Consider the following 547,390-nt stretch of genomic DNA (forward strand, 5'->3'; position numbering starts at 1 on the left):
ATGGGCTTATCCTTCAAGATATGAATGGTCACCTGTCCACCTTCTTGAGGGAGTGTTATGATATGGGAATATCTGAACTTTTAAAATATCTGAACTTCCAAACACTTGAACTTTCAAAAGTGTTTGATGAAATACTCTATTTCACCCTTGTTAATAAAATGAAACTCCATAGCACTAAAATGACAGTAGCAACATAGGTACAAAATTGGCAAAAAAGTCAAAAAAACAGAAAGTAATGATGAATGTTTGTTCTATGGAATAGAGGGAAGTATTCAGTTGTCCAATGTTAGGATGACCTGGGCATGCAGCAGAATTTTGAAATTTGTAATTGACGTGCAAATCAGAAAGACAGTCAACAATGAGGAAGATAATTACAAATTTCAGGCAAACTAAACCATTAGAATATAGAGTTATTGGCTTTATTAATCAAAGAAAATAATGCAACAACAAGGAATTTATACTAAACTTTTATAAATTCATCTTTCTGAGTAAGTTTGTCATTGAACAAGTAGCAATCTAGCTTTGCAAAATCCTTTTGGGGAATATGATGGAACTCTTCATTAAGGTGGAGAGTGATGTGGCTGATTCTGAGACGAGGGTCCTGAAACTAAATAAGGGAAACAGCAATGTTATAGGTGCAAAATGGCGACTATAAATTGGGGAAAGTTGCTTAAAGGGGTCACAGTGGATAGGCAATGGTAGAGTGCATGGAGGAACTGCAACAATTTTTCATTCCTATGTGGCACAAAAGTAAAATGGAAGAGATACTCCGATCATGGGTAACAAGGGAAATTAGGGATAGTATAAGGCCCGAGGAAGGGGAATACAAATTGGCCAAATAAAGACCTGAGGATTGGGAGCAATTTCGATTTCAGTAAAAGAGGAAAAAAGGACTTTTTTAAAATAAAAGGACAAATTGGGATTTATTAAATAGACCATGAGATTAAATATGTGGGGAACATACAAACTAATTGTAAAAGCTGCTATAATTATGTGAAGTGAAAAATAGTGAAGACAAATGTAGGACCCTACAATCAGAAACAAGGCAAGTTATAATGGGAACGCAAGAGATGGCCGAACACTTAATTACATATTTTGGTTCTGTCTTCAGAAAGGGACACATAAATAACACCCCAAAAATTCAGGGAATGCAGTGTCTAGGGAGAAGGAAGAACTGAAGGAAATCAGTATTAGTAGGCAAATGGTGCTAGGGAAATTGATGGGAATAAAGGTCAATAAATCTCCAAGGCCAAAAGAAACGACCCTAGAAATAGTGGATATATTGATGATCATCTTTCAAGCTCCTATAGATTCTGGAACAGTTTGTATGGGTTAGAGAGTAGCTAAAATAATCACAACATTTAAACAAAAGGAAGAATTTTTTACAGATATAACTAATAGTGTTGATAAGTGGGAGGCAGTGGATTTGATTTTTTTTACTTTCAGAAAACTTTCAATAAGGTCCCGCATAAGAGATTAGCATGGAAAGTTAAAGTCCTTGGAACTGAGGTGGTGTACTGACATGAATAGCGAACTAGATGACAGACTGAAAACAAACAGTAGGAATAAATGGGTCTTTTCTGATTGGCAGGAAGTGACTAGTGGAATACCACAGGAATCAATGCAAAGACCCCAGCTACTCACAATATATTTTCATGATTTGGATGAAGGAACTAAATGTATTATCTCCAAATTCTCAGATAACAGTCAAGTTGATGAGAAGTTGAACTGTAAGGAGGGTTTAGAAATATTTCAATAGGAATTGGACAAGTTGAGCAAGTGGGCAAATTCATCTCAGATGAGGTAAGTGTGGATAAATGTGAACTTAACCACTTTTGTAGGAAAAACAGGAAGGCAGATTATTATCTGAATGGCAATATATTGGGGAAGAAGGCAAATGGTATGTTGACTTTCATAGCAATAGGATTCAAGTACAGGAGCTGCAATTGTCGCTGCAATTGCACAGGGCCTTGATGTAGTCACACTTGGAGTACTTTGTGCAGTTTTGGTCACTGTATCTGAGAAAGGATTTTCTGGCTTTGGAGGGAGTGTAACAAAAGTTTATCAGATAGATTTCTGAGATGGCAGACTGGCATATGAAGAGAGACTGGATTGGTTAGGATTATGTTCACTGGTCTTTAGAAGAATAAATGGGGATCTCATAGAAACCTATAAAAGTCTAACAAGCATAGACAGGGTAAATGCAGGAAGGATGCTCATGATGATTGGGGAGACCAGAATCAGGGGGGTCACAGCCTAAGCATAAGAGGTAGGCCATTTGGCTCTAAGATGAGGAGAAATTTCTTATGAGATTCACTACCAAAGAGGTCAAATCATTGAAAGTTTTCAAGGAGGAGTTAGACTCAGTTCTCAGTATTAAAGGAATCAAAGGTTATGGGGAGAAAGCAGGAACAAGGTACAAAGTCAGAGAATCAGCCATAATTGTATTGCATAGGGGAGCTAAGTGGCTCCTTTAGCACTGAGAACTGAATCTAACTCCTCCTTGAAAACTTTCAATGATTTGGCCTCTTTGTTTCTATTTTCTATGTTTATACTGGAACCTGGCTGGTATGATGTCATGTGGATCTCTTAAAGATACAATGTCTGTTTAGTCTGGAATTTGTACAATTGCTTCACCTGTCAAACATTATATGCAGTCAATTTGATTTATTACACAGATACCATTAGAAAAAAATGAGGCTTTTACTTTCAGCTGAGGATCAAAAATCTGGATTTAGGCTGTTGCGGAAGTAACCTTTTAATGCACGCCTTTACTAACTACAAAATGGCTTCTCAATGCAAGTAACATAAAGTAACATAATAAAATGGCTTCTAGGCTGCAAATTAACTGTTTAAAATGGCTTTTCACCTACTAAAAGCTGCATTCGTGAGCTAATCGAATCAAAGATTAGCAGACAATGCTCCCTTCACAGTATGGAATTAACTAAGCTAGATAGGACATTACTAACCATCCTAGCTGGCCTTGTAGACGCAGGTGCAGAGAGATAAAATGTGCGAAACAAAGTTGGTTCCCAGGAAATACCACTGGGTTAACCTGTTGTCCATAATATCATTTTATTTCATTTTATTGGATTAGTTTTGCAATTAAGGCTGTTCTGTTTGTTCAGAGACCTATAAAAGTTGACTGTATTTTAAGCTAAAGTGCACAGCTTTTCCAGAGTACACAGAGGTGCTTAACCCCTGTGTTGCTGGATAACCTATGCCCAGTGTCGTAATAAATTGTTAAATCTTGCTGATCCAGACTGAGCTGCTAGTGTTCATTTGACCAATTGCGGAACCGAGAGGCCCTTCCTGGGGGTCCAGATTTGCACATCCAAGTGATATACCACAAAATGTATGGAAAAATGCACTAATCACTAAGATTGACATTGTTGCAAGTTCAAATTTTAACATTCAATGCTTCTTAAAAGAAATGTAATCAGGAAACTGGCTCAATGTAGTGCAGTTCACATATGATAAGCAAACTACTTAAGTGATATCTGTTGCGATGGCATTATCCATCTTAAATGTTGATACAACTGTTGGGGTGGACAGCTGAAATTTATTATGTTGCTGATACAGCATAGCCTTCTATTTTCAGTCTACCAGCATGCATGGTTACAGACATGATCATAGTCCAGAGTATATCCAAACCATCAGCTATAGCACCAAAGATTCCAGGTTGCAATATCTATGACCTGACTAACCTTTGTTAAGACTGTGATTTGATACTATTAGCAACCTAAAGGTGAAGTAGTGTTACAACTGAAAGATATCACCCTACCCAGTATTGACCTTCTTTGTAAGTACATCATTCAAACTCAAGAAAAGCTCAAACTGGAATTGGATTCCATTGTACAAAAAAAATCATTTGGAAAGTTGAGCATCACACTGATTTGTGCAGCTTTATTACTTGTATTTTGAAGATAGAACTATACATGTTTAGAACATAGAACGTAGAACATAGAACACTACAGCGCAGTACAGGCCCTTCAGCCCTCGATGTTCCACCGCCCTGTCATACTAATCTGAAGCCCATCCAACCTACACTATTCCATGTACATCCATATCCCTATCCAATGACGACTTAAATGCACTTAAACTTGGCGAATCTACTACCATTGCAGGCAAAGCATTCCATACCCTTACTACTCTCTGAGTAAAGAAATCCAAGGTGACTAAATATTGCATTAAAGAGATGACCACAGAAGAGTCCATGGGTGGATATTGTCCATGCATTTTTCCCCAGTCACAGGAACTGACAACTTTTAGAACACCTTTCAGAAGATATTGTTTCCTCACATTGTCAGTTGGATCACCGATCATGCAGGTTATATTCCAACTACATTTGGACTGTATCATTGAGAATCTACTACGTTGTCTCTGTATCACAGATAATATTGTAGTTCTCAAAAGAACTAAATATGAGCATAAGGTCTTTACAGTGTATGAAAACATGGTCTTGTTTTCAATAGTAAACATGTCAAATAATCAATAACCCCCAAATCAATTTCTTTGGTTCAATCTATTTGTCAACCAATATTAGACCTGGTCCTTTCTAAAGAGAAGATATACAGAAGGTGCCTATGTCACAAGGCTAAGTATCACCAAGCCTTTATGCCTGTATGTACTGAAATTTTTGACCAAGGTATCTTGCTTCAAAATCTTCCGTACACATGGCAGAAAGATCACCAGAATATTTTTCAGTCTCTCAAAAACGTTTAATTATCCAGCCATTGAGTTCTTCAATATTATGATCTAGCAAAGTTTACCACACTGGAAGTACAGTTAAAAATGATACCTTTTTGCTTTTGGACTGTAGACTGAAAATGAACAAACTAGACACTGCTTTAAACAAAGAAAACAATGCTGTTTGTGGTTTGCAAAGCAATTAGAGCTAACCAATGCAAATGCAGCAGTGTTACTTTTTGGGGTCACTGAGCCCAGACAAAGTAGCACCACCTGTGTGATATAGACATTAATATATATGCATATTGTACATTCTAAAAAAAGGAGTTCCCCTACTTTAGAAGGATAGAGAGTTGGTGTGTGATTGCATAAATTCCAGATCAGACAGGCAGTGTACCTTTAAGATAGTTCATGACATATAGTGTTCTGGTATAAATGTACTTGCCTTGCTTTTAGTTACTTTCTCAGTACAATGGAATCAGTGTAGTTTGTTCAGTCACTCAGTATGAGTATGTAATGTACATAACAGCAGTAAGCACAGAATCAAGACTATGCATAAATCTGTCATATTGTAGCAATCTAAGTAGTTAATGTTGTTAATAATCTTAAGGACATCTGTCTCAACAAGAACCCAATCATTATAGTATATGTTACATGGGTTAACAAATTGGGAAGCACTCAGATCATATCATGCCAGCCATGTCCTCCAAAAATTTCTACATGGTTCAAAAGGGCATGAGAAGCCCAGCCTCTCAGTCCAAAGAAAAGCTGTTATTCAACATGCTGGCTTTTCCTGACAATAGCAATACTGTGTCATTTCCTTACTGAATAGCAACCTGGTAGGAATGGATATGGACACTGGCGTGGCAGTTTCATTGATACCGAAAAGTGTGTATTAAAAGGAGCTGAGTCACATTACACTGCAACTGTCAAAATTGTCCTCAGAAAATACAAAGGTGTAGTGGTGCCTTTATACGATTGTATCACTCTTAACATTCAGTTATATGGTCAGTTTGAAGATTTGTCCTTGCACATTTTCAAAGGAAATTTTCCAGCTTTATTGCGAAGAACATGGTTGGAGAAAATCAAACTCAACTGGGTTGAAGTAAGCCACTTGTCAGTTTTTGCAGCTGATCAAATTCTAAAGAAACATGCTATTGTTTTCAAATAGGCTCCAGGAGCATCCAAACAACCTCTGTCAAATTGCAAATCAAAGGTGATAGTGTTGCAAGGCTAGATCAGTACCTTATGCAATCAGACCAAAGGCCAAGGCAGAATTAGAGAAGCTGGTCAAGACTGAAGTCCTTGAACCTGCAATGTGAGTGATTGATTGGACCATGTCTATCGTACCAGTTATGGAACAAGATGAACTGGTATACATCATTAATCTGGTACTGTGTGCTAAGCAATATTCTTCACCTTTAATCCATAACCATTATTGTACAAAATGCGGAGGAATGGGACTGTGGGAGATATAGCAGTTTGGATCAGTAATTGGCTTGCTGGAAGAAGACAGAGGGTGGTGGTTGATGGGAAATGTTCATCCTGGAGTCCAGTTACCAGTGGTGTACCACAAGGTCGGTGTTGGGTCCACTGCTGTTCGTCATTTTTATAAACGACCTGGATGAGGACGTAGAAGCGTGGGTTAGTAAATTTATAGACGACACTAAGGACGGTGGAGTTGTGGATAGTGACGAAGGATGTAGTAGGTTACATAGAGACATAGACAAGCTGCAGAACTGGGCTGAGAGGTGGCAAATGGAGTTTAATGCGGACAAGTGGGAGGTGATTCACTTTGGTCGGAGTAACCGGAATGCAAAGTACTGGGCTAATGGCAATATTCTTGGTAGTGTAGATGAGCAGAGAGATCTCGGTGTCCAAGTACACAGATCCTTGAAAGTTGCCACCAGGTTGACAGGGTTTTTAAGAATGCATACAGTGTTTTAGATTTTATTAACAGAGTGTTCGAGTTCCGGAACCATGAGGTTATGCAACAGCTGTACAAAACTCTAGTGTACAGTTCTGGTCATCGCATTATAAGAAGACTATGGAAGCTTTGGAAGGGGTGCAGAGGAGATTTACTAGGATGTTGCCTGGTATGGAGGAAAGGTCTTACGAGGAAAGGCTGAGGGACTTGAGGTTGTTTTTGTTAGAGAGAAGAAGGTTGAGAGGTGACTTAATAGAGACATATAAGATAATCAGAGGGTTAGATAGGGTGGACAGGGCAAGTCTTTTTCCAAGAAAGGTGACGGCGAGTACAAGGGGGCATAGCTTTAAATTGAGGGGTGATAGATATAGGACAGATGTCAGAGGTAGTTTCTTTACTCAGAGAGTAGTAATGGTATGGAATGCTTTGCCTGCAATGGTAGTAGATTCGCCAACTTTAAGTACATTTAAGTCATCATTGGACAAGCATATGGATGTACACGGAATAGTGCAGGTTAGATGGGCTTCAGATTGGTATGACAGGTCTGTGCAACATCGAGGGCCGAAGGGCCTGTACTGCGCTGTAATGTTCTATGTCCTATGACCTCTTTACTGGACCAGCTGAGGTCAGCTTTTCAGCAAATTTGACTTTAGTCAAGCCTATCTCCAGATGAATGTAAATCCTGAGTCACAGAAATACTTGATGATTGCAACACATAAAGGACTCTCCAAAACAAGGGACTTTCCTTTAAATCACATCTACACCTACGTTATTTCAATGTGCCATGGATCAAATTTTAAATGATTGGAGAGTCCAGAGTTACCTAGACAATGTTTTAGTCATGGGAGAAACAAAAACAAGTGCATCTCCATAATTTAGATGCTACTCTGCAGAGACTTAAAAATTATGCCCTAAGAGTGAGGAAAGACAAATGTGAATTTTTGACAATTTACATCAAATATTTAGGCCATGTCATTGATGCTAAGGGACTACAGAAGCCACCTTCAAAAGTAAAAGCCATAACTGAGGCATCAGCATCTACAAATGTAAATCAACTACACTCATTTTTGGGCTTGCTCAATTGGTATGGCAAATTTATCCCAAATCTTGCAACCATTCTCAATTCATTACACAATTTATTATGCCAAATCAAGAATTGCAAATGGGAAGATAAATGTGAAAAATCCTTTATACGAGACAAAGAAGCTTTATTATAGTCAGAAGTCCTCACCCATTTTGACCCAAAGCTACATTACAACTAGCATGCAATGCATCACCATATGGAGTGGGAGCAATCATTTCTCACATATTGCTCAATAGTGAAGAAAAGTCAATAGCTTTTGCATCAAGATTATTAAGCAAAGCAAAATTGAAGAATAGAGAAAAGAACCTCTAGGAATCATTGTTGGCATTAGATGATTCCATTAAACCTGTTGGCCAGGAAGTTATGCTATTAAAAGATCATAGATCATTAACCACAATGTTTTGGCATCATGCAGAGATACCTTCTCCTGCAGTAAGCCATATCGAGAGGTGAGTGTTGTTACTATCATCTCACACTTACACAATTAACGTTTACATAGGAAAATGATGGTATTGCTAGGTTACCTTTTCCAAATGAGTCAACTACAAACAGACCTTGTGTAAATATTTTCTACTTCAAACAAGTACAGAACACTCCAGTAATGGCAGGGTAAGTTAAGAAATACACCAGCAATGATCCAATACTATCAAAAGTGATGAACATAGTACTTTGTGACAAGATCACAGGAAGAACCACAGAAGTGAAGCCATCTGTCACACAGTCCCTTAGCGAAGAATGCCACAACATTGTGTAAATCTCCGAACATTCGGTCTTCTAAGGAAAGACAACAACAGGCAACGTTCCGAGTACGTTCCAAAACATGAGAGATTAAAGCAATGTGAGACAGACATGTGATCTGTGCTGACAGTCACACACGAATTGACTCATTGAGAACCTCTTACCTACTGACTGTTGCATCTATGATTGTAAATTTTGTGATTGTCTTAATTGCAGAAATTTCTGATGTAACGGGAAGGGATATGTGTATTTGTCTAAGTAAGGTAGACTGTCACTTTCAGGGTCAGATCACATGACCTAAATCTTGCTGTCAAAACATAACCATAATGAAACTCTAACTATTTCATGTTTCAAGCTCCTGGTCCTTCTTAGAAACTTAATAATGATCACCTTCCAAAGAGCAAATAGGGATGGCTAGTAAATGCTGGCTCAGGCAGAGTTGCCCACATCCCATGAATGAATACTTAAAAACCCTAGGACAGAAATGAACATGAGAGCAATTTGGTATGTTGAAATAAGAAATAAGTGGAACATTGGCATCATCGTGCTTGCTGACTGAGTGGAGGTATTCCACAAAGCGGTTAACTGTTCTGCATTTGGATTCCCTATTGTAGAATAGACTGCATTGTGAGCAGCAAATACATAGAATATATCAAAAAAAAGGTAAGTTGCTGCTTCACCTGAAAGGAGAGAGAACAGAGAGAAGGTAAATGGACAGTGTTACACCTTGAAAGAGAAATTGCTGAAGGAAGGGTAATAATGTTTTGGGGGTGATGAAGGAATGGACTAAAGTAGCAAGAAGGGAAGACTCCCTTCAGAATGCTGACAGAACAATAGAGGAAAACATTGGGTGCCAGGATCAAGGATATCTTGGAGAGGCTGCAGAATATTCTCAAAGGGGAGAGTGACCAGCAGGATGTCATTGTACACATTGAAAATAATGACATAGGAAGAAAAAAGGATGAGATTCTGAAGAGAGAATATAGGAAGTTAAACAGCAATTTAGGAAGAAGGCCCTCAAGGGTTGTAATGTCTGGACTACTCCCAGTGCCACAAGCGGTTGAAGGTGATCATTATTAAGTTTCTCAGATAAATGCTTGGCTGAGGCGCTGGTGCAGGGGCGAAGGATTCACATTTTTGGATAATTGGATCTCCTGTATCAGAAGGACCTGTATAAGAAGGACAGATTGCACCTGAATTGGAAGGGGACTAACATACGGTGGGAAGATTTGCTAGAGCTGCTTGGGAAGATTTCAACTTATACAGTTGGGAGGGGTGGGACCCAGAGAGATAGTGAGGAAAGAGATCAATCTGAGGCTGGTACAGTTGGGAAAAAGAGCAAGTCAAACTGTCAGGGCAGGCAGGAACAAAGCAGAGAACGAGATAGGACTGATAAATTAAACTGCATTTATTTCAATGCAAGAGACCTATCAGGTAAAGCAGATGAACTCAGAGAATGGTTGGGAACATGGGATTTGGATATCATAGAATTTGCAGAGATGTGGCTTAGGGATGGACAGGACTAGCAGTTAATAGAAGCTATAGGAAGGATAGAAATGAGTTACAAGATAGGAGATGGAGTGACGTTTTTGATTACGGATAACATTATAAATGTACTGAGGGAGTATATTCCTGGGAACATGTCCGGGAAAGTGAGTTGGGTAGAATTGAGAAATAAGAAAATGATGATCACCTTATTGGGATTGTACAGTAGACCCCCCAGTAGTCAGTGAGAAATTGAGAAACAAATTTCGAAGAAGATCTCAGTTATCTGCAAGAATAATAGGATGGTTATTCTAGGGGATTTTAGTTTTCCAAACATAGACTAGGACTAACATAGCATTAAAGTCTTGGATGGAGAGGAATTTGTTAAGTCTGTACAAGAAAGTTTTTTGATTCAGTATGTGCATGTACCTACTAGAGAAATTGCAAAACGTGACCTACTCATAGGAAATAAGGCAGGGCAGATGTCTGAGATGTCAATGGGGGAGCACTTTTGGGCCAGCAACCATAATTCTATTAGTTTTAAAATAGTGATGGAAAAAGATAGACTAAATCTAAGAGTTAAAGTTCTAAATTGGAGGAAGGCCAATTTTGGCAGTATTAGGCAAAACCTTTCAAAAGTTGAATGGAGGCAGGTAAAGAGAGGACTGGAAAATGGGAAGCTTTCAAAAATGAGATAATAAGAGTCCAGGGCCAAAATGTTCCTGATAGGGTAAAGTAGGGAATTAGATTAGATTAGATTACTTACAGTGTGGAAACAGGCCCTTCGGCCCAACAAGTCCACACCGCCCCGCCGAAGCGCAACCCACCCATACCCCTACCCCTACATTTACCCTTTATCTAACACTACAGGCAATTTAGTGTGGCCAATTCACCTGACCTGCACATCTTTTGGATTGTGGGAGGAAACCGGAGCACCCGGAGGAAACCCACGCAGACACGGGGAGAACATGCAAACTCCACACAGTCAGTCGCCTGAGGCGGGAATTGAACCCGGGTCTCTGGCGCTGTGAGGCAGCAGTGCTAACCACTGTGCCACCGTGCCGCCCACTGAATGCTGAATGACTAGAGAAATTGAGGTTTTGGTCAAAAAAAAGAAGGAAGCATATGTCAAGTACAGACAGCAGAGTTTGAGTGAATTCCAAGAAGAGTATAAAGGCAGTAGGAGTATACCTAAGAGGGAAATTAGGAGGGCAAAAAGGGGACATGAGATAGCTTTGGCAAATAGGATTAAGGAGAATCCAAAGGGATTTTGTAAATAAATTAAGGACAAAAGGGTAACTAGGGAGAGAATAGGACCCCTTAAAGATCAGCAAGGCTGCCTATCTGTGGAACTGTAGGAGATAGGGGAGATACTAAACAAGTATTTTGCGTCAATGTTTACTGTGGAGAAGGATATGGAACATGAGGAAATAAACAGTGACATCTTGAAAAATGCCCATATTACAGAGAAGGTCATGCTGGACATCTTAAAATGCATAAAGGTGAATAAATCCCTGGAACCTGATCAGGTGTACCATAATTCTCTGTGGGAAGATAGGGAGTTGGTTGCTGAGATATTTGCATCGTCATAGCCACAGGTCAGATGCCAGAAGACTGAAGGTTGTTTATTATTTAGTGCCACAATTTAAGAAAGGTGGTAAGGAATAGCAAGAGAACTATAGATTGGTGAGCCTGACATTGGTGGTTTATACATTGTTGGAGGGAATCCTAAGGGACAGGATTTACTTGTATTTGGCAAAATAAGGTTTGATTAGGGTTAGTCACATGGTTTTGTACATGGGAAATCAGGCAACTGTCTGTGTGGAGTTTGCACATTCTCCCCGTTGCTCCGGTTTCCTCCCACAGTCCAAAACTCTGCAGGTTAGGTGAATTGGCCATGCTAAATTGCCCGTAGTGTTAGGTGAAAGGGTAAATGTAGGGGAATGGGTCTGGATGGGTTGCTCTTCGGAGGGTCGGTGTGGACTTGTTGGGCCGAAGGGCCTGTTTCCACACTATAAGTAATCTAATCTAAAAAAAAACTTGATTGAGATTTTTGAAGAAGTAACAAAGAGCGTTGATGAGGGCAGAGCAGTGGACATGATCTGAGGAACGGTCTCTGGACTCAAAATGTTCATTTTGATTTCTCTACACAGATGCTGCCAGACCTGCCAAGTCTTTCTAGCAACTTCTGTTTCTGTGATGTATATGGACTTCAGTAAGGTGTTCAACAAGGTTCCAAATGGTAGACTGGATTGCCAGGTTAGATCAGATGGAATGCAGCTATCTGGATACTGAACTGGCTCAAAGTTAGAAGACAGAGGGTGATGGTAGAAGGTTGCTTTTCAGAGTAGTAACCACTGGTGTGCCACAAGGACCAATGTTGGGTCCATTGCTTTTTGTCATTTATATAAGTGATTTGTATGTGAACATAGGACATATCATTAGTAAGTTTGCAGATAACACCAAAATTGGAGGTAGTGGACAGCAAAGAAAGGTACCTCAAGAGTATACCATTTTCTTGATGAGATAGGCCAATGGGCTGAGGAGTGGCAGATGGAGTTTAGTTTAGATAAATGTGAGGTGCTGCATTTTGGAAAGGCAAATCAGGGCAAGACTTATATGCTTAATAGTAAAGTCCTGGGGTGTGTTGTTGAACAAGGAGACCTTGGAATGTAGGTTCATAGTTCCTTGAAAGTAGAATCGCAAGTAGATAGGATAGTGAAGAAGGTGTTTGGTACGCTTGCCTTTATTGGTCATGTTGGGAGTTGGGAGGTCATGTTGCATCTATACTGGACCATTGGTTCAGTCACTTTTGAAATACTGTGTGCAATTCTGGTCTCCCAGCTATAGGACGGATGTTGTGAAAAAGTGTTCAGGAAAGATTTACAAGGATGTTGCCAGGGTTGGAGGGTTTGAGCTATAGGGAGAAGCTGAATAGGCTGGGGCTGTTTTCCCTGGAGCGTTGGAGTCTGAGGGGTGAAGTTAAAGAGGTTTATAAGATAATGAGGGACATGGATACAGTAAGTAAACAAGGTCTATTCCCTGGGGTAGAGGAGTCCAGAACTAGATGGCTTAGTTTTAAGGTGAGAGGAGAAAGATTTAAAAGGGACCTAAGGGGCAACTTTTTCATGCAGACAGTGGTGCCTGTATGGAATGAGCTGCCAGAGGAAGTGGTGGAGGCTGATACAATTACAGCATTTAAAAGGCATCTGGATGGGTATATGAATCGGAAGGGTTTTGAGGGATATGGGCCAATGCTGGCAAATGGGACTACATTTATCTAGGATACCTGGTCGCCATGGACGAGTTGGACTGAAGGGTCTGTTTCCGTACTGTACATCTCTATGACGCTATGTGATTGGCAATGTCATCATGCTGGATGTGACAAAAATGGCAGAGGATCCTCCTTTGAGTAAGCAGGTTGGTGGAGCAGAAAGCAAGGACAAGGGAACCCATTAGAGGTTCTGGGAGGGGCAAAGAATAGAAATAACACAGTGTGTCAGGAAATCATAGATGTATGCTGGAAGATATCGGGGCACAGGGAGAAAAGATAGAGTTAAGATATTTTTTCATATCAGTTCTATGGGGCAGGAACAGGCTGAAATAATTGGTCTGCTAGGATAATGCTGCTTGTGGATTTTGGGAAGGATGTAGTTGTTCAAAGTTGGAGGCCCATAATATGGAAGACTTTAGAGGGAAGATCTCCAAAGAAAATGAGGTCAGTATCAGGGATAGAAACAAAAGCTTGATGTACAGTGATGAGTCATGGGACAGGGAAGATAGGAAAATATGCTTGAGTTGGTGAGTGGTGGAGTCAATAGCTCGATGACAACAGGACTACTCTTGTCAGAAGGTTTAATGACAGATTCAAGGTTAGTGCAATTCACTGAGTTCAGTAATGACTCCTCCTCAGAACTGAAGAGGCTTGGAATTCTATGGGTTTGAAGCTGTTGAAAAATGGGAATGGGCAAGTGGAACCAAAGGGAATCTGTGCCTAGCAAAAGACACTCCCCTGTCTTCCACGCTATCTCAGACCCTACCTTATCTTCTTTCTTCTCTGTTCCACGCCCTACTTATTAAAATCTCTCACAGTTCTATCTTTCTTCAATTCTAATGGAAGATATTGACACAGAGCTAATTCGGTTTCTCTGCAATGCTGCCTAATCTGCTGAGTATTTAAAGAACATTTTTTGTTTTCATTAAGAATCTTCATCTTTTGAATTTGAACTTGATTTTTTGACTTTATTGAACTGTTTGTGATCTGGTTCCAAGAATAATTTGTGAGTAATGTGATTCAAAGGGAGTGAGGGGTTGCATATGAATACAAAGCTTTATAATTGGCATGAGGAAATGCTGTCCGGAAATTGCAACAATGTCATATGAACAGCAGAAAAGAGGCAGCTGTCCTTGAGTAGAAGCACAGATATGTCCATCTTGTTAATCTTCTTGTCAAGGTCTTGGTAGAAATGTCATCTTAAAGGTTAAATACATTTCCTTCCCATAGTAAATCAAAATTTTCTCACCAGCTTGTTTACAGTTCAATTACAGTATGTCCTGAAGTGCATGAGTCCTCCTTTCCACGGGATATTCTCTATCTTTGTATGATGGAAATTTTTGTCTTCTCTGCCAGGACTGTAACCTTGTGGAACAGATCAACCTAACTTATTTTAATTCAAATGAAACCAGGACGGGTTCTGCAATTGAAAAGAAATTGATATACAGAAATCTATATCTGTATGAACGTACATATATAGATTAAAACAAGTATACAACATAGAAAAAGGCCCTCCAGCCCATCAAGTCTGATCAATCAAGTACAAGAAGTTTCCCTCAGTGAAGAAGGCCTTACGAGGAAAGGATGGACAAGCTAGATTCAAGTGAAGAACTCAAGTGAAGAAGGGCTTATGCCCGAAACATCGATTCTCCTGCTCCTTGGATGCTACCTGACCTGCTGCGCTTTTCCAGCAACACATTTTTCAGCTCAATCAAGTACAAGCATCTGACTAGTTTAATTCAATTTCCCACACTTGGCCCATAGCCTTGTATGCCTTGGCTTCTTAAGGTTATGTGGGTTTCTGTTTTTATAACCCAACAGGTAATGAGTTTCACCTTTGGATGAAAAATATTTTCCTGACCTCCCATCTAACAATCCTGGCCCTTCCCTTAAGTCTACGCTCAGGTCATTGATCCCTGCAATGAAGGGAAAAAGTTCCTTCTTGTTTACTGATAGTAATTTGATGATCTGATTGTAATCCGAAAGTCCACATTCTTGTCTATTCCTGCTAACTTTTCAATCTTTTCCTTTCCAAGAATCTATCTCTGCCCTAAAAATATTGAAAGCCTCCACTGTTTCTGAGGGAAACTTATAACCATCTGAGAGAAAAATCAAACACTTCATCTCTGTCTTAAATGGGTGACCCTTCATTTTATATTCTTCCACAAGAAGAAACATCCCTTCTACACCCAAACTGTCGAGACTCTACAGAGGCACATGTGTATCAGTTAAGTTGCCCCTTACTCTTCTAAATTCCAGCGGATACAAATCTAGCTTGTCCATCCTTTCCTCGTAAGGCAACCTATCCATTCCCGGTATTAGTCTAGGAAACATTGTTTGAACTGATTCCAAAATATTTATGCCGATTCTTAAATAAGGAGGCTAATATTCTACATAGCACTCCAGATGCAGTCTCACCAATATCCTATAAAACTAAAGAATAACCTACTATTGTTTTTGATTCCCCTTTCAATAAACATCTTGCCTCATTGCTTCCTGTATTTGAGATTAACCTTACGTGATTCATGCATTAGAACTCCAGGATCTCAAAGTTCTACAAGATCTCACAACTTACATAAAATGCTTATATTTTGTTCTTACTGCCAAAATGAGTAATTTAAAAATTTCCGCATTATGCTCCATGTGCCAAATCTCCACTCCCTCACTTAACCTGTCTATATTTATTTGGAGTTTCCTCATTACAATTTTAACAATTTGCTTTCCTACCTATCTTTGTATCATCAGCAAATTTAGCAATCATCAATATCTTCAGTCCCTTCATCCAAGTAATTGATATATATTGTAAAAGGTTGAAGCCGCAGTACTGCTCATTGCAGCATACTACTCCTTACAGTGGATGTCATTTCCCTAGACCTGCACCCATCCCTGGAACATTTAGACAACAAGAATACCTACATCAGACTCTGTTCATTGACTCTGGCTCTGCTGTCAACACAATTCTTTGCTCCAGATTGATATTAGAACTTTGAGACCGAGCTCTTGACTCTGCCATCTGCAACTGGATCCTCAGCTTCCTGACCCAGAGTCTGCAATCAGTGAAGATAGACAATTGCACCTCCTCCACAATAACCCTCAACTCTGGAGCCCCCCCAAGGATGCGTTCTCAGCCCCCTGCTGTACTACCGACGACTGTGTAGCCAAATTTTAGATGAATGACATCTTTAAGTTTGCTGACGACACCACCGTGGTTGGATGGATATCAAACAATGGTGAGTCAGAATACAGAAAGGAGATATAGGGCTTGGTATCATGGTGCAATGATAACAATCTCTGTCAATGTCAGGAAAAGGACGACTCATTGACTTCAGAAAGAAAGGAGGAGAACATGCCCCCATCTATATCAATGGAGTGGAGATTGAGAGGGTTGAGAGCGCACATGCCGAGGAGTGACAATAGCTGACAACCTCTCCTGGGCTTGCCATGTAGATGCAATGGTCAAGAAGACAGAATGCCTCTTCTTCCTCAGGCAGCTTAGGAACTTTGGCATGTCCATGAGGAGCTGAAAATGTGTTGCTGGAAAAGCGCAGCAGGTCAGGCAGCATCCAAGGAACAGGAGAATCGACGTTTCAGGCATAAGCCCTTCTTCAGGAATGAGGAAAGTGTGTCCAGCAGACTAAGATAAAAGATAGGGAGGAGGGACTTGGGGAAGGGGCTTTGGAAATGCGATAGGTGGAGGGAGGTCAAGGTGAGGGTGATAGGCCGGAGTGGGGTGGAGGCGGAGAGGTCAGGAAGATGATTGCAGGTTAGGAAGGCGGTGCTGAGTTCGAGGGATTTGACTGAGACAGGTGGGGGGAGGGGAAATGAGGAAACTGGAGAAGTCTGAGTTCATCCCTTGTGGTTGGAGGGTTCCCAGTCAGAAGATGAGGCGCTCTTCCTCCAACCGTCGTGTTGCCATGGTCTGGCGATGGAGGAGTCCAAGGACCTGCATGTCCTTGGTGGAGTGGGAGGGGGAGTTAAAGTGTTGGGCTACGGGGTGGTTGGGTTGGTTGGTCCGGGTGTCCAGTTTCCTCATTTCCCCTCCCCCCACCTTGTCTCAGTCAAATCCCTCGAACTCAGCACCGCCTTCCTAACCTGCAATCATCTTCCTGACCTCTCCGCCCCCACCCCACTCCGGCCTATCATCCTCACCTTGACCTCCCTCCACCTATCGCATTTCCAAAGCCCCTTCCCCCAAGTCCCTCCTCCCTACCTTTTATCTTAGCCTGCTGGACACACTTTCCTCATTCCTGAAGAAGGGCTTATGCCCGAAACGTCGATTCTCCTGTTCCTTGGACGCTGCCTGACCTGCTGCGCTTTTCCAGCAATACATTTTCAGCTCTGATCTCCAGCATCTGCAGCCCTCACTTTCTCTCATGTCCATGAGGACCCTCACCAGCTTTTACAGATGCACCACAGCATACCATCTGGATGCATAATGGTCTGATATGCAACTGCTCTGCCCAGGACCATAAGAAACTACAGAAGGTTGAGTGCACAGCCCAGACTATCACGGAAGGCAACCTTCCATCCAGAGGAGTAAGTGAGGACTGCAGATGCTGGAGATCAGAGTCAAGTGTGTGGTGCTGGAAAAGCACAGCAGCTCAGGCAGCATCCGAGGAGCAGAAGAATCGATGTTTCAGGTATAAGCCCTTCATCGGGTATAAGCCCTTCATCAGGATAAGCCCTTCATCCATTCCTAATGAAGGGCTTATGCCCGAAATGTTGATTCACCTGCTCCTCAGAAGCTGCCTGACCTGCTGTACTTTTCCAGCACCACACTCTCAACTCTGATCTCCAGCATCTGCAGTCCTCACTTTCTCCTAGTTGATTTTAACCTTACTGCAACGCTTCTTTGAAGGATGCCTACCTTGAAGACGTTCTCCATCTCTCTCTACTTTCCTGATGAAGGGCTTATGCCCGAAACGTCAAGTCTCCTGCTTCTCGGATGCTGCCTGATCTGCTGTGATTTTCCAGCATTGCACTCTCGACTTCTACCCACAGACTCCATTTAGATTTCTAGTTGCCGCGGAAAGGCTGCCAACATCTTCAAAGATCCCTCCCACTCGAGTAAAGTTCCTACAATCTCTGTGATCAGGCAGAAGATACAGAAGCTTAAACATATGCACAAACAAGTTCAAGAACAGCTTCTTTCCTGCCAATACTGGACTGGTGCATGGACTTTCTAACTTCAAATAATGTTGATCTTATTAATGTTCACCTTGCTTCGTGCAGCTCCTGTGCAGTGTAACCTGTTTGCCTCGCTCTGTCCAAGCATCCTAACATGTATGTCCATATTTACTATGAACTGCCTATACTGCTTGCAAACAAAGCTTTTCACTGTACTTAGGTAACATGTTAATAAATCAAATCAAATTACATGTTGCCAACAAGAAAAAGACCCATTCTTGCCTACTCTCTGCTTCCTGTTAGTCAGCCAATTTTCAATCCATGCTATACTGTTGCTCCTTTCATCGCAAGCTTTTATTTTCTGCTAAGTAAAGAAAGGATGTGAGAAAATATTGGCTGGCAAAATTAGGGAAAATCCAAAAATGTTTTATCAGTACAAAAAAAGCAAGAGGTTAACTCAGGAAAAAATTGAGCCTAGTAGAAATGTATATGATATGCATGTGGATGTATAAGATGTGGGCAATGTTCTTAATCTACACTTTTCTTCTGTCTTCACAAAGCCAGGGAAGAAATAGCAGATGCTACTGGGATCATTTTAAAATTTGCACTGGATACACTTGAGGAGCAGTGGATTAAAGGTCTAAAAATGTTGTACCATTATTTAAAAGGGTGTGAGGGATAGGCCAAAAAATTATATGCTAGTCAGTCTGACCTTGGTGAAAGGGAAATTAATGGAATCAATTTTGAGAGATAGGATTATCTGTTACTTGAATAGGCACAGATTAATCTTGGATCGTCCACAGAGTTAATGTTTCAACCTGAAACGTTAACTCTGCTTTCTTTCCACAGATACTGCCAGACCAGCTGAGTTTTTACAGCAATTTCTGTGTTTTGTTCCTGATTTTCAATGCTTTGGTTTTGGAGGGAACACAATAAAGGTTTACCAGACCGATGCAAAGGTGGCAGGACTGATGTATGAAAAGAGATTATATTTACTGGAATTTCAAAGAAGTAGGAAGGATCTCATACACATTAAATTCTAACAGGACTAGACAGGTTAAAAGCAAGAAGGATGTTCCCAATGTTTGGGAGTTCATAATCAAGGGTGTCAGTTGAAGGATGTTGGGTAGGCTATTTAGGACTGAAATTAAGTGAAATTTCTTCACCACAAAAGTGGCGAGCATGTGAAATTCTCTATCACAGAAAGTGGTTGAGGCCAAAACATTTAATGTTTTCAAGAAGGAGTTGGATATAGTTCTTAGGGCTCAAAGGATCAAGACTATGGGGAGAAAGTAGGACAATTTTGATTTGGATGATCACCCATGATCAAATTGAATGGCGAAGCAGACTTGAGGGGCTGACTGATTTAGCCATACTATTTTTTCTGTTTCTGTCATGGATCTGCTTGGGATGAATCTTGACAAAAATCACTGCATCCCTCTCCAGACATTCCTTGCAGAGGTACATTCCACAAGGAGATGTGCAACAGTGTCTTTACAATTGCAGGCATTCTGAAGGCAACACACTGTGATGCAGAGTCCAGGAGTGTATGAAAGATTTGACAGATAGTGCCCTTCTCACCACAAGACATTAAATGTTTTTAGATCTAACACTTACTAGTTAGATTTTTTTCAACCAACCACATTATGACTGACTGTGCTTATATACAAATTAGTTCACAACATCTAAGTGTTGTTTTTGTTATTTTTAACTCCTAGGTATTTAGCATCCCACTAACAGCATTAGATACTAACAGGCAGTACTTACAATATAGTCAAGACTGGTGAGAGAAAGGATGGTGGACATGGACAGTACTTTGCAATGATCTGGAGTAAAGAATGGTTTCTTTGGAGTAGGGACATTGATGTGAGTTCATAAAGAGGAGAATGGATAGCACCTGATGAAAAGGAATTATTTACAATCTCAGCCATCATTTGCATCACAAAGATTGTGTGATCAGTAGATATAGAAATGGATTTCAAAGGATAAAGAGATGGTTGTGTGAAAGTGGAGAAAGTTGTCAATTCAGAGTAAGAGGATGAGGGTGATGGGAATATGAACAAATGGTCTCAATGCTGCTGTGACAAAGAAGTCTTGAATGCCTTGTAATAGTTGGAAATTAGGTTGGAGTAATTTACAGTAATGTTGTCAAGAAAGATCTGGGGTTGTCTTTGCTGTCCATCCTGATCCTGAAGCAATGGACTATTTTGGCAGAGGACAGTAAGGCCCAATGGACCTGGTGGTGAATGGCCATATCAGTCATGTGCTTATATCTGTGGAATTGAGGCAGTGATATACAGTGAAAAAAAAGTTTGAAAATACTCAATAGATCAGGATTAGCATTTTAGGGTGATGGCGTTTTATCATCATTGGAACATACTAGAGAGTAATAGTTTTTAGGTAAGTATGTAGCCAGAGAAGTGTTGATTGTGAGGGTATGGGGGGGAATGATTTTGGATTGGGGAGATAAGGAAATAAAGGGAAATCAAAGTGATAGTCTGAAGGGCAGAAATAATTACATAACAAAACAAATGGTGGTGGAATGCAAAAAGAGTTATTAATGGGATGACCATGTATGCAAAAGATGAGGATAAATGATAAATTGATACAACATTTTCAGGAAAAGAATGATCTACATTTGTCTATTGATGTCAAGGTAGTCAGTTTGTAAAGTAACTATTGAAAAGATAATTCTGTTCCTTGAGCTTGTATTATGGAAGTATGTAACAGACTGAAGATAGAAAGGTCAGAGAGGTCAGAGTGGGAGTGGAATCCAGCGTATAGAATGAATTGAAGAAAGTAGGAGAGAGAAAAGGTTTTTGAAGACAAAGATGGATGCGTTGGAGTGATTGAGCAAATCAATAGCTGCTGAAGTATAATAGTAAATAAAGGGCTATATTCTAGGCATTGATAAATCTGGCAGCTCAAGTGTTAATGATTCATTCTATGGAAGTATTATGTATTGGAATGTCAAGAAAGCTTTTCATTGATATGTAGAATGGTTTTGTGGGATTGGCTATTTGCAAGAAAATTGCTTTGATTAAAAGAAATAGCATCTCTTTTTAAAGCTGGTCTTGAGCAGAAGAAAAACTCAGTAGGTTCAAGTCAATGTCAGACAATATAACAGCCATTAGAATCACTTTTATTGGTACTAAACAGTATTGAACAATTTCTGACTTTAGCTTTAAAACTGTTCTAAAACTGAGTGCAATGTAAATTGTGTGATTTCATTTTGGATTGAGGAGATAAGGAAATAAAGGGAAATCAAAGTGATAGTCTGAAGGGCAGAAATAATTACATAACAAAACAAATGGTGGTGGAATGCAAAAAGAGTTATTAATGGGATACTTTAATTTCATTTGTGTTACATTTAGACTTTTGGATTTTGTAGTAGTGACCTATAAATTTCTGACTATAATTAACTTTTAGCTTGTAAATATTTTTGTAGCCTTGGTGATTTATATTATGACAATTTGTAAGAACTACTTTGGAGTACAGATAGGATTTTTGTTTATCTTAGGATGTTTTATAACATAGCAAAGTAGATCATTGTGCTTTAAGATCTGTTCAACATTTCTAGACTGGGGTTCTATTTTTAATCTTCTGGGGTAAGGCCCATATCTTGGGATCTTTTTTCAGTTTTACATTGTTTTAGGCAGTTTTATGAACTCCATAGATAGAGATGGTTTTGTAGAGCAATACTGCCAAGAAGGGGAAAATATAGTCAAGCTAAATTATTTTTGAGAAAGAGTTAGGAACTGGATAGAGTACATAGGGAGAAGTTGTTCTGAAGATTCTTAGATTCCCCTACACTGTGGAAACAGGCCCTTCGGCCCAACATGTCCACACCGACCCTCCAAAGAGCAGCCCACCCAGACCCATTCTCCTAACTCTACGGGCAATTTAGCATGGCTAATTCACCTAACCTGCACATCTTTGGACTGTGGGAGGAAACCGGAGCACCCAGAGGAAATCCACACAGACACGGGGAGAATGTGCAAACTCCACACAGACAGTTGCCCGAGGCAGGAAATGAACCCGGTTCCCTGGTGCTGTGAGGCAGCAGTGCTAACCACCGAGCCACCGTGCCATTCCAAAAGGATAAAAAACAAGAGGACATAGGTTTAAAGTGATGTGAAAGCAAAGTAAGGGTGATGCAAGAAGAAACCTTTTCACATAGTGAGTTGTTGGTAATCAATTGCTAACAAGTACAATCATCCATCTAGGAAATTCCATGTCACTGGTCATGGGATCTGAGGTCTTACATGACTGATGCTCCCAATCCTGTGGCTGCATTTCCAATTGCACATTTGGCAGGCATTTTTGTGAGCTAGAAAACGTCCTTGGCCTTGAAATTGTTGACATTCCTTTATTCAGTTTCTTTTCTGGACTTACTCTTGCCATAAAGTGTTGTTGAAGAATGGTGCTCCTTCATTTAGGCATTTCCTTTAAATCAGTTTCTTCTGAACAATGGTCCCCTCGGCATGATATCTATGTTTATTTCTTCAGAGAAGGCTTCAGGAAGCTTTGAAACATTACCTTTGTCCTCCTCTAATTTGAGTGCCTCCCTTGAGCTGAATCAAAAAGATTTGCATTGGCAGTCGGAACTCAAGCATCATCAACACATGGCTGGCCTAGCGGAGTTACTTTCAGATGGTCATGGCCTCCATGCTGGTGATATTGACTAGTTAGAACATGGAATGTATTGCCTGGAAAAATGGTGGAGTCAGGTTCAAATGTGGTATTCAAGAAGACATTGGACAATTATTTGGATAGAAATGATGTTTAAGACTATGGGGAAAAGGCAGGGAATTGACATTAAGTAAGAGTCCTGCAAGCACAATGGGCAGAATAGCCTCTTTCTGTGATTCTGTAGTGATTGTCCCAAACTAGAAATGTTGGGATAAAGCCCTGAAGATGTTACTTAAAGCTGAGTATGTTTAAGATCAGGTATATTTCCATGCTGTACATCTCTATGACTCTATGACTATGATAGCTCCATGAAGAAGTTATCAGCATTGAGTTAAATTCATGCATATCTTAAGCCAACAGAGGTGTTAGGAAAACATTTTTCAATGTATTGTAGAAGGAGTACTTTTGGTTACTGTTGAAGGGAGTTTTTTTTCCAAACTTGCAAAGGAGTGTTTTGGGAATTAATGGGATTATAATTTTACTGTGGGGTTAAAACTTTTTAAATTTGTATTATAATTAAATAGTTTGGTTTATTATATTTTGGCTTAATTTATTTTGTTTATTATTAAAATAAAATTTGCAACATTGCATGTTTATGTGTTAGTGAAAGACCACATTCTTAAAACCAAAATTTTTTAAAAGTCTATCAAGCCAGGTTTAATGCAGGGATTTGACATACCTAGTCATAACATCATAACAATATCTACTGAAATGTAAAGGATACATTATTCTAGGATATGATTAATTTCTCTTGATAAACATTTTGTTTTACAAAATTGGAATGCCCTTTTCAAAATACCTTGAAACATTTTTTAAAAATTCTGTTAACACTTGCACGTTGATGTTCATTAACTATAAACTACTGACTATATTTGCCCCAGAAAAATTACACTCACCATGTTCTGGCTAACCCAGCGAAGAAGTTCATTGTCCAAAAAGAATAGGCATCACTCTCCACTAGGGAGAAACAATTGGTTCTGTACAGCTTCAGGGGAACTACTCCCACAAGGATCCTTATGGCAAGGATCAGTTAACTAAAGGTGTGGGTGGTGGGGAAAAATCAGATAAAAAAAGGAAATGTTGGATGAAACTCAGCAGTTTTGGTAACATCAATGGAAAGAGAAAGGGAGTTAACACTAAAAGTACAATATGACTTTTCTTTGGATTGAACTTGAGATTTGGCTGGAAGGTGACTGAGATGGAACTACAGAATGTTGACACACCTAGACTGAAGGGTTTGTTGGAAACTGTGTAACCTTACAGTCTGAACCTAGTGGCTGAAGAGGGTGACAGGGGTTCCTTGATGGGGAAAGGAGCTAGTTATCTAAAGGTACATTGACCAATTTCAAAATGAAATGATTGTGAGTCAGGTGGGCGTGGAGACATTGGCTATAGCATTGTTACTATCATTCTATGAAAAGTATTATAAAGGCATGAAGTTGATACACTTGATTCTATTTCCAAAACTTTCAGATTATGTTTTGAAAGATTCTATGTAACTGAAATGCTTTCATTTTACAGAACTGATGTTAAGAACTGGGGTAAATAGGCTTATTAGAAATAAATCACAAGACTAGAATTAGACAACATGATCAGAAGTAGTTAAGTTGCAAATACAGTTGCATGAAAATGGAAGAATTTATTTCACACAGGCCACTAGATGGAGTTTGTGTTTTAACATTTTAGCATTATGTCAGCTCAGTTGGTTAAATAACTAGTGTTGTGCAAAGTAAAGGTAACAGTGTAGGTTTAATCCCTGTACTAGCTCTGAAAGTTCATAGAGGTATACTTCCTAGCCTTGCCACAGGGTTGTGCAGCTGTACATAACCAATTGTTTCTCCCTAATGGAGAGCGATGCCTATTCTTTTTGGACAATGAATTCTTGTATTACTTAATGTAAGAAAACATTGGAGAATTCTATGTGAAACATGATATGGGCTAATATATTCTGAAGTATGCAGTATTCAGCAGATACTTGACTTAAAAATGATTAAACATAAAAAAGGTGGATATCTCTGTAAATGTGAAGAACAACGGTAGATAAAATTTATAACAACTAGGTATATGCACTTTGGAAAGAAATGTGCATATTTGCACATTCTGAATATTATAACTATATTCTATGGATACATTGAAATGCCTAAAGTTGAATCATAAAAGTGTTGATAGTAGAATTGTCACTTAATGGATAAAATCATTTGGAGTAGCAGTAAACAAATGACAAAAGAACAATGTTGTTCGATTACAACTCAGAAGGTATCAAATTAAAATAGTTTTTATTTAGAATGTACCCTCAATTATTTTGTTCAGTGGAGAGGGCATCGTGCATTCTGGAAGATGTATGCTGGCTGTAATTTTGAGAGAATAAATTCTACTGTTTTGTTATAAAAGTGGGACTTGTATTTCTTTTTTTTTGTTTTTTTACAGACCCAGCAAGCCCCCATCCCTGAATCCCTATTTTTTTTTTCTTTTTTTTCTTTTTAACCCCCACACTACCACCTAAGTGCGGTAGTGCTTATTTTTCCCCCCAGCACCCATGGTGTGTGTGTGCAGGTGTGAGACACAGTGGAAGACACAAAGTGCACCAATCTTTATTCAATTTCCACCACCAGGAAGATAGGAAAACACCCGGGTGCCCAGTGACAAGCACTGCCCTTCTCAAAGGGCAGTGCTGTGTGATCAAAAACAGTGAGGGGGAGGGTAGGGACTAAATCAAAATAGAATTGGAGGGAGAAATGATGCACTCCACTGGGACTTGTATTTCATTGGAACAGCATGCCATTAGGATTTTGTGTTGATTAGGGAATAGTTAGTAGTTAAATGGGAATTGGTCTGTTTGTTAGTAGTCCTGTTAAATTTTTCACTGTTGGATAAGTTAATTGTTACTTGTTGATTGTAGGGTGAATGAAAGGATTTCATTTCATTTATTCTGTTTCATAACGAAGTTGGCTTATATGAGATCCTGCCTGACTGCTGATACTCTTGTAATGCAATTATGTTCATACCTATACACAAAAAAGATCTACTGAATACAAGTTATAAATTTTAACAGATTATGAGGCGAGGTGATCCTTTTGGGTGTTTAGGAGTTTAACTGTCAGAAGGTGGGTTAACCTCTGCTCCATAACACATTTGAGATGGGAGCTTAAAGAAGTAAACAAGATATTGAAATTTATAGATAATGTAAATGTGGAAACTACTTCAGTGTAAGCGAAGAAGAAGAAAAGCAGCATGGGCCAAACCTGATGAAGGGAGAAGTTAACAAAGATTTAAGCAAGAATTTCTTAACACAAAGAACAGATTTTAGATCAGATTTATTCTAAGATTGATTAGATAATACAGATGGAATGAGTGTATATTTTTAAAAATGGATGAGCTGTGGCTTCCCAGATCATACTTTTTCAATGTTGTGTAATCTACTTGGGCTGTGTAATTCAGTTACTCACCATTGAGCTACACTTATTTAAAAATTCACAGTATTTATATCTGGCTTATTTGGTTGATCTCAGCTGAATCAGCAATAGAGATGATTTAATTGGCTTCAGAACTCTAGACTCTAATAAAATGGGTAAAAAGCCCTGACTTGTATTCAGTAGATCTTTTTTGTGTATAGGTATGAACATAATTGCATTACAAGAGTATCAGCAGTCAGGCAGGATCTCATATAAGCCAACTTCGTCTGAGTAAAGGCATGTGTGTTACGATGACTTGGACTTTTACGTGGTAGGAGGATCCAGCTGAGCCTAATTCCATCTTCAAAGATTCCACGGCAGTATTTTGAAGAACAGAAGAAGGTACTAGATATAATTTATCTCTAAATCAAGATCAACAAAAATAAAAACTGTTTCTCTGGTCATTGTCTCATTGTTTGTGGGATTTGGCCGTCTGCAAATTGCCTAATGTGTTTCCTACATTCCAATTGTATTTAAAATTCACTGTAAAACAGTTGGAGACATCCCCAACTCATGAAAAAGCTTTGTACTGATAAAGCAAAATAATTCCTAAAAAGGTAATCAACGTTACATGTTTTTTTCTTCTTTTTCCAAAGATCTAACTAGATCTTTTGAACATTTGTAGCATTCTCTGTTTCTAATTTTCAGATATCCTGGACTTGACTGTTCCTTTTTACGGTTGACTATCTCTAAACACCGGCAATATAACCTGAGAGTAACCGTAGACTTACGGACAAACTCCATCGTCCGAAGGTGCACAGGGCAGAGAGGGCCGAGCCATGGCGTGTCAAAGCGACCGTTGATATCCGTGCACCAATCACAAAGAAGCTGGTAGGGTACACCAAGACGCGATTGGTCGATGTCGAGGTTGGTGGGCAGAGCTTCGTGGGGATGGTCGTTATTTGAAGCTCGCGCTGAGGTGAGCGGTTGCGAATGGAACGTTCCCGGGATTGCTGGTCCGGAATTTGAACCCAGGAATAAGGAATCCCCGGGGATTTGGTGTTCCGGGGGTCTACACGTTCGGAAAAAGTCGTAAAGGATCAGCGATCGCCTGATCTTCCTCAACGTTGAATTAATCTTACTTTTGAGAGGAGACCAGCTTTTTTTTGTTCTTTCTTGCCCCACCTCTGTTTGACTGTCGACCGAGTTGCGGGATCAAAGACCATCGCACCTGCAGCGATCTGTCAGCGGCCGCCTCCTGTCACCGAGTGACAGCGACCCACTTACCTGAGTCTGAGTCAACTTCAAATAAACCAGCAAAGACCATCGAGAGTAAGCCGGGATACACGAACTTCCGCAAAAGAAAAAGTCCTGTTGGTTAAGTCATCTTGCGATCCTCTGGAGTATTGAGCCAGCACGGCACAGTCTGACCATGTCCGCAGACCGTTACTCCGCTCTGGATGAAACTGCCCTCAGGAAATTGGTGAGAAAGTGTGACCCATTTATTTGGGATTAAAAATGTTGTCCCAACCCGGTACTGGTACTGGGATCTGCTTGGCTGTTGCTGAACGTGCCAGGGCGGCGGCTGTTAGTGCAAAATTCCGCTGTGTACCTGGCTGCAGAATATGCGACCCTGAGCAATAATTGCTGTGGGTGACGGGGTGGGGAGGTGGTGCCACGCCAGACCAACGATGCACCAAGGCACATAGGCACTTGTTTTAAAATGAGTTGGCTTCCGTGATTTGGTTTTTGTTTTGGAAGGGTTCGGGGCATGTTAAGGCCTCGAGCGGTTGAATGTGGAATGTCACTCGGTACTGTTAATAGAGTCTTTTAAGATGTGAAAACGACTATGAATCTTGGCACATTTTCACTACTCTTGTATTTTGTACTATTTTTAAAAGTTCCAAATTTTGTATCTTGACCTGGTGTCGAACAGCCATGATATTCATGTATTGTAAGTATTTAATTCCGGATGGAATTATTGAGTTTGTCCTTTCCATTTAAACTCCCTTTGAAAAATGTCCAGTTTAAAATAGTTAACCTGACCTGCTGAGGCGCAGGGTCCGAGACTTTAGCTGGGGCAGGGCTGAAGCTACAGTTCACCTCTGACCTTCAGCAGGAGTTGGGGTAAATCTCTGGATTTGAGTAGCCAAGTTGCTTTAATTACGATGTCACGACGAATTAAATACCTTTTGTTCCTGCAAAGGTGAAACTTCTGAAGTTAAGTATCTGTTATTAGTCTTAGATAAAGTATCAGTGGATATACTGTACTGGAAATGGAATGAAGGAGGATCAGATCAGAATAATTTCATTAAATGGTGGCACAGTCAATGGGCTGAATGGCCTAGTTCTGTTTCTTGTCCCAACAGAACTGCAAAGATGTGCACGTTAAATCTCGTCTAGTATGTCGATCTTGCTCTTTTGATGTGATTCAAGTTTTCTTGGCTTTCTAATTGGAAAGCATTGCATCTTTCTGGCGTACAATGCTCAATCGGCTAACACATTGAGGAGATTTGTAGATACTTCTGAATTGCAATTCTACGTAGCACTGACCGCAGCACGCTTAGAAAGTTAGGCTGAATATGCAAGCATCTTTCAAGAAGGATGGACAGTTTAATTAAAACATCAGAACATTTTGGACAAACTCAAGAGATCTGGCGGCTTTGCAGAGTTTATATTTTGAGTCCAATATAATTTCTTCGGAATTGAAAGTTTTAAAAATTTAAATGTAGGTGGATGAGCGAAATATGTGCACATTCCCATCTGCGTATAGCCTGATTTTTGTATTGGTTTGGCAAATTTAAGGTGTTAGAGATTTTTAAAGTAAATTGTACAATTATCAGTTTTGGTCTCTTCGGAAACATAGAAACTTAGACGATATTTTCTGGCGGACCTGGAAATACAATGACCAGCCCAGTGAGGGTACAAATGTTGAGTGCATTACGTTACATCTGTCAGCTCCGATTCCCTAAAACTTTCATTAGTTGAATTGGAGAATGTATTTCCATCATTGCAAAAGAATGCTCTCGAGAATTAGAATGTGATTTTTAAAATAACGAAATGTGACATATCTATGCCATCATTAAGACCACCCACTTGCATCTAATGTTGCCTGTCTCATCTATTCTGTTGCAGCAACTCTTGTTACCTCTAGGCTTGATCATTCCAGTGCACTTCTGGCTGACGTCCTACTTCTGTGAAGTTAGCCAAAACTTTGTCCTTAATTGTTCCAAGTCCCAACTGCCCATCATTATTGTGTTCACTGACATACATTTAGTTTTTGGTTAAGCAGTGATTTCATTTTTTTTATTCTCATCCTTGTATTAAATCTCCTCCATGACTGGTCATTCGGTCCCCTAGAGGTGTCCTGCCACCCAATAGGATCAAGGTGGGTATGATTGTAACTTAAAATAAACAAAGGTAAGCAGGAATGTGTATTAAGAATCTATTCATCTTTGTCTTAAAAATATTCCACCCTTTTTTTTAGGGAAAAGTGTTCCAAATGCTCATGGCCATCTGCAAAAAAACTCCATAGTTCTAAAATGGCCAGTTCCTTATTTTTAGACAGTGATCCCTTGTTCTAGAATTTTCCAAGAGAAAACCATCCTCCACATTTAGCCTGTCAAAATTCCTCAGATCTTGTATGTTTCAATCAAGTTACGTTTACACTTCTAAACTCCAACAGATCTAAGCCTATACTGTCCAAACTTTTCTATTAATTCAATATGGAGAAAGTGAGGACTGCAGATGCTGGAGATCAGAGCTGAAAGTGTTGCTGGAAAAGCACAGCAGGTCAGGCAGCATCCAAGGAGCAGGAGAATCAACGTTTCGGGCATGAGCCCTTCTTCCTGAAGAAGGGCTCATGCACAAAACGTTGATTCTCTTCCCTCCTTGGATGCTACCTGACCTGCTGCACTTTTCCAGCAACATTTTCAGTATTAATTCCATATGCCCATTCCAGGAATTAGTTTGGTAAAAGTATTGAACTGTTTCCAAATCATTGCATTCTTCCTTCAATTATGACTGTTATAGGGGGCAGCACCACTCCTTTACAATGCCAGGGACCCAGGTTCAAGTCCACCCTTTGGTGCCTGTGCAAATTCCACACAGACAGATATTCTCCCTATGTCCATGTGAGTTTCCTCATGGTGCTCTTCTTTCCTCCCACAGTCTAAAGATGTGCAGGTTGAGTGGAAAGTGTGCGTGTGTGTGCGTATCTACTTCAGAAACTGTTTCAATTTTTATTCTTCCCCTCAAAATGGACAACTTTATGCTATTCTTTGTCTGCTCATTTAACCTCCCATCCTAAGTGCTGTTCACAACTTGCATTCTGCCTACTTTTGTGTGATCAGAAAGTGTAGCGACAATACCTCTGTCCCACTTTATATAGTAAATGGTTAAGGTTCCAGCACTAATCCCTGTGACATGCCACTTGTTAGAATTTGTCAGCCAAAAAGAACCTATGCATGCCTACACTTCTGTTTCCTATTAGCTGGTCAGTCTTGTATCCATGTTGTGACGATGCTGTTACTTTAAAAAGGTTATTGTGTCCTGAGTTTTTTGAAGAGTTTGAAAAGACAGATGTATTGAACTGGCTACTGAAAACTGCCTAAGTAAATAACTGGGGGGGGGGGGGCCTTTAGATTTTAACCATTTTAACAATGAAAGGGGAGTGGACAGCTCTCGTAAGCCAGGCTTTCTAGTTTTTTTAGCTTTTACAAGTTGTTTGGGATCCCAGAAGGTTTGGAAGCTTTGGTAAATGATAGCAAGCTGCTACTTTCTCTGAAAACTCTCTTGATGTTGTTTCTTCCTGGATTGAAGTACATGTAAGGATCTGTCTGAATTACCTTTTTTGCCAAGGGGTGTGTTTATGGGATGTTACTATATTGGAATAGTTAATAATTGGAACTGTATCTATCATTTAGTTAAGTTTTCCAATAGTTAAGTTATTCTAAATTCTTCCTCCTTTTTGTTTTAATTGTAATTATACTGTTTTTTGCTGAACGTCAAGTAGTTTGACCAATCACATCACATCTGGAATACACACTTTATATCTACCTTTTTTAAAATAAGAAAAAGTTAGGGTCGAGGCTAACTTGTAAAATTTTGGGGTCTGGTCCATAACAATGCTAATATGTTACTACCTACACCGTAAGCTTCTATTTTCCACAAAAGCCTTTGTGGCACTTTATCAAATGCCTTCTGGAAGTACCTAAGACAAGAAACAGAACTAGGCCATTCAGCCCATTGACTCTGTGCCACCATTTAATGAAATTATGCTGATCTGATCCTCCTTAATTCCATTTCCAGTACAGTATATCCACTGATACTTTATCTAAGACTAATAACAGATACTTAATTACAGAAGCAATCATCCCAACACCCACAAACAGAGCTGCATCAGGACATGATGTAAACGGGCCACAACACACTGCAGCACCTAGGAACAACAAGCAGCAGGAGAAAAATACCTATACAACATATTCAAGAAGAACGGGTACCCAATAAACACAGTCCATCGATTCTTAACCAACAAACCCAAACAAGTAGACACAACACACCCAGAAACTCTAGCCACACTACCATACATCAAAGACATATCTCTGAGATGATTACCAGACTAGTCTGACCCCTTGGCATCATGGTAACCCACAAACCTACCAACATACTGAAACAGCTACTGATGAATCTAAAGGACCCTATACCAACAATCAGCAAAAATGAAGTCATCCCCCAAACACCCCACCCCCAAACACCCCACCCCGCAGGCAGAAAACTATCCATCAGGGTACACATCAACTAGCCATCAAAAGACATGACCCACTATCACTTGTATTCTTATGTACAGCCGAAGAAAGACACCAGTTTGATTGGGACAACACATTCATCCAAGGACAGGCCAAACAGACTTGCATGGGAATTTCCTGGCATTCAAACCAAAATTCCATCAATTTGGACCCCTTTTCCCAACCTCTGAGAAAAATAACCAGAATGAAATCACTCCCCTTAACAGATCAAGACACATAATTAGAAAGTGGGTCAGAACAGCAGCACTTCACTGGAGGCTCACTGATACCTAATATGGTGACAAAACGTCCGAAAACAAACCTGCCAGCTCACCGAGCAAACTTATAACCCGAACCTCAACCTGAGCTACAATTCTTCTCAAATTGTACTCCTATGTCTAAGTTGGCAGCTTGTTTTGGAGTAGCTTTCTTGTGAGTTTGGATAGTGTATTGTTTGGATTGTTTGATTTAATGTTGCTGAAAAGAGACTTTTGTTGAACATGTGCATTTTGTGCTCATCAATACATAATTTCAAACTTGGTATCTTTGTTTCTCCACAATTTATACCTCAGGAGAAAAGAATTTGTGGTTGTTTGCAAGTCAATGCTGATCAAAGAACAAATCTGGAACAAGCAACAGCTCCTCTGCTTCTGGGCAATTCGCAAAGTCACAAGGTTTTGGCATAGAACTATTACTTGCAGAGAACAGATTTCTGGTGTTATGACCAGACCAGAACCCCTCAAAACACATTAAGAAGGTAGCCTAGACCCTTAACAATTTCTTCTTTTGAAGGTAAATATCAGGTGCTGTCTTCCAGATGCAATTCAATTACTCTATTAAGCAAAACACAATTTATTCAATTACTATTGTTTAAAATACAACAAAATAAAAGAAGAACTTGACCTGTATAGACTTGAGTAAGGCATTCGACAAGGTTTGTCAAGGTAGACTGGTCAGCAAGTTTAGATCCTATGCAATACAGGGAGAACTAGCCATTTGAACACAGAACTGGCTCGAAGATAGAAGAAAGAGGTGGTGGAGGGTTACTATTCGGATTGGGGGCCTGTGACCACTGGTGTGCCACAAGGATTGGTGTTGGGTCTAATTGTTTTTGTCACTTAGAGAGATGATTTGGATGTGAACATCTGAGGTATGGTTAATAAATTTTCAGATAACTGCAAAATTGGAGGTATAATGGACAGCAAAGAAGGTTACCTCTGAGTACAACGGGATCTTGATGAGATGGGCCAATGGGTTGAAGAGTGGCAGATGAAATTTAATTTGGATAAATGTGAGGTTCAGCATTTTGAAAAGGCAAATTAGAGCATAACTTGTACACTTAATGATAAAGTTCTGGGGAGTGTTGCTGAACACAGGCCTTGGAGTGCAGATTCATACTTCTCTTGAAAGTAGAGATGCAGGTAGATAGGATAGTGAAGAAGACAATTGGTATGCTTAACTGTATTGGTCAGTGCATTGAGCATAAGAGTTGAGGTCATGTTGTGGCTGTACAGGATATTGGTGACTCCACTTTGAGTACTGTGCAGTTCTGGTCTCCCTACTATAGGAGGGATGTTCTGAAACTTGAAAGGGTTCAGAAAAGATTTACAAAGGTGTTATGACTTGGAGGTGCCAGTGTTGGATTGGGTGGACAAAGTTAAAAATCACAACACCAAGCAGTAGTCCAATAGATTTATTTGGAAGCACTAGCTTTCGGAGTGCCGTCCCTTTTTATCAGGTGGTTGTGGAGGTTAAGAACATTCTCACAGAATGTATAGGTAAAGGAATCTAGTGTCATGGAGATGTGATACAGTAAACAGTCTTAGATTAAAACTTTCATCTTTTATATCCTTGTTTCTGTTCTTTATGTAATTCCCAGAGCTTCTCTTAAATTACAGTCTCAAGATAGCTCAACTTTTTAAACAATAGGTGTGAAGTCTGTGTTCCAATGCTATGTTAGACTGACAAACCCTCTGTATAGTTTTAGTTTTACATGAATTTGTGCAGTTTTTCAGTAAAATAAAATTTAATTCACAAAAACAAATTCACCCTATAAGCTTGTATATGTGTGCATGTAGGAGTTGTGTATTGCTGGAAAAGCACAGCAGGTCATCTGAGGAGCAGAAGAATCCATGAAGGCCCTAATAAAAGGCCTATGCCCGAAATGTCAATTATTTTTTTATTTTTTTTTCCCCTGCTCTTTGGATGCTATCTGACCTGCTGGGCTTTTCCAGCAACACACTCTTGACGCTAATCTACACCATCTGCAGTTCTTGCTTGCTCCTGCGCATGCAGCAGCGACAGATGTGATACTATACGTAAGCTTGGTTAAGTGTGTGAGAGGGTGCGTGTGAGTGGGGGTTGTGTGTGCATGAAAGAACTTGTTTATGAGGGAGGGTCTGTGTGGGTGTCATGCAGTGGGGTCACCTGTAGTGTGACATGAACCCAAGGTCCTGGTTGAGGCTATTCCCATGGGTACCAAACTTTGCAATCAGCTTCCAAATAAACCTGTTGGCCTCTAACCTGGTGTTGTGATTTTTAACTACAAGGATGTTGCCAGGGTTTGGAGTGTTTGAGCTATAGGGAGAGGCTGATAGGCTGGGACTATCCTGCATGGAGTGTTGGAGGGATAAGCTGAGAGGTTCAGAAAATCATGAGGGGTATGGATAGGATAAATAGACAAGGTATTTTACCCAGGGTGGGGGAGTCCAAAACAAGGCAGCATAGGTTTAGAGTGAGAGGGGAAAACTTTTTAAGAGGGACCTAAGGGGTAACTTTTTTTTTCATGCAAAGTGTGGTGCATGGATGGAATGAGCTTTCAGGAAGTGGTGGAGGCTGATACATTTAAGCATCTGGATGGGTATATGAAAAAGGTTTAGTGGTATATAGCCAAGTGATGGCAAATGGGACTAGATTAATCTAGGATATCTGGTCAGCATGGATAAGTTGGACGAAGGATCTGTTTCCATGTTGTATGTCTCTATAACTCTAACTTTCAATAGTTTTACTGTACTGGAAAACTTAACAGAATAGTAGGTATGGTAACAATGACCAATTAACTATTCCATATTGTAGCATCAAATAAATACACCCTTAGCAAAAAGGCAAATTCTCATGCAGTTCTCCAATCCAGGAGGCAAGAACATCAAAAGACAATTGAGAGAGTTCAGTGTAGCAGTTGGGAGAGATTTGCTGCCTTCCAATCTTGCTGAGACCCCAGTAACAATTGCCGAAAGCTAACTAAAATCCTGGATCTGTAGACTTTGATCACACCCACTCAGGCAGCTTCCATTGTTCCTGTGCATTTTCTAAAAAAAAACTAAGGCTCATGTTGTTTATCTTCTCATTGATTGCTTGATAACTGTCCCCCAGTTCTCTCTAAAAGAAACCAGTACCAAATACACACTTAAAGCCACAGCTTGTCAGTGTATGTTGGTATATCACTAACAAGTGTAAATGAGCCAATTTCAGGATCAACCGATTATGTTACATTGGTATTAGGTAGCATATTTGGTGGTTTAGCGAATGCTGCCCATTTATAGAATCCTAATAATAAATAGATATTGTCTTGGGTTTTTCATGCATGGACTGGCTGAGTGTATTCTGTTATGATCAACTGGGAGAATGTTGTTTACCTCAATCAGCCAATCATTAGGAAGTAATTGACATTAATTGGCTCTAGAATAAATACACAACATTGCTATGTGAAGGGCAGTGTTTGTCACTGGCCACCTGGGTGTTTTCCTATCTTCCTGGTGGTGGAAATTGAATAAAGATTTGTGCACCTTGTGTCTCTTACTGTGTCTCACACCTGCACACACACATCATGGGTGCTGGGGAAAAAATAAGCACGACCGCACTTAGGTTAAAAATAAAATACACAACATTGCTCAACTGTGGTAGGCAGAACATCATCTTTGTGGATTGACAACAGCATTCCAGTAGCACAAAATACCAATTGAGTTATGATGGATAATAACAAGGGCTTTTACCCGAAACGTCGATTTTGTCTGTCCTCGGATGCTGCCTGAATTGCTGTGCTCTTCCAGCCCCACTGATCCAGAATCTGGTTTCCAGCATCTGCAGTCATTGTTTTTACCCAATAGCAGAATAAAACCTGTTCACATTCTTGTAATAGTGTCCCTTTCCCTTTGAATTTGAAATTAATCAAGTATTTTCCAGTCTTGAAGTGGTGGTCTTTGGCTTATTTATAAACTTATACTGTACAAAGTGATCTCACCAGATATACACAAGCAATGTCCCATTTTGCCCTATTTTCTCAATATATTTGAACCACACCAGAATATTGCTACGTGTTTAGTTTAGAAATTGAAATTAGTTTCAGGTCCACAAATAAAATGTTAGGTGTTGTTACCTTTTTATAAATCCAATTGGGCCATCTGCCTGTTTGTATCTGGAACTCCATGATAAGTTGATTTTACCTTACAGCCTTTTGGCAACAGCTCTTGTTTTGAGTGAACAGAATCAAATAATTTTAAAGATGATACCTTGACATGAGCAAATGTTATTCTGGTATAAACAAAATGGAAATATCGTTAAACTTGCTTATCACCACAAATCTAATGGATTATTTCTTGTAAAATTTAATTTGGTAACCTTGCTTTTGTTATGCTGCAGTGTTTGAATGATTCTTGTTTCTACTGGGAAATGTTTTTATGTTACAGGACACTAAAGCCTATAGCAAAACCTGTTCCAAGTGATCTAATTTATTTCAATTATTTATGGGATATGCAATATCTTTATTAATGACTACCAGCTGAAGTATCTGCAGAAATACATATGTCTAAACATGTTGAGGCAACAGAACACTTTGCAGTTTTGCTGCTTTCTTGGGAGCTTCTTGTTGTTTTCACTAAGCCACCTTTTTTTTTAGGAGGAGATATATTTTAAAAATTTTAGTATAAATTAGCTGTAGTTGTATTTCTGACTAATTAATGCAATAATTGACCATCTTGAGTCATGTCTCTTATGGAACTTATTGAAAATTGCTGATGGCAAATAGCAATGAAGGCTAAAGTAGGAATCAGTGTTTTATTCACGTTTTCGTGGAGGAGATTTCTTCTCATCTGTCCTGAAGGTACTGTCTCTTACTGTTGTTTCATTTACAAATAGTGGTTAGCTTACCCACAAAATAGTCTTCACAAATAACCAGACATAATGAGTATCAGAAGCTTATTTGATATACCGCATGCCCTTGTGTACACACTTTCAAATAGTGTTGCTGCATTAAAAACTGAAAGCGAATATCCAGACTACACTTGCTGCACTCCCCATAATATCCTTAGCTTTGGCATGGCAAGCAGTTTACCATCCTACTGCTTCCTTAGCTGGTGAGAAATTAAACTTTGAAAACCTGCTGGTAAGTTTGGCTCAGTTGTGCAGAGCCATAGCAAATAGGTACCACGAGGAGGTATTTATAATAACTTGTACTTTGTCTTATGAATGGGTATTTTGTTGGAATAATGTTTAGGTCTGTCTTCAAATTGTGCTTACTTGAATAGAATTGAAATGCTGCTGCAAAGGGGTTATAATCAACTTGGAGTTTTATTGATATTTCAATAATAGAAATATACATAGTGAGTTGTGAATATGAGGTTAGTTTCCAAATTCCCCTTTTTGTTCAGGACCATGACTTTGGAAGTATTGGGTTGCAAACTGTTTCAGTCAACTTAGAACTGAAGTGGAATGGAACCTTTTTTAAATTGCACAGTTGGCACAAATATCAATTTGATGCAAGTTATTTGAGTCTGAGATAGTCATGATTTAGGATAGCATTTCAGTTTTACATTGGTAAGTTGAATCATATCTCTATAGTGTATATACCACTTGGCAGTTCCAAGAATTTCCAACTTTTTATTGAAATTTTTTTTGAAGGCTAAATGTTACATTCGACTTTTTTTAAGTGAGGAAGTACTGTTTGTAAGAATGCTATAAATATTGACAGCCCTTCTCCTTTAAGAAAGGGAAAAGTTACCAGCCATGATTCTGGTTCTTGATCAATATCCAGTAATTCCAGTTGCAAAGTGTAGGTTGTGGATATTAGGTTGGAAAATAAATTCGTTCTTTTTCCTTCCCTGTTCTATCCCAGTGATTGAATGACTTGGCAACATTTTAATCTTGCATGAAGAACTGCTCCATGGGTGAGGTAGCAGAGCATGCTATTGCATAGAGAACCATTTTCTCAGGAGAGAATTCAAGGAAGGGAGTTGGAAATTTTAAAATTGCATTTGTTTATCTTTTATATAAGCAGCTCTATACAGCAGCAAATATTAAAGAATGCTCAAATGGTAACAAGTTCAACTCATACATATGTATGTGCTAGAAGTTTTTACGCACAAAAGAACATTAATTAAGGATTGGTTGGCCAGACACCATGCTATAGAGCTTAGTAAATGTGGGTCTCCTTCAAGGTAATCTCTGGGAAATGAAAAGAGTTGGGAAAATAGAGCAGCTGCAAATCCCAGATCAGTGAAGCTATAGAGACACCTACATAAACCACTTTTTGTTAACAGGAATGTGCCTTTGATTTTGTGTAGCTCAGTTTGCCAATTGTAGCACGATTACCTGAAACATCATGGATGGAATCTTATGTGGGTCTCAGTGATGCCAGATAGATTTGTGAAGTCTGAGTTGAATTGGGAACATCTTGCTCCAACTTTGCCACTTTTAGCAAATGGCATGGCGTGTTTGTTGCTAGGCCTGGTGGGAGGAGAGGAAGCGCAAGGACATACAGCTGAAATAGGCTGTTGGGATAATGCAAGGTAATAGTGGACATGGAGGATCTGGGGGGAGGTGCTGATGGTGGCCATCATGAGTTGCATTCCTGCTGTTACTTGCCATTCTCTAGATGCAAATTTGTGACTAGAAGGTGGCTGTGACAATGCTTGTTGAGCTGACTTGTATGGAATCCATGTTTGCTGGATGATGGATATTTGAAGGAACAAATACTGTACATGGAGTAGCCATTTGCAAACCCCAGCTAAATTTAATTTGTAATATTTTAACCTGCACAGTGGAGGTACTTGTGGTCAGGTGCTTGTTAAAGGCAATTTACACCATAACATTGCTTACAAATTGAATATTAGCATCTTAATGATGCTGAAGTTAGCAGCAGTGACATAATAAGAAGAAGCCTACACTGAAAAGGTAAACCTTTAGCTGTGTAACTTCCAAAGGTGCTGTGGGAGATGTGAATCATCATTTTTTTTTGTCATCTGTCATGTAAATTTAATGGCCTGTACTGAATGTTACAAAAAGTTGAATGATTGATGTTAGCCTGAGGTGAGGTTCAGTGCAAGCCAGCAGTCTCTCTTTTTTTTTTAATGTAATGGTTGCACAGCTGGCACAGCACCTTCGAGTTGCTGCATATGCTGAGGCTCAAGTTGATTAAGTCATATTGTTACCTTCATTATTCAGTCAAATTGGAAAGGATAGCTATGATAAATTCATAGTCCATTAGGGATAGTTTCCAATTGCAATGTCATGGAGCCAACCAAGGAATAGGCTATTGCAGATCTCATAATGGGTAAAGAGGCAAGTTTAATAAATGACTCCAAGTAAAAGATCCCCTAGGAAGTAGAGATCATAATGTAATAGAATTTTAATATTCATTTTGAGAGTGAGAAACTTGGTTAGGAACAACTTTGTTGAACTTAAATAGAGGGAATTACTATGAAATTAGGATAGTTTGCTAAACAGAACTGCAAGCAGTTGCAGACATCTCATGATTTAACTTCTGCATTTCCTGGGGATAAAAGCAGGTAAGTCCCTTGGCCCTTATGGCTTGCATCTGAGCATCCTAAAAGAAGTAACCACTGAGATGGTGGATGCATTGGTTGTAACTTTCCAAAAATCATTGGATTCTGGAGAAGTACTGAAGGATTGGACAACTGTTAATGTAACCGTTCCTATTCAGAAAGGAAAGAAAGCAGGAATTGAGTAGTTATAGGCTGACTTGGCTGAACATTCATTGGCAAAAAAGAATTAGGGAAATAATAGAACATTTGGAAAATCATTGTCCAGTCAAACCGGGTCAGCATGGCTTCATGAAAAGGAAATTGTCTAATTTATTGAGTTTTTTTGATTTCTCATCCGGTGTGGCTAGAGGGGAATCAGTAAATGTGTTATTTGGATTTCCAAAAGATGTTAGATCTGGTATTCCACAGAAGGTTAAGTCATAAGATAAGAGTCCATGGTAGTGGAGGTAGAATATTGGCATTGATGGAGAACTGGCTAATGGGGATGAAACAGTGAATTGGGATAAGGGGTTCTTTTTCAGGTTGGTGACCCGTGACCAGGAATCAGTGCTAGGACCACAACTGTTCACAATATAGATTGAGGAAGGAAGTGTAGCCAAATTTTGCAGATGACCCTGAAATAGATGTAACATTGCATGAGGGATACAAACAGATTAGAGAGCTATTGATAGTTTAAGTGGGCAAAAATTTAGCAAATTTGGTATAATATGGTAAAATATGAAGCTCTTCATTTTTGAAGAGAGATCAAAAGAAGAAATTATTTAAATGTAGAACAACTGCAGAAAGCTGCAACACAAGGACTTGACGCACTTCTGCCCAGGACATAGGAACAAGGCCTCATGGAGTACTGTGAGCAATTGAGGTAACCTTACTTCTGGTAAGGTATATTTTCATCTGAGGCAGTTCAGAAGGTTCACCTGGATGATTCCTGATATGGAGGGATTGTTTTGCAAGCTAGGTTGGGACTCTAGTCACTCTCTTGTTTAGTAGAAGAGACAATCTTACTGAAACATATAGGTTTGGGGTGTAACAGAGTTAATACTAAAAGGTTGTTTTCGCCTCCCCCACCCAGGACTAGGGGACATCATCTCAGAATAAAGGGATGTCAATTTAAGATTGATTTGAGGAGGAATTTCTTCACCTGTGGGTTGAGAGTCTTTGGGACTCCTTGCAACAGTGAGCTGTGGGGGCAGAGTCCTTGTGTATATTTTAAGGCTGAGATAGATTCTTTATCAGTGGGGGAAATAAAGGGTTATGGGAAAAGGATAGGCAAGTGGATGTGAGGAATGTCTAATTAGCCAGGATGCTGTTGAATGAGGAGCAAGCTTGATGGGCTGAAAGGCCTACTACTGTTCCTATTTTTCTTACAGCAAGGCCCTAGTTAGAAGGGGGCTGGCATATCTGTCTGGAGTAGCGTGCTCAGCCCTTATCTGCAAGGCATGATAACTCTCTTCTGTGATCAAACGACCTTAGTCTCTAGTTGTATTCTCAACACAGAATTTCTACTCTGCCGTGAGTGGGATGTTGGTTGCCATGGCTGCCTTCCTAAGAAAGGAGATGCAGGAGGTGCTGAGCTTTTGGGCTAGTCTCCATTTTTTGGGGATAAACTAGATGCAGTACCTATGCAGACTCCATATATCCCAGAACACTGAACCAGATATTGGAGCAAAACCTGAGGACTGCAGGTGTGTAAGCTGTCCACTTTCTTTGGCTGTGAAGGTATAATGCGACTGGTCCCTTTCAGGGAGCAGTGGGGGAGCTGTGTAGAATCTCTGCTGAAATCCACAAATGCATCAGGACAATAAATAACCTAGTGAACTGGCACAAATAGCTTTATTTCCTTTCCTGATGATATGATTACTGCAGCTCAGGCAGTAGGATTCAGGAACAGAGCTGGCTTCTCCAGATGCATGGTGCCATATACTGTACATGTGTGGCATTGAAAGGGCTTTATCAAAATGCTGAAGTCATCCTTCAACAGGAAGGGGTTCTATTCCACTAATACTTGGGTAACCTGTGGTCACAATTACTTCCTGCACCTGCCATGATTCCTACATTTTGGAGTGCTGTGATGTACCTATGCATTTGTCTGGTTGAAAAATGTGTTGCTGGAAAAGCACAGCAGGTCAGGCTGCATCCAAGGAGCAGGAGAATTGACGTTTCGGGCATTAGCCCTTCAGGAATGAGGAGGGTGTGCCAAGCAGGCTAAGATAAAAGGTAGGGAGGAGGGATTTGGGGGAGGGGCGTTGGCAATACAATAGGTGGAAGGAGGTTAAGGTGAGGGTGATGGGCCGGAGAGGGGATGGGGGCGGAGAGGTAAGGAAGAAGATTGCAGGTCAAGAAGGCGGTGCTGAGTCTGAGGGTTGGGACTGAGAAAAGGTGGGGGGAGGGGAAATGAGGAAGCTGGAGAAATCTGCATTCATCCCTTGTGGTTGGAGGGTTCCTAGGCGGAAGATGAGGCGCTCTTCCTCCAGGCGTTGTGTTGCCATGGTCTGGCGATGGAGGAGGCCAAGGACCTGCATGTCCTTGGCGGAGTGGGAGGGGGAGTTAAAGTGTTCAGCCACAGGGCAGTTGGGTTGGTTGGTGCGGGTGTCCCAGAGGTGTTCTCTGAAACATTCCGCAAGTAGGCAGCCTGTCTCCCCAATGTAGAAGAGGCCACATCGGGTGTAGTGGATGCAGTAAATGATGTGTGTGGAGGTGCAGGTGAATTTGTTTGGTTGCCTTAAGGCTGGTTACTGGAAATTAAGAGCCACTGCAGCCCTGGGTCATGACACTTATCAACCTCTTGACTGATGCTGAGCATGGGTACAATGTTGCTTATGCTCCTTCCACATTCATAATGTCCATGAAGCAATATGCTACTTTCTGACTCAACAATGACCAGTACTGGTTTAGCATTACATTGCTACTGCATCCAATTTGTCAATCCGTGCATCCCATCATTTAAAGACAAGCTTGTCAGCCTGAAAAAAAATGAAAATTGTCGTCAGCAGTAGTATCAAGCAGCATCTGATCAGTGGTGCACCGGTTGTATTCTGCCAGGGTCACCCAGCACCTCAACTCATGATAGCCTTGATTCAAACATGAACAAAAGAACTGTATTCCAAAGGTGAGGTGAGAGTGACCACCCTTGATATCAAAGTCACATTTGATAGAGTGGGGCATCAAGGAGCCCTAATAAAACTGGAGTGAGTAGGAATCAGGGGAAAACTCTGCTGGTTAGAGACACACATAGCGCAAGCGAAGGTGGTTGAGGCTTTTGGAGGTCAGTGATTTCAGCTCCAGGACATCTCTGCAATAAGTCCTCAGGTTAATGTCTTAGGCCCAACCATCATCAGCTGCTTCCTCAATGATCTTCTCCTCTTAAGGTCAGAAGTTGGGATGTTTGTCAATGATTACACTATGTTCATCACTTTTTACATCTCAGTCATTGAAGAAATCCATGCTGAAATGTAGCAAGACCTGGACAATATCCAGGCTGGGGCTGAAAAGTTGTAAGTAACAGTCATTGTCTGGCATAAATATCTTCAGTAAGATGCAATATAACCACTACCCCTTAGAAATTCAATGGCAATACCATCACTCAACCCCCCACTATTAAGATCCTGGGGTTATCATTGATCAGAAACTGAAATGGATTTGCCACAAGAGCAGATTAGAAGCTCAGTACTATAGCAACTAATTCACGTCCTGACTCCCCAAAGCCTATCCGTTAGCTACAAGGCACACACCAGAAATATGATGGAATACTCCCCACTTGCCTTGATGAGTACAGCTCTAACAATACTCAAGAAGCTTGAAACCATCCAAGATAAAGCAATCCACGTTATTGGCAATGAAGTAATTCCAGGGGTCGGTATGCCGTCATCAAGTCACCCTTCATTTATGGATGGAGAGTCCTTGACACTGATCCAGCTCCCTCAGCCAGCTCTGAGTGAACAGGATGCCTGAAATTCCAATTGTCTGTCAGCCAGGGCTCTTTGATTGGACTAAATTGATATACCTAATCAGGAAACTCTTATTCAGGCTGACCTTGTTAAATCACTGCAGGCGCCACATCCACAACCTCCACCACCACCAACGTTCAGCAGCAGCAGAGTATACTATCTACAAAATGCAGAAATTCACCAATAATCCTGAGACAGTACCTTTTGAAATCCATAACTACTGCCTTCCAGAAGGACAAGGGCAGCAGATATATGTGAATGACATAAGTTTCCGTCAAGCCACTCACTATTGTGACTTGGAAGTATATTAGTTTTTTTTTCTTCAATGTTTTTGGGTTAAAATCCTGGAATTCCTGCTTTAAAAGAACTGTGGGTCTACCAACAGCATAATAGATTGCAGCTGTTCAAGAGGGCACCTGACCATCAACTGACCCTTCCTAGCTTACTCCGAGCAAATGTACAATCTCTGCAGAACAAGATGGATGAACTCAGATCATGGCTCAGTTGCCAGTGTGAACTGCAGGACTGCTGCGCACTCTGCTTCACAGAAACCTGGCTCAATCCATCCATTCCTGACTTCAGGCTGATAGTTTTTCTATCCATCTTATGGACCGTACAGCATCCTTGGGTAAGACAAAGGGTGGAGGGGTTTGCTTTTTTAATCAACAACTTGTGGTGCAAGGATGTTGCAACCCTGGGCAGCCATTTCTCCCAAACTTTTGAATTCCTCACCATCAAATGCCACCCCCTACTATCTACCAAGGGAATTTACCGCTGCTATACTAACTGCTGTGTACATACTGCCACAAGCAAAGGTTGAGGGAGCTCTGGATGTGCTGTGCTCCACCACTAACACCAGAGAGATGGAACACCCTGAGGCCCTGTTTATTGTAACTGGTGACTTCAATCAAGCCAATCTAAGGAAGGTGTTGCCCAAGTACCGTCAGAACATTATCTGCCCCACCAGAGGCCCAAACATTTTTGACCACTGAAAGATGCCTACTGCTCCATCCCCTGCCCTCCTTTCAGGAACTTCTCCCGGTTTACAGGCAAAAGCTCAAGCAGGAGACCCCGTGGCAGATACAGGTTCAGTGTTGGTCAGAGGAGGCAGAAGATCAACTCTGGTGCTGCCTGGGATGTGTACACCACCACTGTCACAGACCTTCTCAGCAAGTGTGTGGAGGACTGCATACCGAGGAAGTCAATCCAGGTGTTCCCAATAGAAAACCCTGGAAGAAACAGGACATCCAGAACCTACTAAAAACCAAGCATGAGGCCTTCAGATCAGAAGACCCACTCAAATATAAGGAATCCAAATATGACCTTCGCAGAGCCATTAAGACAGCCAAGGACCAATACTGATCCAAACTATAGACCTAGACCGACACCTGGCAACTATGGCAAGGACTGAATTACATCACCGGTTCTAAAAAGAGACTGTGCAAGATCACAGCCTTCTATGTTTGCTTTGAGGAGAATTTCAGCCTATTCTGACCAGTCCTCATGAACCTATCCCAACAGTCCCTGCATCAGAGGTCAGATCAGTTTTCCTTTTGTCAATCCAAGGAAAGCAATGGGCCCAGATGGAATACCAGGCCGTGCACTCAGAGCATGCGTAGATCAACTGGCAGAGGTCTTCTCATCCTCTTCAACCCCTCCCGGCAGCAGGCCACTGCCCCAACTCTCCAACAGGGCCAACATCATCCCTGCGCCTGAGACATGCTCCATGAGCTGCCTTGATGCCTACTGTCCAGTGGTCCTAACTTTGGTGGTCATGAAGTGCTTTGAAAGGCTGTTTTATGGCATTAATCAACTCCAGCCTCCCCACCACTCTTGACCCACTCTAATTTGCTTGTCGGACCAATAGATCCACATCAGATGCCATATCACTTGCCCTTCACTCCTCCCTAGAACATCTTGACACCAAGAACAGCTACTTAAGAATCCTACTCATGACTACAGTTCAGCCTTCAACACTATTATCCCCTCGAGACTGATCACTAAACTTAGCGATCTTGGATTAAGCCCCACTCTCTGAAACTGGATCCTCAGTTTCCTGATCCACAGGTCACAATCCTCACTAACACAACACTGGAGTCCCCCAGGGGTTCGTAAACAGCCCCCTATTGTACTCACTGTATACCCATGACTGTGTCACCAAATACCAGACTAATGCCATTTACAGTTTCACTGACATCACCATGATCTGTCAAATCTCAGATGGTGACGAAGCAGACTACAGATAGGAGGTGGAATTCCTGGAAAAACGAGAACAACCTAGCTCTCCATGCCAGCAAAACCATTTTTGACTTTTGGTGGGATGTTACTCTTGCCCCCCCCCCCCCTACATATTAACAGCACAGATGTAGAATGAGTGGAAAGTGTCAAGCTCCTGGGAGTGGTCATCCACAGCAAGCTTTCTTGGACTCTTCATGTGGACGCACTGGTTACAAAGGCCCAACAACATCTCCTCTTCCGCCGGCAGCTGAGAAAATGTGGCATGATGGCTATAGAATCCTGCCAACTATAGAATCCATCTAACAGGCCAACTGTCAAGGAAAGGCCGCCAGCGTTATCAAAGATCCATGGCAATGCTTTTCTACAACCTCTACCATTGGGAGAAGGTACAAAAGCCGGAACACACACACCAGTTGGTTTCAAAACTGTTTATACCCTACTGTTAGAATACTGAATGGACTGTCAAACTCTGAGCGTTTGCCTGTACCTGTGTTTTGGTTTTTGCTGCTGTTTACCTATTATTTGGTTATCTCTGCTATTTAACCATGTGATCTGCCTGTATTGCTCGCAAGACAGTTTTTCATATGCCTCAGTATACATGACAATAAATTCAATTCCTCTTGAGGGCAATTTAGGGATGGGCAATAAGTACTAGTGCAACCAGTGACATCCAAGTCCCACAAGTGAATGGAAAAAAAAGCCTGCCCCCCTCCTGATTTTTTTTTTTAGCATCTAAAATTGGTATTTCTACTCCTATCAATTCTACATTTCGCTTAATGGATTCTTTAACATTTAACATTATCTGCTCAAGCCACTGGAACTGTCATCCAATGTGCTTAATCATTCACTTCACAATTAACCACAGTCCACATTGTGTTAATAATTTTATCTGCCCATTGCAAAGTCATGATCATCTGTAAAAATACAGTCTGTTCTACTATAACGGGTGTTTCCCCAATGTAAATTGGCTTTAACATGATTGAAGAATTTAGACCATTATTTGTAGAATGTGAAGTTTCTAACCTGTCTTGGCAATAACTCTATTCTGGCTCCATTAGTTAAAATGGTGCAGATATTGTGTGAGATTGCACAAGAATTGAACTATCGTTATATCAGAAACAACTGTACCTTAAACACTAATGTTTATATGCCTCCAGTCTAAATAGGAGAGACAGTGGCATAATGGTAATATTACTGGACTAGTAATCCACAACTTGGGTTCAAATTCCACCATGCCAGATGGTGAAATTTGAATTCAACAAAAATGTGGAATTTACATTGGCAATGTTACTGTAGATTATTGTAAAAACTGAACTGGATTACATTCATCCTTAGAAAAGGAAATCTGCCACCCTTCTCTGATCTGACCTATATGTGACTCCAGACCCATAGTAACGTGGTTTACTACCCTCTGGGCAATTAGTGGTTGATCATTAATACTGACCTAGCCAGTGATGCCTACATTCCCATGAATTTAAAAAAAAAGCTTTGTCGTTCAATTTCAAATTCGTAGTCCCTTGAATACTATAATATTAATGAATAGTTTCCTACTCTTTACCCATTTCAACATTTGCACCAAGTGGTCATTTTCTGTTCAAGTTTGAACCTTGCCTCTTCTGTTCTGGAAACTCTGTCTACAATAGGAATAAAATCTCCTGCACCATATTTGGTTGGGTGGAATCTGTTCTTATGCCTGACACCAGACTCCTGGAGCAACTCTGAATTGTTCAGAATTCATTTGTTGAAGGAGACTCCCAGGAATATCATGGAAATGCTTTAAAAATATCCCCAAAGCATTCCTTATGAAATCACATACCTATTGATTGAAGTTCCAGGAATGCAACAAACTAAAATAGAAAAGCTTTACATGGGAAGATGCCATGCACATTGGCACCCCAAAGATGTTTCTCAATGGTGAAGTCAAAGCATCATAGAAAATGCATAAATCTCTAATCACCACATCTACCTGACCCTTGAAGTATTACCAACATTTGGCGGTCTGCTGATTTGCGTATGGGATTCATTAGCCATCTTAATCTTCAAACCAGAGTGGAAGCAAGTTATCTGCTATTCTGAGACAGATTAAGAAGACATCAGTGGTTTTCAAATATATTTCATTTCAAGCTTATTTTCTTTTTAAAAGTGTACTAGTGATCACAAATCCTTGTATATTTATGGGGTATAGTACTAAAAAGTGGAAGTTCTGTACTGCACGTGAAATGTATTTAATAATGGTTAGAAAACCAGATATTTAGTTCTAAAACAAGAGGGGTGTGCTTGCTTTGAACTGAAGTGTGTTTATCATTGGCAGGAGCTCAGAGTGACTAAAATACCCAGAAATTAGAGTGCAGGAGTATTGAGTACACAGCACAATGAAAGTAGAAGCATGTGGAAAGTAGGAGCCTAAAGAGCAGGAGTCTCTGAACATGGAGTACAAAGTGCATTGGAGAAGTGGAGGTAGCAGAGTACTCGTCTGGTCATTAACCTACTTGACACCAACATTTCCCACCTCTGGGTTGTCCCTTTGTTGTGGATCCTCTGGAAGGTCTCCAGTATTTTCAGGTGTTCACAAATTCCAGTTTGGGAACCATTGCCTTAATTAGTTTCCTGTGGCTCAGTAGATGGTAGTCCTGCTGACCTACTGCTGCAAATCAGAGCCACCTTACTTTGATATCCATTACATTATCAATAGCCAATGTTACTAATTTGCGATGGGAAGGCAACATTGATGACTTGATGCACTTTAGACTGGAGATGTGGATGATTTAAACTCCTCAATCCCAAGTGCAACCTGTAATCCAATGGAAGTACTCACAAGGACGGGTGATTAACGAGGTCAGTGTTAATATCAAACAAACTGCAACTTCACATCTTTTGAAATAAAATGCTCATGATGGCAAATCAACTTAACAAAGTTGCTTTTATAACTAGATTGTACTCCTGCAAATCAAATAAGGCAAAATTCTGCAGAAGCTAAAAACTATCACAATGCACAGAATTCTGGAGAAATTCCCTGTGGAGAGAGAAACAGTAATCATTTCGAGTCCGATACGCCCCTTCAGGACTGAGAAATGTTGATTTTTTTTTTTTTTTTAAATATTTGTGGCAGAGGCCCAGTGGAAAAGACAGTGGGATTGTTAGAGGTGGAAAAAGGAAAAAAAACGTAAAATAAGATCTGTGTTGGAGAGACTAAGTCTCTGTACTAAGAGCAAAGTAAACAAAGCAAGGCTATTGGTGACATGGGGATGGGGAGGAGTGGAGATTGTAAGAGAAATGAAGATCAGACACAATTTGGTCTGTTTCTGAAGTTATTTAACTCAACATTGAGACATAAAGGCTGTACAGTATCTAAATGGAAAGGGAGGTATTGTTGTCCTATTGATCTGTTTGTGAAAACCAATCCTACTGTACTAGATTTTAACGTACCACTATATTGAGACAAATTGAGTTAAAATTGCATTGAGGTCCTAGTACTGTCTTAAGGTTGCAAGCAATGTTTCAGCAGACTGCATCTATCTCTCCTGAATACACCGGTTATATTCTTAAACTACACTGGGAATTAAATCTCCTGTACCATATTTGGTTTTAATGGTTTGAAAGTATTTGAATTATGCTTGATATCTTCTCCACTGTAAAAACAAAAATACGTAGATTAAATGGAAAGATTAATCATGTGTTTCTAAATGGATGTTATATATTCATCTAGTTTGTTCCAACTTTAAACTGTTATTTCAGGGAATTTGGATTCTTCAAAAGTTTCAGACTGCTTGATTTGTTTTGGATCAATATTTAAAAGCTGAGCAGATTTTTTTATTCAAAATTAAGACATTTTGTTCATTTTTTAAAAGTCACTCGGAGTACTGTGGTGTTCTAATTTCAAACAAACTTCTAATGAATGCTTTGTTATTTTAAGAGATGCACCTGACAATTAATAAATACAATGGTGAGAAAGTAACACATCAAAAAAGCTGTGTATATAAAGATCCAATTAATGTTTGTTTCTTTAGGAGCTACTGATTGTACCTCTTTTGGTCTTTATAGCACACTATAAATAGGCAGAAAAAACAGAATGCACAATGCACTTAATTTTTACAAACCGTCTTGAATCTAAAAACTAACTTATTTTACCTTCACTTTTTTTTTTCAATGCTTGCTCTCCTATTGCAGGACTAATTAATTGTTACAATTGAAAATTCATAATTCAGAATGGAATGGTAATCTCTCCAGGAGATTTCAGCCCTTGAGCCTCATTTGTTACTTGCCAGAAGAGACAGGAGGTTAAGTAAATAAAAGATATAAGTTTGGCCTCGTTAAGTACTACATTCAGTTCTGGATGCTGCATTTAGGAAGGATTTGAAGGCATTGTAGAGTGCAGACAAGATTGAGGATGGTTCCAGAGATGAAGAACTTCACTCATGTGGATAGATTGGAGAAGTTATCCTTCAAGCAAAGAAATCTACAAAGAGATTTGATTGGAGGTATTCCAAAATCATGAGTGTCTGGGCAGAATAGGTAAGTAGAAACTGTTCCCATTCATGAATGAATCGAGGATGACAGCGCACAATTAAAATAACTGGCAAAAGAGACAAAGTAATTTTTTTTTCCCAAGCATTTAGTGGTTTAAGCTTTGCAATTTATTTTCCAAGAATGTGTGGTGGTGGCAGGTCCAAATGAAGCTTTTAAAAAGGTATTATATTGTTACCTGGAAAGGCAAAATGTGACCTGCTAATGCTCAATTGATGCAGGATTTGAACCTTTATAGTTGCATGTTCTATTTGAGATGAAGAGCACCTGATATTAGTTACAGCATATGGTAGTGTCCCTCCCACTGGACAAGGAGTGGAGTGGAATTGGTTCTAACTTTAAGTCCCACCTGCTCCAGAGGTATGTATGAACTTCTTTGAACAGGTTAAGAGAAAATATCTGAGAAGAACCTGCAAATTAAGCTTTGGAAACACCTCTCTGTAATGGTCAGTATCCCTGCCTGCCACACGAGACTGGGATTCAGAATCCATGATGGAGTAGATGATGCCTTTATTACAGGCTGTGCATGAGTGAACCTTTGCTTTAAAGTTCCTTGTGGTGCAGAGATAATGTCCCTTTCAGGATGCCTGGGTCAGGTGCCACCTGCTCCAGAGGTGGATAATAACATCTCTGAACAAACTGATTTAAAAAAAAATATACAAACTGGTTTTTCATTCAGCAGTTCTGTGCAATCATAAGCTAAGGTGGTTCATGAACACCCAGCCCAACTATTTATTTAGTGGTGCTACGAGTCCATAGACCATGCTTATATTGGTTGTGGGCAGTTGCCCTGCCTAATTTTTTTGGTTATTTGAAAAATATTTTGTTATGTTGTTGGTTGCGCTAAGGCCAATGCCCTTGTTCTTTGGGCATCTGGTGTGGACAGTGGTGGTCAAATCAGAGGATCTCCTTGAGGGTCCACTCTTGGACTTGACCAAGGTAGCCATAAACAAGTCCAGGCAGCAAGCACTGGAGTGTCATAGTCGCCTGTTATCTGTCCACCCCTAATTCTGCAGCCATGTTCGTGTCTTGGTGTCCTTGGAGAGGGAGCATGAAGTGCCTAATCTTGATACTTTTAGAGAGAAGTGAGCACCGCAAGGAGTAGAGTGCCTTCTCTCCCCTTCCAATTCTATTTTGATTAAATTCCCTCCCTCGCTCCATACCTTTTTTCTCCTTTGGCATTTCCCTTGCCAGACTTTGCATATAAATTGATTAATTGGGAACACGCATGATTTTGTAGGTGAAAAGTACTATGGGTGACTTGGTGGTGGGGCCAAATGCCATTAACTTATGTGTAATAATCTTTTTGTGTATAAAAGAACATGGGTTGGGAGGGAAATAAACTGCTTTTTATATCCAGGAGAATGAACTCTCCATTTCCACCAATAACCTCTAAGCTTTCAGTGAGACTTAGGCAGTGCAGGATTAAATGCCTTATTTCCCTACAACTCCATTTTAATTTAGCCCTCCCCCCTCTCTTCCCTACCTTCCTCACTACTGTTGTCGTTGTTGCTGTTGTCTTTCTGTCCCTAATAGTGCTCAAATTTCACTTCCAATTAGAAAAACAAGTGATCTTCACCTGGAGGCCATTCAGCCTATTTGTCATGGTGCTGGTGTTGGACTGGGGTGCACAAAGTTTAAAAATCACACAACACCAATCTTCACCTGTTTTCGGTTTGAGAAAGGAAAAGTGCTATCCACTTTAATGCAGCAGAGGGTCCTGTGAATTAATTTGTGAAATGCAGACTAGCTCTTACTGCTTCCTTTGCCAGACTGATGTTTCAAAATTTAGCCAGAGATTATAGGGAAAAGGTGGGAGAATGACAACGCTAAGGGATTGCTCACCTGGAGATCCAACGCTGACACGTGGGTGCGCACACATTGAATTCGCCTTGCAGATTTGTATTTGACATTCTATTGTTCAAAAAGCGCACAATCTGTAGTCCGTTTAGTCAGTCAATGTGTCATTTTATAAATTCCTACTTTGGAAATAAAACCAGTCTGATTACAGGTTGGGGTACAGACAGACTCTCGCCTCCTATCTTTAACACATTGTCTGAACTGAGATGCCACCTTTTTTTATATGCTGACAAAACCTGAAGTTATCTAGGGGTAGTGACTTGAAAGAAATTCTGGGATTGACACATTAATCAATTGATACCTGGATCCTCATTCTAAGTGATTAAAGACCTAACAGCCATCTGGGTTTGTCTAATACATCGCATCAGTTGCATGACACGTTGAATTCAGTGTCCAACATATCCTCCCTACTAACTACCTGATGAAGGAGCAGTAATCCAAAAGCTTGTACTTTCAAATAAGCCTATTGGACTATAACCTGGTGTTGTGATTTTTAAACTTTGTGCACCCCAGTCCAATACCAGCACTTCCACATGACATAAATAGGCTGAATTGCCTCCTTTCTGTGAATTGTATCTGGCAGTTGGCATTAATTGGTGGTTCGCTTAACTCTCTCTCTCGACACAGACCCCGAATAGATAAAGACTAAAATTATGGTGGTTGGTTTAGGAGGTATGTATTATTTTTAATCAAGCTATTCAGACATGTCACAGCACTCCTCAGGAAGGGTCTTGAACCTTCTGACCCGGAGATGGAGATGGGTTAGGAAGTGCGTGCTTGTAATATAACTTTGTAAATTAAGAAGTATGGCTCCAATTTTATTTTGCACTAACTGGCTTTCTGGAAAAACAGCGTTGCCATATGTCATCACTACCTCTGTATCACTGGCCTAGTAATGCAGAAACCCAGACTAAAGTTTTTGGGACATGGGTTTGAATCTCGTAATGCCATATAGTGAAATATGAATGTTAAATTTGGAATAGAGAGACAACCTGTTGGCAATCAGATAAACATTGCCGATTGTTGGAAAAAAAAATCAATCTGGCTCACTGGTTTCCTTTTTTTTTTTGGGAAGGAAATCTACTGTCCTTGCCTGGAGTCACCTACATGTGACTCCAGACCCACAACAATGTGGTTGACTCTTAACTGCCCTCTGGGCAATTTGGGATGGACAATAAATGCTGCCCCAGCCACATGCCCATTTCCTACAGATAGATTTTTCAAAAACAACTTGCTCAAATCTAGTTGAATGAGACTTAATTATCAATTGTTACCAGGGATCGACTGAAATGGTAGAATTGGAAAATACTACAGATGCTTGAAATCTGAAATTAAGACAAAATGGTGAAGATGTTGAACACAGCTGACATCATCTGTAGAGAAAAAGAGAGGAAAAGCACTTTTATTTTTCAGATTGAACAATATTCTGACAAAGAATCATCACTGAGCTTGAGACTCTGAATTTTAGCTGACATGATTCCAGTAAATGGTACAGATGTTTAAACTTGGAGTGGAAAAGAGGGATTAAACTGCAGGAATTTTATCTGGAGATGCTTCCATCCAGTAGAAAAGCAAGTGTGCAAATTGGTCCAATACTGGACATTTTCTCAGAGTACTGCAACTTGGGAGCAAAGTGTCTTGAGAGAATCTGAGGTTTTGAAGGGTTCTTTATAAAGTGCTTTTATTATTTGCATTGGGAACCTGATGCCAAATTCACTGCTGTGCAGGTTTCCTAGAGAAACATCATGAAAACATAAAAAGCAAATTAAGTGATAGTTGTAAGATCTGTGAGGCAGGAATAACTGGCCTTAGGCCCCTCAAGGAATCCTTTGGGCATCCATGCCACCAACCCCAACCCAACCCCCCCCCCCCCCCCCCCCATCCCCACACCCACCCAATTTTAATGTCCATGGTTTGTCCCCAATTGTCTCTAGCAGCAGCCTTGTTACAAGATGTTAAGATCTGAAAAATATGTCTGGCATGAATTCTGAATCATTGGTCTGACTTGGTTCTGTGGCTGTTTATTGTCTTATTTACTCCCTCCTTGCAAAAACACTTCCTGTCTGGTTCAGACACAAGTATTTCTGAAGGATGCAAAATGATGTCAATTGGATGGAAATATTGAGATTACTCTTCCTTACCAAGCATCTTGAAACAACACATTAGAGGAAGTCATTTCAACATGTTTATCTGTAACAAAAAAGCTGTTGATATGTCACACAAGACTAGAAGTGACAACACTGGGGAAATGTTAATGACATTTTATGATCAGTTACAGGACCAAGATAATTAATAATTTAAAAGCAAAATGTCATTTTTTTTGATAAGTACGTTTAAAATAAGTCACATTTTAAAATTAAATGGAATGTTTAATAGTTCTAGCAGATATCCTTTTGAAGTATTAATACTCGGTAAGATACTGAAGGAAGTTTGTAGTGTTCTGCTATAACTGGGTCAAGCAGAAGATATTTATTACTTCTGTCAAACTAAGTAAAATTAACAATTCCGATTTCCTGCTCCCAAGTTGCAATATTCTGAGAAAATATAAAACATTTGTGAAGTACATTCATTACTTACCAGCTTCAAATAAATACTTTGATTTCAGTTTTCAATTTAAACAAGTATTTTTATATTGTTTTATTCAGTAAGCAGATCCTGGAATAAACAAACATGTCTGTTTGGATCCCAGCTAATTAATGTGACTGCATTATTTTTAGATTCAAAAAGTGAGGGATAAAGGTGATTTGACTCAATTTGTTTAAGTTTTATTGTTGCAACCTCTGTTCAACAAAATTATCTTTTTTTACAGGTCCTTTTACAATCATGGTTGATATCTTTTTTTAATATCAGCTAAAAGAGAGAACTTGTATTTAAATAGTGTCCTTTCATGACCACTGGACATCTCAAAGCCTGTAACAGCTAATTACGTACTTTTGATTCTGAAGGGTTACTAGGTCCAAAACATTAACTCTGCTTTCTCTCCACAGATGCAGTCAGACCTTCTCAATTTCTCCAGCAATTTGTTTTCTAGCATCAGCAGTTCTTGGTTTTATTATTGTTACATACTTTTGTTGTATGATCATTTGTAATATAGCAAATCTAGCAGCCATTTGCTCTATCAAACTACAATGTGATAATGATCAGAAAATCGTCTTTTCTTTCTAATAAGACCAGATGACGTTGGAGCAGAATTAGATCATTCAATGAAATCATTGCTGATCTGAATTTCAGGAGTACCTCCTGGTCCTTGTCTGCAAAACAAGTGGGGATTTCTCCCCGTCTGCCATGTTTAGGACAAATGTCAGGAACTGTGCACAGCAGCTCCTGACTGACCATGCTTGCACAGATGTAGAGTAGTTTTTTCAAGATGCTTTGGGCACAAAGGATGCCAGTGAATTCTGGGATATCTGCTGGGTATCATTCTGAGAATATGTAATCAGATGCAAACCAGATATAGTCACCATTATCAAAGAACATTTTACAGTCCATTATTGCTCCCAACTCTCATGTATTGCAAGTGGGTATCAAAAAGATTCTGTCTGGCTAGTAGCACCTGATGCAGCTGAGCTCTATAATGACCAAGAGCAGTTTCCTTCTCCCCAATGTCCTCCTTTTTTCTGTTTGAAGTCAGTTCCCATTCCCTAGTTTCTTAGCATCCAGTACATTGCCTTAATATCTGCAGAGCACAGATGCCAGGATGATGTGGCACACTTTGTCCACATTATATGAGCCCCCATCGTCTGACTGGTCCAAGCAGAAGAACTGCACCTTCAACGGCCATATACTCTGCTCCCCCGTAGCCTTGGTTGAGGAATGGGTGGCATTAAATCTGCCGTCTAGTTCAGTTGAGGTTGTACATCAGTGTCTTCAGACATGGACACAGTGAGTAGCTCTTAAACCAAGCAACCAACCAACTGTTCAGTGACCACTCCTGGTGTACTTTTGTGTAGTTTTGGTGTTTATACCTAAAAGAATATACTTGTTTGAGAGAATCCATTTCAAAGGTTCACAAATAACGATTCCTGAGCTGACAGGGTTGCCCTGACGGAGAAATTCGGAAGAACAGGCCTACATTTTCTGGAGTTTTGTAAGAGTAATAGATGATCAAACTCGAGCTTAGACTCTGAATCACCTTAACAGGATACTGCTGAGAGACTATGTCCTTGATCAGGATAAGAGGTAGGACATGTTGAAATAAAATGAAGACTAATTTTCAATGTTTGGAATTTTATCTGAGTGCTGGATACTTGACTGCAGAGTATATTTCAGGTTGAGATTGTTGGAATTTCAGACTCTTAGGGAATGCAGGCATTTGAATCAGATTTTTAAAAATTGAGTTTGGTGATAGGTTAGACTTCTTTGTATTAAAAGACAAAGCAAGCTCTGGAGGTTGTATTACTTCTATTATTTGGGTTGTGATAATGGACACTAACTGCTATCTGTGAAACTGCAATTTCAAGAGTTCTTGGGCAAGAGTGAAGGGCAGAGGGTTTGGGGGCAAAATATAGATTTTTAATTCAGTGGCAGTGGCTTAAGGTCAGCATGTTACAGTACCTTCAACCTGATTGACCAATTCCACTTCCTGGTATTGTTGGATATGTATAACGTCCATGCATTTCCAATGAGTCTTTGCTTCTGCTGGACAAGAAATAAACCATGGTTTCACCAAGAAGTATTAAAAATAATCAGTGTTGAAATTTACAGCCACAAGTCAGATGGTGTTTAGAGCAAAATCAAGTAATTCTGACCTCTCTCCTCAAATTTCATCTGCCACTTGTCTACCTATCCAACAAAGCTTTAAAGTTTGATACCATCTTCCTCACAGTTCACAATATCACCAAGTTTTGTTTGTCTGCAAATGTTGGAATTCTGCCCTAGATGCTAAAGTCTGAATCACTACTAGCAGAAAAATCAGATGTTCATAACAAAGAATAGCTGTTGTACATGGATTGGGAAGGGTTCATAGTGAGGAGTCTTAATACTATGATAATGGGGTTGTGGGCAGAACAACTTAGGATGTTAGAGGAGTAAGACCTAACATCCTGATCCTCTCTACTTTTTTCTAATAAAATCTATCCAATCAGAGATTTGGAGTGCAGGTTCATAGCTCCTTGAAAGTGGAGTTGCAGGTAGATAGGATAGTGAAGAAGGTGTTTGGTATGCTTTCCTTTATTGGTCAGAGTACTGAGTACAGGAGTTGGGAAGTCATGTTGCGGCTGTACAGGACATTGGTTTGGCCACTGTTGGAATATTGCTTGCAATTCTGTTCTCCGTCCTATCGGAAAGATGTTGTGAAACTTAAAAGGGTTCAGAAAAGATTTACAATGATGTAGGATTTGAGCAATAGGGAAAGGCTGAACAGGCTGGGGCTGTTTTCCCTGGAGCATCAGAAGCTGAGGGGTGACCTTATAGAGGTTCACAAAATTGAGGGGCACGGATAGGATAAATAGACAAGGTCTTTTCCCTTGGGTGGGGGAGTCCAGAACTAGAGGGCATAGGTTTGGGGTGAGAGGGCAAAGATATAAGAGACCTAAGGGGTAACTTTTTCACGCAGAGGGTGGTACGTGTATGGAATGAGCCGCTAGAGGATGTGGTGGAGGCTGGTACAATTGCAACATTTAAAAGGCATTTGGATGGGAATATGAATAGGAAGGGTTTGGAGGGATATGGTCCGGGTGCTGGCAGGTGGGACTAGATTGGGATGGGATATCTGGCCGGCCTGGATGAGTTGGACCAAAGGGTCTGTTTCCATGCTGTACATCTATGACTCTATAAATCAATTGCATGTTACTGAAATGCAATAACTATATTTCTTCTTCTGGATTAGAGAATCTTGTAGTTAGATCATCAGTGGATTTTCTCCTTCATCACACCATACCACACCAAGTAGGTCCTATCAAAGCCTACACTTAGAGGATGGTTCCAGCAAATCCACCACATAATGAGGTGGATACTCTGCGCTAGAAATAGAACAGAAATATCAACTATTCTGTTTTTGACATTTGGCAAATTTTGTATCCATGTTGCTCTAGTTGTTTCTTTTATTCCAGGAGCTCTAACTTTGTCCAAAAGATTCTAACTTGTGTAAGTATTATTCTATTCAAATTTTCCTAAATTTCGGAATCATTGGGTGGAACATAATGCCCACCTGATAGCAAGCTTGATGGAGTTCATTTTAAATGGGCAGGAGGGTGAAAGATGCACCCTGTGATGGAAAGGCTTGTGGATGGTTTCCCCATTGACTGCCAGTTGACTTGTCACCTTGTAGTCCAAAAAGCAACGTCTGGTGATGTTGAATTCCCAGATGGTGGTGGTGGAGGAGGAGAGGGGTGTGTATTAGGAGTCCCACGTTCCATAGAACTGTTCCTGATCACCTGAGACCATCTGTCAGCTCTTCATGAGCAGAAATTTATCTGCTACTTAGTAAGGTACCTAATTGCCCCTTGATGCAGCAGATCTGAAAAGACATTGAACTGTCCAGCTGAGCCAAAAACCAGTGGTTGCTGACATTAAATATTACTCTTTGAATTTGAATTTTATCCATAGGTTGCATCAGTTAATTACATTTGAAGAACTAATTACTAGTAATTGCTGTTGTTCAGCAAAAGAAGTGTTAAACGGTGCATAAAAATAAGGTTTACCTGAACCCCGTGTTTCTTTGCTGTCCAATATGTGCTGTCAGTATTTTTCCTTAGATAGTCTCCTTTTGGGATCTTTACTTGTATTTTTGTTTTCTGTGCTGCAAATTTACTGTAAACAGTATTTCTTGAAAGGTATATAATGTTGGATTGATGCCTAAACAAGGAATTCACAAGCTGGGATGTGCCACTAGAAGGGACACTAAAGCAAGGTTAAATACAGTGCATATCTCAAGAGATAATTGAAAGAATAGTTCTGAAAGCTTCCTGCTTCCTCCTCCATCACCCTCCTACCCTTTCGACTTAATACCACCTTACTTACCTCCTTGCATTCTAAGCAACATAAAAATGTCAGAGGTTTTTCAAACTGCAACCAAAATGAAAATGGTGAATGTCCTATTTTTAAAAATTTCATGCAAGTGTTGAATTATAATAGCTTTTCAATGTTTTTTTCTTTCAAACTTTATATTGTATTTGCTTTTACAGGGCTGTTTTTTTTAGTTTCTGCTTACATTCCATACCCTTTTCTTCAGATCCCTCTTTTTTTAAAACTGATTTAAGCATTAGTCCACTTTTTGTAAACAATTACACACTGCTCCCACTTTATCTGCTAAGCAGTTTCCAGCACCAACCTACATAAAATTTCTCTTGTTTATATTTGATAATTATCTTAAAACCATGCTCTTTATTTACTGTGACCAGTGAAAATATTTGCCTCATAAAAACGTTCAAGAACGTATGATTATTATCAGATTTATTTCAATCTCCTCTGTAGAATGTCAAACATCACTTCCTCCTTCTGCTGCTCCAGTTTTTTTTAATAATTTCATTATGGAAGATGCCAGCCTTGTTGTTTATAGGGATTGTTAAGGGGAACACAAAGGCCAAATAATTTCAAAGCAAGTTGAGTCATCGCATGGAAACTGACCCATCAGTCCAACTCATTCACACAGACCAGATATCCTAAATTTATCTAGTTCTATTTGCCAGCATTTGACACATCCCTCAAAATCCTTCTTATTAATGTACCCGTTCAGATACAATTACAACATTTAAAAAGGTATCAGTCTCTCACTTCCTCTGGCAGTTCATTCCATACACACACCACCTTCTGCGTGAAAAAGTTGCTGTTTACGTGTCTCTCAAATTGTTCCCCCCCTCACCTTAAACCTGTGCCCTCTAGTTTTGGACTCGCCTATCCTGGGGAATAAGACATTGACTATTCACTCTATCCATGCCCCTCATGATTTTATAAACCTCTACAAGGTCATACCTAAGTCTCTGAATCTCCAGGAAAAATAGTTCCAGCCTATTCAGTCTCTCTCCATAGCTCAAAATCTTCAACCCTGGCATCATCCTTAAATCTTTTCCAAACCCTTTCAAGTTTCATAGTCCCCAGTAGCAGGGAGACCAGAATTAAACACTGTTCCAAAAGTGACCCAACCAATGTCCTGTACAGCCACACATGACCTGCCAACTCCTACACTCAATGCACTAACCAATAAAGGCAAGTCATCTTTACCAAACTGTCTATTCTACGACTCCATTTTCAAGGAACTATGAATCTACTCTCCAATGTCTTTGCTCAGCAACACTCCCTAGGACTTTATCCTTAAGTGTATATGTCCTGCCCTGACTTTCCCTTCCAAAATGTAGCACTTCACATTAACCTATATGAAACTCCATCTGCCAGTTCTCGACCCATCTGATTGATGTCTCATTGTACTCTGAGCTAACCTCTTTTGCTATCCACTACACTACCAATTTTGATGTCATCTGAAAATATTACTAACCATCCTATTATATTCACATCCAAGTCATTCATATAAATGACAGAAAGCAATGGACTCAGCACCGATCCCTGTGGCATACCACTGGTCACAGGTTTCCAGTTTGAAGAACAACTCGCCACCACCCTTTACCCTCTGCCTTCTAATCAATTTTGTATCGAAGTGGCAAGTTCTCCCCGTATTCCATGTGATCCAACTTTTAAACCAATCTACCACATGGAACCTTTTGAACATCTTACTGAAGTCCATGTAGAAAAAATCTACCACTCTGTCTTCGTAATCTTCTTCACCTCTTCTTTAAAAAACTCAAAAGTGTGAGATACAGTTTCCCATGCACAAAACCATGTTGACTATTCTTATTCAGTCCTTACCTTTCCAAATACATGTAAATCCTGTCCTTCAGAAACCCCTGCAGCAACTTGTCCATCACTGATGTCAGTCTCACTGGTCAAGAGTTCCCTGGCTTTTCCTTACCAGCTTTTTAAAATAATGTCACCACATTAGCCAACCTCCAATCTTTCAGAACTTCACATGTGACTATCGACCAATATCTCAGCAAGTGACCCAGAAATCACTTCCCTAGCTTCCCTTGGAATTCTCGAGTACACCTGATCCAGTCTGGGAATTTATCCATCTTTATGCATTTTTAAGTCGTCGAGCACCTCCTCATTGATTCTGTTTTCCTTTGCAATCAAAATTGGTGGTAGGTTGGTGATTGAGGCTGGGGAGCAAGGTGAGTAGCTGATCAGATTGTGATAGATTTGGTGGTATGTAAATGTTGTGAATTTGGAACAAAGATAACTGTTTATAATGGCAAAAGCTGGTTTAGCATATATTAATTTAACTCTCTGCCTCACAATGTGGGGCACTTGTAACACCTGACCGCTATATGGATTTTGGTTTTGAAGTGTAGTTAGTCATTCTGTTACCTCATAATTATGTAAATTGGTGTGACTAATTTAAAATACTATTTTAAAAATTCATGTTTGTATTTTGGCTTTATTTAAACTTCTTCATTTAATGACTTACAAAAAATGTATTCAAATTTTTGACCCAATTTTTCGAGTTGTTCTTCTATAAGTTATTGTGACTTTCAGCCTAAAACAAGTTGAGTCCCTGTTGATGTGATGCTCCAATCTTATACTGGACATTGTGAACTCATCTATTGCATAATAATTTTTTTAAAAAACTTAGTTTATGGACTGAAGGGTCAGGTTCCATGCTGTATAATCTTGATTCTGCACCTCTATACTTTTGAGGCTCTTTCTGCTTACTATTATGATTACTTCAATATTTTAACACTATTGGAGAGTTCTCTTGGTTTAATCTTGTGGGAATCTGTTTTCCTGGATACTAGAACACATTGGAGAGATTTCTAATGTTTTTCTGTAGAGGGGATATTTTTCTCATACTTTCATGTGGTGAGGAGATCCACATCAAACAGCCCATCAGAAAATATAGAATGGCAACATTTTCACTGGTTTTGCTAAATCCAAAACTTCTTGGCACTAGAGTTACTTAATGACTGGCTTGGCTTACATTGGGTTTATATTTCAAAAGCTTTTATCCATATAAGGCCATTTAGCCTCCAACTGTATCAATCAGCACTGTCTAGATATTTGCTCCTTGTCTTGTATTAGTTAAGATGAGAATTCAATATGGCAAATTTAGTTACCACAGCCACAGATAATTTTAATAAAAACTGACATTGTTTAACCTTTACTCTATCGTCTTGCTAACTGTTTTTAGGCATCAGTTGCTGTTTGTGGGAACTTGCTATGTACAGCCGGGTTTCTGAGCTTCCTAAGTTACGATAATAGAATCCAGCTCTGGGACTTCCCAATATAGTAAAAGGTGGTATGGAAATGTTAGGTCTTTAAGGTGGCATGGTGGCACACTCCTGCCTCAATGCTGAGGACCTGAGTTTGTTTCCAGCCTTTTGTGATGCTGTGTGGAGTTTGCATACTCTGCATGTCTGAGAGCTTATGCCCAGTACTCTGGTTTCCTCCCACAGTCCAAAGATGTGCACATTAGGTGGAATGGTCATGCTAAATTTCCCCGTAGCATCCAGAGATGTCTAAGGTGGGTGGATTAGCCATGTTAAATGCTGCGATTGGGTGGGGGGATGCTCTTCAGAGGATTAGTGTAGACTCTAAGTCCGAATGGCTGTTTCTGCACCACTAGGGATTCTATCAAATTTTCAAATGTTTCTGACGGTTGCTGTCCATTTTGATTTTTGGATTTTGAATCTAGTTGTAGCACCCTATAATGTTGTTGGAATGTTCAAAACCAATGTGGAGGGAGAATGGATGGAATATTGAGGGTTGTTGAGGGGTGAGGACTAAAGACTTTTTTTTTCTTTGGATACTTCAAGTTGACTTAATATGCTATTTTAAGGTTTTTAGTATCAATGGATATTTGTAATAAAGTAGTACAATGGAATGAGTGTAATAATAAAACTTCATTTGGAAAAGACTGGAGTGTGGTTCTTTTTCTCTGGAAAAGTGATTATGAATAAAAGCTATGATTTAAAGATTTTCAACATTTATAAAGGAGTTTAGTGTGGATGTGGAGAAAGTTACCCACTCCACCATTTAGGTGAGGCTTATTTCACAAGACAGCAGCAAATAGAGACTTTGGACAGCATGGAGTTTAAACATAATTATAGACAAGTTGGGCTGAATGTCTTATTCTTGTAATTAGTTCTTTTGACCACCCTTTCTTTATTGCTGTGGAATTGCACTAATGAAACTGCTATACTTCCAATCTTATCTTATTTTTGTGATAAACAATATGCCTAAAACACAATAGCATAGGCATGGTTTAACTTTAAATTCCTATATAAAAATACTATTTTTGATTACTTTCACCAAAGAGAACTAATCTGAGTACATTGATTTTTAAATGTTGTTTTTGAATTCATGAGCTTTAATCATCAGCTTCTTGTAATATTATATATTAATATTATAAAACTATAGGACTGTACCTGTATCTATCACCTGGAAGAAATTTAATTGTCTACTCCTGCTGTAGGAAAGATATTATTAAAATGGAAAAGATCCAGACAAGATTTATTTGGATGTTACTGACTGAAGGGTTTGAGTTATAAGAGAAGTTGGATAGGCTGTAACCTTTTCCCCTGGAGTGTAGGAGTTTGAGGGATGACCTTGGAGATTTATAAAATCATGAGGGGCATAGATAAGCTGAATAGTCAAGGTCTTTTCCCAAGGATAAGGGAGTTCAAAGCTAGAGAGCATAATTTTAAGGTGAGAGGAGAAAGATTTGAAAAGGGACCTGTTGGTCAGCTTTTTCATAGAGGGTGTTATGTGGAATTAGCTGCCAGAAGAAGTGGTAGATGCAGGTATATTTAAAAGACAATTGAACAGGTACATGAATAGGAAAGATTTCAAGAGATATTGGCCAATGCAGGCCATTGGGACGAGTTTAGTTTGGGAAACCTGTTCAGCATGGGGGAGTTGGACTGAAGTATCTGTTTCCATGCTGTATGACTCTGACTGTTTTACAGATGTACTTTCCAATAATACCATAAACATAATAAGGGGAAGTCATGCCTGACAAATCTATTAGAATTTTTTGAGGTGGTAACAAGCAGGTTGACAAAGGAAAGCCATGTATGTTATCTGGACTTCCAGAAGGCCTTTGATAAGTTGCCTTACGGAAGACTGCTAAGTAAGATAAGGGTCTATGGTGTTAGAGGCAAGGTGCTAGCATGGATAGAAGATTGGCTGTCTGCCAGACAACCAGAGTGGGGATAAAAGGGTCCTTCTCAGGATGGAAGCCAGTGACTAGTCAAGGGTCCAAGGGTCAATGTTGGGACACCTCTTTTCACTGTATACACTAATGATCTCGATGAAGGAACTGAGGGCATTATGGCTATCTTTGCTGATAGGTGGGGGCAGGTAGTATTGAGGCGGGAAGGCTGTAGAAAGATTTACACTGGTTAGGAGAGTGGACAAAGAAGTGGGATATGAAATACAAAATGGGAAAGTGAGAGGTCATGCACTTTTGGTAGGAAGAATAGAGGTGTGGACTATTTTCTAAATGGAAGAAATCTGAAGTGTAAAGGGACTTGGGAGTCCTAGTCCAAGGTTCTCTGAAAGTAAACTTGCAGGTTGAGTCGGTAGTTAGGAAGGCAAATACAATGTTGTCATTCATCTCGAGGACTAGAATATAAAAATAGGGATATACTTCTGATGCTTTATAAGGATGTGGTGAGACCATATTTAGCGAATTGAGAAACTTTGGGCCCCATACCTCAGGAAGGGTGCAATGGACCTGGAGCAGGTCCAGAGGAGGTTCACGAGAAAGATCCCAGGAATGAAAGGTTTAACATATGAGGAACGCTTGAGGACTCTGGGTCTATACTTAAAGTTTAAAAGGATGAGGGGGCGGATTCTGATTGAAACTTACAGAATACTGTACCCCCTGGATAGAGTGGACATTGTTAAGATATTTCCATTAGTGGGGAGAGACGAGGACTCTAGGGTGCAGCCTTACAGTAAAGGGAAGACCCTTTAGAACAGAGATTAAGAGTAACTTCTTTAACCAGAGAGTGGTGAATCTGTGGAATTCATTGCCACAAAAGGCTGTAGAGGCCAGGGCATTGAGTATATTTAAAACATAAGTTCTTGATTATGCTACCATGCGGTTCTTGGTATTCTGGGCAATTAATTGGTTAAATTCAAATAGGGTTGCTCTAACATCAAAACACAACCCCAAGCTGATTGTTCCATATTATCAATCCTTAGCATATTCTGCACCTGTCAGCTTGTCACAGACATATGTGCTGTCACAATCTCTCTGCTCATAAGAGGCACCTCCCTCTTACACCGTACACTCTTTTGACTACTTAACCTTTGATCCCCTTGGCAATTGTTATGGGAGAAAGTGGGAAATTGGGGTTGAGAAAACTTATCAGCCAGGATCGAATGGTGGAGCAGACTCCATGGGCTGAATGGCCTAATATCTGCTCCCATGTCTTATGATTTTATGGTCTATTATTGTAGTTAATCAAATTGACTGAGTTAATTGTTTTCTTAAATTCGATTTGAACTTTTGTCTGGATGATCAATTTGTGAATATTCAATGTAATCTTGGAGCCATAACAACAGCGTAAGACATAGGAGTCCACTGCGCTATTTGATCATGGCTGATGGGCATTTCACCTCCACTTACCCACACTCTCCCCGTGGACCGCCAGATCAAGAATTTATCACTATCTGCCTTCCTGGCATCCACTGCGCTCCATGGCAATGAATTCCACAGGCCCACTGCTCGCTGGCTGAAGAAATGTCTTATGTCCATTCTAAATTGCCCCCCTCTAATTCTAAGGCTGTGCCCAGGGGTCCTAGTCTCCCCATCTAATGGAAACAATTTCCCAGCGTCCACCCTTTCTTAGCCATGCATTATCTTTGTAAGTTTCTAGTAGATCTCCCCTCAACCTTCGAAACTCTAATGAATACAATCCCAGGATCCTCAGCCGTTCATCGTATGTTGGGGATCATCTGTGTGAATCTCCGCTGGATACACTCCAGTGCTAGTATGTCCTTCCTGAGGCGAGGGACACAAAATTGGACACCGTATTCTACATGGGGCTTTACTAGAGCTTTATAAAGTCTCTCAGAAGCACATCTCTGCTTTTATATTCCAACCCTCTTGTGATAAATGACAACATTACATTCGCTTTCTTAATCACTGACTCAACCTGCAAATTAACCTTTCGAGAATCCTGGACTAGCACTCCCAGATCCTTTTATATGTTGGCTTTATGAATTTTCTCACTGTTTAGAAAATAATCCATTCCTGCATTCTCTTTTTTCCAAAGTGCAAGACCTTGCATTTGCTCACTCTGAATTTCATCAGGCATTTCTTGGACCACTCTCCTAAACTATCTAAATCTTTCTGCAGCCTCCCACCATCTCATTACTACCTGCCTGTCCACCTAACTTTGTATTATGTGCAAACTTCACAACAATGTACCAGTTTCTTCAGCCAGATCATTAATATATAAAGTGAACAGCTGTGGCCCCAACACTGAACCCTGCAGTACACCACTTGTCACTGGCTGCCATTCCAAAAAATAACTTTTTATCCCAACTCTCTGCCTTCTATCAGACAGTCAATCCATGCTAGTAACTCACCTTGAACACCATGGGCCCTCCTGTTATTGAGCCTCCCGTAAGGCACCTTATCAAAGGTCTTTTGGAAGTTTAGATAGATAACATCCACTGGGTTTCCCTGGTCTAACCTACTTGTTACCTCTTCAAAGAATTCTAACAGATTTGTCAGGCACGACCTCCCCTTACTAAATCCATGCTAACTTGTTCTAATCTGACCCTGCACTTCTAAGAATTTAGAAATCTCATCCTTAACAATAGATTCTAGATTTTTACCAACATCTGAGGTTAGGCTATCAGCCTGTAATTTTCCATCTTTTGTCTTGATTCTTTCTTGAACAAGGGGATTACAACAACGATTTTCCAATCATGTGGGACTTTCCCTGACTCCAGTGACTTTCAAAAGATCACAACAATGTCCTCCCTCAGAACTCTAGGATGTCACCCATCGGGGCCAGGGGATTTATCAATTTTTAGGCCTCTTAGCATTTCTACCACTTTCTCTTTTGTTATGGCTCTGCCTTCTGACTCTCCTTAATTGTTGGGATATGACTCAGTCTTCCACTGTAAAGACTGACAAAAAGTACTTAATAAGATCTTCAGCTATTTCTTTATATCCTTCCAGCATCAATTTGGAGTGGCTCAATGTCTGCTTTTGTCTCTGGTTTGTTTCTTATGTATTGAAATAAACTTTTACTATCATTTCTATATTATTACCTTCGTATTTGATCCTCTCCTTCCTTATTTCTTTGTTATCCTCTGTTTTTGTAGCCTTCCAAATCTTCTGATTTCCCTGTGGTCTTGGCCACTTTATTGGCTCTCCTTTTTTTCTTAGATATATTTCCTGACTTCCTCTGTCAGCCATGGATGTCTAATTAGTCTAATTACAATCTCCTACACCCCCCGCCCCCCCCCCCTCGATAATCTATCTTTTCTTTGGGATGAACCTCTGTACTGTGTCCTCAATTATACCCAGAAACTCCTGCCGTTGTTGCTCCATTGTCTTCCCCACTAGGCTCTGCTTCCTGTCAATTTTCATCAGTTCCTCTCTCATGCCCCTGTAATTACCTTTTTTATTTAACTGTAACACCATTACGTCCAATAACTGTAGATTGAATTCTAACATATTATGATTGCTGCCTCCGAAGTGTTTCCTTACTTTAAGATCTTTTATAAAACCTGGCTTATAGCACTAAGTCCAGAATAGCCTGCTCCCTTGTGGGCTCCATCACAGCCATCCTGGAAGCATTCAGTGAATTCCCTTTCTTTGGATCCACCAGTATCATTATTCACCCAGTCTCTCTGCATTTTGAAGTCCCCCATGATCACTGTGACCTTGCCTTTCTGACATGCCCTATCTATTTCCTGGTACATCTTGTGCCCATGGTCCTGACCAGTGCTAGGAGGTCTGTACTGGTACTCCCACTGGTTTTTTTGCCTTTGTGGTTCCTCAACTCCACCCACACAGACTCTACATCATCTGACCCTATATCATTCAGTGCCATAGATTTAATTTCATTCTTAACTAACAAGGCAACCCCGCCCCCCCGCCCACCTCCCTGTCTTTGCGATAAAATGTAAATCCTTGGATGTTTAACTGCTAGTCCTGAACCCCTCTGCAACCACGTCTGTGTGATGCCTACCACATCATAATCATACACAATGATTTGTGCTGTTAATTCATCTACTTTGTTACGAATACTATGAGCATTCAAGTAGCCACTTATCGTCTATCCTGTTCCTCATCTACAATCCTAAACAACATGCTTCTTCAATGATTCTTCACGTATAAATTCAGGTGCCTTTTGAATAGCTACTGGGAGACGAGAAATCCCTCTGCAACCATGACTAATGACTCTATTATGGAATCCCTGAGGGTGATCACAAGTGCAATGCAGGCCATTCTTCGACCAAGGCCATGTGAAACAGACAATGGTCTTGCTGAGGATAAGTTTGAACTTTGGAACATTATAGCAGTTCTCTGCAATATGCTGTGGAAGCCCAGCCATTGATTTTGTTCAAGATAGTAATTGAGAGATTTGTTGATACAAATGAGTTCAATTAATATTAGGATAAGTTGGATAAGAGGATCACCTATGGTCTAGAATGATGGTGATCTGAGGGACTGGATGGTGTACTCTTGCTCTGATTTTCCCATATTTCTTCATACAGCAGGAAATGTATAGTTTCATTAGTGGTTTGAATCACAGAATCCCTATGGTGTAGAAAGAGGCTTGTTGGCCCATTGATAGTGCACTGACCTTCTGAAGAGCATCCCACCCAGACTTAACCCTGTACCTATCCCCATAACCCTGCATTAACCACAGCTAATCCACATAGCCTATATATCCCTGGATATTATGAAGCAATTTACCATGGTCAATCCAACTGACCTGCACATTTTTGAACTGTGGTAAGGAATTGGAGAACTCATTGGAAACCCATGTGGACATAAGGAGAACATACAAATTCCACACAGTGACCCAAGGAATCAAATCCGGGTCCCGGATGCTGTGAGGTAGCAGTGCTAACCACTGAGCTGCCATGCCACCCTAGCCTAGCGCATACTGGTAGGAGTACCTCTGTCCACATGTGAATTAGAATTAGAGTCAGAGTCAGAGATGTACAACACTGGAACAGATCTTTTGGTCCAACTTGTCTATGGCAACCAGATAACCTAACCCATTTGCCAGCACATGACCCATATCCCTTTAAATTCTTCCTATTCATATACTCATCCAGATGCCTTTTAAATGTTGTAATTGTATTAGCCTCCTGTGGCAGCTCATTCCTTACAATCACCACCTTCTGTGTGGAAAAAGTAGCCCCTTAGATCCCTTTAAAATTTTTCACCTCTCACCCTAAACTTGTGCCCTCTAGTTCTGGACCCCCCACCCCGGCACCCTCTCTTTTTTTCACCCCCCCCCCCCCTCTCCAAATGTTGTCTAACACTCTTGGTCACCTGCAGAGACTTATTATTCGACATTCCACTCACACCAGTTGTATCTAACCACCTAAAATTTTGTCTGAGTACCCTTCTCTCTCACTTCACCTGACAAAGGAGCTGTGCTCCAAAAGCTTGTGATTTCATATAAATCTGTTGGACTATAATCTGGTGTCGTGTGACTTCTGTCTATATCTACTTCTAAAAGAGATCACTGGTGAATGATCAGAGGAGCAAGTCCCTTTTATCCAAACTCCTATCCTGTAGTAATTTTGATTTGAAAATTAAGTAATAAATCCTGTAGTCTATATTTCTGTTTCATGCTGCAGTTGAATCTGTTTTGTATGTAATACTTTAACTATATTCCTTAGCTTTGGTCATCTAAAAAGCATTAAGTTCCTGAAAATTTCAGGATCACTTCATGATACACAGCTTATGTATGCCTTGCAGCTGAAGAGAAGGAGCAGAAAGGAGGGAGCCAGCACGTCGTCCTCCTTTCTAGCACTGCTCTTTGACCTGTTCACTGACTTCTCACATTGATCATCACAGCACCTTTTTGACCATCACAAAGGAGCCATCCTCAAACAAGAATAAACAAACTATCCAATATTCCATTTCAAAAAATCAATTGCATTTATGATATTCCCTTCAATGCCTGTCTTGTGAGTGTCTTTGCTGGTGTATGCATTGCTGTCCCAGTCACTCTCATATGGCTGGTATGATTTTGAGTGTTGACTTTTAAGTTAGGGGAAACTACAGATGGCTTCACAAGACAACCTTGAGAAACTCTAAACATAAAGTCGCAGCTTTAGAATGCATCACCTGTAATGGACTGTCAGTAGTCCGAGTTGGCAGTAATAGTAGGCGCCCTGGAATAGTGGCAATGTGTGAGGGCAAAGGTTCTCCTCTTGAGAGAGGACATCAGGTTCATATTTTAGAGAGCCACTCTCATTACATTGGACCAACACCTTTGAAATCCTAGCACTCTAATGTTTGGAAGGCAGATTGTTGATTGCTCTGAGAGATTTGCCAGCCCCTTTCATCTAAATATTTGCAACAATGATGCCTAAGGCTGCATGGCAACAAATTTACTTGAGTGGCAATAAGTGAACTCAATTTGAGCTTCCGCTATTGAGCTGGTCTTAATCGTTGTGATTATTGCTACATTGTCCTGGAAAGATGGGGGCGATGTATTCTGTTTGTCACTGAGTGTAATGCAATAGGTTTGTTTGATGTGCCTGTCATTACAAAAATGTTGGCAGTGTGTGGGTGTAAAGCTTGCAGCAACAGTATGTCTGTGAGGGTGAGGTCAGGCTATGAATGTGAAGTATGAATTGTGGTTGATAGAAATTGTTGATAAATGACTGAGTGGGGTGTGGTGGTTGATGGTGAAAAAAGCATTATGAAAATAGTGGTTTCCACATATGTAAGAATATGGCATTTGAAGATGCATTCAGTAACCTTGATCACCATATTTTATTTCTTCCACAGGATTTGCCTATTTGAGATTTGTCCATGTCTAATTCCTTTTGAGAAGGTGGTGGTGATCTGCATTTTTGAACCATAATAGTCCATGTGATTCAGGTACATGTACAGTCCTGTTCAGAAGGAATTCCAGGATTTGATTTAGCAACAGTTCCAAATCGGGATGGTGTGGAGATAGTGGTGGTGCCATGTGTTTGCTGTCCTTGTCCTTCTAGGTATTGGAAGTCACGTGTTTAGAAGGTACAGTTGAAAGCAGTTTTGATGCTGCCTTCTTTGTGTTGGTGGTGGAAGGAGAGAAAGATTTAAGATGCTAAATGGCATGTTATTCAAGAGGGTAGCTTTGACTTGGATGTTGTCAAGCTTCTTGACTTTTGTTGGAGTTGCACTTACCCAGACGAGTAGAGAATATTCCGTGACCTACCTGACTTTATGCCAAGGCTTCAGAGATAAAGCCCCTGTAATTTGGTCGAGAGTGCAAGGAGCCCGCTAGTCCTTAAATGTACAATTTAATTGGGAGGCCACCGCTGATAAAAGTACCAAGGGACCTTTTTTTATGGGGAAAGTCCGTTTTCCCAGGGAAACCATGGGCTGGATTTTTGAATTGAAATTGGAAAGATCCCTCAAACTTTAAAAAATATTTAGCACGTTGTTGTACAGTTTCAGTGGAGTTCTTTGACATTTCTACAAGAGCTATTATGATGTTATCATGAATGCTTGGCTAAAAATCTTAAGCTACAATTATCTGAGCAGTGGTTACAAATTCATTGATTGACAGTTGAAGGAAGTTTTTAAAGGATACTTTTTTTACATCAATCTGCTTGGACGTTTCCTGACACATCCCTTGGGCAGGTGGCAATTTTGAAAGACTTTCAAGAATGGGAAGTCTTTTTTATTTCACTATCTAATGGGAGTGCTGCATTAGCTGGTCAGGAGGATTTTCCTTCTCTCCTCATGCGTCCTGAATTTTGCCCATTGTGGATACTGTGCAAATATGATTTAAGGGTTATGAGGAGGTGTGAAGAGGAGGTGGCTGGTATGTGTTGGTATTGAGTTGTATTAGTAGAGGGAGCTATGAAGGGCAAGGGACAGGTAGTTGGCATCAGAGTGATTGTTGAAACCCTCATTATTTTTCTTTCTTATTTTTCATCTGTGGTTTGAAACTAAGTTTAAGGTGAGAATTGAACTGAACAGCAGCACAATTTAAAAGAAATAAGAAAATGAAGACAGATGTTTGCTAAGGGGAGCTGGCCTTGCAAGAGAGTGCAGGTTAATTACTGCTCTAAGGACACTAGACAGTTAGGCACCAAGATGTTGCTGTGTTAGGAGACTGGATGGATGTTGGATTGGTTAATCAAGGCAGAACTGGTGCTGAACAGAGAACCACAAAAGAATGTTGAAGAGAGAAAAGAAAGAATGAACTGGTTCTGACTGAGCTTTGGCAGCAGGCAGTTTTGTGTTTTGAAAGCTTCCAGATGGTGCTGCTTTGTTTTGTTCTCTCTTTCTTGTTTCATCCAGTTATCAACTTGTTTAATGTTCTGAAAAGAGAATCCCTATCTGTAAGAAGTGAGTGAATAATTCTAGAGGTCTGCTAAGGCTGTTTGCATTGCTCAGTGACTTCGGAATTCAAGAGATATGCAATCTACTTGCCTGTGATAGAATCCATCATCCAGGATTTCATGAAGGCCTGGTGCTCATCGCTAAGCTTTCAAACGGGAAAATTACAATTAATTTATTTTATTTCTCAGTTTACCCCTTAACTGTGTCTTCCTGTCTGTCTGTCTGACTCTGTCTGTCTTTTGGTTTGAGAATAAGGGTTTATGATCAAAGAAGATTGGGCTTAGATTGTAGACATCAATTAGTTTGCCTTGTATACCTGTGGTCTGCTAAAGTTGCATTATTAATAATAAAGTGATAATTTTAAGAAGTTTATAAACTTGGTGTCCAATATCCATTATTCATAAAGTCAGGTTAGGAACAATTGAGCAAATTTGAGGCTCATTGAATTTTTTATCTTCATTGTGTTCCAAACCCAGTGACAGTGAGGCTGATTTTGATTTGGCTTGCTATCCTTATGTCATAACACGGAGGGGCATGAGTTAGCATTTAGTTGTCAAGGAGGTCATGAGGGATCATTTGGAAGGGGAAGTTGCGTGTGTGGGCTTTTAGTGTTGAGAAACAAAGCTCACGCACTTCAATAATTGCAGTCCGAGACAAAATCTGAATCAGTAGTGTCCTTTATTTTTACACTTTCAAGTGGGTGTAATGTCCAGTGCCAGGCAAGGCAGAGGACATACACACCAAATTCAACAAACTCTTAATATTTATATAATTTGGTTCTTACATATTTTTTTCTTCATTGTTTCTCCCCCTGTTTACATCCTCCATTTCCCTAAGACTGGTCCCACCACTACTGCTTATCTCGTCTTATCTGGCCTTGTCTGTGACAAAATGCTTATTTCTGGCCTCACAAGGCCGTTTGACCTCATCCCACTGCAGGTCATTGTTAGGCATATTCTTTCTTCATCAGTATCTACCCTTTCCATCTGGGCTTCTCCCGAAGCCACTCTGATCCCTATGGCCTCTTTAATTAGGGTTTGTTCCTGTGTCTCTGTAAAAGGGGGAAACAGATGTTTGTACAGGCGTATCTGCCCTAACTTCATCCCCTCACAACATCTTATCTATTTGCCCATAATATCTACCATTGTTTTGCAATCACGTTTCACGCTGGCATACAACTTTAGCTAATACAAAAACAATTATATATTTCCTCCACATAGTTTCCATTCTTGTTGACTCAGCTCCCGGCCGAAACAACCACACACTGATGTGAGTTCATTTACTTTGTATCATAAATTATAATTGCAGAATTACAGAACTGTAGAAGAAACATTAATTTACCTATATCCCAGTGTCCTCGAGTCATAGAGATGTACAGCATGGAAACAGACCCTTTTTGATCCAACCTGTCCATGCTGACCAGATATCCTAAACTAATCTAGTCCCATTTGCCAGCACTTGGCTCATATCCCTCTAAATCTTTCCTATTCATGTACCTATCCAGATGCCTTTTAATGGTGTAAATGTACCAGCCTCCACCATTTCCTCTGGCTGCTCATTCCATACTCATACCACCCTCTGTGTGAAAAAATTGCCCCTTGGGTCTCTTTTGTATCTTACCCCTTTCACCCTAAACCTATGCCCTCTAGTTCTGGACTCCCCACTCCAGGGAAAGTCTAATTACCCTATCCATGTCCCTCATCACTTTATAAACCTCAATAAAGTCACCCCTCAGTCTCCGACACTTGATGCTCCAGACTCCATTAAAAAGCTTTCAGGAATGTCATGCTGGCAGTTCCACAGAAGAAGTAGGCGTGTTAAGGCAGGCAGTCTCTAAACCTCAGCATGATGGTGCCCCTGCCAATTTGCATTGAATCTTTAAACTAAAAATATCTCAGATGGTTTGACCATTAGGTGGAAGGGAAAATTGTTTTGTTCAGACAGGGTTATGACTATCAATACTTTTGACTTGGACACTAAAGCATGTGTTTCAAGCTCTATTGGTTACATGATCTTCTGTTGGGACTTCACTTCCATTGAAGAAATTGTATCCACACCAACTTACATTTGTGAAGGTTAGTGCGTTTGTTGTATTTCTGGGTATTCTGAATATATACACGAATGTGCCTAATCCTTGGAAGGGAAGTCCAGTATTGCACTGGGTAGCATACCTGCCTCTAAACCAGATACTGTGGATTCAGACCCCTGTGATGAAAAGAAATTGGAACCTCTACCACCATCCATGGCTTCAGGCCACAACAGGAGGCCTGTTGTCTGTTCCATCATGGCCCTGGTTGAAAAGTATGCTGCATTGCCTTTATGCTCACCCTTAGTTAGGGTGTTGCATAATGGGGTCATCAGCCATGGTCACCAAGAGGAGCCCTTGTCTGTCAGTAACTAGCCTTGTAAGGCATCTGGCCCTTGAAACAAATTGGCAACATGAGAGTGCTCAAGGATATAGACACCACGGCAATTTCCAGATTCTCCAGTTTAAAGATGTGGTACTGATGATCATCAATGACTCACTGATGGAATTAAATCTTTTCCTGTTGAGGAAGTCTGCCATGTTATGATTTGAGGAGAAAGTGAGGTCTGGAGATGCTGGAGATCAGAGCTGAAAATGTGTTGCTAGAAAAGCACAGCAGGTCAGGCAGCATCCAGGGAACAGGAGAATCGAAGTTTCGGGCATAAGCCCTTCGCCATGTTATGATTTGACAATGCCAATGCAAGGTGTATGCAATCTGTATCTCTGGGAGCTCTGGTTTGTAATAAAGCCTACTCCCTGTAGCGTTGATGTAGTAACAGGAATGAGAGATGAAGAGGTTTGATCTGGACACTGGCAGAAATGACATCAGTAACAGCCTTGTCATGTTTTAGGTTTGAGGGATTCCACTCAGAACCCCTGTGGATCCTGAGAAGTAGCTAATTACATTATATAAACAAAAAGCACATCTATCAACTTAACAGCCACTGGGATAAGTTGACCCACCCCTTCAGGTCACAAACCCTGCTCCAGTAGATAGCATATTTTTGTGAAAGTGTTCCAGAACATCTATTATCTGTGGATTCAATGTACATCAGTCACTCATCTGGATCAAATGCCTTCAAGCACAATGGACTCTGGGCCACCTGTACCACCTCTGTTTCATGAGGGAACCTCGAGCTGTGACCTTGTCATACTGAAGTTGTTTCCAACCTGTTGGAGGTTGCTATTAGATTTGGGCTTGTTGGCACATTTGTTCCTCCTCAATTTTGCTGTTTTTGAGTACAATGGTCACAGCAATAATAATCCTGTTGGGGCTGGATCCATTGATTGTGGTCCCAATGAACTTGTGTTGGGAATATCAGAAACAGGACAGGGTTCCAGTAATGTGTGCAGCTGCCATTTGCATCACTCGCAAATGATGTTTTAGTTGTACACTCCTTCATACTGAGATGTGGGGGGCTCTAAGGAGGGCCATGGTATGCCTCAATGTGTACTTTTGACACAGTGAACCTTATTCCAACATATGCAATATATGATGTCCAAGTACAGTATGAGATTGGCACTCTGGTAGGGTTACTAAAACCTTGTCCTCACACTCCCACCCCACATCACCCAAGAAAGGCAGCATTGCATGGTGAATACTTAAAGTTCAAAGTGAGAGGAAATCAACTCTATCCTTGTGCTGCCTATGAAACCTTGGAATGACTGAATTGTAATCTTCAGGTGACCCTTTTTAATGTCGTCCACAGAGATGGCTATGATCATTCTGTAAAGACATGCGACATGATCAAGATTACTTGTGACTAGAATTTTACGTGTCGTGTTTTGTGACTATAGATGTCTCCAACCCATACTGATTAATACAATTTCACATGAAAAGACTTCTATTGGTCACAAGCGGAGCTCAAACACTCTGACAGAAGAAACATTTACTCCACCTGCACTAGTCCTAACTATTTTCCATTTCAATTGTGCATTTGATATTCAAATGAGAATTGAAGGCAACACATGTCATGCTTTGCAGAATGACTTGCAGGCTGTGTCTGGCAATCTGGAGAACTGCCCCATATCCCTAACCCACCCCAACCTTCATTTCCTTTCTCTCTGTTGAAAGAGAGAATTCGCTATCATCCCCATCAGTACTGAGCTTCCACATATCCCCACCCAATGGCTGCTTTATGTTTTCAACTCCCAGCATTATCCTCTCAGCTCCTACCCTTCAGATTAGCTATGTCAGTCCCTGATCGGCACTGAAACAAAAACAGAAATTGCTGGAAAAGCTGAGCAGGTCTGGCAGCATTTGTGGAAAGAAATCAAAGTTAATCCTTCAGGTCAAGTAACCCTTCCTAAGAACTGACCCTCATATACTGCACTGACCCTTGTATGCACCCCCTTCCCACCTCTGCTAATCCTTCATCAAAGATATGGTCAGTGTGACCATCAATGACCCATAAGATGTCAGAGCAGAAGTAAGCCATTCAGGCTGTTGCTCTGCCTTCAACAAGATCATAGTAGACCTGATAATCTTCTCCACTTTTCTGCCTTTTCTCCATAACCCTTGGATTCTTTCATCTCAAACCTTTACAGTCCATTGGGATAAGAAATTCCACAGATTCATTACTTGAGGAGCCTTCCACATCCATCAAAGTTTTACCTGCACATCCACTAATATCATCTATTGTATCCGTTGCTCCCGATGCGGTCTCCTCTACCTTGGGGAGACTGGACGCCTCCTAGCAGAGCGCTTTAGGGAACATCTCAGAGACACCCGCATCAATCAACCAAATCTCCCAGTGGCTCAACATTTCAACTCCCCCTCCCACTCTGCCGAGGATACGGAGGTGCTGGGCCTCCTCCACCGCCGCTCCCTCACCACCAGACGCCTGGAGGAAGAACGCCTCATCTTCCGCCTCAGAACACTTCAACCCCAGGGCATCAATGTGGATTTCAACAGTTTCCTCATTTCTCCTTCCCCCACCTCATCCTAGTTTCTAACCTCCAGTAACTCGACCTGTCCGGACTTGTCCGACCTGCCCAGCTCCTTTTCCACCTATCCACTCCACCCTCTCCTCCCTGACCTATCACCTTCATCTCCTTCCCCACCTACCTATTGTACTCTATGCTACTCTCTCCCCACCCCCACCCTCCTCTAGCTTATCTCTCCATGCTTCAGGCTCTCTGCCTTTATTCCTGATGAAGGGCTTTTGCCCGAAACGTCGATTTTGCCTGTCCTCGGATGCTGCCTGAATTGCTGTGCTCTTCCAGCACCACTAATCCAGAATCCAATGCCAGTATATCTTTCCTTGGGTCAAGGACCAAAACTGTTCACAATATTTCAGGTGTGGTCTAACTAATGTCTTGTATAGCTTTACCAAGACTTCCCTATTTTCAAATCCTTTCCCTTTGAAATAAAAGCCAACATCCCTTTTGCCTTCCCTATTTCCTGCTGAACTTTTCTGCTAGCCTTTTGAGATCCATGCAGAAGAACTCTCAACTTCCTCTGAACTGTAGTATTCTGCAGCCTTTCTCCAATTAAAAAATATTCAGCTCCTCTACTCTTCCTGCCAAACTTCATATTTTCTCATTATATTTTACCTGCAATGTTTGTGCCCACTCAGCCTGCCTATATCACCCTTTCGATTCCGTGTATCATCCTCACTAAATACCTTCCCAACATATTTTGTGTCACTTGCAAACTTGGCGATAAACATTCAAGTCATTAATATACATTGTAAATATTTGTGCCCCAGCACTAATCCCTGTGGTACTTCACTAGTTAGATTTGGTGAGGGGCATCTCTTGAAAATGCCTCTTTATGCAAACTCTGTCTTACATTCGTTAACCAGTTCTCTATCCATACTAATATACTAACCCAACACCATGGGCACTAATAATATTTAACTACTGTAATTTGTGGTACTTTTAGCAAATGCTTTCTACTATATCTTCCTGGGCGTCAGTTAGCTAAGTTGGCTGGACGACTGGTTTGCAATGCAGAATAATGCCAACATTATAGGTTCAATTTCTGCACCAGCTAAGTTATCATGAAGGACTCCCGTTATAACTCCTCCCTCACCTAAGGCATGGCGATCCCCAGGTTATAGCACTGCTAGTTGTCTGTCTGAGAGAGCAGCCCAGTGGATCTCTAGAATTCTTGGTAACTTTACCTATATGTAACCTCTTCAAAGCCTTCTAGTATATTTATCGGGCATGATTTCCCCTTCATGAAGCCATGTTGATTTTCTTTGGCTCTAATACAAATGTAATCAATAAGATGTACAGCGCGGAAACAAACCCTTCGGTCCAACTTGTTCATGCCGACCAGATATCTCAACCCAATCTAGTCCCACCTGCCAGCACCCAGCCCATATTCCTCCAAACCCTTCCTATTCATATACTCATCCAGATGTCTTTTAAAAGTTGCAATTGTACTAGCCTCCACCACTTCCTCTGACAGATCCTTCCGTACACATATCACCCTCTGTGAAAAAGTTGGCTCTTGGGTCTCTTTTATATCTTCCCCTCACCCTAAACCTATGCCCTCTAGTTCTGAACTCCCCCATCCCAGAGAAGAGATTGATTATTTATCCTATGCATGCTCTTCATGATTTTTATGAACCTCTATAATGTCATCCCTCAGCCTCTGACATTCCAGGGAAAACACCCAGAGCCTATTCAACTTCTCCCTATAGCTCACATCCTCCAACTCTGGCAACATCCTTGTAAATCTTTCCTGAACTCTTTCAAGTTTCACAACATCCTTCCGATAGGAAGGAGATCAGAATTGCATGCAATATCCAAAATGGCCTAACCAATTAACCAATCTCCTGTATACAAACATGACCTCCCAACACCTGTATTCAATGCTCTGACCAATAAAGGAAAGCATACCAAACACTACCTTCACTATCCTATCTACCTGCGACTCCACTTTCAAGGAGCTATGAATCTGCACTCTAAAGTCTCGTTGTTCAGCAACACTCCCTAGGACTTTACCGTTAAGTGTATAAGTCCTGCTAAGATTTGCTTTCCCACGATGCATCGCCTCGTAATTATCTAAATTATCTTAAATGCTCTGCTGTTGGTCTTTACAATAGACCCTAACATTTTCACAATTATAGTTGTTAAGCCAACTAGCCTATTGGTACCATTTTCTCCTCTTTTTGAATAATGCTGTTACATTGGCAGTTTTCCAATCCTCCATGACTTGTCCAGAATCTAAGAATTATTGAAACATTATTACCATTGCATCCCCTGTCTCTGTATCTACTTCTTTTGAAATCTGAATACATCCACCAGGTAAGGGAATATATTTGTTTTTAGCCTGATTAGTTTCTCTGAAACTTTTTGTTTATAATTGTTATTGTATTTATTTCCTCTCTCCCCTTTGACCCTTAATTATTTTGCATTTTTTGGAATGCTATTAGTGTCTTCTGTATTTATTCAACTTCTGTCTTTTCCTGGTTCCCCATTATTATATTCCCAACCTCATTCCTAAGAGCCTCACATTCACTTTGGGCCCTCCATTTATTTTTGTGTATTTAAAGAGGCTTTTGCTGTTTGTCTTGATATTACTTTAAGTTTACCCTCGTGGTTTATTCTCTTTGGGCAGTTTTTGTTGGTTTATAAAACTTTCCTAATTATTGGGCTTAACACTAATCTTTGACACGTTTTGTTTTTTTTAAATTTCAATTTCACACTATTCTTGACTTCCTTGGTTAACCATGGTTGGTTTATTGCCTTCTGAGAATTCTCTTTCCTCTGAGATTTTTCTTTGTTGTCGTTCATAAAGTATGTTCTTAAATGTTTACAACTATTCATCTTTTCTGCAGAACACCTTTCCTAGTTTACTTGACGAAACTCTGCTTTCATTCTTTTCTAATTACTCTTACTTAAGGCTAGTACTTAACCCAAGTTTCTTACTTTCAAACTGGATGCTAAATTCTACCATGTTATAGTCACTGTTTTCTGGGTATCTTTCATTCTGACATCATTTATTATAGCTGCATCATTATACATCACTAAGTCCAAAAAAGCCTGCTCTTTGGTTGGATCCATAGCATATTATTGTCAGAAATTGTCCTGAATACACTCTTTGCATTGCTGTTTATGACTATCTCTGCTAATTTGACTTTCCCAATCTATATGAAGGCTAAAGTCACCCATAATTAATGTGTTTTATTTTCTACATGCCGTTCTTATGTCTTGTTTTATTCTGATAGACTAATCCCACCAGCATTCTCATCTGCATGTTATTTCTTACTTCCACCCATATGGATTCTACATCTTGCAATCCAAAATAATTTCTTGGTATTTGTGCTTATTCCATTCTGTTCTGACAAAACACACCACTACCCTTTTCTTCATGTCTACCCTCTCAAAGTCACAAACTCCTAAATATTTAGTTTCCAGCTTTGATTCCCTTGCAACCATATTTCTGTAATGGGTGTGTGATCATACCCATTCACCCCTAGTTTTGCCATTAATTCATTTATTTTGTCCCTGTTCTGTACTGGGCAGTTACTAGACTCCAGTCAGAACTAAAAAAATATACAAACTCGTTGTTTGCTGTAACGCAAGAGGGAGGCTTTATTCTGTGCACTTATTAAAACTTAACACCAATCTGAACAAGCCTATAACCTGGCTGATGACTCACTACTGTGATTCAATACTGCTCACGTGACTGAGCTTTTATCGGGACACTGTCTCAACATAACATGAACCAACTATAATATAAAACAGTTCTGAATACTACATTAAGAGCCACTGATTTTTGCCTCTCTACCACATTTTACTCTTTGACCGTATTTGTAGCTATTTTTCTATTCACACTCTGTATCTCCCTATTGCGCTCTGGGTATCATTACCCAAATATGTAATGCTGTTCTATCCTTTTATTTTGTAAACCTACATTTCCTGTCTCCCAAACCTTCCCCACTCCCTGATAAGTTTTAAGCCCTCCCTAGTTAATTAGTCCACCAGGTCACTCGTCCCAGCATGGTTTAAGTGAAGCCTGTCCAGTAGAAGATCTCCCTTCTACTCCAATGCTGGTGCCACTGTTCCATGAACTGAAACCTATTCTATCCACAGGAGTATCTGAGCCACACATTTAACTCCTTGACTTTATTTACCCTTAACCAGTTTTCTCTAGGCTCAGGCAGTACAGGTTAGTTATTCTATAATGCGATGCTTGTGTTCTTGTGCAACCCTGCATTATAGAAAAATTGCGATTTAGAACGAGTGCTTAAAATGTTGGTGATGTAATCGCATTACAGCCAACATAAATTTTAAAAGTTTGTGCTTTAGAAACCATGTCCCCATTTGTCAATCACATTAGTGAATTTGGATTAATTAAATGTGCGTTATCGCAGAACGACCTGTAATCCCACACTTATTACCTTGGAGTTTTTGCTTTCTAATTTAGCTCCTAACTGTTTGAATTCGTTTAGTAGAACATCCTTGTTAGTCCTATCAATATTGTTGACACAAATGTGGGTAACAACAACTGGCTCCCTCTCCTCCCATTTCATGATTCTTGGCATTGAACAGACATACACCCTTCTGGATAAGCACTCAGCAGCAGAAAGCATGAACTATCTACCTAATTATACTATTCCCTACCAATACTGTATTTCTGTTTCCTGTTTCCTCACTCCACCTGAATGGCTACCTATACCACAATGCTGTGGTCAGTTTGCTCATCCTTTCTGCAGTCCTCAGTCTTGTCTACATAGCTTGAAAAACTTTTCAACTGTTGGATATTCAAGGCTCCTAGAATGTAACCCCTGAATTCTGAGACTTGTCTCACATGCAGTTCCACCATCCTGGCTTTGGTTACATCGTGGCATGCTAAAAGCAAGAGGGGAATGTGTTAAGAAACTTTTAGTGATATCTTTTTCAGAATTGCTGTTCACCATGTTGATATCTTGCTGGAGGAAAAATTTATTGAATCTGTTCCCCCAAATAGGGAAAAGGGAGGTGTCCTGTGACTTTTAACTTTGTGCACCCCAGTTCAACACAGGCATCTCCAAATCATGAGATACAGACTACTAGACTAGATGGGATTGAAGTTCACAAGGAGAATCAGTGAACACTTCTGGAAAGTGTGAAAATAGATTAATCCCCTGAGCCAGATGGGATTTATCCTAGGATTCTCTGGGAAGTCAGGGAGGAGGTTGCAGAGTCTTTGGCTTTGATCTTTATGTTGTCGTTGTTTATAGGAGTGGTGCCAGAAGACTGGAGGATAGCAAATGTTGTCCCCTTGTTCAAGAAGGGAAGTAGAGACAACCCTGGTAATTATAGACCAGTGACCCTTACTTCAGTTGTGGGTAAAGTGTTGAAAAAGGTTATTAGAGATCGGATTTTTAATCATCTAGAAAGGAGTAAGTTGGTGAGGGATAGCCAACATGGTTTTGTGAAGGGTAGATCATGCATCACAAACCTTATTGAGTTCTTTGAGAAGGTGACCAAACATGTGGATGAGGGTCAACGGTTGATGTGGTGGATACGGATTTCGGTAAGATGTTTGAGTTTCCCCATGGTAGGCTATTACACAAAATATGGAGGCATGGGATTGAGGATGATTTAGCGATTTGGATCAGAAATTGGCTCGCTGAAAGAAGGCAGAGGGTGGTGATTAATGGGGAATGCTCATCCTGGAGCTTCGGTTACTAGTGGGGTACAGCAAGGATCTGTTTTGGGGCCACTGTGTGTTGTCATTTTTATAAATGACTGGACAAGGGCATAGAAGGATGGGTTAGTAAATTTGCAGATGACACTAAGGTCGGTGGAGTTGTGCATAGTGTCGAAGGATATTGCAAGTTAGAGGGACATAAATAAGCTCTCGAGCTGGGCTGAGGGGTAGCAAATGAAGTTTAATGTGGAAGAGTGTGAGTTATTCACTTTCGGAGGAATAACAGGAATACAGAGTACTGGGCTAGTTGTAAGATTCTTGGTAGTGTAGATGAGCAGAGAGATTGTGGCGTCTATGTACATAGATCCCTGAAAGTTGTCACCCAGGTTGACCTAAGAAGGCATATGACATGTTAGCTTTTGTTGGTAGAAGGATTGAGCTTTGGAACCATGAGGTCATGTTGCAGCTATACAAAATTCCAGTGTGGCTGCACTTTGAGTATTGTGTACAGTTCTGGTCACTCATTATAGGAAGGATGCGGAAGCATTGGAAAGGTTTCAGAGGAGATTTACCAGGACATTGCCTGATATGGTGGGAAGGTCTTATGAGGAAAGGCTGAGGGGTTTGAGGCTGTTTTCACTAGTGCGAAGAAGGTTAAGAGGTGACTTTCTTGAGAAATGCAAGATAATCAGAGGGTTAGATAGGGTGGACACGGAGCCTTTTTCCTCAGATGGTGATGGCTCACACGAGGGGACATAGCTTTAAATTGAGGAGTGATAGATATAGGTCAGAAGTAGTTTCTTTACTGAGTAGTAGGGGCATGGAACGCCCTGCTTGCATCAGTTGTAGACTTGCCAACTTTAAGGGCATTTAAATGGTCATTGGATAAATGTATGGATGAAAATGGAATAGTGTCGGTTAGATGGGCTTCAGATTGGTTTCACAGGTCGACGCAACATCAAGGACCAAAGGGCCTGGACTGCGTTGTAATGTTCTGTGTTCTATGTATGCAGATTGCTCTGCTGTCTCTGGTCATCAGCTGCTGTCTAATGTTGTGTACAACCTTCAAGAAAGAAGAAAATGTATTGACAATATTGAGTTGTTTTGAAAATGTATCCTCTAACTGGATCCAATTTTAAAATTGGAATATGAGAGACTTTGTCTCAGGAGATTATGATGAAATTGGAAATAGGAAAGAAGGTTTCAAAATAACTACATCTGAGTGTAAATTTACGCTGAAGTTGCAAATATTACATTACAATCAAGGAAAATTTTAAATATGTGTATAAATCTAAGTGAAGTCAAGTAGCTATTTGGTAATACTGAACTTGAGTATTGATGAAACACAGGAAAGTTTCTTTGGTATTTCTTGCAAATTGACCTAATGAATACAAAAAGTGTCTTTTTCAGCAATGATAATTTGAAAACCTTGAATAAGTTTGACATTTTTCCCCTCTTTTTTTTCACTTCAAAACCTTCTGTGACTGACAATAGACCTTGATTTCACAGCACAAAAGCAAGAGTGGAATGACTCCAGAAACATTTTGTGCCGTAAAAATTCTATAAGGGGTGCCATTTAGGGAATGACCTAGAATGCATTGCTAAGGACAATTTGTTGATTATTTTTCTCACATTTTTGTGATTTATCCAAAAAATGTGAAAGCTGCAGTCTAAAGGATCTTTGAAAAAAAACCCAACAAGACTAGGAATTATCTGATGGTTCACTCTGTTTAAATAATTACCCACTCCATGATTATAAAAACAAAATAACTTAGAGCCAGGAGTAAGCAATTCAGCCCCTTGAATCTGCTCTGCCATTCAATATGACCATAGCTGATCTCATCTCAGCCTTAGCTCTGCTTTCTTCAATTTGTTACTAATGAAAATTGTCTCTCTCCTCCTCAAATTTACTCCATGTCCCAGGATCCATTGATATCTAGGTAGTGAATTCCATAGATTGACAACCCTTGCAGAGAAGGAATTTCTCCTCATCACTATTTTAAATCTGCTACCCCTTCTAAGATTATAACCTCTTCTTCTGGAAAGTACCATAAGAAGAAACATCTCTCTGTCTACTTTGTCAATCTGCTTTAACATCTCTGTGTAACTCAATTAGATCTCCTCTTATTCTTTTAAACTCTAAAGGTCTAAACTACTCAATATGTCTTCAAAAGATAAACCCTTCGCCTCTGGAATCAATCTAGTTGACTTCCTCTGTACTGCCTCCATATCCTTTCTCTAGTAAGGGGATCAAAACTGTACACAATACTCCAGGTGTAGTCTCACTAATACCTTGTACATTGCAACAACACTTCCCTACTTTTATACTCTATTCCTTTGGCAATAAATCTCAAAATTCCATTTGCCTTCCTTATTAGATCCTTATCGCCTGGTCATTCATGAGGACATCCAGAGCCCTCTGCACTGAAGCACTCTGAAGTTTATTCCAGATAATAAGTTGCATTTCTATTTTGCTGACCAAAATGGATAACCACACACTTATCCACAATAAACCCTATCTGCCAAATTTTGGCCCATTCACCTAACCTATGCGTAATTATTTGTAAATTTCTTTTTTTTTGTTTATTGCAACTTATCCACCTATTTTATTATCATCTGCAAATTTGGCTATAGTGCCTTCTATTCCTGTATCCAAGTCATTAATACTAATTTTAAATAGTTGGTGTCCTGAACCTTGTGGCACTCCTGTAGTTACATCTTGCCATCCAGAAAAAAAACTATTCTCACCCTCTGCTTCCTGTTGGTTAGCTAATCTCCTATCCAAACTAATAAATTATCCCTAACTCCATATGATCTTATCTTTAAGTAAGAGCAGCTTTCATTTAGATGTCAAAATTCTCTTATTTAATACTGCAGACTGCAAAGTTCAAGTGGCATTTTAGCATTTCTGATGTTTGCAATGATGTGGTTTAATGACTTTGCTGTTAATTCATGAAAATATTGCTGCTGTTCAATTTTTTTATAATGTTTTATATTTTTATTTCACTATTATTACTGATGTCTTTGGTGGCTGATGAAATACTGCCCAGAGTAAATTCTGTTGGCCTAGTACAGAGCCAGGGTCTTATAGCATAAGCAATTCTGTAAAATAGTAGACAAGGAAGATCCAACATAGGATAGTCCATTAATGCTAAGCTCTCATTTGAAGGTTACAATTTTAAGAAGTTTGGTTTTTACAAACATATGGAATACTTGACAATATCAATTGTTTTCTTATTTACAATATGAACTCTAAGACACATATACAAGTCACTAGAGGTTTAATTAACTAGTACTTTTCCCAGCCCCAACTCTGATTTCCATTTTAAAAGATTTCAATATAGCTGACTTTTGTCCAGCAACTGGAAATAATGATTCCCTTGAGTATTAAAAAAAATCCAAGACTTTCCTGCATATAGATTCTAGATATGAGTCACCGTAGAGTAAAACCGAAATTAAAGATGATCTCATGGCTATGGAATGAATTCATTCTAATTTGAATATAAATAAACCATCTTTTCTTGTCCCCTTCTCATTCTATCTACGTCAGACAAGGTTAATTCAAATAGATGGATTTTCAGATTTCTGACATTTTGAGATTTTATTCTTCGTATGAAGAATGGCAATTTTACAGAATCATTGGAACTCACTAGTTTGGGAACCAGTTGTAAAAAGTGGAAAAATATTCACTCAATGTGTTTTTGACTAGAATAAATCACCATTATTTGGACTGTAAAAAATTCTTGCATTTGTATGCAGTTGTTAAATTATTGGCTGCTGATTTAGATTTTTGAAATACAACATTGCCACATGTCAGTGTAATATCACATGATTACACTCCAGTCAAGATGTTATTATCAAAATGGGAGAAGGTTAATGTAGGTCAGTCAGTGTTTAGATAGGTGACTATTATATAGTGAGTCTTAACTTCAGCATACTTCAACATTTGTGCATCCTATGTATGGGTTTGATTTCTTGGTGACAGAATAAAAATAAGATTTGTTATCTTAATGTTCCCACTCACCAGTTGATGTGCAGAAGCTTATATCATGTCAATAATTCCCCAAGTTCAATTTAGCGTCTATGCTAAGCTAACTGATCTCCAAATTTGTGATATTGGAGTTTCAATTGTGATGCCTTTGTTGTCAAATAGTTTCAGCCCCAGTCATAATTTAAATTGTGAACACTTGGATGAGATGATGTATGTTAACTGGTGCCAGTAAAGCTGTTTATGCTTAATGACTTTGCTGTTAATTCATGAAAATATTGCTGCTGTTCAATTTTATAATGTTTTATATTTTTATTTCACTATTACTGATGTCTATCAAGTTTATTTGAGGAGATAAAATTTAGACAGTGGAAGAGGAAGTTGTACTGGACTGAGTTAGACAGGATATTATTATGGTTCTTCAAACAGTAATGCAATTAAATTTTAACTTGCAACCTTGGATTACTTTGATTTGAATTTAACTGTGATGTCCTGTACTTCAGTTGTCAGTCATAACACGTGAAGTAAGAATGTGTGAAAAATGACCATATTTGTGAAAAATAGTACTTCTGTTTTCAAATTTTGTTTAGGAAACTTTAGTCTTGTACATATTTTCTTTAGTTTTATAGCAGAATTCAGCCTCTGTTAGCAAAGTTCACCTGTCAGGCTTCTTTTCATTAGTCCAATGTAGATGAAAGCGATTAATTTATACATTTTTTTTGTGCTGAATGTTGAGGGAATATCTCCGCATTACTCTGGCTTATATTTGAAACGTTTTCTATTTGTTCTTGGGATGTGGACGACATTAGTCAGCTCCTGAGCAGGCGTTCTCTTTGAATGGCTGATGGTTGTGGTAGTGGTACTCTTTGTGATACCACAAGGGAAATTCAAATATTTTAATCCAGAAAGAATACTTATCTACATGGGGCAGGATGGTGAGATCATGAGAAGGTACCATTGTAATTCAATTGAAAATGAAAATAAAGAGTAGAATTTTAGACAACAATTATGCATTACTTGTGCACTATAAATAAAGTGCAAGCTAAAAAAGAACATTTTTGAGGAAGATCAAAATTAGAGCAGAGGGATTAATTAGATTTTATGGCCCAAATATGGTCCCTGATGCCAATGATGGTTCTCTGTTTGTTTGGTTGACCTCCGTCTGCCCTTTGAAATACCCCGAGAGACAAAAAAGCTGCAGATGCTGGAATCCAAGGTAGACCAGCAGGGGGCTGGATGAGCACAGCAAACCAGGCAACATCAGGTGTAGAAGTCAACAGTTCAGGTGTAATCCTTCAGGAATGGGGATGGGTGTAAGAGGAGCTGCAGATTTAAAGGGAGGGTGAGGGAGGGTTTTGGGTGGGGAGGGGGCTGGGTGGTGAGGTAGAGATAGGTGAACACAGGTAGAGGGTACAACCGAATTGGGAGGAATGAATCCAGTTGGAAGGTAAGATCGGTCAGAGGAATTAAAGGGAGCGGGAGAAGTTGGAAGAGAGTCTAAGGATGGGAGGGGAGGGGATTTGAAATTGGAGAACTTAATGTTGAGTCCTCTGGGCTGTAGGCTGCCCAACTGGAAGATGTGTTTTAGCTCCTCCAATTTGAGGTCTGATTCGCTGTGGTAGTGGAGAAGGCCAAAGATGATCATGTTGGAAAGGGAGTGGGAGGGGGAAATTAAAATGGGTGGTGACTGGCCCTCCTGAGATGCTTGGCAAAACATACCCTGAGATTACCTTTGGTAAGACCAATATAGAGAAGACCACATCAAGAGCACCGGATGCAGTAAACTAGGTTGACGGAGAAGCAGATGAACTTCTGTCTCACCTGGAGGGTCTGTTTGGGGTCCTGGATGGAGGTAAGGTGGGTAGTGTGCCGGCAGGTTTTGCATATTTTATGAATGCAGAGGAAGGTACCGGGGGTTCATGAGGGACTTGATGAACAAAATGGCACGAACCAAGGATTGGCAAGGGCAACGGTATTTGTGGAAGGCAGAGAGGGGTGGGGAGGGGAAGGTGTTCTTGCTGTGGGGTCTAATTGAATTTGGTGGAAGTGTTTAAGGATGATATATTGGATGCGGAGACTGGTGGGGTGTTAGGTTAGAACAAATAACTTTATTGCATTTCGTGGGAGGGGATTTAGAGCAGTTGAGCAGGGAATGGCAGAGATGGGGTGGAGGACTATCCGGATGACAGAGGGGAGAAAAGCATATTGTTCAAAATAGGTTAACATCTGGGATGCTTGGGAGTGGAATGTCTCCTTGTCTGAGCAGATGCAGTGGAGGCAAAGGAATTGGGAAAACAGGATGGCATTCTTGCAGGATGTTGGATGGGAGGAGGTATGGTTATCGAATTCAGTGGGTTTATGGTAAAATCTGTCTGTAGACTGTTGCCAAAGATGGAAATTCAGAGGTCAAAGGGGAGGGAGGTGTCTGAGATAGACCAAGTGAATTTAAGGGCAGGGTGAATGTTGTGGGCGAAGTTGATGAACAGCCTCTGTTATTTTAAAAAAAAAACAGCAAGCATCACAACTGCTATAAAGTTTAAAGCAAAAGGTGAAGCTGGACAGATCACAGAAGCAACCACAACAAACATATCTCTTTGGCTCTGCAAATTCCTTTCTAACATCTGGGAGGGGTGGTGTCAAAATTAAAAGCTTCCCTAAAGACTAGTCAAACAACAGCCTGACATGGTCTTACTCACAGAATCATATCTAATAGACAATGTCCCAGACACCTCCATCACTATCTCTGGGTATGTCCAGTTCCAGTGGGAAGACCGATCCACCATAGGTGGTGGTACATCATATACAGTTGAACGTTAGTTGCCTTCGGAGTCCTCAACATTGATTTTGGACCCCAAGAATTCTTATTGTATCAGATAAAACGTAGGCAAGGAAATGTACTGCTGACTACCACCTGTCTGCACTTGCCTCAGCTAATGAAAATCGGCACTCTTTCGTGTGGATTGTCATTTAGAGAAAGCACTGAGCGTGATAAAGTACAGTATTCTGGATGGGCGATCTTCAGTGCCCATCACCAACAATGGTTTGGTGTCTGCTGACTGAGTTGGTGGCAGTTGGTGAAGCAACCAACAAGAAAGAAAAGCCTACTTGAACTCATCCTTACCAGTCTACTGACTGCAGATGCAGCTGTCTCTGACCTTAATGGAAGGAATTAACATGATATGGTACTCGTTGAGACTGTAATGTTAACTGTGGGAGTGGAATATATGTCTTGTTTTTGAGTTAGTAACCTGTAAGATTTCTGTGCATCTGAACTTGATAATTATTAATAAATACTTCTGTAGCCATGGAGTTTTTTTAAAAAACAATTTTTGTGAGTGAGCTTTAAACCACTAGTGGATAATTTGTTAATTGTAGATTATTTTGCATATTAGCATGTTAAATAGTGGGATCTTAAAGTTTGTTGTGATTTCTGGATTTTTAAAAAAATCTTAAGGGAAATACAAAAAGCTTCAAGAGGGAAACCTCTGGTTTCTGTTTGGTTTTTGATTTTTTGAGCAGTCCTGTGAATTCATTAGAATAGGATAGTTGTATAGACTAGTGTTCTGGATAAGAGAAAGATATATACTGAACCATGGTTACCTTAGAGTAAAGAGTTAGAATTGTCCCCAGATCAGAAAGAATAGGGTAAAACCCTATGCTGAAGAGGTTGCCTGAAGTTGAGTATATTTGAACTCCAGTATAAAATGGCTCTAATGAGAAGCTATCTACAGTTCCAGTCTAACAGTTAAAGTCACAATTACCTTAAACGTAACGGGTGTTAACTACAGTATTCACACCAGAGATTCTGTATGATTCATGTATTGGGTGCTGTATATTGAGTGTGTTTGGATGCCACGTGAAAGTAGTTTTATTTATTCAATTTTTAAAGGGGCAATTTGACGGTATTAGGTAAGAACTTTCCAAAACTGATTGGAGGCAGATGTTCGCAGGTAAAGGGACAGCTGGAAAATGGGAAGCCTTCAGAAATGAGATAGCAAGAATCCAGAGAAATTATATTCCTGTCAGTGAAAGGTAAGGCTAGTAGGTATAGGGAATGCTGGATGACTAAAGAAATTGAGGGTTTGGTTAAGAAAAAGAAGGAAGCATATGTCAGGTACAGACAGGATAGATCAAGTGAATCCTTAGAGTATAAAGAAAGTAGGAGTATACTTAAGAGGGAAATCAGGAGGGCAAAACAGGGACATGAGATAGCTTTGGCAAATAGAATTAAGGAGGATCCAAAGGGTTTTTACAAATATATTAAGGACAAAAGGGTAACTAGGGAGAGAATAGGGCCCTTCAAAGATCAGCAAGGTGGCCTTTGTGTGGAGCTACAGAAAATGGGGGAGATACTAAATGAATATTTTTGCATCAGTATTTGCTATGGAAAAGGATATGGAAGATATAGACTGCAAGGAAATAGATGGTGACATCTTGCAAAATATCCAGATTACAGAGGAGCAAGTGCTGGATGTCTTGAAACGGTTAAAGGTGGACAAATCCCCAGGACCTGATCAGGTGTACCCGAGAACTCTGTGGGAAGCTACAGAACTGATTGCTGGGCCTCTTGCTGAGCTATTTGCATCATCGATAGTCACAGGTGAAGTGCCGGAAGACTGGAGGTTGGCAAATGTGGTGCCACTGTTTAGGAAGGGTGGTAAGGACAAGTCAGGGAACTATAGACCAGTGAGCCTGACCTCGGTGGTGGGCAAGTTGTTGGAGGAAATCCTGAGTGACAGGATGTACATGTATTTGGAAAGGCAAGGACTGATTCGGGACAGTCAACATGGCTTTGTGCGTGGGAAATCATGTCTCACAAACTTGATTGAGTTTTTTGATGAAGTAACAAAGAAGATTTAAGGGCAGAGCAATAGATGTGATCTATATGGACTTCAGTAAGGCGTTCAACAAGGTTCCCCATGGGAGATGATTAGCAAGGTTAGATCTCGTGGAATACAGGGAGAACTAGCCATTTGGATACAGAACTGGCTCAAAGGTAAAAGAGAGAGGGGGGTGGTGGTGGTGGAGGGTTGTTTTTCAGACTGGAGGCCTGTGACCAGTGGAGTGCCACAAGGATTGGTGCTGGGCCCTCTACTTTTTGTCATTTACATAAATGATTTGGATGCAAGCATAAGGGGTACAGTTAGTAAGTTTGCAGATGACACCAAAATTGGAGGTGTAGTGGACAGTGAAGAGGGTTACCTCTGATTACAACAGGATCTTGACCAGATGGGCCAATGGGCTAAGTGGCAGATGGAGTTTAATTCAGCTAAATGCAAGGTGCTGCATTTTGGAAAGCAAATCTTAGCAGGACTTATACACTTAATGGTAAGGTCCTAGGGAGTGTTGCTGAACAAAGAGACCTTGGAGTGCAGGTTCATAGCTCCTTGAAAGTGGAGTCGTAGGTAGATAGGATAGTGAAGAAGGCATTTGGTATGCTTTCCTTTATTGGTCAGAGTATTGAATACAGGTGTTGGGAAGTCATGTTGTGGCTGTACAGGTTAGGCCACTGTTGGAATATTGCATGCAATTCTGGTCTCCTTCCTATTGAAAAGATGTTGTGAATTTTGAAAGGGATCAGAAAAGATTTGCAAGGATGTTGCCAGGGTTGGAGGATCTGAGCTACAGGGAGAGGCTGAACGGGATGGGGCTGTTTTCCCTGGAGCGTCGGAGGCTGAGGGGTGACCTTATAGAGGTTTACAAAATTGAGGGGCATGGATAGGATAAATAGGCAAAGTCTTTTCCCTGGGGCCGGGGAGTCCAGAACTAGAGGGCATAGGTTTAGGGTGAGGGGAAAGATATATAAAAGAGACCTCAGGGGTAACCTTTTCACGCAGAGGTACGTATATGGAATGAGCTGCCAGAGGATGTGGTGGAGGCTGGTACAATTGCAACATTTAAGAGGCATTTGGATGGGTATATGAATAGGAAGGGTTTGGAGGGATATAGTCCAGGTGCTGGCAGGTGGGACTTGATTGGGTTGGGATATCTGGTTGGCATGGACGGGTTGGACCGAAGGGTCTGTTTCCATGCTGTACATCTCTATGACTCTATTTGGGATTAATGGAGTATATTTTTAGTGTGTTTGAAGAATTTGAATTTCTATTCGAAGGAGCTGATTTGGTTAGTTCTATTCTATCTTCATTTCTTTTGTTAATACCTTTACGACATATTATCAAAATAAATCTGCAGAGTTGCATGTTTGTTTCAGTGAGAGACTCTGTTAAAACTAAAACAAATAGATCATAATTTTATCAAGCTAGGTTTCCATGGGATCCGACTTGTCTGTTAATAACATTCTTTGAGATCACAACAAGATACATGAGGTATTACATTTTGGAAAAACAAAGACAAGACTTCTACAATTAAAAGTAGGGCCTTAGGCAGTGTCGTAGAACAGAGATCTAGAGGTTCAGGTACATAATTCGTTGAGCTTTACATTTCATATACGGTGGTTAAGAAGGCATTTAGCATACTTGCCTTCATTGATTAGACCTTTGAATCTAGGAGTTGGGACGTTATATTTAGGATGTACAGGACGTTGGTGAAGCCTCTTCTGGAGTACTGTGTCCGATTCTGGTTGCCCTGATATTGGAAGGATATTATTAAGCTGGAGAGGGTTCAGAAGAAATTTACTAGGATGTTGCCAGGAATGGAGGATTTGAGTTATAAAGTGAATGGATAGGCTGGGACATTTTTCATTGGAGTGTTGGAGGCTGAGAGGTGAGCATTTGGAAGTTTATACAATACTGAGATACATAGATAAGGTGAATGGCAGATGTCTTTGCCTTCGAGCGTAGGATTTCAAGACTAGGGGCCATATTTTTAAGATGGCAGGAGAGAGATTTGAAAAAGAGAGGCAATTTTTTTGTGGTTCGGGTGTGGAATGAACTTTGAGGAAGTGATGAATGCAGGTACAGTCACAACATTTAAAAATCATTTAGATAAGTACATGAATAAGAAATGTTTGGAGGAATTTGGACCAAGAGCAGGCAGCTGCGACTAGTTTTAGTTTGGGATTGTGGTCAGCATGGATCGGTTGGATTGAAGGTTGGTTTCTGTCCTGTATGACTCTGTGACCAAGTCTTGTATTCATATTGAAGGTACTGTTTGTTGTCTTCTGGCACCACCACGTGCAAAATGAGACTGATTTCAAACCGATCTAGCAACTCAAGGTATGGTGATCCATCATCTAGGGTGAAGCTATGGCACAGGACCAGTTGCATGCCTTACTGTGGAAGCAGCATACGAAAAACGAGCCTAAGATCATAATCTAAGCTCTACAGTCTTGCCCACATCCAATTGTAAATACTGCTAGACAATTAACTAGCAGAAAGAGGAGGCTTCCACAAATATTCTGATCCTCGATGATTGTGTAGTCCAGTAGATATATGCAAAGGTCAAGGCTGATGCATTTACATCCATCTTCAGCCAGAAGTGCTGAGTTGGTCCATCTTAGCATCCTGCTGAAGTCAGCAGCATCATCAAATGCCAGTCTTCTACCAGTTTGATTCAGTCTATGCAATATCAAGAAATTGCTGAAGACGCTGGATACTGCAAAGGCTATGGACCCTGACAACATTCTAGCAATGATTCCGAAGACATGTGCTCTAGAACTAGCTCTTCTCTGTTCAAGCTCTTCCAGTACAGTTACAACACTGGCATTAACCTATTGATGTATATAGTTGTCCAGGCACACCATATTCATAAAAAGCAGATCAAATTGAACCCTCTTTAGCACTACTGTTTGGCAAAGCGGTGGAAAAGGTTGTCGACAGTGATATCAAGTGGCTCTGATTGAGAAATAACCTGCTCATTGATGTTCAGTTTATTTTCCACTTGGACAACTCTGCTCTTGACCTCATTACAGCTTGGTACATTCACTTGGACAAAAGTCCTGAACTCCAGAGGTTAGGTGAGAATGATTGCCTTTGATATCAAGGCAGTATACCACTGAGTATACCACAGAGATTCTTTAGCAAAGTTGGAGTCTTTGGGAGTTGGGTGGAAATCTCTCCATTGCTTGGAATAATACCAGCACAAAGGGAGATGGTGTGGTTGTTAAGATCAATCATTTTTGGCCTCTGGCATCAATGCAGCTGTCCCTTAGAATAGTGGCCTAGGCCTAACCATCTTCAGCTGCTTCACCAATGATCTTCCCTCTAACATAAGGTCAGAAATAGGAATGTTTGCTAATTGTACAATCTTCAGCTTCTTTCACAACTCTGGTACTGAAGCAGCCTGTGTTCATATTCACTAAGACATAAATAATATCCAGGTTTGGGCAGATAGATGGCAAGAAGCATTTATGGCACACTAATGCCAAGGTAATGACTGTCTTCAACAAGAGAATCTAACCACCATCCCATGCCATTCAGTGGCATTACCATTGCTGAATCTCCCTTGATCAACATTTTGGGGATTACCATTGACCAGAAAGTGAATTGCACCAACCAAATAATAAAGTGGCTACAGGGCAGTCTAGAGGTGAGGAATTCTCTCGATGGTATCTTGTCTCTAGTCTCCCCCATGCTTGTCCATCACATGTCAGGTGTGTGCGGGAATACTCTCCATTTGCCTGCATATGTGCAGCTGAGAGGGTTGACACCATCCACTGCAAAGAACCTATTTGGGTGGCACCCCATCGATCACTTTCAACATAGTCAATTAATGTTGGCGGAGCCAGCAAACAGCCATATTTTGTAAATGAACATTTAAAAAAAGCTTCTAAAATGCAAATTAAAATTTAGGTTTTTGAAGAGTATTATTATATTTTTTTTTATGTAAGATGTTATCTTTACATTTTAGTAGGGGAAATGAGACCAAAGTCACTTCTGCAGAGCCAGAAAATGGAACAGCCAGAAAATGGAAAGATGTCTTGAATTTGGTGCTGGAATTGCAGACATTTTGGGAATATGGCAAATAAGTTTGGAGCTTTCAGTCAAAGTGGACTTGGTGCAAATGTTTGTTTGCATGATTTCCCCCGAATATTTAACAATTAAACAATTACCGAATTGAATCAAACTAAACATGAAACTCGCCTTAAACTTTGTTGTTTGATCTGTATTTAATTGTAGGGACATCATGGGAATAAATATTCCAAGACAATAGCAAAGACTGTTGCCCCCTGTGTTTGCAGTTAAGGTGGATACAAAAGTATGTGTATCACATTTTGAAGAAGCTTCTTAAAGTGCCAGATTTTGTTTTCACCAGGAAAAACACCGATGTGAACCAGTAACAGGCAAAGCCTGATAAGGGCAATGCTTATGTGAAGTGCCAGATTAGCTGATTATTTAACCAACTTGATGCTTTTAGGGACCTTGCTAAATTCATATTTCCTGTTCGATTTTTCTATTTACAGACTTGGTTCAAAGTAATCAATTTGAATGTGACGTGGCTTGAGGTCCTTCAAGCGATGTGCCACATTCAATTTTTTACATCCTAATAAAAGTTTGGAATTCCTAGAATCTATTTGCACAAATTCCTTTTCTCTGTGAACTGCACCCAGTTGTAAGCTAATACTCTCTTTACCATTTTTGGTAAAATATTTTTGTTTCATTTTGCTTAAAAAGTAAATTTGGAATCTTTACACCATAATGCAACTGAGGGTTGAATTTAATCTCAAAATTTACCTTTTTTGCTTTTCCATATAAAATAAGTTAATATCTCTGACAGTAAATGTTGTGCTGTCTGGGCAAGTAGAAGTGATTTGTCAAGATAAGTGGTAATGTGGGACTATGAGGGGTTATTGGCATCAACTGTGTTCCAGATTTTATCTCCCATGGGAGGATAAAGCTACATGTTTGTACAGTTGCAAGTTGGATTTATTGTAATACAATATAATTATTCCACACGTTCATTTAATTTTTCATTTGTTGTGTTTATTGAGAACCATTGAAGGCCAGTTAGTTTTATTTAATATCAATGTTGCAGATTAAATATGTGCTAGCGAAAACCTGAAAAAATTGAGCTTTAAAGCTGATTAGGCCATCAAAAAGTTTACTGAATTAGCAATGTACAACTAAAATGAATCATGAATAGAGTTTTATGACCAAGACTGTTGCTTCAAGGTGACTTCTGTTGCAATTGATTTTTGTTAAGTAGTGGTTCAGAATTTATATTTGTCTTTTGGCATTGTTTATCTCTTTTTTTCATTAGAACTAATGGTTGCATGTATGATCTATTGATGAACATGTTTACGATACAAGTTTTTCTCCCCTTTTTTAAAATCACCCATGGATGTTTGGCATCAGTGGCTGGGTCAGCATTTATTGCCTGCCTCTAGTTGCTCTTGAGAAGGTATGAGTTGCCTTTGTGAACTGCTGCAGTCCATAGAAGTCCAAGTAACTGAAGCAACAACTATTACTCGAAGCAAATGAGAAAGCTTTCCATGTACATGGTACTTCTTACTGCCTTAAGACATACTTTAGCATGTACTTCATGTACGTTTGAAGTGTCATTGCTGCTGTGCTGTGGGAAACCTGGGGAACTCTGGAACTTTACTAATGCATTGGCTGTCAAACACCATGTACAGGGTGGACAGAGAGGTAGAGGAGACTAAGAGTTTGAACTTGTTAATGACTTTAGGCTATGAACGTGTCCTGCCAAGGATATGTTCTTGGTTTACTCCTATTTCTTATCTTCATTTGGTTCTTGGTGATATCATACAAATGCATTCTGTGAGGTTCTTCTGTGACCTTAAAGTCTCTGTAATCTGCACCAGCCCCCAATGATATCTGAGTGATGCACTCTTCCAATTCCTATTTCCTGAGCATGCCCAGTTGTAATTCTTGCAAGTCTTCCATGAAATTTTTTCAGGCTACATTTTTGACTTTCAAGGGAGTTGATCTTCAGTAAAACAGGAGCTATTCCATTTGTCAACTTCTCCAGACTGTTGTAGTGCTCAAAGAAGTTGCTCAACTTGTTGTACTTGACTCTGAAAAAGCTATCTGAAAAAGCCTTTCCTCATTCCATCTAAATTACCTTTTACAGATGTTTTAGATCTCATTTGCATTCTCTTTCCTTATATATGCATGTGTCAAACTATTGCATCATCTCTTCAAAACCTAGTTGATATGTACACATATTCCACTGCATTCATTCTTCACCATAAGCAAGCCAAAGGAGGCGATGGCATAGTAATATTTTTGCTAGACTATTAATCCAGAAATTTAGCTAGTATTCTGTGGACCCAAGTTCAAATCCCATCATTGCAAATGGTGAAATTTGAATTCAGTGAAAGATATTTTGAATTAAGAACCGACTGATGATGATGATTTTTGATTGTTGGGAAAAACCCATCCAGCTCACTAATATCCTGCAGGGAAGGAAATCTGCCATCCTTACCTGGTCTGGCCTATATTGGACTCCAGGCCACACCACCATGGTTTACTCTTAACTGCCCTGTGAAATGGCCAAGTGAGCTACTCAGTCGTATCAATCACTACAAAGTATCAACAAAGAAGTGAGACTGGATGGACCACTTAGACACCAGAAAAGACAATGGCAGAAAAGTCCTGTTGACCCTGTGAAGTCCTTCTTACTATAATCTCAGGGCTAGTGCCAAAATTGGGCAAACTCTCTTAGAGTAGTCCAGCAACAGCCTGACAGTCATATTCATGGAATCATTCTTTATAGATAATGTCCCAGACACCACCATCACTATTCATATATATTTTTTGTTCCATTTGCAGGACAGATCCAGCAAAGGATGAGGCACTGTTGTATACAGTTGGAAAGGAGTTGCCCTGGGAGTCTTCAACATTGACTCTGTTTAACCTGAATCATGGCTTCAGGTTAAATATGGGCAAGAAAATCTCTTGCTGGTTATCGCATATTATACTACTCCAAATTGAACAGCACTCTGAGGAAGCACTGAGGGCAGCAAGAGTGCAAAATGTACTCTGGGTGGCTGATTTCTACATCCACCATCAAGAATAGCTCACCAGCAACACTACTGATTTGAGATGGTCAGATCCAAAAGGACATAGTTGCAAGACTAGGTCTGCAGCATATGGTGAGGGAACCAACAAGAGGGAAGAACATACTTGACTTCATCTTTAACAATCTGCCGGCTGCAGATGCATCTGTCCATGATAGTAAGAGTGACCACCACACAGTACTTGCTGAGAATACCTTCCATTTGGTTGTGTGGCATTATCACCATCCTAAATGGGATAGACTTCCAACATATCAGGCGACTCAAAGCTGGACATCCATGAGGCACTGTGGGCCATCGACAGCAGTACAATTGTACTCCAACAATCTGCAAACCAACACAACCCAACATATCCTCTACTCAACCTTTACTCATGACTGAGAGTAGAATGATGGTTATGTGATGGAAGTTGCCATCAGTAATGCTATCAAGCAACATCTGCTCAGCAATGTGCAATTTGGGTTCCACCAGGACCACTCCGCTCCTCACCTCATTACAGCCTTGGTTTAAACATGGATATCTCAGATACTGAAACAGTCCATGAATAAATGCTGCAAGATCTGGTCAACATCTGACAATTGGCAAGTAACATTTGCTGAAAATGTGTTGCTGGAAAAGCGCAGCAGGTCAGGCAGTATCCAAGGTGCAGGAGAATCGACGTTTCGGGCATGAGCCCTTCAGCCCTGAAGAAGGGCTCATGCCCGAAACGTCGATTCTCCTGCTCCTTGGATGCTGCCTGATCTGCTGCACTTTTCCAGCAACACATTTTCAGCTCTGATCTCCAGCATTTGCAGTCCTCACTTTCTCCTAGAAGTAACATTCGCACCATACAAATGCCAGGCAATGACCATCTCCAATCAGAGACAATCTAACTACTACTCCATGATACTCAATGGTATTACCATCACAGAATCCCCTACTGTCAACATCTTGGGGGGGGGGGGGGGTTACCATTGACTAGAAGCCCAACTGGACTCACCACCTAAACAGTGGCTACAAGAGCAAGTCAGAGGCTAGAAATACTGTGGTAAGTAACTCCTCTTCTGACTCTCCAGAGCCTGCCCATTATCTACATGGCACAAATCATGACTTTGAAATACTACCCCACCCCATCCCTTGCCTGGACAGGTGCAGCTCCAACAATACTCAAGAAACTTGACACCATTCAGGACAAAGCAGCCCATTTGATTGTCACCACATCCACAAACATCCTTCCTGTCTACCATTAACATTTAGCAGCAGCCGTGTGTACTATTTGAGATGCATTGCAGAAATTCACTAAAAATCCTTAGACAGCTCCCTCCAAACCCACAGCCACTTCCATCTAGAAGGACAAGGATTACTTGGGAACACCATCTGCAAGCTACCCTCCAAGCCACTCACCATCCTAACTTGGAAATATCTCACTATTCCTTCACTGCTGCAGGGTCAAAATATTGGAATTTGCACTCTAAGGGCATTGTGTGCCAACTTATGGCATCGTGAACTGCAGTGGTTCGAAAAGGCAGCACACCATCACTTTTTCATGGGCAACCAGGGATACACAATAAATGCTGGCCAGCCAGTGACGCTCATATACTGTAAATGAAAACAAAATCTTCTTTTCCCTTACTGCTTTCTCCTTATTTTAACTTTTCTCATTCATTCCTTTCCATCAGTTAAATTCATGTAGAGGTATCCAGCTCATAGGTCTTAATGCTAAACATGTGATATAAGCGAATGCACTGGCCACTGAAATTCTAATAGAACATTGAACAGTATGGCACAGGAACAGGCTTTTCGGCCCACCCGTTTTGTGCTGACCATGATAGTATTCTAAATTGACCATTTTTGTTAATGAAACAAACTGCCACCTGCTGGATGCTTTCAGTTACTGCAGGCAGTGTCCTTTTCTATGTTTTGATTTGATAACTTTTTATTTCAAGTGCAGTAAATGGATGACAATGCAATTTGAATTTATTTCAAGCCTTTAATATTAAAAATAATCTGGGATACTTCATAGAAAAATATGGGGAATAAAGCATTATTAATACTTGCATTTATACACCTGACTCTTAATGGTTGATACAGTTGCCAGTGAATGGTACTTTAGCAGGGAGGATGCAGAGTTTATGGCAAGGGTTAAAGATGAAGGTTGTAATCTGCATGGCTGCAGGAATTTGTGATCTCCCCAAGACTGATATTTGGGTGAACAAATTGACACATGCAGTGGAGGTTTCTCGCAAGGTATGATAGGAAATTATACTGTGACTTAACTATGTATTTATGCCAACTGATCATACCTAATGGAGACAGTGGAGAACAACCTCTGAGGAAGATTGTTGTTATGACAGGACTGCCGAGTGATTAACAAGGGATGATGTATCATAGTCAGACAATGTCATTGTAACTGCTTTTACAGGTCATAGAGATGTACAGCACAGAAACAGACCCTTCAGTCCAACTCGTCCATGCCGACCAGATATCCTAACCTAATCTAGTGCCATTTGCCAGTACTTGGCCCATATCCCTCTTAAACCCTTCCTCTTTGTATACCTATCAAGATGTCTCTTAAATGTTGTAATTGTACCAGCCTCCACCACTTCCTCTGGCAGCTCACTCTATACACACACCACCATGTGCATGAAAGAATTGCCCTTGGGTCCCTTTTTAAATTTTTCCCCTCTCGCCCTAAACCTATGCCTTCTTGTTCTGGACTCTCCTACCCACGGAAAAAGACCATGTCTATTTACCCTATCTATGCCCTTCATGATTTTATAAACATCTATAAGGTCATCCCTCAGCCTCTAACCCTGACAGCATCCTTGTAAATTTTTTCTGAATCCTTTCAAGTTTCACAACATCTTTCTGATAGGAAGGAGACCAGAATTGCACGCAATAATCCAAAAGAGGCCTCACCAACAGCCTGTACAGCCGCAACATGACCTCCCAACCCCTATACTCAATACTCTGTCCAACAAAGGAAAGCATACCAAATGCCGCCTTCACTATCCTATCTACCTGCGACTCCACTTTCAGGGAACTATGAACCTGTACTCCAAGGTTTCTTTGTTCAGCAACACTCCCCAGGACCTTACCTTTGAGGTGTACAAGTCCTGCTCTGATTTGTCTTTCCAAAATGCAGCACCACCCATTTATCTAAATTAAACTCCATCTGCCACTCCTCAGCCCATTGGCCCATCTGACCAAAATCCTGTTGTCTCTGAGGTAACCTTCTTCGCTGTCCACTACACCTCCAATTTAAATGACAGACATCTGCAAACATATTAATATTTCCTATGTTCACATCCAAATCATTTATATAAATTACGAAAAGCAGTGGACTCAGCACCGATCCTTGTGGCGCACCACTGGTCACAGGCCTCCAGACTGGAAAGGAAACCTCCACCACCACCCTCTGCATTCTACCTTCAAGCTAGTTCTGTATCCAAATGGCTAGTTCTCCCTGGATTCCATGAGATCTAACCTTGCTAACCAGTCTACTATGAGGAACATTGTTGAACGCCTTACTGAAGTCCGTATAGATCACGTCCACTGCTCTACCCTCATCAATCCTCTTTGTTACTTCTTCAAAAAACTCAATCAAGTTTGTGAGACATTAATTACTCATACACAAAACCATGTTTACTAACTCTAATCAACATTAGAGTTGCGGTGCGTTTCAGAGAACACCTCTGGGACACCCGGACCAACCAACCCAACCACCCTGTGGCTCAACACTTCAACTCCCCCTCCCACTCTACCAAGGATATGCAGGTCTTTGGACTCCTCCATCGCCAGACCACAACAACATGACGGTTGGAGGAAGCGCGCCTCATCTTCCGCCTAGGAACCCTCCAACCACACGGGATGAACTCTGATTTCACCAGTTTCCTCATTCCCCTTCCCCCACCTTGTCTCAGTCAAATCCCTCGAACTCAGCACCGCCTTCCTAACCTGCAATCTTCTTCCTGACCCCTCTGCCCCCACCCCACTCCGGCCTATCACCCTCACCTTGACCTCTTTCCACCTATCGCATTTCCAATGCCCCTCCCCCAAGTCCCTCCTCCCTACCTTTTATCTTAGCCTGCTGGACACACTTTCCTCATTCCTGAAGAAGGGCTTATGCCCGAAACGTCGATTCTCCTGTTCCTTGGATGCTGCCTGACCTGCTGCGCTTTTCCAGCAACACATTTTCAGCTAACTCTAATCCGTCCTTGCCTTTCCAAATGCATGTAAATTCTGTCTCTCAGGATTCCCTCCAAGTTGCTCACCACCAATGTCAGGCTCACCAGTCTACAGTTCCCTGGGTTTTCTTAAATAGTGACACCATGTTAGCCAACCTCCAGGCTTCCAGCACCTCACCTGTGACTATCGATGATACAAATATCTCCAAGAGGCCCAGCTTTCACTTCCCTAGCTTTCCACAGTGTCCCAGGGTATACCTGATCCAGTTCTAGGGATTTGTCCACCCTTGTGTTTTAAGACATCCAGCACCTTCTCCTTTGTAATATAGACATTTTTCAAGATGTCACCATCTTTTTCACCACATTCTGTATCTTTCACTGTAAATACTGATACAAAATACTTGTTTAGTATCTCCCCCATCCCCAGCCACACACAGCTGATCTTTGAGGGGCCCTATTCTCTCCCTCGTTACCCTTTTGTCCTTAATATATTTATAAAATCTCTTTTGGATTTTCCTTCAACCTGTTTGCCAAAGCTATCTCATGTCCCCTTTTTGCCCTCCTGATTTCCCTCTTAAGTATATTCTTACTGCCTTTCTACTTGGATTGACTTGATCTCTGCTGTCTATACCTGACATATACCTTTTCTTACCCAAACTTCAACTTCTCTAGTCATCCAGCATTCCCTACACCTACCAGCCTTTCCCTTAACCTTCACAGGAATATATTGTCTCTGGACTCTTGTTATCCCATTTCTGAAGGCTTCCCATTTTCCTGACATCCCTTTACCTGCGAACATTTGCCCCCAATCAACTTTTGAAATTTCTTGCCTAATACTATCAAAATTGGCCTTTTTCCAATTTGAACTTCAACTTTTAGATCTGGTCTATCATTTTCCATTGCTATTTCAAAACTAATAGAATTATGGTTGCTGGCCACAGTGTTCCTCCACTGACACCTTAGTCACCTGCCCTGTTTTGCCTTATTTCCCAAGAGTAGGTCAAGTTTTGCACCTTCTGTAGTAGGTGCATCCACATACTGAATCAGAAAATTTTCTTGGACACATTTAACAAATTCATCTCCAACTAAACCCTTAACACTATGATGGTCCCAGTCTATGTTTGTAAAGTTAAAATCCCCTACCATAACTACTGTATTATTCTTACAGATAACTGAAATCTCCTTACAAATTTGTTTCTCAATTTCCCTTTGACGATTGGGGAGTCTATAATACAATCCAAATAAGGTGATCATCCCTTTCCTATTTCTGTTCCACCCAAATAAATTCCCTTTATATATTCCCAGGAACATTCTCCCAGAGTACAGCCATAATGCTATCCCTTATCAAAAACACGACTCCCCCTCCCCTCTTGCCTCCCTTTCCATCCTTCCTACAGCATTTGTATCCTGGAACGTTAAGCTGCCAGTCCTGTCCATCCCTGAGCCATGTCTCTGTAATTGCTATGATATCCCAGTCCTTAATGTTTTAAGGGATTAAAATTTGGAAGGTAACAATGCTGTTGGACTATTAGAAATATTGAACAAGTATTCTGTTGTATTTAGGTTGATGTGTGGCCCCTGCAGATAATGTTGTGAAAATAGTATGTCAACTCTTAATTGCTAATCCCTAAACCATCTATTATTTTGGTAATATTTCTCAATCTGATTGTACAGCGATGTGTTAATCATTTGCAATCAATACATTGAGGAGAGGTGATTTGTGGTTTGGTTCCTCTTTTGGATCCTACTTGGTCACTTGCAGCCTGGTATACTTTGGGAAGGTTTCCTTTACCCAAGAGTGACTGTAGTCTGAATCTTTAAGACTGCTTTTACTACTTTTGACTATACATGAGATTATGTTTCAAGGAAAGTTAGTGTGTCTTGATTTCATTTCCATAAGATATCCTATTTCTCTCTGGTATAGATTATTCCTTCCCTCTTTTCTGACACTAGAGCATAACTGCCGATATACTGTTGTAGTATCATATGCATCACTATCTCATTACTGTCTAATAGGTAGCCAGTGAAAGTAGTTGGAGACAGGGGAGGTATAAAAGTAGGAGTCAACAATAGGCATTCATTTTAATGCAACTGGAAATTGACTCCAGAAAGCACTTGAGTGTTGAACTATTCGTTATGTTGGATGCATGTGGAATTATGGAAGACATTTACTCAGGGCCATACACTTCTGCCATGGGTCTTCATCTGACCCAAGTCTGATTCTTGACCTTCAGATCTTTGGGCATCATGGGCAGCATTTCTCACAAAGTAATGGGACTTGGAATACAGGATTTATTTCCTTTCTTTCCTTCTGTGGCAGTGTCCTGCCTCATCATTTAAGACCTTTTGGAGTCAAAGCATGACGCAGTTTAATGGATAAATTATCCTCATTTTTGACCAATTGGTAGCAATCTCCTCTCCTCCATTAAGGTCAATACAGCTATGTTTCAAAGAAAACTTCATTGTGTTTTGATATCATTCCATTGTCCTCCCCAGAACACTGGTCATTTGAGAATTGAGGAAAAAAATGATTTGCTGGTGGAGATGCTTTTCAGCCAAATGGACACAATGTCCAGTCCATCTATGTTGATGTTGTTGCAGGAGTTTTGGCCGCTAGTTTCAAGAAAGATTCTATCTACGTTTGTTTGTCAGTCTGTATATAGAGTCTGGAGTGTGCAATGGAGGTATTGGTGGTGGAATTTCTCTAGCATTCTTGTTAGTCATGGATTCACAGTCCAGGTCTGATTGCACTATGGGAGTGTGAAGATAACTGGACTGTTTAGTAATATGTTTGTTACTTCGCGGACTTGCTGTTGTAGGTTGTATTCAGACGATGATGCATGATAGCCCCTGTGGAGTATCTCTGACAATGGATATTCACCCCATCAAAGTTAAGCTGCCCTCTGTTGTGATATTAACTCCCTGGATGGATACACATTTGTTTTCATGCCAAAATTAAGCTTGTCAAATATGGGCATACATGACTGAGGTATGTGGATAACTGCAGGGTACTTGCAATTGGTCTGTACCTAATTTGTAAGCCACTCCTGATCCCTTCAGGGCTGCATGCGAGAGCCTCAGCCTGACCTTTAATATTGCTAAAAACAAGACTCCTATTTAGTCAAATATTTCACCTCCTATATATGCTCAAAGATAAATGTCTGAGCACTTCTCATACTTTGCAGCCACACTCTCTCAAAAGGTTGCTATTTATAAGGGATCAAACACTAGATCTATTAGATCCTGGAGGGGACCTTGGAGTGCAGGTTCATAATTCCTTAAAAGTGGAGACATAGGATAGTGAAGAAGGCGTTTGGTGTGCTTTGCTTTACTGGTCAGTGCATTGAGTTGGAAGGTCATGCTGCAATTGTACAGGATATTAGATTAGATTAGATTATTTACAGTGTGGAAACAGGCCCTTCGGCCCAACAAGTCCACACCGACTCGCCGAAGCGCAACCCACCCAGACCCATTCCCCTATATTTACCCCTGCACCTAACACTACGGGCAATTTAGCATAGCCAATTCACCTGACCTGCACATTTTTGGACTGTGGGAGGAAACCGGAGCACCCGGAGGAAACCCACGCAGACACAGGGAGAATGTGCAAACTCCACACAGTCAGTCACCCAAGGCGGGAATTGAACCTGGGTCTCTGGCGCTGTGAGGCAGCAGTGCTAACCACTGTGCCACCGTGCCGCCTCTTATTAGTTAGGCCACTTTTGGAATAGACAATAGACAATAGGTGCAGGAGTAGGCCATTCAGCCCTTCGAGCCTGCACCACCATTCAATATAATCATGGCTGATCATTCCTAATCAGTATCCTGTTCCTGCCTTATCTCCATAACCTTTGATTCCACTATCTTTGAGAGCTCTCTCCAACTCCTTCTTAAATGAATCCAGAGAGTGGGCCTCCACTGCCCTCTGGGGCAGAGCATTCCACACAGCCACCACTCTCTGGGTGAAGAAGTTTCTCCTCATCTCTGTCCTAAATGGTCTACCCCGTATTTTTAAACTGTGTCCTCTGGTTCGGCAGTCGCCCATCAGTGAAAATATGTTTCCTACTGCCAGAGTGACCAATCCTTTCATAATCTTATACATCTCAATCAGATCCCCTCTCAATCTTCGAAACTCAAGGGTATACAAGCCCAGTCGCTTCAGTCTTTCAGTGTAAGGTAATCCTGCCATTCCAGGAATTGACCTCGTGAACCGACGCTGCACTCCCTCAATAGCCAGAATGTCTTTTCTCAAATTTGGAGACCAGAACTGCACACAGTACTCCAGGTGTGGTCTCACCAGGGCCCTGTACAGCTGCAGAAGCACCTCTTTGCTTCTATACTCAATTCCTCTTGTTATGAAGGCCAGCATGCTATTAGGCTTCTTCACTACCTGCTGTACCTGCATGCTTGCCTTCATTGACTGGTGTACAAGAACACCCAGATGTCTCTGTACTGCCCCTTTACATAAATTGATTCCATTGAGGTAGTAGTCTGCCTTCCTATTCTTGCTACCAAAGTGGATAACCATACATTTCTCCACATTAAACTGCATCTGCCCACTCACCTAACTTGTCCAGGTCACCCTGAAATCTCCTAACATCCTCCTCACTTTTCACCCTGCCACCCAGCTTTGTATCATCAGCAAATTTGCTAATGTTATTGCTGATACCATCTTCTATATCATTAACATATATTGTAAAAAGCTGTGGTCCCAGCACGGATCCCTGCGGTACCCCACTGGTCACTGCCTGCCATTCCGAAATGGAGCCGTTTATTACTATCCTTTATTTCCTATTAGCCAACCAATTTTCAATCCAATCTAGTACTTTGCCCCCAATACCATGCACCCTAATTTTACTCACTAACCTCCTGTGTGGGACTTTATCAAAAGCTTTCTGAAAGTCCAGGTACACTACATCTACTGGATTTCCCTCGTCCAACTTCATAGTTACATCCTCAAAAAATTCAAGAAGATTAGTCAAGCATGCTTTCCCCTTCATAAATCCATGCTGACTCTGTCCTATCCTGTTACTACTATCCAGATGTGCAGTAATTTCATCCTTTTATAATTGACTCCAGCATCTTTCCCACCACTGAGGTCAGACTAACTGGTCTATAATTACCTGCTTTCTCTCGCCCACCTTTCTTAAAAAGTGGTATAACATTAGCCACCCTCCAATCCTCAGGAACCGACCCCGAATCTATTGAACTCTGGAAAATAATCACCAACGCATCCACGATTTCCCAAGCCACCTCCTTCAGTACCCTGGGATGCAGACCATCAGGCCCCGGAGACTTATCAATCTTCAGACCTAACAGCCTCTCCAACACCAAATCCTGGCAAATATAAATTCCCTTAAGTTCAGGTCCTTCAGCCACTGTTACCTCAGGGAGATTGCTTGTGTCTTCCCCAGTGAACACAGATCTGAAGTACCCATTTAATTCTTCTGCCATTTCTTTGTTCCTAGTAATATATTCACCTGTTTCTGTTTTCAAGGGCCCAATTTTTGTCCTAACCATTTTTTTGCCTTGCACATACCTAAAAAAAGCTTTTACTATCCTCCTTAATATTCTTGGCCAGTTTACCTTCGTACCTCATTTTTCCTCTGCGTATTTCCTTCTTAGTAATCCTCTGTTGCTCTTTAAAAGCTTCCCAGTCCTCAGTTTTCCCACTTATCTTAGCTATGTTATACTTTTTTTCTCTTTTAACTTTATATATTTCTTTACTTCCCTCGTCAGCCACGGCCGCCCATGCCTCCTCCTGGGATCTTTCTTCCTTTTAGGAATGAACTGATCCTGCAACTTCTGCATTATACACAGAAATATCCGCCATTGTTCCTCCACGGTCATCCCTGCTAAGGTATTGCACCATTGAACTTTGGCCAGCTCCTCCCTCATAGCTCCATAATTCCCTTTATTCAACAGAAGTACTGTCACTTCCGACTGTACCCTCTCCCTCTCAAATTGCAGATTGAAGCTTATTGTATTATGGTCACTACTTCCCAATGGCTCCTTCACTTCGAGGTCTCTGACCAATTCTGGTTCGTTACACAATACCAGATCCAGAATTGCCTTCTCCCTGGTCGGCTCCAGCACCAGCTGCTCTAAGAATCCATCTCTTATGGATTATTTGTGCAATTCTGGTCTCTTTCCTATCAGAAGGATGTTGTGAAACTGAAAAGGGTTCAGAAAAGATTTACAAGGATGTTGCCAGAGTTGGACAGTTTTTCCTTTTAGGGAGAGGCTGTATAGGCTGGGGCTTTTTTCCCTGGACCATCGGAGGGGTGACTTTATAGAGGTTTATAAAATCATGAGGGGCATGGAGAGGGTAAATAGACAAGGGCTTTAGCCCAGGGTATGGGAGTCCAGAACTAGTGGACATAGGTTTAAGGTGAGGGGGAAAGATTTAAAAGGGGCCTAAGGGGCAACTTTTTCACAGAAGGTGATGCGTGTATGGAAAGAGCTGCTAGCGGAAGTGGTGGAGGCTGTTACAATTACAACATTTTAAAAGGCATCTGGATGGGTATATGAATAGGAAAGGTTTAGAGGGATATGGGCCAAGTGCTGGCAAATGGGACTAGATTAGTTTAGGATATGTGGTCGGTATGGACAAGTTAGATGAAAGTGTCTGTTTCCATGCTGTACATTTGACTCTATCGCTCTATTGCATCAGATCAGCCACTGCCTTATTCATTACATTTATTTGTAAAACATCTAGAGACTTTTCTCTACTTTGGAAATTTTGTAAAAATTTAATATCACTCCTAATTCAAGAGAGTAGGAATGGAATCTCCTGAACACTGATGTAATTAAATTCCACTTGTTAGATGAAGATAATTTCAATACTACTGACTGTGAAAAGGATTTACACCTTGATGTGGGGGCAGGAACTGAGGCAGTGGGTGCATAATTTCCTGCTACCAAATTTTGTCGATTTCCTGCCATTTAGATCACTAGTAATTGTTTCCTTCATCTTCCTGAATACAATCTGGCAATGTTTTTGTTTTCGATTAATGCCAGATTAAGTTTTTTTTAACATGCTTGTCAGCTTGTTCAAAGCCAGTTTTCAATTTTTATGTAAGGTTAAGTATCATGATGGATCTGGAACAAACAGGGATCCAGACATCACTGCTCTACTCAATTATGAGGACGAATAAAATAGTACACAACTGAGGGAGGCATCTGTTGGCATGTAGTTGCCATTTTGTGAGCTGTATTAGCGGAGCAAATGTTCTGTGTACTCGGACAGTTTGTGTCGAGTTTATAGCCCTATAGGCGTTGTGGGGCCATCATTGTGAAAAGGTGTGGGGCATCAATGATCATGACCATGGAGTGCAACTGATTTCAAGCTTGACAACAGCAGGATGTGAGATTGAGAAAAGGACAAGAAGCTACAAGAATTAACCGCTTCAGGAGCATATTTAGTGACATCTGCATAAGGTGGAAAGAGGAGGGGAATGAGAGACAGGAAAGCAAAGGTCTTGCCTCCAGCATTGTACAGAAGATATTACTTGGACAAGTCAGTGAATTAGAAGATGCCCATTTAAGAAGATGGTACCTGTCTTGTGTCTTTTCTGAGGAGGACCTCGTGGCCTCACAATACTGTTTTCTCTGCCCTGGCAATTGCTGTGAAAGTGTGCTGTTTAACTTCTTTGCTTCTTGGCTCATTCCAAGGATTAGCAATAGACCTTAACAGCATATCTCATGCAGTAGACCATTAATATCTTGCAGGTCACTTCTGTTCTTTTTGCGCGTACTGCACAGTTTTCACAATGTTTAACATTGTGACCTTTGCAGACACAATGAGACTCCCCTCTATTGCTGGATTCACAAAGATTCCCAAAGAAATTGCATGTGGCCACCATAATACCAAATGAATGGTCAGTGGGATTCATCAACAGAAAGTGCTCAACACCACAAATTTTCAGCTGGTGTACAACAGTACCAAAGGGCTTCATCTATGCGTGTGACCACTTTCCTAGTAGCTCCTCTTAATTCTTTCACAGTACCATAGATTTTCATGTCATTATCTTAGATTAAGATTCCCTCCAGCATGGAAACAGGCCCTTTGGCCCAACAAGTCCACACCGAACCTCAGAGTAACCCACTTTCATTTCCCTCTGACAAATACACCTAACACTGTGGACAACTTAGCATGGCCAATTCACCTGACCTGCAGGCCTTTGGACTATGGGAAGAAACCGGAGGAAACCCATGCAGACACAGGGAGAGTGTGCAAACTCCACACAGACAATCACCTGAGGCTGGAATCGAACCTGGGACCCTGGTGCTGTGCAGCAGCAGTTCTAACCACTGAGCCACCAAGTCAACAAGTGAAGACTTTTGTGTGTTGCACATTTTCATTTCATTGTAGCCAACATTTCTTGGCTCAAGTTTGTGAACAGTTTAATTTTCCATAAACAGCTTATCCAAAAAAAGCATTACTTCCAAATGACATTGCTGCCTCGTACAAACCATGATCATGACTCATTTGTTTTAAATAATTGTTCAACGATCTTGACAGGATTTTTAAACAAAAGTCTGTTGATTAATTGTGAACATTATTAAACGCTGCATACTAATGTTGTTCAAGTCTATACAATTAAATTACATCTGAAGATGTTAAGAAATGTTGGTCAGGTAACACTGTTTCTATTTAGTTGTCAGGAAAGCAGTTTGACTAGGATTTCATCATCAATGAGTTTGTAATGTTTTCTCCACTTCTGTTGACTTCCAGTCCATTTTGTTTAAACTGCTTGTGCACAAAGACCATGCAGGTCTCCAGACTTTCTTGACGTCAATTAGTTAAACACATTAAAATCCCACTTTGTGTAGCAGACATTATAATGGGGCCCTGCCCCTCATTCATAGGGTCATACAGATGTACAGCACGAAAATAGACTTTCGGGACAACTTGCCAATGCCCATCCTAATCTAGTCCCATTTGCCAGCACTTGACCCATATCCCTCTAAACTCCTCCTATTCATATAACCATCCAGATGCCCTTTAAATGCTGTAATGGTACCAGCTTCCACTACTTCCTCTGGCAGCTCATTTCCATACATGCACAACCCTGTGTGAAAAAGTTGCTCCTTAGGTCCCTTTTAAGATCTTTCCCCTCTCACCTTAAACCCTATACCTTCTAGTTCTGGACTCCCCCCACTCCTGGGTCATATTAACCCTATCCATGCTCCTCATGATTTTATAAACCTCTCTAAGGTCACCCTCTCAGCCTCCAATGCTCCGGGAAAACAGCTCCAGCCTATTCTGCCTCTCCCTATAGCTCAAACCCTTTCAAGTTTCACAATATCCTTCAGATAGGAAGGAGACCAGAATTGCACACAATATTCCAAAAGTGGCTTAACCAATGTTCTATACAGCCAGCCACAATATGACCTCCCAACTCCTCTATTCAATACTGTGACCAACAAAGGAAAGCATACCAAATGCTGCCTTCACTACCCTGTCTACCTGCGGCTCTACCTTCAAGGAACTATGAACCTGCACTTCAAGGTTTCTTTGTTCAGCAACACTCCAAGACCTTTCCATTACGTGTATAAGTTCTGCCTTGATTTGATTTTCCAAAATGCAGCACCTCATTTATCTAAATTAAACTCCATCTGCCACTCCTCAGCTTATCTGATCAAGAGCTTGTAATTCTGAGGTAACCTTCTTCCCTATCCACTACACCTCCAAGTTTGGTGTCACCTGCAAACTTACTAACTATACCTCTTGTGCTCAGATCCAGATCATTTATAGAAATTCAACTGAACATTCTTGATGTGCAATCCAATTATTATTATTTAGGCTGTTTAGTAATGGCATGCATCACTACTAAGTCCTGCATTTTTTAAGTCCACATAAATGAAAACATTTGTAGGAGAAGTTTCTGGACTGTGATCAAGAGCTGAAAGCTTTCTTTTGTTCTTCCCCCAAATAGATTATTTGTTTCAATTATTGAAGCTGAAATCTTCTCAGTTTGTATAACGTTTTGTATTAGTGTTTTTTCACAATGAGTCATGAATGAGGTTGAGGGGCAATATGGTGGACACAGAACAAAGAGTGAGAACCTATCTTGCACATATCTGTAAACTTTCAATAGTTCCACATTTTTAGGTATAAACTGATTTTTAGGGGAGGAGCTTCAATAGAAAAACTGTCCAAAACATGTGAAAGTTCATATAACTGGAACCTGACTAGTAATAGAAGTTTGGAAATTTGACTAAGTAGACAAATTGGATGGATGACCAGTTTGGCTGCAATTCCATGACTCTTACAGTTGGCAGAAACCTAAAGGGACCTGAGAGAAGGTTGCCTGCCTCTCCGTTTTGATTGATGAATGGAATGTGGTATGTGGAAGAAATAAAATTATGTTTTGTTATAATACCAAAGATGTATTAAGTTCATCGGTGCAAAAAAGGGACAATACTTTGTGATTTCTAAAGAAAATTCTCTCAACCAGCACCACTGAAACAAAATGTATGTTCATTAAATACATAGCTGTTTATGGTTTATCCTTGTATCCAGATTGGCTGCTGCCATTCCTTGCATTGTTACAGTGACTAAACATTGCAGCTATTTAATTATTAAGCATTTTGGGATATTGTGAGATCATGAAAGATGTTTGATGGATACAAGTCATTCTTTTCCCTTAGATTTCAAAAAATGTAAATGGAACATTGGTCAGGATTTTAACACGTGATGTTAAAGAATGGTGGCATCATTTCCATCGTAGCATGGGAACTTATCTTTCACAAACATGTATCTCACCTCTATTTATGCAAGCAAGATATTGGATGTGGCAAGTGAGACTGAAGAGCTTGTCAGTGCCTGGAATTTCTGGCTTCCAAGGATCTGGCACAATTTGTGAAGCCTAGCTTGCCACCACTTCATACGTTGCAAGGAGGGAACTGCCCCTCAAACTGTGGCATTCATCCCTAAACTGTCACGAGATGGCAGAGTAAAACTAAGCTTGCTATCTGCTTCATGGATAAAGATCATATGGGACTAATTGATTGGAAGAAGGGGAGAAGGCCAGTGCTCTTCCTGGCTGACTGCAACAAGAGTCTACCCATCAAACTCAGCCAGCCAGGTCAAAGATAGCAGCACATGAGTGTTGCCTCCTAAAAGGGGGATGACCAGTATTGCAGAAAGCAGGATAAGCGGCACTTATGTGGCTATCACTCTCTCTAACTACTGCAATTGCATTTCACCAAGGCTCATGACTGCAGCTTTCTGTATTGCATGCATCATGTTTACTCAGGCTCACACAACTTAACTTCAACAACTACTGGCTCTTCCAGCCCTCTTGCTTCCTATTAAGTCACCCCTTGTGCTTATGCATGATTATCAACTCCTCTTGCATTTGTTTCTATCATACTTCGTCCTCCTTCAATTGTAGGAAAAACTGGCTCACAATCAAGTTGAGGAATCCAAAACAGGCAGGACAGTGGTGGCGGTGACAGACATCTGGCTCCTCGTTCCCTACAAGGTGAGGGAACTGGAGAAAGTCATACAATGCAGAAAAAACCCTTCAACCCATCGAGTCAGCACTGATGTAACAACCACGAAAGGTGCACCAATCCCAATTTCCTGCATTTGTCTCAAATCCTTGAATGCTATGATATTTCAAGTGCTCATTTAAATATTTGTTAAAGGTTGTAAGGTTTCCAACTTCCACTACCATCCCAGGCAGTGCATTCCAGATTCTCACTATCTTCTGAGTGAATTTTTTTTTCTCTCAAATCCCCTCTGAATCTCCTGCCTCTAACCCTAAAACTATGTCCCCTCATGATTGACCCCTCAACCAAGGGGTACAGCTGCTCTCTATTCATTCTGTCCATTCACTTCATAAACTTGCACAGCGGGCAAGGGAGAACTAGGACAGATCATGTGGTGAAAGGGAGACAACATTAGACTACCAACCCAGTACCTCTATTGTGCGATGCTCCTCTGATTAATACCAACACTGGCACATTCTTGCTTTACACCAGCTAGTCATTTTCTCTAATTCCTTCCCTCTTATGCAGATTTTAGGTGCCCTGGGAATGTCCAGAAGCATGTGGACACAACCTGAAACCCTCACTGATAATTCCAACTCTGAGAATGCACCAGCAATCACCCGTACCCTCCAGCAGCAAAGAGACCACCACAATAATACTCAGTGTAGATTAGACTTGGGAGCACATTCTGGTGAGCGTATTATTAACGCATCTCCACAGCCAATGGAGGAAGGAAAAACCTGAAACCTCTAGTACAGTAGACTGCTAGTGACCAAGCACTCACTCGGATCCATAAGTAACCTGCTGAACCTGCAGAGACGGTCACAAAAGCATCTGGCATTTGTGGCAGAAACATTTAGTAGGCTGCCACAAAAGATGGAGTCTGTCTTGCATTTTTAGCTCTCAGCAGGTCTGGGCTATCTAGGCCAAAATGCTTCAGGAGATAGCTACCTAAGTATTCCAAATCAATATGGCCAATCACAGTCACCCCAGCTGTAGAGTCAGGTCTGCATCTAGGAATAGGAAGGAGAGGAAGAAGTTACCATACTGAAGGCATATCGATGATATGGTTGCTACACCACTAAATACACCATACTTTTTTCAATGTGTTTACACGGTGCATTAACCAAAGTCCTGGATGCTTATGCTGTTGGGTGTTCCCCTCCATTGGGCCACCTATGAGCTAATACTAATCTGATGCCTTTAAGGGGAGGCATCGCATGTCAATACCAGATCTCACTTGGGATACCAGTACCTTTAAAGGATGAAAAGCGTTTCTTCACTTGCCTCAAAGTTATGGTTTTGGCTAAGTGACCATTTCCAAGGCTGAACCTTTTTAAAGAGTTTATGCAAAGGTGTCAGGTTATGTATGAACTTCACGAAATAATTCAACCGTGCAAAGAAAGACCTGAGGTCTGGTACATAAGTAGGAGCATGGGCATCTTTGCCCTCACTTTATCTTCAAATGGGTGTAACCCGGTCTCGTCAACTCTGTTACTCATGTAGGTTATTTGGGATGCCTGGAACGCATTTTTCCCTTTTAAAGCATACACCGGCCTTCCAGAAATGTCTAAAGACTATGTCCAAGTTCTCTAAGTGCTCCTTATTAGTCTTCCCTGATATTAGCACATCATCTAGATAAATGACAATCTGGGATAAACCTTGTAAAATGATCTTCTTCATCTGCTGAAAAATTGCAAAGGCTAACGATACCCCAAATGTCAGTTGTTATATTGATACAAACCTTTTTATGGCTATGAATTGTGACATACTTCTGGGAATCCTCATCAAACTGCATTTGCTAGAATGCATGGCTAATGTCCAGCTTTGCATGTAAATCCTCCAGATGCAAAAAGCGGTTTACTGTTTGTTTAAAATCCCAACAAAGGCAAACCACCCCGTCTGCTTCACAATTGGTATGGCTGGTACTGCCCATTCCCCAAACTGGACTAGTTTGATTCCTTCTGATTTCTGCCTACACACTTGCCATCAAGACAAATGGCACTGGGTGACCCTTTCAGAATCATGGAATTGCTTCCTGATCAACATGCAAGGTGGTCTTGGCTCTTTGGTCCCTAGACCTTCCTGAAAAGCTTCTGAGTATTTAATTACGACTGCACTCAGGCAGTCATTTTCTAATTGAAAAATGTTGAGCCAATCTACATGAATCCTTCTCAGCAAATTTCATCCCATCAAGTTGGTGCCCAAGCCTTTTACTGCAATCAGTGGTAACTGAACCAGTTGCTTCTTATAACAGACCAGAACTGAAGTTGTGCCCTTAAGCTGTCAAAGTTCCTCAGTATAGGTTTTCAATGTAGCCGAAGTCTTGCACAAACATAAGGATTGGAGTCCAGAGCGAATTTCCTTAAAGACTGGTACTACAGTCACTGAAATGGTTGTGCCAATATCGACCTCCATTAGAACCGGATGACCGTTTAATCAGATGTTTACTTTGGTTCAGATTAGGACGTTGCTAAGCAATTTAAGTGTTCTAAACCTGTTGCAAGTGGACTTTCCAGGGTGTGTACTCTTATGAATTCTCTTATTCAATTTAGGTTGAGTGGGACACTTTTACTGCCTTGAGTCTGCATACCGGCAACAATTACAATAGCTTGCTGGCTCAGATCCTCAAATTTTAAAGGTTTGGCTGAGGCTTCTTTGTTATAGGGCTTTGCTACGGGCTGACCTAGAGTCCGTCTGATCAGGCTATGGCGGGAGTGAGGTTATGCAATTGCCTTCACTCGAGCGGTGTTCCTCAAGCTCAGTTGAACTGACAATGGGTGTCCAGTTCCAATGGTATACCCTGCAACTCATATAGAGTCTTAGAAACAGCACAGAAACAGACCCTTTGATCCAACTCGTCCATGCCGACCAGATATCCCAACCCAATCTAGTTCTACCTGCCAGCACCTGGCCCATATCCTTCCACACCCTTCCTATTCATATACCCATCCAGATGCCTTTTAAATGTTGCAATTGTACTAGCCTCCACCACTTCCTCTGGCAGCTCATTCCATACATGTACGACTGTCTGTGTGAAAAAGTTGCCCTGTAGGTCTCTTTTATATCTTTCCCCTCTCACCCTAAACCTATGCCCTCTAGTTCTGGACTCCCCCACCCCACGGAAAAAAATTTGTTTATTTATCCTATCCATGCCCCTCATAATTTTGTAAACCTCTACAAGGTCACCCCTCAGCCTCCAAAGCTCCAGGGAAAACAGCCCCAGCCTATTCAACCTCTCCCTATAGCTCAAATCCTCCAACCCTGACAACATCCTTAAATCTTTTCTAAATCTGTTCAAGTTTCACTACACCTTTCCGATAGGAAGGAGACCAGAATTGCATGCAATATTCCAACAGTAGCCTAACCAATGTCCTGTACAGCCACAACATGACCTCCCAACTTTTGTACTCAATGCTCTGACCGGGTTCCACTTGCAGCATTTTCTCATGGTCAAGCCAGTTGTAGTCCTTCTTTGAAGTCCAGTTTTGTTCGAGCTCATAGGCACATTTTCATGTTTACATCATTAATCCCACAAATCAAACGGTCTCTCAGCATCTCACTTAAGGCTTAAACCAAAGTCATGTCTGCTAGTCATGTTAATCGAGTCAAAAAATCCCAATACAGACTCCACCGGTTCTCCAACTGCTGTGTAAAACTGATATTGTCTCAGAATTAGAGGAGACTTGGTGTTGTAATATTCCTTAACTAGAACTGTCAACTCTTGAAATATTTTAGTATCTGGTGCCTCAGGGATATTTAGGCTTGATCACCAGAAAAGCTGTAGGTACACAAGCTGTCAGAAGAATTACTGGTTGCTTTTTATTTGCTAGGATGTCATTTACCCAGAAAACTTAACTCATTCTTTCCAAATAGTGGGGTTGAATGAGTCAAACATCCCAAATAATGGCATACTGCCAAAAATGCTTACCCCAACTCAAAGATGACTTGAGTGAATTTCTTTAGATGTGTGCTTTTGTTGCCATTGAAATAAAGCCATAGAAGCCAGTATCCTGGCACTAGATCACCCTTTACTAACAGGTGAGAGCCCTTGACACTGATCCAGCTTCCTCAGAGCTAGCTCTCTTCATAAATAGAACCTGTGACAGTTCTGTTTTTTTTGAGGGTCTTTTTAAAAAATATAACCTATTTATCTGGTCAACTTGTTCAGGAATGTTATTACAGGGGAACCTTGATTATCCAAACGAGATGGGCAGGCACTGTTTCATTCGGATAATCGATCATTCAGTTAATTAAATGCCTTTCCTCTGGGGCTCAGAGCTTTTAAAGTCTGCCCCCCCCCCCCATTCAGGAGACTAGTAGCAGCACACAGTGCGCGAAACACTGCCCCCAACCACTCCCAACCCCATCCGACACCACACCCTGCCTGCCCCAACTCAGTCCAACACCATCCACTGCCCACCCCCAACCCTGTCCGACACCACACCCCGCCTGCCTCAACTCAGTCCAACACTGCCCCCTGCCTGCCCCTGCCCCCTCAACCCGTCCAACACTGTCACCGCCCCCCCCCCCTCCCAATCCTGTCCAACACCACCCTGTGCCTGCCCCGGCCCCCAACCCTTTCCAACACTGCCCCTACCCCCTCAACCCTGTCCAACACCGCCCCCGTGTCCCCCAATGCCATCGCCTACCTCTCCAAACCTGTCCAACACTGCCAGCGCCCCCCCAACCTGTCCAACATCGCCCCGCGCCTGCCCCCACCCCCCCCAAACCTGTCGAACATCGCTGCCCCCCTGCCCTGTCTAACACTGCCCCCTGCCCCCCAATTCCATCCAACACTGCTCCCAACCCTGTCTAATGCTGCCGCTGCCCCCCCCAACCCCATCCAACACTGACCCCGCCTGCCCCTGCCCCCCCAACCCCGTCCAACACTGCCCCCGTCCAACACTGCCCCCGCCCCCTCAACCCTGTCCAACACTGTCCCGCACCTGCACCCTCTCCCAACCCCGTCCAATCCCTGCCTCCCCAAACCCGTCCAACTCTCCAGGGTAGCTGGACTGTATATCAGCAAATCTCCAAAAAGTGTGTGCACACACATACAGCCACAGCCCCCCACACAACCTTTTTACTGCAACTTTTTGACAGGTTCCATATTTGCCCTGTACAATGTTGAAATGATTATCTGGGGATGAGGGTTATAGGATGCAACCTTCTGTAGAACTCCAGGGAAAGTGGGGAGAGAGAGAGAGCATGGGTGGTCCGTCATTTGGAGACGGTGCCTCTTTTAATCACTGTTGGAAACACATCTTTGATATAATGTTTATATCGGGACCTCAAGATCATCTTCGGATAATCTGATTTTCGGATAATCTGATTTTCGGATAATCGATAATCCTCTGTAAACACCTATAGAGCTAATGGGACTTGTACCCAGTCTCTCAGTTCAGGAGTAGGCCTGAAGGGCTAACAAGAGGGCTCCTTAAAGTAAAGGTAAAGGCACCAATGTCCCAGAAAACCACATTGACAGACAGATGACTAGTGGGGAGATTTTAACCAATAGACAATAGACAATAGGTGCAGGAGTAGGCCATTCAGCCCTTCGAGCCTGCACCGCCATTCAATATAATCATGGCTGATCATTCCTAATCAGTATCCTGTTCCTGCCTTATCTCCATAACCTTTGATTCCACTATCTTTGAGAGCTCTATCCAACTCCTTCTTAAATGAATCCAGAGAGTGGGCCTCCACTGCCCTCTGGGGCAGAGCATTCCACACAGCCACCACTCTCTGGGTGAAGAAGTTTCTCCTGAGCTCTGTCCTAAAAGGTCTACCCCGTATTTTTAAGCTGTGTCCTCTGGTTCGGCACTCACCCATCAGTGGAAATATGTTTCCTACTGCCAGAGTGTCCAATCCTTTCATAATCTTATACGTCTCAATCAGATCCCCTCTCAATCTTCGAAACTCAAGGGTATACAAGCCCAGTCGCCTCAGTCTTTCAGCGTAAGGTCACTGCATCTCAGATGAGAGGCAAGATTGAGAAGGCGGAACCTTTATGCTGACCTCTGCCAGTGTGAGAAGCGAACCCATGCTGTTGCTATCACTCTGTTGCAAATGAGCTGTCCAGCCAACTGAGCTAACAAATCACCCAGTCACTCCTGTTTAGATCTGTCAGCCAGGCCTCCCCAATTGGACCAGAGTAATGGCCCAATCAGTTAACTCATTCTGTGAGGTCCACCTGGCTGACCTTGTTACAATCTCTACACTAGTCATTGAGGTCTACAGTGCAGAAAAAATGCCCTTTGTCCAATCAAGTCTGCTTCAGTCAAAAACAATTACCTAACTGTTCTAATCCCATTTTCCAGCACTTGGCCCACAACCTTGCATGCCTTGGTATTCACAAGTGCAAATCTAAATACTTATTAACTGTTACGAGGGTTTCTGTCTATAACACCCTTTATAGGCAGTGAGTTCCAGCTTCCCACCACCCTGGGTGAAAATATGTTTCCTCACATCTCCTCTAAACCTTCTGCTCTTCAATTTAAATCTATACCCGATGATCATTGAACCCTCCATCAATGGGAAATGTTTCTTCCAGTCAACCCTATCTACTTCCTCATAATTTTATATATCTCAATCACATCCCCCCTCAATCTCCTTCGCTTTCAGGAAAACAACCCCAGTCTGTCCAATCTCTCTTCATATCTGAAACTCTGTACCTCAGGCAACATCCTGGTCAATCTCCTTTGCATCCTCTCCAGTAATAGGACTTGTATCTTGTGATGTGGATTCCAGAACTGCACATTAACTGTGGCCTAACCAACAGTTTATATAATTCCAGCATAACATCCCTGCTCTTAAATGCAATGTTTCGACTAATAAAGGCAAGTATACCATATGTCTTTTTGACCACTTTATCTATCTGTCCTGATATCTTGAGATTGGGATTCCACATACCAAAGTCCTTTGATCTTTGGTGCTTCCCAGGGTCCTGCTGGTCATAGATTTCCTTGTCTTAATTGTGCTGTCCAAGTATATCACCTCATATTTATCCAGACATTCTAGTCATTACAAAATTAGATTTTTTTCCATATTTTCTTGTCTTATGGTGTGGAAGTAGCAATTAATTGGTTTCATTTTAGGTTTTTGGTATTTTTAATCATTTGCAAAGCAGATTTTAGAACTGGAGGTTTGATTTCACTCAGTTCTGATAGAAAGTGAAGACTGCGGATGCTGGAGATCAGAGTCAAAACGTGTGGCATTGGAAAAGCATAGCAGGTCAGGCAGCATTCGAGGAACAGGAGAGTAGACATTTTGGGCATAAGCCACACTTTATGAATCTGATAGAAAGTCATTGACTTTAAACATTACTTCTTTCTCTCTTCATAAATACTGCCCCGACCTCTTGAACGTGTCCAGATTTACTTGTTTTGATTTAAGATTTTCAACATCTGTAGAATTCTGCTTCTGTATATTACTCACTGACTTGAATTGACTATCAGTAGTTTTATGTGAAAAGTTTGAATCTAACTGCAATTTTCCTTTATTTACCCAAAACAGCTTGAAGTGACTGATGACTTAGATGAGCGGAGACTTATTCGTTCCACTATATGTGAGCTGAGGAGGAAAGAACTGAAAGGGATGGAGGAAGCACTATCTTCCAAACGCTTTCGTTCTGAAAGAGCAAATGAACACCATGAAAACAAAGAGAATCGTCAACGGTAAGGTTACATACAGTACAGCAGTAAGTTTTAATACTTATTGCTTTAAATGAATACTAGTTTATTGAGCAGGGAATTGTACATTGGTGTTTCCTATATATAGAAACTTCCTTCTTGCTCTTTCTGGTACCAAATATGCAAATCTCATTAGTGCAGTTCCCTGATAACTCAGTAAGTAAACTTCCTTCCTGATGTGGACCTCGGCTATACAAAATTCCCAAGGCTCAGAAACTCTCTTTGTGCTAACACAGCTGGCATTAGTGGAAGCATTGTATTTCCTGAGTTTGCCTCTATATTAGAGAGAGAAAATAAGTGTGATCCCTGCTGAAAAGTGTGCCTGGTCAGTTGCTTCTGAAGATAGAATTGAACTCCAATGATAGCTTGTCTAGTGAATCTATTTGTGTGGGCTTATGCATGAAGATGGAGTTCAATCTGGATAAATGTGAGATATTGCATTTTGGTACAACAAATAAGGGTAGGGCTTATACAATTAATGATAGGGTCTTGGGTAGAAGAACCTAGGGGGTTCAGGTACATCATTCTTTGAAGTTTGTATCACATATAGTCAGCTGGTTAGAAAGGTGTTTGTCATACTTGCCTTCATTACTTAGTCTTTTCAGTATTGGAGTTGGGAATTCATGTGTCCTGTTCTGATCACCCAGTTATAGGAAAGATATTAAGCTGGACAGGATTCAGAAGAAATTTACCAGAACGTTACCAAGTATGGAAGGGTTGAGTTATAAAAAGAAAAGCTGGATAGGCTGGGACATTTTTCAGTGAGGTGTGGGAGGTTGAAAGGCGGTCTGATAAAAGTTTATAAGATATCGAGGGATAGATGGAGTCGTGGTAGTTGTCTTTTCCCCTAGGACGGGGGATTTCAAGATTAGTGGGCATATTTTTACGGTGAAAGGAGAGAGATTTAAAAAAGATATGAGGGGCAAAGTTTTTACAGACTGGTTCATGTGTGGAATGAACTTCCTGAGGGAGTGGTGGATGTTGATACAGTTGCAATGTTTAAAAAAGCTTTTGGATAGGTACATGAATAGGAAAGGTTTGGAAGGGTATGGGCCAGGAGCAGGCATGTGGGGCTAGCTTAGTTTGGGATTATGTTTGGCATGGTCTGGTTGAACCAAACGGTCCATTTCCGTGCTGTATGACTCTATGACTGTAAAAGTGGCCACTCAGATGAAGGAGCAACAAACCAGAACTTTGTTTAAATTTTGGGATGAGACCTATAAACTTTTGGACCATTAATAATTATAATAATTATAATGAATAGACTTCAAAAGTAAGATAATTGGAACTACAAACTTTAGAGGGACAAATGGACCCTTGAATCAAGGCCAAGCCTCCAAGAAGCTAAATTCCATGCTTGGGACCAAACACTGAGCATATAATTCTTGGCAAAAACAGTATTACACATCTGTGATAACACAGACTCTTCAACATGTTTAAAATAAATTAGTGAAGAATAAGAACAGTGCCAATGTTTTAAAAGTGACCAGCTGTAACCTGCTGAGCTCTAGTTACGTTTCACTCCAAATTCCAGAGAAATGTTGTTCTCGTATGAATTAGTACAAGGGGTCAAGAGATTTGACAACTGTTGTAATTTTAAAGAACTGTTCTGAAGAAGAGTTATATTGGACTCAAAATATTAACTCTATTTTCTCTCCACAGATGCTACAAAATCTGCTGAGTTTCTCCAGCACTCGTAATGTTTGCTGCACACTGCCTTCTTGCCAGTCCCTGTCTCCACTGCAATTATATCAGCAAGTTCTGTCAGGCCTGTTTTTCCAGCACACTCTGTTTTTGTTTCAGCAGTGGGATTGGCTAACCAACATGCCAGTGAGAATCAATTAAGGCCTTAACTGAGCAATTAATGTCCACTGAAGTGGACTTTTTTATTAAGCATTTACTGTCCATCCCTAGTTGACCTTGAAAAGGCAATGGTGAGTTGTTGTATTTAGTCACTGCAGTCCATTTGGTGTAGGCACACCTACTCTGCTGTTAGAGAAGAAGTCCCAGGATTTTGACCCAGTGACCATGAAGGAACACTATATAGTTCCAGGTTAGGATGGAGATGAGTAATATTGTTCCAGCTAAATATAAACAAAATAGGTGACAGGCATTTAGATTGAAAAATCCGAAAAGGCCCCACTAATCTCAATAATACGCATCATGTAATTCCTTGCCTTATAGTCCTACCAAATTGCATTGCTTCAAATTTTACAGCCCTAAACTCCATCTGCCACTGTTCTCCCATCTGACAGCCTGTCCAGAACTAACTTCCTCTCATTTAAAGTTTTCCTTCTTGCTATTTTCCACACTTATTTACATGTTCATTTTGCTTCTGCAGGAATGGGGGGGGGTTCGGCATAAGGAAAATAAATGAGAACTCAGTTTGTTAAATCACAATGATATCATCTCTCAGCTGATTGATCACTCCCTTGCACTCCTGCACAAATCACTCAAATGTGCCCTTAGGAGTTCAAGGATTAGTCTTGCACAGGCTTTCCTTGAAATAAAGAATAAAAAGTCTGCTTAAGGCTCACAGGACAAATAGTCAAAATAAAGACAATCCTTTAAAACATCACAGTTGGTCAACCTGTGTTGCTGCTCATTGTGCAAACTGACTAAGGTAGCTACTGCATCAATCGACATGCATCACTTCCTGTCATAACTATTTCGGTAATTATACCTTTTTCATGTAATCAATACAGCCTAACATGAATACATGCACAAGTTAGTAATTCACATGGAACATAATCATTGGCAACTACAGAATTATTTAACATGAAACATTTGACTCGCAAGAAGAAAATTTGAATGAGTGTTTTTCTGAGGTGTTGTCTATGCTTCAAAAACATTGAAGCATTCTGGTCATCAATTGACCAGACTTTGTAACCATGTCATATGGGTGTGATGTTGAACTGTTTGTTCCTTCACACCAGTGATTGTTTTGATTAGATGTGTACAATTTGCAATATATATATTCATTTTTTTTTACACACATATGCATAGGTGATGATAGTAGGTAGCATTGCGCATAGCTAGCAGAGATTACCTTAAGATGAAATTGATTCCTTCACAGTACTGTACTGTTTGTTCTTCTCATCTTTGTACAAACAAGGCTGTTTGCATACTGTGAATATTTCTGTTGGTCCATGTCTCTTGTGGATGTATGACCCTTCACCTCTGTCCATTGAATGGTGGCATGACTTACATGACATGTTTGTAAGTGCCTGTTCCTCTGCTGCATTGTTCTATGTTCGAAGATAAGCAGGTTGATTAAAAATATCATATGATTTAAAAGTTTTTGATTAGTGGAATTTTACTACATTTTCTTGAGAAAGAGAATTCTAATTAGGGTATCAAGCTGTCAGTGCCTTTTTATCTTATTTGGTCTAATGTAGATCGGTGTGATGGCAGACAATTTTGTTGGTAGATGGAATGGATATTAATGGATGTGATGTCAGTCAAGCAGGTTGCTGTGTCCTGAGTTATGTCAAGCTGATGGAGCTGATAGGAAAGAACTAAAAGGTGGGACAGGTTTGCAGGAATTTGATAAATGAATCAAGGAGAAAGTCCAGTGACAAGATTCTTGTGCTATCAAGCACATGAGGGAATTTTTTGGAAATTGGAAGTGATAAGTGGTGTGTTTTAGGGCAGATGTAAGAGTTTGTAGAGGTGATGTGAGGAAATGATTGAGAAACCTCTAATTATGATGCAGATTGAGTTTTTATGGCTGTGTAAGATGGCAAAGTTGAGGATAGAGGTGACCTGATGGTGGTTGACGGGAATGAGAAATTGGTAAGATGGTATAGGATGAATTAAAGTAATTATTCAAATAACGATGAAATGTTATGATAATGTAGGAAATATTAAATTTATTTATTTTAAAATAATTAATCATAAGTAAGAATACAGTGCTAAGTTTAACCACACTGACTTTTGATTTAAAGCAGATTTGTGCCATATGCTTTATTTATCTAGGATATACTTTTAGTTCATCAAACTGCTAGAACATTTTTCTTCAGCTTCTAATTATACACTGATTTTTCAAAATTATTTGAAATACTTGATGGCAGGTTTAAGAAAGAGATAATTCAAGGGAACTTGTGAACGTTTATAAAAAGTATGTGTATGCATGGGAGACAATGAAGAAAAGGAAATCACTATTGATCATTTATGTGTTGTAGCTGGTTTTATAAACATCAAATTAAAAGGCACTTTCAGCTTGATATCTGAATTAGAGTTCTTTTTCAAGAAAGTGTGAGTAAAATTCCACAACAATCAAAAACTTTAATCCTATGATATTTTTAATCAACCAATTTAACTTTGAACATAGAACAATACAGCACAGAAACAGGTCCTTCAGCCCACCATTTCTGTGTTGACTATCATGCTATTCTAAACTAATCCTATCTGCCTGTTAAGTATCTCTCTATCCTCTACCTGTTAAGAGACAGTGGACAGTGATGCCCATAAAACTTTGTATTTAAGAGCTTGGTTCTCTCCAAAGCTACACTCATACTTAGGTGTTATTGAAGAGACAGCGCACAGTGTCTATCAATACTCTTGATGCTTTTTGAGCAAGTTGGCAACTGGAGAGGATAGAGTGCTTTAACTCTCCTTTGTAACTTTGATTTAGCTCTCTTCTTCACCTTTTACAATTGCATTGGTCTTAATGGGCTCTGCATGTAAATTGAACAATAGGAAATATGGGTGAGTTAACAGTCGTGGTTAATAGGTGAAAATTGGAACAGGAACTTCGTGGTGGGAAACACCGTTTGGTTGACCTTTCAGTACTTCTTGAAAATAGAGCTTGTTTCTATTTTCTCGTTCAACTTCATTTTGATTTAGTTGAAACTTTATTGCTGCAGGTCAGGCAGCATCCAGGGAACAGGAGATTCGACGTTTCGGGCACAGGCCCTTCCTCAGGAATGAGCAGAGAGTGTTCAGCAGGAGAAGATAAAAGGTAGGGAGGAGGGACTTGGAGGAGGGGAGTTGGAAATGTGATAGGTGGAAAGAGGTCAAGGTGAGGGTGATAGGTCGGAGTAGGATGGAGGCGGAGAGGTCAAGAAGAAGACTGCAGGTCAGGAAGGCGGTGCCGGGCTGGAGGGATCCAGCTGAGACAAGGTGGGGGGAGGGGGGATGAAGAAACTGGTGAAGTCCAAATTCATCCCCTGCGGTTGGAGGGTTCCCAGTCGGAAGATAAGACGCTCCTCCTCCGACCGTCGGGTTGTTGTGGTTTGGCGGTGGATGAGTCCAATGACCTGCATATCCTCGGTGGAGTGGGAAGGGGAGTTGAAATGCTGTGCCACAGGTTGGTTGGGTTGGTTCGTCCGGGTGGCCCAGAGGTGCTCTCTGAATCGCTCCGCAAGTAGGCGGCCTGTCTCCCCAATATAGAGGAGGCCACACCGGCTGCAGCGGATGCAGTAGATGATGTGGGTGGAGGTGCAGGTGAATCTGTGGCGGATATGGAAGTTTCCCTTGGGGCCTTGGAGAGAAGTGAGGGGGGAGGTGTGGGCGCAAGTGTTGCACCTCCTGCGGTTGCAAGGGAAGGTGCCGGGAGTGGAGGTTGGGTCGGTGGGGGGTGTGGATCTGACAAGGGAGTCGCGGAGGGAGTGGTCTCTACGGAAAGCTGATAGGGGAGGGGAGGGAAATATATCCTTGGTGCTGGGGTCTGTTTGGAGGTGGCGGAAGTGACGGCGGATGATGCGCTGTACATGGAGATTGGTGGGGTGGTAGGTGAGGACCAGTGGGGTTCTGTCCTGGTGGCGGTTGGAGGGGCGGGGCTCAAGGGCGGAGGAGCGGGAAGTGGAGGAGATGCGGTGGATACTCCCTTGTCAGATCCATACCCCCCACCGACCCAACCTCCACTCCCGGCACCTTCCCTTGCAACCGCAGGAGGTGCAACACTTGCGCCCACACCTCCCCCCTCACTTCTCTCCAAGGCCCCAAGGGAAACTCCCTTGTCAGATCCACACCCCCCACCGACCCAACCTCCACTCCCGGCACCTTCCCTTGCAACCGCAGGAGGTGCAACACTTGCGCCCACACCTCCCCCCTCACTTCTCTCCAAGGCCCCAAGGGAAACTTCCATATCCGCCACAGATTCACCTGCACCTCCACCCACATCATCTACTGCATCCGCTGCAGCCGGTGTGGCCTCCTCTATATTGGGGAGACAGGCCGCCTACTTGCGGAGCGATTCAGAGAGCACCTCTGGGCCACCCGGACGAACCAACCCAACCAACCTGTGGCACAGCATTTCAACTCCCCTTCCCACTCCACCGAGGATATGCAGGTCATTGGACTCATCCACCGCCAAACCACAACAACCCGACGGTCGGAGGAGGAGCGTCTTATCTTCCGACTGGGAACCCTCCAACCGCAGGGGATGAACTTGGACTTCACCAGTTTCTTCATCCTCCCTCCCCCCACCTTGTCTCAGCCGGATCCCTCCAGCCCGGCACCGCCTTCCTGACCTGCAGTCTTCTTCTTGACCTCTCCGCCTCCATCCTACTCCGACCTATCACCCTCACCTTGACCTCTTTCCACCTATCACATTTCCAACTCCCCTCCTCCAAGTCCCTCCTCCCTACCTTTTATCTTCTCCTGCTGAACACTCTCTGCTCATTCCTGAGGAAGGGCCTGTGCCCGAAACGTCGAATCTCCTGTTCCCTGGATGCTGCCTGACCTGCTGTGCTGTTCCAGCAATAAAGTTTCAACTTTGATCTCCAGCATCTGCAGACCTCACTTTCTCCTTCATTTTGATTTAGCCCGCTCCCTTTCTCTCTTACATTTGGAGAGCTGCATTAACCTTAAAGGCCTTTGCATATAAATTAATCAATTGAAAAACATGGAATATTTAGTGGTGGTGAATAATCAATGAAAAATACAATGGGTGACTTGATGGTGGGGAGAAAAACCATTAAGATTGCTTTGTAATCTTAGAAAACATTTTTCACTGTTTACTATGCCACCAATTTTGGTGTGTTCCGCAAACTTACTAACCATGCCTTCTATATTCTCATTCACATCATTTCTATAAATAACAAAGAAAAGAAAAAGGACCCAGAACCCAATCTCTGTGGAATACAGCTGGTTACAGGCCTCCTGTCTGAAAGACAACACCACCATTACTCTGTCTCCTGTTATTAAGCCAATTATGTATCCAATTGGCAAGCTTACCCCGAATCCCATGTGACCTAACTTTACTAATTAATCTACCATGTGGAAGCTTGTCAAAGGCTTTACTAAAATCCAAATAAACAACGTCTGTTGCTCTGCCATCATCAATCATTCTAGTAACTTCCTCCAGAGGGACCTGGGGTTCAAGTACATAATTTTTTGAAGTTTATGTCACATATAGACAGGATGGTTAAAAAGGTGTTTGGCATACTTGCCTTCAGTGCTCACTTCTTTGAGTATAGGAGTTGGCATATTGAGATTGTACAGAACTTTGGTGAGGCTTCTTGCGGAATACTGTGTCCAGTTTTGACTACCCAGTTACAGGAAGGATATCATCAAGCTGGAGAGGGTTCAGAAGAGATTTACTGGGATGTTGATAGGTATGGCAGGACTGATTTATAAAGAAAGGCTGGGGCTTTCTTTTGCTGGAGCTTAGGACGTTGCAAGGTGACCTGATAGAAATTTATAAAATAGTGAGAAAAATAGATGGAGTTACTGGTAGTTGTCTTTCCCCTAGCCTAGGAAATGTCAAGACTAGTGGGCACATTTTTAAGGTGAGAGGAGAGAGATTTAAAAAGATGTGTGAGGCAAATTTACTATACAGCGGTATAGGGAATGCTGGATGACTAAAGAAATTGAGGGTTTGGTTAAATAAAAGACAGGATAGATCGAGGGTGGTTTGCATGAGCTTACAGAGGAAATGGTGGATGCAGGTACAATTACAAGTTTAAAAGACACTTGGATAGATATACAAATAGGAAAGTTTGGAGGGAAATGGGCCAGGAACAGGCAGGTGGGACTAGCTTAGTTTGGGTTTATGTTCAGCATTAAGAGTATACTACTGGAAAAGCACAGCAGGTCAGGCAGCATCTGAGAAGCATGAGAATCGATGTTTCAGGCATAAATCCTTCAGGAATGAGGCTTGAGTCGGGGCTGAGAGATAAATGGGAGAGGGTGGGGTTTGGGGAAAGATAGCTGAGAAAGCGAAAGGTGGATGAAGGTGATAGGTCAGAGGGGGAAGTGATGGACAGGTCCGGAGGGCGGTGCCATGTTGGGATAGTGTGGGGGGAGGGGAAAAGAGGAAGCTGTTGAAATCTACATTTATCCCCTGTGTTTGCAGGGTCCCAAGAAGGAATATGAGGCATTCCTCCTCCATGCATTGGGTGATAACGGTTTGGCAGTGGAGGAGGCCCAGGACCTGCATGTCCTTGATGGACTGGGAGGGGGAGTTGATGTGTTCTGCCAATTTTGGTGTTGTCTGCAAATTTACTAACCGTACCTCCTATATTCCCATCTAAATCATTGATATAAATGACAAAAAGCAGAGGACCCATCACTAATCCTTGTGGCACAACACTGATCACAGGCTTCCAGTCAAAACAGCAACCCGCCCCAACACCCTCTATATCCTATCTTCGAACCAATTCTGTATCCAAATGGATAGTTCTCCCTGTATACCATGTGATTTAACCTTGCTAACCAGTCTACCTTGTATTAAGCAAGAACCTTCAAAAGCTGACTGGGGGCAGATGTTCACAGGTAAAGGGATGACTGGAAAATGGGAAGCCTTCAGAAATGAGATAATGAGAATCCAAAGACAGTATATTCCTGTTAAGGTGAAAGGAAAAGCTGATAGGTATAGGGAATGCTGGATGACTAAAGAAATTGAGGGTTTGGTTAAATAAAAGAAGGAAGCAGAGACAGGATAGATCGAGTGAATCCTTAGAGTATAAAGGCAGTCGGAGTATACTTGAGAGGGAAATCAGGAAGGCAAAAAGGGGACATGAGATAGCTTTGGCAAATAGAATTAAAGAGAATCCAAAGAGTTTTTACAAATATATTAAGGACAAAAAGGTAACTAGGGAGAGAATGGGGCCCCTCAAAGATCAGCAAGGTGGACTTTGTGTGAAGTCACAAGAGATGGGGGAGATACTAAACAAGTATTTTGCATCAGTATTTACTGTGGAAAAGGAGATGGAAGATATAGAATGTAGGGAAATAGATGGTGACATCTTGCAAAATGTCCATATTACAGAGGAGGAAGTGCTGGATGTCTTGAAATGGGTAAAGATGGATAAATCCCCAGGACCTGATCAGGTGTACCCTCGAACTCTGTGGGAAGCTAGGGAAGTGACTGCTGGGCCTCTTGCTGAGATATTTGTATTATCAATAGTCATAGATGAGGTGCTGGAAGACTGGAGGTTGGCTAACGTGGTGCCGCTGTTTAAGAAAGGTGGTAAGGACTATAGGGAACTATAGACTAGTGAGCCTGATGTCGATGGTGGGCAAGTTGTTGGATGGAATCCTGAGGGACAGGATGTACATGTATTTGGAAAGGCAAGGACTGATTAGGGATGGGAAACCATGTCTCGGAAACTTGATTGAGGTTTTTGAAGAAGGAACAAAGAGGATTGATGAGGGCAGAGCGGTAGATGTGATCTATATAGAGTTCAGTAAGGCATTTGACAAGGTTCCCCATGGGGAAACTGGTTAGCAAGGTTAGATGTCATGGAATACAGGGAGAACTAGCCATTTGGATACAGAACTGGCTCAAAGGTAGAAGACAGAAGGTGGTGGTGGAGGGTTATTTTTCAGACTGGAGGCCTGTGGCCAGTGGAGTGCCACAAGGATCGGTGCTGGGTTCACTACTTTTCATCACTTTTATATAAATGATTTGGATGTGAGCGCAAGAGGTATAGTTAGTATGTGTGCAGACGACCCCAAAATTGGAAGTGTAGTGAACAACAAAGAAGGTTACCTCTGATTACAGTGGGATCCTGATCCGATGGGCCAGTGGACTGAAGTGGCAGATGGAGTTTAATTTCGATAAATGCAAGGTGCTGCATTTTGGGAAAGCAAATCTTAGCAGGACTTATACACTTAATGGTAATGTCCTAGGGAATGCTGCTGAACAAAGAGACCTTGGAGTGCATGTTATAGCTCCTTGAAAGTGGAGTCACAGATGGATAGGATAGTGAAGAAGGCTTTTAGTATGCTACCTTTTTTTGGTCAGTGTTGAGTACAGGAATTGAGAGGTCATGTTGCGGCTGTACAGGACATTGGTTAGGCTGTTTTTGGAATATTATGTGCAATTCTGGTCTCCTTCCTATCAGAAAGATGTTGTGAAACTTGAAAGGGTTCAGAAAAGATTTACAAGAATGTTGCCAGGGTTGGAGGATTTGAGCAATAGGGAGAGGTTGAATAGGCTATGGCTGTTCTCCCTGGAGCATTGGAGGCTGAGGGGTGACCTTAGAGGTTTATAAAATCGAGGGGCATGGATAGGATAAATAGACAAAATCTTTTCCCTGGGGCCGGGAATCCCAGAACTAGAGGGCATAGGTTTAGGGTGAGAGGGGAAAGATATAAAAGAGACCTAAGGGGCAACCTTTTCATGCGAAGGATGGTACGTGTATGGATTGAGCTGCAAGAGAAAGTGATGGAGGCTAGTACAATTGCACCATGTAAAAGGTATCTGGATGGGTATATGAATAGGAAGGGTTTGGAGGGATATGGGCCAGGTGCTGGCAGGTGGGACTAGATTGGGTAGAGATATCTGGTCGGCATGGATGAATTGGACTGAAGGGTCTGTTTCTGTACTGTACATCTCTATGACTCTATGTGGAACCTTGACAATTGAAGAAGGCAGATCAGTAGATGTTTGTTGTTCACTACACCATGTAGACCACATCTACTGATCTGCCTTCTTCAATTGTCTTTGTCACTTCCTCAATAAACTCAATCAAGTTAGTGAGTAAACTGTCTGCAAGATTTCAGAGCCAAAAACATGATTAGTGACTTGACACAGGCTAGAACCCCAACTGAACAGACTCCAGAAAACAGTAATATAGAAATATAAATGATTTTTCCTTTAATTTTCCTATTTAAACTTTCTATTCAGGAAAAGAGAAAAAAGATTTCTTTGCAGATTTTAGCTTTCTGCAAACATACCACTTTGGTCAATGGGTTATCTGGAAGATACAAGGATAAATCTTAAAATTTTCTCGAATTGTTTTCTCTGGGGTTCTGACCCATGTATCAAGTCATTAATCATGTTTTTGGTTCTGAAATCTTGCAGACACAGTTTACTCAGAAATTACAATCTCAAAATACTTTTCAATCACCTTTTTAAAAGAGTAAATAAGTTTTACTCTGAACTCTGCAAGTGTTTTCCTTTCAGAAATGGGCGAGATCAGCTGAGCTGCTTATCCTCAGCAGGTTTTCCTCCAACTGAGCCAGTTATTAAAAAAAAAAACTCTCCAAGCCAGTCACTGTTCGAAATAACCCTGGAAGGGGCTACTGCAAAGTAAATCATTATAATTAGTCATGTAATTTACAGGGGGCCTTTATAAAAATAATCTCCAATGTCCATAGTGAACTTTCACTAGCCTCTTTAAAAGAATCCACTCTGGGTATTTCTGTAAAACCTGAAATAAATTTATTTCCATAATCCTTCAAAACTTCAGTTCTTTAAGCAATATAAATATGAAGCATCTTCATAATACTGTAAAATTTTAAGAGTCTACATATTGCATCCACTTCCTATAAGTATCATGTATTAGCATTAAGAAGTGCAGTGGAGATCTGCTAAATTGTATTAATGTTGAACGAAGTGCGTTATAATGCTTTCATTTCTCCCTTTCTGAATTTGTTTTGTCAAATCTTACAGACAAGAAGACAATCAGAAGCAGTCTTTGGATATTCTTTCAGGGAAACTGGAGTCAATTCATGACATTGATGAGTTAACTGCCATGGTGAGCAATATTATTTCTTCAGTCCTTTGATAATGTATACAGCTTTTCAGTTTTCTTGGCATTCCAATTTGTAGGGTGAGCATTTGGAAGACTTAGAACCTCAATTTTTGGGGACCATACATTGGCTTACATTAGTATAAATACAACTTAAATTCTTCCTTCAACTATTGATGCAAGTTAATTGGTTATCTTCAGCCTTTTAAGAAACCAGTTTGCCTACATTGGTCAGCTCAACATTTTATTAGTTTAAATATTCATGGACTTATGTGCTAACAAATTGGACTTCATCAGTTTGCAACACAATTGGACTGGAGAACATTTCTGATTTGTTCTGCAAGGAAACCACGCTCATGCCAACAGCCAGTCTGGAATGTATAATTCAATCCAGTTATTGTTAGGCAGGTTACAAAGTTCGGATAAGATTAATATTATTATCCAAGAAAGCAGAGTGCTCATGCTCTTGAGTTCAGTTAGGTACTACTGGTGTACAAGTTTGCAGTATGATAGTTGGAATATTAATAGGTCTATTATCTTTCTGCTCACCTGTTTCCTTATCATATAGAGTGAATCAAATATGTTGATGACTAGCAAATGAAATGTTGAGTAATTGTTGATAAGCTTGATTGGGAAGAATTCAGTCGCTCTGAATGAAGTTGATTGCAACTACTTCAAATTTGCCTTTTGCATATGCAATCTGGATTTTCACATTGATGTTTAGAGGGGATGCTCATTATCATTCTCTCCTACTTTGTCTATTATTTATTTAATACCTCCCCAGATGTATTAAGCAGATCTGCAGCTTAATACATATCCTACTTTGCCTGATATCCTTTAATAACTTTGGAAAAGAAAAATCTTAATTAAAATTGGCATGGTTTCCAAAAAGCTAGGATGGGGACAAACAGCTAGATTTTCTACTAGCCCAATGATGAAGATTATAAAACCATTTTTGTGGGAGTCGGCGGGCAGGGTGGAAATGTCACAAATTCCACTGTGATTCTTCAAAACAATTGAAGGTAGTTTAAGAAAATTATACCAAGAAAACAAGGTGTTCAATTCAATCTGCGCACATCTGTGTCTATCTTTCAAGAAAGTCATCCTAATCACATGCTCACATAGTCTTTTATCCTCTTTATCTTCAGTGACCTGTCCAACTTGGTCTTCGATAGTGACAGGGTCACTACTTTCAACAGTGTCAAAAGGGCTTGTTTTCCTTGGCGCACATGAGTCTGGGGGTGGGGGGGGGGAGATCTAATTGAGGTATGCAAAATTGTGAAAGGCATAGACAGAGTAAATTGTGGGAATTGGGCTTTTCCTTGGGCTGGTGAGTTATTATGGAATTCTTCCCAATGGCAGCCATTGTCTAAGACCAGAGGCCAAACTTTAATGGTGGGGGGGAGAAGGAGAAGAGATTTAGGGGAGAATCTGAGGAGGTTTAAAGCCAATCTCAGTTTTTTTTTCATCTAGAGGGTGGTAGATATATGGAAAATGTTTTCTGAGAGCGTGGTAGAGGCAGATACTCGTGCAACATTTAAGAAGCATTTTGATGAGAACTGAAAATGCCAGGACATAGGCTATGGACCGAGTGCAGGTAAATGAGATTAGTGTATGCTGGTCATAGATACAGTGGGCCGAATGTATGACTCTGTCACCATTCATGGAGACATTGCATACCAATATTAAATCTCACTCGGGATCTTAGGTGCAAACACTTTAGATGTATTTCTTCACCTCCCTGAAAGCTAAGACACCATTTCTAAGTCTGACCCTTTTTTAAAAAGTTGATGCAACGATACCGGGAAGGAGGGCAGGTTATGTCTGAACTTTCCATAATAATTCACTAGCCCAAGGAAAAAACTAAGTTCTGGTACAGACATGGGAGCTGGTCAGTTGAACTCACTTTATCTTCCAATGGGCGTACGCCAAACCTGTCGACTCTGTAACCTAAGTAAGTTACTTAGGGTATCTAAGGCATATGCCTGCGTGGGAGAAGTGCCTAAGGACTGTATCCAAGTTCTCTAAGTGTTTCTTATTGGTCCTCCCTGTTGTTAGCATGTCATCTAGATGTATGGTAACCTGGGGTAGACATTGTAAAATATTTTCCATTGTCTGCTGAAAAATTGCACAGGCTGAGGTACCCCAAATGGTAGTCTTGTATAATGGTATAACGCTCTCAGAAAACCCTTGTGGTTATTTGTAGTAGCGTACTTCTGGGAATCCGCATCTAACTGCAATTACAATTATAGTGGCTCATGTCCAGCTTTGTGAAGGACAGATCCCCCACTGTCAGCTTTGTGTATAAATTCTCTATGCGATGAATTGGATATTTATTCAGCCACAAAAGGCAGTTTACCATTTGTTTGAAATCCCCACAAAGATGAACTGACACGTCAGGTTTCACAGTCAGTAAGACTGGTGCTGCCCATTCTGAAAACTAGACTGGTTTGATGAATCCTTTCCTTTCCAGTCTACTGACTTCTGCAAATACTTTTGCCTGTAAGGTAAATGTTACTGGGCGGGCAATGCAGAATAGTGGAATTGCTTCCTGGTCAACATGCAAGGTGGCTTTGGCTCCTTTGATAGACCTTCCTGAAAGGTTTCTGGAAAAAAATTAGGACTTCATTCAGGTAGCCATTTTGTAATCGAGGAATGATGAGCCAACTTAGGTGAATCTTTCTCAACCGATTTTCTTTCATCAAGTTTGGGCCAAGCCTTTTACTAGAGTCAGCGGTAACTGAACCAGTACGTCCGGCAGCATCTGTGGAGACATCACTGGATCCAAAACATTAACTCTGCTTTTTATGTACAGATGCTGCCAGGCCTGTGGAGTTTGTCAATGAATGACTTTAAAACTTTATAATATGTTCTAATGTCAGTGTGTAGTGGGTATGGAAGGGCATTGCTTGGAGGTCTAAATGCTGCCCATTACAAAGAATTTCCCTCTCTGCTTCAGCAACATCACCAGTTTTGGTCTCTTCCTCAACCTTTCATATTTTACCATTTTTAATGCTGTCTTGGCAAACCCACCATTCTTTACCCTCCGGGATGTCAATTCATATAAAACTGTGTTGCATAAAGCCTATTCAATATCAATGTGCATCACCCCTGATTTATGTTAGCTACCAATCCTCCAACATCTCAAATTTTCATACTCCTGTTTAGTATCTCATCTCTCTAACTTTCTCCTATGTTATAAACCCCTTCAAGCCCTCTGCTTCTACTCTCCTTCTCCTCCCCTTGCTCCACCATGGACTCCACTGTCTTCAGGCACTAAGATGAACAAACTGAGAATCGTCAACCTCCTTTGTGACTTTTCTTTAAAATTGATATCTCTGGACTGATTTTTAGCTATCCCTTATCTCATCTTTCAATTAACTGGCTACTTATTTAATTTCCTTACTTTTGTCTGAATTCTATAAAACATTTTATTTCAAAATTAGTGATTCTGTATAAATGCAAAATACTGTTGTTAATGACAGGTGTCGATGATTTATTGTACCCTGTACTCTCCCAACCCATGATAAACGCAACCTCAGCTGAAACAAAAATAAACTATAATAAAATATTTACATTAATAAAGTTTTTCTTATTGATCAACATATAATTTTTAAAAATTTGTATTTTTAAAGGACTTTTTACAAAGATTATATTTCGTCTTCACCAGTCCATTATTTCATCCAAGCTGCTTCAGCTCACAGACTTTTGCTAGGTAGCAGCGAAAGTGCAGGTTGTTATCCAGAGGGAACTGATAGTGAAGCAGAGATTGTTCTGTTTGGGCTCAACAGGCTGCAGCTCAGCTTCAGAGGCATGGCCATCAAATTTGTGGTTGGGCTGAGCTTTGATACGCAGTGAATCAGCCACAGGCAGGAGCCCAGTGCCGAGAAAGAGAGAGAAAAGAGTCTGGCAAGAGGAAGGGCTGAACACTGCTTGAGACAGTCTTGCAGGATGGGATGCTTGGTATCGTGTTAGCTGTTCCTGTGATCCCAACTGGTGCTGTGATCCACAATTTGGGTACTGTTGCACTGACACATGGGGTTCCCCTGGTGAATTGCAACTTTGTATATACAAGTTGCTATGGCTCTTAAATAGTTCGTACCACATTCTAATGCACCGACTACTGTTTGTTCCCTTTAAGGATTACCATGTCTCTTTGGACAAAGTTTTTTAAATTAACCAGAGATTTTTATTCATTAAGACACAACAGCAATGAACTGTAACAACAGAGTGAACAAAAATGTGCAGGGGACTTGAATCAAATTAAATTATTTCTTAGGTGATGATGTATCTCTGCTTTGGAAGACCTCAAGCATAATGGGCGATATCATGTGCACCTTCGTGTACAACTGGGTGTGGATGTAAATAACTTCCTTGTGTACTTTACTGGATAGTTGACTAAGTGCAAATGTAGACAATTGCCTCCTCCACTCCTGCTCCCTCCCTCCACACTCTTAGCACTACAACCCAATCTAAGTTTGAATCCATTTGTAAATTTAAAAGAATTAGATTCTTGTCTCCAAGAAAATTTATAATTTACGGGCCAAGGAGATTTCTGGAAAGAAATGAATATGGGCCAAGGAGCTTTCTGAAAACAAACGCTGGAGATCACACTGGGTCAGACGGAGAGAAAGAAAAAGCTAATGTTTTGAGTCTAGATGACTCTTCTTCAGAACCATCTAGACTCTTCGTAAGAGTCATCTGGATTGGAAAGGTTAGCTTGCTCTCTCTATGGATGTTGTCTGACCTGCTGTGATCTCTAGCATTTGTTGTTTTTGGTACAGATTCCAGCATTGAACCTCCAAGGAGATTTCTGTTATCAACAGATGCTAGTATTTGATTTTTGACCCTTTGTAAAAAATACCTTTTCATATTTTTCATAATTTTGCAACCACGGTCAGGATAAGTCATATTAAGTTTATTCAGGAAAAACTTTGAATGATAAGAGTGGGATTTCCCCTTAGTCGATGTGGTGCTAAGAAATATGTACTGTTACCTTGCCTGAAATAGTTTTTGGGATAACCTAAATTACAACAGAGACATGCATGGCATTACAAAAAAGCTTGCAATGCAAAAAAAATTTAAATTGTTTAGGTCTCAGCAGTATAAACAATCAACTTTGATTTTCTTTGTGCTTCAATAGCTCCGAAATGCAGGTGAATATGCAGAACGTAAACTGATTAGAGCTGCCATTCGCAAACTTCGTGAGCGAGAGATTGAAGGTGGGTTAATTTGTGTACCTTCAGTTGTGTTCATTCAATGAGTTTTTTTTCTTAACAGTGCTTGAATTCATGAGAAATCTGCATATTTTGCTACCTTTGAGCAGTAAGTGGACCGACTGTGGCTGCATTATCTTAAGGATTATACATCCAAAGATAAGTAAATTGGCCAAGCTAAATTGCCCATAGTGTTCATTGATGTGTAGGTTAGGTGCATTAGATTACATTACAGTGTGGAAACAGGCCCTTCGGCCCAACAAGTCCACATCGACCCGCCGAAGCGTAACCCACCCATACCCCTACATTTACCCCTTACCTAACACTACGGGCAATTTAGCATGGCCAATTCACCTGACCTCCACATTTTTGGACTGTGGGAGGAAACCGGAGCACCCGGAGGAAACCCACGCAGACACTGGGAGAACGTGCAAACTCCACACAGTCAGTCGCCTGAGGCGAGAATTGAACCCGGGTCTCTGGCGCTGTGAGGCAGCAGTGCTAACCACTGTGCCACCATGCTGCCCATCAGGGGTAAATGTAGAATGATAGGGTAGGGGATTGGGTCTGGGTGGGTTACTCTTCAGAGGGCTGGCGTGGACCTGTTGGACCAAAGGACCTGTTTCCACACTGTAGGGATTCTATGAAATCTATTATTTCCCTTCAATGTTATAACATCGCACCAGCAAACCAAAATTTAAAGAATAAGTTTACAAAAAATTTAGACCAAGACCAATTATCCATGAGCTGTTATGTATGGACTTACCATACAAAATCTGTCTACCATTCCATTTTTTAAAAACGCAAAAAACAAATGTCAAGTTTCAGCTAATGATCTGAGGAATCATCAGACAGTAATCAGGCACCAGAACTCTGACTGGTTGATTATCTCGTCCTTTGAGAAAGTTCTGAGAAATACTTTAGCACCGGTACTACTATCCTAGATAAGATTAACAGTCACAACATCATCCAATATTCAGAATTAAATATTTTACTATCAGTACAATATAACACATTTCAAAATCAACAAAGTACCTTTGAACTGTAGTCACTATGGCAATTTAGGAATAACCCCCAATATGCACCTTTCAGAGACCCAGGCATAGAACTTTACAAGTGACCAAATAATCATACAACCTTAAGTCATGGTTGACAAATGCCAGCCAATACACTGGGAGAACTCTCCTTTTTCTTGAATATTCCTCTAAGATCTTTTGTGTCTGCCTGAGTTAGGGCCTCAGTTAAATTTTACATTTGGAAATTGTACTTCCAGTGGTGCAACATTTTCTCCAGGGCTGCACTGAAATTTCTGGCTGGATTGATTGTTCAGGTTTCTCAAGTGGAGCTTTAACTCCTAGCCTTTTGACTGAAGGAGGAATGTTACTAATGAACATAGGTTGACATCTACATATTGCTGAGCATTACCCATTAGTATAACTTTTATTTCTGATCAGTGGTTCACTAGCTAATCTAAGCAATGTAAGAATATGTTCCAAAATTGCTTGTACACTACATAGACTGTGTTCATTTTCTGTTAATTCAGCTGCATCCATGCCAAACAAGCCAGTTGGCATGCTAGTTCATAATAGAGCACTGCAAAATGAAAGAACAACTAGCACTTACCCTCTAAACATCACATCACAAACAACATGGTCAACCAAAGATCTACCTACAAATGACAAGGAAAATGTTCTTCAAACACAAGTGAGTATTTCATTAATCTAATCAATAATCTAGTTTCACCTCTTCATATTAAAAAGAATGTTAACTGCCTTGATGAGCATTTTCAAAAACAAAGCACCAAAAGTATAAATTATGAATGGACAGTTTTAGAATTTTGAATGCTTTTTTCCCCCAATCATAAATACAGATTGGGACAAAAAGAAAGGAAAAGTAAGCGCTTGGTTTACCTGCTAAACCAAGTGGTCCTTGATATTTATTTTGAACTGACAACTTGAAGTGATTTAATAACAACATGTCAAAGGTAACTGCCATTGAAATATCCGTTGCTTTTGCATATTTCTGTGTTGTTTGCTGTCCCTTTGCTATGACAGGCCTATTATTCCTAATACTGATTTTTAATTGGTATAAGAGATATATGCTCACAGCTAACATTACTACTTTGATTGTACTAGATTATTTCCGTTTATCATTCAGTTTTGACATCCCATTAACTTGAATATTTGAGATGTATAGAGTTCACCTTGACATAGGTGCAATATATTCATTGTAGGGGACATGTGGTACCCAGAAATCCTTGTTCCCTTATTCATTCTTGCCCTTTCTGGCTATTTTTAATGTAAGTGTGTGTATCATTTTAAATTTCAATTTGAATGGCAAATTCTGGCTGCCAGGAAAGAAATGAAATGTAAATCTCCATTATGAGTTGATTAAATTATAGAGTGCTCAATTAAATATAACTCTGTTGTGAATGTTATTATTTGATATGATTGGAAGCTGCATTGATGCAGTGTTCATTTTAAGTGGCTTTCCACATGTTATTTGGAAGTACTTATGGCAAGGCAATCAGCACGCACCTTAAAAAATATTTTCTAATCAACATGTTATTACTGTAAATTCTCTGTATCCATGAAATCACGAATTGTGAATTCACCTATCCACACCAAAAAATCAATAACAAAAATCAACATCCGCAGGCAATATTTGCATATCTGCAATTTTTAACAAGCTTTGCACTCTCAAATGTCGTCATTTACAGGGGTTCTCAGGAATGGAACCCTTGCAGGTACAGAGCAAAGACTGTACACACCTCTGGAGCAGGTGGGATTTGAACTCTGGCCTTCTAGCTCAAACACCTTTTAAATCTGTTGATTTAGGTGGCTTTCCAGTCTGAGAAATGATTGCTCATCTTAAATGAGCAACAGCGTATCATTGGGAGGGTTGACAGTGGGGAGGAGGAGAGTTGTTGGCAAATCATCTGTTGAAATCTGGAAACCTGCTTAAAACTACATTCCAGAGTTTCTAGTTAAGGGGTTTCTTTTATCTGAAGCCTTCCCCAATCACTTCAAATAACACCAGTCATACTCTTCTGCCAATTTCAAATGTAAGTACTAGTATGCATACAACAAGCCGTTGGACTTCACCTTGGAGTTGTGTGCATGGGACACAACAGAATTCAATTTTACATCTGAGCTCATTTTTAGGGTGCAGGGGGTTGATTAGCTCAGTTGACTAGCCAGCTGGTTTGTGATGCAGAGTGATATAAGCAGCGTGAATTCCATTCTCAAACCAGGTGAGGTTACCATGAAGGTCCCTCCTTCTCTGCCACTCCCCTTACCTGAGGTGTGGTAACCCTCTGGTTAAAACACCATCAGTCATCCCTCCCTAATGAGACAGCAGACCTATAATCCAAGTCTGACTTTACCTTTACCTTTTATTGTGGTGGGTTTTCTGCTAAATAGCTGTTGTTCATTGTAGATAGTTATTTCTTCATTAATAAAATGCTTTAAATATGTTCAAATTCAATTGCAAGTGAATGCATGTCCTACTTCCTGTCAAGATTCTCTCAGGAATATTTGGGATGCCAACCACAGTCAGCAACAAAAGGGTATATAGGTCTATATTTGCTCTCTAGAATCTTTCATATTTCTAAATGTTTTGAAAAATTACATGATGATTTGTCACTTTTTTTGCACTTTACTATATTATTTCCTTTATAATTTCATATCTTAACTCAATTACATATAGACATTACCATTAATAAAGTGTGCTTGGAGGAAGTTTCACAAACGTCTGAACGATCTTCGCAATGCCTTGAATTTTCATCAAATATATTCCATCTGTAAATTTTTGAGTCAGACATGTCATTCTTTCAGCAATCCTAACCATTTTTTCCATTATAAATTGCTATGTTTACATTAATAATGGTTTCATTTATATCATTATATAATCAAATATTCTTGGATAAAATTTCTCAGCTGTCACTGCCATCTTGATAATGTCTTGAATTTTCAGCAAATGTTTTACTTGTAAATTCCTGAGGCAAATGTGTTTGCTCTTTCACCAAACCTGCCCAGTTTTTTTCCCTTGACTTCCCTTCTCTTTAAAATCTCAATTTTTTTCCCTCTTGCTGTCTTCTTTTTCAGCCTTTCCAAGAGTGTCAGAAACAACAGGTGGTTCCATAGTGGTAATATAATTGGATTATTAATCCAGGACCTCAGGTTAATGTTCTGGGGACATGGGTTCAAATCCTACCATAGCACATCATGAAATTTTGAGTTTAATTACAAAATAAACTACAATAAGATGCAATGGTGTCTATGGTTAATTGTTGTAAAATCCCCTTGGATTCATTAGTATCACTTATGGAGGGAAATCTGATTTCCTTACCTGGTCTGGCCTACGTATTGTTCCTAATTACACAGAGATGTGATTGTCAGGATGGCAGTTAATAGTCAATTAGGGATTCGCTCAGCTAGTGATGCCCATATCTTATGAATGAATACCAAACAAGGGAGAGCAAACCTATCAAATGTTTTCTGATTAGTGTAGGTAATGTAAATATTATCTTCAAAATATTAACAGAAGAAGACAGTAGATCTCTACTGGTTCGAGATTCTAGGATGAGGGGGCATAGTCCAAGAATTAAGGATAGACCGTTCAGAAGAGATGTTAGGAAGCACTTTGACACTTAAAAGATGCTGGGTTTGGAGTTCTCTTCCTCAACTGACAGTTGATGCTGGATCAGTTATTAACTTTAAATCCGAGATTGTTAAAGTTTTGTTAAGCAAAGGTATTAAGGGATATGGGACAAAACCAGTTATGTGGAGATAGGCCACAGATCAATCATGATCCCCTTGAATAATGGAACAGGCTTGAAGGACTGAATGATAGTTTTCTATTCCTGTGTTTCTAATTGTAAATTGCGTTGCCTGACTACAAATCTCCCATATTTTCATCTCCCCTTCAATTAGTAGATACAGTTTATAACGTTTCAGAGGAGCCTTGTGCCATAGTGAGCTTCAGTTCAAGTCAGCAACCAAAAAACGTCATTCAGTATTCCTACTGAAATGCATTGGCCTTCTTGCCTTCTCATTAAGCTGTCAGTCAAACACAGCTGTTCAAAATATCAGCATTTAGAATCTTTTACTCAATGCTTCAATCTTGCTGAACAGTTTGCACCCTTTTTTGTTTGGCGTATAACTCGTTTTCATGAAAACGAACCTTCCAGCTCAGTGAGCAAACCTACATCCAGAACCTCAACCTAAGCTCCAAATCTTCTCAAAAATCACTAATTGACCTTCTTATATTTGTCCTGATGAATGCCAAATAGAAAGTTTTAGTACTATCTTTTTTTTTGGCAATAAAATATTTGTGAATTAAAGTACTTGAGTAAACGTTCCAACTAGCTGAAGGGAAGACAGACCGAATGACTTACGTACAGTGCTTTTTGTGTTTTTCAGCTCATAGAGAGCTGTTGTGAAGTTAGAGTAATTGTGGATGAGCAGACAGGAAATTAGAATTCGGTGTGTGTAAAATTGTAAAATGCTGGGACGTGGTGGTGGCGGGGAGGAGAATTGCATGGTCCCTTTTAAAAGATAGTGATTTTTCTGTGCTTAGAAGTGCAAAATGCAAGTACAGAGAGCCCGAATAAACATTTTTGTATTGAAAGGCCGTATAGTTAGCAGGTCAAGTTTTTACCAAGACAAGAAGTTTTGAATTTCGCCGATGAATTTGAACCAGGCACTTAGATGCCAAGTACCCATTAAATTTAAATCTGATGGTTTTGTCAACATAGAACAAATCTTATGTAAGAAATATTATTATGTCATCATGGTATAAAAGAAGGGACAATTAGACAGAGATCTCAGAACTAAGTGCCATTTGCCAGAGCTAACAGCCCTCCGATCTCGAGAGAAATATTGGCTTTCACAGTAATCCTATATATTAGAGAAAGCACCATCTAAATAACCAACGATGAAGAATTGGAGGAAAAGGCATTCCTGTCAGAAGAATTGAAGGAAGCTTTCCTAATGGAAGACTCAACAGAAGAAGGCACAAAATATTCTGGAACCTGGTTGTGATTTCAAGAGACTAATTTTTTTTTTTTTTTACATGAGTAGGACTTGTATTTATTGGAAAAGCATACCATTCAAATCTTGTTTATTTGGGAATAGTTAGTAGTTAGAGATTTATTTGGTTTATTAATAGTTTAGTTAATTTGTTCACTGTTAGCGTTAGATAAATAAATTGTTACTTGTTGATTTTAAAGTGAGTGTCAGTGTTTTATTTAACCTCTAGAATTTGCTGAAGGGCAGGTTACACCTCTATTCACATTCTTGCAAATTATACAGCAAGATGCTCCACTTTGGGTGTTTTGGTTTTAGCTTCTCAGAGGTGTGGGGTCAACCTTCACTTTATAACACAGCAAAGGACAGCAAATTCTTTTAATAATCAGCACTTGTGACCAGATGTGTGCTGGTTGACCAAATATTCTGGATAATTAAGAGGTATGTATAATCACAATAAACCCTGACCAAGTAAAACTTTGAAACATAACATCCCTCAAAAATTCTATGTAAAGATATTAACACATTTCCTAAAATCAATGTAAGAACAAACAGTAAGTAATAGAAATATAATGCAGAGGGTATAAACATCACTGTTATACTTCATCTACAACACAAATATTTGGATACATCGCAGTAGATCGCTGTATTTAAGATATATATAATTTTTGCCAGTTTATCAAGAGTGCTGGTTGATAAATGTTGGTTAAAACAAAATTTGCATTACAACAGAATATGCAGCAAAAAATGTGGAGGCTAATCTATGGCCAGTAGTCTCCCATGAGCATCAACTCGATGAAAGACCAGATCGTCTATTTCAAGGAACTAATTAAAGATGAAATATTGGCTAAAATACTGATCTCTCTCTCTCTCATTCTTAAAGTGCAGTGTGATCTTTTATGTCTGGTGGAGAGGATAGATGGGACTTAGTTTCATGTTTTATCTAAAGAATAGCATGTCTTATTGTGTAGCACTCAAGTCTCTAGATTTGGACTTGAAATCAGATACTTCACTTTGAAGTAATATTCAAGTGCCAATTGCTCCACACATGATGCCATAATTAAGATAATTGATCTTTTCCTTTTACACTTATGATTATTCCTTTTACACTTCTGATAACATAATGTTATCCCTGATGACAAAGAGGCAGGCTACTCACTCAGCTGCTCTGACATAAGATGCCCATTAGGAACATCTCTGGATATTTTGGAGTCAGTGAAAGTCAGATCCAATGATTATGGGATGAATTTTCCCTAAGTGTTGCTTTTGGAAAGCTTCATGGGAGGAGGTCAGCCATGGCCCACATCGACTTTTCTTGCGCAATTGTCTACTTTTCAGCTCATTAATTACGCCACTGGCCTCTTCAGACCTGGCTCATGAATCATACAAAAGAAATATGGAAGCAAATACTACTGCCCTTACTTTGCAACATTTACACTGCTGACATCATATTCAAACCCCCAACTTCACAGCATTTCTGTCACTTCAGGAACTGGCCCTTAAGCTGTGTTCCTACACTGTTTGAACTTAAGATGGCACAGAAAGGGAAGATGGCAACTCTTTTTTTCTGACAGAACCTGGAGGTCCTGGTGGATGCTTGTCATTGAAAGAAGGGGAGTGATCTTTTCTGCAAACGGGCCAAAGGCGGCAACCTAAGTCAGTGCAGTGTCCCGAGGCAAAAGATATACCTGGCAGTGCTGTAAGAAGATTAATGACCTTCTGTGCTCAACTGCAACTGATTTCTCTGTGCTACCTCACATTCTCAGGGCCACTACTACTTAATCTAACTCATGGATTGTAACTGAGCTTTTGTATGCAGCGTGTCCATACAATGGCTCTCATCAATCTTATCCTCCCAAACTATTGACATCTCTTGTCCTCTGGACTTCCTAGCTACTCTTTGGGAACATTTTATTATCACTGCCTTTGTGTCATTACAGGAAAAATAGTCTTTCATAACTAGGCCAGGAGTACCATAACTTGGCAATGCAGCAGATATTTGACTCCTCACCTGAATGAGGACATAAGGATTCTGGGTAATCCAAGATGGAGGACGGGAAAAATTTCTGGCTGTAAGAGCTGCTCTTTTTTTTTTTTGAGATATTTTAGATGCTGGAGGTGATTTCCTCGAATTCCAGGAGCAGCAGTTACTGTTTGATATGCTGTTGCATTGTTTTGGAATTTTGGAAAAAAAAGTCAAAACAACAGCAGTTTTAAAAGGGAGAAGAACAGACAAAGGAAGCACATGGTGAGGACAGTGCAGGGGAGAGAGAGAGAGAGAACCTGCACAGATACTGTCTTTGCTGTTTTTGAATTCATGTGTCGCTGGACATCGGAGTGCATCTGGGAAAATTAACATCAGTGAATTTCACAACTAATCTTGGATGAATCGGTTTGGGTGAAGTTCACAACACAGAATCAGATAAGTTAATTGTTGTTTTAAGTCTGTCCAAGAGAAAGGCTGTATTAGTGAGTACAGTGGGTTATTTCTTGATTATGTTTTTGGAGATAAGTCTCTTGATTAAACTTAAAATATAAGCCACTGCTATTAATTTAACCTGGTGCAGTATTTTGTAGAGAAATAAGACTGTTATTTTCTGGGTCTATAGATTATGAAGGAGCAAAAATGGCCTTTGCAGTGATATGTACTTCTTGTCAGATGTGGGAGTTTAAAGAGAGTTTAAAGGTTACTGCGGATTATATCTGCCATAAATGCTGTTGGATGCGAATCTTATCAGATTGAATGGATCGGTTGGAGAGACGGATAGAAGCGATGAGGAATTTGCAACAGCAACAGTATGTGATGGATGGCAGTTATAGGAAGGGAGAGGAAGTCTCAGATGCAGTCACATAGATGGGTTAACTCCAGGAAGGGTAAGAGAGGTAGGCACCTAGGGCAGGAGTCTTTTGTGGATATACCCATTTCAAACAGGTATGCTGTTTTGGAAAATGTAGGGGGTGATGGATTCTAGGGGAATGCAGCACGAATAGCCAAGTTTCTGGTATTGAGGCTGGCTCTAATGTAACGAGGGATACGTCGGCTTCGAAGAGATCAATTGTTTAGGGGATTCTGTAGTCTGAGGTACAGACAGACGTTTCTGTTGCCAGCAGAGAAAGAGCAGAATGGTGTGTTGTTTCCCTGGTGCCAGGATCAAGGATGTCTCTAAGAGGGTGCAGAATGTTCTCACGGGGGGAGAGGGGCCAGCAAGAGGTCATTGTCCACATTGGAACCACGATATAGGAAGGGAAAAGGTTGAGACTCTGAAGGGAGATTACAGAGAGCTAGGCAGAAATTTAAACAGGAAGTCATCGAGGGTAGTAATATCTGGATTACTCCCAGTGCTACGAGCTAGTGAGGGCAGGAATCGGAAGATAGAGCAGATGAATGCATGGCTGAGGAGCTGGTGTATGGGAGAAGGATTCACATTTTTGGATCATTGGAATCTCCTTTTGGGGTATAAGTGACCTGTACAAGAAGGACGGATTGCACCTAAATTGGAAGGGGACTAATATACTGGCAGGGAAATTTGCTAGAACTGCTTGGGAGAATTTAAACTAGTAAGGTGGCAGGGGTGGGACCCAGGGAGATAGCGAGGAAAGAGATCAATCTGAGATTTGAGAACAGAAATGGGTCAGTCAGGACAGGCAGGGACAAGGTAGGACTAATAAATTAAATTGCATTTATTTCAATGCAAGGGGCCTAACAGGGAAGGTAGATGAACTCAGGGCATGGTTAGGAACATGGGACTGGGATATTATAGCAATTACAGAAACCGGGCTCAGGGCTGGGCGGGATTGGCAGCGTAATGCTCCAGGTTACAAATGCTACAGGAAGGATAGAAAGAGAGGCAAGAGAGGGGGGGTTGGCATTTTTGATAAGGGATAGAATTACAGCTGTGCTGAGGGAGGATATTCCAGGAAATCCATCCAGGGAAGTTATTTGGGTGGAACTGAGAAATAAGAAAGGGATGATCACCTTATTGGGATTGTATTATAGACTCCCCAATAGTCAGAGGGAAATTGAGAAACAAATTTGTAAGGAGATCTCAGTTATCTGTAAGAATAATAGGGTCGTTATAGTAGGGGATTTTAACTTTCCAAACATTGATTGGGACTGCCATAGTGTTAAAGGTTCAGATGAAGAGGAATTTCTTAAGTGCGTACAAGACAATTTTTTCATTCAGTATGTGGATGTACCTACTAGAGAAGGTGCAAAACTTGACCTACTCTTGGGAAATAAGGCAGGGCAGGTGACTGAGGTGTCAGTGGGGGAGCACTTTAGGGCCAGCAACCATAATTCTATTAGATTTAAAATAGTGATGGAAAAGGACAGACCATATCTAAAAGTTGAAGTTCTAAATTAGAGGCCAATTTTTACGGTATTAGGCAAGAACTTTTGAAAGCTGATTGGAGGCAGATAAGAATCCAGAGAAAGTATATTCCTGTCAGGGTGAAAAAGAAGGCTGGTAGGTATAGGGAATGCTGGATGACTAAAGAAATTGGGGGTTTGGTTAAGAAAAGGAAGGAAGCATATGACAGGTACAGACTGGATAGATCGAGTGAATCCTTAGAGTATAAAGAAAGTAGGAGTATACTTAAGAGGGAAATCAGGAGGGCAAAACGGGGACATGAGATAGCTTTGGCAAATAGAATTAAGGAGGATCCAAAGGGTTTTTACAAATATTAAGGACAAAAGGGTAACTAGGGAGAGAATAGGGCCCTTCAAAGATCAGCAAGGCGGCCTTTGTGTGGAGCCACAGAAAATGGGGGAGATACTGATGCAAAATATTCATTCAGTATTTACTATGGAAAAGGATATGGAAGATATAAACTGTAGGGAAATAGATGGTGACATCTTGCAAAATGTCCAGATTACAGAGGAGGAAGTGCTGGATGTCTTGAAATGGTTAAAGGTGGATAAATCCCCAGGACCTGATCAGGTGTACCTGTGAATTCTGTGGGAAGCTAGAGAAGTGATTGCTGGGCCTCTTGCTGAGATATTTGTATCATCGATAGGTGAAGTGCCGGAAGACTGGAGGTTGGCAAACGTTGTGCCACTGTTTAGGAAGGGTGGTAAGGACAAGCCAGGGAACTATAGACCAGTGAGCCTGACCTCGGTGGTGGGCAAGTTGTTGGAGGAAATCCTGAGTGACAGGATGTACATGTATTTGGAAAGGCAAGGACAGATTAGGGATAGTCAACATGGCTTTGTGCTTGGGAAATCATGTCTCACAAACTTGATTGAGTTTTTTGATGAAGTAACAAAGAAAATTGAGGGCAGAGCTGTAAATGTGATCTATATGGACTTCAGTAAGGCATTCGACAAGGTTCCCCATGGGAGACTGATTAGCAAGGTTAGATCTCATGGAATACGGGAGAATTAGCCATTTGGATACAGAACTGGCTCAAAGGTAGAAGACAGAAGGTGGTGGTGGAGGGTTGTTTTTCAGACTGGAGGCCTGTAACCAGTGGAGTGCCACAAGGATTGGTGCTGGGCCCTCTACTTTTTGTCATTTACATAAATGATTTGGATGCAAGCATAAGGGGTACAGTTAGTAAGTTTGCAGATGACACCAAAATTGGAGGTGTAGTGTACAGTGAAGAGGGTTACCTCTGATTACAACAGGATCTTGACCAGATGGGCCAATGGGCTGAAAAGTGGCAGATGGAGTTTAATTCAGAAATGTGAGGTGCTGCATTTTGGGAAAGCAAATCTTAGCAGGACTTATGCACTTAATGGTAAGGTCCTAGGGAGTGTTGCTGAACAAAGAGACCTTGGAGTGCAGGTTCATAGCTCCTTGAAAGTGGAGTCGCAGGTCGATAGGATTGTGAAGAAGGTGTTTGATATGCTTTCCTTTACTGGTCAGAGTATTAAGTACAGGTGTTGGGAAGTCATGTTGCGGCTGTACAAGACATTGGTTAGGCCACTGTTGGAATATTGCGTGCAAATCTGGTCTCCTTCCTATCAGAAAGACGTTGTGAAACTTGAAAGAGTTCAGAAAAGACTTACAAGGATGTTGCCAGGGTTGGAAGAACTGAGCTATTGGAAGAGGCTGAACAGACTGGGGCTGTTTTCCCTGGAGCGTCTGAGGCTGAGGGGTGACCTTTATAGATGTTTACAAAATTTGAGGGGCATGGACAGGATAAATTGACAAAGTCTTTTCTCTGCAGTCGGGAGTCCAGAACTTGAGAGCATAGGTTAGGGTGAGAGGGCAAAGATATAAAAGAGACCGAAGGGGCAACTTTTCCACGCAGAGGGTGGTACATGTATGGAATGAGTTGCCAGAGGAAGTGGTGGAGGCTGGTACAATTGTAACATTTAAGAGGCATTTGGATGGGTATATGAATAGGAAGGATTTGGAGGGATATGGTCGGGGTGCTGGCAGGTGGGACTAGATTGGGTTGGGATATCTGGTCGGCATGGACTGGTTGGACCGAAGGGTCTGTTTCCATGCTGTACATCTCTATGACTCTTTATCAACCAACTTCAGGAATATAGAGGGCATACACTTGTGTGGGGACTCAAATCTTCATGTGCTTGTCCTGTGCAGCTTTCCTATTAAAGCCAGAGCTAACTCATTCTTATTCTGAACAAGCTATTGCTCCTTTCTCACAAATAATTTTCCTTTGGAAGGAGAAGGCGGCTAATGCCATCCACACTGAGTTCAACTACCACCTCAGAGGAAGAAGCTATTCACCATCAGAGAATGCACCAGCAAGATTTTCACCTGAATTCTCCACCAACTCAGACTTTCAACTAAGTGGGTATTCTTAGCTAGATTAGATGTGGGAAGACATTTTGATGAGCACATCTCTGACATGCCTCTGCAGCTGGTCAAGGAAGAAATGCTGCAGGATGCTGGCATGGAGGACTTCCAGAAATGATGCACATGCTCAGCCCTAAATTGAAGATGATCTCATAGACTTTGCCATTGATGCACAGAGAGGCTCAGCAATAGGACACAAGTTTGTCAGGTAACCTGGATTGAAGGATGGAAGAGTCCATAAATATTATTAGTTCCATGCTGGCTCTGGCATACATGAGTCAGAGGCAGGTTTAGAGTTGTACTGGACAAGCACAGCAGGTCAGGCAGCATCCAAGGAGCAGGAAAAGCGACATTTTGGGCCAAAAGCCCTTCATCAGGAATTGCCCAAAATGTCGGATTTCCTGCTCCTCTGATGCTGCCTGACCTGCTGCGCTTTTCCAGTATTATCTAATCTTGACTCTGGTCTCCAGCATCTGCAATACTCTCTTTTGACATACAAGAATCAGACTACTTTCATGGACATGTTAGGTTTCTCTGTGGAGACCCAGATCCAGTACACTCAGTACCTGCCAGAAAAGTGCACAAATCTGCACTCCATTGCTGTAACCATTGGTGCTTAGCATCAATGGCAAGACAAGAGGGGAATGGGGGATCTTGACTCATTCCAAATACACCTTCATCTCATGGAGACAGACTGGTACTAGTAGGCAGCGAGACAGAGGAGGAACCACACTTTGGCTTCTGAGAAGCTTCCTCTCAGGACACTGTAAAGGTGCCTGCCTTCTCCACTTTACCTTGCCTGTGAATTAAAAGCCTGCAGGAGTTCAAGCCAAGGAGCGTGAGTCTACATCTGGCATGACACTTTCAGTAGGCCTGATCCCCGAGACCTAATCTGATTTGGGGACCTGCAGCCATTTCTTCCAGAGCAACGGGGCCAACTACAGGACAAGCTCCCTCAGCTCCAGCTGTGAACCCAGGGGACACATTTAGATCTGATAGAAAGAAAAGGTAGAAAAACATTTTAAGTGCACATTATAACAATAAATATTTGTTATAAATAATTATGCAGTTTTGTATATGTATCTTCACTGACTTGTAAAATGTGTCTCTAATCGTATTGTTGCTACTGAACCTGATTATCGCACCCATTTGGTATATTAGCATTTTCTTCAGACATCCCAAGATGAAAGAAGTTGTAACAGACAAACATTGCTCAGCTTTGATAAGCAACCAATTTCTTGATTGAAAGAAGCATCAGCAAATCAGATCCCAGAACCTTCACATTGGTGACTGCAGCCAAAGCATTACACTTCAATGTAGACAATGCTGAAGTTAAAAGCATTTTGTAAGCAAAGTGGTAGGGCTTGCCACTACGCTTACATAGTGTTATGAGTTGGAGGATAGAGTCAGGTGCACAGATCTCGAGAGGCAGCATTGAGTTCCATATTTCAGCATTACAAGGAAGCACTTGGCTAACGTGGTGCCACTGTTTAAGAAGGGTGGTAAGGTCAAACCCGGGAACGATAGACCAGTGAGCCTGACACCGTGGTGGGCACGTTGTTGGAGGGAATCCTGGGGGACAGGATGTACATGTATTTGGAAAGGCAAGGACTGATTAGGGAGAGTCAACATGGCTTTGTGCGTGGGAAATCATGTCTCACAAACTTGATTGAGTTTTTTGATGAAGTAACAAAGAGGATTGATTAGGGCAGAGCGGTAGATGTGATCTATATGGAGTTCAGTAAGGCATTCGACAAGGTTCACCATGGGAGACTGGTTAGCAAGGTTAGATCTCACGGAATACAGGGAGAACTAACCATTTGGATACAGAACTGACTCAAAGGTAGAAGACAGAGGGTGGTGGTGGTGGAGGGTTGTTTTTCAGACTGGAGGCCTGTGACCAGTGGAGTGCCACAAGGATTGGTGCTGGGTCCACTACTTTTTGTCATTTACATAAATGATTTGAATGTGAGCATAAGAGGTACAGTTAGTAAGTTTGCAGATGACACCAAAATTGGAGGTGTAGTGGACAGCGAAGAAGGTTACCTCAGATTACAACAGGATGTGGACCAGATGGGCCAGTGGACTGACAAGTGGCAGATGGAATTTAATTCAGATAAATGTGAGGTGCTGCATTTTGGGAAAGCAAATCTTAGCAGGATGTATACACTTAATGGTAAGGTCCTAGGGAGTGTTGCTGAACAAAGAGACCTTGGAGTGCAGGTTCATAGCTCCTTGAAAGTGGAGTCACACATAGATAGGATAGTGAAGAAGGTGTTTGATATGCTTTCTTTTATTGGTCAGAATGTTGAGTACAGGAGTTGGGAGGTTATGTTGCGGCTGTACAGGACATTGGTTAGGCCACTGTTAGAATATTGCGTGCAATTCTATTGAAAAGATGTTGTGAAACTTGAAAGGGTTCAGAAAAGATTTATAAGGATGTTGCCAGAGTTGGAGGATTTGAGCTATCGGGTGAGGCTGAACGGGATGGGGCTGTTTTCCCTGGAGCGTCGGAGTTTGAGGGGTGACCTTTATAGAGATTTATAAAATCATGAGGGGCACGGATAGGATAAATAGACAAAATCTTTTCCCTGGGATAGGGGAGCCCATAACTAGAGGGCATAGATTTAGGGTGAGAGGGCAAAGATATAAAAGAGACGTATGGGGCAACTTTTCCACGCAGAGGGTGGTACGTGTATGGAATGAGCTGCCAGAGGAAGTGGTGGAGGCTGGTACAGCTGCAACATTTAAAAGGCATTTGGATGGGTATATGAATAAGAAGGGTTTGGAGGAATATGGGCCGGGCGCTGGCAGTTGGGACTAGATTGGGTTGGGATATCTAATTGGCATGGACACGTTGGACTGAAGGGTCTGTTTCCATGGCTGTTTATTGTCCAAGGTGTATCCAAGGTTCCAAGGTATGTGTACAGAGTGATTCAGTCTGCAACAAGTACACGAGATAATAAACTTTCCCTGTGATGACAATAGTCAAACACCGCTGACAGCAAGGTTCTCCATTATCAGTGGCTTCCCATTGCAGGGCAGTATAGACTGCAGCTAAGCAACTTTAAGAGCACTGCATCATTAACCTGCAGAGTTCAACAGCTGAAAAGACTTCTACTCCATCGATGTCTAGTTCATCTGAGACTATAAATACAAACGTCTGGAGGTATAAATCCGATATCCAGGGTGGTATCACAAAGCGTACACACTGGAAATGTAAAATGTCCATGCATCTTTGCAAAGTCCATAGGTATGCATCTCTGCTGGGAGTCTAAGGCTACCCCATCCATTCATGGCTGATGACATCTCAAAAAAGCATTCAAACTAACACAAGTACAATATGATGTTGCACATAACCACAGTGGAACAGACAAAGTATTCCTTAAAATGAGATTTTGATGTCCTGGACCACTACATTTGTGTCCTGCAGTATAATCCAGAAAAAGAGTATGCTGCATCATCTTGATATGCTATGCCTTTCACAACTAGAACCAAATGAAGGGGTAGAGTTATGACCAAATATTGTGACAAAGACCCAACAACTGTGTGAATAGATCCCAGATGGTTGAATAGTTTGAGTGTGATCAAAATAGTCAGAGGCTTTTAGACCTCCGGGAAGGAGGATGCTGCTTTGTCTGTATTGTTAAAACCACCTAAAGCTTGAAGAAATCAAGATTGGTGGGGCATGGTGGCTCAGTTGTTAGCACCGGTACCTCACAGCACCAGGGATCTGGATTTGATTCTCAGCCTCAGGCAACTGTCTGTGTGGACATTCTCTTTGTGTTGCCATGGGTTTCCTCTAGGTGCTTTGGTTCCTCCCACAGTCCAGACATATGCAGGTTGGGTGGATTGACCATGCTAAATTGCCCACAGTATTTAGAAATATGCAGGCTAGGTGGATTAGCCGTGGGGAATGCAGCTTTACAGGGACAGGGTGAGATACTCTTTGGAAGGTTGATGTGGACTCGATGGGCCGAATGGCTTGCTTCCATACTGTAGAGAGATTCCATAAATCCAGTTTATTTTTCCTTACCATTTGCTGTAAGTTTTTAACCAATAAATCAGAAATGTTATAATTTGTGAACCAATCGTAGGCAAGTAAAAATACCTGGAGGAAAGCAAGATCACCAAACAGCAAGTCCTGGCAAAACAGAGGAGTGCCATTTAGGAAATTCCTTCAGAGAATGGTGAACCTGTGGAATTCTCAACCACAGAAAATGGTTGAGACCAAAACATTGAATGATCTTAAGAAGGATTTGGATATGGTTCTGAGAAGTAAAGGGATCAAAGAGTATGATATAAAGCAGGAACAGGGCCCTGAGTTGAATGATCAGCCATGATCACTTTGAATGGCAGAGCAGTTTCAAAGGGCTTGAATGGCCTATTGATGGTCTGTTTTCTATATTTGTGTACTTTTGATGTTTCCAAAAGAATCATCTCAGTGAATCCTGTGAACAGAGATCATTGAATTGCTTTCCCAGTATTTTCCTGGACTCTCAAAATTCCTCCAACATACACATGCAGACAGACAAAAAAAAGTGTTATAAGGGAAATTTGAGTTTTAATTAGTAGAGTAATATTTTAACAGTACATGATTGTATACCCGTAGCTAGAATCTATTCATTTCTAATAAATAGTAATTGTTGTTAAATACTGAAACCTGTTCTGTGCTTTCTGTAAATCCCCATCCAGAAGACAGGTAAATCGGGGAATTTTGCAAACTTTGAAAAAATCTTTAACCTTTTGATGAGTCTGGGAATAGTAGAGTTTGATTTCCAGCACAGTACCACAGTGAGGTTCAACAATTTGCTGTGGAACAGAATGATGGCAATGGTTGAGAATTAGTGAGTTGAGGGTTCCTGCCCCAAATAAACATCCAACTGTTCCTGCAAGGACTGTAATTCAGACAATATATCAAATTCCAGACAAAGCAGCCTTCTTGGTTGGCAACTTCTCCACCACCATCTTCCCTTGATCCTTTCACAACTGATGCTATTAACATTCATTCTCTTCATTAATGATGTAATATGCATTATGAAACTCACAAAGGTTCCTAAACCAAACCTCTACCACTTAGAAGGACAAAGGCAGTTGATGCATTGGGGTATCACATTTACAAGTTCCATTCAATGTCATGCACCATTCTGATTTCATAGGATCATAGAATCTGAACAGTGTGGAAGCAGGCCATTCAGCCCATCAAGTCTACACCAACCCTCTGAAGAGCATTCTACCTGCATTTCTGAAGGCTAACCCATCTAACCTTTACATCCCTGACACTACAGAACAATTTATTGTGGCCAGTCCACTTAGCCTGCACATCTTTGGGAGGAAACTGGAGCACTTGGAGGAAAGTGCACACTCCACACAGACAGTCATCTGAAGGTAGAATCAAACCTGGGTACCTGGCACTGTGAGGCAGCAGCACTAACCACTGAGTCACTGGACCACCCCAAAGTGAAACTATATTACTATGCCTTCACAGTTCTTGTGTCAAAATCATGGAACTCTGTCTCTAACAGCAATGTTAGTGCACTTGCACCCTCAAGAATTGCAGTGATTTGAGAGAACAGCTCACTATCGCCTTCTCCAAAACAACTAGGGGTGGGCAATTATTACAGGCTTAGATATTGATGGCCAAGTCCTATTAATTTAAAAAAAACGATAGTCTTTATCACAGATACAATATGTATTACCACACACTGGCTCTGACCTCTTCAACATTTTTAGCTCAATCCTGTTCTGTCTTATCTAAATTCATTCTCAGCCTAACATTTCATTGACTCCAAACTACGTTTCAGGGCAGAGTCTATGTAGGGGTCTGTGTAATGTGGAATCTGATGAGATTTGTGGCAGAACCAGGTGAGACATCTGATGAGATAATGAGGACTGCAGATGCTGGAAAGTCAGAATCGAACAAGCATGGAGCTGGAAAAAGCATAGCAGGAGAGTCAATGTTTCAGGTTGAGACCTTTCATCAGGACTGAGACTGATGTTGATGTTGAGACCATCTTGCTTCATCATTCATGCTTCTGACAAGTGACATGGCAACTTTCTTGTTAGGCAGTGGCAAGTTGACAGTTAAGAGGGATTATTGCTTGTTGAATGCTTTGCTAACTGTGGGCTGTTTCTCGCCTGGAATGAGAGGGGGGCAGATATTAAAGTTGAAAGTAGGTGACACAGCTGTTTCTTTTTGTGTAGACTGGGTGGTGCTCCAAGCAGTGATTAGGCATTGCAGAAGGCATACACAGTTAGTATGTCAGGAGTTGGGGTGGGTGATGTTGCAGGTAATGATGAGAGTAGTAGAGCATGAGACTTGAAAGGGGACAGGTACAATAGCAGAAAGAAAGGAAGTGTGAAGTAATGAAGATAAGATGGTGGTAATTGGAGATTGTCATTGATCTACTTTCTACAGTGCTGTGCTTTCTTATAATTGACTGAGACTGTACTGACCCAGGTGACAACCTCAAACCAGGCTGGCATAATCTTATTTTGTATCCTTCACTGCTTATCATGGAAAAAGTGGAGAACCTACTTCTGCACTACCCTGGGGTATCCAGGTCCCTGTGTGCAGGGATGCTCTGCTATGTCTTGAGAAAATATCAGGAACCATGCAGGGCAGCTCTGGACCGAGAATGCTTGTCTGCGTGTACACTAGACTTTAAAAATGGTGTGGGCACTAAGTTGTTTAAAGAATGGTGCATGGTAAGCTGTGGCTAGAATCAGATGTAATGGACATCAGAGTGACAAGGTAGGTAGTTAATAAGGCAGACTAGGTAAGAAATTATGAGAAAACATACTAGCCATCGTGGCAGAAATCCTTTGTAAAAACTCAATGCACTCTGACTTAGCCAAGAAAAAGTAAGATTCAGTCCGCCGAGTTCATATCCCCTCTGCATAACAATTTTCGTTTCTATCCTAGCTCAGTTTAGCAGCTGTTAAAGGCCTCATCCAAGTTTGGTCTTTTCTGGAGTTCTCTATTCCATTGTTGCCTTAGCAGGCTGTGTAGAATCCAGTACAACCAGAAATCTGTTCCTTAAACCTAACCTGCACCATCGTACTCAAGTGCATCCTCTGCCCATGCTGTATTAGATTGTTTGGTCCTGCAAATGTTTCAAGTTTGATTCTAATCTAGGATTTTATTCCCTTTCCTATTGTGTAACTCTTCTACCCAATACCCTCCACTGCACTGCCAACTATCCGTTTCCTCTCAATGTGGCCTATTGTGCAACTCTTTCCCATTTGTTCCATAAATGGCAATTATGGTTATCAGGTGCCTAAATCACACTTACTCATCTTCTTTATTTCTATATGTACCTCTTCTACTTTCAAATCTTTGTTAAAACTAACATTCTTAATCAAGATTTTTGCCATCTTTCCTCAGTGCAGCATCCATGCCACACCTCTATGAATGTCCTTCTGACCATTTTTTCTAGGTTAAGGTTGCTAATACAATTCTGTGTAACATTAACGATATAAAGAAGTCACTGATTTACTCTGAGATGTATGCTAATATTGTTGTGTTCTCGGTAACTGATTGGCACACAACAACATCTGAAAAACCATAGCCCAGATTCTATTCCATGCACTTTATCCACATCATGTTTTCAAATCAAAATCCTAAACAAATTGTGAAAAAAAATTATGTAATTTACTCGAAAGTTTGTGTATTTGTGTTATTTAGTAGATGCTGGATGACTTCGAGGAGTGTAGAGAATTGGAATTTTCAGTTGCTTTCACTAATTTTCTTATGCACTGAAAAGGCGTAAAGTTAAAAATGCAAACACTGCAAGACAGTCTGCTTTAACTGGAACTTTAAAGATAATTATTGTTGATTACTTTGTTACAGTAAATATCTAGCATCAATTGTACTCAGTTTGACGTGTAAAATTCTACTGCCAACTTGACTCCCTGACATAGACAGGATACATGGTAGAAAATTCCAAGAAGTCTGACTTTTCCTAAACTCCTCACACTTTGTTTCAATTCCATTTTCCTTTAGAGTAGGAAATATGTTGTTGGGACAACCAGATAATAGATAGCCAAGATAAAAACTAGCTGGCTTTCCACATGATTCAGTTTTTTATTTTTGCTGATGGAGCTGGAGAGGGCGGAAATGATGTAACCTTTAGTATGCTGAGTTCTAATGACACCTACTGGCAATAATAAGACATTGATGCAGTCACAGGAAACATTAGATGAGTTGTTTTGTGATTCATATCCTCAGTTTGGAATTTCCTACAAACCCATTATTTGCATGCAACAGACTAATATCCAAATATGGAATTGAATTTTTTGTTATGTCAACTTGAGTTTAATTAAATGAAAAGGAAAGAGTTCATTTTTTTGATCTAATACTTTTGACAATGCTATTTCTTACTCCCCTCCCCCCAGTTAAAAATGTGGATTCACCGGATTAAATAGATTGAAGGGTTATTTTCCTGGAATATCTTATCTAGTGGATATGCAATGCCAAATGCCAATTAAATCACTTTTTCTTGGATTTCTGAAAAGTAGTGGAGAAAGATTTACAAAGATAATCTCCCTCCCAAAATGTTTTTTCTAATTTCCTACAAATTTGGCTTGTGTTGGTACTGAGGTAGGTGGTCCTCACCCTGTACCAAATCTCCATTTCTCATGTTTGAATCTAAAGTTTGTTAATAAGTTGTTGGTGATTGGTAATTCTGCTGCTAGTCACTCCTTCTTACCCCTCCTTTATTTCCCATATAATCATCCCTAGCAGCTTTGGCTCACATTGATTTCCACACTATCCTTATTGACTTTTAATTACCCACTGAAATGGATTATCACATTGATCAATTATAATCAATCTGTTTCAAGGAGGTGGAACACCACTGTTTATCAAATGGTACTAATAATAAACAATGAATATTGTTTCACTAGCAAAATTTAGATGTCTAAGCATTAGTTTTCCATCAGTGAGGTTGTGGTTCCAGTCTTAAGAAGCCAGATGCTTGTGTTGGTAACCATTTTGTTTGGGAAGGGAAAGATAATTAAGAAGCAACAAAACAATATTTGGTCTCGATATGCCATAACAAAATGCTTCAATTTGTTATACGGCATCTTCCATCACTTCTGGATTTTCCAAAGTACTTTTGAGCCAAATAAGAACATTTTGGGGATAGTTAAAATACAGCAAACATGGCAAACAATTTACAAACGGCCAGAACTGGCAATGAGATAGTTAACTGAATTTATTTTAATGATGTTGATTGATCAGCAACTATTGACCAGGACACTGGGGAGAATTTCCCTGTTTTCAGATAAAACCGTGTATTGAAATTTTTCACAACTATCTGAGAGTCTAGATGAAACCTTTTTTAATGCCTCATATCTGAATGACAACATCTTCAGACTGAAATGCCGGCATGGACAATGTGCACAGGTGTCATGATCTTCTGACTGGAGTGTGGAGGTGGTGTATCACTAGTGAGCCATGAATGCTATCTAACACAGAGAAAGCCAAATGAGGCTATTCATCCGTTTACTTAAATTTTTTCATTAAATTCGAAAGTTCTCCTGTGCATTCCCAGGAGAAAAGTGTTTGTATGATATATTGCTGGGTCAAAGTTCTAGAATTCCATTCCTAAGGTATCAATGTACCTAAATCACACAAACAGCAGTGGTTCAAGAGAGAGCTCACCATCACTTTTGTAAGGACAACTTTTGATGGACAACAAATGCTGACCCAACCAGGAATGTCTAAATACCTTGAAAGAACAAATAAAAGAATGAAGATAGGATCATGCTTTTGTCCGCAAAGTTTTGTCATCAACTAGCCTGTCAGCAGTCAGTGTTTTGTAGATGTAGTATGACCACAGGTACCATACAGTATAGCTAATAAATCCAAAAGTATTGTATCACTCCAGGAGTCATGCCTTTCAGAGACAAGATAAATGAAAAAGTGCTTTAACTGTCCATTAATTCAAGCACACTAAATCCAAATTGAGCATAGGGACAAGGCAAATTTAAGAATGTGCATAAAAGAGAAGAATTTTTGTGGTTGGTTCAACAGTGAACCAAAAGGAATGATTGCATTCATTTTCTTCTTTGCACTTCTCTTGCCAAGATCAAATTGTTGGCCTGCTGTTTTCCTCCCTATTTCACCATTCCTCATTCAGGAATATTATCAGCCAGATATCTGCCTGAAATGCCCAATTGGCCTCAATGCAGAAAAATGGGCCAAGGTGAGGGTCATGATTTAGAACAGTGAGCAGATATTCATCATGACTCAGTTATGATGCAAGTTCCTCCATTAAAGACATTTTGTATGAAATGTATAAAGCTTCTTCACATTGTAAAATGGGCACAAATCTGAAAATTTAGTCTGACTTTTTACTTGTGACAGCTAACAAGTTTGTGATGTTTGTGAAGCAATGTGGATATTTTTTAAACTTGCTTCATTTAGTTAAAATTCATATCATTCTATTTTCCTGAAGGTGCTGCGCTCTGAGCTGCTGATTATAACATTTCATAGGTTATGAAAGACATTGTAAACCAAAACTTTTATTCTCTCATCTTTAGGATGTTAACTCACAGCATGTGATTCCTTCCATAATTCATTCTAAGTTTCACTTAATTTGCTAAATATAATTTAAAGGTTTTTTTTCTCCATTTTCTTCCTTTGGTTTAATTAGATTAGATTAGATTCCCTACAGTGTGGAAACAGGCCCTATGGCCCAGCAAGTCCACACCGACCCACCGAAGAGTAACCCACCAGGACCCATTTCCCTCTGACTAATGCACCTTACACTCCGGGCAATTTAACATGGCCAATTCACCAGGCCTGCACATCTTTGAACTGTGGGAAGAAACCGGAGTACCCAGAGGAAACCTATGCAGACATAGGGAGAATGTGCAAATCCACACAGTCACCCGAGATTGGAATCAAACCTGGGACCCTGGTGCTGTGAGGCAGCAGTGCTAACCATTGAGCCACCATGCCACCCAAAAAGAATATTTGTAATTACTGGAAGTTCACCTGACCAGGACACTTTTAGATTGTGGGAGGAAACTGGAGCACTCGGAGGAAACCCATGCTGACAACGCAAACTCCACAGAGACAGTCGCCTGAAGTGGGAATTCAACCCATTTTGTCGGTGCTACAAGGCAGCAGTGCTAACCACTGAGCCACCTGGAAGTATGACTGATCTAGATTACAGTCGAAGAGTGTGGTGCTGGAAAATCACAGCCAATGAGTCAGCATCCCAGGAGCAGGGGAGTCGATGTTTCAAGCATAAGCTCTTCATCAGGCATGGGGGGTTGCCCAAGGGGGCTGAGAGATAAATAGGAGGGGGTTAGGGCTGTGAGGAAGGTACCTGGGAATTCAGATGGTAGATGAAGTTATGGATGAAGATGATAGGTCGGAGGAGGGTGGGATGGAAGATGGACAGGTTAGACAGTTCAAGAGGGTGGTGCCAAGTTGGAGGGTTGGATCAAGGATGAGGTGGGGCAGGGTAAAAAGGGAAACTGGGGAAATTTACATTGATCCCGTGTGGTTAGAGGGTCCCAAGGCAGAAGATGAGGTGTTCTTAATCCAGGCATTGGGTGGCTAGAGTTTGGTGGTGGAGGAGGCCCAGAACTTACATGTCCTTGGCGGATTGGGAGGGGGAGTTAAAATGTTCTCCACCAACCCACTCTCCACTCCTGGCACCTTCCCCTGCCACCACAAAAAGTGCAAAACCTGCTCCCACACCACCCACCTCATGTACAAGGCCCCAAAGGATCCTTCTACATCCGACAGAGATTTAACTGTACTTCCACACATATCATCTACTGTGTCCATTGCTCTCGATGTGGTCTCCTCTACACTGGGGAAACAGTACGCCAACTTGCGGAACATTTCAGAGAACATTTCTGGGACACAATCACTAAACAACCCCACCACTCTGTGGCTGAACACCAACACCCCCTCCCACTCTGCCAAGGACATGCAAGGGCAGCCCAACCGATGCCTGGAGGAAGAATGCCTCATTTTTCACCTTGGGACCCCCCAACCCCATGGGGTCAATGTGGATTTCACCAGTTTCCCTATTTCCCCTCCCCCACCTTATCCCAGATCCAACTTTCAACTCAGCATTGTCCTACCTGCCCAACTTCTTTCCTACCTTTCTGCTTCTTTCTCACCCTCTTCTCCAACCTATCACCATCACCCCATCTTCATCTACCTATCGCAATCCCAGCTACCTTCCCCCTAGCTTCCCCCCCCGCCCATTTCTCTTAGCCTTGTTGGGCCGCCCCCACATTCCTGATGAAGAGCTTATGCTCGAAACATTGACTCTCCTGCTCCTCGGATGCTGCCTGACCAGTTGTGCTTTTCCAGCACCACACTCTTCAACTCTGATCTACAGCATATGTATTTCTCACTTTCTCCTAATATTAGATTACAGTTGCATGGGTAATCAGCAGACTCTATTACAGAAGTAAAATATTGTGAATGTTAGAAATCAGAAATTTAAAAACAAAACTTGCCAGATATACTAAATGGATCCAGCAAAGTATGTACAACACACACAAACACATATTGTCTTAGATCGATGAGCTTTTGTCAAAACTGAGCAGATCACAGTCCTTATCCAACATGGTCATTTTTTCCAGCTAATTCCAGCTAAGTATGATCCTGCCTTTTATGTATCCCCAAGTGATTGCTATTCAACAGAAATTGTTGGATTGCAGTCAAGTAGTTGTGTCTTCAGCTCAAGGTTACAGATTTCATTCGTAGGTTCCTGAAGTGACATTAGCAAAGCAAAAACTAGAATCAACCTGGAAGATTCTACATGTGGGACTATCTGGTAAAATGCCTTTACTTGGAATATGGCAGGTTAGCATATGGCATATTACAAAACAACTGGTTGGAAAGACTGTTGTCACAGAGCTCCATCTCAAAATGCAGTAACGTGGTTCACGCATAGTTGTACTATTTTAAAGAACACGCTTTCTTCTTTGTTCCTGGCTAGTGTTTCCTTTGTGGAGGTTTGGCTGTCCCACAGGCCCATTGATAATTTCCATCTTCTGTACTTTGAAAAGTATTAAAACATAATGCATTACATTGTTTTCCTGCCCTTAATCCTATGACTCACCAGCACTCTATAAATGTCATTGGCAGCAGGCTCGGTATACGTGCTTGTCTGTATCATCTTTCCTTGGAGAGCTCACACATGAGTTGTATATTTTTCAGTGTGCAGTCAATCAGTCTCAAGGAATAGCACTGTCCTTCCAATGGCTGGTCTTCTAATGGTAGGAAAAACATTTGAACAATAGTTCAGTGGATTTAATTCAGAGGAATGAAAGGACTATTAAACTTTTCAAGATGCTTATTATTGAAGTTTATATCTATATTGTGTGTTGGGACAAATGCAAATACAATTTTCAATTGCTGGTCACATTTTCAATTGTTTTATTCACTCTGGGATGTGGGCATCTCTGATCAGGCCAGCATTTGTTGTCCACCCATAGTTGCCCTCGAGAAGGTGATGTTGAGCTACATTCTTGAACCATTGCTGTCCATTTGGTATAAGTACACCCACAATGGCATTAGGATGGGAATTCCAAGATTTGGACCCAGCGAAAATGAAATAATAGCGAAATGTTTCTGACATTATGCCACAGAGACCTGTATCCCATCACTAATTCACTCCTTATTTACATGTGGAGAATACAACACTGATCCAGCACTCAGTGACCAGGATGTTTGATGCTCCTGTTTATTGGTCAGCTAGGGCTCCTTGATCAGATCAGATTAACAGTCCCAATCAGGGAGCTCATTCTGTGAAGTCCACCTGACTAACCTCATTATAATCACTACATCCCTCTGCCTTAATCTTGAGGAAATACTGAAATTCCCTTCTGGTAAACAACAGCCCATTATCAGTGACCAACACGTCTGGGGGTTCATGTATTGCAAAGGATGCATGCAGTTTTACTATTGTCATCTCCATGGTTGACAAATGAACTGTATAGATGTCCAGCCACTTTGAGTGGGCATCCACAATGATTAAGAAAATCGAGCCCATGAAAGGACCTGCATAGTTGACACGTAACCTAGTCCAGGGTTTACCTAGCTATTTCCATGAATGTGGGGGAGTTGCTGACAGTAATTTGTCTTGTTGGCACTCTGGGTACTGTGCCCCCAATACAGCTATGTCTGCATCCAATCCTGCCCAACACTTTTATTTTGGAAACCCCTGAGTGACCTTGAGGGTGTTCAACCAGTATCTGGCAACACTCTTTACTCAGGACAATTGCTCCCCATAATATGCCATCCTCTACTGTGATCTGGTTTCCAAGTCCAAAAATGGTTCAGTTGTGATTGTGATGGCCTTTGGGTACCCCCATCACCACCAGTTGTTTCAGTTTTTCTAGGACCAGATCTTACAGCACCCAAAAGTCTGACATTGTCAACTGGCTGGAAGTGTCTCAAGTAAATTTAAAAACCATATGGACTCTTCCCATGGCAGTACCAATGGTGGTGTTTCTGCCTGTAGGAGGCAGTTTGATGCATCTGCTACTTGGCCTTCCAGAGGTTGATTCAACTTGTAATTCTACATACTTAGCTTTAGGTTGAATTCAGTTATGGGCTCTATTACTGTGGGCAGCATTACCTTGTCCTTTTTAAGTAGGTCTAGCAGGGGTCTGGTCCATTATTACAAATTTACATCCACAAAGGTTTGGTGGAACTTCTGACTCCAAACATGAACACCAAACCTTCCTTCTTTATCTGGATGTATTTATGCTGCACATTAGCCAAAGACCTGGATGCATATGCTATGGGTGTTCCTCTCCATTGGGCCATCTATGAGTTAATACTGCCCCAATGCCATAGGGAGAAACATTGCATGTCAATTACCAGATCTCATTTGGGATAATAATGTGCTGAAATCTGAGGAGGATGATAACATTTCTTCACTTCCCTGAAAGCTATGGCTTAGCTATGCAACCATTTCCAAGGCTTACTTTTTAAAAAATGAGTTGATGCAAAGGTGCCAGGATAAAGGCCAGGTTGTATATGAACTTTCTGTAATAGTTCACCAGCCCAAGAAAAGACCTCAGCTCCACTTGTGAAAGCCAGGGCATCTTTGACCATCCTCACAATCTTCGGGCCTTGTCTTGTTGAGTCTGTAGTCCACATAGGAACACATTTTTCCCTTTTAAATGTGTACACCCACTTTGAGAAACATCTAAGGACTATATCCAAGTTCTGTAAGTGCTCCTAATTGATCTTCCCTGTTATCAAACCTAAACAAATGGCAACCTGGGGTAGACCTTGTAAAATGTTTTCCAATGACCACTGAAAAATTGCTCAGACTGATGATACACCAAATGGCAATATCTTATATTGGCACAAACCCTAAGAGTATAATTATAGCATATTTCTGTGAATCCTCATCTAACCACAATTGCAAGTACAAAAGGCTCACATCCAGCTTTATTAAGGACAGCCCCCTGCAAGCTTTGCATATAAATCTTCAAGGCAAGGGAATGGATATTTATCCAGCTGCAAAAAATGGTTTAAAGTTTGTTCAAAATCCCCAAAGGTGAAACAACCCATTGGGCTTCACAATCGTGCTACCCATTGCACAAACTAAATGGCTTTCTAGACTTCAGGTCTCTTCCTCTACTTTTGCCTGTAAGGCAGGTTGCACTGAACGGCCCTTGCAGATTCATGGAATTGCTTCCCGGTCAACACGCAAGGTGGCATTGACTTTTTTGATAATCCCTAGACCTTACTGAAAAGCTTTGGGTATTTTTAGGATTTCATTTAGGCAACCATTTTCTGATCAAAAAATGTTGATCCAACCTAGGTGAATCTTTTTCAACTAATTTTACTGTATCAAGCTTGGGCCTGGACCTTTTATTACAGTTTCTGGATTAGTGGTGCTGGAAGAGCACAGCAGTTCAGGCAGCATCCGAGGAGCAGTAAAATTGACGTTTCGGGTAAAAGCCCTTCATCAGGAATACAGGCAGAGAGCCTGAAGGGTGGAGAGATAAGTGAGAGGAGGGTGGGGATGGGGAGAAAGTAGCATAGAGTACAATAGGTGAGTGGGGGAGGGGATGAAGGTGATAGATCGGGGGGGGGGGGGGGAGAGGGTGGAGTGGATAGGTGGAAAAGATGATAGGCAGGTAGGACAAGTCATGGGGACAGTACTGAGCTGGAAGTTTGGAACTGGGGTGAGGTGGGGGAAGGGGAAATGAGGAAACTGTTGAAGTCCACATTGATGTCCTGGGGTTGAAGTGTTCCGAGGCAGAAGATGAGGCGTTCATCCTCCAGGCGTCTGGTGTGTTCTGTGGTGGAACTGGTGAAGGAGGCCCAGGACCTCCATGTCCTCAGCAGAGTGAGACGGAGAGTTGAAATGTTGGGCCACAGGGCGGTATGGTTGATTGGTGCGGGTGTCCCGGAGATGTTCCCTAAAGCGCTCTGCTAGGAGGCGCCCAGTCTCCCCAATGTAGAGGAGACCGCATCGGGAGCAACGGATACAATAAACGACATTGGTGGATGTGCAGGTAACCCTTTGATGGATGTGGAAGGCTCCTTTAGGGCCTTGGATGGAGGTGAGGGAGGAGGCATGGGCGCAGGTTTTGCAATTCCTGCGGTGGCAGGGGAAGGTGCCAGAATGGGAGGGTGGGTTGAAGGGGGCGTGGACCTGACCAGGTAGTCACGGAGGGAATTGTCTTTGCGGAAGGCGGAAAGGGGTGGGGAGGGAAATATATCCCTGGTGGTGGGGTCTGTTTGGAGGTGGCGGAAATGTCAGCGGATGATTTGGTTTATGTGAAGGTTGGTAGAGTGGAAGATGAGCACCAGGAGTGTTCTGTCCTTGTTACGGTTGGAGGGGTGGGGTCTGAGGGACGAGGTTCGGGGTGTGGATGAGATGCATTGGAGGGCATCTTTAACCATGTGGGAAGGGAAATTGTGGTCTCTAAAGAAGGAGGACATCTGGTGTGTTCTGTGGTGGAACTGGTCCTCCTGGGAGCAGATACGGCGGAGGCAGAGGAATTGGGAATACGGGATGGTATTTTTGCAGGAGATAGGGTGGGAAGAGGTGTAATCCAGGTGGCTGTGGGAGTCGGTGGGTTTGTAAAAAATGTCGGTATCAAGTTGGTCGTCATTAATGGAGATGGAGACGTCTCGGAAAGGGAGGGAAGTGTCAGACATGGTCCAGATAAATTTAAGGTCAGGGTGGAATGTGTTGGTGTAGCCATGGGCACCCATATGGGCCCCTGCTATGCCTGTCACTTTGTTGGCTATGTAGAACACTGTCACCGTAATTACACTGGCACCACTCCCCACCTCTTCCTCTGCTACATCGATGACTGTATTGGCACCACTTCGTGCTCTCGCGAGGAGGTTGAGCAATTCATCAACTTCACCAACACATTCCACCCTGACCTTAAATTTACCTGGAGCCTCCCCCTCCTAGACCTCTCCATCTCCATTAATGACAACCAACTTGATACCGACATTTTTTACAAACCCACCGACTCCCACAGCCACCTGGATTACACCCCTTACCTTTTATTACAGTGGTAACTGAACCAGCTGCTTCTGAGAAGTTTTACCCTTATCTGTCAAAGTGCCCTGTTATAGATTCTCAGAATAGCTGAGGTCTTGGGCAAACCTAAGGGTTGGAGTCCAAAGCAAATTGTTAAAGACTGGTTCAGTGATCACTAAATCTGCCACATCAGCACTGGACTCCATTAGGACTGGATTAGTGATGCTGGAAGAGCACAGCAGTTCAGGCAGCATCCAAGGAGCTTCGAAATCGACATTTCGGGCAAAAGCCCTTCAGGGGGCTTTTGCCCGAAACGTCGATTTCGAAGCTCCTTGGATGCTGCCTGAACTGCTGTGCTCTTCCAGCACCACTAATCCAGAATCTGGTTTCCAGCATCTGCAGTCATTGTTTTTACCTCCATTAGAACTGGGTGACCATTTAAGCAGACATTTTGATTAGTTCAGATTTGGATACTGCAAAGCAATTTAACTATTCCAAACCAGTTGTAGGTGCACTTTCAAGATGTGCAGTTTCCTAGGTAGTGGCCTGTGTTCTCATTTATGTCCAATAGGACTCTTTTGCTGTCTCGAGTCTACATATTGGTGTTACGACATGGGGTAAACCCCTCTGCTAATTTAAACCTGACACACAGAGAAGCTTACCCAGCACCAAAATCTGTTAAATTTCAAGAGGCAAAGAACTATCCCAGATTTCACTATTTAATGTAAAAATTAACCATTTTATTCTTTAAGTCCAAATGAAAACATTAGACAACTATTTACAACTCCTTTCTCTTAAACCTATCTTTTACCTCCCACTTTATAATACTGGTCCAATAAATTCCCTCTTAAATTTACCTCAAATCACTTTCAAACCCAATTGTCATCTTTGGATGTCGAACTCTGTAGATTTTTCTAGGTTGACTTTGGTCTTCTGCTGCACAAATTTCTTATGGATGGGTACCTTTCAGAGAGCTAGGTGATCTCCAGATGCTGGAGATCAGAGTCAAGATTAGTGTGGTGCTGGAAAAGCACAGCAGGTCAGGCAGCATCCGAGGAGCAGAAAAATCGAAATTTCGGGCAAAAGCCCTTCATCAGGAATGCCCGAAACATCAATTTTCCTGCTCCTTGGATGCTGCCTGACCTGCTGTGCTTTTCCAGCACATTTTAATCTTGACCTTTCAGAGACCTATTCGACTGGCAGTCTTGGTACTTCCTTGGCTGCTCTTTGCTGTTCTTCTCCTAATTGTTCAAAATAGCCGGTTTTCTACCCAAAACATTGGATCATTTCATTGATTTGATGTCATCTCAAACTGTAAAATTCAAGTTGGATTGGATTTTGGTATCTACGGCATAATTTAAACTGATTGGCCCAGTTTGAATTTGTTTTTGTTGCATGGCAACACAACTTCAGCTATTTGTTTCAACCAAATGTTACATTTTTTACATTTTCCAGCACACTCTGTGCTTCTCTAGGTCTGTGCTAGCTTCCACACTCTCTTAAAGGTACAATACACACCTATACCTTCATAACACTGGCAACAAGACTTGCTGGCCTGGATCCTGAATAATGTTTTAGCCATTTGGCCAAGGCTTGGCTTTGTTTTTGGGTTTTGCTATGGGATGACATCGAGAACCTCTGGTCAGGGAATGTCCTGAATGACACTAAATAACTGCCTTCACTCAAGTGGTGTTCCCCAAACTCATATGCTCCATTTGCCACACTTTTTAATAATAAAGCCAGTATTGATGCCTGGTTGAAGTTCAGTGGGCTTCAGCTATTAGGTGCTTTTGCATGGTTACATCATTAATCCACATACTATACAGTCTCACTCAGCATCTCTTTAAGAGTTAAATCATATTTGCCAGTTGTCTCAACATAGTCAAAATCTTGATAGAGTCCCCTGTTCTCAAATTGAGAAATAAAACTGATAACATCTCAGAATTAGAGGTGGCTTAGGGTTATAGTAACCCTTAGCTAAGTCTATCAACTCTTGAAAAGAGTTAGTATCTGGTGCCTCAGGGAATGTTAGGCTCCTATTAATTGAGAAATAACCAAGTGCATCCTCCACAAGCTGTCAGCAGAATTACTTGTTGCTTTTCATTTGCCGCACTGTCATTTGCCTGGACAAAATAATTCATTCTTTTCACATTTTGGGCCCAGTCTTTGATGGGAGGATTGAACAAGTCAAAGCTTTCCAAACAACAGCCTGATGCCAGAAATGCTTACTCCAACTCAAAGTCGACTATTGCAAGCAAATTTCTTCAAAGAGCCATTGAGTCAGATATATAGCATGGAAATAAACCCATTGGTCCAACTTGTCCATGCTGACTAGATATCCTAAATTAATCTAGTCTGTTTTCCTAGCACTGGGCCTATATCCCTCTAAACTCTTCCTATTCATGTATCCATCCAGATGCCTTAAATGTTGTAGTTATACCAGCCTCCGCCACTTCCTTTGGCAACTCATACCATTTTGCACTGCTGAGAAAAAGGCCCCTTAGGTCCCTTTTAACTTTATTCCCCCTCATCCTAAACCAATGTCCTTTAGGTCTGGACTTGCCCACCTCCAGGAAAAGACCTTGTCTATTTACCCTATCCATGCCCCTCATGATTTTATAAACCTCTGTAAGGTCACCCCTCAGCCTTTAATGCTCCAGGGAAAACAGCCCCACCCTATTTAGCTTCTCCCTATAGAGAGCAAGCCTTCTAACCCTGGCAACATCCTAGTAAATCTTTTCTGAACCCTTTCATGTTTCACAACATCCTTATAGCAGGGAGACCCAGAATGCACACAATATTCCAATATTGGCTTAACCAATACCCTGTACAGCTACAACATGACCTTCTAACTTCTATACTCAATACACTGCCTGACAAAGACAAAGTTAGAAATCACAGAACACCAGGTTATAGTCCAACAGGTGTATTTGGAAGCACTAGTTTTCGGAGCACTGCTCCTTCATCAGTCCAATATCAATGTCTCCAAATCACAACAAAGACAAGCATACCAAACACCTTCACTATCCTATCCACCTGTGACTCCACATTCAAGGAACTATGTACCTGCACTCCAATGTCTTTGTTCAGCAACACTCTAAGACCTTACCATTAAGTGTATAAGTCCTGCCTTGATTTGTTTTTCCAAAATGCAGCACCTCATTTATCTAAATTAGTCTCCATCTGCTGCTCCTCAGCCCATCTGATCAAGATGCTGCTGTTCTGAATTAACCTTCTTTACTGTCCAATTTTGGTGTCATCTGCAAACTTACTAACTCTACCTCCTATGTTCACATCCAAATCTTTCACAGAGGAACCTCGATTATCAGATGGACACGGGTGGAGAGTATTTCGTTCAATTAATCGAATGCCGGATAACATAGTTAGCCACGCATTGTAATCTTGTTTGAATGATCCGAAGTTTGATTAATTGAATGCTGGATAATTGAGATTTCTCTGTAAAGAATGAACAAAAATCATTGCACCAGCATCAAACTTTGTGGCACACTACTGGTCACAGGCCTCCAGTCTGAAAAGCAACCCTCCACCAACAACCTGTCTACCTTCAAACCAGTTCTGTATCCAATGGCTTGTTCTCCCTGTATTCCATGTGATCTGACCTTGCTAACCAGTCTACCATGAGAAGCTTTGTCGAATGCCTTACTGAAGTCCATATAGATCACATTCACCACTCTGCTCTCATCAATCCTCTTTGTTACTTCTTCAAAAAACTCTATCAAGTTTGTGAGACTTGATTTCTCATGCACAAAGCCATGTTGACTATCCCTAGTCAGTCCTTGCCTTTCCAAATATATGTACATCCTGTTCCTCAGGATTCCCAACAACACTTGCTCACTGATCTATAGTTCCTTTGCTTTTCTTTAAGGAGTGGCACTATATTAGTCAATTGCCAGTCTTCCGGGATCTGACTTGTGGCTATTGATGATACACATATGTCAACAAAGGGCCCAGCAATCACTTCCCTAGCTTCCCACAGAGTTCTAGGATACATCTGATCCGGTCCTGGGGATTTATCCACCTTTAAGTATTTTAAGACATCCAACACCACCCCCTCTGTAATGTGGACGTTTTAAGATGTCATCTATTTCCTCGCAATCAACTGATGTAAAATACTCGTTTCGTATCTCCCCCATCTCCTGTGGTTCCACACGTAGGCTTTCTTGCTGATTTTTGTGGGGCCCTGTTCTCTCCTGAGAACAGGGCCCCACAAAATACATTGTCCTTAATGTATTTTTAAAATCCCTTTGGATTCTCCTTAACCCTATTTACCAAAGCTATCTCATGTCCCTTTTGCCCTCCTGATTTCCCTCAAGTATACTCCTTCTGCCTTTATATTCTAAGAATTCACTTGATCTTTGCTGCCTATCCCTGACATATGCAGTCTCTCCTTTTCTTTGGCATCAAGCATTACTGACACCTACCAGCCTTGCCTTTCACCCTAACAGGAACATACTGTCTTTGGACTCATTTTTGAAGGCTTCCCATTTTCCAGCGATCCCTTTACCTGTGAACATCCATCCTCAAATCAACTCTTGAAAGTTCTTGCCTAATGCTGTCAAAATTGGCCTTCTTCCCATTTGGAAAGTTAACTCTTAGATCCAGTATATCCTTTCCATTACTATTTAAAATCTAAATAGGATTATGGTCACTGGCATTTCGGTCACTTGTCCTGCCTTATTTCTGTGCAAACTCCACACAGACAGTCACCCGAGGCAGGAATCAAACCCAGGTCCCTCAGTGCTAACCACTGAGCCACCATGCCACCCCTGTGAATTTTGCTGTTAGCTGTGAATTTTGCTGTTAGTTAATTTTTTAGACACTGACTTCCAGAGATGTTTGAATTAAAACAGCAAAGGCTGTAGCTGTGTCAGACAGCAGTGTACGTTTCTTTCTCATTTGATTCACTGATCATGTGGTCTCTGCCCTTGTCTCTCTTCCTCCTTTTTAAAGTGCCATTGTTTTGATTCATTTTTCTCCCAAAATTCCAAAACAATGCAATTGCTTATAATAGTAATTACTGCTCCTGAAATTTGAAGAAATCAGCTCCAACACTTAAAATACCTCAAAACGCAACTCTTACAGCCACAATATTTTCCTGTCCTCCATCTTGGAATACCCAGAATCCTATGGAACAGGGCCAGTATCCTGTCACCAAGTCACCCTTTATTTACGTGTGGACAGTCCTTGACACTGATCCAGCTCACTCTGAGCAGGATGTCTGACACTTCTGTTTTTCTGTCAGTCAGGGTTCCACGATTGGATCATGTTAACAGCCCCACTGAGGGAACTCATTCTATGAGGGCCACCTGGCTGATCTTGTTACAATCACTATAGTTTCCTAATCAGGATAGGGTGTGCTTATTTGTTTTTTGTTTAGTGAGTATGTATATCTTCATAGAATCATAGAATGATGAATCCATACAATGTGGAAACAGACCATTTGGCCAACAAGTCCACACTGACCCTCTGAAAAGTATCCCACCAAGACCCATTCCCCTACCCTATTACTCTACATTTCCCCTGATTGATACAGCTAACCTACACATCCCTGAACAATATAGGCAATTTGGCATGGCCAATTCAACTAACCTGCACATCTTTGGACTGTGGGAGAAAACCAGAGCACCTGGACAAAACCCACAGACATGGAGAGAATGTGCAAAGCCCACACAGTCACCCAAGGCCTGGTGCTGAGGCAGCAGTGCTAACCACTAAGCCATTGTGCTGCCCGTAATTATTTATTTATATCTTGTGCATAACTTTGTTGCTGCAGATGAGAATAGGACACCTCTATGGAAAGTACTTAACGCTGTTTGTTAATTTGTGAAACAGCTTAACCCAGTTGCAGTCATGTTCTCTCCTCCTAAAGCTCAAACATGTAACATTTTTTTAAAAAGTGTTCTTCTTACTTTGTGTTTTTATTAACTTGTTCTTTTTCCAGGGATAGTTTCTTAAATGCACCTTGCCACATTGTCCATTCTTCAAATGGACATGTAGGGTAATCATAAGATACTTGGAAGGTAACAGCTGATATCTCTCCTATTTGACCTAACCTCAGCACATTCAGACTAACAGTAGACCTTCAAATAAAATCAACATATTTTTGTAGAAATCTAGAATGAAAGCCAACATGCCTGGCAGTATCTGTCAATAGAGGAAAAAGTTAACTGGAGTGCAGTGACTTCTTTGTTAACTGTTCAACACTCCATAGATGCTGGCTGCTAAGTTAAACAGACCTGTTAAGTTTCTCCAGCATTTTCTGCTAATTGGGCAGTAGCACAATGACAGCCTGTATTTTGCAGCATTTGTAGAATCAAAACATTTGGCTCATCTTATTGGTGTCATAGCTATCTGATTAGTTCCACTCCCTGCTCAATCCCCAAAGCACCAGAAAATTCATGCAATTTTCTTAAGGCTCTGATGGTTGCAAATTCAATTCCCCCCTTAAATTGAAAAAGTAAAATATCTCAAGGGACTGATAGGTGGCATGGTGGCTCAGTGGTTAGCACTGTTGCCTCACACTGCCTAGGTTTGATTCCAGCCTTGGGCAACTGTCTGTGTTGAGTTTGCACATTCTCGTGTCTGTGTGGGTTTCCTCCAGGAGCTCTGGTTTCCTCCCATAGTCCAAAGATGTGCAGGTTAGGTGAATTGGCCATGGTAAATTGCCCATTAGATGCATTAGTCAGGGAAAATGTAGGGTAGGGGAATGGGTCTGGTTGGGTTACTCTTTGGAAGTTTGGTGTAGACTTGTTGGGCCAAATGGCCTGTTTCTACACTGTAGGGATTCTATGATATGGAAGCCAGTATACTTGATTGCATCACTGTATAATTGGCAGTTTAGTACGTTCGGGTTATGTTCAATCATTTGAATCAGGTTGCGGTATTTTTTGATCTTAGGGTCTATGAACTGCCAATGTTCTTGAGCCTTTAGTACAATATTCCAGAGTAGTTTTAGCTTAGGTGAGTTTTGTATATTGACACTACAAGTACAATGTAACCCACTACAATGTAATAATACCCATACTCATGCTTTGCTTAAAGTACAGTTAATATTAACTCAGATCTTCTAATGCAATCACGCATCAGCAATACAGAAATAAAATACAAAGTATTGGTCTTGTTTGGTTTTGCTTTCGTTGTACTTATCAGATTGTGTATTGCCATTCTGATTGGCACTTTATTTCAAACTTAAGTTAATTTGCTTCATCTATCATTCTGCTTGTCAAGAATTGGTTTCGATTAATGAAATCACAGATAAAGGTTCAAAAAGACTTTTTTTTAGACTAGATTCCCTACAGTGTGGAAACAGGCCCTTCAGCCCAACAAGTCTATACTGACCATCCAAAGTGTAACCCACTGAGACTCATTTCTCTATGTTTACCCCTGACTGATGCACCTTACACTATGGGCAATTCAGCATAGCCAACTCACCTGACCTGCACATCTTTTGGATTGTGGAAGGAAACCCACGCTGACACAGGGAGAATGTGAAAACTCCACACAGACAGTCGCCCAAAGTGGGAATCAAACCTAGGTCCCTGGCACTGTGAGGCAGCACTGTTGACCACTGAGCCACCGTACCGCCCCTTAGCCACTGTGCCGCCCTTTGTGGGAGTAGAAATGCCTGCAACATATAGAACAAGATTGCCATGCAGTGATATTATTGACAATCTTTTTAAAAGAAACAGCATGACAACTGGATTGCAAGAAAATAAATATTTGAAACAATACCAGTAGAAATTAAAACAATTGAAGAAGATGGGATTTTGTGCTATTCCTAGCAGCAATTTTTCATGTTGAGGGGACCTTCATTGAGTTGGATGCCATGATTCCCCATTGACTTTGCACCTCTGCTATATTGAATCCAAGATAGATAGAATGGAAGATGACCATCCCACCCTGATGCTAATCAAAACCTTTACATGGGCAGTTACTGCTTAATTCAAGAGCTTCAGCCTGCTGCTGTTGGTATTCAACCAGTAGTGGGTTGCAGAGCCACTACATGGGAAGCCAGTAAAGCAAACCCTGGTTAAGTCCCTCAAATATCAAGTTTGATTAAGAAACTCTAGGTACCCAGATGTGTTTGAAAGTGGGTGGTCTGCTGTGAGTTCTCCCATCTCCTCTGCCACCACCCCCCCATTTCTGCCAATCAGCAAACCAGATCCCATCTTCACTCACCTGTCACTTGAAGCTTGGTGTTCCATTGCCTCTGATGGATACATTGCTGGAAGCTGTCACAGCTCAATGGTCTATCAACAACCAAAAGCAATTTGGCTAGCAGCACAGGGCAGACAGGATTTCCAGATTCAAAGTCTTAAGTGCTGTTGAAGGCTTTTTGCTGGAGAGTCAATTCTGGTAGGTGTTCTCCAACAAATGAGATACAGCCAAAACCCTATTGCCAATGTTAAATTCTGCTTTATGAGAAAAATGACAATTTAGTGTCATATTTCCTTTGAGATTGCAGAGTTACACAAGGAGTTAAAATAAATTGTGCTGGCCTAACAGAATGGCAACGTTAACTGCTGTGAAAATTTAATTAACTAATAGAGGAAACAAATTATTCAATTTCAAACATCTTTTGTTATTTTTAAGGATTAAATGATCCCCTTTGCCATTGTGTACAGTGGGCAGAATTGTTGGCAAGTGGGTTCTTGATCACCAATATTGAGCCAGAGAGACTCAAATTACCTCTTTCTGCAAAGGGGATCAAGTGGTAAGACCTATCAAGTGCCTGACTGGTATAACAATGATGTATTCCCTCCCAGGATCCCTGTGGTGGAAGCCTTGCCTGTTGACAGTTGATGACCAAACAGATGCTGGCAGGTCTTTAGCACAGCAATGCAATGCCTGTTATCAGAAAAAAATGCCACCCTGGATCCAGGTCAGGGGTATTGACAGCAAGGGCAGGGGTTTGGCTTTCAGGAGGCCCCTGGTACCTGATGACTGATGCCTTGATTAGATGGAGAACCTTTGAATAAGGAAATACTCTGGGAGCCAGCAAGCAAACACACCAGGGTTTGCTTGTCTTATGTTCTATATAGTGAACCACAAACTATTGCTGGGCTAATACCAGCAATGTACTGAGGCTCCTAAGTAAACATGAATTGAATGTTTCCACAGGCTTACTACAGACGTAATTGGGGTAAGGCGGTGGAACCTCTCCTGCCTGATTTCTTGCCTCCACAATCATGTTTTCACCCAGTAGGTTAAACAGTATGGATCTTACTTGTACGTGGTTTTATATTGTTGGTTCTGTGCATCTGCTTCTGGTCCGAGTTCTTTTTGCTTGTATCTTTCACCCTAATAATTTTGCTTCTTTCTATTCCTTTCTCCTGGTCATTTTTCCTGAGAGTTGGTAGATGGTATGGGTTATGGAGAGAAGGGAACTATTAACAGCTAGAGGCACCATTTTACCTAGTCAGTTTCATGGAAAAAGTGACTCACTGGCTGCCTTTTCCTTGTCCGTGGTGTTTATGATCATGCCTTGCTCACTCAGGCCTCCTTACTCACTGGATTTAGCTGCAGTTTTTGAAAAGCAACATTATAAACTTCTGAAATCTCATATTTGGAACTTGGCCCAGACTCAGTTGGAGGTGCATGATTGAATCTTTTTACAACTTGCTTCTGCCCCCAAACCAGAGTTAAAGATTTAATGCCAATTTGCTCTTCCAAATCTGTTAGAAGCATGTGCTGTGGTAAAGATGCAATGATCAATCTAGGAATCTTAGAGTTATTCCGTATACCAGAGTATTCAATTAGTGGATTATACAAAAACAACCAGCCACATTTTGCTTTTATAGAAATACACACTATATTTAAGCAACATATTGATGGGGAATTATTTGACCTAAATTAAACTTGTATATTAATTGAGGGTAATGTTTCTGATTACAATTAATATTGTGACTAAGAGTGAGCATTTGTTTATGCTGTAGATGATAGCTTTTAAAGGCAAGTAGAAGAATAGCACCGATGACTGTTAAAAATAGAAAATGTTGGAAATACCAGCTGTGGGGAGAGAAGCAGAGTTGATGGATGGAAACCTATTGGTACCTGAATAATGGTGAGATTTTTGGCAGAGCAGGGTGAGAAGCCTAATGAGGCCTTTAATGTCAGGAGCATCTTACTACATCTTTAATGCATAGAAATTGATGGAAAAAACTCAGGTCTGGCAACATCGGTGGAGAGAAAACAGAGTTTCCCCCCATCACCCAATTTCTATTAGAGGGAAGTTGGGCAGTCAACAAGACATTTAACAAGCAACAATTCCCCTTAAGAAACCAAACAGAGTTGCTGATGCTGGAAATTAGATAAGTTAATTGTTGGAGAAACTCAAGTATGGCTACATCTTATTTGGAAGGGTCACTGGACCAGAAACATTAACTCTGCTTTCTCTCTAGAGACTCTGCCAGACCTGCTTAGTGTTTTGGGTCCAGTGACTCTTCGTCAGAAGGAATTATAGCTAGGAAGGGTTGCTATGTGTTCAAGATGGGATTGGTGGGTTGGGGGCAGGGTGGGTAAACAATAGATGGAGATGAAGCCCAGAGGGGAAAAACAACAAATAATTGGACAGTTGAAGGAATAGATAAAGGCCAGCTTGGGAGAATAAATAGCTGCTAATGGGGATCATGAGTGGCTGATAATGGGTTGATTGTGGTAGCAGTTTGAGGATAAGACAGAGGCCTGGTATGTGGGGATTGGAGTTAATTCTGGTCTCACTCCTATAGGAAGGGTGCTGTGAAACTTGAAAGGGTTCAGAAAAGATTTACAGTACAAGGATGTTGCCAAGGTTGGAGGATTTGAGTTATAGGGAGAGGCTGAATAGGCTGGTGTTGTTTTCCCTATACATGGGAGGCTTCGGGGTGACCTTACAGAGGTTTATAAAGTCACGAGGGGCATGGATCGGGTAAATAGGCAAGGTATTTTCCCTGGGCTGGGGGAGTCCAGAACTAGACAGCATAAGTTTAGGGGAAAGATTTAAAAGAAACCTAAGGGACAAAGGGTAATGTATGTATGGAATGAGCTGGCAGAGGAAGTGAAGGCTGGTACAACTACAACATTTAAAAGGCATCTGGACGGGTATAAGAATAGGAAGCATTTAGAGGGATATGGGCTAAGTACTGGCAAATGGGACTAGATTAATTTAAGATATCTGGTTGCCGTGGATGCGTTGGACCAAAGGATCTGTTTCCATGCTGTACATCTCTATGTCTGTATAACTAATGGCATGGGAGATGTTCAGTCCCTAAAATTATCAAACTCCATATTAAGTCCTGAAGGCTCCAGGTTCCCCAAGCAGAAAATGAGATGCTGTTCATCCAGCTTGCATTTGTTTACTCCTCCATTCCATATTCAGCACATATGCTAATCATTTCCTAGCCATAATCAGTTATGAAGGGTCACTGGATCTAAAATATTAATGCTGTTTTCTCTCCAGATTCTGCTAGACCTGCTGATTTTTCCAGCAATCTGTGCTTGATTTCAGCACCTGGAGTTTCTTTGCATCATTTAAATTTAGTTTCTAATATTGCCAAACCCAAAAAAGCTAGATGTGCAGAATTCTCAACTTGAAAGTCAGAGTGGAAACCTGGCAATTTCAGCTTGCTGCTTCTTCTGAAAGACCTCTATATCAGAGATTGGGCACCAGCCATAGATACTCCATGTCCAGGGACATTGACACCTGGCATAATCTAGCCTTTAAGAACCCTTGTACTATCTGTGATCCACTTCCTGTTTGCACTTTGATACTGCACCTTATTCTGTACTGGCAATTATTGCAATGCTACAGAAGGACACGATTCAGTGACTTACACCCAGCTCATGAATTGGAGTTGGCCAAATTGAACTTTGAACACTATAGAGCAAGCACTCAGCTTATCTAGATGCACATAGCACCCTGTCATGCAATGCCTTTGTTTTGCTCCCTCAGTCAGAATTACCAAGTTCATATTACTTCTGTTTTGCCTTGCTGTTTAATGCAGACAAAGCCAGGTAACCTTGCCTGGAAAGGCAAAGAGGCAGCCTTTAGTAAGTGGGTCCTGGCACAGTAATTAGGAGAGCCTCTGATCCAAGTATTAGGTAGAGTCAGTATCAGGCAGCTCTCCCCACAGGGATTGAAAAACTGAAATTCGGGTAGCCCACTATCTCTTCAGTCTTTCTGCCCTATTGAGCTGTTCTTCCATGAATGTAGCATTAAGGGAACTGAAAGTGGGTAGTCGTGAGTGACAAATTGTTCCAGGAATGAATGCATTGCAAGATTGGGCTAGAATTGGACATCTGCCATTCACCTTGTCTATACCCATGATAATAAACTTCTATAAAGTCACCACTCAAACTCTCATGCTTCAGTGAAAAACTCCCAGGCTTCTAGCCTGTCTTAACTCAAACACTTCATTCCCAGAAACATTCTGGTAAGTCTGTTCTGAACCCTCTCCAGCTTAAGTATCTTCCTATAACAGGACAATCCAGACTGGACACAATACTCCAGAAAAGGACCCCGACATTCTATACAATCTCAACATGTTGGCCCAACTCCTAAATCTTTCGGGGAACTTGTTAACTTAGGGCTCTTTGCCCAGCCTTGTTAATACAGGAGTATAGCCTTAACAAACTATATGCCACGAGATAAAGATTTTACAAGTTAAGTGAAAGTGATATAAAAACTGACCTAATCAGCAGCTTCTACTTGCCCCATTTTTAATAGAATCTCTACAGTGTGGAAACAAGCCCCTCAGTCCAACAAGTCCATACCAACCCTCCGAAAATAACTCACCAGACTCATTCCCCTACTCTATAATCCTATATTTACCGCTGACTAATGCACCTAACCTACACATCGCTGAACATGATGGGCAATTTAGCACAGCCAATTCACCTAACCTGCACATCTTTGGATTGTGGGAGGAAACAAAGCACCCGGAGGAAACCCATGCGGACATGGGGAGAATGTGCAAATTCCACAAAGACATTCACCCAAGACTGGATTCGAATTCGGGTCCCTGGCGCTGTGAGGCAGTAGTGCTAATCACTGAGTCACCATGCCGCCATGTCAGTTTTGAATATGGATGTCATCTCAGGGAGGAGTGAAAATATACTGGGCCACTCATTTTTAAAAGTTCTCTACTGGCCTATTGCCCCTCACCAGATTTCTTTCTGTCTGACTTCCAATGCTCTATACTGTATGAGTTGGAGACAAAAAAAACTGCAGATGCCGAAATCCAAAATAGACAGGCATGAAGTTGGAAGAATACAACAGGACAGGCAGCATCAGGAGGTGGAGAAGTTGATGTTTTGGGTGTAACCCCTCTTCAGGCCTGGGGGTGGGTAAGGGGGGAGCTGCAGATAATGGGGGTGTTGGGGACAGGGTGGTGAAGTGGGAATAGGTAACGACAGGTATAGGGTATGACCTGGTTGGTCAGTGAGAGTAATGAATTCGGTTGGTGGCAGGGAGCAATGGAAGGGATGGGGCTGGGAAGGGAGTCGAGGGATGGGGAGGGAGGTTATTTGAAACTGGAGAACTCAATATTAAGTCCTCTGGGTTGTAGGCTGCCCAGTTGGAAGATGAGGTATTGTTCCTCCAATTTTCACTGGGGTTTGTTTTGGCAATGGAGGAGACCAAGGATGGTCATGTCAGAAAGGGAGTGGTTGGGGGGAATTGAAATGGGTGGTAACTGGGAGGTCCAATCGGACCTGCGGACCTGACTTCGATGCTCATTCCCTAAGTTTACATTTGGTCTCCCTGATGTAGAGAAGACCACACCAGAAGCATCTGATGTAGTAAACGAGGTTGGAGCAGAGGCAGGTGAACCTCTGTCTCACATGGAAGCACTGTTTGGGGCCCTGGATGGAGGTGAGGGGGGGTGGTGCACCAGCTGGTTTTACATCTTTTTTGATTGCAGGGGAAGGTACCTGGGGGTTGGTGGGGATAGTGCTGCAAACCAAGGATTGTCGAAGGGAATGGTCTTTGCAGAAGGCAGAGAGGGGTGGGGAGGGGAAGATATTCTTGGTGGTGGGGTCCAGTTGATGTTGGTGGAAGTGTTTAAGGATGATGCATTGGATGCGGAGACTGGTGGGATGGTAGGTGAGGACCAGGGAGAGTCTGTCTTTATATCATTTTGGGGGACAGGGAGGTGGGTTAGAGCAGTGGAACAGGGAATGGAGGTAGTGCAATGGAGGGCTGTCTGGATGATGGGGGAGGAAAAGCACATTGATCAAAGTAGGTGGACATCTGGGAACCTGTATTGTAAGAGTTACAGACAGTCCCTCATTCCCATTATACTCTAAGCTCCCTTGACATTACTTCTATTTTACAAGAGGCTGCAAGGCCTAACTCCACCTACACTCTAATGTAATAAGGCACTACTGAAGGAGCCCACCTTTTATAGTCCTAATTCATAGGTTTTTGAAACTGGATTAAACCAGTCATCTAATTAACTATATTCAGCTGAGAGCCTGTAAACTCTTGCTTTAAAGCTGCAATTAAACTTCACCCAATCAAAAGAGCAACTTTAACTTAATTGCTAAATTAAAGAACAAACTAAACTTTAGATTGAAATTTAGACTGAGATTAATGCTTAAAATTATTCCCTAAAATGGCAGCATGGTGGCTCAGTGATTAGTTCTGCTGCCTCACAGTCTAGGGACTCGTTTTTGATTCCAGCATCGGGCGACTGTCTGTTTGGAGTTTGCACATTTTCCCTGTGTCTGCGTTGGGTTCCTCTGGGTGCTCTGGTTTCCTCCCTCAATCCAAAGATGTGCAGGTTAGGTAAATTGGCTATGCTAAATTGTCAGTAGAGTTCAGGGATGTATAATTTAGATGCATTAGTGGGGGTAAATGTAGAGTAGAAGGGGAATGGGTTACTCTTCGAACACTTGGTGTGGACTTGTTGAGCTGAAAGGCATGTTTGCACACTGTAGGGATTCTATGATAAAACTTGCCTTTTTTTTATAGATATTTTTATTAGAAATTTAACATTTTTACAAGTTTACAAAAATAAACAAAACTCTCAGATATAAACATTGATATACAATTAGCTCAAATATACAATAGCCAAAATTTGACAAAAAAAAACAAAACAACAAAAAAAAACCGAAAAAAAAAACAACAAAAAAGAACAAACAGACAAAACTCAACTATCTACTAATCTAACCTACAACTAACCAGAGTGTATATTTAAGTCTCTTACATGCTCGGGATGTGTTAACATCAGATATGATAAACCCGTATTCGTGCAGGATTCCTCCCCCGAGGGGCCGCGGACCAGCCAGGTCTGTAGTCTCAATTAAATAAAAGCCCTTGTTAGGATAGCCGAAATATCTGTATTTATGTAATTCAAAAAGGGCTGCCATATTTTATAAAATAATTTGGTCTTTCGGTGCACCATGTTTGTAAGGAAGTCAAGGGGAATACATTCCATAATTAGTCTGTGCCAATTTGAAAGTCCAGGGGGGCCCTCCGCCACCCAATTCATCAAAATATTTTTCCTTGCACAGAAAGAAAGAATAGAAAATAGTCTCTTCCCGTACGTGTCCAGGGAGGGAAAGTTCGAAAAGCCCAATAGGAGAGATACGGGGTCCACTTTTATTTCCGTTCCTAAAATTTCTGTCAGGGTACTTGCTACTTTAGTCCAATATCCACGGATCTTATGACAGGTCCATAAGCAATGTACAAGAGTGCCCACCTCTATTTTGCATTTAGGACACATTGGAGATGCTCCTGCCTTAAATTTTGCCAATCGAACCGGTGCTATATGGGCCCTATGAAGTATCTTCAGCTGGATAGCCTGGGTTCTGTTACAAATAGTAATTCTTCTAGCATTTTCCCAGATATCATTCCACGTTTCTGTGGAGATTTCTAGTCCCAGATCCTGATCCCATGTTTTAAGCAGATTATCCATATCTCCCGATACTTCATCATGTAGCAAATGATAAATATTACTGACGGAAGATACCCCCACTGGTCGTAGGACACTACATTCTCTATCGGATTTATAAAGACTATCTAATAACGTAGTCTTCTTCTGTATAAAATCTCGAATTTGGAAGTATCGAAAGAGGTCTCCATTGGGTAATCCGAATTTCTGACGCAGCTGTCCGAAAGACATCAGGATCCCATCTTTAAATAAATCCCCGAGACATGAGATACCCCTGGCTCTCCAGAGTTTAAAAGTGGCATCTGTTAACCCCGGTTGGAATCCCCATGCTCCCACTATCGGTGCATAGGGGGATGTTTTATGTGAATTACCCTCATTTTGCCGCATTATATTCCAAGCCTTGATTGTATTCAGTATTATAGGGTTTTTACAGTGATCTGTAATGATTTTCCTCTTGTCTGAGAATAAAAGGTTAATAAGTGGGTATTTTACTTGAGAAGCCTCGATGTCCAACCAGATTGATTGTGGATCAGACAAGACCCAATCAGCTATATAACTTAATAGGGCACTTAATTGATATTTCCTAAAATCTGGGAAGTCCAATCCACCCCTTGCCTGTGGAAGCTGTAGCTTCTTCAGCTTAATGAGGGGCCGCCTATGGTTCCAGATAAAGGAACTCAGCCAGCCGTATAATTTACATAAAGCTGTCCTCGGCAGCATCACCGGAAGCATTCTCATAGGATATAGGAGACGGGGCAGGATATTCATTTTGATTAATGCTATTCTACCCAGCCAGGAAATTGGCAGGTCTCCCCATCGCTGGAGGTCCTGCCTTATCCTTTCCAATAAATTCACAAAATTAGCCTTATACAACTGACCAAATACTGGAGTAATAAAAATGCCTAAATATAAGAAACCCTCCAGGGACCAGCGAAAGGGAAAAAGGGAACCGTCCGCTAAGCGGGGTATCACAGCAAGGCCACCCATTGGCATAGCCTCCGATTTTGAAAAATTAATTTTATAGCCTGAGAATGTACTAAATGTATTAATAACTTGGATTAAGCGGGGTATGGACATCAAAGGGTTACTGAGGAATAGAAGAACATCATCTGCATAAAGGGTAATTTTATGTTTACCTGTACCAATCCTTGGGGCCACTATATTAGGATCAGCTCGTATAGCTTCTGCTAGTGGTTCAATTATTAGCGTGAATAACAATGGTGAGAGGGGACATCCCTGACGGCAGCCCCTACCCACACTGAAGCTATCCGAGCCTAATCCATTGGTAACCACAACTGCTTTGGGATCACTATACAATGTTGAGATCCATTTGGTAAACACCTGTCCAACACCAAACCTCTCCAATGTGTAAAACAAATATGACCATTCGACCCTATCAAATGCCTTTTCCGCGTCTAATGAAACCACTACTCCTGGTATCTTTCCCTGATGACAAGCTTGAATCATATTCAGAGCCCTTCTAACATTATTGGATGATCTACGGCCCTTAATAAACCCCGTCTGATCCTCCTTTATAATATGTGGCAGTATCCTTTCTAATCTCAGTGCTAATGTTTTAGAGAGGATTTTAAAATCTACATTTAGCAAGGATATTGGTCTGTATGATGTACAATCTTCTGGGTCCTTTCCTTTTTTGAGGATAAGAGAGATATTTGCCTCTTTCAGCGAAGGCGGGAGACAGCCCTGACTATATGCATAGTTATACATGTCCATAAGTGGACCAACCAGTATTTCTGTAAATTCTTTATAGAATTCAGCTTGAAAGCCATCTGGGCCCGGCGTCTTACCATTTTGAAGGTGCCTAATTGCATCAACTATTTCTTGGGGTGTAAGAGGAGCATTTAGGACCGATACTTGTTCCGGAGTTAGGTCTGGAAAAGTCAAATTTTTAAAAAATGACTGCATCCTCTTCGCCCTATCTTCACAATCCTGTGATTTATATAACTCAGAATAGAATTTTCTAAAGGTCGCATTAATCTTTTTATGATCATGAGTCAAAATACCCGTACTTTCCTTGATAGACATAATAGTCTGAGGGGCCTTTTTTTTCTTTGCAAGAAATGCTAAGTATCTACCCGGTTTGTCGCCATATTCATATAATCTTTGCTTTGCAAATAATATTTCCCTCTTAGCCGTTTGAGTAAGTGTAGTATTTAGAGCTGTCCTAAGAGCTGTAATCCTTTGCAATTTAATAATAGAGGGTCTATCAATGTATGCTGTTTCAGCCGCTTTTAAGCGGGTTTCAAGCAAACGCTGTTGTTCTCCTTTTAATTTCTTCTGGGTCGCTGAGTAGGAGATGATCAAGCCTCGCGTGTAAGCTTTGATGGTCTCCCACATCATTGACGGGTTGCTAGCTGTACCTGAATTAATTTCTAAAAAAGTTTTAAATTCTTGAGAGAAGTACTTTACAAATTTACTATCTTTCATTAAGAAGGGGTCCATACGCCAATGCCGAGGGGATGTCCCACTGTTCTTCGCCTTAGTTTCCATATATACAGCAGCGTGGTCAGAAATTGCTATATTACCTATTTTACAGGATGATATGGAATTTAAAAAAATTGAGGGGGCAAAAAACATATCAATTCTGGTATGACATTTATGTGGATTAGAGTAGAAAGAAAAATCTCTACCCTGTGGATGAAGACATCTCCATACATCTACTAATCCTAATTCTTTGTTCAGATCCATCAATTGTCTAGATCTGGGAGATACTCCTGCAGTACTCTTGGGAATCCTGTCTATTTCCAGATCCATAATACAATTAAAGTCTCCCCCTATAATTATATGACGGGCATCAAAAGCCATCAATTTTGAGAAGGCTTCCGTTATAAATTTAAAGGGGTGTGCCGGGGGGCAGTACAAATTTAAAATCCCATATTCCTCTCCATTTATGAGAGCTTTAATCAAGATATATCGTCCAGATTCGTCTTTTATCTGCTTTAGGATTTTGAAAGGGAAATTCTTCCGAACAAGAATAACAACTCCCCTGCTTTTTGAGCTAAAAGAAGAAAAAAAGGCCTGATCAAATCCGCCCTGTCGTAATTTCAAGTGTTCTTTATCTGACAGATGCGTCTCCTGTAGGAGAGCTATATCAACTCTTTCCTTCTTAAGATTTGATAATATTTTCTTCCTTTTAAGTGGCGAATTACTCCCTTTGACATTCCAGGTGCACCACTTAACCGATTGATCAACCATAATCCTCTGGGCCAATCCGAGACCCCTCGGGAGGGGGAACCCCATCCAGAACATCCCGGGCATGGAACATGTAAAATTTACAAAAATAAACCCTCTTTAATACACCCACAACAATACAGTAAAAAACTATTTCTAAATAAAAAAAATATAAAACGTATCTAAGTGGAGACTTTCCCCCTTGTTCCCAGGGGGCATCACTTCCTCTCCAAAAATCCCTCATATCCTCTCCCAACCAATGCCCCACCCTTGACCCAGGCACTCCTCAATAAAGTGAGGAAAATTCAAATATAATACAGAGCTAGAGTTAACAGTGAGCACCCCACCCCCACCCCTACCAACACCTGGGTATATTTGGTAATGTTAATACCACATATAAACATATAACTATAAAATTACCAGTTCAACAAATAATAATTAAATATGATAATACAAAATAACGAAGGGAAAAACAACCCCGCTCCTAAAGACAGAGGTAAAATCGAATAAGGTAACCACCTCCCCCCACCCACATTAACCAAATCCCCCAGCTTATATATACATATATATACATACACATACATATATATATATATATATACATACATACACACACACACATATACATACACCCCTCATATATACATAAAATAATAACAGAAAACAACTCCAAGGGGGGGGGGGGGGGGGGGAGAAAATCAAATCCCTCTCCCCACCCCCCATAATAATATTAAGCAATAAGGTAAGAAAAGAAAAAAAAAGGGAGGGGATATAAACCAAAACGGGGGGGGAAGGCAGACCAACATCCATTATGTCCTACAGTTTATTTAAGAGAGTCCAAGAATTCCTTAGCCTTTTCTGGTGATCCAAAGTTATATACAGATCCTTCATGGTTAAAGCGTAACATCGCTGGGTAGCGTAAGGAGTACTGTACATTTAAGTCCCTTAAACGCTTCTTCGCCTCGTCGAATGCCTTCCTCTTTCGAACCAGAGCCGGGGAAAAGTCCTGAAATAGCATGATCTTGGATCCTTTGTAGATCATAGCTTGGGGGTCTTTTCCGAGATTTCTAGAGGCTTCTAGGAGTATCTGCCTCTCCCTGTAGCTCTGCAGCCGGAACAGGACCGGGCGCGGGCGCTGGTTCGAGCCGGGCCCGCGTATTGCTACCCGGTAGGCCCATTCCACCCTTACCTGGCCTGATCCAGCTTGCAGATTTAAAAGTTGTGGCAGCCACTGCTCCAGGAATGCTGTAAGCTGGCCTTCCTCTTCCTGCTCGGGAAGGCCCAGCAAACGAATATTTTTTCGACGACCTCGATTATCGAGGTCGTCAATATGATTTTCCAAGGTCCGGACTCGCTGCTCGAGAGTCCGGACCTGATCCACGGCCGATTGAGCGGTTGTCTCCGAGGTCGCGGCCTTTAGCTCCGCCCCTCCGACTCGGCGTTGAATTTCATCAATTTCACGGTCGTGCTTCTTCAGCGCGGCCGAGAGCGACTCCCAACGATTCCTGGATTCGACGATAAAGGCATCAATCTTCGAGTCAAGCTTGGAAAGCATTTCTGTAAGGCTTGTTACTGTAGGTAAGTCCCCCGGGGCGGCTGTGGACGCCTCTGCTGCAGCTGGAGAGTGTGGGGGAGGGGTTCCTGCTTGCTGAGAGCTGCGGGCTCCCTTCCCTTTAGTCATTTTAACTTAGGATAAAGTTGCTTAAATATAATATTACACCACTAATTCAGTTACTAAACTATTATAAATGATTTATAAATGATTTGGTAAGCTTGGTAGGGGGTAGGTGACCCACTGTGCCCAAGTCTTGGGAGGAGCACTATAGACTCAGTCTTACTGGGTCGCCGCCATCTTGGATCCCCAAAACTTGCCTTTTAAGATACCCTGTTTCACCAAAACCCAGCTGCACTCTACTGCAGACTCTATTCACATTGTTGATAATGCAAAATCTGTGGCAGTGAATTTCAGAATTGTTTAGTGTGATGCCATCCACATTGGATCTGAAAAGAATACATCAGGGAGTATGGACCCCTCTAGTGAGGTCATCAGACTCAGTACCAAGAAGAAGAGGTACTGGTTTGAAAATCACAATGTAATTCAAGATTTGCTTTCAATAAAAATGTCAGTTTATAAAATCTCACCTGGTGAGGTTCAACAGCCATGAGAAGAAAACAGCCTACTGTCAAGTATGCATCACCCTTCAACATAAACTGAGAAACATCCAGATAAATGGTGATTGCATTTGTGGACAAAAACTTGTTCGAGTACTTTAGCTCGCCAACTAGAGACATTACAAGTTACTATAAAACACTAAACTCTATCTATGGACCAACATATCAAGCCAGAAACCGTCTGACAATCGCCAGTGTTAAGACATTACACAACACCGGGATCACTGATTGGAACACTTCGCAACACTCTTCAGTGCTGGGTGCACAGTGCAACACATTTTTCATTAGTGTGTCAAAAATAACTGAATGAAATCCTGCCTTTAGAGGAAATTGTGATTGCCGTGAACCAAATAAGAGTAACAAAACCCCCAGGGTCGATGGAATTCCATCCGTAGTCTTAAAGAGCGGTGGCTCTGCCCTACTACTGAGCTCCATTCGGCTTTCATGACTTGCTGGGAATAGGGAAGGATTTCACAGGATCTTTGATGCCATTGTCATCATCTTCTACAAAAAAAGGAGAAATGACAAACAGCTCCCAACTGTTGTGGAATCTGAACCTGGCTAGAATACTTATGAATAGAATTTTACCCCTATGTGGAAGAAAAGCTGCCAGAGAGGTGGTGTGATTTCAGAGCAAACAGCTGCACTGCAGACATGTATTTGCATTCAGACATGCAAAATGTTGTGAGCAAAACTAAGGTTTGCAGAACTCACTAAAGCATTTGACACCATGAGCAGAGATAGATTTTTGGGAAATCCTTGAAAAATTTGGATGTCCATCAAGGTTCCTGGCTATGAGTATGCAGTTTAATTAAAATATATTGATCTCAACAGAGACTTCTCATCCCTTCCAAATCTCAAGTGTTGTGAAGCAGAGATGTTTGCTAGCTCCAGCCTTATTCACTATCTTCTTCAGCAGGCAATGGAAGACCTTAAGGAGGAAGTTTACATACCTTTCCAGGCTGCTGAAATCATTTTAACAAGAGGAATCTTCAGGCTCACGTGGAGATTTGAAAAACTAATCTGTGAATTTTCTTTCACTGATGTCTGCACTCTTCTGGCTCATTGTCAATCACACCTGCACTGTATTGTTTACATTTTTCTGAGTAGGCACAATATTTTGGATTTAAAAACCCAGTATATATAAAACTATAGGCTGCACCACAAGAAGAATATAGACCACTAAACCGTGTCATTGAGGGAACCAAACTGAATGTTGCCAAGCAATTTACCTAATAAGGGAGTATCATCTCATTTGATGTCACCATCAGTGAAAACGTGGATGGTAGGCTTATGACAACAAACAATGCATTTGGCAGATTCTACAAATAAATACGGAATAACCACAACTTTTGAGCCCAGACTAAACTTAATAGTGTTCAGAGCGATAGTCCTCACCATCCTTCTGTATGATGCCAGTAATTTGGTCTGTACTGCTGTCATATATGCCTTCTGGAGCATTTTCATCAGTGCTATCTCCTCAAGAGCATCCTCAGGATCTCCTGGTAGGACTGCATTGTAAACATTGAAGTATTGGAAACAGTCAACATCATCAAAATTGAGCCTGTTCGACCATTTAATAAGGTCATGTGTAATTTGATTTTGTTTCACATTCCCATCTACCCACTCACCTCATATTCTTGTAAGACAACGGGATCAATTATCTTCACCTTAAAAATATTCAGTGATTCCACCTCTACTGCATTCTGAGGCAGAGATTTCTAATGTTGCACAACCCTCAAATAAAAGTATTCTCTTCGTTTCTGTCCTAAAAGGGCAATCACAAATATTTAATCTAGACCTGGGTATGCTGTATTGGGAGTGTTGCAGATATCTTTGAGACTGACTGAAGAACCAGCATGAAAGAGAAAAGAAGAGATCCAATTGTTCCCAGCAACAAGATCTTAGACAGTCCCTGGTGATCTGCTTCCACACTAAAAGCATACACAAAGCACTATCTCAGTCACAGCTGTATCAGCTGGTGGTTAGGACAATTAGAGGGTGGAATGTCTGGATTGCCATGCTGTTCTTTGTCAGCACTTGACTCCAGTTTGCTATTAGGGATGAGATTCAGTGTACAAATCCTGCCCACCTGAGACAAGTGCTTTCCCTTCAATTAGTTGGTCTTGAGCCAGCATTTCCCAGGTGGGGATGTTACACTTTTTCTAGAAGAATTTGAGTATATCCCTGAAGTGCTTCCTTTGTCCTTCGGGGGCTCTCTTGCTGTGTTGAAGTCCCACATAGAGAGCTTGTTTTGGCAATCTTGTGTCAGGCATGTAAACAATACACTTAATGGTAAGATCCTCGAAAGTGTTGCTGAACAAAGAGACATTGGAGTGCAGGTCCATAGCTCCTTGAAAGTGAAGTCGCAGGTAAATAGGATAGTGAAGAAGGTATTTGGTATGCTTTCGTTTATTGGTCAGAGTATTGAGTACAGGAGTTGGGAAGTCATGTTGTGGCTGTACAGGACATTGGTTAGGCCACTGTTGGACTATTGCGTGCACTTCTGGTCTCCTTCCTATCGGAAAGATGTTGTGAAACTTGAAAGAGTTCAGAAAAGATTTACAAGAGTGTTGCCAGGGTTGGAGGATTTGAGCTATGGTTAGAGGCTGAACAGGCTGAGTCTGTTTTCCTTGGACCATCGGAGGCTGAGGGGTGACCTTATAAAATTATGAGGGGCATGGATAGGATAAACAGACAAAGTTCTGGGTTAGTGGTGCTGGAAGAGCACAGCAGTTCAGGCAGCATCCAAGGAGCAGCGAAATCGACGTTTTGGGCAAAAGCCCTTCATCGCTGCTCCTTGGATGCTGCCTGAACTGCTGTGCTCTTCCAGCACCATTAATCCAGAATCTGGTTTCCAGCATCTGCAGTCATTGTTTTTACCTAAACAGACAAAGTATTTTCCCTGGAGTGGGGGAGTCCAGAACTAGAGGGCATAGATTTAGATTGAGGGGAAAGATATCTGTTTCCATGCTGTACATCCCTATGACTCTATGACCCATCCACTGGAGTTGATTGAGCATGTTTAGTGATTCAATTCTCAGCATGTTGGTATGAGCAAGAACACTGACATTGGTGCACCTATCTTACCAATGGATTTGGTAACGCCTCCTGTGGAGGCAGCACTGGTACAGACATTGAGTTGCCTGCTGTACATGGCCGAAAAGAGTGTGCTGGAAAAGCACAGCAAGTCAGGCAGCATCCAAAGAGCAGGAGAGTTGACGTTTTGGGCGTAAGCACCACCTTATTTTTTAAATGTTTGTAATTATCTCTCTACCTCAATTAATTAGATTATAGGTCATCCCCTTCATTTACTATTCAGCTGTTGACACTTTACTCATCGCTGTCTAACACTTTTGATTGTCTGCAGAGACTTATTATTCAACACTCCCCTCACACCATTGGTATGATCTTTTGATCTTTTTCCCATTGATCTCTCTGCCTATAGGTTCTGTGCCTGTATGCTATCCCCATCTAGGAAATGCTAGCTCAAGACCAACCAATTGAAGGGAAAGACTGACAAGCCTCTGAGAATGCTGTGTTCCTTTAATTCTACACTCTTGAGCATCCCTGGTTTCCTTTATCCATCATCAGCAACTACGCCTTCAGGTCCTCAAAGAATTTAAGGAGTGATGAAATAGCCTCAAGACTAATTAACCTACTTGTGTTCCTATGTTCATAACTGATTTATTTTTTAACGTTTATACAGCAGCTAGAGGGATGAAAATGACACAGGTTTGAAAAGAGTGACATTTGTGAGCCATTCATTTTAAAATCTGGATAAATGTACAGTGTTTCATAATCTGGCTCTCTTCCTATTTATGATCTCCTTTCATATGAACACTGTACTTACTGACTAAAGTTGTTGCTTTCAGGAAGGAGAGACTGAAAGCTTGGGGGAGCGACAAAAGGTGCAAGCGCAAGCCCAAGAACTTCAAAACCAGAGGTGGAGAATTCGGAGTGAGTCTGATGGTATGTACTGAGGCTACTTTGCAATCTTTTTCTCAAAAAACCTTCTGAGAGGACAGTGTGACTTGAAATGCTGCAGATTGAGATATTTCCAGTTTAAGTAACATTTTTTATTGTCTTATAAATTGCCATGTCCTTTATTCTGTGGTCTCTATTCAGATCAAAGAAATAGTGATTTTTACAATTAAAAAAAAGTCCCATTGTTGGGAATATGGGTACTAGTACACTGAAACATTGTTGCCTCTTGAGGGAGCATTAAGAACAAAGGATCACTATTTCAAAATAAGGGTTTTCCCATTTAAGACTGTATATAAGGAGATTTGTTTTCTCACAGTGGGTCATGAGTATTTAGAATTCTTCTTCAAGAGGTGGTGGAAGCAGAGTCCTTGAATATTCTGAAGGCAACAGTATTAATTATTAATAATCTGAGATCTGAAAAATCAGATTTGTTTGCATTTAAGAAATAAGTTTTTTTTGACAGATGTACTATACCTCTTTTTCATTGGTGTAAACAGATTGCAGACTTTTTGACTTGTGACAATCTGTTACGGTACTTGTTCGGTCTAGTCAAGTTATTGCATCCTGGTATAGGTAGGTGCATGATGCTGTTAGAAAAAAGCTATCATAGCTGAATTTATTATAGAGCCCCAAATGGTAGCTGCATGTTACACATGAAGATGAGGGCCTGCCAACAACATTTGGGGCTTGTATTCATTTCGTGCTTTTAATATAGTAAAACATGCTAAGGCCTCCCACAGGAACATAATTTGACATTGAGTCAAGAAAGGAGACAATATAACTGGTAAATGGAGTACATTGTACAGAATGTCCTAAAGAGGAGAGAGAAGGAAATGCATAGAAGGGGAGTTCTGAGGATTTGTCCTGAAGGCACACTTGCTGATGATGGGTAAAGGAAACCAGGGATGCTCAACAGCAAAGAATTAAAGAAACAGGCTGGATGAGGTTATAGAGATAAATAGAGACAAGGTATCAGTGACTCCATTAAGCATATTAGTTTGTCTTTTTTGTGGAAAATCAACCCACTGCCCTGTATCTGTTAGCACTGCACTGAACTTAGTGTGTACTCAAATTTGTATCTGACATTGCTAATTAATGATCAATCGCTTCTTGTCTATTAAGAATCTATCTACCATTATCTTAAGATTATCCAAGGACTCTGCTTCCACCACCTCTCGAAAAAGAGAGTTCTAAATACTCATGATCCTTTGTGAGAAAGAAGATGTCCTTATATGCTGTCTTAAATGAGAAATCCCTTATTTTGAAATAGTTATTCTTTGTTCTTGATCCTCTCACAAGAAGCAACATTCTTTGCATATCCATCCTGTCAAAATGTCATGTTTACATCTCTTATTTTTCTAAACTCCTACAAATGTAAGCCTACATGGTCCAACCTTTCCTCGTAAGGCAATCTACCAATTACAGGTATTAAAAAGTGAATGTTACTATAGTCCGCTCTATCACTATAGAGAATAGACTGGTGACTAGTTTGATCTGAAGATCAACCTCACCATAGGCAGGGTTGAGAAGGCAGGGCCTTCAATGGGCTTTTTGTCAGTGTGGGAATTTTTAAAAAAGTATATTTTGCTTTTTACTTTTATTAATGTGCTGTGGGTATCTGGCTACCATTCATTTCCCACCCCCATTTGCTCTTGAGAAGCTGGCCTTCTTGAAATGCTGCTGTCCATTTGCTGTACCTATCTCGACAGCACTGTTAGGGAGGGAATTCCAGGATTTTTACAAATGTCACTAAAGGAACGGCAATATATATCACAACAAGAAGGTGAGTAGTTTGGAGGGAACTTGCAAATGGAAGTCTTTCCATATACCTGTTGGCCTTGTTCTTCTAGATACTAATGGTTGTGGGTTTCGAATGTACTGAGTCTGGAGCCTCAGAGAATTTCTGCAGTGCTTCTTGCTAGTTGGTACACACTGCTGCTGCTGTGCATCAATAGTGGAGAGAATGTGGTTATGATGTCAGTCAATGGATTGCTTTATCCTGGGTGTTTAGATCAGAGTAGTGCTGGAAAAGCACAGCAGATCAGGCAGCGAGGAGCAGGAAAATTGACGTTTCAGGCAAAAGCTCTTCAGGAATAGAGGCAGGTAGCCTCCTGGATGTTGCTAAGCTTGTCAAGTTGCAGTATCTCCAGGCAAGTGGGACATATCCATCACACTCTTGATTTGTGCTTTGTCGATGGTGAACAGGCTTTGAAGAGTCAGGAGATGAGTTACTCACTGCAAGATTGTACACTAATGTAGTGTATAAAATCCCATGCAAGGACTGCACAAAACACTATATAGGACAAACAGGAAGACAGCTAACGATCCGCATCCACGAACATCAACTAGCCACGAAACGACATGACCAGCTATCCCTAGTAGCCACACACAAAGACGACAAGCAACATGAATTTGACTGGGACAACACTACCATTATAGGGCAAGCGAAACAAAGAACAGCCAGGGAATTCCTAGAAGCATGGCACTCATCCACAAACTCCATCAACAAACATATCGACCTGGACCCAATAAACCGGCCACTACAGCGGACAGCTGAAACTGACAACGGAAGCGGCAGGGACAGGCCACTATAAATGCCGGAGGAAACACCACAGAAGCGCTTCACAGGAGGCTCCCAAGCACTGAGGATGTCACAGGGGACGAAACGTTTGCAACAAAAACTTCCAGCTCGGCGAACAGAACCACAGCAACGAGCACCCGAGCTACAAATCTTCTCACAAACTTTGATCACTGCAAGATTCCTACCCTCTGACCTGCTGTTGTAGCCACAGTATTTATCTGGTGAGTCCAGTAGAGCTTCTGGTCAATGATAATCCCCAGAATGATGGTAGTTTGGGATTCAATGATGGAAATGCTTTGAATGTAAGAGGAGATGGTTAGATTCTGTCTTGTTTGGGATGGTAATTGCTTAGCATTTGTGTCATAATAAGAATGTAACTTCCCACTTGTGAGCTCATATCTGTATATTGTCCAAGTTTTGTTGCATTTGATCATGGACTGCTTCAGTGTCTGAGGAGTCATAAATGGTACTGAATATGTTTATATTCATCAGTCAGCATCCCTACTTCTGACCTTATGATAGAGAGAGGGTAATTGATAACACAGCTGAGAATGGTTAGGTATAGAACAGGACCCCATTTCTGAGGGCTCTTGTGGTATATGGGTAGTGTCCCTATCTCTGGGGCAGAAGGCCTGAGTTCAAGTCCAATCTCCTTCTGAGGTATGTCATAATATATACCTTACCATTGTGGACTCCTATGTTGCAGAGGTAGTGTACCTACTATTAAGCCAGCAGGCTCAGGTTTAATTCCCACCTATCCTGAGACATTCATAACATCTCTGAAAAGGTTGATTAGAAAGTAGTTTTTAAAAATGCTCTACTTCAGAGCCCTCTTGTGATGGAGAGGTAGTGATCTTAACTCTGAGTCAGGAAACCTGGCGTCAAGTCCTACTGGCTGCAGGGGTGTGAAATAATATCTCTGCTCAATCTCTGGAATTTGTCTGGAATATTGCATGCAATTCTGGTCTCCTTCCTATTGGAAGGATGTTGTTGAAAGGGTTCAGAAAAGATTTACAAAGGTGTTGCCAGGGTTGGAGGATTTGAGCTATAGGGAGAGATTGAATAGACTAGGGCTGTTTTCCCTGGAGCGTTGGAGGCTGAGGGGTGACATTTTAGAGTGTTATAAAATCATGAGGGACATGGATAGGGTCAATAGACAAAGTCAGGGAGTCCAGAACTAGAGGGCATAGGTTTAGGGTGAGAGGGGAACGATATAAAAGAGACCTAAGGGGCAACTTTTTCACAGACGGTGGTGCATATGTGAATGGGCTGCCAGAGGAAGTGGTGGAGACTAGTACACTTGCAACATTTAAAAGGCATTTGGATGGGTAGATGAATAGGAAGGGTTTGGAAGGATATAGGCCGGGTGTTGGCAGGTGGGACTCGATTTGCTTGGGATATCTGGTCAGCGTGGACGAGTTGCACTGAAGGGTCTGTTTCTGTGTTGTGCATCTCTATGACTCTATGACAAGTTGATTTGAAAATATCTGCTCTACTTCTGAGGAATCTTGTGGTATAGTGGTTGTGTCTCTACCTCTGCTCCAGAAATGTTTCATAATATGTGTGAACAATTTGATTAAAAATATCTTTAGGGTCTCTTGTGGTGGAATGGTAGTGTCCCTTTCTCAGGGCTAAGAGACTCAGGTTCAAAGCCCACCTGCTGCAGAGTGTGCAGCAACATCTCTGAATGAGTTGATTTTAAAACATATTGAAGGGCTATTGTGATGCACTGGTAATGTCCCTACCACTAAACCAGAAGGCCTAAGGTAAAGTCCCACATGCTCCAGAATTCTGTAATAACATCTCTGAACAAGTTGATTAGAAAATATCTTCACTACCTGAGCCCGGAGGTCTTTGGTTCATGTCCCACCTGTTCCAGAGGTGAGTCATAGCAAGTCTGAACAGGTTAATTAAAAATATGTGTACCCTGAGGAGCCAACATGCCTACGTTAAAGGCCCACCTTCTCCAGACTTGAAATATTAACTCTGCTTTTTCTCCACCGATGGTGGTAGACCTGCTGAGTTTCTCCAGTGATTTCTGCTAAAGATTTTTAGATTGACAGGATTCATCTGGAACATTGTTTCCCCTTGTGGAAGAATCTAGGACCACTTGGCATAATCTCAGAAAAAGGGGTTGCACAATTAAGATAGGAGTGAGGAAGAATTTCTGCTGAGGGTAGAGAATCTGTGGAATTCTTTATTACTTTATTGAGATTAGATTATTACATTTACAAGGTGTACAAAATTATGAGGGGCATGCGCAGGGTGAAGAGAAAGCAGCTTTTCCCTTAGTTAAAGGGTCAATAATGTTGGAGTATAAATTTAAGGTGAAGTGCAGAAAGTCTAGAGAGGTTTTGAGGAAAATGTTTTACATTCAGCAGGTGGTGAGAATCTGGATTGCATTGCCTAGAAGTTTGAGGTGGAAAATCTCAACATTTTAAAAAATATGTGGATGAGCTCTTGGAATGTCACAGCAGACATGATGCGGCTGAAGGACCTTGCCTGATCTGTGTAACTATTCAAGGCTAAGAAGAACAGATATTTAATTAGTAAGGGAGCCAAGGGTTGTACAGGAAATGCATAAAGTGAAGTTGAGGATTATAGGGTAAGCCATGATCTCAATGAATGGTAGAGTAGACTTAATGGGTTGATTGGCCTACTTCTTATGGGCTTATAGTGAACCCTTAATGTTAGTGCCTTTCTTGTATGTGAGGAGTATAATTTATTTTATGGTTGAAATTTTGAATTTGAGTTAGTGGCATAAGGGCTTTCTGTGTGTCTGAATCAATTTATTGATTAACATAAATCTTTCTATATCCAAAGTGATTTAATTTAAAACAGTTTGTGAGAAAGACTTCCTAAATATCAAGGGTTTTGTTTACATTGAGAGAATTTTATGTCAGAACCAGGTAAACAGTGTTCATCAGGCTCCAGTTTATAAAATCAGGGATTGATTTTTTTTAACTTTTGAATTAGGGTAATCACCCACTGTTTTGGAAGAAGATTTTCTTTGTTTCAGTTTGAACAGATCAGCAGGGTTCTTAGTTGAACCTAGTTGTATAAAGCAGTTGCTCCTGAGAAAGGGAGAAGATAGGTTATCTTAGTGTGAGGAGTTTAGCAGAAGTTCCAGACCAGAACTGTTTGATTAAAACATGACAGAGTTACTTGAAGCTGAGAAAGTTACATGACAAATCAAGGAAAAGACCATCAGATTCTCATGACCAGAGAATTGAAGCCACAGCTTAGCCAAATCCTATATAGTATAGAGAAGGGAACTCGCTTTATGTTTAAGTGCTATGGGTGGATTCTGTTGGGATTAATGGGATTATATTCTTAGTGCATGTTTTTAAATATTTAAACATGTGTTATATATAAATATTTTGTTTTATTCTATTTTATTTACATTTTTTGCATAATAATATCCAGTTTTATTGTTAAGCCCAAATGAAAACCAACAATGAAAACTAGAGCAGATAAAAAGACTAAAGTTTGAAATTTTGGTTCTGGAGACAAGGTGTTAAGTGCTAGTATCTTTCTCCGGGGAGCCAGAGTCATCTCTTTGGATTGGAAAATTGCACATCTCTCCACTATTTTAGGACAGGCAAAAGAGGAAAACCAGGGGATTACAGACCAGTTAACTTAACACTTGTGGTGGGGACATTGTTGGAGTCTATAATCAATGATGGTGTAACTGAGCACCTTCAAAATTTTCATTTAATCAGTGAGAGGTAGCATGGATTCATGACAGGTAAGTCATGCTTAACAAACCTCAATGAATTTTTTGGAGAGGTGACTCAGGTAATGAGTAGGGCAATTTACTGACATGGCTGGGAAATTGGTTGAGTGGCAAGTGACAGAAAATAGGGATAATGTGTACGAGCTCAAACTGGCAGGATGTGACCAGTAGTATCCCACAAGCATCTGTTTTAGAGCCTCAATTATTCACAGTATTTATTAACAACTTGGATAATGGCATAGAATGTCCAATATTCAGATTTGCTAATGATGCAAAGTTAAGTGGAATTATAGACAGTATAGATGATAGCATAAAATTACAAAGGGATTTTAATAGACTAAGTAAATGGCAAAACTGTGGTAGATAGAGATCAATGTAGATAAATGTGACGTTATCAATTTTGGAGCAAAAATGGATAGATCAGGATACTTTCTAAATGGTATGAAGTTAAATGTAGGTGGATGTACAAAGAAACTTGGGGGTTTAGGTGCATAGATGTTTAAAATGTCATGAACGGATGCAGAAAATAATCAAGAAAGCTAATTGAATGTTGGCCTTTATAGCTAGACATCTGGAGTAGAAGGATGAAGAAATTATGCTGCGGTTATACAAATTCTGGTTAGATCCCACTTGGAGTACCTTAGGAAGGAGATACTGGCCTTAGAGTCAGTACAATTTGGTTTACAAGAATGATACCTGGACTTTAAGAGTTAAGTTATGAGGTGAACTTACACAAATTAGACTTGTTTTGTCTAAAATTTAGAAGTTTAAGGGGTAATCTGATTGAAATCTTCACGATACTAACAGGAAAAGACAGTGTAGCTAAAGATAAATTATTTCCATTGCTTGGGGATGCTAGAACTAGGGGACATAGTCTGAGAATTAGGGTCAGACCATTCAGGAGAGATGTTAGGAAGCACTTGTACACACAAGTTTGGATGTTTGGAACACTGTTGTTAATTTTAAATAGGTGATAGATGTTTTTTATCCGTCGAAGTTATTCAGGAATATGGGCCAATGATCAGCTGTGATTGTATTGAATGTTAGAACAGGTTTGAGGGGCTACGTGGCCTACTCTTATTCCTATGTTTATTAAAGCAAGGTACCCTGCAACTTCTCAAATCAAAAATAAGCATAATTATGTGAATTATTTGGTGTCCAATCCAGATCGAAAAATAATCAGTGAGCGTATTATGTCAGCGTGTTGGAAGATATTACCTTAGAAATGACAGTCAAGGGAAGAGTAAAATGAAAACATCAGAACTACAGGAGAATTAATCAGAAATTAAAACTTAAAAATTGGCCATCTCTCAGGCAGATCTTAAAAGGTTAAATATCAAAGTGTTTTATCTTCCATAAATCTATCAAAGCTATTACAGAATTATAAATCAATGTGTGGGATTGGACCAGGATAAAGGTTTTAGCTGTTCATGAGATTAGTATGGAAGATGCATTATCTACAAAACAATACTCATCACAAACTTGAGCAGTACAATTCTTGCAGATGAGTTGAAAGTAGGTCGTAAGATCATAAAAGTTTAAGCAGAGTAGATCATTTCATTCATCAAGCTTACTGGATGGTGGAACAATATTGTGAATGATCTGATTGCAGCCCTAACCCCATTTTCCTGCCTGTCCCCAATTACCCTTGAATCACCATTGTCACTTTGCAGACTGGGACATGACTTGATTATAATGACAGCTTTCCCAAATACTGTTGTGAAAGTTAAACGTGTGTGAGTCTCAGTTTGTAAAATGGGTTCCAGGATTATTTACAATGGCACAGCCTTATGTGTCTTATATTGCTACGTTGGTCTGCCCCTGGGTTTTAAAAATTTTGATACAATGACTGTTTCGAGGCTGTTCTCAACCCACCTTGGAGGGCAATTATGGACGGGTAACACATGCTAGTCTCACAAGTAGTGCTCACATCCAATGGATGAAATGAAAAAACATGCTTCAAGCAAATGATGTCTTCTTCATGAAGATGGGCAGAGGTAATCTTTTTGCTTCTGTTTGTTACCCCATTTGTCTGTAAACAATATAATCTAAAAAAGATTAACAGATGGATTTCAGTGATAAATAATGGTTCATAAATAAGGTATGGTCGAAGGCTGAATCGATTAGTTTTTAGCAATGAATCTTCCTCAATGAGATGGAAGCTGTTAATAAAATACTGTAGTTTGTTTTTTCAGCTGTCTGGTTACATCAAACATTAAGCAGGACAAAACCACAAAGAAGGGATATATAAATGTAATAGTATTGAGTTGACATCTATTCTGCAGCAGAGTTGTTAATTGTTTTCGCTGTCCCTGCTGATTAACACGATGTTAAATGCTATGCCTTAACAAACAGATATTCACCTAAATCTGCTACTTGAAATGCTGCCTTATAGAAGGAAAGGGGCAGTATTGCTAGTTACCATAAAGGTGACAATTTTTTGGCTTCACGCTGGAGAAGGCAAGATTGAAGCATTTTCAATTCACTGTCCACTGTGCAAGGTAAATCACTGAGGCTCTATATGCAGTAAGAGCTGAGTACACTTCACTTTCACTTCCCCATGTGAAGCTGACAAAGCAAGCTTCAAAAGGAGGGCATGCCTCTCCATGATGCAGGTACCATTGACCGAACACATGTTGCTTTGTGAGTATAGCATATAAATTCTGAAACATACCATAATTGGAAAGGATTGCACTCTCTGAATATCCAGATTGTGGTGACAACAATTAGCACACCATGAAAATTTCTTGGTGTTCTGGTAGTAATCATGATGCCTTAATTATGCAGCAGTCTACTGTATCAGGTGCATTGCCATAAACCACAGGGTGGCTACTGGCTTCCTGGCAATATCGCTCAATACCAAGCTGATGACTTTGATATATAATACTTCAAACAAACCATTCTGATAATGAATACAAAACTCAACTTTTTCATTCCATTAGTAACTATTTTCTTTGTTTGTCCTCTGGCTCCTTTGCAGTACTACTCAAGTACCTGCAGCATGACTGATGATGCTCTGCTGATTTTCAACTGGGGAGACTACACATGACCTTGGAGAATAATTTTGGGTACCTTTGACCTTAAAAGATACATCTTTGAAGAGCAGAGTTAATAGTTTCCAAGCCAGTTGAAGAGATTGAATTTGAGACTCAAAATTATTTCATGAACCTCACCCCTCACTTTCCATGCTAAATGTTTCCAGCGCACAATTTAATAGCAAACTTCTATTTATTCTTAAATATGAATAAAAAAAAATTTATACATTCATACACATAGGACCCTGTGAACCCCTTTGATGACTGGTCTTTGTATCTATGAAGGAAACCTTGTCGCACTGCAGATACTTGTCCAAGACCCATCTCAGGACTTGATAGTCAATGAAGGTGAATTCGCAACACAGCCTAGGAGGTCAAGTATAAACCTATAAATCCTTCCAATGTGTGTCAATGGCAGGTGGTTAAAGCAAGAGAGATTTCTGGTTCTGAAGAAGGGTCATTGGATTCAAAATGTGTTTTTTTAATTCACTTGTGGGACGTGGGTGTCGCTGGTTGGCCAGCATTTCTTGCTGAGAAGGTGGTGGTGAGCTGCCTTCTTGAACCATTGCAGCCCACATGCTGTGGGTTAACCCACAATGCCCTTAGGGAGGAAATTCCTGAATTTTGACCCAATCAGTACCTCTGGGTTTCTCCAGCACTTTCTGCATTTATTTCAAATATCTACCATTCATAAGTATTTTACTCTAACTCATTACTAAAAGGTTTGAATACAAGAGCAAGGAAGTTTTACTGAAGATGTACTAGCCTTGAATGAGACCTGGAGTATTATGTGCAGTTTTGGTCTCTTTTCCAAAGAACAGATATATTTGCCATAGAGGGAGTACAATGAGGGTTTACAAGATTCTTGGAAAGGAGAAATTTGTCATCTGAGGTGAGATTGCATTGACTGGGTCAATGAGTATGGGGAGAAAGAGCAGGAGTAAAGCATTGTGATCAAGAATCAGTCATGTTCTTGTTGAATGGTAGAATGGGTTCAATAAGCTGACAGGCCTTCTCTTGCTCCTTTTTGTACATTTTTCTATGCATTTGAGACTAGTTATGCACTGGAAAGAAATAGCTACAGGCATAACATGCACGTCAAAACACATGTTGCCACAGAAACCTACAATCTGAGTGAACTGTAACACACCATTTGAAACTATGATGCCGAATTTGCAGCTAATGTGGCAGCAACCTGAGCTTACATGACTTCAGTCTTTGCTTTAACTACCGTACTCAGATATTGGGCGACTTCTGTTTGTGCTGCACTTGAAGCTGAGATATTAAGCATCAAACACTCATCATGTTTAGATCTTGTTGCGCCTGCCACACAGTGTGTTGCAATTCTTATATCCAACAAAAGAACTGAGAGTCAACTCTTAATAATAGTAAAACAACAATATTTATCTATTTAACACAGTTAATACTACCACCACAAAATACACTGTAAGCTAACAATTTACACTACAAATCTATCTGTGCTTTAATTTAACTCGGGATGATTATATACCACCACACTTGCTCCACATGATGATGTTGTGTGGTCTTCTCCTGATGGTCTCAGGGTTGTCTTCTCTTCTCGGTGTTTATTCTCGAGTTACCGCCATGCATGGTGTGGTGGTGATTCTTATACTCCAAAGTCTTCATGCTTTTTTGGTAGGGTCTTCACTGTTCACCAATGGATCAATCAAGCTCGATCACCCAGATCGATCAGACCCAACCAGGCATTGGCATGTTGATGGCAGAGTAGTCCTTAGGCCTCCATTCCTGGAGGTGCTGGGTGCACAAAGCCTCCTCCAAATAAGGGTGTGAGGCACCCCCATGTCTGGAACACACCTTGGTTTTTTCCAAACGCCTTGAGGATGACATTCCATTGACTCCATTCAAACTCAAATTCGTCTATATATTGTAGTGTCTGCAGCTACCAAGTTTGTTTGCAAACTGTCTGTTGGTAGCTGCAGCCTTTGTGGATTATGCAGTATGCTGATTAACACAGTCACTTAAATCAAGGTTGTTTTCCATTTCTCAGCATGCTTTAATCCTTGTCCATTTTATTCAAATCCATCATAAATGGTATCATTTTGGGCAGCCCGTCTAGCCAGAGTCCCTCCTTTTGATTCTGAATGTGAAGCATGATGGATCACATAATAAAAGACCAGTCTCTGTGCACTGACTACTTGATCATCCAGGCTCAAGCAAAGCACAATATATGCTAAAACAACTAAACTGTTCCAGATAGCATATGAGAAAATCACATCTAACTAAGATCAAGCAAATACAGTAAACTAAAATGAATAAGGTTTCAGAGAAATGCCAAATACAAAAGCAAATTCATTAAGAAAAATGAAATGGAAAGGCCAATCAATGCTATAAAAACACAAAAAAAATCTTTAATAAACAAAATTGAACAAGCATTACAGAACATTTTACACACAATGGTAACTAAGGTTCACTAGGCCTAGTGAAATACTTACAAGGTTTTAATAAGTTTGGGAAGATCTTAAGTTGAGTGGGGTCTCTAGATCCAGTTTGTTTGACATTTCATTCTTTCTCCAGGCAAATTTAACAGTGAGGATGGTGAGGTATACCAGGGTAACCAGAATCAGCAACATGGACATTTGTGACACAAAACAGACCAGGGATGGATTATATGTTGGAGCCCCTGACCCAGAAATCCTCCTACCAAGTCATTACTTTGATTTCCCTTACTCACCTGCTGTATTATCTTGGTGAGGGTTTATGGGCAGTCACCAACCGGGTTTGGATTTGGTGTAACTCCTCCGGCAGGGGTTGGAGACCAATGGTGTACTTCTCCAGATATTCCTCCAGTGTTTGTTGGAGTTCCTCACTCGCACTGAATTCCACCCTCTCTCTCTTATGTATATTTATCAACTGAATTGGGCCTATGCTGACAGGTTTGTGTGGCTTAATACAGAAGGTGTTGTTAGTGATAAATATATTGGGTTATCCCATACTGATATGTGCTAAGTGAGGTTGTGAGGCAATATTCTCTTCTCCCCTGTAGGCTTCTAGGGTTACGTCGGTGTCCAGATTGTGAGCCTCTATGAGGCAATTCAGGCTGGTGCTTGTTTTGAAGCTACACAGTGCGTGTTCATTCAAATAAGTTGGGTACAGGCATATTAGCATTGTATTAGTTTGTTGACACTGGTCCAAAGTGGTGCCTGTGAGCCTCCCTTCCTTCTCTACTGCATATGGTAAGGTGCTATCGTATCCTATCCATAGATCCTCCTGGATGGTGACTATGTTTTCTACTTTGAACACCCTTAATCCAATTGTCGTCTGTGATTATTGGGAGTCCTAATACCATCCCTAAAACTTTCCCAGGAGTTCTTTTACAGTCATTGTTGAACCAGACTCTGGTCAGTTGCCTCAGTTGGCAGTCTGATAATTTGGGGTGTTTCTTTCCCCTGAATAAATTTTCTACCTGTTCGTTGTTGATCCAGGATGAGACCTGTCCCTGTCTAGCCTGCTCAAGATTTTCTCTCAACCGTTCTGTCATCCACTGTCCATATTTGCTGCACAGGATCTGGTTCTGTTGTCTGCTGTCACCTCCTAATTTCCCTTTTATTATCTAGTGTATTGTTTTGACATGTCCTTCTAGCAGAGCTACTATAAGGCTACTGGCTTTATTTCCAACTAGTTCCCCTTTGGCATTCTGCCAACTATTCCTATTAATTGTGTCTATTATACTTGTCAGGTCAGGACTCTGAACTTAATGTCCAGGTTGGCCAAATCAAGGGCATTAATGGTTGATACCCTGACTCCATACGCTGTCGCTAAGTCATCGGATATTTCCCTTCTCTGTTGTTTCTCTGATCTGGATTTGGTCTTTCTGTGGTCTGTTCCTATCTCTCGTCCAAATAATTTACAGGTCAAGTGGAGGTATAATCTTTTAAGTTGGGGAGAGCACCACTCTGGCAGTTGGGTTCCTGCTAAATTCACCACCAAAGGTACCAGTTTGTGATGGATGTTATCATACAATATTTTCCCAGTAGGTTTTAAAACTTGTCTGCTTTGTGGACCAGGGCTGGCATCAGGGCAAACGGGTTGAGGTGCCTCTACAGCTAGTTTCAGGCCATTCATAATTTCGTACAGAATGAACTTCCCCTTTATGAGTTTCCCGGGATATCGCTGCCCAAGTTCCAATCCCTTTTCTGGGCAGCACTCATTGTTTGAGAATCCCCACCAATCACCGGTGATTTCCACACTCAGGTAGCAAACATCTAAGCGCACTTTTTTTATATACTGCCCACTGGCTGTTACATCCGAACATTATACTTTTATTGGGGTGTACTCATAACACACTATTCTCACATTCGCCTGTGTACGGTGGGCCAAACCATAGGTATTTTGGGTACATATGTCCTGATCTGTTTGATGTCTCATGCATGTTGTTCCTGGTGACGATTAGGATCTTGATGAGGTATATCTTGATTGTGTTTCACGTGGTCATGATTGTTCTGGAGAGACGTTAAGGTTGTTTCTGTTATTATTCTTGTCTAATATCTGAATAGTTTCGAACTAATATAAAGTATATGCCCTAACCCACTTTTGTTCAAAACCAAATAACAAAAAAAAAGAATGGGAACCCCATTTGAATGTTGAGTCAGGTTTAGAGGCCTGTGAGGCTGCAACCTCGGTTTCTAGTAGTAGAGGCTAAGGTGGTTGAAACAACCAGAATGTAAAGTGGTCAGGGAAGACTGAAGTGAGGTGCTCATGACAACCAACGACTTAAGACAAGTGAAGATGAAATGGCCCTGCCTGAAGTACTTAGATGAGGTGTTCAGCATGACCGGTGATTTAAATATGAGTGAAGGTGAAGATGATCTCAAGAGACAAATAATTTAACTAGCAGTGAAGGTGAATATGACCGTAAGAGACCAATGATTTAAATATAAATGAAAATGAGTGGGCAATGGAAGAATTGTAACCTGGCTAATCACACCAGCATGCACAGAAATAAGAGTTGGAAGACTTGTGAAATGCATGTGAGTTTAGACCATCAGAAACAGTTGCACGTGACTAGTAGAACCTTGTATACTGAGGGGTTTGCCTTGTCCACCACAGTGTGAATATTTAGGGGAGAGAAAGGAATTAGGGTTATTGGTCTCCAGCATCATCTGGTGTCATACTGGGTATTCGACAGGGTTAACTTTGCTATCGGGCCTAGATTAGAGTAGTGCTGGAAAAGCACAGCAGGTCAGGCAGCATTCGAGGAGCAGGAAAATCGACGTTTCAGGCAAAAGCCCTTCATCAGCCCGACTTACACAGAGATGTCGCACACTATATAGGGAATTCTATGGTCTGCGCCCAAAACAATCCAGACAGGTACACCCAAAAGAGAGAACTGAGACACATCCATCCAGTGGAAGGGCCCTGAACAAATCTATAAATTGACTATATAGGTAACTGTGGTGCTGGAAGAGCACAGCAATTCAGGCAGCATCCGAGGACAGGCAAAATCGACGTTTCGGGCAAAAGCCCTTCATCAGGAATCAGGCTTTTGCCCGAAACGTCGATTTTGCCTGTCCTCGGATGCTGCCTGAATTGCTGTGCTCTTCCAGCACCACTGATCCAGAATCTGGTTTCCAGCATCTGCAGTCATTGTTTTTACCTATATAGGTAACTGTAACTTTGCTATCGAAGTACGCCTGACTTACTTTCCTTCTAGTCCCTAACCTGAGAGCTGCTGCCAGCTGAGTGGCCTTGAGATTCTTGATGAGCTGCTGCACCAATTTTTCATGGTTGAGGGCAGTAAGGGCAGGTTCCATGAGGTCGAGGCCAAACAAATAGTCGACTCCCTTCATGGCTTGGCCTTTTGTCAGGATATGGGGGGGTATACCCTGTGAATCAGGAGATGGTGTTGCATACCATCGTGATGACAAACAGAGCACTGTGTCCCAGGTTTTATTATTCTGCTGCACTGCCTTCCTAACCATCCCTTCAATGGTACAGTTCATCCTTTCCACGATCCCACTGAATTGGGAGTTGATATTCAGTGTGGAATTTCTGTTTGATACCAAGCATAATCATCACATTTTGCATGATTCAGCTGGTGGAATGTGTTCCCTGATCTGACTTGATACTGCGAGGTAGACCCCATCTTGTAAACACCTGTTGAGTTAGGATCTGTGCGGTTGCTTTGGCTATATTTGCCCTAACAGGAAAAGCCTTCACCCATTTTGCGAAGGTGTCTATGATGACTAGGATGTAGATATATCTATTCTTACATGATGGCAGTCAATTTGTAGATTTGTTCAGGGCCTTTCCACTGGATGGATGTGTCTCAGTTCTCTCTTTTGGATGTACCTGTCTGGATTGTTTTGGGTGCAGACCAGATAATTCCCTATATAGTGTGCTACATCCCTGTGTAACTCGGGCCACCAACACAGTTCTTTTAGTTGTTCTGTAGTGGCCTCTATTCCCTGGTATCCATGCCTATCATGGTATTGATATATTTTTTTGTTCCTGTCTTGCGTAGGGACTACATAGACTCCTGCTTTTAGAACTAACCCGTCCCATACTTGTAGGGAATCCTTCTATCTAGTGTAGGCATCTGGATAAACTGATCCCACAATTTGTTTTAAGGAGTCATCGCAGTGTTGTGCTTGCCTAAGGTCCTCTATGTTTGACTGACAGTGACTGCAGTGGCCTGCTTACCTATGGATGGCTGCCAGAATTCTCCTACACGAGCACCTCTTTTGGCTAATACATCTGCTCTGCGGTTACCTTCTGTTGATGCTTTGTCGTAGCTTCTAACTTTAATTATGCCATATTCTCTTCCACTGGCAGTCTGCAGTATGTACTTTAATAAGGAGGCTGATGGTAGGAGTTTCCCATCAGCAGAAATAAAACCTGTAGCCTCCCATAATGATAAGAATTCAGTGAGGCTGTTGCACAGCATATGCTATCAGAATATATATTTCTGTGGTGGAGAGAACAGATCAGGGTGGCTGACTACATAGGCTACAGCTGCTAGTTCCACAGTTTGGGCACTTCGATGGCTGGCTAGTTCAACTAATGGCTATCCTTAAGTGTCAGTCATGTATAACCCACAGCTAGTGATCCGAATGCCATCCTCTATTGTGGAGGATCCATCTACATAAACTCTGACGGCTGTATCTGCCTGGTTATCTTTTTGTCTCATTCCTAATTGTTTTTCCTGCTGTTTAGGCATAAAAGGGCTGGTGAGGTGTTCAATGGTTATGATTTGGTAGTCATGTAGGTCTCCTCCATAATTTAGGTTATTACCTAGGAAGGTGGACACCTTGGTACATTCGACTGTGATGTCCCGACTTCAAGCAGTAGAGTCCATCATGCAGCTCAAATCTGGTTCACTGAGCCATCTTTGATTTGGCCATCCGGCAGGAGCTGGATTGAGGTATGTTTGGTCAGTGGGTTTAAACCAATGATATAGTTGAAATATTGGACTGTCCAAAAGACTGCAAGGAGATGTTGTTTACACATAGAAAACCCTTGTTCCACAGGCTGTAGGACCTTGGAGGCGCAGGCCACTGTGCCTTGCCTACCGTGCCTCTCTTGTAGTAGAACAGCAACTGTCATCTGATCTGTGGCTGCAATTTCTAGGGTATATGGTAATACAGGGTTTGGCACTCGAAAGGCGAGTGCTGTTCCGAGGGCGTGTTTAAATCAGTTACTGCCACTGTCTGTTGAAATGTCTAATTCCAGGCAGCGTTCTTTTTTTAGCAATCCTGAGAGTGGGGTTGCCTTGGTAGTGAACCCATCAGTGTATAGTAGAAAGTCAGGACTGCAGATGCTGAAGATCAAGAGTGTAGTGCTGGAAAAGCACAGCAGGTCAGGCAGCATCCGAGGAGCAGGAGAATCAATGTTTCGGGCATAAGCCCTTCATCAGGAATCTGTGGTTCCTGTAGTATCTTACTAATCTTAGGAAAGATCAAAATGCTCAAATGTCTCTGGGGAGTCAGAGTCATTCAATGGTCTCTATTCACTTTCGGTCTATCTTCCTTTTCCTATGGGTGACTATCATCCCCAAATATTCATGATTTGGAGATGCTGGTGTTGGACTGGGGTGTACAAAGTTAAAAATCACATAACACCAGGTTATAGTCCAACAAGTTTAATTGGAAGCACTAGCTTTTGGACCGCCGCTCGACAACCACCTGATGAAGGAGCGGCAGTCCAAAAGCTAGTGCTTCCAATTAAACCTGTTGGACTATAACCTGGTGTTGTGTGACTTTTATCTTTGTCTCCTAGTATGCAAATCTTGGCTATAGAACTTATGCCTTTTTCAAATTTATCTTACATCCTAGCTTGTGTAACAGTTCGAGTAATTCATTCAGGAGCTGAATGTGGTCCTCCTTTATTTCTGGCTGTGGAAGTAGGTCGTCTATATATTGTATTATGCAATTGGTCCAGGAAAACCCTTCTAGTCCCTTAGGGTAGATAAGTCCAGGTGCATTGTTGTTCCTAGAAGGTAAACATGAATTTCTACTGGCAGGACCAATTCAAACGTATGACCAGAAGCCATTATTGATATCAAGTACTGTGAAGTACTTCGCTTGTGGGGCTTGTTTAATTATTGGGCTGGTAGTTACTGTTGGTGCAGTGATAGGGGTACTTTATTAAGCTCACGATAATCAATGGTTAAACGACATGAACCATCTGGCTTCCTGACCAGCCAAATTGGAACATTATTAGTGGAGGCCACTGGTTGCAGCACTCCTTGCTGAAACAGAATATCAATCACTTTCGCCACCTCTCCCTGTGCCTGTCCGGGGAAACTGTATTGTCTTTGTGGTTTTGGGTCAGGCCCCTGGATTATCACCTCTCCCAGGATATGCCCACAGTCAGGTTTATGTTGGGCGAATACCCTTTTGTGTTTATAATTATCTCTCTCATAGTCGGATCCTTGGTCATTGTTAAGGGATTAACCTGAAACTCTTCTATGTGCAGATTCAATTAGCACAACTGCCTGCTGAAATGATGGGTGGGACTACATTGCTAGTCGGAGACAGTTGCCATATGCAGGTATTCACTGAATCAAAAGCAAAATTGCACCTAGTCATGTAATTGATACCAAGTATATGTACTGCGCTTGGGGGAAGATTGACTAAAAAAGCAGAGTACTGACATGTAATGTCATCTAGTTTAAATTCTATCAGTTTTGTAATGTACCCTTCCTGTACATTGACAGTAAACCCATTTAAAGCAATAGTCCCTGTGGTCCGCCGGGGTAGATTATTGAACCTAGAGGTGTTCGGGTTGTGTGGGAACCTCCAGTATCCCAAAGGAATTTGACAAGGCGGCCTCCTACCTCACCATTGACTAGTGGTCTCCCAATGACTAATGGTCCCACAACCACCTGATGAAGGAGTACGAATCTGAAAGCTAGTGCTTCCAAATAAACCTGTTGGACTATAACCTGGTGTTGTGTGATTTTTAACATTGTGCACCCCAGTCCAACACTGGCACCCCCAAATCATCCCTTCATAATGACATTGTATGCTTACCCTTAGCAAATGGGCTGCAGAAGTTTAAGAAGCAACTCAACACACTGTCACAACGGCAACTAAGAATGTGCAGTGATGTCCACATTCCATGAACAAATAAAAAACAGCTAAACAAAATGCAGTCTCTCTGAATGCATGTGACATTCAAGAAAAGGGTTATGATCTGAATGCATAAATTGAGGTAGGTTTAATTGCCATTACAGAGATGTGGCAACAGTGTGACCGATATTCAGAATTGAATATCCAAGGATAACCAGCATTTTGGAAGGATAGATAAAAAGGAAAAGAAGGCTTGGTAACATTCTTAATAAGAGATTGGATGAATACATTAGTAAGAGAGGATCTTAGATTGAAAGACCAAGATATAGAATGAGTTTTAGTGGAAAACTTTGATGTGAGTTATTTGTAGGCCTTTGAACCCCTATACAGGCACAATATAGATCAGGCAAAAATAACGATTCATATAAAATTGGTAATATTGTAATAAATGGCAACATCAAATTATGCATAAACTGGGTTAAGCAAATGAGCATGAATGCTGTAAATGATAGTTTTCTGTAATGTGAATGAAATGAGTTTCTGAAGTAGGTATGTATTTGATCTGCAGGCTTTGTATTGGTTTCTTTTCAATGAAGTAGGATAATAAAAGCATTTCTTAAAGCACTGATTCAGTAATGACCTGCGTATGCAATGTTGAAGCAATATTTATCTTCTGTACTTGTTGGAAATGGGATTGACATTCAGCTGGTTACTATGCACAATAATTGATGTTGTATTTTTTAAAGTTAAAATTTGTTTCTTTTAAACTACAGAAATAGCCTCTGAAACAGTTGTTCTCGATCCACTGAAGAGAGTCGATGATGGTTCAGTGAAATCAATTTGGGGATCTCGACAAAGGGCAGAATCCTCTTGTTTGGATTGTCACTCATTCAGTACTGACTCGGACTTGAAAAATGAAAGTTACAAAGATTCCAAAAAATATATGACATCTAACGGTTCCAGGGGCACATTAGAAACCCACAGGATAATTCCAACACAATACAATGATGCATTGCAGCAGAATAATCCTTCAAGTCTCAACAATGAAAATACCAGTATAAAAGAAACTGAAGTTTTTAGAAAAAATAGATGTGCCTCAATTAATAACAATGAGAATGTCATCGCAGGACCTCTTACACCTGAAAGGGAGGATATGGATAGCATTTTCCAGTCAGAGATAAGTTCCAGGAACGTGAATCTGGGCTCTGTCCAAAACTGGTTGAATTCTGACATCAATGATAATATACCTTCAGCAACTACAGGAAGAGCCAATGACAACAATGAAGAGAACACATGTTTCATGACACTTGACAATAAGGTAAACTTTCTAGCAAAGCTACAAAATTGGAGTCCCTTCTTTCCTTAAAAAGTTACTTTAAAAAGATTTTGTGGACAGTGTGTTATAATGCAACCTATTCCTAAATAAAATATATTAGAGATGTGGAGACAAAAGTAATGCCTGTCAGGAAGAGACTTATAGGAGGTTTTTGTAAAGTTGGGTTTTAAAGGTGGTGATATAAATCAAGATAGAAGAGTTTAGAGATTGTACAATAGTGGATGACTGATGGTCAATTAATAATTAAATTCAGCCAATCAATAGTTAGCCAAGAAGGAAGTGAAGAGTATTGAAGATGGAACATACAACGGACAATGACTGTAAACCTATCCAAAGGAAATTAGGGATGGCAGTAATTGGTGGCCCAACCAGCGACATATCTGGTGAATCAATAGTTCTTAAAAATGCAATGCAATACAAAACCATGTATGGTAACCAAAGTGAGAATTTTAATATTCATGTATTAGTGGATAGGGAGTTATTGAAGGCTCAGCAGTAATAGGTATGTTAAGTTGTCTATGTTTACAGCAGGAAAAATGTAACAGATATACTGGAATTTATATACAGTAAAGCTTGGAAAGCTGATGAGGAACACTTTGGAAGTTAGGCCTTGAGGTGACTGAATTGTGGATGGAAGGCACAGTGGCCAGTAGACATGATCTCAGGATAGCATTGAATGATGTATGGAAAATTTATATCCAAATAGAACATAAACCGACATAAAGAATGTTGATTTGATTTATTTAGGAATAATATAACCAAATGTCTAGAAAATGAAAATAGTTGCAAATGTCAAACATAGATGTTACCTATGGCCCTCTCCTATGATAATTTATTTGATATATCTGTTAACAGTGTGCATTGAGACATATCAATTGTAAACTTAGCTTTGATCTCCAGTAAATGAAAATGTTGTGAAAGGAGAGCTACAGAAAGCTGCATTTTTCATGACAGACCTAGTCAAATGATATCAGACATGAGGAACAGACAAATCAAAAATAAAGGTAGGATGTGAAGATGGGGTTTTGAGTTTCAAATATGACTATATATGCAAACATGTAGTGCTAAAAACCAGAGAAGGCAGATAAGCAAAACTAATATAAATAATAGACTAAATTGGGCATAGAGGAGTGACATTTAAGCAGATTTAGTGGAGTCAATCAGTGTCATAAGTTGTCTGGTTGCCTTTCTTCTTGTAAGTTAAATCCCACAGTCATGTGTTTGCTGCAACAATAGCAGTAGTCAGGAAATTCTCTTCTAATCTGTACCAGGTTTCTATCCACAAAACACATGTAGTTCATTAATCTTTGTAAAGATAGATTGAACTAACACTAGAGAAAGATTTCTTTGTTGAGGTCATAAACTATGTTATTGCACAGTAGGTAAAACAAATAAGAATAATAGATGTCACTTGTTATAATCAAATCAATTTCATTTGCATGGCATTACAGAAACAAAAAAATACAAAGTATAAAGAGTATGATAGCCCAATTGTTAGACTATTTACTTAATACAAGAACAAGCCCTTGTTGAACAGTACAGTTTCTACTTTTGAAATCCAGTGCCTCTTGATAACCCTTTTGATACCTCTCTGCTGCATTTCTGATATCTGAATTGATGCCTAAAAAGTCTTCCTTCAAAGAAACACAAATATCCAAAAGATTTGTCACTACCAAGGTGGCAGATGTCTCCTTAAACGACCAAATATTGCTGAACAACTAGCCAATGTATGAATGCTGCACAAACCATCCAACTGTGCCATTTAGTTATATATGTATTCATGTGTTTGAATGTCATGCTGACTAGTACTGTATAAACTTGTGTATAGGTTGAATTTTGAAGACGGTTTTTTTAAGCTGAAATTAGGGGTCGACTAATACAAAGGCACAAGTTTTGAGGGGCTGAAATTCACGCTGCAGTTTGAAATACCGAATTATTAACGAAAGTCAATTTGATCGCACAACTAATCCCAGGTAAAGAAGAGAAACACAATGAATTTCAGCAAAGGTAAATACCGGATAAAAGCAAGAGACTGGTACAAAAATTTAGCAAGTCAAAGATTCATTGAAATCCTGCAAAATCACACTGTTCAACATTGTCATGACCTGATATAATGACACACTTAAAATGAAACATTTATTAAATTCTGAATGTAAGCATCTTGAACTTGCTTGCCAAATTCTTCCATTTCCCTCCCATTTCCTCTGTTATGAACCTCAGCAACATTAACAAATTTGTCAAAGAATTAAAGATATACCATTATGTAGCTAATATATCTCACCTTTATTCATAATGGCACAGTTAAAATAATTAACGTTTTAATGATATTAACTTTGGATGTATTGTGAACAAAGTGTGATAAGTACCAATAGACTTAGTCTGAATGAATGAATGAATCAAAACCTGCTGTCGTAAACCAAGTGCGGTAAATAGAGTTACGAATTAACAAATGGAGGTGAGATATAGTAAACAAAGAGCAATGAATAGAATTACCTGTCTGAACAAATGAATCAAAACGTGCCGTAGTAAACCAAGTGTAAGTAGAATCATGAATGAATGAATGGAGGTGCGATATAGTAAACAAAGAGTGATGAATAGAGTTACCGGTGTGAATGAATGAATGTGATTTAATACATTATAGTAGGATTGACTTATACACAAGATATATGGACAATACAAGATGTTTTCGCCAAAAATAAGGGATCGACTTATACATGAGATCGACCTATACACGAGTATATATGCTACTTAAAACAAACATTGAAATCTATTTTGTCCAAATTGTTTTCATGGGAAAATGCTCAAAAAATCTTGAGGCATGGCAGTGATGCATTTGATTTTCTTTGTTTCCTCATAGATCATTTATGAGGATCAAACACCAAGGAGCATAGCAACTCCATCCAAGCAGAAAGAGTTAACTGGTGAGACAGAGTATTTTGTTATTTAAATAGCCTTGTAAATACAAAACTAGTTATATTAATCACCAGGTATTAACCTCTGTTTGAAGGTTCCTGATGAAGGGCTTTTGCCCGAAACATCGATTTTCCTGCTCCTCGGACGCTGCCTGACCTGCTGCGCTTTTCCAGCACCACTCTGATCTAAACTCTGTTTGAACCATGTACTTGTATCAGAAGCAACTGAGCAGCTGGATGTTTTGATTGTTGGATCGATGTACTAGGAACTACGAAACCAAATATTTGTGCAGGCACAGAATTACTTAGGCCATAAAATTATTAAAATACATTTAGCCTTTACGATACTATTAATATATAATGGGATGGCCTGAGAAATTAAGGACTGGATTTTAGCTCGGCATACATGCCTGCAGGGGAACATATCCCAAATGGTGCAATGTTTGGTCTTGGAGGAGGTAGGTATAGAATGCAGTCTGACTGCTCCCTCCCAATGCTAATCAGAGATGTCCATGAACTGCCAGATGCAGAAAGAAGTCTGTGTAAAAGGCAATTTCACTTAGTTGCTTTCTCAAACATTAAGTCCACCAGCGCTCAGTCCTCACATCCCTAATATCTGTACCTATTCTCTATGCCAGCATATGTTAACCCATGCTTCTACTGCTCCATGCCCTTACACCCTTCCATGTTAACTCAGTATCTACCATAGGCAGATCAATGGTGGCATAGTACAATGTAGAAATAAAATTGTAAATGTCTGTTTCAGACTTCATTGTATATTAAAAGAGATACTTCATTCCTTTTAAAAACAAACATTTATGTTCATAACCCTACACCAAGGAAGTATCCCATGATAATCTTTTAAGCTGTTATCAGACTGAGCTTACAACTGCCCCCTTTCTCCACTTTGTGATATGTAGTGGAAAGCAAGTAAACCTTAATAACATTGTGGTGATGGCAGTTTGGGTTATGTTAACAATCAGCTTTGAAAATGCTAGAACAGATTTTTTTCAAATCTCACATAAACAGACAGGTAGTTCTTTTGATCATCAGAGGGCCAGCAATATAAATAATTCAACAGCATGACAGTGCACGGATCTTATCAATACTGGAGTTCAAACATTCCCCCTAAATTAGTGTCCGATATGTTGGAATCTCAATTCCACCCCCCTCACCTGGTGAAAATATGATCTGTCAGAAATGGAGGTAGGAGTCTGAATTCTGCTCCTACCACCATTTTTAAGGTGCCCAGTCTCCATGACCCATATGAAAATCACATGGAAAATCTACATTTGAACATTGTAGTGCTTTTGCATATATCTGTAATCATTACATTTCCAATGCAATTACAAGTATGAGGTGCCTATTTGAGTGGTATTCTTATCTGACCATTAAGTAGTCTGGTAAATATATGTTGGACAATTCTAGTCGCCTAATTTTTCAGCTTTTTACTTCTGAAGATCATTGATTTTTGTTGTGTTATAGTCCAATGGTAGGAATATATTTTGCTATCTTGTTAAATTATCATTTTAATATATGAACATTGATGACAATTTTAGTAGGCTATTAAATCGTGCAAAACAACAGTGCTGAAACTGGTCTTATCCTCTCATGGTGTTCATGCACTAATCCTTTTTAGCAGAAGTTACTGGGTGATGATCCAGAGCAGTAAGAACAAATTAATTTCCTATCCATAGTTAGAGACTGTTGATACCAATTGCAGTATTCTTTCTGTTATCTTTGTTGAATAAATAAATTCAGTATAGACCCAGAATTAAAGTTGAACTTGAGATCTTTGTGTTTGGTAGAATTTGATAATTGTTTTCCCAGCAAAGCTTTGTGCACATTGTTACTAGTGAAAATCTTTTATGTTTCTCTGCAGTAGAGGACAAGATACATAACACGTATTCAATCTTGGTCAAATCCTTTTGATGTAATCTCTTGAGGACTTCAAAAGGAATCCTGCAGTTTTGAATGTTCACTTTGGTTGGAAAACCGGTTTGCTCTATTTCCTGCCAGTTTCTTTTTGTGAGCTTGTACTGTTTCCATTTTTGGTATGTTTACATTCATTCAGTGTGGTTTTTATTTTTGGGTGGAACACTCCAATCAGATAAACTTTATAAACATCTGCCTATTCCTTTTGAGTGTATTTGCAAAGCATAGTCTCATACATGTGCTTTCCCACACAGCAGTAAAAAGTGCATAGCAAAAAAAGGAAATGTGCCGTTATGGCATTCAATGGAATTGTGTAAAAGTCATGTCACTTTCTTACATTTTTTAACCTAATAAGGAATTTTTTTTCCCAGTAGGACACTCCAAACAGGACACAATACAACCTGTTATAATCAAATGCTGAAAGATTCTCTTAGTCTTTGCTGGCTTCAATTCAAAACTTAAATGAAAGCAAATCTGCACAGTTTCACAAATTGCTTTGGATGTTTTGTCATGAGTACTTATGTGAACAAATTAAACAGATTAAAAGAAACTAGTTAACTCTTTCCTTTGAAGTATTTTTCCTTGCATTCAGTTTCTGAAGACCAATGTCTTTAATTTCTAAAGACTAAGACTTCAGAAAACACTCTATAATGACGGTTCATTCCTGCACCAGCTTAGGTTACCAAAAAGGATTTCCCTTCTCAGCCTCATCCCTTGCCTGAGGTATGGTGACTCTTGTTAAACCATCACTATTTGATCTCTCTAATGAGAGACAAGTTCTGTGGTCTGGTAATACAATTGTGCAGTGCATCACAGATATGCCTGTTTCAATTGTCAACTGTATCTCAACCAATAACGTTGCCTACCAGCTCTTGGAGCTGGATATGTGGTAGGGAGCCTATGAGGAAATAAGGAACAACTGACCTTTAGTTTTCATCCTTTGAATCACCATTGAATAATGGTGTTTTTTGTTTTGAGATTAGCTAATTGTAGTATTCAGTGAAATGTTCTTTCCAAAATTTGTTGGCATGGTAATACAACTCTAAACAGATTCTCTCCTGGTTTCACAAATTTCTACATTGAGTAACAAAGCTAATTAAATACCAGATTTGATGCTAATCAAATTTGACTGGCATTAGGACATAAAAAATGAACTCAATATTCTGGGTAAACAAAGAAAAGGTGATCAGATATTGCAATAATGTTTTTGTCTACTGGACCCGAAAAGAACAGCAAGTGCAACCATGGATATTTGAGAAGGATAGAACTGATCTGTTGAATTGGAAACCTAACCAAATAGTCAATAGTTTTCATGTAACATTTGCCATTTTATGTTTCCACATTGTCTTGCCATTATAGTTCTGTTTCTGATCTAGACATTTTGTATGCACATCAGTGACATAGTTAAGTTTCTCTTTTCTCTTCCCTCAGGTCTTTTCCAAATATATTGTGTTCATGAAATCACACCCTGGTCTCCTCAACCCATTTCTGCTATTTGTTGACCACTCAATTTTCCATCCTCTCTTCCAAGCTCATTAATGATGGAAGTATTTCTCTCTCTCTCTCTCTCTCTGGATCTGTTCCTATCCTTTTCGAAACCACACCATCACTTCTTCCTCAAAGATGCTGCTTTTGACCATCTTTACAAATTACTGCTCAACCTTCTTCTAATTAAAGCTCTTAGATATATTATTGCCTAGTAAATGATTGCTCTTCTTTCCTGCAACTGCATATTTGAGTGTTGCCATTTGGTTTCCTCTCCTGCCACATCACTAAAACAGCTCTGAACCAAGTTTTTAAAAAAAGTGTAATTATACCACATTAATATCCCTTTAGAGATTGATAAAAAAATTCCAGTGTCAGTGTAAATAAACTGAAGAACAAACAAAAAATTTCAAACTGAAATGAACATAAATCAAAACTACTGAACAGGCAATAATGTTTTAAAGTAAGAAAAGGTATTTTTGCATTAACTAATGAAGGCAATGAAGATACCTCATACAACTCCTTTCACGATACACCTACTTCTGGTAGATATGTGACAAGAACATGTTCGAACAGGTTCACTTTGCTTTGTAACACCAGGTTGCAACTTTCAAAATCTTTTGAAAATCAATCCATTTAACCCATATTTCAGATTTGCTTTCCACCAGTAAAGTCCACATCAGCAACTCCTTGTTCCTGTAGTCTCCAAAAGTTCCATGTGTTCTGTTGTCTTCCTTTAACTAGAAAAATGGCTTCTTAACAATATCCTGCTTTCACACAGGTATTATCTGCTTTGCCACTTTTTCTCTGTGTCTCTCTGTATCTTCAAAGAGCAGCTGTTCCTTTTACTGTCTTGTGAAAATTGGCACTGGGATTTTCAATGGGTTTTAGTTCACTTCTCTTTCCCCATGACAACCAGATTGTGTGAACTATCTCTGTGCAGAGGTGTCAGTATGATCACTATTCTCCTATCCAGAATATTTTGTTTCACCTTAAATTAGAGAAGGCATTTTAAAACATAACTGTGTCTTGAAAAGTCCCACTTTTGTAACTGCCTGAAACATTCTCCTTCATCATTCTTCTCATGTCATGCTGCTCTTGACATAATCAAACACATCATCCTATTGCATTGCCTCTTTTCTATTGTCTAGCTAATTGGGACAACCTGCAGTTTGACACATTCTTACCTATCCAATTTTGCCATGACATCTCAAATAGTAGCTGCCTTCTTCCTCCTGCACTGCTACCACAAAATCTATACTATGTCCCCTTAACATATCCTTCATCAAAAAGAAAGCCTTATTCCTCTTCTTACACATAGTCTGTTTCTACTTCTACCTTGACCCATACCCTGCTGAGTCCTCATCTATACATTTGACATGTCCCGATTCTAATACTCCAATTTTGTGCCGGTTGGCTTCCCAACCACCACACCTGTAAACTTAAGCTCATTGCAATTTAATCTACTAATATCCAATCTAACACCAAGTGTCATTCATTCAAATCCTCATTCGTTCAGGTTCTCATGCTCACATTTACTTGAATATTTTTTTTCAGCTCTCCTAATCCTTTAGAAATATGTTCCCACTAACCTAACCCCTTGGGCATCATCCCTCCTTTGTCCCATCATTGCCAGCTGTGCTTTCACCTGCTTATCCCCATGCTCTGGACCCCTCAGTTTCCCTCTTACGTTGTTTCATTTGGCTTAATATTAATTTTTAAGAAATATTTATCTGCAAAGCTCATGCCAAATAAATGTTTGAATGTAAGTCTGCAGTTAATGTACGCAGTAGTAGAGGAGTCCACTGTTGGTTTAGCCATTTGAATCATTTCACCTTGCACAGACATTGGAAGATTAAAAACATAATAATAATTGAATTTAGAAATAATGGTTATTAGTCATCACCTCAGTCACTTCAAGGAGGCGGGGAAAACAGCAAAGGACTTGCAATGCCTTGCTTGCTCGCTGCGTAGATATCTCCCTCCTTACTCTAAAAAACAACTTTGTATTTACTAGAAAATCTTTTCCTTTGTGGTTTGTTAAAGACACAATATAAATTACAATTTGTTATGTATTCACATTGATCTAAAATCATGAGCATGTTGATGCTATTCTAAAACCAATAAAACTATTACAGATGAGGATGAAAGTTTGGAAAGCCAGGCATGTATAGCAGCTGGGGACTTTCTGAACTGTGAGACTGCAAAAATGCTGCTTGAGCCTACAGCAAACATGTCATAGCAGTGACACTGACATTGTATATAGCTGAGATTGATTCTGCTATCATGTAATTTTTAAACACACATTCCTTAGGTCTGCTGTCAAACCTAGGGTTAATATGTGGAAGAAAGAAGAAGACATAATGGAGGGAAGAAACTATAGAAAGCACTCTGAGCTACTGGATTCGGCAGTGTGGACTCCCACTGGAGCCTGTAGCACTGATGCAGCAGAAGTGTTCATTTGGATATTTCCACCTCACAGCATCCAAAGAACTGTGTCACAGATTTATATCTGATGTCCAGTTGTTAAGCACACAGAATCTAACCCTTTCCCTTCTTCAGAACTATAAGTATGAACAGTAACATTTAATTTATGAGGTACCATGTGTTTGTGATTTAGCCTTCTGTATGTTTATGTCTAACTGAAATGGGTTGTTCACATTGTTTTCACCAACTGGCAGATGGCTGCTATGGAGTAATCTCTGTTGCGGTATAGAAGAGTACCATATGAGGTACTGAATTTGATTTGAATAAACATTAAGCAAACTCAATACACTTATAAAAATTGATATTGTGTTTTGACAGACTTATTATGTCATAGCTTACCATCTTTGTCCACCAAGTTATTTATTACAACCTTTTAAAGTAACATTGCCTCATTATTTACACTTTATTTCCCAAGCCAAACATATTGCTTAATTTTCAACCAAGTTCTTTTAATTTAAAATTTTTTGGTGGCATCAATGTCAATTTTATTCCCTGTCCTGATCATTTTCCTGACCTTGCAGAATCTACAAATGACAATTTAACGGGTCCCATCAAGTAATGCTTGGCACTTGCTTGACGGTGACATATTAATCTGATGCTCGTTTTTAGAAAGAAACATTCACACACCAAGGTGGTCTTTTTCATTAGCCTATTACCCTTCCCATAGATGGCAATTACATTTACGTTGGACATCTCAGGGGTAGTAACATAAATACTATGCTGATTAAATGGCAGGCTAAATTGTGAACATAATGGTGAAAATGTAATATATTGGCATTGCATTTATTTTTGACATATTTTATTTCCAGTTTAATTCACATGGTAAATAGCCATTGGAGGAATGCAAGACTCTTTAAGCATTCTGTCATTCATATCATGCTTATCCATTTCTAGTTTAATTTCTGCATATTATTTCAGAACAGATTCTTGAATTTCTGGTGCATACTTTATCATCCTTCAGAGATGCCGGTGTTGGACTGGGGTGTACAAAGTTAAAAATCACACAACACCAGGTTATAGTCCAACAGGTTTAATTGGAAGCACACTAGCTTTCGGAGCGACGCTCCTTCATCAGGTGATTGTGGAGGGCTCGATCGTAACACAGAATTTATAGCAAAAATTTGCAGTGTGATGTAACTGAATTATACATTGAAGAATTGATTGTCTGTTAAGCCTTTCATCTGTTAGAATACAGTGATAGTTTCACTTCTTTCATGTGTAAATCACAAAACCCTTTTTTTAAAAGTTGCATTCTCGGGTTAGCTGTTAACAATGGTGATAGCTAGACAATATGTTGAAGGTGTTAGCCCCCTGTGTTCTCTGTCTATGACCTGATGTTTAGATTGATTCCAATCTAAAAAGTGAGATAACAGAGTTTTACATAAATTCATGCAGTTTTTGAGCTCAGAGTTCTACATGAATGTATGTGGTTTTTGAGCAAAGTGCAATGTAACTCCAAGGTGGACTTCGGGACAGGCAGCAGAGGAAAGTGGCCGAGCAGAGGCTGATAGCTAAGTTCGGTACCCATAGGGAGGGTCTCAACCGGGACCTTGGGTTCATGTCACATTACAGGTGATCACCATTGCACTACACACACACACACACAGATATTCCTACACACACACACACACACTCTCACATACACATGGACACAGATACACACGGATGCGCACACAGACACCCACACACACCCTTATAGACACACAGACTCCCACACATGCACCCCCTCACAGACTTAAGACACTCTGTATACACACACACACACACACTCTTTCTCACACTCACAACCCCCACCCCAGAACGACACACACACACACAGACAAAGACCCACATGCACACACATATTTTGTGTGGTGAATTTTTTTTTGGTACTTTCAGAGTTACATTGCACTTTGCTCAAAAACCACATACATTCATGTAGAACTCTGAGCTCAAAAACTGCATGAATTTATGTAAAACTCTGTTATCTCACTTTTTAGATTGGAATCAATCTAAACACCAGGTCATAGACAGAGAACACAGGGGGCTAACACCTTCAACATATTGTCTAGCTATCACCATTGTTAACAGCTAACCCGAGAATGCAACTTTTAAAAAAAGGGTTTGTGATTTACACATGAAAGAAGTGAAACTATTACTGTATTCTAACAGATGAAAGGCTTAACAGACAATCAATTCTTCAAATGTATAATTCAGTTACATCACACTGCAAATTTTTGCTATAAATTCTGTGTTACGATTGAGCCCTCCACAATCACCTGATGAAGGAGCGTTGCTCCGAAAGCTAGTGTTCTTCCAGTTAAACCTGTTAGACTATAACCTAGTGTTGTGTGATTTTTAACTTCATCATCCTTTGTTTATGTTCTCTTTTGCCAATTCTATCCATCATTTTGCAGTCAAAAAGGCAAGCAGGTAGCCACCCCTGTGTAACTGATACCCCTTTATAGCCCCTATGAACTCCTCATCCAGGCCAGTTTCTGTGTAGATTAAAGTCATTAATGATTATTGCCTTCTCTTTATCATCATCAAAATACAGAAAATGCTAGAGAAACTCAGCAGCTGGATCTGGCAGGATCTGGAAAGAAAGAAACAAAGTTAATGTTTTGAATCTGATATGACTTCTTCAGAACTGGAGTATTTTAGAAATTCCTCCTGCTGCTTTTATCGATCAGCTGGAAATTGCCAAGGTGTTCAGTAACCCAGTCCTTTTAGAGATCCGAGGAATTTCCTGACAACAGATGCTAGGCCAACTGGCCTATATTTCCCTGATTTCCCTCCATCACATTTCTTCAAAAGTGGACTGGTGTATCAAGAGAACTTCGAAAGATTATGTTTAAAGCATTTGTACTGTTCATCCCTATTTCCTTTAAAACCCTAGGATTGGAAGTCAAAGCTCCAAATGATTTGTCACTCTTGTGTCATCAATTTAGTGACTTTTATTTTGCTATCCTAATTTTGGTGAGTTCCTATCAATGTTCCCTCTACTCAGACCCATGCAGCTTAGTCTGCATTGAGTACTGCTTGAGTTACAGAGTGTGATGTCAGGGGTTGGGTGAGTGAAAGGAGTTTGGTGAGCGGCAGAACTGTAAATTAGTTGAAACAAAACACATGTAAGATAGCAGGTTAGGTGATATATCGTAGCTATAATATGTTAGAGCCTCTGGATGCAATGCATGAGCAACTTAAGTTCAGAGTTTTGAGCTGGGGATAAGCTGCAGACATTACAGCTCATCAGGGAGGGGTAAAATTACCTGGAAAATCTCAGATTCAATACAAACAACCTTGAAATTTGCAAAACAGCCTCGGATGTGGGTTTAAACCATCATTCTCTTAACTTTGGTGGAAACAAAAATCAGGTACAGTGAAAAATTGCCTTTTCACCCCTGCAACCAATTTCACCACTCAATCTGATAGTAACTGATCTGTGTCTCAACCACATTTACCTGCTTCTCAGAGGATGCACCAGCAAGGTTTACACATTCACCCTCCTCCAACTCAGAGCCTTTCACCTCAGTGGGTACTTTTTCTAGATTAATAATGGGAGTGCAAGCTGGTAAGCACATCACTGATACATCTCAGCAGCTGGTCAAAGAAGAAATGTCCAGGTCCTTGACACAGAGGATTGCCAGACATCAGGTAATTGCTCAGGTCATGGAAAATGACCCCATGATTTTAATGACTTCTTGAAAATGCATAAAGTTAAAAATCACACAACACCAGGTTATAGACCAACAGGTTAATTCGGAAGTTCAAGCTTTTGGAGCTCTGCCCCTTTGTTAGGTAGCTAGTGGGGCAGGATCATAGCAAAATTATTATTGATGATCAAAGTATCATACAACGATGCAGTGTACATTGAACAAACCTAGATTGCTGTTAAGTCTTTAATCACTTAATATATAAATCCCAGAACTTCTTTCAAGTTATATTCCCAAAATAACTTAAGGTTTTATAGAAAAAGGTGACATCTCAGCTCAATCAATAAGTTATCGCAGGAATGTTATCTCTTGAAAGAAGTTTTGATATTTATATGTTAATGAATCAAAATGAGGTGGCATGGTGGCTCAGTGGTTAGCACTGCTGCCTCACAGCATCAGGGACCTGGGTTCGATTCCAGCCTTGGGCTACTGTCTGTGTGGAGTTTGCACATTCTCCCCATGTCTGCATAGGTTTCCTCTGGGTGCTCCAGTTTCCTCTCATAATCCAAAAATGTGTAGGTCAGGTGAACTGGCTATGCTAAATTACTAAGTCAGGGGTAAATATAGGCTAGGAGAATGGGTCTGGGTGGGTTACTGTTTGGAGGGTCGGTGTGGACTTGTTGGGCCAAAGGGCCTGTTTCCATACTGTAGGGAATCTAATCTAAAAAAAACCCTGCAACCCATTCTAAGTGATTAAAGACTTAACAACAATCTAGGTTTGTTCAATATATCACATCAGTTGTATGACACTATGATCTTTTACTATAAATTCTGTGTCCTATGATCCTGCACTACTGGCTACCTGGTGAAGGAGCAACCCTCCGAAAGCTTGTACTTTCAAATAAACTTGTGTGATTTTTAACTTTGTCACCCCCCAGTCCAACACTGGCACCTCCACATCATGAAAATGCATAGATAGAACAGCAAGCATGTTTGTCAGTGGCAGTCAATAAATTCGATTGATGGATGGAGGTGACCACCACCAACATTACAAGTACCCTGCTAGCTCCAAAATGGTGCACATGGGTTTTGCTATGGCAACTGCCATGGAGAGCCAGGTGCAGCCCATTCAGTTTCTCTATATTTGCACAGGCGTGCACTTCATCACATTACCCATAAGTGCTCAATAAGGCTGGAGGAGGAGGGACTTTGACTTTACTCCAGGTGCCCCTTCCTCTCAGGGAGACAGGGTGGTTAAATTAAGCACCTATTGGAAGGAGCCACACACTGGTCACCAAGAAGCTTCCTCTCAGGATACCAAAGAAGTGCCTGTATTCTCCATCTTTTTTCCTATCTATGATGCCAAAGCCTGCAGACGTTCCAGCTGAAGATGGTGAGCCTGCATCTGGGAAGGACACTTTCATTAGTCCTGGGCCCTCTAGGCCCAAACACCTTTGGGTATGATTACCCAAGTCTCCCAGGTCAAGAAGGCCAATGACAGTGAAGACGTACTCCACCCCAGCTGTGAAAATTGGCCTGCTATTAGATGTAGTGGGAAAGAAAGCAAGAAAAAAATCTTACTGAAATCATTTAAGTGGCATGTGTAATACATGTTATAAATGATCTTGTACTTTTGTAAATATATATGCACTATACTCTTAAAATGTCTGTACTAGTGTCATTGTTCTTGTTAAGTCATACCCACGTGAAAGATGAGCAGCATCTTCAGATGTCAACAGTGAAATAAGTTCTAATTACCGAGCATTACTCTTCCTGGATAAGTAACCAATTCCTTGACTACAAATTATGTCAAACACTATGAATCCTTGAACCGTAGTGTTGATGACTGTAGCCAAGGCATTGTGCATTAACGTGGACAACACTGAGGTTAAATGCAATGTTAAGGGATAGTGCTAGAGAAACTGGCCTGCAAATGTCTTCCACATTTACAGTCACCTTGAGGATGAGAGTGGTTATCTTCCAAAATTCTATTAACTGCATAATGGTTTCTGCAGATTGGAAGGCGACAATTATATTATCTGACTATTTTAGAAAGGAAGGGGAGAGAATTCGAGGAACTACAGAACAGACTAACACCAGTTGTGGGAAAGAAGCTGGAATTTATAATAAATTCAATAAAAAGATTATGTAGAAAACAGTGTAGGACAGGATCAAAATGGATCTTTGAAAGAGAAAACATGTTTCATATCCTATTGGAGGTTTCTGAGCATGTAACTAGCAGAGTAGATAAGGGAGAACTGGTAGATTTATGATAATTGGATTTTCGGAAAGCTTTCAATATGACCTCAAACAAAAGCTGTATAGATAAAATTAGAGTGCATGGGAGTAGGCAGAATATACTGGTATGGATTGAGAATTGATTAGTGGACAGAAAAGCAGGAATAAGTGGGTCATTTTCATGTTGGCAGGCTGTGGCTAGTGGGATATGCCAAGGCTCAGAATTTTGTTCCTTGCTGCTCACCATCTATTCAATGATTTACAGTGGTGTTTCAATATAACGTTTCCAAGTTTGCAGATGACACAAAGCAAGGTGCAAGCATAAGTTATGAAGAGAATGCATCAAGGGGATTTGTAAAATCTAAGTGAATTGGAAAAAAAAGGAAGACATTGCGAGGGGTGGTGGTGGTGAGCAATAGGTGGAGAGAAGCCTAGAGAGAGCGAGGAAGACAGTTAGGCAGACAAGCGGATGGATGATAGTATGTCAGGGAGAAAGAAAAGCTGATAATGGAGACCATAAATTGTCAAGATTTGGAGGTACTGGTGTTGGACTGGGGTGTACAAAGTTAAAAATCACACAACACTAGGTTATAGTCCAATAGGTTTATTTGGAAGCACTAGCTTTTGGAGCACTGTTCTTTCATCACAGTTTCCAAATAAACCTGTTGGGCTATAACCCAGTGTTGTGTGATTTTTAACTTCATAAATTGTCAAAAGGATTGGCTATTTTACAAATACCCTATGTCATGACAAGGCCTCGGTGTGGGGTTGGATAAAGGACATGGAATTAGGTGTTTAGACTTTAAAAGGTATGAGCTCAATATTCAGCCCAGAAGGCTGTAGGGTCCCCAAGCAGAACACAAGATGCTGTTCTTCCAGCTTTTGCGCTGATCCTTTCTATGGCACTGCAGCAGGTATGAGACAAAATATTGGCCAGGAAACACGATGATATGTTGAAGTAGCAGGTAACTGGAAGTTCAGAATCAGTTTATGAGCCAGAATGTAGATGTTCTGCAAAACTTTTCCCAGGGAAAGATATTCTTGCCAATGAAGGATCACCAAACTAATTCTTGGGATACAGGGACTGTTCTTTCGGGAAAGTTTAAATAAATTGGGTTCGTATTCTATCAGTTTGTAAGCATTCTTTTAGATTTTACGTTATCTCTTAAGTCATTCATTATTTAATTTGACAAGTAGATGTTGTTCCCCTTATGGATGTTAACTGGCTCTGTAACACATTAATTTACTTTGCATATTGACAGGTTAGATTAGATTACTTTGCCCTTCGGCCCAACAAGTCCACACCGACCCACCAGAGCGCAACCCTACACCTAACATTATGGGCAATTTAGCACAGCCAATTCACCTAACCTGCACGTTTTTGGACTGTGGGAGGAAATCCACGCAGACACAGGGAAGATGTGCAAACTGCACACAGTCGCCTGAACCTGGGTCTCTGGCACTGTGAGGCAGCAGTGCTAACCACTGTGCCACCGTGCCACCCTATGTTACTGTGGACAGTCTGTGTCTCAACCCTTTGAAGTCAACCTTACCTAAATCTAGAAATTTAGCCAGTTCATAGATGCTACATTTAACTGAATCATAATATGATCACTACTAAATAACAGACAAATTGTTCTGAACTCGAAGAAGGCTATCAAAATGACTGCCGACCTACTCATAAGTGGGCCCTATGATTTGAACTACCAGTAACCAAAAACTCTAAACCAGAATGCACCTGCATATATACAATCAACACCACTATAGTCCATGTGTAATAATGTCACTGTCTGCACATATGCCTGTCTACTCAGGCTAAATTTCTGGTTATTTGGGGAAACGTAGGACTGAGTATTTGGGACTTGGGAGCAAAGATTGGTGAAGTAGCGCGAACCATTAAATAGTGCACCAGGCAGCTCAGTGAGTGTCGAAGAGATCGGTATTCCATGCTTAATTTGGAATTCAAGTGTGACCTTGGCTAACACCCATTATTGATCTTGTTCTCTCAGGTAGCTGTAGAAGACCCCAATTTAGAATTGTATACACACCTTTTGCTCAATATTATTGCATTACTTTTGGGTTCAATAAAATTCTTCAATGTTTTCTTTATATTTTTTCCATAAATAATACATTCTAATTAATTCTAAAACTTCAACCTTGCAATTAGTAAATTTATCTTTAAAACAAAAAACAAAATAAACAATATTTATTTCCAGTCAAAGTGTCCCAATCACACTTCTTCTTTGCAAAGATGATCCTCCCGTCCTTACTCACTGAGATGGTTGCAAAAGACATCTCAGTTTTTTCAATGCATAAAACTGCCTCCTTCAACCCTCCAGTTGATGGGATACTTTAGTACTTTGATAAGGATGTTGGATTTTGTCTAAAGTGATGCATTCCTTGCTGGATGTTATTAGTCCGTTTCAGGCTTGACCAGTGAACTTTAAATGAACATTTCCAATTCCAGAACCAATCAACAAAGCTGTGTAAATGCTACCACTGATGCTAGCAGGGAGACAAATGGTAAATGGAGCTTAATAATGTTACAACTGTAACCTTAAGGTATTAAATAAGCTGTTGTGATTTCCTATTTCACTGAGGTAAAGAAAATGTAATATTTCTACATAAAGTTCATGACTGTCTATATTGCTAGAGCCCGCTATTGAACCTTAATTGCTATTCTTTCCCCGATCCAGTGGGCATTGTGAATTTTTAATGGAAATTGTCTTCCTCCAATAAGGATGCACATATTTAATGATATATGGTTGAATTTCAAGTTTTTTGCCTATCAAAAATGCATACTTAGCCACTAGACTAAAGAATTGTGAGATAAAGGTCCATACTCTTAACATTGATTTGTTATCATGTTGTCGAGTAAATGGTCCTCATTCTGTATTTGCTTTTCAGAAAAAGCCAGTGACATATACATGAATAGCACGCCATTCAGAAAAAGTAACTCCATACAAGACCGAATGAAGAAGTTTACAATGCACTCACCTGACCAACCTTTTGAACTTGGATCACACTTCTGCACTCAGAAAAGAAATGAAGGCAGAAATAGCAGAATTCTACAGCAACAGCAGCTATTCTCAGGCAGTCCTGCAATAAAGATAAAAGAAATTAAAAGTTCATATTCAGAAATATCTCCAAAAGGAAAGTCTGCAGGACTTAAGGACACATGGGAATTTGGTAAATCTATAGGAAAAACAGATAAAGAGGCTGAATACTTACTGTCCAGTAGAAATAGCAAACTCACGGGCTCAAACAAGAGAAATGGGATAGAGCGGGACAGGTCTACATCCTTGAAGGAGAACATGTTCCGCTTTGTCCAAAGGGATGGAAAACATTCACCACAATCTGGTTGCAACTTGATTTATAGCACTGTCAAATCTAACTTTGCAACTGCAGAAGTACAGAAAGGTCCACCTAGGACAACAAATTCATTGATTTCTTCTACTGAAAGCTTAAGTAATTCGATTGCATCTGAAGTTCTTGCAGATGAATCAAGTAAAACAAGGACTTTTGACAAGGATTACACTAAGAAACTTTACTTACAAAATGCTGTTGCTGATAAATCATACATTAGAACTCCAGGGAGGAGCAACATAAACAAGTCACAGACAATCCAGCCTGCGTCAGAGAAGGACTCTAGTAAAACATGTAGAGACAGCTCAGTGTGCTTAGACCAACACAGTTCTGCTGAGTGCTCAGACGTGTCTGCTAGAACAATCAATCTCTTACAAAGAAGTTTTTCTGGACAAAAGGAGAAGGATACGTTTGTCGGCAATAAAGACAATATGAAGACACTTGTGACAATTGAAGTCAAGGAGGGCCAGAAACCAGATGTCATCTCTGCAAGGATCTCTAGTGCACCTTCCTCACAGAGGAGAGGTATGTTCATTTAGAATGTCTGCCTTTATGATATAAAGTACAATGGCATATCTTACCATCTGAAAAATTTACGTAACATTATTCTATAAGGAAATGATTTCAATATCCATTCCTTTTAATGCTGTGCTGATTTTGTTTAAACGTGAAGTACTGATTTTTTATGACAGATCTGCCTTTTATTCAAACATTTGCTGCTTTCTGCTAACAGTGAGTCATGAACCTCTTGATGATTTTTCAACAAACTTTTGAGAGCAGTTTTGCAGAAGTATTAAATACTTATGATCTGAAATAAAACAGATTTTCTTTCGCTTGGTCCACGTAAAATACAGTTGGCTCATTGCATGAGATCACACACTCCATTCACACTACTAATCTCACTAGATCAACTCAGAGCTCATTTCTTGTGAGATGGTATTTAATTCTTTAAATTTCACTCTAATTTTTATCATGTTACTAGGCTGTGCAGAACCTGAAGCTACACTGCTCCAATAAAATCCTCCAATAAGAGCACACACTTGAGGCTACGACCAGGACATGTATCTTCAGCCTTTGAGTGGTACTTTTTGTCAATACTACTCATAGCAACTTGCCAGAATATGTGTAACATCACTTTAAAAAGAAGTATGATCCAAGTTGAAGCATACGAGTAGATATGACCACTTATGTCACTATCTGGTGAATTGGTTCTGGTTAGATTTTGTAAGGGCAGTAAGATGAAAAGAGAAGGCAGCCAACAGCTTCTGTAAAGGGAATAAGGAAGTGATCAATATTATTCGAATAGAGAATGACAGTATTATGCATCTTTTTTGCTGGATGACTGAACCATGATTTGTTCTGTTGTTGATCTCTAACTGTAACAAAAAGACCCCTTTCCTATCCTTTTTGTGCCCTCTTCCTATTTTATACTCAAGATCTCACAGCGCCTGAGATCCGGGTTCAATTCCCGCCTCAGGCGACTGACTGTGTGGAGTTTGCACATTCTCCCCGTGTCTGCGTGGGTTTCCTCCGGGTGCTCCGGTTTCCTCCCACAGTCCAAAGATGTGCAGGTCAGGTGAATTGGCCATGCTAAATTGCCCGTAGTGTTAGGTAAGGGGTAAATGTAGGGGCATGGGTGGGTTGCGCTTCGGCGGGTCAGTGTGGACTTGTTGGGCCGAAGGGCCTGTTTCCACGCTGTAATGTAATGTAATGTAATCTAATCTAATCTAATCTGACTTTTAAATGTAAATGGCTTGTTTGGCCAGGAAACAGGATTAATAATAATTAGAAGGAGTATCACCTCCAGGATTCAGGAGGTGCCTGCCTGGTACAACAGTTAAAGTAGATAACAGTCATTTTGGGATTGTTGCTGTCTTGGTGATTAAAGCAGGCAGCTCTTGGGAAGGTCATCAAGGAAGAACAAGGCATACAGCAAAGTAAAGTCTGGTGCTTGTTCTTGTGTCTATGATGGTTAACCTTGCAAATTCGTTGCCAAGGCAGTTTTAGAGAAGTTTATTTTGAGTCTTGAGATGCACCCAACACGGCACGAAGGTGTGCTCGAGCTCATTGAAAAATTGTTGGAAAGTGCCATTCAGGAACAGGCAGCCCCTTTAATCAGCTGCTAAAGATGCTTTAAGAGGCTATTATTTGTTAGCGAACACTCCTGCCATGCCTTTCAAAATTCAAAATCCAAAAGCATTGGGATCCTGAGACAATCTCTGGGGCTGCAATTTGCAAAACTCATATCTTGCTTTCCAACCCATTTGAAACTCCTGTCCTAAATCTCAAAAGGAATCATTGTGTATGGCAAAAGGAGATGCTGATGGGACAAGCAAAGAAACTTGTTTCTCTGCAGAAGGTGTAAATGTAAAACAGAATCATATCAACAGCTGCTATCCAAAACCAACATAAAAGGGTAGAAGTTATAACATACATTCTGTATTTTTTTTTCATTCATGGGACATGGGTGTCATGGCTGGTCAGCATTTTTATTGCCTGTCCCTAGTTGCCCTTGACAGTTGGTGAAGGGCTCCCTTCTTGAACCCCTGCAGTCCTCGTGCTTTGGGTTGGTTCACAATACCATCATGGAGAGAATTTTAGAATTTTGATCCAGCGACATTAAAATCTACTGCCATTGTCCTTCTAGATAGGAATGCTTGTGGGTTTGGAAGGTACTGTCTAAGGACCTTTGGTGGATTTCTGCAATGCATTTTGTAGATATGTACATTGTTGCTACTAAGCAACAATAGTCAAGAGAGTGAATGTTTGTGGATGTAGTGCCAAACAAGCTGGCTGCTTTGTTCTGGATGGTGCTGAATGTTTTTGGAGCTGCACCCAATTGGGAAGTGTTCCATCACACTCCTGGCTTTGCCTTTTAGATAATGGACAGATTTTGGGGAGTCAGGAGGTGAGTTACTCGCTGCAGCCTTCCTAGCCTCGGACCCGTGCTTGTAGCCACTATTTATTTGAAGAGTCCAGTTAAGTTTCTGGTCAGTGGTAACCCCAAGGATGTTGATAGTGGGGGATTGAATGATGATATCGCCATTTAATATCAAGGGCCATGGTTAGATTATTTTCTGTTGGAGATGGTCATTGCCTGGCATTTATGCAGTGTGAATGTCACTTGCAACTAGTCTGCCCAAGCCTGGATATTGTCCAGATCTTGATGCATTTCAACATGGACTGCTTCACTATCTGGGGAGTCGCAAATGGTGCTGAACATTGACAATTGCATAATGAACTTCCCCACTTCTGATCTTATGATGGAGAGCAGGTCATAGAGTCATAGAGATGTACAGCATGGAAATAGACTCTTCGACCAACCTGGCCACGCCGACCAGATATCCCAACCCAATCTAGTACCACTGGCCAGCAACTGGCCCATATCCCTCCCAACCCTTCCTATTTAGATACCCTTCCAAATGCCTTTTAAATGTTGCAATTGTACCAGCCTCCACCACTTCTTCTGGCAGCTCATTCCATACACGTACCACCCTCTATGTGAAAAAGTTGCCCCTTATGTCTGTTTATATCTTTCCCCTCTCACCCTAAACATATGCCCTCTAGTTCTGGAATCCCCCACTTCATGGAAAAGACTTTGTCTATTTACCATATCCATGTTCCTCATAATTATGTAAATCTCTATAAGGTCACTCCTCAGCCTCCGACACTCCAGGGAAAACAGCCCCAACCTGTTCAGCCTCTCCCTATAGCTCAGTCAGGCTCACTGGTCTATATTCCCCGGCTTGTCCTTACCACCCTTCTTAAACAGTGGCACAATGTTAGCCAAACTCCAGTCTTCCGGGACCTCACCTGTGACTATCGATGATACAAATATCTCAGCAAGACGCCCAGCAGTCACTTCCCTAGCTTCCCACAGAGTTTTAGGATACACCTGATCAGGTTCTGGGGATTTATCCACCTTCATGCATTTCAAGACATCCAGCACTTCCTCCTCTGTAATATGGACATTTTTCAAGATGTCACCATCTATTTCCCTACAGTCTATATCTTCCATGTCCTTTTCCACAGTAAGTACTGATGCAAAATACTCATTTAGTATCTCCCCCATTTACTGCATCTCCACACAGTCATTTATGAAGTAGCTGAAGATGGTTGGGCCAAGGACAGTATCCTGAGAAAGTCCTGCAGAGAAGTCCTGGAGCTGAGATGACTCATTTCCAACAGCCACAACCAACTTCCTTTGTGTCAGCTGTGACAACCAAGTGCAGAGAGTTTTCCTCCGGTACCCATTGATTCGCTAGGGTTGTTTGATGTCACACTGAGTCAAATGTGGCCTCAATGTCAAAGGCTGTCACTCTCACTCCTCCTCTCAAATTCAGCTGTTTTCTCCATGTTTGAATCAAGGCTGAAATGAGGTCAGGAGCTGAGAGGCCCTCAGATTTGCTGTTATCTTGGTTTCCTTTTTTATTAGATTAGATTAGATTACTTACAGTGTGGAAACAGGCCCTTCGGCCCAACAAGTCCACACCGACCCGCCGAAGCGCAACCTACACATACCCCTACATTTACCCCTTTAACCTAACACTATGGGCAATTTAGCATGGCCAATTCACCTGACCCGCACATCTTTGGACTGTGGGAGGAAACCGGAGCACCCGGAGGAAACCCACGCAGACACGGGGAGAATGTGCAAACTCCACACAGTCAGTCGCCTGAGTCGGGAATTGAACCCAGGTCTCTGGCGCTGTGAGGCAGCAGTGCTAACCACTGTGCCACCGTGCCGCCCAAATCTCTAAATCTTTGAATGTTTAGTGATTGTTATTTCAGTATCCTGTCCAGATTGTATCTTGTTCTGTTTATGCTCGATAGTGAAGCTCAGCCCACAGCAAAATATTTATAAACAGTGAATACCAAGGTAACTGCAGATCTTACTTTAAATAAGAAAAACAGCAGTGATAAGAAGTGGATGGTAACAGCAGGGAGGCAGAATCCCCAGCGCAATCTGCAACCTCATGGCCTGGCATATTTCCCCACTCAACAATTACCATCAACCCAGGGGATCAATCTGTTCAATTGAGAGTGAGGAGGGCATGCTGGAAGCAGCACTAGCCATACCTAAAACTGAGGTGTCAACCTAGTGAAGCTACTAAACAAGACTACTTACATCCCAAGTAGTATAAGCAGCAAGTGATAGAGCTAAGCGGTCCCACAACCAAGAGGTTAGATCTAATCTCTTCAGTCCTGCCACATCCAGTCACGAATGGTAGTGAACAATTAAATATTTCACTGGAGAAGGAGATTTCCTGGAGCACCTCAATTGACAAGTTCTCATCATGACTTGGAAGTATATCACTGTTTCTTCAGTGGTGCTGGATCAAATTCCTGGAACTCCCTTCCAACAGTACTGTGGGTGTCTTACACCCCAAGAACTGCACAGTTCAAGAATGAAGCTCACAACTACGTTCTGTAGAGCAATCAGGGATGGGCAATAAATGCCAGCACCATCCAACATTAAAAAGCGTTGTAACATTTGTTCAGTTACTGGTTTCCTGTTGTTTGTTTTCTTAAATGGCTGTGAGAATGCTACCACCAGATGGAGCAACAAGTGTGCATACACAAGAACAGAGCATTGCAATCTCACACTGCAGTCCAGCAATGGAGCAGTAACTGCCTACCCCAAAATAGTGCTGCTAATATAATCATATCGTGATTATACACATTCTTCTTGGCCAATAGAGGCTTCCTTTCATTCTGACCAGCACTTAAATTCTGTCTTGGCCCAGACTGAATTAGCACAAAGACTCAGGAGAGAGCATGAGAAGTGGCCGAGGCAACACTAAGGATTGTCACTTTTCGAAATAATTGCTGTAAAATGAAGGCTGGGCAGTCTGCGCGTGCGCTTAAATTGAGATCACAATAACTAGAACATGGGGACGCGAACCGTATATTCAGATGAATCTTGAAGCCTGTTGTTATGAGCACATGTCACCAGACCATTTTCAATGTATCGGCAGCCATTTTATTCATCACTCTGACATTCAAAATAATTATTACCTAATTATATATTTAGTAGCAATTGTGTACACATGTGTAAGATAGATCTTCCCTAAAATAGGTCACTTTGTGCTCTCAATACCAGAAGCTCAATTGGAAGGTGCCCAGCTGAGTAATAGCTGCAGCCTGCCACTTTATGTAAGGATGTATAGGTGCCATTTCAGCACCTTAAATTAAAATATGGGTGAAGTTGCAGGTCACCGTTATGGAAGATACAGCCCTCTGTAGAAAGCCAGGTAATGGTCAGATGAATGGGAAGGCCACAGGTATTGACCTGTTGATTGTCGCAAGGAGGACATCCACAGGCAATTAGACTAGTTCCTAGTGCCATAAGGGATCTGCTAGGCAACTGGAAAATTCTAGTTAGCCTCTAATATTTGGCATTCTAGATTATTTATTCATCTTAATTGACTAGCTTCTCAGGCAAGCAGATAGACATTCCATCCTGTTATGACCCCCAGCTGATAGTGATACTGGGCAAGTTATATACCAGAATTAAACATAGCTTGATAGATCTTGCATGCTATTCTTAGTGGTTAGTCACATAGTATTGATGCAATGTTGCCAATATCTTTAAAATTACACTAAAAGGATAAAGGCTACATATATGCATGTACTTAAGTTAATCTAAAAAAGAATCATACAGCATAGGAGATGCCTTTGGTCCATCAAGTCTATACTGCCAAATTTATACTGCTACCTACACTACTTCCACTTTGCTGCACTAGGCCCATAGCCTTGAATGTTCATCTAAGTTCTTTTTAAAGGTTGTGAGATTTAGTGCCTCAATTACCCTCCCATGTAGTGCATTCCAGGCTCCCACCACTCTCCAAGTGAAAAGGGTTCACTGAAATCCCCTCTAAACCTCCTGCCTTTCACTTTAAAATTATACCCCTTTGTTATTGACCCTTCAACTAAGGGAAACAGTTGCTTTCTATTCACCCTGTCCATGCCCTTATCATCTTATATACTTCCATCAACTCCCCTCGCTTACGTTTCTGCTCTAAAGGAAACAACCTGAGTTTATCCAACCACTCTCCATAGCCAAAATGTTCCTGCCCAGGCAACATCTTGGTGAATCTCCTTTTACAACTCTCAGTGCAATCACATCTTTCTTCCTTCCTCTAGTGTGGTGATCAGAACTGCACACTTTAATTCCAACTGTGACATAACCAAAGTTCTGTACAGCTCCAACATGACTTTCCTGCTTTGATAATCTATGCCTTGACTGACAAATGCAAGAATCCTGTGTGCCACCTTAACCCTTATATTAACCTGTCCTGCTACCTTCAAGGTTCTGTGGTCAAGCGCCCCAAAATCCCTCTGTTCCTTTGACTTCCTAGTGTCTTACTTCCTTGTCTTCTCCTTCTTCCAAAGACTTTGACAACGCATAGCAAAAGCAGTGTTTTTCCCAGCAATATCTGATAATCAATCCCAGGGAAATATCTCTCCAATCTTAAATAATTAATTTACTATTTAACTGTCTTGGTAAAAGAAACTGAGATGATTCAGAAAGAACATCCTGGACAGCTGACTGAAATGTAACTAATACTCAGGCCTGCAGAATTATACATGAAGAGGAGGTGACAATAAAATAGGGAGATGACTTGGAAGTTCAGTTATCTGACACAAATTTCAAAAATATAAATAAAATGGATGAAGGGAAAGTGAGGCTGACATGTTTAACCTGTCTCTTTTTAGTACAAATGTAACTGATAGATTCTGAATTGAGAGACTTATATTAAACTGCCTATTCAAAAATTGAATCAGTGCTATTATTTAAAGACAAAGCACTAATGATGAAACATTTTTACTGACCAGGTTTTCTAAAGATGTAGCAAAGGTTTTGATGTTGGAAACCCCAAACATCAATTAGATCTGCGCCTTTGATTCCAATACCAGATTTTTAAGTAAAACAAAACAGGACCTTAATAGACTGTATAGGACACCTTCTTTAAATTGATAATGGGAATAATTATCTTTTAATAATTATGGACATTACTTTCTGAAAATTAATTCATTGGGAAATTGATACTAGAAAAGTTCAATGTTCTACAAGATATGGTCTACACAAAGAAATATAGCAAAATTAACCTTCAAATTTTATGTCACAAATATTTAAACAAATAACAAATAGTTGAGGAATTGGAAAGATAGCACCAAACCTTAAAGGCCACAATTCAAAATTATTGTCAGGAATGTCCTAATAATTGAGAAATTCCCTTGTCAATGTTTGCCATTTGAGATGCCCTAATGGGTGTACAGAATTTAATCTTTTTGAAATGCTATATTTATACATGTATAAACCAATAGCAGAGAAACCATACTTGCATCAATATTTGAGTTCCAGACAGACACTAACCAAATAGTGAACTGCCCAAAAAGCTTATGAAAAATGCTGAACAAACAATTGAAACTGCAGCAGATAAAAAATGTAAAGTTTGGAATTTGGTGGCAGGCAACAGGTGTTAGTATTGTTATCTGTCTCTGGGGAACAATTAAGAGAAAAGTTCATTAGATCTTATCAAATCAAGAAGAAAGTCAAAGTTGTGAATTATGTAATGAGTACTCCAGACAAGGGGAAAAAATCATTGAGCTTGTTGTGTCAGTATGTAAGAGCAGCCCTATAGTTTTTGGAACTTTGGCAACTACTACTAACAGCGAACAGAGTTAGAACACAAGCAGTCTTTACAGTAGTGAAACAAGTGGGGAATGAGATAAAACTATCAGAATGATTTAAAAATGGGTTCCTAGAATCCCTACAGTGCAGTAATTAGCCATTTTGCCCATTGGGTCTATATCAACAGTCTGAAGAGGAACCCATCCTCTCCCCGTAACCTCAGTTACCATCATTAACCCACCTCGACTGCGCGTTCCTAGACACTTATGGTTCAATTTAGCATGACCAATCCACTTAACCTGCATATCTTTGGACTGTGAAAGGAAACTGAACCTCAGAGTAAACCCATGTAGACACAGGGAGAATGTGAACAGACAATCACCCAAGACTGGAATCAAACCAAGGTTGAAAGGAGGGCTGTTCTTTTTCAAGCTGTCTGCCACAGGAGACAATGCCCACTGGATCCAACCAGCCTGGACCCAATTAATAGCCTGGGTCAATAGTGAGTCCAGGTGAAAGGAGGATGCTCAGGAACTCAGGAAAAAGGTTACGTAGTCTGCAAGGTTAGGTGCCCCAATTTTCTATTTCACATTCATAAGGTCACATTCAGTCTAACTCTTCAATGCATATACATCTCACCAAAGCTCATCGACTAAAATTCTCGTGCATTGCATTTGGCATGTCCACTCAATAGCTCTTATGCACCTTATCCTCACTAATCATACCTGCTCTCTGCACCTCCTACCACTCACTGGGGACACCTGACCACCTCTCCAGCTCATGTATCACTAATAACTCCTCTCCTATCAAACTAAATCCCTCCTTTTGTCTCATTGCAGAAATAAAATTGGCCCATCATCCCAGATTGAAATCTCAATAGCACCCCGGTTGACCTACCTGTAATCCCTGAAATAGCTGCATTTAACATGCCAACCTGATTATGGCCCAATCTCCCAGGACACAAATCCCCATCTGCTAAGATTGACTGAGGCCAAATCCTGAACTGACAATGAACCCCTATTTGATTGTAGAAGCACTCCTTGACTGATCATTGTTCTTCATGACCCCACTAAGACCAGTTCAATTTCACTTTCACACAGAGCCCCATTTACTTGAAGGACACATAATAAATTGCTGGCAGATACTGTAGCTGTGACTTTGAAATTTATGTTGCCTCATTAATACATGTTCACCCTTTTGAGTGTTCAGTGCTCCATGTCACAAGCTGCCTGCTTTTCCCTCTGTGCTGAAAAGCAATGCAAGACATGGAAACTGGCACTGAAGACCTGTGTGCTAAAAGGTAATGTGAGCCATATGGAGACTAAAAGCTTCCTAGTGAATGCAAAGTGAGTGAATCCAAAGAATTCAAGTTAAGAGCTAAGATGCATCTTGTATAGATGCTTGAGATGCATGTGTGTCCCTGCACGTAAAGCAACCTGGCAGAACAATGCAAGTTGTAAGTTTCTATTGAGTTCCAATGCAAAGGTGTTCAAGGATTGAAGTAGTGTGAGAGTTAATCAAGAGCATGCCTAATCCATGGTGAGGCTGCCTCTTTGCCTATGTGGATGAAGTATTGAGGACCATTGCATCCCTGTTTTCTATTTAGATTCTGATTTCTCTCATTCTGATATATTTTTCAAACTTTTGTGGGATTTCCCCATGCCACGACAGGGGACAAAATTCCATCCTGTGTATCAAGATGGCGGCAGTGGCAGGATAGGAAGTGTTTGGGCTCTGTGCTTGTTTGCTGCTCCTCCTGCTCACCTGGCCGGCTGCTATCTTCTTTGTTCTTTTGTTTTGTTTCTTCATTTCTCTTTTGTATCTAAGTTCACCTTTTCTTTTCTACGGCTGCAATAGAGGAAGGTGTTTATGAGGGCCTGTGCGGCGGCGGTAACCTGGCAGATCCAGAAGTCTGTTCCTTGTGGTCATAGCGGCCGCAGCTTTATCAAAGACTTCATCATCGGTGGGTCTTATCTGTTCCTCCTGGCGGCGGTGCAGTAGTTTCAGTGGTGACTGTAGCGGTAATAGCATAGTGGTTCCAGTTTGTTCCTCACGGCTGCGGTGCCTTCGGGCGGTGACTGAAGTGGCAATGGCTTCCAGTGTCTCCCTCCGTGCTATGGCAGTGATAGAGTGGTTTGGTGACAGCTCTGACAGTGGTGATGTGGTAGGGCTGGTCCGGAAATCCTTGCTTTGGAGGCCTCACGAGTGGCTTTGGCAGTGGACCAGAAACCCAGGAGTCATGGAGGGAATAAAAAATGAACTCTGTCTCAATTATTTCTTTTTATACTTTCTGTAATTAAAATGGCACTGAATTGTGGTGACAATACACATCTCATTGTATTTTCATAAATGCAAGTAACAATAAATTGATATTCTATTCTATTCTATTCTAATTGTTGCAAAGTCAACGCAGTAACAAAAGTGGACTCAAATCTAATTGCAACCATTGAAGATGTGTGATTTGTTGTAAAATTTGATTTGCTAAAAGGATAGTAGCAAGTGGTTGGGAGGGTACATTAACAACATTTAAAAGGCATTTGGACAAATACATGAATGGGAAAGAATTAGATGGATATGGGCCAAGTGCGGGGAAATGGGGTTAGCGTTGATGTACATTTTGGTCAGAATGGACCTGTTTGGGCCAAAGGGCCTGTCTCTGTGCTGTAGGATTCTATGACTCTCCATTGGCAAATTCCAATTCCGAGTACAGCCAAAGAAATATCAGTTTTTATCAATTTAAAGTCACATCCTTTGAAATGAAAAATTGACCGGCAACATTTCAATGATTAATCAACATGGTCATACATGGATAACAACTGTGTTGTCCACATCACTGATTCGTTGGTTTGCAGCCACATCTGAGAAGAACATTTATATCATTTGAATGAACCGCTTGATTGGTTGTGAAGAGATCAAATAACTAATTTGGTCATAGATCTGGCTATAAATGAATCAGCAAAAGTGACTTATTTGGACCACACTGTGAGACAAAGAAAGGTGAACCTACAAAAAAATTTCCCATGCCTCAGACAAAACAAGAAATTCAGCAATATATTGGCATGAGTGTATTTTATCAGAGGTTTGCAGCAAATTTAAGAGGCATAAATGCTCCTTTGTTGAACTTGTTGAAGAAAGATAAGAATGTTGCATGAACAAAAGAATGTCAGAGTGTTCTACCCTATTTGAAAGCTATACCGACAACTGCAGCTTTTTTTCTAGTACTGAATTATAAGAAAATTTAAACTGGCTCCAGATACCAGTGATGTTCCTGTTGGTAGAGTGTTGGTACAGGATGATGAAATGGGGATTGAATAGCCAGTCAGTTACACAAGCTAAATGTGTGTTAAAAGAAATATTTAATGGTGGAGAAAGAGACACTGGATTAGAGTTAGCTCTGCAGTATTTTGATGTTTACACATCCAATTATTTAGTGGAAATTGTGATTTATAAGGGCCACAAAACTTTGGTTTGTTTGGAGAGATTCTACTAAAAGAATCTAAGACTGTTTCATTGGCATTTAATGCTGGGGCCATGCAACTTGGGGGCCAGTTTGTTCACTTGGCTGAAAGGTTGGTTCACAGTGCAGAGTAAACTAAAACCAACTAATTTTGGTTATCCTGGAGCCTCCTCCTGATATCCTCCTGTGGGAGCCTAGGACTCTGTGTATCTCCATTCCTGCTCCATCTCAGGTGGCGGCATCAAAAGACAAGTGCCTAGTGTCGCAGGAGGTGTGGGATCCATGTACCATGACAGTCTTCAGCATGGAGGCAGTGGAAGCAACAGCGCCAGTGGCAGTAGAAAAGGAGCACATTGTCAGGACCCGGGGATAATGTCAGACAGTGGTGACTGGATGAGCAGTGAGGATAAAGTCTATGGAGTGGGAAAGATGAACTTTTAAAGCTGTTTCAGTTTCGGTAACATCAATTTAATATCAATTTATTGAGTATTTTACAATTTATACAATATATTCAGTATTTTTTTCTGTAATCCAAGGTGGCACTGGAGCATTATACACTTTTCACTGTAGCAAGTGACAATGTTGGATAAATCAAATCAAGTTATATAAAATAGAAACAATGCTAAAGAAAAGTTTGATATAGAATGAAAATACCTCTTAATCTTCTCAGTTTTTCCTTGTGAGAAGTTGCAGTAAAGGTGTATAATAAATAGTCATTTGGGGATTTAGATTTTAAATTTGATAATTAGAAGACTGAAGTTGAGAAGATAAGAATGTGAAATGAGCACTGAAGTACTGCACTTGAATTCATAGACTAAAACTTAAATTGAACCATTTAATTTAAAGAGCTTTCCAATCCATCCCATTCTCCTGGTCTTTCCCGACAGCCTTGACAATTTTCCCTTAAAGTATTTAGAAGTAAGAGGAGCATGGAGTGTACCATAACAAGATTAGATATTCATTGAAGATTTTTCTTTAGAAATGGCATTGGTTTTGTAATTTGTTGTTTCAGTATAGTTTGAAAATTTGGGTATGTATAATCAATGATAATTTGATCAATTGTAAACTAACACTGATAATAGATGGGTAAAAATCATCAATTTTATTGTCTTTTCTCAGAGCTGACATTTGGTTTGAGAGCTACTCCATTCAGAATGTCTGGTTCCAGCAGTATGATGGTAAGCTTTGCATTTCTGTTGTTATAATTTCAATTGAGACTGGTATGGTTTTTTTGGAAATCAATATTCCATGTATTTACTGAAGAATAAATCCACAAGGTTCTGTGTTTAAAGCAAACGAATTTTACCATATTAAAAAAATAAAGAGTACGAATACTAATAACTAAGCTCTATTTTAAATCGCTCTACCAATTCGAAACAACTAGCTTGGCTTGAAGTTAAACAGAAACTTGGTAGTCAAGTGTTCCCTGGTGTATTCTTCATGGCAGCACTAATACTTGGTACTTTGTCATATGATATGGTTATTAGCAGTAGGATCATTGCATAAATACAACAAGATAACAACAATGAAAATAAATCATTCAACCCAGGAGGAACAAATGTCAGAAGTCAGTTTATAACTTCAAGAAGTCATTGTCAGTCACTAGCAAAATGTGCATAAATGGATGTGGGTTCAATAGCATTTGTGGCAGCAATATAGTGAAAAATCAGCATACCAGAGAAAACCTTCATTTCAGAGCTGGTAAGAGGTGCTGGAAAAAAAGCGTGGACTAGGAAGAGATTAAGAGCTAGACAGAGGGAGTTAAAAAAAGTCCTTGGAGAAGAAATATTGTAGGAGCAATCTGAAGTTCTGTGACTTAAGTTAGAAATCTCTTTGGGCAAGAGGAATAAACTCTAAAAAAAATGGCATAAAAGGTCAGAATGGGAAAGATAGAAGTGAAAAGAAATACTTGCCTTTCAAAACAAATGTCTCTGCCATCATGATGAGGCCCCATGAGACATGGCTGTAGTTGATTGACCAAGGACCAGAACTTTAATTTATAGCAAGACTGCAATATTGAATAAGACACAGACTATGTTTAATTTAAGTAAAGGACAATGTAAAGGATCTGGAAAAGAAGTCCAACTGAAGAAGATAGAAGAATTTAAAGATCATCATAAGATTGGATCATTTGTAATTTAAGCCACAATTTTCGCAGGAAGATTTATGATGGCCACAACCACAGAAATTTATTTTTAAAATTGTACAAGGGGATTTGGAATGTATTTTAGGTTGTAAAAGGCAAGAAATCATCCATTTTATCCGTAACGAAGCATGGAACCTCCATCTTGGCTGCAGAAGGTGGGAAACCACCATTTTGTTCGTTACGAAAAATTAAAAAAAACCAACAACATACAGCAGAGATACAGTATTACTATTTAATAGAGTTTAAAGTTTTAAAACAAGAAAAACATCATAGCATTGCCATAATTCAGATGTAATTGCTATATAAGAACATGTTACATCATTGTTATAATCTAGAGTTTACAAACTTGTAGAAGAAGAAAATTCTGTTAATGTTATGCAATAATGTTATTATACAGAGTTTGAAGAGCGTTAAAACACTGTTACTTCAGTATAAGATTGAAAGCTTTAAAGCCATTCACATTTGTATATTGCAGAATAATTAAAATTTTCAGGAATATCAAAGAAGTGACATTGATATGCTATATATTTAAAACAGCTTTAACGTATTAAGAATAAATAACTACATTAATCACAGAATTGCAAAAGTAGAGACGAAGGCCATTTGATGCTAGATGTCTAACTGGGCATTGAGATTTAGTGCCATTCACCTGCCTTTTCCAAATACCTAAAACCATTCTTTCTATTTAAATAGTTGTCTAATGCCTTTGTGAATACCTGGATTGAACCTGCCTCCAGCAGACATTCAGGCAGTGCATTCTGGACCCAAAGCACTTGTTTTTCTCACTTCACATTTGCTTATATTGCGAATCATTTTAAGTCTGTGCCATCTTGATCTTGGTCCTTTTATTAACAGGAACAGTTTCTTCCTATCCGTATCTAGCCCCCTCATGTGGCAAATTTCTATTAGATATTCTCTGAACCTTCTCTCCAAGGACAACAGTCCCAAACTCTCCAATATGTCCTTGTAGCTGAAGTTTTGTATCTCTGGAATCATTTTTGTAAATCTGTTCTGTACTTTCTGCAAAATGTTCATGTCCTCCCTATAGTGTGGCACCCTGAACTCTACACAATACTCCTTCTGAGATCTAACATGTGTCTTATGTAACTTTATCATTCTCCTTTCTCTTGTATTCTATGCCCCTATTAATAATACTCAGCATACTGTATACTTTGTTAATGGCCAACCAACCGTTGTGTCATCTTTAGTGATCTGTACAAATATACACCCAGGGCCCTCTGCTCCTCCACACTTCCCCCCCACCTTTAGAATTATACCCTTATTTTATATTGTGTCTCCATGTTTTTTTCCTTCCAAAATGCATTACCTCACATTTTTCCTGCATTGAACTTTATCTATCACCAATTATCCTCACTCCACCAACCTGTCTATGACTTTTGAAGTTCTGAGCTGTCATCCTCACAGTTTACAGTGTTTCCAAGTTTTCTATTACAGGTACACAATCCTTTATCCAAACACCCAAAATCCGAAAAGCTCCAAAATCCAAAGTTTTTCTTGTGAAGTTTTTTTCTCCATAGCAAGGTTGTTTGGCGTGCATGCAATTAACCCAATTCCACACCCACTTGACCCACGTCACTCAGATGTGACGTGGCGGCATGGCCCAGCACTAGCAGGCGTCAATTCTGTCTCAGCGTTGTAGTACTCACAGGTGCGTCTGCTGTTTAGTAAAACAGTCACTTATTCCGAAATCTAAAAAATTCCAAAATCCGAAAACCAGCTGGCCTGAGGGCTTTGGATAAAGGATTTGTGTACCTGTATCAGATTTTGAAATTGTCTCCTGCACATCAAGATCTGGATATTAAATATATATTAAAAAAAACAGAGATCCCAGCATCCCTGGGAACTCCACTACAAACTTACCAGCAGCTTCAAAAATATCTTTTGACCATTATTCGGTTGCTACTGTAGATGTTGGGAAAAAAACTTTTCTTATAATACAGATTGCCTTCAAAATTAAATACTAAACCTTAAGCTGAACAAATAACTACAGTATTGCATTCAATAGGTCCTACAGCTGATTGCATCAGAAATCACAAAAGAAAGCATAGATGCTTTTGAATAAATTCTAACTGTTTTTGATAATTACTTCAGTCTGAGGACAGACAAAATCTTTGAAAAAGCAAAACTTAACACATGATCCTCCAGTGTAATCTGAAGATGATTTCATTAATTATTTGTACAGATTAGTGCAATAGAGTTATAAAGTTGAACAGCATGGAAACAGACCCTTTGGTCCAATGTGTCCATGCTGAACAAATGGTCTAAATTAATCTAGTCCCATTTGTTAGCATTTGGCCCATATCCCTCTAAACCCTTTCTATTCATATACCTATCCAGATGCCTTTTAAATGTTGCAACTGTAGCAACCTCCACCACTTCCTCTAGCAGCTATTCTCTACACTCACCACCTTCTGCATGAAGAAGTTGCCTCCGAGGTGCCTTTAAATTTTTTTACCCTCACCTTAAGCTTATGCCTTCTATATTTGGACTCCCCTATCCTAGAAAAAAGACCTTGGCTGTTTACCCTATCCATGCTATCCATGCCCTCATGATTTTATAAACCTCTTTAAGGTCTATATAGTGGAATACTGTGACTGAGGACTATTAAATCAGAATTAATAGAGACAGGGTAGTTGCTAGAATATTTGATGATTCATTGTCAGATTTATTAAATCTAAAGAAGAGTCAAATTTGAAGAAAACTATCCAAATGGCGCATGAAGCAGAAACCAGAAGATTTAAAATCACATTTTAAAATCCTGAAATATAAAGGACAACCTTTCAACATGAGAGCAACACAGCCTATCTACCTAATAAGCTCTAAACACTCTACAGACATGCTTAACAAGATAACACAAAGGCTAGACCAAACAATGGATATTAGGAGTCAGTGTCAGCAGTCTGGAATAAAAAATGCCCCACAAGCTAATGCAATGCCCAATTATAACAAAATGTTACTACATCTGTAAGATGACAGTGTCTCTTCCACAAGATGTCAACACAGTTTAAAAGCAGCACAAATATAAAGGCTTACTCATATAGAAGAGATTAATGCAGAACCTTCTTATTTAGAAAACATACCCACATTAAGTAGTGTACCTCCATTAGAAAAGAGATCCAAGTCATTCCTAGGGGAAATTGGTGATCCACCTGATTTAACATTCACAAGACCTGCATGTCAATGGATATCCCATTAATTTTAAGCTCAATACCTAGGTGCAAGTGTCACTGTCCTATTACATCATAAACCAAGCTGAAAAACAGGAGTTATTGCTTAGAGATGTGAAACTATGTTTGTAAGTGGATTAGCACTCATGAGTTGAGGTATGCTACAAGAAACAGTGCAATTCAAAGAATGTATGAAAGTTCAAAATCTGATTGTAATTCACAATCAGCTCTTATCACCTCTGAGCCTAAATGCATGATTTGACTTCAATATCCTTAAAATAGCAAAAGGAATTAACCTACTTCTAACAGAATCACTGCTGTTGATCCATCGATCACGGCATAACTTTCATTGGGCCTCTTAAGACTCACGGCAGAAGTCAAAAAGAAAAACCTGTTGAGAATATCAATGTTAACATAATAGAATTGTCTCATACTGTCAACAGAAAGGAAGTCACATCTGTTCTGTAAGTGGTGGAAATATTTTCAGTTCTTATTATCACTGAAAAAACTTAGCTGAGAACAGTGAGCAAAGTTTGCTAGTGAGGCAAATACTTGGATCAAGAATGAGCAGAGTAATCCTCTTCAGTTCTTTGATAAATCTGTAACTCAAGTTATACAGATAGTATAACAGGAAGCTGAACAGATTGATACAGCACATTTGACTTTGGTGAATAATGAGCCAACACACATTTTAGAGCAATATTTGAATCCTTTGGACTAAATATTTTTTTTTTGGCTAACTCCAAGATTTGTTGAGTTTTTGGAAAGGTTTCTGCCATAAACTTGAGCAGGTTTTCTCGTCATATCTTATCAAACGTACCTCATTTACTACCTACCCCATTCTAAGGCATGTATCATGTTTGAGTACCTCCCATTTAATGATGTTCCCAGTACAGTACGACACTGAAAGATGAGCATCTCTCACACTTACAGCATCTTTGAAATGCTGCTGTTCAGGACAAACATGAATAATCTAGCATTGCCTCTCACTGGCAACATCAGGACACAGAAGCCATGCTGCCCATGGCACATATCCTGCTCTCACCTAGCTGTCATCTACTAGAAATCAAGGGCATGCACAATGATGTCATGAGGCCTAGTCACAGTGGGTTTTATCTTTTATTCCTCATTAACCGGTCTTGTGAGAGTCCTGGACCCTCAAATGCACCAGATACACAAGAGCTCTCCAAGGTTTCAGAGATATAGCAACTGCCATGGTAGCGGACATGCATGCCTAGGAAATGGTATCGGTGATGGTTGACACTTCCTCATACATGCAAATCTGTTCTTTCACCCTTGACACTGTTTAACCAGCACACCACTCTTTATCTGATTGTAACTACATTGTCCGAATACCTTCTGATTCAGCTCCACCTAGTCCCCAATGTCCATTGTAGATCTAAAGCTTGTCATTATCCAGTTGGGGAACATTACATAAAAAATCCAAATATGAGCTTTTAATTACAGACAGAAAAAGCAAATGCAAACACATCCAATAAGGCTTAAGTTCCCCCAACAATGCAAATTAATTTTCAGTATTGTGACCAATTAGTGTTTTTCAGTTCACAATAGTCTGTTGCACCCTTGGAGCATGCACAAATAAGAGTTCGCTTTCAGTCAGCATTGGCCTTTTGTTATGTCATTGTTACCAACTTAAAATCATTGAATTCCCCATTTTCAATCTGCAAGCACCGCTGCCATATTGCAAGTTGGCTTTGACTAGTACTTGACCCCTAATAACTGTTACTGTTCAGGTATAACAAATGGGCAATGAAATGATTGCAAATTAATTAGAATTATGTTTTATTGTCACGTATTCAAGTGAAGAAGAACAGGAGTATAGTAAAGAGTGTATTATTGGCAATCATAATACAATTAGGCAAAATTTAGGATGCATAGAATGGGGAAGGAAACTGCAGGGGATGGGCACAATTGAAATGTGGAGCTTGTTCAAGGAACAGCTACTGCGTGTACTTGATAAGTATGTACCTGTCAGGCTGGGAAGAAGTGGTCGAACGAGGGAACCATGGTTTATTAAAGAAGTTGAATTTCTTGACAAGAGGAAGAAGGAATCTTATGTAAAGATGAGACGTGAAGGCTCAGGTAGGGCGCTTGAGAGTTACAAGTTAGCCAGGAAGGACCGAAAGAGAGCGCGAAGAAGAGCAAGAAGCAGATATGAGAAGTTGTTGGCAGGTTGGATCAAGGAAAACCCTAAAACTTTCTATAGGCATGTCAAGAATAAAAGAATGACTAGACTAAGATTAGGGCCAGTCAAGGACAATAGTAGGAATTTGTGCATGGATTCTGAGGAGATAGGAGAGGCTATAAATGAATATTTTTCATCAGTATTCACACTGAAAAAAGACAATGTTGTTGAGAGAACAACATTGTTGAGATACAGGCTACTAGACTAGATGGGATTGAGGTCCTTAAAGAGAAGGTGTTAGCAATTCTGGAAAGTGTGAAGATAGATAAGTCCTCTGGCTGGATGGGATTTATCCTAGGATTCTCTGGGAAGCTAGGGAGGAGATTGCAGAGCCTTTGGCTTTGATTTTTATGGCATCATTGTCTACAGGAATAGTGCCAGAAGCCTAGAGGATAACAAATGTTGTCCCCTTATTCAAGAAAGGAAGCAGTGACAACCCTGGTAATTATAGACCAGTGAGCCTTACTTCAATTTTGGGTAAACTGTTGGAAAGGATTATAAGAGATAGAATTTATAATCATCTAGAAAGGAATAAGTTGATTAGGGATAGTCAACATAGTTTTGTGAAGGGTAGGTCGTGCCTCACAAACCTTATTGAGTTCTTTGAGAAGGTGAGCAAACAGGTGGACAAGGATAAAGCGGTTGATTTGGATTTCAGTAAAGCGTTTGATAAGTCTCCCCACGGTAGGCTATTGCATGAAATACAGAGGCTTGGGACTGAGGGTGATTTAGCAGTTTAGATCAGAAATTGGCTAGTTGTAAGAAGACAGAGGGTGGTGGTTAATAGGAAATGTTCATCCTGGTGTTCAGTTACTTGTGGTGTACCAAAATGATCTGTTTTGTTCCACTACTGTTTGTCATTTTTATAAATGACCTGGATGAGGGCACAGAAGGATGGGTTAGTAAACTTGCAGATGACACTAAGGTCAGTGGAGTTGTGGACACTGCGGAAGCATGTTGCAGATTACAGAGGGAAGTAGACAAGTTGCAGAGCTGGACTGAGAGGTGGCAAATGGAGTTTAATACCGAAAAGTGTGAGATGTTTCACTTAGGAAGGTGTAACAGGAATGCAGAATACTGGGCTAGTGGTAAGACTCTTGGTAGTGTGGACAAGCAGAGGCATCTCTGTGTCTCTGCATAGATCCCTGAAAGTTGCCACCTAGGTCGATAGGGTTTTTAAGAAAATGTACAGTGTGTTAGCTTTTACTGGTAGAGGGATTGAAGTTTGGAACCATGAGGTCATATTGCAGCTGTACAAAACTCTGGAGTACACACTTGGGGTATTGCATACAATTCTGGTTGCTGCATTATAGGAACGATATGGAAGCGTTGGAAAGAGTGCAGAGGAGCTTTACCAGGATGTTGCCTGATATGGAGGGAAATTCTTATGAGGAAAGGCTAAGGGAATTGAGACTGTTTTCTTTAGAGAGAAGAAGGTTGAGAAGTGACTTAATTGAGACTTACAAGATGATCAGAGGATTAGATAGGGTGGACAGTGAGAGGCTTTTTCTTCAGATGGTGATGGCTAAGATGAGAGGACATAGCTTTAAGTTGAGGGGTGATAGATATAGGACAGATGTCAATGGTAGGTTCTTTACTCAGAGAGTAGTAGGGCCGTGATATGCCCTGTCTGCAACAGTAACGGACTCGCTAAGGGCATTAAGGTCATTAAGGGCTTTTAAATGGTCATTGGATAAACATATGGATGATAATGGAATAGTTTAGGTTAGATGGGCTTCAGATTAGTTTCACAGGTCAGTGCAACATCAAGGGCCAAAGGGCCTGTACTGCGCTATAATGTTCTATGTTCTATGTGTACAAAATCACCATTCACCAGCGTCATCTGAGGTACAAAAATTGAAATTTTAAAAAAGGTCTTTGATACAAAAACAAAACAATCATCTAAAATACAAAAACAGAATTTAAAAAAAGCAAGAATACAAAAAGAAACAGCCAAGAAGAAAGGGGGAATTATCCACATCTAAAAGTCTTATGGCCATAAGGTAGCCTTATCTCCATAAATAAGTGTGCCTCCCTCCCCAAAGCCTCAAGTCTCAGTGCCACGCAGACCCTCACACGTTGCACTTGCTGCCGCTGCTGGCCCTCGGAAGTTGCTCCCACTGCCCCCAGAGACCCTCGGAAGCCACTTCCATTGCCATCACAAACACTTGAAAGTCGCTCCTCGAGTCTGTTGCTGCCACTACCAAATTCTGGAACATGCTGCCCTGATTGTTGCTGCCATTCTGCTCTCACTGATGCCCTGCTGACGATGCTGCAAAATGCAAAAAGGAGAGAGCAAGAGCAAAAGTAAAAGAAAGAAAAGGGTAAAAAAAGTAAAGGAGACAGAAGCAGACAAGTCCCAGGCTCAGCAGCCTGAATGCTGCACTGCTACTGCGCCACCATCATGGGTAGTTGGGTTTACAAATGGTCGCTTCATGTATTTGTTCCTTCAATGTCCTACCATCCAGCAAACATAATCTTGTGCTTTCACCCATCAAAGAGACATTGACCCTGCCCACCCTGGATGTTGTCCCTGCCATTTTCTAGTAGCACTTCTCATCTAGAGAAGGGAAAGTGATGGTAGGGAATGCATCTCGCAGTGAACACCATTAGAACCAGAATCCGCTTGGTTGCCAGGTACCCTCATATGCCTCTTTTTACCTTTCACTACCTTGTCAGTCTATTTTCTTCTCTCCCCACCAATATGGAGACCCACCACATTGAACATCACCTAAAAATATTGTTCCTGTCCTGAACACTGACGATACACCTTTATGATGCTCACTTTGCTCTGCTATGCTTCCCATGCCATTAACCCATCCTCCTGAAGCCTACCAAGTTCTCAGTTGCTGTTCTGCATACCCTCATTTATTTTGAGTTTTCAATCATCAACATTTTTGTCCCACCTCTGCAGATGCCTCATCTTCTTTCTCTATCCCCTGTCTTGACTCCGCACCCCTTTTGGCAGTGATCCTCCTTTTGACAGTAAAGGCTCCCCTTTAGGGGAGCAGTTTTAAATGATTGCTCAATGGATGGTCCTCATTGACTTCAAGGAGTTCCTAGACCTGACCAATCAAGTGTTTGCAGCTCACCAACAGGCGACACTTAATTCCAAGAATGTTTGTGATGGCTTTCCTGGACTGCAGCTGTACTGGGACAAATCCCCTGAATGTTAATGTTCCAAGACAATGTCCAACCACTATCAAGTGTCTGGACTGTTTTCAAGCTGTGCCCATGATTGATAGTACTGGGAGTGAGTCCCTGATCGAGTGCCCATCTCACAAACTGAAATGAACACTAGCCCCACTAGTTTCCAACATGTGCTTGCCATGGAGGCAGATGACACATGGTGTGGGTGTAAGATTGACAATGGAGTTTAGGAGGCATGGGTGTAGGTGAGATGGAATAGTTCTAACTGTAAAAGTTATTATATACTTGAATATTTATTTGTAACATATGAGAAAAGTAAACTGGAGGGGGGTGTTGTATAATATAGTGGTAATGAAAGAATAAATGTTAAAACTGCATTAAGCTCCCAAAAAAAACTATTACTATCACATTCTTTGACTGGAGAAGTGCAATCTATCTCAAGGTTTCAATGAAGATAGGGAAATATTTAGAAGGGACCTAAGGGGCAACCTTTTCACACAAAGGGTGGTGCTGCTGTCAGAAAGTGGTGGAGGCTGGTACAATTACAACGTTTAAAAGGCATCTGGATGGGTATATGAATAGGAAGGGTTTAGAGAGATATGTGCCAAATGCTGGCAAATGGGACTGGATTAATTTAGGATATCTGGTCAACATGGACGAGTTGGACCAAGGGGTTTGTTTCCATGCTTACACCTCAATGATTCTATGACTCAATTGTCTCTTGACTTCCTTAGTTAGCCATGGTTGGTTGATCCTTCTTTTCGAATTTTGCTTCCCAACTAGGATGTATTTTCACTGAATTACTTCCTTAAATATCTACCAATGCTTGCTTACTATCATTCCAGTTCATCAATGTACCCAGTCAAAATTAGAGTGGTGCTGGAAAAACACAGCAGGTCGGGCAGCATCCGAGAAGCAGGAAAATCGACGATTCGGGCAGGAGCCCTTCATTCTGACCTGCTGTGCTCTAATCTTGACTCTAATCTCCAACATCTGCAGTCCTCACTTTTGCCTATCAATGTACCCTGAAGAAGGGCTCATGCCCGAAACGTCGATTCTCCTGCTCCTTGGATGCTGCCTGACCTGCTGCGCTTTTCCAGCAACACATTTTCAGCTCTATCAATGTACCCAGTCCACTTTAGCTAATTCTATCATCATTTCATTTCAATGCTCTTTATTTAAGTTAAACACAGTTGTTTCCAACTCATCTTGCTCACTCTTGAACTGAATATTAAATTCTATTGTGTTATGATCACTGCTTGCTAGGGCAGCTTTTACTCAGAAATCATTTATTCAACGTGGCTTATTACCTATTATTGAATCAAGACAGCCTACTTCCTGATTGGCTCCATGATATATTGGTCAAGGAAACTGTCCCTAATGCACTCTAGAAATATGTTGTTGTAGATTATCTGTTTTTATGATGACAGTTGAAGGTTTAAATCCATGTTTTAGAGGGATTAAATGTAGATTTGAAACACTTGGTAATTGACAATGCAAGATTAGGAGATAATGAGTTTTGGCTTATTTAGATAGCTAATTCATCAGAGTATGATCATCTCCTTTTCAGGCTGCAGTATTCTGGGTAATATTAATCGTACTTCATTGCTAGACTGTTGAGAATTCTGTCTTCTCTTAGATCTTGTGTTTCTCCAGTTCATTGAAAGCAAAAAGTTGGATTACAGGTTTTAATTAAAGGAGGAAGAGGTAGGATTTTTTACACCTATTCAGAAATTGCGTCATGTGTGATTGGAGAGTTGCGGGATGATAATTTTACAATGCTTTGGATAATTGCAGCTACTCTGAATGTGCAATTAATTTCAAACAGTGAAAATTTATCATTTTATTCATGAATGGTAAAATTGTGGAATGCAAAGTATACCTAAAATTTTGCTGAGGAAAGTAAAAGTCTGATTCAATTATTCAATTTAATCCTCAATTTATAAACTATACCAATGGAACTAAAATGAGAGTATGTTCTCTCATTTGGAAGTTTTATATTTTGTCTGTCTATTTTATACAGGATTTGTTTGTCATTGTAATGACATAAAATTAGCTTTATTTTCCACAAGGGCTCAGGCTAGATTTTTCATCTTGTCTTCCTACTTTATTGTAACAGTGATTCAACCTGTACTGATAATTTTTCATAGCCCCAAACCTAACACCAGCACTAATGCTATCTCCACCTTACAGTGAACTCAACTCGTATTAGCATGATTTGTAATTCTTTCCTACTCTTCACTTAAAAACTGAACAAATTTCCTCAATTGAAATGCACACTTTGATCATTTGTAATCTTTTTCAGCTTCTTTGATTCAGGTCAACTGAAACCAAACTGGAATTGAACTGGAATCATATTGAGTTATAAACTATAATATCAAATATCATTTAGTAATTAGGTTTACTACTATAATCATGTAAAGTTATTTTAATATTTAAGTCTCCTAAAGAATCAGTAAATAAATTCAGAGTTATAATTTAGACCAGAAAAGGTATTAACATTACATTCACCATTATATGTAAAACCGATGAAGGATTAAGTATTGAAAGAGGACCTGACTAAAGTACGACCAAATGATTCAACTCAAAGATTCCAAAGGTATTTTTAAGAAGTAGGCTAAATTTGTGTGACCTGTGTATTACACATTAAGGATTGTTTATTTGTAATATCAATTTGAGTATCATAGAATTGCAACAAATAGAGAATGATATTTGATACTGTCCTGGGATTTATATGCTGCTTAAAGGAGGCATAAACAGATTGGTTTACTTTACTCGATAATAAGTAGTTAATATAGACTGGCATAGCCAGTTTTAACAACTAACTACATTTAGCAATCTCCAAAATATATTCTTTGATCATGAAATGGTCTTTCCCATAGCATACAACAAATATAAAAATGATATTGATGTAGCCTTAGCCATGAAGTTCAATTACTTCATTCGACCATGTGACAAACTGCTCATTTCTGATCATGTAGTGGCCAACAATTCAACTCAAGTCACATATCCAGATTATAGGAAGGAATTGTAATTTGTTTCTGGGCATTATGGCACTGACAAAGAAATTCACAACGAAGAAGTGAAAATACCACAGCACACTGTATTTGTATGTTTTACAGAGAACACTAGTTGAAGTGTGCTACGCGCATGTATCAAGGATTTAAGGAGACATTGAGCTTTGCCCTTGAAAATGACATTATTCCTTTATATGACAGAACAACAGATGGCAGGCTCTTGTGATCGAGTCACATGGCTGGAATTAAAATCTTCTTGTGGATTAGCAACCTGAATCCATTACTGCCTTGTAAAATATTTTAGTCCATATGTCATCCTTTGTAAAGGAAATGAAATTCTGGGCTGACAGAAAGGTTAATGATATTTTTAAAGGTGTAAAATGTTCGAAAATATTCAAATATAATGGCTCTGATTTTTCTGATGGATTTTCTGAGAATCCTATTAGAATTTTTCCCTCACCCTTCAGTTCAACATTTTTCTGTCTCTGAATTGATGGAATGGAATAATAGTATGGAAACAATTATCTGTTCCCATTGCTCTCCAGGTATCTGTTTGGGTGCTTCTGGCATCTGTCCTGCTGCACCAAAACATCCAGTGCAGTAACAGACAACCCTAGAGCAAACACTCTGCCTGTTATGCCATGACCTTTCCACTTGCGGGACTGACATTCTCTCCCAATCACCTCCAGCATCTGCTGAAGCCAAAATATAGCACCCCCCCACCCCAACTTTAACAAGTGAAGGTAAGCTTTACAAAGTGCAGACTAGATTAATTGATGTTAACCTCAAATGATTTGGAGCAGCCAGTATTGGACTGGGGTGGACAAAGTTAAAAATCACACACCGGGTTATAGTCTAACAGGTTTATTTAGAAGCACTAGCTTTCGAAGCACTGCTCCTTCATTAGGTAGCTGTGGAACAGGATCATAAGACACAGAATTTATTGCAAAAGATTATAGTATCATGCAACTGAAATTATATATTGAACAAACCTAGATTGCTGTTAAGTCTTTCATCTTTTTAGAATGAGATGCTATTGTTATTTCTTTAACTCCCAATAAAAGCAAATTACACCATTCCAGCATTAACAATGATTACAATGGTGTTGACATGTGGTTAATAATGTGTCATTTCCATGATGATGAGCCCTGAACCAATTTAATTCTTCCTCCAAGTATTATGCTTTTAATATCTATTTGAACAGATAGACAGAATGTAATTTAATTCTCAAAGCATTGCAATTTGACATTACAGCATGCTTTGTAATACAGTACTGAATCACAACCAGGCAGTTGTGGTGGATGGCTCAAAAGTCACATTCTGTTCTTTTAGAGATGAGAGTGTTCTGAATCAAATCTCATTGATAAGATTTTATTGAATAAAATGTGACCATTGCTAGCAAATTAGCATGTGCTTCCCATTCCAAATTGCCCCTAGGAAAGTGGTCATGACAGCTTTCACAGAGCTGTTTGGAATGGAGTTCCAGGACTTTGATTGAATAACAAGGTAAAGCAACAGTTCCAAGTCAGGGTAGCATGTGCCTTGGAGAAGAAGGTATAGTGGTTGTGTTCCCATGTGTCTCCTGGCCTTGCCATTCTAGCTGATAGATCATATGTGTTTGGAAGGTGCTGTCATAGGCTTCTGGGAGAGTTTTTGTAGTGTATCATATGTATGATACTTAATGTTACCATTATGCTTTGGTAGCAGAGTGAATGTTTGTTCTGAATGGTGTCATGTTTCTTGAGTATTACTTGAACTGTGGCCGCTGTCATAACTATGCTGAGGTACAGTCTAGGTTATTATTTTTTGACAAAGAAAACTTGTAGCAAAACCTAATGAGAACTTAAATAAAATACAATGGGTAAGAAGCATTTTTCAAGGAACTGAAGCAGTACTGTGTGAAATGTTCAAGAGTTCAGCTATGGGACTCCTGACGTTTCTAGTTTTTCGCTAAAACTTTACATTCAGCAGCTAAGTGCAAGAGGTCAAATTGGAAATGATAATTAAACTAGGAATAAAGCCTGAAAACTATAAAGTGAGTTAGACAAATTGTGCAATTGAATAGATTGCTGACAGATGAAATTTAATCATTCTATTGCAAAGTATTGCAAATAACTTTCCATTAATAGTATTCCAATGATGGAGGTTGAATCTGAAAGAGATATTAGAATATTAACCGTCCATTGGTAAACATGTCAAATCACTATGAAGCAGCAATCAACAAAGCAAATGACATGCTTAAGAACTAAATGCTAGTTTTTCAGATGCATCAGTCACCAAACAGGATAAAAGAATTTGAATGTCATATTTGGACAGTTAGAAAATAAAGTTCCAGCCTAGTTATTACTTAATGCTGATAAAATAATCTCAATCAGGGGTACTGTAATTGACACTAGTAACCACCTACCCACTTAGTATGGTTTTGGGTCAGACCATACTATCCATCGAGTCACTGAGATGGTCTTCTGACTAATGGTGAGCTCAGACTTTAGAACATAGAACAATACAGCGCAGAACACACCCTTTAGCCCTCGATGTTGCGCTGACCTATGAACTAATCTAAGCCATCCCCTACACTATCCCATCATCATCCATGTGCCTTCCAAACACATATGATCTATCAGCTAGAACGGCAAGGCCAGGAGACACATGGGAACACAACCACTGTACCTTCTCCTCCAAGGTACATGCTACCCTGACTTGGAACTGTTGCTTTACCTTGTTGTTCAATCAAAGTCCTGGAACTCCCTTCCAAACAGCTCTGTGGATGTAACTTCACCAGATGGGTAGTAGCACTTCATGAAAGCTGTCATGATCACTTTCCTAGGGGCAAACGATTGTTTAAATCTCCCTAATGTGGTTGAGTTAACTACATTGGCAGGCAGGGCATTCCATGCCTTTACCACTCTCTAAGTAAAGAACCTGCCTCTGACATCTGTCTTAAAACTATCACGCCTCAATTTGTAACTATGCCCCCTTGTAGAAGCTGACGTCATCATCCTCGGAAAAAAGCTTTCACTGTCTACCCTATCTAATCCTCTGATCATTTTGAATGTCTCTATCAAATCCTCTCTTAGCCTTCTTCTTTCCAATGAGAACAGACCCTAGTCTCTCAGTCTTTCCTCATAAGACCTTCCCTCCAGACCAGGAAACACCCTGGTAAATCTCCTCTGCACCTTTTCCAATGTTTCCATATCCTTCCTGTAATGGGGCTACCAGAACTGTACACAATATTCAAGTGCGGCCAGACTAGCGATTTGTATAGCTGCAGCATGACATTATGGCTCCGGAACTCAATTCCTCTACTAATAAAACCTAACACACTGCATTCCTTCTTAATAGCACTACCAACCTGGGTGGCAACTTTCAGGGATCTATGTGTATGGACTCCAAGATCCCTCAGCACATCCACACTACCAAGAATCTTTTCATTGATCCAGTATTCTGCCTTCCTGTTATTCCTCCCAAAGTGAATCATTTCAATTTATCTTCATCGAACTCCATTTGCCACCTCTCAGCCCAAATCTGCAGTTTATCCAAGTCCCCCTGCAACCTGCAACATTCTTCCAAACTGTCCACTGCTCCATCGACTTTAGCGTCATCTGCAAATTTACTAACCCATCCACCTATGCCTGCATCTAAGTCATTTATAAAAATGACAATCAGCAGGGGTCCCAAAATAGATCCTTGTGGCACACCACTAGTAACAGGACTCCAGGCTGAATAGTTTCCATCAACCACCACTCGCTGCCTTCTTACAGAAAGCCAGTTTCTAATCCAAATTGCTAAATCACCCTCAATTCTATGCCTCTGGGATTTCTCCAATAGCCTACCATGTGGAACCTTATCAAAGGCTTTACTGAAGTCCATGTACACCACGTTAACTGCCCTACCCTTATCCACATGCTTGGTCACCTTCTCAAAAAGCTCATTGAGGTTTGTGAGACATGACCTGCCCTTGACGAAACCATGTTCACTATCTGCAATCAAATAGTTTCTTGCTAGACGATTATAAATCCTATCTCTCATAATCCTTTCCAAATCTTTTCCTACAACAGACGAAAGGCTCACTGGTCTATAATTACCTGTGTCATCTCTACAGCCCTTCTTGAACAAGGGCACAACATTTGCAATCCTGCAGTCCTCTGGTACTAAACATGTAGATAATGACAACTCAAAGATCAAAGCCAAAGGCTCCAACACCTCCTCCTTAGCTTCCCATAGAATCCTCAGATAAATTCCATCTGGCCCAGGGGACTTGTCTACTTTCACTCCTTCTAGAATTGATAACACCTTTACTAACCTTGATCCTTTCTAGTCTAATATCTCGTACCTCATTCTTCTCCTCTACAATATTCTCCTTTTTCTGAGTGAAAAACCGATGAGAATTATTCATTTAGTACCTCTCCAATCTCCGCAGGGCCCACACACAACTTCCCACTTTTGTCTTTGACTGGCCCTATTCCTACCCTAGTCATCCTTTTATTCCTCACATATCTATAGAAAGCTTTAGGGTTTTCCTTTATTCTACCTGCTAAAGACTGCTCATGTCCTCTCTTTGCTCTCCTTAACTCTCTCTTTAAATCCTTCCTAGCTAATCTGTAAATCTCCATCGCCTCATCTGAACCATCTCGTCTCATTGTCACATAAGTCTCCTTCTTCTGCTAAACAAGAGATGCAATTTCTGTAGTAAACCACGGTTCCCTTACCTTATCACTTCCTCCCTGCCTGACAGGGACATACCTATCAAGGACATGCAATATCTGTTCCTTAAACCAGCTCCACATTTCGATTGTCCCCATCCCATGCATTTTGCTACCCCATTCTATGCCTCCCAAGTCTTGCCTAATCACATTATAATTGCCCTTCCCCCATTGATAACTCTTACCCTGTGGCATGTATCTATTCCTTTCCATTGCTAAACTAAACTGAATTATGCTCAATCTCTCCAAAGTGCTCACCTACCATTACATCAAACACCTGGCCTGGTACATTACCAAGCACCAGATCCAGTGTGGCCTCCCCTCTTGTCGGCCCTTCGACATACTGTGTCAGGAAACCCTCCTGCACACATTGGACAAAAAAATGACCCATCTGATGTACTAAAGCTATAGCATTTCCAGTCAATATTGGAGAAGTTAAAGTCCCCCATAATGACCACCCTGTTCCTTTCAGTCCTGCCCAGAATCATTTTGCCGATCCTCTCCTCCAGATACCTGTAACTCTGCGGAGGCCTATAAAAAAACTCCCAGCAGTGTGACCTCTCCTTTCCTGTTTCTAACCTCAGCCCATACTACCTTAGTAGTCGAGTCCTCGTCAAATATTCTTTCAGTCACCGTTATACTGTCCTTGACTAACAAGGCCACATCTCCCCCTCTTTTACTGCTTTGCCTGTTCTTAATGAAAGATCTAAACCCTGGAACCTGCAACATCCATTGCTCACCCTGCTCGATCCATGTCTCCGAAATGGCCACAATACTGATATCCCAGGTACCTATACATGCTGCAAGCCTTACTTCGGATACTTCTGACGTTGAAGCAGACACACTTCAAACCAGCTTGCTGTCTGCCAGCACATTCCTGTGACCGTGAAATCCTGCCCATGCCCTCCCTACTCTCATCCTCCTGTGCACTGGAACTACACCTCAGGTTCCCAACCCCCCTGCTGAGCTAGTTTGAACCCATCCGAATAGCACCAGCAAATTTCCACCCAGGTTATTATTACCCCTTTTGTTCAAGTGAAGTCTGACCTGTTTGTAGAGGTCTCACCTTGCCCAGAATGAGCCTCAATTATCCATGTACCTGAAACCCTCCCTCCTGCATTAGATTAGATTAGATTACATTACATTACAGTGTGGAAACAGGCCCTTCGGCCCAACAAGTCCACACCGACCCGCCGAAGCGAAACCCACCCATACCCCTACATTTACCCCTTACTTAACACTACGGGCAATTTAGTATGGCCAATTCACCTGACCCTGCACATCTTTGTGATGTGGGAGGAAACCGGAGCACCCGGAGGAAACCCACGCAGACACGGGGAGAACGTGCAAACTCCACACAGTCAGTCGCCTGAGGCGGGAATTGAACCCGGGTCTCTGGCGCTGTGAGGCAGCAGTGCTAACCACTGTGCCACCATGCCGCCCACATCCCTGCAGCTACGTGTTCAGCTGATATCGCTCCCTATTCCTTGCTTTGCTATCACGTGGCATGGGTAACAAACCAGAGTTAACAACTCTATTTGTTTTAGCTCTCAGCTTCCACCCTAGCTTCCTGAAATCCTGCCTTACATCCCTATCCCTCTTTCTACCTATATCTTTAGTACTTATGTGGACCATGACTTGGGGCTGGCCACCCTCTCCCTTCAGGACTCCAAGGACATGATCTGAGACATCACAGACCCTGGCATCTGGGAGGCAACACAGCAACCATGAGTCTTGTTCGTTCCCAACAACCTATCTGACCCTCTAACTATTCAGTCCCCAATGACTAATATCCTCCTCCTTTCCCTCTTTCCCTTCTGTACAACAGGGACAGACTCTGTGCCAGACACCTGCACCCCACTGCATACCCCTGGTAAGTCATTCTCCCCCAACAGTATCCAAAATGGTATACTTGCTTTTCAGGGAACGACCACAGGGTATCCCTCCACTGACTGTTTCTTCCCCCTCCAAATAGTTATCCAGCTTTCTTCATTTCTAGGAGTAACTGCTTCCCTGTACCTCTTATCTAACACAGCCTCTGCCTCCCGAGTGATCCGAAGTTCATCCAGCTCCTGCTCCAGTTCCCTAACACGGTCTTGGAGGAGCAAGAGTTGGGTGCACTTCCTGTAGATTTAATTGAATGGGTTACTAATGGCATCCCTCACCTCAAACATCATGCAGGAGGAACATTCCTCTCCCTGCACTGAATATACATTGTGGATAGGATCATCTTCATTTCAAATGGCTTCCATGGTAAGTTAGCTTATCTATCCTCACTGGCAAACTTATTCAGTGTGGTATTGAGTAATATATCTATAGTTCATAAGTATATTATTCATAGTTCATTCTCAAACTATGAATAATATATTCACAGTTCATGCTGCCTCTGAAACTGTAGGTAGGCATGAGTCACCTTTTCTGTAAATGAAGACGAGAAAACTACAAGGGAAGAGCACCATGGTAAAATAAATTTGTTCATATTGCTGGTGTTTGGAAAAACATTTTACAATATCAATGAGAATATATTTACCTTTGAACTATATAAAGTATATACAGTTCACTGGTGAGAATTTTATACAGCTGATCAATATGTGTAAAATGTGATTTTCTCAAATTTACCAAATAGATATTTAACTATATTTGTGAATCAACAACCTCCCCCAACCCATGAACACACTTTAATTCACATAAATTGAAAAACTGGATGATCAGTAGTCATGTTTGACATTGATGATTTGTTCTGGCAGGGATTGTTGACCTTGTTCTAAACTTTCGATCCCCCACTTGTTTGTCTTGTAATTAATAAAGTATTTTGCAGCATTGGTTTCCTTGGGAATGAAGTAAGATAGATAGAAATATTAAAAGATGTGGAACGTTGTGTGCCTTCATACTGAGACATTGATACTGGGAGTCTGGCTTATCATGTTACACAAGCTGACATTGAAATATAATCTACAGTCTATATTATTGGAGGGAGCTTCAGCAATCTGAGATGACTAGAAGCCTTCTGACAATAAAATGGTATTGTAGAATCCTTTTCTGATTGTTACCTTGTAAGTATAGGTTTGCAGAAATCCTGATTTCTTGCTTACCTAAAGTTTGAGTGACAACAAATTTGTTCAAAATAACACTGTATAGTGACAACTGATGGTCAACCTAACATTTTTCTCCATAAAATCTCTAAGATGATTGTATTTTACTTTAACTTAATATGTATATTTTAATGTATTGTATTTACTTCAGTCATTTGTTCGGGTTGGGAATATAATTAGTCAGCTACTATTTATTGCATTGTGCACTCTTTTGGAACTGAAAAATGCCACTTTGCATGCAAAGGTACAGCAATACATAGGTTTGATCACTAGCTCCTTGAGATTTCTGCCTTATTATCATCAGATTTTGAAGATTTTTCTGCATTTTACTGTGAAGTTCCTCAACTTCTCCTACTGCACTGGCCTAACTTCCACAAAGATTTAACCTAAGCAAGGTTCTGTCAGCTTTATGACAGGAGAGTCCTCAAGGAAATTCAAGTATTTACTTAATGGTACTTTACTTCTGTTAGCCTAGATAATATTTTCTGCATTAATTTCTTTTAAGTAGGTGAAAATGTGTTATGGAAATTGTGTGAAAGGTTTTCTGGAGCTTGTCAGTATACAGTATTTAAGGGGATCACCCTGAGAAGTATTCTGATATTTTCTGAAGTTGTTTAAACTGCTGCTACCAACAAGGCAGTGCTCATTCACAGGACTCTACCTCAAGCAAATTCAGTGATAAAAAAAGAAGGAATTTTATTAAATTTCAACCATGTCAGATTCACTGAGCTAAATCTTAGGGTTTTTGATGAAGCCCCAATTGCATTGGATATCTACCAAAAGATCGGCACCTTTTTTGCCTTCCCCGTCTTTGAAAACCTGTTGTGCACCTGGATAACAGTAGGAAATCCGAAATTGTCACTTGAGGAGGCAATGACCCAGTTTTGTTATCACTAGGCTATTAATCCAGAAACTCAGCTAATGTTCTGGGAACCACGGTTCAAATTCTACCATGGCATATGGTGGAATTTGAATTCAATAAAAAACAATCTGGAATTAAGAATCTACTGATGACCAAGAAACCATTGTTAATTGTTGGCAAAACACATCTGGCTTACTAATGTCCTTCAGGGAAGGAAATATGACATCCTCACCTGGTCTGGCTCATTCCTGATGAAGGGCTTTTGCCCGAAACGTCAATTTTCCTGCTCCTTGGATGCTACCTGATCTGCTGTGCTTTTCCAGCACCACTCTAGTCTTGATTCTGATCTCCAGCATCTGCAATCCTCACTTGCGCCTGTCGTCTGAAATGGCCTTGCAAGCTGCTAAGTTGTTCCAAGCGCAACAAAATCTCAACAAAGAAATGAAACCAGGAGGACCATCTGGCATCAAGGCAAAGGAAAAAACAACGGCAGAAACAGCCCTTTCGATCCAGCAAACTGGAGGCTAGTGCCAAAATTGTGACAATGTTCCAGACATCTCCATCACCACCCTGGATGTGTTGTGTTCCATTGGCTGGCTAGAACCAGCAGAAGTGTTATGACTCCTACATCCTGGAGCACTCTCATGTACCTTAGAGTCACAGAGTCATAGAATCATAGAGATGTACAGCATGGAAACAGACCCTTCTGTCCAACCCGTCCATGCCAACCAGATATCCCAACCCAATCTAGTCCCACCTGCCAGCACCCGGCCCATATCCCTCCAAATCCTTCCTATTCACATCCATCCAAATGCCTCTTAAATGTTGCAATTGTACCAGCATCCACCATTTCCTCTGGCAGCTCATTCCATTAACGTACCACCCTCTGTGTGAAAAAGTTGCCCCTTAGGTCTCTTTTATATCTTTCCCCTCTCACCCTTAACCTATGCCCTCTAGTTCTAGACTCCCCAACCCCCGGGAGAAGACTTTGTCTATTTACCCTATCCATGCCCCTCATAATTTTGTAAACCTCTATAAGGTCACCCCTCAGCCTCCGACGCTCCAGGGAAAACAGCCCCAGCCTGTTCAGCCTCTACCTATAGCTCAAATCCTCCAACCCGAGCAACATCCTTGTAAATCTTTTCTGAACCCTTTCAAGTCTCACAACATCTTTCCAATAGGAAGGAGACCAGAATTGCACGCAATATTCCAACAGTGGCCTAACCAATGTCGTGTACAGCCGCAACATGACTTCTCAACTCCTGTACTCAATCCTCTGACCAATAAAGGAAAGCATGCCAAATGCCTTCTTCACTATCCTATCTACCTACGATTCCACTTTCAAGGAGCTATGAACCTGCACTCCAAGGTCTCTTTGTTCAGCAACACTCCCTAGGACCTTACCATTAAGTATATAAATCCTGCTAAGATTTGCTTTCCCAAAACGCAGCACCTCACATTTATCTGAATTAAACTCCATCTGCCACTTCTCAGCCCATTGGCCCATCTGGTCCATATCCTGTTGTAATCTGAGGTAACCCTCTTCGCTGTCCACTACATCTCCAATTTTTGTGTCATCTGCAAACTTACTAACTGTACCTCTTATGCTCGCATCCAAATCATTTATGTAAATGACAAAAAGTGACAAAATACACAGAGGACCCAGCACCGATCCTTGTGGCACTTCACTGGTCACAGGCCTCCAGTCTGAAAAACAACCCTCCACCACCACTCTCTGTCTTCTACCTTTGAGCCAGTTCTGTATCCAAATGGCTAGTTCTCCCTATATTTCCATTATTCATATAATAATAAAATGGAGTCAAAATCACCATTTAAAAGTAACCATGTTTGCCAGACAAAACTAAGTTGAGTTTCAATAAAATAGTGTCATTCTTTTTTCTAAATTAAATGATATAATTTATTTCATCTTCTTTAATAGAGTTTTAAGTCAGCTTATAAGACAAAAGAAATAGTGAAGTTGTGGTATTTGTCAGCGTAGAGTAAGTAATCTGCTACTTAGGGGCAAGTTGTAGCTGGTTCTGCCAGCGATATAATGAAGGTACCAAACCCAGTTAAGAGGCAGAACTACTACTGTACATCAAGGCCAGAGAGAGAAGTGGAATTTGGTATGTCGGCTGTTCCTGGACCCTTTCCCACCCTCACCCCTTAATCCTTGCTGCTAGATCCTTCTGGTACCTAAAATTGAGAATCCCAGTCACTTTGGTATTAAACAGTTTTATGTAGGGTTAGCAAAACCTGTTGTCATTTGTATTCTATGCCTTTATTTATAAGACCTGATACAAGTTCAGGTTTCAAGCAGAATACACGGTACAACATGACTTTTTCAGGTGAGTTCGCAGAAATTGGTAGTTCATATTATGCACCTGATTCCCCATTTTGTTGAACCTGACTATATCTGGATAGTGGCATTCAAAAGAACTGAATGTCACAAATACAATAAACAGAAATTCTATGTACAAATAAGAGTACCTTGAACTAACAGTAAATTGTTCTATTGTCACATGATTCTTGGCTTCACCTTCCAGTTTAAAAATGACAAAATCTTAGAGTAAATTAACACCAAGCAATTCACCTCTAATAATTTCTCATTTATCCACATAAATGGATTTGTTATCCAAAAAAAAATACACTTTGTATTGAGTGATGAATTTTTTTAAAATTTAAATTGAATCACTCACAATTATAAATATCCAACATGGAGCATGTAATAGGAGAACAAAGTAATGCGGCTGCTGTAAGTCTGAAATATTGGCCCAGATTTTCTGATGTTTACACATCATCTATGCCAGTCCTTTCATGGGCAGTATGGTTTTACTCATTGTGGATGCAGGTCCATTGTGGTTAGAGGTGCATAGAGTTCATTCATTAAACACGAGGACGATGGTTGAATGGCTGTGAGCATATTTTTCAATACATAGACTCCCAGTCACAGACAATGGGCCATCATTTACTAGCAGGGAATTTGAGAATTTCCTAAAGTTGAATGGCAATCGGCATGTAAGGACAGCTCCATACCATCCATCATCCAATGGTCTGGTGGAAAGAGTAGTGCAAACTTTGAAAGCAGGCTTAAAGAAAGAGCCCACAGCTTCACCGGATACCAAGCTGTTCCAGTTCCTGTTTGCTTATTGGACCACCCCTCGTGTAACTACAGGAATAGCTCCAGCAGACTTACTCATGGGGAGAAGACTCTGCATCAGGTTAAATCTGATCTCTGCAGACCTGGAGCGGGGAGAATGAAACGGCATCAGGAATACCAGCACTGGACACAAGACTCCTCTAAGCGAGTGAGGGGACAAAGTTTGGTGCTGAAACCATGAAAGGGGCCCTGCATGGGTAAGAGGCATGGTCGACGTGAGGTCAGATCCCATGAAATATAATGTTCGGTAGGAGAGTCCGTCCTGAACATGTACATGGTCCAAATGAAAGCTTCAACCTTACAAACAGGGCAGGACCAAGACATACCTGGGAGCCCTCAGAATGTTCAGCAAGGCTGTGAGAACATGTGGATTCTCCTCCTTCACCTAGCATCAAAGAAACTTCTGAGGACGAGATGGACTTGGCACATGTTGCAGCCGCGATGCCGTTACCACTTGAAAAAGAAGATGAATTTCGGCTGAGACACTCTGGGTGCAAGAGGTGGGCTAATATCCAGTAGACACAGTCACTAATTGAGGTGTGAAAATGCCCCAGAAGAAATTAGAGGAAAAAGAAAAGGCCGACATCCCATGATTTACAAGGGAAGGGAAGCAGTGATTGGAATAATTTCAGCCAGGTAAACCTCATAGAATATGAATTCCCTGACGGGTCTGTTAACCCGGTCCAATCAGGGATTCCTGGCTGTAAACAAAAGTGTCAGGGAGCCTGTTCGCTCTAGGAACTGGCTCTGAGCTCACTGGGTCAGTGCCATGTACTATGCACATGTAAATAAAGGGTGAGTTGGTATTGGGATACTGGCATTTGTGGAGTTATTTCACTGAGCTAGCAAATAGAACATTTTTTTACTTAAGAAGCAGAGATAGAGAAAGACAGACTAAACCCCAAGCCATAACCACCAGAGAAAGGGGAGGAAACCAAGCCGAGCTAAGAAGTTAGGCTTGACCAGTACTGACTTTGTGTTCACTTCTGGAGCAGATTCTGAAATGACCTTGGTGATATTTGTTTCAAAGTATACATTGGAAGCAGGTCTGCCTGTTAGAATGGGTTTTTGTCATTTTCCAGCTACATATGTGGATTGGGTTTTTGGTGGTAGAGGGTGCAGAGAGGAGGATGAGCAAGTGGAGGAGTGGAGTGTGTGTCTGTGTTTCTCTTACACATATTCTCATTCTCTCCTTCATATTCTACTCACAAATGCTAACACAAACACTGTCTTGCTCACGCGCTCTCATTTACATACTTAGCACTCACACACTAATATTCTATCTCTCTCTCTCTCTCACTTGCACCACACACCATTGAGGGAAGGCTGAGATTGGAAAAGAACATAGGAACATAGAACCCCAGAAGTATATATTGAAAATGAAACCCAGAGCTGTTGATGGAAAACATAAAGCCTAAACAACATTTAAGGACATTTGGAAAGTACATGGATAGGTAAGGTTTGAGGGATATGGGCCAAACACAAGCAAGTGGAACTAGTTCAGTTTAGGAAACCTGGTTGGCATGGACAAATTGGACTGAAGAGCCTGTTTCCATGCTGTATACCTTGATGAAATTACTGAGGACTTTATACTGAAATCTCCGTCCCCTCTACCTGCTAAACCTGCACCATTTGTAGACGAGGGTTCCACAACGTTCTCCTGGGCTTCAGTAACTGGCAAGAAAATGCCTGTCAGGGGTATTGTCCCCACTGCTGGAAACCACCAGATGTTGTCAAAGAGCCACCATAGTCCTGGCCAGAGACAAAACCAGAAATACAAATTCCACCCCCTAAGTCATCTTCATCAGCAAATTGGGATATGATTCAGGGGTCACAGAAACTCAGCACAGTTCAATAACCAGACAATCATCGGTCATTTGCTGGAAACCCACATGATATTGATAGGGTGGTAATTAACTAATTTTCAAAGGATAAAGAAATGTAATGCACCTCTGCATTATCAACACGAGTAGTGTTAGAGGGTATTATGAAGTGGACAGGCCCCACAATACCATTGAAAGGGGATGATCAGGAAGAGCAAGAGAGGTGAGGCACTAGTCACTTTATCTCTTACCTTGTGCTCATAAGGTCTCCATCCAGGCCTGAAGAAAGAAGTGAAGTTTAAGGAATTACACATATGGTGACAAAGCCCAAATAGATATCCACAAAGTAGGCAATAAAGGAGGGACCAGGAATCTGTTTTTAGCCAATGAGCCTGTCAACTGAAATAGTCTACTCATTAAACTAGCACCTACTTTGAACTATTCAGATTAGCAGACTACATGACAGGTGAACTTAGGCCAATAGAGGCACTGGCTCTCTGATTAGTTCCCGCTGTGGAATTGTCCGCAGAATCACAGAATTGTTATAGTGTAGAAGAAAGCCATCCAGCCCAATGTGTCTTCACTGGTTGTCTAAGCATTTTGACTTAGCACCAAACTCCTGCCTTTTTCCCAGAACCCTGCATGTTGTTTATTTCAATAATCATCCAATGCCCCCTTGAATGCCTCAATTGAACCTTTCTCCACCACACTTCCTCACAGTGCATTCAAAACATGGACCATTCACTGTGTGGGAAAAAAATCTTGCCTTGCATTTACTTCTTTTACAAAACATTTTAAAACTGTCTCTAATCCACCTCTCCACATCAACAAATATAGCAGGCTGTTCATGCTGTCATCATGGTATCTGTAATTCTGCTGCTACTCATATCCATTACGAATGGTCGCATTTTGAAAAGAATCTTAATTGTATAGCAAATAATGGAAATACAAAACAGTCTGAATATTTTTGATGCGATAAACAGATGGGCTTCTCCACAGTTGGCACATTTGGACGCATTGAATCTTTCTATTTCCTGGTTTGTTTGAGCAGTACAAAAATGTCCTCTGCTGCTGACAATGCTTAGTATAAAGCCATAGTATAGTCTGCCAATTTGTTTAATTCAAACTGTGGAGCTATAAGAGAATGCTTCACAGGTTCAGTTGAGGAGAACCCAATGTAGTACATCTTCTGGCGTACCTCAAAATCCAGCCATGTTAGCTCTAGTGTGACATGTGAAATATCACCTCTCATCTAGATTAGATTCCGCACGTTATATCCTTGGCCTACCCAAAGTATTCCCCAAGTGCGATCCGAGGTTCTTAAATTCTTCCTTACCACAGATTGATCTGTGTTTCCATTAGGTCACAGTCTGTCTTCTGTTACTTAACCGGAGCACAGTCACTGAAAACAGTCCAGTCTGATAAAATAAAATACTTTGGAAGCTAAATCAGAATTGTTTTTGGTAGGTGGTTTTGTTTCCAGCATAGAACGATTATCCTCTGCAATTAGTATTCTTGTAACCTTTTAAAATCCAGAGTGATCACACCAAACATGTAACTGGCCAATGAAACTGCAACTAGTGCAAACATTGACGGGGTCCGTCATGTAACCTAACAATGTCAGGTTTCAGGATTCATCTGTGCATGCACAGCTGATATCACCAGTAACATTGACACTCATGTGTGTGCAGACCACTCCACCTTAATATACAGTAATTAATTTTAAAAGCAATAACCAATTCCCATGCTGCTATTAACCTCCCTCCAACTCCAATTGATTCAGGTGCAGGAAGGAGACAAATGTGGCTGCTCAGGAGAAAATGAAGCTGTAGTAATTGGAACAAGGACCAGGTGAACCTCATTGTTTATGAGATCCTTGATTGGAGTTGTTAAACAGGACATTCAGTAGGGCCCCTCAGTATATGGACCAGCTTTGAGCTAGCTGGTCACAGCCTATGCACAGTGCACATGTAGATAAAGGGTCACTTGATGAAAGGATACTGGCCTCTGTGCAGTTATTTCAGAAGTCATCAGATTTTTGCCTTGCTGCTTATTTTGCAGTGCTGTCGAGTCCGTGCACCACGTATATATTAGTTGTGGGCATTTGCACTCTCTTTTTAATTACTTGAAAAACCTTTTGCCATGGTTTTGGTTGTTCTTTAGCCCCATGCTGCTGATCTTCGAGCATCTGGTGCGGAGAGATGTGGGCAGGTCAGAAGATGTCCTCATAGGTCTGCACTTGGGCCTGTCCAGGTTGGCAATAAACAGGTCCAGGCAGCGGGCCATGGAGGGGGTCTTCTCTGCCATCTGCTTGCCCCTCTTCTGCGGTTTCATTCGAGCCCAGTCTCCATGGAAAGGGTGCACACAGTGTTCATAAATGCTCTCGATTCTTTTAGGGAGAGGTAGGCAAAGCGGGAGATTTATTTCCCCCTCTAATTCTATTTTGATCTAATTCCCACCTTCCCCCTTCACTTTCTTCATGTAAGCTCTGCCCATATCAGGCCTTGCTTGTTAATGTTTCACTGGCAACATGGGTGCTTTCCTGGTGGTGCATAATATGGAATAAGAATTTTGCACATTGGTGTCATTTTACTGAGTCACTTCACATCCACACACAGCCACAGGCAATGTGGGGAAATATAAGCACTACTGTTGGGATCCCTTTGACAAAGTAGTAGTTTGGGGAAAAGAAAAAAAAATAAAAAGGAGAGTCCAGAAGGCTCCTTATTCTAGGGACTGGCTCTGAGCTTGCTCACCATCGCCCATGTACTATACACATATGGATAAAGGATGACTTGGTGACTGGATACTGGCCTCTGTGCAATGTTGTGTTCTTGCACACACACACTCATTGCTCCACCAAGCAGTTGAATTTACAATAAACACAGCATTTAAAATCTGGCTAATATGCCACACTTAGAAATACTAAGGATCACTAACAGTGAAGCAAAGAATTTCAGACCATAAATAGCCTTGATTTTCTGTTTTTATTTTTATCATGAGATGGCTTTGAGGTGATAAATGCCCTGGGATCATTGATTGGAAGCCATATTGTTGCCTTCCTGATCAGAGCATTATTGATTTAATTTACAAGGTTTTCTTGTTCTATTTATGTTTTTCTTCCTCACTGCGGCGCTTAGTATTAATGATGTGGTTGTTCAGAGCTCCATAATAGACTTCTGTCTTGTGGATTGCAACAAACATAAAGAGAAAAGAACATAGCCTGCATATATATTAACCTAACCAAATGCATCTTTTATTAACATTTGTAATGTCAGTATCATTCCATTAATGATGAGCTCCAATTCCATCATTGCCTCAAATTTAAAATGTTCATCTCAATGTTCACTCCTTTTACAACCTTTCATCCTCTCTAGAATATATTTTAGTTCTGTGGAATTGAATATCTTCTTGAACATCTACCACTGCTCATCAATTGTCTTACCATTTAGGCTTCCTGCCCAGTCCACTAATGTCAAATCTGTCCTCATGCTGATGTAATTACCTTTGTTTAACTCAGAATGCTAATGTGGGACTCCTGTTTCTCACCCTCAAAATGAATTTGAAATTATAGCATGTTATGATCACTCCTCCCTAGAGTATCTTTTACTATGAGATCATTAATTAATCCCATCTCACTACACAATACCAAATCCAGAATAGCCTGCTTTCTGATTTGTTCCCCAAAATATTGGTCCAAGTAATAATCTCTAATTTATTCAATGGACTCACCCTTGAGGCTACCCTTGCCAATCTGAAACACAAATTCAGTCAGGCATTTTGAAATTAGAAGAAACTGAGGTCTGCAGATGCTAGAGATCAGAGTCGAGAGTGTGTTGCTGGAAAACCACAGCAGGTCAGGCAGCATCGGAGGAGCAGGAGAATTGACATTTCGGGCTGGAGCCCTTCATCAGGAATGAGGCTGGGAGCCTTGGGGGTGGAGAGATAAATGGGAGGGGGGCTGGGGCTGGGGAGAAGGTACTGAGAGTGGAGTAGGTGGATGGACGTGGAGGTAAAGGTGATAGGTCGGAGAGGAGGGTGGAGTGGATAGGTGGGAAAGAAGATTGACAGGTGGGACAGGTCAGGAGGACGGTGCTGAGCTGGAAGGTTGGAACTGGGGTAAGGTGAGGAGAGAGGAAATGAGGAAACTGGTAAAGTCCACATTGGTGCCCAGGGATTGAAGGGTGCCAAGGCGGAAAATAAGGTGTTCTTCCTCCAGGTGTCGGGTGGTGAGGGAGTTGTGATGGAGGAGACCCAGGACCTGCATGTCCTCGGCAGAGTGGGAGAGGGAGTTGAAATGTTCGGCCACGGGGCAATGAGGTTGGTTGGTGCGGGTGTCACGGAGATGTGGTCTAAAGCGCTCTGCGAGAAAGCGTCCAGTCTCCCCAATGTAGAGGAGTCCCGGAAATGTTCTCTAAAGCTCTGTGAGACGGTGTCTGGTCCCTCCAAAGTAGAGTCCTGGAGATGTTTTCTAGAGCACTCTGCAAGAAGGCATGCGGTCTCCCCAATGTAGAAGAGTTCCAGAGATGTTCTCTAGAGCACTCTGTGAGAAGGCGTCCAGTCTCCCCAATGTAGAGGAGTTCCGGAGATGTTCTCTAAAGCGCTCTGCGAGAAGGCGTCCCCCAGCCCCACCCCCTCCCATTTATCTCTCCATCTCTGAGGCTCGCAGCCTCATTCCTGATGAAGGGCTCCAGCCCAAAACGTCGATTCTCCTGCTTCTCGGATACTGCCTGATCTGCTGTGCTTTTCCAGCAACACACTCTCGAATTTCAAATTAGAGCTGAGTTTACACAGATCCTATTTTTGATGTTCTGAGAGCCATAACCACAGTTTATGGGTGTCATAAATCTATGGAGGAGTCGTAAACATTCTTCACGAATGTGTAGATCTTTATAACTGTCATAATCTGAAGTTTTTAATTCCCCATTCCTTTAAAGATGAATAGAGGCCAGGCTATAGCTGTCAGTTAAACTGAGAAAGCACTGGAGTGCATTGATTGACAAACCATTTTAGAAAAGCTTAGAAAAAATGTTACCATTTGTTCCTGTAGTTTCTATAGGCTTCAATGTTGTTATGAAGGTAAATCAGTCCTGATGAAAAGTTAAGCCCGAAATGTCGACTCTCTTGCTCCTCAGATGCTGCCTGACTTGTTATGCTTTTTCCAGCACCACACTTTATTGACTCTGACCTCTCCAGTACCTGCAGTCCTCACCATCTTCAATGTTGTAATTTCCCAAGAACTGTTTTTACAGCTTGGTTAAGTTTCAGAAACTCCAAATCCACTTATTTCAGTAAAGAGACAATCGGTGCAGGAATAGGCTATTCTGCCCTTCGAGCCAGCACCACCATTCATTATGATCATGGCTGATCATCCTCAATCAGTATCCTGTTCCTGCCTTATCCCCATAACCCTTGATTCCACCATCCTTAAGAGCTCTATCCAACTCTTTCTTGAAAGTATCCAGAGACTTGGCCTTCACAGCCTTCTGGGGCAGAGCATTCCATACACTCACCACTCTCTGGGTGAAGAAGTTTCTCCTCAACTCTGTTCTAAGTGGTCTACCCCTTATTTTTAAACTGTGTCCTCTGGTTTGAGACTCACCCACCAGCGGAAACATGCTTCCTGCCTCCAGAGTGTCCAATTCTTTAATAATCTTATACGTCTCAATCAGATCCCCTCTCAGCCTTCTAAACTGAAGGGTATACAAGCCCAGTTGCTCCAATCTTTCAGCGTGAGATAGTCCCGCCATTCTAGGAATTGACCTCGTGAACCTACGCTGCACTCCCTCAATAGCCAGAATGTCTTTCCTCAAATTTGGAGACCAAAACTGCGCACAATATTCCAGGTGCTGTCTCACCAGGGCCCTGTACAGCTGCAGAAGGACCTCTTTGCTTCTATACTCAATTCTTCTTGTTATGAAGGCCAGCATGTTATTAGCTTTCTTCACTGCCTGCTGTACCTGCATGCTTGCTTTCATTGACCGACATACAAGAATACCTAGATCTCGTTGTACTGCCCCTTTACCTAACTTGACTCCATTTAGGTAGTAATCTGCCTTCCTGTTCTTGCCACTAAAGTGGATAACCACACATTTATCCACATTAAACTGCATCTGCCATGCATCCGTCCACTTACCTAGCCTGTCCAGGTCACCCTGTATTCTTCTAACATCCTCCTTACATTTCACCCTGCCACCCAGCTTTGTGTCATCAGCAAATTTGCTAATATTACTTTTAATACCTTCATCTATATCATTAATGTACATTGTAAAAAGCTGCGGTCCCAGCACTGATCCATGTGGCACACCACTAGTCATCGCCTGCCATTCCGAAAGGGAGCTGTTTATCACTACTCTTTGTCTCCTGTCAGCCAACCAATTTTCAATCCATGTCAGTATTTTGCCCCTAATACCATGTGCCCTAATTTTGCTCACTAACCTCCTATGTGGGACTTTATCAAAGGCTTTCTGAAAGTCCAGGCGTACTACATCCACTGGATCTCCCTTGTCCATCTTCAGAGTTACATCCTCAAAAAATTCCAGAAGATTAGTCAAGCATGATTTCCCCTTCATAAATCCATGCTGACTCTGACCTATCCTGTTACTGCTATCCAGATGTGTCGTAATTTCGTCCTTTATAATTCACTCCAGCATTTTTCCTACCACTGAGGTCAGACTAACTGGTCTATAATTCTCTTTTTCTCTCTCCCTCCTTTCTTAAAAAGTGGGACAACATTAGCCACCCTCCAATCCGCAGGAACTGATCCTGAATCTATAGAACATTGGAAAATGATCACCAATGCATCCACGATTTCTAGAGCCAAGTGAGAGTGATGCTGAGTTCAGATCTGAGTTTACATTGATTGTGTAAGCTGTTAAAACAGAAGATACCTTTGAGTAGTCACTAAATAGAAATCTTCCCTTATAACAGATTGACCATTGACATAATTCATAATCTTTGAAATGGATTCTGTAAATTGAGACTTTTTTGTTTTCTGTATCAAGTGTGTATAAGTGAGAACTCTTAGATTATTCTGATTAGATTAGATTCCCTACAGTGTGGAAACAGGCCCTTCGGCCCAACCAGTCCATACCAATCCTCTGAACCGTAACCCACCCAGACCCATTTTCCTCTGACTAATGCACCTAACAGTATGGGTAATTAAGAACAGCCAATTTACCTGACCTGCACATCTTTGGCCTGTGGGAGGAAATCAGAGCACCTGGAGGAAACCCACACAGACACTGGGAGAACGTGCAAACTCCACACAGACAGTCACCCAAGGCTGGTGCTGTGAGGCACCAGTGCTAACCACTGAACCACCATGCCGCCCTATGGCTCCTGAGGTTTGTGCACAATGGATACTGGGTAAGTGACTATGCAAGTTGGAACGGGATCTGAAGAGCACATTGCCTAAGGAAAGGTGGAGTGAGTAGGGGTGAGGATTAGCACATGTGTCACGTGTATATACACACACACACACACACACACACACCTCATTGGCCAGCGTGTCACTTTGCTAAGCAGTAATTTACTGTTACTGAGCAGCACCAGCTTTTTCACAGGCCAGCTGTCCACTGTCAATTATTTGATTGCTGCTTTGCAACTAGTATGTTTGGAAATAAGACAGCTGCTAAATTTCAAAGCAATTCTGAGAACTTCTATTTCAGATCTGCATTGACTGGCAACTACAGGCATTGAAAGACAATATCATGGTAGAACAATATTTGCTCTTTTAATGCTGTGTTTTCTCTTAAATAATGACTTAATGTAGTAATGCCTCAGCATTCGGAACTGTAATACAGTGAGGTATATATGTTCAAATTTTTTTAGTGCCATCCAACAAATAATGTCTGTAAATGTTTTAAAGCTTTGCAATCTTAGCCCACTGAAGTTATCTTTTCAGCCTTATTTCATATTATAATCACTGACATAATGTAAGAATGCAATGGAATGAAATGTTTGTATCTGTTGTGTTCGAATTTCCCATTCCAAATTGTTTCACCTTCCCTTCAAGGCACTTGCTTGATTGTAGTTCTGACTGCAACTTTCATATTTCATCCAAGTTGTTATTTTTTTGGAAAAGGTGTTTAAATAGCCAATAAAAAAAAATCTGTGTTAGTATTTTCCTGCTTCCTGGAAACAATGAACTACCTCCACAGCTACAAGTAATAATTGGTGAAATAGTATTTTTTCAGAATGTGGTCTTCCTGGTTTCCTGACACTGGTTGCTCATACTTGGATACAGTTTCTTGGGTGCAAGTAGCCCATGGTACCTAATCTAAATCAAATATTCTTTACATGGAAATCTGGAGTGTAAGTTTCATTATAAGATGAGAAACAGGAGTCAGAGTAGGGTACAGGTAATTCTTCTATAATACCATAGTTGCATTCCAGCAAAACCTCATTTAATAGAAGATCACTTAATGGAAATAATGGGGCCTATGGGAAATGTGGGGTTCGAGGCAGACCAGCAAAAAATATAATTCACAAGCACTCAAAAATCATCCAAAAGTATAACACAACCTTAAATCATAATTATTAATCAAACAAAAGGAAATTTAAACCATTGCATTAAAAAAAATTGTTAATGCAGGGACAGAGGGTCATCATCGTCACCACCTTCAGGTGCAGTTGTGGTTGCAGAAGTGGGCGGCTGTTGTTGATTGTCTTCTGACTGTTTCTTGAGGATTGGTTTAAAAAAGACACCCAGTTTTTTTTTGCTGCTTTGCCCTTTCTCTTTTGTCTTGAAGAATCTGTTCATAGGGTGCCAGATGATATCTTATTGAACAAACTATTATCCTTGTCCCCTAAGAGTTACAACTGCCTCTCAATTTTCCTCAGGGCAATAGACAAAAGAGAAGTGGAAAGCTCTTGTGGTGCTGCATCCTGGACTTAATCTTTTTCATCTCCAGCTACTACTTCCCCTGTGACAACAAGCCGTTGTAGATCAGCTGCCAAGAGGTCTTCACAGTGGGACTTAAGCAGTTCTTCAATATCCTGACTCTCTACTTCTTCAAAGCCAATCTGTTTTGCAAAGGCAGCACAATTTGATTTTTGGGAGCTCCTGTGATGGTTCACATCCTTTAAAATCTTGGACTATGGGAGGAAATGCCAGCACACTCTCCTCATCTGCACAGGCAGATTCACCAATTAACTGTACATTATGGAATGCAAACTACCCACTGCTAGCACTAAAGGCAGGCACATCTGCAGGATTTTGAGCATTTTTCTTTAGATCTGCATAAATGGATAAGGCTTTCTCTTTTATAGTGAGACAGATTTTGCCCAAGATCGCTTTTTTTTGTTTGTGATGTTCTATCCAAACAGTTAGAAACCTCTCCACTTCCTCAAGTTCCTTTGGTCATGACATCACAAATTTGCTGGTACTCAGACTTGTTCCAGCAATACAGCTTACTTTAAATCTTTTCAATGCTGCCACTAATGGTGCGTAAGGTAAGCTCCCGCATTCCTGTTAAGTGAGCTATATCACATGTTCTCTCCTTATGCTCAAAACACTTCATAACGTCTAGATTCTCTTCCAGTATCATAGCCTTTATTTTGTGTTAGCAACCTGTAATTTTATCTTCAGTACACTTCTTACTAACATTTTTATCACTTTTTTTTGCAAAAATGGAGGAGCATAATCTAGGAGCAGATTGTGTGAAATGCAGGTGTAAGAACAAATTAGAAAGGCAAATGGTATGTATAAGAGTAATGCATCCTTCAGGAATTATACAGGGCTTATGCAGAAATTATACAAGAATATTCTTTGTCTCAGAGGGAGAGCAATGAACATTCATTAGTTTAATTTTTGAAATGAAGATGCTCAGTGAATAGTACTGTACCTCTAACATGCTCTGATGGCAGCTAAAATCAGCACATGTGCAGAATGGCACAGAGACTTCAGCACATGCACAGATTGAAACATGCAAAATGATTGCTGCTGGAAAGACACTATTGTAAACAGAAGTAAGTGTTCTCAAAAATACTGTTCCCTAATTCTTCAGCAATATTATAGCCAAATTGCGCTGCCAAAACACAAATATGTAATGAGGTGGCTGAAAGGTCAAGGTGATGGACTGCTAATCCATTGTGCTGTGCATGCACGGGCTCAAATCCCACTCTTGTCACTGTTCTCAACAATTTTAGGGTGGCACATTGGCCCATTGGTTAGCACTGCTGCCTCACAGCACCAGGGACCCAGATTCGATTCCAACCTTGGATGACTGTCTGTGAAGAGTTTGCATGTTCTCTCCACATCTGCGTGGGTTTCCTCTGGGTGCTCTGGTTTCCTCCCACAATCCAAAAATGTGCAGGTTAGGTGAATTGGCCATGCTAAGTTGTCCATAGTGTTCAGGGGTGTGGAGGCTAGGTGTATTAGTTAGGTGGAATGGGTTTAGGTCAATTACTCTTTGGAGGGTCACTGTGGACTTGTTGGGCCAAATGGCCTGCTTCCACACTGTAGAGATTCTATGATTTATACCTGTATATAATTTCACAAGCCCATAATATATTTAATCAGATCATGATTGATTGTTAACTTCAACTTCCTGACAATTCCCATGTCCCTTGATGCACCTCGAGTTCAAAAGTCACTTCTGCATCAACAAGATGGTCCTAGCACCAACTCATGGCTGCTGTGGCAGAGGCAGGTTTAGCTTCCCAGCGTCATCTGCGTCTGGTGCAACTTCATGGACATGGCAACAGAGGCAAGTTTGGCCCCAATACAAGACCTGGCAGCATCAGCAGCAGCTCCACAGCAAGGTGGGCCTGATGTAGACTCATGGTTGCAGTGGAATTGAGTTTGGGCCAGTGTGGTAACAGGTGGCATTGGTGGCATCTGCATTGGCAAAGTCCAGTGTCTATGGAGGTGAGATGGCACTGAAGAGTGGTGACTTTTGTTCCAGCAGCAGCAGCACCATGAAGGGAACTTGTGCCTGGTTAACAGGCCCATGGCCCAGGGTAGACTTAATGAGAAGGACTGTAAAGTTGGACACTTTTTCTTTCATTTCTGCATTTATTTTTCTGCCATTATAGTTTGTGTTTAGGTTTACTTTTCTGTGTTTTAAGATGGCACTGGAGAGTGGCAACACCATACAACACTTCTGACTGTACTTTGTAACAAAATACACACGACAATAAATCAAATAAAATCAAAAATCTACCAATCTCAGCCTTGAACTTAAAGCCTGAGCATCTTCTGGTTTGGAGAATTCCAAGGGTTTACAATCCCCTAAGTAAAGATAGTCTTTCTTATTTTTGTCCTCTTGTTCGAAGGCTATGCCCCCAATTTCTACCTGCTTTGCCTCAGTAGAAAACATTCTACTCTGTCAAAACCTCTCAGAATCTTAAGTATTTCAATGAGAACATCTCTCATTCTTCTAAGTTGCAGAAAATATAGGCTTATTTTACACAATCTCCACTCATATGATAATTTTCTCATTCCAACAAGCAATCTAGTGAACCCTTAATTTTCTCTCTAAGGTAACATGAACTTCCTTAGACACTGTACACACCACTACAGTGTGGTTGGATCCTTTCATCTCAGCCATTATTACAGATTGCAAGTAACTAAGGCTTGAGCACTGATCCTTGCCATTTCTGTAATACAGCAGGTTAAAATGTTAAATATCCATTTATTCCTACTGCTTTCTGTCTCTTAACCAATCGTTTACTATGTTGATATATCACCCCAGTCCCCTGATTTATTATTTTACACAAATTACTTATTCCAATGTAGAGGTAGCTTACTTGTGCTCTTGCCCTTTGCCATACTTTTCTGTATGACTCAGTGATCAGGAAATGAACCTATCTGATTCTTTTCCATTTTCTCTAATTTGGGGTTATGGAAACCAGTTATCATGTCTATTTATTACCAACTTCACATGACCTAGACATTCACAGTCTAATACAATAATCAAGTTTTGAACACCAGTTAATGCAGGGTGGTTGTGGCCATAAATGAAAAGAGAATAAACTACCAAGTGCAGAGATGGCAATTAGTCATTTTTGAATGATCTTCCTATCACAAATTGAAATGTTTCAAATTATTAAAATTTGTTTAATTGATCTCCTGTGCATATAAATAGAGCTTGGTGCTGAAAATATTCATCAGGGTTTGTAGTTTTCAGACTGCACAGATCGAGACTTTACTGCCCTGTGGTGTCCTTACGTTAGGTCAATAATTCCAGCTGTCAGTATTTGTGCCTGCTGATCATTTGGATAATAATTGGCTGGCTTGTCAACCATGGGAGCCAATAGCATTTACTTGTCCCAGAGAGGCCTAAAATTAGATATCTTTCTATCAAGACAATGTATTTAAATATAGATGTTGTTGGTATATTTGTTGCAAGAGGGACCTTAAGGAGTTTTTGTGCATCCACACAATGCAACAGGATTGCTGGAAGTGAATTGATCTTAAGCAGATGCACAGTTGTATACAGAAGATTGGTGACCGTATCTGATATTACGCCTCATGTCGTCAGAACACGTGTCCAATCTTTTATATGAAGAGAAATGTAAAAGTCTGCTAACATCTGTCAACATGCCTGGTATTAACATTGAGAACTTGAAGAATGAAAATCTTCACAAGCTCTCTTCTGTCATTGGGGACTTTGAAGATACACTGCGTAATGCTGTGAAGGAGATCCACGTTGATCTGCAAGCTTTTAGGAAAGTAATAAATGAACAAGTGGAAGAAGTCACCCATCAGATTTTGCCTTTGACTGCCACTGTGAATGATCTAAAAGAGGAGAATCTGCAGCTCAGGGTGGAACAGCAGAGATTGGCACAACAAGTTGAGGCACTAACTAAGTTTCTAGGGCTGGAAAAAAATGAAGATTTGGTGGCACATCCTCCAACATTTGCAAGCACTCGGACGTTGTCCTCCTCAGGAACAGTTCATCTCTCTAGAAGCAACAGTTTGGTTAGTATGAAAGCTACTTTTCACTGTTTCTGTAGCATAATGAGAATAATATCAGCCATTGTATTGATGTTGATATTAAGGACAATGTACATGATACAAATTATTATTTTTCACCATACAAGGATAAAGAGTCAGGAAATAAGGTAACGGTGAATATATTTCCGTCAAGAAAATGTGAAATTCTTATATAAATCCAACCAATGCAGACAGCTTCAAGTGCATGATAGTGCACTTTAAAAAATATACTAGTTCCCCCTTCTAGAGTCATAGAGCCATAGAGATGGAAAAAGACCCTTCATTCCAACCCATCCATGCCGACAAGATATCGCAACCCAACCTAGTCCCACCTGCCAGCAGCCTGCCCATATCCCTCCAAACCCTTCTTATTCATATACCCATCCAAATGCCTTTTAAATGTTGCAACCAGCCTCCACCATTTCTTCTGGCAGCTCATTCCATTAATGTACCATCCTCTGTGTGAAAACGTTGCCCCTTAGGTCTCTTTTATATCTTTCCCCTCTCACCCTAAACCTATGCCCTCTAGTTCTGGACTCCCGACCCCAGGGAAAAGATTTTGTCTATTTACCCTATCCATGCCCCTCATAATTTTGTAAACCTCTATAAGGTCACCCCTCAGCCTTCGACACACCAGGGAAAACAGCCCCAGCCTGTTCAGCCTCTCCCTATAGCTCAAATCCTCCAACCCTGGCAACATCCTTGAAAGGGTTCAGAAAAGATTTACAAGTTTCACAACATCTTTCCAATAGGAAGGAGACCAGAATTGCACGCAATACTCCAACAGTGGCCCAACCAATGTCCTGTATAGCCGCAACATGACCTCCCAACTCCTGTACTCAATACTCTGACCAATAAAGGAAAGCATACTAAACGCCTTCTTCACTATCCTATCTACCTGCGACTCCACTTTCAAGGAGCTATGAACTTGCACTCCAAGGTCTCTTTGTTCAGCAACATTCCCTAAGACCTTACCATTAAATGTATAAGTCCTGCATAGATTTGCTTTCCCAAGATGCAGCACCTCGCATTTATCTGAATTAAACTCCATCTGCCACTTCTCAGCCCATTGGCCCATCTGGTCCATATCCTGTTGTAATCTGAGGTAACCCTCTTCGCTGTCCACGATCCCTGCAATAGCAGTAAGTTGAAACTCTCCACTTCAGGAGAATAAAGAGGAAAGCTACTGACATCTTTCAATAGAGCTTTTTTAAATCAGATTTGTTCAGATGTATTACCACACACCTCTGAAAATAAAAATATGAATGTGTGTGGAATGTTGTCGTAACACACTGATAGGGTCTGCTCTCCTAAAGGGCTAATTAACTAGAATCTTAGTCCTTTGGATTGCAGACTTCAGCAATGTATTAATTAGTTTTGCAGAATCAGTACGTAAGGTTAATTTCTAAGTTCATGTGAAGGCAGGAAGCCTTCCTTGATAACAGTACGTTTTGGACAATTGCAAGCACACTATTCACAATTTTTCAGGATGTGCTAATCACGCAGGGTTTTTGCCTTCCCAGTAAATTACATCCACTGTTTCAGTTGATAATTATTGCAACAAGTTCATTAGATGATTAAAAACAGGAGACTGAATATTTTACACTGAAAAATCTTCCACTTTTCAGTTAGTAAAAATCAGTTGAATGCTTACTTTTGAACAGAGTTGCTAATTTAAATTTTCACCCTCCTTTTTGTTGCTTCCCACCTAAGTTCTGTCACACAACATGGCTAGGTGAAGAAACCAACAAAAGGAAACAAGTGAGCTCCTTCCAGATCTCTCATATGCTGCCCTTCTATTAACTTCTAGCAATTGACAGGAAGCGTCTTGAATATCTTATCTAGGAATTTCCCATCAGAAGAGAAATGACTGGATTTTCCCAATTGCTCTGCGGAGATTAAGAGCTTGTGATTGTGCAAGTGATGTTAGGAGCAAAACCAAAGCTTACTGCTTTCTGTTAAAGTACATTTTAAGATTTATTTTTATCAAAGAAAATTAGTTTTCATTAAGACCCATGAAGTCAGTGGGAGCGCAAACCATTGAGGAAATTATCATTGTGAAATCTTGACCTGGATTTTCCAATGCCCAGTCATTATTTCAGCGTGTTTGGGAGTTGTTCATGGAGATCCTGCACAATCCTCATTGTAACAGACTCTAAAATGTAAAGCTTGGGGACTTGAAGATTCCACTGGGAAATTCTCATACACCTAGAACCCTCTGAAAATCTCCAATTAAAATGGAGAGTTCTGATGCAATTAAGTAAGTAGTTGCCCAGGATCTGTTAGATTATTTAATACATATCTAACTCTTGAGTAAGTAGTCATCTGATCCTGTACTTAGCTCAGATACCTCCCCTGAACCTCTTGCAACCCCCAGACTGATCTGAGACCCTTTCCTCTGCTGCCGGTCCCAATCTGTTATGGACTAGGCCAGACCACTCAAAACATTCTTAAGCAGGCAGCCCAGACTATAACTTTGCTATTTGTTTTGGTAAGCATACAGTGAATATTACCTGGAGTAAGTTAAATTAGATTCCCTACAGTACAATTAGATTAGATTCCCTACAGTGTGGAAACAGTCCACACCGACCCTCCAAAAAGTAACTAACTCACCTAACACTATGGGCAATTTAATAGTGCCAATCCACCTGACCTGCATATCTTTGGACTGTGAGAGGAAACTAGACCAACAGGAGGAAACCCACGCAGACACAGGGAGAATGTGCAAACTCTACACAGACAATCACCCGAGGCTGGAATTGAACCCGGGTCCCTGGTGCTGTGAGGCAGCAGTGCTAATCACTGAGCAACCGTGCTGTCCCTAGCTAGGTTGACTATCAGGTTTTAAAATAGACAAAAATTTATTCATGAAATTACTGAATGAAACACAAAGAACAGAATATAGAGTACCGTCTCTTATCCTATCCAAACTAGATTTAATTATGCTGTTCCGAAAATACACAACAGTCCCAATAAACAAACCCCTTAAACACAGAGTAAAACTGAGACAGAAGCATACAGAAGTTAGAAGGGCAGAAGGAGGGAGCGAAGTTCTCAACTGACTGACCTCAGCAGCCATTCTACACAAACACACTACTGCTGAACTGAACTAAAAAACAGAATTCAGCTTTCAAGACTGACCACTCCCCTTTCATTGTATAGTTACTTCTAAAATATAAAAGCTTTAGCCTGAAGACCCATCGTTTACGTATAAACAAAAAGGCCCCTCAATACCCTTTTCATCTCTGTATCCCTTCAGCTGATTTGGAGGCTGTTTTACGACCCTTCTGAAAAAAACCAAGGAGATGGTATCCTTGAGAAGAAGGACCAGCTTTTAGAAAAATGACCAGCTTTGTGACAAATGCAACATCTCTTCTCCATCACCTGACATACTCATTCCCTTCCCCTGCTCTGTACCTGATCTCCCTTACCTCAGTTGCACTCAATCCTTCATTCACTACCACGTTGAGCCTTCTCAACCCAAAAATCTTATTCCGCATCAGTGTGCCAGGATACTCCCAGCTGTCTGACATCACACTTGCTTGATGTTCTGACTTTATCAGCAGCTGTAAATGTGGCTGTCAGGATCTTTAAGTTTCAGAGTATGGCAGCTGACTGCAGTGAACAGATATGGTTTGTCTTACATGACAGTTATGCTCTATGACTCCCTTAGTCCAAGAACTCCCCACCTACGTTCGGGACACCACCTACGCCGTCCACCTCCTCCATGATTTTCGTTTCCCTGGTCCCCAACACCTTATTTTCACCATGGACATCCAGTCCCTGTACACCTCCATCACCCATCACGAAGGACTCAAAGCCCTCCGCTTCTTCCTTTCTCGCTGTACCAACCAGTACCCTTCTACTGACACCCTCTTTCGACTGACTGAACTGGTCCTCATCCTGAACAACTTCTCTTTCCAATCCTCCCACTTCCTCCAAACCAAAGGAGTAGCCATGGGCACCCGCATGGGCCCCAGCTATGCCTGCCTGTTCGTAGGATATGTGGAACAGTCTATCTTCCGCAGCTACACTGGCACCACCCCCCACCTTCTCCTCCGCTACATCGATGACTGTATCGGCGCTGCCTCGTGCTCCCACAAGGAGGTTGAACAGTTCATCCACTTTACCAACACCTTCCACCCCGACCTCAAATTCACCTGGATCGTCTCAGACTCCTCCCTCCCCTTCCTAGATCTTTCCATTTCTATCTCGGGCGACCAAATCAACACGGACATTTACTATAAACCGATCGACTCCCACAGCTACCTAGACTACACCTCCTCCCACCCTGCCCCTTGTAAAAATGCCATCCCATATTCCCAATTCCTTCGTCTCCGCCACATCTGCTCCCAGGAGGACCAGTTCCAATACTGTACAACCCAGACGGCTTCCTTCTTCAAAGACCGCAATTTCCCCCCAGACGTGGTCGACGATGCCCTCCACCGCATCTCCTCCACTTCCTGCTCCTCTGCCCTTGAGCCCCGCCCCTCCCACCGCCACTAGGACAGAACCCCACTGGTCCTCACCTACCACCCCACCAACTTCCATATACATCGTATCATCCGCCGTCATTTCCGCCAGTTCCAAACGGACCCCACCACCAGGGATATATTTCCCTCGCCTCCCCTATCAGCGTTCCGAAAAGACCACTCCCTCTGTGACTCCCTCGTCAGGTCCACACCCCCCACCAACCCAACTTCCACTCCCGGCACCTTCCCCTGCAACCGCAAGAAATGCAAAACTTGCGCCCACACCTCCCCCCTTACTTCCCTCCAAGGCCCAAGGGATACTTCCATATCTGCCACAAATTCACCTGCACCTCCACACACATCATTTATTGCATCCGCTGCACCCGATGTGGCCTCCTCTATATTGGGGAGACAGGCCACCTACTTGCGGAACGTTTCAGAGAACACCTCTGGGACACCCAGACCAACCAACCCAACTACCCCGTGGCTCAACACTTCAACTCCCCATCCCACTCCACCAAGGACATGCAGGTCCTTGGACTCCTCCATCGCCAGACCATAGCAACACGACGGTTGGAGGAAGAGCGCCTCATCTTCCGCCTAGGAACCCTCCAACCACAAGGGATGAACTCAGATTTCTCCAGTTTCCTCATTTCCCCTCCCCCCACTTGTCTCAGTCAAATCCCTCGAACTCAGCACCGCCTTCCTAACCTGCAATCTTCTTCCTGACCTCTCCGCCCCCACCCCACTCCGGCCTATGACCCTCACCTTGACCTCCTTCCACCTATCGCATTTCCAACGCCCCTCCCCCAAGTCCCTCCTCCCTACCTTTTATCCTAACCTGCTGGACACACTTTCCTCATTCCTGAAGAAGGGCTTATGCCCGAAACGTCGATTCTCCTGTTCCTTGGATGCTGCCTGACCTGCTGCGCTTTTCCAGCAACACATTTTCAGTTATGCTCTACGGAAGAGTAATCAGCATAGAAATATGGCTGCATATGCCTGAAGGAGCCCTGATCGGTATGTCCTGTCAGAAATGCAGAACTTTCTTAATTCATAAAAGTAGGAAAGGGTGGCATACAGCCTGAGATTGCCACTCCTATGAAAATCCAACCCATTATAGACAGTACAGAATATAATCTGATCTGATTTTTGAATGATAGTTTAACCTATAAATAATTATTAAGTTCCTGTGTACCTAAACTTGGAGTACTGCTTTTGCTTTTATTAGTTAAACTTGTATCTTTCTTCTTTGCAAAACAAGAATTTTTCAGGTTAAACATAACTAATCTAGTTTCCTTTTGGAAGACTTAGAACAGCATAATGAAGGCACTTTAGTAAATACTTTATAGACTTGTTAGGTCAGTTAATTATTTATAAATTACATTAATGTAGTTTTTCTGACAGTTAAAAATAATCCATTAAATAATCAATTTAAGGCTGAAGTTATGAGAGATTTCTTAATTTAAGTGCTATGAATCTTCAGAACTTTCTATTCCAGAGTGTAGACATAAGGTGGAGATTAATTTTGGGAGCGAATTAAAATTAGGAAATATGGGATCATGTGGCTAGGTGACTTTGACATCAAAAATCACATGATCTGTTCAAATTGCTGAGCAAACTCAAAAATCAAATGGTTACTCTGAATCCTATTTCTTAGTTTCTTGTCAGACAATGATTGAGATACAAGTGGCTTCAACATTTTCTGCATGGAAAAAAGGTTTTTTTTTAATTAACTAATTTATTAATTTAATAAATCAAAATCATATAATGACACATGTCTGTAGCAGGTGGTGCTTTAACTTGGGTGTTTTGGCCCAGGCAGAGGACACTACCACTGCACCACAAAATCCTTTGTTTTCTGGATGAATCCAAGCAGAACCAAAGATTAACTATCCAGTGACCCTTGCTGGAATGTTCATATTATCATTGTTGGAAAAAATCATATTGAACACAGCTGTCATGTTTCCTGAGTTAAACTGCCCTCTGACATTCATTGTGTGAGTCATATTCAGTGAAGAATGTTGATTTTGGTGAGTTAACAACAGATTGTAAGGCAGCTGGAATACCTTAGGCAAAAGTGAGGACTGCAGATGCTGGAAACCAGAGTTTAGATTAGAATGGTGCTGGAAAAACAGCAGGTCAGGCAGCATCCAAGGAACAGGAAAATTGACATTTCGGGCAAAAGCCCTTCATCAGGAATTGAGGCAGGGAGCCTTCAGGGTGGAGAGATAAGTGGAAGGGGGACTGGGGAGAAGGTGGCAAAGAGTACAATAGGTGAATGGGGGGTGGGGATGGAGGTGATAGGTCAGAGAGGAGGGTGGAGTGGATAGGTGGGAAGGTCATGAGGACAGTGCTGAGCTGGAAGGTTGGAGTTGGGGTGAGGTGGGGGAAGGGGAAATGAGGAAACTGGTGAAGTCCACATTGATGCCATGGGGTTGAAGTGTTCCGAGTTGGAAGATAAGGTGTTCTTCCTCCAGGCGTCGGGTGGTGAGGGAGCAGCGGTGGAGGAGGCCCAGGACCTGCATGTCCTCAGCAGAGTGGGACAGGGGAGTTGAAATGTTGGGCACAGGTGCGGGTGTCCTGGAGATGTTCCCTAAAGCGCTCTGCGAGGAGGTGTCCAGTCTCCCCGATGTAGAGGAGACCGCATCGGGAGCAACGGATAAATAAATGACATTGGTGGATGTGCAGGTGAAACTTTGGTGGATGTGAAAAGCTCCTTTAGGGCCTTGGATGGAGGTGAGGGAGGAGGTGTGGGTGCAGGTTTTGCAATTCCTGCGGTGGCAGGGGAAGGTGCCAGGATGGGAGGGTGGGTTGTTGGGGGGCGTGGACTTGACCAGGTAGTCATGGAGGGAACAGTCTTTGCAGAAAGCGGAAAGGGATGGGGAGGGAAATATATCTCTGGTGGTGGGGTCCATTTGGAGGTGGCGGAAATATCGGCAGATGATGCAGTTTATGCGAAGGTTGGTGGGGTGGAAAGTGAGGACCAGGGGGGTTCTATCCTTGTTACGGTTGGAGGGGTGGGGTTTAAAGGGCAGAAGTGCGGGATGTGGATGAGATGTATTGGAAGGCATCTTCAACCACATGGGAAGGGAAATTGTGGTCTCTAAAGAAGGAAGGAGGCCATCTGATGTGTTCTGTGGTGGAACTGGTCCTCCTGGGAAGATGTGTAATCCAGGTAGCTGTGGGAGTCGATGGGTTTGTAAAAAATGTCAGTGTCAAGTCGATGGTCCAGGTGAATTTAATGTCAGGGTGGAATGTCTTAATGAAGTTGATGAATCGCTCAACCTCCTCGCGGGAGCACGAGGTGGTGCCGATGCAGTCATCAATGTAGCAGAGGAAGAGGTGGGGAGTGGTACTGGTGTAACTACGGAAGCCGACAAAGAGACAGGCATAGCTGGGGCCCATACAGGTGTCCGTGGCTATCCCTTTGGTCTGGAGGAAGTGGGAGGATTAGAAGGAGAAATTGTTAAGGGTGAGGACCAATTCAGCCAAACAAATGAGTGTGTCAGTGGAGGGGTACTGTTGGGGACATAGGGAGAGGAAGAAATGGAGGCCCTGGTCATGGCAGATGGAGGTGTAGAGGGATTTGATGTCCATGTTGAAGTTGAGGCATTGGGAATACCTTACAGAAATTCCACAAGTAAAGTTTGGATGAGAGAGATGAAGCTGGTTTCAGCATCTCTAGATTAGGAATAGAAAAATGCCTTGTTCAATTTCTAACTACTGTAAAGCAAACTCATAGTGGAAAGACATATATGGATGTCAGGACAATTGGGTGGCTCAACTCTAATGGTTTATATTTGAAAGTTGGTGTTTAGTGGTCTCTATTATTTAACATTATTTGGAGAAGAGTAGTAAAATTTTATTTTGCTGTTTTAAAATGGTGCTGTTCATTTAACTGCATTATGTAAACTTTATTTTGGGGTTTTAGCATAAGAATTTACTATTATTGACCTTTTCAAATTTTCCAGAACTTTTTAATTTAGGCAAATTATAGTGAGGCACAAAGATCATAAAATGATCACCCTGCACATTAACCACAATTGCAGAGTTTGATTTATAAGGAGAAGTTGGATAGGCTGGGACTTTTATTCATGGAATGTGGATGGTTGATGGGTGACTTTGCAGAGTTTTATAAAATCATAAGAGGCATAGATAAAGTGAATAGCAAAGGGGGAAGGAGATTAAAACTAGAGGGCATATTGTTATTGGGAGAGATTTAAAGGGGACCTGAGGGAATGTTTTTTTCACACAGAGGATGGTTCGTAAGTGGAATGAACTGCCAGAGGATGTGGTAAATGGAGGTACATTTACAACAGTTAAAAAACATTTGATCAGGTACATAAGTAGGAAAGGTTTAGAGGGATAGGGGCCAAAACAGGCAAATGGAACTAGTTGTGGTTTGGGAAACTTAGTTGGCATGGACAAGTTGAATCGAAGGGCCTTTCTGAATCAGTATGACTCTGACTCTATAACTGAATATATCACATTTCACCACTTGACTCTCCATCCTTTGAAAAATAGCCTATGATATGACCTTTTATTACAATAAGAATGAGCTCCTGAGCCAACAAATGGTTTTGGTTTTCCAAGGCATTTAAATGAAGAGTGCTGTACATTATGTGACAAAGTCAGCTTAGGGAACTGTGAAACTCTTTGCTCCGCTTTAAGCAGAAGCAGCCGAGGAAATTCAGACCAGATATTAGAGGATCATGAATCAGGGGACCATAAATTAATAAATTAACTTTGCAAAAAGCCAATTTTTCTTTGTAGATATTTTCTGATCAACTTGATGTTATTACTCACTTCTGGAGCAGATGACACTTGAACCCAGGCCTTTGGCACGTATGCAGGGGTACTGTCACTGTGTCACAGAGCTCTAAAGTGAGGGTGAATGAGAATCGTAGTCAGTAGGATTCAAATTACAGGGAGACCTCAGTCGATTTCAAGTCCATCACCTTAACTACTCAAAACTATAAGACCAAATTTTATTGTACATTTGTACATAGGTGTGAGCATTGCTGGCTTAGCCATTATTTTATGCTAATGCTACAGGCAGTTGACTGATACTTGTTAACTCAAGGAGAATGATGTTCCGTTCCCAGAGTTATTTATGATGTGAGTAATTCAAGAGGAAATATAGAATTATAATAAGGACCAGCCAGATAGCAGTGATTTTGAATTTGAATTACAGTGAACTATGATTATATTGATTTGAAAGAACTCACTTTTTCTGTAATAAAGCTAGTTCCAAAATAATTTAAGAGTGAAAACATTTGATAATGGAGCAACATTGTTTTTTCATACTATTATTTGGCTTTCATTAAGAAAGATATAAATTAGGTCACAACAGCTTTGAGGCTGCTAGTACTGTCAAAATTAAACCATTTTGATTCTGATTCATTCTAGTCATTAGTAAAAATTAATTCTAAATAATTTAATTTTATATTTTCAGTTAAAACTTCTGCCTAATTAGAGTCATAGAGATGTACAGCATGGAAACAGAACCTTCGGTTCAACTCGCCCATGCCGACCAGATATCCCAACCCAATCTTGTCCCACCTGCCAACTTGCCCACCATCGACGTCAGGCTCACTGGTCTATAGTTTCCTGGCTTGTCCTTACCACCCTTCTAAAACAGTGGCACCAAGTTAGCCAACCTCCAGTCCTCCAGCACCACACCTGTGACTATCGATGATACAAATATCTCAACAAGAGGCCCAGCAATCGCTTCTCTAGCTTCTCACAGAGTTCTCAGGTACACCTGATCAGGTCCTGGGGATTTATCCACCTTTACCCATTTCAAGACATCCAGCACTTCCTCCTCTGTAATATGGGCATTTTGCAAGATGTCACCATCTATTTCCCTACAGTATATATCTTCCACATCCTTTTCTACAGCAAATACTGATGCAAAGTATTCAGTTAGTATCTTCTCCAATTTCTGCAGCTCCACACAAAGGCCGCCTTGCTGATCCTCGAGGGACCCTATTCTCTCCCTAGTTACCTTTTTGTCCTTATTGTATTTGTAAAAACCCTTTGGATTCTCCTTAATTCTATTTGCCAAAGCTACCTCATGTCCCCTTTTTGCCCTCCTGATTTCCCTCTTAAGTATACTCCTACTTCCTTTATACCCTTCTAAGAATTCACTCGATCTATCCTGTCTATACCTGACATATGCTTCCTTCTTTTTCTTAACCAAACCCTCAATTTCTTTAGTCATCCAGCATTCCCTTTCCTTTTACCCTAACAGGAATATACTTTCTCTAGATTCTTGTTGTCTCATTTCTGAAGGCTTCCCATTTTCCAGCCGTCCCTTTACCTGGGAACATCTGCCCCCAATCAGCTTTGGAAAGTTCTTGCCTAATACCGTCAAAATTGACCTTTCTCCAACTTGGAACTTCAACTTTTAGATCTGGTCTATCCTTTTCCATCATTATTTTAAATCTAATAGAATTATGGTTGCTGGCCCCAAAGTGCTCCCGCAATGACACCTCAGTTATCTGTCCTGCCTTATTTCCCAAGAGTAGGTCAAGGTTTGCATCTTCTCTCGTAGGTACATCCACATACTGAATCAGAAAATTGTCTTGTACACACTAAACAAATTCCTCTCCATCTAAACCCTTAACCATATGGCAGTCCCAGTCTATGTTTGGAAAGTTAAAATCCCCTACCATAACCACCCTATTATTCTCACAGATAGCTGCGATCTCCTTACAAATTTGTTTCTCAATTTCCCTATTAGGGGGTCTATAATACAATCCCAATAAGGTGATCATCCCTTTCTTATTTCTCAGTTCCACCCAAATAACTTCCCTGGATGTATTTCCAGGAATATCCTCCCTCAGCACAGCTGTAATGCTATCCTTTATCAAAATTGCCAACCCCCCCTCCTCTCTTGCCTCCCTTTCTATCCTTCCTGTAGCATTTGTATCCTGGAACAATAAGCTGCCAGTCCTGCCCATCCCTGAGCCATGTTTCTATAATTGCTATGATATCCCAGTCCCATGTTCCTAACCATACCCTGAGTTCATCTGCCTTCCCTGTTAAGCCCCTTGCATTGAAATAAATACAGTTTAATTTATTAGTCCTACCTTGTCCCTGCCTGCCCTGACGGTTTGACTTGCTTCTGTTCTCAACTGTACCAGTCTCAGATTGATCTCTTTCCTCACTATCTCCCTGGGTCCCACCTTACGAGTTTAAATGCTCCCGAGCAAATTTCCCTGCCCGTATATCAGTCCCCTTTCAATTTAGGTGCGATCCGTCCTACTTGTACAGGTCACTTCTACCCCAAAAGAGATTCCAATGATCCAAAAATGTGAATCCTTCTCCCACACACCAGCTCCTCAGCCATGCATTCATCTGCTCTATCCTCCTTTTCCTGCCCTCACTAGCTCGTAGCACTGGGAGTAATCCAGATATTACTACTCTCGAGGACCTCCTTTTTAAATTTCTGCCTAACTTCCTGTAATCTCCCTTCAGAATCTCAACCTTTTCCCTTCCTATGTCGTTGGTTCCAATGTGGACAATGACCTCTTGCTAGCCCCTCTCCCCATTGTGAACATTCTGCACCCTCTCTGAGACATCCTTGATCCTGGCACCAGAAAGCAACACTCCATTCTGCTTTTTCGCTGCTGTCCACAGAAATGTCTGTCTGTACCTCAGATTAGAGAATCCCCTAACACAATTGGTCTCTTGGAAGCCGACATATCCCTCGTTGCATTAGAGCCAGTCTCAATACCAGAAACTTGGCTGTTCATGCTACGTTCCCCTGAGAATCCATCACCCCCTACATTTTCCAAAACAGCATACTTGTTTGAAAGGGGAATAGCCACAGAATACATCTGCACTAGGTGCCTAACTCTCTTACCTTTCCTGGATTTATCCATCTATGTGACTGTATCTGAGACTTGCCCCCCTTCCTATAACTGCCATCCATCACATACTGTTGCTGTTGCAAATTCCTCATTGCTTCTAACTGTCTCCAACCAATGATTTGATCTGATAAGATTCGCAGCCAGCAACATTTATGGCAGATATAATCCGCATTAACCCTTAAACTCTCTTTAAACTCCCACATCTGACAAGAAGTACATATCACTCTATTAAAGGCCATTTTTGCTCCTTCACAATCTACAGACCCAGAAAATAACACCGTCTTATTCCTCTACAAACACTGCCCCAGGTTAAATTAATAGTTATGGCTCATATTTTAAGTTTAATCAAGAGACATATCTCCAAAAACATATAATCAAGAAAGAACCCACTCTACTCACTACTGCAGACTCTCTGTAGGGCACACTTAAAACAACGATTAACTTATCTGATTCTGTGCTGTGAACTTCGCCCAACAGTTCCTCCAAGATCAGTTGTGAATTTCACTGTTAATTTTCCCAGATGCACTCTGATGTCCAGCAATACGTGAATTCAAACAACAAAGGCAGTAACTGTGCAGATTCTCTCTCTCTCTCTCCTGCAGTGACCTCACCATGTGCTTCCTTTGTCAGTTCTTCTCCCTTTTAAAACTGCTGTTGTTTTGACTGTTTTTTTCCCAAAGTTTCAAAACAAGGCAACAGCATATGAAACAGTAATTGCTGCTCCTGGAATTCGAGGAAATCACCTCCAGCACCTAGAATACCTCAAAAAAGAAACAGCTGTTACAGCCAGAAATTTTTCCCGTCCTGGATTACCCAGAATCTTGGATTACCCAGAACCCTTCCTTATAAAGCATGTTTTTAACATGCAACCTTTCATAACTGTAACTGTCTGTTTGCGCAATATAAATCAATGTGGAAACAAAAATTGCTGAAATCTTTGCTTTCCCTCTCGTCAGAAACTATGTCTCATGAGAAGAACAATTCTACCACTAATAGGGCTCCCATACCTCATAAAAGCTAGATGTCTTCACAATATCCCTATAAAATTAAGGGTAATTTTTGCTGAGTATTTTTCAAAAAAGTCATTGACACTGTAGTGATAGGAATGAGGGCCAGGTGGATCTCATTGAGTATGATATCTCTGATTGGGGTGTTACCTGGCCCAATCAGTGGGCCCTGGCTGACAGATATAAACAGGGGTCTAAGGATATTGCTTGTCACTGGCCACTTGGGTGTTTTTTTTCTTCGTGATGGTGGAAATTAAATAAAGATTCGTGCACTTTGTGTCTTTCACTGTGTCTCACACCTGCACACACACACCATGGGTGCTGGGGGAAAAAAAATAAGCACTACCGCAGTTAGGCGGTAGTGGGGGGGGGGGGGGGAAAGAAAAAAAAAATAATCAGGAGATTGATTGCCCTTTTGTGAAGGGCACTGCTTGTCACTGGCCACCCAGATGTTTTCCCTTAAAAAAGAAAAAAAACCAGGAGATCCACCTGCACACCCACAACATGGGTGCTAGAAAGTTAAAAAAAAAGAGAAAAATATAAATAAACAGGGGTCTAAGGACACTGCTTGTCACTGGCCATTTGGGTGTTTTTTTCCTTCCTGATGGTGGAAATTAAATAAAGATTTGTACACTGTGTCTCATACCTGCACACACACAATATGGGTGCGGAGGAAAAATAAGCACTAATGCAGTTAGGCGGTAGTGTGGAGGTAATGAGAAAAGAAAAAATAGACAAAAAAAGAATAAACAGGAGCATCAGGGGTTTTGTTCAGTCTGAAAACTGGCTCTTGAGGGTGCTGTGGACCAGTGTGGACTCGGTTGTTTCAAGAGAAGAGAAGAGGAGACTGATTTAAAAAAAAAACAGGGGTCTAAGGGCATTGTTTGTCACTGGCCACTAGTGCTGGAAAATAAATAAAGAAAAAATAATATATAAACAGGAGTCTCAGAGAGTTTCCTCATTCTAGGGACTGGCACTGAGCAAGCTAATCAGAGTCCATATACTGTGCACATGGAAATAAAAAGTGATTTGACGATGGGATACCTGCCTTCTTGGAGTTATTACATTGGTGAAGAGAGTGGGATAGTAGTGAGCCAACACCTTAGCTGCTTTTGAACTTCCCTAAAAGCTACTTCTTGGCTATGTGACCATTTCCAAATCTGACCTTTTTCCAATAGCAAATGTAATGGTGCCAGGATGGAGGCCAGGTTATGTATTAATTTTCTGTAATAATTCACCAGCCCAAGGAAAGACATAAGGTCTGGCACAGACATGGGAGCCAGGACACCTTTGATCATCCTCACTTTGTCTTCCAATGGTGTAACCTGGTCCTTTGACTCTGTAGCCCAAGGAGGTCACTTCCTTCCTTCTAATTCCAGCTCAGCACCATCCTCATGACCTGTCCTACCTGCCAATCTTCCTTCCCATCTATCCGCTCCACCCTCCTCTCTGACCTATCATCTTCATGCCCACCTCCATCCACCTATTGTACTCTTGGCTACCTTCTCCCCAGCCCCACCCCACTCCCATTTATCTCTCCACCCCAGAGTCTGCCTGTCTTCATTTCTGATGAAGGGTTTTTGCCTGAAACGTCGATTTTCCTGCTTCTCAAATGCTGCTTAAGCTGCTCTGCTTTTCCAGCACCACTCTAATCTAGACTCTGATTTCCAGCATCTGTTGTCCTCACTTTTGGCCACTTTCTTCTAAGGCGTACGCCCATCTGGGAGAAATGTTTAAACACTATATCCAAGTTCTCCAAGTGCTCTTTATTGGTCTTCCTGGTTATTAGTTCATCATCCAGATAAATAGTAACCTGGGGTAGACCTTGTAAAATGTTCTCTATCATATGCTGAAAAAGGGTGCAGGCTGATGATACCCGAAATGGCGGTCGTGTGTATTGGTACAAACCCTTATAAGTATAAATTGTGGTATACTTCTGGGACGTTTTTTGTATCAGGTCCAGTTCCTCCAACTCTAACTTGGATACAGGCGGTATGTAATTGATCATGGCCCATCTCTTACACCCAAAGCATCTCAGAATAAATCCCCCCTTGTCTTTGGGTGATAACAGTATCGAGGCTGCAACATCAGCTGCATCCATCACTGATTCTGAGGTTGTTTTCGATGCCATACAGAGGGGGAGAACCCATGGTTTCTGACGGCCTTTCTGGCTGTTCTAAGGGTCGGGGTATGTTCCACACCTGGCCTGTTTTCAAGGTAGCAACTTTCATGTGATCCACATGTTTGTTCAGGGCTACCTCACCTATCCAATCTTTATATGTCATAGGACCTCACCTCGTGTTGACCTCACCAGGTTGAGTTTGCGCTCGGTCTCTCTGATGCAGAGGAGACCACATCAAGAGAAACAGATGCAGTAAATAAGGTTGAAGGATATCCTCGATGTGGTCTCTACATTGGAGAGACCAAATGCAAACTTGCAGAACGGTTCAGGGAATATCTCTGGTCCGTGCACACCAACCAACCTCACCTTCCTATAGCCATCCATTTTGAATTCCCCTCCTAGTCCCCGCATGGCATGTCCATTCTTGGCCTCCTCCACTGCCTAAAGAAGGCCATTCGTGAACTGGAGGAGGAACACCTCATCTTCCCCCTCAGGAGCCTACAACCACACAGCCTTAACATTGAATTCACCAGTTTCCAAATTTCCCTCCCCTCAACCCATTCCAGATCCAATTCTCCAACTTGAATCAGCCCTTTTGACCTGACCTACCTGCCCACCTTCCTTCCCACCTATACGCTCCACACTTCCCATTGACCTATCGCCATCACCTCCTACCTTGGCCCACCTATTGCCATCCCAACTTCCTTTCCCCCAGCCTGACCCTACTATTTATTTCTCAGTCCCCTTCCCCCTCCTCAATGCTGATGAAGGGTTAAGCATGAAATATCAACTCTCTTGCTCCTCAGATGCTGCCTGACCTGCCGTGCTTTTTCCTATGCCACACTTTATCAACTTTGACTTCTCCAGCATCTGCAGTCCTCACTATCTGTTTATGGCTAGCAATGGGTTATGTATAATAACAGGCTATGTGATAACAAGGCCTGAAGTGTGGTGGGTAAAAACATGGGTGAGCTCAAGCCCTAAAGTTATTGAACACAATGCTGAGTCCAGAAGGTAGCAGGGTCCCCCCAAGCATAAAATGAAATGCTGTTCTTCCAGCTTGTGCTGAACTTCACTGGAGCACTGCAGCAAGCCTGAGACAGAGATGTTGGCCAGGAACGGGGTGGAATGTTGAAGTGGCAGGCAACTGGAAGATCAAGGTCTTTTTTGCAGACAAAACATAGGTGTTCCACAAAGCAGTCACCCAGCCTACACTTCGTTTCCCCAGTGTAGAGGAGACCACATTGTGAGCAGCAAATTCAGTAGACTAGATTGTGTCAAGTGCAGGTAATGCGCTGCTTCACCTGGAAGGTGAGTTTGGGCCTTTGGATACCGAGGAGGGAGAAAGTAAACATACAGGTGTTACACCTTTTGTGGTTGCGGGAGGTGTTGTTGTGGGAGGGTGTGGGGGTGAAGGAACAGTGTCCCAGAGAGAATGGTCCCTATGGAAGGCTGACTAGGAAGGGGAGGGTAATATGTATCTGGTGGTGGCATCTGACTGGTGATGGCAAAAGTAACGGCTAATGATCCTTGTATCCATGATGCCTGAGAGTAAGGGGCATATACTGACCCAACTAAAAGGGATTGATACTGACACCCTGCAGCCCTCCATTTGTTTCACTTTGTTCTTACTTTGAGGGTATGTTTAGAGTAGGCAGTTAAAAAGAAAAATACACACCTTTTTTAATTAAATTGAAACACCTAGATAAAGTACTTCTGTTTTGAAATGTGTTCCAGTTATATTTAAATAAAATTTGAATTAACTAATACTGTGGGGTGAAAATCAACTCTCTTGGGACATAAAATGAGCATTAACAGATTTTGGTCAACTTGTAAGATTTGCTAAGAAGGGGAAAGGAATAAGGAATATTATTTCCTAACATTTTCTTTTGTTTGGAGAACATGGGCATCATTGATGAAGCCAGCATGTATTTCTGATCCCTAATTGCCCTTTAATTGAGCACTTTGCTAGGCCATTTCAGAGGATAGATAAGACTAAATCACATTTGTGTGGGTCTGGAGTTACATATGATTCAGATTGGGTAAGAATGACAAATTTCCTTTCCAAAGGACATTAGTGAACCAAATGGATTTTTATAACAATTGACAGTGGCTACATAGTCACCATCTGGCTAGCTTTTAATTCCATATTTTTATTTTAACTGAATTTAAATTTTAACCATCTTCCGTAGTAGGATTCAAACCCATATCCCCAGGACATTAACCTACAGTTCTGATTGTCAATCCAATGATATTACCATTATGTTGCCACTGCTTCCATTGCTATCTGCATAGGAAACAAGGTTAACATTCAATAAAATACAATATTAAATATCTGTGGAGCTTTTTGAAGTAAGTAGTGACTGAGATGCATAAGAATTTATGTTCTGGCAATTTGCAGCTATCATGAAAACAAGAAGTAGGAGCAGAATTGGACCATTTGGCCCCTCAAGCTTGCCAATCACTCAACGAAATCAAGGCTGATCTGCCCCAGATGTGAACTCCTCTTTCATGCAGGCTTAGTATAGCTGTTAACTCCCTGTTTTTCAAAACTCCATCTGTCTTCTGTTTAAAGACTTTGATTGATCTATCCCCCATAATTCCTCCATGTTTCCTGAAGAAGGGCTTATGCCCAAAACATCGATTCTCCTGTTCCTTGGATGCTGCCTGACCTGCTGCGCTTTTCCAGCATCACATTTTCAGCTCTATCCTCCATAATACTCTGGGTAGGCAATTCCAGACACTCACTACTCTCTGGAAGAAGAAATTCCTTTTCTTCTCAGTTTTAAATCAGTATCACCTTATTTTGTAACTGTGTTCTCTAATTTAAGATTCACCCATAGGTGGAAACATCTTCTCAACAAATATCCAGTCAGCCCCCGCAGAATCTCGTACTTTCAATAATAATAATGCCCCGCATTCTTCTAAACTCTAATGAAAAAGGCCTAACCTATTGAAATGTTCTTGATAAGTCAACCCCTTCACCCCAAGAACTAGCCTAGTGAATCTCTTTTAAACAGTGTCCAATACCAGTGTATTATTTTTTAGATTCAGGGACCAAAACTGCATACAGTACTCCAAATGCAGCCTCACCAACACCATGTACAATTGTAACAAAACTTCCCTGTTTTTAAACTCCATACCTAACAATTCTGGAAGATTAACTCAAGTTTTTATTCAGAACATAGAACATTCCAGCGCAGTACAGGCCCTTCGGCCCTCGATGTTGCGCCGATCTGTGGAACCAATCTTAAGTCCATCTATCCTACACTATTCCATTTTCATCCATATGTTTATCCAATGACCATTTAAATGCCATTAAAGTTGGCGAGTCTATTACTGTTGCTGGCGGTGCATCCCATGCCCCTACTACTCTCTGAGTAAAGAAACATCTGTCCTATCTGACATCTGTCCTATATCTATTACCCCTCAATTTAAAGCAATGTCCCCTCTTGCTAGCAAGCATCATCTGAGGAAAAAGGCTCTCGCTGTCCACCCTCTGATTAGCTTGTATGTCTCAATTAAGTTTCCTCTCAACCTTCTCTCTAACAAAAACAGCCTCAAGTCCCTCAACCTTTCCCCATAAGACTTTCCCTCCATACCAGACAACATCCAAGTAAATCTCCTCTGAACCCTTTCCAAAGCTTTCACATCCTTTCACATGCAGTGACCAGAACTGTACGCAATACTCCAAGTGCCTCTGCACCAGAGTTTTGCACAGCTGCAGCATATACTTTACATAGCTATGGAGAAGGAGAGGATTAGGCAAAATGGGAGGATATTTAATTGGGGAAGAGGAAACTATGATGCGATTAGACATCAGTTAGGAAGCATGGACTGGGAACAATTATTCCATGGTAAAGGCACTATAGACATGTGGAGACTGTTTAAGGAACAGTTGTTGCGAGTGATGAATAAATATGTCCCTCTGAGACAGGCAAGAAGGGGTAAGATAAAGGAACCTTGGATGATGAGAGCGGTGGAGCTTCTCGTCAAAAGGAAGAAGGTAGCTTACATAAGGTGGAAGAAGCTAGGGTCAAGCTCAGCTCTAGAGGATTACAGGCAGGAGAGGAAGGAGCTCAAAAATGGTCTGAGGAGAGCCAGGAGGGGGCACGAGAAAGGCTTAGCAGAACGGATTAGGGAGAACACAAAGGGATTTTACACTTATGTGAGGAATAAGAGAATGGTCAAAGAAAGAGTAGGGCTGATCAGGGATAGCATAGGGAACTTGTGTATAGAGTCCGAAGAGGTAGGGGAAGCCCTAAATAGTTTTTTGCTTCTGTCTTTACGAAAGAAATGAACTTTGTAGTGAATGAAACCTTTGAGGAGCAGGTGTGCATGCTGGAATGGATAGAGATAGAGGAAGCTGATGTGCTGAAAATTTTGTCAAACATTAAGATTGACAAGTCTCCAGGCCAGACCAGATTTGTCCTTGGCTACTTTGGGAAACGAGAAATGCAATTGCTTCGCCACTTGCGAAGATCTTTGCATCCTTGCTCTCCACTGGAGTCATACCTGAGGACTGCAGAGAGGCAAATGTAATTCCTCTCTTCAAGAAAGGAAATAGGGAAATCCCCGGCAATTAAAGACCAGTAAGTCTCACGTCTCACGTGTTAGAAAGGATTCTGAGGGATAGGATTTATGACCATCTGGAAGAGCATGGCTTGATTAAATGCAATCAACACGGCTTTGTGAGGGCAGGTCATGCCTCACAATGTTTATCGAGTTCTTTGAGGATGTGACTAGAAAAGTTGATGAGGGTCAAAGTGGATGTGGTGTATATGGATTTCAGCAAGGCATTTGATAAGGTTCCCAAAGTAGGCTCATTCAGAAGGTCAGGAGGAATGGGATACAGGGGAACTTAGCTGTCTGGATACAGAATTGGCAGGCCAACAGAAGACAGCGAGTGGTAGTAGAAGGAAAATATTCTGCCTGGAAGTCAGTGGTGAGTGGTGTTCCACAGGGCTCTGTCCTTGGGCTTCAACTGTTTGTAATTTTTATTAATGACTTGGATGAGGGGATTGAAGGATGGGTCAGCAAGTTTGCAGACAACACAAAGGTTGGAGGTGTCGTTGGCAGTATAGAGGGCTGTTGTAGGCTGCAGCAGGACATTGACAGGATGCAGAGATGGGCTGAGAGGTGGCAGATGGAGTTCAATCTGGATAAATGTGAGGTGATGCATTTTAGAAGGTCGAATTTGAACGCTGAGTACCGGATTAAGGATAGGATTCTTGGCAATGTGGAGGAACAGAGGGATCTTGGTGTGCAGGTACATAGATCCCTTAAAATGGCCACCCAAGAAAGCATATAGTGTTTTGGCTTTCATTAACAGGGGGATTGAGTTTAAGAATCGTGAGATCTTGTTGCAGCTCTATAAAACTTTGGTTAGACTGCACTTGGAATACTGCATCCAGTTCTGGTCGCCCTATTATAGGAAAGATGTGGATGCTATGGAGAAGGTTCAGAGGAGGTTTACCAGGATGCTGCCTGGACTGGAGGGCTTATCTTATGAAGAGAGGTTGACTGAGCTCGGACTTTTTTCATTGGAGAAAAGGAGGAGGAAAGGGGACCTAATTGAGGTATACAAGATAATGAGAGGCATAGATAGAGTCGATAGCCAGAGATTATTTCCCAGGGCAGAAATGGCTAACATGAGGGGTCATAGTTTTAAGCTGGTTGGAGGAAAGTATAGAGGGGATGTCAGAGACGGGTTCTTTACACAGAGAGTTGTGAGAGCATGGAATGCGTTGCCAGCAGCAGTTGTGGAAGCAAGGTCATTGGGGACATTTAAGACACTGCTGGACATGCATATGGTCACAGAACTTTGAGGGTGCATACATGAGGATCAATGGTCGGCACAATATCGTGGGCTGAAGGGCCTGTTCTGTGCTGTACTGTTCTATGTTCTATATACTAAATGGAATTCTTTAATTGGGCATAAGCTAATCGAGTAAAAACAATTCTGGATGAATTTCAAAAGTGCCTTAATTTTATAGAAAGCCATATATCCTTATATAAAACTTACCTTGTCAAATAGTTTAAAATTGTATCCCCTACCTGATTACAATTAAGAAATGTGAATTATAATTTTGGTCTGTTTTGTTTGCAGATATGTGAGAAAACAAGGTCATGAGTAGAATTAAAAACAGCAAAATTCTTAATCAGAAATGGATATACTGAAGATAATGTACGATATGTTTTTAGATAATGATAAAGACTGCAATTAGTGCTATGCACTACGTCATACTCATAGGATTCAGTTCACAAATGGATTCAGTTTCCATTTTCTGTGCCATGGAAAACATTACCATTCTTAGCAACTTGTGACTGAATCAGTACATCTATTTCACATCACTTAATAGTGGCTCGACATTCACTGTAAAGGTCGAAAAGACAAATGCAGGCACTGTAATTTAGAACTTTTCCCAATCTGACAGAATTTTACCTTGTGACTATTTAATTGATTTCATGAGTAGGGAGAAACTCAGTCATTAATCCTTAAGAAATCTACATGATTGGGAATGAATTTTATATTCTGTTTTGTTTTCACTGAACCAGAAGGTTAAGATTGTATTGTTGTCAAGTTTTGTTTTAAAATATAATTATTACAGGCGTGGAGAGTCTCACAAATATTTCACTGACATTATGTAGCTCAGTCCAGGTGTGGTTGGAATCTTGAATGTGTAAAAGATATAAACAGCTTGTGATTCATTTTCAAAATGCTGTGGACTATATTTTATGAGGCGCTGCAATGCTTGCCAACTTCCCACCTAAAAGGTCATTGGGGAGACCGTCCAGGATCCTGATGGCTGCCTTGCACCAATTTAATTCTGGAAGCAGATAGTCAAAGATGAGTCTTCTGCACCCTTCTTAATAGTATCTGGTCTGGTGAGGAAAGCCTCAGTACTGTGGTCCTCAAAGGTCAAAAAATGGGTTCTGGAGGAGCCAAATGTTTTACCAGGGTGATGGGAAATTTTCAGGCTGCATCGTAACCGTTGGTTAGAAGTGGTGTGCAATGGATGACACTGACAGTGGAGTTCATGTGGGAGTTGCACTGGAATGTAGGGTAGTATTTACTCAGTTGGCAGGACATGAATGTCTCGAGATCCCCACTGGAGTGAACCTGGTCTTCTACTGTGAAGGCAAGAATTCACTTCTCTTATGGAGTGAAGAACCTGATGTCCAGAATCCTCCACTGTACTGGTTTAGTCCCCTGTTATGGACTTCTTCTGTAATGAGAGAAAGGGCAGGATTGAGTTAGATGTCCTCTACTAATTGACCTTTCTATCCTGGGAAAAATATTCCAATTATCCATTCTATCCATGCCTGTCATAACTTTATAAACTTCTATCAGGTTGCCTCTCATCCTTCGATGTTCAAGTGAAAACAAACCAAGTTTACCCAGTCTTTTCTCATAATTAATACCATACAAATCAGGTAACATCCTGGTGAACTCTTTCTGCACCCTCTCCAAAGCGTCCGGACTGGTGATATGCCATGAGAGTTTTTAGAGGTGGCACAAATTTGGTAGAATATGGGATTAAAAACTAACTAACTCTCACAGTGAGAATGTTTGCTAGACCTTGCAGCAAAAAAAATCGCCCTAAAAATTTGATGCAAAAAAATCCATTTCAACCGTTTGGGTTTTTATTTAGTGAAAGAAGCAAGAGTTCATAAAAAATAGTTACAGGAATGTCAGTGTGACAAATGTTTTTAGGATTGTTTCAAAATGTAAACACAAGAAAAATTGCGAATGTTGGAAATCTGAAATAAAAACAAAATATGTTGGAAATGTTCAATGTGTATGGGGGTGCTTGTGTGTTGTATTGCTTAAATATATGACCCACCCGGAGTGTACTGATTGAATATTAAATCAAGAACTAAAGGGATCAGAAAAATGAAGTAGAACCTGTTTTGAAGGACAAAATATGCTCACCTGTTTGTAGAATTAGATATCTAAGATGGAATGTCATCTGGGAAAAGAGAAGCAGTTGTCTCTAGAATTCAGGCTATATCTGGATTTGGTTGATGGATGAGTTTTGTTGAAGTTTAGAATGCAGTAAATTATAGGAGATACAGTTCGAGTAAGCAGTCATCACAAGTTAACTTTGATTCAGAGACCAATTGAAAACTTCAAAACCAAAGAAGGTGTTGTATTCTTTTCCATTTCAATCTGGTACCTGACATGAAAATGACTGTATATTTAGATGGATTGGAATCATGAGTCTGATTGGTTTTCCTGTAGCTGAATTTGAATGAATGTATTTGATGAAGGGATGATTTCATGAATATGGGGAAAACAAGACAATGAAGAACCCAGTCACTATCGATTAATGAGGTACATTCTGTTGCTTCTTATATGTTCAGTTATGAGAGATTTGCCTTTAGATTGTCACTGTAAATTGGTAGTAATTTTGTTTTAGGAAAAGCATTATGAAATTCTATTTGGCAATTAAATTTGGATAATACTTTTTATTCAGCGTTTAAATGTCTCACATATCTGATTGAGGTAATAAAGAATATTGAATAATGGATAGCTTGTATGAATTAGCAGTGTTTGAGGTTCCTATATACTGTAATGGTGAGGGAACCAATATGCATCTCCTACTTGCTAAATGTATACAATTTATCCACTTGACATATGCTTGTGAAATATATCTGATATGTCCTGGTCAGATCAGGGTGATGTCAGTAGTGATCAACTGTATATGAGAGCAAAAGGTGATGCGATAGTGAAAGCAAACAAATCGCTTTCTCTTATAAAGTCAAATGCATTAAAGGATTTTTTTCTGTTGTTTCTCTCATGAGCTTTCTTCAACCTGCTGCCTATTTTGAATTTAGTAACATCTTTTTCTGGTACAGTTCCATTGGTATCAAATGCTTCTGGATTTGCTGCAGAAGATTTTCTCCACATATGTACCTAATCAATGAAAATCAACCGTGTTTTTTCACAGGGCTTCAGTTTTCAACTTAATTTTCTCATCTGAGGTCTTCACACTCAAATGTTTCCAACAGAGGTTCTTACAGAGCAGTTTTTGAGTAGACTCTAGCCGTTTCTAATCTAGGGACACAGAAGTCATACATGGTGTCTCTATCATAGTTTGCACAGTGATCAGCTAATTCACCAAAGGTATTTTTGCACATTTTAGTAAATGTAGCATACAGTTTTAAAGAGAAAATTATGGAGATTTTTTAAAAATCTTGTATGTAAAGAATAGTTCCTTTGAATTAAATATCTAATTGACTGTTTCAAATGTTATCATAAGCTGCAATAAACGTTCATAACCTCAACTGTAATATTATCATAGGGTCAAATTAAAGTGGGTTATTATACATAGTTGTGATCTTTGAGGCTCATTGAGGGATAGTCCTGGTAGATGTTGACAGCCAGTGCAGTGCTTGAGGTTGATATATGATAATTACACTTAAAAATCACACAACATCAGGTTATGGTCCAACAGGTTTATTTGGAAGCACTAACTTTTGGAACGCTGCCTAATGAAAGCTAGTGTTTCCAAATAAACCTGTTGAACTACAACCTGGTGATGTGGGATTTTTAACTTTATCCACCCCAGTTCAACACCTGCTCCTCCACATCATGACTGAAGGATAGGCAATTGTAATGAGACTGCTACAAGTGTGTCTGGTGTATTACTGGGAAATGATACGGATGGTATGAATTAGAGTATTTTTGGTGCCAGTGTTGACACAGGTATGATATAGAGGAAAGCAGCTGCCAGCTGCCAAAAAAAGTTCCAGTTTAATAATTAAGTGCTCTTTGTTTTTTTTTGTATCTATTTTAATGCTGGCATCCATGCCAACAAATATTGCTGGAAGGTCATGCTGAAATTTAAGTATTTGGATGGGGTCATACCCAAAAGAAAAGCAAAATGCATTTTGCAGTACCACTACAGTAAATTGTTTACTATTACAAAAGGGGCTCTTCTAAAGTATAAAGAATGATAGTCAGTTGGTGACATGATAAAAAATAAAAGTAAAATATTCCATGACCACATGGATATACTTTAAATGTGCTTTTTCTAATTCTGTGTTTGGTGGGCACACTTGGCATAACCTTAGAAACAATGGGCAGATTTTCAGCTGGCCAAATAGTTGTTATACCAGCAAAGATGGGAATTGTGCATGGGAGTCCTGTGGAATCACCATTTTAGCATCTCTGAAGGAATTGCCTCGGAACTTGAATATTCATCTTGATAATTCCTCTATGACCAGAACCCACAGAAAGTCTCCATAAACTTTTTCTCCATAAGAGTTAAGATCGTTTTGATGAAATTAAAGAAAATACCTTATTCAAGAAATTATAGATTATTTAATATATATTCAAAGTCCTGAGTAACGATTAAACTGATCCTATACTTAGCTCACACACCCCCACCTACACCACCCCCAGATCCCTTACAGTGCCCAAACCATGACCTGATACCTATAGGGACATGATAAACCCCCCAACCCCTTCCACCAGAACTGCTGCTGACACTGAGCTCAATTTCCCTCCCCCAGATCTCCCTTCCACTCTTGCATCCTGACATCCACTGAGCAGAGCCAATCCCTAAATCACCACATCACCACCAACACTGGAACCGACACCCACATCCCCTCGACAGTGGGACCTGATCTGACCAGACACCTCTACCATGGCACCCAACCACCAAATCCCCTTCCCCTGCCATATAAGACTCGATCTGACCCCAGTGCTGCCTGACTCAAACCCCCTAGATCTAACACTCAACCTCCCCAATTCTACCAGACATAATTTCTCCAGCCCACCCTGATCTACCATAAACACCTTTGCCACCTTGCCATTTTGCACCTTGGCACCCAGCTGACACCTTATCCATACCTCAGCAGGCACCTTCCCAGCTTCCACCACACCCTGTCCTCTAGTTAACATCACTCCAGATTGCTACCTACTTCCCTGACACCCTACTTACCTGGCAATTCACCCATTACCATCTGGCATCCAAAAACCTAGAACACTACACACTCCCCAGCTGGTGCCCTGCCATCCTACCCACCTAGCAACCCACTAACCTGGCACCCTACCCATCTGTACCCTCCCAGAACCCTAATTTACATGTAGCTCATGTTTAAGCTTTGACAGCATCTGTCAAAGTGACTGTTAGGACCTTTAAATTTGAAATTACAGCACCTGACTTGTAAAAAGAGGGCATGATTTTCCTTCTTCTGGTAGTTCTCTGCTATGAAAGACTTGGTTGTGAAACTTGAAAGGGTTCAGAAAAGATTTACAAGGATGTTGCCAGGGTTGGAGGATTTGAGCTGCAGAGGGAAGCTGTATAGGCTGGGCTGTTTTCCCTAGAGTGTCAGTGGCTGAGGGGTTACTTTATAAAGGTTTATAAAATCATGAGGGGCAGGAATAGGATAAATAAGCAAAGTCTTTTCCCTGGCGTGGAGGAGTCCAGAACTAGAGGGCATTGGTTCAGGGTGAGAGGGGAAAGACATAAAGGGGACCTAAGGGATGGTGGTACATGTATGGAGTGAGCTACCAAAAGAAGTGGTGGAGGCTAGTATAATTGCAGCATTTTAAAGACATCCTGATGGGTATATGAATAGGAAGGTTTTAGAGGGATATGGGCCAAGTGCTGGCAAATGGGATTAGATTAGTGTAGGATATCTGGTCGGCATGGATGAGTTGGACTGAAGGGTCTGTTTCTGTGCTGTACATCTCTATGACTCTATGACTGTAAGTACAGCTCCACATTTCTGAGGGAGACCTGAGCGGAATCTGCTTTCAGAAATATTGAGCTTCTGTGTAAGATTGCCACACCCTGGAAAATCTGGCCCAAAATTTTGTGTTTTTGCTGAGATCAATAACTTTATATATGCTGTTGTTTTGGCTGAGCATTGCTGCCATGTCATTGTACAATAATTATTGTGCTTTTGAAAATAGTATTTTGTGTTGTGTTGATTATAGAATTCGAGAGAGAATTAATATTTTAGTTTGCTCCTGAAGTTTTCATAATCTATGGCAGTTTCATGCAGCCCTTATTTTTGATTAAAATATAATTCATTCCATTAACCTAAGTTAACTTTGGAGAATGTGATGAAATTTAAACTGGAAAGTTTTATAAGCAATAATATTCAAGCCAGTTTGTATCTAAATCCTTTGTCTACTATCTTAATTGAAGTATTACTCATTTAAATTAAAAGAACTAAAGTCTTTGTTCACATAATTGTGAAGAATTGGTGCAGATGCATTAAGCATTGATGTAACATCACTGATGGTACAATGATTTCCAGGCTTTAGAGTTAAATTTAGTAATTTTGCCATGATTTTTGTTTGATTTGACAAGAAATCTTTTAATTTGCTTCATATTCATCTTATCAACCAACCCTTTACAACCACTTGCAAAAGGTTCCTTTAAAACTAGATGTAAGTAAGAGTATTTGCCTTCAATGTGAAAAAACTGATTAGTTTGGAAGTTGAACAGTACTGTTGGTAATTGGTTGGAAATTTACAAAATATTTAAATGCAGTCAACAGAAATAAATAATGAAAAAGAAACAATGTAATGATTACTACAATTCCCTATCACAATTTGGTTTACTGAGGAAATTCTGATCATGGAGTTCAATAGTGAAGGTCATTTTCTCTTCATCATATTAAATTTGAAATGCATTAACACGGAGACCAGGCAGATACAACAAATTGATTCTGTTTAATTTACCTGTCTTTGCAGATGGATACTGAACAAGTAATGACCGAAGCAGCCCAATCACTACAACATATTGAGGCTATTTTACCTAATGGTACAGAGGAGAAGGAAAAGGAGAATAATACAAAAGAAAACAAAAACAAACCCGGTTTGGAGGATTTAAGCGCTATTGAAGATGAAGAAGTCCTGGATAAAATGGTATGTGTTCATTGTGCAAACTTGTGGTCAAACGTTTGTCTGCAAGTGGGGAGTGGCCTATAAAATTACCCAGTTTGCCTTCCTGCTGCCCTCCTGCCTATCCCAGATCCATTTGCAATCATACAGTGGTCTAAATAGCCTGCCAACCCTCAATCCAGTTGAAGCCCTTGAGTGCTCATTGACTAGTTGCTTAAGAACTGGCTGCAATACTGAGCCTAGTGGAGGGCTTCGGAGACAAGAGTGACCCGACAAGTCACTCTGCTCAATCCAGGGATGGTGAGGGAGAACTTCCTTAAAAGCCTCGTTTGCGCATTACATGTCACCACCATGCCCTCCACCAAGAAAAACTTTGTCATAGACTACAGGACTTAAAGTCAGATTGGCTGTTACTTCCCTCCGGTAGAACGTCTACATGAGTAAGGGATGGAAGCTCTGTCCTCAGCTAATTAATGCATGAAGTATTAAGTGGTTATGGGGATATGTTCCCCACTGCTCTTCAAATGGCAGGGCAAGAAACCCCACCATCCACAATCCTGCTGCATTAAGTGTAGCACCAAATAGCAAAGAATACTTAAATTGAGGTATTTGTGAGTGATCTGTTTATAAATTATTTCAAATACACTAAATAGGAGCAAACAGTTGGAGATGCATCTCTGTCACTCAGAATAAAATCCTAATGTAAATGTTTGTGAGAGAAGCAAACTACTGAGTAGAAAGACTGATATCTCAAAATATTCAAATGTCTTGTCAATACCAACCTTTTGAAAAATTCTACTATACACTTAAATGGTTGAGTGATCATTTTAGGTTTAAAAAATTGCTGTAGGATTGTATGGTTTACATAATTGATCAGATATTGTGGCTGTCTTAATTTTTACTGGAATATTACACTCCATTATGAAATTATTAATGTTTGTTTGATCAATCGATTTTTTTTCTTTCAGATATGAAAAATTGGTATATTTAGCTACATTGGTCAGAATTTTTTTTGGTTCTAAAGATTTTTTGTGCTCAGCATAGAGAATTTTTACCAGCGTGTAGAACTTTGCATATATGTCACCTACAGTAAGAGTAGAAGGAAAGGAAAATTCTAAAATAGTTGGAGTTTTATTGACTTAGTAACCTAATCTCAATCTTCAATAACACTGAAAGAACTGACTCCAGAATAAGTGGTGAACAAAAGGAATCTCTAGCCAAAGTTCCTATGTATGAGTTTCCATTAACCCAGGAAGTGTCAGTCACCATCTTTTATACTTTTCCAGTCTTTTATTTCTCTTAATCCTGCCAAATTTACATACTTTTATACATTATGAAGTTGCTGATTTCTTGCTAGAAAATAGTTCCATGGACTTCTTCTGTGTTTGCTTATTTGGTGAGCAAAGCTGCCAAGATCTTTTACACAAATACCCTGCATCCATTTTCGCAAATTTCCATGGGCTTTGCTGACAAAGGTGGTAACCTTGACTAATTTTTACTAGACTCTTTTTCACCACAGTCAATTATAGAACCTATATTGAACCCTAATTGAAATCAATTAACAGCACAGGTTGAAACTCAAATCTGGGATTTTCCTTGTTATTGTAGCACATTGACTCGCTGCTCAAACTAGTTGAGGCACCATAAAAGTCCAAGTCTTGTAGTTTTAGCATTACAGAAGCTAAAAGATCTGTATCCTTTGAAGTATTGCAATATTACGATATTGTTTTCCTTATATCTTCTGAAGCTTGATGCCACAACAGATTATGAGGAAAGGAAGATAATTCGAGCTGCAATGAGGGAGCTCCGGAAAAAGAAAAGAGGTAGGTGGCTTAAACAAGAAACAAGATAGCACTGTAAGAATAATTTGGGATTATTCCTGTGACTTTGAAAAATAGGAAATCTTGGACCTGCACTGTGGGAGATCCTGAGCAGAAGCCAGACATTACAAATTGAAGGATAGTGGAAGGCTGTGTTGAGATCTAAAATTTTACTTATCCCTAATGGACAGGCAAAAGTTTCATTGGTACATAATTGGAATCCTAATTAGAGTCAGCCTGGGTAGTCTGAATTAATGTCTCAATGGACAATGTTCCCTTTTGGTGACCCATTCTTCCATGTGGGATTCTAACACTTCTTGCATAAGCATTCTAGAAGAAGAATTGCACAGTGTTTTTCAGGCTGTTCAATAGTCATATACACATTTATCTTAGTGAGAACATTGGATATTAATCCACAGTGCATATTAATTAATGCAATTGAGAACTATTTTGTGGTGGCGGCATTGCTTCATACAAAGGATTGCAATCTTGTCTTAAAAAGTATTAGTCCTGAGTCTGTTTTTGACTATTTAGGCCAATATGACAGAGATGTAACTTCCTGCTTTTTTTATTATTTTAAACACCCAGCCTATGTTCAATAGCTTGCAGTGTATATATTTACAGGTTTACTGTTTCTTTTCTAGCAGATCTACATTCTGATGATTCCAGAAGTTGTAACTGCAGTAAACATCACAAGTTTGCTTATTTAGCTCACCATTATGTATCTTGCTCATTCTAGAGTCGGTTCCATTGCTCATCTTGCATCTCGCAGAACTGCACAATTGATTGCCTGCTTAATCTGCCTGCCTTGTTCCAGTTTACAGTGAAGAACTTCTTGAGTAATCTAAGATCCTCCATATAGCCAACAGATGCTGAGTCAGCAAAGCTGTGGTCTTATCAATATGTCTTTAATACTTATGGTGTTTAGTGTGATCAAATATCATGCTGTTGTAACTTTGTCTTGCTACATGATGTACATGACGGAGCTCAAGCTGTGCTAGATCTTGTCAAGCTTCTAAACATGATAAGGTAATAACCTGCAATAATACAGTGCCTTTCATGCCCTCAGGATCTTTATAGCTACATAATGTTCCAAATGTTCAACAATGTAAATTAATTACTTTTTTCCTACTGCTATTAAAAGTGTCAAAAAAATTATTTATGCTGCCCAGAAAAGTAGAAAATGACTATACTTCATATTTTGTCTGATGTTACTATACAATAGCAATGAGCAAGGATAGATATATACTGCAGGGAAAGAGGTATAACTGGGGGAAAGGCAATTATGATGTGATTAGGCAAGATTTGCAGGGGATAGACACAATTGAAATGTGGAACTTATTCAAGGAACAGCTACTGCAGGTCCTTGATAAGTATATACCTATCAAGCAGGGAGGTAGTTGTTGAGAGAGGGAGCCATGGTTTACTAAAGAGAGTTGAAGCTGTTGTCAAGAGAAAGAAGAAGGCTTACATGAGGATGAGGCGTGAAGGCTTAGTTGGGGGCTTAAGAGTTATAAGTCAGCCAGAAAAGATCTAAAGAAAGGGCGAAGAAGAGCCAGGAGGGGTCATGAGAAGTGTTGGCAGATAGGATCAAGAAAATCCCTAAGGTTTTCTAGAGGTATATCAGGAATAAAAGAATAGAGTAAGATTACGGCCAATCAAAGACAGTTGTGGGAAGTTGTGTGTGGAATCTGAGGACATAGGAAAAGTGCTTAATGAATACTTTTTGTCAGTATTCACATTGGAAGAGGGCAATGTTAGTGAGAATATGGAGATTCAGGCTACTAGATTAGATGGGATTACGGTTGACAAAGAGGATGTTTAGCAATTTTGAAAGATCTGAAAATAAATAAGGCCCCTGGGCCGGATGAAATTTATCCTCGGATTCTCTGGGAAGCCAGGGAGGAGATTGCAGAGCCTTTGGCTTTGATCTTTGTATCATCATTGTCCAGAGTAGTGTCAGAAGACTGGAGGATAGCAAATGTTGTTTAAGAAGGGGCGTCAGGACAATCCTGGTAGTTATAGGCCAGTGAGCCTTACGTCAGTTGTGTGTAAGGTGTTGGAAAAGGTTATAAGCGATAGGATATATAATCATCTGGAAAGGAATAATTTGATCAGGGATAGTCAACACGGTTTTGTGAAGGTTAGGTCGTGCCTAAACAACCTTATTGACTTCTTCGAGAAGATGACAAAATGGATGAATGAAGGTAAAGCGGTTGATGTGGTATATATGGACTTCAGTAAGGCATTTGATAAGGTTCCATATGGTAGGCTATTATACAAAATACAGAGTTTCGGGATTGAAGGTGATTTAGCTGTTTGGAACAGAAATTGACTAGCTGAAAGAAGATAGAGGGTATGGTTGATGGGAAATGTTCATCCTGGAGCTCAGTTACAGTGGTGTGCTGCTAAGATCTGTTTTGGGGCCACTGCTGTTTGTCATTTTTATAAATGATCTTGATGTGGGCGTAGAGGATGGGTTAGTAAATTTGTGGATGACACTAAAGTAGGTAGAGTTGTGGATACTGCCGAAGAAAGTTGTGGGTTACACAGGGATATAGATAAGCTGCAGAGCTGGGCTGAGAAGTGGCAAATGGAGTTTAATTTGGAAAAGTGCGAGGTAGTTCACTTCGGAAGAAGTAATAGGAATGCAGGGAACTGGGCTAATGGTAAAATGCTTGGCAGTGTAGATGAAGGAAGCATATGTCAGGTATAGACAGGATAGATCGAGTGAATCCTTAGAAGAGTATAAAGGAAGTAGGAGTATACTTAAGAGGGAAATCAGGAGGGCAAAAAGGGGACATGAGATAGCTTTGGCAAATAGAATTAAGGAGAAGCCAAAGGGTTTTTACAAATATATTAAGGACAAAAGGGTAACTAGGGAGAGAATAGGGCAACTCAAAGATCAGCAAGGCGGCTTTTGTGTGGAGCCACAGAAAATGGGAGATGATACTAAATGAATATTTTGCATCAGTATTTACTGTGGAAGAAGATATGGAAGATATAGACTGTAGAGAAATAGATGGTGACATCTTGCAAAATGTCCATATTATAGAGGAGGAAGTGCTGGATGTCTTGAAATGGTTTAAGGTGGATAAATCCCCAGGACCTGATCAGGTGTACCTGAGAACTCTGGGAAGCTAGAGAAGCGATTGCAGGGCCTCTTGCTGAGATATTTGTATCATCGATAGTCACAGGAGAGGTGCCGGAAGACTGGAGGTTGGCAAACATGGTGCCACTGTTTAAGAAGGGTGGTAAAGACAAGCCAGGGAACTATAGATTGGTGAGCCTGATGTCAGTGGTGGGCAAGTTGTTGGAGGGAATCCTGGGGGATAGGATGTACATGTATTTGGAAAGGCAAGGACTGATTAGGGATAGTCAACATTGCTTTGTGCGTGGGAACCATGTCTCACAAACTTGATTGAGTTTTTTGAAGAAGTAACAAAGAGGATTGATGAGGGCGGAGCAGCAGATATGATCTATATGGACTTCAGTAAGGCGTTCGACAAGGTTCCTCATGGGAGACTGATTAGCAAGGTTAGATCTCATGGAATACATGGAGAACTAGCCATTTGGATACAGAACTGGCTCAAAGGTAGAAGACAGAGGGTGTTGGTGGGGGGTTGTTTTTCATACTGGAGGCCTGTGACCAGTGGAGTGCCACAAGGATCGGTGCTGGGTCCTCTACTTTTTGTCATTTACATAAATGATTTGGATGTGAGCATAAGGGGTACAGTTAGTAAGTTTGCAGATGACACCAAAATTGGAGGTGTAGTGGACAGTGAAGAGGGTTACCTCAGATTACAACAGGATCTTGACCAGATGGGCCAATGGGCTGAGAAGTGATTAATTCAGATAAATGTGAGTTGCTGCATTTTGGGAAAGCAAATCTTAGCAGGACTTATACACTTAATGGTAAGGTCCTAGGGAGTGTTGCTGAACAAAGAGAACTTGGAGTGCAGGTTCATAGCTCCTTGAAAGTGGAGTCACAGGGAGATAGGATAGTGAAGAAGGCGTTTAGTATTCTTTCCTTTCTTGGTCAGAGTATTGAGTACAGGAGTTGGGAGGTCATGTTGTGGCTGTACAGGACATTGGTTGGGCTACTGTTGGAGTATTGTGTGCAATTCTGGTCTCCTTCCTATTGGAAAGGTGTTGTGAAACTTGAAAGGGTTCAGAAAAGATTTACAAGGATGTTGCTCGGGTTGGAGGATTTGAGCTATAGGTAGAGGCTGAAAAAGCTGGGGCTGTTTTCGGAGACTGAGGGGTGACCTTATAGAGGTTTTCAAAATTATGATGGGCATGGATAGGATAAATAGACAAAGTCTTTTGCCTGGGGTTGGGGAGTCCAGAACTAGAGGGCATAGGTTTAGGGTGAGAGGGCAAAGATATAAAAGAGACCTAAGGGGCAACTTTTCCAAACAGAGGGTGGTACGTGTATGGAATGAGCTGCCAGAGGAAGTGGTGGAGGCTGGTACAATTGCAACATTTAAGAGGCATTTAGATGGGAATATGAATAGGAAGGGTTTGGAGGGATATGGGCTGGGTGCTGGCAGGTGGGACTAGATTGGGTTGGGATATCTGATCGGCATGGACAGGTTGGACCGAAAGATCTGTTTCCATGCTGTACATCTCTATGACTCTATGACTCTATAACAGAGAGATCTCAGTGTCCAGGTGTATAAATCCCTGAAAGTTTCCACCTAGGTTGATAGGGTTGTTAAGAAGGCACATGATGTGTTGGCATTTATTCCTCGGGAGATTGAGTTTCGGAGCCAAAAGGTCATGCTTCAGCTGTACAAAACACTAGTAAGCCTGCACCTGGAGTAATTCTGGTCACCGCATTATAGGAAGGATGTGGAAGATCTGGAAAGGTTTCAGAGGAGTTTACTCGAATGTTGCCTGGTCATATGAGGATAGGCTGAGGGAATGATGCTGTTTTCGTTGGAGAGAAAAAAGTTGAGAGGTGACTTAATCGAGATGTATAAGATAATGAAAGGGTTAGATAGGGTGGACAGTGAGAGCCTTTTTCCTCAGATGGTGAAGGCTAACACAAGGGGACATAGCTTTAGATTGAGGGGTGATAGATCTTGGACAGATATCAGGGATAGTTTCTTTACTCAGAGAGTAGTAGGGGCGTGGAACAGCCTGCTTGCAGCAGTGTTAAAAGCATTTAAATGGGCATTGGACATACATGTGGATAATAATGGAATGGTATATGTCAGACTTGCATCAAGTTAATTTCACAGGTTGGCGCAACATCGTGGGCCGAAGGGCCTGTACTGCGCTGTAACGTTCTATGTTCTATGTCTGCCAGCATTCTTTCAGTACCCTGACACAATACTCTCTGACTGTAGAAACAGAATAATCCAGAACATACTGAAGTGTCAATCTGGGTTATTTGCTCACATACCACAATGGTGACAATATGTTCAAGTCTCCTGTCCATTTTTAAGGGTGACATTTACAACAGCCCTGAATACTGTTATGTGGAGTGAGCTTCATACCATACTGTGCTCGTAAGTTTTGTTACTTATTGATCACAATTTCATATTTAGTGACAACACTTCAGTCCATCAGTGTGTCATTTGTCATCACACTATCTAATAAATGAACCCATGGATACAAATAATATTACTGAATTAGAAAGGGTGTGGAGGTAGCAAGCAGAATAATCTTAAATGTAGGCTTGTCTTGTTTCTTGATGTCATATCATCGTAGATCATGTTTTGGATGGGGAGCTTACGAATGACAAAGAAGAAGGGGCAATAAGGATTTAGAATCCGATAATTCACTTCTATCCACTGAATCAGAATACCGCACTGTACAATATTCACTCTGTGTCAATTCAGGTAGGGCTGCAAGCCACATACTTTCTGAAAGTGAATGCTACAGTGTAATCAGAATTTTTTAAAATATTGAACAAAGTACTTTCATTTAGATGGATCATCTTTTTTTCTAATGAATAGGAACAAACCTTGAGCTAATTAACAAGTGTCATACAGTAAGATTATTCTGGGAGGGAGAAAAACAGGTCAACACTCAATGCCCATCTCAGTTTTAAGCGTTTATTTTTAAGGAAAATAAGAGTCTGTTGTGCTATTGAAGAAAGTTTTATTGGTGCTCTTCGTCACCTGCTTTATTTAGATCTGCATAGCAAACTCAAGTGTTAAGGGCAGTGCATGTGAAAAGTTCAGCCTAATTTTGTTCAGTCCTGCCACCAAGGATTACTGCTTCCACATTGCAGTGATTGCACATGTGTGGGATTGGTGTAGCCATGAACTAACCTGTAGAGCTGCCTAACATAACTGTTTTTCATTAGATATTGATCATTGCCAAAGTAGGAAAATAGATTTTAACTCCTCTAACAGTTGTATTTTTCTCTCTTCAGATGAGAGAGAGAGAGAGCGTGAAATGAGACTACAGGAACTGAAGCAGAAAACAGATGAGAAGAAAGGAAAATCCTTAAATACTGCTGAAATGACTCTATCTAAGACACAAAAATCTACAGATGGGAAGATTGTGACATCAATCTCGAAGACTGAGAAAATCACTCAAGCAGGTAATGGAATAAGTACTGGTTACTCCAAACAGAAGGCAATATTAATTACTAATTCATTGAAAGCTTGTATATCTTGGAAAGGGATAGATATATACCACAGGGCAACAGTTATAGCTGGGGAAAGGCAATTACGATGCGATTAGGCAAGATTTAGGATGCATAGAATGGGGAAGGAAATTGCAGGGGATGGGCACAATTGAAATGTGGGGCTTATTCAAGCTACTGCAGGTCCTTGAAAAGTATGTACTAGTCAGGCAGGGATGACGTTGCCGAGCACGGGAGCCATGGTTTACTAAGGAAGTTGAATCTCTTGTCAAAAGGAAGAAGAAGGCTTATGTTAGGATGAGATGTGATGGCTCAGTTAGGGTGCTTGAGAGTTACAAGTTAGCCAGGAAAGACCTAAACGAGAGAGCTAAAAAGAGCCAGGAGAGGACATGAGAAGTCATTGGCTTATAGGATCAAGGAAAACCCTAAGGCTTTCTATAGATATATCAGGAATAAAAGAACGTCTAGACTAAGATTAAGGCCAATCAAGCATTGTAGTGGAGAGTTGTGCGTGGAGTCAGAGGAGGTAGGGAAAGCGCTAAATGAATACTTTCCATCAGTATTCACACTAGAAAAAGATAATGTGGTTGAAAAGAATACTGAGATACAGGCTACTAGACTAAATGGGATTGAGGTGCATAAGGAGGAGGTGTTAGCAATTCTGGAAAGTGTAAAAATAGATAATTTTTTATTATTGGGATTTATTCTAGGATTCTTTGGGAAGCCAGGGAGGAGATTGCTGAGCTTTTGCCTTTGATCTTTATGTCGTCATTGTCTACAGAAATAATGCCAAAAGACTGGAGGATAGCAAATGTTCCCTTGTTCAAGAAGGGGAGCAGAGACAGCCCTGGAAATTATAGACCTGTGATCATTACTTCAGTTGTGGGTAAAGTGTTGGAAAGGGCTATAAGAGATAGGATTTGTAATCATCTAGAGTCGTGCCTCACAAACCTTATTAAGTTCTTTGAGAAGGTGACCAAATAGGTGGATGAGGGTAAAGTGGTTGATGTAGTGTATATGGATTTCAATAAGGCATTTGATAAAGATCTCCATGGTAGACTATTTCAGAAAATACGGAGGCATGGGATTGAAGGTGATTTAGGGGTTTGGATCAGAAATTGGCTCGCTGAAAGAAGACAGAGGGTGGTGGTTGATGGGAAATATTCATCCTGAAGTTCAGTTACTAGTGAGGTACTACAAGGATCTGTTTTGGGTCCATTGTTATTTGTCATTTTTATAAATGGAGTAGGAGAAAGTGAGGACTGCAGATGCTGGAGATCAGAGCTTAAAAATGTGTTGCTGGAAAAGCGCAGCAGGTCAGGCAGCATCAAAGGAACAGGAGAATTGATGTTTCTGGCATAAGCCCTTCTTCAGAAATGAGGAGGGTGTGCCAAGCAGGCTAAGATAAAAGGTAGGTAGGAGGGACTTGGGGGAGGGGCGTTGGGAATACGATAGGTGGAAGGAGGTTAAGGTGAGGGTGATAGGCCAGAGAGGGGGTGGGGGCGGAGAGGTTGGGAAGAAGATTGCAGGTCAAGAAGGCGGTGCTGAGTCTGAGGGTTGGGACTGAGACAAGGTGGGGGGAGGGGAAATGAGAAAGCTAGAGAAATCATTGAAACTCACTGAGATCCTTGTAGAGGGAGGAGGAGAGCTTCTTCAAGGAAGGCATCCTTGCAAGAGGATTCGCAGTAGGTTAAAATCAACTAGGAGAAAGTGAGGACTGCAGATGCTGGAGATCAGAGCTTAAAAATGACCTGGGTGAGGATGCAGAAGGATGGGTTAGAAAATTTGCAGATGATACTAAGGTCGGTGGAGTTGTGGATTGTGACGAAGGATGTTGTACGTTACAGAGAGACATAGATAAGCTGCTGAAAGGTGACAAATGGAGTTTATTGCAGAATGAGGTGATTCACTTTGGAAGGAGTAACAGGAATGCAGAGTACTAGGCTAATGGTAAAATTATTGGTAGTATAGATGAGCAGAGAGATCTCGGTGTCCAGGTACATAGATCCTTGAAAGTTGCCACCCAGATTGATAGGGTTGTTAAGAAGGCACACAATGTGTTAGCTTTTATTGGTAGAGGTTTTATGGTTTCAAAACCACAAGATCATGCAGCAGCTGTACAAAACTCTGGTGTGGCCACATTTGGAGTATTGTATACAGTTCTGGTCACTGCATTATAGAAAGGATGTGGAAGCTTTGGAAGGTTTCAGAGGAGATTTACTAGGATGTTGCCTGGTATGGAAAGAAGGTCTTACAAGAAAAGACTGAGGGACTTGAGGATGTTTTCATTAGAGAGAGGAAAGTTGAGAGATTACTTAATTGAGACATATAAGATAATCAGAGGGTTTGATAGGTTGGACAGTGAGACCCTTTTTCCTCTGATGATGATGACTAGCACGAGGGGACATAGCTTTAAATTGAGGGGTGATAGATATTGAACAGATGTCAGAGGTAGTTTCTTTACTCAGAGAGTAGTAGGGGTGTGGAATGCACTGCCTGCAACAGTAGTAGACTGGTCAACTTTAAGGGCATTTAAATGGTGATTGGATAGGCATATGGACAAGAATGGAATGGTGTAGGTTAGATGGGCTTCAAATTAGTTCCACAGGTCAACGCAACATCAAGGGCTGGAATGCCTGTACTCTGTTGTAAGGACAGTTAGCCACCTGTAAAATTCGGCCAAAAAATATTGTTTATTTTTTGATGTGATGTGATTTGGATACTGATGGAAAGCCAGCATCTGTTACCCATCCCTAATTACCTTGGAACTGAGAGGCTTGCTTGGCCATTCAAAGAGTAGTTAATAGTCAACCATGTTAAAGTGAGTTTGAAGTCACAGGGATGCCAGACTGCGTAAGGATAGCAGATTTTCTTCCCTAATGGACATTAGTCAATGGTTTTGCAGTCATGATAGTTTCATGTCATTCTTGATTCTAGCTTTTGATACCAAATTTAATACTAGGCACTTGGGCTGGCAAATAGTCTAGTTCAAGGCATTCCTGTTTGTGCTGTGAATTCTACTCGGCTAAAGACTTCAACACTACCAATCATCAATATTACATAAGGTCTTGCTTTGTACATTGCTAAGTACAATAACTCGTATTTATGTTGAGCTTTTGCTGTAACAGAATATCCCAAGTGTCACTAGACTTGAAATGCTAGCTCTGCTTTCTGTCTATAGATGCTGCCAGATCTGCTAAGTTTCTCCAGCAATTTCTGTTTTTGTTTTAGATTTTCAACATCTGCAGTTCTTTATTTCATCCCAAGGATCTTCACAAGAACATTATAGAACAAAGTTGATCACTTATTTGATCAAAAAGATAGGTTTTAAGAAGTCTCTTAAAGAAGAATAAAGGCATAAAGGGAAGTAATGAAAGAATTTGGGGCTTTGGCAGCTGAAAGCATGGCCACCAATGAGAGATACTTAAATGGACAGAATTGGATAAATGTAGATACTTGTAGGATTATCAAGCTGGAGAACATAAGAGAATGGGACAAGAAAACCTGAGATAAATTTGAAGGCAAGAATGCGAATTCTAAAAATCAAGACTTGATCCTGAGCCATTGTAGGTCAGTGAGTAGCAGACTGGTTAATGAACAGAACTTGGTGCAAGTAAGGGTACAGGAAGCAGAGTTTTGAATGACACGTTTACATTGGATAGATTGTGGGAGTCTTGCCCAGGAATGTGTTGATATAATCAACTAACAGAGGTAACAAAGGCATAAGCAGGATTTTGGCAATAGGTAGAATCAAATGAGACAGAGTCAGGAAATGTTACAGAGATGGAAAAAGATTGTCTTTGTGATGACTCAGGAATTCAGTCAGAAGGTTATTTCTGGATCAGATATTACATCAATGTTTGCAAACAATTGGGTTTAACTTTAATTACCTGCCAGGAAAAGGGATAAAGTTGATAACTAAACGACAGAGTATGTGGAGAGATCTGAAAACAACACATTTTATCTACCAAATCTTTAATTAGAAGAAATTTCTGCTCATCCAGTATTGGATGTCAGACAAGCAGTAGACCAAACTCTCTCAAAGCTGAAAATGTGTTGCTGGAACAGTGCAGCAGGTCAGGCGGCATCCAGGGAACAGGAGAATCGACATTTCGGGCATAAGCCCTTCTTCAGGAATGAGGAAAGTGTGTCCAGCAGGCTAAGATAAAAGGTAGGGAGGAGGGACTTGGGGGAGGGGCGTTGGAAATGCGATAGGTGGAAAGAGGTCAAGGTGAGGGTGATAGGTCAGACTGGGGTGGGGGCGGAGAGGTCAGGAAGAAGATTGCAGGTTAGGAAGGCGGTGCTGAGTTCGATGGATTTGACTGAGACAAGGTGGGGGGAGGGGAAATGAGGAAACTGGTGAAATCTGAGTTCATCCCTTGTGGTTGGAGGGTTCCTAGGCGGAAGATGAGGCGTTCTTCCTCCAACCGTCGTGTTGTTGTGGTCTGGCGATGGAGGAGTCCAAAGACCTGCATATCCTTGGTGGAGTGGGATAGGGAGTTGAAGTGTTGAGCCACAGGGTGGTTGGGTTGGTTGGTCCAGGTGTCCCAGAGATGTTCTCTGAAACGCTCTGCAAGTAGGCGGCCTGTCTCCCCAATGTAGAGGAGGCCACATCGGGTGCAGAGGATGCAATAAATGATGTGTGTGGAGGTGCAGGTGAATTTGTGGCGGATATGGAAGTTTCCTTTGGGGCCTTGGAGGGAGGTAAGGGGGGAGGTGTGGGCGCACGTCTTGCACCTCCTGCGGTTGCAGGGGAAGGTGCTGGGAGTGGAGTTTGGGTTGGTGGGGGGTGTGGATCTGACGAGGGAGTCACGGAGGGAGTGGTCTTTACGAAATGCTGATAGGGGAGGGGAGGGAAATATATTCTTGGTGGTGGGGTTCGTTTGAAGGTGGCGGAAATGACGACGGACGATACGCTGTACATGAAGATTGGTGGGGTGGTAGGTGAGGACCAGTGGGGTTCTGTCCTAGTGGCGGTTGGAGGGGCGGGGCTCAAGGGCGGAGGAGCGGGAAGTGGAAGAGATGCGGTGGAGGGCATCGTCGACCACGTCTGGGGGGAAATCTCTCAAAATATAGTAAGAAGGTAATCTAGACCCTAACTTTTCCTATTTTAAAGGTTAATGCAATGTGCTGTGTTCCAGATGGTCAAAATACTAGACAATAAGCAAAACAATTTATTCAACACTAACTGAAATACAGCGAAGGACAGAAGAACTTGGAATACCTTAACTCTGTTGGAAAACTTAACAGAATAATAGATACAGTAATTATTACTAATTTACTGTTCCAATAAAATAACATCCTATAAACCATTGGCAAAAAGGAAATTCAGAAAACAGATTGTCTCACATGCAGTTTCCTAATCCAGAAGGAAAGAACATCAAAAGACAACTCAAACAGAGTGTAGAAGCCAAGACAGATTCACTGCCTTCCAACCCTGCTGAGACCCCAGCAACAACTGCTGAGACCTAACTAAAAATCATGGATACTTGACCACTTGACCACACCCACTTAGGCTGCTTCTATTGTTCCAACTTTTAAAGAATACCCCAAGGCCTCACAAGTTGTTTATCTTTTCATAGACTGCTTGTCACCTATCTCCCAATTGTTCTCTAAAAGAAACTAAGACAAAACATACCTCTTAAAGCCACACCTCCCTCCTTAACAAAATGAACCATCAAAATACAGAGCTAGTTTCATTTTTTAAAAAAACCTTTCTTCTAACATTACTAGCACAAGTACATTACATTGACTCTAAACACTCACTTCTACAGTCTATTTCAGTCCAATTTTTAACCTGCCGCTGAACACCACCTTCTTTCTTCATCAAAGTCACGACAATATGTCAGCAATTACATTCTCTCATGCTGCCATATGTATAATGTTCAAATTGAATGGCTGCATGTTTAAATTTCTCCAAAAACTTTAAGTAGTTACAATCAGTATATATAATTGTCTCAGACACATTACTGCTGATATAAATATTGAAATGTTGTAACACTAACACCAAACTCAAGGTCTCCTTCTCAATCATGGAATATACCTGTTGATGCTTATGCAGTTTTCTAGAAAAATTCCCAATAAGCCTTTCTGTCTTGTTGTCTTCTTGCAAGACTGGTCTCCCTCCTATCGGAAGGATGTTGTGAAACCTGAAAGGGTTCAGAAAAGATTTACAAGGATGTTGCCAGAATTGGAGGGTTTGAGCTATAGGGAGAGACTGAGGCTGGGGCTCTTTTCCCTGGAGCATCTGAGGCATTACCTTATAGAAGTTTGTAAAATCATGAAGGGCATGGATAGGGTAAATAGATAAGGTCTTTTTCCCTGAAGTGGGGAAGTCCAGATCTAGCGGGCATAGGTTTAGGATGAGAGGGGAAAGACTTAAAAGGGACCTAAGGGGCAACCTTTTCACGCAGAGGTGGTGCGTGTATGGGGTGAGCTGCCAGAGGAAGTGGTGGAGGCTGATACAATTACAACATTTAAAAGGCATCTGGATGGGTGTATGAACAGGAATGATTTTAATGGGATATGGGCCAAGTACTAGCAAATGGGACTAGATTAATTTAGGATATCTGCTCTGCATGGGTGAGTTGGACCAAAGGGTCTGTTTCTGTGCTGTACATCTTTAAGACTCTAAGAGCACAGCAATGACACCAAGATCACTCGCATCAATAGCCACCTTCAATGGCTTTGCATAGTTAGTCATGTTTAACACTGGGGCAGTGGTTAACACAGCTTTCAGGCTTTCAAATGCATTCTGACAGTCCTCTGTCCACTGAAATCTTCGGCACCTCTTCACTAAGTCAGAAGCTGGAGCAACAACACTGTTAAGATTTGATACTAACTTCCGAAGCTCTCAATATCAGGGATCGTTGTACTGCCCTCTATGTTGTAGGTATGGGAAACTTCCGAAAAACCTTTGTTTTCACATCCTGTGGGGTCATCTGTCCATGTCAATGACATGGCTCAAGAAGATAACTTGGACTTTCGTGAATTCACTCTTAGGTTTATCACCAAATCCACTTCCAAATGTCGATTGAACAATTCCGATAGATGCTGCAAATATTCCTTTCATATGTGACTAAAAATCACTAGGTCATCAATATACACCACACAATTGGATAATCCAGAAATGATGTTATTAGTTAGTCTTTGAAATGTGTGTGGCGCATTTTACATATCGAATGGCATGACTTTAAACTGGTACAGTCCATTCGGTGTCATGAAAGCCAAAATTGTCTTCGTTCTTTCGGATAAAGGTACCTACCAATATCCTCTGAGTAAGTCCAACTTAGAAATATAAGTTGCTTGTCCCACCTTCTCAATACAGTCTTCCAAATGTGGAATAGAATATGATTCAGACTTTGTAAATACACTGACTTTGTGATAGTTCACATATAATATTGGTACCATCTGTTTTTGGCACCATTACTATGGGTGAGCTCTAGTTGATGTAACTCACTTTGATTATATTATCTTTCAGCATACAATCAATCTCTTCTTGAACCTGTGCCAACTTTAGAGGGTTAAGTTTATGAGGATATTGCTTAATTGAAACAGCATTTCCTATATCTATATCATATGTAATTAGATTAATACTCCAGTGTATTTCTATGTATCTCCCCACATGATCACGTGATTGTTCAGGTAATTCTCTTATAAAGCATGTTTCAGCAGCACAATTTGGCTATAACATCACTGAAAAATTAGGGAACTGTATTTTTGAGAGCGCTTACCTCTGATCGCAATAGTGCTATTCCATCAGCACGTTTCGCACGATTTATTCTGCACATGTGCCAGATTTTCCACATCATTCAGCCCATGCACTAGTGTGAGCTGCTATCAGGGCTTGTGAGAGGCACAGTACTATACATTGAGCAGTTTCATCTCAAAAACTAAACTAATAAATGTTCATTGTGCTTCCTTGAGACAAGAATATTCTTGTATAATTCCTGTATAAGCCCAGAAATAATTCCTGCAGGACTGCATTACTCTTATACATACCACTTGCCTTTCTAATTTGTTCTTACACCTGCATATCACAAAATCTACTCCTAGGTTATGGATGTAGGTTTGCTCACTGAACTGGAAGGTTCATTTCCAGATGTTTCGTCACCCTACTAGGTAACATCTTCAGTGGGCCTCCAGATGACTGTTAATAATTCCTGTTTTCTATTTATATGTTTGGGTTTCTTTGGGTTGGTGATATAATTTCCTGTGGTGACATCATTTCCTGTTCTTTTTCTCAGTGGGTGGCAGATGGGATCTAACTCGATGTGTTTGTTGATAGAGTTCCGTTGGAAAGCCATGCTTCTAGGAATTCTCATGCATGTCTCTGTTTGGCTTGTCCTAGAATGGATGTGTTATCCCAGTTATCCTTCCTCCTCTGTATGTAAGGATACTAGTGAGAGAAGGTCATGTCGTTTTGTGGCTAGTTGATGTTCATGTATCCTGGTGGCATAAAATTCACTAAAGAGGATGAAAACAACAACAAACTGGCATTCCTAGATGTCACAGTAGAGTGACAGCCAATGGGGAACTTCAAACCAGCGTCTACAGGAAAGCAACATATTTGGATCAAATATTGAATGACAGAAGCAATCGCCCCAACATCCTCAAACGAAGCTGCATCAGAACATTATTCCAACGAGCCACCACACACTGCAGCACAGAGGAACTACGCAGACCAGAGGAAAATCTCCTATACAGTGTATTGCTTGAGACCCACTATGAAGACCTCTGTATAGCTCATCTGTAACAGCTTGTTGCTGAGCAGAAGTGGTACCTGGAGATGAAAAAGATAAAGTCCAAGATGCAGCACCACAAGAGCTTTCTACATCTCTTTTGTCTTCTATCCTGAGGAAAATTGAGAGGCAGTTGAAGCTCTTAGAGGACAACGATTACAATGTAGAATGCGGCAGGATAGTAGTTTGTTCAATAAGATACCTATGAGGAACTTCTTCAAGACAGAAGAAAAAGGGCAAGGCAAGAAAAACTGAGGTGTCATTTAAACCAACCCCCAAGGAACAGTCAGAACACAATAAACTACAGCCATCCACGTCTGCAACCACAACTGCACCTGAAAGTGGTGATGATCATAATGGTGATAACCCTCTGGCCCTGCATTAACAGTATTTTTCAATGTTACTTTTGTTTCGATAAATATGATTTTAACCTTCATTCAGGCTGTGCTACACTTTGTGTTAGGCTTTTGGGTGATTTTTGAGTGACCGTGAGTGGTACTTATTGCTGGTCTGTTCCAACCCCACTTTTCCCATAGGCCCCATTATTTCTATTAAGCGATTTTCTATTAAGCAAGGTTTCAGTGGAATGCAATTACGATGTTATAGGAGGACTACCCGTAATAACTCTTTCAGGTCATTTAGATTTTCATCTGGAAGGTAACTAAATAATTTATCCTAATGTTTGAGAACTTCCTCGTTATCCACTTTAATTTGAGTAATATCTAATTCGGAATCATCTGAATTTGGTACTTTGCTCTGTGTTGCAAACAGTAACACATTCTCCTTTATATTTCCTTCCCTATCAAAATACCTTTTTAGCATATTCATGTGACATACATTGTGAGATAATTTTCTATCTGGCATTCTTATCAAATAATTCACCTCACTCAATTTCCTTTCAATTTGATAAGGCCCACTAAACCTTGCTTTTAAAGGTTCATCTATCATTGGAAGTAATACTAACATTTGTCTTCATTAGCAAAATTTTGAATTTTTGATTTTTTTGTCTGCTTCCTGTTTTATCACATGCAGTGCTATTTTTAAATGCTCTTTAACCAACTCACCTGCTCTATTTAATCTTGCCCTAAATTTTGAGACATAGTCCAAATACGTGATCTCTGAATGCTGACTCATCAATTTCTCCTTAATTCATTTCAATGACCGTCTCACCTTATGCTCAAAAACTGACACAAATGGATTGAATTTGGTAGAATGATTTGAGGCATTCCTAATAGCAAAAAGTACAAATGGAATTCCTTTATCCCAATCCTCTGTATAGTCTTGACTGTAGGCCCTTAACGTGATCTTTAAACTTTGTTCAAATGTCCCTGCAATTCTGGATGGTATGAAGTGGATTTGAATTGTTTTATTCCTAAGCTATCCATAATTTCCTTGAATGATTTTGATGTAAAAGTTGACCCTTGATCTGATTGAATGTTTGTGGGTAGTCTGTATCAAAAAAGCAATTTGAGTAACTCGTCTACAATCCTTTTAGCCCTGATATCGCATAATTGAATGGCCTCTGGAAATCTCGTGGACCAATTATTATGATCAACAAATACTGATTTTCATTTTTTATCTTAGATATGGGTTCTATGCAATCAAGACCCTTGCAAAAGGTTCCTCAAATGCAGGAATTTTTATTAATGGTGCTGGATTTATCGCTGCCTGAGGTTTTCCAATTACCTCAAACATATGATGCCTCAGTGTATAACAAGGCTGCCTCATGGTGCCAGGGACACGGGTTTGATTCCAGCCTTGGAGTTTGTTCATTCTCCCTGTGTCTGCATGGGTTGCCTCTGGATGCTCCGGTTTCCTCCCCGTAGTCCAAAAATGTGCAGGTTAGGTGTATTGGCTATGCTAAATTGCCCGTAGTGTTCAGCAACGTGTAGGTTAGGTGGATTAGTCAGGGGTAATAGTGTAGAGGAATGGGTTTGGGTGGGTTACTCTTCAGAGAATCGATGTGGATTTGTTGGGCTGAAGGGGCTGTTTCCACACTGTAGGGATTCTATAAATAAAAATAAAATGGCATGTCCAGCAAAATTCAACCACATCTTTATGCAGGAGAAAGTGAGGACTGCAGATGCTGGAGATCAGAGCTGAAAAAGCAACACATTTTCAGCCCACATCTTTATGCAGTCCAAGCAAATAAAAATGTTTGGATTTTGGATTGAGTTTTCCTTACTCCCAAATGACCTCCTACTGGTAATTAATGTGCTACCCTCAACACCTCCTTTCTATAATCCACCTGTAATACAACTTGATGAACTTCTGCCCATTTCTCATCTGCCTAAATGTGTAATGGTCTCAATTTCCTTGTCAAGACATCAGTTTTAAGATAGTAACATTTTGGGATACACTCAGATTCTTCTGTGTATGCTTTTTAATACAATTTCTTTCATTTTTCATCTTCTGTTGTAATTCAGTTAATTTCTCTGAACTAAAAATATCCACTTTGTCCTCCGCCTGTTCTTGTTTTCTCTCAACCATTTAGTCAAACATTGTCTCCAAGAATTGTACTTTAACTTCTTTATTTTTATTCTTTGATTTCTCCTCCTGCTTCAACCTGTGGCTTTGGGACCTTGTTACCTCAGTCAGGAAAAATCCCAGGATGACTTTCTGTAATACTTCAGTTGACTGATTATCTCCTGGATTTTCAACCACAATAGTTATCACTCCTAACTGTGATCCAGTTATATCATTACCAAGGATAACTTGGATTCCTGGAACTAAGAATTTCTCTATTACTCCTCCTACCACTTTTCATTGGACTGTCCAATCTCACTTTATATAACGGAACATTGCTCCTCACACCATGAATTCTATATATTACCAGCTTTTTTGGAAATACTCCTTCTGAATTACATATCTCCTTATCTCTCACCACCAAAGATTGACATGCTCCCGTATCTCTTAAAATTTTAATTTCTTTACCTGCTCCTCCTGGCATACATGTGTAAACATTATCCTTGCAAGTAAATTCTTCACAGTGATCTGGGACTTACTTCACAACCAACCTTTGATCAGGTAGTATATTCTATTGCAGCTTTTTAGCTTCCATTGTGCTTTCCTTTCCCACCTCAACAAAACTCATTGGCTTATTCTGTTTCCCACATCTAACTTCCCAGTGCTTTGGCTAAACCACCAACACTGACTTCATGTGGCCTACTTTATTGCAGTGAAAATACCTGAAATTTTTAACTTTTCTTTCCCCCTCATGGGTTTTATTTTTACAGTGTGGTAAACTATCTTTACTATTTTCAATGAGATCTCCTTTTCCTTTACCACGTGAGGATTTCTCTTTTCCCCAATTTCTATCCCTGACAGAATGAAATTGATGTCAGAAGCCAAACTTTAATTTATGAACCAACTCCTAATCATCAATCATTTCCATTGCTAATCTTGCAGTTTCTACTCTCTGTTCTTCCACTATTTCAGCAAGTGAATTTTTGAACTCCTCCAAAATAATCTCTAAGGACTTCATGTTTTATCTATTTTCAGTACTGTTATTCACTTCTCAGAATTACTTTGTTTGATCCTTTCAAATTCAATGTACATTTGATCAGGTCCCCTCTTTAGGTTCCTGAAACATTGTCTGTAGGCTTCTGGTACAAGCTGATTTACACTTAATATGGCTTTCTTCACCTCCTCATTATTTCCCAGATACCTTCTCTGATAGTGATGCAAATACCTCACGAGCTCTACCTACCACATTTGTTTGGGTCAACAATACCCGCATGGTCGCCGGCCATTTCATTTGTTTAGCCACTTATTCAAATGAAATGAAAAAGGCTTCTACATCTTTCTCGTCAAACTTAAGCAATACTTGGACATATTTAAACAAATTACGACTGGGCCTTTGGCTTTGCTCATCATCACTATCCTCCTCACTAAGCCTATCTTTTACCTTCACCTCTGACCTTTTAAGTTGATTTTCCTCTCTGATGGCCAACATCTGAAGTTCAACCTCTCTTTCTTTCTGCTTTTCTTCTCTCCCTCTCTCTCTCTTTCTTTTGCTAGGGCCTTCCTCTCCTTTTTCCCCTGCTTTTAATAGTAATTCAAACTGTTTCATTTCCTTTTCTGTTCCTGTTTGTTCTGCCACGGTTTTTCTTTCTTATTTTTTTGCCTCCAGTTCAAGGTACTTCATTTGCAATTGAATTTTAGCCATTTCTAAAAATTCCGATGGCTTTTCTGGCAATCATAAATGTTGAGCTACTGCTGCAATTACCTTCCCTTTTCACATGGACAAAAGCAACTTCAACTCCAGCTTGTTTGCCAGTTCAGAAATTTTTATCTTGCTCACTTCCTATAGAACTCCCAAAGTGACTTCTTCCACCCCTAGGAAACTCTTAGTGACTGAAAGAAACATTACAACACAAAGCATACCTTGTTTAAAACAACCTGAAACACCCAAAACAAAACACTAACACTTACCACTTGCTGCCCACCTGGAATTAGAGATTTTGATCCCAACAAAACCCCTCAATATATAATAGGGTAGCCTGGACCCTAACTTTTTCGTATTTTAAAAATAAATGTGAGGTGCTACATTCCAGATGAGATTTGATTGATCAAACTACTGGACGTTAAGCAAAATACAATTTATTCAAACTACAGTTAAGATAAAATAAAAGAAAGAAGAACTTGGAATAACTTAGCTCAATTGGAAACCTTAATTAGTAATAGTTACTGTATTTATTATTCTGTTAACTGTTCCAATATTGCAACATCCCATAAACACACCCTTGGCAAAAAGGCAAATTCAGAAAGCAGATTGTCTCACATGTAGTTCTCCAATTAGGAGGAAAGAACATAAATAGACAATTCTGAGAGAGAGAGTGTAGTAGCAGCCAGGAGGGATTCACTGCTTTCCAATCCTACTGAGACCCCAGAGACAACTGCGGAAAGCTGCCTAAAAATTATAGACATGTGAGAGCTTGCCCTCATCTACCCAGGCTGCTTGTATTGTTCCAACTTTTAAAAAGACCCCAAGGCCTCACGAGTTGTTTCTCTTCTCATAGACTGCTCAACACATGTCCTGCAATCTCTCTGTCCTAAAGAAATCAGGACAAAACACACCTTTTAAAGCCACAGCAACCTCACAAGTGTGATAATTGAGCACCAGTGGACGAGTCAATGAAGTAGCACAGGTATTGTCAGTGGATGTGAAGAGATGGTATGCTTTCTGATGGTGTCATCCAGGATCAACATGTAGATAAGAAATAAAAGAAACAAGGCATCACTTTGGGAGCATCAGAGTATGAGTAAGAAAATAGGCCACATATTTGTGTCTTGTTTGTTGTAGTCTGCAAGCTGAAGATTAAATTTATACATTGATGAAGATTCTAATAGTTACTGCATCTATGAATATCTTCATCTGAAGTACAACTGGATTTTTGGAAATTTCTTCAGTATACCAGAATATTGCCAAGCTCAATCCAAAAGCCGTGGTGGTCATGTACTGGCTTTGGATAGGATGGTCTGGTTCAAATCAGTAGGAAGCTGGCTATGGTTTTGCTGTTTCCTTCCTTTTCTGAGGTAAGTTGAATTTAAAGCTAGGCTATGAAGGTCAGCATACTCAGAGGAAGAAGCCAGGTATTACTTAACTTGACTAGCTTTTCATTTCTTCTGATCAGTGACAACTGAAACACAATGCATAAAAATGCATTTTATTAAATATATGAATTAACCATTACACAAATGTGTACTTCTGGGTGAAATGGAATTTACTAAGGGACATATCAGATGAGGCCAGAGGATTTTTTTGATTATGGGGAGATTTGGTGGGAGGATGTTTTAACATGAGTGTATGCAGAGGTTTGTGTGTAAGCAGTAAAGTCATGGATATATACTAGTGGATCATTACTTTTACTGCTCCTGCATTCTATGATTGGATTAGTAGCGAGGCTGTGAGGGAGAAAATCTGTGATTAGAGGAGCTGGAGCAGTTATCCTTGATAATCTTTTTTGAACTTGGACATTCTCCAGGAGTCAGATGCAGAAAAGATGATTGGTTAAATGGCTGGAAATATAATAGTAAGGCCAGGAGCCTGCCATACTAGAAATGTCATCAAGGGCAACAACCAGCAAAGAGAAGATACATCCTGCATTTTAAAGTTTTTGTACTGCTGACATGTTAGTGAAGTTCATGAGATTTTGAATTAATTGATTGGACTGCATTTTGAAAGTAGCTTATCATGCCTCACAAATAGTTTAGCAGCTCACTAACATAATTCTATCATATCATGTAGCTTTTGTTATAATGGTGTGAATTTTTGTTTTATTTTCTGAATGGCATGGTTTCTTGGTGGTTAAAACTACCGTATCATGGGGCTAAGGAACTGGGTTTGATTTCAGCCTTGGGTCATTGTGTGGAGTTTGCATGTTCTCCCCCTGTCTGCGTGGTTTTCCTCCAGGTGCTCTGGTTTCCTTCCATGGTCCAAAGTTATGCAGGTTAGGTAGATTGGCCTTGCTAAATTGCCCAGAGTGTGCAGGCTAGGTGGATTAGACATGGGAGATGCAGTGTTATCAGTATCAGGTTGTGCCTCTGCAACTGAAGTATTCTAATCTTGGAACATACGGAACATAAAGACAGTTTAGAGGAGAACGTTGCTGTCCAAGGGATTAGCTGTGAGGCAGCAAGGGCTCAAGATAACTTTAGAAGGAACTATGGGGGGAAAATGCGATTCATAACAAGGTACTACAAGTAAACCTGAAAAATATTGCCCGTTAGATCAAAATTTGAGAATCCATTTCAGATAACAAAGTTGATTTGCAGCAGGATTTGGCTGTAATAAAGATTGAGATTGCTGGAGTAAGTTAAGGAGTAGCTAGTATCTGTAATGAAAAGAAAGCAGAGCTTTTATTCCAGAAGGAGTTAATCAATGGATTAAAACATTCTCACCTAATAAAACAAATCCAACCAGATCACCTCACTCTTTGTTCCTTGTATTGGAATCAAGGCCTCAGTACTCCATCTCATTTAATTCCTTGATTCTTAATATCCCACAACAATGGAACAATTTATCTTGGTCTGTTCAACTGACCTTTCTCTTATTTCTTGAGTGATTCATGAATGTATTGAAAAGAATAGAGTGTAATAAGTAACAATTTATCTTGTTCCTCTTATAAGCTGCCAGCCTTTGAAACTGGAGGTTAATGCCATCTCATGACCTCTTCTTAAGTTACTTTTGCTTCTCTATCCCTCTTTTTCAAGCTTGTTGAATTACAGATGAGAACTCAACATATATATTTCAGAATTTTTTTAAAATCTGGCTTGGTTATACTGGTACTGGATCAATACTAATGCCCTTGTATCAAACAAAAGTATGAAATTTATTCTGGTCTTTCAGATGGTGGCAACAGAACGTTACGAACTACCACCATGGAATCAAGCATTTTAAAGAAAACAGATGGTAAGTGGAAATAATTGGACTAATAAAAATTCTTGAATGATGTCAAATTCTGCTATACCTGCAATTAGGGATCTTTGTAGTATGCAACAAGAATAAATTTCTGCAATATCTCAGTAGGTAAGTGCAATATCAAGTGTGGATCTTAATTTCTTGAACAAGGAGGATCCTGGATTTGACCTCCATGTTCAACAAAGGCAATTGGTGTAACATTATAGTTAACCTCAGAGTCTTGGCTGGGACAATGAAAAAAAGCCAAAGATGGGGCTCTGTTAACAGGTCTTTGTGTGTTTGAAAATGATAAGTGAAGGCATGATCAGGCTTGGCTATGATGTACTGTGCAACTGAATAGTTTGATAAACCTTTGACTGTCTAAGGTGATATATTAAGAATAGTCACTTTGGTTGAGAGCATGGACACATGGAAAAATAACTTAAATAAGTCAGCAACATAATAAAGGAGATGATAGAAGTTCATAACAATAGAATAAAAAGGAAATCCATAAACTTTGTTCTGTTCAACTGACCTTTCTGTTATTTCTTGAGTGACTCGTGAATGTTTTGAAAACAACAGAGACTGTCATAAGTAACAATGATTTCAGACTTTTATAGCACTGGAAATAAATACATGTATGTTTCAGTGCAATCAGTATAACAACAGCAACTTACATGTCACCCTGAACATAAGTTAGCAATGTGTTTCACAGGAGCTTTATAAAAATATAGCATCAAGCCATATAGTGAGATATCAGGTCAGATGGCAAAAGCTTGGTCAAAGAGGGAGGTATCTTAAATGCGAAAAGCAAGGTAAAGAGGTGAAGTATAGGGACGGTATTCCTGTGCATAACACTGAGACAACGAAAAGCACAACAGCCATTAATGGAGTAATTAAAATAGGAGAAGCTGCAGGAGCCAGAATTAGATGAATGTAGATATCTCTGAGGGAGGCACAAGGCCATGGAAGGATTTGAAAGCAAAAATGAGAATTTTAAAATCAACACTGTGCCTGACTGTGTACCAAAAATAGATCAGGAAATGCAAAGTCTTATATGTACTGGATTTGGTGCGAGTTAAGATCTGAGTGATAGTCCTTTGGATGATCGCAAGTTTATAAAGAGTAGAATGTGGGACACCAGCAAGGAATCAAATCTGGAGGTAACAGATTAGCTAAAACAAGGCAAGTTGAGCACTGTTACATAAGTGGAAATAGATGGCCTTACTAGATGGAAGCTTATTCTGGATCCAAATATGACACTAAAGTTGTGAATATACTGTAATGGATGAATATAACCTCAGTTTACAGAATGAGGGATGGAATCAGTAGCTAAGCAACAGAATATGAAAGGAACCAAATCTGTCCCATTTTATCTTTCAAGGAAAGTGCTTAAAGATATAATTAGGTGGTGAGGCTTCATTAATGGGAAAAGTATTGTCCCACCTCAGTCAGGTTTTCTCTTATAGTCATAATGTCTATGAAATGATCCACTGTAGGTTTACGGAAGGAAAGGATCTTGTTCCCAAGTGAACATTCTGGAAGGAGCTCCTTGGAGGGATAATGGGAGATGAATTGTTATCAGAGTCCACAGAGTTAAACAGTTGGATGGGTTATTTGGGCAGGAAGGAAATTGGCAAGATTATCCCCAAATGAGTGCATTGAGCAGGAAAATCAACTGAAGAGTGTGATGAGGTAATGGAAGGAGATAATTAGTTCTGGTTGTCTGTTGTCATTCTAATCTGTTAACCTTGCCTCTATATTAACAATCATGTAACTTAGGTTAGCCTAATATCTCTTAGAGATGTCAGTATCTCTTGTCAAGTGTAATATCGTTATCCTGTCTTAAACTAATGTATTCTGATATCTTAATGTGTAATAAACTACTCCTTGTTACTTAAATATGTCCTAAAAACTTATTAGTAGTTAATCCTTCACCACTTATAGTAGTGAGCCCTGTGGACGAGTTTTACAAGAAAGGTTGATGGCAACATTTCTATCCAAAGAAGCAGAACTGGCTATCAACTGTAGATATCCTTTACAATACCAACCGTTACCAGCTCATGGTTGGAGTAGAGTCTTGCTACCAATCCTTCTTTCCATACAGGACTGAGGGTCATATATGATTAACATCAATTGAAGATGAACTGCTAGTAAGACTTAACAAGAAAAGACATTTGTCTTAACAACAAGATCTAGTTTATTGCACAATAGCAATAGATGCAAGTTACATGGTCTAGTTAGAAATTATTACTAAGACTATCAGGAGCCAGTGATGGCACATTTGACCCCATTGGGATCTCAACCTAGATTTCTATTTCTGCCCCTAAAACTGACACCATTAGACTGAGTGAAACTTAATGCAACCTTAGATATTAATCCTTTCTTATACATTTGCTCACAACTATTTTACCAATAGTTAATAGCTATACATTCAATTATAAAGCGACATTTTATTTACCACTCCCCCATCAATGCCTAAGACTGTTAACTTAACAAATTCAGGCAGTAAAGAGGTAACACAATTCTTCCAGAATGTGGTCTCTTTGAACTTGGAGGATTTATTTATCTTTGGCTTAAGGATTGTTGACCTTGATTCTGATCATAGAGTCCCTACAGTGTGGAAGCAGGCACTTGGCCCATTGAGTTCACACCAACCTTCCGAAGAGCACCCCACCCTACCCTATCCCTTTAATGCTGTATTTTCCATGGTTCATCCAACTAGCCTGCACACCCATGAACAATATTGGCAATTTAGCATGGCCAATCCACCTAACCTGTGGGAAAAAAACTGGAGCACCCAGAGGAAATCCACACGGACTTGGGGAGAATGTACAGACTCCACACAGACAGTCAATTTAGTTTGAAATCAAATCTAGGTTGCTGGGACTGTGAGGCAGCAGTGCTAACCACTATGCCACTACGCCGCCCAATCATGACATCAATTGACCTGTGAATAATTACTCTATTGGTGGATCTTTTATCTCTTGGATGTCCTTCGATCAAGATTTAATTCCTGCTCAGCTCAGTAGAGGTCCAGTTCTTTATCTGGAGGACTCTAAATTTCCTGAATTCTCTTTGTAGCTTATACATAATATAATCAGGAAGCTGCTTCATGGAATCAAGGACTATCTTCTTTGAAGCTTCTTTATTACTTATAGCATTCCTTTAAACTTGAGAATTATGCTACCTGAAGCATGTTGTTTTGTCCATGTAAGCTGTAATTTCTGTTTCCTCATCCATGGTATTTGTTCTGATAAGATACTGACAAGATCCTCTGTTTAAGGTGGAAATTCATGAGATATTCATAAACAATAAAAGGTTTCTTGATTAGTAAGGTGATCTAGGGTTACGGGAAGAAGGCAGGAGAATGAAGTTGAGAAACGTCAGCAATGATCAGATGGTGGGGCAGACTCAAGCCAAATGGCCTAATTGTGCTCATATAGCTTATAGTCTTTATCAAACTCTAATTGTTCAACTATCAATTTCCACTAGGAATGCCTCTGATATCTTTTCTAATGTTCTAACATATTAATATTATTATTAATCAGCATTTGATGTCACGTTGCTGTAAAGTTCCAGTAGTGACCTTTAGTTTTATAGATCTAGAATTCATTTGTTATAGCATTATCATGGTACTGCTTATGCCTGTGCGTCTTTTTTTGTTCTGTTGCACTGACAATGACTCTGAGTATCTGCTGTTTGGCCTACTCTTTTGTTGACTTGTCACATGTCTGGGAGAAAGTGAGGACTGCAGATGCTGGAAACCAGAGTTGAAAAATGTGGTGCTGGAAAAACACAACAGGCCAGGCAGCATCCGAGGAGCAGGAGAATCGATGTTTTGGACATAAGCCCTTCCTGAAGAAGGGCTTATGCCCGAAACATCGATTCTCCTGCTCCTCGAATGCTGCCTGGCCTGCTGTGTTTTTCCAGCACCACATTTTTCAACTCTTGTCTCATGTCTGGACAGCATTTATAACTGGATAAATTCTGTTGCTCTTCTGTGATAAGATTGGCCATCTCCTCTTAGGATATATGTGCTTCCAGCACAATTCGATAGCTTTCTCCAAAGTCAAATCTTTTTGGACTGTAATAATCTGTCTCATTAATAGTTCAAACAATAATTCTATCTCTTATGAATTCAAATTTTAAAACTCCATAATCATTGTTTTAAACTAATAGGTAGAGGTCATTACTTTAGAAATTATCTTCAGATTCCCCTTGATGCTGAATACTTGTGTTCAATTTTGCGCTTTCAAGAATTTTGTTTGTTTTTTGAAGAAAGTAGTTACCAAAGTCTTGGAGAGCCTCTTCAAATGTATGCACTTTCTTTTATATTTTGATGATTATAATATCATCAGCTATAGGTCCTATTGAATACAATATAGAATTACATGTTCAGATTAAGAATTGTTATGAATCCGAGTGTCGGAGAAGTCTGGCTGTCATTTCTGAGACTTTTATTAAAATAAGGTAGAATGGCTAGTGTGTTGGGTCATGGTACATCCTCGTTGTGTTGTTTATCTGTCAGGCATCTACAGATGAAGATGCAGGGATATCTATTCTTGGTAAAGACTTTGTAGAGGTGTTTTTCTCCCTCTCTTCGCAGATTGAGAGTTGTGCAGTGTGTTATAGACCTTTTGAACAGGGTCCCAATGCAGCTTACATGTGTTTGGGTGGTTGCTGTTACAATGCTAGAACTGGTCTGTGTGTGTCCTTACACGTTTGTTGTGCATTCCTCGTTCTGTGTTCTTTCTACCATCACATCTAAGAATGGGAGTCGGTTGTTAATTTCCTCCTCTCTCATAAATTTGATCTCTGTGAACATGATGTTGATAATCCAGTGTGTGCACTCAATCCCTGTTCTTTTAATTATGTCCACATGTCTAATCCAAAGTTTGGGTCAGATTTATGGAAGGGCTGTTTGTTCTCATCTTTGAACACCTCTACAAAGTCTTTGCCAAGAACTGATATCCCTGCAATGTCATCTGCAGATGCCTGGCAGACAAACAATGCGACAAGGTCATGCCATGACCCAGCACAATAAATACTCTATTTTAAATAAAACACATCTCAGAACTGACAGCCAGACCTCTCCAACCATTCGGATTCATGACAGCACATAAACCGACAGCCATGCTCAAACAACTCACCAGAACAAAAGACCCAATACCATCATGGAGGACAAACATGGTGCACAAGATTTCACGCAGGGATTGCATGAAACACTCTATTGGAAAAAAAAGGCAGACACTAGCGATCCACATTCATGAACATCAACTAGCCACTAAACGTCACAACCAGCTGTCCCTAGTTCCTATATACACAGCTGACAAGGACCACAAATTTGACTGGGACAACACAATAATAATAGGACAAGCCAAACAGTAGGTAGCCAGAGCATTTCTAGAATCCTGGCACTCATCCACAGACTCCATCAATAAACACATAGACCTAGACCCAATATACTGACCACTGCAATGAACAACCAGAAGCAGCAGGAATGAAACAAAATAAATTCCAACCAACCAGTACAGCAGCACTTCACAGGAGGCTCCGCAGCACTGAGGACCCTTAGAAAGGAAGCAAACCAACCTCCCAGCTCGGCGAACATACCCACAACAACTGCAACTGGCACCTGAGCTACAAGTCTTTACACAGATGTTGAATATTGTGTTCTGTTTGGCTTTTCTCTGAAATTAAATCAACTCAGTAGAATTATTTCTCTGCCTTTACTTCTTAACACAAGTGTTATAAAGGTTGGCCACCCATGCAAGAAACCAAAATACCCAAAGAGGAACACCTCATCCGCTAATCTGTGAAAAGAATGTGAAAAGTGCTGTAATCTGCTTTTCTGCAACTTCTAGTGGTTAAATAAAATAAATCCCTGACACTCACTTCAAAATCAACAAGTAACAATTTATTTATCAGAGCCTGAGGGGTGACCTTATAGAGGTTTACAAAATTATGAGGGGCATGGATAGGGTAAATAGACAAGGTCATTTCCCTGAGGTGGGAGAGTCCAGAACTAGGGGGCATAGGTTTAAGATGAGAGATGAATGATTTAAAAGGGACCTAAGGGACAACTTCTTCATGCAGAGGGGATGGGATGAGATGGGATGAGCTGCCAGTGGAAGTGGTGGAGGCTGGTACAATTACAACATTTGAAAAGCATCTGGATGGGTATATGAATAGGAAGGGTTTAGAGGGATGTGTGCCAACTGCTGGCAAACGAGACTAGATTGGTTTCGGATATCTGGTTGGCATGGACAAGTTGAACTGAAAGGTCTCTTTCTGTGCTGTACATCTCTATGACTCTAACAGTGAACAAATTAACTAAACTTAACAAACCAAAAACGTCCCTTATACCTACTAACTATTCCCAAATAAAACAAAATTCTAATGGTATGCTGTTCAAATAAATACAAGTTCCATTCATATAACTAGAAAATAGAATCTGGTCTGTCAAAATTACAGCCAGGTTATGTATCTTCCTAAGGTTCCAAAATGTTCTCCATCGTTTCTTCTGTCAGGAATGCCTCTCCATCGATTCTTCTGTCAGGAACGCCTTCTCTGTTGTTTTTTCTGTTATTATTTAGATGATGCTTTCTCTAAGACATAGATAACTGTGAAAGCCAATGAATCTCTCTCGAGAGCTGAGGGCTGTTAACTTTGGCAGATGATAGTTCACACCCTCTTTTATATCTGTGATGACATATCAATATTTCGTACAACAGATTTGGTCCTATATTGTCAAAACCATCAGATTTAAATTTAATAGGTTTTTGGTATCTATGTGCCAGGTTCAAATTGATTGACTAAATTCAATAACCTTTTGTCTTGGTAAAAACTGCTGCTTGGTCTGCTAGCTGTACAGCCTTTTGATATAAATGATTCAGTTTGAGCTCTCAGAGTATTTGCAAACTCAAACTGCTGCTTACAGACATTCATTTTAAATTTCTAAGCCCATAAATAGCACATCATTTAAAAGAACTATGCAATGCTTCCCCCCTAGCATTTTACAATTTTACAAACACAAAATTCTAACTTTCTGCCTCCCAATGTACAATTACTTACCCAACTTCACAACACAAGTCTTTATTCTTCTTGTCCCTATTGCTGTTTTAAATCTGCAGTACCTCAATGCTGTTAGTAATTTGCTGTCTTTTATTAAATCCATGCTTCTTAATTCTCTGCCTGCAAGAATTGGTTATTTTGCACAATGGCAATGCTGTCTTTTTGTCTTTGTTTTGCAAGCTTTTAATCTCTGCATTATACCTATACTTATTTCTTATTTTTTAAAAAAACTTCCAATTCTGTATTGTGACAATGCTTTCTTCTAAAGCTTTAAAATCTGTTAAATTGTACAACTATACTGCCAATTTGGGAGGGGTGGGGTTTGCAAATCTCTTTTGTGAGAAAAATGATGGTTTACCACCTCCTGTGGGTAAACTGAAGGTTTTTCACCATCTGTAGCCAAGATGTAGCCAAGTGTGACTACATTTTCTATTCTCCTAATGGCCAATATTATTTCACAAAAATATTTTGAACTATAGTACTATACTAAAAAAGTTTTTGAAAATTGGTAGTAAAGTTTATGTAGAAACTGCACAATCTACTGCAGTTAAATGTCTGAAATAAATGCTGACAGCTTGACAATACTGAATCAGAAGTCTAAATCAGTTCTTCCCAATTTTCTACAGGAAAACCAAATGCTTTTGTACGCTTCCCAGCCTAACATCAATGCAGATTCTTTTTTCAAACTTTTCAGAAATGTTTTTGTGCCTGTGCCTTAATAAACCCATAGTTTAAAGTATATATCTCCCAATTTTATCTAAATCTTCTAAATCTTCTAAATTGCCTTTGGTCCTCTTAAAACTGCTTTGCCACATTTTTAATGCTGTAGCCTTGGAATTACTTCATCTAATGGCTCTAGACTTTACTTCTGAATTTGTGTTTTGTGTCCACTTCCACTGACAGTGACATTGCTGTAAACAATGAATGTTCCTTTTTAACTTTTCACTTTCTCATTTGTGTTATTAATTTAAATATTTTTTCCTTGTCCATGCGGATTTTTAATTTCAATTACTGAACTTTAAATGGTCACTTCCCAGCTGAACCTCAATTTGGTACTGGTCCTGTAGGTTTTTCTCCTCTGAGAACATTTAACACTGAAGTGTGACTACATTTTCTATTCTCCTAATGGCCAGCACAGGTTTTCCTGCACTTCCTTTCAGCTCTGAGGTGAATGTTAAATAGACTTTGTTAGACATAATTACTTGTGGAGCCAGAAATAACACATCTGACCCCACTGGAATCTCAAGTCACATTCCTGATTTTCCATTCAAGTCTGCATGACATCATCAGTTTGGGTGGAGCTTAATTCTGTCTCTAATTTTAATTATTTCTGAAATATTACTTTATACAATCAAAGCATTGGAAATATCACACAGTTTGTGGAATCAATTGCATGCAGCCAGTGATGCAGTAAAATCTGGAACAAAGGATTAGTCTAAAGATCACTAGCAAGTCAAACTGGCATATGAGTGAAGGTGGAATTCATATGAAGCTATCAGCTGATGTGAGCATTAATTTGGAAACATGATTCAAAGATCAGAATTGATTTGGAAAGAGACCCCAACCCGAGATGTCAAAGATTTGGTTTAAGGTCCAGCAATATAATGTAATCAGCTTTAGGAGAAGTGTCTTCACTATGTTGTTACACGGGATCAAATGTACAGGCTGATCTTTTGAAGTTAAAACCTGTGAATTAGGTAGTTTTATTTTTGTATTGATTGATTAGGAGCATTGATACTGTGATTTTCCACACCTCAAATTCCATATTTCATCAGATTGAGAGGGAACTGGCAAAAAGGGAAAAATGTCAGTCCAGATACTCAGCATGTTGTCATGTACCTTGTAGCAACTGGTTAGACAGTAACAGGAAAAAATACTTTAAGGATAATGTTGTGCTTTTGTTTAAGAAGGGATTTAAGGAGAAGCCTGGCAACTATAAACTTGTGAGTCTGACATCAGTGTGAGTAAGTTGCTGGAAGTGGTTTTAAAAGATAGGAGATGTAAGGAATGATTAGAGATAGTCAGCATGGCTCTGTGCAAGCGAAGTTGTATCTCACAAACTTGATTGAGTTTTATGAAGAAGTATCGAAGGAGATTGATGAGGGCAGAGTGGTAGACATTGTTTATTTGGCTTTCAGTAAAACTTTTGGCAGGGTTCTGCATGATGTGAAGGTGCTGGTGTTGGACTGGATGAACAAAGTATAGGGTTCTGCATGGTAGACTAATTAGTAAAGTTAGATCACAGGGGATTCAAGGTGAGCTTGCCAGTTCGATACAAAATTGGCTTAATAACAGGACACAGTGGTGGAGGGTTGTTTGTCTGTCTGGAGGCTTGTTACCAGCAGTGTTCTATGGAGGATTGGTGCTGGGTGCACTTTTGTTTGTCATTTATATAAATGATTTAGATGAGAATATAGAAGGCATAGTTAGTAAGTTTGTGGATGACACCAAGATTAGTGGTATAGTGGACAGTTAAGAAGGTTATCTAAGATTACAAACAGATCTTGATCAGTCGGGTAAATGGGCTGAGGAGGGGCAGATGGAGTTTAATTTGGATAAATGTGAGGTATTGCATTTTGATAAAGCAAACAAGGGCAGGACTTATACAATTATAAGTAGGACCTTGGGTAGTGTTGTAGAAAAAAGAGACCTAGGAGTTCAAGTACATAATTCTTTGAAATTTATATCACATGGACAGGGTGGTTAAGAAGGCATTTACCATGCTTGCCTTCATTGCTCAGTTGAGTATAGGAGTTGGGGTATCATGCTTAGGTTATACAGGTTGTTGGTGAGGCCTCTTCTGGAGTACTGTATCCAGTTCTGGTTGCCTTTTATAGGAAGGTTATCATTAAGCTGGAGAGGGTTCAGAAGAGATGTGTGGGAATGGAGGGTTTGAGTTATACAAAGAGGCTGGACAGGCTGGAACATAGGCGGTTGAAGGATGATCTTTACAAAATCATGAAGGGTATAGATAAAATGAATGACAGGTGCCTTTTCCCTAGGGTTGGGGGGGGGGGGGAGCAGTTTCAAAACTAGGAGACAGTTTTTAAGATGAGAGTAGGAAGATTTTAAAAAGGCATGAGGGCAGGTTGTTTTTTACACAGAGAATGGTTTGAGTGTGTAATGAACTTCCAGAAGAAGTGGTGGATGTGGGTACAGATGCATCATTTAAATGAATTTGGATAAGTATATGATTAAGAAAGGTTTGGAGGGTTATGGGCCAAGCACAGACAGGAGAGACTAATTTAATTTGGGTTATGGTTGGCGGGAGCTGGTGCACCGAAGGGTTTGCCATGGATAGCCATGCTGACTATCTCTAATCATTCCTTACATCTCCAGATCCTATCTTTCAGAATCACCTCCAGCAACTTACTCACACCGAAGTCAGATTCACAAGTTTATAGTTGCCAGGCTTCTCCTTAAATCCCTTCTTAACAAAAGCACAACATTATCCTTAAAGTATTTTTTCCTGTTACTATCTAACTAGTTGCTACAAGGTACATGACAGCACACTGAGTCCCTGGACTGACATTTTTTCCTTTTTGCCAGTTTCCTCTCTATCTGATGAAATATGGAATTTATATGACTCTACGAAATATTAGTCATGAGTATTAATGAGACATGTTTAATTTCATTTCCTGACTCAGATAGTAACAACAAATTGCATGCACATATTCTCTTTAACTTAAAAATAGCATTCTAAGGTACACTTCATAAGAGTGTTATCCCAGAAAATTTAATATCTTTGATTGTTTTTGTCTTAGCAGGTGGAGCTACTGTTGTCCAAACCAAGTCCTCCTTTACTTCCAGCAGCACATCATCCAAAAAGATTGGAAGGTAAGAATGACTTTTTAGAGTACAACAGTAAATAAATTCAATAAATGAAACATTAAAACAGTGAATAAATCTCCTAACTCTCAGACACTGCTTCTGATCTCCCCCAAGGCTCATGTCTGTACCACTGAACATCAAGCTGTTATTTCCAGGACTGTCACTGATCTCATCTTCTCTGGCGATCTCTGTAGTTTCTCATATCATAGTCCCTCAACCTTATGCAGCCTGCTTCTACCTCCTTTCCAAAATCCACAAACAGAACTGCCCTATTTCTGTTCCTGCCTCACTGAATTTATTTGTTCCTATTTTGACTTTACTTTTCTCACCTTCTTTGTTCTGTCCCTTCCCACTTGCATCACGATTCTGCTGATGCTTTGCAATGGTTCCAGAATTTCCAGTTGTTGCCTCCTGTTCACCAGAGATGTATCATCTCTTTGCATGTCCATCCTCCCTCAGTCTGAAGACCCTCCGCTTCTTCCTTGAGAAGAAAACCTAAAGAGTCCTCATTTACCACCACCAATCTCTTTTGCATGCTGAACTCATTCTCACTTTGAACAACCTTTTTTTAAACTCAACTCACTTTCTTCAAGCTAAACGTGTAGCAGTGAATACCAGCAAGGGTCCCATTTATGCCTGTCTCTTTTTGTGGTATCTGGAACATTCCTTATTCTAGTCCTACTCACCCTCTCACCCACAACTTTCTCTACTACTTTGATGATGTCATCTGTACTGCTTCCTGCTCTCTTCTGGAATTAGAAAAGTTAATCAATTTTGCTTTCAATTTCCATGCATCTCTTCTCTTTTGCGTCGGTGTTTACTGTAGAGAAGAACATTGAAGATACAGAATGTGGGGAAATAGATGGTGACATCTTGAAAAATGTCCATATTACAGAGGAGATGGTGCTGGATGTCTTCAGAAAAGTGGATAAATCCCCAGGATCAGGTGTACCCTAGAACTCTGTGGGAAGCTGGGGAAATGATTACTTGGTCCCTTGCTGAGATATTTGCATCATCAATAGTTACAGATGAAGTGCTGGAAAACAGGAGGTCGGCTAACATGGTGCCACTATTTAAGAAAGGTGGTAAGGAAAAGCCAGGGAACTATAGACCAGTGAGCCTGCCATTGGTGGTGGGCAGGTTGTTGGAGGGAATCCTGAGGCACAGGATTTACATGTATTTTGAAAGACAACGAATGACTTTGTGCGTGGCAAATCACATCGCACGCTCTTGATTGAATTTTTTGAAGAAGTAACAAAGAGGATCGATGAGGGCAGAGAAATGTACGTGATCTGTGTGGACTTCGGTAAGGCATTCGACAAGGTTCCTCATGGTACTTGTTATCAAGGTTAGATCACATGGAATACAAGGAAAAGTAGCCGTTTGGATACAAAACTGACTCAAAGGTAAAATAATGTGGAGGTGCCAATATTGGATTGGGGTGGACAAAGTTAAGAATCACACCACACCAGGTTATAGTCCAACAGGTTTATTTTGTAGTACTAGCTTTTGGAGTGCTATTCCTTTATCAGGTAGCTTGGAACAGATCCATAAAACACAGAATTTATAGCAAAAGATCTCAGTGTTATGCATGCAGCTGATACGATATGTTGAACAAACCTAGAGTGCTATTAAGTCTTAACAGCAACCTAGGTTTATTCAATATATCGTATCAGCTGCATACATGACACTGTGATGTTTTGCTATAAATTCTGTGTCTTATGGTCCTGCTCCCCAGCTATCTGATGAAGGAGCAGTACTCCAAAAATTAGTACTTCCAAATAAACCTGTTGGGCTATAACCTGGTGTAATGTGATTTTTAATTTCAAAGGTAGAAGATAGAGGATGGTGGTGGAGGGTTGTCTTTCAGACTGGAGGCTTGTGATCAGTGATATGTCACAAGGGTTGGTGTTTGGTCCACTGTTTTTCATCATTTATCTAAATGATTTGGATGTGAACATAGTAAGTTTTCAGATGACACCAAAATTGGAGGTGTAGTGGACAACGAATAAGGTTACCTCAGAGTACAATGGGATCTTGATCAGATGGGCCAGTGGGCTGAAGACTGGCAGATGGAATTAAAATTTAGATAAATGTGAGGTGCTGCATTTTTTTGGAAAGGCAAATCAGAGCAGGACTTATACACTTAATGATAAGGTCCTAGGGAGTGTTGCTGAACAAAGAGACTCTGGAGTGTAGATTCATGGTTCCTTGAAAGTGGAGTCTCAGGTGTATAGGATAGTGAAGAAAGCATTGGAATGTTTCCCTTTGTTGGTTAGAGCATTGAGTATAAGAGTTGGGAGGTCATGTTGCGGATGTACAGGACTTTGGTTAGACCACTTTTGGAATATTGTGTGTGCAATTGTGGTCTCCCTCTGAGATGTTGTGAAACTTGACAGGACTCAGAAAAGATTTACAAGGATGTTGCTAGGGTTTGAGGGTTTGAGCTATAGGGAGAGGCTGAATAGGATGCGGCTGTTTTCCCTGGAGTATTGGAAGCTGAGGGGTAACCTTATAGAGGTTTATAAAGTGATGAGGGGCACGGATAGGGTTAATAGACAAGGTCTTTTCCCTCGGGTGGGGGAATCCAGAACTAGAGGGAATAGGTTTCGGGTGAAGGGAAACATTTAAAAGGGACCTAAGGGGCAGAGTTTTTACGCAGAGAGTGATGCCTGTATGGAATGGGCTGCCAGAGGAACTTGTGGAGGCTGGTACAGTTATAACATTTAAAATGCATCTGGATGGGGATTTGAATAGGAAGGGCTTTGAGATAAGTGAGCCAAGTGCTGGCAAATGGGACTAGATTATTTTAGGATATCTGGTCAGCATGAACCGAAGGGTCTGTTTCCGTGCTGTACGTCTCTATGACTCTATGACTCTATGGTCTATCTCTGACATGACCTTTCTCTTCCTTGACTTCACAGTTTCCATTTCTGGGGATGTACACCAACTTTCACCAACTCCCAGGGTTACCCTTGACTACATTGTCTTACGCACTGTTCTGCGAGAATCTTTATCCATTCTCCCAGTTTCTCTGTTTGCATTACATCTATTCCGATGATGCCACCTTCCACCAGGCCTCAGATAAGACCTTATTTTTTCTCAACTAAGGATTGCTACCGTTGTGGTTGATAAGTTGCTCAACTGAGTCCAACCCATCTCCCTCACTCCTTCCCTACCATCCCAGAATAACAATAGGATTCCACTTGTCCTAACTTGCCAGCTCCACCAGACTCTCATTCAAATGATCATCCTTTGCACATCTTCCCCTTCCGTCCACTGTCAGAATTCCAAATAAAATTCCCTCTCTGACACTCTGGTCCATTCCTCCATGACTCCTAATACCTTCTCAACATTCCTCCCCCCATAGGTACATCCCCATGCAATCACAGAAAGTGTAACGCTTGCCCATTCACTTTTACTATCTAAGACACCAAACACACCTTACAGGCGAACCAGTATTTTACCTGTACTTCTTTTAATGGTGATTTTTATGCTGTTTGCTGCTCACAATGCCCACTCTTTTTTACATTAGCAAGATCAACTGCACATTGGGTGACTGCTTTGCAGAACATCACCACTGTCTCCATAGGAATTACCCTAGCCTTCCAATTTCTCACTATTCTGTCTTGTTCCTATGCTAACATTTCCACTCTGAACCTGATACAATGTGCCAACAGAGATTAACATAAACTGGCAGAACAATATCTTGTTTTCCATTTGGCATTTACATCCTCTAGGATTCAATATTAAGTTTCATAACTTCAGAGCATGACCACTGCCCTCCATTTTTTTATATCCCATCACCCTCCCCTGGCTGTGCCTTGTTGACTTTGCTCTCAGAAGAACGAACCTGTTTTCTCCTGATCACATCTATCTTATTTTATCTCTATTACTCCTTTACCACAATTAGCATTTCTAAACTCTTGCCCTGAATATTAAAACTTCTCAGATTAATTGTAACCAATCTGATCAGATCTTTTAATCTAGGAACTAGACCAAGGAAATGCACAGTCTACATTATTCAACTACTCCCTGGAATTGTTTACTGAACATGTACATTTGGAATTCTTTCACTGTACGGCTTTTTTCCAGTATTTTTGACAGAGAAGATGATGCACGGTCTAGTAGTGTGTCAGCACTTGAGAGGAAGCAGGCTGAGAAGAGGAAAGAGGTGATGAGGTCACAAACACTGCCACGCACTTCAGGAACACAGGCACGGAAGGCATTAATTGAGAAACTAGAAAAGGAAGGTGGAAGGTAGGACTCTCAAAAAAGAATTTTATAAAATGCATTTTCTGTTGTGTCCTGAGAAATTCACCTAGGCTCCCAGGCCACACTTTCCAAACCCACGATTATTGCCACATACAAGGACATGGGTAGCAGATGTATGGGAACACCAACACCTGCAAGTTTGTTTTGAAATCAGACGTCGTCCTGACTTGGAAATACATTGTCATTCTTTCCATGTTCTTGGGCCAAAATCCCAGAACTAACAGCCCGTGGCTGTACATTCACCAAATGGACTGTAGCAGTTTAAGAAGGAAGCTCACAGTTACCTTCTTGAAGGCAATTAGGGATGGGCAATAAATGCTGTATCAGCAACATCTCGTGAATGAATAAATAAATTATTTGTAAAAACAACATGCTGAAAATCTTATATTGTGCATTATTCTATATTCCATACATTATTACAATGTTACATGAGAAAACATTACTAATTTTGGTGCAGAGTCAATTCAATAAAGTATATTCTTTAAAATGCTTTTATACAATGTGAGAATTGCTAGTATAACCAACATTTATTGTTCGTCCTTTATTGTCTACCGATGAGAAAATGACGGCAAGTTACCTTCTTAAACTGCTCTGTCCACATGATATAGGTATTGCACCCAAAATGTCATTAAGGAGGGAGCTCCAGCATTTTAATGCATTGCTAATTAGGAAGAACAAAGCATTTCCATTCAGTATGATGTGTGATTTTGGGGGTTCTTGTGGATGGTGGTGGATTTGAGTGTCTGATGTCCTGGTCTTTCTACTTGGAAGTGTTTGTAGACTGTCAAATGAGTCTTGATGAATTACTGCAGTGCATCATGTACTGCTAACACCAATTGCAGAGACAACAATTCAAAACTAATGTAAGAAATTGGTTATGAGACAATAGATTCTAACTAGATAAATCAAATAGATTGTGATTTCCTTCAGTTATCAGTTTTTTAAATTGGTTGAATGATTTTTCTTAATGATTAGTTCAGTATCTTGATATTTACCACAATTAATCATGTAAGTTCTATCTTCTCAGGCAGGACATTTTTAGATGAGAATGTTTCCCATCTAGCTGTCGGAAGAGTCCATGCAGAACACATCTCCACCAATACTGACTTTGATGTGGCCATTTGACAAATTAGCTGGAGACAGGACTTCTGCCTTCACTTGGAACAAAGTCCTGCTGCAGACAGCTGATTGCCAATCAGATTTGTTGATAGTGTTATAGCCTCTATAAAGCAGTATTAGCAGTCCACTACTGGGACTATAAGTGGTCATTAATTGCACACTTAAGGCCATCAATTGGAACAGGGCCAAGTGGGCTGGCCTAAGCCTCACTTGTCCCACCATAAAATTGCAGACATGTTGAGACAACAATGGGAAGGCTATCTGAGGTATATTAGACTCCTCCAATGGGTGCAGATATGCTTGTAAAATTCTCCCCCTGCTATTAATTTACATATTAGTTAGAATAGATTCCCTACAGTGTGGAAACAGGCCCTTCAGCCCAACAAGCCCACACAGACCCTCCAAAGAGCAACCCATCTCACTCTGACTAATGCACCAAACACTATGGGCAATTTAACATGGCCAATTCACCTGACATGCCCATCTTTTGTGACTGTGGGAAGAAACCGGAGCACCTGAAGGAAACCCACGCAAACACGGGGAGAATGTGCAAACTCCACACAGACAGTCGCCCGAGGCTGGAATCGAACCTGGGACCCTGGTGCTGTGAGGCAGCAATGCTAACCGCTGCACCACCCAAACATATAAATAGAAAGCAGGAAGCACCAGCAGTGCTTCATCCCGAGGTTCACTGAAGATGTTACCTGGTATGGTGACGAAACATCTGAAAATGAACCTTCCAGCTCAGCAAGCAAACCTACATCTAGAAGAGAGAACAGTATTGAGTAGTTGTTTATTGGATTGGGGGAGGTGTATAGTGCAGTTTCCCGTTGGTACTAAGAATGCCTCTTTATGAAAATATAAAGGACCAAAACTTTGTAAACTGTGTGATATCGAAATTTTACATCCCACAACTCTTCTTGCAAAGGTAACAGTGATAAATGTCAAAGGGACATAGAGATGGAATGGGTGCTCAAGTAGCAAATGGAATTTAGTGCAGCAAACTGTGAAGTAATATATTGTGGTAGGAAGTAATATGTAAAGAAGAATATATTTTTGAAGGGAGTGTATTGTAAGAATTGTATGTTTTTATTTCTCTGTATTTTTAGTTATAACCTGAATTGAGAAAAGAACTGTTTTAAGGCCAGGGATGATTAGAGGATTTGCTGCATGTTTTGAGAGCAAGTAACCTGACACTTATTGTAAACACTGTTTATACAGCTGTTGGTTGGAGTTTACAGATGAGCTAGAGCCAAATTGTTGCATACAAGTGAAACTTTGATAGGCAATAAGTAGCCGAATGGTCTGTTTTCAGCAGTAAAATTCACTTGAAGCCTAAAGAAAACCAGATAATTTTTTTTCTCCAGCAGTTGCAGTAAGCCATGACTTTACCAGGTCAGTGAAATTTTATAAGTGTGAACCCCTGGGCTTCCTGCAAAAGAACCATCTCAGCAGATGCTGTGAACAGAGACCAAACTGCTTTCTCAGTTTTCCTTTTGTCAATAATACAGATGTTTTTTCACTGTGTCTGCACACATAAGGGAGGTTTTATAAAAGGAATAGAGTTTTTATTAAAGTTATATACCAACAGTTCATCATTGAATACCTGTAGCTAAACTCTAATCACTAGTTGTAGATAGTAATTTTTGTTAAGTACAGAAACCTGCTGTGTGTACATAAACATAATTTCCCCCAAAAGTGAGAATGTCCACAAATCAAGTTCCAGCCAGAGACTTAAATGATGACCCAATAGGTTTTTCAGCCAATCAGGTCATGAAATAGGAAGTAACTTAAATTTAGCAATGTAGATGGTCAGGAAGTTGGCAGTCACATCATTATCTTGTTGAGTCAAAGGTCCTGGCACTATATTTAAAGTATATTCAGATAGACATATATTCCCTGCAAGCCACAAGGATCACACAGGCTATCTGAGTGGATATCTGCAGCTAAATAATTTGGCCCTTCTGCTGTTTTCCAGTGAGATTGACTCCCTTCCGTTACCAGCCTGGTTGTCTTCACCATATTCTCTGAACCATTACACTCCAACATGCCCCCTTAAGTCATCCTCTGTCTGCAGTCCAATTAATGTGTCAACCATGGCATGGTATTGACAAATACCTCCCAGAATGGACAAAGTAACAGCTATTCTCTTCAATTCCCAGAAAGTAGAGTACTTTGCTTGTTCCAAGCCTCTTATATGCAGTTTGGAAATCCTGCACTTGCTTATGGAGAACTCAATTGGGAAAGGAAGTTTAATTCTGATGAGCTGACCTTTTAATGAGTATGCTTGACAACCAAAGCATCAAGAAGTACAACCTATCCTCGAGACTTCCAAGAACTTATTGCAAATTGTCATACTGCTCACTGGAACCTGATTTTGGCCCTTTGTAGAATTAGGTTCCCTATCTGCCATTTTTCCCACTTCCAGGAGCGGTATATGATTCTAGCCCCTGAGACATTAATTCCTCCCCTTTGTTTTGCAAACACACATGAGGAAGAAGTCAACATTTCATTAGTTGCTTTGATTGGGTTTTGTGCCTGTTGGTTTTTGTGTCTGTTTTAGTTATTGATGTCCCAAAATTTGTGCCCATGTAGAACTTAATGGTTACCTCACAATTTAAATAATCCAATGGTACATCATTCCTAGACCCAAAGTGAATGGCATTACACTTGCTGATATCAAACTCTATTTGTCATTATTTACCCACTCATTTACTCTGTCATGGCCCTTTGCAACTTAAATAAAAGCAAAACAAAAATAGAAAGATGTCCAAAACAAAAATAGAAAGTGTTGGAGAAACTCAGCAGTCTTACAACATCTTTGGAGAGAGGCACAGAGTAAATGTTTCAAGTCCTATATGACACACTTTTGAAGTGAAAAGAGGATTAGTTTTTATGCAGTTGGTGAAAGGGGAGGGGCAAGTGGAACAAAACATAAAATCAGAGAAAGTTAGAGGGCAAGGGAGATTACAAATCAAAGATGTTATGTGACAAGAGTTGATGGTCGGCAGAATAGCTGCAGTGATGAAACAAAGCATTTTTCCAGAGTAAGTGTAAATAGCAGAATAAAGGTTAACTGTGGCTGAAAGCAAAATATGAAAGCAAGAAGCTGGATACTACGGAAGGTAAAAATGGAGGACAGTGTTAATGGTCTGAAGCTGCCAATCTCAATGCTCAATTTACAAGTCTGTAAAGTACCTAATTAGAAAATGGGGTACTTTCTCCAGCTTGCATTGAGCTTCATTGGAACACTGAATGAGGCTTAGGACATAAATGCCAACATGAGAGCAAGGTGTTACATTGAAATGATAAGCAGCCAGAAAGTTGGAGTCCTGCTTGCACAATGAGTGGAGGTGTTCTGCAAAATGGTTACCCACCCTGCGTTTTGGCTGCTCAAAATAAAGAAGACCCCATTTTGAGCAGCACATACAGTAGAATGGATTGAAAGAAGAACAATGTTCACTGTTGACTAAATCAATGTTTCACCTGTATGGAGTGTGAGGTACCTTGGACAGTGATGGGGGAAGAGATAAAGGGACAAGTTTGTCACAGTTTTTGAATTCGGGAGAGACATGAGGCTTGGGAGTAATGGAGTAGTGGACCAGAGTAGAAGGTTGGGAGTCCTGCATTTCTGACAGAATTCATACTACCAAAAAAAAATCACTTGCATATAGATACATTGTGAAGAAATATGGAAAGACGTTCTCTAGTCAGTATCTTTGAGCATTTCATAATCTCACTAGAAATGGTAACCAGAGAAAATTGCTTGCTTGAATACTCATGTTGAGTGGCAACAAGAGTAAATCATTTCAAATCATCCAGCAAATGGGGCAGTGTAAATATTAGTTATGTAATTGTTTTAGCCATTTATAACAAATAACATTCATCTGTATTTCTATATTTCAGTCCTGGAAATCCAGCCATTGCCAGAGTGAAGGTGCAGAGATCCTCAAGTTGTGGTGTACCAAATGCTAACAGTATAAAGCAGATGCTACTTGATTGGTGTAGAGCCAAGACACGTGGTTATGAGGTATTCTCATATACACCCACCCTACCCGGAAAGAAAAATGTAGAAAATCTTTTCATGACTGCGGGAGAAAATTTAATTTCATTTCCATCAGAAAGGCAATTTTTTTAAAAAATAAAGATTGTATTGCTGGATCAAAAGATGTCTTGCAACTCTTCTAGCTTGTTCCACAAATCAAATAGATCATGACTGATGCACTCTATTTATCTACCATTTGCTCCATTTCTTTTCATATCGTTACAGAGTGATCTAGCAATTTCACTCTTCCAAATTTGTTCGTAAACAGCAAAACCTTAATTTTATAATTGCAGTTTTTTGTTCTGTATTCCACAACCAAAAGAAAATTGTTTCTCTGTATCTATTCTTGTTATCTCCTGCTGTAATCTATTTGAATTAACACTTTATTAAAACAGCAAAGTAATGTAATATAAACTTCCTAACATTGATTACAGGACAAGACTTTGAAAGTGACATATTACTTAATATTTTCAACTTGAATATACTTTACACCATTTAAGATAGATAATGATTCAGGTACTTTCTTATTTGTAATAATAAATATAATGGCATGGTATGAGACTTGTTGTTTAGAACAGATATTAAAAAGGAAAATTTGCTGGTTTTGCTGAAGTAAACTATAACTTTTAACAAAAAGAGAAATTGCTGGTGAAACTGGCAGCATCTGTGAGAAGACAGCAGAGCTAACCTTTTGAAATTGCTAGTGAAACTCAGCAAGTACAGTGACTGAAAATGCCAACTCTGCTGTCTTCTCACAGATGTTGCCAGCTTCAACAGCAATTTCTCTTGTTTCATATTTCCAGCAACTACATTTCTTTATTTTATTATAATTTTGTAATAGTTTGATTTTAAAAAGAGTGAAGTGGTAAAGCTCCCTCCTTGAAGAACAGTTTTGTTTTTGTCAATAGAAGTGTTACATTTCATTGTGCAACTCAAAATAACTAGTCCTCTGTTCACTTAAATCTATGTTTGGTTTTGTCCATCAGCATGTGACTATCCAGAACTTTTCCTCTAGCTGGAGTGATGGGATGGCATTCTGTGCTTTGGTGCATAACTTCTTCCCCGAAGCCTTTGATTACTCAGAATTGAATCCCAACAACCGTAGGCATAACTTCGAGGTGGCATTCAAAATGGCAGAGTAGGTACCATTTCTGGATCCTCATGTGCTTAGAATGGTGGCTCTAGCAATAATTATTTAGTGTCTTCTTTTTAAAAAATCATTACATTTTAAAGATGTGCTAGGAGCATTACTACCCATGAAGTAATAAACTATGCTGAATTTTGGTTTCTAAAACATAACTCGACTGCTAATAAGAGTGATCATATAATATTTATTGAAAACATGGTTCAACAAAATAATCTTGGTGTGAGGAGGCTGTAAGTAAATTCACTGCAGAATCAAGGAATTGTGCATAACCACCTCTCTATAATATATATAATAATCTTGTTCATTTTAGGACCTTTACATTTCCTCTCAAATGCCATTGTCCAAACAGTAATATTACAGTGTTCTATTATACAGAGTTGAACAAGCCTTAGTGCTGTCTACAAGTTCAAGGATTTGTGCTCAGGGATTGGTACTATTTTTAAAAAATGCTTTAAGCAAGAGTCATCTAGTGACTGAAATACATTTCCTATCAAACTGAGTAACTCACATGTCTGTGTAGATGCAACATCTGTGTCATTTCTTACCAGTTTAACACCAGTGACCAGCTATGCTATAATCAGTGTTACTACTAAGTGTGCTACATGTTGTAAAAGAAGTTAACAACTGATGTTAGCATTTGTATTGGTGTGTGCTAATATAAGCCTGATAACTGTGGTGACATCTATCTGCTTTTGAGGTGAGTGCCCAAACATTATTGTAAATGTAAACCAGAAAATGCAGGTTTACCTTTCTTCATTGTATATGCAAAAACATCAGCGCTATATGTTTGAAAATGAAGGTACCCCTGTGATGATGCTATGGCTTTAAGAGGTGTATTTTGTCCTTTTTTTATGAAGAAGAGTTGAGCAGACTGCTCCAAAGCAAATAAAGTAAACAGCTTGTTGTGCCTTGAGGTTTTTTTTTCAGTTGAAACAATAGAAGCAGCCTGAATGGATAGGGTTAAGCTCCCATAGAATGAGGATTTTTAATTTTAGCCTTCAGTAGCAGTTGCTAGGATCTTGAAGCTGTATGTGGAAGCTCTTATTCCTCTCTCTGTGACAGCTAAAAGCTAAGGTTCTCTTCCTGCTGCTAGAATTGAATGTGAGACAATCTATTTTACTGAATTTGTCTTTGCCGTGGGTGTGTTTATGAGATGTTACTATATTTGAACAGTTAATTAGTAGTAGTTAATGTATATATTATTTTGTTAAGCATTTCAATAGAGTGACAGCTAAATTAAGTTTCATTTTTAATTTGTCTTTTAACTGTTGTGTAAAAATAAAGTGTGTTTTGCTTAAAGTCAAATAATTTTGACAGATTGAATTGCATTTGGAACACAGTGCCTTACACTTACTTTTAAAATAAGAAAACATTGGTGTCGAGGCTACTTTCTTAATATAATTTGAAGGGTTTAGTCTGGTCCATAACAATCCAAACCCCTATTTCTTGTCCGATTGTAGATTAACAAGAGGTAACCCTCATCCTGTCAGTACTGGTTTGATTTTGGTTCTACCTGCTGTTCGTGTAGACATTTTTTTCCAATTCAGGATTGGTGTTTGTACTGGCTTATTATGTATGGTCCACTGTTGCTGCATGTCTGATTTCTGTAAGAGCTTGGTTTGGTACAGACCTGCTTCAGTACAAGGCCTGGCTTCAATACAGGTCTGATTAATGTTTTCCATTAACATTTATCTTCCACTAAGGTTTAAGGTAAATTTTCTTACCGCTTCTGTCAGTATCAATGGTGATGTTCCAGTTAAACATTTATGGTAAGTGTTTGTTCACTTATCGGTATTGTTAGAATTAGTCAAACTTCAAGATTTTCCTGGGGTTTTCAAGCATGTAATTGATTATTGATATACTAAACACATGCCCTATTTGTTGAATATCTAATGCTTATGATATTTTTAGCTTTACAATAAGCACAACATAGACATTTGATTAGTTGGAGCTTTCTGGTAAGTGCATATATTCTAAGCTTTCATTACTTGGGTTGTTGGGTTGTCAGCTTCTTGGGTTGTAGGTTATTTCAATGATCAACTTTCATTCACACATCTGTTTTAAGTGATGCGATCAATAATCTCAAGAAATTGAAATATTAATGCAATTGCGTTCATGTTTTATCTCTTGACTGGGGATATGTGACTTTGAATACTGATTAATGCACTGCACAGTTTGCCATTGAACTGTACAAACTTGGAAGATGATGTGGGCACATAGCATTTTGGAACAGAAGTAGGCCATTTTGTCCTTCAAACATGTTGTGCTATTCAGTAAAATTTTGACTAATTTGATGGTGGTGTCAACTCCAATTTCCTGCCTGCCCCTCATAAACCTTGATTCACTTGTCAATCAAAAATTATCTGATGCAGCCTTGAATTCCTTCAGTGATCTGGCATCCACTGTTTTCTTGAGGAAGAGAATTCCACAGACTAATGACAATCTGTCCTATAAGAGACACCTCTTCCTTTAAGCCATTTTCCCTAGTTTAATTTCTCCAACAAGAAGAAATGTTTTTGTGGTTAATTTCTGAACTGTTCTTGATGAGCTGATTTTAAATAAGTTACAGAAATAGGAATAATGTAAGTATTTTAAATGATTTTAAAATTTATAAATCTTTAGAAGTGTTCTTGGCAGAATGGGAATATTTCTATTTTGTTTGGATTGGTTTTCCCCCAAAGTTATCTTACATTTCTCCTCTATGCTTATTTATTTCCCATTAATACCTTTCCTTTGGCATTTTAACCCATCTTTTCCTCAAGGTACCAATTGCTCAAGTGTCCTTCTCTCTTGTCGTCATGTTATTAAATGAATAATCTTCCCATTCTAAGTCTTGCCATATTACGCACCGAGCCTCAGATGAGAGGGCATGTGGGAAGACTTATGTCTTGACACTCTTCCAGCTACATTATCCCAGATGTACTTAGTCTAACTGTTAAAAGTTGCACATTTGTGGTTTGAAATGACTGTTTACTTCCTTTCAGGAAATTGTCATCCAGTCAGAAATTTGATAGACGTGTTGAGACTAAATACTTTATTCTATGGAGAATTTTCGATGTGGACTAGAATCCTATTTGTGTGCTGGAACCATCACTGATTTTGTCCAGTGATTAAGTGGAGGATGTTTTGGTTTCATTCTGAATTGGTATTACTGTATATATGGATATGCTTTGATGAACAAGACTATATTTCTAAATGATAAAATTGGGATGGTTAAAAAATTTAGGAAAATCTAACGAGGCAGGAAATAAATTTAACATGTTCAAATCCTTAAATATAATACTAAGTATGCGCTTATTTCTCTTTATTGCAATATGCAGTTCTTATATTTAGTGGAGCAGCTTCTGAAGTTGAAACATTCAGAATACCATCAACAATGTAATTACGAATTGGTGTTCCTGGAACCTTTCATTTTAATTAAAAGTGACTAAAAATATGCTTATGTTTTAAAAATAGATACCCTTCAGTAACCGAAATTGGTTACAATTTCAAATAATTGTATCATATATTTTTGAAGGAAAGTAACTTTTAGGATGTGCAAGATAAATAATGAATAGTGTCATTAGCCTTAGAAAATATAGCTTTTGACTTCATTTATTTAAACTGCAATGCTTACTTGAAGGCACAGGAATGCTGGATTAATTAATATTATGGAAATGTAACATACATTCAGTTATGTTAATTTGGGGAAGTTGCCAAACAGTTCTTTGTGTGCTGCCAAAACTGATTTCTTCCATTCTTAGTGGAACTGAAGAGCCAACATGTAAGGAGGGGTCATGCATGTCATAGGTCTACATAATGGATGGACTACATTGCCCAACATTGCTATTTCCTCACATGTATTATCTAAGAAAATGTCTGAAGTGAGTTCTATAATTAACACTTAAGGTGGGATTTAGTGATCTCCCTTGGCCCAGGTTTGGTGGTGGAGTGGACATTTAGTCAGGTAGGATGGTGGGTGATGGGGACTCTTCCATCCTTCAGTCTTCACCTTAATTAGGTCTGTGGCAGGTGAGATTATACATGTACCGCTACCATTTAAAGCCCTTAGAACCTTTTCCAACGCTACATACTTACCCAAGAATGGGAAGTGGGCTTGCCATATGGGAGCACAACAAGAAAACCCAAGATTGTTTTAAAAACAAAGGTTCATTCATTCATGGGATATGGAAGTCCACAATTGTCCAAGACTTAAGCTTTGGAGATGGTAGTGGTGTGCTGCCGTCTTAAATATCTGTTCCTTTGGGCATTGGAAATCCAAAAGTGCTGCTAGAGACAGAGTTCCAGGAATTTGATGCAGCGACATTGATGAAATGGTGATATAGTTCCAAGTCAGAATCAGGGGAACTCATAGTTCATTTAAGCTAGTACATGTCACTGCCACTGTGCATCAGTGATGAACAGGTGCCAGTAATGTGGCTGCTTTGTCATAGATTGTTTTAAGCTTCTTGAGTGTTTTTGGAGCTGCCCCTATTCAAGCACGTGGAAAGTATTCCCTCACACTCCTGACTTGAGCCTTATAGATGCTGGACAGGTATTAGGGAGATCAAAAGTAAGTTACTCACCACAGAATTCCTAGTCTCTGACCTGCTCTTGAAACCACAGTATTTAAATAATTGGTCCAGTCCATCTGCTGATCAATGTTAACCTACATGATGTTGATAATGGGGATTGAGCAAATGTAATACTATTAAATATCACAGGGATCTGGTTAGGTTCTTGTCTGCAGGAGATAGCTATTGTGTGGCACAAATATTACTTCTACATATTAGCCCAAACTTGGATGTTGCCTAGGTCTTGCTGCATATAAACAAGACCTGCTTCAATATGTGAATTATTGTAATTGGCGCTGTTCAATGTCATCAGCAAATATCCCCACTTCTGATATTATGATGGAGGGAAGATCATTGATGAAGCAGTAGAAGATGGTTAGACCAAGGATACTATCCCGAGAAATCCCTACACTGATGACAGGAGCTTAGATGACTAATTTCCAACAACCACAATAATCTTCCTTTGTGTTAGGTATGTTTCCACTCTGTGTTTGCTATGGTTATAGCTTTGCTAGGTCCCCTTCATACCACATTTGGTTCAAATGTAGCCTTGATGTCAAGGACAATCACTCTCACTTCATTTATGGAATTCAGCTCTTTTGCATGTTTGAATCAAGGCTGTAATGAGATCAGGAGCTGAGTTGCCTTTGTAGAAACCAAACTGAGCATCAGTGAGTTCTTTATTTGTACCTCTTGATATCATTTTCAACTACCCTTCAATCACGTTGATAATTGACTGCACATGAATACAGCAGAAATAATCCAGGTTGGATTTGTCCTGTTCTTGTACACAGGACAATTTTTCACATTGTTGCATAAATGCCACTAGTGTATCTGGGCTGGAAAAACTTGGCTGGGGCACAGCTAGTTCCAGAAGACAAGTTTTCAGGAATTTGGCAGAATGTTATCAGTACCTGTACCCTTTCAATATTCAGAGTTTTCAGCCATTTCTTGATGTTACATGGAGTAAGTAGAATTGATTGAGGACTGGTATCTGTGATGCTGTACACTTCAGAAGAGGCCAAGATTAATCAGCCATGTAGCACTTTCAGCTGTAGATGGATGGAAGTACTTCAAACTTGTCTTTTGCACTAATGTAGGAGCAAATTATTGCAGAAGCTGGAATCTGAACTGAAAACAAAAAATGCTGGAGATCATAGCAGGTCAGGCAGCATCCATGGAGAAAAAGTAAACTAACATTTTGAGTCTAAATTACTCTTCATCAGATGTAGAGTCATCCAGATTCGAAATGTTAGCTTGCTTTCTCTCCGTGGATGCTGCCTGACCCGCTGTGACTTCCAACATTTTTTGTTCTCAGCTTTTGCAATAATGTGCTATTCTGCCCCATCTTTGAGGATAAGAATATTTGTGTAACCTCTACCAAATGTTAATTGTTTATTGTCCATCACTATTCATGTCTGGATGTGGTAGGACTGCAGAGCTTAGGCCATGATCCACTCATTGTGGGATTGCTTAGTCATGTATATTTCATATTGCTTCTGCTGTTTGGCATGCAAGTAGTCCAGTATTGTAGCTTCATCAGGTTGAAATCTCATTTTTAGGTATGCCTCTTCCTGACAAACTTTCTTGCACTCTTTATTGAATCATGGTTGATCTCCCAGTTTAATAATAATGCTAGAATGGGGCATTAGTTAGGCTATGAGGTTACAATTTGTGATTGAATATAATTTTGCTGCTGGTTTTGAGTTGCTAAATCTGCTTTAAGTCTGTCCCATTTAGCACAATGGTAGTGTCACAGAATATGATAGAGTTGTGATTTGATACAACTCCGTTTCATGTTAAGCCTTTCAGAGGACAGCTAAGAGTTAACCACATTGCTTTCACATTCACACATAGGCCAGACCAAGTAAGGAGAGCCAATTTTCTTCTCTAATGAGCCAGATAAGTTTTAATGACCTTTCGACTAGTTTTTTTTAAATTCCAGATCTCATTGAGTTCAGATTTCACTATCTGTCATAGTGCATTTCAAAACCGTATTCCCAGGACATTATCCTGGGGCTCAAGATTACTATTCCAGTGATTTGCATGTAGGTTAAAAGATACTAATCTAAATTGGATCTTTTGAGAAACGTATATACTAAAAGTTGCTCTGAATCTTTTAAACCAACCACCCACCATTTGCCAAAATGACCCTGACAGGTTAGCCTGCTCTAAGTTTGCTGAAGCCTGCCTTAATGAGAAACTTGGTTTTCTATAAAATTTTAGTTTTTGTATTCTCCAGTTTACCTGCGATTCCACTTTCAAGGGACCGCGCACTTGCATCCCTAGGTATCTTTGTTCAACAACATTCCCCAGGGCACTACCATTAACTGTCTCAGTCCTGCCCTGGTTTGCCTTACCAAAATGCAATACTGCGCATTTAACTAAATTAAATTCCACCTGCCATTCATCAGCCCTTTGGGCCATCTGATCAAGGTCCCTGAGATAATTTTCTTCACCGTCCACTATACCACCTGTTTTGGTGTTGTCGGCAAACTTACTAACAGTACCTCCTATGTTTACATGCAAATTATTTACATGAATGATGAAAAAGAATGGAGCCAGTACCAATCCTTGCAGCACACCACTGGTCACAGGTTTCCCGTCCAAGAAGCAACCCTCTACTACCACCCCAGTGTCTCCTACTTTCAACCCAATTTTGTATCCATTTGGCTAGCTCCCCGTGGATCCCATGTGAACTAACCTTACAAATCAGTCTACCATGTGGAACCTTATCGAACGCTTTACTGAAGTCCATATGGATAACATCTCCTGCTCTGTCTTCATCAATGTATTTCTTCAAAAATCTCAATCAAGTTAGTAAGACATGATTTTCCATGCACAAAGCAATGTTGACTATCCCTAATCAGTCCTTGCTTTTCCAAATGTAAATCCTGTCCCTCAGAATCTCCTCCAACAACTTACCTACCAGTGATGTAAGGCTTACCAGTCTATAGTTCCTTACTGCCTTCCTTAAATAAAGGCACCACATTAGCCAACCTCCAGTCTTCCAGCACCTCACCTGTGGCTGTAGACGATACAAATATCTCAGCAAAGGATCCAGCAATTTCTTCCCTAGCTTCCCACAAAGGTCTAGGAAATACCTGATTAGGTCTCAGGGATTTATCTGCCTTTATATATTTTAAGATGTCCAGCACCTCCTCTTCTGAAATACGAACTCTTTTCAAGACAACACTATGTATTTCCCGTAGTAGCCTAGCTTCCATACCCTTCTCCACGGTAAATATGGCCGCATTGATCTTTGAGCGACCCTATTCTCTCCCTTGTTTCTCTTTTACCCTTAATATACTTCTAGAATCTCTTTGGATTCTCCCTAACTGTATTTGTCAATGCTACTTCATAGAGTCCTTTTTGTCCTTTTGATTTCCCCTTTAAGTATACTCTGACTGCTTTTATAGTACTCTGGGGATTCACTCAATCTCAGCTGTCCATATGAAGGGCTTTTTGCCCGAAACGTCGATTTTCCTGCTCCTTGGATGCTGCCTGAACTGCTGTGCTTTTCCTGCACCACTCTAATCCAGAATCTGGTTTCCAGCATCTGCACTCATTGTTTTTACCTGTATGTGATATGTGCTTCCTATTTCTTGACCAGAGCCTCAATTTCTCTAGTCATCCCGCATTCCCTATTCTCACCAACGTTGCCCTTCACATGAATGGGATCTTAATGTAAAATGTATGAAGGTATTCCTTATTTCTCACTTGAGAAGATCAAATATGCATAGTTTCATTTGACTATCTCTATAACAAACAAAAATACATAATGCTCACTAAGTTCTGATTAATCACAGTTTAAAAATGTAACTGCTGGAACAGAGAGTTTTTTTATTTTAAAGATGCGAATGAGCTATCTATGTACACTGACTCTGATACAGTAAAATGAAGCGTATCTTTAGGTCATAGCAACATGTTGATTAGAACTGTGTTTTTGGCCCTGAGGGCTTCATATTAAATCGTACTGTGCATCAATCTCTGACTTTTGTCGAGAGGTAATGGTGGAACTGTGCTGTTGGGCTATATTGCAAATTCTTTTCTTTGTTCAGTTCTTTTTTTTTGCTTTTTCACAGAATGCTTTTTAGTCCCTAAAACTTTTAACTTATTTACTTAACTTTCTGTGTTAGTCTTTTGTCCACAACTATCGCTAATACTTCCATAATTGTTGTGTATGTTCTTCAAAGGGTTATACATTTCCCTATTTTCCACTAGAATCATTGCTTTTAATGTAGTTGCCATATTCATGTCATGTGCTACATTCCCTGTTGAATGAATCTGTATTGGGCACAATGTTATTGATGTTGTGTATCATGAAGCATGGTTTTTCTTTTTGTTCATTGTATGTCACCAGATGAATGTAATTTATGTTTTCTTCTGTTTTTTTTCTTGCTTTTTCTTTTTCCCTCTCTCCTTCTGTTCCCTGTTGTGTCCCGTCTCCTCTCTTGTTTGACCCTCTCTCTGGCCCCTAGGAAGCATGCTGACTGCCCACAGCTACTGGATGTGGAAGATATGGTGCGAATGAAGGAGCCCGATTGGAAATGTGTTTACACTTACATTCAGGAATATTATCGCTGTCTGGTGCAGAAGGGTCTGGTTAAAACCAAAACCTCCTCCTAGCGATTAACGGAGAGAAGGGTGAGAGATGTTATCTAATTAGACATTTTAGGCCTTGGTAAAACAAAGTTTTTATTTTTCTGCCCTACTCAAATTTTTCAAGCCAACTTTAGTTATTCTTTGAACTTCTTCCTATTTGTTTCTGTAGAGCTCCTGAATTTTTGTTTTTAAGTGTACAGTTCTTGCTCTGCCATTATTTTGGAGTGGTACAAAGAACTTTAGAATCATAATAAATGCTCAGATCTCTTTACATTTTGTCTCTCTGTATGTAACTGTTTTTCTCTAACTCATTCATGTCCTTTCACAATGTGATGTTTTATTTTTAAAATAAAAATGTATAATTAACTCACTGCATTTTTGCTGCATTCACATACTAGTGCAGTTTTGTTTCTTTGAGCTGGATTTAACATTCCCAGACTGAGCATGAAGTGTAGGAGAATCATCCCATTGAGTCTGCTCCATCACTCAATGCTATCATGATTAATTTAATAATCTTCAGTCCCTGCCTTTTACCCCATAACCCTCGATTCTCTAGCTGATTAAAAATCTGTCTATTTCAGCTTGAATATTCTTAATGACCCAGCCTCTATAGCCTTCTGTGGTAAAATAAAATCCACAAATTCAGTACCCTCTCAGAAGAAATTCTCCACATCTCTATCTTAAAAGCTAGAAAATCAGCAATCAAGGAATGAGGTTGTTACCCACTGTGACAATCTAGAATGGTCATTCATTAGAGCATTACAAACTTGGCATTAGATTTGGCATTACAAGATCCACTGAAGTAAATAAACAAGTGTGTGAAAAAATCACAGTTGGGTAATTTTATGATCTGCGCCCTCCCCAGAGCCGCAGTGGGTACATGCACAGCCAGTGTAGAGCCGTACAGAGCACTAAACCATAAGATATAGGCCATTCAGCCCATTGAGTCTGATCTGCCATTCACAGAGATCATGACTGATCTGTTAATCCTCAAATCTGCTTTTCTGCCTTTCTCATTCCCTTACTAATTAAAAATCTATCTATCTCAGCCTTGAATATTTTTAATAACCTAGCCTCTACAGCTCTTTGTGGTAAATAATTTAAAAAATTCATTTGCACTGAGAGAAGAAATTCCTCCTTATCTTTGAGATGACCCCTTACTTTGAAATTATGCCTTCTGTCTTAGACTCTCCCACAAAGGGAAACAACCTTTCCACATCTACCCTGTCAGGTTCCCTATCAAACTTTTATGTTTCAATAAGGCCATCTTTCATTCTTCTAAACTCCAGTGTGTGCAGACCAAACCTCTCCTCATAAGACAATCCCTTCATACCCAGGATTAATCTATTGAGCTTTTTCTGCACTGCATTCAATGCTAGTATATCTTTGTTTAGATTAGAGGCCTAAACCTGTTCACATATTCCAATGGTCTTGACTAGTGCCTTGTATGATTTTAGCAAGATTTCCCTACTTTAATATTCCATTTCCTCTGAAATAAAGACAAATATAGTATTAGCCTTCCCTATTACCTGCTGAACATGTATCGGTTTTTGTGATTTATTCATGAGGACTCCCAAATCCTCTGTGCTGCAGATTTCTGCAACCTTTCTCCATTTAAATGATATTTGGTTCATCTGTTCTTGCTGCCAAAATGTATAACCTCACATTTTCCCACATTGTATTCTATCTGCTATGTTCTTGCCTACTTGTTTAACCTGTCTATGTCTCTCTGCAGACTCCTTGTGCCATCCTCGCCACTTGCCTTACCACCCATTTTTGTGTCATCCATAAATTTGGCTGTAGTACATTCACTTTTCTTAGCTAAGTAATTAATAGGTATTGTAAATAATTGTGGCCCTAGCACTGATCCCTGTGGCACTAGTTTCAGGTAGCCATCCTGAAAATGCCCTCCTTATCCCAACTCTCTGTCTTTTATTAGTTACCCATGCTAATATACTACCTCCCACACCCATGGGCTCTTATCTTATTAAGTAGCCTAATGTGTAGTATCTTATCAAATACCTTCTTAAAATCTAAATATATTACATCCAGTGCATCTCCTTTACTTTGCTCATTATTTCCTCAAAAAATTTTAATATATTTGTCAGGCATGATTTCCTCTTCATGAAGCCATTCTGACACTGCTTGATATTAATATGTACTTTTAAATGCTTTGCTATTACGTCCTTTATAACAGACTCTCACCTTCTCCCAAAAACAGTCTTTAAACCAGCTGGCCTAAAAGTTACTTGTTTTTGTCTCTTTCCTTTTTTTAATAAAGATCTTACATTGCCTATTTTACAGTCTTTTGGGACTTTTCCAGAATCAAAGGATTCTTGGAAGATTACTACCGATGCATCTACTATTTGTGTCGCTACTTCTTTTAATATCCTAGAATGCATCCCATCAGGTCCAGGAGATGTATCGCTCTTTAGCCCCATTAGTTTCCATTTGATCATTTCTTGCTATGGTACTATTTTCTTCCCATCCTAACAATGCTGCCCTTTTCCTGCCTGCCCTTCTGAGTTTGAAGATGATGCGTGTCAAAACCATCAGTGTACCAGCTTACCTGCCTATTCTATTGAGTGTCCTGCCTGCCGGTGGACAACTGCCATGCAATGAATATCTCAAGCAAAAGAGAATTTAACCATCACCCTTGACATTCAATGGCCCTATCATCACTGAGTACCCCATGAAAAACATTCTAGAGAGTTCCATTGGACAGAAACCGAACTGTACCAAACTTAGAAGAGCAGGTCAAAGACTCGGAATTCTTGAGAGTAATTCTCTCCTGACTCCTCAATTCTGTCTACCATCTTGAAAGTACAAGTCAAAAGTGTGGTGGAATACTCTCCATTTGTCTGGATGAGTACAGATCCAACAATACTAAAGAAGCTGAACACTACCCTTGACAAAGCAGTGTGGCTGACAGCCATCTACCACCTTAACCATTCACTCCTTTCTCTATACAATGACAGCAATGTGTACCATCTTACAATATGCACTGCCATTACTCACCAAAGTCCTTTCATTGGAACCTTCCAGACTCACAACCTCTACACCCAGAAGGATATGGACAGCAGGTCTATAAAACACTCTAGTTCTCCTCCAAGCCACATATATCTGAGTTGGAAATATCCTGCCTTTCCTTTATGTCACTGGGTTAAAATCTTGGAATATACTTCCTATCAGCACTGTGGATATAACTACACACCAGGGAGTGCAACAGTTCAAGACCTTAGCTAACCACCAATTTCTCCAAGGCAATTAAGGATAAATAATAAATGCCAACCACTGACAACTACATCCCATGAGTGAGTTTTAAAAGAAACTCAGTAATTTTGCACCTGATCTCAACTGACATGATGGTGACTTTTGAAGTAAATAAGCTCTTTACCAGGGAGAGAGAGGAGTCACTAATTCTATCAGTGGCATATTTTATGACAAAACAGGGCAGAAAGAATATCAAGCATTTCAATTAGCTTGCCTTAGCTTGGTGTTTAATTCTATCTTTCTGTCTCAGTTCTTTTAAATGGTATTGTTTTATCAGAGTAAAGTTGCAGATCAGTTTAATAAATCGTAACTTATATTTAAGAACCTATCTAGGATAAAAATGAGAGGAATTGCCAAGACGTGGCATTGGAATAGAGAGATAATGGGAAAAAAAACAAATTCTCACAGAACCAAGGGTTTATTTTTGTGGATAGTAGGTGTTTTGTCCTCATATTCTATCAGTGTATTTTGCCTATTGAATATCAGAATGTCTGAAGTTTCAAAGGATGGAAAAACAGGAATTATATTTGTGCTATTGAAATACTTCAAAATTGAGTTGTAAAAGTCTATAACGCACTTGCCGTTTTAAATTTTTTTTTTGTTTTAACACATAACATTACAGCAGAAAAGACTTTAATTTTTTTTTTAATTAGTCTGTTGAAAAGAAAGGAAGTTAATGATTTAAAAGGAAAATTTAAACTTGTTACTGAATGCTTACAACCTAGGGCCTCATTCTCAAATAATTTATCTTGAGGTCGCACTGGAGTTCAAAGGAGATTCGCCAGGCTGTTATTCTAGAATAGAATATTTCAACCGTGAAGACAGGTTGGATAAGTTTGGGCTGTTTTCTTTGGAACAGGGAAGGTTGAGGGTGTATATAAGATTGGGAGGGGTCTGGACAGGGTGAATAGAAAACAGCTGCTGACCTTAATTGAAGGGTCAATAACAAGGGGCATATTTTAAAGTGAAAGGTAGGAGGTTTAGGAAGATTTAAGGAAAATCTTTTTTCATCCAAAGAGTGGTGAGTGTCTGGAATGCACCATCTCGGATGGAAGTTGAGGCAGGAAACCTCACAATCTTTAAAAAGTACTTGAATGAACACTTGAAGTGTCCTCAGTGTCGGACTATTGCAGGTGGTAGTATATTTTTGGCAGTGAAGTCTTGATGAACCGAATGGCCTCTTCTGTATCGTATGTTTCTATGAGATCCTTATTTATATTTCATCAGAATATGAGGAAGGGTTTGTTTCTACATAGTGACTAATTGCTGTTGATAAAGACATATTTCTGCATAAAATAATTCAGTTATATTCTTCCTGCTGATTATACAATCTGCTCTGTTATATATATGAACATAAAACATTACAGAAGCAGTAGGTTATATGGTCCCTTGAGCCTGTTATGCCATTCACTAAAATCCTGATGATCTGATTGTGACTTTAACTTCACTTTCTTGTCTGTCCCCATGATTCTTGATTCTCTTGTCGATGAAAAATCTGAATCTAGATAAGCTGAGCTGGATAATCATAAAAAGTAACCATTTGGGTTAATAGCAGATGTTTGCTAATGCTCATGGAAGCATTTTAAGGTTTTTGAAAATCTAGGAGAGATGTTGTAAAATGTCAGCATGAATCAAGATCTGAAGATGATTAAAAGAAAATAACAGAAACAAAGTACTGCCAGTATTAATAAAAAAACACTCTGGTTAAATTATGTCATTTGATTTAATTTAGACCACATTATGGCAAAATACATGTCTGTTAAGTTTACTGCACCAAATTTGTACTCTGGTTAGGATGTCATTCCAGTCTTTGTACATGCAAATAGTTTGTAAACCTGTGTCACAGAGGCATGTAATGATTCATTCAGTGACTTAATATGTAAAAAAGCATTTAAAAAAAAACAATGTTTTTGTTTAAAAAGCACAAACCAAACTGAGGGATGAAGGTATAAACAGTACTATAACAGCAAAAATCGAGTAATTTGCAGTTAGTTCTGCTATAACATGGTAGTATTGGTCTCGTGCAGAGCTGTGAGGAGAGCTGTGAAAGGCTTCAGAAGTACATAGGTTGAACTAATGGACACAATAAACTAGTGCACACATGGCAATTCAGATTTAATGCAGGGAAACTACAGATAATGTGTTTTGAGAATGAATTGTAGTAAAACTGTGAAGGGAAGGATGCAGAAGGGGTGGATAAAGAAGGAACCTGGAAATTCAAATGCTTAATTTCCTGAAAATATGAATATAGATAGATAAAACCATGAATATGCTTGTTGCATTTTAGGTTTTATAAAGAGTAAGTGATTAATTTGTAGATGCATAGGCTAGGCCTTACTTATAACAGAATGTGCTGAAATGCATACAGTATTATAAGAACATTAATAAGTCACAGAGTAAACAGAGCAGGTTGATACCCAGAATAAGATAATATAGTTATGAGGAAAGATGTTCTAGAAAAAGGTTTAACAGAGACTTTTACTTGTTTGACCCTACATTTTTTTTAGGTTATATAAGGTATTTCTCTCTGACTAGGGAGTCAGTGATTATGTCAATTCCAAACTATCACTAACAGTAGAGAAAACAGAGCATTCAGAATAGATTTGGATGGCTCTGGTGAAGAAAGCAGGCACTGACCAGTGTCTCTTTCTGTGCTGTAGAGTTTTACATTCTGGGAACACCCCTTTTAAAATCAACTTGCTCTGCTCTGTGTGCATGATGGTAAATTATGTTATACTAACTTTCTTTAAAATATCACAATTTGAATAAGTCCAATCCAGCAATAAAAATTTGTCTGTCAAACACTGCATACTGTCAATGATGCATTAGCTTCAAGCTAGGTTACATCATAGCTTGGCTTGAATTTGAAATAACAATGGGGGAAGGGGTGAACTAAGGTTTAAATTAATATAAAAGTTTTGTTTGTGAAACAGTATGCATCTCCTTGACTACTAAACAGTGTATCAAACTGAAGTTTGATATCGTTAATACTGCGTTCAATGATTGTGTATGTTTTATGTGTTTCTAAAAAATTACATGTTAAGTATTTCTGTCAAGAAAATTAACGGGCATCTGTGAGCTATTCCAGCCTTTGAAGGTCACTGCCTTTGTAGGCTGTAAACATTGACTTTTTATGGTATTTTTTCTGTGATGCAATGGTCACAGTGTGCCTTTGACTACTGCACATAATGACTTTAAAAGGAAGGTTGCAGTCATAGTAATGTATTTCCTGCCAAAAATAAATTAGAAGGATTTATCTATTTAAGTACTGTGCTACTTTCTTAGGCTTTTGTATCAACTGCCTGTTTTTACAAAATGGGTAAAAGAGCATGGTTGATGCTCTACCTCAGTTGATGGGGTAGAAATTTGTATCAGGCTATCTTAGGCTCAGACTCAGAGCTGTGCAGCCAGCATACACCTAATTATGCAGACTGAACACAGAAATAAAATTAGTGGAGCTCCTCCTTATTAGAAATTAGGTGAACTCCACTACCAGTCTCACTATTTATTTGCAGTCTATCTAATCAGAGATGAGAGAATCATAGGTTTCTATTCCAATTTAAAGTTAATCACAGTATCAGAAAGTATACTTCAGCTCCAGATAGCTGGCAGACAAGTTTTCAACATGGCAGGTCAAATAGAAACTTCAAGAACCCACCGTTTCTTTGATGTGGCATTCACTATAGCATACTTCATTCCACCATTTATGGTTCCATAATCACAGTCTGAACCTGCAACTATCCTCACTATTATTTCCGCCATCTCCTCACATTTCTGTCAGCCTTCAATGCCCCAGCATCAATATTTCATATTAATATGAATAATAATGTAAAGTTGTTGACAGTTGGGAAAGTGCAATACTGAAGGATATCCTGGGAGTGACAAGTCTTGAGGCTCAAGGAGGTATCCTGTATAACGTGTGTCCACCTTGCACTCTTTTTCTCCTCACCTTCAGCATCCATTCATCTATCTTAGCTTATAATTGACACTTAAGGATAATCATTGTTCTCTTCAAATTCAGGTGAAACAAATATAGTATCCCCATTGATTTCTTTAATATCTAAAAATGTATAAATCTAGTTGTTGGATATACTCAATGACCTGGCTTCCACAGCATTCTGCGGTAGCAAATTCCACAGCGCGATCACTCTTTGAATGATGAAATGTTTCCTTATTTAGCCTATCCTATAGTTTGAGGCTGTAACTCCTGGTTCTAGACTCCACACCCAGGGGAATCCTCAAAACAATAGTTCCCTTACCAAAGAAAAGATGTATTGTCATTGGAGAGAGTCCAGAGACAGTTTACTATGTTGATCTCAGTTATGGAGGGATCGTTTTATGAGGGAGGTTGAGTAGTTTGGGCCTGCGCTCATTGAAGTTTAAAAGAATGAGAAGTGCACTTATTGAAACAGGGTCCTTAAATGGATAGATACTGAAAGATTGTATCCCTTTGTGGGAAAGTCTAGGACCAGAGGGCATAATGTCAGAATGAGGGGCCTTGCATATAAGACAGAGACGAGGAAGAATTTCTTCTTTAGAAGGTAGTGAACTGTGAAATTCTTTAATGCAAAGGGCTGTTGAGGATAGATCATTATGTAAATTCAAAGCTTAAATAGATAGATTTTTTAATCATTAAGGAAATCAAGAGAAAGCGGGATCATCAAATCAGCCATAGTGTCACTGAATAGCAGAGCAGAGCAGACTGGATGGACTGAATGGTCTACTTCTGCTCTTACGTATTATGATCATTCTGTTAAGTAGTTAGTTACATTAAAGATAATTATAAGTAGAATGAACACCAATTTATTTTCTAAACCAAATTTCTTAACTCAAATTTCCTTCTCCACTTTTTTGACTTGCATCTCCAATACTCAAGTTAGAGAATTACAAAAAATAATAGATTATCCAACTGGTGTGAATACCATTTCAAATATTTGCAGAAGACTGATTTTTCATGAGCCTTCCAGTTCCAGCAAAGAAGTCATATCTCCAAATATCCAGTTCAACGAGACATTGCTAGCATTTTTAAATATAATCACCTTGGATCAGAACTCACTGTTTGCAGGATTCTTCAGCTGTAGAGTTTTGTATTGAAAAATCCATCTCTGGATCTTCTCAAATTGGCCATAACAGAAGTTCAACTCACTGTTCAGAGACCTTCAGTTGACATGAGTTTCAAACTCTTCAGCCAGTATCCAGAATTTAAAAAGAATTCTGCTAGAAGGAGATATTCCCAGCTCAGCACCCACCAGATTGTTCTTAAAATAAGAAAAAGCTTTAAAACCCTGCTTGAAACAGAAACTTGCACCCAATCTACTCCTTCCCATCCCCTTCCCCAAATTAAGTTCTTGTTAACCTTTCTCTCAATTGTTTCTCGCAGCAAATTGATGATGTGGCCAGTTACTGAAAGCAAGGTATTTTATCTGAAATCATCTACCATTGAAACCATTCTTTAATGGACTATCAACCATACATGAATATAGTATTTATTTAGGATTTGTATTCAAAAACACTTTGAAAACTGTAAAGCAATTTGTACCACTGTACCTCATGCTGTATAAACTCTATTATTGTTCATTATATAAGGTAGATTTGCTGTAAACACCCCCTTTCCAGGTTCGGATCAACAGGGTCTGCTTGGTCCAGTGTGGTTGAGGAAAGCTACTTGGTAGTCTGACAAGATGTAGTTTATTACATAATAGCACCTATATGCAAGTTACATTAATATCATAGACATTATTATAGAGAAAAAGAGGAAGATCCTGATGATAGTGCTTACTTCTTCAACGTTATCACAGTGGAGCCTTAAGACATTCCTCAGTAATATCTCTTCCCAACCCTTTATACCCTTATACAACATATCATCACAATACTGATAAATCTTTTATAGACTTAAATAGCAATCTTCTTCAGAGCCTGAATGACATGGGCTTTAGCAAGGAATCTTGCATGACAAGTCCAGCAAGGTCTTTCTTGATGTCGGGAGCGAAATGTTGCATTTTCCAAGAGTTCTGCTAGTTGAATTCATGTTAGGGAGGTATGGGAGGCCTATCCATGGTGATCTTTACTCCTCATTAGCACCCTCATTATCACTGAAGGTAAGCTCATTAATATGTTGGTTCCTATTTTACCATGTGCTGGATAAGAACTCAAAAATTTATAACGTAATATGTGATCACATCAATCCCAAAAACCAAAGGATCACATCAAATAATATTCTATAAGAACTTGTCTGAAACTAAGTCCAAAAAGTTTTTAATATTTTAATTTTTGACACAATGGGCTGGATTTTGAACAAAGGGTGATCAAAGTCAGCAATGCAGAAAATGGCTGTGGGTGACATGTCAGGTTGCTAGACTCTCTCACCTCCCGGCCATTTTTAACGAAGCATGTTGAATTTATAACTGCAGTGGTTGTGGGTAACTAATTAAGAATCCTGCCCACACAGACTGGAATTTTCGAATTAACAGGTAGGCCCACTGAAATGGCTCAAACATAACCAGTGAAATGGAGCAGGATCCTCCATATTTCTTTATAACAATACCCTCCTACCATGGTAGGTATGACCCTTTTCAAAGTCAACAATTTTGAAAAAACTGAGAGAATATCTCTTCTTGAGATTCTCCTCTGTCCCTAATCTGCATTATCAGGCAGGTGCAGGGCCTCTTTTCATCCTTCAACTTCTACTACCTGCCTCCCACCCTTGAACAATGAGCACACTCCATGTTCATTAGTTAGCTATTCTTTCAAAATTTGCAGCTTGTGTTTCAAACTGATGCTGTACAGGATCAGGACCCTAAATTTATCCTGATGTAGAGGTTCTATTTCTCTATTTGGATTTAGAAGGTGATTTTATTGCTGATGTCCTTCCTATCATTAACCCTCCCCATTTATCTGCACCAAGACTGTGACTGATACATGCTGATTTGGCTGCACCACTAACTGAGATAAGGTTGAAGTGGTATGGTCACTGGTTGTGGTGGAGGAGGAAATGTGGTGAGGTGAGTAATAGAGTTGGGATTGTCAGGAGAAAGGAGGAGACAAAGACTGATATCATTGGATGATTGTAGCAAGAGACTTGAATGTGGCAGGATCAGAACATGAATTATTGACTGACAGGATATGGAGAAGGGTAATTGACCAGTATTGTGGCAATCCCAAGTAAAATGGGAAAACCCAAAAGAAGAAGACATCCCAGTCAAGAAATGGAAATCTGACCTAGTCACAATACATGGGATCAAACTTGAAGCATCTGGTTTGAAATTTGGATGCTTCCAAGTTTAAATATGGTTCAGGAATTCAGTAGATGGTATAATAGTTCCCCTTAATGTCATTGTTTGCACTGAATTATATTGGGAGCATTGAAGCTAATCATTAGAAGCTAATTGAATTGAATTAGCTTTATTGTCACATGCACTTGAATAACTGCAGTGAAAAGTTTGCAATGTCACTACATATGGTGCCATATTGGGTACAATTTACCTGGGTACAGATACTGAAGTATTTGGTATAAAATATAAAAAGAAGTAAAAAGTCCAGACATAAGAATAAAAAGGAACTTTTAAAAAACTACTTAATTTGCAGTCCTTCCACCCCAGTACATGCCAGCACCTAGCCTCTAGACCGCATCAGACCAAGTCTCCAGACTGTGCCGGGCTTCAAAGGTCAAGGCCTTCAAAGGTCCAGTCCACAAAGGGCCTCAGCTCCCTGCAAAAGCCTCCAGTCCAGAACTCGTCTCCTAAAGTCATGCCTGTTTTATGTTATTCAAAGAAGTGTTTATATTAATACCATTTAGTCTGGCTGCTTTTATTTGGCACCCAACTTGTAGACCAGCCAGGATCAGAAATCCAAGCTAAAATACTGCTATTAATTCAGGAAAAAGCACTGAATTCTGCAAGTAAAAGTGCCTTCCGTTTTTTTTCCTTTTGAGTCATGGTAATACAGGCAGTGAAATGGCCACAGATTTCATTGGAATAACAAGTTTCCTCATAGGGTACTAAAACTATTTGCCCAGTTAATCAGGAAAACTGAATGCACTAAAAGAGGCATGTTGAACAGAAATATCCATTGGTCTGACATTTCTTGATATAAACTGAATTTGTTTTCAGGAAATGAAGATAAATTCACCTCAAGGTTTTGTTTCTAGAATGTCCTTTCCTTTCATGGTACTAATAAAATGGTAGCTATTAATTACTCTGAATGTTGAACTTCTAATTCAAGTCGGTTGCCAATATTCTGTCATTTATTGACTCAAAGTTTATTAAATATTTCACATAAAATATTAGTTGGCTAACACACAGGCAGTAGCTGTCCCTTTATCCATTTTGACCATAATATTACCTCCTTTGGCGCAGTTTCCAGTTTTGTCTGATTTACAGCTCTATGAAGTGCCTTGTGACATTCCTTTGCTTTAAAGGTACTTTGTAAATATATATTTTTGTTGTTCTCCATTTAGGTGTACAGTCCCAATTATTTAGATTTTCTTCCTAACTAAAATATTATTCCTGGTATTAACTTAATGATGGATTTTAAAATATATTTTGTCTCGCTCCATTGATTGTCACCAGATGGTGAGTTCAATTAAGATTAGCTCCTGTTTAATGGCTATGCCTTTATCGTTTCTTCCTTTTCTATTATTAAGGAAGAATAACAGAATGAATGAGCATTCTGTTCGAGTATTCTGCAGGATTGTATAAATCCTTTCCATCCGCTATTCTGACATTGGCAAAGACTCACGGCATTGTGGCTCAGTGGCTAGCACTGCTACTTCAGAGCACTAGGTACCTGAGTTCAATTTCAGCCTTTGATGACCGTCTCCCTGTATCTGTGTGGGTTTCCTCCCACAGTCTAAAGATGTGCAGGCTAAGTGGATTGACCATGCTAAGTTTCCCTGTAGTATCCAGGGGTGTGCAGGCTAGGTGGATTAATCATGGGAAATGCAGGGTTACAGGGAAAGGGGAGATGTGGGTTGTTCTTCAGAGGGTTGGTGTGAATTTGTTGGGCTGAATGGCCTGCTTTCACACTGTAGGGATTCTATGACCATCTTGAATGATAGATAATGCATGGCAGAGTAAAGTTTTTTTTAAAATCTACTTTCACAGCATGTTACGATCGTAGAGCATTACTTTGGCGTAATTTGCTTTATCTATACTTTCTCATTGCAGACAAATAGCTTCCTGTGATCCCCTGATTGAAGTCGAGGATATGATGATAATGGGCAAAAGACCAGATCCAAAGTGTGTCTTCACATACGTGCAGTCCCTGTATAATCACTTGCGAAGGTACGAGTAACCAGCCCTAGAATATGGAAGCCAGAATATCTTGAATTTCTGTTTAAACAGAATATCAGTCCCCAGCATGCTTGTGTTTTTAGATAGTTGTCAGAAGACATGTATTTACTGTGTGCTGCATTTGCGCTCTAGGATTTTATTCTCTTTCTGCATTAAGACAGGATGAAAATGCCAGGGTAATGAGTTGTCTACTTTGTGTATATTATAAAACCATTGTATATGACCCTTTTTAAATTCTAAATCAAGAAAAAAAACTATAAATATACTGAGAAAGAACCTTCCATACAATATAATTGTCTGCATAAACATTTGCAAATAGGCACATTACAGCACTGAATTAAGGTCCTTAGACCTCTGAAGACCTTTTAAAATTGATTTTATTTGATTCTAATTGATTGAAATTATATTATGCATTTCTCTTTCTCTCTCCCTCTACCTCTGTCTCTCAAAACAATAAAAGAAGGCAGTTTCAGGATATGTGGTAGACCTGTTTTGTCTCACTGTGACATTTTTAAGTAATAATTCTGCATCGTGTTCACTTTTGCAAATTTACTTCTATATTGTATCAAATGTGCCATTGGTGAGATCAGAGGAAATATGTACATCATGCAGTCATAATAAAAATATAGTATTGCTTTCAACAATCAAAATAATGGATACATTTAATAGATATTCTAATAATGAGGAGCTTCCTATACATTCGAGCAAAATAAAACTAGTATATATCCAGCTATGGAATTCATTTGTCCAAAGAGCCAACCACATTTTGCCACTATTGAGATTCAAATTCTTAAGTTATTAGCCTCAATCAAACAGTGCTACTTCGGAATAACAATAAACAATTCAATTCTCATTATGTCCTCAGCTGATTAAAGTTGGAGTTATAGTTTAGGAGTGCTACAATTGGTATTAATGCTGAAGAAGAAGAAAGTGAAGCATATTACCAATTTAAGTGTGGGAATGGAATGCTTGCACTTTGCTGTGTTGCCAGGTTACCTTGTGTGTGCATCAGTATGTTATTACATCAAGGAAGTTTACTAGGGGAGATATAGGAATGTTGCCAATACCTATGGAATCATACCCACAAAGTATCTATGTTTAACAGAGGAGAGGAATTGAAGGTGAACGTCATTGACTTGTCCATGTGATACATAAAGTGTGCTGAAAGTGTTTCCTTCTCTTTCACAATGCTTAAAAGCAAAATATTAAAGTGTTCTCAATGTGAAAAATTGAAGGGTAAAATTATCACAAGGCTGTAATCACTGTGGTTCAGACACTGTTGTGTTTAGCAAAGGATAATAAGATACATGGGAGAAAAGCTTTTTTTTAAGGTTTCAAGTAAAGTATAACTGGTAGTCAAGCTGGAGAATTCTATAGAGCTGCACTCAGTTAGAAGATGGGTCATCACCTGTACAGTGAAAACTTATACTTCCTAGGTTTGGAACTAATATGTTTAAGTATGTGTCTATTTAAAAAGAAAATCTTCCCTCTATTCCTCTTTTGCCCAAAACGTCGATTTTCCTGTTCCTCGGATGCTGCCTGAACTGCTGTGCTTTTCCAGCACCACTCTAATCCAGAATCTGTCCCCATACCAAGCTTTCCAAATTAAACAACATTAGGATTCTGAACCAAGCTGCTTCACTGGGAGAAAATGTTTGATGTGTTATTAGAACGTTGGCCGAAACACAACAAGAATACTTAGCAGTCACTTACAGTTTCTTGGGGGATTTCTGCTGATCTTCTGCCACATTTACCGAAAAAGGTAAAGTCACCATAGACTTACCACACCATAGGGCTGCTTTCTTGTTACCGAGAAACAACTGATGATGGCTTAACCTGAGGGTCACCATGCCTTGGGTGAGGGAGAGGTTGAGAAGAAAAATTCTTATGAAACCAAAAAGGTTTCACTGAAATTTCACATCTAACCATTTTGTTCACTGGTCATCCAGGCTCTTCCTGAATTTTATGCTTTTTCTTTCTCTACATATTATTGTCCCACTGATTGGTGGAGGCAGATTCCCACTTAGCATCTTGGTGACAGACATTATTACTAGGATAGTGATGACTAGGAGCAGGCAGCAGGAAACCTTATCTACATCCATTACAAGTTGAAAAATGCAACGGTTTATAACTCCTTCCTCAAAGTATAATGTATTTTAAAGGTCAGTGCTTGAAGGGGGAGACTCATTTGCGTTGGGGCAAACAAATTTGCTTATTTTGATAGCTTTGGAATCCTGCACTCTACTACTGCTACCTCCACTATGCACAAGGCATCCCCCAAACACTTCTTCCTGCTTTTTCACTTTAGCTGGTATAAAAGTGGACTGGCCATTTTCCTCCACTTTTCATTGTTGATTGTGTTATGGCACCAGATTATCTGGTTGGTTAACAGCCTCAAAAAGCCTAAGGTAGCAAGATAGCCGATGCCTTGTATAACACTACTATGAAAACAACTCGGGGGTGGGAAGGAAATCAGAGTGCTGGCCATGTGTCTTATTTATGTGCACCTCACCTGCCAAAATCACACGTGGTCAGGAATCATTGGTCTCTGAAAAGAGATCTGACAATGCTGCACTCAAAACATTAAGAAAAATAGAAAATACCTAGCAGATCTAGCAGAATCTATTGGAAGAGAAACAGAATTGGTGGCCAGGATTTGGAGTTCTTTGCCCCATGCATAGGGTGGACAACTTCAGGGTTCAAGATTAGAGTGGTGCTGGAAAAGCACAGCAGGTCAGGCAGCTGTGGGCAAAGCCCTTCGTCGATTTTTCCTACTCCTCGGATGCTTCCTGACCTGCTGTGCTTTTCCAGCACCACTCTAGTCTTGACTCCAATCTCCAGCATCTGCAGTACCCACTTCTGCCTAACTTCAGAGTTCATAAACACCCTGGTCTCACCAATAAGAAAACTCACAAAATCAAGAGTCAGTTACATTCTTAAAGTGCTGACTGGTGAACTTGCCATCCGATCAGGAGCCTTGCTATTGAAAACCTGCCATGCCTGAGACTGCCAGCGAATCAGAGCCTGGTAGCTTTGAAGATTCTTGATGGAGAACCAGGCTGTGAAGCCATGATGGTCTGAAACAGAGTAGATGAAGACCACTTAGTCGGGGTTGAAAAGTGAAGGGTGTCAGGGAGTGAGTCAGAGTAAGAATTGGAGTGGCTTTTGGAGGCCATCCTCTTGCCCCATCCCTATCCTCCATTGCCAATGATTGTGATGGATGGAGGTTCCCCAATCTCTCTCTCTCTCTCTCTCTCTCTCTCTCTCTCTCTCTCTCTCTCTCTGTATACACACATATACACACACACACACACACATCTCTCTCTCTGTATACACACATATACACACACACACACACACACCAGATTGGCTTTTTAGTCAGGAACCAGCCAGTATCCTTGCATGCTAAGAAGACAGTTAATCAGATCAATGGTCAGTTGAAATCCTAAAGAAGCCCTTAATTAACCAATTAAGATAATTAGTTGGTGGCATTGTGAGAAGGTTGTGCAAGGACCTTCACACTCAGAATTTATTTGCTGACATTGTGAGAAGAAGATCAGTATCTCTCTGGGGCCAATTCACTCAATTATTTGCTCTTCACACCAACTTAAGGGAGGGTAAAATCAAACTAGTGTTTAGTTCAATGATCTTTAATCAGAGCTCAAACAATGTCTCTGAATTTGTTTGAAACACATATTGAACTTTTCCACAGAGACAGATTGAAAAGATCAGTGATGTCCACTTTAGTCATAATAATTGATGTTATAAATTGATATCCATGAAGATACAACAAACATTTTATGTTATTACCCAGTCACTAGTTTGTTAAACAATTATTCTTTTTAATCATGAGTATATTCCCTTTAGTCTGCTGATGCTGCCACAAAAGAGGGGGCAGGTACATGTGTTTTATATTCAAAGTAACTTTTCAAATGCATTAACAAGAGAAAATTATACTTTGTGGTGTGCTCATTTTTTTCTTCACCTCCAATTAACCAGAGAACAACCATCACATCACACCAAAATAAATATATTTGTACACACACGTGTCAAGTTAAGATTTCTGCTGCACTGTTATAGAGGGTCACATCTCTAGCACTGTTAATGTAAGCACAAACTGCACAGGTTTTTAATTTCATATGACTTGAAAACTGCTCAGTGTATTACACTCTGCCAAACATATTGTATGAGTGTGTTATTAAAGAATCTTTGCAGGGGAAATTGGCGACACCTTTTTTACTGTATCAGTATAGTGCTTAATGCCACATTTAGCTTTTAAAAGTGCAATGTGTCTGTATGTAACCTGTATGAAGAAAACTGCTTCATGTGCTTCTGTGTATCTGTACATTATTCCAATGTTTCCTTATTAAAGTTAGCATTGAACTTGCTGCAATTTTTTTATTAGTTTAAATGTTTAATTTTGCAAATGTGGATTCTTTATCCTCCCTGTACTTGAGATGGTGAGAAATTCTTGGTTTAGAAATCAGTTTTTAACAGTCTTCAGCTTTGGGAGGAACAGCTGTAGCCTTTGATCAACCTTATTTCCTCTGGCACCCCCTGACCATCCTACAATAATGGCTGAAACTTCATATAAGTGATCAGGGTCCAGCCTGCCAACTGGGAAAGGAGGCAAATGAAAATGGGAGGGAATTGCATGGGAATGGGAAAGGGAAACAACAGAAAGGACAGGAGGATAATTCCTAGTGTCCTGTTTTTCTAAAGCTCCATCCTACCAACATCACAATGCTTGATTCACGGCACTGACCATCCCCTCTTCCAGAAACCCACAAGCAACGCTGATACAGTTTGTTTACCTGGCCTCTTGCATGGCCTTCTCACTTGGTGAGTCTTCCACCTGGTGCTGGATAAACAGCAGCAGTGACACGATGAGGTTCTGAAAGTGGCAGAGTTCTCACTTTCTGCTCTCTCTGTGCCATACCCCTCTATTTTAACATGCTAAGTAGATACTGTAATACTGCTTCTCACTTTCAGGTTTGTGCTATATAAAATAACATTCACGTTGATGTGTGAGACCTGCTCAAAGGATTTAGTCCATAGAAAATTGCTTATAAAACATAGGCATATACAAAATGCAGGTCCACATGTAAAGGTGACCCAAAAAGGACATGGGGCTGAATGTTCTCATTCCTACATGAGAGCTTTGGAGATAGGGGATGCTGAAAACCATATGGGGAGTTGTGTGGGGATGGCTCCTGGATTCATTCTGCTGAGACAGGGAGCTAATTACCTTGTTCAGGCCCTATTAGGAGTAATTTTACAATATTGCTGGCATTTTATCACTACCAGAGCTGTTCCTTACTATGGCACAAGCCTGTCTGTGACAGTGTGGTGGTTCATTGATGCTGGAGCCCACAGAAGGCTACAATTGTAGCCATTCCCAAATAATCAGAGGGTTTTGCCCTCAACCCTGTGACGGTACCAAGCTTGATTGTGTTTATGTCCACTCTACAATGAAGGGTGCTTCCGTGTTGAGGCACTTTTACCGTCCCTGATCTACCTTAGTAATCTACTGAGGTTCCAAAGCTGCTGACCCTTTGGGGCTGCATCATGAAGAGCCTACCAGATAAAGTATACAATTAGGAGACCTCCATGAACATTGCACTGCTGGCTTTGCCACTGAAAAATTTTATCTTGACAAATTTTTAACCTTCTATGCATTATCTGCTTGCATCTCTGATTTACAGCACTTAAGTTGTACTTCCTTTTTGAATTAAAGAAAATCAATTTTTGACTGCCATATTGGATTTTCACCTCAACTGAAATGTTGGCTCCAAATTTTTTTTTTTGGAAATTCCCCTGATTTTGTTTTTCTGTCATCACATTGCATGATGTAAGCGGATACCTATTCAGTGGTAACTATTTGCATTTAACATATAGTCCGTGATACCTACATTCCATTGATACTGGTGAACAGGAGGTTGAAATGGAGATTGGAACTAAATAGGAATTTGTAAATTTAGGATACAAATTTTAAAACTGTGCTGCCATTGGTGTCAGATGAGTTTCGGCTGATCATTCAACTACATTTATGCCATTGTTACTGCTACTGATGCAATTTAAAGGTACTCCTTTTTGAAACAATGGATGTTAGCCCATTGGTACATGGAGGATAATTATTGTTGTAAGGAGGAAGACATTATGTTGAAGGTAACTAATGTATCTATCGTGTATGAAGGGGAAAGAGTTCTAGGCCCTGACTTTCTGGACGCAACATGTAAATTTGTGACACAGAGGAGCATTTTCACAAACAGGCTGCAAATTGACACACTTTGTAAGAAACGTACAATATCTACTCCACTACATAGTTTATTTTAGAGCTTGAAGTTCTTTGTTGGTTTGTAAAATATACTTAGAGATTTTAATTGAAATGTACAACAAATATATACATTGCCACGTTACTAACTAATTACTTGCAGTACACACTGATACACAAAATTCTGGTGCAAGCACAAGGGTCTGGATGGCTTCTTTCTGTGCCGTAACATTCTGTGATTCTTGGATCATGGACCCATTTTACTTTGTAATAAAGTGAATCTTGTTGCTGGCTTGTATTTGCATGAAAGGTATTTTAACATTGACAGAAATTGTTTGCTGCTAAAATGTCTTAATTTACAGTAGCCATCCATTCACTTCAAGCAAAATTTAGTCTATTCCTGTAGCTTTTAAGATATTCATAGTACCTCATTATCCCTGGCTGACTCAACATGCAATGCAAGCTGAATGAATTAAAGAGTAATACAAAAACAGCAAAGCTTTACTTAATGCTGAGTAATCAGAATTTTCCTTTAGAATTGCATTCATTGTGTGTTTAGCCATCCATGATAAGTTGCCCCTGGGAAGATCATTTCAATCTTTTTTTTAGAATACTACATGCTCATCAAGGTGGGAGTGTTAGAGTTGAAAATTGGACATATTCCAATTTTTGCAATTGGTTCAAACATTACCACATAGAATTTTATATCGGTTAGATGCAAATACATTGCCAATTGCATTGTCCCATATTGAATCAGTGCTTCTGAGCCTGACAATCACATTTAGATGAAGATTTGATTTCACGCTATTTCTGTTCAAATACTTAGGTAGTTGATCATCAGTCACAAAGTGCAGGCTTGCCCTACTTCTAACAAACTGGTTTATTAAATGACATTGCTAAACTCAATTTAAAGAGCACAAACACACATTGCCTTATATGAAATTTGAAGTCTGTTCTCTTTGTAACTTGTGAAGCAAATTAAAATAAATTAAATATTTTGTGTTTTATTTCAAAGATCTCACAGCGTGACCATATTTTTGCTTGTACTACATTGAGGTATGTGTCAGACAGGCCTGACTTACCTTCAATGTCATGTATTTATGTATTTTTCAGGCCATAACACCATTGTAATACAGAGCATATTTTTATGTATGCATTTTATGACTTGCCTGTTTTACACAGTATATGCAGATATACAGAAATGTACTACAATAAAAAAATAATATTTGCAAACAAAATGATTGTGTTTCTGCTGATCTCCATTTCCAGTTGTTTTACTTTCCTTTATCTTTGGATGCTTTTGTTCCCTAACCCCTCTCTCCTGACTTTTTGTCCATGTCAAACTCTTTCATAAATTCCTCTCTAATGATAGAAGCATTAGAGAAGAAATACCTTGCGGTTAAAGAGCACTTTATATACTTGAGTCAATTCTAATCCAATTTATGTTTTTGCAACTATCACTAGTGTAGGCAACCACAACAGTCGGCCTACATACGATGAGATTTCACAAACAACAATAATGCATATAAGATTCAAACCTTAAAATGTATGGACTTCCCAATGTTGTTTTAAAGCCAGTCATGTGGCTCACCTACCAGCTTTGTGACCCCAACTGCAACATTAAAACCATTTGGATATTCAATGTGATCTATACCAATCCATTTCTCCAGTCCTTACCTTCTCTGTGGCCTTCAGTATTGATGAGTACTCTTCTTTCCATCTCCCACTCTACAGGCCAATTTCTTGGCACCAATTTTATCTAGATCTGTCACTGTTTTTCCCAACACAGTGGCAGTTTCTCCTCTAACATTCATCATTACTATGTTAAAGATTACATCCTTTTTTTCCTGCCCTTCAGCGATACCATCTTTAAAATGAGATTGATTTCCCTTCATCATGACAATCATCATTGACCAAACAATGACTTTGCTATCTGACTGATGCTCAGCATAACATTAGCAAGACACAAGTCTATCTATCCATTCCTTCAACCCAACCTGGAAATAACAAGTAGAAATTCTGAAACTATGTGTATGGAATGACTTGAATCAGACATGGGTGAGAAATGTTAAAAATCACACAACACCATGTTATAGTGCAACAGGCTTAATTGGAAGCACTAGCTTTCAGAGCGCTGCTCCTTCATCAGGTGGTTGTGATGAAGAAGCAGCACTCGGAAAGCTAGTGCTTCCAATTAAACCTGCTGCACTATTACCTGGTGTTGCGCGATTTTTAACTTTGTATACCCCCAGTCCAACACCGGCATCTCCAAATCATGGGTGAGAAATGTTCAACTACTATTCCCACCAGAAAATGTGTAGTCAGTAGCAAAAACTTCAGAAAGGTACTACTGTGGGAGTGAAGTCTCTCCAAATTAAATTATCTGCATGCCTATTAATACACAGCATGCCGATCTAAAATAGACTGGAGGGTGCCAGCAAATGCAAGTTGGAATCTTATACAGCGACACACCAGTGACCATTCGGATGCTTGTCCTCAATCACCTCAATAATTTTCAATTCTGGTCACTTCTTGAGCTGTTGGATTTCTTACACCAGCATTGTGCATTACTCAGTCACTCATTACATGTTCAGAAGTTTGCTTTTATTATGGTGATAAGAGCCAAACCTGAAAATAGTTTGGGCCTTCTAACAGTATATAACTCAATGCCAGTTCTGAACAGGTTAAAAATTGACCAGACGAGCGGAAGTGGCATTTGGGTAATATCTATCAGCATTTTATGACTGTCTGAAAATTAATGATTTAATATTCAGTCCATCGGAAAAATCAATATTTTTTAAAGAGAATTGATTTTCTTTACCAATTTTTGTTGGTTAGGCTACTAATTGAATGTTAAATCTGAAACACAATAATGACTAAATAATTTTATTTACATAATAATATAGCTAGTAAAATACTTTAAGTTTATTCTTATTTGACCATACCAACAAGTTGGGTTCAGAGGATTTCACAATCTCATTTCTAGCAAAAACTCCATTAATATACAACAGAACCAAATTAAAACCAGTTGTATAATGGCCAATGGCTGAGATGGGAGGGGGACATTGCCTTTTGCTAATTCCACCACTCTGCAGTTCACAACATACGGTTACTTGATGTATCCAGTTCCAGATATGGACAATCATACGTTTTTTTCTATATTTAGACTTAGGGTAAAAAAATTCATTAGCCATTTATTTCTTTAATAAACACAAATTATTAATTTATAATAAAATAAAACATTTCAACAAAAATGCAGAAAAAAATCAGAAGTTGCTGGAAAACCTCAGCAGATCTGGCAGCATCAATGGAGAGAAAACAGAGTTAACATTTAGGGTCGAGTGGCTCTTCCTCAGAGCTGCAGATTCAGCTAAACATTAACTCTGATTTTTCTCCACAGATGCTGTCAGACCTTCTGTTTTCTTCTGATTTTTACCATCCACAGTTCTTTCATTTTTTATCATAAAGATGCAGAGTTGGTTAATACATGCAATATGAAAACATAAATATTTACCCTTCAAAATAACCTCAAGCACATGCATCTATTAACACCAAAAAAGTCGGGGGGGGGGGGGGGTGATATACATACATCTCTACAGACATTCGCTTTAAGAGAAAATAACTTTTGGCCAACTCTTGACAACAACAGTTGTGTGGATTGTTCAGATGGCTGTTGGTTTGGCATTCTGGCAAATGTAGAATTTACCAATATAGGTTGATACCAGGGTCTTCGCAAATTCAGCATGTTCAGGAAGCACAAAACTCCAGATTCTTCCAGAGGGACCTAATCAGCTGTATCCTAGAACTCCGTGGGAAGTCAGGGAAGTGATTGCTGGGCCCCATGCTGAGATATTTGGATTATCAATAGTTACAGGCGAGGTGCTGGGAGACTGGAGATTGGTTAACATGGTGCCACTATTTGAGAAAGGTGGTAAGGAAAAGCCATTGGACTATAGACCAGTGAGCCTGACATCGGTGGAGGGCAAGTTGTTGAAGGGAATCCTCAGGGACAGGATTTATATGTATTTGGAAAGGCAAGGACTGATTAGAGATAGTCCACATGGCTTAGTGTGTGGGAAATCATGTCTCACTAACTTGATGGAGTTTTTTGAAGAAGTAACAAAGGGAACTGATGAGGTCAGAGCAGTGGATGTGATGTATATGGACTCAGTAAGGCATTGAACAAGGTTTCTCATGGTAGACGTGTTAGCCAGGTGAGATCAAATGGAATACATGGAGAACTAGCCATTTGGATACAGAACTGACTCAGGTAGAAGATGGTGGTGGTGGAGGGTTGGTTTTCAGACTGGAGGCCTATGACCAGTGGTGTACCACAAGGATCGATGCTGGGTCCACTGTCTTTCATTGTTTATATAAATGATTTGGATGTGGACCATAGGAGGAATAGTAAACTTGAAGATGACACTAAAATCGGAGATGTAGTGGACAGCGAAGAGGGTTACCTCAGAATACACGGGATCATGATCAGATGGGCCAATAGCCGAGAAGTGGCAGATAGAGTTTAATTTAGATAACTATGAGGTGCTGCATTTTGGAAAGGCAAAACAGGGTAGGACTTGTACATGCTGAAAATGTATTGCTGGAAAAGCACAGCAGGTCAGGCAGCATCCAAGGAGCAGGAGAATCGATGTTTCGGGCATGAGCCCTTCTTCAGGAATCATGCCCGAAACGTCGATTCTCCTGCTCCTTGGATGCTGCCTGACCTGCTGCGCTTTTCCAGCAACACATTTTCAGCTCTGAACTCAAGCATCTGCAGTCCTCACTTTCTCCTCTAGGACTTGTACACGTAATGGTAAGGTCCTGGAGCTGTGAGTTACTAAACAAAGAGATCTTGGAGTGCAGGTTCATAGTTCACTTAAGGTGGAGTTGCAGGTAGACAGGATAGTGAAGAAAGCATTTGGTATGCTTGCCTTTATTGGTCAGTGCATTGAGTATAGGAGTTGGGAGGCCATGTTGCGGCTATTGGTTAGGCCACTTTTGGAACATTGTGTGTAATTCTGGTCTCCTATCGGAAGGATGTTGTGAAACTTGAAAGGGTTCAGAAAAGATTTACAAGGATGGTGCCAGAACTGGATGGTTTAAGCAATAGGGAGAGGCTGAATCGGCTGTGTCAGAGGCTGAGGGGTGACCTTATTGAGATTTATAAAATCATGAGGGGCATGGATAGGATAAATAGACAAGGTGTTTCCTCTCAGGTGGGGGAGTCCAAAACTAGAGGGCATGGGTTTAGGGTGAGGGGGAAACTATTGAAATGGGAGCTCAGGGGTAACTTTTTCACACAGAGGGTGGTACGTGTATAGGATGAGCTGCAACATTTAAAAGGCATTTGGATGGTTATATAAACAGGAAGGATTTAGAGGGATATGAGTCAAATGCTGGCAAATGGGACTAGATTTATTTAGGATATCTGGTCGGCCTGGACGAGTTGGACTAAAGGGTTCCCATGTTGTACAGCTCTATGACCCCATGACTCTATGCTCTCCAAGGAGAGAATCAGGTTTCATACTGGCTTTACAACAAAGGTTCTTAATAGACAGGAGAAACGGCTGGAAAGTTTTTCTTTCCCTCCACAGGCTGGCTATCAACTAAAGATTCTAAACCAACCCAAAGTCTGAAAAACACTGCTCAAACAGAAGCCACAAAAGGCAGTTGTTCAAACAGTCAAGTGAAGTGTTGTCCCTGAAGTGAGCTCAAGCAAATAAAATGGACATTTATCTGGAATCATGTGGTTTCTAAGAAATGTATGTTGAGAAAAATTCCAAAAAGTATTTTTTTAATCTTTCAAAAGAAACCATTCCAGTTATATCCATAATCCTGCAAATTCAAATCCATAAAATATGAAACATCTTCATAATACATAGCCAACTCTGTGTGACCCGGTGTCTTTAGAGCAACACATACCAAAGGTCCCATATTCAATCCTTAGCTGATTAAGCTAGGCTCACCATAAAAGGGAGGACCAAAATCAAAAATAGGTTCCTGCTCTTTATCCAATGACTTTGCTGAAAGATGCACCTGGCAGATATCAGGTAAAGATAGGATGGGATTTATCCTGCCAGTGCAGTAACATAAAACATAAAGCATTGATCTCCTCAGTCACAAGCAGCATTGCTTCAGGGAAGCAGAAAGCAAGAACAACGAGGATATAACCTAGTGTTGTGTGATTTTTAACTTTGTCCACCCCAGTTCAACACCAGCATCTCCACATATTAACAATGAGGATCCTGTAACCTGTTAAGAAGTGCAGCAATCCCTTGTATAGTCCTTATGGTCTGATGAAAAGGGACTAGTTTAAAAAATTGGTCCATAAAATATTTAGGAGCAGAAATAGGTTGTTCAACCCATCAAATCTGCTCTGCCATTCAATCATGACTGATACATTTATCAACCCCATTTTCCTGCCTTCTCCCTGGAGCCCTTAATCCCCTTATAATTGAGAACCTATCTATCTCTGTCTTAAATACACTGAATGACTTGGCGTCCACAGCCTTCCTTGGCGGTGAGTTCCACAGATTCACCTGCCTCTGGCTGACAAAATTCCTCTTCATCTCAGTTCTAAAGAACTGTTCTTTCACTCTGAGACAATGCCCTCAGGTCTTAGTCTCACCTACTGGTGGAAACATCATCTACAAGTCCAGTTGTCCAGGCCTCTTGATATTCTGTAAATTTCAAATCAGAATGGCCCCTTTTGGAGTGTGACACCCCCTCCCAGCCACCCCTTCGACCAAAGACAAAGACTCAGGAGGCAGACAGGATGCAGGCATGTGGCAGACTTTTATTCAGGCAAAAACCAGTTAATGTAAGGAGAGGCCAAAGGATTTTCCCTGACCCTGACAATTGTTCACTTAATCTTCAGCTCAGATTGGAAGAGAAATCAATGACATACTCTGATTTTTACAATAAAAGACTGTATTTTTATACATTTTGTGTTATAATGATCATACACAATGTGGTTACTATGCCCTCCCCTTCCCCTCTATGGGACCAATCCTGTAAAATACTTGATCAATGAAGCACATTCCTACAGACAACCCTAGGTTCCCATAATCTTTTAACAATTTTAGTAAACTCTAGGCCTTGGAATCTTTTGCTGTTGCATTCCAAAGTTACTGACTGTTCTGTTTTGGTTGTGTCCCTGAGGACTACTTGAAATCTATTGTTCATTGTACTTGCTATCTCTATGAAATTTCATTACTTCTTTTTACATAAAAGATAGTTGATTCTGTTATAAAATTTGTAATATTAAAATTTTGTAATTACTCCTACTGTTAGAACTCTTTAGCTAATGAGACAAGATATGCCAAGCATCTCTTTAATGTTTTCCCTTAGTGCTTTCATTATAAAGTTTCATAATTACATTAAATAATCACGGAGATAATTTCAAAGAATCATTGATTTAAACCTAGCAAGATTGTAAATAATTTTGAAGAAACAACTGATTTCTATGAGTTAACTTTAGCTACCGTTTAAGGCTAAACATATCCTTTCTTCAATGAGACTGGAATTAATTACCTGTCGTTTAGTGATCTTCCAAAGCTTTTTTATGAGTTACAATTCCATTATTTCTTCTATGCTTGTTACAAATCTTTGAACTATTCATCCTTGAATCTCCTTATCACATTGTCTTTTGCATTCTTTGGAATCTTGCTGTTCAGATAATGCTCTTTTTTTGCCTTGAAATAATCTCAAAGGCACTATTGTTTTACACTTAATTGCTGAAGTAGGCTTTTTTAAATTCCCACAGTTGTGTCTCTTAAAAACAGAGAGTTTAAGCTGGCTTTTCTTTAAATTCCAGCCTTTTTGTGCCCCTTAAAAGTACGGACAGCTCCAACACCCCTCCATCTTTCTAAACTCCATTAACTACTGACCCAGAGTTCTCAAAAGCTCCCCACATGACAAGCCTTCGTTCCCAGGATCATTCCTGTAAATTTCCTCTGGACCCCCTCCAGCACCAACACTTCCTTCCTTAGATATCGGACTCAAAACCCCTCACAGTATTCCAAATATTCCTTACACGACCTCAGCAGTACATCCCTGCTCTTGCATTCTAGCCCTCTTGAAATGACTTAACATTGCATTTGTCTTCCTCCCTGCTAACTCAGCCTGCATGTTAACCTTAAGAAAATCCTGAACTAGGACTCCCAAGACCCTTTGTGTTCTATATTTCCAAAGTCTTTCCCTTTGAGAAAATAGTCAATGCCTCTATTCTTCCTACCAAAGTGCATAACCCCACACTTCCTCACATTGTATTCCATCTGCCATTCCTATGTCCACTCTCCTAGCCTGCTCAATTCCTCCTGCAAACTCCTTGCTTCCTCAACACTACCTGTCCCTCCACCTATCTTTGTGTCATCTGCAAACTTAGCAACAATGCCTTCACTTCCGTCATCTGTATTGATGATTAACGTGAATATTTATGGCCCCCATACAGACCCCTGCGGTAACCAGTTGCCATTCTGAAAAAGACCTCTTTATCCCTACTCTCTGCCCTCTATTAGTCAAATAATCCTCTATCCAGGCCAGTACCCTGCCCCCAAGGCCATGGTCTCTTATCTATTTTAGCAGCCTCCTGACCTTTTCAAAGGCCTTCTGGAAATCCAAATACATCATGCCCACTGGCTTCCCTTTGTCTAATTTGCTCATTACCTCAAAAAATTCACAGAATGTGGACATCACTGGACAGGCCAGACTTTACTACCCATCCCTAATTGAAAAGGTCAACCACATTGTTATGTGGGAGAAAGTGAGCACTGCAGATGCTGGAGACCAGAGTCAAAGAGCATTGTGCTGGAAAAGCATATCCAGTCAGGCAGCATCCAAGGAGCAGGAGAGTTGAAATTTTGTGCATCAGGAATGAAAAGTTTATGCTCGAAATGTCGATTTTCCTGCTCCTCAGATGCTGCCTGACTGGCTGTGCTTTTCCAGCACCACACTCTTTCACATTGCCATGTGATCTGGAATCACATGTAGGCCAGACCAGGTAAGGATGGCAGTTTTTCTTTCCTAAAGGACATAGTGAACGAGATGGGTTTTTCCTGACAATTTACAATGATTAGACATCATTAGAAACTTAATCTTAGACTTCTTATTGAATTCATGGTGAGATTTGAACCCAGGTCCCCAGAACATTACGTGGGTCTCAAAACTGTAAGTACAACAAACTTTTATCTACCCACCTCAATAACCAGTGCTCCTCAAACATTCCAGAAGATTCCCCTGGCCTTGGAAACTACTCAGACGCCATTAGCCATGTGGCTGATGCAGCTGCCACCCCCATGCTGATTGATGATGCCACTTCCGCCCCCATCACGGCCACTCCCACAACCACTTCTGCCCCCTCAATTCCTCATGCATCACACATGACATCACTTCCGCCCCTCATCATCGCTGATGCCACACGCTCAGTGACTACGGCCCCCCACTGCCGTGGTCTCTTCCACTTCCGCCCCCACCAGCGTCACTCACCTGCATTCTGCTGACACGCCCCCCACAGACCCCACTGTCACTATCCCCACCCCCCCAGAACCCCGAGGGAAACACTACCCCTGCTCATGACTCCACTCCCATTCCCCCCACCATCACACCCACTCCAGTTACAGGTTCTGCCCCCACTCCCAGCTCCACACCCACACCAGATCCCAGCTCCCAGCCTGCCGAGTTTTCACCATCCCTCCAGACTTCCCCCTCACTGAGGACGAGCGATCAGTCCTCAGCAAAGGACTCATCTTCATCCCCCTCCGTCTAAGCATCAATGAATTTAATACACGCCGTGACGTCGAACACTTCTTCCGCTGCCTCCGCCTCTGAGCTTACCTTCACAATCAGGATTCCCGCCCACCTTCCGAGGACCCCTTCGCCCACTTCCAACACACTGCATCCACCTGGACACCCCGCGCTGGCCTATTACCTGCCCTCGACCTCTTCATTTCCAACTGCCGCCGGGACATTAACCGCCTCAACCTGTCTACCTCCCTCCCCCATTCCAACCTCTCACCCTCAACGCGCAGCCCTCCAATCCCTCTGCTCCGATCTCAACGTCACCATCAAGCCAGCGGATAAAGGGGGCACAGTGGTAATCTGGCACACTGACCTCTACATCACTGAAGTCAAACGCCAACTCAAGGACACCTCTTCCTACTGCCCCCTCGCCCATGACCCTACCCATCACCAAACCATCATCTCCCAGACATTACAGAACCTCATCACCTTAGGCGATCTCCCAACCACAGCTTCCAACCTCATAGTCCGGGAGCTCTGCACTGCCCGGTTCTACCTCCTTCCCAAGATCCACAAGCCTGGCCACCCTGGCCGACCCATTGTCTCAGCATGCTCCTGCCCCACTGAACTCATCTCTACCTACCTTGACACTGTCCTATCCCCCAGTCCAGGAACTCCCCACATACGTTCGAGACACCACCCACACCCTCCACCTCCTCCAAGACTTCCGTTTCCACGGCCCCCAACGCCTCATCTTCACCATGGATATCCAATCCCTCTACCCCTCCATCCGCCATAACCAGGGCCTCCAAGCCCTCAGTTTTTTCCTCTCCCGATGTCCCCAACAGTACCCTTCCACCGACACATTCGTTTGGCCGAACTGGTCCTCACGCTTAACAATTTCGCCTTTGAATCCTCCCACTTCTGCCAGACCAAAGGGGTAGCCATGGGCACACGTATGGGCCCCAGCTATGCCTGTCTCTTTGTTGGCTACATAGAGCAGTTGATCTTCCGTAATTACACCGGCACCACTCCCCATCCCTTCCTCCGCTACATTGATGACTGCATTGGCACCACCTCGTGCTCCCGCGAGGAGGTTGAGCAATTCATCAACTTCAACACATTCCACCCTGACCTTAAATTTACCTGGACCATCTCTGACACCTCCCCCCCCCTTCCTGAACCTCTCCATCTCCATTAATGACAACCGACTTGACACTGACATTTTTTACAAACCCACCGACTCCCACAGTTACCTGGATTACAACTCTTCCCACCCTACCTCTTGCAAAAATGACATCCCGTATTCCCAATTCCTCCGCCTCTGCCGTATCTGCTCCCAGGAAGACCAGTTCCACCAAAGAACACACCAGATGGCCTCCTTTAAAGACCACAATTTCCCATCCTGCACCTCGGCCCTCAGACCCCACCCTTCCAACCGTAACAAGGACAGAACGCCCCTGGTGCTCACCTTCCACCCTTCGCATAAACCAAATCATCCGCTGACATTTCCGCCACCTCCAAAAAGACCCCACCACCAGGGATATATTTCCCTCCCCACCCCTCTCCACCTTCCGCAAAGACCGTTCCCTCCTTGACTACCTATTCAGGTCCATGCCCCCCTACAACCCACCCTCCCATCCTGGCACCTTCCCCTGCCACCGCAGGAACTGTAAAACTTGCGCCCACACCACCTCCCTCACCTCTATCCAAGGCCCTAAAGGAGCCTTCCACATCCAAAGTTTTACCTGCACATCCACTAATATCTGTTATTGTATCCGTTGCTCCCGATGCGGTCTCCTCTACATTGGGGAGACTGGGCGCCTCCTAGCAGAGCGCTTTAGGAACATCTCCGGAACACCCGCACCAATCAACCACACCGCCCCGTGGCCCAACATTTCAACTCCCCCTCCCATTCTGCCGAGGACATGGAGGTCCTGGGCCTCCTTCACCATCGCTCCCTCACTACCAGACGCCTGGAGGAAGAACACTTCATCTTCCGCGTTGGAACACTTCAACCCCAGGGCATCAATGTGGACTTCAACAGTTTCCTCATTTCCCCTTCCCCTACCTCACCCTAGTTCCAAACTTCCAGCTCAGTACTGTCCCCATGACTTGTCCTACCTGCCTATCTCCTTTTCCACTTATCCACTCCACCCTGACCTATCACTTTCATCCCCTCCCCCACTCACCTATTATATTCTATGCTACTTCCTTCCCACCACCCCCCTCCTCTAGCTTATCTCTCCAGGAATAAAGGCAGAGAGCCTGAAGTGTGAAGGGCTTTTGCCCAAAACGTCAATTTCGCTGCTCCTTGGATGCTGCCTGAACTGCTGTGCTCTTCCAGCACCACTAACCCAGAATCTGGTTTCCAGCATCTGCAGTCATTGTTTTTACCTCTCTGGATTAATAGTTGAGTGATAATACCACTCTGCATTCACCTCCCTGAGGTAGGTTCTTCTGTATCTATTTCATAGTTTTGCCACTAAGTACAAAAATCCCAATTCTTATACTTCATTACCTATCTCTCCCACAGCTCTGAAAATACACAAGCTTTCAGCTGCACCAATCTCACTCCATACTGTCAGTGATGTTCTGTTTAATAGCTGCTACTGTCTGCTCACACTACAGTAGGCCACATGACAACAACAAGCATACCCAAGGTACAATCACATCAAAGGGCCGTGCTGTGAGATCAAAAACAGTGAAGGGGAGGACAGGGACTAAATCAAAATGGAGTTGAAGGGAGAAATGATGCACTCCACTCCCTGCGGCGCCCACCTCTCCCTGAACAACTCCAGGGTGTTGGTGGACACCGCGTGCTCCTTCTCCAAGGACACCCGAGCTCTAGTGTAACCGCGGAAGAGGGGCAGGCAGTCGGCCCCAACGACCCCCTCCACGGCCCGCTGCCTGGACCTGTTGATGGCCAGTTTGCCCAGGCCCAGGAGCAGACCCACGAGGAGATCTTCAGACCTGCCCTCCTTCCTCCGTACCGGGTGCCCAAAGATCAGGAGCGTGAGACTGAAGTGCAACCAAAAGCAGAGGAGAAGGTTTTTCAGGAAAATCAAAAAGGGAGTGCAAATGCTCACACCCAATATATACATGGTCCACGAACTCCACAGCGCCATAGAACAAGCACAACCTGCGGTGGCAGGGGACTGCTGCGTGCAGCACCCTCCACCCCAGATCCCCGAGAGAAAGGGGAGGACTCCTGCGTAGAGAGCCCTCCACTGGGGATCCCCACCGCCCGGTGGCAAATGGGTACGCCAAGGCGTGTCCCAGACGGTGGATGAGGGAGAAGAGGTGGATGGTGTGCAGCAGCAGTCTATATAGGGCCCTACTTTTCACATCCCTAAATGATACAAAATTAAAATTTCGGAGGCGGCTCAGGTCGTGGGGCACAGGCTCCCGCGGGAAGTACGGGACCTTGGGGCCAATGTGAAATTTCGTCCGGGCTGGGGTGAGCGCAGACGGGATCGCACCGCACACCTGAGCGTCCAACTGGTGCACTACGTTGGGTCCGAGCACCGCCGTTTTAAGGCGTCGGATGGTGTCTACCGCTGCCCTCCTGCGGTAGCGTCCAGCCCAGGCCCCCGGCACCCAGCACGTCCCCGACCCTGATCACCCTCGCCGCTACAGCCCTCCCCTCTGACAGCCACTCGAACCCGCGAGTATGGAGGTGCGGATTCCTGAGCAACAGCTCCCTGACGACAGCCGCTACTCCAGCCGGAGGGTAGACGTGACGCGATTCGACCATGTTCCAAACAGTGATCAGGTCCTGGTAAAAGACAGGCAGCATCTTGAGGGCGACCTCCAAACCGTCACGGTCGACGAACAGGAGCTGCGTGTTGTAGTTGAGGTTACGCACCCGGCGGAAAAAAATACGTTGCCAGGGCGCACCACCTAGGAGGAGGCTCGACGTAAAGGTATCGCCGCAAGGTCTGAAGGCGGAACGTCGCGACCTGGGTGTGGACGCACACCAGCGACTGACCGCCCTCCTCAATAGGGAAACTCAGAACCTGCGCAGCGACCCAGTGCATCTTTTTGTCCCAGAAGAAGTCGACCAACGTTCTCTGGGTGTCAGCGACAAAGCCAGGAGGAGGGACCAAAGTGACCAGCCGGTACCACAGCATGGCGGCCACCAGCTGGTTTATGACCAGCACTCGACTCCTGTAAGATAGCACTCGGAGCAGTCCTGACCAGCGGCCTAGGCGAGCAGAGACTTTGGCCTCCAGCTCCTGCCAGTTGGCCGGCCAGGATTCCTCAGCTGGGCTGAGGTAGACCCCCAGGTAAAGGAGATGGGTGGTACTCCAGCTGAACACCCGTAACTCCTCTGGCAGAGAGTCCACCCGCCACGGGCCGACCAGTAGTCCGGAACATTTGGCCCAGTTGATCCTGGCAGAAGACGCCGCCGAGTACACGGCCTGGCACTTGCACATCCTCCCCAGGTCAGCCGGGTCGGTGAAAGTGAGGAGTACGTCGTCGGCGTAGGCAGAGAGGACCACCCCCGTGCCCGCGCCGTGCAGAACCAGCCCGACAACCTCCTCCGCAAGAGGCGCAGGAAAGGCTCCACGCACAGGGAATACTGGCCGGACAGGGGGCAGCCTTGACGCACTCCTCTCCCGAAGCGAAGGGGCGCCATCAGGGACCCGTTAACTTTAACCAGACACTCTGCGGCGGCGTACAAAAGTCGGATCTGGGCGACGAACTGCGTCCCGAACCCGAATGCCCGCAGAGTCCCGAGCAGGTACTCGTGATCGACCCTGTCGAACACCTCCTGGTCGAGAGACAGGAAGGCGCTCGGCAGTCCAGCCAGTCGACAGAAATGGATCAGGTCCCAGACCAGGTGGACGTTATCGTGTATCCTCCAGCCCGGGACCGTGTAGGACTGGTCCGGGTGAATCATGTGGGCCAGCACGGAGGCCAGGCGAGAAGACAACACCCTGGCGAAGATTTTGTAATCAGTGCTGAGGAGGGAGACCGGACGCCAGTTCTTTAAAGAACGAAGGTCCCCCTTCTTTGGCAGCCCTGCGCCAAGAAAGGGGCAGCTCTCTGGCATTTAGACACTCCCCCAGGACCTGTGCGTAGTCACTCCCCAGGACGTCCCAGAACGCCCTGAAGAACTCCACAGTCAGCCTGTCCAGCCCCGGGGTTTTGCCCCTCGAGAGCTGGTCGAGGGCGCCGGTCAGCTCCTCTAAAGTGACGGGAGCATGGAACCTTCCGGCGTCCTCCAGGCTGAGCTGCGGCAGGTCCTCCCACAGAACTCTGCGAGCATCCTCGCTGGACGGATCCGGAGAGAACAGAGCCGTGTAATAGTTTCCGACGTGGGCCCTGATGCCCTCCGGATCCGAGACGAGGGACCCATTGTCGGCCAGCAGCACAAGGAGCTGCTGACGGGTGCCACGCCTTTTTTCAACGAGTAGAAGGGGGAGCCGCGGTCCAGGTCCTGGAGGAGCTGGATCCGCGACCTCACATACGCACCCCGAGCCCCGACAAGCTGCAGGTCCCGGAGCGCGGCCTTCTTCTCTTCGTACGCCCCGCGCAGGGCCGGATCCGCGTCGGGCTGACCGAGGCGTGACTCCAGGTCGAGCAACTCCCCGATCCTGGATTTCCACCTCTTCGTCGACCCCCTCGCGTACTCCTGACAGAAGACGCGGACGTGAGCCTTGCCCACGTCCCACCATAGCCTCACAGGGAGGGGAAGCTTCCCCGCTTCCTTCTCCAGCTGGCCCAGAAACGACGAAACAAGTCCCGGAACCGCTCGTCCTCCAGCAGCAGGTTGTTAAAGTGCCAGTACACGGAGCCGAGCCTGGCGCCGAACAGAAGGAGTTCCACCCACACCAGGTGATGGTCTGTGCACGACACCTGCCGCATGGAGGCCTTCGGAAAACAGGAGGCGTGCGCCTGCGAAACGTACAGGCGGTCGATTCTGGACACTCCAACTCCAGACCTCACGAAGGTGAAGGCGATGGAGTCGGGATGGAGATTCCGCCAGACGTTCACCAGGTCGAAGGACTTGACCAAGTCCCCCAACCTCCTCCCCGATGCCCAGCCAGTGCGGGCACCGCCGTGGTCCCTGCCCTCGAGGACACAGTTAAAATCTCCCCCAAGGACGACGCACTGGTTCTCGTCGATGGAAGAGAGATGAGTGAATACTTCTTCAAAGAAGCTCGCTTGCGTCGGCCCGGCCAGGGAAGCATAGACATTCACCAAGTGAAGCACCGTGCCCCCCAGCCGAACCGTCAGGTGAAGCAAACGGCCTGGCACGGGCTCCCTGACCCCCAAGACCTCCGGCTGAAAATGCGGGGCCAACAGGATAGCCACCTCGCCAGATCTGTGGGTGAGGTGACTCATGTAGACCCCCCCCCTTCGCCATTCCACGAGCCAGGTGGCTTCGTCTCCCGGGGTAGTGTGGGTTTCTTGCAGGAAGCACACCGCATACCTCCTGTCCCGGAGGACCGAGAGGGTCTGGAATCTGCGTTGTGACTCCCTGCTGCCGTTGATGTTGCGGCTGGCTATAGTTGTCTCCATGTCGGAAGCGTTGTGCAACCACCACCAGTACAGTTAACAAACCTATATACATTTACTGGGAGGACGAGGGAGGGGCACAGAAGTCCCTCACCCGCACCAGGAGTGCCCCCAGGAAGTTCCTGACTCGCTTTCGCTCATTTACGTCGAGCCCGGGCAGCGTGGGCCGACCAGTAAACTCTTTCAAAGGAACTCCAGCGGTCGAGCGCCAGTTGGGCTCTATCCCGGCGACTCCAAGTTTCCTCAACAAGTTCCCGGAGTTCCTTGAGGGGGATGAGGGGGAGATTGGTGGGGGGCACCTGGGATTCAAAAATGTCACTGCAGACAAAGTGCACGTCATCCCCGGTGTCCGCCACCGATTCCGAACCCTCCTCCGGGAGGTCGCCCTCGGTCACCGACCCCTCCCCCACCGAGAGGATGGGGGCTGGTCCAGCACCGCCAACCGGCCTCAAATCCCCGGCGACCCCACCCCCAGGGTCACCGGCGGTACCTTCCTCAGCGCACCCCTTCCCGGAACGCCCCGCATTCGGGTCGTCGGGCGGCAGAGGCTCAGGGCCCCGCTCCTCTCCCGACACCGGGACGCCTGGCTCCTCAGGGAAAAGGTCCTCCCCCAGGACCAAGGCCCCCGGAAAAACAGTCTGGGAGGGAAGGAGCGAGGACAACACCTTCCTCCCCTCCGCCACTCGACGACCCAGGCAAATGAACACCTGGCGTCTGAAGGAGTAGATGTGTCGGAGGGCAGGGTCCTTAAGACCGAGCAGGAGCGGTTGGACCCTGACCGGATCGCCCCCAAGGTGGTGAAGTGGGGGAGAAGGAGCTCGCTGGCAATGAAGGGCGGGACGTTGGAGATCACGGCCCTCTGGGTTGTAACCTCCAGATGGTCGACGGGCAAATGTGTCCTGCCCACAGTGAGCCCCCTCTCCACGGCCAGGTGGACTGCCTGCTCGGTCTTAAGGAAGAAGACGGCCTTCCCGTACATCCGGGCCGCAGCGACGATGGCCAGTGGGCCGACCACACTAGCCATGGCCTTTCTGCAGACCTCGATGGACATGTTGGGGTGGGGATAGGCCTTCACCCCCAGGTGTTTAGTCAGGTGCCTGAAGTGGGTTGCGGTTGCGGCCGGGGTGGGGACAGCCGAGCCTAAGGCAGCGGCTACCCCAGCATAGGTGCAGCTGGGCCCCGCGACCTTCGGGCTCGCCATACTCTGCTGCTGGATATTGATAGGCCCCAGGCAGCAGCAGTGGAGGTGGGCCTCTGGCAGCATCAGTGGTGGAGGTTGTGGGGAGGGGACCAAGGCCAGTCACCCAAGGCGAGTCCCAGGCATCGACGGTGGAGACCGGCCTCAGGCAACAGCAGCGGTGGAAGCAGGCCTCGGGCGAGTCCCAGGTAGGCCCTCGGTCGCGGCGGTGGGGGCAGACCTGTTGGGGAGGGTCCCCAAGGCTAGTCCCAGGCAGCCCATAAAATTGAGTCCCAGGCAGCAGTGGCAGTGGAGGTGGGCCTCCAGCAGTGGCAGTGGTGGAGATCCTGGGGAGGGGACAAGGCGAGTCCCAGGCAGCAGCGGTGGAGGCAGGCCTCAGGCAAGTCCTAGGCAGGCCCTCGGTCGCAGCGATGGGGGGGCAGACTTGTTGGGGAGGGTCCCCAAGGCAAGTCCCAGGCAGCAGCAGTGGAGGTGGGCCTCTAACAACAGCAGCAGTGGTGGAGGTCCTGGGAGGGGCCCCAAGGCAAGTCCCAGGCAGCAGCAGTGAGGCAGGCCCCAAGCAGCAACAGCTGAGGCAGGTCCGGGCGGGGTCCCAGAGACCAGCAGTGGGAGTGGGCCCCAGGTCAGCAGCAACACTGCCTTGACCTGGCTGAGGCCCAGGCTGCAGCTCCGAAAGTAGGCCTCAGACTCAAAAGCTCTCACCTCCTTCTGCTTCTGCCTCCTCCTCTTCTTCCTTCTTCCTTTCTCTCTCGATGCAGGGCAGCTAGTCCAGGGACAGTCCCCTTCAAGGAGGAGAGTCCTTGCACGTACAAACACACACTCACACTGATCCAACTCTCAAGATAGGCAAATACCCGAGTGGCCAGTGACAAGCAGTGCCCTTCACAAAGGGCAATGCTGTGTGAGACACTCCAGTTTATGTCTGTCAGCCAGGGCTCCTTGTTTGGAACAGGTTAATAGCCCCAATCAGGGAACTCCTATTCTGAGTTCCCTCCTGGCTGACCTTGTAACAATCACTATTTTGCTATTTGAGGTTAATTGAAGGGGTACTGAAGTAGCCAAATAATAGCAATTAAAAGGTCTAATCTCACCTCCCAAGTGGAGCAGCATGTCTCAAAATTTGTGCCCTGGGTTAATCCACGAACCTTTGGAAAGTTGAGGCTGGCAACTTTGCTAGATGTTACTTTTCATCCTGTAATTAATCAACAAACCTGCAGCAACCTTCACAGCTTTGTGCTGAATTCTTAAGTCTGTCATCTGCTGAGGCTCTGCCGACCTAACATTTAGCTCCTTCATTGACACTTGACTGCACCTTGGACAGACCAGTGACAATGTGCTCCCTGCAGATCAGTAGAGATCATGACCCCTGGCCCTAAAGGAGTGACTATGGTGCAATAGGAGCTGTACGTGTTTCTAATCTCAGAAAACATTACCAACCTCTTCATCAGCTCCTTAACACTTGGTTCCAGTGGATTAGCCTGGCAGCAGCTAAGGTGCAGCCTCCTGCAGCTAGGTTCTCATATGTTTCCACGTCCAAAAGCCAGCAGCTTACCAAAGGTGCTGAGAGCAGTGTCCTATTTGCTTTGTTGAGACAACCTGTAACACAATCCCACTTGATCCAAAATATGGTTTTATTTCAGCTCCTGAGACTGCAGTTAGAGTCCTAGAGTCATAGAGAGGTACAGCACAGAACAGACCCTTCAGTCCAACTCGTCCATGCCGACCAGATATTACAAACTTAAATATTTTGAAATGCACTACTTTGGACCCTTTGCCTTGAGCATTCAGCAGACCAGTGCCACAACTGGAGGACTGCATAACACTATCCTCCCGCTTTTCTGAACTGCAGCAGTCCATCCAGTGAAGGGACTAAGATCCTCAGTGCTCGTAGGGAGAGAGCTGCCTTTGTTTTTCTAGGTGCTAGACATCACAGGTTTAGAAGGTTCTCTCAAAAGAGCTTTAAGGAGTTGGTGCAGTGCTTAGTGTAGACAACATGCTCTGCCATTGGAAAAACATCAAGCATGTCTTTCACTTAAAGGGTAATAAGTCTAATCAATAAATTGGAAAATGACACCATGAAAGCAAACAGTATAAATTGGCTTATAAAATGGAATGAGGGATTTTGGGAGAAAGTACAGAGGTGGAATTGATTTGAGGAAGATATTCAAACCTTTCATAAGAAAATAAAAAGATAAGGACGAGGAGCAGGAGTAGGCCGTCTGGCCCTTCACGCCTGCTCCGCCATTCAATAAGATCATGGCTGCTCCTTTCATGGCCTCAGCTCCACTTTCCTGTCCTCTCGGCATAACCCTTAATCCCTTTGCTGTTCAAAAAATTATTTATCGCTCTAAAAAAACTTAATGAGAAAGCCGCAGCTACTTCACTGGGCAAGAAATTCCATAGATTCACAACTCTTTGGGTGAAGAAGTTCCTCCTTAATTCAGTCCTAAATCTGCTCCCTCTAGTCTTGAGGCTATGCCCTCTTGTTCTAGTTTCACCTGCCAGTGGAAACATCCTCTCCACTTCTACCTTATCTATTCCATTCATAATTTATATGTTTCTATTAAATCCTCTTTCATTCTCTTGAATTCCAATGAATATAATCCAGGCTACTCCATCTCTCCTAATAAGTCAAACCGCCTCAACTCCAGAATCCTTCTCTGCACCCCCTCCAGTGCCAGTATATCCTTTTGTAAGTAAGGAGACCAAAACTGCACACAGTACTCCAGGTGTGGCCTCACCAGCTGCAACATAACCTCCCCACTTTTAAACTCAATCCCTTTAGCAATGAAGGACAAAATTCCATTTGCCTTCCTAATGACCTGTTATACCTGCAGACTAACGTTCTGTGATTCATGCACAAGGACACCCAGATCCCTCTGCATAGTAGCATGCTGCAACTTTTTACCATTCAAGTAATAGTCTTTTTGTACTATTATTCCTACCAAAATGGATGACTTCACATTTATTAACATTTTATTCCATCTGCCAGACCTTTGCCCACTCACTTAAAATATCTATGTCCCTTTACAAAGTTTCACAGTCCTCTGCACACTTTGCTCTGCCACTCACCTTAGTGTCATCTGCAAACTTTGACACACTACACATGGTCCCAACTCCAAATCATCTATAAAGATTGTGAACAATTGTCGTCCCAACACTTGTGGTCCCTGAGGCACACCACTAGACACTTATCACCAACAAGAAAAGCACTCATTTAGCCCCACTCTGCTTCCTGTTAGTTAACCAATCATCTATCCATGCAAATGCACTGGCCATAACACCATGCATCTTCATCTTATGCAGCAGCCTTTTGTGTGGCACCTTATTGAATGTCTTTTGGAAATCTCAATACACTGCATCTACTGGGTCCCTATTGTCCACTGTGTTTGTAATGTATTCAGAGAGGTCAAGTAGATTAGCTAAGCATGACCTGCCCTTCATGAGTCTGCCCAATGGGACAATTTCTATCTAGATGTTTTGCTACTTCTTCCTTGATAATAGATTCAAGCATTTTTCCCACTACAGAAGTTAAATGAACTGTCTATAATTCCCTCCTTCTTGACTACCTCTGTTTTTAAACAGTGGCATCACATTTGCTATTTTTCAATCTGCTGGAATTGCTCCAGGGTCCAGCGAATTTTGGAAAATTACCACAAGCATATTTCTTATTTCTCCTGTCATCCCTTTTAGTACCCTGGGATGCATTCCATCAGGGCCAGGAGACTTGTCCAACCTTAGCTCCATTAGCTTGGCCAACACTACTTTTTTCATGATATGATTGTTTTCAGGTCCTCAACTACCCCCATCTCTTCATCAATTACTGGCATGTTATTCATGTCCTCCACTGCGAAGACCAACACAAAATATCTGTTCAATGTCTCCGTCATTTCCTCATATGCCAATACTAAATCCCCCTTTCTGTTTTGAAAAATGTTTATTATTAATAGTGCAGCATTAGACACAAGTGGGTCTTTTGTTTTTGTTTGATAAAGACACTTAATTGTAAGATTTTTTTTTAAATTGTTTTTCCTAATTTTTTCACAGAGGAGTTGTGGATCTCTGCTAGCACTGTTCTAAAAGCAGCCACTAGATGGTGCACCAAGAACAGAAAAACGTCACATCATACTTTGCCTCAGTCAGGAAATGATGTTGTTATCCACTGTGTCAGTCTAGAATGGTCATTTATTAAAGGATTACATAACTTGGGATTAGGTTCGGCATTACAAAATCCACTGAACCAAATAAACAAGAGTGTGAAAAATCAAAGCTGAACAATTTTATGACCCGTTGTTTTAAAAAATTCTCAAGGTCAAGGACCAGGCTCGCAGGAAAGTAGTCTGACACAGAACAAACAGCCAAGAGGCGAGTCTGCTAGAATATAAGTGTTTTATTCCCCGCAGCGTCGCCACAACCAGGTCTCGTACTTACAACGGGTCTGGTTTATACTCACTCTACGTGTTACCGGAACTGGGAGCCATCAGTTCTCGTAGAGCGGTTGCCAACAACCCACGCTCGGCGGTTAAACGCAACCCCGGAGCAGACTCACCGAACTGGAGACTTTTCCAGCTGATATACTCTTTTCCAGATATAAACATTCATGTGAACAGCAGAGCAAGGCTAAAAAACACATTCCATTCTGGTTACATACAGATAAGAAGATTCACACGGGGAGGTGTGTAATAAGATTCACACGGGACTAAGCAACACCTCCATTCCGGTTAGATTCACACATGTATTGGGACACACTTTTAACTCTTTCACCACATTCCACTGCTTGGCCCAATACATGTGTTACATTATGAGCACACATGTATTGGGACACACCACATTCCACTGCTTGGCCCAATACATGTGTTACATTATGCCCATATGTATTCTTTCTAACAAGCGCCTACGTACACGCCAAATATACAAGCAAGTCAGGACATTACAGCATGTTAAAATCACCAGGACTGCTACCAGGATCGACAAGGGTGGGAACAGGAATGTCCCCGCAGTGGAGGACATACCACTCAATATGTCCCACCAATGATGAGCTGACTCCACGTCCACTACACGGGCAGCATGTACTACCTCCTGTCCATGTATAAAGGTAGACACCGTAACCTTGGTGACATTGGTTTGATGCTTTCGTCTTAAGCTCCTCGGATCGGTCCAATGCTCGCTTAAACCGATCCAGGGAAATGTTCCAAGGATTCATCAGCACTTTCCACTGCACCTTGGTAACGTGGCGAGCACTGCTATAAGTGGTCAACAGATAGGTCTGATTCTGCCAGTGCCACTGATAGACATTTGAGAGGCATCCCGATAGGATGTGGATTATCGGTAACCACACAGAGCGTGTGTGGCCCAATCTGCCACATCATGTCCCTTGGAGTTTCAACAGTCCATTCGCACAGGGCCGTTCCCTTAGTCAAGCAAGGGTCCCGATACCTGTCCATCAGTAGGCAAGTTTTCCCCTGATCAGTCTGTTCACAAGCGGACAGATCATAGGTAATATTGGTATCTGGGCTAAACCACTGTCCCCTTGTCTTCAGAAAGTAATATCCAGAAGATGTAATCACTGGTAATACATAATATCGACAGACCGTAACAGTGTGGGTTACATTCATGGTAACAAAGTATCCGTTACACATAGTTGCGTTACACCATGGATGGGTTATCATCCACAATTTCTCAGATACATTCCATATTCCCCTCCACGCTTGTACATTGGGGGATGTTACCACACGCAAAAAGCGTTCTTTCTGTATTTGAGCATGCAACATTTGAATATGACAGGCAGTCCAATTTAACTGAGCCGTAATGTTCTCAAACAGTTCCTGAGTGGCACCCCAGACATCCAGTTCCCATTGCAGAGATCGTATCATTATTTCAGCTGTCTCTCCTTGAGTCATCATTACGGATGGCATCCACCTTCCAACAGTATGTAGTCCTTGTGAGGTGGCCTGTCCCGTGTTAGATAATTTAGTACGGGTTACCTCAGAGTCAATAGCATTTGAGATACCCATGACAGTTCCTGCACCTCCCAGTAGAGTGTCATACCATGCACGCCGCCTCCTCTTATGTTGGCATTCTGGGATAGCCGGCAGCCGCACCTGCCAATGAACATCAGTGTGCAGTACTGCCTGGGCCATCTGCTGACAAGTTGACATAATGGGAGCCAACTGTGTGCGGTGCGCGTCAGAGACGTTAGGGCGCACCAAGATCAGCCATAACATTCGAGTCCGGTTTTGAATAACTGTTCCATTGCTGATCCAGATGTCCTCATCTCCAGTCGTGATGTTCCATCGTGTCCCGTTTGAGCTTTCACATTCACGAGCGGTTATATTCCAATGACACATATTCACCGTTGCATTCAACATCAATGTACAGTTAGGGGTTATCAAAGTTACATTTCTCCCCTTATAACATCGTACACAAGTATACATTTGACAATCACTCATGAGATCTAAAATTGCACATCATTGATTTGCCGCGCACTTAAAATCATCTTGCTGTCGTTCCTCACTACTAATTTTCCAACCTACATTTTGTTTCGATAAGGGTACCAACGACTGAGCTGGCACACTCCTCCAGACTGATTCCCCAGGATACATAATGGTGACCAGACTGTCTTTTCCTTGGGCTATGATCTCTGCCGGTTTGGGGGGACCAGTTGTCTGGCGTACCCATACCTTGGCACCCTTAGTGTCAGTAGACCCAAATCCCCCCGTCCCACGCTCAGTAACCTTAACGGGAGCTCCCGTCTCTTCCACCGTTGTGAGGTTACATGGTTTAATAACTAATTGTGCTATTCTGTCTCCCTTCTGTATCACATAAGGTCCAGATGTAATGTTGACCAGGACTACTCCCAATTCCCCTTGGTAGTCCGCGTCAATTTCTCCTGCCATTACATCAATCCCCTTTAGTGACAATCCCGATCGCGGGAGGATATGCCCATAGGTCCCAGGGGGACAAATCAATCCTAATCCGGTCTTAATCACCGTAGGTTTTTGTTGGACCAAAGTCTGTGTAGTTAACGCTCGTAAGTCCAGTCCAGCCGACATGACTACCATATGCATTGCTTTTAATTCTGCCCACTGACTACTTTTTTCCTCCCCTAATTCTTCTAGGGTAGTGCCTTGTTTTGGGTTAAAGGCGGCAGCTTTCCATCTACGCTGTCCCGCTTTCCATTGGGCTGACCCATCTACGAACCAAGCCGTGGCTTGTTCATCCGGGGTCAGTTCATCATACCGTTTTCCCATCTTAACGGGTGATTCCTTGTATTCAATCACCTCAAACCGTTTTTCCCCTTCCTCAGGGGCCTCCGCCACTTGCTCATGTAGGACTGACACTCCTTTCTGTCCAGTCCGCACTCTCTCCGACACATACCATTTCCATTTAATGATGCTGCTCTCTTGGGCAGTTCCTATTCGGTGGGTAGTGGGGTCACTAAGTACCCACGGAAGAATAGGGATAGCTGTTCTCATGATCACTTCATGTCCAATGGTCAGGGCTTCGGTTTCCACCAAGCCCCAGTAGCATGCTAATAACTGTTTCTCAAAGGGGGTATACCGTTCCCCTGCCGGGGGTAATTTTCGGGACCAAAATCCCAATGGCTTACGGGTTCTTCCCTGTTTTTGCCATAAGCTCCAATTGGCATAATCCCCCTGTGCTGAGACTTGCAGTTCTACAGGTCCTGACTGTATCTTTCCCAAGGATACAGCTTGCTGTATCGCTTGCTTGGCCATTTCAAATGCAGTTTGATGGACCTCCGTCCATCCGAACGCTGCCTTTTTCCTCGTAACTCGATACAAAGGTTTTAAAATTTGTCCTAAATGGGGAATATGCTGTCTCCAGAATCCGAATAACCCAATAAATTGCTGCACGTCCTTCTGGGTGTGAGGGACGGCAAAGACCTGAATCTTATTTTTAGCTTTCGCAGTGATTTCCCTTTCCCCCTTGTTCCACACGATTCCTAAGAATTTTACCGTTTGTGAGGGACCCTGGATTTTGGCTGGGTTGATCTCCCACCCATATCCTCGCATATGTTGAACCAGTTGGTCCAGCAATTCCTGAACCTGCTTCTGACTTGTCCCCTGTATCATCATATCGTCAATATAGTGCGAGATCATCACTTCGTCAGGCACTTTAAAGGCAGCCAAGTGTTCTGCAACTATCCGGTGGCAGATAGTAGGGCTATGCAGATATCCTTGGGGCAATCGCGTGAACGTGAATTGTCTACCCTCCCAAGTGAATGCGAACTGTTCCTGCCTATCTTCGGGAATAGGAATTGTGAAGAAGGCATTAGCCAAATCAATTACTCCGTACCACACCCCTGGATGATGTTGGATTCGTCCTATAATAGTGACGGCATCCGGGACCGCTGCCGTCAAGGCCGGAGTGTGACGGTTTAGTTGCCGATAATCTGCCGTCATCCGCCATGACCCATCGGCTTTATGTACGGGCCATAAGGGGTTATTCCACGCCGTGGTGCATGTCCTAAGCACTCCCGCTTCCAAATAATCCTTAATTGTGGCGGATATTTCTTTATGTCCGCCGGGAATCCTATACTGTCTAAGACTTATTACGCGATCGGCGATCGGGATGGGGAAGGGGTCCATTTTAACCTTTCCCACTAACACCGTCCTACAGCGCAAAGCCATTTTCGTGATTCCAAATTCAAACTTCCCTTGTTGGAGGTGAAGTGTTAAACCGGCCAGAATGTCCATTCCCAGGATCCATTCTCTAATTGGTGTAATGATAATTGAATAAGTTTTAATGGGCATTGTACCTATCTTTAGGGGCAATTGTACTGTTTTTCCTTCAATCGGATTACCTCCCAGCCCAACCAGCGTGACTGGGGTTCCTTTAAACTTATGGGGCGTCCCATAGATTAAGGTGGCCTCCGCCCCTGTGTCCACTAGAGCCATAACGGTTTGGACGGATTTGCGAATGTCGTCTGCTGACCATTGGCTCGTTCGTGGGCAAACCCTTGGGGCTTGGCCCGATTCCTATTGTTCCTCCCATTCATCTTCCCCAGACAGCACTGGGTAAAGACGTTTGCCTCGCCCTTCTTTGTTCTTGCCTTTCTTACTAGGTTTCCGGCCACGCCTATCCACTTTATAACACTCTCGGAGGGGAGGCCGTACCTCCTCCTCCTCCTCGTCCTCCGAGGATTCCCACCGCTGGGAAGTGGAAGTTCTACCCCTTCGAGGCTCATTAACAACCGGACCCCATGTCTGACATTTTTGTGTTAGTAATTCCACTAGGTCTTCCATAGTGGGTCGGGACTCCGTCTCCACCCGGGACACCTTCAGTCCCTTTCGTCTGCATAAGTCTTTTAATTCCGGTGTAGGTAGGCCATCAATCTCCGATGCTGGGACCTGCGCCCGTATCAAAGCTTGCCACAAAGCACGCCGTGAGGGGCCTTGGTTACTTCCTTGATTAGGGTTTACTTTTCCCCCTGCCCGAGCCTCAGGGCGACGCCCCTCCGTGCCCCCCTGAGAAGCACGGGTTGTGGGTCCCCAATCCCCCAAACCACCCATCTCCCTCATCATACTACGGGCATCTCCTAGGGTTTCTCCCCGTCCACTCAACATTATGGTTAATAACAGTGGTTTATAATGGGGGGGGGCAGTCTTCACTAGGTGGTCTCTAGTCTGTCTACTAACATTTGTGTTATCTACCTCGTCCAGCACTCCCAGCAACAGGGCATCCCGCACACACAAACGGGTTAGCCTCTGAACCCCTTCCTTAATTGTTGTCCAAGTTCCTTCCAAGGGGGGCCAATCGGACGGGAAGGGATACTGTTCGGCCACTGCCCTGGCATACATCCCAAATAAGGTCCCCATACTGCGATCTATTACCATATCCTTGGCTTGTCTGCGGTACCCCAGGTCTATGGCAGCATCCTTTGCTAATCCACCAAACTTGGGAGCATCCTGATAGTCTACCTGCACTTGTTGCCCCCCTTCCTCGAGGAGCCGAATTAGCCATAGCTCTAACGGCTCCCCAGGATTACGTCGGGTTTTCTGGGTGATAAACAGCACCTCATCGGTAGTGAAGTCTTCCGTTAATTCAGAGAATTCTGCAGGAGGCTGAGCCCGCGGTAATTCATGCATAATTACCTCCCCTTGTTCATTCCGTATAGGGTTTCCTTCCTCATCTAACATTACCTCCCGTTGCACTGGGAGACGTCTCTGAACCTGCTTTCTCCTAACCACTGGTTTAGCTTGGAGTACGGGTGGGTCCTCTTCGTACTGATCATCTGAATCTCCCCAAATGTTCCCATCCCAATGATCGATATCCCACCGATCCCCGTTATTTAACTGGGCTACAAACGCCCGTACTTGTACTGGGTCCGGGGTTCGAGGGACCTTCCTTTTCTCTTTCCGTTTCTTAGCAGACAGATACATAATAGTTCGTCCTGCTAGTTCAGTTAATGCTGTCAATTCAGCTTTTAACTTCATAATTTCCTGCCTCAACATAGAGGCATCTCCCGAACTGAGTCCCTGCTCATGTTTCAGGAGGGCTAATTCTGCTTCAGCTTTTTGGCGCTTGTCTGACTGTTGTCTACAAGCCGCCGCACAGGCCCACATCCTCCGCTGTACCCCAGGCAAGGGGTTCTTCGGCAGGACTGGGATCCTCTCAAGGGTGGACAGCAGCGACCCTGGGGTTCCTACGCCCTCGGCCTCCCAGTTCTCCGGTCGCCCCCCACCATTTCTCAAACAAACTGCCACGCCATGCCACGGTCCATGCCATCCCGGGACGGTCAGGACCTCCACAGTTTGTTCCTCTGGTTTCTTAGCCTTTTTCCAAAACATTGTTCTGTATCAAAATCTTTCCTCAATTGCGATTGATCCTGCCGGCTACGCCAAAATGTTTTAAAAAATTCTCAAGGTCAAGGACCAGGCTCGCAGGAAAGTAGTCTGACACAGAACAAACAGCCAAGAGGCGAGTCTGCTAGAATATAAGTGTTTTATTCCCCGCAGCGTCGCCACAACCAGGTCTCGTACTTACAACGGGTCTGGTTTATACTCACTCTACGTGTTACCGGAACTGGGAGCCGTCAGTTCTCGTAGAGCGGTTGCCAACAACCCACGCTCGGCGGTTAAACGCAACCCCGGAGCAGACTCACCGAACTGGAGACTTTTCCAGCTGATATACTCTTTTCCAGATATAAACATTCATGTGAACAGCAGAGCAAGGCTAAAAAACACATTCCATTCTGGTTACATACAGATAAGAAGATTCACACGGGGAGGTGTGTAATAAGATTCACACGGGACTAAGCAACACCTCCATTCCGGTTAGATTCACACATGTATTGGGACACAATTTTAACCCTTTCACCACACCCGTCCTCTCCCCAGAGCCTCAGTGGGTACATGCACAGACAGTGTAGAGCACTAAACCATAGAATATAGGTCATTCAGCCCATTGAGTCTGATCTGCCATTCAGCGAGATCATGACTGATCTGATAATCCCTAATTCCACTTTCCTGCCTTTTCCCATTTCCTTACTGATTAAAAATCTATCTATCTCCGTGTTGAATATATCTAATGACCTGGCCTCTACAGTTCTTTGTGGTAAAGAATTCAACAATTCACTCGGTCCGAGAGAAGAAATTCCTCCTCATCTCTGGGACGACCCTTCATTCTGAAATGATGCCGTCTGTCTTAGACTCTCCTACATGGGGAAGCAACCTTTCCACATCTACGCTCAGAATAGGCCTTGCATTCTTCTAATCTCTTTCAATTTTTCTTTTGAACTCTTGAAAGAACAAGGTCAAGCCTTAGTATACATTCTTCTGGTGGCTCCCTGTTAGTTTGATTGTTCCTTACCATATACAGACAACAGATGAACCCAGTACCAATCTCCTTGTCCTGGGGGAGACCACCTGTTCTGTTTCTATCAGACACCGCCCCAAAGTTAAACTAACTTTGACAGTGTCTTACCCAGGTTTCCGTCCTGTCAGCTCCGTGTCTCTCTGTAATAATGCAGCTTTTCACCCCCTACCACCACCCATGTTCCTCAGATGACTGACCTAGACAGCATCCACATGAACACACATGCACGCATCCACCAAGTGGGAGAATTGCATTGCAAAGAAATCTTGGATTCGGATTTACCCTACGTGAAAGGAAGTGCTGGTGTCACTTTGAATAGTTGGTGTGTTTGACAATAAGGGAACTAGATTCAATCTCTGCACTATGTTGGATGAATTGGAGAAGCACAGTTGGCATTTCTAGGTTGAAACGTGTGGCACTGGAAAAAGCACAGCTGGTCAGGCAGCATCTGAGGGGCAAGAGAGTTTTCGTTTCATCAGGATTGTGGAGAAGGGGAGGATTGTCAACCTGGAGTGGGGCTGCTGCTGACTGGTACCGTGCTGGGAAGTGTGCACATTGGAATGTGTGGGACCTAAACTGGGTTTAGTTATGTATTGCACTGAGTTACACTCACATGCTCAACTGCAAGCTGCCATTATAAAGTAGTCATGATTTGGAGATGCCGGTGTTGGACTGGGGTGTACAAAGTTAAAAATCACACAACACCAGATTATAGTCCAACAGGTTTAATTGGAAGCATTGTGTCTTACAATCGTGTACTCCACAACCACCTGATGAAGGAGCAGCGCTCCGAAAGCTAGTGCTTCTAATTAAACCTGTTGGACTATAATCTTGTGTGATTTTTAATTATGAAGTAACTTTATTTAACACTTCCACAATGGAATAGGCATCAAGTAAGAGAGTGTAGCAAAATACTCAGCTTTTAAAATGCTCTATACTTACCATTTAAAAAATATATTTAAATGTAAAATAAAATATCTATGAAAGTTCCCAGAATATAACAATTAGATTGTGTTTAACGCCATTATTCCTCAGAAATATTTCAAACTCTTCTGATATAAGCTGTGGACCATTATCTGACTCCAGCGCATTTTGCAACCTATAAATTGCAAACTAACTTCTCAAAACCCTAATAGTTTTGGCTCTTGTGGTTTTGCACATAAAATTCAAACTTTGTCAATTTGTCATTATCGAAACAAGGTATTGCTCCCCCTTCCACTTCAAAGAAATTGATACATTCTCACAGTTTCTGGGGAATGAAAATAAACTTAGTTGGATCATCTCTCCTTCTGAGGCATACTTTTCACCAGCTCTTCAATATCTCCACCTACTTTTGGATACCAAAATTAGATCCTCATTACCGCTTTGATATGGACTATCCCAGTGTGTTCTTGATGACATTTCCCTAGCTATCTCCCTCTAAACCTTAGTGGAATAATTAGAACCCATTGGCCACAACCTTGATCTGTACAGATCATTTCTATGTGTAATATACCCTGCAGTTTCTCTTCATCACACTCTTTAGGAAACCCATTCATGACCTAATTGGACACTTGGCTAAGGATCATGTCCTTGTGAATTTCCTCATTCTGGTAGACACTGCCATGTGATTTGTGTATGTTCAGTAATTTGACAGTAACTCAGTGGTTAGAAACAAATCAGTCTTCCATGTTTGAATGACCTGATGATTGAGATTCAATATCTTGCTGATGGCAATTTCTATTCTATGGTCTTCCTTGATCAATGATGATTTTGTGCTCGCTGAGCACTCCCCCAGTGTCAGCGCACTCTTACTGATCCCAACAGTAAATAACTCAGTCTAGTTTAACCTTGTTTCTTAAGCTAATTTCCTTCCTTCAGGCAGCCTTTGTTCCTCTTCTATTGTCAATAACAAGTAATGTCATCATGTTCCACCCTAACACCAGTCTGACCTAGCATTGGATCTAGTCATAGAGCCATACAGCATGGAAACAGAACCTTTGGTCCAAATAGTCCACGCCGATCATGTTCACAAACTAAACTACTCCTACTTGGGGTTGGTCCCTAGCCCTTCAAACCCTTCCAATTCATGTACCTGCCCAAATAGCTGCATCTACTGCTCCCTTTGGCAGTGCATTCTGAAGACAAACCACTCTCTGTGCAAAAACATTGCCCCTCATGTCCTTTTTAAAATTTTCTCCTCTCACCTTAAAAATAGTACTAGAATATCTAATCAGCTTCACACCAGTTTTCACAGCAACCTTTTGGATTGCCCTGGGATGACAGATGCAGCTGCAGTTAGATTAAAATAAGTTGTGAATCTCTGACTTCTATTTCAAATGTGTGCAATGAAATTTTATCTTAAGCCCTATTGCTCTCAGCTACCACTTGCACTTTCTCGGACTCTGCCTAACTATTGATCTCCCTGTTTGATAACACCAGAGTCTGTTTCCACGTCCATCATATGTGCTTTAAAGTATTTTCAGATTCCTGAACTAATTTTAGATCCAGACTGTGACATGGCTCTTTACCATGACCTGGAGTATTACTGTCTCCTCTGCTCATGACCGGGGTGGCATGGTGGCACAGTGGTTAGCACTGCTGCCTCACAGTGCCAGAGACCCGGGTTCAGTTCCCGACTCAGGCGACTGACTGTGTGGAGTTTGCACATTCTCCCCGTGTCTGCGTGGGTTTCCTCCGGGTACTCCGGTTTCCTCCCACAATCCAAAGATGTGCATGTCAAGTGAATTAGCCATGCTAAATTGCCCGTAGTGTTAGGAAAAGGGGTAAATGTAGGGGAATGGGTGGGTTACGCTTCGGCGGGTCGGTGTGGACTTGTTGGGCCGTAAGGGCCTGTTTCCACACTGTAAGTAATCTAATCTAATATGACCATCTTTCCCGCAGGAAAACCATTCTGACTGGATTTGGGGGCATTTAAATGGATGGGGGCTGGTGTGGCCACCTTTGTAACATTCCACATACAACGCACTTTATTTACAGACTGTCTCCTCAACTTCTCAATGCTCCTCCTGCTGCTTCCCAAACACATCCACATACAACGTATCTCTTCCCAATATCTTCCCCTACTCATGCTCCGCAGTACCTCTTACCTTCCCTTGCCCCAGATCTCAGGATCCTAAGCTCAGACTATACTCTACTGTCTATCCCCGAGCTCTCCCGAAGAGTCAGACTGTGCTGTTACTCTCCCATTAGAGCCTAAGGACATAAAGAATGAGGAGCATGAGTAGGCCGTCTGGCCCTTCGAGCCCGCTCTGCCATTCAATGAGATCATGGCTGAACTCTTCATGGACTCAGCTCCACTTACCCACCCTCTCACCATATCCCTTATTCCTTTATTGTTCAAAAAAAATCTACCTTAGCTTTTAAAACATTTACTGAAGTAGCGTTAACTACTTCACTGGGCAAGGAATTCCATAGATTCACAACCCTCTGAGTGAAGAAGTTCCTTCTCAATTCAGTCCTAAATCTGCTTCCAATAATCTTGAGGCTCTGCCCTCTTGTCCTAGTTCTACCTGCCAGTGGAAACGTCCCTACACCAGGTCCTAGCTCCCAGCCCTGCTGAGTTTTCACCATTCCCCCCCCAGACCTCCCCCTCACTGTGGATGAACAATCAGTCCTAAGCAACGGCTTTACCTTCATCCCCCTCTGCTCCTGGATCAACTAATTCAACACGCGTTGTGACATCGAACACTTCTTCTGCTGCCTCCAACTCCAGACCCACCTTTTCAATCAAGACTTCCACCCACCCAACGAGGACTCCTTCGCCTGCCTCCAACACACCCCATCCACCCCTACACGCCGTGCCGGTCTGTTACCCATCCTCAATTTCTTTATTTCCAACTGCTGCCACAACATTGACCGCCTCAACCTCCAACCCCCTCACCCACTCTAACCTCTCACCCTCGCAACGTACAGCCCTCCATTCCCTCTATTCCAATACCAACCTCACCATCAAACCAGCAGACAAAGAGGGGCACAATGGTAGTTTGGTGCACTGACCTCTACACTGCTGAAGCCACCTCCACCTACCTTCCCCTTGACCACGATCTCACCTCCCATCACCAAACCATCATCTGCCAGACTGTACACAACCTCATCACCTCAGGGGTTCTCCCATCCACGGTTTCCAACCTCATAGTCCCGGAATCCCATACTGTCTGGCTCTACCTCCATCCCAAGATCCACAAGCCTGACTACCCTGGCTGACCCATCGTCTCAGTCTGCTCCTGCCCCACCAAACTCATCTCCACCTACCTTGATACTGTTCTACCACACTCCCCAGCCGCACTTCCCCCCCCCCCCCCCCCCCCCCCCCCAACCCTGGTCCACGAACTCCCTACATACGTTCAGGACACCACCAACACCCTTCACCTCCTCCAAGACTTTCGTTTCTCTGGCCATGGACATCCAGTCCGTGCACACCTACATCCGCTTTGGCCAGGACCTCCCAGCCCTCTGTTTCTTCCTTTCCCGACGTCCCCAACAGTACCCTTCCACTGACACACTCATTCATTTGGCTAAACTGGTCCTCACCCTCAATAATTTCTACTTTGAATCCCCCACTTCCTCCAGACGAAAGGGGTAGCCATGGACACCCGCATGGGCCCCAGCAATGCCTGTCTATTTGTCGGTTATGTGGAACAGTCCATCTTCCATAGTAAAACTGGCACCAATCCTCACCTTTTCCTTCACTACATTGATGACTGCATTGGCGCCACCTCATGCACTCACGAGGAGGTTGAGCAATTCATCAACTTCAACACATTCCATCCAAACCCTAAATTCAGCTGGACAACCTCAGACACCTCCCTCCCCTTCCTGGACCTCTCCAGCTCCATCAATGGTGACCGACTTAACACTGACATCTTCCACAAACCCACCAACTCCCACAGCTACCTGGACTACACCTCTCCCACCCTACCTCCTGTAAAAATACTATGCCTTATTCCCGATTCCTCCCCCTCTACCGCATCTGCTCCCAGGAGGACCAGTTCCACAACAGAATACACCAGATGGCCGCCTCCTTCAAAGACTGCAATTTCCCCTCCCAAGTGCTTGATGATGCCCTCCAGTGCATCTCATCCACTTCCCGCACCTCCACCCTCGAACCCAACCCCCCCAACTACAACAAGGACAGAACCCCCCCTGGCCTTCACCTACCAACCTCCGTATATATCGCATCATCCTCCAGCACCTACACACAGACCCCACCACCAGAGATAGTTTGGCGCACTGACCTCTACACCACTGAAGCTAGGTGCCAACTGAAAGATACTCCTCCTACTGCCCCCTTGACCACTGCCTCATCTCCCAGACAGTACACAACCACATCACCTCAGGGGTTCTCCCACCACAGCTTCCAACCTCACAGTTCGGGAACCCCACCCCAACAGTTACCCACCCCTATCCACTTTCTGTAAAGACCATTCCCTCCACGACTCTCTCGTCAGGTCCACGACCCCTAAAAACCCACCATCCCATCTCGGCACCCTCCCCTGCTACCACAGGAATTGCAAAACCTGTGCCCATACCTCTCCCTCACCTCCGTCCAAGGCCCCAAAGAAGCCTTTCACATCCATCAAGGGTTTCACCTGTACTTCCACGCATCATTTACTGTCTCTGTTGCTCCTGATGCGGTCTCCTCTACGTTGGGGACACAGGACACCTACTCAGAGTGCTTCAGAGAACATCTCCAGGACACTCATACCAACCAACCCCACCGCCCTGTGGCCGAACACTTCAACTGCCCCTCCCACTCTGCCAAGGACATGCAGGCCCTGGGCCTCCTTCATTGCCATACCCTAACCACCCAACGCCTGCAGGAACAACGCCTCATCTTCTGCCTCAGTACCCTCCAACCCCATGGCATCAATGTGGATTTCACCAGTTTCCTCATTTTCCCCGCCCCCCCTCCCCCACGTTATCCCAGATCCAATCTTCCAACTTGGCACTGCCCTAATGACCTGTCCTACCTGTCCATCTTCCTTCCCACCTATCCTCTTCACCCTCCTCTCCAACCTATCACCATTACCCCCACCTCTAGCACTCTCAGCTATCTACTCCCCAGCCCCATCCCCTATCCACCCCCTTGGCTCACAAGCCCCATTCCTGATGAAGGGCTTTTGCCCGAAACACCAACTGTCCTGCTCCTTGGATACTGCCGGACCTGCTGTACTTTCTAGCACCACACTTTCTACTCTAATCCCCAGCATATGTGTTGCTCACTTTCGTCTTGTGAAAAAATCCTCTCCACTTCTATTTTATCTATTCCCTTCATAATTTTATATTTTTCCATAAGATCTCCCCTCATTCTTCTAAATTCCAATGAATATAATCCCAGTCTACCCAGTCTGTCTTCATAACCAACCCCCTCAACTCTGGAATCAATTGAGTGAACCTCCTCTGCACCCCCTCCGGTGCCAGGACATCTTTTCGCGAATAAGGAGACCAAAACTGCACACAGTACTCCAGGTGTGGCGCCACCAGCACCCTGTACAGCTGCAACATAACCTCCCTGCTTTTAAACTCAATCCAAAATTCCATTTGCCTTCCTAATTACCTGTTGTACTTGCAAACCAACCTTTGGTGATTCATGCACATGGACACCCAGGTCCCTCTGCATAGCAGCATGCTGCAACTTTTAACCATTCAAGTAATAATCCTTTTTACTGTTACTCCTAATGATTTCACATTTATTAACATTGTATTCCATCTGCCACTCACTTAAAGTATACATGTCCCTCTGCAAAGTTTCACAGTCTCTGCACACTTTGCTTTGCCACTCATCTTAGTGTCACCAGCAAGCTTTGACACTGTACCTAACTTTGACACCTAACTCTAAATCATCTGGACAAATTGTGAATAATTGCACTCCCAACACTGATCCCTGAGACACACCACTAGTTACTGATTGCCAATCAGAGTTGCACTCATTTATCCCCCCTCTTTGCTTCCTGTTAGTTAACCAATCCTCTATCCATGCTAATACTTTACCTATAATGCCATGCATCTTTATCTTACGCAGCAGTATCTAGTGCGGCACCTTGTCAAAGGCCATTTGGAAATCTAGATACGGCACATCTACTGGTTCCCTGTTGTCCAGTTTGCTCATAATGTTTTCATAGAATTCCAAAGGATTTGTTAAGCATGACCTGTCCTTCATAAACCCATGTTGTGTCCGCCCAACAGGGCAATTTCTAACTAGATGCCTTGCTATTTTTTCTTTGATAATAGACTCAAGTATCTTCCCCACTACAGAGGTCAAGCTAACCTGTCTATAATTCCCCATCTTCTTGTCTACCTCCCTTTTTAAACAGTGGCGTCACATTTGCTGTTTTCCAATCTGCTGGAACTACCCCAGAGTCCAACGAATTTTGGAAAATTACCACAAGTGTGCTTGCTATTTCTCCCGCCATCTGTTAGTACCCTGGGATGCATTCCATCTGGACCAGGTGACTTGTCTATCCTTAGCTCCATTAGCTTGCCCAATACTTCCTCTTCCATAATAATGGTTGTTTCCAAGTTCTCACCCTACTTTTGTCTCTTTGTCAATTACTGGCGTATCATTCGTGTCCTCCACTATGAAGACTGACATAAAATACCTGTTCGATGCTTTGGCCGTTTACTCATATCCCATAACTAAATGCCCTTCTCATCGTCCAAATGACCAACATTTGCTTTAACCACTCTTTTTCATTTTATGTATTTATAGAAACTTTTGCTATCTATTATTATATTCTGTGCTAGTTTTTTCTCATGTTCTATCTTACTTCTCTCTATAGGTCTTTTTGTGGCTTCCCAATCTTCTAGTTTAATACTGTTCTTGGCCACTTTGTATTTCTTCTCTTTTAATTTGTTAGCCTTTCTTATTTCCTGAGACACTCATGGTAGATTACCCTTTCCTTTCTTTTCACTGCAATATATTTTTGCTGAGCACTTTGAAAATTGCTTTAAAAGTCCTCCACCGCTCATTAACGGTCCCACCATAAAGTCTTTGTTTCCAGTCTACTTTAGCCAAGTCCACCCTCATTCTATTGTAGTCTCCCTTGTTTAAGCACAGGACCCTGGTTTTGGATTTTATCTTCGCACGTTCCGTCTGTATTCTAAATTCATCCAGACTGTGATTGCTCCTTCAAAGAGCATCCCTAACTATGAGGTCATTCATTATTCCTATCTCATTACACAGGACCAAATCTAGGACAGCTTGCTCCCTCGTCAGTTCCATTACACACTGTTTAAGAAAACTGTCACAGATATACTCAATGAACTCCTCCTCAGGGCTACCTTGACCGAGCTGGTTCAACCAATCGACTTGTAGATTAAAATCCCCCATGATAATTGCCATACCATTTTTATAGGTATTAGTTTCTTTGTTTATTGCCCACCCCAATGTAATGTTTTTATTTGGTGGCCTATAGACTACGCCTATCAGTGACTTGTTTTTCTGAGAATTTCTAATTTCCACCCAAATGCATTCAAGCTTATTCTCCATACAACCTATATCATCTCTTAGCACTGCCTTGATCAGAGCTACACACCTGACTTACCTTTCTGCCAGTCCTTCCAAATAGTCTGATATCCCTGGAGATTTAACTCCCAGTTGTGACCATCCTGTAACCATGTCTCTCTAATGGCTACTGAATCATATTCATTCGTGATGATTTGTGCCGTTAACTCATCGACTGTGTTACAAATGCTACGAGTAATCAGGTAAAGTGCCCTCATGCTTTCCAACATCTCTCATAATATCTCCTGTGATATCCTTCCTTTTCACTGCGTTCATAAGTCTGCCTTGAACTTAAACTCTCCTGCACACATGCTAACCTGTTGCTTACCTTTTTATTTCCCATCATACTTCCTGTCGTTCTACCTTTCCCTCCCCTCTCCCCCTCCCCATCTCCCAACTCACATTGTTCAGGCTATTCTGCCCTAACCCAGTACACCCTCCAGGACTCAAACCCAGCTCTCCCTAAAGCCTACTTGCAGTGAGTCCTGATTGGCTGCAGTCCTGCCCAGCTTGTGACTGTTGGCAGAAGGTTTTGGACTTGCAGGAGCTTATTGTTCAGACACCAGGACAACAGCTCCCCAGCCTTCTCCCAGCCACTGCCTAAGAAATATGGAAGAAGTGGCATCCACGGAAGAAAAAGGAACAGGATTTAAGGCAAAGCTGGAAAATGATGGGTTGATACTGTAAACTATTGGATGGTTGGTCATGCCTCAGATTGGGCAGTGAATGGTGCCTGGGGGCATGTGGCACTGCTGAGGTGGGCAGGAGGGGAGAACTATCATACATTCACCACTTAGGTCTATATTTTTAATGTCAATATTTTGTGTGATTTTTACTCTAGTTCTCCAAGTTCTCCAAGTCTAAAGATGTAACCAGCAATTGTATCTGAGATGGTTTTAATATTTAAATATTGATTGAAGAATAACTTGATTTGTTTTAATATAGACATCAGGGTGTGTGGACTTGTCTCTGTGGGATATTGCCATCTCTCTTTCTCTATGTTTCTCTGTCTCTGTTTAGCAGCTGCCTCTCTGTACCTTGCCTGCCTCTCTTTTTCCCTGGGTACATAATGGACATTACCAAAATCCAGAACACGGGATTCCCAACATAACCAGCACTCTTCAATCAAGGAAACATTTTTAAATAATTCTGGAACACATCCCACATGTTCTTTGTGCTCATCACTGTGCAGAATTTTCTGAAAGAGGTAGAGAGCTAAAGTCTTTCTGTGGGAGATGGTGAAGTTGTGGCAATGTCACTGGATTGGTCATTCCCATGTCCTGACTAATGGTCTGGGGACAAAGATTCATATCCCAAACGAGAGCTGCTAGAAACTAAATTCAATAAATAGCCTGGCATATTAAGCTAGTCTCAGTGTTGCTGACCGTGACAATGATCGCTGATTACTGTGGATCCGTATGGTTCACTTATGCCCTTTCGGGAAGGAAGTTCTACGTGAGGTTCCAGATCTACAATAATGTGATTGACTGAATTGTCCTCGGAAACAGTCCAGCAAGCTAATCAATTCCAGAGCCTTTAGCAATGGGTAACAATGCTGGCTCACCCTGTGACACCCACATCCCATTGAAGAATAACCATCAGTTAATCATATGGACTTCTTGTTTATTTATTCACAGGATGTGGGCATCACTCACTGGACAGCTACCTCGCCCTGGAGAAGGAGCTGTTGAACTGCCAGTCCAGGACAGATAGGTACACTCCCAGTGCTGTTAGAGAAGGAACACCAGGACTTTATCCCAGTGACACTGAAGGAACGGTGCTGCATTTTTTAATCAGAATATGACTTGGAGGGGAATTTGCAGCTGGTGGTGTTTCCACGTAGCTGCTGCCTTTGTGCCTCAAGATGGTAATGGTTGCACATTGGAAAATGCTCTTGGAGGAGATTGGGGAAATTTCAGACTTAGGAACAGCTGTTCTCTTTCTTGTGAAACAATGGGCCAGTTGCACTTTGTGTCCTCAGGTTTGAAAGATGCTGATGTTTGCAGATTTGCAGTCCCATTCATGACAGTCCATCTTCAATTTCACAACCAACTCACTTGCTATATTCCGGTTTAGACACTGTGACACCAGTCTCTGTGATCACTGGGGTCAAACCTGCATTTCCATCTATTGTGGCCTTCCCATCCATTCGCACACCATGTTAGGGCATTTCAGTTTTCACTTCCCAGCAAAACTCAGCGAAAACCAGGAACCTGGTCTTATTTCTCCTTTTGTTAATGAGGGCACAATGCTAACCTTCGCCAACACTCCTGTGGGATTTCAGTGGCACAGACTGGGAAGCAGATGTGCCTAGCTAGTCCCCCCTGCGCCCTCCCCATGCCCCTGTAGCCGAGAAAGAGGTCAGGCTAACAGTATCCTCAGAAAGATATGAGACCAGCTCTATCACACCTGAGTACTTGGGACTATGATGTAGTGGCCATAATGGAGATGTGGGTTTCACAGGGGCAGGAATAGTTACTAGATGTTCCAGGGTTTTGAACCTTTAAAAAAGAACAGGGAGGGTGGAAAAAGAGGAGGGGCTGTAGCACTGCTAATCAGAGTGCATCACAGCTACAGAAACCGAGGCTGTCGAGGAAGGTTTGTCTACTGAGTCAGTATGGGTGGAAATTAGGAACAGCAAGGGAGCAACCACCTCATTAGGGGTTTATACAGACCCCTGAATAGCAGTAGGAAGATCAAAGAACTCATAGGCTGGCAGATTTTGGAAAAATGCAGATGTAGCAGGGTTATTATTATGGGTGACTTCAACTTTTCCCATATTGACTGGAACCTCCTTAGTGCAGATGATTTGGATGGAGCCATTTTTGTCAGACGTGTTCAGGAGCGTTTCCTTACTCAGAGAATTTCCTTATTCAGACAGACCGACAAGGGGAGAGGCCATTTTGGATTTGGTGCTTGGCAATGAGCCAGGACAGGTGTCAGATCTCACAGTGGGATAACACTTTGGTGACAGTGACCATAACTGCCTCACATTTTCCATAGCCATGGAGAGGGAAAGGAACAGTTACCATGGGAAGATATTTAATTGGGGAAAAGGAAATTATGACGCTATCAGACAGGAGTTGGGGAGTACAGATTGGGAGCAATTGTTCTACAGAAAGGGCACAACAGACATATGGAGACTATTTAAGGAGCAGTTGCGAGTGATGCAAAAATTTGTTCCTCTGAGACAGGCATGAAGGGGTAAGATGAAGGAACCTTGGATGACAAGAACAGAGGACTTCTCATCAAAAGGAAGGAGGCAGCTTATGTAACGTGGAGGAAGCAAGGGTCGAGCACAGCTTGAGAGGATTGCAGGCTTGCTAGAAGGGAGCTCAGAAATGGACTGAGGAGAGCCAGGAGGGGACACAAAAAAAAAGCTTGGCAAGAAGGATTAGGGAGAACCCAAAGACATTTTACTCATACATGAGGAAAAAGAGAATGATCAGGGAGAAGGTAAGGCCGATCCGGGAATAACGTAGGGAACGTGTGCGTGGAGTCTGAGCAGATGGGGAAAGCCCTAAATGAGTTTTTTGCTTCAGTTTTCACTAAGGAATGGGACCTTGTTGTGAATGAGAACTTTGAGGAGCTGAGAAATAGGCTTGAACAGATCAAGATTGAAGAAGTTGATGTGCTGGAAATTTTGGCAAGTATTAAGATTGATAAGTCCTCAGGGCCAGACTAGATTTATCCTAGGTTGCTCCGGGAAGCGAGAAAGGGGATTGCTAAGCAGCTGTGAAGATCTTTGCTTCCTCACTCTCCATAGAGGATTGGAGAGAGGTGAATGTTGTTTCTCTTTTCAAAAAGGGTAATAGGGAAATCCCTGGCAATTACAGACCAGTCAGTCTTACATCTGTGGTCAGCAAGGTTTTGAAAATAATTCTGAAGGATAGGACTTATGACTAATTGGAAAAGCATAGCATGATTAAAGGCAGTCAGCATGGCTTTGTGAGGGGCAGGTCATGCCTCACAAATCTTATTGACTTCTTTGAGGAGGTGACACGACAGGTTGACTTCAGCAAGGTATTTGATAAGGTTCCCCACGGTAGGCTCTTTCATAAAGTCAGGAGGTATGGGATACAGGGAGATTTGGCTGTCTGGATTCAGAATTGGTTGGACAACAGAAGGCAGAGAGTGATTGTAGATGGAAAGAAATCTGCCTTCAGGAGGCAGAAGGTGATGGGGGTCAGTGGTGTCCCACAGGGGTCTGTTCTTGGGCCTCTGCTCTTTGTGGCTTTTATAAATGACTTGGATGAGGCGGCTGAAGGGTGAGTTAGTAAATTAGCTGATGACATAAAGGTTGGATGTACGTTGATAGTATCAAGGACTGCAGCGCGACTTAAACAGGACGCAGAACTGGGCTGAGAAATGGCAGATGGAGTTCAACCTGGATAAATGTCAAGTGATGCATTTTGGAAGGTCAGACTTGAATGCTAAATATAGGATTAAAGACAGGATTCTTGGGAGAGTGGAGGAACAGAGGGATCTTAGCATTCAAGTGCATAGATTCCTCAAAGTTGCCACCCAAATGGATAGGATTGTTAAGAAAGCATATGGTGTTTTGGCTTTCATTAACAGGGAGATTGAGTTTAAGAGCCATGAGGTTTTGCTGCATCTCTACAAAAACCTGGTGAGACCACACTTGGAATATTGTGACCAGTTCTGGTCAACCTATTATAGGCAAGATACAGAGGCTTTGGAGAAGGTGCAAAGAAGGTTTACCAGGATGCTGCCTGGACTGGAGGGCTTGTCTTATGAACAGAGGTTAAATAAGCTCGAACTTTTGTCTCTGGAGAGGAGGAGGAGGAGGAAGAGAGATGACCTGATCGAGGTATACAAGGTAATGAGAGGCATGGATAGAGTCAATAGCCAGAAATTTGTCTCCATGTGAGCATTGACTGGCATGAGGGGGTCATAGTTTTAAGGTGTTAGGAGGAAGGTATAGAGGAGACATCCAAGGTAGGTTATTTACGCAGAGAGTTGTGAATGCATGGAATGTGTAACCAGCAGCAGTGGTGGAAGCAGAGTCATTAGGGACATTTAAGTGACAGCTGGACAGCAGTGAATTAAGGGGTACATAGGTAGGTTATTTTATTTTAGATTTGTGGGCGGCATGGTGGCACAGTGGTTAGCACTGCTGCCTCACAGCGCCAGAGACCCGGGTTCAACTCCCGCCTCAGGCGACTCTGTGTGGAGTTTGCACATTCTCCCCGTGTCTGCGTGGGTTTCCTCCGGGTGCTCAGGTTTCCTCCCACAATCCAAAAATGTGCTGGTTAGGTGAATTGGCCATGCTAAATTGCCCGTAGTGTTAGGTGAAGGGGTAACTGTAGGAGTATGGGTCTGGGTGGTATACGCTTCGGCGGGTCGGTGTGGACTTGTTGGTCCGAAGGGCCTGTTTCCACATTGTAAGTAATCTAATCTAATCTAATTAGGAATAATCCTCGGCACAACATCATGGGCTGAAGGGTCTGTCTGTGCAGTATTTTCTATGTTCTATGAGTATACAGGGTGACTCCCCCCACTATCTGCAGAATCGTTTTCCGTGGTTTCAGTTACCCACGGCCTGAACATATTACAGGGAACCTTCCAGAACCAGGGACCAGGGGACTGCTGGGAAGGTACATTTCCCATTGAAATGAATGGGTTTCGCACCTATCTGTGGTTTCAGGCTTCCATGGTAACTCTTGGAAAGTAACCCCCCGTGGGGGTGGGGGGCACCGACTACTATGTTCCCCTCATAAAAACTCACAGAGCAATTATGAAGCAAAGACTTCCATCCACACCAAATGGATTCAGACAGACTACTGATGTATTGTTACCTGCCGAATTTTATTGTTATCCAACAGACAAAAATAACATCAAATGTTTGTTGAGACTGGTGGGTTCTTCCAGCATGGAATCCTCTGTGCCTTCAGGAATGCTGTGCCTCTGCTCTCAGCCTGGGTCACCTTTCAGCTGAGTGCTTCATGTACATTCCTGGACAAGGCCTGAGGTGCTCACATGCAAAAAGCACCCAGCCAGCTGGAGACACTGGGTGTCTGCTGTTGTTTTCTTGGTCAGGGTCGTTTCAGAGTGAACTCTAAAGATGTGAAAATGTTATAATTCATTCCAAAATATTTCATTTATAAAAATGCACAACTGTTTGCTCAATGTGCTCATTTTCTCCCTAAATCCAAAATGATGGATTCATGTAGCCGGATTGTTGGAAAAGGCAGAACTCGAGGTCAGCTGACAGTATATGCAGCACGGTCAGTTTGTACATTACCTTTCGCCGAGAGGCTAGCAGCTAAATTTGATAAATCAACCCTTTGTTTTATCATTTCCCTCTTGCTTAAAGAAATTTCAAAATCCAGAGAGAGAGTCAGGGTGAAGACACAAGCTGCTTTTGAACTCTGCCTGTGGTGGAGTGGAGGGAAGGTAGACAGAGGTGGCTAGTAAGGTCATCCTCTCCTTGTCAGTATCTCCCCCACAGCCTTCATTGGCCATGGAGTTACAGTAAACACATCTCCACTAGATTTACAGGGGCTGGAGATGCTCTGATTTTTAAATGTATCGTACTCCCAGTAGAAAGGGCTGTAAATGGACAGAAAGAGGCCATGAGGAACAAATATATATTTCATAATGAATAAAAATTATTCACCAGCACCCTCTGCTGACTGGACACTGAGAATCAGCAGTCGGCATTCAGCCAGGTAGATGCTTGAACCGAAAAGGTGAAAATATGATCAAACACCCTCACAAAAATTAAAGTAAGTCTTCACATTACTGTGAGGGTCTAACATACACACTCTTTATTAGGATATCCAGGTTTTGATTTTCAAATGAAGTTTTCTCCCCATCCTTTCCCAGGGTGTCTCACCCCACCATCAGCCAAGTAGCCTTTCTTCATATAAGATAAGTCACTGAGTGTCTGCTGGCTATTCAAACAAGCGTGGTATCACAATCTGACCCTCTCTGTTCCTGACTGGACACATCGATATGAAGATATCCCAGAACAGTGCTCCGCAGCAGGAGGGCAAACTGAAGCAGAGATACTGAGGCCAGTTGTAACAGCTCTAGCCCTCTCACTGGTGTCAGTGAGCTCAGCACAGACCAAGGGTGGATCCTGACACCCTGCTGGTCTGAATCGCACTGAGCTACACACTTACCAGTCGAGTGAACCTACTTGGTGTTTTTATGCCATTAATAACTGGGCCCAAGACTCGACCATGTGGTGCATGGAGTCTTCATCTGGATCTCTTTAGATGAATCCACTCTGTCTTGTGCTGATGCCATTGATATCAGTTGACCTCAGTTCATTAATCCGACCTGCTCTAGCTGGACCAACCTGTTTACCATCAACACCATTCACTTTCCGATAAACTTCATCCAAGAGGCTGGGCAACAATTTGCGACATTTGGGCATAAAGTAACCCAATAAGCTTCAGATGTAGAACATACAATGGACCCACTGGACAGATGGATTCCAGTTATTTCCCATACTCCCCACCCTCGCTTGCCGATAGCCCCTGTGTATTTTTGCACTTGTCCGTCAATGGTGTTTTCCCCCACAGTTAGCAGAGAATTAAACCGAAAGAAATGACAATGTTAATAATAAACAGGTTGATGGTTAAATGAGCAGCATGTGATTACTGGGATGTCCAGGTTTTAAACCAAAGCCATCACATTTTCAATCCAGTTGTGAGTTATCATCTTTCCATTTCTATAGATCCTGCTTCAACTCGTTTGATTCTGCGAAGTCCTCAGACTCAGCTTTAGCAGGATTCCCTCGTTGTGTGTCAAATTGTCTAATGGGTTTACCCACCATTGGGGCATAGTAGAACTCAATTGGCACTTGGGCATCCGGACTTTCCTTTTTGTAAAATCCTAGTTTCAACAGTAATTCATTGATCTCTTTCCTGGTCATCGGCATAAGGTCCACTCGCTGGGGAGGCAAGAAATGAAAGAATTGAATAGTAAGTCAAATGAGGTTTGACAAAGTTGTAATATAAGAGAATAAGCTTCAAAGGCAATGGGTAACAACATGAAAATGTGCCTTAGAAATCTTACAAAATAAAATACATTTTTAAAAAAGTGATTTGATTCAGAATGATACAGTGCACTTTCACCTTTAAGGTTTGGGTTTAATCATAATGGTCTATTGCTATATATTATGTAGTAATATTCATACGTGTTGGATTTCTCAATCCCATGTGAAACAGGTTTGAGTAGCATCAGTAAATTTGCAAGTGAGCCCACAACACAGACATGGCCCTAATTGACATTAACTTGTCAATCTCAATGATTTAGTACAGGCTTCTCTTATGAGGTTTTGTTTCTGCCTTAAACAGAGTATAAAAGGCTTTCCTTCCCACTTAACCCAAGTTCTTCTACCGGTTTAGAATGTTGTGGTTCATTGGCAATGACCATATCTCTGGACCAGGAGGTCTGAGTTCAAGACCCACTTATCTATAACTTGTCCAATAGGTTGATTAAAAGTCACCTTATAGCCCAGGCGTGTACAATATGTTGGAGCAGGTTGCAAAAGTCAAACTTTATTTCATGCACCAGCATGCACATGCTGTCACTCATTGAAATGAGTGCAAAGGGAACTATAAAGAAAAAAACTGTCTTACAGCTAGTTCCTGGTATGCGTAGTTCAGAAGGATGAGCTCAGGATCCACTCCTGGGAAGTAAGTCAATGCCAGGTTGTGAATTTAGAAGCTGGTCAAGAAATATCACTCATACCCGGAGTAGAGTCGACAGGAATATTTGCCCCTTGCTGCTCCTGATTTCATTCTCCTCCCCACTGGGAAATTCTTCAACTTCAAAGGGCAGCTCTCCCTCTCCCTTTCTTCTCCCCTCCCACAGAATCATGATCACAATCCTTCTCCCTAATATCCTTCAGCACATTAGCTTTGCTCAACCAGTAACAAGTTTGACTTCCCACTGGATTACCCACTCCATTACCTTATTTGGTCCAGGGAGACACATAGTTACATGGACAAGGTGGAGGACCCAGGTTTGTCTGCGATCTCATTGTAAATCAGAAAGTTTACCCTAGACACCAAAAGATAGGAAATGGGGTCTGGCGGTTCTTGATTTTGATTGATGGCTGTGACAGATTATTGGGCAAAATTAATAGACACTTCCTTTTATCTAACACTAGTGTCAATGCTTTGAGTGTTCTTTCATTCTCACATCTCTGTCACATAAAAGAATTACAATGTCAAATATTAAAATGATCTTACATTCAGTTCTTCAAAATTGTAGTTCAAGAGGAGCAGTTCAGGAGTTGCTCCTGGAATATATTTCAGCACCAGGTTGTGACTTCAGCAGCAGGTCAGGAAAGCATTAACTCAGAAGGGTCACAGAAACGGGTGAAGTAACTCGGGAGGTGCAGCAGACACACATCAGTTTGTAGCCAAACCCCAGCCTGCAGGTAGATTCCAACCAACCCCCCTGCCCCACCCACCCCACCCCCACTTTCTTTCTTTGCTGGGTCTGGGTAGGGGGTTGTTTTTTGTTCCTAACCATCATTATCTTGTCTTTCTACCTCAGCAGCCAAACAGCGGGCAGATGTACATCTCTAGTCTATATGGAATTACTTAATCTCAGTTTTGGCAGTGATGAGGATGTGACAATTGTCACAGCCCTTCTTCAACTAAGGAAAAACTTTCCCTTAAATCCATGCTTTGTCTTTCTCTGGAGTCAGAGGATGAGTTGACCTTATAGAGGTATAGCTCAGAACTCACCAGAGCCAGCTGGTTCCAACAGCTTGTGGGTATTGGTGATAGACATGAGGAGGTGGGGAACAGAGCTGTGAGTTAAAGGCTAGCACACTCTCCCTGAAACCCAATATAGCACCAGCATAGAGCCAATCAATCCAACCTTCCTGTTATGAACCTGATATGTATGCCCAGATTCTCAAAAGGATACTAAAGAGGTAAGTCCTCCTCAACAAAAGCCTTCACCTGTAAATCAGAGAAGCAAAATGAAAAGAAACTGTTAGCCTGTGCCAAGATGAAATTACCTTACCCAACATAAACAAGGTCACGTAATACAAACCACCCGAGTGCGTGTTATTTTCTAACAACTGCCTTTCACAAGAACATTCAGAAATTATTCTATTTTCTCCCTGTCCTTTCTGAAGGTATTGTGAAGTTCCATGGGCTATCAGCACTTCTTGCCAGAGATTCTTCATCTTGGAGTATGGACAGTGAGTGTTGGCTATCCGACTACAGGAGGCATCACATTCCAGCTTGAAGCTCCCATACTTGACATCTCCAAATTAAGATGCAATTTTTAAAAAAAATCAAAATATTGACTGTATAGATACTTATAGTTGATGCTACCCAAAACTTCTGAACCTTCAATGGAATGTGAAAACAATGGTTAGAGCCCTAGCTCAGACAATCTGAAAATGCCACTGGCACCTGGAGTCTGAGTTGCAGAAATTGTGGTATTTGGGAGAAGGAAAAGTTACCGGGACGTTTTGCTCCAGGAGGCAGTCACACCCTGTAGGTGAGACAGAATGTTAGAACTGGTCAACAGGTAGAGAGAGGATGGCATGATGCAGGTCAGGCAGACATACTGAACCAGCAGGTAGTGACAGAGGAGTCACAGCTCCTGATCCTGTCCAATAGGCTTGCTCCCTTTGTAGATGAGAAAAAGGATTACAATTTGGATAAGATGACTGACCATGACTCCAACATGAAGAAGGCTTTTCAAGTGATGAAAGCAAAGAAGAACATAGTAGTGAAAGAGGTTGACATAGACAGGCCAACAGATACTGTTTTCTACAGTCTTGACAGAACTCTGAAGGTGTATTGCATACCTCGTGCCAGGGTTAAGGAGATCTCCCAGTTAGAGAAGGATAAATGGGAAAAATCCAGTTATTGAGATCCATGTGAGAATCGACACAGCAAAACCTAATTCCTAGTTTTACCTGTGGGACGTGGAGAGGTTAGGGTACAAATTAAAATGCAGATCAAAGGCAACCATCTCTGGATTCTTACCTCAGCCATGTGGCAGTTGGCACAGGTTTAAGCAGAAAACATGGCTCAAAGAGTGGTTTAGGATTTTAACTCACGGGGCACCATATCAGCACCTAAGTAAGTATGATTTAGTTGGAATTAGGATCCACGTGCTGATGAAACACACAATTAGGGCTATGGACCACACTTTTAATTAATGGGAAGGTGGGGGGGTGAGTGGTTTGGGCGAGGGTAGATTTAGAAATCCGAGGGGAAAGTTTAGAAGCTTTGAAACAACATTGTGATGTGGATAAAGACACGCACATGAATAGGAAAGGATAGAGAGTTTAACAAAACAATTGCATGTCAGTAAATAAGGTCATTACTAGAAATGGAGGTAAACAAAGTTAAAGGTTCTTTATTTAAATGTATGAAACATCCAGAATAAGACTGATGAACTAGTGGCAAAAATAGACATAAAAGATTTAGAGCCTATCACCATTCCAGAGATCTTCCTCCAGGGTGCTCAAATTTGGAAATAAATATCCCAGAGAACACATCTTTCAGAAAGACCGACAGAATAGTAAAGGAGGAGGGATGGTCCTGACAGTAAAGGAAGAATATCAGGGTGAAAGAATCTAGCCTCAGAAGATCACAATACAGTGGTGTTTAAAAATCACAAACATCATAAAAAACATTGAGAGTTGACCTCTTAACAGTGGTTATCATGTTTGACAGAGACTTAAATGATAAATTATTGGAGTTTCACAGGAAGGCAATGTGATCATCATGGGTGACTTTAATCTACTTACAGTCCAAGGCAACCAAATGAGATAATTTACTTTACCAAAGGAAAATCCTCTTTGACTAATTTATTGGAGTATTTTGAAGATGTAACTAGTAAGTTAGAAAAAGGGAAACCAGTAGATGTAATATATCTGTTCAATAAGGTACATGGGCAAGCTAAGGACTGACTGGAGTAATAAAATAACAAGGATAGATGATTGGTTAATGGACAGGAAGGAGCGTGGCATAAGCAGGGCATTCTCAACTTGGCAACTTCTCAATATATACTAACCCTCAGGTTAATGTACTACCAGGCATCAGTCTCTAAGAGAGAGTGAGACTATGTTAATCTTACTCACTTATTCTGTGTATATTCTTCTCTGGACTCTCCATCCCATCTTGACAACTTACTTCACTACCTATTTTGTTGTTATCGATGAAATTTGCTGCCATCGTTCGATAACCAATTGATTTAAATCACTGATGTAGATTGTAAATAGTTGAAGATCCAACACTGATCTCTGTGGCACTCAACTAATTATAGCTTCCTGCTCAGCCACCAATCCTTTACCAAGTTAATATGTGAATCCCCACATCATGTTGTGTAGTAACCTTTGATGTAACACCTTGTTGAACACGTTTCAGAAATCAGAGTACACCAAACCTAGATTCCCCCTTATCCATCTTGTACATTACATCCACAAAAGAAATCCTAATAAAATAGTTGAGCATGCCTTCCCTTGCTTAAAGTTTTGTTGAGTCTATCGGATCATGATATGATTTACTCAGTATCTGCTATAACCTGCTTGATAATGGATTTGGAAGTTTCCCTGTAAGTCTAACTGGACTCTAATTTCATGCTCTGACCCCTTTCTTTCTTGATAAACATTGTATTTGTCATTTCCTATCCACTGGGAATCTTGCAGAATTCTAGAGAGACTGGGGTGCAGGCCACCTGGCTTTGATTATTTGTCACCCTTTAGGACAAAGTGATGGTGATTGTGCTAAATTCTTGCTTCCCAGTCACCTCTTCATTTCCAAATATCTTTGGGAAGTTTTTGTAAAGGATGGACTTAAGGGCTAACATTGTTGATGATATTTGACAGCAGCATAACCTTGAATGAGTCCTATGAACATTCCTGCACGTGTCTCAGACAGCATTATCAAAGTGGCTGTTCTGTGCTGTTTTTCTGTGCTGGCAGTTTATTACACTGTATAAGAGAGACAGAGTTTTGTTCCAAGTCATTGAACTTCACCTCAGACTGGGATCACAAATAGGAACAAACCTGGGCCTCCAGGACCAGCCATTGATCGAGGAGCCCCTGACAGGCAAGAGGGCATGAGGCTCATTGCTTTCTTTTCCTTTTTGTAATTACTTAATAGATGTTCACAATTCAGTCTTTTATTTTTCTTTCCTTTTCCATCTTTTATCATTACTCAATAAAGGTTGTGTGTGGCATGCTGGTTCATTGGTTAACACTGCTGCCTCACAGCACCAAGGATCTGGGTTTGATTCCAGCCTCAGGCGACTGTCTGTGTGGAGTTTGCACATTCTCCCACTGTCTGCGTGGGTTTCCTCCAGGTGCTCCGGTTTCCTCCCACAGACCAAAGATGTGCAGGTTAGGTGAATTGGCCATGCTAAATTGCCCATAGAGTTAGGTGCATTAGTCAGGGGTAAATATGGGGAATGAGTTTGGGTGGGTTACTCTTCGGAGGGTCGGTGTGGACTAGTTGGACCGAAGGGCCTGTTTCCACACTGTAGGGAATTGAATCAAATCGAATGTTCATATTTAAGCAAATTGCTATGGTTGAATCTTAACTACATTTAACCGAATCTGTAAAGAACCACTTGGATACACCGTGTGATCCAAAACAGTTTTCTAAGTCTTCTATGACAAAGACAGACATAAAGTACCTCGTTAATATCTGTCATGCTTTGTTTCCCATCATTAATTCCCCAAATTCACTTTCGAGGACCATCACTAGTTTTCGTCACTCTTCTCTTATTTAAATGCTTGTAAGAACTATTTTTGTACTATATAAAAACCAAACAAACTGTGGATACTGTATATCAGAGACAAAAACAGAAAACTGAGGAGGTTCTGAGGAAGGGTCACTCAACCCAAAATGTTAACTCCGATTTCTCTGCTGCTCGACCTGCTGAGCTTTTCCAGTAATACATAGTTTTGTCTCTGTTTTTATATTACTGGTTACTTCTCTCATTTTGGAACAAATGCTGACACATTCAGATGGAGAGCATTTAACTCTTGTCTTTCTACCATTTTTACAAACTGCATACTTATCTGCTGGTGTGCTTAACAGTGCTGTCGGCATTTCTTAAAGGTCATTTCTATTTATGACTCATTTTTAAATGATCAGTTTATTGCTTTGGCATTGTTTTTTATCACTTTTTTTACTCTTAATTGTTATTATTGAAATTTATGTTTAAGTTTGTACTCTCTGTCTCTTTCTAACCCCTAACACTATCATTATTTCAGTTTAATACTACCTTTCTCTCTTACCGTTTTCCCTCTGCATTACTACATCTCTTCCCACAGGATCCCCCCACCCCGCTCCTTTCCACCCCCAACCTCAACACCACCACCACTACCCACACTGTTTAGTTTAACGTTTTCCCAACCTGAGTTACACGACTTACTGAGCTGATCAGGTAAAATGCATCTCCTATTTCCCCAGTATAAAAGACCACTGATTCTCTCTGCACAGATGTCATAAGAGATGCTGAGCATTTCCAACACTTCATGTTGTGACTGCAGTGAAATACCCCTTTTGCCTGCTCTCCAAACAGCAGTCAGACTCCCTGTGAGTGTCTCAACTTCTTCAGCAAGAAACCCAGCAGCAGCTGCCTTAGACCTGGTTTGGCACAACATGAAACATAAATTTCAATAAAAAAAGTTAAGACGTAAAAAGTGTGATTTGCTGAGCCAAAAAAAATGCCAAACCAATAAATTGATCATTTTAAATGAGTCATAAATAAAAATGACCATTAAAGCATGCCAACAGCACTGTTAATTAATAAAATGCCTTTTGCTTCAGAAGCAGAATTAGGGAGAAAGACAGATCAGGCCCCAACTCTTAGGGAAACAAGACAAGTTGAGAAGTTAGATTTAATAGCATTGACCTGGTGTCCTCCTGTGGTGCAAATTCCAAACTGACCTTGGCGGAGTCTTTCAGTCTGTGCATTCCTCCACGTGCAATCCACTATGTGGATGGTTCACTTTGGAAGGGAAGAGGAGAAGGGCCAGAGTGTATATCCCAACATTGAGCAGCATCTCCAGGTCTCAGCATTCCCTTTCCCACAAACACCCAACACTGAGGGAAGACAGAGATCAGGAAACAACATAGGAACATAGAACCTGAAATAACTCCTGTGTGGGGCCCAGCCCAGGGACGACACTCCAATCAGGAAGGAGGGTTGGGAAAGGCCAGAGAAATGAGGCACTAGGCCGTTTCCTCTGACAGGCTTCATTCGTCACCTTGACATGTTCTTTGCCCATTTCAAGAGCAATCTGCCATGCCATTTCAAGAGCTTTCATAGAATCTTCAAGCTTCAACGTCAATCATTGAATAACGGTTCCAACTAGTGCCGCCCTTCTCTTGTGTTCAAACCTGCACCTTGGCATGTGTATTCTTTTTCCAAAAGCCTGCTGAATGGTCCTTATTTGAAATTCTGTTCAACTCCTCTGTCACTAAGTCCGCAGCCGTGGGCTTCCAGCCCTTTCCCTCACATTGGAAATACCTACAGACGATTCTGTACCAAATTAAGTTGTCATTGGTCATCCGGTGGATTGAGTTGGTGACACAGCCAGCGGACAAGGATGGAGAAGAACGTGAGCAGCAGAACATCCGCTGCTAAGCTCTCAATAGTGGCTACAAGTCTAGTACTCAATTTACCATCTTCTTTTCTCCAGCGACTGGGTGGCCCTTCAAGGTAGTCTCAAATTCCATTAATGTCCCACAGCGGCAGCCTCCAGCCCAGGCCTCTGCTTTCCACCACTGACTAACCCGTGCTATCCAAATGCCACCTGTTGCCATAGAAACAAGCCAGGCATATGGAGCTGGGAGGAGTGTCAGAGGCAGGTTTAAAAGCACAAAAAAAAACAGCCCGGGGATTAATTCCAGTGAATTGGGGATTCAATACAGAGAAGCTGATCCTGCACAGGAACCCTGCACTTCATTGGGGACAAGGTGTGAGGGTGGGGGTGAGGACAGGCTGCTGAGAAACAGCTGCTGCCAACATTCCCTCACACAAAGGACAATGAGGCAGTCAAGATACAGGGTACTGGTGAAGCTGGTGCTTCCTGCTACTTGTCAGACCAGCAACATTCACTGACCAACTTGCCTATCTGAAATATAAGCATTGTCCGCAGCCTCCTGTCTCCCTAGGACTGGGCACTGTCTCCATGCCCCCAACCCCATCTACACCCCACCCCCTCCCAGGCCCTGGAGTTTTCTCGCTCGGCCGATCACTATCTGAACAACACTAACCTAGTGGTTTTACTGTAATTAACCTGGAGCTCTTGTGGAGCTGTGGTAGTGTCCCGTTTCTGACCTGGGAGGCCCAGGTTCCAAAGCCACTTGCTCCAGAGCTGTGTCTCATAACAGCTCTTATCAAAGCTGATTTGGAAAATATCGAAAACAGAAGCTAAGGTTTTTGTGGCACATTGGTAGTATCTCTATCTCTGAGCGAGGAGGCTTGTGCTCATGTGCCATTTACTCCTGGCATGTCTAATCAGGTTGATGAAAACCAGTGGCTGACAGTGTGGTGCTAGAAAAGCACAGCAGGTCAGGCAGCATCCAAGGAGCAGGAGAATCAACATGCCAGGCATAAGCCCTTCATCAAGAAGGCTTACGCCCGAAACGTTGTTTCTCTGGTTCCTTGGATGCTGCCTGACCTGCTGTACGTTTCCAGCACCACATTCTCGACTCTGATCGCCAGCATCTGCAGTCCTCACTTTCTCCCTGATGAAAATTAGTAACTAACCTCTTGTTAACTGGACCAGCCTGTGTGCCTTTGGCTGATGGACTGATTTTGCAGGAGTGTTCTAGCCAACGGTCAACTGAATAAAGTTCATTACAAGTTCAGAAGCTACTTTACTTCACAATAGGTGAATATGGAGAATCGATTGATAGAACTTATAGAGTCTTAGAGTCATACAGCATGGAAACAGACCCTTCAGTTCAACTATCCACGCTGACCAAGTTTCCCAAACTAAACTAGTCCCACCTGCCTGCATTAGGCTCATATCCCTCTAAACCTTTCCTATTTTTGTAACTGTCCAAATGTCTTTTTAATCTTGTAACTGTACCTGCATTTACCACTTCCTCAGACTGTTCATTCCACATATTAACCTACTGTGTGAAAAAGTTGCCCCTCAGGTCTCTTTTCAATCTTTCTCCTCTCACCTTAAAAGTATGCCCCCTAATTGGAAAGACTTTTGCTGTTTACGTAATTCTATTCCCCTCATGATTTTACAAACCTCTACAAGGTCACCCCTCAACCTCCAAACTGATGAAGGGCTCCTGCCCGAAACATTGATATTCCTACTCCTCGGATGATGCCTGACCTGCTGTGCTTTTCCAGCACCACTCTAATCTTGACTCTGATCTCCAGCATCTGCAGTCCTCACGTTTGTCCAGTGAAAGAAGTCCCAGCCTATCCAGCCACTCCTTATAACTCAAACCCTCCAATCCTGGCAACATCCCGATAAATCTCCTCTGAACCTTCTCCAGCTTAATAATGTCCTTCCTATAACAGTGCCACCAGAACTGTACACAGTATTCCAAAAGTGGCCTCACCAATGTCCTGCACAATCTCAACATGGCATTCCAACTCCTATGCTTAATGGTCTGAGCAATGAAGGCTAGTGTGCTAAATGCCTTCTTAACCACTTTGTCTACCTGTCACACAACTTTTAAAGAACTATGCACCTGAACCTCTAAGTCTCTCTGTTAGACAACACTATCCAGAGACCTATCATTAACTGCCTAGGGTAATGTGTACACTTCTGGAGTTTAAATTAAGATTAGATTAGATTACTTACAGTGTGGAAACAGGCCCTTACGACCCAACAAGTCCACACCGACCCGCCGAAGCGCAACCCACCCATACCCCTACATTTACCCCTTACCTAACACTACGGGCAATTTAGCATGGCCAATTCACTTGGCCTGCACATCTTTGGACTGTGGGAGGGAACCGGAGCACCCGGAGGAAACCCACGCAGACACGGGGAGAATGTGCAAAGTCCACACAGTCAGTCGCCTGAGGCAGGAATTGAACCCGGGTCTCGGGCGCTGTGAGGCAGCAGTGCTAACCACTGTGCCACCATATCCCTTTGCCTTATTATCCACACAACCTTTCTCTGGGGTTTCAACACCTATTTCTATTCTATTCATATTCTACTTCAAAACCTTGCCTGATCAGACAGCATTTGTATTGTTTCTCTCAGTGTTTTCGCGTTTGCTGTTCCCAACCAAAGCAACTAAGACTTTTCAAAATGTAGCATTCCCCTCAAACGCACACTCACAGACACACACACAGACACACACACAGACACAGGCACACACACACAGACATACTCACAGACACAAACACACAGACACACTCACAGACACACACAGACACAGAAGCACACATACACAGACACAGACGCAGACACACAGACACAGACGCAGACACACACACAGACAGGCACAGACACAGACGCAGACACACACACACACACACAATGTATTTATGCACTCCGTCTCAAACTTGCGATTGTGCCAAATTCTTCTGACACAGAAGTGGCCAGAACTTGCTTCGAGCTGACATTCCAAGACCCTCATTATGGCAGTGTCTGTACTGAAGAAGCCCAGTTCACTGTCACGGGAAAGGAAGGCAGAAAGCATTTATTCACTTCAAAAACACTGACTACTCGATGGAAAACTGGAGAGAGACGAGCACAAGGAAAGTCCTTACCTCTGTCAGGACAGATAACTGTCACCCGCCGCAGGTCTGGAAAAGGGAGAACAATTAATCAGAGTCAATTGAACACTAAAAAATCTGCAACTACTCAAAGAATCTGAAACTATTTGAACGAAGTAACCGGCAGGAAGGTGAGATGGGAGGGTGATCCTCCCGTTATCTCCCGGGTTACTGTTCTAGCTTTACCTCCACCCTGCCTCGGGCTAGTGTTGGCGGCTTCTCCAAATTGAGTTTGTAGCCGGACACCGCCTGGGTCAGGGTCAGGGTCAGGGTCAGCAGCACCGGCGGCGGCAACATGTTGCACAGATCCAGTGAGCACCAGCCCCCACTGAACAACTCCGCTTTCTGGCCCTCTATAAATCGTGCTTGCCACGTCAGGGACTCCACCAGGGAGCATGGGGGAGGTGGAGGTCTGGGCTGGAGGCGGAGACTGAGATTGAAACTGCAGAGCCGCACTGTCCACCCGATTGGAGCCATCTCCAGATGGTAACAGGGAGTCAGATACAGGACGTTCCTGCCCATCCATTGGCCAACGAGTGCAGTCACTAAAGGGACACCTTCTACCAACTCTAGGAGTGCATCTGCACAACTCAAAACAGCTAAGCTAAGGCCGAGTTAAACTAAAATAAAATGATAACAATTTGTGTCAATGAAAAATGTCCCATTTTCTAACCTTCAGATGAATAACAAGTAACACAAATAAAAACTAGGTTTCTCAAGAACTCAGATATGAAGGTACCCCAACCTGGAAGTTCTCAATCTCGATCCCCAGTGGTGACCTCAGACAGAATGAGCTTCCAGTGGGTCACTGTATCCAGAGGTTAATGACCTTGGTGACAATTCCTGCTCCCCTGTTCTGTTCTATTCTCCAGGAAGTGCGGGTGCTTCCTGAGTGAAGGACTGGAGCTGGGCTTTGATACAATGGAATTGCCTGTTGACCCAATGGTCAAAGCCAAATATGAAGCATGATACCTGGAAGTGGCACCAGAGAAAGTGACTACCCAGGGGATAGACTCAGAGGGAATTGGAGGATACCATTTGTCAGTCCCTCTCAGAAAACGGATAAAAGTATTAAAATTTGCATCGTTAAATGTTTTAAATTGTAATTATTAGTGACCTACATTTATATAGTGCTTTTCACACCCTCAGAACATCACAAAGTTCTTTAGAGCCAATAGGGCATCCTTGTAATATAGAAAGTTCAGACACTAATTCATGCACAGTGATAATGACTAGGTAATCTGTTATAGTAATATTGGTTGAGATAGAGATACTGGTTAGGATACTATGGGAAAAAGGCACAAGCTGCTGGGATATATTATGTAGATATCTGATCTGCACTGAAGCATCTGAACTCAGCTGCAGGATCAGTCTGGGCCCTGTAAATGCTCTCAGCTCCCCAGGCAACACAGGGGGTAAAACAGCTGAATGGGCAAGACAACAGAGGGCAGGAAATTCCTGTCAATGTTCCAATGCAAGCGCAGAAGGGTGAAAAATAAAAACAAAGAAGCCCAGTCTGTGCAGCATGTTCAGATCTGTTCAGTAGTGAAATTGCATTTTGTGCAAGGACTAAAGCAAAATGTAACAATACAGGAGGACGTAAGAGGAGGAGTGGAGGTCACAGATATGACCTACGGCTAAAAATAAGTCTCAAGCTTGCAGTGCGCAAATGCCTGATGAAGGGCTTTTGCCCGAAACATCGATTTTCCTGCTCCTCGGATGCTGCCTGACCTGCTGTGCTTTTCCAGCGCCACTCTGATCTAAACTATATACTGCCAAGTGTTGTGCAGACATACAAAGTGGAAAATGTTCATATATTGGTTTGTACCAAGTCAAAAGATGTCAGCTGGAATCCCACAGGATACTCTATCATTGGCCTCAGTACCACTGATTTAATCATGAGAGGGCAGGTTTCTTTTCTGGACCTGTGTTCAGAAATTCCTGCTGGAAGTGTGTGAATGTGGGCATTGCTCAGGACAGAAAGAAGCTCAGCTGTGAAGCTTCTATTGTTTGAAAAGCCCTTTGAATAATGTTATGGAAACGAAATAGGTATTAGTCGTGGTGTGTGGTCAAAAGCTCAGCCCAGGAACAATTACATCACCAAGGCCACACACAGACCTAATTAAGCTTAAATAGCTTCCATGGAGGGAGATGAAGTTCGTAATTACAGAAAAGAAAATTGTCATGGGGATCGAAGATGATGACTTTGATCTTTCCAATAATTAACTGGAGGTTACTTCTGCTCATCCAGTACTGAATCAGTATCAGACAACATATAGTAGAGAGATTGAGAGAAGTGGTGCTGAGGTGGAGTTGAGTATCAGGTGGAGACAGTTTAAACAGCTAGAAATTGATTCTGTGCTTTTTGGGTGATGTCCACATGGATGAGTAATAGTAAAGTGTCAAACATAAATCTGTGGGGGACACCAGGGAGTAACTGTGCAAGATTAGGAAGAGTTACTGTTGCAAGTGTTACAGTTCTTCTAATAGAAACATAGGAGCAGGAGTAGACCATTTGGCCCATCATTGCTCATTCTGCCATTCACCATGTTTGTGACTGATCCTCTATTTTAATGCCAATCTCCCACTCTCTCATCATACTCCTTGAAACCTTTAGCTTCAAGAAAATGTATTTATGTTTTAATTACATTCAATGACTTGGCCTCTACAGCCTTCTAGGGTAGATAACTCCACAGATCACCACCCACCAAGTGAAGAAATTGCTCCCCATTTTGGTCTGAAATGGCCTACCCCATAGTCCATGACCCCTTGTTCCAGACCCCCTGCCGGGTAAACATCATCCCTGCATCCATGGAGCCTTGTCCAGACCTGTGCAGGGTTTTTCACATTTCAACGTAATTCCCTCTCATTCTTCTAATCCCCAGTAAGTATGGATCCAGTTGACTCAATGTCACAGGACAAACCTGCCATTCCCTGGAATCAGGCTGCTGCTGTCCCTCAGCAGCAAGTTTATCTTTTCTTAGGTAAAGAGATCAAAACTACACACAGTACTCCGAGTGTGGTCTCACCAAGGCCATGTATGGCTGCAATTAGACCTCCTTGCACCTGTACTCAAACCCTCACACAATGAAAGTCAACATATCATTTGCCTTCTGAACTGCTTGCTGCACCTCATGCCTGCTTTTTGGTGACCGCTGTGCAAGGACACCTCTATCATGACTTAAATAATGCTCTGTCATTCCATTTTCCACCAAGGTGGACAATTTCACAAGTATCTGTGTTATACTGTATCTGCCATTTTTTTTCCAAACTCTCAAACTATCTAAATTGCCCTGAAGCCTCTTTTCATCCTCCGCACCACTCCCACTTCCACTCCCACCTAGTTTTGTGACAGGACCAAGCTTTGAAATTACAACATTTGATTCCCTGATTAATATATGTTATGAGGTTAGGACATGAGTATAAATCCCTGCAGTACTATATTGTCACTGTCTTCAACATTGAAAATGACCCATTTATTTGCCACCATCACAGAATTTGTTTTCATTAATTCACAGTATGAGGATGTCACTGGCTAGGCCAGCATTTATTGCCCACCCCTAATTGTCCAGAGGGCAGTTAAGAGTTGACCACATTGCTGTGGGTCTGGAGTCACATGTAGGCCAGACCAGGTGAAGATGGCAGTTTCCTTTCCTGAAGGACATTTAGTGAACCAGATGGGATATTACCTGAGATTTTGATAAGAGCCATTTTCATACTGTTGGCTATGGCATGGATTTGGGAGATTCAAAGACTTTGAAAATGAGATGGTTTGGAAAATATGGTTTATAAAAACTGAGGGGTCAGCGATTAGAACAAAAGAAAACATGCATCTAGTAAATTAGTTAGTGACATAACCATAAGTGTAATGTAATTGCACCAATTGTTGGACTTTTTTTCTGAGCTGCAATTTATCTTGCTATGATCACGTTATAAAAAACAATGAACATGAAACTGTGTCATTCTTGCGGCAAGTTAGAATTTAGCGTAGTACTTGTAATTGTCACTAGAGGGCAGTCAATTGCAGCCTTGGCTGATAGTGCTGTTTGGTGCACAATCGCTCACTGTGATGTTACAGCCTCGGTTTCACGATGGTCACACGTTCCAGTTCTAAACTGTCAAATGCTGCACCCTTAAACCTACGTCTGGGATGCATTGAACCAATTAATTTTATTTACAGCCCCAATCAGTATAATCCAGTCATAATGACAACCTGACTGTTGCCTGAGTTAAAATAATGAACCTGGTGTTGTGTGATTTTTAACAGTTAAAATAAATAAGACATGCATTTATATAGCATCCTTCAATCTTGATCACTGCATGTCCGCGAGCGCCTGAAAGCTAATTCGTGTTCTTGAACTCTAGTTACTACTACTACTACTGTAAAGAAGCGTGGGAATCAATTTGCATAAAGAAGTTCCCACACACAATTGTGGGATAATGAGCAATTCATCTTGTTTTGTGATATTGATTAAAGGATAAATATTACCTGGACACCAGGAACAATTCTTCTTCAAAATAGTGTCATGGGATCCTTTACACCCATCCAAGAGGTAGATCCTGGCTGGTCTAGTCTCGTCCTGACTCGGGGGTCAGAGTACACTAACTGAGCGACAGCTAACACACACAAGTACTGATTCATGATAAGAACAACATGAGCTAGCTTCAGCCCTGTGCACCTACACCTGACTCTGTTGAATGATTGAAGATACTGGCAAGGAGTCTGACAGAGTCTGTCTCCTCTCTCACCAGCTTTGTTGAGTATTATCCAGACTTGGAGTCCTACCAATTTTGAGCTTTCCTAATCTATCCAAGATGACAGGACTATTCATTTAAATATTAATAAAACAATTAAATACCAAGCATTTCCCATCAGAAACATTATCTGTGTTATAACTCAGATAGACAGGCAGGGTTGGATAGAATGGACCTAAAGTTGGATTCTTCCCAGTCCCTGAATGCTATGGGAACTCCCAGCTGTTGGGAGTAGAAGTCCCATTTTCCAGCCAGATCTTGGATGAGATTCCTACTAGTGTGTGAGGAGAGGCTGGTTTGTTTGTATCAGTGTGCACTAACAGCTTCATTATTATCTCATTTCACCTCAATGAGACACAGCTTCCCATTCTCCCACCAGTCAGATTGAAACTAGATAGTAACAATCCCTGAATTAAAGTTTAAAGCAGTAACTTGGCAACCCTAGCTTGCTGTTTGCTCCTCTGGACTCCTATTAGGGCATGCTCCTTAGGCAGTGACCACATGTGCCCTCTGCCCACCACAGCCTTCAGATTCCCCATTCACAAAGCAGGATGCCAGTTACCCTGAGTTCAATATGTTTGGGACAAAAAATGTAAATTATGCAGGGCAGATGTGAACTGCCAGCTCTTCCCTGGCTGCACAGCCAGACTTTAAGGATAATAACTGGAATTCCATGAGGTCCTGGCAGTGGCTGGTACTTCTGCCTGTAGTAAGTGAGCACCGTAGAGGAATAGTGGATAGGTACTGAGGCAAATTTGGGAATATAGCATGAGAAATTCACCAGGGCACACTGAGAGAAACCCTCCATGAAATTTACCAACATTGACACTTGTTTGATTTTTGGTAAAATTCAGCCCTAAGTCTTTAAACATTTTGGTGTTTTCATTTACAGAGACATATTAAATATGTTATGTGCAGGTGAGGAAGGGTAATCAGCTCCACTCATTTTAACAACCTCAGTCAATCACAACAAAGACTTCATTTCTTTGTCGCAACCATTTCAATGAAAATGCAGTTCACTAGATCAGAACAAAACAGACAATGACCAAAGTTTTCTTAAGTAAACAAAAGTGTAATTTTGTTATCTCCGAATACTGGGAAAAATATTTTTTTAAATGCTATAAAATACATTCGCAAACACAAATAAGGCCTAACAAGAACAGAGTGTGGGCAAAAGGAGCTCATCAGCGTGGAGGACAGAATTCATGACCTGAAATTGTTGGATTCAACATTGAGTCCTGAAGGCTATAATCAGAAATTGAGGAGCTATGCCTCCAGTTTGTTTTGAACATTGCTGGAACATTGCAACAGGCCTGGGATGGATGTATTTCATGTTCTTTCAATTATTGCTTTCATACTAACATAAGGCATTGACATATTTTGTGCTATTAACACCTAACTTTAACACCTCCCCTTCATCTATATCCCTCCACGTCTAATGAGCTCCTGATCAGCAAGTTCCTGACACTGGCTGTCGACTGTCCATCAATTATTGAGCCAGATGAATAAATGTCTTATTATTTACATTTATAAGGTAACAAACTCAAATCTAACTTATTACTTCTCATTTTAGACTCATTTTAGACTCACATGAGTACTTTGTGGGGATCAGGTAGCTGAATGGTTTATGATCTAGAAGTGATGTTAACAGTATGGGTTCACCTCCCTCACTGGCTAAAGAACTCTCCTCCTAAACCTTTCCCTCACCTGAGTCATGGTGATCCTCAGGTTAAACCACCACCAATTGGCAGCACGGTGGCTCAGTGGTTAGCACTGCTGCCTCACAGCGTCAGGGACCCAGGTTCAATTCCAGCCTCTGGCGACTGTCTGTGTGGAGTTTGCACATTCTTCCCGTGTCTGCATGGGTTTCTTCCAGGTGCTCGGGTTTCCTCCCACAATTCAAAGATGTGCAGGTTAGGTGAATTGGCCATGCTAAATTGCCCGTAGTTTTCAGGGATGTGTAGGTTAGATGTATTAGTCAGAGAAGAGTCGAGGGTATAGTGCTGGAAAAGCACAGCAGGTCAGGCAGCATCTGAGGAGATGTTTCAGGCATAAGCCCTTCATCAGGAATGAGGCTTGTGGGTTGGAGCTGAGAGATAAATGGAAGGAGGGATGGGATTGAGGAGAAGGTAGCTGGGGGAATGATAGGTGGATGAAGGTGATAGGTCAGAGGGGGCAGTGATGGACAGGTCTGGAGAATGGTGCCAAGTTGGAGGCTTGGGACTAGGATAATGTGGGGGGAAGGGAAATGTGGAAGCTATTGGAATCCACATTTATCCTGTGTGGTTGCAGGGTCCCAATGCAGAATAAATGGTGTTCCTCCTCCAGGCATCGGGTGGTAACCATTTGGCTGTGGAGGAGGCCCAGGACCTGTGTGCCTTTGATGGAGTGGGATGAGGAGTTGAAGTGTTCAGCCATGTGGCGATGGGGTTGGTTGGTGCGGGTGTCCCAGAGGTGTTTTCTGAAATGATCCGCAAGAAGACGTACTGTTTCCCCGATGTAGTGGAGACCGCAACGGATGCAGTGGATGGCATTGATAGAGGTACAGGTAAATTTCTGACAGATTAGTCAAGGGTAAATATAGGGTAGAGGAATGGGTCTGGGTGGGGTTACTCTTTGGAGGGTCGGTGTCGACTTTTTGGGCCGAAGGGCCTCTTTCCACACTGTAGGGATTCTAATTCTAATTCAATTCTCTCTCTCTCTACCAAGAGAGATGGTCTAATAAGATTATGGTGACTTAACTTCTACTTTGAAAAAGGGACAGGTGTCAACAGTAACTCCTTTCTTTGGAAAAGAGAAATCAAAAAATTCCAGGAAGTATATTATTTATGCAGATGTGTATAACATAAGATGTTAATCATTTGTCTTTCTTCTGTAATATATATAAGATACATACTAACTTAAATGTACATGATATATTCACTACACTCTGCTATTGCAAACTATTATATTTAATGCATTCAGGAGAAATTTCTTCTTTCAAAGTCTTTGGAACTCCTTGCCACAGAGAACTGTGAGGACAGAGTCCTTGTGTACATTTAAGGCTGTGATAGATAGATTCTTGATCAGTAGGGGAATCAAGGGATATAGGAAAACACAGAAAAGTGAGAAATGCCGGATCATCTGTGATTCTACTGAATGGCGGAGCAGGCTCAAGAGGCTGGGTGGCCTACTCCTGTTCCGATTTCTTATGGTCTATGGTCATACTATGTTGTACCTACACTATACTGCCCTCTTCTTGATGCAATGAGAGTTGAGAAAAAATGTTGGCCTTGTTAACAATGCCCATATCCCATGCATAAATAAAAGAATGTTAAACAAGATCAAATGCCAAAACATTATTTGTTTTATTACATAGGGGCTACACACTGTATATACACATTGAGTTTATATATGGTTAAGTCACGCTTTTCGATGAAGAAATTTCCTCTTTAAGAGGTAGGCCATATGGAACAGTTTGGGTGTGAAGCAATATCGTCCATGCACACCAGTATCTATTGATCAAAAATAGGCTCCTGTTAAATGTAAATACTTTTTCTCAATAATCACAATAGACCCTGACGATTTAAGCTGATGATTCATGTTCTGTGGAGGGTGTCATTATCAGCTGATTCATGTACAATCTGATCCCAGCAGACTTGGTTTTCAGTGGATTAATATTGTTCCTGCAGATTTTATGAGCCCTGTGATTTACTTGAAAGCTGCAGGAGTGTTAGTCGGAACATGATAAATAAGGTCACAGGTTACTGTAATTTCCACCCTAACAGACTGTAAATATTCATTGTGCTCATATTCTGTAAATCATTAATTCCGATTGAACAGGTCCTGTGTTACACAACCATGTCACATGCCTATTCAGAACGTTATTGTGATTGGTTAACTCATAAAACAGAAGCAAAAGAAATCTCAATTAGTTTTCTTCTTTCATTATTAAATTTATTTTACATTTTCTATAAGATGAGGCACAGCTTTGCTGTGGGAAGAATACTTTCAGTGTTTGGGTACTGGGATAACATGAAACAATTCATTTTGGGTATATTACATTCATAGATGCAGAGAGTTCCTGCTTATAGCATTGTGTTCCAACTTCAGATGAACCTCCTCTTCTGCAATCTTGTTACACCTGGTTCTACTAAGAGTTTTTTAACTTTATCTTACAGCACCTTACTGGCCTCAATACTACTCTCTATTGGAGAAGCACTCAGGAATGGGTTAAAATTCAAATGCCCTTTTATTTCTTTAATATGATATGACCATAACAAGCTAGGCCAGCATTAATTGCCCATCCTTTATTGCCCTTCAGGAGGTGGTAGCAAGATGCCTTCTTGAACTACTGCAGTCAGTATTTAGGGGGAGAATCGGGTATACCCACAGTATTGTTATAAGGGAGTTCCAAATTTTATGCAATGATAATGAAAGAACTGTGATATACTTCCAATCAGGAAGGCGTGTGGCCTGGAGAGAAACCTGAGATGTTGGTGTTCCCATGCATCTGTTTCTGTTGTCTTTCTAGGTGGTAGAGGTCACTGAAAGGTGGAAGATGATGTTGTAGGAGCCTGGGAGAGTTGCAGCAGTGAATTGTGTAGATGGTACACAGTTCTGCAAATGTGCATCAGTTGTGTAGGGAGTGAATGTTAAAGATTATAAATAGAGTACCAAACAAACAGGCTGCTTTGTTCTGGATGGTGCTGAGCTTTTTGAGTGCTGTCAGAGCTGAACTCATTCAAGCAAGTGGACAGTATTCCATCACAATCCTGACCCGTGCTTTGTAGAAAATAGATAGGCATTGAGGAGTCAGAAGATGAGTTCCAGGCCGCAAAATTTCTAGTCTCTGACCTGCCCCTGTAGCACAGTATTTTTATGGTGGGTCTAGTTTATTTCTTAATCAATGATAACACACATGATGTTGATAGTAAGGGATTTTGAAAATGTAATGCCATTACCAAGGCAATATGACTAGATTCTCTCCTGCTGGAGATGGTCATTGCCTGGCATTTGTTTGGTGTGAATATTACTGACCACTTCTCTGCCCAAGCCTGGATGTTGTCCAGGCTTTGCTGCAAATGAACACAGACAGTATCAATGTCGAAGGAGTTACAAATGGTCGTAAATATTGTGCAATTATCAGTGAACATCTCCAGTTCTGATCTTACAATGGGGAGAATGTCATTGATGAAGCAGATGTGGATGGTTGGGCGTATGATAATAACCTTAGAAATCCCTGCAGAGATGTCCTGCGGTGATTGACCTCCAACAACCACAACTTTCTTCCTTTGTGCCAGGTATGACTGCAACTTTTGGATAGGTTTTCCTATATTCCCACTGATTACAGTTTTACTAGGGTTCCTTGATGCCACACTTGGTCGAATGCAGTCTTGATGTCATGGGCTGTCACTCTCAGTAATTCAGCTCTATTGTCCAAATTTGAATGAAGGCTGTAATGAGGTCAGGAGCTGAGCGACCATTGGAAATCATTTGGAACCAAACTGGGTGTCACTGAGCAGGTGCTTTTTGATCACATTGTTGACGACACCCTCTATCACTTTACTGGTAATCGAGAATAGGCTAATGGGATAATAATTGGCTGTGCTGGATTTGTCCTGCTAATTATGCACTGGACATATCTGGGAGATGTTCCACATTGCAGGATAAATGCCAGTGTCATAAATGTATCAGAACAGCTTGGCAAGGCACACGGCTACTTCAATACTAATGCCTGAATTTTTAAGGCCCATTACCTTTGTAATATCCAGCATTTCCAGCTGTTCTTGATATCATGAGCTGTTCCATCCAGAAATGTGGAGTGTTTACATCACATTCCTGACTTGCAGATAATGGACAGACTTTGAGGAATTGGTAGGTGAGTTATTTGCTACAGAATTCCTGGCCTCAGACCTGTGTTTGTTTTTGCAGTTTTGATGTTCTGATCCAGTTCACCTTTTAATCCTAGTAACCCCCAGGATGCTGATGGTGGGGGTTTCAGTGAAAGTAATACAATGTCAATGAATGACAGATTCTTTCCTTTTGTTTGGACATAGTCATTGCCTAGCAAAATGTGTAACACAAATATTAATTGTCACTGATCAGTCCAGGCCTGCAAACTCTCTCGATATTGTTGCAAGGACAACTTACATTTAAAATCCACCTCTTCCTTTCCTTCAAAAATGTCAAAATCTGTCTGATGTGTTGGCTAAAAGTTTTTCTGTGCAAGTGCCCTCAGAGTTGTAATCATAGTTAGAATTAAACACAAGCAATTACAATAATCACCAATGATCCCAAAATGATGACAAGGAATAAACAATGGGTAAGGTAAGTCTACTTTTGCTAAAGGCAGGAGAAGTTCAAATATAAAAGATGTTTGAATGCTTAAAATTAAAACTAAACCAAAATCACTTTATATTCATAAAAATTAAATAAACCAAAGGTGAAATGTGAGGACTACCCTGCTATAGTCTTGGTAATATTAAAATCATAGGACAACATCGTTTGATGGATCTGAAAAATGGTGGAGCATTTTCCAAACTAACAACAACAACTTTGTATTTGTGTTGCATTTTCATGTAACAAACATCCCAAGGTGCTTCAAAGGAGTGATTATCAAATAAAATATGACACTGAGCCATCAAAGGAGATGTTCGGGGAAAAGACAAGAGGGAGGTTTTAAAGCATTTCTTCTTCAAGAAAGGGAGAGGTGTGGGGCTTGGACCCAGGGCAGCCAAAGGCACAGTTACCAATGATGGAGCGATTAAAATTGGGAATGTACAAGAGGCCAGAATTGGAGGAGAAACATAGAAAATAGGAGCAGGAGTAGACCATTCAGCTCTTCAAATCTGCTCAGCATTCATTATGACTAAGGCTGATCATCCAACTCATTATCTTGTTCCAGCATTTCCCCATATTCTTTGATCTCTTCAGGCCCAAGTGCTATAGAGTAACGGGGGTCCTACCAATGATTGCTGCAGTACACCACTAGCCATTGCCTGTTATTCAGGAAAATACCCTTTTATCCCTATTCTTTGTTTCTTGTCTGCCAACCAGTTTTCTATCCATCTCAATATACTACCGCAATACCATTCATTTTAATTTTACACATCAATTTCTAATGTGGGACTATATCAAAATCCTTCTAAAAGTTCAAATACTCACATTCATCAGCTTCTCCTTACCAACTCTACTAGTTACATTCTCAAAGAACTCCAATAGATTTGCCAAACCCTTTCTTAAATCCATGTTGACTCTGTCCAATCCTGTCACTGTCTTCCAAGTGCTCAGCTATTAATTATTTTATAATGGTTCTAGCATTTTCCCCACTACTGACATCAGACTGATTGGTCTATAATTCCCAATTTTCTCATTCCCTCCCTTTGTTAAACAGTGGGGTTACATTACCCACCTTCCAACCTGTAGGAACTGTTCCAGAATCTATAGAACCTTGAAAGATAATAACCAATGCATCCATTATTTCTAGGACCACTTCCTTAGTACCGTGGGATGCAGATGATGATTGGGCCTTGAGGTTTTATTGACCTTTAATCCCATCAGTTCCTCCAACACCATTTCCTAAGTAAAACTGATTTCCTTCAGTTCTATTCTCTCACTGAATGCTGTATCCCTCAGCATTTCTGGTATGTTATTTATGTCCTCCTTTGTGAACACAAAACCAAAGTAAGTATTTCATTATTCTGCCAATTCTTTGTGCTCCATTATAAATTTCCCTGTTTCTGACTGTAAATGACTTACATTTGTCTTCACCAATTGTTTTCTTTTCACCTATCTACATAAAAACCTTTGCTGTCCTTTTATGATGTTGATAGGCATACTCTTGTACTCTAATTTATCTTTCTTAATTTAATCCCTTTGTCCTCCTTTGCTGAATTCTAAACTGCTCCCACTCCTCAAGTCGGTTGGTTTTTCTTCTGGCAGTTTGTATACCTTTCCCTTGGATCTAATACTATTTCTAATTTCCATTGTACATCCTGGGTTGGCCACCTTTTCCAATCTACTTTTGTGCTAGACAAGGATGAATGATTATTGCAGTTCACCCATGTGTTCTGTGAAGGTTTGCCATTGCCTTTCCATCATCATCCCTTTAAGTAAAGTTCCCTGGTGTAGTTTCCTTTATTTAGTCTCAGGACCCTAGTCTCAGAATCAACTACATCACCCCATCTTGATGAGGAATTCTATCGTATTATGATCACTCATCCCCAAGGGGCCTTGCACAACTACATTGCCAATTATTCATTTCTTATTACACAATACCCAGTTTAGGATGGCCTGTTCTTTCGACAGTATCTCAACATATTGATCCAGAAAACCATCCCGTACACCAGAGTTGAAGAGTGTGGTCCAGTGACCCCTATCGGAAAATGTACGTGTATCCCACAAGGATGTGATGCCTCCTTAGTTGAATAGTCTGACTGCCTCCACTCATTTGGATAAAAGGCAGAAAGGTTTCCAGTATTTGCAGGAGAGGAGACAAACAATGTTGCAGTTCCCTGACCACTCACTAAATGTTAACCGGGGGAGGGAGTGTGTGTTTTGGGGTTTGTTTGGTGCATGTCCGTGAATGGGACACACTGTGACCGTGTCTGTCCCTGCCCCTGGGGCGCGAAACCTCCTGGGGTGCTGGCTGCCTCTCCCCTTGAAGTATTATTGCCCCATGACGTCAGGGACAGGAACAGGCTCCGAGGCAGCATCGGGAGAGTGATCCTGTCTCAGGGAAAGTGATCCGGCCTGAGGGAGAGTGATTATGTCCCAGGGAGAGTGATTATGTCCCAGGGATAGTGATTATGTCTCAAGGAAGGTGATCCGGCCTGAGGGAGAGGAATCCTGTCTGAGGGAGAGTGATCCTGCCGGAGGGAAAGTGATCTGGCCTGAGGGAGAGTGATCTGGCCTGAGGGAGAGTGATCCTGTCTGAGGGAAAGTGATCCGGTCTGAGGGAGAGTGATCCTGTCTCAGGGAAAGTGATCCTGCAGGAGGGAGAGGAATCCTGTCTGAGGGAGAGTGATCCGGCCTGAGTGAGAGTGATCCTGTCTGAGGGAGAGTGATCCTGTTTCAGGGAAAGTGATCTGGCCGGAGGGAGAGGAATCCTGTCTGAGGGAGAGTGATCCTGTCTGAGAGAGGGATCCTATCTGAGGGAGAGTGATTCTGTGTGAGGGGGAGTGATCCTGTCTAAGGGAGAGTAATGAGTAATCCTGTCTGAGGGAGAGTGATCCTTTCTGAGGAGGAGTGATCCTGCCGGAGGGAGACTGATCCTGTCTGGTGGGGGGGGGGGGGGGCGGTGGATCCTGTCTGAGGGAGACTGAACCTGTCTGAGAGAGAGGGATCCTGTCTGAGGAAGAGTAATTCTGTCTGAGGGAGAGTGATCCTGCTGGAGGGAGAGTGATCCTGTCTAAGGGAGAGTGATCCTGCAGGAGGGAGAGTGATCCAGCCTAAGGGAGCGTGATCCTGCTGGAGGGAGAGTGATCCTGTCTAAGGGAGAGTGATCCTGCAGGAGGGAGAGGGATTCCGCCTGAGGGAGATCGATCCTGTCAGAGGGAGATCGATCCTGTCAGAGGGAGATCGATCCTGTCTGAGAGAGAGAGAGAGAGCGATCGTGCCGGAAGGAGAGCGATCCAGTCGGTGGGGGAGTGATCCTTCCGGGAGGAGAGCGATCCTGCCGATGGGAGAGTGATGTGATCCTGTCGGAGAGTGTGTGCCCGGGAGTGGGGGGGGAGAGCGGCGGGGTCAGTTCCCCAGCGAGAGGCAGCCCTGGAGCAGCGCAGTCTGGGGTGAGCTCGGGCAGCAGCGTCTGCAGCAGCTCCGCGACTTCACTGAGGGTTGGCGGTGCAGTGATCGAACCTCAGGACAGACCCTGTGTGACCTTCCTGGATACAATATTACACCGTCTTTCCTGGATACTGCAAAGTGTGTTCATGCTGCATACTCCCCCCCCCCACCCCTTTAGGAGATACATTGACCTGTGTTTCTCTACCTCCTGAATATCTCTCACAATCTGTTATCTCTTGTTTCTCCGCAGTTCCGACAGGATGAGCGCTGCTCTGATCCAGGAACAGCCAGCGGTCAGTTTTGGCTCCCTAACTGTGACAGAAACAGACGATGCTGGAGACGACGGGTTCAGGTGAGAATATGATCTGTCACTGTCTCAAACCATCTTGCTTCTACGTGGCGTGACAGGTTTGGAACTGTGTTTTCTTTTTTAAATCCCTTTTTAAAATGTCCTTTCCATCTCTTGGTCTGATGTGTCAGTGCAGCAGAATTCATCATGGTTGCCAACTCCATTCGCTGTACACACCTCTCGCCGACTAAGTCTTTCATGGGTCTGTGATCATTTTGCTGCACCTTTGCCTGTCCCAGTGCAAACTAGCTGCTCTGCAGCAATAGCTCGTTTTCTTCAATATCTTAGACTCCCCAATCATCACCCCCAATTTTCCTTAATCACTAGCTTTGCCTTAACTCCGGCCATGTGTTGATCGCCCACACCGAATATGATAACAAAACTGGACTCCTCTGTCGCCTTAACTTCACGACTGGGTCACTGTGTCTGCAGACTGTCTGTCTAACATCAAGTCAGGGATTCTGTCCTGGCAGGATTGACAGCACCAGTGTGGTTTTGGCTCCAAGATGGGCAGACATGCCACAGCTCCATGTTTAAACTGTTTTATAGTTTAGATACCCTGACTGAGTTGAGCTTCAATCCCCTCCATCACCAACAACTTTCAAAGAGAAAATGAGGGAATTCTGAAATATAAATCGAAGATGCTTTAAATGTTCAGCAGATTAAGCAGTGACTATTCGCTGCCTTCTATTTGCGCAGCAAAATGAGCCATGTCTCTTGGCTAACCCTGTGCGCTGTTTAAAGTTTTTACATGACATGGTTAAACTGTGCAGATAGGAGCATAAAGTTACAAAAGGACATAGACAGACAGGCTAAGTGAGTGACAGATGGAGGTCAGGTGGCTGTGGGCAGGCCATTCTGAAAGGCCAAATGAACAAAGCTGGGGAATGGCACTTTATTCAGACCATCTTTATTCAGATGGTGCTCTGCACAAACTAAGGGCAACCCCCAAGATGTCACTAATCTCCTGCTACCTTCCACACCACCTGCCTCATCGATCCTGGTGCCTCTCCTTCCACCCGGTTCTCTGTGATCATTTCTCACCCTAAAAGCCCTGCCACTGACCCTCTAGGAACAATGGATTGATAAGCAGCCCCTGAGAGCTGGAAGTCCTGCTGAATGAGGGGTAGAAGATGCACAATGAGCCAGTTTAATCCACCCACAGCATATTATGCTTATAATGACCATGCTGTCCTGGCCCCTTCCCCCCACTCCAACTCCCATTCACCTCTGCTCCTCTATACACCTCCCCCTCACCTCCATCCAAGGCCCCAAAGGGTCCTTCCACATCCGGTAGAGATTTTCCTGTACTTCCATTCATGTCACCTTCTGTGTCCATTGCTCCTGATATGGTATCCTGTACATTGGGGAAACAGGACGCCAACTTGTGGAACGTTTTAGAGAATGTCTCTGGGACACCTGCACTAAACAACTCCACTGCCCTGTGGCTGAACACTGTAACTCCCCCTACCACTCTGCCAAGGACATGCAGGTCCTGGGCCTCCTCCACCACCAGATTCTAGCCACCCGACACCTGGAGGAAGGTCACCTCATCTTCCGCCTTCACCCTCCAACCACATGGGATCAATGTTGATTTCGCCAGTTTCTTCATCTCACTTTATCCCAGATGCAACCCTCCAAATCAGCACTGCCTCTTGAACCATCCTACCTGTCCAACTTCCTTCCCACCTATCTGCTCCACCCTTCGCCCCGACCTATCACCATCACCCCCCACCTTCATCCACCTCTCACATTCCTAGCTACCTTCCGCACAGCCCCACCTCACTCCCATTTATCTTTCAGTCCCTTCGGACCTCCCCCACATTCCTGATGAAGAGCTTATGCTCGAAGCATCAATGCTCCTGCTCCTCAGATACTGCCTGACCGGCTGTGCTTTTCCAGCGCCACACTTTTTGACTCCTCCATAAAGTCCAGCCCATTAAATTGAAGGACCTGGTTGGCAAATTGACTGGCAGCAGACAGCATTAGGGAATACATGGGCTGGTACTCGAATTGGGTGGCTGTGGCAAGTGGTGACAAGCAAGGATTTCTGTTGGAGCCTCAGTTGTTCACTGTTTTTATTAAAGTGGAATGCCCCTACCTTGACACAAAGATAGGTGACATTGTCAGCAGTTTAGACCAAAGCATAAAATTGCAAAGGTATATTAACAATTTTAAGTGAATGGAAAACTGGAAAATTGATTTTACTGAAGGTAAATGTGAGGCTATCCCATTTGGACCTAAACATAATTGAACAGGGTAATTTATAGAGTTATAGAGTCATACAGCACAGAAACAGACCCTTTGGTCCAACTGGTTTATGCCGACCATGTTTCCAAACCAAACTAGTCCCACTTGCCTGCATTTGGCCCATATCCCTCCAAACCTTTCCTATTCATGTATTTATCCAAATGTCTTTTAAATGTTGTAACTATACCCACATCCACCACTTCCTCTGGCAGCTCATTCGAGACACAAACCACTCTCAGCATTAAAAAAGTTGCCCCTCATGTTTTTCCAAAACCTTCTCCTCTCCCCTTAAACATTGGCTCTTAGTTTTGAGCTTTCTCACCTTAGGGAAAAGAGCCTTGCTATTCACCTTACCTATGCCCCTCATGAACAGTGTAATTTCTTCATGTTGAAAAACTAAAAACAGTAGTGAGATTTGGGGGGGTCTATGTAGACAGATCACTACAATGTTATGAACATGTACAGAAAATAATAACAGTCCAATAGAATACTGACTTTTAATCAGTACTAGAATAAAAGGGTGTAGAGGTAGGATGAATGTTTGTTCTCTCCCTCATACTTTGGGCTTTGAGGCTGGGGCATTTAATCAGGAGGGAGGCTGGTGGCTGAGGAACCTCATTCTTCACCCCATTTGTGTCTGTGACAGGAAGACTCATGGACAGTTTTCCTGTTCCACCACCAGCTAATGTCTCTGTGAGGACCTGATCCTACTGCTGCAGATATTATCTCAACAGCAGGCAGGAAGCTTGCCATGTGGAGAGCACAGCAAATAAACTAGTCAGAGTTCCTTTGATGTTTCTGGGGAAGGTCCCATGTTCAAAGTCAATGATCAAGGCACCTAGTCTTGGTGGCTGGAAGGAGTTTGCAGGGGATCACTGAGAGATACTCTCTCGCCCTTATGCCAAACCATCTCCCATGTGACTCACCCATAACATTAATTATTGGCCTGGGATCCAATGTCAACATAATAAAGGAGCAGGTAGGGTAGATAGAGAGAAGCAATCTTCATTGTTTAGGGACACTGCAGCTAGGAACCTAATCTAGTAAATGGAGTCAGATGTTTCAGGAGGAATATCGAGTAAAGTCAAAGTTTGGAAATTTCTTCTGCAATTGACAATCAATGCTAGGCCAGTGGTCTATTTGAAATTGGAGATTTTATATTTGATAATGTTAAGGGGTACGGGGAACGATAGAGTTGGGTCACAGATTTGCTGGAATTTTCTTTAAATGGCAGAATATGCTTAAGGAGAAAAATGGCCAACTTTGCTGTTCTCAGATTATCTTATTTAGCAACAGAATTGATAACAATTCTACTGCTCAAGCCCATAGTATTGAGGTTTACAATAACTTTCTCTGGAAGTAGTTACAATGTCACTGGTTGGATGGTTTACAGGTTCCATTCCATATATATTTGTTCTGAGAGATTACATCTTTAGTAGGGTTCACAGTGACTAGCTTATATGTTTGCTTCAGCAGCTGGCTGTTTCTTTGTTTCTTTTTCTGTTCACTCTCGACACAACTGTTGATAATGATACAAGGAAATAATTGATTAGACAATTGTATAACAACCCCATACCTGCGTGGTTAATGGATCCATTACTCATTTGATAGGGTCTAATGCTTCCATTAGATTGTGGAAAGGGAAACTTGTATGAATACACAAAATATTCTGTTGCTAATGTTGCTAACATGATTTGAAGGCTTCCCTAACTTGTACTTACCTTTTGAAGATAGTCGATTACAATAACTGCTATCCCTCTCTCTGCACAAGCTTCATTTTGACTTCGCTTCTTCTGCATAAACTTCTTTCTGTTTCTAAAAGGATCTTTTCTTTGATTTTGTCTCCTCTTCTAGCCTTAACAGTCATCTTCTTCCTCTCTCTCCTCTGGAAAACTGAGATAAAACTACCCATCTCTTATCTGAGTTTCTAAGGACAATTTAGACATTCTGACCCATTCATCATTTCCTCATCGAGACTCAATTGCCTCTCCTTTAACTGACCTGAACCCATCTGGCAGAACACCAAACACTCTGGGTTTTGAAAAGTATTAATTCCAGGCTGCATAATATTTGACAATCATGTGGAAGAGCCCCTTTGATCACTTTGATATTTTTCCATAGTTCGTAACATTGTGTTGCAAGAATAAGTATAGCGATTGCATTTGCTTTCGTGCTGTATTGCCCAAATGGGAACAATGAATTAGCATCTTTATTGTCAGTGTACGTGTATTGTGTGCTGTTGAAATTAAATAGTTACCTGGTACTTGAGGTTCAGAAACTATCAATATTGTCAAAAACAGCGAGAATTTTTTTTATCAGTTTAAGGCCTATAAAGTTTAGTCATTTGATTATCATCAGTCTCAGCATCCTTTAAAATCACACAGTCTAACTTTTAAGGAAACCACAAATATGAAACAAAATACATTGTAAACCTTTATTTGTTACTCTTTTTTGTTCTCCTCTAGACTTGAGATTATTCTAATGGTTTCTGCGCTGGCTTCTTGCCCCTTACTTTCCATAAATTCCATCCTTCTGCAATACTTATTCTGTGCTTTGTTTCTGACATTATTGACTGCCAGTCCCCAATAAATTGTATTTAAAATCTTTATGCTCAGCTAAAGCTTTTTGCCATGCTATCTATTTAAAATCCTCCAGCTGTCTATCCACTCCTGACTGCTTGCTTTTTTGGAGTCCATCCATCTACATTTCTGTCACTAAGATCTTTCAGTGGTCTCAGTCCCACACTTTAGAACACTGTCCCCACAGCTCTCTGATTTGTGCTCCTCCTCCACCTTTTAAAACGTTTCTCAAGGCTCACCTCTGACTAGGCTTTCAGCTAGCCTCATCTACTGATGGATTTGCCTCTTATATTTTTTACATTAAGGTACCACTGGGTAGAACAATCTTGTATAAAAAGAAACTAAGAAAACCTATTTTTTTACTGCGCCTTTTGCACCCTCGTGATTACCCAGAATCCTTTGCAGCTCACAAAACACTTTTTAACTTCAGTCACTTTGGTGATGAGAAAATGAAGCAGCAAATGTGTGTACAGCAAAATCCCGCAAAGAGCAATGTGATCGTGATGAGATCAGATGCTTAACGAGCTGGTTGCAAGGCCATAGTAACATGTTAGATTATAACACAATGGATACAATCTTATAGGGCTCTTAGTGATGATGGCTATGATAAGACTATGGCAGATTAGGATGGGATTACCATCAAAGTCTACCTCAATGTGTGATGTACCTCAATCCATTTTTTAAATGATTCGACTGAGTGACGAAACGAGTTTCTCACTATGCAGCACAATGTTGTCGGCATAAAAGGTATTTTGGTAGAGTCACAGAGTCATAGAGATGTACAGCATGGAAACAGACCCTTCGGTCCAACCCGTCCATGCCGACCAGATATCCCAACCCAATCTAGTCCCACCTATCAGCACCCAGACCATATCCCTCCAAACCCTTCCTATTCATATACCCATCCAAATGTCTCTTAAATGTTGCAACTGTACCAGCCTCCACCACATCCTCTGGCAGCTCATTCCATACCCGTACCACCCTCTGCGTGAAAAAGTTGCCACTTAGGTCTCTTTTATATATTTCCCCTCTCACCCTAAATGTTTGCCCTCTAGTTCTGGATTCCCTGACCCCAGGGAAAAGACTTTGCCTATTTATCCTATCCATGCCCCTCATAATTTTGTAAACCTCTATAAGGTCACCCCTCAGCCTCTGACGCTCCAGGAAAAACAGCCCCAGCCTGTTCAGCCTCTCCCTGTAGCTCAGATCCTCCAACCCTGGCAACGTCCTTGTAAATCTTTTCTGAACCCTTTCAAGTTTCACAACATCTTTCCGATAGGAAGGAGACCAGAATTGCAGGCAATATTCCAACAGTGGCCTAACCAATGTCCTGTACAGCCGCAACATGACCTCCCAACTCCTGTACTCAGTACTCTGACCAATAAAGGAAAGCATACCAAATAAAAAACATCTTGCTATGTAATACATTAACAAACCTGAATATTGCGAAATGTAACACTTAAAGACATCAGCACTGATAAAGCTCTTGCTTTTATGACTGGCTCATATTCCCTGTAACCAAAAGGCAGCTGAACAGGATTGACTTAAACAGATCAGCTTTCTTCTCCCTCATTATTTCTGTCCTGGTAAATTCAGGGTCTGGGAATGAAATCTGATTCTTCTAACCTTATAACGCTCGGTAATATATTGGGTGCATTTACCTACTACAACATCACAGGAACTAGGTGATTTAAAAATAATTTCAACATCCAGTTGCACTGCCACGTTCAGTCTCTGTTGCTCTGACAATATAAATTCCTCAGAAACATTTGAGATGACAAGCAGTTTTTACTTTCACAGAATCATAGAATCCCTATAGTGTGGAAGCAGGCCATTCGGCCCACCTAGTTCACGTCAACCCTCCGAACAGCATCCCACTCAGACCCGCTCCAGCCCTCTAACCCTGTATTTCCCATGGCTAATCCACCAATTCTGCACATCCCTGGACACTATGGTCAATTTAGTATGGTCAGTCTATCTAACCTGCACATCATTGGATTGTGGGAGGAAACTGGAGCACCCAGAGGAAACTTGCACAGACACAGGGAGAATGTGCAAACTCTACACAGATAGTCTTCCAAGGCTGGCGTCAAACGTCTGTACCTGGCTCTGTGAGGCAGCAGCGCTAACCACTGAGCCACCATGTTTTCTGCTGTGGTTGATCCTCCATTTTTTTAGTGGTTGATCAGATTTCAGGATGTAATCAGTTTAGCCCTGGGGCAATAGAGGTTTTTTTTAAACACATGGGATCTGGGCATTACTAGCTCAGCTAGCATTTATTGCCCGTCCCTAATTGCCCTTGAGAAAGTGCCACTTTAATGCCACAGCCAGAGTGATCTAGGTACACGATGTTATTAGTGAGGGACCTCCTCCATTTTGACCCACTGATGATGAAAGAACAATGATATATTTTCAAGATAAGATGTTATGAAAGGAACTTGGAGCTGGTGTTGTTCCCATGTCTCTGCTGCTTCTGTGTGATAGAGGTCACAGGTTTAAGCAGGTTCTGCTGAAAGGATCTTGGTGAATTACTGCAGTGTAGGTTGGAGATGTCATACATTGCTGCCATGGTGCACCAGTAATAGAGGGAGTGATTACTTAAGGTGATGGATAGGGTGCCAATCAAAGGGGTCATCGAATCATAGAATCCCTACAAGTGTGGAAACAGGCTAGTTGGCTCAACAGGTCCACATCAACCCTCCCACCCATACCCATTGTCCTACGCTGTGACTCTACATTTCCCCTAACTAATGCACCTAACCTACACTTCCCTGAACACTATGGGTAATTTAGTATTGAGAGTGTATTGCTGGAAAAGCACAGCAGGTCAGGCAGCATCCGAGGAGCAGGCCTTCATCAGGCAATTTAGAATGGCCAATTGACCTAACCTGCACATATTTGGACTGTGGGAGGAAACTGGAGCACCTGGAGGAAACCCACGCAGACACAGGGAGAATGTGCAAACTCCAGTCACCCAAGGCTGGAATTGAACCTGGGACCCTGGTCTATTAAGCAGCAGTGCCAACCAATGAGCCACCGTGCTACCCGTTGCTTTATCATGTGTAGTACTGAGCTGCTTGAGTATTGTTGGTGCCATACCCATCTGGACTAGTGTTGTGTATTCCATCACATTCCTGTCCCTCCCCTAGTAGATGGTGGACAGAGTTTGGAAAGTCAGGAGATGAGTTACTGACTGCAGAATACCCAGCCTCTGAACCTTCTTTATCTGCTTGTAGCCTCAGTCTATTTAAGGCTGATCCAGTTAAGGCTTTGGCAAATGATTGTCCCCAGGACGTTGATGACAAAGGATTAAAGAGATCGATATTGAATGTCTCCCATTATACACATCTTCCCCCATTTATTTTCAGAAATGAAGATCAGGACAGAGCTATGTGGATAGATGGTGCGATATAAGATTTGCGTAATTTAACACAAGAAATTAACATGAATTTCACTGAATGTGCAGAAATTTGTAAAGCAATAAATAGACAGAATTCTGCTGCAAGGACTTTGCTAATCCAGTGTTCTCAGAGCTAAAGATCTTTATTCAGGACAGACAGATTTGGGTCAAGCAGTAATGACAGTGATCATTTTATATTCAACAAATGCACAGCATAATTGGAAGATTAGAGCTACAAGAAGAATGCATTAGAACCAGTTCCTAGCAAAATCCAAAATATATTTTTCTTCCACTATTTTATTTAAGGAATGACTTTTGGATAAAGGTTGTTCTGAAGTTTGCCTGTGCAAGTGCAAAGCAGAGGAGTTGTTTGAGGTTTTAAAATCTACAATAAATTTACAAGAATCAGATTGTTTTCAGTCTATCTTTAAACTTGCTGACACTAATTTATTTTTTAAAATCTATATTTCACCTGTTGTTATGGAAACTAGTAAAGGCCAGTGTCTATATATTTAAGATCTCAGCTTTACAGGTGAGAATAAACAGAGTCAGCTGAAACGTATCCCAACCAGTATTGATGCTGTCTGATTGCTTTGCAAGCTAAACATGTAATAATCAACATTTTGATCGATACTGGACTCATCAGAGGCAAAAACATGGATGTAGGTTTGCTCGCTGACCTGGAAGGGTTGTTTTCAGACATTCCATCACCATACTAGGTAACATCGTCAGTGAGCCTCTGGATGAAGCCTGCTTTCTATTTATGTGTTTGGGTTTCCTTGGGTTGTAATGTAATTTCCTGTGGTGACATCATTTCCTCTAGTGACATCATTTTCTGTTCTTTTTCTCAGGGGGTGGTAAATGGGATCCAAGTCAATGTGTTTGTTGATAGAGTTCAGGTTGGAATGCCATGCTTCTAGGAATTCTCGAACATGTCTCTGTTTGGTTTGTCCTAGGATGGATGTGTTGTCCCAGTCAGAGTGGTGTCCTTCCTCATCTGTATGTAAGGATACTAGTGAGATTGGGTTATGTCTTTTTGTGGCTAGTTGATGTTCATGTATCCTGGTCTCTAGTTTTCTGCCTGTTTGTCCAGTATAGTCCTTCTTTTTGAATATACTGTATAGGTGATTTTCCTCTGCTCTGCGTAGTTCCTCTGTGCTGCAGTGTGTGTTGGCTCATTGGAATAATGTTCTAATGCAGCTTCGTTTGTGGGTGTTGGGGTGATTGCTTCTGTAGTTCAGTATTTGGTCTATTTGTGTTGTTTTCCCGTAGACACTGGTTTGAAGTTCCCCATTGACTGTTCACTCTACTGTGACAGCTAGGAATGGCAGTTTGTTGTTGTTTTCTTCCTCTTTAGTGAATTTTATGCCAGTGAGGGTACTATTGATGGTCTTGAAGGTTTCTTTTAATTTGTTTCTAACACAGTCTACCGATTTCTCAGCAACAAACCCAAACAAGCAGACAAAACACGTCCAGAAACTCTAGCCACTCTCCCTCAAAGACATCTTGGAAATGATTGCCAGACTACTCAGACCTCTTGGCATCATGGTAGCCCACAAACTCACCAACACACTAAAATTGCAGCTAATGAACATGAAAGACCATATACAGCATCAAGCAAAACTAATGTCATTTACAAAATACTGTGCAAGAACTGTAACAAATATTACATTGGACAAACAGGCAGAAAACTAGCCACCAGGATACATGAACATTAACTAGCCACAAAAAGACATGACCCTCTCTCACTAGTATCCTTACATACAGATAAGGAAGGACACTACTTCGACTGGGACAACACATCCATCCTAGGACAAGCCAAACAGAGACATGCATGAAAATTCCTAGAAGCATGGCATTCCAACCGGAACTGTATCAACAAACACATGGATTCCATTTACCATCCCCTGAGAAAAAGAAAGGAAATGACATCACCAACCTAAGGAAACCTAAACACATAAATAGAAAGCGGGCCATACCACCAATGCTTCATCCGGAGGCTCACTGAAGATATTACCTAGTATGGTGACAAAATGTCTGAAAATGAACCTTGCAGCTCAGCGAGCAAACTTACATCCAGAACCTCAACCTGAGCTACAAATCTTCTCAAAACTCGCTAAGGCAAAAACATGTTTGATCTGAAAGCATTGTGTGTATCTTTATGTGCATATAAAAACGTGTCATTTGATTGTTAGTATTATCATCTCTGATTGAGATAATTGTGTGTTTTAAACTGTACTCAAACATTAGACTGATTTTTCAGTGCGGTACTGCAGGAGAACTGCAGTGATAAATGTGCAGTTTTCTCTGTGAGATGTCAGATCAAGTCAATTTCTGCCTTTTCAGGGAAGCATAAAAGGTTCCTTACTTCTATTCAGAGAAAGAGAGAGAGAGTTTTTTGTGTTGTGCTGGCTGGCATTCTTTCCTTAATAAAAAAATGAAACTTAATTCAACATTCATTCATTTTTTGCTTATGAGACTTTGCTGCCTCTGTTCAGACTGTTCTATTTGCTTATATAATCATGTGACTACACTTCAAACATTAACTGAGGGACAGCACATTTTGGGGAATGATAAGCACAAGTCGTTATTTCCATTCTTAACTTTGGCTGTTGCAGGGACACACAGTCCAACCACCTCTCTACAAAAGCTAAATCCTGTGGATACTGGGAATCTGATATTGAAACAGAAAATGCTGGATATACTCTGTGATTCAGACAGGATCGGCGGAGAGAGTTAGCGTTTTAAAGATGAGTTTATTCAGTTTCTCTGTACACAGTTGCTACCTGACGCATTGAATATTTCCAGTTACAGTCTGACTATTCATCTCCATGTATTAAACAGACTAGTGACCAAATTTTGAGACTCAGCTTTATGTAAGGCTTAGCTAATCACGACTTTCATCAGTTCATCCAAAGTGAAATTTATGTTGGTAATGTTAGAGTTACTAATGTTGAAGAGAGAATCAGGCTTGTCTGCGATAGCTGCCTTAGTGGAGCAGCCACTGACACTCATCCCCAAAGTTCATAGATGAGAAATTGTGACTTGAGTCAAACACCAGTGCCTTGTTGGTGTTGGGACTTTGTAGGCTGTCGAGAAACACATTTCAGATGAGAAGGTGGAAAACTTGCAATTTCGTGGTGACTTTAAAATTTGACTTGCTTCCATCATTGTCCCCAGGCTAACTCACCATTTGTGTGAAAGGAAAATTTGATGCAATAAATAATTCAAACACCATCTCACATGACACTGTATCAATAACTGAGCATTTTGGTCTAACTGAGGAAAGGGTGTGTATAAGATGTTTTGATATTTTTCAGAAAAGTGCTCTTGAAATGTGGGAAACATCCCGAGAGTCTCCTATTGCTTGTGACAAATGCCTTTATTTGAAAGTCCCCATAAGGAAACATTTCCTATCTGGAGCATCAAGTATGCAGCTCTGAATGTAGCCACGTGGTCTGACTGCTCTCCTGAGGTGGAATGTCTGATAAACTACAAGCTAAGAATAGTCTCACTGTGCCCGATGATAAAGGACAGAGAAAGCTGCAGCTGAATCAGTGAGAGTGGGGCAGAGCAGACAGGAAATGCTTGCACTGTACGATACACATCTTGGGCTTGAGCTGTAGGTCCTACTTTCTGTCTTGGGACTGACTCTTTAAGAAATGGGTTTAGCTTTGCAGGCCTAGTCCAGGAGTGGGCTCTAATCAGCTGGGAACTGCTGCTGTGGTTCTCGAGGTATATCGTCTGGAGAATTGTTTGTTCATTGTGCAGTTCAGCCATGCATGAAGAGGTACTGAGGTGATCCCATCATTAGAGGGTGTCGATTTTAACCCTTCACTTCCTGATGCATCAACAATTGTAATTTGAAGGCAGTCCCTGTCAGTCGGGTCCACACCAATGAATGTCTGTGCTCAAGCAACATATACTTTGCACTTTGTTTTATGGTGAGACAGTGACAAGACTCAAAGCAGAGCTGAAATATCAAAAAACATTGTTGTGATGCAGCTGAACACTCTAGGAGGTGTTTATATCCCCCCACAACCTACTCAGACAAGCCTTCAGGTGGTTCACAGCCAGAGAGTCAGAGCAATCACAATTTTGAATTGTCATTTGCAAGTCATCTCTCTTCACTGAGTGCTGCCATTGACAGCTTTACCTTCAGCTGCCTCCACACTAGGCTGTGCAGTGCTGTCTATCAGCAGTGACTCATTTGGTCACGCTGTCCTGAGTCAGAAGATTGTGAATTCAAACGTATCCTAAGTGTTGGAGATTTGAAATAAAAACAGAAGGTGCTGCAGAAACGCAGCAGATCCAATGGCACCTGTGGAGAGCAAAACAGAGGGTGGAATCTCTCAGGGATCTGATGACATGAACTATGACGAGATTTGTGGCAGATTCTGATGTGAAGTCCAGTGATCTCAGCATCTGGAACGTCTGACTTCATCTTTTATACCTCTGACAAACAGCGAGTTTCTCACGTGGCAGCAGTGATTCGACAATCAAGAGGGACTATTGCTTGTTAAATGCCTTGGTAATGGCCCAATTTGCCTCAATGATATTGATATCATTAACATTTATTGGTCAGTGTCTTGAGCATAGGAGTCGGGATGTCGTGTTGCAGCTATACATCGGTGAGGCCACTTTTGAAATACTGTGTGCATTTCTGGTCTCCTTGGTATAGGAAGGACGGTGTGAAACTTGAAAGTTTTCAGAAAAGATTTACAAGGATGTTGCCAGGGTTGGAGGGTTTAAGCTATAGGGAGAGGCTGAATAGGCTGGAGCATCGGAGGCTAAAGGGTGACCTCATCGAGGTTTATAAAATCATGAGGGGTCTGGATAGGATAAATAGACAAGGTCTTTTTCCCAAGGTGGGGAAGTCCAAAACTAGAGTGTATAGTTTTAAAGTGAGAGAGGAAATAAAAGAACCTAAGGCAACTTTTTCACATAGAGGGTGGTGTGCTTATGGAATGAGATGTTAGAGGAAGTGGTGGAGGCTGGTACAATTACAACATTTAAAAGACATCTGGATGGGTATATGAATAGGAAGGGTTTGGAGGATATAGGCCAAGTGCTGACAAATGGGACTAGATTTATGTAGGATATCTGAGCGGCATGGACAAGTTGGACCAAAGGATCTGTTTCTGTACTGTTCAACTTTATGACTCTATGAATCTCTAATACTACCTTATCAAATGTGCCAAATAATCTAGATGATGAGAAATTTTGACATGGAAATTGCAGCTTGTTACGAAGGACTTTTATGGTGGGCACAGGGCACCAATCTCTCAGGGCATCCGCCATGGGCACTACTACATGCACCCCAAATCCATGGGCCTTGATATCTGATGTGTGTTAGCCTCTAAGAACCCACAACTTCCATTTACAGGAAGTTTCTGCATTTTACTGCTGCACCTCAGGCTGCCCCGGTAACTCTCATTGTAATGCTGCAGTAAGGAGACTGTGTGCTCAGGGACACACCCCCAGATCATGGACTGGACCAGTCTGCCTCTCCAGACTCTTCAGTCGCTGTCATGGAGGTCACTCACTGTGAGCCTACCTGATGCTCACAGCATCCCTGTATTGCCTTGTTTTGCTTATTGCACTTGGCCCTCTCAGCCAAAGTTACCAGGCTTCTATCACTTCAGTCTTATCTTGCCTTAGCTGTGACAGAAAGGAGCCTTGTTATAATTGTCAGCAGGCTTCAGTCAGGTCAATAGAGTAGCCTTCTATCAGGGGATCATGGGACAGTAAGTCAAGAGCAGCTTAAGCTTGGAAACAGTCAGTTATTCCACTCAGGGCAGTCATAGTCAGGATGATGTCCACATTAGGGGCGAATGTCAGGCTGACTTTAGTCTTTCTGCTCTGTTGGAGGCTGCTTTTTCGCCTGGTATAAGAGAGAGAGATTAAAGGAGATGAAAGTGCGTAATATTCACCCTTCAATCAACCTCACAAAAAGCAGATTATCTGATCATTATCACATTACTATTTGAGAGTTTGCTGACTACACTTCAAATAGCATTTCATTGGCTGAAAAGTGCTTTGAAACCCATTTGTGGTTGTGACAAGAGCAAACTAAATGCAATTATTTTGTTTCTTTTTGATAGATAAGTACATGGTGACACCAAACATCAACAAAAGAGACGTTTTATTAGATCGTTTGTTTGAAAGAAGAGTACAAGAAAACACAAACCATTTTTGTGTATTATGAGCCATTTTGTATGTTCTTGATCAGAAAGTAGCTAGCTTTCATGTTCAGCATTCTGAGATTTCTTCCAGCTTTTCCAGAGTGATACAGAAATTTAAGAATTATTAGATGCTGGAAAAGGCGACTTAGATAAGTAAGCTGGCCTATTTAACTTGCCTCAGCCCCACCTTCTCACTACACCTGTTCCAGAAAAAACAATAAAGAACTGAATGCTGGGGATCTGAAACAAGCAGAAGCAGAAATTGCTGATGAAGCTCAGCAGGTCTGGCAGAATCTATGGAGAGAAAGGAGAGTTAATGTTTCAAGTGCAGTGACTCTCTCTCAGAAGTCTGAAGAAAGGTAATTGAACTCGAAACATTAACTCTGTTTTCTCTCCAAAGATGCTGCCAGACTTGCTGTGTTTCTCCAGCAATTTTTGTTTTTGTTTGTTAAATATGTATATGTAAGCAGATTAATGATAGTAGAAATCTAACATAAGCAAGTGTAAAGATCACCCAGTTTAAGTGAAAATGGATGACAGTTGTAATTAATATTGAAATGGGAGAAAATGATTTGGGAATCTTATTTATTTGGTTTCCAATGTACACAGCCATTGCAGAGCAGCAAACAATAACAAAATAAATATAAACCTATACGATGAAAACAGTAAAATACAGATCAGCAACTATCAAAATCAAATCTGACTTTGTTCCAGTCTGAACACGTTTGCATAGTTTCCATTTCTGGTTTCTGAGATACAGGGGAGATAGTCAAACAGTGCCGATAGCAAGAACAGGCTGCTCCTTGTGAATAATTATTAAAATCCTGCATCGTGGAGAAAAAATTTAAGAAAAAAGGAGATGGTGTGGATGGATGATTGCAGGGAAGTAATACATGGAAAACCCCAGAGACTTGCTTAAGGCCAATCAGTGAGAATAGAACAAGGGGAGCAGGTAAAACTGATATAACACAAATGATATCAGCAAATTTTCTTCACACGAGCTGTGATTAATACATTTGAATAAAGCTCCAGATAGAATAGATTCAAAATTTTGGAATTATTTAACAAGTGATGGTGTGCCACGATATGGACAATGAAAAACTTTCCAAAAGAAGTTGGGTTATTAGCATCCCTTATTCACAATGATTTTGTGATATGCAGCTTGAGAGAATTGACTGTTGTCATTTGACTTCTGGACTTGCATGCAATGGGTTCCTTTTGAGAAATGTGCTGTGTCCTGTGAAATAAACTGAGAGATACCAATGAGGGATGATTATAGGGTTAGTAAAGGAAAGATCTGTCAGACAATGAAAGTAATTTTTATACATTCATGGATGAGACTAACATGTATAGCTCACCGCTAATTGATTTTGAGAAGATGGTGATGAGCTGACTTCTTGCACTGCCACAGTCCTTGGGGTGTAGGGACACCCTGGAGCGGTTAGGAAGAGATTTCCAAAATGTGATCACACGACAGTGAAGGAATGGCACTATAGCTCCAAATCAGGACGGTGTGTGGCTTGGAGGGGAACTTGCAGGTGATGGTGTTCCAATGTATTTGTTGCCTTTGACTTTCTAGGTGGCAGTGTTTGTAACGTTGAAGGATACTGGGTGAGTTGTTGTTTGCTTCTTGTGGTTGATACAAACTGCTGCAACTGACTGTTGATGCTGACGGGACTGAATGTTGAAAGTGGTGGATTTGTCTTTAATCAAGTGAGGTGCTTTTTTCTGGATGGTGTTGAGCTTCCGAGTTGTTGTTTGAGCTGCAACCATTCATACAAGTGGAAAATATTTCATCATTCTCCTCAATTCTCTGTTTATGTGGCAGATACACTGGGCAGAACAGGAGAGGAGTCACTTGTCCTAGAATTCCAAAATCTGACCTAGCTTTGTAGCCACTCTATTTATATGGCTAATCCAATTTAGTTTTTCATCAATGATAACTCTCAAAATATTGATGGGTTACAGCAATATGCTACAATTAAATGCTGAGGGACAGTGGTTGGATTCTTTCTCATTGGATATGGTCATTGCCTGGCATGTATGTGGCATGAATGTTACTCGACACATATCAGCCAAAGTGTGGAAGTTGTATAGATCTTGTTGCAAATACACATGGGCTGCTTCAGAATTGAGGAGTTATGAATGGTGCTGACCTCCCAAAATGCATCACCTCATACTTGTCTGGATTAAACTCCATCTGCCATTTCTCTGCCCAAATTTCCAACTGATCTATATCTCCTTTGACAACCTTCCTCACTACCCACATTTACACCAATTTTTGTGTTGTCTACAAACTTACCATTAAGACCACCTACATTTTCATCCAAATCATTGATAAATGCGATAAGCAAGAGGTCCCAGCACTGATCCTTGCGAAACACCACTGGTGACAGAACTCCAGTCTGAAAAACAGCCCTGCACAACTATAAACCTATCATAAGTAACCTTGTCAAATACTTTAGGAAAGTGCATGTAGACAACATCCACTTCCTTATCCTCATCAATCATTTTTGTCACTTCCTCAAAAAACTCAATCGGATTTGTGAGACAAGACCTCCCCTGCACAAAGCCATGCTGACTGTTCCTAATAAGTCAATTTTTCTCCAAATGCAAGTAAATTCTGTCCTTAAGAATCTTCTCCAATAATTTCCTGACCACTGATATGACGTGACACTTGCGATCTACACTCCCGTGTGACCTGGCTGAGTGAGATACTGTAGATTGACCTGAAAGGTAGAGTTATTAACAAACCCTGAGTGTCTTCAGGAGAGGAATGGAGAAAATAGAAAGCTGATTTGCTGTCATTGTAATGTTGTCTTTTAGTTACACCACTGAACTAACCAGTTTCACATTAACCAGTCTCTGCAAATGTTATGCAAATGTTATTCCCTTGCTGTAAAATGAGGTGAGTGTTCATTGCAAAGATGGAGGTTAAAGACTTTGATTGTTAGTTAAAGATTGGAAATGATTGCTAACAATGCATAACAAAGGCAAGTCTAAACTAGCTATTATTGTGATCTGAGTGTCGATTATACCTAACTAATAACAAAAATGGAAGCTACCATTAAATTGTTGGTCACCTGGAATGAATGAGACAATGACCATCTCTCAGCTTCATGTGGAGAAACTTCCAGCAGTGGTGTTTTAAGAAGAAGCAAACCTCATGTCAATGGCAACATGTTTTTTTATATTTTGAAAATATACTTTATTCATAAAAATATATACATATGTAGTCACTGAAGCAGTTTGGTTCTGTACAGTAACATGTGCAAAAACAAACAACATGTTGTGCTGCAGTTATTGGTATTTGCAGCTGCTGGGATGTATCTTGGTCTCTGCTTTGCAAGTCCCAGTGATAGTGTTGTCTCTTTCAAATTGGGAGAACTGCTTTATTGCTAGCCCTCCATCTGAGTTTTTAATCCTGCGATCAATTCCAATATCAACAATGCAGAAAGAAGACAAATTGAAGAGGAGGAGGAGGTGGCGACAGCTTGAGAACAGTTTGAGACAATTACTGACGTCATCTGAATTGTGGCCTCCTACTCAATGAGCTCCGTTTATATAATTTGCAGTGTCTGGAAACAACTTTGCGAATGAAATTAAATTGATGACGTCACTGAGGGGTGATTATAGGTTAAATAAGAAATTAATAGCTAGTTGTTTAGGTGAGAAGTTCGTGGGGCGTATTACTTTGTAATTTTCCTGACCTTGTTTAATCAAAGCTCCTCAGGGACTGGGGGATTTTTCTATACAGAAGCCGCAGGTTACAATCTGTTCAGTGGTAAATTTGACACTGCTTTTGGTACACCTTCTTTCCTTTGTAGTGGAGCAACAGAATCTCTATTAACTAATAGTGTTTTTAATTGCTCACAGGTTAATTTCCTTCCGTGCACAAGGTTTCAGCAGTTCACTTTCCACCAAAGTTAAAAATCATACAACACCAGGTTATAGTCCAACAGATTTATTTGGAGGCACTAGCTTTCGAAGCACTGCTTCATCGTCAGGAGGTTGATGAAGAAGCAGTGCTTCGAAAACTAGTGCTTCCAAATAACTCTATTGGACTATAACCTGGTGTTATATAATTTTTAACTTTGTCCAGCCCAGTCCAACTCCTCCAAATCAATTTCCACCAGTATGACTCTCCCCTGGTTAATGACTTCATCTGTCGGTTTTCATTCCTCGGCTCTTGAAGATGATGCTTTCAGTCATGGTATAGTTTAATGCATCTAGGAAGCCCAAGTAAAAAGAAAGACTTGCATTCATGTAGCATTTTTCACCTCAGAATATCTCAAAATGCTTGAATCTAATCATTGTGTAAATGGCCGTTTTTAACATAGGTTTAGACATTAGTGGGTCATGTTGCCATGTGGATAATCTCAAGACAATTCTGTTCTGATCTTATGTATTTCTTTCATCCACTTTTGAGTTCAGTTTAACAAGCGGTGAACAAGACCCTAACTAATCCTAGTTTGTAAAGCTAAGCTTTAAGCAAAGCTAAACTAAACCAAGTTTATATAGCATCTTTACTACCAATCTGAGTGCAATCAACAGTGTTGCAACTAAGATAACCAGGCAGTGAAGGGCTGAACCAGAGCCCAGTCTTTACACACTGATAATTCTTTAACCAAAACATGTTCCTTCAAAACCAACAACTTCCATATATTTCCATATATAGAAACATAAATAAGTTTGAGTTACTGCCCAGTATCTGAATTCAATTAAGCACTCAATTAATATATAATTAACATTGAAGTCGTTATTGGACAAGCAAATGGATGCACATGGAATAGTGTAGGTGGGATGGGCTTCAGATTGGTATGACAGGTCGGCGCAACATCGAGGGCCGAAGGGCCTGTACTGTGCTGTAATGTTCTATGTTCTATTGAGATTCATCAGTGTCCAGCACACGGGTGAGTAAATGAATGAAAAATGTTCACAATATTCTGGGGAAAGTGATGTACAATCACAGCTTGATTATTTCTTATTCTGTCTTGGAAATTTCCTAGTAAGAAGTTGGGAATGGAGTAACTTACTATAATTGCAAAGAAACTTTCTGACTAAAACATGCTCAAAAAAGACATTTATTTTGAAGCTTACAATGTGAAACTTACAGACACTCATTAATGTGAAGCTTACGATAAGAAATTGCATGAGAAGAGCCTTGTCATATCCAGATCACCTTCATTTAAGCAGAGCAAGCTAAAAGGAGAATTAATGGAGGTTAATTCAGAAGGTTTACATAGTGAATCTACTTGATCCAATACTTGCTTTTATATGTCTTAGTTAAGTCTTTTTATTGGAAAAAAGTTACTCAATTGCATTTAAGATTGAACAGAACAGCATGAACTAACACTGTGAAACTGAAACATTGAGTGTGTGTGGTAGAATGTGAACGTCAAATGGTGGCCCTGAAACTAAAATTAAATATTTGGATGTTGAAATAAGTGACAGAAATGAGTAAGCTGCAAGTCATTGCAAAACTGAAACCTCCTGAAAGTGGAGTCATTTTGAAAAAGGAATAAGAGAACATGAAACAGAAGAGGGATATTGGTTTATCAAGTCTTTTTTTTCCCACATGCACCACATGCAATCCACTCCATTGTGGAATCTACCCACCTGTTTAATTTCTTTAGAGAAAGTTCCACATAAATACTCCCTGGTACCCAATGATTTTGAAGCAAAGCTCCAGAGTACAGGCGGCAAGGTGGCACAGTGGTTAGCACTGCTGCCTCACAGCTCCAGAGACCCGGGTTCAATTCCCACCTCAGGCGACTGACTGTGTGGAGTTTGCATGTTCTCCCTGTGTCTGCGTGGGTTTCCTCCGGGTGCTCTGGTTTCCTCCCACAGTCCAAAAGATGTGCAGGTTAGGTGAATTAGCCATGCTAAATTGCCCGTAGTGTTAGGTAAGGGGTAAATGTACGGGTATGGATGGGTTACGCTTCGGCGGGTCGGTGTGGACTTGTTGGGCCGAAGGGCCTGTTTCCCCACTGTAATCTAAACTAAAAAACTAAAAACTAAGTACTGGTCCATACCAACAGTACTGGCTGCTGTGTCACACACAACATTCCTTGCCCTCTATCTTCCTACCAACCATTCAAATAGACAACTGTAGTGACCAGGTGAGGAGGGGTGATCAGCTCCTTTTTTTAAACCCATTTTTGGTCAGTTGTAATAAGTATTGTAAAAACTGTGTCTTCTTAAGTCTAATTTCTAATTGTGGCCTGAAATGAGAAAGAAAGAACTGTTTTAAAAATGAAGGATGGTAGGGGGATTGTTGCATGTTTGAAAGCAAATAACCTGACACTCATTGTTTGCACAGCTGCTGATTTAGCAGTAGTTGAAGTGTAGTTTGCAGATAAGTTGGAGTGAAAGGGGTGCATACAAATGGAGCTTTGGTTGGTGCAAGTAACTGATTGGTCTATGGGCTAGTAACTGGTTATCGATGACAAAGGCATTCTGCCTGTCAACAGCTATGTGATTGGTTCTCAGTTAGCTGAACGGCTTTGACCTGTGAAAAAAATAGTGAGAAACCTTTAGAGCCCCATCAACTCAGGAGCTCTCTCTGTTCTCAGCATTAAAAGCCACTTTAGACCTGAAGAAAATCATTTTATTTTGCCTCTGGCAGTTAATTAATGAGTCAGAGACTTTTTAAAAGTGACCCAGCCATGTTGTGCTTCTGGAAAACCAGAGGAAGCATCTGGAAAAAGAAGATGAAGAAGCACTCTCTGATCAGCACAAGAACGATCTTGGCAACTCTTGTGAGCAAGGACCATTGACCTGTCTTCCCAGTTTATCCCTCTGTCGATAAGCTGTAATTTAAAAACATAGAATATAGATCAGCATGAGAATAGGCCGCTTGGTCCACCATGTCTGTGCTGACCATGATGTCAATGTAAACTAATCCCATCTACTTGAGCACAGTCCATATCCCTGTATTCCCTACCTGGTCATTTTTTTTTCTTTATCTCCCTGCTTGTGTGTGTAATGAGGAGCTTATTAGGGAGTTCAAGTTTAAATATTGGTGTTATATATCTATAGGTCACAATTATTTACCCTAAGCTGGTGTCTGAATGCTTGTAATAAACAGTAATTTCTATTAAATAGTGAAACCTGGTCTGTGCTTTCTGTCAATTTGGGTCTAAATGATTGGTTAAATGGAGAGATTTGTATATTTCAAAAAATTTAACTTCTGTGATTTCTCTGGGAATAGTAGGGCCTGATTTCCAATGTGCTATCCCAGTGAAGTGTAATAATGTTCTTTTTAGTCATAACACTTCAATTCAAGTTGGTTTACCAATCAGAAATGGAGAGAAACTAGTTCCAGGGTTTTCTTGAATGAAAGAAAGTGGAATTTTATCACATTTTCAACATGAGGAGTCTTTAACCTCCGTCTTTGCAACATGAGGAGAAAAGGCAACATCGAATGCTTACATGCAATGCAGATAATAAGCTAAAAGGAAGAGGGGAGGAGTGTGTCTACAGAGATAGAAAGATACAGGAAGATACAGAATGGAGTTTTTAGAACCCAACAATTTAGTTGTAGCGTTGCTTCCTCAGGAATATAGAAGTTTCTAGAAACCTTGATTTCTCAGTGAACAGTGGTTTTTCCAAGTTTCCTTTTCACTGGCATTGCTATTTCAAATTGGGCGAGAGAGCGAGAGAGAAGAGCTTTCAGTATTCCTGCTGTTATCAATCTGTGTTACTTTCTCTCACCTTTATTTCTCAAAGCAACTGTATTATAGGTCAAAGCTACTGTATTAGGCTTCATTCACATATTATCAATCTACCTCCTTTGACTTCATCAAATTGAACACTCTGCAGGTTTCATCTCTTTTCAGCTCCATATGCGAGTGTGAGTAAAACGAGAGCTGCAATGTTTTTGATATTTCATTGAGTTTCAGCATGTCTTGATTAAAATGGTAATTCTGATGCAGCCGTTTTCATATATTCCATATGAACGCTTGGACTTGTCAGCTGAGCACAAACCCTGTTTTGGTTAGGGGTGTCCTGTTTCAATTAAAACCATATTTCAGTCCATGTAAGACTCTAGGGTATTAAAGTTGATTGATGAAAAGTTGAATAATGGTAGTCCATTTTTATTCAGCGTGTAAGAGTATTTAAGTTCCTCAGTCTGCGCTGGTCCCATTGATCTCCAATCCCATTGATTCAGCAACACACTGAAAAATAACTTGACCTGAGCATGTTCAAGGTATTTTTCCAATGTTATATTTTCCCCTTTAAAAATGTATTTCTAATTTTGACAGCATGCAAATCATCACATGGAATGTTGGCACTGCGGTTCCACCCGATGATGTTTCTTCACTTTTGGGTCTGAATTCAGTTGATGCAAGAATTGACATGTATGTCATTGGGTAAGTTAAGACTTTCCTTTGATTCGGGATTTGTGAATATCACAATTATTGACAGGGTGAATGATGTTAGTGGTAAGAAATGAAATACCTTTGTATTTGTATTTACTAACTCAATGCAAATTGGGTGTTGATGGCAAAACTTTTGAGGCTCAAGAGTTATCTTTAGATCCAGTGCATCTCATGGTGTCACACCTCAGTCCCAGGTTTGATTCTCAGCTTGTGTTGAGATATTTAATGACAGATGTCAGATGTTATAGTTGTCCTCAGTAGCTTTCAATAAGAAGGAGAAATGTTTACCCAAGTTCCTGTTTGTCATGCTGTGCTCCAGGTGGAAAGGGGCAACGCAGGCACTGACTGGACTTGTAATGTCAGTGGCCTAGTAATCCAGAGGTGTAGGCTCCTGATCTGGCAATATGAGTTCAGGTCCCACTATTGCAGCTAGTGGAATTTAAATTCAATAATTAAAATCTTGAATTGAAAGCTATCTCAGTGATTATGACTATGAAACTAGCACTTATTGTTGTTAAAATGTGGAAGGAGAAAAAGGGAGAGATTGAGTGTGATGAAAATGATGCTCGCGCTCTTGCAGGTGGTTGAAAAGATGTCCCAAGCAAGTGAGGAGGCAGCGGTGAGGTTGTGCAGGGTTACCAGTGTAGGATACTGGGAGGTTAGGGTGATGGGAATGAGAACAAGTGAGGGAAGATGTTACAGGGAGTAGTGAGAGTGGCATGAGCCTTGGGTAGGAGGTGGGTGCAGTAGCAGAGAGAGAGTTAGTGTGAGGTTTCAGAGAGAAGGTGGTGGCATTTATCCTGGTGGAGTGGAGAAGGTCACTGACCTTCTTACAGCACGGCTGGCCATTCTTCCACACCAGGGAGATGGCATTGATCCAGACAGCAACCTCTGACCAGGCTGCAAGGTTCTGGGAGTGTGTCCTCCTCTACCAGTTCTCTGGGAAAAGGACGCCAGTCCTCGACATCACCCCCTTGATCGGAGCCTCCAGGTTTCTGTCAGAGAGTTGCGATGCCCTCTTCCCTTCTCTGAAATCTTCAGAATGACAGTCCACCCCGAGCAGGGCAGCTTCGATATGCCAGTGTGCATTCTGGCACAGCAGCCTTTTAAAAATGGTATGGTCCCCAGTCTTTCGGGAGGTTATCCAGGAATGATGAGCTGTTTTGGGAATGGTGAGTGATGAGATAAGCCTCAAATCAAGTGAGAGGGGTGTTGCAGGGCCGGGATAGTTGGTTAATGAGGAGGTTTTCTAAAATACAGTGAGAGATCTTGTTAGGTTTTGTAGTGAGAAATCCTCCATAACAATCAACAAAACCGACATTTAGTCACAAGACATAAGATTCAGCACATTTGTTTCCTATATACTGAAGTTCTGAAAATAAAGCCCAGGATTTTGTCTTAACCTGACCTGCCACCTTCAACAATTTGTGTACACATCACCCTGGGTACCTCTGCCACTGCACCCTCGTGAGAATTGAATCCTTCATTTTTTATTGACTTTCCTGGTTCTTCCCACCAAAATGTATCACTTCACATGTTGCTGCTAATGATGCCATGCTTGGTTTTAAAAGTTGTCAGATTGTAATGGAAGAAAAGACTGAGCAAGATTGGAGTTCCACAGATTTGGGGTCCTGTAAATTTAATGATAAATCTCAATAACTCTCTTGGTCATTTGTCTGAATTGACATTTGAGAGTCCTCACTGTTCACACTCTAAAAAATGTGCAGGTTAGGTGAATTGGCCAAGTTAAATTGCCCGTAGTGTTAGGTGAAGGGGTAGATGTAGGGGAATGGGTCTGGATGGGTTGCGCTTCGGCGGGTTGGTATGGACTTGTTGGGCCGAAGGGCCTGTTTCCATACTGTAAGTAATCTAATCTAATCTAATTCTGTAACAACAATTACTGCTCTTCAATACATCTGACTTGCTTGTTAAATAAAAGCACCCTCTATTTTTGGGACTAATACAGTGAAGATGCAGGAAGAAACAAAAACCTGTGGATTGATACTTTTAGAGAGAAATTATACCCAGTCCTGGACTGGTTTGTGATGTAGATTACAAGCATCGTCATCCCAACAATTTGTATTCTTTATTATATCCATTAAACTACTAAATTAATAGCTTTTACTTGTCTAGGATGCATACACTGTAGTCTAATCGAAGGGGTTCCCTCCTCTCTCAAATTTCTACGAAGATAATGTGGCGCTGTCTGATCTACTTTTTACAGTCTTTTTACAGCCGGCAATTAGGGTCTCGGATGGTTCCATTTCTCTCACAGGCTCAGGGACACTGAGATTAGCTGAAATTCTCCACTTGAGATCAGTTAGCTCAGCACCAACAAAGAGCTGAACCCTAGACCCCCCTGCTGTAAAATGGTAGGTTCCTCTCCCAGTCTGCACTAATCCAATGTTATGGGCAAGTGGAACACTTTACTTTCATTTCAGTATGAATCTGTCTTCAAAATAAATGAAATTGTTTTGTGAGTGAGGGAATCAGCAAGTGATCAGGAATGAAATGCTTTTGTTCTGACATAAAGAATGAGACAATGAGAGGGAGATTGAATCTGTCATAACATTTTGTTCATCAGCTTTGTTAATGAGGCGGAGACGGAAAAATACCAGCAATAGTCAGCAACTCAGTTGGTGCTTGCATTAATTATTGATCAGGGTTCATTACAGTTGCTATGTCAATAAGCAGAAGAACAGGGATATTATAGACACATATGAAGACAGGAAAAAGGAACAGGAATAGGGCAATCAGGTCCTTGCGCCTGCTCTGCCATTCAGCTAGATCATGGCTGATTTTGTGCCTCAACACCATTTCCCTACACTATCCTCCATCCTTTGGCATCCATATTATTTAGAAAATTTCAGATTTTGCTTTGAATGTACTCTGACTGAGTCTCCATCTGTGGTGGAGAATTCCAAAGACCCACCACCCTCTGAGTGAAGAAATCCCTTCTCATCTCAATCCCAAATGGGCTACCTCTTACTCTCTTCCAGGATTCTCAATCCCCTCAGCCAGTGGTACCACCAGCGGAAGAGTCTGTAATGTTTTAAATTTTTTGGATCACTTCCAGTCACAGCTGACAATATCACACTTTGGATGCAGAAAGATCTGGTCCGAGCAAAACTGAGACAGCTGGTGGTGCTGGGGGAAACCAAAGGGCTATCACAGCTAGAACTGAAACTTTCTGGACAGACCACATCTTAGTAGAGGACTGTGAATTATTATGGGGAGCAAGAGTGATTGTCCTGAGCAAGGATCACTGCTGGAAACTGGCTGAAACCCACCAGGGTCATCCACGGGTTTCCAAAGTGAAAATGTGGTGAGACGTTATGTCTGGTGACCAGGATTGGATGCAGACATAGCTGCATTTGTGGGGCAGTGCCCAGAGTGCCATCAAGGACAAAACACACGGCCAGCAGCTCTCCCACATTCATGGGAATGGCTGGGTAAACCCTGGACTCAGTTACACATTGACTATGCAGGTCCTTTCATGGGCTTAATGTTCCTAGTTATTGTAGATGCCCACTCAAAGTGATTGGTCATTTGTCCATTTGTCAAACAAAGGACTGACAATAGAAAAACTGCGCACATCTTTTACAATACACAGACTCCCGGAAGTGTTGGTCACAGATAATAGGATATTGTTTACCAGCAGGGATTTGAGTTTTTCCTAAAGTTGAATGGCTTTTGGCATTTAAGGACTCTTCATATCATCCAGCATCCAATGGCCTAGCAGAAAGAGCAGCCCAAACATTGAAAGCAGGCTTGCAAAATCAGCCTACAGCTTTGCTAGAAACCAAACTTTCCCGGTTCCTAGTGACTATAGGACCACCCCTCATGCAACTACAGGGACAGCTCCAGCAGAGTTGCTAATGAGGCAAAGACTCTGCATCAGGTTAAATCTAATCTTCCTGGAGCTGGGGCGGTAGGGTGAAACGGCATCAGGAATGCCAATGCCAGACACGAGACTCCATTAAGCAGGAGAGACAGTTTACTTCACGGGATGAAGTTTGGTGAAAGTACCAGAGAAATGGCCGTACATGGGTAAGAGGCATGGTCGACACGAGATCAGGTCTTGTGACGCATAAAGTTTGGGTCGGTGTGATGGTCCTGAACAAGCACATGGACCTTATTAAAGCTGCAAACTCACAAATGGTGCAGGAGCAGAACATGTCCTACCCCATGGAACAGTTGGAAAGACTGTCCGAATCTGTGGGTTCTCCCTCTCTGTCAGGAGACCTCTGAATCTGAGATGGACACAGCGGATCTTGCATCATCGATGCCTTGCTGCAAGAAGAGAATGAACTTCCCCTGAGGTGTTCTGGGTGCAAGGGGCAAGCTCCTGTGCATTACACACCGCCTGTATCTGACACAGTGTCAGAGGAACTTGCCCCTTGCCCCACGATCGGCCCAAATACTAAAGTAAATGATTTCAGATTTTTCTATATTATATTGCATTCAATTCCTTAGCCTGGTTAAATTCTATTGACGCCTCTTCGCAACTCATGTTCCCATCTAATTTTGTGTCATCAGCAACCTTGGAAATATTATATTTCATCACCACATCCATATCATTGACATAGATTATGATCAGCTGATTCCCAATCATCAATCCTTGTGGTACCTCACTCTCGTCACAACACAAATTACAGACTTCTCAAAAACCTTTTTCTCAATACTTGAGGTATTTTTTACTGTATTGAATAGTAGGGCTGGTTCTCTGAAGTGTGTTGGAAGTGTAGTGCTGATTGCAGCCTGTGTATTGGAATGAAACAAACTCCTATTGTGCAAGATGTTTCTAATCCATTAAGATACAGAATGCTTCATGCACTGGATGGTTAATATGGGGACAGGGAGCTGATTAACATACAAGATCCATTCAGTTAATCTCCATCCTGATGTGAATCTTGTCTGCCTACCAGACAAAGTCCTTTATACCGTGCACTGAAAATTACTAACATTCAGTGGAGGATGAAGGATTTTCACTGTTGCATTTCTGTCATGACATGGCTAATTAAAATTCACTGATATGTATCAAATTTTGCCCACATTCGATTTGAGATCAAAGAACTTGAAATAAAATCACTACAGACGCATGGGACAGATTTTGACCTTGTATGATAGTGTAATACAGGTAATAAACTGCCTGGATTGCATTCCTCCCAATGGACTTGCTTGGGAATTAAATCTGAGCAAGATATAAAATAGACAGTCAGTTTATTGTCAGCTCTTTGCTTAAACTACCTTCAACCATTGAGGCCTTCACCTTGGAGTTGGCTCCCTAAGCTTCTCTAACTTTCTCCATTCCTTTAAGACATGCCTTAAATTCTGCTTCCTTGATCAAACTGTCATGATATCGCCTTATGTGACTTGAGGTCAAATTCTGTTGGATTATACTGCAAAGAAGTGAAAGGTGCTGTTCATTGTAAATTGTTGCTATTCTATCACATAAAGCCAAAATCCTTCTGAGTGAATTGTCATTGCTTGCTTCGTTGCTTCATTGACGCTCTTCACCTTTATCATGTAGCCTCCTGTTATTGACCTGAGGCCCTGTATCCCTAGTTACATGCTCCTTCCACCTGTGTCTCCTAATCTTTATATAATAAGGAAACAGGCTCTTCAGCTCATCTGGAGCATCTGGTGTTCTGATCCAAACAAGCCTCCTTTCATCCAGTCATTTAACCTTATCCGTATACCCTTCTTATCTCCATAACATTTTTATCTACCTTCCCCTTAAATGGATCTTTAATTTCCCCTTTTCTATGGCCTCATGAACAAGATTTTTATACAGTATTGGCTGCTGTCCAAAATTCAAAGCAGCTATTTGTCCTTCTCTTCCTGCTGGAGTTATGTATAAAATAAAACACTAATCTTTGATGTGGTTAAAAGACAAACATCTAGGAAGTGTGGCTTTCCAGACACACTTTCCACAAATGCATTGGCCCTTTAAGATACAGATGACTGGTGTGTGCTGCTTACATTCCAGTTTTTTGACTCTGCACTTTCAAATGAATTTTAAATGAAGTAATCACAGGTTTAATGCAACAGCTTAAATGCCCCGGAAACTGCTGTAAGCATTCTGAAAATTGGTTACTGACACAGTCAAGATTTTATTTTCCCTATCCTTGGCAACAGCAGTATTCAAGACTGTAAAAGCCAGAGTACAACATTGGAAAATATTTTTAAATTATTTATTAATGTTGTTAAAAAAAACAATCAATTTTTTAGTAACAGGCAAAATAATTTCATAATTTGTGGCTTAATTGTGTTGTCTGAACAAACTGCATTTAGCTTGACTGGGGGCTGATATGGTCTTTAAGAGTGCTTTCGGTTGTTTAGAAAATGGTGATGTAGTAGTATCTATTTTGTCCCTGTCCCTTTCCCCGCACCCACCTGAATAACTTACAGATCATTGTACTCATTTTCTTCTGCTGTCGTTGACAAAGCTGGATATATCAGATTTTCTTTCATGACTGACATCCAACAAAGCTCATCTTCCTATCTCTCAGAGGAGTCTCTTTCAGAGCCCAGTCACTGCAGTGTTCCTTCGACAGCTTAACCCTGTAGTTCTGTCATGATGCAGCCATTAAGATGTGTACATCCATCACTGTTACAAAGTAGCAGCATTTTTTTCTGGTGTGTATGCCAAGCTATATGAGCCTGCACAATACATCAGGATGGTTTCTGCAACCTATCTCTGTGCTGTGCCCACATGAACAGGGGTAAATAAGAGTGTGAAGGTAAGTGCAGGGGTTCACTGCACTTATTCAATTCTCCCATGTGTGAACTTAGGAGGGAAGAGAAAAGGACAAAGAAAATCTGTTTCTCCAAAGATAGGCATTGCAATTGGACCACATTTTGCAGGGAATGAGCAGGGCTACATTTAAATGACTGCTTTCTCCTGCAGCTGACTTGCTCCCCTATTTTGAACAGGGTAAAATATTAGTATCCTTTCAGAATCATTAGAAACCATTGAATACGATTGAGTTCAAACACCGAGAATGCTGGAGAAACTCAAGCAGGTCTGGCAGCATCTGTGAGGGGGAAACAGAGTTAACGTTTTGAATCTAGTATAACTCTTCTTCAGATCTGAAAGGAAGTTGGATCCAGACATGGAGCAGGACAAGAGTAGGTCAGGGTCCGATCATGGGCTGAGTGGTGAGAATCGATTTGCTGATGATGATCATTTCAGTGAGAACCTCAGTAACAGGAACAGCAAATCAATAACATGAATGATTAATTGATGCATCCATTTTTTTTGAGACTGAGATGAAGCACAGAATGAATTTTTATATTAACAGGGTTTTTTTTGCATTTTTTCAAAATGGAACTATTTGATCACATGCAGAAAGGTAAAACAAATCACGTGACAACCATTGGCTTCAGGAGGTATGGGATACAGGGAGATTTGGCTATCTGGATTCAGAATTGGCTGGCTGACAAAAGGCTGAAAGTGGTTGTAGATGGAAAGTATTCTGCCTGGAGGTCAGTGTTGACTGGTGTCCCGCAGGGCTCTGTTCTTGGGTCTCTGTTCTTTGTAGTTTTTATAAATGACATGGATGAGGAGGTTGAGGGGTGGGTTAGTAAATTTGCAGATGACACAAAGGTTAGCGCTGACGTCGATAGTATAGAGGGCTACTGCAGGCTGCAGCGTGACATAGACAGGATGCAGAGCTGGGCTAAGAAATGGCAGATGGAGTTCAACCTGGATAAATACAAAGTGATGCATTTTGGAAGGTCGAACTCAAATGCTGAATATAGATTAAAGACAGGATTCTTGGCAGTGTGGAGGAACAGAGGGATCTGGGTGTTCAAGTACATAGATCCCTCAAAGTTGCCACCCAAGTGGATAGGGTTGTTAAGAAAGCATATGGTGTTTTGGCTTTCATTAATGGGGGAATCGAGTTTAAGAACCGCGAGGTTTTGCTACAGTTGTACAAGTCCCTGGTGAGACCACACTTGGAATATTGTGTCCAGTTCTGGTTGCCCTAATATAGGAAAGATACAGAGGCTTTGAAGAGGGTGCAAAGAAGGTTTACCAGGATGCTGCCTGGACTGGAGGGCTTGTCTTATGAAGAAAGGTTGAATAAGCTCAGGCTTTTCTGTCTGGAGAGAAGGAGGAGACCTGATAGAGGTATACAAGATAATGAGTGGAATAGATAGAGTCAATAGCCAGAGTCTTTTCCCCAGGGCAGGACTGACTGGTACGAGGAGTCATAGTTTGAAGATATTAGGAGGAAGGTATAAACGAGGTGTCAGAGGTAGATTCTTTACGCAGAGAGTTGTGAATGCATGGAATGCGTTGCCAGCTGTGGTGGTGGGACCAGAGTCATTAAGGACATTTAAGCAACTCTGGACATGTATATGGACAGCAGTGAGTTGAGGGGTGTGTAGGGTTAAGTTATTATATTTTGCTTTAGGATTAAACCTTGGCACAACATCGTGGGCCAAAGAGCCTGTTCTGTGCTGTACTTTTCTATATTCTATGTTCTATGTTCCAACTGTTCAGGTTGTGCTTATTCTGCTGTAACTTCCTGCTCACAGTTTTTCCTTAGATTCCAATCTTGGTTCTTGAGTTTATTTAAAAATTCAAAACTTGTACAAAATTCAAAATATAAAACAATGTTTGTAAGTGAACGTATAATCTGCAAAATATTTCTACAAGTGCAATTGTAAATGTTTAAGTGAATAAATACATGGAGTTACTTTGACAAATTATAATATTATACCAGAGTTGGCATTCACTTCTCCAGGAAGCTTCATGTAACAGCTGAATGAAGACATTGCCATGTCAGTGCTGCTGATCAGGATGAAAACTAGATGAAAACAGAGAAAGCAATGACATGCCTCATACCAGTACCATACATACCAGTTTGTCACTTCTGGGGTTCAGTCCTAAGTTAGAGGGTTTATTGATTGTCAACAGTAAAGATACTCACATTTTGAGAGTCCTGAGCAGTGACTTAATCAAGGGCCACTTTTAAAAACCCACAGTGAAGTGTTATGTGCTATACATCTACTGATTGCTCACTTGGTCAACCAACAAGCTGAGCTGTATTTACCATGAGGTCCCCAGTTTGGTTCTTGTCTCAGGCTAAGTTAGCTCATCTAAGCATGCATTACGACAACTTTATCAGATTGAGTTTTCGCCTTCCTGGCCTTGAGATCACTTTGATCACATTGCTGCTGAAAAGCACAGACGTGTGAATAGGATAACATTTGGCAGCAGTACCAGAAAAGCAGGGTTTTTAATCTGTGATGCTAGTAACCTGAAACTCATTTATTTACGTAATCATTTGCAAGTTAGTATGCAAATAATTCGCAATTAACCCTTGATGTAGCACACTGATCTGTGGAGAATATGTGGGAATTCCAAAGTGTTTTCTTTTCTACTTCTGATAGATAAGAAAATGACACATTTTCACCCCAGTATATGGACAGAACAGAAAGAGGCTATTCTGGCTCTTGAACCTGTTCCACCATTTTGTGAGATCATGGCGAATCTGCATCGTAATTCCACCCTCTTCCTTCGCTGGCAAAAAAATCTCATTTAAAATTAATAATTCAGTTCGCATTTATGTTTCTATGTTGTGAAGACAGTTTCCCACAGTTGTTGGTGAGTAGGAGTATCAATGCCTGCTTGGCGAATATTCATGAGGCCAATCAATCTATTCTGTCTCTCCAGCAGTAGTCAATAAACGTTGATCAGGAACAAGACTTCGCAGGATATCCATTCCCTGCCACTCTCCACTCTCACAAGAATACAACTGTTCAGAGATATTGTCAAAACTATTGCTGTGGGTCAGTTCAGCAAAAGAATAGGTTGCAATGGATCCATCCTGTCTTCATGATTTAGTACAAATAAATTGCAAACTAAGTCACTGTGACAGCTGATGTTTGTGAATTCTTGTGCCTCTCATGATGAGTCTAAGGTCTTCCTTCAACAATGGATTTAGATATTTTATTTAGAGCTGGGTTCATTGCTTCTTCTGTATAGCTATATATGAGGTGGTTAACAGGTAGAGTGACATAGATCTCATCAAAATACCTCATGGGAGAGAATTCCCACTTTGTCCAAATTTTTATGACTTTTTTTGGCATGACCCGGCTTTGATCCTGATGAAAGGTTCTGTCCTGGAATGTCGACTCCCTTTCTCCTCTGATACGGCTTGACCTGCTGTGCTCTTTCCAGCTCCACCCTATATCTATTCTGGCTTTGGATTCCTGAAGAAGGGCTTATGCCCGAAACGTCGATTCTCCTGCTCCTTGGATGCTGCCTGACCTGCTGCGCTTTTCCAGCAACACATTTTTCACCTTGGATTCTGGTAAAGGTTCCTTATCTGAGCCACCCCTATCTGTGGAGGAAGTTTCTGTCAACCTGTCATGTAAGGTCCTTTAAAAATCACAATCAAACCACACCAAAATCTTTTGTGCTTCGGGAAACACAAACCTGGCTTATACATCAAATGTAAAATACCACAGATGCTGGAAATCTGAAACAAAATGCAGAAAATGGTGGGAAGTACTCAGTAGTTCTGGCAGCACCTGTGGAGAAAGAAATGTGTGGACAATGTGTCTAGAGGAAACATGGATGACAGAGCCATGGACAGCTGCCATCTGACATCGAAAACGAGAGGAAAAACTAGAGTAAAATTGAAACCTGCAAAGTTAGAGGGCATAGGTTTAGGGTGAGAGAGGAAAGATATAAAAAAGACCTAAGGGGCAACTTTTTCACGCAGAGGGTGGTACGTGTATGGAATGAGCTGCCAGAGGATGTGGTGGAGGCTGGTACAATTGCAACATTTAAGAGGCATTTGGGTGGGTATATGAATAGGAAAGGTTTGATGGGATATGGGCCGGGTGCTGGCAGGTGGGACTAGATTGGGTTGGGATATCTGGTCGGCATGGACAGGTTGGACCAAAGGGTCTGTTTTCATGCTGTACATCTCTATGACTCTATAAAGAAGCAATATGGAGGCATAAATTATGAAAGATATCAGTACATTTAATGATCCTTCAGGCTTATCTCTGTTTCCCTCTCCACAGACACTGACAGATCTGCTGAATATTTCCAATGTTATCTATTTGTACTTCAGATTTCCATCCTCCACAGTAATGCACTTTCCTTTCTATTGTGACTCTTTTTAAACAAAATTAATGGTTTTAACAGAGGTTAGGCTCCACTATGTTGCTGGGTTAATCCACAATTGTTAACACACAGATAAATTGTTGTCATGGTTAAAACAGTCTTTCTTAACTAATTCTGGATGAAGTTTGACATAATTAAAAAAAACACACCCAGGACAAATATTCTCCAATTGGAATCCAAAAACAAGGACTGCATTCATTTAGTAACTAAAGAATGTAACAGATCATGACTCCAATGTGAAGTGATTCTGCCAGATTTGGAGCTAAGGTAGATATTCCTTCTGCTCACAATCCTGTTGCTAGGTATTGTGTTTTCTAATATTTGGGACAGCAAAGGAGATGTCTCCTTCTCTGTTTTCAGGTTGTGAGTACCAAGTTAATCAGCAGTGCTCTATTCAGATAATTGAGTACTTGAGTAGATGGAAAAGGAAATATTCTCATTGCTGTTAACTGGATCTACAACTCAATTAAATTCAGTAGTTAGCTGCATGCCTGTACTATTGAGTCGGAATTGAGGATCATAACAAAGTGGACTGTGGGTATGTCACCCATGTAACAGATCCCTGCCTAGAATGAACAGTTTGAAAGATGTATTGTAACTGCTTAATAACAATTCTTATAGTTAACAAACAGTGCTCACTTCATAATCATTTTATTCAGACATTTTTTGATACATTTACAGCTGGAGGTCTGGCAGGGTGGGGAGAAGGGGGTTGTGAGGCCTGGGGATGCACAGATTCTGAAAATGTGAACACTGACAAAGATTACTGAGCAATTTATAGCGCCAAGCCCCAACGATAAGGTGCCAGGTCATTAACAGCTCTGAGCAGAAATTGCTGGGCACTCAGAAAGGACAATTGTTGGCCAGCCTACTCTACAAGTTACTCTACTTGCTAACCACCTCATATATTAATCTTATATATTAAAAGGCAGAAGAAGGAATGAACCCAGTTTCATGTGAATGTCTAATCTCATTGCTGAACTTGTTCTGAGAGGCAGGAGAAAGAAGACATTTAAATGTAGCCCTGTTCATTCCCTGCAAAATATGGTCCAATTGCAATGCCTACCTTTGGAGAAACAGATTATCTTAGTCATTTTCTCTTTTCTCCTAAGTTGGCACATTGGAGAATTGAAAAAATGCAGCGATCCCCTGCACTTAGCTTCATACCCTTATTTATCCCTGTTCATCTGGGCACAGCACAGAGGTCAGCTGCAGAATCCATCCTGATGTATTGTGTGGGCACAGAGGCAGCCATGATAGTTTGGCCGACATACCAGCACAAAATATACAATTTTGTGACAGTAGTGGATGTACACATCTACATGACTTTATCATGACAGCACTACAGGATAAGTTGTTGATGGAATACTGCAATGACTCAGCTATGAAAGAGACTCCTCTGGGAGATAGGAAGATGAACTTTGTTGAATGTCATTCATAAAAAAAAATCTGGTGCATTCAGCTTTGCCAGTGACAGTACAAGAAAATAGCTAAAATCATCTGTGAGTTATTCAGGTGGGTGTGGGGAAAGGGTCAGGGACAAAATAGATGCAACTACATCACAATTTTCTAAACAACCCAAAGCACTTTTAAAGACCATCACAGCCTCCAGTCAAGCCAAGGAATCCAGTATCTTCAGTTCTTTGTTTCATTTCATTAAACATTGTGTTGGTCACTTGTGCAGGAACCAGCAGACAGATTTTAGAATTTAGTGAAAGTAACAATGAAGATATCAGTTTCAAACAATTTGATTCCGTCATTGCCTTATTTTAATCTCTCAATATTTGGAATGTGCGTGTTCAGTGTTTGGGATTTTCAGAAGGTTATGTTCTTTTGCCAATAAATGTGGATCAAGGATTCAAGTGTGAAACATTATCAGAGAATGTGAATAAGAGAAGGAAATGTCTTTGTGCCAGTCATCTCAGTTTAAGCCTTTAATATAGCTACAAGTGAAGTCTCAGTTTTGTTTCTTACACAATTGTAGTTGATCATAATTTCAGTATTAACTGCACATAGTTTTGACTGTTTTTAGAAAGTTTTTTGTTCCTCTGTAAAGATATTGAATCCCCGTTGGGACTACGCCATCTCCCATTCTAGTACTGTGTTCATTCTTATTTGCAGTAAGTATCAGCCTCAGACTTTGCCAATCCTGTTCTCATGCATACACTTTTCTTCAAAGGTAACCAGATAAAGACTTCTGGCTGATCTGCCCTCCATAGTTAAGAAGGCTAATGGAATGCTGGAGTACAAGGATAGAGAAGTTTTGCTGAAGTTATGCTGCAGTTATACAAACCCTGGTTAGCCCCCACTTGGAGTATAGTGAGTAGACCTGGGAACCCCACCTGAGAAAAGACATATCGGCCTTAGAGGGAGTACAATGTAGGATTACAAGAATTATACCGTACCTGGTTGTTTTGAGGCGAGATTATACAAATTAAGCCTGTTTTCTCTCGAATTTAGAAAGTCAGGGGCTGATCTGTTCAAAGTCTTCAAGATATTAACAGTAAAAGACAGGGTAGATAAAGATAAACTATTTTCACTGGTTAGAGATTCTAGAACTTGGGGCACGTTCTGAGAATTAGAGCCAGATCGTTCAGGAGAGATGTTAGAAAGCACTTCGAAACACAACCCTCTTCCATAAATGGCAGTGAATGCTGCATTAGTTGTTAAATTTAAATCCATGATAGTTTCTTGTTGTTAAACAAAGGTATTAAGGGACCTGGGTTAAAAGTAGATATATGGAGTTGGACTGCAGATGACTACAGACTACTGGATGGTAGAACAGGCTTGAGGGGCTGAATGGCCTACTTCTGTTCCTATGTTCCTGTGACACACCAAGGTTAATTATGGTGCAGCAGTGTCTGCAGCCTTTTTTCCTGTTTCTCTCTCAGTGATCTGGAATCAAAGCTGAGATCTCCCTGAATTTGAACTGGCAAACACACCAGTTAATGGTATTGCCACTAACCTCATGGAGCAGTTTCTGCTCCAGTCACTGGTGCTTTATGTTACCTGTTTGGTTCTAACTATTATTACATGAACTGTTGCATGCAATATTAACTTGTAATTTGATCTAAAAAACTGAAACATGAATCCAAATCAATAATCTGTGAATAGGTTTCTGTTCTCATTCTTTGGAGCAATGCATAGAAACAAGGCCATTAAGTCTTATTGTAAAAGCATTAGTGAGCATCCTGGTAGCAAGCTATCACAAACTACCATATTTATATTTTTGAAAATGAATCATGTTGAAGACTCTTTTCAGAGTTATATTTCCTTGGGTTTTGGAAACTTATGTTAGATATGTTGTTAGATTTAGGTTTTATCATTACGTGGACTCAAGTACAGGCTCTGAGCTTGTGATCCTAGATACAATACTGGGGTTGGGGGGGTGGGGGTGGGGAAGGGGTGACCCTATCCTTACACAATATGTACATGTACATGGTTCCCAGCCAGAATCCTAATTGACATTCCCACCCCAACCCACTTAGAGCAATTGTCGATCCCCATGACCACCTCATTTGAGAAATTAGCACAGATTTGGTTGGTGTAGTTTAACTACTTCCTCCCTGAAGCAACAACAAAAACAGAACTTGCTAGAGAAACTCAGCAGGTCTGGCACCATCTGTGAAAGAAAGCACAGTTAATGTTTCAGGTCCAGTGATCCTTCTTCAGAACTGATTGTAGCTAGGATAGAATTGGTATATGTGCTGAAGATGGGATGGAGGGAGGGTGGAGGAGTAATTGATAGGTGGAGCCCAGATAGAGAGAGAGACAACCATGGAATGTGTAAAGGTCAGCCTGGGAGAACCAACAGACCACTAATGGGCACCATCAGTAGCTGACAATTGGTCAGTTGTGACAAGAGCCGGTGTGTGGGGTTTAGAGTAAGGACATGGGAGTAGGTGATCAGGTTCTGAAATTGTTGAACTTGATATTGAGTCCAGAAGGTGGTAGAGGTCCCAAGTGGAAAATGAAGTGCTGTTTCTCCAGCTTGGGACCTCCAGCTTCACAGGAGGACTGCAACAAGCCTGAGACAGAGATATTGCCCAAGGAACACGGTGGTGTGTTGAAGTGGCACCCAACAGGAAGCTCAGGGCCCTTTCTACGGGACAGAACATAGATGTTCTTCAAAGCAGCCATCCAATCTGTCTTTCATCTGCCCAATGTAGAGAAGACCACATTGTAAGCAGTGATACAGTAGTCTGGATTAAGTAAAGTGTAGGTAAAGCAGTGCTTCACCTGGAAGGTACGTTTGGGCCCTTGGATAATGAAAGGGAGAAAGTAAACGGGCAGACATTACACATTCTGCTGTTGCAACGGGAGGTGCCATGGAAGTATTGGGAATGGAGGAGGAGTGGACCCTGGAGGGAATGATATCGGCTCAAGGCTAACAAGGGGAGGTGGCGGAAATGGTGGATAATGATCCTTTGGATATGGACACTGATGAGGTGGTAAATAAGGACCAGGGAGACCATATCACTGTTGTGGGAAGGAAGAGAAGGGGTGAGAGCGGAAGTGCAGGAGTCCTGCTTTAACCAACCCACCCACTGGGGGGAGCTGGAGGGTGGTTCCATGAGTGTCAGGCAGACCCCCCTCGGTGCACACTCAGGAGAACCAAAGCCCAGTTCAATTGATGTTGCTACTGGAAGTCTCTGCCTTTACTTCAAAAGAATGGCATCTCACCCAGCTCTAAAGGAAAATCAAAGTGGCCAGCACAGACAGTGTGTCCATCGAGAGCATTCACATAGTGCCAGGATCTCCAATAAGATGTATTAGCCTCCACATGGTTATATGGGAAATCCAAGGCAGGTGCTGTGGTCCCGTACATGAAGTTGGGCAAATTTCCTGTGAGAGTGTAGAGATGTACCGTCAGCTCCATCCCAACGATTTGCCAACATAATCAGAATACATTTCTCACTGGTTAGAACATAGAACATAGAAGAATACAGCGCAGTACAGGCCCTTCGGCCCTCGATGTTGCGCCGATCCAAGCCCACCTAACCTACACTAGCCCACTATCCTCCATATGCCTATCCAATGCCCACTTAAATGCCCATAATGAGGGAGAGTCCACCACTGCTACTGGCAGGGCATTCCATGAACTCACGACTCGCTGAGTAAAGAACCTACCCCTAACATCTGTCCTATACCTACCCCCCCTTAATTTAAAGCTATGCCCCCTTGTAATAGCTGACTCCATACGTGGAAAAAGATTCTCATTGTCAACCCTATCTAAACCCCTAATCATCTTATACACCTCTATCAAGTCACCCCTAAACCTTCTTTTCTCCAATGAAAACAACCCCAAGTGCCTCAGCCTTTCCTCATACGATCTTTCTACCATACCAGGCAACATCCTGGTAAACCTCCTCTGCACCCGTTCCAGTGCCTCCACATCCTTCCTATAGTATGGCGACCAAAACTGCACACAATACTGCAGATGTGGCCGCACCAGAGTCTTATACAACTGCAACATGACCTCAGTACTCCGGAACTCAATTCCTCTACCAATAAAAGCCAGTACGCCATATGCCTTCTTCACCGCACTATTTACCTGGGTGGCAACTTTCAAAGATTTGTGTACATGGACACCAAGATCCCTCTGCTCATCCACACTACCAAGTATTCGACCGTTAGCCCAGTACCCCATCTTTTTATTACTCTTACCAAAGTGAATCACCTCACACTTAGCTACATTGAACTCCATTTGCCACCTTTCTGCCCAGTTCTGCAGCTTATCTATATCCCGCTGTAACCTGCCACATCCTTCCTCACTGTCAACAACTCCTCCGACTTTCGTATCATCCGCAAACTTGCTCACCCAACCTTCTAACCCCTCCTCCAGGTCATTTATAAAAATGACAAACAGCAATGGTCCCAAAACAGATCCTTGCGGAACACCGCTAGTGACGGCACTCCAAGATGAACCTTTGCCATCAACTACTACCCTCTGTCTTCTTCCAGCCAGCCAACTCCTAATCCAAACCTCCAACTCACCCTCAATGCTATAGTCCCCTGCTCACAAGGTCTCATAAGCCCCACATCCCATCAAAGTCCTCCGTGGCTGAGCATCTGAAGCATCTGTCTCTTACTGTGGAATGTTGCAGGAACCCCCCCCAGAGGCTGAGGCAGCTGCTGCCCGAGTGAAGTTTAATGGGAATCCTTCATGGGCCTTCCAGTAATACAGTAGCTCTCTCTTTTGTAAGGGGTCGAGTAAAGGAGCTGAGGAAATCTGGATTGGACATTTTTGGAAATGATTAAAAGACTAGCATCTTCACAGATCATTTTGCATTCTGCCTCTTTCACATCAGTGTCACATGTCAAAGCAGCAAACCTTTGGGCATCACATTTTCACAGGGAATAGATTAATGATCGGATGAAATAGGAAATTAATCTGTTTAAACTACCAATAAAGAAGCCAATTAACTAAATAAGAAAGAACAAAACCATTTAGTTGGGATTTATGTGCCAATGGGGAATGGCAGGCAGCAGAGCCTAAGTAATTAAGTTGTTCTATGTAAAGCTGCCAATCTGCTGATACCAGAGCCATGGGGTATTTTACTACATTAGATGCTATGTAAATGCAAGTCTTTGAAGCATGATCCATACGTTTGCTTCACCTTTGGCCTGCGATATATTGTCTGCCTGGCAATACTTTGAGAATTTTTAAAAAGACACTGAGTACACCAGTACAGGATCTCAACAGGAATGTCAGAGCCACATAGAATTATCAAGGATGTACAAGTGGGGACAGAGATATTTGTAGGAAACTGAAATGACAGAAGTCCAGCACAATTATACAGAGAGAATGGTTGGAAGCCCAACCAGAATAAGAATTAGAGAACAGAGAAACAGGAGAGATAGAGTTCTATGTGGTTCCAGGTAACAGGTAACAAGTGATCAATTTTAATGCCACTGGCATCAGGTATTGTTGTAATCAGCCCAACTATGAACAACAGTGCAAACGATCATCCATATAGACTATATATGTACGTTATATATCATGCATATCGCATCAGAGGGAGGGCCAGCTCCAATCAGTTTTTTGAACTGTTGCCTTTCATTCCCTTTAATTTACTCCTTACCTTGCCTAAATCTGGTCTTTTTATTTATTGGAAGTGGGTGTCACTTCTGGGCCAGTATTTATTGCCTTTACTTCAAAGTTTACCTTGAGAAGATGGTGGTGAGCTGCCTTCTCGAATCGTTACAGTCCACTTGGTGTAGATAGACCCACTATGATGCTGGGGGAGGAAATGCCAGCCTTTTGACCTTGTGACACTGTAGGACTGTCCTGTACATAAAAAGCTGGACAATCCGGCCCAGCCAAATACCACGCCATCAGTCTACTCTTGATCATCAGTGAAATGATGGAAGGTGTCATGCCATCTAGCAGCACCTGCTCATCAATAACCTGTTCAGTGACTCCCAGTTTGGGTTCTGCCATGGCCAGTCAGCTCCTGCCCCCATTACAGCCTTGGTCCAAACATGGACAAAATAGCTGAATTCCAGAGGTGACTGCAGAGGAATAGTGACTGCACTTGATATCAAGGTTGCATTTGCCTGAATGTGGCATCGAGGAGCCCTAGCAAAACTAGGGTCAACTGGAACTGGGGAGAAAACTAGGCCAGTTGGAATTATACTTGGCACATAGGAGGATGGTTGTGGTTGTTGGATGTCAGTCATCTCAGTTTCAGGACATTGCTGCAGGAGTTCCTCAGCCTAACCACCTTCAGCTGCTTCATCAATGACCCTCCCTCCATCATAATGTCAGAAGTGGGGTAGTTCACTGATGATTGCACAATGTTCCACACCATTCGCAACTCCTCGGATACCAAAGCAGTGCCTGACCAAATGCAACAAGATCTGGGCAACATCCAGACTTGGGCTGACAAGTGGCAAGTAACATTTGCACCACACAAGTGCCAGGCAATGACTAGAGCCAACAAGAGAGAATCTAACCTTGATATTCAATGGTATTACCATAACTGAATCCTCCAATATCAACACAGCGCTGTAGAAATTCACAAAAGCTCTTTAGATAGCATCTTCCAAATCCATGACCACCATCATCTAAGAAGGAAAACGGTTACAAATACACAAAACACCATCACCCGTGCTCCTCTCCAAGCATCTCTCCGTCTCAGACTTGGAAATATATCCCCTTTCCTTTGGTCAAACCCTGGAACTACCTCCGTAATGGCACTGTGGGCCTACCTGTACCAAACACACTGCAGCAATTCAAGAAGATGGCTGACCACCACTTTCTCGAGGGTAACAAGGGATGGGCAATAGATGCTGGCCCAGCCAGGGACACCCACGTGGTACAAATGAATTGTAAAAATTCTTGTACTGAAACAACTTGGTGAGGGGCGTGTCAAGTTCTGGAGCACAAGTCTCCAAGACCGAATGCTTTCGGGGCCCGTATTCTTTGCAATATCCAATGCCTCAAACCGTTTTCTGATATCATGTGAAGTGAATCAAATTGGCTGAAGACCGTCATCTGTGATGCTGGGCACCTCCATTGGATGCCATGATGGATGGTCCACACAGCATTTCTGGCTGAAGATTGTTACCAATGCCCCAGCCTTGTCTTTTTCACTGATACTTGCAAAGGTGCTGTTTGCCGTCCAGTTCCTTACTCCAGTGGCAGCCCTTCATTGTGAGTGGATACATTCAGTGTCTGTGCAACTGAGGAAGACATTGCATCTGAGCCCAAAAGTATCCTCACTGAAACCCCATCATAACATGCAGTTAGCAGGAGGAACCATGGCTGATTACCTGTCCCTTCCCCCAGCCCACATTCACTGATCCCAGTTAATGTGCTGCTTTACCATCTGTCTGAGGCCAGCCAGAATTCAGTGCAAACTGAGAATGAACCCGGGACCTCCTGTCTCTGAATGGCTGTTCAATGCTGGGCGTACTGTCATTATCAAAGGTATCATGAAGGGGTAGCCATGATCTAAGATGGTGTGAATCACCTCCTACACTTCACTGAAATGTTACCTACCTATTCCCTGTACAGATTTTTTTCTCATTATATTCTGACCACCATCTCTCCAGAATTCTAACAAACCTGTTACCTCTGCCTCTTTGAACCAGTTAAGTTTATTCCTCACAATTAGTTTGATAAGCAGTGTTTCAGACACAGAAGTTAAGGATTGTGTTATTACATTAATTAATATAGCGCCACATTTTATCTTTTGCAAACAATCTAAATAGACTAATACAGCCCAGCAAGAGGCCAGCAGGCCAATAGTTCTTGCGTTGTCTGTTTGATTGAGCTTGAATATGATTAATGGATAAATCACATTCCCTGGTCTTTTCCCATATCCCTCCAAATATGACTTTTTTGAGCTTTTATCTAATTTGGGTTTGGAAGTTACTGACATTGCTTACTTCATTTTTTCATGAAATGAATTCCAGCTGAGAGCAACTTGTTGTATTAAAATAAATCATTGCACAGTGGTTTAATGGTTAACATTGCTGCCTACAGCGCCAGGGACCCAGGTTCAATTCCACCGCCAGGTGACTGTCTGTGTGGAGTTTGCACATTCTCCCTGTGTCTGCGTGGGTTTGCTCCAGTTTCCTCCCACAATCCAAAGGTGTGCAGGCTAGTTGGACGAGCCATGGGAAATGCAGGGATAGAGAAGGAGAAAGCTCTGGATGGGATGCTGTTTGGAGAGTTGGTGTGGACTCGATGGATTGAATGGCCTGCATCCACATTAGAGATTGGATGATTTTCATTTATGTTTCCTCAAGTTCGCAAGTCAATTATCTTATATCTGTATTTCCTGGTGATCAACTGTCCTACTGTTCTCCATAAATGAGGTAAAGTCCTTGCTTAATAGACCGATCACATGAAAACAACCTGCAATTTTCCACCGATTCACACTAACAGTGGAAAATCATAGATGGTGTGTCAATGGTTGCCTACAGTTTGCTTCCCACTGGGACTGCATAATCAACCCTGCAAGGAATTGCTTTGAAGTGCAGTGTTTTGTTGATGAATAAAGCACTCACAGCAATGAGCTACAAATGGCCAATACCTGCCAATTTGTTTTTTTATTGTGTTTATTCAGGGGAAAAATGTTGGCTAATCAGTAAAATTCCCTGCTTTCCTTGAAGTAATGCCAGGGAATCTTTCACATCCACCTGCATGGGTTTAACATCTCATTTGAAGGCAGAATCTCTGCCAATCCTACTATGTGAGTCACAGTATGTTCTTTAGCCCTGAAGTGGTTTGAATAATTACCCTACAGCTCAGAGGCTTGGGAAATGTCAATCACTGACTCTGCGAGAGAAGGGAGGAAAAGGAAAGCAGATGCTGTAAACCTACAACCAAAACATGAAAATGCTGGAAACAGTCAGCAAGTTGATCATGTTAGTGTGAAGAACATTTAAATTATTGCTTTGGGGATGGACCAGTCATCTAAATTGATAGATACTTTCATACTGCAAGCATTAAATTGCCTGTTGTCCGTATAGATGCTGCCAAGTATTTCCAATGTCTATGTTGTGAAAAAATGTCAGGAGTATAATTCACTGGTTTCTTGTGGGTTTTTTTTGTGGTTTGAACTATGTTGTGCGGCGGTTGAGATGTGTACTTTCAATTTCTAAGTTAAGTTATACAAAGGATGGGTGGGGTATTTACCCATTTCCCTTTTAAAAAAAGTTTCTTTATTCACATTGTTATTTCATGGTGCATTTTCTTTCTTCTCTGCTTGTGTTTGCGGTGCGGCTCTAGCTAGTAGGAGGGAAAATGGTTGGGATGGATAGATGCCTACTAATGGGCAGTTTATACTCGGTTCTGGTATTTAAATGCCCGGGCTGCAGCCTTGGCAGTGAGATGGGAAATTGGGTTTTGGGATGAGTAGATGCCCTCTTTGGGCAGGGGCTAAGTTCCTCTATTCAGCGCTGTTGGCACTTTATATGTCAGTTTGTTTTTTGTTTTTTGTTGGATATAATCTTTGATAGCTAGCTTTGTAGGTTTGTTAAATATAGTGGTTTTTATGTAGTTTGGTGCCTTTTCGGGGTACACGATTAATCTTGCAAAATCAGAGGCTATGCCTATGGGTGGTCTTACGAAGGAGCTAGGTCTTGAGGGCAAATATCGATTCCCATTTAAGTGGTGACAGGGAGGTTTTGTATATTTGGGCATATTCATTACTCCGGTTCTGGATTGGCTGTTCAAAGCTAATTTTGTTCAATTACTTGACAAAATCAAACAAGACCTTCAAAGATGGGAGGCGCTTCCAGTCTCGTGGTTGGGTTGGATAGCGCTTATTAAGATGAATATTCTCCCCCGTTTGCTTTACCCTATACAGAAGCTCCCCCTGATTTTCGATAAGCAAACATTCAGGAGACTGAATGGCTGGTTCAGCTCTTTTATTTGGCATTGTAAGCGACCCCTTATTAAATTAGCTAAACTGCAATTGCCATACAGATTGGGGGGAGTGGATCTCCTGGACATTAAACCCTACAACCAAGCTCGCTTTAATTTTACATAAGTGATTGGGCTTTTGGGGATCCTCTTTCAATATGGTTAGATGTCAAAACCTCCCAGGCAAGGTGCCCCCTTACTAGCTTGCTGTTTCTGGACAAAATGAGGATAGTTAGGGAATATTGCCATAACCCAATAGTTAACAATACTGTTAAAGTATGGAGGGCAAGTTGGCAGAGGGAAGGCAATATTGGCAAAACATCTTCTCTAACACCTATAGTGGATTTTCAACCGAGCATGATAGATTCAGGATTCAAACATTGGACAGCTAGGGGTGTTACTTGAATGGGTGATTTATTTGAGGGAGGCACAATGATATCCTTTGATCAGTTAGCACAGATCTATGTAACAGATTTTTTTCAAGTTATGGATTTTTTTTTTCAAAAAAGACTACACTTTTGACTGATCCCTACAAATCCAACATAGAGAGGAGGGTGCTCAGTGCTAAGAGTACACTTTCTGTCAGCACTTCACATCATCAACTGGGGGGGTGCCCCCTCAGATGAGTTCGATCAACTCTGCAGGATGTGGGAGAGATAGCTAGGTGTTGAAGTCTCCTCAGAGGCATGGGAAGATATTTGGGAAAACACAATAAAGATATCAATTTGCAGGATCCACTTGGCTCTGGACTGTTTGTCAAAATTTAAACCAGGGGCATCTTCAACATGTCCCAGGCGCAAGGTCTGTACGAGCACTCCTACCCATTGTCTCTGGTCCTGTGGTAGGCTTCAAACATTCTGGAGTACTGTGGCGGGTGCAATGGAGAGGATATTGGATGTAAGGGTGGAGAAGGACCCGATCTCTCTTCTTCTGGGCCTGCCCAGTGTGTTCCCTGCCAATGCGCATAAGAAAATACTTTTCAACATTCTCACTTTCTGTGCAAGAAAGAATATCTTGCTAGGTTGTGTATCCGAAAACTGCCCAGGCCTGTCAGGTTAGCGGGAGATTGTTATGGAGCATATTCCCTTGGATTTTCTCACCAGTATGGTACACCATAAAACTGAGAATACCAGGACACGGATTTATCTGCCATACTACCAAGGGCTTTTATATAACTGTTATGATTGTGTTTTACAAGTCCAATATCTAGGGAGGAGGAACTGCAAACATATCAGTGTCTTGCTTAGCTCAGCTGAGTTATTACTATCTATTAGTTTTCTTGTTGGTTATTATTTAGTTAATAGTTAGTTGGGTTTTTTAAAAATTATGTATTTTTCTATATATATTGATACATTTGTACATGAGGGCGGGTTGAGTTTTTTTACTTTTTTGTGTTCTTTCTTTGTATTGTTTTGAATTGTATTGTTTTGCATTTGTTGTAATATTTTTAAAAATCTATTTTTTCAATAAAAATATATTTTTTAAAAATTGTGTTAAATTTGCCATTGCACACTCAGCCTAAATACATTAATATACTAGAGACAATTCCAGTGGGCACGCTAATCACAGGAAGACTTGATCCTGGCCCATCTGAGCCAGCAGGATATTGCTGACCTTCTTGTAATTTGAATATTATAATTGAAGTATTATAAGATTAGATTACCTTCAGTGTGGAAACAGCCCTTCAGCCCAACAAGTTCACACTTACCCTCCAAAGGATAACCCACCCAGGCCCATTTCCCTCTGACTAACACACCTAACACTATGGGCAATTTAGCATGGCCAATTCACCTGACCTGCACATCTTTGGACTGTGGGAGGAAACCCACAGACAGTTGCCCGAGAATGGAATTGAACCTGGGACCCTGGTGCTGTGAGGCAGCAGAGAAAACAACTGAGTCACCATGCTGCCCTAGCAACACCTTTCCAGTGCTTATCATCGTGCTGTTGGGATATTTACTCTCGGGTGAAAGGCATAGACGGTTAATTCTCTTCATGACCCACTCCTGGAACTGCATCCAGACAGGTGAGACAGGTCTACCTGTGGCATCTCTGATTGGTTCTCGGAACAGCATATGACAGTATCACAATGCCACATATTATCTACTCCCTGTAGAGAGCTGTAGCTCCATTCTTGGAGCCACACATAGTGGGTGGGAAGTTAAGGGCATGTTTTTCTGTTTTCGGATACCCGTACTCAGCCATAGTGCCTCTGTGTAACGTTGTCTCAGTATGTTTAGTGTTGTTGGGGAGTTGAAGGGAAAATATTCAGAGGGAGTAGAAAAGGGATTTGATATTTTTATAATGACCAGTCCAGTAGCTTGTCTCCATCACCTTTGAGACATATTTATGTCTTGAATAGTATCACATTTGGAAATCATGGAGCACAGAAGAAGACCATTCGCTCCATCATATCTGTCTCAGCTCTTTGTCAGAGATTTCTAGTTACACCCACATCACTGTTGTTTTCCTGTAATCCTGGCCTAATCTTTAAGTGCATATCTACTTCTCTTTGGAAATGCAGTCGTCCCCCCTGTACCCATGGGGGGAATATTCCAAGATCTACCATGGAAGCGCAAAACCGCAGATAGGATCGAACCCATTCATTTCAATGGGAAATGTACCTTCCCAGCAGCCCCTGATCCATGGTTCTGGAAGGTTCCATGCAATATTTTCAGGCCACGGTAAACCACGGGTAACTGAAACCACGGAAAACGATTCAGTGGAAACGGGAGTCGCCCTGTACAGTTTTAACTCAACTTCCAGCACCCTATTAGGCAGTGCATTTCGGGTGTCCCAGAGGTGTTCTCTGAAACGTTCCGCAAGTAGGTGGCCTGTCTCCCCAATATAGAGGAGGCCACATCGGGTGCAGCGGATGCAATAAATGATGTGTGTGGAGGTGCAAGTGAATTTGTGGTGGATATGGAAGGATCCCTTTGGGCCTTGGAGGGAAGTAAGGGGGGAGATGTGGGCGCAAGTTGGACTCCTCCATCGCCAGACCATAGCAACACGACGGCAACACGATCACAGCAACTTTGTGTAAAGATTATTTCTGCTACCCAGCTACACCTCCCAGATTGTTTTCTCGTTGCTTGATTTTATAAAACAAATCTTACTGGAAGGCTAGCCTATCCAGCACCAGTCATGCTTTGTGAGTCTCCCACCAAGAATCCTCCTGGTGGTTTGATGATATTCATCCCGAAGCTAATACCCCAAAAAGTAATTGGCTATCTGTTCATTATCACATTGTCGCTTTGGGGGGCATAGTGTGTGCATTTTGGATGCTGTATTTCCAACATTATAACAATGTATATGCTTCAATATAATTTCATTGATTATAAACTAATTATGGTACATTCTGATCACACTGGTGCCATATGAATGCAAGCTATTTTTCCCTTGTTCCAGTGGGAATTATTTGGGAAAGTGCATGGGAGTGACATTGAGGTGGAGAAATAGAAGCCTTTCTTCAGGGAATGTTGTATGGCATTGACAGCATAATTTTCTTCCTGCGCGTTATTCTTTGCTTTCTTATGGATCTGTTGATAAGATGAGACACGCAAACAATACTTGAGGGTAACCCTTTGAGTTAGAATGAGGGGGATGTTGGTTCTTTGGTCACTTGAATCTGCTCTGTCTGCCAACCTAATCATCTCCCAGAGGCTCTGCACCAGACCAATAGCTTGTTCCAGATTGGAAGTTACCTATTCAAACTCCAACATGCCTCCTCGAGGAGATTTTTCATTGGCACGATGTGAAATAGTCTCCTGTATTAGGATTGAGGATTAGGTGTAGTTTGAAGTTTGTGGGATCTCTCCTGGGAGTTACAGATGGCAGATGTAACAGGTCCCCACTTGGGGAGTCGATAGCAGACTTCATCAGATGCAGAGTGAGTGACCCTTTGAACAAGGTGCAGGTGAAAGGTTATTTCTACAGCTATTCATGTTAGAAGGTGAATGTGTGACTGTGTTTCCAGGGTACCCAAGGGTGAAGAGGAACAGTAATGTGCCATTTATCTTCCCTATGTTGGTCACAGAGCTGACTTTCAGTGCTAACACTCCCCCCAGCACCATGGATATCAGCAACACTTACTTTTTGCTGCCAATACCCAGGAAAGTCGGAAAGCCAGTCTTGAGAAAATCTTTTCTATGCCCATCCTGTGCTCTTTGTGATCCTGCCTGATTTTTCTCTAGAATATAATAATTGAAAAAGCCACTCAATCTCACCCAAATGCCCAACAGCCAACTCAATGTTGCAGATGTCTCACTGCATTCCCATCCTCTGTAATTTTACACCCATCCTTAGACTGTAAAAGACTGCATTTTAAATACTCCCCCTACTCCCCCAGTGGGTTTAGAATTGAGTTTGCGCTGATTCACAGATAGGATATCCAGGCCAGGAAGTATCCCAAGGCTGCGTTGGATTCCCAGACCCGTGGTACAATCTTGGTGAAATGGCCAAGTGGAATGTCCGGGCTCTAGTTCTTTAGCTACATGGCCATTCCATGATCATATCAGGACAGGCATTGTCAGCAACTTTCCACCAGGAAGAGGAATGGAACCCTAACTAAACCTGCTGCTGTCTGACCCAACATCCACATTTTCCAGCGAGAGTCCGCAAAGGGGAACTCTGGCTGATATTGACTTTCCTTTTCTGGCCCAGAGGAAGACATCAGGCTTGGGTATAATGTCCGTCCAAAGTTAAATGACCCATGAGAAATTACAACTTGGAGAGGTAGCAGAATGCAGACTATGACAGAGGGACCCACCACCAGGAGAGGAAGAGAGAGAAATGAGATAGCATTACTTGCTTTAAAAAAAATTGTAACAATCTTTTGTGTTTGAAGTTTGCAGGAAGTGAATTCAATGATAAATAAAAGACTGAAGGATGCCATCTTCACTGACCAATGGAGTGAGCTCTTCATGGACACACTTAGTCCCTTTGGTTATGTGCTGGTAAGTTGATAAGGATAGAGGTCCTGATGATTGTTTTAGGCTGTGAGCATTGTTTACACATTTGGCCTTTATTGCCCATCAATGAGAGAAAGCAGAGACAGTGTTAGATACAGCCAGTCTCCAATTGTTCACCAGCCAGAATGTGGCTTACAACTGAGGTGGGTGTAGGGGGAGTTGCAGATAAAGGGGGTGGCTGGGGCAAGGTGGTGAAGTGGGGATAGGTGAAGACAGGCAGAAGTATGACCCAGTTGGTGGCAGGGAGGAGGAGAAGGGAGGGGGAGGGGCCCCTGACTCCCTTCCCAGCCCCTCTCCCTCCCTTCCACTCCGCCAGCCACCTACCGGATTCATTCCTCCCAGTGACCAACCAGGTCATACCCTCTGTCTGTCTCCTATCTCCACTTCACCACTCTGCCCCCACCACCCCCTTTATCTGTAGCTCCCCCTACACCCACCACCAGTCCTGAAGAAGGGTTATACCCGAAATATTGACTTCTCCACCTCCTGATGCTGCCTGGCTAGCTGTGTTCTTCCAGAATTCTGCCTGTCTACTTTGGATTCCAGTATTTGCAGTGTTTTGCATCTCTAACCAAGAATGTGGCTTGGAGTTCTGTTGGATTGAACAGACCAGGTTTTTGAGGATTTAACTGAAGCCGGAAGTTTGGGGGAGGGAGGAATCTTGAGAATGGCCGTCACCATGAAAGTCAGTTGAGAATAAAAGTTGAAATCAACTAGGAGACAGTGAGGTCTGCAGATGCTCTGGCCCGAAACGTCGATTTTCCTGCACCTCGGATGCTACCTGACCTGCTGTGCTTTTCCAGCAACACACTCTCAACTGAGAATAAAAGTTATCAAGCTGGAAAAATGAAAATGAAGCAAACTGTCACAAGCTGAGAATAACTTTAGACTGGCTTCTGGAGAATGAATCCACTTCAGGGCCAGAGTAAAGTATAACTGTGGGGCCAGTGCTTTAATTGCTTTGACAATTAGTCATAGAGTCATGGAGATGTACAGCATGAAAACAGACCCTTCGGTCCAACACGTCCATGCCGACCAGATATCCCAACCCAATCTAGTCCCACCTGCCAGCACCCGGCCCATATCCCTCCAAACCCTTCCTATTCATATACCCATCCAAATGCCTCTTAAATGTTGCAATTGTGCCAGCCTCCACCACATCCTCTGGCAGCTCATTCCATATATGTACCACCCTCTGTGTGAAAAAGTTGCCCCTTAGTTTTCTTTTATATCTTTCCTCTCTCCCCCTAAACCTATGCCCTCTAGTTCTGGACTCCCCAACCCCAGGGAAAAGACTTTGTCTATTTATCCTATCCATGCCCCTCATAATTTTGTAAACCTCGAAAAGGTCACCCTCAGCCTCCGACGCTTCAGGGAAAACAGCCCCAGCCTGTTCAGCCTCTCCCTGTAGCTCAGATCCTCTAACCCTGGCAACATCCTTGTAAATCTTTTCTGAACCTTTTCAAGTTTCAAAACATCTTTCCGATAGGAAGGAGACCAGAATTGCATGCAATATTCCAACAGTGGCCTAACCAATGTCCTGTACAGCCGCAACATGACCTCCCAACTCCTGTACTCAATACTCTGACCAAATTATGGGGTCATTTTTCTGTAATTCAAAGTATAATTGGTTTCTGAAATAATGTTTAGTCAGTGTTGGTTTTAGTTGCTTCCACTTGGTAAAACTGATGTCTTGGGGTACTTTCCATCAACATCTTCCTCTAGTCACTGATTCCATTATTATCTTTATCTGTTCTCTTAGGTGGAATCAGATTTAATACAACCTCTGTGTCCCAATCAAACCAAAGCTGAATTCTGACCCTGACATTCCCTCAATCCTAAATGGTGTAACATCATCTGATTTAAATCCTGCCTCTGGCTATCTGGTGAATAAACCCTCATCCCTAACCTGTTCCCCTTTTCACCTTCAGACCCAATTTCTCACCTAACTGACCACTATCCTTCACCCTTTGATAGTCAACAACAAACACATTGACTTAGATACCATTTACCACCCCCTGAGAAAAAGAACAAGAAATAGCATCACTACAGGAAAAGACATCATCACAGGAACCAAAGGAAACCTAAACATATAAATAAAAGGCAGTGCTTCACCGGAGGCTCACTGATGATGTTACCTAGTATGGTGCCGAAACATCTGAAAATGAACCTTCTAGCTCACCAAGCAAACTTACATCCAGAACATCAACCTGAGCTACAAATCTTCTCAAAATTCTTAACAATCCCTTCCTGACTCCCCCAAAGTGCCATCACTTTTGCTTTCAGCTGCCTAGACCCCATACTCTTGAATGTCTTCCTTCACTCTTGCACCTCCCCTCCTTTAAGACTTTTCTTGAAGGCTACCTTTCACCAAGCCTTGGTCCTGCTTCCAAACATCCCTAACAATAATGACACAGTTACCATTTGTATCTTAATTACTCCGCTGTGAAGTGTGCTGGCTGATATTTCTGTATTGGCTGAGAGATAATGCTACTGTTGTAATATTGTGTAGATATTGCTGTGTTTTAGAGGCAGTAACAATCTGTCTCCCTGCTCTAGGTAACCTCGGAGAGAATGCAGGGGCAGCTGCTCCTAGTGTTTGCTAAGTACTATCTCCTTCCAAATCTCCAGGACATCCAAACCGACTGCACCAGAACTGGCCTGGGTGGATACTGGGTAAGCCTCAAAATTGTGTCACAAAATAATGCTGCATTTGAAAGAATTGCCTGATCCTTTCCTGCATCAAGTCAGAACCAACATCAGCTAAACACGATCAGTCAGGTTAAAGATGGCATTGTCATAATCATTTGCCACAGTTGCTGCCTGTGCTCCCTGATTTATCCTCTTGTACCTGAGAGTGCTGGAAAACAGCTTCACTGATGTTTGCTGTGCCTTGCCTAAATGATTGGCCATTACATATGAGTCTAAACAGTCAGAGTGAGCAAACAATTTTGCCCAGAGAGTATCACAGCCAAGCTTTCCTCCAGTTTGTAGAGGAAGGTATTTCAGGGCTGCACAGGAGGATAAAGTTCTGGCTTATTTCACCTTCTGCAGAACCTATTGGTCCTGAGGCCAATGTCACACCATCAAACAAGTCAGCACAGACTAGTGATTAAACCTTTCCTAGTATAACCCAGACTGCATTGATCAACTGACCTGGGAGATCTGGTCTGGGAACTAGATTTTAATACTAAATCTGAATCCATTACTAACTTGCAATCAGAGGCAGGTTATTGGCTCATAATCCTGCTCATGCCGAAAATTGTGAAAAACAGAAAATGTAGGAAAAAGCTTAGCAGGTCAGGCAGCATCTGTGGATTGAGGAAAATAAACATTTCAGGTCTGAGACCTTTCATCAGAACATGAGATCCATTTCATTATGTAGTGTGATTTTAGCATGCATCCTAATTATCACTGCACCATCACTAGTTCTCAGAAAATGATCGCAGCCCCCAATGAGAAAAAAAGTTAAAGCAGCACGAGAAAACACAAGGATCTCTTCCATTTTTGATATCAGTTGTGATGGGAGATTAAACGATGTTGCAGCAAGTGGAAGTTGCTTCAGAACTTTCCTTGAAATTGCTGTTCTGTGATTATTCCAGTCCAGTTACATAACCAATCATAGTTTGTTGTTTTTTTTTTAGTGCATTCAGTCAGAAGCAACTCATTATGTTGTTCGTTCACATCCTGCCCACATTGTTCTATTGTTGTTTGAGATCAGAATCAGCTTATTAATCCAGGGCCCCTGAATATGAACCCATTCTCTAATTACTGTCTGTAGATGGTTAATTTATTCTGTGAGGCATACTTGACAACACCATGCTGTTCACACCACTCTTGCTGAGTGGGAAGTGACATGAAGACAGCATGTTTGCCTGCATTGGTTTGACAGTGTATATGTATATGTATATGTATATGTGTGCATGCAGAGCTCAATTTTATTCTGAGATTGAGCTGGTGCAGAAGGTGAAAAGTCATCCTTCACTCCATGACATGGCATTTACCACTTCATAACTCTCAGTGCGCCACATTGTGCATCACTGTGTGTGAAGAGGTTGCCTGTATATAAACATATTTTCAGATGGATTCCATTTTTTATACAACATTGGTCATTCAACTGAGGGTAGAGTGCAGTATGCCTTCTGCCTAAACACCTGAAGGCCTGAATCCAGTTTTTGGACTTTGACTGAGGGCCAATTCCAGCCTACCCTAAAAGTTCTCCCTTAGCAATACGATGTGACAGAGCTCATGAGCTCACAGTTACTGAGAGCTGGCATTGGCTCCACTGAGGACCTTCTGATAGCCCCAAACTTGTTAGAGATCAAAGGTTATCAATCCCAGATGGCACTGGTGAGTAAGATTGAAAAATAGGAACAAGGAGTAGGAGTTGGCCATTCAGTCCTTCAAGCCTTTTCCCCATTCAATCTGATCTTTGCTGATCATCCAACTCAGGACCCTGTTCTCACTTTCTCCCCGCACCCTTTGTTCCCTTTAGCCCCAAGAGTTTAGATATTTGTTATGATTAATATTCAGTTTGTTAGGGCCCTCTACTTACCCAACCCCAACAACACTTAGTGATTCAGGATGGGCCCCACATGTTAGAGCTGCCATTGGTTGGAAATCCAATCCAGCTGAACCTCCAGGGGGAAAGCAGGATGCAGCATTGAGACGTTGTGTGCACACATGTGAGTGGCCCAGTCCAGTGGCTCCATGCTATGATGCAGTGACACAATGGCCGCATGAATGACCAGCGCTTTTCTCGTTATATTGTAACAGGGGAACAAAGGAGGAGTCAGCGCCAGGCTGTCTCTATGCGGTCACATGATTTGTTTCCTCAACTGTCATTTGCCAGCTCACATGGAGAACTCCGAACAGAGAATGGACAATTTTGAGAGTATCCTCCAGCTGCAGCAGTTCAATGGCCCTGCTGCCAATGGAGTCCTTGACCATGAGTAAGTGTCAACATCACTCCTCATGGAAAATTCTTATCGTAGCCTTTCGGGTGGAGAGTAAGGGACTTGGATGGGGGAGACAGGGTTTAATATACAGTTTGAAGATGACGCCTGACCTACTCATAGAGCCATAGAGATGTACAGATCGGAAAAAGACCCTTCGGTCCAATTTGTCCATGCTGACCAGATATCTTAACTAATCTAGTCCCATTTGCCAGCACCCAGTCCATATCCCTCCAAACCCTTCCTATTCATATACCCATCCAGATGCCTTTTGGATGTTGTAATTCTACCAGCATCCACCACTTCCTCTGGCAGCTCATACCATACATGTACCACTCTCTGCATGAAAAAATTGCCCCTAAGGACCAGTTTGAATCTTTCCCCTCTCACCTTAAACCTATGTTTTGGTTTCTCCCACCACAGGGAAAATACCTTATCTATTTAACCTATCCATGCCTCCCATGATATTATAAATCTCTGTAAGGTCACCTCTCAGCCTCCAACACTCCACCTGTTGGGTTGAAAAGCCTCCCTCTGTTATTGTTATTAAATTCCCTACAGTATTGAACAGGCCCTTCAGCCCAACAAATCCCTCCAAACTGTAACCCACCCAGACCCATTCCCCTACATTTACCCCTGACTAATGTATGTAACACCATGGGCAATTTAGCACAACTAATTCACCAGAACTGCACATCTTTGGATTGTGGGAGGAAACCAGAGCACCCACACAGACACAGGGAGAATGTGCAAACTCCACATAGACAGTCACCCAAGGCAGGAATCAAACCCAGGTCCCTGGCACTGTGAGGCAGCAATGCTAACCACTGAGCCACCCCTGTGGTTTGTTATCCCGCTCTGTGCTTTGCTATTCTATGAGTCTACATGAACAAGGTGAAGACTTTGACTGAGATTTCAAAGCCAGAGAAGAATGAAGGCTGGAAGTCTTGATACTTATTGAGTGCCAGGATAAGGATATTTGCTGAGGACACGTGTAGGTTGAGGAGTTTTGAAAAGATGAAGGTAACATTGAAGAAAGTGACAGGGATAAGGTGAGATAAAGTTGAGATGCAACTAGACAATATGGCTGAAAATTTTGAAATTCAGAAAAGTATCGAAGAAAATTTGATTTGGGTTAAGGGTTGAAGTTATTTGGAAGCTCTGATGAATCATCATAGTTGTTGTCATGTTTTGATGCAGCGTTGTCTTCTGGTTTGGTGACCTGAATTTTCGAATCGAACAATATGACATCCGTTTTGTGAAAAGTGCCATTGAGAAGAATAAATTGGGCATTCTGTGGGAGAAGGACCAGGTAGGATCAATGAAACAAAAACACTTTATGGGAATCTTCAACCCAGCATTGTTGTCTAACTCATCGAAATAATCAGCCTCACAAAACTGGACAGAAACATTGTGGGTCCAGTGTTCAGGAAGCTTGGGGCCCAATCGCCAGGAGATGGGTGATGTAGTGATGATGTTACTGGATTAGTAATCAGTAATTAGATCGAGTGATCTTGAATGCTCTGCTGACAGAAATTCAAATTCCATCACAGCATCCAGAGAATAAAATGGCAGATTTGGCAATATTGCACCAGATTGTCACAGAAACCTATCTGGTTCAGTAATACCCGATAGTGAAGGAAATCTGTTGTCTTTGCCCAATCCAGCTACACCAATGTGATTGACCCTTGACCACCATCTAATTAGATTAGATTACATTACATTACATTACAGTGTGGAAACAGGCCCTTCGGCCCAACAAGTCCACACCGACCCGCCGAAGCGCAACCCACCCATACCCCTACATTTACCCCTTACCTAACACTACGAGCAATTTAGCATGGCCAATTCACCTGACCTGCACATCTTTTGGACTGTGGGAGGAAACCGGAGCACCCGGAGGAAACCCACGCAGACATGGGGAGAACGTGCAAACTCCACACAGACAGTCGCCTGAGGCGGGAATTGAACCCAGGTCTCCGGCGCTGTGAGGCAGCAGTGCTAACCACTGTGCCACCGTGCCGCCCATCTGAACTGACCTCGTCAGCCACTCCCTGTAGGTGGGTTCACCATCAGCTGTTCAAGATCAGTTAGGACTGGGCAGTAAATCTGGGCCAGGCTGGCGACTGTCACATCCCAAGATCAACTAAAAAAAAACTTGTTGCCGACTTTTCACCTCAAGGTCATAGATTTCTCTCCAGCCCTGGTTACAAGCACGTACTCTCCAATTGGTTGTCTTTGGCAATCTCATGGAGAGAAGCCAGCCAACTGGAAAATGTCATAATGCTGGCTGGGACAGTGAGTGGGAGTCATATTCTGTGGTTGTGAAAGAATCTCACCTAGGATGTGAAAGAATCTGATCTAGGATGTAAGAAAATGAAACAACATTTCATTTCTTACCAAAATTAACTTGAAATCTTTTGGAATTTAAAATTGAAGCATGCCTCAATTAATTCATTAGCTCAGCAGGGGAATACAAGATAATGGTTATCACTGGAGACCTGAGTCACCTTTTCTGCTCATTCAAGCAGTGGAACATTTTTGTGTACTGATTGTAGGACGTATGTTTCATAAATAGACTACAGAACATCAGCAACCACTTATTACTGTGGCTGTGGTGGGGGGGCTTTGAGCCTCCCAGAATGGGAGATAGTAGTTACAGCTGAGATGGACAAAGAGTTAACACAAGCTCTGCACAATCTGTCCTCTCTGTGTTCTTGGACTACTTTTACCTCAGTGGAATCTATCACGGATGTCGAGTTGTCCATTTTGTCATTGCCCAAGGAAAAAGGCTGTGAAAAGTAGGCAGGTTACCATGACAACAGATTCATTTTGGGAATTGTTAAAATAGAAAATTCAAGTGCCCTCTGGCTGAACATAAAGCTTGAATGAAATAAACAGACTGAAAGAAGAAAACAAATCGTTAAATCAGGAACTGAAAAGAAATAAAACAGCTTTAGCCATTCACAGGTACAACCTTAATTCAAACCCAAGCTTACTTTTCTGATTGCTCTGAGAATGGCATGAAATATTTTTAACATTATCATGGCCTGACATTTTCTTTGTTTCCTGCCCTGATCTGCAGTTCCTGATTCACTCAGGGCAGGATCTTTCTCCAATGGGTGGCCTCACCAAAGCAGCCTTTCTTAATGTGCAAAGAAGGACTTTTTTATTCTGGAATGCAGCATCACTGAATGACATCTTGTCCCTAACTGACTGACATTTCACAATTTCTCTCCTAAATTTATACTTTCAAACGTTTTTACGAACATTTGTAAAGTCCCTGATCATTCCTTCGGCACTTTGACCACACCTGTAACACCCATACTGTTATCCCCGCAGATGCTTGAAATAAATGAGCAGTTTATTTTTTTCAAAGCAACATGGAGAAAGGGCAATCTGTAACAAGATGGGGTCAAGGGGATTGGTTGACTTCATTTCTTATCTGCAAACATACATAATACTGCCAAGCCTGGAGTAGCCTCTTGTCTGGATAGGTTATTAAAATCTAAATGATCTTTTGAAGTATTCCTTGCAGAAGACATGAAAAATGCAACCAATCTCTCCTGTAGATTTAACAGCTGCCATTATCCAAATGCCTACAGAGCTGAAACACAATGAAGACAGGCTTAGTGGCTGCAGAATGGATGCAAGGTAAAAGTATTTTATCACAAGGAAGTGTGAATAGCTGAGCTTCAAACTCTGCCATAGTTCAATGCCAATCTATTCTGGGACCATTTATGTGGACAATGGAAGCACCAAGAAACCAGCAAATCGAAAGTAGCAGACAGTTTGAGAGCTGCCTCATGTCAGTGAGTGTAGGAGGCCAGGGGATCAGCAAAGAAAGGAACCTACCTAGGACCCTATAATGGACAATGAGTGGGTCTATGCTTTTGTCTAAATAAAAACCGACAGAACTTCAGATGCTGTAAATTGGAAACAAAAACAGAAATTGCTGGAAAACTGCAACAGGTCTGGCAGCATCTGTGGAGGGAAATTCGATTTAATATTTCATTTTGAGTGACCCTTCCTCAGAATGTTTTTGTTTACAGATTTGCAAATCCCAGCCCAATCTTTGCGGAGCTATGACTTCAACTGGTGCAAAACCAGAAACTGACTGTTGCAAGGAGTAAACCACTGTGACCTCATCAGTTAAAAAACATCCTACCTCCATTTAGTTCCATCAGGCAAAAGAAACAGATATTGACTTTTCTTTTAAAACTTTTGAGTCTGTTTGTGAGAGTCATAATGCTTAAGGGGTTAAAACGTTTCTTTTAAACATACATGTTTAAAAGATAGACTGTCCCTATCGATAACACAGTCTGTGTCTGTACTTGAGGAGATAAAGACAGAAAATGAGGAAATATGAGTGGATCTTTGCAATATCTGTAAATGCAGAAACAGAATAAACATTTCAGATAAAATAAACTTTCAAAGTCTAGAGCTCTATTTTGCTCCGGTTCTGATGAAAGTTTTTGACGTGAAATATTATTATATATTATTTCATGGGATGCGGGGCTACAGCAAGGCCAGCATTTGTTGCCTATCACTAATTGCCTTGGATAGAGACAAGATGTTAAAAAGACACATTATCCATGTCTAGTGAGAGAAAGTATTGATAGAATCAAACTGAAAGAGAAAGTGTACAATTACCTGAGGATAAGTTATGGGTCAGAATATAGAGCAGAATGTAAAAATTAGAAAATAATATTTTTTTAAATATGAGGGAGTATGAGAGAAAGCCAACTAGACATTTAAAATCAGGTAGTAAAAGTTTCTATGTGTCTTTAAAAAGCGAGAAGGAGTAAGTAAATTGAGCATTGGCTGTTTAGACGGTAAGTCTGGGGAATTAGAATTGGGAAATGAGAGAACAATTGATAAATTAAATCAATATTTTATGTCTCTCTTCACTGAAGAGGATACAAATAGGATCCCAAGAATAATTGTAGACAAGAGCTGAAAGGGGAAGAAGAACCTAAGCAGTCATAATCACCAGAGATAGAGTACTGAGCAAATTATTAGTAAGTTATTAAAACATAATCCCATTTACTTACAGATGTATTGAACTTTATGAACAATATATTTTCTTTTAAAAACAAGCATACAGACCAAATGTTTGCTGAGGGTATAAATTCAGTGGCTGTCTAAAGTCCCTGTCTGAATGATGCTAAATCCCAATAGAATCATGGAATATCATACCTGAAGAGTGTCAAGGTAACTTTAGATGGTGACACTTCAGAGCAAGAGATGTAATTCAATGTGATGTCCCAGACTGTGGACATGATACAAGTTATAAGAAGGGCTGTTGTGGGAAAAAGACATATTTGTGTTTTACCCTAGCAGGAATATACAAGAAAAATACAAACTACAACCCCTGGCCTCAGTGTGCTAGTGTGCTAGCTTGTGGTCCAAAGTTCCACTGTGCTAAAGGGTGCTCTGAAGGAATACAGCTGAGAACATTCATTTAGACATCTCTGCATGTGCAGGTAAAAACACTGAACTCTCTCTGATTGCTGAAAGCAAGTCAATACAGGCACTGTAAAAGGAAACTGGAAAAATTCCTTTCAGCTAGCTGCAAACAACTCCTCAAATACAAACTTCACCACTGGAATCTTCCAACAAAATGATCGCAATGTTTCACAACTGATTTGTCACAAACAAACTAAAGACCAATTTGTGTATTCCTTTTGTAAACTTTACCTTTCTGGAATCACCTCTCATTTCTTGTCTGAGTGCTTGTCATTATATTTTATATTTTATCATGTTTTAGTAGTAAATTACCTCACTTTTTTATTAACTCAAGGAATGCTTAAATTGGCTTCTTTTGTCAACTTAAATATAAGGCGGGATCTAGGGTTTTGATCATAGAGTCGTAGAGATGCACAACCACAGAAACAGATGGTTCAACTCAATGAGGCATTGAAGGAATCATGATATGTTTGCAAGTCAGGATGGTGCATTGCCTGGAGCTGAACTTGCAAGTGGTGGTGTTCTGATGTGTCTGATGCCCTTGTCTTTCTAGATATAGAGAGGTAATGGATTGGGACATACAGTTGAAAGAGGCTTGGCGAGTTGCTGTAGTGCATTCTGTAAGTGCCACGCAATTTCCACAAATGCTATCTGACCCTCTGATTATTTTCAAATTTTCCAGTTTTTACTCACATTTTGAACTTTCTCGGTATTTCACAGTTGCATCATTTTTCAGTGACAGTTGAGCAATCTTCACCAGTATTGAGTTGCTACTGTAAGAGCTGGGCATCCCCTATTGGCACAGTGAGCACAGGGCATTTATCATTAGCACTGTGGAGACTCTCGATATTGTGGCAACTGTATCCTGTGCCCATTACTGTGGAGGCTCGATGCCAGTATTCTAAAGACTGTATGTTTCATAACATTAGATTGACTTTTGACAAATTATAAGAGAATATACTAGAACTATTCAGCAGGTTTGGTAACATTCATTTAGACTCGAAACCCAATGTCATTAGAATGAAAGGTAAGTGGTCTCTGATTGCACAGTGACATATGGCTACCTTTTCTGAACTCGATGTAGCCTATTTGGAAGGGTGCGCACACACGAACACACCACACACATTCACGCAGACCCTCTCTCATACACAAGCTCTCTCTCATATGCTCACACACACACAAACACCCACACTCACATCCACACACGCACCCTCTCACAGACTTATACCCCATCATACACACACAGACACATACTCTCTCACAGACACTCACACCTCCATGCACACACACTCACTCAGTCTCCCCTGCGCACGCGCACACACACACAGGTTTGTGGGGTGAATTTGTACTTGAAGAATTACATTTTATTTTGCTCAAAAACAGCATGAATCCATGTAAGATTCTTTAATTCCCAGTTTATAAATAGAATCAGTCTGAACTAACATTGGGACACGGACAGACTTTAACTTCACACCTTCAATGTGTTATCTGAGCTGAGATGACACCTAATGTTAAAAGCTATCTTGAGAATGTAACTTTAAAGAAGTTCTAGGATTTACATATGAAGCAACTGAAACTAACATAGTCATTCTAAAAGATGAAAGATTTAAGCTAAATTTGTTTAATATTGCATTCCATGACACTGCAATCCTGTTGCTATACAGTCTGTGTCTTATGATTTTGCTCCACAACTACCTGACGAAGAGTCAGCACTTCGAAAGTAGTGATTCCAAATAAACCTGTTGGACTATAACCTGATGTTGTGTGATTTTTAACTTTGTCCACCCCAGTCCAACACTGGCACCTACGAATCATGTTTGGAAACTGTTGGCCTTATTCAGTCTGAACACCATCTGCCACTTTAATGAGGTGGGAGCACCCTCTGTTGGTAGTGTGTATTCCTGTTGACCTAATCTAATGTTTCCAAATTGACATTCATGAGATTAAGAACGAACAACCCGGGTTACCTATTTAGTATATCTGGACATATTTCTTATGTCAAAGTCTTCAGTTATTTTGGATACATTAAATGTGAACAAAGTCTATTATCTAATGCAGTCTCAATTAAATCTCCTTATCCTAAATGCCATACGGCAACAGGAAAATCCAAGACATCTTTCACCTTCATTCCCCAGTTTTGTGACATGTTTCACAATGCTGTTAAATATAGCTATCAATGACAGATATTTGTATCTACTCTTGACATGAACAGGCTTTTTAACTGAAGGGCCCTTAACATCAGCACCACTTTATTTTAAATCATTATTAAAATACATTTTGTATTGATGTTTATCAAATTTGGGAGTGAGAGTGTTGAGAATTGAACATCCTCCCAGCTTTTCAGGCACTGTCAAAATGAAGCCCTTCCTGACAGAGGCAGGGTAAAGCTCACTCTACATTCCCTTAACAATGTGTCTTTGGCTCATCTTCAGGAATGTAATGTGTTTCCACTCTCCCAGCTGTAATGAGTGAGATTGTCACTTTAGTGCTCATTTAGAGGCTGTCTTAATGTGTGCCACCAACTTGATAGAAAGTAGACTGTTATATTCTCAAACTGACTTCACTCAGGATCCTTACTGGGGAGACTATCATCGTATTCACTTGAGCTGGTTCTGGCTATGTATTACTGTGGGACGGACATTATAACTCAGTATAAACCCTCTCATCACAGCCATTTTAAAACGATCAGTAATGTGGAAAGAACGTTTACATTTACACAGCAGCTTTCACAAACTCAGGCACTGGCAAAACATTGTGCAGACAACGAAGTCATTCTGAACTTTTGGCACTGATGTGATAAAGGAAATGTGTTGGTATAAAAATGACCCATTTAGCCCAACTGGTGCCCGGCAGCCTGCTCCCACTAACTTTATCCAACGCGGTTACTGTATCCTTTAAATTTATACATGGTAAGATCCAACAAACAGCAACTAAATAAACTACCTTCCTTGTCTGTCTTTGCTAATGTTATTTGAGGGACCAAACTTGGTCAGGAGACAGGAAAGATCTCCACACACTTTTTCACCTCTTACCACACGCTCCTGCAAAGTGACTGGAACCGTGGTTTACTATCTCGTTGCAGTATCCAGCATTGCTAATAGTGTAGCACTCTCTCAGTACTGCACTGATGTATCTCCCTAGAGCATGTGCTTGAGCTTTGAAGCTCACAATCCTTAGACTCTGAGGTGTGAATATTGCTGCTGAGACAAGACTGACATCTATTGGTTGATGTTAATATAATTTGTGTGCCTTGTTGCTGCGCTGCTTGTTAACAGTGATACTTGCTTTTTACAGTTGAACATTGCAAAGGCAATTGAGCCAGCACTGAATGGATTTCAGGAAGGACCTCTCAACTTTAGGCCAACGTACAAATATGATGTGGGCACAAACACATTTGACACCAGGTAAGACAGCTTTGGCCTCTGGGATTTCTCAGCTCACTTGGCTGATGACATTTATAGCATTTGTTATTAAGTTCAATCTGCAACAAGCTCCAAGAATGACCAGTGTGTAAATATAATGTGGGCTATTGCTCAGCCATTTCAACTAGCTGCAAACATCTAGCTAATGGGAAACATTCAGCAAACTTCCTGGAGTTGATTATATGTATAAAAATAGAGTAATACATTGTATCCACTGAAAAAAGAATTTATTATGGACTGACAGATATATTTCTATAGTGATTCTCAGTCTTTGCAACCACAAGATAACAAGTTATTGAAGAACATTTGAAGTTAATTATATGAAAGATATTTTTCTCTTTTCATTTTCCCCTGCCTTCCTGCTCTTTCAGAATTCTGTGGTCACCAGTTGCCCTCCAATAAATTCGCAAGGTGTATACCATTCTCTAGATGTCAATGTAGACAATGACCATGAGGAGGCAGTGTTCGATTATTGTTGTGACCCTCTGGGTTAGCTAACTGGAAATCAAGCTGAATCCTTCCTAGAGTCATCACTAACATTAAAACTTTTATTAAAGTACGCAAAGTCTCCATTTTACCTGTCAGGTAGAGTCAGGTTAGCAAAGAACGTTGACCAGGTTTCTGTCCTTAACAAGTCCAGGAAACTTTGCTTTAACCCACACCTTATGAACCGACACTATCGATAAACAAACAAAAATTATACACCTCAAATACTGTGAAGTTTATTGTTTCGCTTGCCCTATAATGGTAGTGTTGTCCCAGTCAAATTCATGTTGCTTGTCGTCTGCGTGTGTGGCTACTAGGGATAGCTGGTCATGTCGTTTCGTGGCTAGTTGATGTTCATGGATGCGGATCGTTAGCTGTCTTCCTGTTTGTCCTATATAGTGTTTTGTGCAGTCCTTGCATGGGATTTTGTACACTACATTAGGTTTGCTCATGCTGGGTATCGGGTCCTTCGTTCTGGTGAGTTGTTGTCTGAGTGTGGCTGTTGGTTTGTGTGCTGTTATAAGTCCTAGTGGTTGCAGTAGTCTGGCTGTCATTTCAGAGATGTTCTTGATGTATGGTAGTGTGGCTAGTCCTTTGGGTTGCGGCATGTCCTCGTCCCGTTGTCTTTCCCTTAGGCATCTGTTGATGAAATTGCGAGATACCCGTTTTTGGCGAATACCTTGTATAGGTGTTCCTCTTCCTTTTTTTGCAGTTCTGGTGTGCTGCAGTGTGTTGTGGCCCTTTTGAATAGTGTCTTGATGCAACTTCGTTTGTGTGTATTGGGGTGGATGCTTTCATAGTTCAGGACTTGGTCTGTGTGTGTGGCTTTCCTGTGTACCTTTGTGGTGAATTCTCCGTTTGGTGTTCTCTGTACCCTCACGTCTAGGAATGGGAGTTGGTTGTCCTTTTCTTCCTCTCTCGTGAATCGGATTCCTGTGAGTGTGGAGTTGATGATCCGGTGTGTTTTCTCTATTTCCGTGTTTATAATGATTACAAAGGTGTCATCAACGTATCTGACCCAGAGTTTGGGTTGAATTTGTGGTAAGACTGTTTGTTCTAACCTTTGCATTACTGCTTCTGCTATGAGTCCCAAGATTGGTGAGCCCATGGGTGTTCCGTTGATTTGTTCGTATATCTGGTTGTTGAATGTGAAGTGTGTTGTGAGGCACAAGTCCAGTAGTTTAAGTATGCCGTCTTTGTTGATGGGTTCAACGTCCTGTTGTCTGTTATGTCTGTTCAGCAGGTTGGCTATTGTTTCTCAGGCTAGGGCTTTGTCAATAGAGGTGAACAGTGCCGTTACGTCGAATGAGACCATGGTTTCTTCCTTGTCTATGTGTATATTTCTGATGATGTCCAAGAATTCCTGTGTTGATTGTATAGAGTGTCTGGATCCGCTGATCAGGTGTTTCAGTTTCTGCTGTAGTTCTTTAGCCAGTTTGTATGATGGTGTCCCTGGTAGTGATACTATGGGTCTGAGTGGGATGTCTGGTTTGTGCACTTTAGGTAGTCCATAGAATCTGGGGGTGTTGTTGCTTTCAGGTTTCATTCTTTGTAGGTCAGACCTGGTTATCTGTCCGTTTTTTTGTACGTTCCTCAGTGTGTTGTTTATCCTATTGGTGAGCTGTGGAGTGGGGTCAAACTCTCTTTTGGTAGGTGTTGATATCTGCAAGTAGTTGTTGTGCTTTTTGGATGTACTCTGCTTTGTCCAGGATGACCGTCATTCTGCCTTTGTCTGCTGGTGGTATGATTATGTTCTTATCGTTTCTTGGTGATTTTAGTGCTTCCCTCTCCTTGGTGTTGAAGTTATGTGTTTGTCTTTTCCTTGTTATCAGGGGTACGATACTTTGTCTCACTGTTTGTTGTGCCTCTTCTGTCAGTCCATTGTTCCTGAGTGTGCATTCTAGTGCTGCTAGGAAGTCTGCTGTCTTGGCATCCCTGTGGTTGTAGTTGAGTCCCTTGGCCAGTATTGTTCTTGCCATGTCTGTGAGCTGTCTGTGGGAGAGGTTTTTAACCCAGGTGTGTGTTGTGGTGTCCTCTTTGTTGTGTGTTAGTTTGGCCACTCCACAGCTCACGCAGACGACAAGCAACATGAATTTGACTGGGACAACACTACCATTATAGGGCAAGCGAAACAAAGAACAGCCAGGGAATTCCTAGAAGCATGGCACTCATTCACAAACTCCATCAACAAACACATCGACCTGGACCCAATATACCGGCCAATACAGCGGACAGCTGAAACTGACAACCGGAAGCGGCAGGGACAGGCCACTATAAATGCCGGAGGAAACACCACATATGCGCTTCACAGGAGGCTCCCAAGCACTGAGGATGTCACCTAGACAGGGGACGAAACGTTTGCAACAAAAACTTCTAGCTCGGCGAACAGAACCACAGCAATTATACTTGTTGTTCAATCGAATGGCCATTTGAAATACAAATAGTTGAGTCAATTTCTCTTCAAATATCGTGATATACTGCCATGTCTGAGTAGTCAGTTGAGGGTGAGAGGTGAGAAGGTTTTCTGATGGTAAGTTTTATTTAAGGCAAAGTTGCATTACTATTTTAATGATTGATGCTGTAAATAAAGTAAACAGTGATGTGTATATCCCTGCATTATATTTCTATTACTTAGTGTGTGTTTTTATGGTAATTATGTGGACCTTTTAATCAGCTGGAACATTTGATCAATCAGTACACTCCTGGTCCTATTGGACTTTCCCAAGTCCTTCTGTTCTCTGATCTTTTCCTCAGGTTCTCTCATTTATTTGCATGAGCAACTGGTTCTCAAATTATAAAGTCTAAAGCCTACAGCAACTGGTGAGGGTAAATAAACTGAGTTTCTTCAGGTTTTAGTTATTTTACTGGAGAGTGAGTGAATGAGTGAGAGAGAGAGAATCTGCCTTCTGAGCACTCCAAGGCTTCTGCCAATATTGTTCACACTCATCACTTCCACAAATCGTTCTGCCAGCCAGGAGCCAATCAGATTGTTGTTATCAGGCTGATGGCCTTTGGCATCTACAACTGGACATAATTCCACAAGCCAATCAACCATTTTGTGTCAGCCAAGGCTCACTTGTACTCAGAACCTCAGAGTATGGTGGATTACAGCCATCTTCTTCCCACTGCCCCATTGCTTGAACCAAGCAGCAGTGTAAATGCCACCCATAATGAGTTTCAGTTACTTACTTTATAATTCCTTCCTCATTCCTTTGTTGTTAAACAACCCATTTCCCAATTCAGTCCACAATCAACATAAAGTCAAATAAAATCACACAGTTTTAAAATTATGACTATCTCAGTGCAGCAGAGCATATCCCCCTCCCAGTAAAAAGTTGATGATTAGTGTTTAGAAACTCTAAGGGACCCCAAGACTTTTCTGAAGTCAACACTGGATGAATCAAACATGACCTTTGAGGTGGAGCAAAAACATTTTCCAGATATCACTTGCATTTTTTTCCACAAAATGTATTTTTTTAAAACATTGGAACAGTATAATACATAACAGTTCAGATTTGAATTACATGAAGTGTGGTACACTTTGTTTTCTTGAACTACAGCATCTGCAATACTGTAAGCCTGTATTATTAATTATAGACGAGGAGGAAAGAAAACAGCAAAAATGCAGTAATACTTGGAAATGAAGATACTGAGCACATTGGAGTTTGATTTTAAAACATAAAGATCAGTTGGGTCATTCACAAGTTTCCCTGGAGGTTAAATTTAACAATTTGCATTTCATTTTAAACATACAGCCTGAGGGGTTTTGTGCAGGGTCCAGACCTTGCTATACCACAGTGAGAGGGTTTTGTGAACTGACCTGATTGAATTTTTGTGGTTCCTGCTCTGTTATCAGTGTTTCCCTCACCGAGATCTGGGACTTTGGAATGTCATCACCGCTTGGAAGATCATGTTTCAGATAAACAATGGTCCTCTCATCATTCAAGAACTGTTTGAATGTGGGGAGACATTTATTTCTCTACATTGCCATTTCCCTTGCACTGACTGCAGGGATAGGAGTAGATGGGCTTGAGAGCATTAGCCTGGTGAAAAGTCTTTCACCTCTTGGTCTCTGAACATAGTGTTTTCCTATGAGCTGGGTCCACCAAGCTTTGTCAAAGGAAGCACCTGGAGAGGCCCCAAACACTGAGTAGGTTTCAGAAAGATGTCTCAGTGCCCTGTGATAACACCCTGGACTGGTATGTGGGAGTTGTTGCAAGTTGTCAGCTGATTTGCTGATATGAATATGATTTGCACTGCAGAAACTAACCAAAGCATCTTCCAGACTCGTATTCTCCACCACTTGAAGGGCAGCAGACACGTGGGAACAATTAAACCGGCAAGTTTGCCTCCAGGCCACTTACCATGCTGATATTAAACTATATCAGTGGTCACTGTCCCTGAGTCCAAATTGTGGAACTCCATCCCTAATGATGTAATGGGACTCCCTAGAGCCCATAAACTGCAGTGGTTCAAGAAGGCTGCTCACCACCATCACTACCACCTCAAAGGCAATTGGGAGCAGTAAAGAAAAGTACTGGCCCAACGTGCAACGCTCACATCTTATGAACAACTTAAAAGAGTGTTGCTGGCCTCCTCCCAGTTTTCACAAGGAGAGATGACGCTTTGTGTTCTTTTTTAAATCAGAAAATACTCACTGTTCCAATTATCCAATGATTCCTAGTTCGAAGAAACGCAAACCTGCCTGGACAGATCGGATTCTCTGGAGGGTGAAAATGTCCGACTGCTACGACCTATCACCAAATCTCAGGAGGAGCAAATCCCCAGATGGCAAATCCAGCCACATTCAAGTGCTTCAGCATGTTTACCGCAGTCATATGGAGTACCTCATCAGCGATCACAAACCCGTCACCGCCATCTTTTCCCTGAAGGTGAGGCAGTGCAGTTTGTTGTAACAGGTCTCAATCGCGGAATATAAGAAAAGCAGAACCTGACACTGGGACGATCAGGTTACAGGGCATGGCCCATTGTGTAGAAAGTTCCCTCTCTCTGTCTTTCCAGCTGGTTAATGAGTTCATAGAGTCATACAACATGGAAACAGGCCCCTCGCCCCATGCTGACCTGGTTTCCTAAACTGAACTAGTCCCATTTGCCTGTGTTTGGCCCATTTCCCCTAATCCCCTCCTATCCATGTACCCATCCAAGTGTCTTTTAAATGTTGTAACTGTACTCGCCTCTACCATTTCAGTAGTTGGTGTTACTTTCTGCACAGTATTTCACCAGAGCTCCCTGTGACTGACACCTGTTGATGGAATGTGATGCAGATACCCAAAGTAATGTTTATCTTCAGTTCATTGAATAACCTGCAATGAAAACTAGCATCAGTAATACTCAGGAATCACTAAGTGTGTTTGTTGGACTGTTGTAAGGATCTATCTAATTCTCTAATGTCCTTTTGGATGTTGAAGGAAACCGGCTGTGCTAAACTATCTGTGTGAGTCACCAGACCTACAGCAATATGGCTGACTCTGAAAGAGACCACCACGTTGCTCAGTTGTGCTAAAATTGTGAGAACAAAACATAATATCTCCAACTCTATAAGTACTTGAAACTGAGCTCTTTCTGACTATGTGAAACCTGGGACCCTGAGGAATTCCAGTAAAGAGGTTTGAACACCTCATGTGATATCAGCACAGCCCAGGCTTTACTGGAAATCTTGCTGGATGCTTTCATTCCCCTCCCCCATCACACTAACTTCCAGTCTCTTTCAGCATTGGGTTGACTTGGTGGAGAGTGATGGACTATAGGCAGCAGCTGTGGCTTCTATAGCAATGTGCTCTCAGACTGTGGTGGAAAGAGATTGAGGTTGGCATTGAGTTTGCTCATGTTCTGAAGCAGTTACTAAGAGTATGGAACCAGTCTGAATTTTACTTGAAAACCTGGAGGATAGATCCCACACGTATTGGGGTTTATGAGTGATATCATGTGAACAGGAAGCACTCCCAAGTCATAGTTGATAAAGATGTAAATGAATCTCTGTTCCAAGCTTGGAGATTGCCCAATAAATAAAAAATGTGCCATGCTCTGATGTCTCTGAACATTAACAACATTTGGCATTGAACGATGGGTAGCTTTTCTCTGGAGATCCAGAGTCACTAGGAATAGATGGCTATTTGTCAAAACTTTTCTCACCGAAGACTCTATTTTCTTCTGATGTGTTTTCATAGTTTTCCCATAAAATGCAGACCCCATTGATTCAGCTCCAGGTGGAGGATGAATGGAACAAACCTTCAGATGCTGTGGTTAGATACAGGATGGCAAGCTCCTTCGCCAAGAGCTCATGGGATTGGCTCGGTTTGTACCGGGTAAGTTATTTATCACCCATTTTGGAGAGGCTCTAAAAGACCAGAGTGGCCAGAAATCAAAAGGCACTTGCAGGCTGTCATGTGTGGGTAATATCTTATTGGCATTCACGTCTATTAGGACTCCTGCACTTAGAGTTAGAAAAAAGATGTTAGCAAGGGATCATTGATATTTTATATTTGTATAATTTTACAAAATAGGTGCTTCATATTTCTAGACTCAAAAATCGTACACAAGAGCAGTCGATCTTGGGAATATTGGCATTCTGAGATGTGATAATTTGATATTTTTGCCTCCAGTTCCACTCCAGTGCGGTTGACTTTATTTTTGTTCACCTCAGAACATGGCTGTCACTGGCTGGCCAGTATTTATTGCCCATCTCCAGTTGCCCTTGAGAAGGTGGCGGTGAGCTGTCTTCTTGAACTGCTGCAGTCCATCTGCTGTGGGTTGACAGACAATGCCATTAGGGAGGGAATTCCAAGATTTTGAAGCAGTGACACTGAGGAATAGCAATATATTTCTAAGTCAAAATGGTGAGTGGCTTGGACCTTGCAAGTGTGGTGTTCCCTTGTATCTGATGCCCTTGTCTTTTTAGATGGAAGTGGTCATAGGTTTGGAAAATGCTGTCTAAGGATCTTTGGTGAATCTCTGCAATGCATCATGTAGATAGTACACACTGCTGCTACTTAGTGTGGGTGGTGGAGGGAGTGGAAGTTTGTGGATGTGGTGCCAATCAAGTGGGCAATTTTGGTATCAAGCTTCTTGAGTGTTGTTGGAGCTGCACCCATCCAGGCAAGTGGTGAGTATTCCATCACACACCTGACTTGTTCTTGTAGATGTAGACCGTCTTTGGGGAGTCAGGAGGTGAGTTACTTGCTGCAATATTCCTAGCCTCTGATCTGCTCTTGTAGCCACTGTGTATGTGGTAAATCCAGTTCAGTTTCTGGTCAGTGGTAGCCCCCAGGATGTTGATAGAGGGGGATTCAGTGATGGTAAAATTATTGAATGTCATGGACAGATTGACTCTTATTGGAGAAGGTCATTGCTGGCATTTATGTGGCACTAATATTACTTGCCACTAGTCAGCCCCTGGTGAGGATGCCAGATTTCCTTCCCATCTGGGTTTATCTGACAATTGACAACAGTTTCATGGTCAACATTAAACTCTTGATTCCAGACTTCTATTGGATTCAACTTTCACCACCTGCCATTGGCAGGATTCGAACCCAGGACCCTAGAACAATACCGAGATCTCTGAATTAGTAGTTTAGCAATAATACTAATAGGCCATCACCATGTGCACATTATGTGCAATAGACGAGTACATTATGACAAGGTAGGTACCTACACCATTTTGGTGAGTGGTTCAATTGCTCAATAGTCTGATGATGGGTAAAATGTTACATTTAACTTCTCCCTTCCATGCCTTGGCTTTGGTGGTTGAGTTTTCTTTAAAATAATGGCAAGCTGCTAATGCAATGCCGATTGAGGGAATAGAGTTTTATAGGGAGGACTGGACAAGCGTTATTACCCAGAGAGAAAGGGTTATGAAAACCCACCTTATGGGTTTGTCCTTCCCGTAAAGGTTCAATGAACCTTTCAGTCACTCCTCTATACTTCCTGCCTGAGTTGCAGCTAAAATAACAGAGCCATGAATTTAATGTTACAATTAAGAAATCTGAATTGTAAATACTACTGAGGTGTTTTTTCCTCACCTTCCTTGCTGTGAAAATAGAGATTAGAAACAGCTTCAGCTCTCAGAAGGCTCAGACTCCTGCTGTAGCCTCTTCTAATAATTTTCCAACAGTTGCTATTTTAAAGCCAGTTAATCACTAAAAAATTTATAACCCTTTTGAAGTCCAAGGTTATTTCTCACACAAGCCATGGAAAACAAAACTGAATATAATTAATTTCACAGTTGTGAGTTTTAGTTTTTATTTCTTCAGGAAATTGAATAGCATGGGGTCAGATTTCGGGGTCTTTTTGTACAATTGATTCTCAAAGGGTTGAAACTCCTCTCATAGGTCCGACATCAGCTCTTTCTTCTCCTTCAAGTTTCTGGGAGAGCTTTCCAACATTATAGGCAGTGACTTATGCCAGCTATGGACTGCTGCATCTTCTGCCTGCTTCTGGTGAGGACTGGGTGTGACGTGGTAAAACTTCTCTCACTTCAAAGAATTTCAGTTTCCACAGTACCAGGTCTATATAGAAGCCAAATAGGCCTCGGGCACCAAAGGCAGCCTAAGGTTTTTGAAGAGAGACTTAGAAGTCAATAGCTTCAAAGACAATCTTACAGACCACCCTGTTGATTTTCTTTCCTATCTCTACTGACAGGTTGGGTTCAAACATCACAAGGACTATGTAACCTATATCTGGGCAAAGCATGATGAAACTGATGCCACGAAGCAATGCTATCAGGTAACTACTGTCACACAATCATTTCCCTCATGATACTAAATGTGACCTCTTTGTACATTGGGGTTAGTGTACTGGGCATGCTGATGTGATTGTGGTGTGTTAAACATCGATCTTTTTCCTTTGTTTTATGGATTCAAATCTAGTATCAAGGCTAGATTGGATAAGCAGGCCAGACTTAATGACAGAAGAGTTGTCAAGCGTGGAATTGCTTCAAAGTGTGAGTGGTTAGCACAGTAGCCCCCTCACAACTATACTGAATTACAGATAAAGGATATAGTTCAATGTGGGTCCCTATGATCTGGATTGTATGTGCTGAGACAGGCTGATTTTATTGAATGAATGATTTGTTTCCATGGTGACTCAATGTCCTTCCGCCGATGAAGGTTTTCACTCTCTAAAGGCTGAAGGGCTCTATCTAAAATCCATTTGAATAACTGCAGACCATTTTAATTGGTGTGAACTTACTGCACAAAATTGCAATAATTTGGCAGAGAAATGTTGATTTTGTTCAGTCCAATGAGACTGCTCTTCTAGGATCTTTGGGGCAGAGTAGATTCTTGAGTCTGCTATACCTGAGACCCCTCACCTTGACGGACACTGAAAGTTGATTTGGACATCTCAATCTTTTATTTCAATGTCTCAGCTATTTGAATAGTTCAATAATTTATTAAAGTTATGGTTCACTATACCTTGATAAAAACACAAGAGCAAACGTCACTGTGAATCTTACCTCTTACCCAAATATTTAACCCGCCCTTTCTCTATGGCCAACACTGACTCACCCTGGATACAGTTCACGGTGCCCTTTGCTGTAGAGTAATGGAAGGAAAAGGAAAGTTAAAGAACATGAATCCACACAGATATTCATCCTTGAGTGACCACAGTTTCACTCGTTCTGAAGCAGCAGTTGGAGCACAGAAACAGCAGGGCACTAGTTAATCATCTGATCACAACACATCAGATTGTGAGGGGGGTTCAATGCTTGTTTTGGTTGGGGGGAGTCTTGAGTCAGCTTGAAAATGAGAACTCTCACTTAGTATGGGGATATGGTGGAAGTTCCTCTGTAAGAACGTCTTTGGAGTCCTTTTCCCTAGAGAGCAGTGGAGGCTGGGACATTGAATATACTCAAGACTGAGTTAGACAGATTTTTGTTTTATCTGGAGTGTCAATATTCATCCAAACGCAGGAAAGTAGAGTTAAGGTGACAGTCAGATCAACCATGACTTTACTGGATTTGACCACGCTCCCATTCCTATTCCCTCCATTTGACAGGAGCTTGGTTAATCTGTAACCTAACCCAACCTTTGCCCCCTATTCCATCATTACATCTTTGAACAAAAATCTACAATCCAAGATTTAACATTAACAATTATCTCACATCATCTGACTTTTGTGGAAAAGAATTAATCCTCTGCCTCCTTGAGTGTGAAGAAACTTTTCTGATGTCATTCCTGAAGGTCTATCTCCACTTTTTAGATGTTGCTCCCTGGTTCGACTCTCCCCAGCCTGCAAAAAGATAGCTTTTGTATCTGCGCGATCCGTGTCGCTGAATATCTTACAAATATTGACCAAATCACCCACAACTTCTAAATTCAAGGCTTACGACTCTGGTTTATATAATCCATCCTCAGTCCACATACCCTTCTGATTGCCCTGAGATGACTAGAGACCAGGGATCAATCTTGTTCTGTGCTGTACTATTCCGCACCATAATCAAATACTGAAATGCCAAAGGTTCACAGGTCTATTTCTGAATGAAATCACATCTCTAGATGTGGCTGTTGAGGTGAGGTAGGACCAGGCTCATCTGTGATGCCTTCCACAATCAACAGCCTGTCGACATTGCGGCTTTTGCTCAACCCTAAAAATGGTGACTCGTAATGTGTGGCAATGTGACTGACACCCAGCCAGAGTCAACCTCTTCAGGTAAAGAGAGAATGGAGAGAAAATTCAGCAAACTGCAGTCTTATCAGTTCCGTGCTATTATTTGTTGTGGAATTTCTTCCATCTTTCTGCAGGTCATGTTCAGTGAGGAGTCCGTGCCAAAGGGCACTGGGGAGTACATCCTATGCTACTACAGCAACAATTTCAACACCATTGTGGGAGTGACTGAACCCTTCCAGGTCAGAAGATGCAACCCAAGATCTGCCCTCATGTGTCTCTACTGCATGTGTTTTATGTTTCTGAATGCAATTTAACAACTGAGTACCACAGCGCATGGCAGTGAATGCAAGTGTCCAGGTTTGATGGCCTTTTGGAGCCATGTCTAGTGCCAGTCCATTCGCAATTTGGTGACACCTCTTTTTGTGTCATTGAGAGACCAAAATTGGGCATGCGCTTGGTGATACCATTTATGTATCCACTATTTAAGTATTTTCTTGATTGTGCCAGTAATAATACGCTGATAGATAGTTTGAATCAACACCAGAAAACCTGGACATAAGCAGGATAATGACACAGAAAGCTGTTTTGGAAAACTGAATTTTCTCCCATCCTCTCTTGAAGCTCCTGACTCAGGGAGTCAGTAATCCTTGACACACTTTTTTTGTACATACTTATATCTATGTATATGTACATAAAATCTGGAATATTAGAACTAGAAACTAACAGTTGGGTGTACATGTTCTTGGTACCTTCAGAAGCTTGTAGAGATGGTAGGAATCATTCCTAGTTGCAGTCCAGGATTCCCTTCCTCACCAGCAGCCTGCAAAAATAAACAAGGTAGAATTCTTATTTTTTCAAGTTGGAGAGGTGTTTATTCAAACATCAGTTAACACATATCTATACACCACAGTGACAGCAGTGTGTGTGAGTAATCCAAAAACATTTTAAAAATGAATTTACTGCTGATTTGAAAAACTGACCACATTGTTACCAGAAGAAAGACTAGGTGAATCCTGTGAAAAAACTCAAAATGTCAAGAGGCATAATAATGCATACACTGGCCTGGCCTTAATGAACTGGGGGAATCAATGATTTTATAATGCTATTTGAGAAACTTAAGCAAAAATGTAAGTTAATTTTCAGTAGTCACCTAGAGATATTCGCAACAAAGTATGAGTCAGCTTTACCCTTATATGGGCAGGACTTACAAGATTAAATGTATTTAACAATGCGGAACTGATTAAATAAGTTAGAAAACTCCCAAATGTCATTTTTGAAAGGTTTAACACCTTAACCATGACCAACATCATTGACAGTAGTTTATTTAGTTCCATGTTTTCTGGTTGCAGATTAGAAAGTCAGATGTAACTCCAGAATCTTGGTGTCCTTTTTCCCTCAGTCACATCAGGACTTCCTGGGTTTCCAATGTTCTTCACATTTATTCCAGCCTATAGTGCAATATTACCATTTTCATTATTAAACAAGCATGTGACAAGTACTCTGCATGTAACAGGATCTGTTCCAAATATTTGAAAAGGTATCTTTGATAGTTTTATCACCCCTTTAGGAGGGAAGTTTTCTTTCTGCAGTATTTGGTGAATTGATTCCACCCCCCCCCCCCCCCCCCCCTCCCCCGCCCCAGTCCCTATTGGTACTTTGGGGCATGTTATTCATCCATTACCTTGGCCAAATTTCAGCATTTACTGAACTCAAGATCAACAGTCCCTCCTTGGACTATCTAGATATTGTTTCAAGAAACTCTCCTGGATGCACCAAATAAATTTTGCTCCATCTAAGCCCCTGCTAAAAAGGGAGTCCCAGTCAATATTGGGCAAGTTAAAATCACCACCACAGCCACCCTGTTGTTTGTATACAATCTGCTTACATATCTGATCCTTCACCTCCCAGTAGCTCTTGGGAAGCCTCTCATTTAACCCTATCACAGTGATTGAACCTTTCTTACTCCTGAGTTCTACCCATATTGCCTTGCTGTATGAACCCTCCAAAATGTCCTATCTTAGTACAACTGTGACATTCTGCTTAATCAGCAATGCAAATCCCCCATCCCTTTTATATACCTCTCTATCATTACTGAAACATTTAAACCCTGGAACATTGAGCTGCCAGTCCTGCTCTTCTCTCAATCATGAATCTGTAATGGCTATAACATCATTGTTCCCTGTACTAACTAAGGGTCTAAACTCATTTGGTTTACTTGTTTTACTCCTCGCATTGAAATAAATACACCTCAGATGCCAGTCCTGCTGTCTTCATTACCCTGGCCTTGCCTCCTAGGCTTACTTGATCTCGTCTCTTACTTGATCTCTCCTCTTCAAACATTCCACATGCTGACTTATTGCTCTGGTTCCCACCCCCTTGCCACACTAGTTGAAACCCTCCCAAGTGGTACTAGCAAACCTCCCTGTAAGGATATTGGTGCCCCTCCTGTTTAGGTGCAACCTGTCCTTCCTGTACAGGTCCCACCAACCCTGAAAAAGATCTCAATGATCCAGATATCTGAAGCCCTCCCTCCTATACCAGCTCTTGAGCCACACAGTCAACTGTATTATCTTTCTATTTCTGGCCTCACTAGCATGTGGCACATGGAGTAATCCCGAGATTACAACCCGAGAGGTCCTGCTTTTCAACTTCCTGCATATGTCCCTAAATTCCCTTTGCCGGAACTCATCTCGCTTTCTGCCTATGTTGTTGGTACCAGCCTCTGGCGCTCACCCTCCCCCTTCACAATACCCTGTACACTCTCAGAAACATTCTTGACTTTCACACCCAGGAAGGTAACACCATCATGGAGTCTTGCTTGCAGCCACTGTAACACCAGTCTGTACCCCTGACTACAGAGTCCCCTATCACCACTGCTCACCTACACTTTGACCCTCCCTGCTATACAGTAGAGCCAGTCGTGATGCCTCTGGTCTGGCTGCTGCTGCTGCTTTCCATTGAGAGGCCATGCTGCCAACAGTATCTAAAATAGTATACCTGTTTGAGAGGGGAATGGCCACAGGGAGCTCAGGGACTGCCTGCCTCCCCCTCCTGGTGGACACCCATCTACCCGACCACATCTCTGGAACTCCTTTCTGCCTCTTCTCTGCTTCTCAGTGAGTCTCACCATCATTCCAACCGATCCATGTGATCTGAGAGGAGCTGCAGGTTGACACATTTCTAACTGTGTGGGACATTTCACTTCCCCACGATCTCCTACATCTCATGGGAAGGGCAGACCACTCCAACACCTGTTATTCCTACCCCTCTAATAATTACTGGATGAAAAGAAAAGGAAGACCTTACCTTGCTGTACCTTAATGCTGCTCACCACCCCCCCCCCCTCAGCAAAGCCCGGAACGACAAACGTGGATTGTTTTCGCTAGAGCATTGGAAGCTGAGGGGTGAGGAAGTGGGAGGGGTGATGCAAACACTGGGCCGAGGTATGTAAATTTATGAGAGGTGTGGATAGGGTAGATAGTCGAGTCTTTTTCCCAAGGTGGAAATGTCAAAAACTATGGGGAATTAGGTTGAGGGGGAAAGTTTAAAGGAGATGGGGCAAGGCAAGGTTTTTACACAGAGGGTGCTAGATGCTTGGAATGCAGTGCCAGTGGCGATGGTAAAAGCATATATGATTGCAATGTCTAAGAGGTATTTAGACAGACACATGAACAGGCAGAGAATAGAGGGATAGAGACTACGTGCAAGTGGATGGGATTAGTTTAGAATAGCATCATGGTCAGTGTAGACGTAATGGGCATAGGGCCTGTTCCAGGTTAATGTTCCATGTTCTAAAGAGTGATTTGGCCAAGGCAGAGCTGAAGCAACCAACAGAAGAAAGACCACAACCTTTAAGTTAAAAAAGGACATACAGCACCTGTGATTAGAGTCACATAGCAGAAGATTTAACAAACTCAAAAGGGTATTATGACAGGAGGCAATCTGTCAGAGTGTAACAAAAGGAAACCTGCCACCCTCCAAGTACATGCTCCTGTAAAAGATCTGGAGCATGCAATTCCAGTCCAAGAGAGAAAACCTTACATTCAAAGCTCTAACCTCAGCTGAGATCAGGTGTGTTGCTATGAGTTCTGTGATAAAATCTGAATCATCACCATTCCGGCTTGAAGAAAATGAGAACTCTATCTTGTTTATTCTTGCAGACTGCTGGACAAACACTTTACTCAACCACTTCCAACTGGTTCAGTGAAATGGTACGTGCTTCTCCAGGTGAAGCTGTGAAATATGTCTCCCAACCCTGGAACATTTACACCTAACTATTGGTTCCTAGCTCTAAAATATAACAATATATTACAAGAATATATAACACCTAAATCAATTGATCAGAATTAACCTGTAAGCTTCATGAATGGCCCTTGAGGTTGACATGACATCTCAGAGGTATATGTTCATGTGGTGTACCAAGACCAAACCCCACTTGAGTTCATTATGAATGATGTATAGAGGGGCATGCCAGTCCAGGGAGAGGGTGGTGCACGATCAGCTTTCAGTTTCTGTCGGTACTGTTCCTCAAAGGAATGCCACAATCACCTTCAGTCGTGTGTTCTTCCTCCAAAGAAGTATTTGCAATTATATAGCACCTTGCATAACCTCAGGACATTCCAAAGAGCATTACTGAAAGTAGGTTCCTTAGGAAGTGTAGTCACTGGCATGATGTGGAAAATGTAACAGCCAATTTTCACCTGACAAGCTGTTTCAAACAGCAATGTGATGAAGATTGGATAATCTGTTCTGATGTGTTGGTTGTGGGATGAATATTGGTCAGGACAGAGGGGAGAGTTCCCCTATTCCTCTTTGAAGTAGTGTGATGGGATCCTTTACAATCACCTAAGAAAGCAGATGTGAGATTCAGTTTAATGTCTCATTCAAAACATATCTTATCTGACAGTGCAGCGTTCCCTCAGTTCCTCACTAGACTGCCAGTCTAAACTTTACATCTGGAATGGGACTTGAATTCAGAACCTTCTGAGTTGAGAGTGCAATAAAAGTCCAGTTCACAATAGGCAGAGCAGATTGATATCTGATCAGCCTGTGCCATACAAATGTCAGCTCCAATGTTGGAATTGTCTTTCAATGTTTGAAACTGGGAACACTAAAAAATGTTGAAGACATTTAAAAGGCATCTGTATGGGTATATGAATAGGATGGGTTTGGAGGGATATAAGCTGGGTGTTGGCAGGTGGGACTAGATAGGGTTGAGATGTCTGGTCGGCATGGACGGGTTGGACCGAAGGCTCTGTTTCTGTACTGTACATCTCTATGACTCTATCTCACAAGGGCCCTTTTGCCAAAAGATTGCAGATTGACATTGTGATAGGGAGGGACTGCGCTACACCGTATCAGGTGAAGGACGGTGTCCAATCTGAACAGTGACCATTCCCAGCTCTGTATGAGGTGCCAGCAATCGGTCAGACACAGAACCAACTTTTCCCTGCTATACAAATACATACAAAATCAAAGTAAATTTCCCATTTCTTCTCCCTCTAGATTATTCTGCCCTCCTCAAGTTCTGACACCAGCAAGTCTGACAGCTCTGATTCCAGCTCAGATGGAGAGGAGATGAGTACCTTGAAGCTGATCCGCCCCAAATCTCGCAGCCCCAGCCCCGGCAAAATGAAGAAGGGGAGCAGCCGGAGCCGTAGTCGGAGTAAGAGCCCAGTTGCTCCAATAACACGGTCCCTACAGGGGCTCAATCTCAGGGTAGGCTCCAAGCACAAAAGCAAAAGCCGCAGCCCCTCACCCAGGGGGGCTCAGGTGTCCATTTCTGGCCAACCCAAATCGTCAGGGGGCAAACCCACTGCAGGAAACAGCCAGAACTCAGCAAACAACCTGCGGGACCGACTTTCACCTTCAGCTTCAGCAACTTTCAAAGACCCAGCATCTTGGGAGAAAGAGCCGGCTTTTCTTGGCACAGGCTCTGCTACAATGGGGGGACCTAGCAGTCAGGTTCAGGAACTCCCTGTGCAGCAAAGGGACAGCGCTCAACATCCACAACTGTCTCCGAAACTCTCCCAGCATCATGGTCAGGATGGAGCCGTCACTTTAAAGTTAAATAAAGCAAATCAACTCTCCACCGGCAAGTCTTCTCAAAGTGTCCAAGTCCCTGGGTCAGAGTCACAGCCACCAATATGGCAGTAGGAAGAGTGGAGCAGCATTTTCAGAGAGAAGAAACTGGCCACTGGACAAGGCAAAGTAACAAGGAATCAAAGGTCTCATGTTGACGCAAGGAGTCAACAAAGCACAGAGAGACTGGAGAGACTGTAATTGTTACATGTAATTGGAAGATGTGTGGGACAATCAGCCTGCATTCTGATTTTTAATGTGATATGAGTTACCCCAAGAGGCTGGATGACTTTTAGAGCCTCTGGAATTGATGAGTGGATGCAATCATGATGTAATTATTTAATTAGTTACTTAATTCACACTCTAACTAATGTCATTACCATCCCACTGCGTGAGTGAGATTCAGAGCACACACTCCAGCAAACTTGCTCCTCATCTTCATTGTTCTCTTCTGTTGCTTATCCATCTTGCCCTCTTTCAGTGTCTCTCCTTTTTACGCTTTCCTTTCTGAGTGAGTGACTTTGTGGCTGTTCTTGTTTCACCTGCTGCCTTCTCACGCCTGTCTCTCTTTTTAAATGTCATTTTCTCAGTATTTGCTTCATTGTTCTGATGCAGAGTGATTCTTAACTTTTGTGCATTCATGGGAAAATCACACTCTTGAGCTGCATGAGTGGAAAGTAGGAATAGAACTTTATATCCTTTAATCTCCATTTCCTCCCAGCCTGGATGTCTGCTGGGAGCTTGAGATTAAAGAATCACTTTAAAACTATATTTCTCGAATGTTTATCAATACTCTGTCATTGTCCATCTCTCTCTATTTCCTGAAGTTTACTGATACAGTGTGTGCCAGTTTATTCATCCCGGAACACAGCATGTGTGGAACTGTACATCACACTTTGCTGCAGAAAATGGATCCAGGGTGTTTTGACTCTCAAAATGCTGCCAGTTCACCTCTTGCTATATGGGAAAGATGTAAGGAATGTTGCTTCTGGAAAACAGTATGGCTCTTGGCTGCTAAGCAGCACCTGGGAAATTATCAGGAATGTTTCATACAGAGTGCATCTTGAGCCCTTATTACCCATCAGTGCTGGAATAAAGCTACCAGCATTCCTAGCCTGTGTTGGCAGGTGACCAGCTTTCTACTCAAGTATTCAAAGAATCACTGCTCTATCCATCTGGCTTTTGGTGACTTACTCTGGAACCAGTCTGTAGGATGTAGGTATGGAGTCTAGCACTGAGTCACCTGATTGACTTACTCCCTCAAAGGAAGGTGATGGTTCCAGGCCTTTGTTCTAAACTTCCCCAATAGTTGATAATCAAAATTCATCCCATACTGATGTAGAAGTACAGATCTGTGAACACAAGTGAATATTAGACTTGGCTAAATGTGAAAAAAAATTAAAATTAAGTTATGCTTTTGGATGTATATAATTACATAAGCTTCTTGTATAAGATATTTTAATTTATTTACCTTCTACCTCCAGCTCTGGTCAATTCTTCCCTTGCCCAAATACATGGGATTTAACTGGTGCACAATTCTACAGACATTGAATGTTCTGCTGGCTGTGGCTCATCTATAAGCTTAGTCAGTAGTGGTGAAAATATTAATCATGATACCATATGGTGAATACTTCAGTAAAATCACAGAACCTTCAGTGTAGACAAGAACTCCAGAAAAAATAGGAACTCTTCAATAAGGATGAAGATTCTTCATTTACAATGTGGATCTTCAGTAGAAATTAGGACACTTAAGTATAGGTGAAGATAGCTTCAGAAGCAAGGAGGACTGTTTAATGTAATTGAGAGCTCTTTTATAATAGACCAGATTTATTTAGTATAAGACATTTTTGAGTGTTGTGGCAGTACCACAAGAAATAGGACCAGGAGTAGAACATTGGGCCCTCCCAGGCCTGCTCCAACATTCAATAAGATCCTGGCTGATTCAACACTCCTCACGTCCACTTTCCTGCCTTTTCCCCATAACTACTGATTCTCCTATTGATCAAGAATCTATCTCAGTTTAAAAAATACACATATACTACAGTAGCAATCCAAAGGCCTTACTAAGCTAATGATAAGAGTTCAAATGCAACACAGCAGCTAAGAATTTAACTTTTTTTAAAAAAATATAGTACGGTGACCATAAAAGTACTGGATTGCTATTTTTAAAAATCTGGCCTATTATTCAACACCAGGTTATAGTGCAACAGGTTTAATTGGAAGCACACTAGCTTCTGAAAGCTAGTGTGCTTCCAATTAAACCTGTTGGACTATAACTTGGTGTTGTGTGATTTTTAACTTTGTACACCCCAGTCCAACACTGGCATCTCCAAATCATTGCCTATTATTGTTCTTTAGAGAAAGAAATCTGCTCACCTAACCCAGTCTGTCACAACTTAACTGCGATCTGAAATGGTGTAGCAAGCCATTGAATTTCATCAAAAATAGTACAAAGTCACCACAAGAACAGCAGCAGTTAAGTGGTTTGTCACAACCTTATAAAGAACAAATAAAAATATGTCATTAATACCAGTGACATGTACATCCTGGGAAAAAAACCTTTAAAAAAATCACCCGATGACAGCCACCTGATGAAGGAGCAGTGCTCAGAAAGCTAGTGCTTCCAATTAAACCAATTGAACTATAATCTGGTCTTGTGTGATTTTTAACTTTGTTCCCCCAATCCAACACCGGCACCTCCAAATCTTAAAAATCTTCAGTATGATCGAAGACTCTTTATATACAATATGGAATCTTAGTAAAGCCAAGCATACTTCTAAATTGAAGAAACATTTTCAGTATAGGCAAGCATTTCTTTTTACAAAAACCACAACTCTTCAGCATAGCTGTGGAGTTTTCAGTATGAACAAAGATCCTTCTCCACAGACATGCACTCTATAATAGGACTGAGACCCTTCTATCTAAAAGATGGACCTTTAAATACAGATCAGAACTCTTTGGTGGAGATGAAGAATCTCCAGTAAACAGGTGCGCACCAGTACAGATAAATGTTTGGTAGAGGTAAGGGTTCTTCAGTATAAGACAAGGAATCTTCAGTAAAATATGCTAATTATTCTATATAGACAAGGACTAATCAATATAAGAACGTTTTTAGTTTAGGCCTGGAATCTTCATTAAAATGTCAATTCCTCAAAACAGACAAAACGTTTTTTTTTAATATTGGACTCTTCAGTGTAAGGTCCCCTCATTGCAGATGAAACTCTTTAATATTAGATAAGGATTGTGCAGTGTGCATGTGGACTGCAGTGTAAACATATCACACTTCAACATAAACGAGGCAAAGGGATTAGGAATAGCAGAGTCAATGGGAACTTGGGAAAGAAAAGCACTGAAAGATCAGGAGTGAAATAAAGTGATGTTGAATTTTCAGTTGCTGATCCCTATCCTTACTAAATGTAGTATTCCAACAGCCATTTCACAATTTACAAAAGCACTTTCATTTTTTGGGAATTGGTTATGAGTTCTGTCTATGTAGTTTAGCCAGAGTCAAACTTTACAACCAGAAATGTTTCAGTAGGATTTCAGGTTAGGATAGAATTTTCTTCCACTGGGGGCATGATAAAAATACAGCTCAAGGCTTCTTCACTTCCTTTTAGTAAAATTTTTGTCGTGCACTGAAGTATTCTGCAGCTTAAATATGAGACAATCTTTTAACATTTACTGCATTCGTTTTTTTACGGCAGGATTCGGAATGAACTCAAGCACAGTTTGAACTGGAGGCATTAGCTGGCTGCAATTGATGTGTGCGCGTGTGTGTAATGTGTGTGAAATTCCTGTCTTCCATAATTGTAAGACATGACATGCTCTGTATATGGATAAAAACTTTCACCGCGGTTGAACAATGATGCACAATAAACAAAAATTGTGTGTAATCTTGAGCTTTGTGTTTGTTTTACAGAGTTGTTAGGTTTTTTTTCATTATGCATAAGTATTATTAACGGTTAGAAATAGGAGGCTGCTCAAGATAGCTCATCTTTTTGGGTAGGACAGCAGATATTTGAAATTAAAATCCATTTGAAAGCCCAAGCAATCAAATACTCAGTAATAGCTTCAGCAATAGTCGGCAGAGGTTTGAAAGCCATGTTTGGTTTAAATCGAATCTTATACTGGAACAAGCAGCTAAAAGGAGCATCCAAAATCCCTTCTCAAAGGTCTGTGCTGTCACTGACTCGAGTCTGTTCTTGGCTGATTCACATTGAAGGTTACAAGAACCTGTCTCAATTATGTAAATTGTGCATAGCTGGAAATGGGTTTGGGGCAACACTGCATCTTTTGCCATGTGTTCAAATTACATATCTGATTAGATTAGATTCTCTACAGTGTGGAAAGAGTCCCTTCGGCCCAACAAGTCCACACCGCCCCTCCGAAGAGAAACCCACCAAAGCCCATTCCCCTACCCTATATTTACCCCGACTAACACTGTGGGCAATTTAGCATGGCCAATTCACCTGATCTTTGGAATGTGCAAACTCCACACAGACAGGCGGGAATCTAACCCAGGATATAGTGCTGTGAGGCAAGATGAAAATAGTGACCCAAGTGGAGCTCACACGAGGACTGAAAACTGCGTTTTTTGCAAGTTGTCCTTTAAACTCATTCAGTTATTTTTCTAATCTATGCCTTCTGTTATTAATATAGGCGCCGTGGTTTAGCAACTTACATATTTTCTACCTTTTTTCGTAAAATATACAAGTGAATAATTGACCTATTCTATCCCACCGTGATCTTTCGCCTGAGTGTAATTTGATTTTAAAGGAGTATAGGTGAAAATATTTTATTTGCTTAATTGGGATACTGGTTAGTTTCTTAGTTATTAGTTTTTTTAAAAAAATCACAGATCTATTATTGCCCTTGTTCCAAAAAAGTATAGCTTAATTTTCAGAATATCTCTGAAGCCCCAAAAATAGTACAGTTAATGGAAACGTGTCATGTTGATCAGCTGATTCTGGAACTGTTCCCAGTTTGGTGAATATGGCTGGCTTCCAGTGTGAAGTTTCGAATTTGATATGCTCTGAAGGTCATAGATGCTAAAATTTTGCATGGTCACATCACTGAAGCCAACGCAACTGAACACCGACCGACTGTGGTTTATCATGCCGCTTATATACAATATCCAGGTTTGTTATTCCCCACATCTACCGCATCTGCTTTACTCACTACTTCCACAAGGTGGACACAGTTGTTAAATACTGTCTCAATGAATTTAAATGCATATTTAAGCTGAGCAATGAGTTGTAGAGGACTGAATAAGACATAACTTGCAGAGGGTGCTTGTGGTGCAGTGATATTTTTTCGTAACTTTTTTTTTGTTCCGATCTCTGGTTTAAGAAGACCTCAGGTTCAAGTCCCAACTGCTCCAGAAACGTGTATTTTCATGTTGCAACAAGCTGATTTAAACCGCAGCGATGTGATGGCCCAGAAATGGATTGGGATCTCCCAGGGCAGGTTTGAATCCTGACAAATACAGTATTTTTGGGCTTTTGTGATGTAGTGATAGTGTCCCTATCTCTGGGCTAGAAACTCTAGGTTCAAGTGCCACCAGTCCTCAACGCATATTGTAACAGGTTGATTTTTTTTGTCTTAAAACATTGATTCCTGGTCTAAGCAGACGAAGTGAATGTAATTACATAGATTACAGCACAGACTATCTGATTGAACAGTCTATGCCAGTCTTTACACCCTACATCAGCCTCTTTTCATCCATTCCTCCAAGCAAATTCTACTTGCTGCTCCCTTGTGTGTTTATCTAGTTCCTCCTTAACTACCATTCACCTCAACCAGTGCCAGCAGTAATGTGTTCCATTCTCACCACTCTCTGATAGAGGTCTCCTGAAAT

At 41.3% G+C, this 547,390-nt stretch overlaps 3 protein-coding genes and 1 long non-coding RNA gene across 13 annotated transcripts; 2 read left to right on the forward strand and 2 right to left on the reverse strand.

Moving 5' to 3' along the window:
* The first annotated feature begins 27,391 nt into the window (after positions 1–27,391).
* smtnb (smoothelin b) lies at positions 27,392–390,017 on the forward strand. 3 transcript variants are annotated; one of them, XM_043715563.2, is made up of 20 exons: positions 27,393–27,891; positions 122,824–122,984; positions 134,848–134,932; positions 140,070–140,148; positions 141,686–141,846; positions 195,581–195,677; positions 215,369–215,913; positions 218,789–218,852; positions 233,531–234,514; positions 247,204–247,262; positions 314,574–314,747; positions 316,471–316,546; positions 322,932–323,102; positions 339,240–339,302; positions 350,135–350,204; positions 354,294–354,458; positions 359,499–359,622; positions 360,624–360,775; positions 369,819–369,984; positions 382,380–382,518. In XM_043715563.2, exons 1-19 carry the CDS (start codon positions 27,841–27,843, stop codon positions 369,964–369,966), a joined length of 3,429 nt encoding a protein of 1,142 aa, XP_043571498.2. In that variant the 5' UTR covers positions 27,393–27,840; the 3' UTR covers positions 369,967–369,984; positions 382,380–382,518. The 3 variants fall into 3 exon arrangements, with proteins under 3 accessions (XP_043571499.2, XP_043571498.2, XP_043571497.2); XM_043715562.2 differs by having other exon boundaries at positions 27,394–27,891; positions 350,132–350,204; XM_043715564.2 differs by lacking the exon at positions 369,819–369,984 and having other exon boundaries at positions 27,392–27,891; positions 350,132–350,204; positions 382,380–390,017.
* Positions 53,157–233,984, reverse strand: LOC148145364 (uncharacterized). Of its 2 annotated transcripts, none has more exons than XR_015761247.1 (5): positions 233,855–233,984; positions 233,621–233,722; positions 166,042–166,192; positions 57,096–57,176; positions 53,157–53,914 (listed from the first exon to the last, which is right to left on the reverse strand). It is a non-coding gene; the product is annotated as an uncharacterized LOC148145364 (long non-coding RNA). The 2 variants fall into 2 exon arrangements; XR_015761246.1 differs by having other exon boundaries at positions 57,096–57,179.
* A 42,380-nt stretch (positions 390,018–432,397) lies between the features above and the next one.
* Positions 432,398–445,676, reverse strand: selenom (selenoprotein M). The gene is made up of 5 exons (XM_087999966.1): positions 445,506–445,676; positions 445,314–445,349; positions 436,506–436,540; positions 435,818–435,896; positions 432,398–434,511 (listed from the first exon to the last, which is right to left on the reverse strand). The coding sequence occupies exons 1-5, from the start codon at positions 445,614–445,616 to the stop codon at positions 434,290–434,292; spliced, it is 483 nt and encodes a 160-aa protein (XP_087856092.1). The 5' UTR covers positions 445,617–445,676; the 3' UTR covers positions 432,398–434,289.
* Positions 445,677–459,568: 13,892 nt separating this feature from the next.
* inpp5jb (inositol polyphosphate-5-phosphatase Jb) lies at positions 459,569–545,426 on the forward strand. 7 transcript variants are annotated; one of them, XR_015761248.1, is made up of 14 exons: positions 459,573–459,980; positions 460,093–460,194; positions 482,873–482,980; positions 510,371–510,479; positions 513,054–513,170; positions 515,271–515,446; positions 516,650–516,761; positions 524,213–524,322; positions 529,511–529,718; positions 531,015–531,152; positions 533,485–533,568; positions 535,587–535,691; positions 540,958–541,864; positions 545,238–545,426. XR_015761248.1 is itself a non-coding variant. In XM_087999969.1 (13 exons), exons 2-13 carry the CDS (start codon positions 460,103–460,105, stop codon positions 541,606–541,608), a joined length of 1,992 nt encoding a protein of 663 aa, XP_087856095.1. In that variant the 5' UTR covers positions 459,569–459,980; positions 460,093–460,102; the 3' UTR covers positions 541,609–545,426. The 7 variants fall into 7 exon arrangements, 6 of the variants coding, with proteins under 6 accessions (XP_087856095.1, XP_087856098.1, XP_087856094.1 ...); XM_087999969.1 differs by having other exon boundaries at positions 459,569–459,980; positions 531,033–531,152; positions 540,958–545,426; XM_087999968.1 differs by having other exon boundaries at positions 459,572–459,844; positions 540,958–545,426.
* The last annotated feature ends 1,964 nt before the right edge of the window (positions 545,427–547,390 follow it).

The sequence above is a fragment of the Chiloscyllium plagiosum genome, unplaced genomic scaffold (assembly GCF_037043375.1).
Source record: "Chiloscyllium plagiosum isolate Xiang-an unplaced genomic scaffold, Cpla_swu_hap1 HiC_scaffold_24, whole genome shotgun sequence".
NCBI lineage: Eukaryota > Metazoa > Chordata > Chondrichthyes > Orectolobiformes > Hemiscylliidae > Chiloscyllium > Chiloscyllium plagiosum.

Bases quoted from the DNA above. Each gene is read 5' to 3' on its own strand.
- smtnb (XM_043715562.2), top strand. From the start codon at position 27,841: ATGTCCGCAGACCGTTACTCCGCTCTGGATGAAACTGCCCTCAGGAAA. The intron at 215,914-218,788 runs GTAAACTTTCTA...GTTTCCTCATAG, and splicing joins TCATGACACTTGACAATAAG to ATCATTTATGAGGATCAAAC. The intron at 354,459-359,498 runs GTAGGACTCTCA...TCTATATTTCAG, and splicing joins CTAGAAAAGGAAGGTGGAAG to TCCTGGAAATCCAGCCATTG.
- inpp5jb (XM_087999968.1), top strand. From the start codon at position 460,103: ATGAGCGCTGCTCTGATCCAGGAACAGCCAGCGGTCAGTTTTGGCTCC. The intron at 529,719-531,014 runs GTGAGGCAGTGC...GTGTTTTCATAG, and splicing joins CCGCCATCTTTTCCCTGAAG to TTTTCCCATAAAATGCAGAC. The intron at 533,569-535,586 runs GTAACTACTGTC...ATCTTTCTGCAG, and splicing joins CCACGAAGCAATGCTATCAG to GTCATGTTCAGTGAGGAGTC.